This window comes from Lissotriton vulgaris, chromosome 1_1 (assembly GCF_964263255.1).
Source record: "Lissotriton vulgaris chromosome 1_1, aLisVul1.2, whole genome shotgun sequence".
NCBI classification, from domain to species: domain Eukaryota; kingdom Metazoa; phylum Chordata; class Amphibia; order Caudata; family Salamandridae; genus Lissotriton; species Lissotriton vulgaris.
In genome coordinates this window covers 330128975-330542075 of record NC_141685.1, presented here as the reverse complement: position 1 = coordinate 330542075, position 413101 = coordinate 330128975, and the positions used below count along the sequence as shown (strand labels likewise).

Sequence of the window (413101 nt, the reverse complement as noted above, 5' to 3'; positions counted from 1 at the left end):
TCTAGGTTGAAATCGATGCCAATTTGGAGGTAACTCGTGAGGCCTGTTCTATGGTCCTCACAATGGTGAGTGTCTCCATTGTCACTGTATAGCCTAGAGAAGTGCCCCTCCCCAATCGTTATTCCAATATTGGGTCAATTTTTAGGAGCCAAAAATGGGGCGTTCACGGCCTTCCAAAAGCCTTTAATGTCTTTTGTGTCTGATGCTTGCTTAAGGGTCTGCCACAGTTCAGTTCTTATGGCTTCTTTTAGTTCTTTAAGTGGCGTTTTATACGCTGCTCTAGCCCTTTTTATAACTTACTGGTCTCTCTTGGGCTTGTATAAGGTGGTTTTTAAGGCAGCATGGCTTTGATACAATTAGAGTCAAACCAGCCTATCTTATTAGTGTTTTTTCCGGGGGGGATTTCGATAGTAATTAATTTTGTATGGCCAGTGAAATTCTACAGAAGGAATTGCAGTCTCAGCAAGACAGAGATCAAATTCTGTTTTACAGCAGCTTAGGAGCGACTTGGTTAGCTTTAATGAATCTACACACACCCACTTAATCGTGTATCTATTGGTTCTATTGATGGCAATATCTTGTGCGGGTGGGGTGACCATAAATCTTTTGGATAATACTTAAACCGGCAAGTCAAAGGTAACACTAATAGGAAAGTTATCGCTAAATGCAAGCAAGTGTGAGTTTTAAAATTATGTATTCTGTCAGCGTATCTGTTTGATATTAATAAATAATCGATGGTTGAACACAACCCACGCAAAACCAAAGGGGATGAAGGACGGAGTGTTGAACATTGCAAGAACTCACCCACAGTCAACTGATCTGGGTTTAATCCATCATTATTCTGTAGGTCACTCCGCCACCCCAGTTCAGACATGGCCATATACAAATCAGTCTGACCCTGGCCCTCATGATAACAGTCCAGCCTGAACTGCCAAGCCACGTCTTCCCGGGACCATTGAATGTATGGATGGTGAACATAGGTAATTAGCAAAACCCAATTCCATAGTATATTCAATCTGGTTTAATTGATCCCCAAGAGGGGAGTGCAAGAAATGAAGAATATCTTTCTCGTCATGAGGTATTAAACCACCGTTACCTCCTTTGGCGTGAGTGCAGGAGCATATATTGAAGTTCCCTCCCCAGATTATACAAATATCTTTGTTTGATTTTTTGGGGGACTTTATCCAGGTCCTTCTGTAAGTGCCTCAAGACTACCCCCATTTGCAAAATGGGAATGTATTGTAAAAACTTTACTAGGACTGTGCAGTGAGAATTATCAATATGCATTTTTAAGACCTGGTAATAGGTATTAAATTCCACAAAGTCTACATTTCTTACATTCATCCTATATGAAATGTAGGTGCATAAGCCACTCCATTTTCTCCCATTGACTGGCAGGTACGGCCAGTGTGAATTTCTTTTTAAAACCATTGATGTGCTGTATAACATCTACCCAGGTTTCTTGAATATATAGTATATTGTAACTGTTTATAAATTCAAGCTAGTCCGTGTTAGAGAGTTTTGAAATTAGGCCCGCCATGTTCCAGTAAAGGATGTTGGTTAGGCTAGACCTATAATCATCCTGAAAGTTGCTCTTGTCGTGAACGAGTTCAGCAGTGGGAGTGCTGGGGTGGTGGGGGATTCTGTTCAGTGGATGTGGATGAAGGATAGATAGGTTTATCAGTTCTAATCCCTTCTCATTATTACAATGCACAGTGATAACTCCAACAGCATCGCCATTAGTCTGAACATCATCCAGTGGCCCCAAGCTGCGATGGCTGGAACTAACATATGGAACATCTATAATACTTTGATTGTTGTGAGCAAGGTCCTTAGATTCAATGACGGTCAATTCTAGGCGGCAGTAAGAGGGTTGGCAACAGTCCCGCTTTGGTCAACATGTCTTTTTGTGGAAGTCAGTCAATCTAAATCTTTTTGCGAGATGGGAGTATGTTGAATCCGTATTATAAGGGTAAACTAAATTTATGTTGAATATTGCGGTTTATAAATCTCTGCTGTGAATAGTAGTGAGTGAGATTCATTGGAGGATAGAAATATCCAAGGGGCAATACATTTATTCCTCTATTTGTCACATAGTCACTACCAAGTCTGCATAGAATCTCGCGTATCCTTCTAAGCGTTCTAAGTGTAAGAACAATGCAGTCACCGGGAAGTGTTTTTTCCCCTTCTCTCCACCCATCCTACTCTTCTCCCCATTTTGAACTCACCAAACAGGGCCTCCGTTAGCCCAGTTTTTGCACCAAGCCAGCAGAGACCCTTGTTTCTCAATGCCTCCCATGTTTCATTACCCTAGGGAGAAGGATGCGGTACGATCACCAGTATTCTGGTATATGGGGTAGCCTCTGGCGGCAAATTCAGTATCACCTCCTCCATAACCGTGGATGTTGCTCTGGGAGTTGGCAGCGGCTGGTTTACTCTAGGCTTGTTATGGGCTAAATCATTTGTGCTGATTATGCTCTTGTGTCCTGCAGATGCTTTGACTGAGGTTTGTATACTATCAACCTGGGAAAGAAGAACTGCCTTTCCATCTGCTGCGGGGTTAGGTGGATTATTTGAGGGATTAATGGGACTTGCACTATGACTTTTTTTTAAGTAATTCCTCCATGGCTGTTACCGTGGCCAACAATTTCTCGAAGGGCGCTACAACTGTATTATGAAGGGCGTCTAGTCGAAGGCAGATTTTTCAGAGATCCTTCTTGTGGCTGTTTTTATCAGGGGGCATATTTAGTGGCCCTATAGGCCCCTTTTCAACTTTTTGGGGCTTGGCTTTAGTATTCAATTTCTTTCTCTTTCTCCCTTTTGCCTTAGGGTTAGTGCGAGATGCGCTGAAATCCAGGGACGCAACAGACGTGTCTAGATTTCTAGGGAGTTTAGAAGTTGGTTGGTTCTCTCGTTCGAGGTCAGAGGCATAGACAATGTCCGACATGTCCTGCTTACACCTATTTACCTGTGTAGTCAAGTCTTGGCCTTGCCCTCCCCACCTGTGTCAGGTGGGGAGGGCAAGGCTCTGTATGTACAGGGTTTACGTGTCCCATGGGCTCCTCGCTAGCTCTGCTGCCCTGCTTTGATGTTACTTCCACTGTATGAATTTGTTTCTCAATGGTTCCAATTGCCCCAGAGAGATATTTCATAAGCGACTTCTGTGCCCCCCACCTGCCCTGGATGTCATGTCTGTTTTCCTCTTTCACATTACTACTTCCTCCCCAAACCCGGGCGTCCACTGTATATCAAAGATCCCACCTCGTGTTCGGGTGATGGAATACCCCGCACACGGTGCCTGTGCGCAAGAGGACCTGCAAGCGGATGATATACAGTAATACTTTAAGCCACCATCCAGATAGTTTAAAACCCTCTACAGGATCCAGGAGAGAAAAGGATCGGACATTATAATGAACCTCGGACTATAGTGCAGTCAATCAGATGGAACAGTGGTTGTAACACAAATCACTACACGGATCTCAAGAAACGTGCCAAGTTAGACTTCTACCAGATTTTTTCCACTCGGGTCGAAAAGGAGTGACTAGTGTTCTCGTGGCTTTGGGGTTGTAAATTAAGGTAGTCCAGGGTTATATGCAACATGATAGAAGCTTGAGGGACTCACCCGACTGTACAAAAGTCCTATCAGGAGATGTTAATGGTGTGGCCCAGCCGGGACTCGATCGGTCGGTCTCGGACAAGCTAAGACGTGCCCGGGCACGCCCCGCGCGCATCCTGCGGTGCAGGACTGCTCACCAGTTTAAATAGCGCTCCCGCGCTTGATCAGGGATGCCGTTGCAGGCCCTCCCTGGGACAGGAAGGACCAGGGAGCTGCTTCAAAGGACTCGGCTCGTAGAGGGTAAAGTGCAGTATGTCTTTTCCAGTGCCTTCCACATGTCTCTGCTCATGCAGTAGTAAAGATTATGGTTTGGTCTGTAGGCGACACCTGCTCCCTTTGAGGTTAGATACTTCAGGTGTGCAGTTGGTTAAGCTCCTTCAGAAAAACAAACGCCTAAATAGTTGTATTTTGTTACTGTAATTATTTGTAGCTTCCCTAGTTCGTGTTATTATTATTTTTTTTTGAGAGTATTTGCTGACTGATGACTTTTGTTTTTCCTTGGTTCACCTGGAGTTTGTTGTCCTCATATCTGTGAGGTGCATTGAGTGCTCTCTGCAAGCCTGAATGTGTGGTCCTGAACGCCACTCTCGTGAGTTGAGGCCAGATCGCACCTGCAACTGATTCATTAAGGCTGCTCCTTGCAACCCCGCAGAATTCTAGATAACAAACAAACCTATAACTGGAGGCTACATAACTTTCCCCATGACTTGACACATTAAATCAGTCGTGCTTTCAGTCAACGCTGATTTGCATTCTGGGACTTGTAGTTTCGCTCTCCATCACACGCTATGGTTATTTACCCGGGCGGCCTGCATATATTGGACGGTCGACCTGGGCTTTCAAGTCTCAAAGTATTGTTAGGTCTAAGCCAGAAGGGGCTAGGGGTGTCCCGTGACATGGTATCACTTGGCAGTTCTGCTGCCTCTTTCTTGGTAGAAAATGACCAGCAGAGGTCAGTAAAATACCAGAATTGCTTTAGCATTCCCCAGATTCCAAGCCATAGAAACTTGCTTTTCAGGAACATCCATACACAATAAAAAAAATTCAAATCTTACATTTTCAGTGATATGACCACCGAAGTCCCAGATTTTATATTGAAAACATTGATAGACTATACCATTTCCTGCTGCTAGGCAATATTTCACTCCATGTGTTTCCATACCAGGCATGCTCCGCAGTTTGTTGCTTACTTTCCCTCCATGTTAAAGAACAGTAGATGTTTCAGCCCCCAGGCTACATACGTATAAGGTCCCAAAGGCGAGACTGATTGCGTTGCAAATGCTTGTTAGAGTTTAGGGGTGGGTAAAGGTAATGGATTGAAAGGGTATTATTTAGGATTTCGGGGGGAAAATATAATTACAAATGGGAGGTTGATGGGTCTCCCCTCAAAGGTACAACATTTTAAAATAGTGGTAAACCTGTAATCAACATAAATTAACTATATATATATATATATATATATATATATATATATATATATATATATAGATATATATAGATATATATATATATATATATATATAAGGTTTGGGATTGTTGGACCTTGAGGCGCAGCTGAGCACAGTAAGGAGATCCGCTTGTTTCTTTCCAGCCCACACGTGACAATCACATACACCTTTTCGTACACTAGTAAAATCTTTCATCACTCTTTGTAAAATACAGAGCACCATATTTGAATCCATTGTTACAGCAATACAAGTATCTAAAAACCCACTCAGTGATTCATAGATGTATACACACATCTAATCACTTACCAGTAGATTCACTCATACATGCTGTCAATGAACAATAGAACACTATCAAAAATACTTATACACCTAAATTGACATTACACACCAGCACACATCCTATCCACATATGAAGTCATCCTACTCACTTATGCAACCAATGGATCATACTTACTTAGCTACACACTTATAAAAACACAACTTCATCTATTCATTTAGATAGTAAGTCATACTTAGTGAATTATAAAATCATTATTACAAGTATAAAGTTATCCATACAGTCACTCACACAATCATTGAGTCTTATGTATACTTATTTATATACAACAACTGACACATACACTGCCTTTTATTTTTCTAGTTTGTTGGACATGTACCATTGAGAAATATATTTGCTCATCACCACATCTTTGGACAGTCACGCACCCCCCACCGAACCACACACACTTTCACTCTCCCATACAAATACTCAGTTAACTAATCAATAACTAATATAGACTTTCACATAGCTAGTAACCAACTGTAGAACCAGTTTACACAACAACTGACAAAGTGATACAGATATTCAAACAGTTTAGTAACTACCCACTATATTTAGTGAAATATAATAAATTGCTCAAGAAAACAGTCAATTACACTGCTACTAAATCCTCCATCCAAATATTTATTTATATATATCCACTCATTCTTCAATGCAAATTGCTATATATATAATGCATATTTAAATACCGAAGCAAACCACATTCACTGGATGATGTCATCAGTGATGTCATCAGGGATGTCTTTTGAGATGTCACTGACCATGTCAAGAATGATGTAATATGTGACATCATCAGCAGTGGATTGCGGGATGCGCGAAATATAGTTAGTACAACTAACTATATACAAGCAATTTCAATGGTTTTGCATGAGTGAAATGTCCAGCTAACTATAACACCCCTAAAACTTATAGTTTTTTAAGTGAATTTTCAAGGTTTTTTAAATGCTAATTCCTAACTATATATGGCCTGAAACCTATGTTTTTTTCAGTGAATTTCAAATGTTTTTTAATGCTAATTCCTAACTATATAAGACCTGAAAGCCCACCAGGAATCTCCAGTATGCGCCAGGGGACTGCATTGCGGAGAGGTGTAATGAAGCCACGCCCCTTTTTACACCTCTCTGCAACGCAGCCCCAGTGCATGTTTGAAGAGGGGGGAACTAATTCCCCTCGCATACTGGGGGCCAACTAGCCCACCTGGAACCTCCAGTATGCGCCAGGGGGCTGCATTGCAGAGGTGTAATGAGACTATGCCCCTTGTTACACCTCTCTGCAACGCAGCCCTCTGGCGCGTTTGCAGAGGGGGAACTAGTTCCCCTTGCATACTGGGGGCCAACTAGCCCACCAGGAGCCTCCAGTATGTGCCAGGGGGCTGCATTGCAGAGAGGTGTAATGAGGCCACACCCTTTTTTACACCTCTGCAACACAGCCCCCGTGCATGTTTGAAGAGGGGGAACTAATTCTCCTTGCATACTGGGGGTCCCTGGGGGCCAACTAGCCCACCTGGAACCTCCAGTATGCGCCAGGGGGCTGCATTGCACAGAGGTGTAATGAGGCTATGCCCCTTTTTATAACCTCTCTGCAACGCAGGCCACTGGCGCGTTTGCAGAGGGGGGACTAATTCTCCTTGCATACTGGGGGTCCCTGGGTCATATCTGCCCAAACGCCGATATTCCGAACGATTGAAAATGACTTTTCTTGAGAAACATTTGGATTTGGATTATCATGACCTATACTTTGGAATTTTTTAAAGACTGACTTTGAGGATGCTATAAATCACTCAAGTCTGCCCGAATTGTGTGGGTAAAATTGATACCTAGTTACTTTGAATAAGAATGTACTTACGTCTCGTCTAACATTTGGAAGAAATATCTAGTTTTATGACAACAGGATACCGACATAACTTGAAGGAAATAAGAACGCCCTGAAGAAGTTCTGTTGTACAGAACGAAAGGCGTCGGCTGGCTGTGGTACATAAACTTAAGGAAAATAAAAGCATTTGAATATACACCTAGATTCAGCGCTTCAATAAGGACTCTAAGTGATATGATTTGATTGGACTTATTGTGCAAGTGGTGCTGTGCCAAACTTTGGAATATTCTCCACTACTCTCTACTACTTATTATCTACTACTCCACTACTCTCTAATACTCACTCTCTACTACTCATTCTCTACTACTCTCTACTATTCTCTCTCTACTACTCACTCCCTACTGCTCACTATCTACTACGCTCTACTACTCACTTTCTACTACTCTCTACTACTCTCTCTACTAATCACTCTTTACTACTCACTCTCTACTACTCACTCTCTACTTCTCACTCTCTACTACTCTCTACTACTCTCTCCTTACTACTCTCTACTACTCACTACTACTCTCTCTCTACTACTCACTCTCTACTATCTCTACTATTCTCTACTACTCACTCTCTACTACTCTACTATTCTCTCACTGCTACTCATGCTCTACTACTCTCTAACTCTCTACCTCTTACTCTTTACTACTCTCTACTACTCTTTACTACTCTACTACTCACTCTCTACTGCTCTCTACTACTCACTCTACTACTTACTCTCTACTACTCTCTACTACTCACTCTCTACTACTCTCTACTAACTCTACTATTCACTCTACTACTCTCTACTACTCTCTCTACTACTCTCTACTACTCACTCTCTACTCTTTATTACTCACTCTTTACTCTCTACCTCTCTACCTCTCTCTCTCTCTACTAGTCTCTACCTCTCTACCTCTACACCTCTACCGCTCTCTACACGCACACATATACATATATATATATGCATGGCCGGGGAAACTCGGCTGAAATGGGTCATGTTGTGGAATGGCTGAAATAAACTGCACTGAATAATCTTTACCTTTCGTGGTGCTCCGTTCCTGGAGTGTGGCAGTGTGCAGTTCGCTGAATAGAACTGTGCTTTCTTTCCAGGATTTGGCTTGCATATATGCATATGCATTTATATATATATATATATATATACATACATATATAAACATATATAATCTGCATATCTATATAAATACAAATATAAATGCATGCATACATATATGCAAACATATGCATGTTATTTACATGAGTTTTAAAAACACTAATAAAAGCAAAGCTAAAAAGCCACCTCATTACAAACAGAATGGCTTTAACTTAAACGAGGGCGAGATCTATTGCATTTTCAATGCTTGTTTACTTTGGTTCCATCAAGAAAGCATTCAGACGTGTCACACATTTGCCATACATTCTGAATGTTAGCACTCTAGTTGCTCATTAGATCACTGTAGTAAAGCTACTGCTCACCAGGGAAGTCTGCTGCTGGTGTTCAAAGTGCATGTTTCAGTCTGCATGTCAGAATTTTTTTAATGAAATAGAAGAGGATTTGAGAAGTCACTCAAAATGTGCCCTAATTTTTCTTTCTGAAGCACTAATCATACTTTCTATGGCAAAATGAACCCCCTCATTTTGTTCCTTTTTAAATTAAATGTTTTCAGACTTACCACTTCATTCCAATCAAGATGGCTTCTGGTGTGCCATACTTTTGTCATAAGTAAGATTGTTAGCGCTCTAGTTGTTCTTTAGAACACACTGGGACATTCTATCATTGGGCTATACTTGGGCTACATCTGGGTGATATTTCGGCTATATTTGGGCTCTTTTGTCTCTGGTGGCCATCTTGGGAGACTGCATGTCAGAATTTGTTAATGAAATAGAAGATGATTTGAGAAGTCACTCAAAATGTGTTCCTTTTTAAATTAAATGTTTTAAGAGTTACCACTTTATTCCAATCAAGATGTCTTCAGGTGTGCCATACCTTTGTAATAAGTAGGACTGTTAGCGCTCTAGTTGTTCTTTAGAACACTCTAGGAGGCTGCAGTAGAACACAAAGGAATCAACTGACAGTCTCTGTCCTTGTTGTATGTACATGTTTTACTGAGAATGTCTGACTTTATTCTCACATGACTGAGAAAGATAATGTGAATTTACAGAAAATATGCTTTCAGTTAGCTTATAGATCCCCTTCCAAACCACTGTGGGAAAAGCATGAGATAATAGTTTTCTTTCAAACATGATTCATGATATCCCAGCAGAAGGCTTTTTCACATGGTGAAATCACCTTAGAACACACCACAATTCCTAAAATGAGTATGGTACCATCAACAAATGATTTATAATGTAACTATTAACTACAATGCTTTTTAATGAGGTGCTTTCATGTATATTGGTCCCAAGATGGCTGCCAACACTTCTTGGATGAAGTGCTGACAGCCAATCAGATCTCACGATGAGATGTGTGGTTAGGCTCCGCCCAGATATATATGTGTTTTTGAAGTTAATTTTCATAAAAACCACCGGAGCAAATTTCACCAAATATATCAAAGGCACATCTGTGTACCAGTGCATACAATTTTGCAAAGTTTGGCGTAATTCTGTTCAGCGGTTAGGGCTGTAGCCGTGTCAGAACGTCCTACGGAAAATTGCATGGGGAAAACATGTTTTGGGACCCCCCTTTTTTCTCAGCCCCCACTTCACGAATCCCCCCGTAACTTTCAGGGAAGGAGCGGAGCGGAGCTGGCCAGAATTTTGGAAAATTACATGCAAATTCCTCAACAGGCGCCAAAGTTATTCCCAATAGAATGTTGCGGATTTCCTATGGTAGCTAGGTCCTACTCCTAACTATATATACCTACTGGCTATCGCCAGTAGGTAATACACATATATATAGTGTTCACAATAATATAGTAAGATTTATTGTATCATTTGTTAACAGTAGGTGGCAGTGTTAGACTGTAACTGGATTTTTCTGTAACAGTTACAGTAGTAAACCTAGTTCGGGAAAGGCATTTCACATGTGAGTGAATGTAAATATGTGGAAGTGGTGTGCGATGTCAAATTTGCATTGTAAAAACATGCGTGGTAAAGGAGAGTGTGGTAATGTCATACAACCACCAAAAGGAGGAAAGAACAAAAATCTGTGTGGAGTTAAAAATTTCAAAAGTAATTCCGCATCAATGTCCTAAACTACCTTGTGCAGGCAGGTCCACAGAAAATCACTTGCCCCAGACTCTTTTGACTCAATGAAGTAGAAAAAAAGAGTCTCACTGATTCCAGTGTACATCATGCTACCTTGGTCCTTTTTCCACAAAGTTCGAATTGGGGATAACGCAATCCCTTGTTGCTGACTCATAGTCTGCTGTTTTAAGTAAAACGAGTATTGATGCTACAGACCCCACAAAGATGACTTTGGAAAGAGAAATGTAAAGCATGAGGAGACATATTTACAAGGATTTTACGGCATTGTAGCAGCAATTTTTTGACATTACGGTGGTTTTTTGGTATCGCCATATTTACAAGTTGCCCAAAGTCCAGTTAGCAGCATTTTTCCAGCGTTAATGTGAATTATTCACAGTGCCACTTCTGTTAGTGTGACGTACAGAATATGAGATGCAAAGTAGGTATTCCTGTGCAAAAACTCCTACAAAATACATAATGAGTTATTTATAAGGATTTCCCTGTATGTCACAAAAAAGAAAAACTGCAGCTGAGTCCCATTAGCGGCAGTTTTTTTAATGTCAGAAATTACGTGGCCTTAACAATGATGCAAACACACTTGGGGCCTCATTGAAGAAGTTTTGGTGCATGGCAGTGTTGCAAGGAATCTTGCAGCGCTGCCCTGCGACAATACAAGAGGGCTGGAATGTTCCCTATCAATTAGATAGGTCGCATTCTTTACTTTCCCCCCAATATTGGCGCACAGTGGCTACTATGCGCCAATGCAGCCACCCTTGCTCCATGGTGGATATTGATTGGTTTTGTGCAGGAAGAGCCATCTTCTAGCACAAAAATATTCCTGCACAAAACCAAATTAGAAAGGGGAATCGCCGAATCCATGTGTGCTGCACCATTCAGCACACATATTTTTTTGTTTGCATTTCGCAAAATATAATTGCCATACAGTTACAAGCATCATTTCAGCTCGGGCATGGAGGTGCATACATCACAGGTAATAATAATTCATCAATAGTTCAGGGCATAGCCTGGACCGTAGGCCTCTGCTACCAACACGGGGGCACTCGCCAATATGCGTTACAGGTCATATAGGGATTGGACGCTGCGTCTTATGCTACTAATAGGAGCTGTCGAGTATGGCACTTTGAAGGGAGGGAGGTAGGTGAGAGAAATCAAGGTCTAGGGTATAACAGAATTAACTGATGCCCAACTCAGGTCTCCGCTACTACTCTTCTCTCCCACACCGCCTGCATGTAGGATCAATGGGCACATATGTAGTTGCATCCCTGGAAGATGATGAGGGAGATGGGAAATGTACGATGGGGTTGGAGGGGGGGGGGGGTGGGAGGTGCAAGACACGGCACCAATGGGTCCATGGAGCATCCCTGCCTTTCGTGCAACTGTGTTGCCGCTACCCCCACTACGTTTGTGCATGTCATGGGTTCTGGGGCTCGCCATCTGACTGCCCTCTGTTGAAAGTCCTGCAATTTAACATCCCAGTCGCCTGCCATCAGAACTTTGTGTAACCCCAGTGTGACTTTGCGGCAAAAGGTACACCCTCATAGCCCGCCCAGTGCAGCCAGCTAGTCATGGTGTGAAGGTACGCTATTACTCATCGATCATGGGGCAGCCCCAGAGCATATGAATAAGATCTACGTCAATCAGCTAACATCGGGGACAACAAGCATCCATACGTCGGAAGTACCTGTTGTTCTTAGCTGGGGTCAAATAGGCTTTGTGCAATTCTTAGTACTTAATGAGACAGAATCTGGCATTTCTAGGAATATAGGTAGGACCCTCAAGTATATCCACCCATTTGCAGTCTGTGCACAGGTGAGGCAAGTCCGCGTCCCAGCGATGTCGGAAAAATGTTAACCAGTGTGCTGTGTGCGTGTTCAGTGATTAAGAACACCACTTTGTGAGATGCCTCTCTGTAACCGTCACATGTATGTATTGAATTGTGAGATGCATGTCAAGGTACTGCGCCACATCCCTCCATAGGATCCGCAGTGTTGTAAGTACAGAGTAAAACCTAACCATGCGGCAGTCAAGCGTCCTCTACTAAGGCATTGAAGGGTGCCAGCAACCCATCTTAGTATAGGTCGCCCAGAGTCTGTAGGTCAACTGGGTGCCAGGCAGAAAGTTCCACCCAGGTTCTCATGACCACCCATCTGCGTGCTTTGCAGAGGTAATGCCTGCGCATACAGGAAGCCAGAGCACTTGAGATGCAAGCAACGGTGAAAGCATTTATACACCAGCTACAGCATTATTTTAACGGGCACCACAGCTCTACTCCCGGGATGAAAGAGCACCAAGAATGACAAGTGCGTCCACGCTAGCAAGAGCACAGCAGTGTCCTCAAGATTTAGTCCACTTGCCCATCTTGGCAATCACTGCAATTGCGCTGCCAGATAGTATTGCTCCATATTAGGTACTGCAAGGCTTCCCTGACCAACTGGTAACCATAGCCTGGTCAGTGCAACCCTGCACTGTGATCCGTTCCAAATGAACAGACGGAATATGGCACATTAGTGAGGAAATACAGCAACTGGGACAGCACCATTATTTTAAATAGCGCTATGCGGCCCATGGCGGTCAGGAGCAGACGCTGCCAAAAGACCATTTGCAACTTGACGACTGCTATTTCCCGCAAGATGTTCCCCTCTAGTAGGTCCCCTGACTGATGATATACACGTACTCCAAGGTACCAAAAGACAGTGAGCTGCCACTTCACAGGTTTATCGTTAATGACCAGTTTGGAGTCGGGGCAAGCCTGGTTGAATGGGTACAAGCAATATTTCGCCTAATTCACTCTGAGACCAGAGAGGGTTGCAAAATAATTGAGGATCTGCTCCAAGTCAACAGGCATGTGTCCTTATGTCCAAGATGTATAGGAGCAGGTCATCTGCACACAGGGAGATTGCATGCGTCCCATCACGCAAGCAGCTCTATAGCCAGCGAGAAGAGCAGAGATGAAAGTGGGCACCACTAGGGTGCCCGTTTTGACTCTAGTGCAGGGAGAGGTTAATAACAGCTGTATTAAACAGAGAAAACAAGATCCGAGTCCATAGCAGGACAAGGCGGCAAATAGAAGCTCCCATTCAATTGTATCAAATGCCTTCTCCAAATCAAGCACTAAACACCCAGAGTGAGGTGAATGTGCGGCTGAATAGCTAACCACCCGGAAGAATTGACACAGGTTAAGGGATGTGTCCTGGGAAGGCATGGACATCAGGGGATCAACGATCCTCCTGTATTTTGGCCAGGATTTTATAGTCAGTGTTTAAAAATGCCTGTGGCCGGTAGGAGCCCAAGAACATTGGGTCTCAATCAAGCTTCAGCAAAGAAACAAGGAGAGTTTCACAGAGAGAGCAAAGGATTATGGTGGATTCAAGCGAATCCCCATACAGGGCAAGCAGGCAAGGTGCCAACACAGGAGCACATGCCTAATAATATTCTCCTTGCAACCCATCCGTCCCAGGTGTCCCGCCCATGGCCAGACCTCTGATGGTCTTTCCGACTTGAAATAGTGTGATCAGCTCCTCCAGTTCCGCCCGCTGTTCTGGCATAATGGTGGGCAAGAGAGTGGATGCTAAGAAGCCCGCAAGATTAGCCGGACGGATGCTGGCAGCAGACCTATACAGAGTTGTGTAGTGTCTGATGAGCTCCCCATGGATCTAGCGCTGAGTGTAAAACAGCGGTCCCAAAAGGGAATGCAGCAAAAGGATAGGGTGCCATGCCTGCTCCTTATGGATCAGCCATGCGAGCAAACGCCCTGCAGGGTCTGCAACTGCTGAGTCCTGCTCAAGTATGTTATTAAGGCAGGCTCCTGCCTCAGGAGTGATCGCTCAATACGGTTGAGATCACCATCAATTTGTTTGCAAGCACCCCAACTGAATCTCATGCAGTTCCCTGATCATGACTTAGAATGCTTCCCATTCTACACCTCTGGTGGCAGCAGAGCCGACATTTGTTCCAAAGAAGTCGGCAGTATCAGTACTCAGTGATGCCCGAAAAGGAGGATCCTCCATTGCTGCAGGTTGGTGGGCCTGATTTGCACCGCCTGTTTGATGTCTTCCCATTCCAGCTGAAGAAACTGGGGATTGTGATCCGAATGTGTACACTCCAGGTAGTCAACAGGCCAAAAGTCTGGGGGCAGCTCCGATGAGCTCACAATTTGATCAATGTGAATGTGGATATGATGCGGCGAGGAATATAAAGAAAAGACATGCGCATCTGGGTTCAGCTCTCTCCAGACACCAGCTAAGCGCCAGTGCTGCAGCAAATCTCTGGGTGCTCGGCATTAGACATGGCAACTGTACGGGAAAATGGTGGAAAAGACCTGTCTAATGCCAGCGTTGAAACCCCTCTATGAGCCAGGGGATGGCACTCCCGAGGGCTAGTGTACCGGAGATTGTGCTTAAAAAGGCCATCTTATCCCTGTTAGGTTTATACTTATTCCTGAGAAAGAAACGCCTCTCAATACGAATATGTAGCGGACCTCCCCGTCCACCTCTGTCTCCTCCACCACAAAGGGCCTGCCCGGCTGCACCCAGATGAGCACCCCCCTCGCATATGTGGAGTTATCCGTTGCAAATACCTGACCATACAATTGGTGCTGGAACTTGCCATGGGATATGCATTTCCTGCAATAACGCAATGTGAGCTGAACTGCGCTTATGATGGGAATAATACAGCAAAGCAGCGCATGGACGTGTGCATGCCCCTAACATTCCAGGTGATTTTGTTAGTAACCAGCATACATGGAATGGTGCAGGCATGTAGAGGTACACGGGGAACGCAGCAGGAGGGAGGGAGCAGAGTATCCGGACAAATGCCTGCAGATGTGGGCAGCACCTGCAGGGCAACATTGCTTGTAATATGCGCAGCTTAAAAAGTAAGGTGATGGGGAGAACATGAGTATTGTAACATTGAACAGCATAAGAGCAGAGGGACAACATGTATCCGCCCATACTGGCAATAACCCCTTGTGGTAACTTCTGGCTAGTATGACCAATCGATCAGAGCTTAAGGTTCTAGGGCATTAAGAGTCTAGCACACCAGTGCCCCAAATTTCCACAGGAAAGAGCACTCAGTGTCATTTGTATCAGTCTTCAGCTTAGCTGTGAGGGCAGGCGCTGAGCTTCCCAGATTACAGGCGCACTAGAGGCCCATGCCGAATGCATCATATATCACCACATCACATGTTCCATTATGTAGTCAACACCTTAAATTAGATTATCTGTCATCTGAAGAGTCGCATCCAGGGGCAACCGGACACCGGATGGCCACATTGCAGTGGAGCCATCGTCGCAGGGTAGTGTTCTGGGTAAATGTCGGTATTCTTTCTCTGAGTGCGATCTTGCATTGCTGCCGCCGCATGTAGCGCCTTACGCCTCTCTTGAATAATCTGCTCCAGATTGGGGGTGGCTTGTAGTTGTGGTGAGGCATGCCTGCTCCTCCTATACCTCCCACTAAGCCTAGCTCCGCGAATGGCAGCTTGTTGCTCAGACACTTCACTCCTTGTCCGCAGCACCTGCCGACCTGTAGATTCCAGCCAGGTCTAGCCCTACACAGCGTTGTTAAAGAATTGCATGTTACCATCTGAGACCACTACCAGACTTGGGAGGAAGAGGAGGGAGTATTTGATCCCCATCTCTTGCAGGCAATGCTTAACCACAAGAAATGACCCCATCTACCTCTGCACCCCTGTGGCGTAGTCAGGGAATAAAAGTACTGTGGTGTTACCACTTTCATCTCCCCCAGCTCGTGTACCTCCCTCACGACAGCGCCACAATCCCTGTGGGAGGTGGAAGAAAAAGGGTCTAGGACCTATCCCTGGTGGTGGATGGGTCACTGGCCATCGATGGCGGCCCGTTCCACAACAAAGAATGGGGAGAGTGCACCTGCTGGCAGTAGGTCACGCAACAATGTCACAGTATATTCCACTGCATCAGCTCCCTAAGGCAGACCCACCACCCGCATATTGTTCCACCAGGAGAGTCCCTCCACATCCTCTGCTCTTCTTTCTAGTGACTTCACACATGCCATTAGCTCCTGTACCTCCAACGATGCACTCCAGCTAATAATGTGGACTTTGGCCAGTTCTTGCTCAATGCAGTGTACCTTGTCAGTCAGCTTGCAATGATCTGCACGCTCCAGGGTGAAGTTTACTGTGACTTTGTTGATGCAGCCCTAAGGGGAAGTGCATGTTTATTCAAGGGAGATACCTATTTCTCCACAGCTGTGAGTACAGAGTCTAGTTTTGAGTCCAGGGTATCAGCTATCCACTGCCCAGGCAGCCAGCAACCTACAGCCGCTCGGTCTACAGGGGCAGGTGTCGATGCCGCCCCTTGCACAGACAGTCCACTGTTGCGCTGAACACCCAGGAACTATATATGACATGTACTGCAGTGTGGCCAGCCAGCCCCTCTCCTCCAGTCATGTGTATGCAAGCCAGTAACCTTCGTTTGGGCAGCACAATGGAAATCTCCCGTACACCCAAAAGCACACTAGCAGGTGGTGTGGAAAGGCAGCACCACACAGTCGCCTCCTCTGATCTAACACTGGCAACCGGATTCCGTGTTCCCTAGTGCACCAGCGAGTAACGGCAGATCAAGCTGCACAGCCACAGGGCCTGGGCCCGAATTGACCCCCGAGTCCCTGGCACCAGCCGCCACCAATAGCAAAGATCAGCGACTAGAGCCAGTTATTGGAGTGCCCCACCAGACTTGTGCGGTGCCCTCAGCGATATGAGTCCGCCAGAGCGCAGGGATTGCTCAGGGCGCTAGGCCTGGGCCTGGCCCGACCCCTGGGTCTCCTTCGAAAACCATCCCACCTTCTCCTCACCTGTACATTGACACCAGAGCTCAGCCTGTGGCTCAGCCAGCAGGTGCCTCAGCCAGGTAGGATTTCACAAGCCTGGGTACAGCAGTCTCCTTTGAATGTTGGGGAATCTCCTGATGCAGGTGATGCAACAGGGCCTTCTTAGCCGGGAAGTTGCGGTGCTTCCGCCACACAAGTTTAGCGCAGCTCATGTGCCTCACACTCCACAGCGTCTGGGCAGCACCCCCTCTTCCGTCCTGTGATACAGAGAGACACGGCCCACCATCGTCCCACTGGTGTAGTGGGGGCACTTGTTAGGCAATGCAGACCTCCCCATGTTGGTGTGCAGGAGCGCTTCTACCGATCACAGCTCCAAGGGGCGCCAGGTGGTTTTCTCACACAGATCAGCAACGTGTCTCCATGTGACCTGCCAGACTTTGCCACCAGGTAAGGGCAATCGCTGACACCTCAATGTCTACAACTGCAGCCCCCAGGCTCGGGCCCGACGTTGCCCTCCTCCACCATCAGACCGCAGTGACCCCACAGCACCAGCACCTCCAACTACAAGTCTCAGGCACAGGCCCAGTGAGGCCTTCAGGCCCCATGGAGAGTACGCTCTTCCAGACATCAGCTGCCATGGTGTCGCAAAGATGGCACAATGAAAAGTGCTACATCACTGGTTTTCCACAGCGATCAGCCACTTTTCATAAATGAGGCCCTGTTTCTGCATTTCCTCTTCCCCTGTGACTCTGGCTGGTCATCCTGGCCCCTGGGGTATTTGGGTATTTGTTGAACTTGGTCCTAGTTGCTCCATTTTGCATTCTGGTGTTTTGTTTTTCCTTTGAGGTGTATTTGTAAGCACTTTTTGGCTTTAGACACTGAAAAGTGATGTTGGGCTGACTAACGTGTTTTTTTTTGCCGCTAATTGGCCGGCCATCACTTTAAAAACGCTAACGTGTATTTTGCTATCGTCTTGGTGCTAGTGTTAGCGTACATTTTCCCAGCTGATCCTAACGCCATGTAGCGACGTCTTGTAAGTTGCAAACATAGCATTAGGATTTGGCGATCTGCAGCAGTAAAAAAATTGCTGTTAAGAAACTTCAAAATGGCTTAGCGGAAATTCTTGTAAATATATCCAAGGTCTCTTACAGCAGCAGCCCCAGTTTTTCTTCACCGGGACAAGTGGGGTGTGAAATTCAAGAATAACAACCTGGAGGTAATAAATCAGAAGCAAAAATCCCTATTGATAATGAAATGGGGAACACTGCTATTATAAATTCCCCCAAGGTTTCCATCAAGGAACCATGAGGCAATGTGAAATAATTCACTCTTCGGGCTTAGGGGCATGGGGGTGTTCAGGAATAGTAAGGCGCCAGAATTTAAAGAAGTTAAAAAGATTTCATATTCCCAAATGGTCACACATGATTGTATTGTCATTAGGTGCAGAATAGGAAATTTACACAAATCTCTGCCTCAGATTCTGAATATGGGAAGGGAGAGTTGAGATCTCAAACTCGTTATTAATTATTTTCATGATCTCTGCGTAATTACAGAATCCTTGATGATAAGAATACAACTCTTGCTTATTCTTATAAAGAACTTTTATTAAGATCTGCAAAATCTGCCTCACCAACTGATCTAATTCCTGCTAAATTTGCTAAAAAGCTAGCAGTGGAATTGGCCGTGCCTCTTTGTTCCATCCTTAATCACTCCATTAAAGAAGGCAAACTTCCCAATGATTGGAAAGTTGCTCAAATTATGCCCATTCGTAAAAACACTAAATTGGCCGGGCTGAAGACGGCTGGGATGCCAGAAACCGGTCCTCGGAAGCTTGTTTCCGGTCTAGGGAAGACCTGGCTTGGCAGTTCGTGCTGGACTGTTCCCATGAGGCACAGGGTCAGACTGATTTGCATATAGCCATGTCCGAACTGGGGTGGCAGAGTGGGCTAAAGAATGGTGATGGATTAAACCCAGATCTTTTGACTGGGTGTGAGTTTTTGATTGATTCAGATGCTCCGTCCATCACCACCCCCTTTTGTACCGCTATCTCTTTGTTACCTCTATATAGTAAATTGTTGGAGAAACATGTTAACACCCATCTTTCGGCCTATCTGGAGTCCACCAACTGTTTGGACTATTCTCATTCTGGTTTTCGGCCGAGACCTAGTACCGAACTGGCTCTGGTGAAGATAACTGATGATATAAGAATGCTGGCGGATGCAGGTCAGGCAGTAATTTTGGTACTGCTTGACCTATCTGCCGCATTCAATACTATTTCTCATCAAATCCTAGTGGATAGACTACGCTCCATAGGGGTCCAGAACTCTGCTTTGAGCTGGATCTAGACTTTCTAACAGATAGAACACAAATAGTGAATCTGTGCCCTTTCAATCAAAGATCAGTCATTTCACAAAAGGGGTGCCGCAGGGCTCTTGCCTTAGCCCGTCTCTATTTAATGTATATGTTGCCCCTTTAGCTGCTCTGCTCAGGAAAATTGGGTTTCTCGTAATTTCCTATGCGGATGACACACAACTGATCTTTACATACAACAAATACACCCCCAATTTCCAGAATGTGTTTTTGGAAGGCATGAACACAATAACCTCCTGGATGAGGAGTAATTTCTTGCAATTAAACGCAGGAAAAACAGAAATCATGCTCTTTATGGATGCTATTACTAGACAGTCTCCTTCTTGGTGGCCTGAAGAATTGGGTGTAGCCCCTATACCAAAGACAGTGGTTAAAAATCTTGGGGTGCTAGTAAATAGAGATCTCAACTTGGAGGGTCATATTGCAACTTTTAAAAGATCTTGTTTCTATGCGCTGAGTTTACTTCGGAAGATTTTTCATTTTCTTCCTATGAGTACGCGGAAAACATTAATCCATGTACTAGTTCTCAGTCGCTTGGATTATAGCAACACTTTGTTAATCTCCGCTAAGGACTCTGATCTACAAAGTCGGCAGGTAGTGCAGAATACTTCTGCACGCCTGGTGACCAGTGCTCCCTATCGTGCTCCTTCTCTTCCCTTACTACACAGCCTACATTGGCTTCCTATTCGGAAGAGAATCCACTTCAAAGTGTGCTGCTTGGTGTTTAAAGGTCTTAATCATATGGGCCGTATATACTTAGCAGAAAAACTAGTTAAATACATTCCAAAGCGAACACTTCGCTCTGAGGGGAAAAGTTTTCTTGTTGTTCCCCAAATTAAGCAAACCAGATTAGGAGGAACATCATTTTCTTACATAGCTCCTAAACTATGGAATCAATTGCCTTTGGAACTTCGTCAAGAGGCTAATTATTTGGCATTTAGGAAAAAGCTCAAGACTCATCTTTTCTAACATATCTTGTTTCCACTGTGGTGTTTTGCTAGTTGTCCTTAGCGCGGAGATACCCCATCTGGGGTGAGTCAGGCGCTCTATAAATGCTATAAATAAATAAAAATAAATTCTCTCAATATTTTCTGACCTGTTGCCCCCTTTATTTTTGTCTTCCACTGCCAGTGTTAACTGGCTTCAGAAGTGATAGTGTGCCTTTTGGTTACAATTTCCCATATATTTTGTTCATTGGATGCAAATTGTTTTCAATGGTACTAATCCATGTTTTTTATTGATTACATTATATTTGTTGTTGTAAAAGAAGATTTTGTATCTATCTTATTACTAGTCAATTTTCAATTTAAACTTTAGTCGATCTATATTGAATGGATAGATCATAAAAGTATATATTAAAAACAAGAAATCATATTTTGAAAATACATTAAAATTAGTTTAAACCAATGAATAAAAAGGGGTGTTACATAGCCCTACTCTGGACGGCTTCAAGTGCAATGAGTGCAGTAATTCGCAGATTAGACATGGATACTTCGTGCAAAAAATACAGTGCAAACATCATTTAAAATGCAACACACACCCATTAGTTATTAAAAAGATAGTTAAAAACAAAATATCATGCTGTGGCGCAAATATTGTCAGAGGATGACCTTTAAAACTTAAACAATTAAGCCTTATAAAAATGCCTCCTTCGTTTGCAAGTCAAAAAGAAATGATCCTACTCAAACACAGAAACAGGAATCTTGAAACTCTCAAAAAGCCGCCTCAAAAGAGGTCAGATGTATTTGATTCTCTGTTCTTTGTAAAAATGCCAAAGAAAAAATGGTGAAGGTCAGATTGTACAGATATATTATCACATGGGCATGGGTCTAGGTCATTAAAAGAATACCTTTTGGCAGGAAAGCCAACATCAGGGGAATTAGGTTGGCACAAAACCTTAAAAGGATAAACCTATGATGTAGATTTCTAACACCATCCAAATACGAATATTCACCCTTCCTCTGAGGTGGAATCAGATTATAAAGTTTTACCATCGTTCTTATACAATGAGATTCTTTCCTCTCATATGTTGCCTTTGTTAAGAAGAGCTCGGGTTTGTGTATAATTCAGGTGCGCCTAGGGAGTGCAAAGTAGATTTTACGTACTGTAGTCAAGGAATTCTTTTTGCTTTATTTATCAAGTGAAAGGTAATTTTAAATGTTGGACTGGATAAGGTCCACTGTGTCTCTCTTCCATATTGATAACCACAGGATAATCAGGGCTAGTCTTGCTAAATCAGAGACAAAGGGTATGTACAGCTCTAAATGGGTGAAATAGTTGGAGAATGAAGGAGGGAGCAATAATACGCTCTTAAGGATAGCATTCTCTATCTTCTGGAGAGAAGCTATTGGCGCAATACCCCACAACCCAGCCCCATATATTGCGGCCTAGTCTTTTCTATAGTAGCCGGAGGTTTTGAGCCCAATTTCTTGGTAAATTTAAGGACTGCAGCAGAAGTGCGCTCCATAGATAGCGCTCTACTACCCACCATGTGTGACCAGGATTGTTTGCTATCAAAATCAACTCCTAGATAAGAAAATGTCTTCACAAATGCTAATTAGCGTGTCCCAATATACAAAGGAGGTAACTTTTTAGAAGGGATTGATCCTGACACTAAAATGAAAGTTTTTGATTGATTTACTTTTAGATCCAGTAATAACATGAAATTCACATAGGCATTCATTCGACATTTAAGCTCTACACCTGTTCTGGCTATGAGGACGGCGTCATCTTCATATGCCAGCACTGGGAGTACAGCTGGGGGAAAGGAAGGGATGTCTACTGTAGATCTTTTTATGGTGGCTTCCAGCCCATTTGTGTACAATGAAAACTAAAATGGGGCAAGGATGCAGCTTTGTCTGACTACCCTCATGATCTGAAAGAGTCTTGTGCATTCCCCATCTCTATCATAGCGACACACGCCATGGCTTGTGAATACATTTGGTGGATAAAAATGATTAACCAGGAGTCAACGTCCATTTCTCTAATGATCGCCCATAACTTCTCATTGCCTACTTAGTCAAACCTGGGAATATGTTGATGAATGCCATGTAGGTTTGCCCTCCTTTTGCCGAAGAGTACTTGGCGATGGTCAGGCTAAGATTCAGACATTGGTCAATCATACTGCAGCACTTCCGGAAGCCGTACTGGATTGGCATTAAGACATTATTTCCCCTTTCCCAGTCTTCTAATCTATTTAACAATACATGCCCCAGCAATTTGGTCATAGGGTCTAACTCTAGAAGGGAAATGGGGCGGTAATTCTGGGGTTTGGATTTATCCCCCTTTTTAAATATTGGGACAATAATACCTGTTCTCCATAAAGCAGGAGGACTCCTCTTAGATATCTGGTTAAATATGATGGTTAGTAATCGGGCCTAGAGATCTTGATGTTCAAGGAAAAAATCAATAGGAACTCCATCTGGGCCAGGAGCTTTAGCACAGGCACACTTGTTCAAAGCAGATCTTATTTCATCCAGACAATATGTCCTCTGCAGGCAGATCTTGGGCAATAGATGGATTGACCCTCAGTTCAGTTACAGCGCCAAAAATCCCTTCAAAATGTGCTACCCATTTGTCTTCATCCACACAACTGTCAACTGTTTTTTCTATGTCCATCTTAAAAAAGGGTGCATTTATTACCCTCCAAAACTCCCTACTATTATTTAGGTTTGCAGCCTTTGCCAAATTATCCCATGCTTCTTCCTTTATCTCAATTTCCCTCTTTTTCCGGGCTTTCAGGTACATCACCCGCAGATCCTTGAATAGGAGGGGACGATTTAAGTGCCCTATGGAGATATTGAAGGGCCCTTGAACAGGTTTGATCAAACCATCAAGTTTCTGGCCTCTCTTTATTAATTTTAGTCCAAGTCAGGGACAATTTAATCTCCTTTAATAGATCTAAGAAATTTGGGATTAGGGTATCTGAGACAGTTTCTAGATCTAAACAATTCATGACTGTATTCAACTTGTTAGTTACAACCTGCTGAATAATTCTTTATTTTATTATCAGTTTCCCATTTAAGCTGATAGTTATTTAACCTGGCAAAAATTGGTTTTGGTACTCTCACAGGATGGCAAAATTGAGTTTAACTCAGAAGAGGTCAAGGGATAAAAATGCATGGTCACTAAAAAAGGACAAAATGGTATTGTGTGGATAATTTTTCCACGGTAATTAGAAGAAGCAACTATGAAATCTATAGTAGAATGAGATTCTCCTCGAAAGAAAGTTGTTGCAAGACCTACTCCCTCATTATCTATTTTATTATAAACTTCTAAATTCTTTGAGGAGAAAAACCTATTAAGGTGTTCCCATAATCTTGATGCAGAAAGTGCCCCAGTGGGTCTGCTTCCATATCTACCAGACCACAAATTAATTCCAAAGAAAAAGGACAGGGTTGCACATTGAAGTCCCCTAACCATAGGATATACAAATCCTTAAATGGTAGGGCCCTTGTAAATGATTCCAGCTCCTTTTCCAGTAAATCTACAATCAACACCATACTCCCCGCAAAGTTGTAATTATAGTAGTTTATCAGTATCCAGACTTGATGGTTCACTCCCATCCACACTAAGAAATGAAAGTAGGGGGATGAGTGTTCAAATGTAATAAACTTTATAGCTAAGGTACTAGAAATTAAGGTTATCAAGCTCCCCTTGAGCCTGCCTGACGAGGAAGAAACTGTATGGGTTTGAAAGGTTCGGTAGCCATTACAAAATATTAGGGCAACTGCCCAGGTTTCCTGAAAACATATTATATCTATGTCCTGCCATACTAAAGCCCACTCTGCTTTAGCCTTCTTGTTTACATGACTCTGCATTATTCCATGTAGCCACTTGCACCCCTCGATTCCGCACGCCCATCTGATCCCCAGGGGCCGACACTCCTGGGCTACTTATTGGGAGGTTAGTACTGGTTGACTTAGCAGGTTCACCCCCCTCCTTTGGTTTCAGCCAGACTTCAGTTGTTGGTACTACTGGGGTATATAGTGAGTGAGTGGGACTAGTTGAGGCACCAATATCATCACCCTTGTTTAGTCAGTCACAAGTCGGTAAGAGGGTGAATTGGTTCTGTGACTCAAACCTCGACCTCAGGCTGGGGAAACTAGGAGAATCTAGTGCTACCATTGGGGGCGGGCTAAATTGGTCATTTGGTGCTCGCATGTTATGCCATTGACAGCGTGAAACGGGCTATAGAATTGTGCTAAAGGGGAAACCATAATCTGTGTTTTATGAAAGAGGGCATTGTATAGACAGACACTCAGCAGATTTGTTATCACGTGGTGATTATTAAAGTTTACAATGATGTAATTGTCCCTTATTTTTTTGGTGGAGGAACCCACCCATCCCACCCTCCTAGCCATAATACTATGCCTGTCCAGACTGGTACCCCAAATGCCATAGCCCTTAACATTTTTAAGCACTGTTAACCTCCAAGCCACATCCCCACCCCATCCATCCCCATCCACATCCCTGGTCGAGGTGACAGCAGTGTTGCCGGTTTTATGGTCCGACCATCGACTAGCCTACTTTTATATACTAGGCACAAAGAAATCAGCAACCACTGCCATAAGGCATCAGGGAACTGCTTCAAGGGCTTATCATCGGGTGACCCCGGAGATGCTTGCCCAGGCCCTACAGGACCATCCCGTCTCCTCTACCGGTGATCTGGATAAAGATCTTGAAACCCTGCAGACTTGGTTTGTAGATAGGTTGAACGATCTAGCCCCTGTCATTCCCCCTCGGACCACCTTGAAACGGGTCTCGGCCCCGTGGTTCACCGATGTGCTGGCGCACTCCCGTAGGCAATGTAAAGTTGCTGAAAGGGCGTGGCGGTCTCAGTACAACACCAAGGCAAGGCTTACCTACAGATCCATGATCAAAGCCTACCATCGGGAAGTTCTCCAGGAAAAAAAATGCTATTTTGCTAGGAGAATCGAGGATGCGGCCAACTCCTGTAAGGAGATTTTCTCGATCGTTATGGAATTTACGACCTTGCGCCCTAACTCAGCTCAGGTTGCCCCCTCTGAGACATGGGCTGCCACTCTTGCTAACTTTTTCACCACTAAAATCAGGTTGATACAGGACTCCTTCCCTACTAGGCCGGTGGAGAGCTCTTTGAGCGTCCTGAAGGGGCCAGTCCATTCCATCTCATCAGGCCCAGTCCTGGCGGATTTCCCATCACTCTCGATACCTTCGTCGCTGACACTCTTGACGAATCTCAAATCTGGCTCGCCCCTTGATCCCTGCCCGGCCAGATTCCTAGCTAAAATGGCAACTATTATCAATCCTCTGGCCAATCCACTTTTGAACCTCTCTCTGAGCCAGGGGGTAATTCCGCAGACATGGAAGCGGGCCATGGTCATCCCTCTTCTTAAGAAACCGAGCCTTGCCCCAGAAGCCCCCGCCAATTACAGGCCCATTTCGCTGCTTCCGGCATTGGCTAAGATCCTTGAGAAGCATGTACATGGCGTGCTCTCCAATTTTTTGGAGTCCCACAAGTTATTGCATGCCTCTCAATCTGGCTTCCGCCCCAATCTAAGCACCGAGACGGTGCTATTGGAGGTATCGGAGGCCATCAAGGAGGTGCTGGATTCAGGAGGCAGGGCTATGCTGGTCATGCTTGACCTGTCGGCGGCCTTTGACACCGTCCCCCACGAGGGTCTCCTCGCAAGACTCTATGAAATCGGTCTGAGGGGGACGGTGTTCAGTTGGTTTCGTTCATTCTTAGCCGACAGCCGACAAACGGTCTGGGCCACCCCTGGCTCCGCCGAGATGTCGCCACTGGGTGTCAGAGTTCCCCAGGGCTCCGTGTTGAGCCCGACTCTATTTAACATCTTTATGACCCCATTGGCGACACTGGTGGAGTCTTTCGGGGCCCAGATCGTATCCTATGCCGATGACACCCAGCTTCTCTTTACATGCCGGAAGGGAGAGGATTTCGATGGAGAGTATCCGTGAGTGCCTTGGGGCTGTTTTTAAATGATTCCAGCTAAACAGCCTCAAGTGCAACTCAGACAAATCAGAGATACTCTTCTTCGGATGTCCATCTGATCCGGATTGGCACGGGTGGTGGCCCGCTGACATGTTCCCCCCAGCTCATTCGTCCCAGTCAGCCAAGAACTTGGGAATTAAAATCGACAATGGGCTGACGCTTAAATCCCAGGTTCTGGCTCTTACAGGAACATGCTTCGGCATCCTCAGGATGCTCCGGAAGTTCTTCCCTTTACTCTCTGAGGAACATAGGAGGACGACTGTCCAGGCCTTAATCGGATCCAGACTGGATTATTCGAACATTCTATATATTGGCCTGCCGGAGTGCCTTCTACAACGCCTGCAGGTGGCCCAGAATGCGGCTGCACGAGCCATTTTCGGCCTCCACAGGAGGGCCAGTGCCTCTAGCCTATTACAATCGCTACATTGGCTACCTATCCGAAAGCGGATAGTTTTCAAGGCCATGACATTGGCCCATAAGGCTTTGCATGCCTCGGGAGCTCAATATCTGCAAAGGAGGCTGGCCTTTTACCATCCGGCACGATCCTTGAGATCGGAGTCCCTCTTCCTGGCTGTGGTGCCCCGTATAAAAAAGCCCGTATAGGAGGACGTTCGTTCAGGCTGCTAGCCCCGCAGCTGTGGAACTCCCTACCTTTGACTTTACGCTCTACATCTAATCTCCTCGCGTTCAGGAAGGGCCTAAAGACATGGCTCTTTGCCGGTTAGGGATTTCCTGCTCTGTCTTTGTATTCTGCTGAGCCATCCTCCTATTCCATGTTGTTATGTTTGTCTGTTTCCCTTCTAGGTCATAGAATACAAAGCGCCGGGACACTCCTTTGGAGTAGCTGTGCGCTATAAAAGACCTATTTAACATAACATAACATCCCCCACCACCAGACCACAGAATAAGCACAATACCCACACCAGAACCTAGACTAGGTGAAATCTTACGTTCACTACAACAAGTTAAAGATGACCTCCAAACGCTACGTGACCTGATTTTGCATCAACCTAAGATCAGACGACAGTCTGAAGATGCGAATAGGTACCTGCACAGTAACAGTCCCCCCATACCGGTACCAGTTGCAATTACGATCACCAAATCATCCACTCCCACGATGGAGAACTACTCCCTGCCCCAATGCCTCAACCTGACCTGTCCGAAGGAAGAATCTTCTATCATCCAATGATATACACTCCCTCCTCCTTTCTTATGATCCCCCATCCCAGTCAGAAAATGGAGCACTTGATCAATCTGAACAAACTCATCAATCCAAACCATCCACTCCAATTCACACAGAGCACCTAATCACAAAACCAGAGGTATAACCTTAGAGAATCTTACACAAATCCCTCTGACACAGGAGCTTCCACCTACCAGCAATCCACCTCTCAAATGTATATTACTAAACTATAGATTGGCCTCAAAATACGATGCAGCCATAGCTGATCTTTTACTCACACACACAAACCTGACCTCCTATTTTTGAAGGAAACGTGGTTAAATGAGTCGTTCACGCGTATCCTTGACATACTAGTTCTGCCCCACCACTACATCACCAAATTAGACCAGGAGGCGCTAATGCCTGCATTCACCGGAACAGTCTCTCAGTGAACCGAGCACATTCACCAACTCTATCTTCACGTTAATACCTCTGTTTAGACATCACAAGTAATAACAAACCAATCTGTTCATTGCACACATTCTACCACCCCCCAGGTGCCAACATCACCTTCATCGAACAATTCATGGATATCGTGACTACAAATACTGGACAACAAAATACACAAACATTCCTCGGAGATCTTATTCTCTATTGGAATGACCTCACCGACCCTGCGGTAAATAGCCTTAAAACATTCCACTAGGACCTTCATCTTATCCAAATCTGCGACAGCCCCACACATGACAAAGGCTCAATCATTGATTTGGTTATTGCTAATGCTGAGACCATTCAGCTTGACATGATCGTCCCCTGTGATTGGTCTGATCACCATCCCATCACTTTCTTCATCAAGGAATCAGTAAATTTACTCTCAGTGCAACATAGGAGACCTAAAATATGAAAGAGGAACCTAAAAAACGCTAACACGGTCCTACCCACATCCAACAGTGTCAACCTCCTGCTCCCCTCTGAAGACTTATCCAATGTTCAAGCTTTGACAAACCACAACTTTAACTCTATGACCATGATCTTAGACACAACCATTCCATTACAACTGAATAGGCTTTCCACAAAAGACTCACAACCATGGTATGACAGTAGACTCAATGAGGACAGACAAGCTCTGAGACTAGCGGAATGGCGATGGAGATCATTACCATCCCCGACCACCTCAAACTTCGTAGAGACACTAGAAACTCCTATTATTGACAGATCAGACATTCAAAAGCAAACTTCTTAAAAAATCAGTTAGACCCAGCCAAGAATTGTTGCCAAAAACTCTTTGAGCTAGTCAAAACTCAATCTTCTGGCTTATCCCACTCCCCCCAAGCTACACATTGCGCACCACCCAGCTGCGAAGAATTTGCCTCCTACTTCACGAAGAAGACAGAATTTTTGAAGTCGGACCTATTGAATGCCTTAGTAGCGCAGACCAACATTCATAAGGTAACGTCATCGCCCACTCCAGTAACCCTAATTACTTTGACATCTAAGTTCACCCTCAAATATAACACCGCATGGTCCTCCTTCACAACTTACAGGGAAGAAGTAATACTAAAAGCGCTCACATCCCTGAATCCCTCCAACCACTTCTCAGACCCTCTCCCCGCTAAGTACCTAAAAGACTTCATACCACTGCTACTTGCACCTTGGACAAAGATTATCAAGGCCTCTCTAATCCAAAGAACCATTCCTGAAATTCTTAAATTGGGGCAATTGTCCCCCATCCTAAATAAAACTACGGCAGACCCCACAGACTTAAATAATTACCGCCCAATTTCTAACATCCCAACTCTGGCTAAACTTCTAGAAAAATGTGTACTCATCCAGTTGGACAACCGTATCGCCCACTTCAACCTGCTCAATCAATTCCAATCTGGCTTCCAGGCAGTGACCACCATAGTAGACGAAGCACTAAAAATACTAGACCAGAACCAAGCCTGCCTGCTAATCCTGCTTGACTTATCCTCGGCTTTTGACACCGTCAAACATGATAATCTCCTAGATCTCTTGAAATACAGACTGGGCTTATTAGGGTCAGTACTAAATTGGTTCACCTCTTTCCTCCAAAATAGATCTCAAAGTTTCAAGGTTAATCAATCCATGTACATGGCCGTTCCAGTCACATTAGGAGTCCCACAGGGCTCTTCCCTCTCACCTTCACTGTTCAACCTATTCATGAAGCCGCTCACTGATATCCTCAACTCATCAAATATCCACTGTCACATGTACGCAGATGATACACAACTATATTTAAAAATAAATATTCTTTGGAAGACATCAAATCTCTCAATCTAACGCTACCAAAAACTCAGCCTTGGTTGACTGAAAGCCACCTCAAGCTAAATACCCTCAAAACTGAATTCCTACTAATCGCCCCACCTAACCAATCGTCATGCATGCAAGAATGGCTTAAACAATAAACAGCACCCAACTGCCAACCTCTCATAATTGACTCAGCAAAATCTCTGGGAGTAACTCTGGACAGAAATCTAAACATGCAGAAACACATCAGTGCCTCAACAAAGGAGCAAACTTTCCGAAGAACACCTTGAGAAAATGAAAACCCTTCCTCCCCACAAAGGACTTCAAACTGGCAGTCCAAGAACTAGTAATTCTGAAACTAGAATATGGTAGTGCAACCCTCTGTGGACTCTCCGGACCTACAACGGCCCCTCTAAGAGCCTCAATCAACTCAGCGGTCTGGCTCATCACAGGTTCCAAACGAAATTGCCACATTTTTCCCGACCTTAAAGCTCTTGACTGGCTACCCTTCGAAAGAAGAATTCAAGTGTAAATCGCCTGCATGACTCATGAAGCCCTACATCACAATACTCCGAGGTATCATGCCCAGAACTGGTACTATCATGCGGCAACAGATCTTCCGGGAGCGCCAGCAATCTCCTATAAACCTCAAAGATTTGCCCAAAAAAAAGCATATAATTGTGCCTTTGCTGGTATCGCTCCACGGATTTGGAATGCACTTCCCACAGAAACCAGACTGAATCCCTCTACTGCCTGTTTCAAAAAAGAAGTGAAATCTATTCTCATGATCATTGTTTTTTGCTATCTCTCATAGCGGCTACCTGTAGTGTAGGACATTACTTTGACATACCTTGTTCTTGTGGCTACTATCCTTCTTGTAAAGCGATCTGATACCCGCATGGGTCACGTCCACGCTAAATTAAACCTTCAAACTAAATAAATAAAAATTGAATCAATGTAAGGATTTTGCCTTTAGCTGGGCCGTCATCTCCCTTTGGCCCATACTCAATGGGGGTACATTAACCAGGACATACGGTATGGCAGCTGGCGGGAAGTCTAATGTGTGAAGCTGTTTTGTGGCAACTGGTGTAGGCTCTAAGCTCAAATTTGCCTCTGTTGTCACGCTCTCACTTTCTCTTGTTATTTGCTGGTTAACCTGGGCTTCATGACTGGGCACTCGGTTTCCTCCCCTAGAGCTACTATTTATACCAGCCAGTTATGAAGATTAAGGGGATGGAGGGAGTGGGCTTGGCAACGGATCGCTCAGGGATTTTGCCTTCTGGATCCCTCCAGATCTTTTCCTCTTACCTACTGATTGAATAATGGACTTGTTAGGCTTCGAGGACAGAGAGGAGTCCAGAAATGGAGGAACCTTTGCACTCATTGAGAGGGATTGAGTAGGGTTAGTGTTTTGCTCCACCTCTTCAATCACTGCTAGGTGTGGGGATTGAGTGGGCTGAGAGGCTTGAAGCAGCGGACTGTTTCTTGTGCTTCCAGCTCAATTTTGCGAGATAGAACATTGGCAGCTCTCGTGAGGAAGGAGTCAAGCGTATTTACTGCTTCTCTCCCCAGTATTTCGGCTGTGGCTTTCTGCTTACCATCATTTAGTGTTTTCTGTCCCAAAAGTCTATCACCTTCTGTTTCCAAATCCTTTTCAAACGAGGTCCCAGGTCAAGAGTTCACCTTACACCAAAACTTAGAGGGGGGCCCAACCCAGCCTCTTCCGGGCTAGGATGGGCGTGGACGGTCCCGCCCTTGCCCAGACGCGTCCCATGCCGTGGGGGCACAACCCGCTTTTAAGGGTGAGAGTGGGTGAGAGTGGGCGTGGTCAGTGTCAGGCACAGCTTCTCCTCCTCACCCCCTCCAGCCAAGCAGGTCAGTTCTCCTCAATCGCGGCTATTGCTAGTCTCCAAAGGCTCTTGGAGGTAAAAAGGTGCAAGAAAATTCAAATTCACATTAAGAACCAGAACAGTCTGGTTTTCCTTTGGGTAACTCAAGGGGAGCTCATTACTCTGCACATTCTCAGTTTCTTTAAAACAGAAAGGGACGTCCATAAGCTATGCCAATCTTGGAATGCCTGCATCATGTTTGACTGTCTCTGAATTTACTCCTCTTCATCACTCATGAAATTATTGATGCACTTGGCATGTCTATTTCCTTGGGTCAAGTTACCAATCACTATGCTCTTCTTTTGCCACACGCATCCTCTGAAAACATGCTGGAGAGGGAACTTTAATGCATTCTGAATTCCACTGTGTTCTCCACAAGTGATAGTTTCTATTTACATTTAATGGTTGAAAATAAATTGCTTTTTTTTTGCTGTGCTGTTTGAAAATATTGATCCATAAGAAATCAATGATGTTGTGAAAGCCGCACTCTAAACATGCTTGATATATTATATCAAGTTCCATCCTCATTGTGATCTCAACATGCTAGCAATGTGGTATTGGTCCTTACCAGATGGGCGCATTTCCCCTTGGTCATTGGGAGAGATTTTAACTGTGTCTTAAATACACAGCTAGATCACTCGCATTCTCCTTTGTCAACCCCTCCTGTTGTGGCCAGTGCTACTTCTCTCTCCCAATGGCTCAAATACTGGTCCCTGTTGGATAACTGGTGCGCCCTTAATGTTGATGCTAGAGAGTTATCCAATTGTTAACCACCGGACGAGCTTCACATGCACCTCGATGGTATACTCTAGCACTATGCCATTCAGCTACAGGCCATAAACGCTGAATATTTAGGGAAAACATTCTCAACCCACTCCAAATGCATCTTGAATGGGGAGCACCATGCCCATTGGTCCCCACATGGTGATTACAGCCCACCATGCTGGAAGACCCAATATTTAGGGTTGCGACTGATGAGGTGCTATCCAATTATATCCAGTTATGACAGAGAACGGGGGCACAGCTACCTCTCCGTTAGTGGATGGGAAACACTGAAGATGTCCAAGGCCAGTGCATCCATGTGGTTGTGGGTGGGAGGGTTGACCTTCATCGGGACCCGATCCAGACAGAGACATATCTCGGAGACCTAGAAGTGACAGTGCGTATACATCCCATAGCAGGACTGGCTCTAGCGACAGCCCCGGAGGGCCATGCCCAACTGATTGAGCAGCTGTGAATCTTGGACTTCAGGGCCTATGCCAAAACTGTATGCAGAAGGAGGCCAGTATGTTCACCGGCTGGCATGGCTACTGAGGAGTGTAATACCGGTCATCCCTATCACCATTATTAGAATAACTCTGACTCGCCTGGCTACTAGCCAATTGGACATACATGCAGCGTTCACAACCTACTACCAAACTTTCTATGACCCCCACTGTAGACAACCAGGCCCACATCTGAGAATTTCTTGACAGGGTTACACTGCCCGTCATCAATCCCCTAGACTGGGTGGAGCTCACAGTGCAAGAAATCCGGGGTGCCATCAGGGGCACTGCCACGAGTAAGCCTTGGGGTTAGACGGTCTGCCAGTCGTGCACTATTAGTTCCTAAGATGCTGGAATTATATCAGGATGTGTTAATACAGGGTCAACTCCTACTGACACTCCATGAGTTGTTGCTTGTATCCCCCCTAAGCCCAACATGGATCCACTGGAGGTGACTTCAAATCGCCCACTGTCCATGTTTGGGACAGATTACAAAATCCTAAGCAAAATTATGGCAGTACAACTACTGGAGCACCTTCGCAATCTAGTTCATCTGGATCAGAATGGCTTCATCCTGGGCAGATCCACCACTCTCAATGTCCGTAAACTCCAGAGAGTGATGGAGTTGACTCCTGTCCACTGGCCCCATGCAGCATGTATACTACTAGATCTGGAGAAGGCATTTGATCTATGAACTGGGGATTTATGTTCTTGACCCTAGCATTCATGGGCATTACTGGTAGGCTACAAATACAGGATAGTGAGATGCACACATATATACTCAATTATCAATGTAAACCTAATTTCTTGTACTCTTTCAATTCGACCTGGTATGTGTGCTCGCTTGCTCTGTCCAATTGCACTGCCAAAGTAGAATGAACACGAGGGCACCACATTAGGATCCCCATCAATGGCTGTACAGCTTGATGGAGATCGTAATGTGGTACCCTCATGTTCTTTCATTACTGGTAGGCCCCAAAGACTTATCAGACTCTTCTATATGGATCTGACTGCTTGAATGAATATTGAGCAATATATTTTGGCCCTATTCTCTATGAGCAGAGGAATGCACCAGAGATGCCCTCTGTCACCACTCCTTTTTCCCTTAGTGATGGTGCCACTGGCACAGAGGGTCAGACAACAAGGTCAGATGTAGGGCATACCTCGGAAAGGAAAAGACACACTATCTCCCTATACAGACGACGTACTAATCTATGTCTGGGACATCCAAAGCAGTATATCGGAGATTCTGTTGAAGTTTTGGGCCACCTCGGGCTTGGGAGTAAACTGGGTCAAGCCCTGTTTGTTACCATTCCACCGGGAGTGCCCACTGCAGCACTTATTAGTGGACTCACACCTCCTCCACTGGGAGCCTTGCACCTTCCGATGTTTTGGCATTAATATTTACCATACCACACAAGATCTCATTGATGGCAAACTTATGAGGGCCATCTCATCTCTTTATCTCAAGTGATGTTCTGGAGCATGCTCCCACTCACTGTCCAAGGTAGAAAATCACTGTCTAAAATGGTGATGCTCCCACGTCTACTGTATTTCTTCCACAATCTTCCAGTGCCCAAAACGTTATGCTGGGGGGTTTCCAGTGGACAAAATGTAGGCACCAAGTCGCTCTCCACAAGATGCAGCTACTAGTTTAGGAAAGGGGCTTTGGGGCCTCTAACTTCAAACATTATTATCTGGAGGTGAAACTACAAGGGCCTGCCCTGTGGCTGAAGGGCTGCTACTGTAAGAACTAGAACTGCCCTCTACGGATTGCGTACAATGCATGGTGTGAGAGACCTTATTGCCACATGCCTTCCCGTTAAGGCAACAATCTGCTGCGTGTAGCACATTATAGCTGGTGCAGGAGCCTGCGTCTAATGCTGACTATATCACAATACTCCCGAGATCTGAATCAGTTCCATTGGGTCTTTTAGGAACCTGGTTGGGAGGGAATGACTGACGACATGGGAGGCTGCCGGTGTGGGCATCCTAGGCATTCTGTTCCAAAATGGCGTTCTCATACCCTTCAAGCAAATTACAGACTGATTCTGAATTACCGGCTGGCCATTTCTTGCCTTATGGCAAATTGTTGGCCGAGATGAGCTGACTATGACAGATTGTCAACATGGAACCGGAGCAGCACACACTGGTTCACATTGTAGGCGGAGGCTGCCAGCTTATTACCTGGCTCATGCGAGCCCTGACATATAGATCACAGGACCCCTTGCTACCAACCCATAGGTGCTAGAAGGAGACATAGGCCAAGAGTTTACACAAAAGGAATGGGGCAAGCTTCTGTTATATCAGCTTAAACTTTCCCATAATGTCAAGTTTCAATATATTCAACATAACATTTTACACAGAGAGTATCACACCACATTGTGGTTACACAAGATATTTGGGTCTACCACAAATTGCCCTTGGTGTCAGGCACCAGATGCCGATAAGGCTCATATGTTCTGAAACTTCCAGTGTCAGCAAATCTGTGGCAGAAAGTCTCGGACACACTGACTAGTATCACAGGGCGCAAAGATCTACACACTTGGCGAGTAGAATCCTGGTACCGTTTAAGTGTAAGAAAGCAGGGAGCTCCGCAAACCGTTATATTGACCTGGCGTTGCTTCTAACCCGTAGCTCCATCGCCATGCATTGGAAGGCCAACATTTTACCTGGGTTAAAACACTGGTGCACAGCGCCAACTAAATGGGGCAAAGCTAAATAAGTAGGGCTTAGGTGGGAAGGAACCCGGGGACTGCGCAGGGTCTCCATAGCTGTGGATTGAGAGAATCTGTTGCACTAGTTGCAAGAGTGTAAAGAGGATCTCCCCGACTAAGGAGAGGTAGATCCTGGTTGCTGATCAACACTAAACTCTGAGGGCCTGACCATTTTACCTTCTCCTCTGACTCGAGACAGAGTGGCAAAAGAATCACTGTCCAGGGTTCCTGAGAAGTGTTGTCCAATTGCATGTACATAAAATAATCTCTATGTACAGGAGTGTAGATGCGTGGGGGGAGGACACACGAGAGGCAACAAATGTATTGCTTTTAAATCCCTTTATTCGGAAATGCAGCTGTCATGACCTAAAGTTAATTATGTTTACTTGTTCATATTTGAACCAAATACTCTTGCTAGGCGAGATATATTGCAATGCATGCATAGGGACCATGGCAGGGTCACTAATCATAGACATGTAATATGGATCTGTATGTTTGTCATCTGCCTATGTGATGCTGAAATAAAAGTCAATGTAAATTGGTTAAAAAACATAAACAGGGTAAGGAAGACCTCTACTTTACTTATTCAGAAGCCTGGTAAAAATACTTATTGATTTGATGTAGACTTTACGATCATCAATGTTGTTGTATTACCAAATTTGTATGGTCTGCCATACCCGGCTACCAATTTTTCATGTGTACTGGCAAAAACTACATGTTTGACTGCAATTCTCCTTATCCTCATATATCGCAACAGTCAGTTCCTCTTCTCTTTACACTTTTGGCCTTCCAACTAATGAGGACAATGTTGCCTCAAGATCCATGCTTAATTTGAGCTGTGGTTTCCGGTGCTCAGCACAGTACTTAATTGTCAACACTGGCACTTATGACAGCTGTCACATGGTGGCGCTGTTTGTGTAATTTAAAGATGAGCACACCAACATGTGTTTATTAAATCAATAACCATTAAAAACAGCTATTCTCATAGCTTTGAGGGGCCTGGAATACTCAGAATTATTACACTTGAAGGAGTGTGATGGTTAGTAGTAGTATCATTGGCAGCGTTGGCAGTGGCAATCGGTAGTGCAAGGGGTGGTGGCCTCCTGACAAGGGCTTTGGCACTTTTTTAAATCTTATGGTAGGCCAGAGCAGCTGACTTTTTAGGCATGGAGAGCAGGTTGAGTCCTGGCGTTGGCTCAACATCCTCTTAAAGATCTCACTGTGAATTTGCTGACATTTTGTGGAATGTAATCTGGTGCTCTGGTGAATTGCTCTAATGCCCTTGGCCCATGATTGCGCTATATAAAACTGAAAAAGAAATCCAGAGTTCAGTGGAAACTGAAAAAATAGTAAAAATCAACGTAGTTTGACCATTATTCAAGATATGGCCATCCTCGTTCTCTACAAAATAGTACAACATATATTTTGAAAAGTTCATTATATACAAATATGAGACACTGACATTGATTGGTAAATGCCACCCTCTTATCTCCTGAAGTAAGTATGGGGATAACAATATGCTTCTCTTTTAAGAGAAAAGCAAAACCAAGTGATAGTGCTTTCAACTACTTTTGGAAAGACTATTAGCGTGCAGAACTATTTTCCGTATACTTGAGCCTTTAGACTTTTTTTAGGTTGAGCTAGAGCTCGCATGCGTTGTCTGCAATACCTGCTGTAATAAATAATCCTATTTTTTTTACCGCCTGCTACTTACCATTGGTTCATCCTGCTGTCCTTCTTCTTTACTGCCTCATAACTTGTTGGCTTTGCCAATACGTCAATTCCCTTCAAGGCTGAGGTGCACCAGTAAAGTACAGTTTCCTTACCCTTTGGTTCTTGATCTGTTGTGTGGGTGGATTCTTTTTTTTTCAATTATCACTTACCGCCATTGTTGCTGCTTGTCAGGGCTTGTTCTCATTATAGGCTGGGAGTTGGGCTTCTTTTACACCTCTTATTGATAAATAGAATGAATCTGTTTTTATTTTTGTATTTTGGTTTCAGGCAAGTACGCTCAGTGGAGTCACAATTCTCATGTGGCGGAGGGGCATGAATTATGTGCGCAAAATGTTCCTTTTGATCCGCTTTGTTAGTAGCTCCTGTTGCAGGCCCAATATTTAGGGACTGCCCGACAGTATTTCCTCATAACTGGTGTTACAGGCACAATATGTACAGACTTCCCGGGTGGCATTTTCTGATAGCTGGTGTGGCAGGCCCGATATCTACGTCGTTATGATATCTTCCCCGACCGCATTGTTGTACGTGCAACAGCTATGGACTGCACCAACTGCATATCCCCGATCATACTGTAATTAATATTTTTTGTTTGCTCTCTTTTTGTTGTGTGTGCAGCTATGGACTTTCCAGAATGTTTGCCCTGAATTGTAATTGCTGCCAGGGTGTAATAACCTCCGCTTGGAGAATTGCTAACTCCGCATTAAATTGAGAACACAGAATTCATACAAAAACAACTCCGACTCTGCCACGTAGCAGAGTTCACCCACAAGCATTTGATAAAACAACTTTACCTCTCCATGCTAAAAAGCAAATAACCAACTCACAAAGTGAGCTTTGAAATATATCAGGCAATGAGAGAGATGATGATTTTGCCCCCCCCACCCAACCTAGGGAAGGACCAAGCAGATGCCTTGAACACAATGAGCATATCGTGCTGAATGATACGGCGGTGGTCCCATTCTCCTAGGACCACCCTAAGCAAAGTTATGGGCAAAACTACAATGCCAGCTGAAGGCCCAGCAAAGCATTATGGGGCGAGGTTCTAGAGTGCAGTAAATATTATAGCAGCTCTCAGCCTCTGCACCTATCCTTCTCCCCCCTAGCCCTACCTGAACAGTTTTTTCTGTACCGCCCGGTCGGTGAGAACAAATATCAAGTACCTCGCACCTGAATCTCCAATGACTTCCACAGGAGCAGACGACTATTTCTACAATCCCCAACTCCACTAAAAGCGAATGATTACTTTCACTTCCAGTAAAGGGGGGGAAAGAGGAATGGGACAAATGAGAGAGTCCACTGCTGTACCTCTTCCACTAGGGACTTGTGGTAATTCTTCTTTGCACCTATAATACAAATTGACAATATTAATACATCCAAAACTCTTCCTAATCTGGAACACTTTAGAAGAGGTTTTATTCAGACGTATCTCGTACATGAACCCCAGCAGTTATTTGCCTCTCTCTATGTGTTGGTCTTGTAGTAGTTGTCTATGTTTGTATATGTTCTTTGCTTTAACAATTCTGACTCTCACTTTGCAGGTGGCTGAAGATGCATTGGTCGAGTATTATATATATATCTATATCTATATATATATATACATATATATATATATATATATATATATATATATATATATATATATATCAAGAGGTGGACAACCTGGGAGCGAGAATATATCTATATATATATATATTCGGAACAGAGGCTTCCCAACACTCTCGCGCACACCGGCCGGCAATGCCGAGAAAAACGGGACACGGACACCAGAGGTTCGTGGTTCAAAATGTAATTAATTTTTTCAAGCCTTTAGTCAGACGCGTTTCAAATAACTCGGAAACGCAGTCCGCATACTATTTTTATACTCTGTTTTTTTGTGTGTGATGCTTACACCCCAGTCATGTGACAAATAGACATAAAGGAAACACTTACGGCATTAATGCTGTTATTTCTTAGTATGTTTTGTTTTTGCACCTTTGTTATATATGTTGTACATACATTTGTAGGAAATATATACATCTATATTTTAAGCTCATTGTTGAACACAACAGTTTTAACAAGAATTTACTTGCATCAAAGCAGGTCAAAGTACTGGATATTCTATAGGATAAATATACCCTAGAATATGGTATTTTAGATGATGAAATTCATACAACCTATTGATCTATAAATATATAAATATAGGTATAAATATCATTAATCTATATAAATACCTTATTTGTATAAAACATCATGAATATTAAAATATAGATTGAATACAGTACATGTGAACAATATGCTACATTTCGGAATGAATTCCTGTAGTGTAAAATCTAGATGTATGTGCAAACTGGCAATGTTCAAACATGCAAAGTACAAATAACTATGCCAGACATAGTGTTTCAAAGATAACAGCTGCCTAGTGAATTTGGTAAATAGTATAACTTGATTGTGCAAAATGCTATGAGTGTATATAGGGTAAAGGGAAAACGGGGTATGCTATAAAAAATATATAACTTAAAAAATCAATGTATACATTAAAATAGATATTAAAAACAGATTCATGGGATTAGGGGGAAACAAGAGATTTCATTATAGTAAAACGATAAATGAGGTAGATGTAAAAATTTCAAGGCTAAAAAAAAATAGTTTAAAGAAAATTGTGTAGATCCTCCGTATTGCTAAGTCCTTTAGGACGTTTGCTGTCCAGTTCCAGAATAAACTTGGACTCTAATTGCGTCAAAGCTTTTTCACGGTTGCCTCCCCTTGGATATTTAGAAACGGCTGCAATTACAAAGTATTGTAAATGTTTGAGGTCATTGCCATGTACAGCTTTGAAGTGGCTGGCTACTGGGTATGCCCTGTCGGTATTGACTATAGCCCGAAGATGTTGGAGAATTCTGACATGCACTTGTAATTTCGTACTGCCTACGTATCTGAGGCCACAGGTGCATGTCAGAACATATATGGCAAACTCGGTTTTACAGTTAAAACATCCTTGTATTTTGGACTTATGTGGCCTGAAAGGGGTTTTATATTTGGTGGTTGTGATACCAAATTTACAAGCCCTACAAGATGTGCATTTGTAGAAACCCTCACAACGTTCTAGCCATGTAGTTTTACTCCTTTTTGTGGTTTCAGGGTTGCTACGCACTACCTGGGATCTCATTGAGGTGCCTCTACGGTATGTGATGGTACTAGGCACTTCAGGGGCCATGACTGCATCTGTTAAAACAATCAGCCAATTCTGGTTAATGATCGATCGAATTTGACGATGCTGTTTATTGAACGTGAGGATGAGTCTGGATGTATTGCTTTCTTCCTCTTCCCCATCAGTGTCATTTGCTGGTTCACTAGCAACACCTTGTGACCCCGGATACCAACACAGCTCCAACCGCAAACAAAAGTAGAAATGCCAAAAGGGGAGAAAGGCGCAACAAAGTCAAATGTAAAGCCAAAAAGAGGATATTGGCGCAGATGATTGAGATTAATAAAGATGACAAAACAATCATAAATTTGACTGGGATTCAACTTGACAACAAAGAACAACAAATTCTGAAACTCGGTCTATCATACTGCCCGCCAAGTGACTTCAGTTATGCTCAAACGAGGATAGACATTTTCAACTATATCCGCAAATTGAAATTGATAAAATTCTTCACAGTGAAAAAAGGCTTAGCAAGCAGACAAATATCTACCGCTATAGATCCATCTAAAGCAAGTAGACTGCTGGTCAGGGGGGTGGCTTGGCGTCTGGCAAGATGGCAGCGCTGTAGTGCTGCTCTGCCGGCCACCGTAGAAAATCCTTCATCATCCTACCTGTCCCCGTTCGGATTAGGTGAACTGGACCTGGGGAAGTGCTTCTGAGGTGGCCCGCTACATTGCCTGTGCTTTCTACTGTCCTGGCCTCCTCGGGGGCTGCGCTCGGCGGCTGCGGCGGACAGCGGCGATCGGCCGCGTGGAGTAATGGCGGTGGAGCCCTGCACCAGGCTTCCACAGTGGTCTGGGCTAAGGGGAGCTGCGGCCGCGACTCTGGCGATACCGGCGCTGTGCCTGACGACGGAGGAAGCGGCGTAACCAGCGGCCCTGTGTGGCATACAGATAAGTGCCCTGCTACGCGCATCCGGGGCATTGCGGCTTGAGCACAGGGAGGAGTACTGGTGCGCCGGGCCTCGAGAGTACGAGAGCGGCCGGCGCGAGCTTGAAGACCAGGCCCCGAGCGGGCCGCTCTCCATCTCACTGCCTGCACTGGGCCGCGCGCAGGTCAGTGCTGCCTGTCATATCCTACCAGCCCCCCCCCCTCTACACGGACTCTAGAAGTGCCTCATTAGTCAGTGTAAGAGGTATTTGGCCATCGCGATTGTAGCCGGCCTGGCCTCTCTGAGGGTCCTGCTTGGTGTCGACCAGAAGCTGCGGAAGAAGGTGGTGTGGGGGACACCCCCCCCCAGATTGGTATAGCTGCTGCACTGCCTCTGGGCCCAGTGGGGTCCTCACCCCCCCTGACCCGACATGAGGTGCGCTGGTGCTGGACATCTCTGCAGTAGCGGCCACTCTGCCTTGTATACATCGCTGCTGGGGAGCCCGCAGACTCATTCTGGAGAGTGTACAAGCTGTCCAATTCTTCACTTCGAGTGCTCCCAGGGGCCCCCCCCTACCGCGGATGAGCTGCTGGGAACGCTTGTATTTCCACGTGGCGCGGAGGTGACGTGCACGGTGGCGCGGGGCCTACCAAGAGAACATACATAATAGCGGACACGATTGCGTCAGCACTCGGAGTCTGTGGGCAGTCAGTGGCGCAGCGCACTGGCCTCACCATGGGCAAACCGGATAAATCACAGCCACGTCTTACTTTCGAGCTACGAAAGAGTGGTAAGTCCACGCAGAATGCTGTTTCCGACTCTGAGCTGGAGGAGGCCTCTCAGGGTCCTACGACATTAGAGAAATCGCTCACTGCCATTCAGGACAGCCTCCAGGCCATAGATGGCAAGATAGAAGTATTAAATGGTCGGATGGACCACTTCTCTTCTAAATTGGATAAACAGGCGGCGCGCATCAGGGAGGCTGAACAGAGAATATCGGAGACTGAGGACGGTCTGCAGCAGGTAGCGGCTAAGACCTCGGACATGGCTAAGCTTCTTGCAGTAATACAGGCCAAAAAAGAGGACATCGAAGCGAGATCGAGGCGCAATAACATCTGCGTTCTCAGTCTCTTGGAGTCAACAAATGTGGGGCATCTAGAAGATTATATGGAGACGATGCTTCGGGAGGTGTGCGGCGCAGAAGAGCTATCCCCCATGTTTGCGATCGAACGGGCCCATAGGCCACTGGCAGCTTGGCCCCCTCCTGGGGCTTCGTCTCGGCTGTCATCGCCCGCCTGCTAAACTTCAGAGACTGGGACACTGTTCTGTGCATTACCAGGCAAAAGAGCACGGTCACTTATCAAAATAATGTACTCTTCTTTTACCCAGACTTTACTGCTCAGGTAAAAGCTGCTCGTAAGGAGTTTCAAGGTGTGAAGAAGTTATTGGCCAAAGAACAAATACCCTATGCCATGGTTTACCCTGCGCGGCTACGCATTGGAGAACACATCAGGGGCAAGAGCTTCATGGCTCCCAAACAGGCTATGGAATATGCTAGATCCCTATGACAGCGACGCAAGACGCCAGACCGCACTTCGGATGTTGACGACTGAACCGTGCTACAGATGAGTACCTGTGTTGGGGACTAACTGCCGCACAATGAGTGCTGTGTTGTGGTTATATTTCTTTAGCCACACTTCAGGTTACTAATGTGGATGGGGTATTTTTTCAGGGGTGTGGGATGGGTGGGCAGACTGTATTCCCTCCCTTTGCAGCAGCCGCAAAGTGTCTCTGCCGAGTTGAACCATATGCTGCACGAGATGGGCTCCTATATGACTCTGTGCGAGGTGGCACACTTGTATGTCCCCGGATGCTCCCCTACTTGACAATGCACTGTGAACTGGAGTCCGAAGTGGGGGCGAGGGTCTTTCTACACTTTTCGGTGGCCCCCCCGTCGTGTGTTGGGGGTGGAGTGGGCCACTTCACGCCCCGTTGGGTATGACCCACAAAGTTTGTTACACGCTATATGGGAGATTGTGGGAGGGGGGGAGGGGGTGATGGGCCTTTGGCGATTTGGGGTTGCTGAAGTGGGTGGGGGGAGGGGGGAATTGCTGTTCGTACTGTATTACAAAGGCACTACTGCTTGACATTAGTAAGATGTGTTTTGATTTTGATGGTTGGGGGTTGTTGGGAGGGTTGGGAGGGAGAGGGGCTGAGCTGCTAAACAGATAGGGGTTTCTTCTTGACCTGTGTGTAGATTTGAAGTGGGCCCCACATGTGCGGTGTACATAACTTGGTGGCCCCTGGCCAGTTCACCATGGTGGTTCTGTGTGCCTGATGGCGGGTGAGAAATATAATTGTATCACCTGAAATGTTCGTGGCTTGAACACGCCCAGAAAATGTAGACAGGTACTGGCACATTTGAACCGTCATGGGGTCCATATCGCTCTTCTGAAAGACACCCACCTGACCAGGCAATCGGAGGGTGCAATGGCCCGGCGATGGGCGACATTGCGCCTCGCTTCCTCCTATTTGAGTTATGGACATGGGGTGATTATTCTCATAAAGCGAGGGACCCCCTTTCAGCCCATTGAGACGTGTGTTGCGGATGATGGACGGTGGGCGCTGGTGCTTGGAAAGCTGGGGAGAGCGTTGGTAACAATTGCTAATGGTCGACGAGCCAGCGGCATTCTTGAAGATGTTCCAGGTCTTGCGCTCCTGGCCTGACACAGCGATTTTGTTTGGGGGGCACCTCAACACTTGTCTTGATCCGCTCTTGGATAAATCCAACACTGCCAGTGTGCGCATGATCAAAGTGGCGCAGTGTGTGCGTGATTTTATGGAGGAGGTGGACCTTATTAATGCATAGCGCTTGCGAAATGCGGGATCTTACAGGGTACACATATCACTCCCGCTCACAACTCATGGTCACGCCTGTACTACTGGCTCCTAGACTGGGAGGCTAATGGGTGGGTGGAATCGGTTCACATTCTACCGCGGACCTTGTCGTATCATAACTCTGTTCTGCTCCAACTTGCTATTCAACTCAATCCTAGGCATCCCTTCACCTGCCGTTTCCGCGCGACCTCCCTGCTGGACCCTGTTTATGTGGATACTATCCACAAAGCAATAACACAGTATTTCGAGCTCAACGCGGGCACAGTAGACAGCGCAGCAATGCTGTGGGAGGCCTTCAAGGCTACGATACGGGGAGAGTGCATCAGCACATCGGCGGGCATCCTGCGAGATTTGAGGGGGCAGTTAAGGCGTACAGAGGAGCGGTTGCGTGAACTTGAGGCTCAATATGAAGCAGCGCCATCTTCCGAGGGACTAACACACATTAGGGAGTATCTGGAGGAGTACAATATTCTAGCAGCCACGGACATCAAATATCTATCGAAGAGATATGTAGCGAGGACTTATGGAGAGGGGGGCAGGGCTGGCAGTGTGTTAGCTGGTCGTCTGCGGGATAGATCAGAGGTTCCCCAAATTTACCATATTGTAGGCGATGAGGGTCTGGATCACTTTGCAAGTGATGAAATTCTGGCTCAGTTTCGCACCTTTTATGAGACCCTATACACTTCACAGGGAGACATGAACGAGTCTGCATTGCAGGACTATTTGGCTGACACGGCCTGTGCCTGGCTTTCCGACGTACATCGTAAATACCTTAGCCTTCTGATGGACGAGACGGATATTCGAGACGCCATCCTGTCCCTCCCAAATAACAAAGCTCCGGGTCCTGATGGACTGACGGCAGAATTCTATAAGCACTACGTAGATCTATTGACGCCGCATCTTTTGGCAATGTATGCGGAGGCTCACGAGGTGGGCTATCTCACACCCTCCTTGCGACAGGCACTGATCATTACTTTGCTTAAAAAAGATAAGTCACCTACACACTGCGAATCATATCGTCCCCTTTCTCTCATCAATATTGACGCGAAGATCCTTGCTAAGGTGTTGGTCACCAAGTTGAGCCCCTTGATGCCCATGCTAGTCTTACCGGACCAATCGGGTTTTATCCCAGATCGTTCTACCTCTTGCAACCTCCGAACGATCTTTGCCATATTCCACGTTCTAAAGCCTGAGTTGCCTGCCGTGGCCGTCCTGCTGGACGCAGCCAAGGCGTTCGACTCGATCAAACGGAAATACATGATCTTTATATTGCACGGGATGGGTTTCCCGCCGGTGTTCATCCTCTAGATTCAGGTTCTGTACACAGATGTGTCGGCGAGGGTGCGGGTGGGCGGGCTCCCCTCTGATACGCTACTGATCCAGCGTGGCACTAGGCAGGGGTGCCCTTTGTCCCCTTTCTTTTTGCCATCATTCTGGAACCCCTCACGTGTAGGATCCGCCAGGCACACAGAGCTGCATCTTTGAATTTTAATCACCGGCCGGTGGGTATCTCTGCGTACGCGGATGACCTGGTTCTGTATGTTTGGGAGCCTCAGACTTATTTATCGCAAGTCGTCCATGAATATATACGGTTCAGTCTCTATTCCGGGCTGCGTATCAACTGGGAGAAGTCGGTGCTGGTCCCACTCACGCCTGCCACAGTTGCACCGCAGCTGGAGTACCCCCTGATGTGGTCGGAAGAGCCAGTTAAGTATCTGGGCATATGGGTCCATAGTGATAGTGGTTCGCGAAGGAAGGGCTTACACGGCGTTGGTGGAGCGAGTGAATCGATGGATGAGGTTGCCCCTCTCGCTAGCGGACCGCATCGCCGCGATAAAAATGGTGATCCTTCCCCAGTTTCTATATTTGTTTTGCAATGTTCCCATTCGATTGGCTAAACAATTTTTTAAAACAATACAGGCTCAATTGCTTCGGCTGGTATGGGTAGCGAAACCCCCACGGATTAGTTGGGCCACACTGACTTTACACTTCGAGAGAGGCAGGTTGAATGCCCCGGACTTCTACACATACTATCTTTGTGGGCAGGCGCAGTTCGCATATTTTTGGTTCCGTCCGCATGGATTTATCTCCCATGTGGCGGTGGAGGAGGGCGATGCTGATCCGACACCACTTAAGAGTATTATTATGCATCTCCGCATGCAAACGCCCAGTTCTGAAATCAACACGATAGATGTCACTATCTCAGCTTGGCAGGCAATAGGTAAACGGATGAATAGACTGCCCTTATATGCCCCGGCTACGAGCATCGAGGGACACGCTGCTTTCTCGGTGGCGGGTGAACGTGGACCGGTGTCTTCACTCAGAGAAGCGGGACTATCCACTATGGGTGACTTATATAACGAGGGGACGTATATCACAGGTTCGGACTTGGAGTATATTTCGAATCCCACCCCGCTGTTTCAGTATACGTGCTACAGATTGTGCAGGGCTGTCCGGGACCATTACGCTTGCTTCCGGGAGGAGCCGGCCGTGAAACCTATAGTTTTTTCAGTGAATTTCTAAGGTTTTTTAAATGCTAATTTTTAACTATAACGTGTGTGAAACCTGTGGTTTTTTCAGTATATTTCTAAGGTTTTTTAAATGCTAATTTGTAACTATAACGTGGGTGAAACCTATGTTTTTTTCAGTGAATTTCTAAGGTTTTTTAAATGCTAATTCCTAACTATAACGTTTGTAAAACCTTTGGTTTTTTCAGTGAATTTGTAAGGTTTTTTAAATGCTAATTTTTAACTATAACGTGGCTGAAACCTATGGTTTTTTCTGTGAATTTCAAAGGTTTTGTAAATGATAATTTTTAAATGTATTAATTGTTATATTTTTTATACTAATTTACTACATTGTTTTACAGAATTTATTTTTAGATATTTTATTTTTTAAATTACATTACATATTTTTAATATAAATTGAAAAAAAATGTTTTTAAAAATATTGAAATTGTAATATTTTTTTATTTATTAATTTTTTTTAATTTATATATATTTTATATAGCAGACAATGATATCCTATGGAAGAAATTCAAGTTACTGGTAAGTACAGTTAAATTAACTTTTTCAGGAATAGTAGTGAGCTGAAAGATGCAGCACTGAGGTATCTCCTGATAACAGGTGAGTAAATTGGAATTCGTAGTTCGACTGATTTTTGAGGAATTTTTTTAGGTTCCAAAACTCCACACTTAGAAGAATTTCCAAGTGAGGGGTTGAGACAAGTTGGCCCTTCGGGGAGCTCATCTTGAAAGGGGAGGAATCTTTCAGAGAACATACAAATACAAGATCTCATTTCCTTTTGAATTTTGCGACGTGGTCCTGAGGGGTCCTGGGTGTTTCAGATTTAATGGGGAAAACATTTCTTTCCCAAAAGGGTCAAGTATAATGTCCTTAGAGGATGATGGGAGTTTCTCTTTTGGATTGTAAAATTCTTGATCATCTTCATCAAGATCAGGGACATACTCATCAGGTGTGTCTGAGGATTCTATATCATTAGATTTGTTATCTCCCATAATATAAAGAGCATTATGATATTTTGTGCCGCTAAGGACACCCAGATATTTGTGCCGCTAAGGACACCCAGATAAGTTGTGCCACTAAGTACACCCAGATAAGTTGTGGCGCTAGGGACACCTTGAGAGTTTGAGGTGCGAGGACCTCCATTAGAAGTTGAGGTGCTAAGACCTCCCTGAATTGATGAGGTGCTTGGACCTCCTATATTGCTCTTATCAATGTTTTTACTTTTCTTAAGTCTTTTACCCCTTAATTCAGTGATCTTGTCAGAGTAGAGGTTTGGAATTTCTGAGATTTTGTCCTCATCAGGGAGTGACCTTTTAGAGGACATGATCTGACTTATGGTCTCAAACATGCAGGCCCTCAATTCCTTATGAAAGATGTTTTGCAGGACTTCGTGGTCTATGTTAGGAGTAGGGGCAGAAGCCTTGTCTGAGTCAGAGTCAGACATGGTATATATGAAATGTTAACTTGTAAAAAGTGGTAAAGCCCTTTAATGAAAGATAATTAGGGAGGATTTCCCTTCATAATAGTGACAAGGTTTATAGATGAAGGAATGTCAAGAGAATAATTCCTCTCTTATTATAATTAATTTTGTTATAGAATGTTGAAAAGTCCATTTAAATGAGGATTTCCTGCTAAAACCCCTCTTTTTTTTTTTATAAATAAGTTTGTAAAACAATAACAACTTGCGGATGAAATCCGAAATAATAAAAGGTAGCAATGCAGAGCTGCGTTGGAGTGCGCAGCCTGCATCGGTGGAAAGAAGTGAAAAACAGGAGTTAAACGAAGACATTATATAAACTCATTATGGCATGAGGAAGTAGAACAAGGATGAAATTGAAGAATAATCGTTTACACAAAAGACAAAATATTAAGGTTTGATTAAACATCTAAAAATCTTTAAATATATTCAAACATTAGAAATAGTACATAAGCTGAAAGAAAAGACAGGTTAATCTGATCAGTCACGCAAGGATGGGACTCCTGATTTCTCACCATCAAAATACTCTCTGTATCATTGCAAATGGAGGAAAAGCGTAACACAGATCCTTCTTCCAATTCTGCTGAAATGCATCCACTTCCTCTGCCGATGGATCTGGCCTCCAACTGTAGAACCGATCCAGCTGAAAAGTCAACCTCGGCGCAAACAGATCCACCTCCAACGGACCCCACTCCTTCACTATTCTCCTGAAAATCTGAACATTCAGCTTCCAGTCGCTGTAATCCCTTAAAAATCTTGAATTCCAATGCGCTACAACATTGCTCTTGCCTGGGAAATATTCTGCCTTCAAACCTATTTTCTCCTCCAAACAAAAATTCCAAATCTCCTTTGCCAACTGAGACAGATTCTTTGACCTGCTTCCACCCAATCTATACTAATATAATAAAGAGAGAGCGCAAACCTTTGAGGCCGGTAATCTCAGGAACCACAGCACCAATCACAACACCCAATACAGCGTTGGAAAGGGCAGTTGCAGCAGAAGGACATAGGCTATGCAGACGCCCACCATATACATTTAAAAGGTAAAAGAACCGTGCCAGCAAAGTGGTCCCTTGTGGGCGTGTCTGCGTTGTGCTGTGGGCGTGTGCTGGGGGCGGGACAAATGCTGGGGGCGTGTGGTACATTCTGCCCTTCATGCCATGTCTCATATTGTGTGCTGTGGGAGTATCCTGGGGGCGTGGGCGTGTGCGGGGCGCAGGATTACGGAAAAAAAGCGAGCGTTGTGCCCAACATTTCATTGTTTTTTCTTCCCAGGTTCTTTACATTCCAGCTCCGGGTTTCCACCCTGCTCCCTTTAAATACCCCTGCACCCCATAATCATAACCCACCCTTACTCCTTAAAGTACCCCAGCACCCTTAAACACTAACTCATCTTAACACTATAAATATACCCTGTACCCCAAAACCCAAACCTATCCCTAAACTCTAAAAATACCCCGGTACCCCAAAACCCAAACCTAGCCCTGAACCCTATAAATACCCCTGTACCTCAAACCCAAACCTACCCCTAAACCCTAAAATACTCCTGTACCCCGAAACCCAAACCTAGCCCTGAACCATTAAAATACCCCTGTACCCCAAAACCCAAACCTACCCCTGAACCCTAAAAATACCCCTGTACCCCAAAACCCAAACCTAGCCCTGAACCATAAAAATAACCCTGTACCCCAAAACCCAAACCTACCCCTGAACCCTAAAATACCCCTGTACCCCAAAACCCAAACCTAGCCCTGAACCCTAAAAATACCCATGTACCCCCAAACCCAAACCTAGCCCTGAACCCTTAAAATACCCCTGTACCCCAAAACCCAAACCTACCCCTGAACCCTAAAAATACCCCTATACCCCAAAACCCAAACCTAGCCCTGACCCCTAATAATACCCCTGTACCCCAAAACCCGTACCTATCCCTAAACTCTAAAACTACCCCTGTACCCCAAAACCCAAAACTATATCTGAACCCTTAAAATACCCAAACACCCCAAAACATATACCTCAGTACCCCAAAACATATACCCCTATACCCATACTTACCTTATCCACACATTAAAAAAAACATGCTTTTACCATTCATGCATTTACAACGAATTTAGTTGTAAATGTATGCGTGGTAAAAGCATATAAAATGTAATGCCATGCGTTATAATGGCATTGCGGAGTCATGGTACTTCCGTAACGAAAGTATGCGGAATGATGGTATGCGGAAAGAAAGTTGCGGAATAATGGGTGTTTACCCTCCCCCGGTAAGTACATTGGTGGCACGGCGGCCCACATCTCCAGCAACATACTCATATTTTTTCACCGCCGATTTGAAAAATGCACAGGTCTCTCTCATTGATGGCCAGCACCGACATACACTTTTAGACACACCTCCCGCCACATGTTCTAGAATTGCGAACTTTAGAGCTGGGGAGCTACGTTCGAATCTCGGCATCCGCTCGACATCCTGTGATTCCAGGCAAATCGCTTTGTCTCCCGGTGCCTACCACAAATGAATGTATTCTTCTGTAATGAAAATTGTGCTCATGCCATGTTGTCGAGGTCGCCTATATAATATTGCAAGGAAAAATAAAGTAGGGAAACTCGAGTTCACACACTACTGAACGCGCACTCTTAAGTGCATCAGCAGTGCACTGTGAATCCGAGCGTTTCACAGGCCTGTCACAGATAAGAAATGCTATCAAAACGAAATCCTACAAAACAATATACTACTGGCCGGCAGCAATTCATACCCGGACAACGTCGGGACGGGCTGCTAGTGGATTTATATAACGGACAGCTGAAACATTGTCCATTTTCAACAACACATTGAAATTCTTCAAATTCTTTCCAAAACTCTTCAGAGCATAAAGCCCTTCTTTCATCTCTAAACCATTTATATGCATCAATCTCTCCTCCTGAGACCACCTCCCTCCAGTCTCTTGATCCTCTAAGCATGCTCCCCAACCAAAAAGACTTGCATCTGTTTCCAAAACAAAATCTGTTCAAATTCCAAAAATTTCACGACCGTTCCACGCTTCCAAATTCTCCAACCACCAAACCAACTCCTCCTGAGCCTCTTTTGAAATTACAACCTGATCTCCATACCACAAACCTTTCCTGAGAGCATCTGCCTTCATCCGTTGTAAGGCTCTGTAATGAACTGGACCCGGGAAAACTGCCTGAATGGAAGAAAAAAATAAACCTATCACTCTTGCTAAAGCCCTCAAGTTCACAAAATCCTTTCTCAAAACACATCTTACTTCTGACTTTATCTTTTTCACCTTCTTTTCCGGTAAACTTAAACTTGTTTCTACTGTATTTACATGGAAACCCAAAAACTCCAAACATTGAGTCGGAACTAAAACAGACTTCTCTTTGTTTACTACAAAACCGAGATTTTCTAAAAGATCCATACAAAACGAAAGTTGAATCTTCAACTCCTCCTGACTCTGAGACATTAAAAGAAAATCGTCTAGATACATAATCATCCGAACACCTCTCTCCCTCAAAAACTTCGCCACTGGTCTTAAAACCTTCGTGAAACACCAAGGAGCAGATGCCAGACCAAAAGGGAGAGACGAAAATTGGTACAACCGACCCAACCACCTGAACTGAAGATATCTGCGACTCTCCTCCGCAATTGGAATCGTGAAATAAGCATCCTTCAGATCTAACTTCACTAACCAATCCTTTTCCTGCAAAATATCTCTTAACAGATGGATTCCTTCCATCTTGAAATGCCTGTAAACCACAAATTGATTCAAACTCCTTAAATTTATTGCAGGCCTCCAACCCTTTCCTTTCTTCTCCACCAAAAATATCGTACTTACAAATCCTTTGTACTCCTCTGAATCCTCTTCTATTGCTCCCTTCTTCAACATTTCCAAAACTTCCATGCCTACAATCTCTTTTAATTCCCCATTGAAAACCAATTGATCCGGCTCTCTTAATTGAACCGGAAGATCCAGCTCCACAACATATCTTCTCACAGCTTCTAAAACCCAATTGTCTCTTGTTATCATTTTCCAATTCTCTTAAAAAAATCTTAACCTTCCCCTTACCTTGTTTGGGAAAAAACCAAAACTCATCTTCATACTTACTGAATGAACTTTGTGGCTGCCACCCTCTTCCAGATCCTCTTCCTCTTTGCGGGAAAAATCCTGTTGCAGACTGGAAGCCTCTGAACGCAGCTCTACCACCTGACTGATACTGGGCCCTCCAAAATCCTCGGCCAGGGAAACAGGCTCTTCCCCCAGCCCTGTCAAAAACACCTCTGTTGAAGACCCTTTTTAAGTTGGACTGAGCCTTATCCAAACTTGTAAAAGTAGCAACATATTTGCCAAATCTTTTCACTAACCCTTCACCAAATAGATATCCTTTTGGTCATCCGTGGGCTCCTTCTTTGAAAAATCAGCCAACTTCGGGCTAATTCTCATAAGTACTCCTTTTCTTCTCTCAGAAATCAGGGCCGCGTTTGCATTTCCCAACAAGCAAACTGCCCTTTGAGACCAACCTCTCAAAAGGTCTAAATGCACCGCAACCTTCTTCATCTTGGCTTCCTCCGCCATATAGAGAATTCTTGCTAAAGGCCCTAGTATGTCTAACAACCTGTCTTCACACTGTTTCAGAGCCTTCTCAATTCCTTTCCTAGGATCTCGACCCAACTTAAAAAGAAAACGAATAAGATCAGGGTCCAATTCACGAGTTAAACATGCCTTACCATCTACCACAGGCCTTGAACACTCAGCTTTCATGACTGCCCTTACCTCTTTCTCCAAAGGTCTCCGTATCCATTGTTTAATGAACTCTGCAACATGAGGCATAGCCCACCAGTCACCACTCCTTGGATGTCTAATCAAATCTGGGCTAAGCATCTCTTCACCCTGAGGATCTTTCACTAAGCCCTTCTCCTTCCTATCTTTTTCTATTTTATCACTGTCCATGTCCCATCTGTCGTCATCATACTTTTCAAGAATGAACTCATCCTCTTCATTCTCACTTCCTTCATCCGAAATCTCATCAGAAGATTCCTCAATATCGTTTGTGCCGCAAGGGACACCCTCTTTTGTGTCGCTCTGGACACCTCCATCTCTTGTGGGATTTGAACCACCAACTCCTTTAATAAACCTTACATCAACATCAATATTATTAAGCTTCTTTGCTCTCTTTCCTTTTTTTAAAACCTCACTACTCTCTTCTTCATTAACCGACCAAAATTCCTCCTCTTCATCATTTATAACTCTCCTTTTTCTTTTTAATACACTCTTTAGAACATCTTTCATCAAATTCTTTATTTCATCCTGAACCATCCTTCTCAAATCAGGCTCCCCTGACCCTTCTCCTTGTGCCTCTACATTAACCTCCATAATCCAATTAAAATTACAAAATTTACTAGCTTCCTCTATAAAAACCTCCTTTCCGCGATCCTTCAATAACGCAAAATCCTCCTCAAATGACAGTTTTAACTGTCAACTCGATCGCGTCACAAAAAACGCTGTAAAGCGCACTAGTCCTCATTCAAGATGGCCGCCAAACGTCATAACGCACGTATGCGCGATGACGCAACCACACCATCTTCACTACAAGAAAAAAACCCACACAGCTCGGAACGTCTCCCCCGCCTTGTGGGCTCCGACACGAAGAATTCTCGAGCCACCGCGAGACGAGTAAGTACCCTGTCGCGAGCTCGTTTTAAAATAACGGATCGCTCTCTGAAAACGCCTTTTACTTTTCTTTTTTTTTTTTTTTAAATCGACCTAACTTTACCACTGCAACTCCAACTTGCCCTAACAACTACATCAAACCCGAAAATTGGGTTAACAACGAGCAAAACATCAAAGCTCCCAAACTCCTCACTCTCAATCCTCAATCAACTATATACACGCTCACCTCAACACTTTTAAACTCATCAAAACATCCAAACGTTTTAAATCATTCTTTTAAATAAAATTAAAATAAGAGAAAAATACAAGTATACTTATCTGCAAGGAGCAGCAAAATAAAAGAGGAAGATGGCTGCTGTGTTCAGGGTTCTATTGTGTTTTGGACATTCAATGTTCTAGAAGTTTGGTTTGATGATGTGCTGCAAGGAGTGGTGGAATAAAAGGTAATGCATAATGCTAGCCTCTGGTCTTGCCATGAAATTCAAGTTACTGTAACTACGATTAGAATTACTTTTCAGGATCAGTAGTGGGCTGAAAGATGCAGCACTGATGTCTCTCCTGATAACAGGTGAGTAAATCGGAATTCGTAGTTCGGCTGATTTTTGAGGAATTTTTTAGAGTTCCAAAACTCCACACTTAGAAGAATTTCCAAGTGTAACCAGTCAATGTTAGCCTATTGAATGAAATTCAAGTTACTGTAAGTATGGTTAGAATTACTTTTCAGGATCAGTAGTCTCTCTTGATAACAGGTGAGTAAATCGGATTTCGTAGTTCGGCTGATTTTAGAGGAATATTTGTACGTTTCAAAAATAGACACTTACAAACTTTTCTTGTGAAAACCACACAATAGATTCCTATGGAAGGAAATACAAGTTACTGGTAAGTACGCTTAGATTTACTTTTCAGGGTCCGTACTGGGCTCAAAGATGCAGCACTGACGTCTCTTGTGATAACAGGTGAGTACATCGGAATTTGTAGTTCCGCTGATAGTAGAGGAGTATTGTGCTCAATAGTGAAGGAAGGGGGTGGGGCCTGAGGTGACATGTGTGCAAACACGCCCTGTGGCGCGCTTTAGATTGGTGAATGAATTCCTTTTCAATCCTGAGGTCCCCTGTGAGCCAACTAGCCCACCAGGTACCTGCAGTATGCGCAAGGGAACTGTGTTGCACAGAGGTGTTCAGAGGGCACGTCCCCTTTTTACAACACGCTGCAACACAGCTCCGTGGAGCTTAATGGAGGTACCTGTTGGACTAGTTGGCCACTAGGGAACCTCTGGATTGAAGAGGAATTAATTCCCCAACTTAAAACGCGCCACAGGGCATGTTTGCACACATATCACCTCAGGCCCCGCCCCCTACCTTCACCACTGTGCAAACGCGCCACGTAGCGCACTCTAAGTTGGGGGATTAAGTCTCCTTGCATACTGGGGCTCCCTAGAGGCCAACTAGCCCACCAGGAACCTCCAGTATGTGTCGGGGGGCTGCGTTGCAGAGATGTGTAAAAAGGGGTGTGGACTCATTACACCTCTCTGCAACGCAGCCCCCTGGTGCGTCTGCAGAGGGAGAACTAATTCCCCTTGCATACTGGCGGTCCCTGGGGACCAACTAGCCCACCAGGAACCTCCAGTATGCGCCAGAGGGCTGTGTTGCACAGAGGTGTATATTGAGGCCCGCCCCTTTTTACACTCTCTGCAACGCAGCCCCCTGGCGCGTTTAGAGAGGGGGAACTAACTATCCTTGCAAATTGGGGGTCCCTGGGGTCCAAGTACCCACTAGGAACCTCCAGTATGCGCCAGGGAGCTGCATTGCAGAGAGATGTAATGAGGCCACGGCCCTTTTTACAACACTCTGCAAAGCAGCTCCATGGCCTTACTGGAGGTATCTGGTGAGCTAATTGGCCCCCAGGGACCCCCAGTATTCAAGGAAAATTACTTCCCCCTCTGCACACGCGCCAGGGGGCGCGTTTGCAGAGTGGTGCAGGGAGGGGGCAGGGTTGAGGTGACAGATTGCACCACTCTGCAACACAGCCCCTGGCGCATTTGCAGAGGGGGCACTAATTTCCCTTGAATACTGGGGTCCCTGGAGGGCAACTAGCCCACCAGGAACCTCCAGTATGCGCCAGGGTGCTGTGTTGCAGAGAGGGTGTAAAAAGGGGGGTGCCTCTTTACACGTCTCTGCAAGGCAGCCCCCTAGTGCAAACTGGAGGTTCCTGGTGGGCTACTTGGCCCCCAGTATTGAAGAGGAATTATTTCCCCCTCTGCAAACGTGCCAGGGGGCGCATTTGCAGAGTGGTGCCTTTTTTTGGGGGGGGGGGGGGATTTGCAGTGTCCGCGTACCCTGCACGTATACCGGGATTTTTTTGGGGGCCTTGGGGGTCCTTGTGGGACCCCCTGACCAGGCCTAGGGTGTCAGGAACCTCCAGTATGCGCCAGGTGGCTGCCTTGCAGAGAGGTGTAAAAAGGGGCGTGGCCTCTTTACACGTCTCTGCAAGGCAGCCCCCTGGTGCGTTTACAGAGGGGGAACTAATTCCCCTTGAACACTGAGGGTCGCTGGGGGCCAACTAGCCCACCAGGAACCTCCAGTATGCGCCAGGGGGCTGCCTTACAGAGAGGTGTAAAAAGGGGCGTGGCCTCTTTACAGGTCTCTGCAAGGCAGCTCCTTGGTGCGTTTGCAAAGGGGGAACTAATTCCCCTTGAATACTGAGGGTCCCTGGGAGCCAACTAGCCCACCAGGAACCTCATGTAAGCGCCAGAGGGCTGCATTGCAGAGAGGTGTACGGCAGCTTGTTCCGAGTGTGTGCCCCTAATTTGCTAAAAGACTTGCCACGTCTGCGTGCTAACCGCAGCTTGGGAACACATACATAGGCCCCCAAAGTTGATCTTAAAGCCCTTTTAGGAATATACCAGTCGACTCATCTTCTAAGGTAGATGGGACCCCTGCCATGGAGGGCCTTAAAAAATATTACTAGCACTTAAACAATATCCTCTCTCTCATAGGGAGCCAGTGAAGGGATTTAAGATGTGGTGCCATGTAGACCCATGGTTTTAAGCGAAGGATCGCCCTGGCTGCGGCATTCTGTACCACCTGCAAGCGCCTTAGAAGGCCTTATTGCAGACCTAAGTAAAGGACATTACCATAGTCCAGTCTCAATGTAATCAGTGCCTGGACCTTGGTCTTCGTATATTCTACAGGCAAGAGAGGAAGAAAATTCCTCAACATCTGGAGTAGGCCCATGCAGGTCACCAGCAGAGTCTGAACTTGGTTTCTTAGAGAAAGCGCATCATCCATTCGGATCCCTAAGTTTCTCACTGTAATTTGAGCAACACTGGGGGGTGAGAATTCAGCCGGCCAGCAGCGGCCTCAGTCCTGGACTGTGGGTTGTCCGAACAAGAAAATTTCAGATGTGTCGGAGTTGCACTTTAGCTGGTTTTCCTATTGCCAGTAAAACATATCCATAAGGCAGGATCTGATAGATGGAGTAATGTTAGCCAGGAGAGAAGTCCGCCCTGTCGACAGTGGTAAACCGTTTACCTGACAGAAAACACTCTGTAGACGTGGAGGGCATTTCAGCCAGCACACGTCTAAATATGACGGCCAGGATTCCATCAGCTTGACGGATTACTATTAGACTTCACCACAGAGGGACAAAGGGAATCCCACCAAGATCTAAATCTGGTCCTTAGTCTCTTTTATGAAAGTTGAAAATTGCCAGCGGGATGAAGCTGCAGGCCTGAAGCCCACGAGGACTCCACGAGGCCGGATACCCCTCCTACCAGGAGCCAGTGAACAGGATATTGAGTTGTGCTTAGGCCTCTCCAGCTAGGCTGGACTGCTCACCTTTGTGAGGTACATGTGATGTCATGGTTCTTGGGGTGGCAGTTTGGCAGTTAAGTCCAGCTGTGTCAGGCGAAACTGGTGTGGGGTTTTATCTCTGCCTCATTAAACCTTCTTCTATCAGAAGAACTGTGTTCGTGTCCTGCTTCCACACTACAACAATTTTGGTGACGACCTAGTCAGACACAAGAAGAGGCAGAGGTAATTAAAACCCCAACCACAAACTCAACGTGTGGAGCGGAGTTTCTGACAGCTTTTGGTGTTGTGCTGACAGAGCTGTTTGTGTAAGAAGCTGTCTGCTAATAAGATTCCAACCCTGACTGTAAGCGAGACTGCGGGGTGTAAAAGTCACTGCAGTATCCAGCGTGTTGTGAGCACAAATGGCTTCTGAAGTTCAACCATGACTGTAAGCAAGACTGCGGGGTGGAGGTGTTAACTGCGGCTTTGATTGTGTTATGAGTGGTAATGGCTTTTGGAGAGGCTGCAATTCTTCAGGAAACTGAAGGGAACTTGGCGAAAGCCAGAGTGAGAGCGTCGCGGTGAGAAGCTGCCACATCTACAAAGGCAACCTCCCTACAAAGTGTGGTGCATATTCTCAAGGACTTATCACTTATTTAGCGCCGCAAAAGTGGCAATAGATATATCACCCTATTCTCAAGCTGGTGCAAACTGCTGATTTCGCCACATTTCCAGCGTTAGCCGCCCCAAAAAACATTGCCACGAATTAGAGCAACAACTAACGCTAATGATATGCAGAGTAAGCGTTCCCGTGCAAAAACACATGAAAACAGCACTTCGTGATATTCTCAACGACCAGCCAGATCGGCAGTGCGATCCAAAAACAGGCGATAAGGCGTGTTAGCAGCAGGAATTTAACACCTGCCTTTTACTGGTGTTAAGCAGGATGACAACCTGCAGTATGAAAGAGAGCCCAGCCCAGAGCCACATACGAAGACCAACACATGTCATGGAGCTACTGATCATGCAGCTCAGAGACACAAGAGGGCCACAACACCCACCGCCACCACCCCCAGGCCCCCGGCCTCCGACCCTGGTCCTTACTCACCCTGTTGCTGTCGGCTTAGGTAATGTTGTGCAGTGTCTGGTTCCCCAACTCCTGCCACTGCCTCCCCAATGATGGTCCCAGGCTGGTCCTCCGTGGGGCTTGTGGGATTCTGGTTATCCTCTGTACTTGCTCTGGCTACCTCCATGGTGCTTTGCAGTTGTTTGTGTTTTATTTGTGTTTTTTGTTGCCGCTTTTATAGTGATTTTTCCCGCCTGACTTGTGGGACTTGCAGGCCTGGTGCTGAGTACCGCATAATTTTTTATCACAGTTGGGTTCATCGCAACTTTTTGCACGGTTGGGTTTAGATTGTTATCGCTGTCCCGGTGATTTTATCACAGACATTTGACACGGTATCGAGAAACTATTGCATGTTACCGCCATGTTGTGAATACGACATTAACACAGAGTTATTTTCCCATGATAGACGGCGATATGAAAAATTGCGTTAACCTATTTTGGAGGTGATTATCACACGTTCTTGAGACTATCCCCCAGTGCGCACTGTGAAGGAGGCTTCACTTCCAACTAATGAGTCAGCGTTGTCATCGAGACGGATTTAGCTAAAGTTTGATGACTTAAGGAGAGTGCACAGCGAGCGCTGTTGGTGAGCGGAGCCAGTGAGTTTTTAGCGGTGCAGCATTTCATCCCATATCCACCCACTGATGAGCTCAGTTTCGAATGTTGGAGTTAGTGGGCGTTGTTGAAGTGCAGTGCCATTCCCAAGCTGTGACTAGAGGCAGCTTATATACTACGCAGGCTGGAGTCCTCAGCGTTTCCTCTGTTTAGGCTAAGAGCTGCCAGACAAGCTGCTCTAAATTTAATATGAGGGAGGTGTGACTATGGCCAAGCCTGACTGCTTTTGTGGGGAGGTAGGCAAGAGGTGTGCCAGTCCTAGCATACAGAAAGTTGCATGCATGTTTCTATGAGTGCTCAGTTGGTTTCTCTGGCTTACCGCAAGCTGTCCTGTGTACCGACTACATTGTGACTGTATGAGGCAGCAACTGACAGATCTCCCTACTTTGCAGATCTAGTCTTGTCCTTTCCCGCTTCAGCTTATGCTGTAAACTTTTGGGAGTAGCTAGCGCTCCAATACTGTCAGTGTTACATATTTTCCCATTGGTTCTGGCTGCTCATTGGTGTAGTCTGCCACCTTGTGGCCAATATGACATCTTTGCTGGGAGGAATATAAAGGAAATCTGCCCAAATGGATCTCAATACCGCTATAGTAACACCACCTCTATTGCTTATGTCTCCAGGGGAGCCTCCTATTGAGTGGGAGGACTGTATTGACTGCTTTGAGAACTACTTCTTGACCATAGATGGTGCAAGGTTCCCTGCCATTAGGAAAAAGCTTTTACTTTTGGGCTCTTTAGGTAAAAAAGGACAACACATTTTCAAACATCTGCAACCTGTGGGGAATGCACAGGGTGGTGCAATGGAAGATGTTTATAAGGAGGCTGTTTTATGACTGCAAACAAGATTCTCTAAGCAAGTCAATGTAGTTATGTAACCTCACAAATTCTACACTCAGCCTCAATGTTCAAACAAAACTATTCATGATTTTGTTGCCAGATTAAGGGAACTTTCGGTCAAATGTCAATTTGGTGCCATGACGGACAAAATGATTAGAGAACAGTTAATTGTGCAGTGCAGTAGCAAGAAGATACAAGAAAGATTGTGGGCTTCCAACGACCCCCACTCTTAAATATGCTATTGCTATTGCCAAAGTGGTTGAGGAATCTGAAAGGTGCATGCGTGAAATGAAGGTCTCTACCAACGAGATCAAAGAAAACGAGGTTGCAATCTTAGGTGAAGACACAGAAGGGGTCAATGTTGTCAGGAACAAATCTCAAATGATGGCGGGTGTCTGCAACAAGAACACATTTTATAGAACTCTTGGGAACTCACAAGGCAAGACTAGTGGTTGTCATTGCCTCAGGTGCGGCAGCAACTATCATATGGCAGATTCAAAGCAATGCTATGCTGTTGGCAAAGTCTGTCTCAAGTGTGGCAAGAAGGGGCATCTACGACGCATGTGCAAACAAACAGAGAAGAAAGTCAGCTTTGTGGAGGAAGGAGAAACAGGTCACAGGGTTCTAGTAGTACAACAAGAGGGTGTCATTGGAAATATGGATTAAGACATCAAAAGACGCACACGTCCGAAAGCAGAGTTTGACATCAATGGCTGCTTAGTTTTCTTGATGGTGGACACTGGTTCCCTGTACACAATTGTTCCTCAAGACCTTTTTGAAGCAACTTGGCCTAGGGAGAAGTTAATCACTTATGATGTTAAGAGGTACTAGGGCTGCGACATTAGTGATCTGGGGTTCATGTCGGCCAAGTTCGTGTTGGCGGGCAGGCACACTGTTGGCAAGGTATATGTGGCCAATGAAGGGCCACTCATTCTAGGTTGGTTTCATCAATATGACCTCAACATCATGGTGAAACCCTGGGGCTCTGTACAAGTGATGGTTGTAGATGACTTAGACTTGAAGGGCTTATTAGCGCAGCACAAAAATGACTTTGAGACAAGGTTGGGTGAAGCCCTTATTTATGAACACAAAATCAAACTCAAGAAAAATGCTTTACCCATTAAGCATGTGAAGATGGGTACCCAGGGCAGCCAGAGGCAAGGTGAAGGAGATAATGCAGCAACTCTTGGATGTTAAGGTAATAGAACCAGTCGAAGCTGTTGAGTGGTTGTCTCCAGTTATCACCAATAAGACAATAGGTCTGTCAGGTTCTGTTTTGACTTGCGCAGTCTGAATGAGAATGTAATAATGGACTATTTTCCCCTTCCCAACATAAATTAATTCATACTTATGCAGTCTGGTGCAAACGTTTTCTCTAAACTAGACCTGAGGAGCGCATACCACAGGTCAAACTCTGTGAACACTCCAAGCAGCTCATCTTGTGCATTACAAATGAAGGAACCTTTCAATTGTGCAGGCTTCCCTTTGGTTGTTTGCTCAGCTGCCAGAGTGTTCCAGCATTTGATGTCTTCTGTACTTTCAGGCCTAGACAAGGCAGTCGTTTTCCAAGATGATATCCTCATCTTTGGTAAGGATCTGCAGGAGCATAATCAGGCGCTGGGATGGGTTTTGGCTCGCACTGGTAAGGCAGGTCTGACCTTAGGTATGGAGAAATGTCAATTCATGATGCAAGAAGTGTAATATTTGGCACACCTGGTGTCAAGGGAAGGTGCAAAACCAAAAGCCAATTTGGTCAGCGCAATTGTTACTGCACAAGTGCCTCGTGACAGAGAGTCTCTGAGATAATGGGGTTTGTAGGATATTATTTTAAGTTTGTTCACGATTTTGCATACAAAACTGAACCTTTGAGGGAGATGTTAAGGAAGGGAAAAGTTTCAACTAGAGTGAGTTGCAACAGTCTTCTTTCTCCATGATTAAAGATGACATTGCACATGCAGGTGTGCTAACCCCTTTTCAAACTGGGCTTAATACTGTTGTCACCGTTGATGCGAGTGCCGTGGGGATTGGTGCTGTCCTGGCTCAAATGCACGGTAGGGAAGAGAAGACAGTTGCGTTTGCCTCTCGTTCTTTGAGTGAAGTGGAGCGCAACTACTCGGGGATCGAGTGGGAGGATCTGGCTGTTGCGTGGGCCAACAATTACTTCAGAGTGTTCTTGTGCGGTAGTGTGTTTCATCTACGTACTGATCACAAGCCTCTACTCAAGGTATTTGGGCCTGGTGGTGCCAAGAACTGCTTGGGGAGGTTGGCCAGGCTTGCTGTTAGATTACAAGAATTTGATTGCGGGGTGGAGAATCAGGGTGGCCGACTGTCTCTCAAGACTGCCTGACAAAGATGCCGTTGTACTAGACTTACCGACTGAGGAGGTTATTTTGGGTGTTGATGATGCCACAGAGGGTTTTGATTGTGCCATTTCAAGGGAGGCATGGGTCAAAGCTATGGATGATGACACAGTTTTGAAGGGCGCTATAGGCTTCATAAAAGGTAGCGTGAGGAGAGAGAGTAATTTGCCTGAAGGGATGAGAGTGTTTTTGAAGGTGGTGGATGAGCTACCTATGAATGGTGATGGGTTGATAATGCGCCAGGAGCGTTTTGTCCCACCCTCTGGTTTGTGGGCCAGATTGATTAGTTTGGCACATGAGGGTCACCTGGGGCAAGCTCTCACCATTAAGAGGTAGAGAGAGCGTTATTGGTGACCTTTTATGGGAAGAGAGTGCAAGGACTGGGTGGTAAGGTCTGAGGCTTGTAAGGATTCAGAGAAACGCCTGAGGGTTGGTCTAGGGATTTTCGAAGTGAACCAACATGTTTAACTGGCTGAGAAGTGTCGTAATTTAGCAGCGATTAGATTAAGCATTAGCAGAAGACATCCTGTATTTAGAGACTATCTTGTCCATTTATGGAATCTATTTTGTATTTCTTGTAGCATTTTGTTTGTCATGTGCTCAGCATGTGCTCTGTCCTACCTTCCTGTCCACTGCTCTTGAAATCTGCCTAGAGACGAGATATATTTATCCTCCTCTGCTTTACACATGCCCAGTAAAGCTTACAGCTGTCCCTAACTTGTAACTGTCAGGATGTGTCCACCAGAATTAGCTTACTGCCAGCCCTTCCCACTTGTTGCTAGCACACTCTCTGTATGACCTTGTATGTATTTGAGACCAGTGTTCTATACCTTGTACCGCCTTCTTTTGAGCCCCTGTGTGGGTATAAAAGGACCAAGCTCCTTCCAGTCAGTGTGCTACCTCATACACTACCGAAGGGGGTTGTGTGAATGTAGTTCTGCCTCATGAGGTTTAATAAACTTTGTCTTTTCTATCCAGTTTCTGTGCCAACTTCTCCCTATTGGTCTAAGGACTCTGTGCAGAGAAGGGCGAATCCCTTGCACTGGTAGGCCTTACTGAGGCTCACCACCACAAATTGGCGCTTCCAACGCGGGGCTCATCAGTGACTCGGATGCGATGAAGGATTGGAATCTTGCTTTACACATGATCACTGCCGTAGGAGACCCGAGTCTTGGCACCCACTGCGTTATTCCTTTCTTTCTGATCTGATCATCCTGGTGGCGCCGGTCCTCAACTGAGATCTTTTCTGTTGATTCGCCGTGCAGTGACCATTTAGTCGATTTGAGAACTTGGCAGCTGGAATCTGGACCCAAAGGATTGGTAAGAGTTGTTTGATGCAACACTTGCTGTCGGGTTATGTTGATGCCCTGGACTGGTAAGGTAGTTTAGTAACGCTTACTGAGGCTTATTAGCTAAGTATGTGTTGGCCAACTTTTGATGAGTGATGGCTTAGTACATATATGCATTGCAATTCATATAGGTAGGTAATGAGGAGACTTTTCTCTACTTTGATTAGTTGAACGGCGCAACGTACGCAGAGTTCTTTAAGCGCTTCTTTGTTTATAATATTGCATATTTTGCACTATTTTTGGCATGCCTGTTTCCAGCACACTTCGTAGGATGTGTTGCTTTTGTAGTGGTACCAGTTTTAAACTCGATGAAACACAACCGGCCCCCCAGGAGGGGACGCCTAATAGGGACATATATATTAAGTATGGCATTTCTTCCATAATGTACAGCACGTTATGGAATAAATATACTTGTGAAGATCCTGAGTTTCGTTGGCCTGTGCATGGGTCATTTGATTTGTGAAAGATTCAGTATGTGGAGCAATGAATGTTTAAGCGAAAGGCTAGGCAAGACATGTTTGACTGTGTGCGAATGTGGGAGAAAGAAGTGCGTGAGCGAATGAAATGTGAGCAAGCCTTGATTGAAAAAGAACAAAGAAAGGCTATACATGCGAAAGCATTGGAAATAAAAAACAAAGAAATTAAAGAAATTAAAGAGAGGGAAGATAGGGAGCGACACTTACAGGTAACTGGCCAATACGCTTTTAGGCAACCTCTGTATCCTATCCTTAATAAACCTCAAGATGATTTCTTGTTATTAGATCATTCTCCACCTCCGTATATTTTCCCTTCTGCTCCTTCTGAGTCAGATGAGGACTCTCCTACAGATAAGGATAAAGCCCGAGACACTCGCTCGATGTTAACTACCGAACGTTCCTCTGAGATTAGATCCGCGGCGTGGAAAGCCGATCGTAGTACTATCACTGCTTCTGAACTTCTAGATACTATTAAGAATTGGTCGGAAAGGGAACAAAAATATTTTACTGAGATATTGTCTGCAGAGGTTGTTGATCGTTTTAGGAAATATTCGGTGGAAGTAGAGCCAGATGATATAGCAGCTGATTGTAAGCAATTACTTGAAGGTTCTTTTGTCTTCTCCCAGGTGACTGACATGATCAGACGCTTGGTTAAACTACGTGATGAAGCAGTCCGTTTGCGGGAGGAGAAAAAAGCAGCAGACGCAGCTGCACAAACTTCCCACATCAGCATGGCACGAACCTCTACTCCTGAAACAGATAAGAATGTTGTAATTAATGTGAACCCCATGCGGGAAGCCGCACCTTTATATGTTCCTCCTAAAGGAGCAGGTGCAAGTGATGATAAGACTTCTATTGACGCAAAAGCGTACTTTATTTATATTTGGGTTTACACTCCTTGGAATAGAGCAGATGTCATGGCCCTTAAAAATGCATTGCCTGATCCGCGAAAAAATTCAGCAGTTTTTATGAGGAAGTTGAAGGCGCCATTAGCTCTTGTACTATGACTTTGCCAGATATTAATTTGTTTTTCGGATTGATGTTACCCCCTGATATGTGGAGAACTGTGCGTAAAGTTGATGATCGTGCAACTTTTGGGGCGTTATAGACAGAGTTAGAACAAATGGATGTAGTATGGGAGCCTGCATAGAAACCGTGTAAATTAATATTAGATGACCCTGCTGCTATATTAGTTAAATAAAAGACGATTATTCCCCCTAAAAAGATAGATTGGACCGTGTTAGCGTCGTGTAAGCACAAGGCAGATGAGCCAGTGCCAGATTTCTTTACGCGCTTTGAGGAAACATTCCACGATTTTAGTGGCCAGTCATTAACGGATGACACGGGCAGACATCTGTTCGTAGATAAATATGTCGCCAACTTGTTGCCAGGAATAGCTAAGCGCATAAAGGCCAGTGAGAGCTTATGGACAACTTCTTCTCCAGTTTCTCTTTTGACTATGGCTCAATACTACGAACGCCAGGAGCTAGAAGCACAGGGTAATGAGGATAAAAAGACTAAAGATTTAAAAACAACCGTTATGTTGGCTCAGGCCTATTGTCCACCTTTTAGAAGAAATGACAGAGGTAATGACAGAGGTAGACGTGGATCTTATGCTTCGTCTTTTGATCGTTAAAATTTGTCGATTGACCAGTGTGCGTACTGCAGGCAGTTTGGACATTAGATTTCCAACTGTCCAGTACTTCGTGCTCAGCAGGGTTCACGTGGTCGGGGACAAATGAGGAATCGTTCTGGATATTCAGGGCCTAGAGGAAAAATAAATGATCGGGCTAGGTTTGATGCTAATACACGTGGACAGGAGGAGTCTAATACTTTTGACAAACGGAACCAATATCAAATGTCCGACTATGAGCCGTCTGATTTGCAAGATTCTTCTTATGCATAGGATTGCCTAGGATGGGGTAAGGAATCAGTTGAAGTTCCAGTATATCAGAAGGGATACCTATGTTACAGCACATGTTTTGGGTTCTACTGATCAGTTTCTGGTTGATACAGGAGCTACTCGTAGCGCCTTGTCTAAACACTTGATTCCTAGGGCTCCCCTGTCTGGCTTAACCATTACTTGGATAGGCTTAGATGGAACACTTTCCCTTAGCCCATTGTCACAACCACTTGCATTCCATGTTGATAAGTTTACTGCTCCATGTCCGTTTTTGCTTTCTCCAAACACACCAGACAATATTGTGGGTCTCGATATGCTCAAATATTTCAGGGCTACGATACGATGTTCTCCGGAAGGAGTACAGGTTATTTGGAATGACAACTACCCTGTGATTGAGAGATCTTGTATTGTTAAAGAGGACATTGCACTAGCCTCACTCCCTAGTACTTTGTGGGCTACTTCAGTCACCGATGTAGGACAAATGGTTATTCCGACAGTGCATATTAGTGCCAAGGAGAGTGCTTCAATGCCTAGACTGCCTCAATATAACATTTCTCGAGAAGGAGAAGAAGCACTTACACGCATTGTTCATGATTTGATCAAAGTGGGGGTTGTGGAAGAAGTTCCTTACAATGTTTGCAATAGTCCGATTCTTCCCATTTTTAAAAAAGATACTGACACTAGGATTTATAGATTTATCATAGATTTGAGAGAAGTAAACAAGATTGTAGTACAGCAGTACCCTGTGGTTGCTGACATAACGACACTACTTACTTTGGTTCCTCCAACAGCGACTACGTTCTCTGTGATAGATTTGAAGAATGCTTTCTTGTCGATCCCTATTCATTCTGATTGCCGATATTTGTTCGGTTTCACTTTGAATAATCGATCGTACAGATTTTGTAGAGTTCCTAAAGGCTATACTGAGAGTCCTAGTATTTATAGTCAAGCCTTAAAATGACAACTTGATTCCTTTACTTCGTCTGAAGGAGTGTCTCTCATACAATATGTTGATGACATATTATTGGCAGCTGATACGCCTGAGCAGTGTGAAAAATGTACTTTGTCTTTACTTTTTTTCCTTGCTACACACAACCATAAAGTATCATGGAAGAAATTGCAATATTGTAGACTGAAGGTGACCTATTTAGGTCATCTTCTGTCTAAGGAGGGACGTGCGGGGGCGTGGCCAAGATGGCGGTGTGAGCGGATGTGCTTCCCTGAACTCCCGCCGCCGGCTGATAGCATTTCGAGTTTTATAGCACCCAGTCCCCCGCGATTGGGCCCCACCGGTGAGCGCCTGCTGTTCTATCGGGCTCCGGTGCCAGAAGGGAGCCATACGGGACATCCGCGACTCTCGGAGCCGCGGGGAGCAGTACGGCCCGGGAGCGGCCTGAGGCACGTGGCAGCGAGGAGGCGTGTCCCGGGCTGGTGGCGGAGCACGTCCGGCTTGAGTGCGCCTCGGCTGGGGCCCTACTGCGTGAGGGTCGGTGAGCTGGTGGCGGGTCCGGCCCAAGCGGACTTTGCGTGAAGTCCCCGGGAGCCATGCAGGCGGGGGGCTGCTGTGGACCCACCGCTGCCAGTGGGGCCTGATCATCGTCGTGCCAGCAGCCTGGGGGGCCGCGGAGGGGCGGCCATTGCCAGGCCAGCAGGAGAAGGTGACGGTGCGACCTTGAGCGGAGGCCCCCTACTGCGAAGTACCACTAGACTGACTGCCCGGACACTTGGGCCCAGGGGACCAGCCCTAAGTTGAGGAGCAGCGAGCGGGCCTGAGGGACGCCTGGAGAACGTTGGGTCCGGAGACCATTGAACACCCACGCGACCTGGGCGGCCAGCCCATTTTCAGCGGACTTTGGGGGCTTTGCCGGCAAGGGGGGAAGGCCGGGCTCAGTCGGTCCGTGGCTCGGGGTCCAGGGGACATCTCTGGGGGCCTGGGGGCGGCCTCATTGACCAGAGTGGAGCCCGTGCGGGCGGTGGGGGGCCACGAGTCCACTCCCGTCACGCAGGCAGCGGCTGGTCGTCCCTGTGCGGCATCCCACAGTGCGGTTGAGGCGGGTCCAGCCCACGTGGACATCGCGTGAGGCCCCGGGAGTGGCGCTGCCCGGAGGCTGCTGCGGACCTGCCGCTGGTGCTGAGGCCTAGCTGACGGAGCTGGGGCGGCCAGAGTGACCACGGACTGGTGGCTGCCATTTTGGACCTCGGGACAGGTGCCTGACAGACAGAGTGAGGGGACGATTTCCGCAGGGCACCACGGAGGCACGTGGCTGGACACTGGAGTCTCGGGGCTTGGTCTGGAGACCAGCAACTGGGTCTCGCCTCGGGGGGTTACGGCTTGCCTCTAGGCCGGTGGCCGGGACAGCGATCAAGCGGCCTTGGTGGGTGATCGGACACCATAGCACAGGCTGAGATAGGCGACACTCGTGCGGCTCTGGTGAGTGAGAGGAAGAGAGGTCGGCACCTTCCTGGCGTTCACGTGGTAGTTGGAGAGACACCTGTGGGTCCGGCGGAGGGGTCTTTTGTACTGGCGGGGGTCTCTCTGCTTTCCGGTGAGAAGACGTCACTCCCACGTCCTTAGATCATAGTACCACCTCACCAGAGTGCACTAGCCGCGGCCTGGTAGCGGGCCCCTGTGGGATATGTCCACAGCAAGAGGCCGGAGGGACAGGACCATTAAAGACTTGTTCACCCCTAACACAACGGGAAAGCGGTCAGAGCCCGACGTGACTGGAAAGCGGTCAGGCTCTGACAAAATGGCTACCGGCACCCCTGCCTCCGGAACACCGAGTACCGAGGAGCCCATCACCAAGGCTTTTCTAGAGTCCCTCTTGAGTGGCCTGCGGGAGGACATTCACGCTTTGAAGAGTGAGTTGCAGGGGGAGATTAGGGAGGTCTGCCGCAATACAGATGCCATAGGAGAACGGGTGGCTGACTTGGAGGCCAAGGGCGAGGGTCGCAACGTTGAAATGGAGGCACTGCAGCAGGAAATCATCTGTATACATGACCAGCAGGTGGACCTTCAGTCATACGTCGAGGATCTAGAAAATCGTTCCCGGCGACATAACATCAGGAGGGTGAAACAGACCCCCGACACGCAGGATCTTTTCCAATTTACGCAACGCCTATTTAATCACAACCTAGGTAGGCCAGCAGACTCTGCTCTACTTATCGATGGGGCTCACCGGACGGGTCCGCCCAGGGCCGCATCAGCCCTGCCAACTGATATATTAGTCTGCATACAAGATTTCCGCACCAAGGAAGAGATCTTTAACAAGGCCCGCCAGATGGGGACTATCTCCTTTGGAGACCATACGCCGTCTTTGTTCCAGGACCTGGCGGCTATCACCCTTGAAAAGCGTAGGTCCTTCAGGCCGGTCACGGCGGAGCTGAGACGGCGCAACATCACATACTGCTGGGGCCACCATTCCGACTGGTGTTTAAGTGGGACAATAAGATTTGCCAGCTGAGGTCCTTACGGGAAGCATGCCGGCTTCTGGGCATCGAGGAGCAGAAGGAGGAGGAGGGGCCACCTGCTCGGGGGGCCGCCGGGGCGCAGGCCGAGACGCCCACCCACAGTAGAGATCAAGGAGGGTCAGCGAGCGGCAGTGGAGACGGTGGCAGCGGAACTGGCGGCAACAAACAGCGGTTGAACATTAGACTCGACAATCTGTTGCATTACTAAGAGCTGCTGGGACGAGCCGGCGGCGGGAGGGGAGGCGATGGGCTCTATTACTTTCCCCAATTACTGTTCTTCACCATGCATCTACATCCGTGGATGATGGACAATACTGTTGACTATATCCTTTATGTTGGGGGAGCCTTTTTCTGGTTGTATTGCAGGGGTTTGGGGGGCTTAGTTGGGGAAGGGGGGTGGGTGGTTCCGGGTCCACAGATGAGTGTGAGTATGAGTGATGTGCCGCGGTATGTGATGTACGAGGGCTGGGATGTAGACGCCTCCCGCACTAGAGTTCTGCAGAGGGTCCTGGGTTGCTGGGTGACTATGCCTGCGATTGAATAGCTCCTGCTTACCTTAAATGTTCGGGCCTCAACAACCCGGTGAAGAGGCGGGTGGTCCTTTCTTTCCTGGAGATTTCAAAGGCCGACATCTGTCTCCTTCAGGAAACGCACATCTTAGCCAAGGACTGTTTCAGGATGCAGTCGCGGTGCTTCCCGCTCCAATACTTCTCCTCAGGACCCAATAAGTCCGCAGGGGTGGCGATCCTGGTGGCCCAGCATTTTAGGGGGAGGGTTAGGAGAAAAGTGGCGGAAGTGCGAGGCAGACTGCTCTCCTACAGCTTTTCTTTAGGGGATTCCTCCTTCACTGTTAGCTCAGTTTATGCACCTAACGAAGGCCAGTATAAGTTCTTTCATCAGACACTCGCTGAGGCAGCGGCTGCACCGGACAGGCATGTTTTGATTGGGGGGGGACCTGAATCTGATATTTGACAACCAATTAGATAGATCAGGGCAGCGCTCCACGCAAGCAGGTACTCTCTCGCGGGAGGGGTTGGCTAGATTGGAGGAGTTGGGGCTGGTTGACCTTTGGCGCAACTTTCATCCAGGAACCCGAGACTTTTCCTACCATTCTCATGCCCACAAAACCTATGCAAGATTAGAGTACTTTCTATCCTCCACGCCCCTCAAAGCGCTGGCGACAGAGATAGACTTTGGGGCCGCGGCGCTTTCTGACCACGCAACGCTATCGGTGGTGTTCTCCTTCCCTTCTGTGCCTAGAGCTGGGCGTTGCTGGAGACTGCGCGACACATTGCTACACCGTGAAGACAACATGGAGAAAATCATGTGGGCTATTAAAAGACTTCCTATCACATAATCACACCACAGACACAACCCTGGCTACACATTGGGCGGCACTCAAGGTGGTCTTTTGCGGGGAATTTATAGCGATCTCAGCGGCAGAAAATTCAGAGAGAGCGCGCAAACGCGAGGAGCGGATGTTACGGACAAGGGAATTGGAGCAGATGCACCAGAGGACGGGAGCGCCCCGGGTGTGGAGGCAACTCCGTCAGGTTCGACAACAATTGGCAGCCTTAGGCCAGGACAGAGCGGAGTTTGCGGCGTTGAGGACGCGGCACTTGTCCTACACCGGGGGGGACAGATGCGGGCATCTGCTGGTTCGCGCGCTTCGGGAAACTCAGCAACAGCATGCGGTGCAAGAGTTAGCCATGCCGAGCGGGGGCGCATCACTGGCGAAGGAGATATCGCGAAGGCTTTTAGTGATTTTTATACCTCCCTCTACACAGGTGCGAGGCTCGACCCCGCAGTTGGTGGGGCCTTTTTGGAATCGGTTTCCCTCCCGGCCCTGACGAAAGACCAAGCGGAACAGCTGGACAGGAGTATAACGAAGAAGTAATCTCAGCAATCTCTCGCCTTAAGCTGGCGAAGACGCCGGACATGAATATATTCACGGCCATTTTTTATAAAACTTTCTGCCCCCCAGGTGGCACCGTTATTGACAGCTTTATTTAATTCCTTTAAGGAACCCGGAGAGATTCCACAGGACTTACTAGACGATACCATCTCGGTCATCCCTAAACCGGGGAAGGATTGCGCTCATTGTGGGGCATATCACCCCATATCTCTCCTTAAAGTCGACCTTAAAATTTACACAAGCATCCTGGCCGCACGGTTGGCCCCACTTATGCAGGAGCTGATAGACCCGGACTAAGCGGGTTTAATTCCAGAGCGCCAAACGGTTGATAATACTAAGAGAGCCTTACATCTGATAGAGAAAGCGACGCGCACCGGTGGGGAATACATGCTACTCGGCATTGACGCTGAGAAAGCCTTTGACCGGGTCCACTGGCCATATTTAGAGAATGTGTTGATCAAAGCAGGACTGGGTGCGACTTTCAGGACTTGGGTCCTGAATTATTATACTTTTCCCACGGCGACTGTGAGGGTCAATGGCTGCTCATCCCAGTGATTTCCCATTGAACGAGGGACGCGGCAGGGGTGTCCACTGTCGCCTCTGTTGTTCGCACTATATATGGAGCCACTCTGGCAGGCTCTGAGACTAGGCCCGAGGGTACAGGGGATCAAGTATGGCGCATTCGTACACACGGTGAGTTTATATGCAGACGACGTCCTTTTTTCAATAGGCTCCCCCAGAACCTCATTGCCGGCGTGTGTGGAGATCCTGGATTCCTTCGCTGGAGCAGCGGGCTTCAAAGTTATTATGTCAAAATCGGAGGCGCTGGACCTCTCACTAGAGGACAGACACGAGCCTATTTGCAAAGCCGTTTCCCCTTCCGGTGGGCGTCGGAGGCTATCCCATATCTAGGGATTCAGCTGGCGGACACTCTGCTAGGTACGGTCTGTATCAACTATGCCAGGTTGCGCCAGACGCAACGGGCATAACTCGGCAGATGGAGGCCCTCATTAACTGCAGATCTCTCCCCAAGCACTCGACAGAAATCCATCTTCTGCTGGAAAATTATAACTTAGAAGTGCTCTTTCTAACAGAAACGTGGCTAGGACCGGACTCAGACCCTGACATTGTAAACTCCCTTCCCTCAGGCTTCCTCATTCATCGTATGGATTGCCCCAAGGGAAAGGGTGGGGGCATTGCCATAATTCATAAAGACCAGTTTTCATGCCGTCTCCAAGGCAGTCCCCTTGTTGACTGCGAAAACGTCATGTTCTCCATCCAGGTCTCCCCTTGTCAATCCATATCCGGCTTCCTCATCTACCGCCCCCCAGGACCACTAGGTCATTTTTGCGAATCCCTTACGGAGCATTCTTACACTCTGGCCGCTACCAACTCCTCATGCTTGATCCTGGGTGACCTGAACATCCATTTTGACAAAAAGGAAGTCAAACCTACTGCTGACCTGATAGCAGACCTCGAAACCCTTCAATTAAAATTACTAGGCCATCTTCCCACTCACACCTTAGGACATCTGTTGGACCCGGTCTTTACCAACATCAACGATCTTACTGTCCTCGACCCCATTCCAGTCCCTTGGACTGACCATCTCCTTGTCCCTTTAAACTGGCAGATCGCCCGCGCTCCTCGTCCCACTGCCCCTCCTAGCAAACCTTCATGATCCTGGTCTAAACTAGATGTAGAAATCTGGAAACAACATCTAGAGAGCTCCCCGCCTGCACTCAACAACAACCCCATCAGTGCTGACGCAGAATTCTCAGCATGGATAGGCAACTCCCTGGACAAAACTCTCCCCAAAAAAATCTCTTGTAATCCACGGAGTAAAGCCACCTCCCCCTGGTTCACTGATGAATTGCGGCTCCTAAAAAAAGCCTGCAAGAGATCAGAAAGAGAATGGAGGAAACATTTTGACCACTCCAGGAGAACCGAATACAAGACAACTCTTCTCACCTACAAAAAAGGAATCAAAGCCGCACAAATCAACTACTTTGAGGATAAAATAAAATCATCCACCAATTCATCCCGAGAAACTTATCTAATAGCCAGGAAACTCCTTAAAATACCAGATTCCCCCCCCCCCCCCCCTGGTTGAACCCTCAGCCACTCGCTGCAATGAACTTGCGGAATTTTTTAACTCAAAAATTGTCAACATCATCAAATCACTTCCCCCTACCCCTCTGGACGCCCTTACAGCCCCCCCGGACCTCAACCCGCCCAATCCACCACCAATAGTATCTACCACTCAGCTGTCAGCCTTCACCCCGCTTACAACTGACACTACCCTCCTCTTACTCAACTCCATCAAAAGTGGTAGCCCAACTGACTCTGCTCCACTTAATATTCTGAAACTAGTCAGACCTACTATTCTACCCTATCTGACAAAACTTATCAACAATTCACTCATCCTAGGCATCGTCCCTCCCAGCTGGAAAAGAGCAATGGTGAAAGCATTGCTCAAAAAACCTCACCTTGATCCACTGGACCTCGGCAACTACAGGCCAATTTCCCTACTCCCAGGCATCAGCAAAATAGCTGAGAAACATGTTAACCAAAATCTCTCCCAATACCTCGAATCTAATAAACTACTGGAACCCTCCCAAACGGGATTCAGGCCTGGCCAGAGTACCGAGACTGCAATATTGGCGGTAGTCGAAGAGGCAAGGAAGATCACAGACTCAGGGGGATCAGTGGCAGTGATCCTCCTGGACCTCAGCGCTGCCTTCGACACCGTCAACCACTCAATCTTGATCCAAAGACTCAGTCATCTGGGAATTGCAGGAACGGCTCTGGCTTGGTTAGAATCCTTCCTTAAAAACAGATCCTTCCAGGTGACAGAAGGCACCTTTACGTCCAGACCTACAGCCATCAATTGCGGGGTACCCCAGGGCTCATCTCTGAGCCCAACCCTTTTTTTTTTTTTTTTTATTAATTTTTGAAAACCTTTATTCAAGATCACAGCACACAGCTATTTAGCCCAACATCCCGGAGGCAGGGCAGCCAAATACGAAGGAGGTCAATAGTGTGTAAACATCAGAACATAATCATCAAAGGTTAATTTTTATAAGAAAGAGATAACAACTAGCGCCCGTGGGCGCGAAAGTGGCAGTAAACAAAAAGTGTGTGACGCTGGGTGTCCGGGGACGGGTAGGGAGTAAGGCAGTACAACCTATCAGACAAGGAAAGTCGCAGGATGGGAAAGAGGGAGAAGGGGGAGGGTTTCAGGAGAAAGAAACAACTCAAAGCTCAGTTGGCGTCACAGGTCAGGGCAATGCTGCCTCTTGTGGATCAATCGGTTCAGGCGGTTGGCACACATCCCCCCTGTATTCATTCCACGCCCCCCAGACCTTCATCCAATTCCTTGGCCTCCCCCTGGCTACATAGACCGTCTTTTCCCTGAACATACACCAATCCATATTGGCCTTCCACTGCACCAGCAGGGGGGCCGTAGTAGCGCCCCACCGCTGTGCTATGTCCCTCTTCGCCACCATGTTCCCCAGGGTAACCCACCTAGTCTGCGCGACATTATGATCTGACGGTTCCCAAACATTCAGGAGGCACCGACGGGCCTCCGCACGGGAAGCCACGCCAGTAACCTCCGACATCACGCGGTGGATCCTCCTCCAATAGGAGGCGATCACCGGGCAGTCCCAGAGGATATGAAGGAAGGTGGCCTGGGCCCCACACCCTCTGCGGCAAAGACCATCTGGGGAGAAGCCCATGCGCATCAATCGGGGCCCAGTCATATACACCCGGTGGAGGATCTTAAACTGCACGAGGCGAAGACGGGAAGAAATGGCAACCTCCTTAGGAGAGGAAACCGCACTCTGCCAGTCCTCATCGTCCAGTTCAAGGCCATCCGCCACCCACTGATCCTTCAAGCCAAGAAGGAGGTCTGTACGCACATTGATCAGCTTCTTGTATGCGAGGGAGATCGCGCTGTCTGGCACATGCCCATCTAGGATCCTATCCTCCAGCGGGGAACTTTCCGGAATGACTCCATCCGGCGGGGAGGCCGAGAGTAGCGCATGTCTCAACTGTGCGTAGCGGAAGAACTCCGTCGCGCCCAGTTGGTACTCAGTCTGTAACTGGGAGAAGGTCTTGATCAAACCCCTGGAAACCATGTCCTCAACCCTGCTGATGCCAATGATGTCCCACTTGTCAAAACCTTTGGTGTGCCACAGCCTACCCAGGATGTCGGAGTCAAAGAGGGGAGTGAATTTCGTAAGCCTGCCCTGCCATCCCTGCGCCTTGGTAACCGTTTTCCAAATGCGAACCGCCGTGCGGGTGGGGCCAGTCAGTTTACGGTCAAAAGACCTGGAATACAGGGCACGATAATAGTTCCCACCGCCCATCAGCCATCTGTCCATGGCATATCCAGGATTCTCCACTGGGCCGTAAAAACCATGGTTAAGGGCAGCGAGCTGCGACGACCAATAGTACCGGCGCACATCCGGGAGGGCTATGCCCCCATCATACCATGGGAGCGTGAGTTTGTGGAGGGCCACACGGGGGCGGCCCTCCCAAAGGAGGTTACGAAGAAGGCCTTCAATGTCGCGGAAGTAGCGGGCCGGGACAGGGTCCTGCGCATTCTGCAGTGCATAGAGAAACCTGGGAAGTGCCATCATCTTAAAAAGGGCAGCACGGCCCAGGAGAGAGAGTGGCAGGTGGCACCAGCTCTCAACATCACGTCTCAGCCGCTGAAGAGGAGGGAGCAGATTATTATCATACCGAAGTTTGGCGTTGCCGGATATGAATATGCCCAAATATTTAAAGCCGCGCGTCGCAATCTGGATGCCGCAGCCCCCGGGGAGGCGCGGGGTATCCCCTTTGAGAACATATAGGGACGATTTGGCCCAGTTGATAACCAGGCCAGAGTATCGCCCAAACAGTTTGATGACATCGCAAGCCACAATAAGGGATCTACCCGGTGAAGACAGGTATAGCAGGATGTCGTCAGCATATAGGGAGACCCTGTCCTCAAATCCGGGGGCCCATTCAATACCTCTCAGGTCGGGATGGGAACGCAGCTGTGCCGCAAGGGGTTCAAGAGCCAGAGCAAACAACAGGGGGGACAAGGGACACCCCTGCCTCGTGCCACGGCGCAAAGGGAAAGGCGCCGACAGGCGACCATTGACCGTGACATTGGCCATCGGGTCCGCATAAAGGAGTTTCACCCAACCGATGAAGACCGGTCCAAATCCGAATTTATCCAGAACCGCCCATAAGTAAGGCCATTCCAGCGAGTCGAAGGCCATGGTGGCGTCCAGGGACGCCAACACCGCTGGATCTTTGAGAGTGTGGGCCCGGGCCATAACCCCATGAAGGCGGCGCAAATTCAGGGCGGTGTTGCGGTGGGGAATAAATCCAGATTGATCGGGGTGCACGAGGTCGCTAATAACGCCAATTAACCGGTTAGCCAGCAGTTTGGCGAGGACCTTGGGTTCCACATTAAGGAGGGAAATAGGGCGGTAGGAGCGACATACATCCCGTGGTTTACCTTCCTTATGGATGACCACGATGGTAGCCAGTCGTTGGTCCAGGGGAAGGGAGCCCTTTTCAAAGGATGCGAGAAACATCTTGCGGAGATGCGGCGAAACCGCATCCGACCGAATTTTGTACAGCTCTACTGGAAGTCCATTGGGCCCAGAAGCCTTGCCCGAATTAAGGGAGCGGATAGCAAGGTCAATCTCGTCCGCGGTTAGGTCCCTGTCCAGGTCATCTCTTTCCTCCTCGGAGAGACTGGGGAGGTCGATGCCAGCAAGGAAGGTCGACGTTTCCTCCTCCGAGAACTCCGAGGCAGACTCATAGACTCCGCGGAAATAGTCCGCGAAGGAGTCCACAATGGCGCTGGGGTCAGTCAGTATCGTACCGTCCCCACTAAGGAGCTCCGGAACTACTCGGCTGGCCATCTCCTTCTTATCGAGCCATGCCAACAATTTCCCGGCTTTATCACCCACATCATAGATGCGGCCTTGCTGTTCCTTGGCCAGGACAAGAGCGGCATCAGTGGCCAGAGCGTGGTACTCCGTCTGTTTCAACGAGAGATTGTGAAGGGCCAAAGGGTCCGGGTCAGAGCGCAGCAGGGACTCGAGGTGTAACACCTCCTGTTCGATAGCCAGCAGAGCCGAGTCCCGCTCGCGGCGGGTGGCCGCAATGAGTGCCTGGGCTTCCCCACGGAGCACCGTCTTAAACGCCTCCCACAATGTGACGGCCGACTCCACCGAGTCCACATTTTCGGCAAAGTAAAGGTCGATAGACTTGGCCAAAAGGGTTCGGGTCTTAAAATCGCGAAAATACCAAGGATTGACCGCCGCGGGGCGGTCCGACAAAGTCACGCCAAAGTCAAATGAGACCCATAACGGGGAATGATCAGAAATGCCCCGGGCCAGGAAGCGGGCCGCCGACACAGCTAGTGCGTCCGAGGCCAGCGTAAGAACATAGTCAATCCGCGAGAGACTCCCGTGCGCACCCGACAAGAAAGAGAATTGGCGAAGCGTGGGGTGCAAAAGCCGCCACGTATCCACCAGCCCAGTAGAGTCTAGAAAGGACGGCAGCCACATCTGTGGTCCACGCAGGTCGCGAGGCGGCTGGCGATCAAGGTGGCCAGAGCAAACCGAATTAAGGTCGCCCCCCACTATCAAACGACCAACCGGCATAGACAAAATGGCACCACCAAGGTCCCTAAAAGTGCTGGACTGCAGCCCTGGGGGGACGTACACAGACAACAACGTGAGGGAACGCCCTTCCCATCTCCCGGACACAGCGGCGTACCTCCCCCTGTCGTCTAGCAGGGTGGTCCCTATCTCTAAGGGAAGGGATGAGCGGACAAGAATCCCCGCCCCCCTGGAGCCGGAAGAGAACCCCGAGTGAGCCACCATTTTGTAACCCCTACGATTCAGGGCTTTACATGCATTGCCCACCAAGTGCGTCTCCTGCAGAAGTACCACATCCGGCATATGCCGTTTAATCAGTTGAATAACTACCCCTCTCTTGATACGATCCCCCAACCCGTTAACGTTCCAACTAAGAATCTTCAACACCCTACCCCTCATCCCTCCGCCGCCCACCCCACCCATCTCCCCAAGACACCCGCATCAATAAAAGTCCAGGATCACCAATGTCCGTATGCCACAAAAAAGAAGAGAAAAGAAACACACAACAAACCAGAACTGTGCCCAACCAACCCCCCACCCTGCACCCCTGCGTTAGACTAAAAAGCCCTCCCAACCTGCAGTGTGCCTGTCGCCCCATTTAACTATTCTACCAAAGACCCAGAGGAGGAAGGAATCTCCGTGGAACCGTCCCGCCACCCACCATATGAATAAAGGAGAGAGTAATCACATCAAAACAGTAGTCCGACGGTCATTCGAGGCATGGGCAGCCACGGCTCCCAGTTCATTCCTGCTGATCTGCTCCGCCCGAGGCTCCTCCGACATCTGCCTCCCGCTCTTCCCGTTCCGGTGTTACAGTGTCCAGCCACTCGCTCACATTGTCCGGGTAGTCAAAAAAGTATGCTCGGCCCTTGTATTCCACTCGGAGCTTCGCTGGAAATTGCATCGAGTATTTGAGACCCATGTCTCTGAGGCGTCTCTTGACTCCTGCGTAGCTCAGCCTTTGGCGTTGCACCTGTCTGGTGAAATCAGGGTAAAAATGCACCTCCGCGTTCTGGTAGTGCAGTGGCCCATGCGATCTGGACGCCTGGAGGATCGCATCTCGATCCCTGAAATTAAGAAGGCGCGCCACAATGGGTCGTGGCGTCGCCCCCGTTTTAGGTGGACCACCCGGCACACGGTGGGCCCGTTCCACCGAAAAGAAGTTGCTCAGTCCAGAGGGCGCCAAATGGGCCTTGACCAGGTCTTCCACAAAGAGGTCCGCCGCTCGATCCTCGGCCCCTTCCGGGACCCCCACTATGCGGACGTTCTGCCGCCTGGCTCGCCCCTCAAAGTCCTCCAGCCGTTTCGAGAACTGATCGGCAGCCGATCGTAGGTTCCGGACCTCCGTTTGCAGTTCAGAGACATCCGAGGTCAGACTCGTGGTCTTAATATCCAGAGCTCGCACACGGTCATTCGTCTTGCCCAGGTCCGTCCTGATCAGAGCAATATCAATGGCCATGGAATCCACCTTGTGAGACATGGTCTCGTGCTGATGTTGTGCGTCGGCACGGAAGCTGGTGATGGCACCCATGATGTCCACCAGAGTAGGTTCCGAACCGTCCGGCAGGGCAGTAGCTGGGGTCCCCTTGGAAACCGCACCCGACGTAGGTGGCGATTTGAGGTTAACATACCGCTCCATGCGGTTGTTTTGCGTCTGTGGTTTGCCACGATTACCCTTAGTAGATGTCCTATCCGAGTCGCCTCTGCCCGCCATGTTGGGTCCCCGAGAACAAAGGACCGGAGGTCTCAGGTCAGGGTCCACAGCCAGGAGTCAAGCAGATCGGGGAAAAAATCCCACTCAGGCCGACCAGGGAAAGGCCAGAGCGCACCGTCTGCACCCAGGAGTTGGCAGACAAGGCCCCTTCCGTGCTGTCGAGCGAAGTGGCGAAGTGACGAAGTCCGGAAGGACAATGGCACCGTCACGGAGCGGAGTTCAGCTCGGTGTAACTTCACTCAGGAGCCTCCGATTCGGAATCCGATTGCAGCCCCCGCCTCAGCAGGCCGCCAGCCATACAATGCCACCAACGTGGACCAGGATTTTAAGCAGGATAATTGCGGTGGATCGGACGGTCCACGGAGCTCCGAGCTTACGCGGCCATCTTGGTCGCCCGCGAAGCTCCTCCTCAGCCCAACCCTTTTTAATGTTTATATGTCCCCCCTCGAGAAAGTCGTCGCCCCTTACGGAATCAAACTGCTGACCTATGCTGACGACACTCAACTGGTGGTCTCCTTAAACCAGCAAGACCACTCCGTTCCCAACTTCCACACCTGTTTAATCGAAATAACGAAATGGATGAGCAGTTCCCACCTCAAGCTAAATAACGAAAAAACTGAGATAATGTTCTTAGGCAACAAATCTCTACACAGCTCCATCTCCGTATGGCCTTCAGCCATGGGCCCTCCCCCTGTGCCCAAACCAGAAATTAAGAGCCTGGGCATTTGGTTAGACGAAGAGCTCAACTTCTCAGCCCAAGCGCGGAAAACCGCTGGAACCTGTCACGGCCTGCTTAGATCAGCAAGGAAAATCCTACCCTTGCTTCCGGCACAATCCCGCAAACTCCTTATCCACGGCCTTGTACTATCCCGTTTGGACTATGGCAACGCCCTGTATCTGGGGGCCCCCAAAAAAGTTCTGGCAAAACTTCAAACGGCTCAAAATGCGGCAGCCCGCATCCTCACAGGAACCCATTGTCGCTGCTCAGCCAAACCCTCCTTGAAGGCCCTACATTGGCTCCCCACTCAAGAGAGAATTCAATTTAAGGCTCTCTGCACGACCCACAAGATTCTGCATGGCAAGGCCCCTCCTATACTCCAAAACCTCATCTCACCTCACTCCACCCTAAGAAAGCTCCGTTCTTCTAACTGCAACTTAGCCTCGGTACCTAGGATCAGAAAAGCCCGCTCTGGCGGCCGACTGTTTTCATATAACGCGGCTAAACTTTGGAACTCGCTCCCCTCAAACCTTAGAGCCCAACCTAACCTTCTCTCATTCCGCAGAGCACTCAAAACATGGCTTTTCCCATAAGGCACGTCACACCAGGTTCTTGTTTATCAGCGCTGGGACGCCCATGGGCAGCCATGCGCTCTACAAATCTGCAAAATAAAAAATTTTAAAAAAAATCTCCCCCTGTCCTGGCTCGGCAGGGTCGCTGCCGTTAAAATGACCATCTTGCCACAGATCTTATATGTCTTTCGGGCTATTCCCCTGCGACCCCTGGAGGGTTGGATCAGGCAGACACAGTCAGAACTCGCCCAATTCATTTGGAATGGCAAGCGCCCGAGGATGAAGCTTAGGTTAGCCATGTTGCCGCCGGAGCAGAGGGGCCTGGGCCTCCCGGATCTGCGACTCTACTATCAGGCAGTGCAGCTTCGGACCTTGGTGGAATGGAGCAGGTGGGAGTCATAAAAGCACTGGCTATTCTTGGACCAGGCCATGGCGGGCCGACCATTACAGGAAGTTCCCTTCCTCCGTAGGGTGCATCGCCCTTCTCATTTATATGCTTCATTCATCATGCGGGTGCCCATGGAAGTCTGGGACCAGACTAATCTAAGGCATGAGTTGCCACATTTCCTTCCCCGCTTACGCCGCTGGTAGACAACCCAGATTTCAGGCCGGGATGCGATGCTACGGCCTTCGCCAGGTGGCGTCCAGCGGGATGCAGAGTTCTAAACCACCTATACACAAAGGAAGGGATAGCCCACTTCGAGTATATGCGGCGGGAGTACGGCCTGCCGGAGACAGAGAGGCTCCCCTATCTGCAAGTGCGACATTGGGCACTTAATGCTCAGGTGCGCACAGAGGCGGATAGGAAGCTGAGCCCGTACAAATATTGGTTACTCACACGGACATCAGATAAACGACTCATCTAGGACCTGTATCGCATGTTGCTGGCACGGTATGCACTGGTGTATAATCCACGCAGGGTCCGCTGGGAGAGGGAGCTGGGTCGGGAGCTCACCAATAAGGAATGGGAGGACATATACTACCGAGCACGACACTCTACATACCATATGGGACTGACTGACACCTTCAACAAACTGGCGACATACTGGTATTACACGCTGGAGAGATTGCACGAAATGAACCACACAAGGGATATCTCCTGCTGGCGGGGTTGTGGTGAGAGGGGCACGTTGGTACACCTGTTGTGGGAATGCACCCGGATCCAGGGTTACTGAAAATTGGTCTTGGACGAGGTAGATGTCCACTTTAATACGGAGATCCCAAGGTTCCCTGCCTATGTCCTGCTGGGACTATCGAATGAGCTGACCTACCCGTTGAAATCACGTAGGGGGAGGCTGATTGCTATCGCCCTGGGCTCTGCAGTTCAGAATTTTCTCTCCTTCCGGCGCACCGCGCATATCCCCACTTTCCAGGGCTGGTTGTTTTGACTTTGGGCATTGCTCGGCATGGAAAAGCTGTCCTTGATCAAAGCTGGGGATGGGTCTAGGTATGCCGAGCTGTGGCAGCCGTTCTTGTCTCTGTTGGCCACAGAATTCAGGGAGGTGACATGCCCCTGGTATTTGCGTCTGCTACGCCTGTCGCAGGTTCATCATTGAGAGTCCGTAGTGTGGATGGTTGTTTGTGTGCTGGGGATTATGGACCTGGAACGGGGGTGGGGGGCGGGATGGAGGGTGGGGGCAGCGGGTGGGGATAGGGTACTGTTTTTTTCCTTATTGTTGTAGGCTCGGCTTTACAGTCCCCTCGGGGATGGGAGGGCATCGCAGGGCGTGGGAGCTGTTTCCTTGTAGCCCTCTTGGCATTCTAATGCCTCTTCTGTTGTATGGAGTGTTCTCGATCAGCAATGCCTCATCATGTTTGTATGAGCTGCCTTTCTTTTTCAATAAAAAGATTTAATACTAAGGAGGGACGTGCATTGATACCAGATCGCATTAAAGCAATTTTAGACACCCCAGTACCTTCCACACAGAAAGATGTCCGTGCATTCATTGGTTTGACTTCGTTTTGTAGGCAATGGATATTGGCCTTTTCACATATTGTTAAACCCCTGCTAGCGCTTTTGACTAATAACACTCCGATCCCCCTTCATGGACAGAAGAATGCCAGAATGCTTTTCGTCAGTTAAGACAAGCTCTTTGCTCTGCACCAGTGTTAGGCACACCAGACTACACGAACGCTTTTACACTCTATGTACACAAGAAAGATGGATGTGCATTGTCAGTTTTAGTACAGCCATACGGTGACAAGCAGCTTCCCTGTGCATATTTTTCTGCAGTTCTTGATCCTGTTGCTCGTACGTTGCCTGGATGTTTTCGTTCAGTGGCAGCGACAGCTGTGTCCATACGTCAGAGTGAAGGGATAGTTTTGTCACACAAACTGTTGGTGCTAGTACCCCATGCAGTAGATGAACTTTTGAATCAGACCAGAACGCAACACGTAACTAGTGCTCGCCTGACAGGATATGAATTGACACTGTTAGCACCCCATATTACCCTGAAGAGATGCGCCACACTAAACCCAGCCACTTTGTTGCCATATCCTGTGACTCAGTCCCAGTCAAAGGAGCCTCATGATTGTATATTCCTTACTGAGGAACAGACAAAGGGTTGCATCGATTTGCAAGATACGCTCCTTCCAGATGTCGATTGGGGAACTGTGGGTTGATGGGTCTTGTTTGAAGTTACCAGATGGCACGACCTCACCGCACATGCAATCACCACACTTCAGACAGTAGTGGAAATAGGTCGCATATCTCAGAAGTCGGCTCAAGCAGCTGAACTAATAGCGTTGACACGAGTGTGTGAACTTAGCACTGACTTGTGCGTGAACATTTACACAGACAGCCGCTATACTTTTCGAGTGGCCCATGATTTTGGCCTACTCTGGAAGGAAAGAGGCTTTCTTAAATCCCACGGGATGCAGATAATGCATGGAGAACTAGTTCATAACCTTTTGACTGCACTGACCTATCCAAAAAAGATAGCGATTGTGAAGTGTAGTGCACACAAGAAAGTGGCTGATAAGATAGGGCAAGGCAATGCCTTTGCTGATTGCGTAGCTCATGAAACAGCAATGCAATGAAGCACTACTTCCATGTACGTAGTGAAATCTCAAGCTGAGCGATGGCATGATGTTAGAGAGGAAGTACTAGATGTACAGAGATCTGCCTCTGTAGCAGAACTTGAGCAATGGTCCAGAGAAGGAATATTGGTCGATGAGGGTTGTTGGCGCAACAAAGACATGGATAAGTGGAAATTACCTGCAGCCTATTTACAACCTCTGGTTCAAATGGCACATGGGCTGGCACATGTTGGAGCTCTAGCGATAACGAAACTACTTACACGGGTTTGGGAGCATCCTGAGATTGCCAGCACAGCTAAGAGAGTAGTACAGTCCTGTTTGATCTGTTGGCAGTATAATCCTGGTAAAGGGACACAAACTCCTACAGGAGGGTTTGCTACACATACTGCACCTTTTGAAGTTTTGCAGATGGATTACATCCAACTTGAACGCTGTAACAACCTAAAGTATGTCCTAGTGGTGGTATGTGCCTTCAGTAAGTGGATAGAGGCATACCCTACGAAGGATAATACAGTGCTCACTACAGCCAAGATGCTTTTAAAGGAGTTTTACCCAAAGATATGGTGTTTGTAAACTTTTATGGAGTGACAACGGACCTCATTTTATTGGGCAAGTTGTTGAGCATGTCCTGAAAGGATTAGGGATCAAACAGAAGTTCCATGCAGTCTTCCACCCACAATCAGCAGGATTAGTGAAAAGGTACAACGCTACTCAAACATTCTGGCTTCTACATCCTTAAAGTGGCCAGATGTGTTCCTTCTGGCATTGCTGTCCATAAGATCGGTGCCACACTCACGATCTGAGCTCACACCTTACGAGGTGGTATTTGGAAGACCGATGAATATTTGGGGAGTTCATTTGCCACGCCCCATACATGATGTACCTTGTGTTCTGATGAATGATTATCTGGCACTGTTAACCGACAGTTTAATTTCCATTCATCAACAGGTTCAAGAAACTCTTCCTGACAGATCTGCAGGTGAGGCTCATGATCTCCGGCCTGGAGACCACGTGATGGTCAAGGTCTTCGACCGATCAAACTGCTTGGAGCCGAGGTGGCGAGAACCAGAGCAAGTCTTCCTAGCAACGAGGACAGCAGCTTGAGTGACGAATAGAAAGAACTGGGTCCACGGCACACACTGCCGACGTGTGTCGGCTACCTTGGTCGAACCTGCTGCGTTGACCGACCATCGAGAGATTCTGGAGACGGAGAAAGGTCAAGCTATCTCACCTGATGAATCTGCGGTCATCTTCCCGGACCACACGATTCCTGGAGCATGGCGATACCACTTGAGACCGAGGAAAGAATCTGCAGTTTTGAAAAAGACTGGTTGAGCTACCGCCCTGGGTTAGTGGAAACGGAATACAGATATGACAAGGGGGGGATATAAGCCCTGCGCAGTGTAGTGACACCAGTCTTGATCTTCGGTGAAGAAGTCAGCGGCTGCCCAATGGGATAAGAGCTCCAATGATTATTTCAACGAGTTTGCAGAAAGATTAAATTATCACTGTTGCTAAAATGCTCAACAAGCAAATCATTTGTGCTGTAGGGTTTGTTGTTGCTCTGATGTTATGGCGGTAATCACCTGGTTTGTTGAGAAAATGGCTCTTGCTCGACAGCTTTTTTTTGCCACTATGCCATTTACAGTGGAACACAACTACACAACTATTTTACGTTTCCCTATCATGAGCAGAAGCATTGACAATCCTACCTAAATAGCACATTCATCCAGATGTTGCATAATACACACAATGCTACGAATACCACCAATTGTTGGGTGTGTGGGATGATACCTAAACAACAAAAGAAAGGAGGAACGCCTTTTATTCCTCTACCATATTGGTTCATGTCAAGCTTGGTATGCCCTTTTGTTTGCTTTCGGAAAGCCCTCAGTAGGTGGAATCATTTTTCGGTTGAATAAAGAATGCTACCAAGATAAAGAAGGTTATCCTCAAGCTAAAGGTACTAAATGGGAATGGGAAGAGTACCAACCGGACAATATTTCAACACCATGGGCCAGATGTAGGTAAGTAACATTTACCGAATCTTAATTACCGAAAATTACCGAATTTTACCGATTCGGTAATTAAGATTCGGTAAATGTGAGGGGTTGGTATGTAGGGAATCCAGATGTTCCCTTTTACCGAATCGGTAAAATTCGGTATTTACCGATTCGGTAAAGCCTATTGATTCCTATGGGCTTCAAAGCCCATAGAAATCAATAGGCTTTACCGATTCGGTATTTACCGAATCGGTAAATACCGAATTTCACAAGGGTGCAGGGGGTGTCACTTTGACACCCCCTGGCACCCCCTAAACAGGATTGGGTGCCATGTGGCAGGCATACAAGCCCTAGGGGCAGGTCTGCCTGTCATATGGCACAGGTGTGCATGCACACATGTGCATGCACACCAGAATCGGTATTTTACCATCAAATAGTTTTTGATGGTAAAATACCGATTCTGTAATGCTTGTGGGACTCAGAAGAGTCCCACCTACATATCAATTTTACCGAATCGGAAACAATACCGATTCGGTATTTTACAGAATCGGTAAATGTACCGATCGGTAAATTTACCGATTCTGTAAAATACAGGGCCCTACATCTCAAATTGCATTTACCGGTCGGTAACGGCCGAATTCGGCCGTTACCGACCGGTAAATGCCTACCTACATCTGGCCCCATATGTCTTCACAAACGTGAGGACTATTAAAACGAATGCACTCTTTGTGATATCTGTAACAAGAGCTAAAGCAGATTTATGTATTGGCAGTGTTGGGAGAATTCCCTTAGGACGAAATGAATGTACTTCTACTCTAAACATTGAAGGTGCTAATAACAGTAGTTTTACATCGTCGCACAACACCTATTTTGTATGTGGTAATAAAGGGTATTATCAATTACCTGTTGGGTGGTCAGGGGTATGTTACATATCATTTTTGTTACCCCCTGTGTTTTTAGCACCTGCATCAAATCATCTTGACCTGAAATTGCACAATGATATTTCTAAGAATAGATAGATACAAATGAACAATAAGTACAGATGAGGTCGACCAGACAGACACCACTTTGCAACAATATGTTGATTTCAATTTGGGTTTGTTCATTTTTGTGGGTGCTGCATTGAATAGCAGAAAGATAAGGCGATTAACTTGTGTTATGGAAGCTGTCATCAATCAGACAGCTATGGCACTTGGGAACATTACAGAGGAACTGCAAATTGCAAGGATTGTAGCACTCCAAAATAGGATGGTGCTAGACGTGATTTTGGCTGATCGAAGAGGCGCATGTCGCATCATCGGTAGCAGTGGCTGTGTCTTTATACCTGACCACTCACCTTCAGTTTATGATGCAATCTCTAAACTGCATAAGATTGCTGCAGACATTCACCCAGAGACTGGTACATGCACATTTTCGAACTGGATATGGACACTCTTTGTTACTTGGGGCTGGAAACTACTGACTATTCTATGTATACTACTGGTGATACTGTTTACATGTTCTACTTGTATACAATGTGGTCCTATGCTTTGGCTTTGCTCCATGTGCATCACTGCTTGTATACCTGCCAAAAAAAATATTGCAGATATAAAGACACAGAAAATATTAAACCAAGAAATTACTGAAATGATGAACATCAATGTACCGGATGCAGATCTAGATTATCCTAGATAGATGAATGTCTTCAGCTAATGCTGAAAGGGTCATCTGTCGTAATTTAGCAGCGATTAGATTAAGCATTAGCAGAAGACATCCTGTATTTAGAGACTATCTTGTCCATTTTATGGAATCCATTTTGTATTTCTGGCAGCCATTTTTTTTGTCATGTGCTCACCATGTGCTCTGTTCTACCTTTCTGTCCACTGCTCTTGAAATCTGCCTAGAGACGAGATATGTTTATCCTCCTCTGCTTTGCACATGCCCAGCAAATCTTACAGCTGTCCCTAACTTGTAACTGTCAGGATGTGTCCACAAGAATTAGCTTACTGCCAGCCCTTCCCAATTGTTGCTAGCACACTCTCGGTATGACCTTGTATGTATTTGAAACCAGTATTCTATACCTTGTACCGTCTTCTTTTGAGCCCCTGTGTGGGTATAAAAGGACCAAGCTCCTTCCAGTCAGTGTGCTACCTCATGCACTACCGAAGGGTGTTGTGTGAATGTAGTTCCACCTCATGAGGTTTAATAAACGTTGTCTTTTCTATGCCAGATTCTGTGCCAACTTCTTCCTATTGGTCTATGGACTCTGTGCAGAGAAGGGCAAATCCCTTGCACTGGTAGGCCTTGCTGAGGCTCACCACCACAGAAGGTTTGGGAGAAGGTTTGACTTGATTTTATTGGACCTTTTAGCTTTCTGCCTGATGATGAGAAATTTGCAGCTGTTTTGGTGGATGCAAAATCCAAGTGGGTTGAGGTTGTGTTTATGAGGTGCATCACCACCTCCTCCAACTTTGGGGGTTTGAGTGATGTATTTAAGAGGGAGGTTTTCCCATCTGTACTCCTGACTGACAATGGACCCAATTAACATCTTTAGAGATTAATACATTTTTGGATACTGTGGGGATCAAACACACCTGTTGCTCTTTGTACCACACACAGGGCAACAGAATGGTGAAAGGCACAATGCAATTGGCACTTAGTGCTGGTTTGTCAGTGCAAGGCGCTGTCAGTGAAATGCTGTGGGGCTATTGCACCACCACCAAAAGCAGTTCGGACAAAAGCCTGTTAGAAATGATGCATGGCAGAGCTCCTGGTACCAAACTGGTGCTGTCATGGATGCGTCAGAAACCACTCTCAGCTGTCAATACCAAGGGGGCGCATGCCAGGCAAGGCAAGGTGCTTCAATAATGTGGGTGATTTGGTCAAAGTAAGGCCGGGTGGTAGCAGCAAATTCTTGAGCAAGTTCAGAGGGCCCTTCAGAGTCAAAGCAGTGGGAGGAAATCGGGTAAAACTGTAAAATGGCCAAAAGTGGAATTTGAGGCGTGTTGCACTTTATCACAAACTGGGTGATGCTTCTGACAAAGTCGCTGAACAAAATGTCTTGGCAGATTTACGTTCCCCTTGGCTTTTGATAAGTGATTGTGATTTCATGGAGGCCCCGTTTGATCTAAGTTCTGGAGGAACTCAAGATGCTGTGTCTGATCGTGAGAATGTGGTTGCAAGGGGAGGAGATGTCTGCAGGTGCACCTGGAGTTACAAGAGAGGTAAGGGAAAGAAGATCCCTGCCTATTTGGGTGACTATGTTCAATAATATTTTTTGTGCTTTCTTTTTTTGCTCCTTAGCTTTCACTTTTACCCTGTTGTTCTGGTCATGTTCTTTTTTTCCCCTACTAGATGCTTCTCGGTGGGTGGGTCTCCTGTGGCTTGTTACTGTTTCCTCCGGTTTCTTCTTTCCGTTCAGTACGTTTTCCTTCCCTTGGGCTCAGTTTTGTTTTGATATAAGATGGGGAGAGGTTTTTGTGTTGTGCTAAGGCCTCTCCAGCTAGGCTGGGCTGCTCACCTTTGTGATGTACATATGTACCATCATGATGTCATGGTTCTTGGGGTGACGGGTTGGCCGTTAGTTCCAGCTGTGTCTGGCAAAGCTGGTGAGGGGTTTTTATCTCTGCCTCATTAAACCTTCTTCTGTCTGAAGAACTGTGTGTGTGTCCTGCTTCCACACTACAACACAGGATTTACTGCTATGAAGAAGAATGTAGCAGGAGCGCTGTGAAGTCAGGCCGACGGGCAATGCATCTTGGGTGGATCGGCAAGAAGGTAGGTCCCGGTCTCCTCTCGGTTCTCAGTGGCAATAAATATTTTACGTTCCAAGTTCTAGATTTGCGCACATTTAGCACCACTTCCAAAGATCAAGGAATGGAGGAGCACCACTTGGAGAGTCGGGACGCAATCAGGCTCGCTCCTAGTGCTGGTTCAAGATGGTTGAAGTCTTTTTTGTCGCAGAGGCATTTGATCAGGAGACCAGCCAACTAGCCCTTGGAGTCACTCCAGAACTCTTATTTTCAAGCAGGTGAGTAGGTCTTAAGCAGCCGGGCAGTCCTCTGAGAGCATAAGGTAGGCTTCAAGCAGCAGCACAGTCCTCTTGGTATAGCAGGGCAGTCCTCTGAAGTACAAATCAGGCTACAAACAGCAGGGCAGTCCTCTGTGAGTCCACAGATCCAGATGTTAACTGATGGGTGGGTCTGAGGGTCTGATTTTTATACCTGTGCGTAGCTTTGAGGTGAAATAAACTCCTGGAGGTTTCCTCCCACAGAAGTGTCTGGAATGGTATGCCTCTCTGCCCTGTTCCCAATCTGTCTGCATTCACAATAGGCTAGTGCAAAGATCTTTGTGTCAGCTAAGCTGCAAATTGGGCTGTGCACATCTCCACCCCAATCCTGGCTTGGGCACCCTTTCCTGTTACACCCAGTTCCTCTATTGTGTGGCTCTCTGGGAGGAATACACAAAGGCCAACTGACAACTACATCTAGTTATGTGACCCAGGAAAGCTGGTGCAAAGTGGCCAAGACAAGAAAATACCTACTTTATAAGTGTGGCATTTTCAGATATTTTGACTTAAAATCAAAGAGGATTTTAAATTACAATTCCTTAGCCACCAAATATGACATATCTACCTGTTCACAAACAGACGTTATCACATATTAAATGGTATAAGGAACCCAATGTTATCCTATGGGAGTGTATGCCTCACAGTAGAAGATGTCAAATTTGAAAGTACATGTCTGCAAGTTTCGAATTACAATGCACACTGTCACATGGGTTGTCTAGTGCCTTTGGGGTGACTAATATATAATAAAAGGGGAGGTTTAGGCTTGGCAATGGTATTATTTTGGCAAGTCAAATTGGCATTTTAAAACTGTATAAAAGTTGCAATGTCAGGTCTGAGACATGTTTTAAGTCAGTCAGTCAGTCATGCTAGCTGTATTTCAATAAAAACATATCTTAAAAGCTGCAATACACAGGTTAAAAAAAGCTATATAATTAAGAGCACAAAACATTTTCTCAAACAGTAAATAAACTCTTGATGACTGAATAAAAAAGGTTCACAAAAGTCCATATAATAAAAATGATTACAAATTACATTAAAAAGTAATATATACAATATAAAATAGGAAAAGGTGCAAGTGACTCATAGGGCATGAAATAGAAAGTACAATTTCTAAAGTGCAGATGATTCATTGCAGCATCAATAATTAAAAATCCGTTTTCATCAATCTCGACCTATTGTTCCAAGCCCAGCTCAGGAATTTGGCCAAACCTCACGCATATAGGGCTCACGCATCAGATCTTAAAATGCGTAATGCTACAAGGTGACTCCGAGTACCCAGTTCCCTGCAGAGTGGCTTGAACCAACGTTCCCTTGGCGCTCTATAGGCTGGGCATACGAGCATGATGTGTGCTATTGATTCTAGTCTAGCCTCACAATTCGGGCAGGTGGCAGATGTCTAGTAGGGGGCCTTCTATCGGGCGGTCATGTCGCGAGTGGGGAACGAGCCAACCCTAAATGCAAAGAACAAAGCTTGGTCATGGGGTTTTTGGATGACATCTAGATATTGTTCATAGCAAGTGGAGCTTTTATGTTGCATGAACTCATCAGATAGCCTGCCGGATCTAGGGTCAAGGAGGCCCCTAGACCGAACACAGGACCAATAGACTCTCTTAAGTTCTGCTTTTGGGAAGGAGTTTGATAACCCAATTGGGGTTCCTGGGGGAGAAGATTTGCTAACCCAATCGGGGCAGACTGTTAGCTGCAGAGAGGGGTGTGACGCTGGAGTTTCACTTTAGCTGTGCGTGCCGGTCCTGACCTGCGGTGGTCCTGTCCTGATCCAATTTGGTTCGTACTTATCCTGATTCTGGTCTGCACCTGTTCTATTCTGCTGGCACCTGCATTATCGGGGGTCCTATCCTTTATCCAGCCCATGGCCAGGGTTGGTCTTCACACCATTCTAGGTAAATATAAAAGTCGTAAGGGTATGTCATTGTGCTGTTTCTCTTTTCTTACCCTTCCGATATTTCAATGTTTAAAGAACGTTTCATAATACTCTCACATCATCTTGCTTTGATATTATTCTTGATTGATGATGCCTTGACTAATTTAGTATGGATATTGACAATTAAAAATGTTTTTAGATAAAGCGTTTAAGTTTTTCCCGAGTCTGTGGTTATTTATGAGTGAAAATGATTACATGCTGCCTATTATTCTTACTTCCTTGATCCCTTAGGACTCTAGGTACCAGTGACAATGATTGGTAAGACAAAGGTATAGGTCCTGAAAATAATTTTTACTGGTTTGAAGTGTAGGTTTACCCGTTCAAAGTGTGTATGTGTTTATGGGCCCAGGTGAGAATGGTAACATTCTGGGCAGGTGAACCAGCGCTCTAGACACGTGGACAACAGTCCTCTTTAAGTGCATTCAGGTAAACCCTTGACAGTGCGATAAGGTTTGTTTGCCTCAATATTTTAGTAGCGAGACTACTTCAATCATAGGCGTAACAGTCCTCTCTTTAGATAACATTGTGTTTGGCTAACCTAGTCACAGTGCAATAATTTAACATGTGTGCTATGGTCACCATTTTAAATAAGAGTGATTGTGACCTATGCGTTTAGGCTTAAGACATATGAGATATTTGTTTACGGCAACCGAGTGTTTTGTTACTAGGAATGCAAAATATTACCCTTACAGAGCCTCGTCATAAGTGGTACGCTGCCACTTCCCCAACCATTTCCAAACTAGTAAACTATGACAGACCTCGTTCAAGAAGCACCAACAGAACTTTATCATGTGGATCTTTATACTTTAACATTTTTATATTCTGAACTATTAATCGACCTTATTTTATTAGGAAGCACGTTTTGCACTTTGTCAGACAGTATGTATGTGCAGAAGCTCTTTATTTTAGCATGGTTGTGCAGGACACACTTCTTATGATTCTGCACCGTGTCATTAACATGCATTTGCACCAGTATTTTATCTGAGCGCAGCTTTGTAAGTATTGATCCTGATAAAGTTGTGTTGACACAGATACATAGGAGTTTTATTTTTTGTTTCCTAGTGAGTGAAGTTTAATCCTAACTTAAGTCTGTCTTAAGTCTGTCTTAAGACAAACTTAAGACAAAATCCTAACTTCTGTGAATACCAAAAGTAGTAAGTTTAGGATTTTGTCTTAAGTTAGTTCTGTGAATCGGGACCACTGTCATTTCTAACTGATTCACTTTCGTACTAATCCTGATCATTATGATATGCGTGCAGCACGTTTTGGCGGATAAGGAATGCCAGTCCAGCATTTGCTTTTTCTTTTTGGTGCTTTTTTTTAATAAATATGTTTTCCCTCTTTTCCCCTGGCAAAGGTGTTATTAATAGCTTCGGTTTGTTCTTTTTATCCTAGGTTATAAAATCTACGTTTGATGAAAATGTTATTCTCAATAATGGTTATGGTGCATAAATCATTATATTAATTAGCCATTTGTATTTTTCACTTAGCATTTCTTTTCTTTCACTATGATCTATTATCCTTCATATTGTCATAATATTGTACTCATGTTTCCTCTACTGCTGTAATACAATTACAGCATTTTTTATATTATTATTTTTGCCCCGAAGAGGCGATGTTGTCGTGAAACATGTTAATCTGTGAAAAATTTCAGAAATAAATTTAAAAAAATCTATTGTCACTCAATAATTCTTGACTAATAAGATTCTTATTTAGCCACCTGATTGAACCCAAATACAGTCTTTGTTGAGGTAGGAAGGAGTTTTGTTTATACTAAGTAAATTGGCATTGTATTAACAGCCCACAGGTATAGTGTCACTTACGCTGACCATACAGTTGCGGCCATGGTGGGCATGATTTGGAGAAAGATGATCATCTGTTTTTCCCATCTGCGGTGCAAACCGCCAGAGTGGGGTTGCTAGCATCTCTCAGGTACAGGGGGATATATTTGTGCACCAGTGTATCCAACTGCCTGCTGGTTAGTGAGTGTCCCTAAAGCACCCGGTTTGTTTCGGTGCAGCAGCAGGCAGGATGTTTTAATGACAAATTACTACCAGCCTGTGATCCAAGGATCTGCTATTGCAGCCCAGGTGGGGGACCCGCACACTGGAATTAAATAAATTAAGGACAAGTACTTTTCTCCTGATACTCTTTTGTTACTTGTGGTTCAACTATACCTGGCGCTGAGATGGTGTGGGGTGTTCTGCTCAGAAAGAACATGAATTAAAAGCGCCTGACCTGTGGCAGAGTTACTTGTGTGTCCAACAGGCAACAGCAAAGATGCCATAGTTAAATGACTAATGTTCCTTGTGGAGAAAATTGAGTTTTTTTGTCTAGTGGCAGTTTTAACTCACTGTGAGAAAGTGCTGTTTAGTCTCCCACTTTTTTGCCTGGTTTTGATGTGGTTTCAAATGTAGTGCCCAGGGGTCTTGCCAACCAGGTCCCCTGTGCCAAAAACAAACCCCCAATTGGTACTCCTACCCCCTGTTAAATGGTACACGGGGTACCCAAGGCCTGGGAGCTGAAGAGTGTCCCTTGGGATCTCCCTCACTGAGACCATGCCGCTGCCTTTGCAGCCTGCATGCCCCTGCATGGGAGAAAACCACAAACTCTACAAGGCACACTGCTTGAGATGCCATGCCAGCTAGCACTGCTTGTCAGCATAGTTAGGTCACCCCTCTAGAAGGCCTAACAGCCTAAAGGCACAGTGCACTATTACTCAGGTGAGGGCATATCTGCCTGAGCGGATATTCTCCTACAATGTTGGGCACCATTTCCTAATATTGTAAATGCCAGTGAAGCCATAGAGAGTACATAGGCTGGGACCTCTACAACTCGAGTTCCACAGCACTATGATGGCTCCATTGAATATAGGAGTGCTTGGAACCAAACTACTCCTTTCAATAAATGTATTGTACCATTGTGTACCCAGAGGGCACATCAGAGGTGCCCCCTGAATCTCTACCAATGGTGGTGGGGTCCCTGACCGGCTGTAGGCAGCAAGCCTCCACTAAGCATGTTTCTGGACCCCTGGGTAGAGAGACCCTGCTCTCCAGAACCAGAAACAATGTAAATCCTGGGCAAGGTGTCCTGCCTCCTCTCCCAGGATGGGACAGTGCTCGAAGAGGGGAGCTTCAAAGGTATGCCACCTCTGCAATGCGACCCCCAGCCTCTGCTGCTAGCAGCAGATAGCAGCCTCTGGTCTACACTCTCACTTTGGGCAGGAAAACCAGTGGGAAAATTAAAAAAGGTAAAAGGTGTGCCCACCTATGCCAACCACACCCCAGAGGGGGGAGCGAGGTGAAGCACAACTTTCAGTCCCCACCATCTGGAAAATTCAAGGACCCCTCCAATCAGGGCTACGTCTATGCTCCCTCCCACAGTAGGGTGGCATAATAGAGGGTGTAGTCACTCCAGGTTCCCATTGGCCCTACTTGCTGCTCCCTTAAATATCTCCTAAATTTAGCATTTACGTGACTCCCCCAGACCTGGTAGGCTGATTCGATGGACCAAAGATGAAGACGGAAGACGACTGCTGATGGACCAGGAACTGACCTTCTGCAGACAGTACCCGGCAAGAACCCTGCCATCTGCAACTGGTACAACCACTGGGCCTGCAGTTCTTCCAGAAACACTGCAAGGCCTCCAAGAACCCCCTGAACCATTTCAACCTTCACAAAAGTGCCAAGAGCTTCCTTTCAGACTAGAAGATCTAGTCCCCGGCATCCGCCGGTACCAGACCCGCAGTGGTGAGGACCAATCCTTGGGTCAACACGACTCACAGCTCTCAAAGAACTCCAGAACCGCAGTGGTGAGGACCAATCCTTGTGTTGAACGTGATGCACTACTACTAAAGAATTCCACAAACGCAGTTGTAGAGGACTGGCACTTGTGTCAACGCAAGTCTACTCGGTCAGAAGAACACTGTATAGCTGGACGACTTGCACAACCTCGAGTGAACCTCTCAGCCCCACCACTTGACCTGTGCCCAGCCCTATGCCCGAGAGCCCATACCCTCCTGCAAGTGGTCCTGTCAGCCTCCTCCTGCCCCTCTTGCGCTGCCGCCTGACCGTCACCTCTGTGTTACGGTCCATCGATGGCAGAACTCCTTCATCCGATCTACAGCAGCCCATCCAGTGACGGTAAATGTTCTGGCAGTCTGCTGAACCAACCTGGTATATTACTCTCCGCGGACCGCAAGGGTAAATATCATTGCCGGTATCGACCACCTCGGCGTAGTTACTGAATCCCGAACCTCTTGGGGTGTCCCAGTGCCCCTCGACCAACAGTGTTGGCCTGAGACATCCAAAGCCTGGACTGGAACTGTAAGTGGTATACATACCTATTACACCGCACAATTGTTTTCCTCCGCAGGCTAATATTGAACTGCTCTGAAAGTTGCACTGTCAAAATTCTGAAACCCGAAAAGTATTTTTACTGAGAATGGTATTTAACATAATGCAAAGAGCCTGGTCTTAAAATAAAGTACAAACCGAGTATAATTTTCCTGAATTCGTCTGGATCTCCTTCTTGTGTCGTGTCTCCATTATCGACCACTGTTGCGCAACAGATGTCTTACACTCCTCTGATAGGCTTAAGGCTGCTCGCACACACTACCACTAATAGAGCACTTTGGGTTTTGAAAAAGCATTGAAATTATTCTTACATCAAGCTGCAGTTCCACTAGTCGTTACTAGATGTCCCTCACGAGTCAAATGCAAAAGCATTGAAACCCTTTCATCAAGCATTTACATTTGACTTGTGGGGGACATCTAGTAACGACTAGTTGAACTGCAGCTCTTTGTAGAATTATTTTGATATTGGATACTATAATATTCACTGCCCACTGCTAATCTCATCCCATAATGCTTTGCAGGGCCTTTGGTTGGGGTTGTTTTTTGCGAATAACGTTGCTTGGGGGTGGTCCTAAGAGGATGGTGTGGTCCTAAGAGGATGGGACCACTACTGAATCGTTCAACAATATGTGCTTTTTGTTTTCAAGTACTCTGCTTGGTTCTCTCCCTAGGTTAGGGAGGATCCCAAAATCATCACCTCTCTCACTGCTTGCTAATTTTTCAGTTTCACTTTTGTGAAAGTACTATATGCTCTTTAGCATATAAATATAGAGATACTTATTTTATAATAACTGGCACTGTGCAAGATGCCATTTGCAATTATTTCACAGTGCAGACAAGTACACAGTGCCATCAGCTATGCTATGCAGTATTAAGTGTAGTTCAAAGTATACTACATGCAGCTACGTGTAGTGCTACTATGCAAACTACGCCCAGTGTTAGTAATATGCTTGTTTTGAAATGCAAAAATAACAGTTGATGGACAGAATGCAGAACAATGTCATAAATTCACCCCAGTATAGAGATCTGGGCCTAATCAGACGTTTTTTGCACTCCACACCACCCCAGTTCAGACAAGGCCTTATGCAAATCAGCCTTGACTCTGTGCCTCATGGGAACAGTCCAGCCCTAACTACCCAGCCATGTCTTTCCTGGACCGGAATCAAGCACCCTAGGACCGGTTTCTGGCTATCAGCTGTCATCAGCCAGGATAGCTTTACTCCAGTGGTATGGAGAGCACAGGACTCACGTCTGAGCATACCCGTCCCACTCAGTGTGACAAATGCAAAAACAACAGCTAATGGAGAGAATGCAGAACAATGTCATACATTCACCCCAGTACAGAGATCTGAGCCTAATCCATCGTTTTTTTGGACTCCACACCACCCCAGTTCAGACATGGCCATATGCAAATCAGCCTTAACCCTGTGCCTCATGGGAACAGTCCAGCCCGAACTGCCAAGCCTTGTCTTTCCTGGACCGGAATCAAGCATCCTAGGACTGGTTTCTGGCTATCAGCCATAATCAGCCAGGATAGCTTGACTCCAGTGGTGTGGAGAGCACGGGACTCACGTCTGAGCATACCCGTCTCACTCGGGGTGACAAATGCAAAAACAACAGCTAATGGAGAGAATGCAGAACAATGTCATACATTCACGCCAGTATAGAGATCTGGGCCATCGGTTTTTTTGCACTCCACACCACCCCAGTTCAGACATGGCCATATGCAAATCAGCCTTGACCCTGTGCCTCATGGGAACAGTCCAGCCCGAACTGCCAAGCCATGTCTTTCCTGGACCGGAATCAAGCATCCTAGGACCGGTTTCTGGCTATCAGCCAGGATAGCTTGACTCCAGTGGTGTGGAGAGCACGGGATTCACGTCTGAGCATACCCGTCCCACTAGGGGTGACAAATGCAAAAACAACAGTTGATGGACAGAATGCAGAACAATGTCATACATTCACCCCAGTACAGAGATCTGGGCCTAATCCATTGTTTTTTTGCACTCCACACCACCCCAGTTCAGACATGGCCATATGCAAATCAGCCTTGACCCTGTGCCTCATGTGAACAGTCCAGCCCGAAATGCCAAGCCATGTTTTTCCTGGACAGGAATCAAGCATCCTAGGACAGGTTTCCGGCTATCAGCCGTCATCAGCCAGGATAGCTTGACTCTAGTGGTGTGGGGAGCAAGGGACTCACATCTGAGCATACCCGTCCCACTCGGGGTGACAAATGCAAAAACAACAGTTGATGGACAGAATGCAGAACAATGTTATACATTCACCCCAGTACAGAGATCTGGGCCTAATCCATCGTTTTTTTGCACTCCACACCACCCCAGTTCAGACATGTCTGGTGGGTGCATGGGCAAATGCTTTACACATTGCCTCCGGGATAAGCCTGACTGCTCGTGCCAAGCTACCAAGGGGGTGAGCAGGGGTTATCTTGGTGTGTGACTCCCTTTCCCTGACTAGAGTGGTGGTTTCTGCCTGGCTTTGGCGCAAGCCTTAGCCAACCAGAAATCCCAGTTCTTACATGGTGTAAAATCATCCGCTCTCTTTTTCGACTTGGCAATGCTGGCTGAGTTTCCTTTGATAATCCTTCTGGAACCGTTTTTCCTTGTCTAAAATAGTGATGCTTCCTTTGTTTGAGTTTTTAACTACAAGAAGCAGAAGATGCCCACACACTATTTTGTATTATAAACTTTATTCGGGTAGCACTTCGGCTAAGAAATACCAGAGAAATTGGACTCTAATATTATCAGATCCCTGAAAAATGAATTCCTTTCCCTACCAGTCTAAATTGTAATACAGTTTTAGCTAATTTTTTACATTTATCCTCTTTTTAATAGAAATTGTTTTTATTAATGTGTGTATAATGTACATGTGCTTTTATGGTGTCTTTTTAAGCATCGAATCGCATTTCGGCATTGCCGCTCTCCTCCAATACCGGCGACGGTGGGCGCCATCTTGAGGGAGGCAGGGAGAGCGCTCTAGTCGCGCTATACTCCCGCCCCCCTGGAATATTTAACTCGAGTCTTCCCCGCGCTCGGTGCCCTACAGTAGCTCTCCCCAGTGAGACAACTGGGGCTGCGAGCTGCATTTGATTCCTGAGAAATTGTGGTGAACTATTGCTCATTTTAAACGGCGGAAAGCCTCTGTGTACTCTTTTAAAATTTATTCATTTTATTGTTTCTAAATTTGGGGGACGTGCCTGCAGTTAAGGGGAATTATTTTTGTTAGGCACACTGACACCGCTGACACTTCAAACTCCGCATTTCGGCATTGCCGCTCTCCTCCAATACCGGCGACGGTGGGCGCCATCTTGAGGGAGGCAGGGAGAGCGCTCTAGTCGCGCTATACTCCCGCCCCCCTTTCTTACTATATTATGTGTAAGCCGGCCAGACGGTGCAGCGGGCTGGCGCAGCGGGCGCGCCGGATGCGCGCCGAAGCCGCGCCTAAGCCAAGCCCGTCTGCGCCCGTCCGCGACCGGATCGCGCTGGGCGCAGGGCACGCTGTCGGTCTAAAACCCGTTATCAGGTATGACAACAATCATTTATTATCCCTACGCCCTCCACCCGCCCCCCACGGTCGCGCCTGCCCCCATATTGACCCCTCTTCCAGCCCCCTGTTATGTCCTTGCTGTAAATGGACTCCCCTTATACCCACAAATGGCGTCGCCGATATGCACGCCCCTCCAAAGACTCGCCCCACCCTCTTCAAGGGAGGTCTGGTGAATGCCAGGTCTTTAGCCTGCCACTGCCAAGATGTACACGACTTAATATTAAACCAAGAGCTGGATGCCTTGTTCATTACGGAAAGTTGGCTTAACGAATCCTCCAACCCTGACCTTGCTATTGCCCTCCCCCCAGGTTACACTATTTTTAGGAGGGACAGACCCTCAGGTCGAGGCGGTGGGATAGCATTAATAATCAAGGATACATTTTCTTGCCACACATTCGACCTATACCATCTTAAAGACGCTGAAAGCCTGGGTTTCTCAATTAAAATTACTCCATCGTTCTCTCTCTCGGCTGGACTTCTCTACCGTCCTCCGGGCAACCCCTCCTCTTTCCTCAACTCCTTGGATGAGGCCCTCGGCGCACTTATGTTACAATATTCTAATTTCATGCTCCTTGGCGATATGAACTTACACATGGAATCATCCACTGACCCCCACACCATCTCCTTTCTACAGTCCCTGAACATCTTTGGACTCTTCCAACTTATCAATATGGCCACCCATAGTGCTGGACATACCATTGATGGCATCTGTTCTAATATTCCTACCCTTTCCACCTCCCCTCCATTGCCCTTAATCTGGACCGATCATTTTTTCATCCCCTTTGACATCACGACACCCACTGCTCCCCTATCCAGCCCCAGACATACCCAAGCCGTCTTCACAGTCAATTGGAAGAAGGTGGCTGAACGTATACAGCTTGAGCCAAAACCACTGCCCCTACCCCCCGCGTTAACTGGAGATGTCGAAGTTGACTCATGCAACTTCCACACCTGGATGCACCAAATAGTTGCGGTTAACTCTGAACCCAAAAACAACCAAGGAAAGGGACCCAAGAAGAAAAAACCCAATGCCCCATGGTACACCAAGACCCTGGCAGATAGCCACCTCCAATGTCGGAGACTAGAAAGACACTGGAGACAAACATATGACACGGCCTCCAAAACTCGCTATGTCCAACAGAGAAAAGTATATCTCTCTGACATCAAAGCAGCTAAAAAAGACTATTTCACTAATCTCATAATGGAAGCGCGCCAAAACCAAAAAACCATCTTCACCATAGTCAAGTCCTTCACCCATCCGAAAGCTCTCACCGTTGACATACCTCCGTCAGAGAGTCTCTGCAACCAAATTGCAGACTACTTTGTTGATAAAATTGTCAACATTCAGAAAGACTTTCCTCTACCTCCGACGACCATCACACAAGTTACAGTCAATTACCCTCCTCTCTCCAGTTTTAAACCAGTATCCTTGCAACAGACAAGCAAGGCAATCCGCGCCTGTAAATCAGGAGCACCTACGGACTCCTGCCCCCCTATCATCCTTCACCATCTGATTGATACAGTCAATCCTCACATTAATGGAATCATTAATGAATCCCTTGAATCCGGAATTGTACCTGCCGAATGGAAGAAGGCTACTGTCAAACCTCTGTTGAAAAAACAGAATAAACCATCCACAGACTTGACTAATATGCGGCCCATCTCCTTACTTCCTTTCCTGGGCAAAGTCACGGAGCATCTAGTGCACGAGGAGCTTAAAACCTTCACAGAAGCCCATAACATCTTGCACCCACAGCAATCGGGCTTCCGCTCCGGTCACTCGACCGAAACAGCTTTGATCGAGCTTGCTGATTCTATTAAATTCCTACAGGATGAGGGCAAGCAAGCTGTCCTCATCCTGTTGGATCTCACAGCGGCATTCGACACCATCTCGCATGTTATTTTAATCAATCGAATGCGAGAGATTGGCGTGACAGACTCAGCCCTGGCCTGGATTTCATCATTCCTATCAAATAGGTCCCAGACTGTGGCACTAGGACCACATCTTTCCAGCGAAAAGCCAATTACATCTGGAGTGCCCCAGGGGTCCATATTGAGCCCCCTATTTTTTAATATCTACATGGCACCCCTCTTAGCTGTGATAGAATCACATGGGATCCCGGTCACGTCCTACGCTGACGACACGCAATTGGTCGTCACCATTGACAAACAGCGTACGGACGCAGAGCTCTGCTTTAAAAACTGCCTCTCTGATGTCTTTGAATGGCTAAACACTAATCATCTGAGATGCAATAGCGCAAAGACAGAGATCATCCCAATAGGCAAGAATCCTTCTTTTTCTCCTAAAGATTGGTGGCCCACAGGATCCGAGGCCCCTCCTAGTGCAGTTACATCAGCCAGAAATCTGGGCGTACAATTTGACTCTTCCCTTACTTTTGACGACCACGTCAAGATCACTGCCGGTCGATGCTTTGGACTAATAAAATCTCTGAGGAAATTCTTTGATTTCCTCCCAATTGCAGCCAGAAAGTCAGTCGCGGTAGCCCTTTTACTTTCCCGACTTGACTACTGCAACGGCCTTATGGCCGGGGTGAAAAAATCTACCCTCAGGAAGTTGCAGAGCTTACAACATGCTGCAGCTCGACTGGTTCTACAACTCCCCAGAAGGTCATCTGCATCTGCAGCCCTGAATTCACTTCATTGGATGCCACTGCACAAAAGAATCTTTTTCAAACTGCTTCTCACAGTCCACAAAACCATGCAAAACACAGGACCCCGTTACTTTGTAAACCGCTTCAAGCGCTACAACCCTTCGCGCTGCTTGAGATCTTCTGGGACTAACCTTGTTCAAATCCCCAGATTTAAATATAAGACCAGAGGAGGAAAATCCTTTAATGTTCTGGCAGCTAAAGCCTGGAACACCTTACCCACCGACCTTAGAGCCATTAACAATGAGAACAATTTCAGGAAACTTCTCAAGACATGGGTCTACAAACTATCAGACTCCTCTGTCCTGGCTGCCATTTAGCTCTATCTTTCATTCACCACTTTTCCTCAGTTATTCCTCCGTAACTCGCCCAGCGCCATGATGCTCCCCTGGGAGCGAACGCTTGCGCTTTACAAATACCCACAAAATATCAAATATCAAATATCAAATATCGAATAAAGATTACAAATTGAAATTGACTTGGCAATGCTGGCTGAGTTTCCTTTGATAATCCTTCTGGAACCGTTTTTCCTTGTCTAAAATAGTGATGCTTCCTTTGTTTGAGTTTTTAACTTTATATTTTAAAAAGTGTAATGTGCTGATCTTCCCGATTGTTTTACTGCTTTTGACATGAAAGTATCGAAAGTTAGTAAAGTATTTTGTCGGTGGAAGCAAGTCGTGCCTTTTACTATACGTGACACTATTTACTAAAAGGAATGAGGAACTATCTAAGAAAAACAAGCTTGCGTTGCAGCAGGACGAGGCGTGGCACCAAGGGGTAGGAGGGGGGCCTGCACTTGCGGGAGCGATAATTGCTGCCATTTGGCACCACGCGCTCATGCAAGTAGATCACCTCACGTGAACGTGTTGCCGTTGATGGCAATGGAACGCATGCGCGTTTTTGACTAAAAAGCCAAAGCGATCAGAAAAGGTATTTTTGCCCATGCAGCGCATGCATAGGCGAGACCTAAAAAAAGCGTTGGTACGTGGGTGTTCTGTCTTCCCATGCATCATCTATAAAACACACAGCCTGCTGTTTTATTAATTTTATTTATTTATTTTATTTAATGCATTTTTATAAAGTGCAGACTTTACCCGAAAGTGTCAGAGCACTGTACAATAGAACCAGTTACATTACATGAGAGAACTGTTGCAGGAAAGGAACAAACAAAAATAGCATGCCATATAATCGAAGCGATGCAGGCAAAAGGCACATAATCTCAAGCATAGCAAGAACAGACTGTACAAGCAAAAATAAGAATAAATATGACAAATTTTACAATGACTAAAGAACTTCCTGGCGAAAAATAGCAGGCCATAAAATCATAACAACTCAGGCAAAAGGAACACAATATCAAACGTAGCAAGCACAGGATGTACAAACAAAAATATAAATATATGTGACAAATATACAATGACTAAAGAACTTCCTGGCGGGGTCTGAGAAGGAGGGAATTAGTTCTGAAAGTGTCTTTGGAATAAAAGAGATTTGAGGTCTGCTTTGAAGATCTGGACGGAGGTGATGGCATGGAGCGGGGGAGGAAGCGAGTTCCAGATTCTCACCGCATTACTTGAGAACGATTGTGCCAACAATATTTCCCTTTTGAAGGAGGGGGGTTCAAGAAGGAACTTATCCGCATTCCGAGAAGGCTTTTAGCCTCCAGACAATTTCAGTTTATTCGCCAGATAGCGAGGGGAGGAAGAGTGCAAAGCTTTGTGGGTGATGCACACTGTTTTGTAGATAGCTCTAGCCTAGATGGGAAGCCATCGGAGAGAAGAAAGGATAGGAGTGATGTGGTCACTTCGTTTGGACCCTGAAATATAGCGAGCTGCTGAATGGAGGACGGATTTGAAGGGGGAGAGGTGAGATTTGGGAAGGCCAGTCAGACAAGAATTACAATAATCCAGTCTTGAGAGAACTAGCGATTGGACCAAGGTTTTTAGGTCATTCTCCGGGAAGAACCGGCAAATCCCCCATAAAAGGCGCAGCTGATAACGTGCGCTCTTGACCATGGAATTAATGTGTGAGATTAGGTTGAGTCTTTTGTCAAGTATGACACCTAACGATTTAGCGCTGTCCACAATGATGGGTTTACTGTTGAGTAGATTGGATTGATCCATCCAGGATTGAACAAGAGGCGGAGAGAGAGAGCTAGATAAGAGGAGGAATTCCGTTTTGGAGGGATTGAGAATGAGTTGGTGAACTAACATCCAGTTGTGAATAGCGTTGCGAGTAGAGCTGAGTAGTGAGAGATCATGAGGGGAAGACACCTTGAGGTAGATTTGGGTGTCATCCGCATAGAGATGGTAGAGGATTCCAGATTTGCTTAGAATGTTCCCTAATGGTTCCAGATAGAGATTGAACAGAGCGGGAGCAAGGATAGAACCTTGAGGGACGACTTGCCAACCACCAGTGAAGACGAGAGACTGTTCGCAATCATTTGGGATGTGTCCGAGAGGAAAGAGGCAAACCATTTGAGTACAGTGCCTTTCACGCCCATTCTCTGTTGAAGAATGTTAAGGAGGGTGTTGTGATTAACAGTGTCAAAAGCTGCAGAGAGGTCAAGAAGAATCAGAAGGCATGATTCCCCCAAATCGAGAATATGCAGCGCATCATCGATCACTTGCAGCAGGGTTGTTTCAGTGCTGCAGTTTTGAATAAAGCCCGACTGGAACGTGTTGAGGAGATTATTGTCCATAATGTGATGGGAAAGTTGTTTTGCAACACATTTTTCTGTGATCTTTAAAAAAAGGGAGATTGGTGATGGGGCAGAAGTTATTGAGGTCATTTGCATCTGCAGAGGGTTTTTTTAGAAGGGGGTAACCTGTCCTGTTTTGAGGACAATTGGGAGGGATCCTTGACTTAGGAAAAGATTGACCAGCTTGGTCCCTGTAGGAGAAAGTGTTAGTATAGAAATCAATGGCGTTGCCACTGGGTATGGGGTCAGAAGAATGGTTGAAGGGTTTGGTTTTGCGGATGCATTTAGGAGATCAACCTCTGAGATGGCGGCAAAGTTCTGCCAAGTGACTAAGGATTTTTGCTCCTCAATGGGGGTGGGGTGGGTAACCTGTTCCACCAGAGATTTTACCTTTTGATCGAAGAATATAGCGAACTCAGTTGCTTTCTCTGAAGCATCCTCAGGCTTGATGGTTTGGGGAGAACAATTTTGGTTTTTGATGAGTTTGAAAAGTTTTTTGGATCTGTTTTTAGCTAGGAGGATCTGAAATGTGAAGTGTTTTCCTGGAAGATGTGCTTGTGGTATGTGGATCTTGCTGAATGTAAAAGAGAGAGGTTGAGGGTGAATGGAGATTGTCTCCAGTGCTTCTCCAAATTCTAAGGTTTTTCCTTTCGTCATAGAGAGCTTTGTTGAACTAAGGAGTCGATGGGGTGGGTCTTTTCCTTTTGCTTTGGAGTGGAGCAACCTTGTCGATTTCGACTGCAAGGATTGAGAGGCAGAGGGGAGTGAGATTGTTGACATCCGTATTGGGGTCTAGACTAGGAAGTGACTACATAGCAGAATCACATAGAGTCTCAAGATCAATGTTTTTGGTGTTGCGGAACCACGTAGAGGCTCTTTTAGGTTGGCCGAGAGTTAAAATGTGAGAGAGGTGAAAACAGAAGGAAATGAGGAAATGGTCAGACCAGTCAAAAACGGATGGGTGAAGCAGTGGTAATCTGGTCTGATTTGGATATCACAAGGTCCAGAATTGAGCCCTTGGCATGTGTAATTTCCGTGCAGTGTTGGGCAAGATCGTTAGCAAGCTTGTTGGCAGCCGAGTCTTCCACGGAGCCCCAGTGGAGATTGAAATCACCTAGGAAGTTCTGCTTGTCGCTATGTGAATATTGGTCACTAATCAAGTCAATGAATTCCTCCATGAAGGAAAAGCAATTACCAGGAGGGTGATAGATGGTATGGAACCTGAAGGGTGAGCCATGATGAACTTGGAGTTCTCGGGAAAGGCATTCAAAGGTGCGAAAGAGGGTGGTGGGAGAGGCTTTGATTTGGAGGGTGTTTCTGAAGATAATCGCAACACCTCCCCCGATCTTGCCTTGTCTGTCGTTTCTGAGGATAGCATAGTCAGTAGGTAACAATAGATCAAATGAAGTGTGAGAGGAGTCATTAAACCAGGTCTCAGTGAGAAAGAGCATTTTAAGATTGTGGTGAGTGATGGTGTCGGAGATTTCCAGTTTGTGTTTGGTTGCAGATCTGCAGTTATGGAGCATACAGTGTAGCTCTGACGCAATTGTTTTGGTGATGTGAGTGTCTGGACTGATGAGGGGGATAGGTATTAGATTCTTGAATGAGGATGCCCCTTGAGGGGGAGGCTGGTAAATTCTGACGGAAGATATGGTCTGAATGGCAAATTGAGTAGAGTTGTTAGGATAGACGAGTGTAGGGGAATTGACATTGATGGTCTTGTAGGTAGCCAATAAGTTGGTAATGTCTGTGGAGGACAGATAGTGGTTGGCTCTATTGGGGCGCGGGAGCAAGGAACTCCTCAGGAGGTTATTCGGGGAGGGGGATATCTTAGCACATAGGAGTGAAATGGACGCTTCAAGCTGGGAAATGGACGAGATGAGAGAATCAAGTTTAGTTTCCAGAGAGAGGCGTGCTGAGCACGGAGTGAAGGGTGGCTCAATGGTTAAGGGAGAGAGTGGCCTAGGTGAAGGAGGACAGGAGGAAGTGGGGGACCGGGGAGAGTGTTGGGGTGTGTGGGTCGAAGGTGGGGGAGAAAGTGAAGTAGGCGAAGGAGGGCAGTGGGCTGTGGGGACTGAGTAGAGAGATGTGATGTAAGGATCTGAGGGGGGAGAAGAAGGTGGTAGAAAGGAGTGAATGGAGTTACTGAGATATTTTTACTGGTGTTGAGCAGAGGTGAAGAATCGAGATCATACCTTGGCGGAGAACGTTGAGAAGTAGAAATGGATGGCTGGAGGAGGAGGGGGGAAGGAGTGAGGTTATGGGAAGGCCATGGATACGGTGAGGTCAGAGGAGAAGGAGGGATGAGAGGAGAAGGGGCTGAACAGGTAGAGGAGGGAGGGAGGTCAAAAGGAGGCCACACGAGTGGGGAGAAGAGAGGTACCATGGGTAATGAAAGGTGAGTGTAGGGGTCAAGCAAAATGAAAGTTGTGGGAGAAGTGAAGGGCTGAGCAGTCAAAGGGAGGGAAGAGGGGGGAATTACCAAGAGGGGAAACAGGGTTGTGAAGCATGGGGGGGGGTATAAGATGAGGAGAGATGGAGTTGTGTGAGATCAGTGGGAGGGAAGATGTGCGACAAAATTTGGGGAATTATCAAAGAAAAACGGAATATAATTATTGTAAATGGTGCAAAAACGTGCTATATTAAAGTTATTGTATATGTTAGTAAAATGGAACGATGGGGAGATCCGTTTTCAAAATTCCAGCAGGTGGCGCTGTGCACTCTTGCTTACTGTACGTGAGAAGAACCATATGAATGAAAAGCCATCATCTGTGCGATTCAAGCTCAGCCCTCACATTGGCCCTGTCATCTCCTACTTAGTAAGAAGCAATACGGGAGAAATCAGAAGGAAGTACGAAAGAGAAAACAGCAGCCCCATGGCGTCCGCACTGTACGCCCTCGGGATGTCCCTGGACGTGAGCGGGGTGCTTCAGGCTGCTGCCTTGCTGTGTGTCGCCGGGTTGTTGCTGAAAGTCGTCACGCTCTATCTCCAAAATAGGAAGCTGGCGGCAGGTTTTGCAAGTTTCCCCGGACCCTCCAAACAGTGGTTCTTTGGTCACGCCAAGGAGGTAAGAGGGGGAATTTCCCAGCGCTTTGAGTCAGCCCGTCCAAGTGTAGCGAGGCATTGATGGTGCTTTCAGTAGAATGCAAAAACTAGGCGAGTCTCTCAAAGGCGCGCGACCGATGTACTTAACGTGGGTTTAATATACGCAAACTAAAAATCTAGGTTTCTGCTTCCGAAACCCACAGCGGCTTGTTTAGGTGTCCACTAAAGTCAAGGAGAAAGGCTGCGCTACCAAAAGATGAAAGTCGGGCAAAAATATCATGAAAAATATAATAATGAGTTTAAAAATGGTAAAATATACTTTTCATCATTTTAAAATGTATTTTCACCATTTATCACTGTGTCCATTAAGTGCATGCGGTTATTTCTATTGAAATTAATATTAAAAAAAGGAAACCTGACAGCTTTTCCACCAGTTACCCAAAATGTGTCACTTTGTCATGTTCTCTATTTAGATAATTATATTGCTATTAAATGTGAAGCAAGATTATGTTATACTAACTATACATACCTGAGTTGTTTGTAGAGCACAGGCAGTGTATTGTTGTATTTATTTATTTGCATAAGTTATTTAAAACCATTGCATACCTATAAAATCGAGCAAATATAGTTACGTAAAATCGCAATTACATTTAATAGTCAATATCACTGACATCTGATTGAAAATTTTGTTTGAAGCAGAACGGTTAGACCTAACGATTACGAGTTCATTTATAAGTATCAGTCTGTCTTGGGTTTAGTGTAGAGCAGTGTTTCCCAAACTGTGGTCCGCGCATCCCCAGGGGTCCGTGACACATTCCCAGGGGGTCCGTAGGCAACAGTTTTAAAAGCACAGAAACTTTCATGTATAATTAGCAGCTTTCCAGCAACAATAAAAGTGTCAAGAGAATGCCAGTGATTAATGTACCTGCTGGAGAGTGAGGAGAGTTTTGTATCGTTGGCAGCTTTGATTTAACTAATGTAGCACAGAGGGTTAATGTGCCTACTGCAAAGAACGGGTAAAATGCATCTTAAAAAGCAGTATTGTATGTGCCTAGGTTCGTGGTTACTGCTTTTGTCACAGAGATTCTTTTGTTACTGTGCACTTCATAAGTGACAATCGTAATCTAGCAGAGGGACCTATAAACTGTCATCAAAGAGCTGCTTGCAAACTGCATGGTACCAGTTAGTAACTTATATTTTGTCCCAGTTATTAATTATCCTGATGCTGCTAAAAAGATATATTTGGGTGGAATTACATTTTCAATGTTAAAGTCAATGCTAGCTACTGTGTTATGGTCTGAATCCTGAGTTTGTGCTTTTCCAGACCAAGTACCACACATTTTATATACACACTGATTTTACATGTATGATTCAATGTCTCTATATGTGTGTGATGTAAAGTGCTCTGACATCCTACAATAGTATGAGAGATGCTATAAAACAAATAAAATACATGTGACAGAGGGGCTATTACTTTAATATAAAATACTAAGGGTCAGGTGTACGATCTGTTTTTATATGCGCTAACGTGTTCGCGAACCCGTTTTCGCATGCAAAAACCTAATGGGCCATGTACATAGCCTATTTCGCGAGTCGCAATTTGTTTGTGACTCTCTAAATAGGTTTTGCAACTTGCTATTTGGAAGGGGCATTCCCTTCCAAATAGCGAGTCTCAAAACCATGTACAAATGTTTGCGGTCGCAAAACAGTCACAATTACCACCTACTTCAAGTAGATGGTAATGCATTCGCAAATGGGAAGGGGTCCCCAGGGGACCCCTTCCCCTTGCAAATGCATGCAAAATTATTTTTTAAGGGCAGGCAGTGGTCCCAGGGACCTCTGCCTGCCCTTAGAAAATGAAAAGAAAACGTTACATTTTCTTTTTTTTTTTAAATGCATGGTAAACAGGCTGCATTTTTTTTTTAAAACTGCGTTATTTAAAAGCAGTCCGAGAGATGGTGGCCTGAAGAGCCCAGCAGGCCACCATCGCTGGGAGGGCTGGCATTCCCAATGGGCTTGCAAATTGCGAGAGGCTCAATAATATTAATGAACCTCGCAATTTGCGACCCCATTGGGAATCCCAAAAAGTGTTAAACACACTGTTGTACATTTCATTTAGCGACTCGCAATTTGCCACTCGCAAAGTGTCGCCAATTGTGAGGCGCTAAATGAAATGGTCGTACATCTGGCCCCAAAATCCTTAGTACTTTGAGTATTTGTTTTGTGCACACATGTGTATTTTTTTCGAATTACTGTTTTCATGTTTGAAATTTAACTCATACAAATTGCTTGGGGGTCCCCCGCTTCCAGTGGTAACTCAATGGGGGTCCTCAGGAGTCAAAAGTTTGGGAACCACTGGTGTAGAGGAATGCCCAAGGTTGATCAATTCTTCCCATCAGAACTCCATTGCTTATCCCTATCCCTTTAGCAGCAAGAGAATGATTAGCTCACAATCAGTTCTCTCAGATAAAGTGCATGTGCTTTGTAGACTCCTAAAGACTAAAGCTGGTGTGAGAGTATTTAAATGGAATAGCCTGTTTGCAATCTTTATTTGAGACGCTGAAAAGTAGGATAAAGCGCAGGTGCCAATTTATAGTATCTGAGGTTGGAGGTAAGTAGGTGCTAATGCGAATTCCAGTGTCTTGTGTTCTTATCTCAGAGGTGGCTGTCCTTCTAGAGGAATTACTGTGGGCTCGTAGGGTGCTTGCTGTTACCGATGTATAGTGTGACCATCACGACAGCGCTTCAAGTTCTTGTTTTCTCCCTTTTTAATTTTTTTTTAATGAAAGCTTAAGAGGTTTAGTGCTGAGGGGAGATTTATTTGTCACCCGAATCCTTTGTGTAATAGTCCAATATCAGTTTCGGGACATTGTGGCGATGTTGAAAGATACCAGGGCAAGGGTGAAGAGCGTCCCTGAGTGTTTGTATAAACCCCCAACAGTGGTCCAGGGTGGAGGCGTCCGTTTGTGAGAAGCATATAGCTGATGCCTCTAAGCAAGTACGAGCTCCTTGTCTCAGAAATAGTGATAGATTCATCATTGGCATGTTTTGTGAGTCTGTAATAGCGATTATTAAGGAATCGCTATTACAGACTCGCAAAACGGGATTCATGTAGAAATCGCAATATTTATTGCGATTTCTACAGCTTCCTTATTTGCGATTAGCTAATTGCTAATCGCAAATAAGGAATAACTCCCCATTCATTCCTATGGGCTTAAAGGCCCATAGGAATGAATGGGAAGACATATCAATGTGCGAACCGCTATTAGCGATTCGCATGTTGAGTTTGCGATTTCAAGGGTGCAGGGGTGTCCAAAGGACACCCTGTTGCACCCCAGAAATGATATTGGATGCTGGTGTTACTCACACACATGTCCCAAGGACATGTGTGTGTGTAACATACAACCTAAGTTTCCGATATTTACCACAAGGTTTGACTTCGCGGTAAATAGCGGCCAAAGTTGCGAATTTACATTTTTTAAATGTTTCATGAATTGCATTTAAGGAATCTCAAATAGAGATTCCTTAAATGCAATTCCTCGCAAATTTGCGAATTCTATGATAGCGATTTTTGCATTTGGGATGAAGAATCCCAAATGCAAAAATTGCGCTCGCAAAGGGCCAGATTCTCAGAATCTGTCCCTTTGCGAGACGATTTTACTTTGATGAATCTAGCTGATAGTTCCCTGAGTGAAGTTCTCCCTTTGTGGGCCATGGTGGGGCAGCAACACCAAGGATGCAACTATGATTCCTGCTTGTAGTTGCATAATCTGCAGGCTCCTCTGTCTTTTTGGTTGGCCTAGGCTCGATTAAAGTCTGATATCGGTAAGCCTGCATTAGCATGTACATGATCTCTCTTCGAGTCTCAGAATCAAGGGAAGCTAAGATGTAAGGCTGGGGTTTCGATACCAGATATGAAGAATTCAACGGGGCCATGAAAAGTGTTGATTTTAATGAAGCTTGATCTTGCTGGAATAAGGCCAGTTTTACTTGTCTATTAATGGTTGTTTTCCATGTTGCGTAGGAGATAGAAATTGCTGACATTGCTGATTGATTTATCTCTGTTGTAGATAATGCTCTCTTAAGCTGGTTGTTCCACAAGGAACCTGGTTTTTCAAACATTTTCCTTAGGCAGCCTTTACGGGAATTTTCTGGAAATTTTAAGATGCAGATATACTATTTGAGAAAATAAGCCTCTGGTAAGAACTTGTTTCACCAGCCCAAAAGCCAATCTGACTTTTGCTCTACGAAGGTATTTCGGAAGTTGAAAGATTTTTTTATAACCCATGCTCCAGGATTTCCGAGCAGGCTCCGGGGAAAGCTTGATGTCCATATTGGAGTTCTGGGAGAAGAGATGCTTGAATTACTTTCTTTATTCCCTCTGCCTACGGGCTTTTCAGGTTATTCTGGAGCCTGATAAAACCATAGGCGATTGCAGTTGATTACTTTTTCAGTGCATTTTATAAACAAAGATTGAGCGGATTCTGTGAACCATACCCACAGATACTTATATTTGGGGGCTGACGTGATGGTTGTGGGGCCCATAGTGCATGAGATTTGTTTTTTGTTTTTGTGGTGTCCGAATACAAGTAGTTTTGTCTTGTCTGGGTTAATGGTAAGAGAGTTCATTACGCTGTATTCATGTTGACTGGACTGTGCTCATGGAAGCCCCACTTTGATGTGGTCCATAATGACTATATCATCTGCGTATTGAAGGATGTGAAGGGATCTATGTACTAGACGAGGCAGAGCAAGACAGCTGGTAGTCAGGGTTTTTCCCCAGATCTGCTGTATGTAGATTAAAAAGTAATGATGCTACACATAGCCTTGTTTAGCGCCCCCTGTGGTGAGTATTTTAGCTGATAGTGATGTCGAGCCTGTTTTCACTCGCACCCATGTTTCAGAGTAGGGTGAAATTATGGCTGTTTAAAGAGGGGATGGGATGCCCCACCTTACTAATTTCTTCCACAAGGTCTGTCTGACCACTTTGTCAAAGGCCGTGAAGAAATCAATAAAATAGCAGAAAAGTGGGGGTAGGTGTGCTGTGAGGCTTGGTGGCAAAGAGCAAATTGTGCTACGATGGTATCTGTGGTAGCTGTCCTCCCCAAAAGCCTGTTTGAAAGAAGGGAAGCAGTTCATTTTCTGCCACCCAGCATTCCAAATGTTTTAATAGGATTCGGGCATATGCTTTTGCCGGCAAGTCTAGCAGGGCTCTTAAGCAAAAGTTGCTTGGCTTTAGGGGATTGCCTTTTTTTAAAAAATTGGTATTATGTTGAACCTCTTCAGGCTTCGGGGGTGTGGCCCAGTGTGTAAGCTGAGTTAAACAACGGTGTTAAGAGAGCTACCCAATCGTCTTGAGCATTATTTGTTTATTTATTTATTTTATTAAGGAGTTTTGTATAGCACTGGTCAGACCAGAGTGTAGCGGAGCGCTTTACAACAGATTTAAAGCAGAAATTACATAAAAAGGCATAGGTAGACATAATTGTTCGAAAGACCCAGTATGCTGTGCGTCATTGAGGTAGGGAAGTCCTGAGATAGCCTCGATGAGTGCACAATGTCTTGGGTCGGGGAGTGGGAAAGAGGTAGATAGTGGTGGAACATTGTCAAGGGGCTGTAAAGTGCAGGGAGAGGTAGGTTGTGGCGGAACATTGTCAAGTAGCTGTAGAGTGAAGGAAGAGGTAGGTTGTGGTAGAACATTGTCAAGGGGCTGCAGAGTGCAGGCTTGTGCATTACGGCGGCAGTTCTCGGTTCAGGAAGGCACGTTTGAGGTAGAGGTCTTTTAGGAGTCTTTTGAATTTTATAAAGGAAGGGATAGTCCTGATATCGGCTGGGGTGGAGTTCAAGATCTTGGGTGCATTTCCAGCGTAGAACCGTGCAGCGGTTTTTTGTTTGCGTGTTTTCATAGGGATGAGTAGCAGGGTGTTGGAGCTCATGAGGCTTCTTGTTTGGCCGGCTTTCTTGAATTTGGAGGCCAGGTATTCAGGTTTCCCTGTGTGCAAGGCTTTGTGCATGAGGCAGGCAGTTCTAATGGTTGCAGAAGCAAGCTAACGATCGTTCCTTGAGCATATTGAATATTGCTAGCCACTCCTGCTCTACTTGAGCTAATTTCAGATCCCAAATAGCTTTTTTGTGTGCTCTCTGTGCGTCCTTTGCTGCCTTTAGGTTTCCACTTGTTGGATTGAGTTTACACAGACGAATGGCCCTCCTTAAATTCTTCCGGGATGGAGTAATGTGCCGTTTGAAAAAAAAAATTGTGGCTGGCTTTGCTGTTGCTGAGTAGGAGTGGAGTGACCCCTCCGTCCCAAGACAACTTCTAACAATTCTTTGGTCATAGTGTCCCATTGTATTAAGAGTTGTTCCCGGGTTGATTCTTGTATCTGCTGTTTCCGATACAGAGCCATTTTACCACCTGGGCGAATACAAAAGTCGCCATTTGATTCTTCTGACTAGTGTCTTTGTTTCAGCTCCTGTTGATGGTTTAAAGTCGAGGGTTAAGACTTGGGGATTGTGGTCACTCTCTTCTCAGTATGTTATTTCAAAGTTCAGAAGGTGATTTGCCAGAGGGGAAAATATGAATATGTAATCGATTGTTGAGATTCTTTTGAAGGTGGGGCTGGTCGTATTCCTGCAGGCAGTGTATTGAATTATTTAAATGTGCTTTCACACTGGATGGTTAAGGAAAATGATAAATAGTGTAATTAAGTGATGGTCTGTGGATCACACTATTTAGCCAATTGGGGAAGCCAAGATTTGAGTGCAGGGTTGCATAGTGGGCAGTTCAGAGACTTTAGGGCTAAATGATTTTCTTCTTAATGCACAACGCCAAAGCTTTGTGTACAGTTATTGAAATAATGTCATTCAGTTAGTGTTGGTCTACATAGTTCAATAAATACTCTTATCACACCATAAATAAAACTAACACTATACACACATGTAAACATAAGATTTAAGAGTGCGCTTTTCTGTTTGGAATATTTTCACAGACACTGTTCAAACACAGTGACAGAACAGGTCTGTCTTAATAACCTCTGTACCAGGCCCACTCCCAAACTGCCATGCATGTTATTCTTCACATATTCTTTCCAATAAAGTCTACAAGCACATGTGTGTCTTGTTTTTTGAGCTATATGTTGGCCACAGTTTATTTTGCATAACATGTACGAATTACATTTTTCGTTACAGTACCGTGGTCATGACGCGCTATGACCAGAGCTTAATTTGAGCCGGTGCTTTCCGCTGCTCCACACCATCACCTTATTGCCAGTACCGGGGCTATGACAGCTTGCCACATGGTGGCTCTGTCATGCTAATTTATGTATAAACACTACAACAGCAGTTTATTTGTTCAATTTACATTAACAATGACTAATACCAGCCTCCCAAGCCATTCTTCTGGCTTTGGGGGGCTGGAAGAGTCTGACTTCTCACACTTGTAGGAGTGTGAGGGTTAGTAGCAGTTGTATGACATTACAACGCGGGCTTTTACCCCGCGTGCCATTACAACGCTGTTTTTACAACGCAAGTCGTTACAACGACTTGCGCTGTAAGCGCTGGATAGTGGAATAGTTTAACTCCAGCCCACATGACAGTAGGGAAGGTGTTGGAATAGAAAATTAAACTGTTTCTTTTCCAACAGCGCCCTCCAGCGCAAGTCGTTGAAACGACTTGTGTTGTAAAAGCAGCGTGGTAATGGCAGCGCGTGGTAATACTCTCGTTGTGATGGCTGCTCACCTTAGTAGCTGTGTATGTACTGTCATTGGCAGCTGGCATGGGTTATGTGAGGTGTTATCTGCAATGGCCTCCTGACGAGGGCCCCGGCACTTATCCTTTTACAAATTAAGCACAGGGCCTATAACCAGGACATGAACCAATGTCACAGGATGTCATAAATCATTTTGACAAGCTCATAAATCATAGACATGACAGTTCATTAATCGATCCATTTAGTGGTCATAAATCCTGTTGACAGGCTCGTAAATCATGTGACAGGTCATATTCCCAACGGCTGACAGGTCAAACGTCAGTTCTGATATATCACAATCATGTTCAAGTCAAGTCAAGTCAAGTCAGGTAATTTATATAGCGCACTACATACCCAGAGGGTCTCAAGGCGCTTGGGGAAGGGTGGCGAATTATTTGTCGAAAATCCAGGTTTTAAGCTGCTTTCTGAAGGCTAGGTGGTTTTGAGTGAGGCGGAGGTGAATGAGAAGGGAGTTCCATGTTTTAGCCGCTAGGTAGGAGAAGGATCTTCCTCCCATGGTGGATTTGTTGATGCGTGGGACCGCAGCGAGGGCTTGGTTGGAGGAGTGTAGCTGGCGGGAGGGGGAGTAGAAGGATAGTCGCGTGTTGAGGCATTCTGGTCCAAGTTCGTAGAGTGCTTTGTGTGCGTGGGTGAGGAGGCGGAACGTTATCCTCTTATTGACAGGGAGCCAGTGGAGGTCTTTTAGGTGACCGGAAATGTGGTCTTTGCGCGGGATGTCGAGTATGAGTCTGGCTGATGCGTTTTGGATGCGTTGGAGTTTTCTTTGGAGTTTAGCGGTGGTACCGGCGTATAGGGTGTTTCCGTAGTCCAGGCGGCTTGTAACTAGTGCGTGAGTGACCGTTTTTCTAGTTTCGGTGGGGATCCAGCGAAATGTTTTTTTGAGCATGCGGAGGATGTTGAAGCAAGATGATGAAACTGCGCTGACTTGTCTGGACATCGAGAGAGAGGAGTCCAGGATGACGCCCAGGTTCCGTGCGTGGTCCGTTGGAATGGGTGCTTTTACTAGGGCAGCTGGCCACCAAGAATCGTCCCAGATGGAAGGGGAAGTGCCTAAGCGTTATCTGTCTACCGTATTTGTGAGACTTCGTAGTTTGTTCAGGCCATCATACATGCAATTTATAGGGTCATAAGGTTCCCTTTAACTGATTGTGTTTGGGGCTAGCCTCCCCCTGGAATTAGGCCCCAAACTCTCTACCTTGTTTGTCCATTGTGTGCCCTGCCATTTGGCAGGTCTGGGCCGCGAGTGCCGTCTTCTCTTGTTCCCTCTCCTGGCCTACTCACCCTGCCGTAAGGCATCCCAAGGTGTGTGTCCTTCCTCCTCCACATCGCCCTGCTGGTGTGTCTCCTTATCAACAAATGTACCCCTTCTTAGCAGCCATGCTGCAAGGGAGGCTTGCATCTCCATCCTCTCCTCCATCCTCTTTGTCGATTTCCATTTCTTCTTCTTTTTTTTTTAAAGTTCATCCTGCCAGTGCCATGGTTATCCCTAGGTTGGCCCCGAAAACTTTCAACCCTTCTTTTGATAGATGCATCCCGACCTGGGCATAAAACTCCTGGTGCCCACAGACTGCTGTAGGAGAAAACCGCCAAGGCCATTGCAGCTGTCTAAGAAACTTGGTGCAAGGACTAATGATAAAGACCCAGTGCTGGCGGTTTGAGTGGGTGCAGCGCAGAGGGGATATAATTTTTGAACAAAAAACTTTTTAACCAGCAGTCTTTATAGTTTTAATGTGATCATTTTTTACTCACCAGTTATATTCTTTCTTACTGTAATGATTTTCATTAATTGAACAATTAATAAATTCATTCTAGTCATTCCAGGTGCCCTAGGTAGATCAGCCCATGCTGAATGCTCTCCAGCCCATTGGTTTTGTAAAATCTGCTGGCCGCTGTTTCCTCCCAGGACTATCCACTGCCTGCCACTGGTTTCAGACCATATGTTGGTGGTACTGCCACACTGCTTGGCCGCCTATGCCAAGCCTGTTTGGGCGGGGTGGAGATCTCTCCTCCCGAGCTGTGCGAGGCACTGCCTTCCAGTTGAATCACCACCACCTCGGGGTGCCATGCGGATACCTCCTTTAATTCCCTTTGGGTAGCAGAACGCTGGTTCCATTTCTCGCAGTTGCGTGCAGGCACAGTCTGATTCTATTCAGCCACCCAGCCTGTCGTCTCCACTCATAGATGTCATAAATGAAAGAAAAGAAAAGAGACAGTCATATACCAATTTTGGAAGGAGTGATGTTGCACACATTCACCAATAACTCATTTGCTTGACTAACGCAGATAAAAACTGGCTTTGCTAGACACGCATACCATGGACTTCGGGTGAACAGGACAGAGGGGACCCTCTTAATTCACCGCTTTAAGAAACTATCATTGTAGCTGCACACACAGACACATTGAAACACCAAGGAATGAATACTTAGCCCTTGGAGTTAGCATTGTAGTGTGCAAGGAGGCACCTTTTGTTTCTACCCTCTAAAGCTTTTTTTTTGCCATGGTTGCTCTGCACTTTAGTGGTTGGACAGCCTGCTGGGTGATGCGTGGGCATTTTTACATGTTTGTCTGGATTCTTGCCCAGCAATTAGTCTCCATCCATGGTTCACAACCTCCTGGCTGTACCCCTCTGTTACAGTTGTCATATTTAATGCCTTTAGATCTACAAGGGATTGCCCAGAAAACACAATGTAACATGGGGGACTAACCTACTTCTGTTTAACATTCTACTGAAAACACTACACTGCACATCCACCTAGTGCCTTAAGTCTGCAGCTGTTTCCTTCTGTGAAAGTGTGAACGACTTGTAACAGTGAGCAAGCGTCTCAGCAAGCTTACCATTGAGTCCAGCAGTATTATTAAATTTAAGCTAATCAATAGGCTGCCGCGGTCAATATCCCAGTTAGTAGGCTGGTGTCATGTTGAATTACCCACCAAGACACATTTGCCTGCTTGTACCCCTCTTCAACCAGAAAGGTAATTTATGCTGTAAGGTTTGTAAAAGATTTTTTTTAACACAAAGTAGAAATGCCTCCCATGAAGCTACCGTCCTAGCTTAAGGCAGTTGCGTGTTTATTTTGCTTTGCTTGTAAATGTATGGCCACTGCTGTCAAAAATGGCAATACCAGTTGAGCTACTGCTATAATATGGCGGGGGTGATGTCCTATATCTTATTGGTGCTCAAACATGCACTTATATTCTCATTATTATTATTATTGTTTTTTTAAAATTGGGTCCGACTATCCCGGTTTGATGTACACACTCTGCGTCGCGTGCTGGACAACCACACCCCTACTTCTATTGCAGATCGCCCTTCTCGAAGATGGCAGTCAGTGGATCGCACTGCGTGAACCTAGGGTCCTGATGCCATTTCCCACTTACCCCAGAGAATCAAGACTCTTTTTAATAAAATGAAATAAAACATTATTACTAGAGCATGCTTCACATATCTACACAGATGTGTTCCCATGCTCCAGAGAGGCACCCCACACAGGCTCTATTGGCTTCTCTTATTCCATTAATATTACTTTTAAAAGACTTTGATATGGCAGATGATGTCACTACTCAGCATAGGCATCTAGTGAATCATGCTTGCTTTGTAATTTGTAGGGACTGCGTTACCGCTCTCCCAATTATTTTGTGTGTTGGAAAGCGTAACCTATCGCCCTGCAGTGGGGTCAGAGCACTCAACATCACACACAACTTCAGAAGGGAAACATCCTTTACAACGAAACTTTTACAACGCAGTGCTTTTACAACGCAGGTTTTACAACGAAAACCATTACAACGCATTGCGCTGGGGGGCGCTCTAGGATAGGGAATAGTTTTAATTTACTATCCAACACCTTCCCTAGTGTCCACGAGGACTGGAGTTGGAATAGTAAATTAAACTATTCACTATCCAGCACCCCAAAGCGCTATGCGTTGTAAAGGTTTGCGTTGTAAAACTGGCGTTGTAACCGCATGCGTGGTAAAAGCATGCATTGTAACATCATACATCCCTTTCAGAATGCATAAAGCCCTTTCCTGCTAATTCATAGCTCACTGTCCTATATTAGGTTGGTGACTTATGTACTGGCAGTAACAAGGGAATCTCTGTGACCAAAGCAGTATGCCGTAGCTATCTACTTAAACAATTCTATGATCTGCATGGCATACATTCTTCACAGCAGGCAGGTTAACCCTGTGCTACTGAATTTAGGAGTCAAAACTGCAACAGAATTCCAACCTCCTGCCAGTAGGCTCATTCAGCCACAGTTTTGTTTGGGAGAAACTGCCGGTCAGACAGGGAACTATGCAGCAGGGTGTTTTAAAACCCATAATATTTCCTAAGATGGCTTCACCAACTAAGGCCATATGACTTCCATGCGTTCCACAACATAGTTGCTTGTCTGGGAGGACGTCAAAAATACCCTAAGATAATATAACACCATGCCTGCTGCCCCCCCCTCTTTCCTCTCCCCCCATTTTGGAGGAACATTGACGTTGAGGACACAAGCGTGTATCGCTCGCTCTTCTTCCAGAGCCTGGTCAATTCATAAGCATCAGGCGGGAGGCACCCTCAAAATGGTCTGCTGTAAAGAGTCGACTAACACAGAAGTGGCTATTCAGCAGACTGCAAGGCTGCACCGGGCTGACACCCCAACTCAAATTAGGCTGCTGCTTGTGCTGCAGAGACCTTTGAACCGGATATGAACCAGCGACCCAAGGATGTCAGCTCCTCCACGGCATTCTGCTCTCTACCAACTGGGCCATTGCAAGCTCGCTCTTCCTTCTTTTTAGGTCAAGCCTAGAGTCAGCACATGCGCTGCTCTGTGAGGCCTGATGTCATTCCTTTCGGTGTTGGAACACCCCAGCACTTTTTTAATGGATGCTTGGTCTGCCTTCAAGGCATTCCATTGCTTTCTTTGGTTAATGGTGTACATCTGTCCCGCCTCCTGGCTTTTTTGCTTATGCTTTGGCAACTGGCCCGCTACTTGGATCTTTTCCTTAGTGGCCATATGTTTTGTTTCTGTGCATTACTTTTTCTTTTCACCATCTCCTTACAGCTCCATTGATTTTTTATAGTATAGTATAGCGCCAGCGCGCATGCACTGTTTGCTTCTCAAGACTGTTGTAGTAGAGTATGGGAGAGAAGCCGCGCCTACTGTCTGCCCATATTTTTAATTGGCGTGTGTCATTGTATTTGTAAATGCTGCCTTCGGATTCGTTAATAGGCTTGTTAGTCCCTCCTTAGTACGGCCTTGTCTTCATTTGGAACCTCCCATAGCTCCTGGCCCCTTTACTTAGTTGTTACACGATACGTGTAATATTTTCTTTATTGAGTTTCGCCTACGTTATGCACAACGACGTACAGAATTCGTACAGAATGTACTGCTGTGTCACTATTTCCCTTCGGGCTGAGGGATGGACATGGCGATACTGCCTTCTCCAGTCACTTTTCCCATCTTCTTGCACCCCTCCCTTTCCTGTTACACCTCATGGAGCTCGGTTGACATCATCATCAAACACATTCCTACTGGGTGAGGTACCCACCAGATTTAAAATAGAAACACATAGAAAGTAAAAGAAGAGGAGCAAAGCCTAGCTTGCTAGAGCAAATTGGAAACGCAGGGTGGGGCTCTCACTAAAGATATGACAACCCAGTTTCATGATAGGCTCCATCTCATGGGTCCCTCCCCACGCCTTCCTGGTGATGTCTTTCATACAGAGAAATTAGGCGGAGGTCTAGAATGACCCCTAGATTAAAACAGGACCTCACATATGAGAAATGGGAGGGTGTCACAGAGATTATTTACAGTAATATTAGTGAGCTGCTTTTGTGTTACAATATTGGAAACTCTTGTCACTATCCCTGAATTTTAAATGTAAACACATTTAGAATTTGGGCCAATGTGGCTGTGCACTGTCAGCGACCTGGCCAAATAGGGCATTAAAACTATGGAATCAGATCCCTCCCTCTGTCAAAGATCAATCCTCACTACTCTCAATTCGCAAACATCTCAAGACTTGGCTCTTTAACCAGTAAGACGTCAGTGGACCCCCTGCAATCTGCAAACTCCAGCGCCGAGACACCGAAAGGTATTTGCGCGCTTTAGAAATTTAAAAAATAAATAAATAAAGAGATGCATCTCGATCATAAATTCAAAGCTGTTCTGAACAGGGCCCCAAAATACATTTGGGCCAGGGCCCTCAAAGTTCTTAAGATGTCCCTGCATATAACATGGACCAATCACTGTCTAATTTTAATTTTTGCACTCCACACCACCCTAGGTCAGACAATGGCTATATGCAAATCAGCCTTGACCCTGTGCCTCATGGGAACAGTCCAGCCCGAACTACCAAGCCATGTCTTTCCTAGACCGGAATCAAGCATCCAAGGACCGGTTTCTGGCTATCAGCCTTCTTCAGCCTGGATAGCTTGACTCCAGTGATGTGGAGAGCCTGGGACTCACGTCTGAGCATACCCAGCCCACTCGGGTGAAAATTGCAAAAAACACAGTTGATGGACAGAATGCAGAACAATGTCTTACATTCACCCCAGTACAAAGATCTGGGCCTAAATCCATCATTTTTTTGCACTCCACATCACCCTAGGTCAGACAATGGCTATATGAAAATCAGCCTTGACCCTGTGCCTCATGGGAACAGTCCAGCCCGAACTACCAAGCCATGTCTTTCCTAGACCGTAATCAAGCATCCAAGGACCGGTTTCTGGCTATCAGCCTTCTTCAGCCTGGATAGCTTGACTCCAGTGATGTGGAGAGCCTGGGACTCACGTCTGAGCATACCCAGCCTACTCGGGTTGAAAATTGCTAAAAACACAGTTGATGGACAGAATGCAGAACAATGTATACATTCACCCCAGTACAAAGATCTGGGCCTAAATCCATCGTTTTTTTGCACTCCACACCACCCTAGGTCAGACAATGGCTATATGCAAATCAGCCTTGACCCTGTGCCTCATGGGAACAGTCCAGCCCGAACTACCAAGCCATGTCTTTCCTAGACCGGAATCAAGCATCCAAGGACCGGTTTCTGGCCATCAGCCTTCTTCAGCCTGGATAGCTTGACTCCAGTAATGTGGAGAGCCTGGGACTCACGTCTGAGCATACCCAGCCCACTCGGGGTGAAAATTGCAAAAAACACAGTTGATGGACAGAATGCAGAACAATGTCTTACATTCACCCCAGTACAAAGATCTGGGCCTAAATCCATTGTTTTTTTGCACTCCACACCACCCTAGGTCAGACAATGGCTATATGCAAATCAGACTTGACCCAGTGCCTCATGGGAACAGTCCAGCCCGAACTACCAAGCCATGTCTTTCCTAGACCGGAATCAAGAATCCAAGGACCGGTTTCTGGCTATCAGCCTTCTTCAGCCTGGATAGCTTGACTCCAGTGATGTAGATAGCCTGGGACTCACGTCTGAGCATACCCAGCCCACTCGGGGTGAAAATTGCAAAAAACACAGTTGATGGACAGAATGCAGAACAATGTCTTACATTCACCCCAGTACAAAGATCTGGGCCTAAATCCATCGCTTTTTTGCACTCCACACCACCCTAGGTCAGACAATGGCTATATGCAAATCAGCCTTGACCCTGTGCCTCATGGGAACAGTCCAGCCCGAACTACCAAGCCATGTCTTTCCTAGACCGGAATCAAGCATCCAAGGACCGGCTTCTGGCTATCAGCCTTCTTCAGCCTGGATAGCTTGACTCCAGTGATGTGGAGAGCCTGGGACTCACGTCTGAGCATACCCAGCCCACTCGGGGTGAACATTGCAAAAAACACAGTTGATGGACAGAATGCAGAACAATGTCTTACATTCACCCCAGTACAAAGATCTGGGCCTAAATCCATCGTTTTTTTGCACTCCACACCACCCTAGGTTAGACAATGGCTATATGCAAATCAGCCTTGACCCTGTGCCTCATGGGAGCAGTCCAGCCCGAACTACCAAGCCATGTCTTTCCTAGAGCGGAATCATGCATCCAAGGACCGGTTTCTGGCTATCAGCCCTCTTCAGCCTGGATAGCTTGACTCCAGTGACGTGGAGAGCCTGGGACTCACGTCTGAGCAACACATCTGAGTATAACGGCACAAGTAATAGATCTAGTCCTGATGGGCGGTCACAAAAGGAGGCAGGGCGGTAACAATTAGGGACAAACAAGCCTCATTATCAATCGGAAGCCAGCGTTTACCATGGGCAATGACGCCAGTCAATGAAAAATATGGTCGGGGCTTCCACTCCACTTCTAAAACATACCCTAATACAGCATGCCTCGCAAAGCGGGCAGCGCATGCGCTGGAACGCTAGGCTCGACCTTAAAATGGAACATGTATAAATAAATGCACTAAACTGTAAATTACTCTTGTGAGAGGTTTTCTTCTATCCCTGGCGTAATTCTATTGCCGTGGAAGTCAAGGGCTATACTTTCCTCTTAATGAACACCTGTTTGTTAATTATTGTGATGCTCCCAGTCATGATTATAAAGAAAAGATGTGTCAACTTTCTGATGCCACAACTTCAGCTGCCAGCAGCTGAGGTGAAAGGCAGGTCAGGTCACAGAGCATAATGGGCACAGCTGTTTAAGCACAAAAACATGTTGCTTTGCTTTTTCTGTTCTAACTTAAAATGCTTAAAATGACAAACAGAGAGAATGTTTATTTTTTGCACTTCTTTGATAGGGGAAGCTAGAACTGACTTGTATTGAACTTTTTATAATTTCGCTTTACAACAAAAATCTAACAGGTTTTTGATGTGTTTAATTTTGGACTAGAGGTTTCATTTTTATTCTTCATGTTTGCAAACATTCTTGCTCTTTCATATGAAAGAGCCATGCGTCACCGTTTTGAGTGCTTTGTGGGAAAGGGGATGTGTATTTTATGGGATTACGTCTCCCACCGACATACATGATAAGTATATTGCAAGTCACCTTGGAGTTCCATAACCTTATAAAGGAACTCTACCTTTGGCCTCATTTCTCTATATAGTTATGGAACTCCTCTGTGACTTTCAATATCCATATTTTGCCTCATGCCTGACTGCCTTAAATATCAATGCAACCTATTTGTAATGCTCTTGACCCATAAACTGGTTTCAAATGATCTGATCCTGGGCAAATAATTTAATTCATGAGTCGCCATTTTCTTCATTATCACATATGAGAGCACCTTCAAATGTGCTAGTTCCACATGTCTGCTGTACAAAAACTCTTTTGTTTGATTGAATAGACTTCACTTTCTTTCCATACATAACACAAATCCACATATAGTATACATATAATCCCTGACTTGCCTGTTAGTTCTTTATCAGCATTTTAATCAGGACAGAGGCAGGAATGTTTCTCAAATCATGTTTAAAAACTATCACTTTTAATAAATACATAACTAAAGCATGAAGTGGTAGCACACTGTTGTTTGTAATCAGCAGATTTTACTTTAAAATGGCTACTAACATTCCCACTGACATGCAGCTTTACTGATAAAACTTTATAGTGCACAAACAATAAGGTTTGGAAATAGAGGGGCAGATTTACAATAAGTGGCGCATCCCTGCATATTAGCAGGGATGCGCCACTTATTGTGCGCTATGCCTCCTCCGCCATTGATGCGCCGCATTTATAATGCGGTACAAAAGGGGGTGGGTGATGGACGGAGCATCTGAACCAATCAAACACTCAAACCCAGTCAACAGATCTGGGTTTAATCCATCACCGTTCTTTATCCCACTCTGCCACCCCAGTTCAGACATGGCCATATGCAAATCAGTCTGACCATCTGCCTCAAGGGAACAGTCCAGCCCAAACTGCCAAGCCATGCCTTCCCTGGCCCGGAAACAAGCTTCCGAGGACCGGTTTCAAGCTATCCTGGCTGAAGACGGCTGATAGACAGAAACCGGTCCTAGGAGGCTTGATTCCGGTCCAGAAAAGACATGGCTTGGCAGTTCGGGCTGGACTGTTCCCATGAGGCACAGGGTCAAGGCTGATTTGCATATGGCCATGTCTGAACCGGGGTGGTGTGGAGTGCAAAAAAACGATGGATTTAGGCCCTGATCTCGGTACTGGGGTGAATGTATGACATTGTTCTGCATTCTGCCCATCAACTGTTGTTTTTTGCATTCGTCACCCCGAGTGGGATGGGTATGCTCAGACGTGAGTCCCATGCTCTCCAGACCACTGGAGTCAAGCTATCCTGGCTGAAGACGGCTGATAGCCAGAAACCGGTCCTAGGATGCTTGATTCCGGTCCAGGAAAGACATGGCTTGGCAGTTCGGGCTGGACTGTTCCCTTGAGGCACAGGGTCAAGGCTGATTTGCATATGGCCATGTCTGAACTGGGGTGGTGTGGAGTGCAAAAAAACGATGGATTTAGGCCCAGATCTCTGTACTGGGGTGAATGTATGACATTGTTCTGCATTCTGTCCATCAACTGCTGTTTTTTGCATTTGTCACCCCGAGTGGGATGGGTATGCTTAGACGTGAGTCCCATGCTCTCCAAACCACTGGAGTCAAGCTATCCTGGCTGAAGACGGCTGATAGCCAGAAACCGGTCCTAGGATGCTTGATTCCGGTTCAGGAAAGACATGTCTTGGCAGTTGGGCTGGCCTGTTCCCATGAGGCACAGGGTCAAGGCTGATTTGCATATGGCCATGTCTGAACTGGGGTCGTGTGGAGTGCAAAAAAACAATGGATTTAGGGCCAGATCTCTGTACTGGGGTGAATTTATGACATTGTTCTGCATTCTGTCCATCAACTGTTGTTTTTTGCATTTGTCGGCCCGAGTGGGATGGGTATGCTCAGACGTGAGTCCCATGCTCTCCACACCACTGGAGTCAAGCTATCCTGGCTGAAGACGGCTGATAGCCAATAACCGGCCCTAGGATGCTTGATTCCGGTCCAGGAAAGACATGGCTTGGCAGTTCGGGCTGGACTGTTCCATTGAGGCACAGGGTCAAGGCTGATTTGCAAAAGGCCATGTCTGAACTGGGGTGGTGTGGAGTGCAAAACAACAATGGATTTAGGCCCAGATCTCTGTACTGGGGTGAATGTATGACATTGTTCTGCATTCTGTCCATCAACTGTTGTTTTTTGCATTTACAATGTAGCGCACCAATGGGCAAAAACGGCACAGGTGCGTGACGCATCTGTGCCGTAAAGGCGGCGCATTGCTGGAGTTGCTTCGCAAGCGCGATGCAGCTCCAGCAAGGCTCCGGGGGGCCCCATATTGTTAATGCTCCTTCAATCCTTACGCCTGCTTCAAGCAGGCGCAGGATTTTGATGCAGCATGGGCCCCAAAGTGACTGAGTGAAATCTTGTATATTTCACTCAGCCACTTTTAGGAGGCGTTCCTGCAACAGAATGCCCCCCCTGCGCAGGAACGCCTCCTTCTGGCGCAGGGCTTTACAACGTGACGCATCTCCCAGATGCCTCACGTTGTAAGTACCCCGCACCATGGCGCATCTTTTACGCCGCCGCTGCGTCACAAAAGTGGAGCAACGGCGGAGTAAAAGGGGCGCAAGGGGCTTGTAAATCTGTCCCAGAATTTCTGAAAATATGTCTCATTTGCACATCACCAATTAAAATGTTCTGTTTTGTTTTGCTCCTATTTAACTCTTTGCATCATGCTTCTTACTTACCCCAAAATTTGCTATTTTAATTCCTGATATATTTTGAAATGTTAGTCATATTAATTTACAGGCAATTTATTTAAATGTTATGTTTTAGAGAAAATTAATGACATCTTCAGACAGCTCACTTGAAAAAAACCTCTATCTCTAGTAAGAGAGAACAAGCATTTGCAATGCAAATTCGGTCTCACATTTGTGAGAGTTAGAGATATTGACGTTGTAAATGAGAATGTCTTTTACCCATCTGTTTTTGGATTGGAGTGAATGTATATGGTGTGCAGTGGATTTATGTGCCTAGGAATTGTTAGTTGTGGAATTGTGTGTGGTTGTACTGTGTGGAGTGGATTTGTGTAGTGGAATTATGTGCCATGGTGTGTAATGGAAATATGTGGATTGTAATTATGTGGTATTAAGTGTACTGGTATTATGTGGAGTGGGATTGTGTGAAAGAGTGTAATTATGTGGAATGGCATTTTGTGTGGTGGAGTGATATTTTGTGGAGTTTAATTGTGCGGTGTGCTGTTGAAGTATGTGATATAATGCGGAATTCTGTTGCGTGGATTGGATGTATGTGATGTGTTGTGTAATTATGTTGCAGAGTTCAAATATGTGGTGTGGAATGGAAATGTGTAGTTGAATTATGTGGCGTGGAAGTGTGTGGCACTGAGTGGAGTAATGCTGATTGTGTAGATTGTGTTACCAAGTTTGAAAATGATCAAACATAATTGCAAAGAAAGACGGCCTTTCATTGCGCATAGATTTACAAAACCTTATATATGGAAAGACTTGTCCAAATATCAAAGCGAAAACATGCAGTCAACCCCCAGCGACATTTGCGTTCATGAATTCTACAGGGGGCTTGCACAATGCACATTTATACTGGACATTCTTCCAGCAGTAGGAAACAAGCTGGCCTTAGTCCCAAACCAATAAGGGGAGCGTGTGATCTCCTCAGCCAGCAGCATAGCACATTATCCGATGGTGCTAATGTACAGCTTCTGGAGGGGAGAGAGAGGAGAGGAATTTAAAAAATGTTGTTCTCTGAAACCTATGGGGGCAGGATTTTTGTTGACTTAATAGCTGCTTGTACTATTTATCTTTTAACCCCTTGCATGCTGATGACGGAGCGGTTCCGTCATCAGCTACGGGTGAGCTGTGCTGATGACGGAACCGTTCCGTCATGACTCCGCCCGCGCAAGGCGGAGTCAGCATGGGCGGGGAATTCCCGCCGCACGCAAGGGGTTAAATCTCAGTGAAGATAATACTATAATGTAAGGAGAGAATTGCTGGCTTTGCTATTGATTGAGAGGCCTGGGTCGTTTGGTATGAAGCCGAAGGTAAACAGAATTGTAATTGTTTCCCGACAGTGAGTCCTTAATCTTTCCTTCATCTTATTACTATGATTTATTGAATATAGAACTTTGGGCCATATTATCAAGCCTCAGCGATAATTATCGCTAAGCGCACTTAGCGCTAGGATAACTATCGCCGGGTAGCGTGGATTTTTATCACTGAGATAGCGTGCTATTAGCAACGCTTATCTCAGAAGTGATAAAAATCCTCGCGCTAACTGCCAAATGAGAGATTATCGCTGGAAAACCAACGATAATCTCTCGAAGTTTGGCGTTAGCTTGATGATAGGGGCTCACAAACTCAGGCATGATATCCACCTTCCATAGGATATAATGGCTAAGTAAGGAAAATACCAGGTGTAAAAAAGCAGCGCTAACCGCGGTTATCGCTGCTTTTTTTTTATCACTAACAGGGTTAGCGATATCCTTGAAAATAGGAGAAATGTCACTGAACAACATTTCTCCTATTATTTTTCTCTGGAACACCCCCTTTGCATCTCATTAGAGATGCAAGGGGAAGCGTAGAGAAAAAGGGTGCTAACATGCGAATTTGCGTGTTAGCACCCTGTTGCTGATAGGGAGATAATTTTATCTCCGCTTTCTTGGCTTTTAAAGCCATAAAAGCAGAGATAAATCCCTTGATAATATGCCCCTTAGTGTCTAATTTAAATATAAGCACTGCCTATTACACCATTTGAAAGTACCAGGGTAAAGTAAAACAAGTGAAGCTTTAATTAAAGACTCTTCTTTGGTTCGGAATGCTGACGACGAGGAACTGAGGGGCATATTACCAACAACTAGCGATAATTATCGCTAGGTTGGCTTAGCGGCAATATTTTTATTGCCGAGCTGCGGCGATTTTTATCGCTTAGCAGCCTTGATATTATCAAGGTTTATCTCCTAAGCGATAAAAATCGGCCAAAATGCATGAATATCGCTGAAAAGTCAGCGATATTCATGCATTATCGAGCAAATGCTCTTAGCCATGTTATCCACCTCCCATTGGATAACATGGCTAAGAACTGCTCAGGGCAGGTGTTAGCTTTTGGAGATATTCGCGCTTAGCGCGAATATCTCCAAAAGTTGGTAATAGGAGATAGCGATGTTAGCGACTGTTTCCAGTCGCTAACATCTTGGCATGCCCACTTTGCATGTCATTAGTGATAAATATCACTGACATGCAAAGTGGGGCCCAATATGGTCGCTATCTCCTACTAGCTGTCGCTTTAGCGACAGCTAGGTAATAGGGAGATAATTTTATCTCCGCTTTCTTGGCTTTTAAAGCCAAAAAAGCGGAAATGAACCCCCTTGATAATATGCCCCTAAATTCCCCGTGAGTTCCTTTAATTTTACATTAATAAACATTGACATGATTTTGTTTAGAGTATAGTTTTAGATCTTGCTACTCAGCTTTGCTTGTATAGGGACTCCGATATTACTAATATTTTACTTATAAGTAGTGCAGAGGGGGGGCTTTGGATCAGCCCCATTTAGCCAGTAACTATCAAATATTTTCAATGTTTCTTTTGGTGAATGAGCTCTTCAGCAAGTCTGTGGCATTTGAGAAAAGTTACAGTGCTCCATTTGTATGCAAAGTAATTGTGAGCTTGAAGCATGTTGGTGTCACCTCTCCCTCGTTCAACAACAGATCTTTGAAGCCCTTTTGTGACACAAACTTCAGTTTTTTGCTGCTATTAATGATATAAAATGTGCCATCATTGCGGCTTGCGCTCGGAAGGCCCAGTTCTTGCTGCGTTTACTGTGACATGCAAATATAAAACCCTCTATTTCCAGCTGCTTTGTTGCGTTTTATGTATCCAGCTCGATCACATCTACTTTATTGACCTCTGAAGGATTACATGCTGAGTCAGCCCCGCACAGATTCATACTGTATTGCAAGTTCCACCAAAAGAGCTGCAAAACTGACCATTTGCACAAAACATAAACTGAATTGCCTCTAGGAGCCTGAGTATTACCTGGAACTGTGCCAATTTGTCCCTAGTTTATTTGTATGGCCAGAGATAAGCTCAATAGGCTAAGTTTGATGTATTATTATGTTGTAAGAAAAATTATGTAATGTAGGGCTGTGCTCAGCTCGTACTAACTAGGGGCCCTCTCCTGGTAGGCTTGCACTGGGGAACAGAACATACGCCACTCTGTGTTTTAATTGTGAAAAGTGCTGCCAGGGCACAAAACGGTGCTTAACCCTTTCGATGCGCATGACGAGCTCAGCTCGTCATGAGGCACGGTTGAGCTGTGCTTATGACGAGCTGAGCTCGTCATAAAACCATAATAATCAAAAAAGTCAGCGCAGCTTAAACATGACAGACAACCAGCCCCCTGAAATAGCAGTCTGTACCCGGACACGGAAGCGTGAGCCAGTCCAACGGTGAGGGTCTCACTGGAGGGGCAGCCCTTGCATGAGTCATCACGCCAGTCAGCCAAGCAAGATACACACATTAAACGGCCCAACTATAACGAAACACCTGCACAAGTTTAGCTAAACTTTACAGGCGAGATGTGCAAGGCGACAGGTCCGAGAGACTTGTTTTGGCCATAGTTAGAAGTGAAAGTAGAAAACAAGGTGAGCTTCCGATCTTGTTTTGTAGCTGCAAAATAAAGTTCGGCAGCACTGCGCTGAGCAGGAAAAGCAATGAATGCTACATACAAGCGCAGGATTGTGTGACTAAACAATACAAACTTATTTAAATACTTGCAATGCAATAGGTCTCAGGAAAGTGAAAGCGTGCCTGGCACACTGAATGTAAGGAAAGTACATCCTGTCTGCAGTAGGGCAAAACCGATTAAAGAAAATTGTGCTTTCAGACTAAATAAGACGTACTGTGTAACATCAGAAGTAAAAGGGCCAGTAGCCATGGGAGGTTTCAAATGAGGACAAGGCGGTACTAAAGAGGGACTAACAAGGCGATGAAGGAATCAGAAGGCAGCATTTACAAAGTACAAAGAAACAAGCCAATTAAAAATATGGGCGGGATGGATGGAGCTTAAGACCCCTAACTCAATACTGCATGGCTCACAGAGCAGCGCATGTGCGCTGCCCAGGCTCGACCTAAAAATGAATATCATTTTTCAAGCAGCAATTAGTTAAAAAACAAACTGACATTCACCTCTTTCCTTGAACATACAACAAATGTGTCAAGATAAATACAAGATTTAATGGCATCTTTATTGCTCATTCACTTTCTCTATGAACGGAACACATGTTCCTTTCCAGCCTAAGTTTACTTATCAGTAGGTGCTAAAAATAGCTCAACCTGATAAAATTTTACTCACAATTGAGAGTGGGTGCATAGATTTTACAAGGCCTGCTTACAATGTACGGATGAGGAACTTTACAAAACTGTTATTGTTATTATTATTTCCTGAGCATATGTTCACCAGAAGAGACATCTTGGCTCTATGCATCTAGAGATCCCACAGAGAGAACAACGTTACACTTGTTTACAGAACTCATGCATCTTCAGATCTGCTAAAATAGGTAAAACAGCATATTCCCAAAGAGAGAGCTTTCTAAAGCAGGGGCCTTAGCAAATGGAAAGCCTCACCTCCACTTCAAGCCTTCCTTCTAATGAAAATTTCAATAGACTGGGGAACCAGACAACTGGGCTTTCAGAGGCACACAAAGGGACCAATTTAGTAGGAGAAAGCCATGTCTGCTGATATAGAAAGCAGGGTACATGAGAAAGAGAAACTTGAACTGGAACTTCCACATGATAAGGAGCAAATTGAGAGAGCAATGCACTAGGGACGTGTCTTCACAGTCCACACAGAAGTTTCACTGCAAAATCTAAAGAGATTGAAGTTTTTAGATGCAGTACTATGGGAGTCCAAGTGATATGGCATTGCAGTGATGTCAGTGTAACAGTTCACATGCCCCAACACTGGAGGCATGTGAACTGTTTGATAGAATGAGGGCTAGATGTTCCTCAGTATCTTTAGTGGAAGAAAATCAGTACATCAGACCTTTGAAATTTTTGATAAATAGAAGGCTCAAACAATATGCCTATGGTCTTGGTGACCATAGGGAACTGGTCCAGCAAGATTTATCATTCACCGGATAATTAGAAACTCATTATTTTCATTAGATTGACACTCAGCGTTCAAATACATAACACGCAGGGCAGACAAACAGTTACTCAACCTCTGATCTTCACATCGCCTCCTAGATGCTTGCAGACTACACAATACTAAGGCCAGCGACTCTCCATTTTTCTCCGTACCTCATTCCAGCTTCTCCCATATTGATTGTCTCCTTGTAGATGCCTCACTCCCAAAGTCCACCTCCGAAACCAAAATTCATCCAAACCTCCTCTCTGACCACTCTGCAATCTCAATGTCCATTCTTAACCTTACTGATAAAGGAGGTAGTCGACCTGGCGCTTTGTTTTTAGAGAATGAAACTGACAGTGGGACCCACAAAATGAAATATATCTTTTCTTCAGGGAAAATGAACACTGTCAAATTCCCAATAAAATTATGGGACACGTTTAAGTGTGTTATATGTGTAGGAAAAACAGCAAAATCAAGAGAACTCTTTAATCACTGGGTGCTGAAATTAAAATTAAAGAAGAATTGTTTAGATATTCTAATAATAGGTTCCTACTTCACGACATCAAACAGTTAAAATACTCTTCAACTCCAAAGAGCATACCTCGGTATTCATGGCCAGAAAATTCTTATTGCGTAATAGAGTGGGCAAACTACTGGCTTCCACCCTTAAATATAACAACCTCTACAACCAAATTACATAAACGACCAAGATGGCTCTAAAAAATTCCATAACAATGAGATCCTTGAGGTTTTCTAAGAATGTTATAGGAAGCTAAATACTCCGCAATAGTCGTGTGATTAAATAAAAATGTCAAGAGTTCCTTAATTTGCTCCCTACTACTTCAGTCTCCGAGGAAGAAAGGGCACGCTTGAATAAACCAATAGAAATGTAAGACATTGTTAAGGCAATAAAAGCCATCCGTTCAGGGAAGGTACCTATCCCTGACGGCTTACTGATAGTTTTTTATAAAACTTTTACCTCCTCGATCATCGCGAACCTTAAAAATACACCTGATCACTCTGCCTTACGTGGCAAGGTCTCTGACACGGCTGCCAAGGCCACCTTAATTGTTATCCTCAAGGATCATTTGGACCCCAAAAACCTTTACCCCATCTTTCATAACTCCAAAATACGTTTTGTCGAAGGGCGCCTAGCGAGAGAAATTCGCACATTCTGCCACATTATAAAAAAGCTTGCCTTTCCGCTATACCTACTGCGGTGGTCACAGTTGACGCCAAAAAGGCATTCAGTAAAACATCTGGTATGGTATTGGCGCTCTATGCAAATCCCAAAGCATGTCTGGCATGGTACTGTCGCCCTCTGCGAATCCCAAAGCAAACATTAGGATTAACGGTTCCACCTCCTCATGTTTTGACTTACACAAAGGTACAAGACAGTTACAAGACAGGGGTGACCTCTCTCCCTCTTTCTCTTTTTGCTAACTATTGACCCCTAGTTAAATTACTTAAAGCGGCACCTAGAAACAAAGGTCATCAGTTCGGGCCAGTGTATATAAAACAGCAGCAGACGTGGATGTAAATGTAAATGTAAATGTGTTGTATTTGTATAGCGCGAACAGTAACCCGTAAGCATCCCGGCGCTTGTACTCCTACCACAAGGGAACCCCTCCTGGCTTTTCCTTGTGAGGTGTCCACTCCTGGGCATCCCATGGTGAAACCTGGCATCCCTTGTGTATCAGGGGCCGTTGTGGAGACTAAGCAAGCTATTGCCCAGAGTTGCAGCGTGGGGCCCATGCTTAGATTCGGCACTGAGGCGAGAATATCCGGTCAGAGGAATTTAAGCCCGATCCCGCCAAGGCAGGAATCGAACCCTGGTCCCTGGCCAGCGCTCTGCATCAAGGTCTGCCGCTCTAACCATTGAGCCACACTTCTCCACATCCTTATCTTCTCAGAGGACGTCAAAATTGCTATCTCGTGTATCATCAATATTATCCATAAGATTTTGGAGGTCTACAGATGCACCTTAAATAAGAACAAAACCAAGATATTTCCTTGAAACCTATTAAGTCTCCCTTCACACTTAGGTGACTCAGGACTTAAATGGCAGTCCACATGTCTTACATATCTGGGGATTTGGTTCTGTACAAATCTTGCTGACACACTACTTTTTAATGAATCATAGACAATTGCCAAGGTTAGAGATCACCTAACCACTTGGTCACCCAAATTTATATCCTCATAGGGTAAGCACCAAACACTTAGAAAGATAATCTCTCGGATAGAGATCTTTCTGTCATCCATGCTACCTTTAAAACTGTCAACCTCCTTTTTCCACGAAATAGTTAAGATCACCTCAAAATATTTTGGGAGTAGTAAGAGAGAGATAATCTCATACAAATCTCTCAGGAAGAGCATCATGCGGGGGGCCGCAACCTTCTCAATTTGAACCTCTACCAATCAGCCTTGCTGGCTGCCCAAAGTGCTGTATGGCTACTCCCAGATTCACAAAATACCCCACTCTGGTTCAATATTTAATGTGATATATGTTCCCCTTTTAGTGCATCCTCTTTTATCATAATGCCAAAATGTACTCCACCAAACTCCGTATATGTACGGATACTGCAAACGCACTAAAGAAGCTAGACACGTGAAGGAATCTGTTCATAACTCCACATGGGCATCACTATGGCTCAATCCAAAAGTCAATTCTGTGTCGCGCCTGCCATTGCTCCTTTGTAGGCCTCCAAAGGCATCAGGCTAATCAGGGACCTTTACGATAGCATCAACGATCAGTGGAAGAGGTGTGGCGCAGTGGCCAGGGTGCCTGACTCCAGACCACAGGGTTCACGGTTTGATCCCCGGTGGCAGGATAACCCAGCACCATGTGACTCCTGGCAATAGCTTGCTTTATCTTCCCGATGGCCCCCCACACCGGGACACCTCTCCGGAGGTAGCTGTGTGCTTTACAAATGATGGCATTTACATTCATCTCTGGCCAAAACTTACAACCTCTTTAACTTGGATTTTCACCTTTTCATAAAGATCCAAATCAAACTCTCCAAACTCGACCCTTCTAAACACTCAACTCTAGTTACTCACCTTGCCCAATGGAAACATTCTGCACATGTCACCTCCAGAATTTACAAGTTCCTTTCCGGCCAACAAACAGCACAAAATTACATTTTATACACCAAATGAACTGAACATTTTTACATAGGGATTTTTGAACACATCCCACCAATAACTGGCATAAGATTAGAAAATTCTCCCTGAGCAATACATTTGCCCCCTCTCTTATCCAGTCCAAATGCTGCACAATGAATCTCCTGCATTGGACATCAGTTTGATTGCATACATTTAAACTACCAGAAAATGACAAGTGCTGGAATTGCAATTAAGAACCAGGCTTACACCAACACAAGTTTTTCGAATACCATTCCCTTGACCCATACTGGCTACCGATACAAAGCCATTTGTCAGTTATATTTAACATACCCTTAACCGTATCCTTCTCTATAGTAGCATTGGTCCCTGGCCCTCCATGGCTCTTCCTGCCAGTGGTGCCAAGACAGTCATTGAGGATGGAATGGGCGACACTGTGTAGATCTCTACAGAAACATGAAGCAGTTTGAAGGGCGTTTTCTCAACTTCATCACTTCAGGTCCTAAACTCTTCTAAGTTGCCATTAGTGCAGATTCCATACTGTAGTGGCCACCACGTACTGAGGTCCTAATTGTGAGGTCCACAGTGGCAGTGCGGCAACCGCCACGCCGGCAGTCTGACCGTCGTATTTTGAGTTTGTCAGTCAGACCGCTACTGGACTATCACAACCACCGGGGATCTTGGACGCCGCAGTAGTGGTGCAGCAGTCAGAGACTGGAATATGCTGCCAGTGCTGATGCAGCACTGCCAAGCATATTACAAGTTCCGAACCGAGACCCTGTCAATGGCGGCGAGTCCAACCATGAAAATGGTGGTAGTGAGACAACTCGGGCCCTTAGAGCGCCTGTGGTAGCCTCTGCATGATGGGGCAAGCAGGGGGGAACATGTTGTGCCTCCTGCATGTTTGCACCCCCAGTTCCTGCACAGGAAAAAATGCACAACATGGTGCATTTCTTTTTGCACAGGAATGTGCTGCGGTGCTCCCAAGGCGCTGCCTTTCTACGGCTCTCCTTTGAGCCTAAGGAAGGCACCACCGTGGGACGGCCACCGAAGGACTGCCTGCCTGGATTACAACTCTTAATACAGCAGGTGGACTGACTGCGGGTTTGGCGGTCTTGGAGCGAGGCGCTGGCGTGGAGGCCCACTCCAAGAACTCCAAATTCGTAATCAGGCCCTGAGTATGCTTATTATTTCCAAGAGATTAAGGTGGTGTGATTTTGAAATAATAACTGAAACCTTGAATGTTTCATTATGTGTTTAAATGACTTTAGTAGGCTCTCACACTTAAGATGGTCTGGTCCAAGACAAGTTCACTTTTGTGTAATACTCATATTCTGAGTACCAGGGGAATCTAGTGACCTGAGTGATTCCCAGTTGGGAGGGCAAATAGGAAATTACGCCTGAATCAGGATCCAGAGTTTTGGTGTAGTTTCGACACATCAACCGTTGTTGATGGGTGTGCTCTTCCATGGAAAAATAATCATAATGTGGCAAATATGCAGCACTGTGGTACACTAATTCTGCATATTATACCTATTTCTGGGAAAGGGTCAGAAATAAGGCACTCAGGGCCTTATTTATGAAAAGTGACCCATTGCTGCGTGAAAACAGCGATGCGTCACTTTTTATTGCGCCCTCCTTGCAACATGTAGGCGCAAAAATGACGCATTGCTGAAGTGTGTCACAAAAGTGACGCAACTCCAGCAATATGCCCTTTCACATGGGGCACGCCCCATGTGAAAGGGCCTGCGTCAGTCTTACGCCTGCTGTGAGGCAGGCCTAAGATATTGATGCATTTGCGTCCTAGAAGTGACGCAGTGAAATCTCATAGATTTCACTGTGTCACTTCTATGAGGCTTACTTGTGTCGGAACGCCCATCCTGCATACATTATACCTGGCGCAGGTATAATGTGGTGCAGGGGTTTACAAAGTGACGCATCTGATGGAGCAAGGATTCGCACGTTAAGCGACTTGCTTGTATTCATGAACCTCGAATAACCCTAACTACGTAACCAACCTGTTTGACTTACTAATTTACCCTTTCTTCATCTATATTGGGAAACTGAGTGAAGCTTGCTTATGTGTCTATTAACATTAATACGCTTGCAACTTAAAATGGCTGCTGCTACGCAGGAATTTAGACTGCGCATGCGTCGGTCATAACCATGTGACGTGACGTATTCGATGTCTTGGTGGGAAATTGTTTGCACATGCGTAATAGAGCTAAGATGGCTGCTCTGTGTTCTCACATGCCCGAAGCTTGCATTGCTGCTTTCGCTAAGCTGTTCCGTCTGCCTAATCTTAATGCTATTGTTTATTATAAAGTAATGGGAGTAGTGTAGTGATTCATGGTATACAGTGAAATCATTTATTCTGTGTTCTAAAACTGTTTCTTTTCCATTTCATGTAACACTTCGAAACTTGGCCTATCATATCATGCTGTACTCCATCTTGAATGAAACTGCGTTTGCACGAGATCTGCGAGTCTGCAGAGCAGTGACCTTTGAATTGCAGCCAAGGAGCTGACTGACTGAGAAGATGCTCCTGGGAACCTGTACTGTGACCTAGCTAGAAGAAGCTGAAGTGTACTGCAATTGTAACAATTGTATACGATGTTATATTCACCATTGTTAGCTAAAGGCATATGTCATGAGAACCTGGAATTTAAGGGGCGTGTACGGTATTTGAGTAAGGAGCCTGAGAAAGTCTAGAAGATAGGTGGTGTAATGACCTGTCCTCCTCCTTTGTCCAATCAAAATTGGGGATCCTTACACTTGCAACATTGGGGGGTGATACACTGACCCGAAAAACAGTATAACTAGCGAAGGTTTAGCTAGAGAATTTGTCCGACATGTCCGAATAGCTGACCTGTCACTGACCCAATGCACTCAATAGGTGACTGAAAACAGAGAGCTGCGGAGCTGGGAGGTTCGAGAAACCCAATCGGGTTTTGGGAAGTGAAAGTGCTGGCGAAGCACTTTGCTGAAAAAGGTTCGAGAAACCCAATCGGGGTTACTTTGGAGGTGAAAGTGCTGCGAAGCACTTTGCTGATAAAAGGTTTGAGAACCCAATTGGGGTTTTGGCAGATTCCTTGCAGAGAGGGAGTAGCTCAGGCGTTGCAACCGAAGCTGCAGGTGTTGGTCTTAACCTTTGGTGAACCGGTCCTGATCCAAATTCTGGGGTTATCCTGTCCTGACTGTTCATGAGCTGCACCTGCTCGCCTACTGGCACTTAAGTCCTTGGGGTTCTTCCCATCTTTTCCAACTGACCCGTGGCCAGGGTTGGTCTTCACTCTATCCTAGGTAAATATAAAGTCTGTGTGGGTGATTGTACATTTCCTTTTAATAAATTCTCGAATATTGCAAAGCTTAATTGCATATGTTCCTTTTCTTTCCCGTCCCTTGGTAAATGAGATTTTCTCGTGTTTTCATTGATTGCTAGTGTGTTCCATTTTTCTACCCACCTTTAGCCAAATGCTAAATCGTTTCTATATAGCATATGTTCCTTTTTCTTACCTTCCCTTTTAGGAGATAAGCTGAATTTAATAGTATGTTCCAAATCTTACCTTCCCTATAGTGATTAAGCTAAAACTGAATAACCGAATTGCATGAATTTCATTTCCTATTAAACTGTCATCAGAATTGCGAAAGTCGTTTTTTGATTTGATCCTTTTCTTTACCCGCCTTTAGTAAAATTGCAAAAGTCTGTGATCTAAAGTAGCATGTTCCTTGTTCTTACCTTCCCTTTATTTCAAGTTCCTAAATGATTAGTATTCTCTATCTTCTGCATAGCTATACGTTATTTTTGATTTTGATTATAGATAGTCTCATTACTTTTCTGCTCATGACATATGATGATGATTAGATAAAAGTTTAAACGTACTCAGAGTCTGTGGTTATTTCATCTTTACAAACATTTTGTAAATGTTCTTGAGTACCTCACTTCAACTCAACTTCCTGATCCTCTGTGTTTTGGTTCCTAGTATCTACATTGCTAGGTTATAGATATAGGAATTAGAGATAGAATCACAAAATATACTGATAGTAGAGCGTGAGTTACCTAAATAAATATTGAGGTGTGTGGATATATGTAAAAATTATGGGCCCAGGTGAGTATTAGTAAAGATTTCCTAGCTGGGTGACCTACGCGCTCTATCAGTATACTTTTCTGGTGGCAGTAGTATGGTTAGGGATTAGTTAAAGTTAGGTAGTTAGTAGGTTAAGTTCATATTTTATTGATCGATCAAATGTACTATTGTTGAAATGTTTATTTGATGCTGCTATATTGAAGTTTATGTATTAACCAAACTTGTTTGTACCTGTTATATGTTTTGTCTGGAATCCCCGGGGCAGAATAGCGGGTGGTAATAGAAGCCACATCACAGTGAGGTCACTTACTCGAGGAAAATTAGTGCATGGTTGGGCAGAACTGGAAGCCCTAATTAGGGTTTTTCTGTGTGATTGATTGAATAAGTGATAGCAAAGAGTTCGCTGGCAAAACTTCTAATGTGATATAATCTAGTAAGGGTCACACGGAAAGAGTAGCAGGTTCGTCGGAGCTTGATTGATAGCAAAAGGGTTCGCTGGTGAAACCTTAGACTTAGTATATATCCCTGAGTGGATGAGTCGAGGGAGTAGCAGGTTCTCTAATGCTTGTGTGAAGGGTGGGCAGAAGGAATCTATCCGCAGTATATGAAAAGTGAACAAAAGAGGTTTACTTGCAGTGAAATAAATCTTTCCTTTCTAGACACTCGAGTACAGAGGCGAATGTTTTACGTTGTAAATTAAACAAAGCACTTGCACTTTAAAGAAAGAAATTGAATTTCCGTTACCTTGTGAAGGAGGGAGTCCGTTGCGGAGCTGCGCTGATGTCACTCAGTGGCGCGCTGGTATTGGTTGAGACAGCGGGTGTGTAACTGAGATAGAATTGTAAAGGAGGGGTGAGCGCAGGAGCGTGAGAACGTGACTCACGAGAAAGGCCGCGCACTCATTGGTTGAAAATTATTGCAACCCCAGTGTTGATTGGTTGTTGAGAAAAATAAGACGCGCTAGGATTGGAAATGAGTTTGTAAACAAAGGAACTTTGCGGAAAGTATATGTGGTATCCAACTTATCCAGAGATTAGACCTGATCCCACATACCAAGGTTTTGCTAGAGAACAGGCGATACAAGGTAGACCTCGCAAAATGTACGGAGGCAAGAGAAAAATGACTTTTGTAGACAAAGTTAAAAATGACTTCAAGAAAGACAAGCCCATTAGAACTAGCGAAGAAGTTATTATTCCCCCACCAAACACTCCCATCCTTTATGATGTTTGACAGAGGTTACCATTCTTGTGTATGGTTAGAGAATTGGGTGGAATATACTAAAGATGATGGAATTTTAGCATTTCCCTTGGAAGGTACCTTTAATGGAAGAATTTTGTTCAACCTGAGGACCCGAATGAATGATTTACATCCCAGACCTAGATTGACACAATATGAGACGTTAGAGGAATGGGAAATAGGAGCTTTTGAGCGGCACAGACCAAGATTGATAAAGGGTTAAGTAAGTTTTACCCAAAGGTTAAAAGAGAAACCAAGGAACAAAGAATGAAAGAATGTAGACAGAATATGTTAGTGGAAGGACTTTACCCAGTACTAACGGTAGAAGAGCCTATGGGAGGTAAAAGGACTGAGAAAACTAGACATTTAATGACCATTGGTGATTCTGATGATGATTACATGGAGGATTTATTAATGAAAAATCCACCACCCTATAATGAAGAAACGAGAATAGTAAATCCAAATAACCCGTTCTTTAGGCCTCCTTATAATGAGGGGTCAATCTCATCAAACCCGACTGCCCCGTTTTTAAAGCCACTTTTAATTCCACAAGTAATACATGAGACTTCTATCGAAAGAGTGTTACAAGAAAGAGAGAAAGAAACTATAAATAAACATAGAAGTGAATTAATTCAGAAGATTTCCCAATTAAATACAAGTCCTGAGGCTTTGACAATTCCAGTAACTATTGGCCCAGTTGTTCCATTGTACGGAGATAAACAAGCTAGCCCAAAAGCTCCAGTTATAACTACATCAGTAGTACAGCCAAGAAAAGAACCCTTGATAATAGATGATCAGGCAAGTGAATGTGAATCAGTAATTTCCTTAATGGATTTACCAGTAAGGGAGCCTGAAGGTGGTTCCATGAGGAAAACCACTCCTGTACCCGCAAAGGAAGTACAGATAGCAACTTCATCAGGTACGAGAAATGCCACTGTAGTAACTCCTGAAGAAATAGACAGATGGACCCGAGAAATAGAGAGACCAAAGATACAGCCCAAGCCTTTAGACATATATAAATTAAGAATTGAAATAAAAGAGTTGATGGCTGGGAATGTGGGATTGGAAAGATTGAATACCCTTAGTGAGGACGAATTGCTGTTTGTCTGCAAAAGCATCACTAGAAATACAAGGGTGTTTCACGAAAAATTCATGGATACTGCAGCTAGCAAGTATTGCAGAAACCCTATCGAGTAGAATTCTCTGACAAAGATTTAGAAAACATGAACGTGTCAGGGAAAAAGGTCCAGATCATAGAGCTGATGAATTTGATGCAAAATGGGGTGAACTAGAGAAATGGAAAGCAAGATGGGCAGAGAAAAAGGAGGAAGTGCGATCAAGGCAATTGGCTTCAGAATATGTCTTAAAAGAGACAGAAAAGGTAGAGAAATGATGTCCCATGCGAGAAGTACCAGGTGGAGGATATGTACATGTGCCATGGTCCCGACAAGATATTGTATCATTTACAAATGACTTCCCAAAATTACGAGAGAAACCTGTAGAGTGGTACAGACAGGTCGAAAGATTTGTGAAAGTTTCAAAATGCCTCCTGAAAGATCTAGATGGTTTCTTTGACATTGTAGTTTCCGTAGATCTGTGGATAGAATGTAAAATTGCTTTTGATTGGCCAAATGAGGAATACCCTAGAGACCCAAAGATTCCGGAGATTTCATGAGAAAGTACAATCAGGTAATGTTGTACCTGAAAGGAAAGGTGCCTGCAAATGAGACAGACTGGACCCGAATAGATAGAACTACTCAGAATCGAGACAAAACTGTACATTCATATTATGAGCGTCTGTTACAAGTGTTTAAAACATATAGTGGCCTGGACAATATCGAAATAAAAGACAAGACCCACTTCATTTAGCGATTTGTGTTAGGGTTAAGGCCTGAGATCTCACAGAGGATCAAAGACAATAAAATCTGCTGGCAGGCTAAACCAATTGATGAAGTCCTTAAATATGCTAAATATTGTGAAGATGAGCTGGAAAATAAGCTAAAAGAATTAAAAGAAAAAGTCATGTGGGCTCAGGTAAAATTAGCAGAGCACCAAGAACAGCAGTTAAGCAAAATGACAAATACTCAGAATCAGGGCCCTGGGAGTGGGGGAAAGCTGAGGGTAAAAATGAGCAGAGAAGAGGCCAGAAAAAAGTTTCCCTGCCATGGGTGCGGAAAGATGGGGCACTTGAGGGACAAGTGTAAGGCTGTACAGAATGATAATGTGCAAATGAATGATTTAAATCCACAGACGCAGAATGAGGTACCACGGAAGACCCAGCAACAGGTAAAACAGAATCAGTTGTCTCGTGCACCTAGGCCAAATTATCGGAGCAAAGCACAACAGGGTGAAGACACCGAAATTTGGGAAGGAAGGGAGGATAGAAATGCAGCAACTTCGCAATTTCTGTTAAATGATACATTCCTCTGTGACGACCCTTACTGTCGGTGCCTGAGGGGGGAGGACGAGGAGTGCGTGCTTGGCGCCTCCTTGCCGGTAGACCAGTCAGGGCCATACATTGAAGGAAAGGTTGAAGGAAATGATGTCACCTTTCTGTTGGACACTGGTGCTACCCGTTTTACTGTAAGAACAGCAGACGTTCCAAACCTACCCCTCTCGGGATCTACCTAGATGCGTCACTTTGTAAATATGACGCAACATGCCGCATTTTTTATGCTGCTGGTGCGTCACAAAAAGTGATTTGCCGGCAGCGCAAAAGTGACGCAAGGACTCATAAATAAGCCCCTCAGTATATTCAGCAGAAATCGGTTGTGCCGCCCTTGCTCAGGAGAGTATTTTTAATGTGATATTACACTACTGACAAAGCAAGGCCATAGAAAAGTTGCTCACCGCAGCTGTACTGGCATTAGGAGTTTGTGGTCCTATTAGGTTCCAAAATGTATAGCTTTAAACATTTAATCTCACACTCCCACCCAACAGTAAATAATTTTTTTTGTGATTGACGCCAACTGTCGATTTTCGACTGTGAAACCAGAGAGGCATTGGCACAGGGTCCCATTCCTGAGTTTAAACTCTCATTACACCTGGAACAAGGAGGATGCCTGCAAACAGTGGTAATGCAGAATGATGCCAAGCCCTACAGAATGTGATTAGGGCCCTGAGTTTTCCATATTTTATCATATTTTGGCCTTGGGCTGAATGGGACCACCTTGAAGGGTTGTGGGCCGAGATGGTTTGGGACCTCCCTGTGCCACAGGGGCAGATTTACACCTGAAAGCCTTTTTTCTTATCCACAGAGTAGCCATAAAATTAAAATACCTCCCACTTAGAAAAAAAGCTGTCATGGCCCCAAGAAAGCAAAGCAAGTCATTGCACCCCTCCCTAGAAGCGATTGCTTGATTCTTCCATCCAAGTTTCTATCCTTTCATCCTGCAGTCCACCCCTTGATATCCATCATTTCACCTGTACATTCTGCCATCAATTCTGTCTTTGAGTCACCGTTCAGTCCGTTCATCTGTCTGTACTTTCATATCTATGCATCTTCAAACCTATCCATCTATCCTTTCACTCATCATCCACCCCCTTTCATCATCCATACCTGGTATTTGTAAAGCACAAACAAATCACCCATAAGGGTCTCAAGGCACTGGGGGCCGTTGAAGAGATTAAGCAAGTTGTTGCCCTGAGTCACACTGTGCTGGACAGAGCTGCCGCTGGCCCCGGGGACCGAACCGTGAGACCCGTGCTCCGAAGTCAGCTGCCCTGGCTGCTGCGCCACACCTCTCCTCCACCCATCTTTCCATTCAATCATCCATCCTTTTGCTCATCCATGCACCCTTCCGCTCATCCATCCCTCAACCCTTTCACTCTATCCATCTGCCTGTTCACTCACTCATCCGTCTCTCCACCCTTTCAGTCAGCCATCCATCCTTTTGCTCATCCATCCCCCCTTCGATCCATCCATCATCCATCCATCCATCCTTTCATCTAGCCACCATACACCCTCCCTTTCACTCACTCATCCATCCATTCAATCACTAATCCATCCTTACAAATATCCTTTCACTCCTCTATCCATCCATCCATCATTTCACTTATCCAGCCTTTTACTCTGTTCATCCATTCACCCTTTCACTCCGTCCATTCATCCTGCCTTCCATCCATCAATTCATCCACTCATCGATCCATCCATCCATCCTTTCTATCATCAATCAACCCCTTCACTCACCCATACTAACATCTATCTATCCTTCCTTTCTTCCATCCATCATTCACTCTTCATCCATTTCATTCATCTGTCCTTACATCCATCTTTTCATGTATTCATCCATGCATCTATTCATCCACCTATCTATTCATCCACCTTTTCACTCACATCCATCCATCCTTTCACTCACCCATCCATCCTTTCATACACTCATCCATCCATTCCCCCTTTCACTCATCCATCCACCCTTTCACTCATCCATCCATCAATTCACCCTTTGACTTATCCACCCTTACATCTACCCTTTCATCCATCCATCCATCCTTTCACTCATCCATCCACTCTTTCAACCTGTCCATCCACTGAGCCTTTCACTCCATCCACCCATTTACCCTTTCATGATCATCCATGCTTTCACTCACTCATCATTCCATCCATCCATCCATCCTCTCTCATCATACATCCTCCCTTTCACTCCTCCAGCCTTCCTTTCACTCCTCCATCCTCCCTTTCACTCATCCATCCTTACATCCTCTTCCTAACTTCACCTACTCTTTAATTATAAGCTTTTGTCGGCCGAATGGCAGACAGAGTAGAGGCCCATCAAGAACCCCACCCCTGCTGTATCTGCTAAAGCGGGTGGGGGGAGCTGGAGGTGGAAGGGTTACGACTCACCTGCTGAAGAGCCACAGAGCATGGAATCCTAGAAACACAAGATCTTTTTCGAGTCCAGTGCCTTTAGGGGTTTAGGTGGTGGGTGTTGAAATTTGGAGATGTGGTTTTCTTTTCTTCTTTCGTTTATTACTGAATATCTGTCTCTTTGAAAACAATTCAAAACAATGGATCCACGAATGCATTGAGTGCGTTAGGAGACAAGATAGGATGAAATTGTTGGAGATTTTAACATGGTGCAATAATCAGTGTATATTCTGGGAAAACTGATTTATTCTGTTCTTTCAATTCTGCAGTTTAAACAAGATGGAACAGAACTGGCCAAGTTGGTGTCATGGACACAGAAATACAATTACGGATTTCCCATATGGTTCGGAAATGTCTTCGCAACTTTGGTCATCAATCACCCTGAATATGCAAAAGTAGTCTTTGGCAGAGGAGGTGGGTAATCGTAGATTTATTCTTTTTCACATCAGGAAAATCTAAAGTTAGACTTTGTATTTTGTATTTGTCCTTTTTATTGTTGGTTAACTGTTTGATATTCACACATTCCATGCATCAACTTCTGATGCCATCCTCAATCACAGTGATCAGACCTTTGAAATCCCATAGCTAAAGGACCTGAGTGCACATTGAATTGCCTGATTTTATCTGTTCACGCTTCATAAACAAAGGGGACGGGGTGGGGTGTGGGGTTGGCGTGGCAAAAGAGACTGAAGTACTAAGTAATGAGCAAACACTAGAAAAAACAGCAGGTCTGGGAGCACACCGCTCACCTATCAAGCAAGGTTCGCCCCTGGCATTCTGGGTAATGCAGTCTCTGGTAGTTTGCCTCGTAGAAGTGTTGTCGAGTGTTTCGCCAAGGTTGGCGCAAATGTGCTGATCTCTAGACACCGGTGTTTCAGGTTCATTAACCTTCGTCAGTAGAGATTACAGACTAGTTTTAGGGGTTTGCTGAATAGGTTGCCGAAATCGTCTCAGGTCTGGTACCGCTCACTGGCGCGCAGGGCATCAACCACGAGCTCGTCAGCTCCATGACTCACGGGAGTCCATTAGAAAAAACAGCAGGTCTGGGAGCACACCGCTCACCTATCAAGCAAGGTTCGCCCCTGGCATTCTGGGTAATGCAGTCTCTAGTAGTTTGCCTCGTAGAAGTGTTGTCGAGTGTTTTGCCAAGGTTGGCGCAAATGTGCTGATCTCTAGACACCGGTGTTTCAGGTTCATTAACCTTCGTCAGTAGAGATTACAGACTAGTTTTAGGGGTTTGCTGAATAGGTTGCCGAAATCGTCTCAGGTCTGGTACTGCTCACTGGCGCGCAGGGCATCAACCACAAGCTCGTCAGCTCCATGACTCACGGGAGTCCATTAGAAAAAACAGCAGGTCTGGGAGCACACCGCTCACCTATCAAGCAAGGTTCGCCCCTGGCATTCTGGGTAATGCAGTCTCTGGTAGTTTGCCTCGTAGAAGTGTTGTCGAGTGTTTCGCCAAGGTTGGCGCAAATGTGCTGATCTCTAGACACCGGTGTTTCAGGTTCATTAACCTTCGTCAGTAGAGATTACAGACTAGTTTTAGGGTTTTGCTGAATAGGTTGCCGAAATCGTCTCAGGTCTGGTACCACTCACTGGCGCGCAGGGCATCAACCACGAGCTCGTCAGCTCCATGACTCACGGGAGTCCATTAGAAAAAACAGCAGGTCTGGGAGCACACCGCTCACCTATCAAGCAAGGTTCGCCCCTGGCATTCTGGGTAATGCAGTCTCTGGTAGTTTGCCTCGTAGAAGTGTTGTTGAGTGTTTCGCCAAGGTTGGCGCAAATGTGCTGATCTCTAGACACCGGTGTTTCAGGTTCATTAACCTTCGTCAGTAGAGATTACAGACTAGTTTTAGGGGTTTGCTGAATAGGTTGCCGAAATCGTCTCAGGTCTCGTACCGCTCACTGGCGCGCAGGGCATCAACCACGAGCTCGTCAGCTCCATGACTCACGGGAGTCCATTAGAAAAAACAGCAGGTTTTGGGAGCACACCGCTCACCTATCAAGCAAGGTTCGCCCCTGGCATTCTGGGTAATGCATTCTCTGGTAGTTTGCCTCGTAGAAGTGTTGTCGAGTGTTTCACCAAGTTTGGCGCAAATGTGCTGATCTCTAGACACCGGTGTTTCAGGTTCATTAACCTTCGTCAGTAGAGATTACAGACTAGTTTTAGGGGTTTGCTGAATAGGTTGCCGAAATCGTCTCAGGTCTGGTACCGCTCACTGGCGCACAGGGCATCAACCACGAGCTCGTCAGTTCCATGACTCACGGGAGTCCATTAGAAAAAACAGCAGGTCTGGGAGCACACCGCTCACCTATCAAGCAAGGTTCGCCCCTGGCATTCTGGGTAATGCAGTCTCTAGTAGTTTGCCTCGTAGAAGTGTTGTCGAGTGTTTTGCCAAGGTTGGCGCAAATGTGCTGATCTCTAGACACCGGTGTTTCAGGTTCATTAACCTTCGTCAGTAGAGATTACAGACTAGTTTAACGGGTTTGCTGAATAGGTTGCCGAAATCGTCTCAGGTCTGGTACCGCTCACTGGCGCGCAGGGCATCAACCACAAGCTCGTCAGCTCCATGACTCACGGGAGTCCATTAGAAAAAACAGCAGGTCTGGGAGCACACCGCTCACCTATCAAGCAAGGTTCGCCCCTGGCATTCTGGGTAATGCAGTCTCTGGTAGTTTGCCTCGTAGAAGTGTTGTCGAGTGTTTCGCCAAGGTTGGCGCAAATGTGCTGATCTCTAGACACCGGTGTTTCAGGTTCATTAACCTTCGTCAGTAGAGATTACAGACTAGTTTTAGGGTTTTGCTGAATAGGTTGCCGAAATCGTCTCAGGTCTGGTACCACTCACTGGCGCGCAGGGCATCAACCACGAGCTCGTCAGCTCCATGACTCACTGGAGTCCATTAGAAAAAACAGCAGGTCTGGGAGCACACGCTCACCTATCAAGCAAGGTTCGCCCCTGGCATTCTGGGTAATGCAGTCTCTGGTAGTTTACCTCGTAGAAGTGTTGTCGAGTGTTTCGCCAAGGTTGGCGCAAATGTGCTGATCTCTAGACACCGGTGTTTCAGGTTCATTAACCTTCGTCAGTAGAGATTACAGACTAGTTTTAGGGGTTTGCTGAATAGGTTGCCGAAATCGTCTCAGGTCTGGTACCGCTCACTGGCGCGTTGCATCAACCACGAGCTCGTCAGCTCCATGACTCACGGGAGTCCATTAGAAAAAACAGCAGGTCTGGGAGTACACTGCTCACCTATCAAGCAAGGTTCGCCCCTGACATTCTGGGTAATGCAGTCTCTGGTAGGTTGCCTCGTAGAAGTGTTGTTGAGTGTTTCGCCAAGGTTGGCGCAAATGTGCTGATCTCTAGACACCGGTGTTTCAGGTTCATTAACCTTCGTCGGTAGGGATTACAGACTAGTTTTAGGGGTTTGCTGAATAGGTTGCCGAAATCGTCTCAGGTCTGGTACCGCTCTCTGGCGCGCAGGGCATCAACCACGAGCTCGTCAGCTCCATGACTCACGGGAGTCCATTAGAAAAAACAGCAGGTCTGGGAGCACACCGCTCACCTATCAAGCAAGGTTCGCCCCTGGCATTCCGGGTAATGCAGTCTCTGGTAGTTTGCCTCGTAGAAGTGTTGTTGAGTGTTTCGCCAAGGTTGGCGCAAATGTGCTGATCTCTAGACACCGGTGTTTCAGGTTCATTAACCTTCGTCAGTAGAGATTACAGACTAGTTTTAGGGGTTTGCTGAATAGGTTGCCGAAATCGTCTCAGGTCTGGTACCGCTCACTGGCGCGCAGGGCATCAACCACGAGCTCGTCAGCTCCATGACTCACGGGAGTCCATTAGAATCACAGCAGGTCTGGGAGAACACCGCTCACCTATCAAGCAAGGTTCGCCCCTGGCATTCTGGGTAATGCAGTCTCTGGTAGTTTGCCTCGTAGAAGTGTTGTTGAGTGTTTCGCCAAGGTTGGCGCAAATGTGCTGATCTCTAGACACCGGTGTTTCAGGTTCATTAACCTTCGTCAGTAGAGATTATAGACTAGTTTTAGGGGTTTGCTGAATAGGTTGCCATGCATCAACTTCTGATGCCATCCTCAATCACAGTGATCAGACCTTTGAAATCCCATAGCTAAAGGACCTGAGTGCACATTGAATTGCCTGATTTTATCTGTTCACGCTTCATAAACAGAGGGGACGGGGTGGGGTGTGGGGTTGGCGTGGCAAAAGAGACTGAAGTACTAAGTAATGAGCAAACACTGGCTAAGCCAATAGGCTGAGTTTCATTTAAATTATAAGTTAGACTCATTTTCATTGCTTTTGCTGATTCTTGTTTTTGCTAGAAAAGGGGGACAGGTAATCTTGTCAGTTACTTTTTTTTCAGTTCAAATGATTTTATTGAAAAGAATTTGAAGTGACTTACATGTAATATGCAATAAAAATTATACTTCTTTACATTCCAAGCTCATTACATACAGAATAAAGGAATCAGACTAATACAGTGAGAATAAGATCGAATAATGCGAATTAGATAAAATATACATATCAAATAGGTACAACATAAAAACTTATGGAACCATTAGGGAATCTAAGGTGGTTTAGGAACCTCCTGTTGAGAGGGTTGTGGCACTGAACAATGTTTAGCACTTGTGTCAATAAAGAGTGTGACAGGCGACCATAAGTCAGCACGCTTGACTGTCATGCAAGGAGGATATACAAAAGCAGTATCTAACCTGTGATTATGGCAAACAGTGTACCACCAAGCCCTAAAAGAAATCTTTGATGAGTCTTTCCAATTGACAGTGATTTGTTGAAAGGCAATCGCTAATAATAGGTCGATAATCCTGACATTAAGAAGAGTGTCCTCCCAAATGGGTGAATGACTACCTAAAAATATGTGAGTAAAAGAAAAAGGAAACTTAGGGGCCCATTAGGATGTCGGGCGGATCGCCACTGCCTTGCGGGCGGTGGCGATCCGTCCGTCATCCTTGCCCGCCCGCCACCCATTACCCCCGCCATATTACTATGGCGGGCGGGACCGCGGTGGACGGAAACCTGCGGCGGAAAAGGTTTAATATGGTGGCGGTGTCTATCAGACACCACCATCCATATTAGTATGAGCTTTGTGAGATGCCTTTCAGGCGGTCTTCACTTTGGGGCCCCCCCTTCAGGCCCCCATGGTGAAGGCGAGGTGGGGGTGCACATGGGGGGTACCTGTGGTACCCCCCTGCATTTGCATACACAATGCAGCAGGCACCGCGCGGTGCCTGCCGCTTTGTGTATGCAAATGCATTACATGCATTTTTAGCATTGTGGCGGGCGGTGCTGAGAGCACCGCCCGCCGCAATGTTAAAAATGCAGGATGCGCCTGCCACTGTGGCGGGCGCATCCGAATACCCCACACGGTACCCCCGCCCTTATGGCGGGCGGTCCCAAAATCCGATAGGATGGTGGGCGGACTAAGTCCGCCTGTCATCCTAATGACCCCCTTAGGATAAGGTTTGATGAAGCCCTATCTTTCAAACAACAAGCAGGTACTGTGGCAGGGTCCTGCTTCAACATTATCAAGGGCCTCAGAAGGTTCTTTGACCTCCTCCCCCTGACAGCCAGAAAGACGGTAGCAGTGGCCCTCATCACATCCCGTCTAGATTATTGTAACGGCATCTATGCTGGTTCCAACAAAGCTGTTCTGCACAAATTGCAGATGGTTCAGAACGCCGCCGCCCGCCTAGTGCTGAGATTACCTAGGAAGTCATCTGCTGCAGCAGCACTTAAAACCCTTCATTGGCTACCTATCCACAAGAGAGTGTTATTCAAAATCTTACTAATCACTTTCAGGGCTTACCACCAGTCGGGCCCCACCTATCTGTCACAAAGGTTTGGAAGATATACTCCCTCACGCTCACTCAGATCATCCAACCTAAACCTATTGGTGGTACCCAAATTCAGACTCACTACAAAAGGAGGAAAATCCCTTGGAGTGTTGGGAGCCAGAGCCTGGAACAAGCTCCCACCCCAGATGCGTCTGATCCCCTCAGAGAACCTGTTTCGAAAGGCCCTTAAAACCTGGATTTTTAGTGCCTCTGACACCTTCTGTCTAGCGCTAATTTAACCTTTACACTTTACATACTCTTATCAGATCCACATAATTTCCCCCCCTCTCTTGGTTTTTATGTAGATTCCCAATTTTTTCTCCTCTGTGACACGTTATGACTAGCGCCAAGATGCTCCATGGAGTGTAAGTCGCGCTTTATAAAAGCCAATCATTCATTCAGTGTCATAAATTAAGTTAATTTGAGACCAAACTTGTGTCCAAAAGTGGAGTACCTGTGGGCAATTGAATACCATGTGAAACAGATCAGCGTTGGGGGACGAGCATGTCCAACATGTATCTGGGGTAGATGAAAAGCGCTTAGATAGAGTGACTGGTGTGAGTAACAGCCTATTGTAGACAAAAAATAATGTTTGGGTGATATTTGCTGCTCTTGAGGCCTTGCGTAATTTGGACCACATGCATTTCCACATTGATAGTGGCCAACATGAAGAAAAATCATGTTCCCAAGCTACTTCTGTTTTTGCCTTCTGTCTATTGTTATCATTAACTTGTAGATGCTTGTAAATAATAGAGGCCTTAGGTGTGGTCAGTAACAAGGTCCGAAGAGTAATAGAGGGTTCCGGATTGTCAAAAGTATTTAGTGTAATTGGAAGGTTGCAAAGAGATTCCAACACAGTTGTTTTAAGTAGATTATATTTATTGAGAAAAGAGGTAGGTAGATTAAATAACTGTTTGAGCGTATCAAAATGTATAAATTGTGAATCTGAGAATAGTTGATAAATCCATATTTAGCCTCTTTGTCTCCAAGTCTTCCAGTAAAAGGGTTTGTAAGTATTTATTATGGCAAATTGTTGATTTTAAGAAGTATTGACGAGAATCCTGAGTATTGTGTGAAGGTATCTCGAGTAACTTGGAAGTGTGCCTTGTTATGGGGGTTGAGATGGATTGTGGTTTATGAGAGAAGGAAAGGTATTCACAGAATGAATAAGGAGTTAGAAAGAGACGTTCCACTGACGTCCAGAGAGGGCAGTCATCCGTAGATTCAAGCAACCATAGAGAGGCCTGACGCAATAGGAAAGCTTTCTGGTAAGCATGGAAGTCTGGAAAATTAACTCCTCCATCTGATTTAGGGCGGATTAATTTAAGCATAGACATTCTAGGTTTTTTGCGACCCCATAGAAAAGAAGATAAAATTGAGTTTACTTTTTTAAGTAATTTATTGGTAATTGGAACCGGGATGTTGGAAATGGTGTATAAAACTAAAGGCGATAGCATCATCTTTATGGTATCCAATCGACCCCACCAAGACAAATAGAGAGGATACCATTTAGCAGTCAAATCTGAAATCTTTTCACTACACTTTGAAGATGTAAAGTGTAGACCTAGATATTTAATATGATTCAGACTCAATTTAAAGTTGGAGGTTTGGAAATCCGAGCTAAAAGTGTATTTTGTTAAAGGCAGTATTTCACACTTGTCATTATTCAATTTGTATCCAGAAATAGAAGAGTAGGCTTCTACCTCCGCCAGAAAAGTTGGAATTGAATCTTCTGGTTTGGATATGAAAAGCAAAATGTCATCAACATAAGTCGCAAGTTTGATGTGAACATTCGATGTTTGAACCCCAAAAATATTGGGATTTTGGCGTAATTTGGATAGAAACGGCTCAAGGGCTAAATTAAAAAGGAAAGGCGATAAAGGACATCCCTGGCGCACTCCTCTGCCTAAATTGAAAAAAGGGGATATTAAGCCGTTAGCACAAAGTGCCGCAGGAGGATTAGAGTAAAAGAGAGATACTAAGTTTATAAAATTTGGGCCAAAACCAAACCATTTTAAAGTATAAAATAAATATTTCCATGCAACGCTATCAAAAGCCTTTTCGGCATCTAGCGCTATTGCCGCTAAAGAATGATCAAGATGGGGCAATTTGGATAGAATGTCAAAAAAGAGTTGCGTATTATCAGTAATGACTCGACCCGTGACAAAGCCAGATTGTTCTTTTCCTAGTAAATTTGATAAAAAGGAATCTAGACGTATGGCTAAGGCTTTAGAAAAAATCTTATAATCCATATTTACTAATGAGATCAGTCTGTAGTTTTTGCAATACTTGGATTCCTTACCTTCCTTAGGAATGAGATAAATTTGGGCCTTCGAGAAAGTGCCGAAAGAATTATAAGATGAGAAAAAGAAACTGATAAGTGAGTGTAGTTTGGGGAGTAAAAGTTTAGAAAGTGGAAGTAAAACTCAACAGTAAAACCTTCTGGACCAGATGCTTTGTCCTTTTTAAGGTTTTGGAGAGCATTAAATAGTTCTTGCTGGGAGAGACCAGATTCTAATTGGAATAAGTCCAGAGGTGTCTGCAGAGGCTTTTGGATAGCAGAAAAAAAGTGCGCTAATGAATGATCCGTAGGTTGAGTTTTTGAAGAATATAAGGATTTATAGAAAAGAGAGAATGTATGTAATATTTCAGTATCTTTAAACTTTAAGACTGAGTGTTCGTCAAAAACAGAATCAATATTTAATTTGTTTTGGCAAATTTTTAAGTAGTTGGCTTAAATGTTTCCTGCTTTATTCTTACCCCCATAGAATTTTGGACTGGATTTTAACAAGTAAAGCGAAGCGTCTTCAGTTGACTTTTTATTTAATTCCAATTTAGCTTTAATAAGGGAATTTATGCAATCCTCCGAATGAGAGGTATAATATGAGTGTTCGAGTGCTTTAATATCCTGGAGGAGATTTGATGTAATCTTGCATGCAGTTTTCCGTGTCTTTGCTGCAAAATTTATAATGAAGTCTCTTGCTGATGCCTTAAATGCATCCCAAATAGTGGCAAGTGATAGGGATTCTGTATGATTTCTCTCAAAGTAATCAGTAAAAAAAGAAGTGAATGATGCTGAAAATTTGGGGTCTAAAATGAGAGCATTTTTGAAACCCCATCTTCTAGGGGCATTGCTCCTGGGCAGTATATCAAAACCAATGGAGATGGGAGCATGATCTGACATTAGAATGGGGCCAATATCTGCAAATGTGAGGGATTGTGAGATGTTATGGGAGACAAAGATATAGTCAGTACTTGACTGGGTATGATGTGTTGAAGAATAAAAGGAATATTCTCTAGTGGTTGGATTACAAAAGGCACCAGGCATCCAGTAATTTGTGTTGAGAAATAGTGTGTGTGAATGATTTGTCTATCTTATTGGAGACAAAAGGCACTTTTGAGTTCCTGTCTACAAAGGGATCCAACACTTGATTACAGTGTCCAGCCATAATAACATTTTCCTCAATTGAATTGGATATGTGTGCAGCTAAAGTAGGCCAGAATGAGGTGTCCCCACCTGTAGGTGCATAGACATTAAAGAGAGAAACTAAAACACCTTTTAGCGATAATTTATCGATAAGCCATCTTCCTTCAACATCATTTTCTTGGGACAAAAATGTGACTGGGAGAGATTTACAAAATACACAAGAGAGCAGACTAGGTCTGAGAAGAGGGTGTTCAGCAGTGCTGGCAAATGTGCAACAGTGGGTGCATGTATGAACGTATGTTGTTGAGAACATAGGCTGGAAAAACTCCCATCAGACCACCCTTTATGGTGGATTTTGCGTCATGTGGGATGTTTTGTTGATCATACCAAGTCACAACCGACCATGTAGTGTCGCTGTGAAAGTGGATGTCAATAATCTAGCCATGATGTCCAGAGTGAAGTGGTAGTATGTCCAAAAAGTGCAGTGCTTAAGTGACAGTGATAAATTAAAACTGACTACACAAGTGCTGTATAACATTCAAAGCGCAACCTGTGTGTCATGCATTAAAAACAGGCCGAGTAGTGTATTGCTACCCCATGGCGCTGTGCAGAACGGTCGACATGTTTCAGCCTATGGGGCATTGCCCCGGCTTTCTTCAGGACCATAGAAAACGCTACTGCAACTATAAATGATGTATTGAAATAAACGGACAAATGATGTACTAGTAAAGTTACATATCTACCAGGAATCGTCATAATAGAATTCCCACTGGAAGGGGAGAAGAGCATCTTCTTCCTAGAAAAAATGTTGACAAAACACTGTATTACACACACGCAGCCACGAGAAAACACAGATACCACGCCAACAAAACACACCTGCCTGAATGGAATTTACATTCAGCATTAAATGACCAAGCATAATAGCTTAAACAACATGAAGCATTTCTCCATGATGCTACTCACCCAGCTTTGTGTGGGTGAAGACCTCACCCCACCCGGCAACCGCTCGGGAGTATGAGGCCCCGCTCTATAGTGTAGAAAAAAGGAACACTGTAAGTACACAACTCTACAGTGTCCACGCCAAATGCTCTACACAGAAACCCTACAGACGTGTGGTGGTCACCCAACTATTCAACCCACTGTCCAAACTACAACCAGTCACTGGGAAAACAGCATAATGCTGTGGTTTGGTACATAAAACCTCTATGTGGTTTCTTGATAACTCACATGCGTCTGCTTAATGCCAGTAGTATATACTCATCGATATGTATACTGAGTTGCTAACCCAGAGAGTGTCTATAATAAGGGGCTGTTCAAGTGCCCGGAATATTAAGCCAAAAATGTCTTAAACAAGCCTATAAGTCTGAGTCCAAATGGCTGGAGGGGGCCGTCCAACCGATCGGCTCGAGTGTCCCGAATTCAATTACAGGAAACAAGGCTGAAACATGTCGACCGTTCTGCACAGCGCCATGGGGTAGCAATACACTACTCGGCGTGTTTTTAATGCATGACACACAGGTTGCGCTTTGAATGTTATACAGCACTTGTGTAGTCAGTTTTAATTTATCACTGTCACTTAAGCACTGCACTTTTTGGACATACTACCACTTCACTCTGGACATCATGGCTAGATTATTGACATCCACTTTCACAGCGACACTACATGGTCGGTTGTGACTTGGTATGATCAACAAAACATCCCACATGACGCGAAATCCACCATAAAGGGTGGTCTGATGGGAGTTTTTCCAGCCTATGTTCTCAACAACATACGTTCATACATGCACCCACTGTTGCACATTTGCCAGCACAGCTGAACACCCTCTTCTCAGACCTAGTCTGCTCTCTTGTGTATTTTGTATCTGAGTAGGGGAGTGAGCAGATAGGTCATTAAATATTCCCCTTGACCCTCCACATACTTGTTTTGTTTTTCGGTACTAAGAGCAACTTTTCAGTTGCGGGTCTTATCAATTGGTTGCAACGCACTTTTTGTTGCACCCCTACAGCTCACCCTACTTAATTGTGTGTGATTCCCTTCTGTCCACCCAGTCCTATACCTACTCCCTTTGACACTGTATGATAACTGTCATGAACTTATTGATCCCTCTTTATGGTCATATTACGTTCCACTGTCTGGTAACTAGATGGCACACTCCATCATGGAGTGTCTTTCCATGCAGGTACCACTCCCTTGTTCGGGGCATAGTTTTCCCTTGTAAATGAACATCACAGTCGAGGTCCTTGGTCTAGATCGTCCCCGTGCATACACACGTGTGTACACATGTTCTAGGTACAATCAGATCTAACCTGTTTTATTTACCGCGTTTATACGTTTTTTCAATGCAAACAGTTACCACTTATACTTTTCTGCACTTCATTGCAAGTGAGTTCGTTGGTTCACGGCGTATATTGAGCTCACCACTTGAGAGTTTCAAGCCTGTGAGTTTATAACGCCCCCTTACTTTGAGATTCTGTCGATCTCATTGGGCGCATGACACACTCGCAGTGTCTCCTCAATACCCACGCGCGTGTATTACTTTATGCTCATTTCAAGCAGTTATTTTAAAGAGCCCCCTTTTTTGCTATCCGCGCTACCTGGGAGCTTATAACTCTTCGCGCTGGTGAATCACAACAAAGTGATTATAATTTGCATGTCCTCTCCCGGTTAACCATTGTTACCGCGCATGCGTCAGAGATTAGTTTCTCTTCTCGCACTCCCTCTCGCGCGTTTATCCATACTGCCGGGTTTTGAACGCCCCTCTTCTGCCTATTCAGTGGTTTTCAGGCAGCTATATAACAACACAGGGCGGGCTGACCATTACCTCCACTTCCGCTCGACTTTTTACTGGGGGCACCGACGGACAGGTGAGTCTCCTGTCGATGCACTGACCTTTTTTCCTGTAATTGAATTCGGGACACTCGAGCCGATCGGTTGGACGGCCCCCTCCAGCCATTTGGACTCAGACTTATAGGCTTGTTTAAGACATTTTTGGCTTAATATTCCGGGCACTTGAACAGCCCCTTATTATAGACACTCTCTGGGTTAGCAACTCAGTATACATATCGATGAGTATATACTACTGGCATTAAGCAGACGCATGTGAGTTATCAAGAAACCACATAGAGGTTTTATGTACCAAACCACAGCATTATGCTGTTTTCCCAGTGACTGGTTGTAGTTTGGACAGTGGGTTGAATAGTTGGGTGACCACCACACGTCTGTAGGGTTTCTGTGTAGAGCATTTGGCGTGGACACTGTAGAGTTGTGTACTTACAGTGTTCCTTCCTTTTTTCTACACTATAGAGCGGGGCCTCATACTCCCGAGCGGTTGCCGGGTGGGGTGAGGTCTTCACCCACACAAAGCTGGGTGAGTAGCATCATGGAGAAATGCTTCATGTTGTTTAAGCTATTATGCTTGGTCATTTAATGCTGAATGTAAATTCCATTCAGGCAGGTGTGTTTTGTTGGCGTGGTATCTGTGTTTTCTCGTGGCTGCGTGTGTGTAATACAGTGTTTTGTCAACATTTTTTCTAGGAAGAAGATGCTCTTCTCCCCTTCCAGTGGGAATTCTATTATGACGATTCCTGGTAGATATGTAACTTTACTAGTACATCATTTGTCCGTTTATTTCAATACATCATTTATAGTTGCAGTAGCGTTTTCTATGGTCCTGAAGAAAGCCGGGGCAATGCCCCATAGGCTGAAACATGTCGACCGTTCTGCACAGCGCCATGGGGTAGCAATACACTACTCGGCGTGTTTTTAATGCATGACACACAGGTTGCGCTTTGAATGTTATACAGCACTTGTGTAGTCAGTTTTAATTTATCACTGTCACTTAAGCACTGCACTTTTTGGACATACTACCACTTCACTCTGGACATCATGGCTAGATTATTGACATCCACTTTCACAGCGACACTACATGGTCGGTTGTGACTTGGTATGATCAACAAAACATCCCACATGACGCGAAATCCACCATAAAGGGTGGTCTGATGGGAGTTTTTCCAGCCTATGTTCTCAACAACATACGTTCATACATGCACCCACTGTTGCACATTTGCCAGCACAGCTGAACACCCTCTTCTCAGACCTAGTCTGCTCTCTTGTGTATTTTGTATCTGAGTAGGGGAGTGAGCAGATAGGTCATTAAATATTCCCCTTGACCCTCCACATACTTGTTTTGTTTTTTGGGAGAGATTTACGACATAAAATTACAACTCCATTTTGTTTACCATCCCCAGGAGAAAAATAAGCCTCCCCCACCCAACCCCATTTTAATTTAATGGGTTCACTTTCCGTAAGATGCATTTCTTGTAAAAAGACAATATCAGCATTGAACTTAGCTAAATGTGTTAAAACTCTCTGCCTCTTAATAGGAGAGTTTAATCCCCTAATGTTCCATGAAACCAGCTTAAGTGACATAACAGGTGAGGTCAAAATGCAGATAGTAGTTTGAAACTATAGTTTAATTCAATACAGTAGAGTAAACATCGATAATGGAATTTGAGCTTGTGATACTAAAATCCAAATTCGTATAGAAACATTGTAATAAGGAAAAAAAGAAAATAGGAAGAATATAGTGAGCTTAGAATAATGCAAGGTATAGAAGATGTATAAGCATAGCCAAGGAGATAGAGAAAGAAGTCACAAAAGAAAAAGGTTGTGTACAAGTTAGACAGCTGAAGAAAGAGATAAAGGAGAGAATTGCAAGACATGGAACAAAAAACACAACAAAGACCATACCAACAAATAACATACTTACAAACAAGGAGACTCAGGGAAATACGTGAGGGGGGATGGAATCACATGGAATAGGCGTCACGTCTAAGGTCAACCGACCGGAGGGACCAGAGGAGACCACGCTACAAGGAGGAGAAATCTGTAGGTGCGACGAATAATAAGGGTTAGAGTAAATACTGAAAATACAATTAGAATATTTGTTGCAATAATCAAAAACAGAAAAGTCAACAATATACTCATAAACCGGGCTGAATGAACCATCAACGTATAATCAATGAAAACAAAGGACATCAATTGAAGGAGAGGATAACATAATATAAAATGAACAAAAGGGTAAGAGTGCAAAGAGAACAAGGCCAACCAAATAAGCGACCAAAATTCAAGTCAAGGTAATTTGAAAAAACAACTTATGTGTACAACTTCATACAGAAAAGATTGGAACCCGAGTAATTTGAGAGCGATACATATAAAACCAAACAATGTATAAATGTTAAAACACAAGAGAAATGTAACACTTAACCCACGGGGGTTAGGGTCTATATAACTTCAAGAAGTGAACTAGTTCAGGAATTGTCAGTTTAAGAGGATCTTTGAGTATCCATAGCAGTCGGTTTACATGAATTAATAAAACTTTGTAACCTTACTGGGTCTTCATAAGTTATTGTTCTATTGTTATACTTATCCTTAAACAGACATGGGTGGAAGAGGCCATAACGGGCACCCAATGATCGAAGGGCTGGTCTCAAATTGAGAAAAGCTTTTCGTCTGTTAGCAGTAGTCTTGGCATAGACCTGTGCGAAAAACAAAGTTGAACCAGACCAGGTAATGCGTTAAGCCGACTTGACCGCAGATAGCACCAACAACAGGTCTGTGTATTCCAGAAAGTATATAATTACTCCTGTTGGTTTTTGTGAGGACATAATGTTGGAGGAGGGACGACCTAGCCTATGTGCTCTTTGGATGTTGAGTGATGTGCCTTCTGCCAGATGAAGCACCTTGGGAAGTAAAGAGGTAAAGAAGGTGAGGGGGTCTGACCCCTCAACTCCCTCCGCCAAGCCATAGATACGAAGATCATTTCTCCTACTGCAGTTTTCAAGGTCCTCGATCTGCTTGTGAAGTGTCGCTACTTGGGATTGAAGCTGGGAGACATTCTCGCATGTATCACTAAAGTTGGACATACTTTGTTCAACAGCAGTAACTCTGGTGTCGAGTTGAGACCAATTATCCGTAAGGATTTGTAGCTTAGAATTGGTTTCCTCCCTAAAGGGCCTTAGGGCTCTTATCTCGTCCAACAGCATCTCCATAGAGACCAGAGAAGCTGATTTAGGAGGAGAGGGAGGATTATGTTTTAGACGTTTGGTAAGTGTCTTTCCTGATGGTGTAGGTAAGGATTCCATGTCAACCTCCAGGGAGCTCGATGCGGACCGCTGAGAATCCTCCAACCTGGAGAATGCAGTGAAAAGCTTAGAGTTTTTAATAAGTACGTGCTTTTGTTGCATTTTTGTAGACAAAGCACCTTTCGTTCTTCCCATAGAAACCCCAACTCAGCCATCAGACAGAAAATAAAGCGCAAAAAAAAAAACATTTACCGCTGTACTGGTAAATTATGCTGAAGAAAAGATTTACGTGAAGAGTTTCCAATGATGCATATGTGTCCACCGACTTAAGTTTGACACATCCAATGAGCCATAGGCAGAGTGAGGTCAGAAGCGTGGAGAGTAAAATTATTGTAGCTCAAACACTGAGTAATGGTACATCACATGAGTCATATGTATTGCAAAAAATAAATTGTCATTGCTCTGGAATGATTACACTGTGGAGAAACAAGGAGAAAGTGGCCACCATAAATGACTTCCAGTCAGAAAAACTAGTAAACATTTAGTTATACCACAGAAACTACAGTTCTTCTGCCAAAGAATACCTGCATAATAGTGGTTCTCAAAAAAAAACATTTAAAGAGTTGTAGGCAGGATGGTGAGAGCAGCGCAGTAATTTTGATGAGGTTCGCTGGTTACGAGCATCTCAAAATGGCGGCTGCAACTTCATCCAAACGCTCGGAGAACTCACTTGTTGAAGAAAAGCATTTCCGTCGTATATGTGGGAGCACTGAAGAGCTCACGCAATCAGCATGTGTTCCGATGTAATAAACAGCTTCTGTATGCGCCCAACAGTGCTGCTAAGCGCAGTAACCTGCGGACCCACCGGAGCACTTCACCCCGATGCCGCCATTCACCCCAGACGCCAAGCCACGCCCCCTTGTCAGTTACTTTTAAACATGTGTCCTTTAGTTACTTACTTCTTCAACAGCTGTTCATGTGATATTCTACAAATAAAATGAACAAAAAATGACACAGGAAATAACATCCCAGGAAGCATAACATTTTTGTGCACACGCTCTTTCATACTACTGTCGTGTGCTGCTCACTGTCAGGACACTGAGTAACAGGCTGTGATACTGAAGTCTTAGAGAGTAATAGCCTGTGATACTGCAGTCTTGTGCTGCACACTGTTGGGACACCAAGTAACAGACCGTGATACTGCTGTCTTGCAGTGGCAGCTGACTGCTATAGAGTTGTGGCTTAAGGCAGTGCACGTTTCTTACACTGAGTGGCATTGTGTGAAAATAAATAAAACAGTACACTAAATGAAAATAAAACATACTTACCTACTCCAGTCCTCTCATGTCCTGCGGTTCGGCAGCAAGGGGTCTTTGAGCCAACTCCTCTAAGCAGTCCAAGTGCTGCTCTCATGCTGTTAATGAGCATGAGAACCGCACCAGGATTGGTTGGAGCGGGACTGTGCCAGCTCTTCACCCAGCTGTCTAAGGTGGGGAGGTTTAAATTGAGCATACCAGGCGGGCCGCCTCAAGACAGCAGCCCAAAATGACATATTCCCTTTAAACTTTAAATGTGCATAATTTCTCATCCCTGGCCGCCAGTCCTCTGGCCTTGCCCCAAAACTTGGCTTGGTCTGACCAGCTGCATTGAAAAATGAAATAGTAATAAAATCATTTTATTGCTGTTTTATTTTTTCATGTTTACTGCACTGGCAGCAGGGTGGGCAACTCCCCTCCTTCCTTATGGAGCCACTGCCGCTTGCTGCTCACTCTCGAGACATCAAGTGACAGCTTGCGATACTGCAGTCTTGTGCTTCTCGCTGTCGGGACATCGAGTAACAACCTATGATACTTCGGTCTTGTGCTGCTTACTGTCGGGACATCGAGTAACAGCCTATGATACTTCGGTCTTGTGCTGCTTACTGTCGGGACATCGAGTAACAGCCTATGATACTTCAGTCTTGTGCTGCTCGCTCTCGAGACACCGAGTAACAGCCTATGATACTTTAGTCTTGTGCTGCTCGCTCTCGAGACACCGAGTAACAGCCTATGATACTTCAGTCTTGTGCTGCTCGCTCTCGAGACACCGAGTAACAGCCTATGATACTTCAGTCTTGTGCTGCTCGCTCTCGAGACACCGAGTAACAGCCTATGATACTTCAGTCTTGTGCTGCTCGCTCTCGAGACACCGAGTAACAGCCTATGATACTTCGGTCTTGTGCTGCTCGCTCTCGAGACACCGAGTAACAGCCTATGATACTTCAGTCTTGTGCTGCTCGCTCTCGAGACACCGAGTAACAGCCTATGATACTTCAGGCTTGTGCTGCTCGCTCTCGAGACACCGATTAACAGCCTATGATACTTCAGTCTTGTGCTGCTCGCTGTCGGGACACCGAGTAACAGCCTATGATACTTCAGTCTTGTGCTGCTCGCTCTCGAGAAACCGAGTAACAGCCTATGATACTTTAGTCTTGTGCTGCTCGCTCTCGAGACACCGAGTAACAGCCTATGATACTTCAGTCTTGTGCTGCTCGCTCTCGAGACACCGAGTAACAGCCTATGATACTTCAGTCTTGTGCTGCTCGCTCTCGAGACACCGAGTAACAGCCTATGATACTTCAGTCTTGTGCTGCTCGCTCTCGAGACACCGAGTAACAGCCTATGATACTTTAATCTTGTGCTGCTCGCTGTCGGGACACCGAGTAACAGACCGTGATACTCCAGCCTGTTCTTGTAGGCTTTTTGCTGCTCACGGATGGGTCACCTAGACCCAGCACGTGATACTGCCAACCTGTGTGGATGGATCTGCACTTGCTCTGGTGCAATGAACAACATATGGTTTTGATGCGGAAATATACATTCTCCTCAAGCCCATTTGTTCAGTAATGGAGAACAGGTAGATTTGATGTGCCTTGCATTCTCATTAAACCAATCATCCTGCGCTGCAACAGTACAAGTTTAGAACAATGAACATATGACCCTGAAGATGTTGCTTTCTACTTGCACATAAACAGTGGCGGCTGGTGGCATTTGAAAGTGGTGAGGGGTAAAACAATAGCCGTAATCCTTTATTAAGTTTGTCTATGCGCAGTTCAGATTCTATATATACATTGTATATACAAAACCCGAAAAAGAAGTGGATGTTAAACTATCGGATCTTCAATTTTCCAAAATGGAAATCTTTTTTATTAAAATCATATTAAAAATACATCTAACAGTAACAACGATAAATCCTTTTTTTAAAAGAAACATGTCGCAAAAAGAAAAATATATACCTTTCCAAAAACATTTGTTCATTAATGTTTTTAATGAATGTATTGTTAATAACTTTATTAAACCGAAATTGTTTGAAAAAAACGAGACTCGACATAGGCCTACTACTGCTCCCTTTACTGGAGTGAAATAGTTGGTTAACACACAACAAAAGCACCTAAAACACATTTACTACATCTATCTACGTCCATACTCTCTCCTTACAATAAACATTACCACTACATTAAGGGGCCCATTAGGATGCCTGCCGCCCTATTGGTGCAGCGGTCCCGCCCCACCAATTAGGATGTGGCCGCCACCCTGGCGGTAGCATTCCGCATCTTTGACATTGCAGCGGGTGCTGCTGTAAGCAGCACCGGCCTCATGCCAAAGACGCATGTTGTGCATTGCCATGCACAAGGTGACAGGCGGTGCCTGCCACCTTGTGCATGGCAACTACAGCCACCCAACCGCCCCGGGGCCTGCAACGTGCCTCCAAAGCACATCCCCACCAGCCTTTCCATGGCGGCATCGCATCATCAGGCATCATAATACCTTCCAGGCACCACCACCATATTATGCCCAAGCTCTGCCCAGCCGACAATCGCAACGATTGCCGACCGGCAGAAAAGCGGCAGACCGACTTTCAGTCCGCCACCGTACCCCCGAAATGATAATGTGGCGGGGTAAATCCAATTGGGATTGCGGGCGGATCGCCACTGCCGGCCCGGCGGTGGCGACCCGCCCGCCTTTGTAATCACCCCTATGTATTTAAATGTTTTTAAATTGTCTTACCTTGACGGAGATCTCCCTTGCATCTGATCCGTAGCGCGACGATCCCCGTAATGACGAAAGATATGTTTACGCGGCAACGTCATGCCTTTCTGTAAAAATGAAAAAAGGGCATTTTCTACTATTGACTGTAATGGAAAAGCGTGGGAAAAATTCCCAAAATGTGTACATACTAACTTGGCTATTTATTTTCGTTAATTATTTAAGTATTTAAACTATTTTCTGATTTTTTTGAAATAATTATATACAAATATTAAGATAGTTATTAGAAATATCTTATTAATTAATTACCTCTTGTATCATTCTTCATGTTTTATTATATTTAATTGGAATAAACAGTACCATTGTATTCTTATTTACACAATAATATCTCTATCTTATAATTTTTTTAAACTTATATATACTTATAAATTAATATCTAATTTTTTAATTATAAAATTACTTTAACATTTATTTAAATACCGAAGTATTAAAATAACCAATAACAACCTTGTCTTGTAACATCTTAAATATTTTAAAAACATTTTCAAATTATTTTAGTATTGAATGTAATACCTGAGTAGTAAAATAAAGAATAACGTTTTTTAAACAAAAATAAAATATTTTAAACATATATTTAAATTACTTTCGTATAAATTGTAATACCTTAGTATTCACATAATCAATAACAACCTTTTTTAACATATTAAATATTTTAAACACATATTAGAATGACTTTAGTATTAAATGTAATACCTGAGTATTGAAAGAAACATAAAAATAAAGATTAAACACCTTTTTTTAAATTACTTTAATATTACATTTAATAAATGAGTATTGAAACATACATAAAAATAAACATTTTACTCTTTTTTTAAATTACTTTGGTATTAAATTAATACATGAGTATTAAAATAACCAAGAACAAGTTTTTTAAACATATTAAATACTTAAAACACATCTTAAAATTACTTTAGTATTACGTTTAATACCTGAGTATTAGAATAATCATAAAAATAAACATTAAACACCTTTTTTTAAATTACTTCAGTATTACATTTTATACCTGAGTATTAAAATACACAATAACCATCTTTTTTTTAACATATTAAATATTTAAAACACATAAAATACATGAAATAGTAAATAATAAATAACAGATTATTAATTAAAAATGTATACAACTACCAAACAAATACTCACCTTCCTATACTTACAAATGCATTGTAAAAGCATGCGTTGTAATGCTGTACATTGCAATGGCTTGCGTTGTAATGGTATATGTGTTGTAATGACATGCGATGTAATGGTGCCTGCGTTGTAATGGTTACGTTGTAAAGGTATTGTGTTTTAATGCCTGCATTGTAATGGATGTCTCCCATCTCAAACTATGGTGTGGCTTGGTATTGTTGAATGGAGAATTTGTTAGCTATTCAGTGAAATTCAGATCATGAGATATCAGGAGTATGCTGGGCGCATGTTGTAAGGACTGTTTGTAGTGTACCGATTGGGAGGATGTGCAATTTGTCATTGGATTGGGTGGTGTGTGCACAAAATAACTTTTCTGTTAACTAGTGCTGCTAATTTAGTTAGTTGATTATCCCCGATTTGGTATAACACTTGTCCTCCTGAATTCCCCGTCTGAAGTCATGGCTCCACCCCATTAAACTCACTCTCCTCACATGAGCAGTGACAGTGGTCAACTGCAAGTAACCTTAACTGCATCCTCAAATAAGAATGCATCTTCTGATAGCTTCTCACTTAATCTAGCTTAGGAGAATGAAGGGGTGGAGTGGAGAGGAGAGTCCAAGGCCCTCCCTCCCCTGGCAGATGGCCTCCAACTCCCGATCATCTAAGACGTGGAGGCTAAATTCAGGGGCACAGTAGAAAGTAGATCATGCCCAAACAGATGGGACAGACGGAGGCTTTCTTCTGTAAGAAGCTTCTCTGCAGAACAAGTGGTTGTCTTGAGCAACCGGGTAGAGACACTGAATGAAGGGAGTGTACCAAGAAATAGAACTGGGTGGAGTGTCAGGTCACTGCGCATTACTTCAAATATTGTACTTGCTTTAATGACTTGCCTTCTGTTTTGCATTGCCATGCCTCATTGATTCAGATTTGAATTTATCTATCGTCTGTTGCTTTGATTTGTATTGCCAGTCTGGATTTGTCAATCACACCCAGCCATGATTTCCCTTCATCTCCAGAAGGATTTCTACATCGCCTTCAGCCTGGATGTATTTATTGTCTTCAGGCTCGAGTTCTCAGCCATGGTTTGTACTCCGCCCTCATTCATTAAACCACCTTCAATTCCACTCTTTAGCTCAGGGAAGAACACACTCAAATGGCAGATACCACACATGGTTGAGCTAATGTCTGTTACTTGGGCAGTCACTTGCATACTCGCACCACATTCCTACGCTCATTCTTGTTCTCACTTTCACTTCTTTCGTTTAATTTACTCTAAATCATTTTAAGGGTGCTTTTCTTTCATATGTGCATATATGTGCCAACTCACATAAAGATTGACACATCACACCCTCATTATGGCCTCCATTAGGATGGCGGGCGGACTTTGCCCGCCCACCATCCCCGTGCAAAACGGGACCGCCCGCCATAGGAGCGGCGGTCCCACCTTGGCAATTATGATGCGCCCGCCACACTGGCGGGCGCATCCGGTATTTTTACCATTGCGGCGGGCGGTGCTGAAAGCACCGCCCGCCGCAATGGTAAAAATGCACGTTGTGCATTTCAAAGCACAACATGTTGCACTTTGAAATGTGGGGGGTACCATAGGTACCCCCCATGTGCACCCCCCACCCCCCCGGAGTCCCTGGGGGCCCGCAACTGGCCCCCGCAGGGATTCTCTGCATGCCTTTCCGTGGCGGCATTGCTGCCACGGAAAGGCATTCAAATGTGCCCATCATAACATGGCTGGCGGTGTCTGATAGACACCACCACCATATTATACCTTTTCCGCCCTGGTCGCCATGCGACCGGGGCGGAAAAGCGGCGGACGGTCTTACCGTCCGCCGCGGTCCCGCCATCCCTGCTCTAAAGACTCTCCGCCATATTAGGATGGCGGAGGGTCTTCAGAGCAAGGAAGGCGGGCGGATCGCCCCGCCAGGCCGGCCGTGGCTACCGCCAGCCTGGCAGGTGGCGATCCGCCCGCCATCCTAATGGGCCCCTATGTCTTAAAATCACTCTCCTCTCCCACACTGATCTTGGCCACACACACTAGACCTACTAACACGCCTCACACTTGTCTCACTCACTCCACCAAGACTGCATGTAAAGTTCTGTGACCCCATATGTAGAGTAGATCCTTCTGCAGCCACACTGCACGCCCCCTGAGTGACATTTGTAAACTATTACTACTGAACTAGCCAGATTGTTGTTTTTCTGGGCTTAAAATGCTGGCGTATTAGGACCTCTAGGCATTGGGAGGCTGCCATACACCTCCCAGTGTGCGCTGGTTCCTAATGTATGGCTAGTAACTAGGTTTTTGGTAAGTCCACTGTAAATCTGCATAAAAACTGTGCAAGTGGCGTAAAATTGATTGTCGCATGTTGGTTGCAGTGTGGGTTTTCATAATGCTTTGAGAGATTTTAAAAACCTGAAACTGCCCTAAGCCAAGCTGCTGTATGCATGGATTAGAATAAACTTTTGAGAGATGTTCAAATGCCTACCTCTAACATTGAATGAGTCACCTGTAGCAGGTGCTTTGGAGCCCACAAGACCCAGGTGAGATGTAAACATGAAGCAAGACAGTATGCAATTAGCATGTTTCTACAGTAACAGAATTGATTCAGAATGCTATTTTGCTGCAGTGACCCTTCCTTATCACGAATCTGAGTGTTAGTTTTTTTGATCTCATGGTAGACCAATTAATGGGTTTTCCCAGACCCCCCACCTCCCATCCCCCCAGGTGACTATAATTTGATTTCACCCATCCCAACAAATTGTCAGGTTTGCACTACTCTGACAATCCGGATCCAAGAGAAGTATTATGAATTTCGACTCTTCCCTGGTCTGACTGCCAATCAGGTACTGAAACAAAAGCGCATAGAATTATTTCAGCTGTCCTACTACACTGACATGGTTGTTATTACTAAAATGCACAATCCAGTTTTGCCACATTTAACGATAAGTGAAAAAACGCTAAAATAGCTGTCATAATATTCCCTCTATTGGACCTCAGAACTTGTTGCATGCAGATTCCAATGTGATTACCAAAACTGATAAACGTGGACATAAATGACAATTTGATGGGGCTTTAACAAGACAGTAGAACATGGAGCCAATGCATTACCTCAAGTAAGTAGCACTGGCAACACAATTACAAAGTGTTTTTACAGTTGTTCCATAAAAATATTATAAAGAATATACATCTACTTGTTCATGATGTATTTTACTTAGCAAAACTGTACCTGAAATCCATTTCTAACACTTTGCTATGTTATATTATTTGCCCTAGATCCCAAGAGTGAAACGGAGTACAATTTCGTAGTACCCTGGATTGGTACGTATGGAAATGATTATAAACTCCTTTCTGAAATACTGTGGCAGGAAATGACAAAAGGAAAGAAATTATGGGGCCCATTAGGATGGCAGGCGGATCGCCCCTGCCAGGCTAGCGGTAGCCACCGCCGGCCTGGCGGGGGCGATCCGCCCGCCATCCTACCCGGAATCACCCCCCTGCAAATATTAGCATGGCGGGGGTGACCGCGGTGGGCGGAAAGACCGTCCGCCGTTTTATATGGTGGCGGTGTCTATCAGATACCACCAGCCTTATTAGCATGGGTATTTTCAAATGCCTTTCCATGGCGGCAATGCCGCCATGGAAAGGCATGCGGAGACACCCTGCGGGGGCCCGTTACGGGCCCCCAGGGACTCCGGGGGGTGTAGGGGGTGCACATGGGGGGTACCTATGTTACCCCCCAGCATTGCAAAGTACAACGTGGCAGGCACTGTGTGGTGCCTGCCACTTTGTGCTTTGTAATGCACTACATGTATCTTTAGCATTGCGGCGGGCGATGCATTCATCACCGCCCGCGGCAATGCTAAAGAAACATTCTAATGCCCCCAACGGGACCCCCGCCCTTATGGTGGTCGGTCCCTCCACACGACAGGATGACGGGCGGACAAAATCCACCCGTCATCCTAATGGGCCCCTATGTGTCGGTGCATTGTGCATAGCTACAAGCTTTAAATTGTATGATGGATGTCTACAAATAGTTGGGGGCATATTAACTAAATACCTGTGTGTTTTTTTATCTGTGTGTGATTTATAGAGTAATGCTCATTTTTAAGAATGTTGTTCCATTAAACTATTACTTGTTTCTCCTATGATATGATTAACGTCACTCTTCGGAAGATCCAATGTTGTACTCATGTGGCTTGACATGTAATGGGCGCACCAAGGTTTCATAGGAATTCTTATTTGAGTGATGTTCTGCTGTTACTTCTTTTCATATCAGAAGCTTGATAAAAGAGAAATGTATTAACAGTCTGTATGCAGGTGCTGCTGAGACTGATCCACACAAGCACTGCTGATAATCAGTGTAAGTAAAGGGATATCTCAGCTGGAGGGTGTGCAGTGAGTGTGCAGTGATGGAAGAAAAATGTCAAGGTCACTGCCCACCCTACTGTTTTACTTCTAGTGCATTTAGCACCAGATATATTCGACTCTGATTCAGCGTTTTCAACTTCAAAAAAAAGGTTCCCATGCACAGATCTCATTTTAGGAGATGATAAAGCTTCATCAACTCCTAAAATGGGATTGCGACCACATACTGAATGGCAACTAGGAAGGGCCATGTTGTCTATATTGCGATTTGATACCAGATGTATGCAACCATTGAAAAGTTACTATTTCCTTACTGAGGGTCACATAGGAAAGGGGTCCCCTTTGGAGCCATGTGTGACATGGGGTGCAAGTTTTAAAGGGAAATATTCAGTGGTCCAGCGGACCACTGCCAACTCTCACTGAAACATTTGCAAAATCAAACCTTTTTTGTTTTTAAAAGCTACTCCGTTTCCTTTAGGAGAGTCAAACAGCTTTAAAAACAAGTTTCCTTTTTTTAAAGGCAATCAAGGGGACGGTGGTCTGGAGGCCCTTGCAGGCCTTCATCCATGTAATATTGGTCAATCAGAATGAATCACAATTTGGGATTTGCCTAATCAAAATGTATTGGGTATGCCAGACTGTGATTCCCTCTGAATTGGAATTTTGCAAACGAATCTATTAGTGCATAGGTCAGTTCGCAAAAAGACTGGTTGCAAATTGCAACCACTTTTTGTGACCCGTATCTTGATATATATAGCCCTAATTAGTAGCCACAGTCTAATATCACTCATTATGTAGTCATAGCATACCATGATACCTGATGCAAGTTCCAGTGACAAATGGTTTCTATTGGATCTAGTTTGTGTCCCCTTGGGATTTGAACATCTGCTGAACTGTAACGACATTTATTCCAGTGAATGCCAGTTTCTTACCAGCAGTGGGAATCTGTTTTGTTTTCACTTGTTTTTTAATTTAACTGGTAGCAGTTACTCGTGTATCGTTTTTGCTCTATGTATATAATTGGAGTCTAAACCCGGCTCTTGTTCTGTAACTGGATCAAGTTGAAACTGTTTGTGTCTGGTAAGATAGCATTTCTACCAGTGATTTGTTGCACTTTTGACTGCATTTTCCTATGCTTGTTCTGTTGGGATTCAACCTAAAGTTGACAATTGCAGAATCATGTTGACTGAATGAGAATCTATAAGACTCTCTGGAATGGCAACAAGATGTTTCTGGCGGGACACTGGATCATGCACACCTCACACCATTAGGATCATGTGACAAAATTCTGATCTATTGGAAGAATCCACAGATGTGTAGCTAATGTAAAAGCTTCACTGGTGACTACGGTATTTTCAAGGATATTGTTGTATCGTGAGTCTTCCTGCTGCTCAGCTAGAATGTGTCTTATGTGGAATGTTGGGTGAATGGAATGTTAGAGGTTTGTGAATGTCAGTTGGGTGAGGGCTGAACAGCAGGACAGCTGCTCCTGATGGGGTTATCGTTTCATCTTATTATATTAACATCTGAACTTAAATAAAGTAACTTGAAAATCTACCTTGAAGTATCCATCATCCTTGTGAATACATCAGATATCTATTGTCTCAACCAGCAACACAATGGTCAAAGGTCATTTCCCTCCACTGGGTAAATATTATTTTGTTTTCCACTGCTAAAGGACCGAGGAAAGAGGCCATACCAAACATGTAGAAAATGTGGCTGAATCAGTGGCAAATAACAATAACAACAAATTGGATATCCGTAACTGCTGTTGGCCACTTAGCGGTTCCAAGTGAGATCACTGATAAACTTGAGAGCAAAGTTAAAATGTCACTAAATACCCCTCAGTGGGAAAGGCCTTTTTCTGTTTTTTTATAATGCCAGAATGCAATGACTTCATAGGCCAACTTTGCAGGAGAATAAAAGATCGGGGGACCTGCTAAAATGTATCCTCTCAAAAATATTTCAACTTTGGTTACCCTTTATTGTACATCCCCCTCTAAATCTATTCCTGCCTTTATGCCATACTCCCAACCTTCTTCCAGGCTTCTCTCACTTCTTACATTTACGTCTAATACCATGCAGACATCTCAGATGCTTCTTAGGTGTTCTACTAATAAATCATACTCATGCCATGTAATTAGAACATGCTTGGCTTCCTCCTGCCCTCCTCTACAGCGCGTAGTGTTCTCCTCAGGCTCTCTATTGAACATGAAGCAAGCCTCCTGCTCAGCAGCCTCTCTGTTGGCTAAAACTGTTGTCAAGCACAAGAAGATGCTGCTTACCCTGGATGTGTATAGACCTGAGGAAGGCACAGGTGCTTGTGAGTGGATATGCCTCAACATGACCCATCTTTCAACTTCTTCTCTTGGTGTCTGTAGAAAAGAAAGGTAGAATGGGAGCAGCCTTTTGCAGAGTCTTGCAGCTTCTCTCCAGTGCTGGCCCTTTACACATCCTTCTTAAAACCCAGATACAGGCTCCACACTTCTATACAGGGGGTCTGTGGCTGTGAAGGTTCTTGTATGTGGTACCAAGACATCAGTGTGCATTTTACAACACTTCTGTCCCATTTCAAAGTAAAAGATCCACTGCAGATATCAGGGAATTCTGTAGCTTGACATCTGTTTCTCCACCACAGTGGTGGAGAGCTTTTCTAATTCATCTTTACATAAAAATGTTGTCTGCCTGCCACTGGAGCAGTGGGTCTCTGAGCAAGTGGAAATGATTGATCAAGTTCTGAATTCCTATAAACAGTTCAATGTGATTTGTTTCAGTAGAGATGAGTAAAAGCATGAATAGCATTATAGTTGCTGTATGAATTTGGGAACTATGAATATTCGTATTCCTTCTCTTTCAGTTTTGAAAGTATTTCCACTCAAAATATGAGCATTTTGACTTATCTGTTAACTAACTACGAAAGAAAAAATAGACATGTGTGATTATATGATTAAGGGTCTGATTTAGAGTTTGACAGATGGGTACTCATCCAAAAATGCGAGAGATGCCCTGTCCACCCTATTACAAGTGATATAGGATGTAAGGCACGTATAATAAGGTTGACGGGATGTTAGTCATATTTATGTTGCAACACCTGTCTACTAAACTCAAAAACAGGCACTACGACTATGCACAGTAGCTTGAAGTTGGGCATGGGTCCACAGGCCTAATTGCCATACGTAGCATTTAAAAAACAGACATTTGCAAAGCAAATACGTTGACCCATTGGCTAGCTGTTGTGTTGGATACTTTTTTTAAAAATTGCAATCCAATAGCTCAAAAAAGAAAAAAAAACATTCTACTGCCACCTAAACATAGCAACCATATGTTTGCAACACAAATTTTCCAATAAAAAATAACCAGTGTATATACTTTGTTTTAACTTGAATTATATTTATTGAAAAGTTATCAATAAACTATTTAACACATGACACAGCATCACAACAGGAGAGCACAGTTGGATATCAGGCAAAGCAGTATACAAAAATTAAGTGTATCATCGTTCGATAGACACATGACAACCATAAGGTGTTATGAACAAGATATGAGTCAGACAGTTCACAGTTGACTCTTGTTGATGAGTCATGTTAAAAACCAACAAAACAAACGAAGAAAAAAGGTCAGCAGCATCAGGGTACGAATAGCCTTCCACATCCCTGACCCTCTAGCCAGACAGAGCAGGTGCATGGAAGTTGCCCTCAGGCACAGGGGGGAAGGTCTCATACCTACAATGCCGGCAAAGTGCCCTCGAATGAGGGGGTGTTTTATCAAAGTGTTGCAAGCTTGGGGTTAGGGGGGTGAAGCATGTGAATTTGATGCAAGTGAGATATATAGTTAAAGGCCACCAAATACGTGAAAACCTGGTAGAAGTATGGGTCAGATTATGCAAGAGTTGTTCTTTTGCCATCACATGTCAGAGGCGTTGAAACCTTGAGCGACAGGGGGTGCCGTGGCTTCTTCCAGGCCAGTGCTGTGAGCTGACAGGCCGAATGCAATAGGTGACTAATAAGGGACCAGTCTGCGTGTGTCATTGCTTCCAATGATAAAGGTCGGATACCCATTATGACAGTGGTATAAGCCTGAGCTATCGGGTATCCCACTACTCTCTTAATGTGCCTTAGGATCTTCCAATACATAAATATAAGGTAGCAGGACCACCAAATATGGAAGGAGTAACCTCTCTCCATGCTGCATGGCCAGCAAAGGGGCGACATAGAGGGATATATAGTGTGGAGGTGGGTCAGCGTGTAATACCACTGAGCCATCAGTCTATAAGCTGTTTCCCGTTGGGGAATGCTGTGGTATATTTGAGAATATCCCGGTGCAGAGTTTCCCATTGCTTAGCCGAGAGGCTTCCAAGGTACTATTTTGCCAGCTAGCTTGGCAAACGTGCTTATGAAGAGATGTGGAGTGCTGCAGGACACAGTATGTGTTAGAGATCAGACTCATTCAGTTGGTGTAGGTCCTAACCAGCTTTTAGAAGGGAGTGTGATCTCGGGTATCTCCTTGACGGTTGGAGGGATGCAATGCTCAGTGACGCAATTCAAAGTACTGTAGTCGCTCCATTTCAGGGAGGTTAAAGTTCGTCTTACAGTGCTCAAAGGACTTGGCATTGCTACCTGTGAACAGATCTTGTAACATCCTGCAATCCCGGCTTCCCAGCTGGGGAATTTGTGGGGACTCAGTGCTGGGGTGAATTCTGAGTTATGGGTGATTGGTGAGTTAGGGGAGGGGAAAATAGTGAGGCCCCACTTGATTGTAGTCTTATCCCAAATCTCAAGTATCATCTGAGTGGGGGTAGCTAAGTTGGCATTATGTGGTCAGGCGTTGTTTAGGGAGGCAGTTAAGATCCCAGAGGGGGTGATAAACAGCTGCCGGGTCCAGTACTTGTCACTCTTGCGGACAACCCATTCTGATATAAAATGTAGGTGGGCTGCTCAATAATGCTCTAGAAGGTTGAGGCATGCCAGGCGGCCCCTGTCTCTGGGCATTATGAGCATGGAGTGTGGCAATCAGGGTTGCTTACCTTCCCAGACAAAGGTGTGGATGTCTTGTTGTTAGTGCAGGGTGCCATCCTGCAGGATGGGCGTGATTGAAAAAGATATAGAACCCAGGGGTAAACTTTCATTTTTATGGCATTAATGCAGCCCAGCCAGGAGACATAGGGTGATTTCTAACTGCGTATGTCATCAAAAATTGACCCTCGGAAGGTTGGCCATTTCCCCTGCGTCTAGGAAGCTAGGTGGGAAGTGAGATTAAGGCCCAGGTATTTGATCATTTGCAAAACCTACTGGAATGGAACTAGGGCTTTCAGCTCTGGGAGGGCCAGTCAGGGTATGGTAAAATGTAGCGCAAAGGACTTCCCCATGTTAATGTTAAATCCTGAGCCTGCTTCGAAAGCGTAAAGGCAGTCCACTATCATTGTCAGGGAAGTCCACGGCTGAATAATTGTGAGTCAGAAGTTGCTGCAAAGAGACTGATCTTGTGGGCATGGCCATCAAAGGGAATGCCAGCTGTGCTCTCTGTCTGCCAGAGGGAAATAGCCAAGGGCTCAACCACTAGGACAAAAAGAAGGGGTGACGGCGGGCATCCCTTACGAGTGCCGCTGGAGATGCGGATGGGAAACGTAAACTAGTTGTTGATTTTAATAGAGGCCGTTGATGCTACATAGGAAGCCATCATTTTGGTAAATTTGCCTTGTACCAGACCAATATTACCCAGGACTGCCTGCAAAAAGGTCCAGTTCACCTGGTCAAAAGCCTGCTCTGGGAGATCATGGTGATGGGATTTTTTCACTGGTTTTGAAAACCTGATACTCTTATCCATGCCTGTCTGTTACGAATAAATCCAACCTGGACTGGACCAATGAGGCCAGGTAGGAAGCGTTCTAACCTTGAGACCAGTATCTTCCTAAATATCTCAGTGTCAGTGTTTAGGAGCGCAATGAGGCGGTAGGAGGAGCACCATGTGGGGTTCTTCTTAGTCTTGGAAATGAGCGTGATCCCTGCTGCAACCTTAGTGGAAGTAAGGCCAGTATCCTGAGAAAAGGAATTTAAAAGCTCCAATAGGTGGTCTTGCAGGTCGGACAGGAACATCTGATAGAAGGCAATAGGGAACCCATCAGGGCCCAGCGCCTTGCCGAGGGGTAGAGCCTAAACCGATTGGTGTAACTCCTCTAGAAAGATGGGCGTATCAAGGAGTTCTGCATGGCTAGGATCTATGGGGTCCCAATCATAATCATGCAGGTAAGTGTTGATCAAGCTATGGGGGATGTCATCTTGGGTATATATGGTTTGATAGTAATAATGGAATGCTCTTTGGTTCAGTGGTCACCCAGATGTTCGCCCCTGTCGGAATTTTGAATATATGTGCCTTGGGCTGACACTGGCCGAGCCTACAAGCAAGCAGTGTACCTACTTGCCCCCCCACCTTCTGTAGCAGTTTCACTTTAGGGTGTCTAGGAGAGAGCATTCAGCCTTGTTAGTGCTATGTACCCTCAACTGGCCATGGAGAATCGTCGCTAACTGGCTTTTATTACGTTTTGGTGAGGGTCATATGGTCCCTCTTTTCCAGGGCCTTAATCTCAACCATCAGGCCACCTGTAACAGCTTGGACTCTCGTGCTCTAGATATAGCAATGGTGGATATTACCCTGCGTATGGTTGCTTGAACCCATTCCAAAGTGTGTGTAAGGCAGTGTCTGGCTGGGCATTGAGTTCAAAATAGTCCACGATGCCCTTGTGGATGTCTCAAACATCCACCGGTTCACAAAGAAGGTGCAGGGGAAGGCACCAGTGTGGGGGTCCCTTGGGTGAGCGTGTGTTGTTGGTCCATACCAGCTCTCTGTGGGATATTCTGAGATGGAAATATCTTTGATGGCTACAGTATCCCAATTTCTGATGCGGGAGTGAGTGCCGAAGAGGTAGTCAGTTCCGGAGTATGAGACCTGCACGTGACTAGAATAAAGGATCACGCATCTCCGGATTTCTATAGTGCTAAGCATCTACCAAACCCAGGTCCAAGATGCCTTGTTTAAGTTGAGGTAACATTGCCCCCATCCCTGATAGATGTTGTGATCCTATCAATGTCATGCGTACAATAGCATTCCCCACCACCCCGGACAGTTGTTCCTGCTTGATCCGCCGGATGTTGGCATCCTGTGCCTGGTTAGGGGCATAGATATTAAGTAGTGTAAGAGAGCTCCGAACCCGGAGCACCCGCAGCATCAGGAAGCAGCCTTCTCTTTCTTTAGCTACTTTCTGGCTTTTAGGACAGACACCCGCCTTACCAGGGTGCCTACTTCCAGAGTTTTATTGGGGCTTGCACCCAGAAGTAGAGCAGGTAATTAGGGTGAGAAATGAGAGAGGTGTCTACCCCAAAAGGTGAGTCTCCTGAAGGACAGTGACATCTGAATCCTGCGGTAGGAAGTACCACCAGATTTGTTTGCGCTTGCTAGGTGAGTTTAGCACCCGGACATTTAAGGAGAGCAACTTAGTGTGCTAAACTATCCCCATGCACCAAAGAAGGTCTTAGCTTGTGCAGTGCCCATAGATGACAGGGGACACGCTGTGGAGCAGTCATTTGAATGTAGGGGGTTGGGAGCATAAGAGTGCAGGTTCAATCCCCCCAAGAAGCACTGAACCTAGAACAAAAAAAAAACACAACAATCAATGGCCAACCAGCCCAAACATAGTTCTACTCGTCTCGAGATCGGCGCATAGATGCACTGATCCTGCCAGAGGTGTCGTCCTCATGGGGTGCAAAGTGGCGTGGGCGAGGTGCAGGAGAGGCAACCTGTGGCTGCATACTGTGAAGTCAGGAGCAACCTCTGGGTCTCCATGGACCAGTGTAAATAAAAAAGAAGGGGCCCCACGGACCACCAGGCCCACATGAAGGGGAATAGTAGAAGGTCAGTAAAGAATTGCATAGTCATTGCTGTGTCACAGGTGGTAATCAATAGAAACATGCAGAGAGGTAGCCCTCCCCATATTTTGAAGGTGTGGGATGATGCCTGTTAGATCTGGGGGTCTCTAGTTGGCAGAGGTAGGTACCAATGGCCAAATAGGGACCCTTGCTTCTAGTCCGGGTAAGGGGGATACACTCTTTAGATAACCCCTGCTCACCCCCTTGGTAGCTTGGCACGAGCAGACAGGCTTATCAAAGGCAACGTGAAAAGTATTTGTACCAACACTCACCGTAACACCGTGAAAACACCACAAATAGACTCCACACCAGTTTAGAAAAATAAAGTATCATTATTTAAACTACACAAGACCAAAACGACAAAAATCCAACATACACTGTTATTAAAATAAGTATTTAAAAAGAGTTCAAAGGGTTGCACCAAAATAATCCACAGTTGTGTCACTTTTAGCCCAAAGTACCTGTAGATGCGACAAAAGTTCCAAGTGGAAGCTGCAGCATTGAAAAACAAGAGATGCATCACTCCTGAGACCCTGGGGAGGCAATGCGACAACCCCGCAGCACGCAGCGGGCGGGTTGCGTCGAATCCAATCTGTATGGGTAGCGATGCGATACCTTGTATGGATTCCCGGGGCGCAGGTTGCCCGGTGGAAGCGTCTCGCACAGGCACGATGCGACAATCTTCGGGGCGGCGTTGATCTTCGGTGCAGCGGCGATGCGTGGAGCGGCGCTGATCTTCTGTCACGGCCCCTTGATGCATTGACTCTGCGACGATGTTCCCAGCGACGGGATGCAGTCCGCAAGCAAGCGGTGCAATGGTTTCTCACAGCAACGACAGGCTCTGTGACGATACTCGCAGCGACAGGAATCTTCCCGCACCTGGGGCAATGCGCTCCGCAAGCGAACAATGCGTTGGTTCTTGTAGGGGCAACAGGCGCTGCGACGATCTTCGCTACGACAGGAATTTTCTAGCACTGTTGGCGATGCGCTCCGCAAGCGAGCGATGCGTGCAAATTGTAGATATTCTTCTTTTCTTTTTGTCCTATGGTACCCCCCAGCATTGCAAAGTACAACGTGGCAGGCACTGCGTGGTGCCTGTCACTTTGTGCTTTGTATGCTCTACATGTATCTTTAGCATTGCGGCGGGCGATGCATTCAGCACCGCCCGCCGCAATGCTAAAGAAACAGGATGCGCCCGCCACTGTGGCGGGCACATCCTAATGCCCCCAACGGGACCCCCGCCCTAATGGCGGTCGGTCCCTCCACACGACAGGATGACGGGCGGACAAAATCCGCCCGTTATCCTAATGGGCCCCTATGTGTCGGTGCATTGTGCATAGCTACAAGCTTTAAATTGTATGATGGATGTCTACAAATAGTTGGGGGCATATTAACTAAATACCTGTGCGTTTTTTTGTCAGTGTGTGATTTATAAAGTAATGCTAATTTTTAAGAATGTTGTTCCATTAAACTATTACTTGTTTCTCCTATGATATGATTACCAACACTCTTCGGAAGATCTAATGTTGTAGTCATGTGGCTTGACATGTCATGGGCAAACCAAGGTTTTATAGGAATTCTTATTTAAGTGATGTTCTGCTGTTACTTCTTTTCATATCAGAATCTTGATAAAAGAGAAATGTATTAACAGTCTGTAAAGGCAGCTGCTGCTGAGACTGATCCACACACCCACTGCTGATAATCAGTGTAAGTAAAGGGATATCTCAGCTGGAGGGTGTGCAGTGAGTGTGCAGTGATAGAAGAAAAATGTCAAGGTCACTGCCCACCCTAATTGTTTTACTTTTAGTGCATTTAGCACCAGATATATTCGACTCTGATTCAGCGTTTTCAACTGCAAAAAAAAGGTTCCCATGCACAGAACTCATTTTAGGAGATGATAAAGCTTCATCGACTCCTAAAATGGGATTGCGACCAGATACTGAATGGCAACTAGGAAGGGCCATGTTTTCTATATTGTGATTTGATACCAGATGTATGCAACCATTGAAAAGTTACCATTTCCTTACTGGGGGTCACATAAAGAAAGGGGTCCCCTTTGGAGCCATGTGTGACATGGGATGCAAGTTTTAAAGGGAAATATTCAGTGGTCCAGGGGACCACTGCCAACTCTCACTAAACCATTTGCAAAATCAAAACTTTTTTGTTTTTAAAAGCTACTTTTCTTTAGGAGAGTCATTTTTAAAGGCAATCACAGGGACGGTGGTCTGGAGGCCCTTGCAGTCCTTCATCCATATAATATTGGTGAATCAGAATGAGTTGTAATTTGTGATCTGCCTAATAAAAATGTTTTGGGTATGCCAGACTAGGAGTCCCTCTGAATTGAAATTTTGCAAACGAATCTATTAATACATAGGTCAGTTCGCAAAAAGACTGGTTGCATATAGCGACCACATTAGCCCTAATTAGTTGCCACAGTCTAATATCACTCATTAAGTAGCCATAACATACCATGATACCTGATGCAAATTCCAGTGACAAATGGTTTCTAATGGATCTAGTTAGTGTCCCCTTGGGATTTGAACATCTGCTGAACTGTAACAATATTTATTCCAATGAATGCCAGTTTCTTACCAGAAGTGGGAATCTGTGTTGTTGTCACTTTTTTTGTATTTAATTGGTAGCAGTTATTCTTGCATCGTTTCCACTTTATGTATATTATCTGCAATCTAAACCCGGCTCTTGTTCTGTAACTGGATCAAGTTGAAACTGTTTGTGCCTGGTAAGATAGCATTTCTACCAGTGATTTGTTGCACTTTTGACTGCATTTTCCTATGCTTGTTCTGTTGGGATTCAACCTAAAGTTGACAATTGCAGAATCATGTTGACTGAATGAGAATCTATAAGACTCTCTGGAATGGCAACAAGATGTTTCTGGCGGGACACTGGATCACGCACACCTCACACCATTAGGATTGTGTTACAAAATTCTGATCTATCGGAAGAATCCACAGATGTGTAGCTAATGTAAGCTTCACTGGTGACTACAGTATTTTCAAGGATATTGTTGTATCTTGAGTCGTCCTGCTGCTCAGCTAGAATGTCTCTTATGTGGAATGTTGGATGAATGGAATGTTAGAGGTTTGTGAATGTCAGTTGGGTGAGGGCTGAGCAGCAGGACAGCTGCTCCTGATGGGGTTATCGTTTCATCTTATTATCTTAACATCTGAATTTAAATAAAGTAACTCGAATAATCTACCTTGAAGCATCCATCATCCTTTTGAATGTTGGATGAATGGAATGTTAGTGGTTTGTGAATGTCAGTTGGGTGAGGGCTGAGCAGCAGGACAGCTGCTCCTGATGGGGTTATCGTTTCATCTTATTATCTTAACATCTGAACTTAAATAAAGTAACTCGAATAATCTACCTTGAAGTATCCATCATCCTTTTGAATGTTGGATGAATGGAATGGTAGTGGTTTGTGAATGTCAGTTGGGTGAGGGCTGAGCAGCAGGACAGCTGCCCCTGATGGGGTTATCATTTATATCTTAACAACTTATCTTAAATAAAGTAACTTGAATAATCTACCTTGAAGTATCCATCATCCTTTTGAATGTTGGATGAATGGAATGTTAGTGGTTTGTGAATGTCAGTTGGGTGAGGGCTGAGCAGCAGGACAGCTGCTCCTGATGGGGTTATCGTTTCATCTTATTATCTTAACATCTGAACTTAAATAAAGTAACTCGAATAATCTACCTTGAAGTATCCATCATCCTTTTGAATGTTGGATGAATGGAATGGTAGTGGTTTGTGAATGTCAGTTGGGTGAGGGCTGAGCAGCAGGACAGCTGCCCCTGATGGGGTTATCATTTATATCTTAACAACTTATCTTAATAAAGTAACTTGAATAATCTACCTTGAAGTATCCATCATCCTTTTGAATACATCAGATATCTATTGTCTCAACCAGCAACACAATGGTCAAAGGTCATTTCCCTCCACTGGGTAAATATTATTTTGTTTTCCACTGCTAAAGGACCGAGGAAAGAGGCCATACCAAACATGTAGAAAATGTGGCTGAATCAGTGGCAAATAACAATAACAACAAATTGGATATCCGTAACTGCTGTTGGCCACTTAGCGGTTCCAAGTGAGATCACTGATAAACTTGAGAGCAAAGTTAAAATGTCACTAAATACCCCTCAGTGGGAAAGGCCTTTTTCTGTTTTTTTATAATGCCAGAATGCAATGACTTCATAGGCCAACTTTGCAGGAGAATAAAAGATCGGGGGACCTGCTAAAATGTATCCTCTCAATAATATTTCAACTTTGGTTACCCTTTATTGTACATCCCCCTCTAAATCTATTCCTGCCTTTATGCCACACTCCCAACCTTCTACCAGGCTTCTCTCACTTCTTACATTTACGTCTAATACCATGCAGACATCTCAGATGCTTCTTAGGTGTTCTACTAATAAATCACACTCATGCCATGTAATTAGAACATGCTTGGCTTCCTCCTGCCCTCCTCTACAGCGTGTAGTGTTCTCCTCAGGCTCTCTATTGAACATGAAGCAAGCCTCCTGCTCAGCAGCCTCTCTGTTGGCTAAAACTGTTGTCAAGCACAAGAAGATGCTGCTTACCCTGGATGTGTATAGACCTGAGGAAGGCACAGGTGCTTGTGAGTGGATATGCCTCAACATGACCCATCTTTCAACTTCTTCTCTTGGTGTCTGTAGAAAAGAAAGGTAGAATGGGAGCAGCCTTTTGCAGAGTCTTGCAGCTTCTCTCCAGTGCTGGCCCTTTACACATCCTTCTTAAAACCCAGATACAGGCTCCACACTTCTATACAGGGGGTCTGTGGCTGTGAAGGTTCTTGTATGTGGTACCAAGACATCAGCGTGCATTTTACAACACTTCTCTCCCATTTCAAAGTAAAAGATCCACTGCAGATATCAGGGAATTCTGTAGCTTGACATCTGTTTCTCCACCACAGTGGTGGAGAGCTTTCCTAATTCATCTTTACATAAAAATGTTGTCTGCCTGCCACTGGAGCAGTGGGTCTCTGAGCAAGTGGAAATGATTGATCAAGTTCTGAATTCCTATAAACAGTTCAATGTGATATGTTTCAGTAGAGATGAGTAAAAGCATGAATAGCATTATAGTTGCTGTATGAATTTGGGAACTATGAATATTCGTATTCCTTCTCTTTCAGTTTTGAAAGTATTTCCACTCAAAATATGAGCATTTTGACTTATCTGTTAACAAACTACGAAAGAAAAAATAGACAGGTGTGATTATATGATTAAGGGTCTGATTTAGAGTTTGACAGATGGGTACTCATCCAAAAATGCGAGAGATGCCCTGTCCACCCTATTACAAGTGATATAGGATGTAAGGCACGTATAATAAGGTTGACGGGATGTTAGTCATATTTATGTTGCAACACCTGTCTACTAAACTCAAAAACAGGCACTACGACTATGCACAGTAGCTTGAAGTTGGGCATGGGTCCACAGGCCTAATTGCCATACGTAGCATTTAAAAAACAGACATTTGCAAAGCAAATACGTTGACCCATTGGCTAGCTGTTGTGTTGGATACTTTTTTTTAAAAATTGCAATCCAATAGCTCAAAAAAGAAAAAAAAAACATTCTAATGCCACCTAAACATAGCAACCATATGTTTGCAACACAAATTTTCCAATAAAAAATAACCAGTGTATATACTTTGTTTTAACTTGAATTATATTTATTGAAAGGTTATCAATAAACTATTTAACACATGACACAGCATCACAACAGGAGAGCACAGTTGGATATCAGGCAAAGCAGTATACAAAAATTAAGTGTATCATCGTTCGATAGACACATGACAACCATAAGGTGTTATGAACAAGATATGAGTCAGACAGTTCACAGTTGACTCTTGTTGATGAGTCATGTTAAAAACCAACAAAACAAACGAAGAAAAAAGGTCAGCAGCATCAGGGTACGAATAGCCTTCCACATCCCTGACCCTCTAGCCAGACAGAGCAGGTGCATGGAAGTTGCCCTCAGGCACAGGGGGGAAGGTCCCATACCTACAATGCCGGCAAAGTGCCCTCGAATGAGGGGGTGTTTTATCAAAGTGTTTCAGCGCTTTAAGCTTGGGGGTAGAGGGGTGAAGCATGTGAATTTGATGCAAGTGAGATATGTAATGTATGTGATGTAATGTAATGTATGTGTTCTTGTAAAGCGCACTGCTGCCCTGCGGCGTCGTGGCGCTGTAGACCGCTGGGGAACCCGTCCTGGCTATCCCTGTGAGATGGTCCCTACTGGGTATCTCCAAGGTGAAACCAGGCATCCCCGGCGAATGTGGGGGGCCGTTGTAGAGATGAGGCAAGCTAATGTCCAGAGTTGCCGAGTGTGATCCCTGGTTAGAGTAGGCACTGAGGCGAGAATTATCGAGTCCGCTGACCCTGGTCCACGACGTAGTTAACCCCTTCCCCGCGGATGACAAAGCCAGCTCGTCATGTGCGTTACCTGCGCTGCGCGGATGACGAGCTGGCTTTGTCACGTTACGCGGGATTTTTAAAAATGCCGCGCACAGCGGGAAAAGCCGCCGCGGCGAAGCGGTTAAGGGCTGCCAAATACGTGAAAACCTGGCAGAAGTATGGGCCAGATTATGCAAGAGTTGTTCATGTCAGAGGCGTTGAAACCTTGAGCGACAGGGGGTGCCGTGGCTTCTTCCAGGCCAGTGCTATGAGCTGACAGGCCGAATACAATAGGTGACTAATAAGGGACCAGTCTGCGTGTGTCATTGCTTCCAATGATAAAGGTCGGATACCCAGTATGACAGTGGTATAAGCATGAGCTATCGGGTATCCCACTACTCTCTTAATGTGCCTTAGGATCTCCTTCCAATACGGAAATATAAGGTAGCAGGACCACCAAATATGGAAGGAGTCACCTCTTTCCGTACTGCATGGCCAGCAAAGGGGAGACATAGAGGGATATATAGTGTGGAGGCGGGTCAGCGTGTAATACCACTGAGCTATCAGTCTATAAGCTGTTACCCGTTGGGGAATGCTGTGGTATGTTTTGAGAATATCCCGCTGCAGAGTTTCCCATTGCTTAGCCGAGATGCTACCAAGGTACTATTTTGCCAGCTAGCTTGGCAAACGTGCTTATGAAGAGATGTGGAGTGCTGCAGGACACAGTATGTGTTAGAGATCAGACTCATTCAGTTGGTGTAGGTCCTAACCAGCTTTTAGAAGGGAGTGTGATCTCGGATATCTCCTTGAGGGTTGGAGGGATGCAATCCTCAGTGGCGCAATTCAAAGTACTGTAGTCGCTCCATTTCAGGGAGGTTAAAGTTCGTCTTACAGTGCTCAAAGGACTTGGCATTGCTACCTGTGAACAGATCTTGTAACATCCTGCAATCCCGGCTTCCCAGCTGGGGAATTTGTGGGGACTCAGTGCTGGGGTGAATTCTGGGTTATGGGTGATTGGTGAGTTAGGGGAGGGGGAAATAGTGAGGCCCCACTTGATTGTAGTCTTATCCCAAATCTCAAGTATCATCTGAGTGGGGGTAGCTAAGTAGGCATTATGTGGTCAGGCGTTGTTTAGGGAGGTAGTTTAGATCCCAGAGGGGGGGATAAACAGCTGCCGGGTCCATATGGAACCAGTACTTGTCACTTTTGCGGACAACCCATTCTGATATAAAATGTAGGTGGGCTGCTCAAAAATGCTCTAGAAGGTTGAGGCATGCCAGGCCGACCCAGTCTCTGGGCATTATGAGCATGGAGTGTGGCAATCAGGGTTGCTTACCTTCCCAGATAAAGTTGTGGATGTCTTGTTGTTAGTGCAGGGTGCCATCCTGCAGGATGGGCGTGATTGAAAAAGATATAGAACCCGGGGGTAAACTTTCATTTTTATGGCATTAATGTAGCCCAGCCAGGAGACATAGGGTGATTTCTAACTGCGTATGTCATCAAAAATGGACCCTCGGAAGGTTGGCCATTTCCCCTGCGTCTAGGAAGCTAGGTGGGAAGTGAGATTAAGGCCCAGGTATTTGATCATGTGCAAAACCTACTGGAATGGAACTAGGGCTTTCAGCTCTGGGAGGGCCAGTCAGGGTATGGTAAAATGTAGCGCAAAGGACTTCCCCATGTTTATGTTAAATCCTGAGCCTGCTTCGAAAGCGTAAAGGCAGTCCACTGTCATTGGCAGGGAAGTCCACAGCTGAATAATTGTGAGTCAGAGGTTGTCTGCAAAGAAACTGATCTTGTGGGCATGGCCACCAAAGGGAATGCCAGCTGTGCTCTCTGTCTGCCTGAGGGAAATAGCCAAGGGCTCAACCACTAGGACAAAAAGAAGGGGTGACAGCGGGCATCCCTGACGAGTGCCGCTGGAGATGCGGATGGGAAACGTAAACTAGTTGTTGATTTTAATAGATGCTACATAGGAGGCCATCATTTTGGTAAACCTGCCTTGTACCAGACCAATGTTACCCAGGACTGCCTGCAAAAAGGTCCAGTTCACCTGGTCAAAAGCCTGCTCTGGGAGATCATGGTGATGGGATTTTTTCACTGGTTTTGAAAACCTGATACTCTTATCCACGCCTGTCTGTTACGAATAAATCCAACCTGGACTGGACCAATGAGGCCAGGTAGGAAGCGTTCTAACCGTGAGACCAGTATCTTCCTAAATATCTCAGTGTCAGTGTTTAGGAGCGCAATGAGGCGGTAGGAGGAGCACCATGTGGGGTTCTTCTTAGTCTTGGAAATGAGCGTGATCCCTGCTGCAACCTTAGTGGAAGTAAGGCCAGTATCCTGAGAAAAGGAATTGAAAAGCTCCAAAAGGTGGTCTTGCAAGTCGTATAGGAACATCTGATAGAAGGCAATAGGGAACCCATCAGGGCCCAGCACCTTGCCGAGGGGTAGAGCCTAAACTGATTGGTGTAACTCCTCTAGAAAGATGGGCGTATCAAGGAGTTCTGCATGGCTAGGATCTATGGGGTCCCTATCATAATCATGCAGGTAAGTGTTGATCAAGCTCTGGGGGATGTCATCTTGGGTATATAGGGTTTGATAGTAATAATGGAATGCTCTTTGGTTCAGTGGTCACCCAGATGTTCGCCCCAGTTCGAATTTTGAATATATGTGCCTTGGGCTGACACTGACCGAGCCTACAAGCAAGCAGTGTACCTACTTTGCCCCCCCCCCCCACCTTCTGTAGCAGTTTTGCTTCAGGGTGTCTAGGAGAGAGCATTCAACCTTGTTAGTGCTATGTACCCTCAACTGGCCATGGAGAATCGTCGCTAACTGGCTTTTATTACACTTGGTGAGGGTCATATGGTCCCTTTTTTCCAGTGCCTTAATCTCAACCATCATGCCACCTGTAACAGCTTGGACTCTCGTGCTCTAGCTATAACAATGGTGGATATTACCCTGCATATGGTTGCTTGAACCCATTCCAAAGTGTGTGTAAGGCAGTGTCTGGCTGGGCATTGAGTTCAAAATAGTCCACGATGCCCTTGTGGATGTCTCAAACATCCACCGGTTCACGAAGAAGGTGCAGGGGATGGCACCAGTGTGGGGGTCCCTTGGGTGAGCTTGTGTTGTTGGTCCATACCAGCTCCCTGTGGGATAATCTGAGATGGAAATATCTTTGATGGCTGCAGTATCCAAATTTCTGATGAGGGAGTGAGTGCCGAAGAGGTAGTCAGTTCCGGAGTATGAGACCTGCACGTGACTAGAATGAAGGATCACGCATCTCCGGATTTCTATAGTGCTCTGCATCTATCAAACCCAGGTCCAAGATGCCTCGTTTAAGTTGAGGTGACATTGCCCCCATCCCTGATAGATGTTGTGCTCCTATCAATGTCATGCCTACAATAGCATCCCCCACCACCCCGGACAGTTGTTCCTGCTTGATCCGCCAGAGGTAGGCATCCTGTGCCTGGTTAGGGGCATAGATATTAAGTAGTGTAAGGGAGCTCCAACCCCGGAGCACCCGCAGCATCAGGAAGCAGCCTTCTCTTTTTTAGCTACTTTCTGGCTTTTAGGACAGAAATCCGCCTTACCAGGGGGCCTACTTCCAGAGTTTTATTGGGGCTTGCACCCAGAAGTAGAGCAGGTAATTAGGGTGAGAAATGTGAGAGGTGTCTACCCCAAAAGGTGAGTCTCCTGAAGGACAGTGAGATCTGAATCCTGCGGTAGGAAGTACCACCAGATTTGTTTGCGCTTGCTAGGTGAGTTTAGCACCCGGACATTTAAGGAGAGCAACTTAGTGTGCTAAACTATCCCCATGCACCAAAGAAGGTCTTAGCTTGTGCAGTGCCCATAGATGACAGGGGACACGCTGTGGAGCAGTCATTTGAATGTAGGGGGTTGGGAGCATAAGAGTGCAGGTGCAATCCCCCCAAGAAGCACTGAACCTAGAACAAAAAAACACAACAATCAATGGCCAACCATTGCAAACATAGTTCTACTCGTCTCGAGATCGGCGCATAGATGCACCGATCCTGCCAGAGGTGTCGTCCTCATGGGGTGCAAAGTGGCATGGGCGAGGTGCAGGAGAGGCAACCAGTGGCTGCATACTGTGAAGTCAGGAGCAACCTCTGGGTCTCCATGGACCAGTGTAAATAAAGAAGAAGGTGCCCCACGGACCACCAGGCCCACATGAGGGGGAATAGTAGAAGGTCAGTAAAGAATTGCATAGTCATTGCTGTGTCACAGGTGGTAATCAATAGAAACATGCAGAGAGGTAGCCCTCCCCATATTTTGAAGGTGAGGTATGATGCCTGTTAGATCTGGGGGTCTCTAGTTGGCAGAGGTAGGTACCAATGGCCAAATAGGGACCCTTGCTTCTAGTCCGGGTAAGGGGGATACACTCTTTAGATAACCCCTGCTCACCCCCTTGGTAGCTTGGCACGAGCAGACAGGCTTATCAAAGGTAATGTGTAAAGTATTTGTACCAACACTCACCGTAACACCGTGAAAACACCACAAATAGACTCCACACCAGTTTAGAAAAATAAAGTATTTTTATCTAAACTACACAAGACCAAAATGACAAAAATCCAACATACACTGTTATCAAAATAAGTATTTAAAAAGAGTTCAAAGGGTTGCACCAAAATAATCCACAGTTGTGTCACTTTTAGCCCAAAGTACCTGTAGATGCAACAAAAGTTCCAAGTGGAAGCTGCAGCATTGAAAAACAAGAGATACATCACTCCTGAGACCCTGGGGAGGCGATGCGACAACCCCGCTGCCCACAGCGGGCGGGTTGCGTCGAATCCAATCTGTATGGGTAGCGATGCGATACTTTGTATGGATTCCGGGGCGCAGGTTGCCCGGTGGAAGCGTCTCGCACAGGCACGATGCGACAATCTTCGGGGCGGCGTCGATCTTCGGTGCAGCGGCGATGCGCAGCGCAGCGCTGATCTTCTGTCGCGGCCCCTCGATGCATTGACTCTGCGACGATGTCCTCAGCGACAGGATGCAGTCCGCAAGCAAGCGGTGCAATGGTTTCTCACAGCGATGACAGGCTCTGTGACGATACTCGCAGCGACAGGAATCTTCCCGCACCGGGGCGATGCGCTCCGCAAGCGAACAATGCGTTGGTTCTTGCAGGGGCAACAGGCGCTGCGACGATCTTCGCTACAACAGGAATTTTCTCGCACTGTTGGCGATGCGCTCCGCAAGCGAGCGATGCGTGCAAATTGTAGATATTCTTCTTTTCTTTTTGTCCAGCTCCCCATACAGCATGAAAAAACCTCCAGAGGCCCCACAAATGGATTAAGCACTCTAGGCAGGTCAGAACTCACACAGCAGAGTTCAGGGGGAAGCTGGGGGTGAAGTCCTTTTTAACAGGAGGCCAGCTCTCCTCGGGCCCTTGGAGATCTTTTCAAGCAAGGGGACACAGCAACAGCAAAGTCCTTCCCCTCTCCTTGGCAGAATAGCAACTGCAGGTCAGCCCACAAACACACAGCAGGACAGTCCTTCCTCTTCAGTCTTCCAGTTTTTCTCCTTGGCAGAGGTTCCTTCTTGATTCCAGAAAAATTTAATTTTCTGAGGTCTGGGTATCCCTTTTTATACCAATATTCTCTTTGTTCTCTGAGGGCAGAGAGGCCTTGGCCTAGTCTAAATCAGTTCTGGTCAGTCCTGGAGCACTTTGTTTACCTGACTCCTTCTTTCCTTTGAGAGAGAGGGGCAGGGTCGTCAGCCGCCCAGCAGGAGATGGAGCCAGCATTGTGGAAGGCAGGCACAGCCCTATCTTGGCCCAGGTGCTCTCCCCTCCCACCACTCAAGATGCAGATTAGGCTATTCAGCCTAAGGCTGACCCACTCAGCCTCTGGGAGCCACCCCAGCCCCTGTAACTCACAAACCAGACAGTCAATTCACAAACAGGCCAAGGCAAACAAAAAAGTCAGACAAGAAAAGAGCTACTTTCTAAAAGTGCTGTTTTCAAAACACAGGATTTAAAAACCATCCTTCCTAAAAGATGTGTTATTAAATTCTGAGTTCAGGGATACCAGACTTTAATTTTCTATCTTGCTCCTATGGGAAGATATTAAAGTAAACATTATACACACAGCAGTCCTCATTACAGTCTATGGGCAAGATAGCCTTTCAATAGTGAAAAACGAAATTGGCTGTATTTCACTATCAGAGCATGTCACCCACACTAGTATATGGTCTACCTTTCACATACACTGCACCCTGCCCAGGGGGGTACCTTGGGCCTTCCATAGGGGTGTCCAATGTGCACAGAAAGGGAAGGGCCTCGCCAGTGGGGACAGTGGTCAGGTCAGCATGGCAGTTAGGAATTGCACACAGACACTGCGGTGGCAGGCCTGAGACACCATTTTAGGGCTACACATGTGGGTGGCACAATCAGTGCTGCAGGCCCACTAGTAGCATTTGAATCACCAGCCCTGGCACACTCAGTGCACTTTACTAGGGGCCTACTGGTAAAACAAATAAGCCAATCATGGATAACCATTAACAATAACAATTTACCTAGGGAGCACTTGCACTTTGACACTGATCAGCACTGGCAAAGTGCCCAAAGCATCTAAACCAGCAAAAACGAAATCCAGCACAGCATCAAAAATACAGGATGTAGAGGCAAAAAGTCAGCGGAAATCACGCCGAAGATGCCAGGTCTAACAATGCCCAACTTAGCCTCCTGGGACTCAGACTCAGTCTCTTTTTGCCTTTTGCAGTGTTGATAAGACACAGCCTGTCTTTGGCGGTCCCGCAGGGTAGAAACGACTCCTATAAAATGATTCATCCTTGATCCACAATAATTGCTTGGCATCAAACAGAGAGCACACAGATCTCCTCTTCCCCTCCAAGGAGAACAAGAGAACAAAGGGGTGCAAGTTGCACCGTTTTCGCAGTGTGACTGGAGAGACATCATTAAAAAGCTGAATGGTATGGCATATGGCCATGGGGTTGCTCCCCCACCCCAAAATAAAAACCCTGGTGGTGCATTGTGTGGAGTTCTGCTCCACAATCGCTAACCTCACTGCGAGCCGGGTTGCAGGAATCCACTCGAAACAGACACAAGGGAAACAGAAAAACTCTTCCCTTTCCCCTGGGTCTAATTTCCCTCTCACCAATCCCCCCCAGAGAAGGACTCACCTTAATCACGTCCTCGCCTGACAAGGCGCTGGAAGCAAATTACTCCATGCATGAGCCAACATCATCTAATCACAGTGGGGGTCAGGGGTGACAACGGAAGCGCTTCCGCTGCCATCCCTGGTGGCGGCCCGCAAATGGGCAGCCTAAAGGGGGACCGTCAGTGCTTGTCCTGTGGGTGGGTGGAAGGACGGATTACACTCCCACTGTGACTGGGGACGGAACTGTTCTGTCCTCAGCACGGAACAGGTTAAAGTTAATGAAAGGCTATGTTTATTTTATGTTATTACCTGGCTGTAGATAGCAGAGCATTCCAATGAGCAGTGCTCCACTCAGATTTATGACCTACGTGGGTCACAGAGGTTCAGAACTGTAGCACTGAGGTATTTAACTCTTAAATAAAAAGTCATTCTCAACAAGGTATTGGAGCATGAGAACAAAATGACTGTTTTTAATTGAGAGAATATTAAAATGAAAATTAAACTTCAATTACATTTTCTCACGTCTCAAAGGGAGGCATTTTCAAACAAACAGCAGGCATCTTGCTCCCAGTGGCTGGTAGACACAGTGCCATATTTATTACAGAAAACGAATCATTTTCTTTTAAATGGGCAATGTAAAGAGAAGAAAAATGTTCTATTAAAGATTGTCTTAATATTTTTCTCTACTGTCAATTAAGCCAATTAAGTCTCAATGTTTTATGAAGCAGGTCTCTTCATTTTACATTTCCTGCATTTAAACAAATTACTGTATTTTCCTGTTATAAATATGACACCATTTCTACAGGTCACTTGGAGTAAAATGCCTTCTGTTTGTAAAGACACTTTGACATGGGAGAACATTTAAATTATGAGTGTTATCTAATGCATATAAACAAAGAGTTTGCGTTTCAGTTGATTTCTTTCCCATTTCAGTGTCACATTTACATACAGCAGGCATCTTGCTCTCTGTGACTGGTATACACACAGTCATATTATGGCTGAAAATACACCTTTTTGTTTTAAAAATGGGAGGAATTTAAAGTGCAGAAAAATGTTCCACAAAGTACAGAAAAATTTTCCTTTTTACGAATATTTTTGCAGAACATTTTTCTGCACTTTAAATTTCTCCCATTCAAAAAGAAAATAAATGTATTTGTGTTTGAGTCAACGAAGTTGGGCGAAGTGGTGTCGGGTAACAATGCTTGGTCTTCAGTAGCTTACGACAAATTTCACTGATCAGAAGTAGCTCTCATTACAGAAAAGGTTAGAGACCCCTGATCTAAAACATACACAGAAACTATTGTTAGTGTTAATTCAGATCAGAGGAAAATACGAGTATCAAATATTTTGAAACTTTTTGGAAGTATACGGACAGTGTTATGTTGTGAGAGTATGACATAACAATACGTTAATACATGAAAAATAAATTTATTTGCATTGGTGGTGTTATGGATGAATACGCTTGCTTTAACATACTTATTTCCCAAATAGTTCAGATCTTTTGAAATTTTGTCCTGCATTTAACCTCCTGGTGATTTCTTTGTCCCATAGGACGAGGATTGCTGGTTTTGTCCGGGCCAAAGTGGTTTCAGCATCGAAGACTGTTGACTCCTGGCTTTCACTACGATGTTTTAAAACCTTACGTGGAATTGATCTCAGACTCAACCAAAATTATGCTGGTATGGATTTATGTGGCTTTTCATGCCAGCTACCTTTTTTATTTAGACTCCCATTTCAAGGAGGTGCTTTTCACAGAAGCAGGGTCTAATATTTATTCCTCCTTTAAAAACATCACAGTATGATTTAATCTTTACTGGTTAAATACCTCCAGTGGGATAGGAACAGGCTTCATTGGTATTTACAGACATATTTGCCACTGTAAAGGCAACTTAAGCCTTGTTTTCTCTCACTAACATGTAGTGTGGTGATTGCAAGGGGTATGGACTTTGTACTAAAAACAATGCTTCCCCCAATTTGAAATTGAGCAAAGGAACCGTGAGTTTGGCAGATAGGATACCATCTGCTCTGTGATGCATATTCTGTATTTGACAAATTAACCATTTGTAAATTTGCATGAAATTTGACAGACTCTTGACAAGCTTACTCTTGGTATTTTTAAAACTCCATCAAGGGGGACACAGTTGAAAAGGGTAGGGGCTCCAAAATGTTTTTATTTGCTGGTAACTGTGTCATCCTGTGACAAATTCCGATCCAGCATGATTAATCCTGTGTAGGTGTGGCAGGTTTTGTGCAGATTCATCTAGAAAGGGGCTAGCGCTCTTTCAAAACATGATTCTGCTATTGAAAACTCCCATTTTGCACTGCAAGGAGAAGAACCAGCCATTGGGCAGAACCCAGAAGAACCAGCCATTGGTCTGAACCCAGAAAGTGTCTGCCAGGGATGGAGGGGTAAGGTGGCATTTATTAATCCGGCAGAGACACCCACCATCAAATACTTTCCACCACCATCTTAAAGCAGGAATTATTTTTTGTAACCTATAGGTTCGTCTGATCACAGGCAGTACCAATGTAATGGTTTATCAATTTAATTTTCCTGAATCTGAGGAATTTGTCTTAGAAGCCTTAATGATTAGTAGGGAGTTCCAGAGGGCGTTGTAGATTCTTGTATATCTTGGGTTTATAGGGAAGAACCTTTATCTAATTGGTGGTTGTTGGCTTCAGACTCAGACTACTGTGATGTGGGTAAGAATGAAGGACTTTTTGAGGAATAGTGTAATCCTAAAGAGTGTTGATATTTACTGATTTTGTGTTACGTGCTGCTATCGCTAACACATATCTTCTTACATTTGGTCAAGCACTGTGCCCAGCCCCAGTGGGGGAATCATCCACTGGTCATTGCGGTCGGCCATACCCAGTTCCTGCGTAGACCCAAGTCCCAATTCTCATAAACAAAATAGGCATTATATATATCTGCTTCACGTTCCTCATTCCAGGAGCTCGCCTTACTTTTGGCCCGACTTCCTCTCTGCAACAGTCCTCCGGGAAGGTTGTGCTTCCTCTTCTGCCCCTCACTTGGCATAGAAACTTCCCCTTTTAGTCTGGCCCTATTGTGCGTCTTTCTTCCTAATACCTCTTGCGGAGTCTAGCATCTTCCCTATTGTAGTTTTGTTTACTTAATTTCCTTTCAATCAGTGTTTCTTTATGTCTTGTAACTTATCACTGTTACTTGACTATTCGCTTGAGTTTCATGCACTTAGTTTCTCACGCACTCATGTTTTTTTTAACTCCAGGTGTGAGAAATGCATTGATCGTGAACCTATGATCAAACCAGTTCCTAAAATACCTGTGAGAAAATTTGGTGCATTTGTGTCAGAGCCTACAGGATTTGAATCAAATACATTCTGGGAATAGTGTTTTAAAGGCACTGGTCAAATTATAATGAGTGTCATTTGAGTACAGTTATCTGCTGGTTTGCCTTTCAACTCATAAGCTTGGATTTATAGTGACTAATCTTGAAGCTGAGTCATATCACTTGGTCTGCACTACTTCTCCTCTCCCCGCCCCTCAAAGTGCAATGCAGGGTGTATTTAATTGACCCTGGCACAAACACCTCCCCTCAGTATAGGTTTCACTCTGATACTGAGGCTATCATGCTTTTTGTGAAGTGCATAGTACATAAAGTTGAGGGGCTGGAGGCTTATGTGCCATGATACATAAGAGATAATTGTTCTTCAGTTCCTGATGTGGCCCACAATCAACCTTGCAGTGAGGCTGTTTATGATTTAGATGCAGCCTGTAATATGTGGGCCCTTGGGGAAGGATGGTGGGGAAAGTTGTGAGAGATGTTCCAACCGCTGCTATAAGTGGGGTACCAGAAGTGGGCACTTTTAATTATGCCCCATACTTTTTGTCTAGAAAATTCATCACCACAATAATGATCTTTTTAAGAGACACTTTTAGAATTACTGAAAAAACTTGTAGAGCATTTGTCTGACTTCCAGTCTCTTAGCTACACTGACCGCTCACAGAACTCCTCCAGGTTTCCCTCCTTCCTTTGTTCTGTTCATACATGTGTTAAGCAGTTATTTTGCATGCAATAGTATATCGTTATAGCTCCCTCCTATGTTTATTTTCCTTTACCCCTCTTCTCTGATTCTTTCCACACTGGTATACTGTGACGTGACCACAGCAGACTGGCAATCACTTTAATTAATTTACTCTTATTTACATATAAACTCATGTCCTAGGAGGGCCACCATGAACTTCCTGCTCAGTCCCTTGCCTTAAATAGGACCATGTGGCCAGGTAGGCACCGACAGCCTTGGAATACTATTCCCATTCTGTTCTGGAGCAGGGAGAACTTCAGGGTTATACAAGCCACACTAAATACGCCCAGTATGAAGCAACACAGAACTCAAGAACCTGCTTGCAGGACTGTTCTGCAGGGACAGATGCACATCTGCTTCTTCACTGTTACGCATCCAAGACTGAGATTCTCTTTTCTTTTCATGCGCCTCTTTTACTTTGTTTCAATTATCTAATGAGAACTCAAAACATATAGGGGTCGATTCCAATTCGGGAAACTAATCCGTACGACGATTCGAATTCGTAGCCGTTTCCATACGAATCGTACAAATCCATTCGAATCGCGTAGTACAATCCGTAGTAAAAAGATACGTCCGAATCGTTGCGAACCATACGAAAAGCAAGGGAAAATCCGTACGATACAGACCCTGAAAGTGAACCGTACGAATCGTAAACATGCCGTACGACCTGAAAAGTAGGATCCGGACCGAGGAACTAGAGCGCGATTCATACGGAAAACGCCGTATGAGCAATTCGTACGGAGAGCCTCACATTCACATACGCACCATACCCCTACAATCATGGGGGAACGCACCGTACCCCGATGCACCATACCTCTACGCACCTGTAACGACCGGGTTCTAGACCAGATGGGATCAGCTCCTGAGAGCCCCTCCAACCCAGCCGGAACGTAACCACCTCCCTCCTCAGGACCCATCTATCCAGGCACCTGGGTATCTACCTGAGGATGGGGAACTCGCAATATACAAGCTCATATCATCAGAAACACCACTAAATCTATAGGGATACTAAGAATACTCACTGATTACTAAGGACATCCATGCCCTACACCACACTCATACCTCATAGTCTCGCGACCACATGGGTCCAGACTAATCTACCCTGGGGCAGTTCTGATTATCTACCATTACACACTGATTACCCTCAGTGCTCACTCGACACGCAATCCGGCGTGCCATTCACACACTGAGCTGCAGCCCCAGTGCTCTATGTTTATCCGGTCCACAATCCGGCGGACCTAAACACCGTATCCCCCCGGTGCTCACTCACACAAGCCACAATCCTGTGGGTATACACACTGACCACAATCAGTGCTCTCACTAACGCCACTTACCAATGACGACCACTTTCCTATGAATACCTTCAGCTCTCTGTCTCTATGTTGGGAAGTCTCTCTCACTATTCACTAAGGGTTCGCTACTACAATAATATTATGGGATGGCCGAATCACTTAGTGTCAATAATTCCCTAGCTCAAGGGCTCCTCTCTCTCGCTAATTATTCAGACTTACCGGATCAGGGGCAGCATCTGTTCTGGCTGTAACATCTGACTAGAAGAAAAGGTTACCTGTGCTTTTGGAATAGTGGACACACACTGTGTGCCAGAGTTATTCCCTGATTTAAACGCTCCTATTTCATTTTGATCCATCAGTTGCTAAAGCATCTGGTTAGAAGAAAGGCTAGCTTTATCATAAGAATAACACATGCACACTAGTTCACTAAGAACTGGGGCATCTTTATTACAATTATCATAAAATACACATACACAAATCTGCGGGGTCTCTATGACTAACAGGAACTTTAACACACCGCTGAAAGAAAAGGATTAGACATACAGTATGAGGACAAGGTTATCTGCGGGGTCTCCTGATTAACAGGAACTTTAACACACCGCTGGAAGAAAAGAATTAGACATACAATAGAAAGCACTAAGATGACAAAAACTGATAGCCCCTGATTAGTATGAAGTTTTGCTCTAGCTGTCATCTGGGCTCCTCTCTCGTCTGTGCCTTAGCTCGTCTTAGATTCTCTCCTGCACTCTTGGACACACATCTGCGCTGATCACTTTGCACTGGACTCCTCCCCCACGGACTCTCTCCACCTTCCAACTTCAATCTAATGGTTTCTGCCGCTCTGATAACCGTTCGTTCCACTAGCTTTTTCACTCTGTTTAAATGTCTCTGTGCCAATGTCCAATTAACTCCAGCTGCTCCCACAGGTTAATCCACGATATAACTTCAGTCTCTTCTAAAAGGCATTACTTCAGACTCCAGCTATTCACAACTCCTCCTGATAAGTAACTGCTTCTGACTGCTTCCTTCAGTTCCAGCTCACTGACTGTCTGTTTGTCTTCTCTCTGTTCCAAGCATCTTCTGTCTCTTCTCCTCCTGCAACTCCACTGCTCCAACTCTACCAACACTCTCCGCTCCTCCAATTCAACTCAACTAACTAACTCCGCCTCTGCACTTCACTATTATGGAATGCTGTTTCCTCATGGAAAGTTCCAGCCATCAGCCTCCTCCCACCAGGTCCATGCACTAGGCTCCTTGCTCCAGACGCTCCCACAGTGATCAACTGCTTGTTTCGTCTAGAGACCTGAGCCCAGGGACACTTCTTGATTAGATTCAGCTCTGGCCGGTTCTCTCCGGTTCGCTTAGGGCGAACAACAGCTCAAAACCAAAATATTACCTTTTCCCTTAAAGCATCTCATCTCTGCAGGGATAGAAAGCAAAATGGAGTCTCTCTAGTTCTGGGCCTTGTAGGCCTGAGAAGGATGAAATAACCCTTAGCTCTGTCAGAGTACCTACATACCCTCTACTATAGGCAAAATAATGAAAGGCAAAGCCAATAGGCAATAGATGGATTAGAGTAAGGGATCTATCATCATATAAAGCAGCTATCCTCTTCTAGGTCTGGAAGAAAGGGCTTAAAAGGGAAGAATACAGCCTATAGGTGTGAGCAAGCTTAAAGTCTTTATCACTCCAAAATAGAGCCAAAAAGCCTGTCAAGACAGCACCCTACCCCGATGCACCGTACACCTACGCACCGTACCCCTGCAATCATGGGGTGTACTCGCGCACCCGGGGGGGTCGTTTCGCAAGCGGTTCGAGTCGAAATCTGATTTTTCTGACGTTTTAAACTCCCGTAGTAAAAGAGTCGTACGGAATGCTGTCATAACGAATCGTACTTGCTGGGTCTGAAAAAGCTGCTTCGATCCGTACGGACGTTGCGTACTGCGTGTTCCGAATGCGATTTGTATGTATTCATGAGTCGTATGGTCTTTTGTACGATTTGTACGGAGATCTGCTTTGGGTTCGGATTGTACCTCATCGTACGTGAAGGTGTACGATTCATATGGGAAAAATGCTCCGTACGGCTATTCGTAGGTGATTTTACCGAATCGGAATCGACCCCATAGTGTCTCCCAGTATATAAGCTTTCTGCTCACTTGTTCTGGCTGATATTCATTGCCATCTGCGTGACTCTTGTATAAAAGCATCATTTGTTATATAATTCCTGACTATATTTAACACTTAAAAATATCATCAGAATAGAACAGTTTGTGCATGTGTGGCATTAAGTCATCTTGGTTATGCAGCCTCACCTGGAAGTAGCTACATTGTGTTTTTGATCAAAAAACCTCAACTCAAAGGAAAACTTTTTTCACAGTGTTATATGCACTTAGTGTATGCTTTTATATTTCTTCCATTCTAGGATAAGTGGGAAAAGCTCACTGATAAAAACAGATCAGTAGAAGTCTTCCAGCCTGTCAGCCTAATGACCCTAGACAGCATCATGAAATGTGCCTTCAGCTATGACAGTAACTGCCAAACAGACAGGTGAGTTTCTTGACTTTTTCATTTTTGGTGCTAAAGGTGCTAAGGTGATTTCAGGAGGAGGGGGTCTGTTTAGACTGTGATGATTGGAGACATTTGCTTTTCTCCACCAAGTTTCAGGACCCACATCCAGAATTCAAATTGTAAGATGGAGATGGAAGCTGCGATAGATCCAATCTGGTGGTGGAATCCTGACCACCAGCAATGGGAAACTAAAAATCATTTTTAGAATGCGACGTGGTAACTTGCTGCCTCATCTCATTTCTATAGAGAAAAGATGGTAGGTGATTGGGTGGAAATGGACTATACCTTTAAGGAGGCCACAGGTAGGGGAAGATGGCCTACTATGAATGTGTGATGGGCTGGTAGTTGCTTAGAACTCTTCGGGCCCGAACAGAGGGATACGGCCCTTGTGTCCCCTCCATCCTAGGACAGCCTGGTAATCCTTAGAATCACCTTTCCTCTGTGGTGGGACACATCGCAAAAGAATGGCACGCCATAATTTTTATTTTGCCTGTGGGCGTTTGTGCATCTCAGTGTAGTAAATAATAATATTTACGTCCCTGCCCAATCCCTTGTAAATCGTATGCACTCCCATGGTCTACTTTATGGAGACGGTAATGTGATGAACACCATCCACCAGCTATGAGTTCCACCAGACGGACTAAGACTCCTACATGGTGCTACTTGCACTGCCACGCCGCTTTGTGCCACCATCCACCATTCTCCCAGTATGACTTGCTTGCACAGGTCTTAATAGACGCCTCGTTGGTTGGGAGGAGATATTTGATTTACATATGTGGCATTCTAACGCATATCTAAAATTAAATTGGCATGAAATTGTCATATGTTCGTTGGTTTTTCTCTTTGTATACTTCAGTTTCCTTGTTGAGTGCAAAACTATGTTCTCCATTGTGAGTCTTTCCACCAGCGACATCTGTTTTTTATCATGATCCCCACATCTTTTCAACCCTCACCTCTTGCCTTTTATCCACTCGACTTCCAGGCCCTGGTGAGATACAGTATTGTTGACCTAACGACCCCAGCTTCAGACGTCATCATATGTGTATCATTTTTTTTAAAGTTGATTTTGAAACTTTGTTCCAATTTGTGTGTTCCTGGTAACAACATTCAATGACATGCAAAGTGCATGTACTGCCCCACGGGTTTGCTTACTTAGAAGTTTTTTTTTATCCAGGCATGGTACCAATTGCAGTTATAAAGCTTTTTAGCATGAACAGTGCCTGAAGTATGTCTGATTTCTGGGTATCAGGTCATCATTCAGCAGGTAGGGCTTTTCTGATATTAACGTTATTCTCTATTGCTCATGAGTGACACATAGCCTTGTTTAGAGTTTGTGGGGCAAATTCTCCATCAGCCACTTCCTACCTCTGCCCCGGTATCTGATGAAAACCTGCCATGGCTAAGACTGCCCACTATGAGCATATCTCTGCCATTGAGGCGGAAGACCAGAATATTTCCCTGTGTTTTTTTAAACGAAAATTACCAGTTTTATATAGAGCAAAACTCTGCTTTAATGACTGGGGAAGTTGCTCTTTAGTTTTACAATCTAGTTCCAACGTTGGCATGCAGTGGCCCTCCCTCCATAAGGGTCATTGGTTTTTCATTTCCCATGGCCAGGAAGCTCATTTTGTCCTTTGAGTCCTTTCAACAGTAACATCCATCTTTCCTGCATCTTTATTCCTTCTCTCAAAATGTGTGCAGCTCTTCATGGCATCCAATATGTAACAATATCCTTGTGTACAAGCCTCTCATGTGAGTGGCAGGTTGAATTTGTGATGCGATCGCGTCTCCATACAGAATGAATACCTGTAGTGTATGCCCTTAAAATTGCATGAAGAAAAAAGTGAAACTTTCTAAGTTATATGATGTCTGTGTGAGCTTTCCTGTGATGACTAGAAAATATTTCCTTGCTGCAAGCGCCTGTGTCATGAATGTTTGTGCATTCTCATGATTTCCTTGAATTTCTGAAAGTCAGTCTTTTGATTTAACCTCTCCTTTCTCTCTGACTTCAGCGATTCTTCCTACATCCAAGCAGTCTATGATCTATCATACCTTGTGCAGCAAAGAGTGCACTACTTTCCTTACCACAATGATCTGATTTACTACTTCAGTCCGCAAGGCTACCGCTTTCGTAGGGCCTGCAGAATAGCCCACCTCCATACAGGTAACAGTGATACACTTTCTCATATTATACATTCATATGTTTTGACCACTGTTTTGTGATTCTGAAATAAAATGAACCGTGTTATCGGCCATTGCAGATATTGAAGTTATTACTTCTCAAACAAACCTATACCTCACTGATAGTCACACATCTTAAACGTTCGTTTTGATGGTATACATAGATTTTTTATCTAGTTCTTACAATATTCCCAAAAGGTTTACTTTAAAAACCTAGGAAACTCATCCAAATCATTCGACTTTCCCAAGCTCTCTGCATTGTTTTCAATATCTTCTTCGCAAAAGGGTGAGAGCCTAAGTAATGCCTCCCTTCAGACCACCTCACAAACCCCCTTTGACTCTAAATATCAGGTTTACTTTAAGTCCTATCAATGACAAAAAAACGAATTCATCAATGCTTTGAACTCTGAAACACTCATCCACACCTAAGCCATTCTGACCCTAGCTAACACGCTTCACCCAAGCCTCTAAGACCATTCTCAAGACCTTCACTAATCCTGTAATAATCCCCATGCAGGATAAGCTTCTATCCAGAATAGTTCTTACTGGTCAGCATCTGCTCCATAGATCACTTTGCATGGCCTTTGAAAAAACAGGATAGAGATTGGTGCACAGCTTGAACAATACAAGGAACACCACCAAATCACTGATACTCATGCCTGACTTTACTGAGACAACACTTGCCACCATCAGTCCTGACACCATAGCTCACAGGTGAGAAGCTCGCTGCTCCTTAGTGATCTATTTGCAGCATTAAACCAAATTGTGTACAATTTCCAATGTCACTTGTATACGAGACTTCAGTCTCCTTCTGATACGCTTGTGCTACTGCAGTCTAGTATAGCGCGGGGTCTGGACACCTACCATTAACAAAGCCAATAAGCCTGGCTTTAATGTACTAGTCCATAAAAGTATCATGTGTCAGCAACTTTCTTTGCTTGCTCCAGCACATTGAAACAAGTAAGACTTATTGGATTTGCCTGTGGTTTTATCGCAGTCTTTAAAGATGGATTTCGTTGGTTCACAAAATGCTCTTCTAAATGGGCAAAGGGAGAGAATTTAAATCTCTGTTTGCAGATGGTAGTTCTGCCCCATCACATAGACTACACAGGTGCCCTGAACTTCTTTAAAGAAAACAGGAGTGTCCCTTAACTATCACATCAAGAAAATAAATATTGTTAAAGGACAAGGAGAACCAATTCGTAATTGGTCAGGGGCCTTTGGGTAATTGTACTTTTTTCTAAAGACAGTGGTCCCCAGACAAAAAATAGTTGAAAAGACAATAAATATAGACCAAATCAGTACTATATTGTAGAAATCTGTACAGCTGGACAGATATTTAATGTGCAATCAATTCAATACATACAAAGAGTAAGCAAGAAGCAGTTTTAAGTGGGACAAGAAAGACGTACAACATAAAGTGAAGGGTTCAGGCAAGGGAAAATGTTTGTTTTCAGCACATGTCTCGTAGAACAAACAGAATATACATTAGACACCATTACACAAAAATTAGGACATTTTAAACAAGCGTATATGGTGTACAAGGTGTCGACTGCGTTTCGATCCCTTAAGAAAATACTGGGATCATCTTCAGGACATTTTAATAAGCATCTCTGTTTACATATTACTTAATTGCCTGGGTTATTGGCCAAGCTGCCTATGGAGGCAAGAAAGAAATTGACCGGCGCAAGACCATTTAAACAAAGGTCCGGGTGCAGGTACTCGAACCCTCAAAAGCGGCTTGCTCCAACTTGAACTATCATCATCTTGGAACCCTTCTCCTTCTGGCCTCAGCCCTCAGGTACGTCATCCATCTTACCTACAACTACTGCTATAAATGTTCAACAGCTAACGGCCTAGACCCTGCGCAGAGCTGTTGAACAATCAAAGTAATCAATGTGAATCAAAGGCTTTGGAGCCACAAGGATTTGACTCCCTTGCGGTCAGGGGGGCCTTTGTTTTTATAATTAGGACATTCTTCCCTCAAAGGGCAGAATGTTCTAATAGACTTATAGACCGCCATAGTTGGCTATAATGGCCATTTAAGGCCCACTCCTTTGTTAAAGGTTACTGCTGGTGCAGCCCTTTACTGGCTGGTATAGCTCGCTACAGCGGGCTATAAAGCTATACTGTATTACAACTTTATTGTTCAAAGTGTTTTATGTACTTTCTACTATTTATATTACAGTTTGCACTGTAAATATATTTATATATATATACACAAAGGGGTAAAAGGCGCAAAGGTGCAAAACAAAGAGCAATAAACAATGCACAAATACAATCTGGCATTGTCCCAGATTTGACACAACCCAAAACATCGGTGATTAATTTGACCAGCATGAAATTGTCGACAGAAGAATCGGAAATCCTAAATCTAGGATTATCATTTTGCCAGACTGCGGAATTTAATTACGTCCAGACTAGGATTGACATTTTCAAATTTACAAGACTCTTGAAATTGAAAAAACATTTCTCTATGAACCAATGTTCAGCAAACAAGGCTTCTAATCAAGGAACAAGTGAGGCTTCACTGGGTGAATTGAATGTACAGGACATGGATCTCATGCTCGATATCCAACCATCTGGCGTTGTGTATGAAACTAATGAAAGCAGTGAGAGCTTTGAAAGACACATAAGTGATGAGCCATCAGAATTGATTAACCAAGCAGATGAGGTGGCAAGAACTGAAGGTCTGGTCATCAATGCAAGTGATCCTACAAGCTTCAGACCTAGATCTCGGTATATTCCGTATACTGCACAAGACACTATTGATGTATTCAATGATCTAGTAGTCAATGACTTGAAAAACTTAGAGAAATGTACAAGTGTGTGTAATAAACGATTTAACAAGCAGGAAAAAGATCAGGCTGCCCTTATTAATAAAATCAAACAGGAAGATACGTGCATTGTACGTGATGCAGATAAGGGCAGTAACGTAGTTCTCTGGGATAGGCAAAAATACCTTTCTGAAGCCTATAAACAGCTTAACAACAGATCATGTTATTTAAGGATCAAACCAGAAATTATGATGAATAGTCACACACAGTACAACTCTGAACTTGATAATTGGTTTGGCCAACAATTGATCACGTATGATGAGTATACATTTCTTAAAATAGTTAATCCGGTTACCCCGGTTTTCTATTTGCTACCCAAGGTCCTCAAGGACCTCTGTAACCCCCCAGGCAGACCTATTATCTCTGCGATAGGTAGTGGGCTAGAAAACACCTCAAAGTTCATTGATTTTTTTCTTAATCCTCTAGTTGCACTGCTTCCTTCATACATATTGGACACTGGGGCATTTTTTAAATCCATCTATGATATCCCCTGGGAAGATGATATGGTTTTGGTGACAATTGACGTCACCACCCTGTATACCAGCATCAAACACAGCGATGGTCTTAATGCAGTAAGACACTTCCTGGGGAATAGGCCAATCAAACTTTTGGGCCCATACTCAAATTCTCTTGTCAATGGTTTCAACTTGCTTGAAAAACAATTATTTCATCTTCAACGACGAACTATTCCATCAGACGTGTGGCACTGCGATGGGCACCTGCTTCGCCCCCAGCTATGCTAATTTGCATATGGGCTGGTGGGAGGAGCAGGTGGTCCGGAAGCAGTGTCAGGAGGAATGGGACAACAACATCCTCCATTGGAGTCGTTTTATTGACGACTTGTTTGTTGTCTGGAGGGGCACAATGTCTGACTTGAATGTATTTTTGGCTAAAATACAGAAAAACAGTTTGAATTTAAAGTTTACTAGTACAGAGTCTGTGAACTTTCTTGACCTAACAGTCTACATAAAAGATAACAAATTACAGACAAAACTTTATAGAAAAGAAACATCTGGAAACACTGTGCTTCATGCCAGTAGTTTCCAAATGAAATGTTCTGCTTCTCCATTTTTAAATTTTTTAAAGGATTTTTAGATATTTATTAATACGTTATTGAATTTATTTGTGCCAGCTTTTTGTCGTACTTTGGTTAATGGATGATTCATGGACTTGTATAACATATGTATATGGAACATTATGATTGAATTTGTAGTTGTTTTGAATTTGTTGTATGTCTTTTTATGTGGCCCTCGATAACAGCCAAAACATAAATAAATAAACTTGAACTTGCCAGTAGTTTCCATCCCACTAATTTGGTGAACAGTATCCCCTATGGGGAGGGTCTGAGAGTACTAAGAAACTGTAGTGATCCTACAGAAAGAGTCTGTGCACTGGATACCCTTAAATCTAGATTTAAACAGCGTGGGTATAGTGATAACTGTTTAAACACCTCTTTTGTAAAAGTCAGACAAAAAACTAGAGAAGATGTCCTTTTCAAACATAAAGAGAAGATGAAAAGTATGGCTGAGAATGAATGCAGGCTGATTACCAACTATAATAAACTGCATGGTTTGGTAAGGAAAATACTGGCACGACATTGGCATGTCATTAAAAATGACCCAATTTTAAGCCCGTCGTTAACCAGTAGACTCCTTATAACATTCCACAAAGCGAAGTCATTTAAGCAAATGTTAGTAAAAACCACACTGACCAAAATAAAGAAAAAGAGCAAGAAGAGTAATTGGATGGCAAGAAAAGATGGATTCCTTAAATGCAGTAAATGCAAAGCGTGTGAACATGGGAAGAATGTGAGTACATACAAACCAGGTCTCTCTAATAGGATTAAAAAGATAAAGGGACAATATGAGTGCAAGACAGATTATGCTATCTATGTTTTGAAATGTAAATGTAACCTGCAATACGTGGGGAGCACGATTAAACCCGTCCATCAACGGGTATTACAACATCTAAGGGCGATAAAAAATGCAGATCGATCATATCCGGTCACCCGGCATTTTGAAAGATTTCATGACAAAGATGCAAGCAGTCTGTCCTACTATGTGATTGATTCAATACCTGTTAATGAGAGAGGGGGGACAGGATCAAAAAGCTACGCAAGCTTGAATCATGGTACATTGTAGATTTAAATTCTCAAAGCTCATATGGATTAAATATTGAAGAGGATCTGTATACTTACCTATGAATATGAATTAGTATTGAAGTGATGAATAATTTCTGTATCTCTGCTTCCTAGAGGGTGTTAGCCATCTCTTAATTTTAAAGTTTTTTGTTATATCACAATTTAAATTTTGCTTTTTTCACTTTAAGATGAACTGAACGTCTCACCCACTGGGGCAATACCGATATGCCTACTAAACTTTTTTTGTTGTTGTTATTCCACACTATAGTATTGAGAATGTAATTCAGCGTTGAGTGGAATGGGAGAACAAAATGTATTCCTTGGGAAGATAAAAACATTTATGCTATTTAAGCTTGTATTTGCACATGTATATGATAAAATGATGGGTACACGGAAAAGGGTTAGATGCCATTATAGCCCACTTGGGCTCGATTGTTTTCATGAACAATACCCTTTAATTAACTAGAAATGGTTTTGCAATCATTTAACAAATTAGCGTTCTCAATGCAAATGAATGTTGTTTGTACTGTGGAATTTAACATCATGAACATTGCTAATGAGTCAGTTGTTCAGTTCAATGGTTTTTACGGGCCATGTGATGAGTCACATGACACCATTGCACTTTAAATGTTGTATGTCATTTAGAAACTTTATTCGTGAACAAGCCTGCTGGGTCAGGCGAAACGCGTTGAAAAGCAGCGATAAAGGAAAAAAAAAAAATAATTTCACCACATTTGATGTCGTCTCCTCTTCGTATCCCGTGTTAAGGCTGAGTTTGGAATATATATATATATTCACACACAAGTCTTGTAGGACATTCAGATGGTTAGTGCAGTTGTGATAATTTTGCTGTACTGTACCTACACCACTTCCCTTAAACTAAGGTTTGACTGTTCATCTGCATCTACCTGAAGATTCAAGGAGGGATGGCAAGGATATATTTCTGTCACCGACAAATCCTCAGAATACTGGTTAATAGTGACCTCCATCATTCTCACTTTTAAGATAGAGTGCTTGGTAGCCCCTGATGCAGAGTTCCCTGGAGAAAAAGGCTGATATTACATGAATGCTTATGTGTAATCTTTTTATATATATATATATATATATATATATATATATATATATATATATATATTGTGCATTCAGTTGACCCTGTGCCTTTCAATGCTATTTGAGTCCAATGATAGTGTTGAAACAAGGCGCTAGAGAATACAACAAATGCTAAGGGTGTAATAAATGTTTTTGAACATCCGCAGTGAATTTTGTTTCAATAAATTTGCAGGTATTATTGTTGCATGCTATGTAGAGGAAAATTGTTCCAGAAACACCATCCTGTGACATTCAAGCTCTGCACTCCCTTAGAGTTAATATGTACCTTTGGGCACCTATCTAAAAAATACTGTAGTATTTTTGTTTTTTTATAAGAATGAAATGGATATCAGCATGAATTTTGGCAAGCAAGTGTCCATGGTGACAAATATCTGCTCCAATATGAATCTCATAACATGCCTAGAATAATGGACACTAGATAAAAAAATCAAAGGTAAATAATTTAAGAGTTCTAACCAGTATAAGTTCCACAACTGCGCTTGCTTGAGAATAATTAGATCAAGTGTGTTGCTTGATAGTCCAAGCATGATCAAACTTGCAAAACAAATGTGTCTTCTCAAGCAAATGTTTTTGACAAGTTGATTGTGATTGAGAGGTCAACAAATCAGTAGACTCTAGGTAAGCAACACATTTTGAGAACGCAGATGCAATTTCTTCACACTGGACACACTGGAGCAGGGCCTGCTTTAGCACTTGTGATGCACAGTGCAACAATCTTTGTTGGTGCTCACACACCCCAAAAAACACTTTCTCCACAAATTCCCTCACTTCTATGCTCCACCAGTGCCCCTCATCTCTGCATAACCCCTCTCTCACATGCATTTGATTTGTTTTATAGCTCTACTCATGCCAGTGTTAAGGGGTCAGAGTACTTTCATTCACACACACATTATAAAGAGACAATGAATCAGATGTGTGTAAATCAGACTTTAGAAAATGTTACATAATCAATGAGCATTACTAGGTGTAGGAGTAACATGTCATAAATACAAGTAGGCAGTATGCTTAAGAGTGTTTCATCTGGAGAAGCATAAACTCAGGATTTACAATGTACCACAGTGGTTGGCTTTACTAATAAGAGTGTATTTCTACAAGTGACCAAAAAAACTAAAAATGTTCCAATGCATGGCCGACTCTAAGGCGGTGTGACCTTTCAGCCTCGTCTGGTGCTTACCTTGGGGGGTGGGGAAATGCCATGTTTAGAAATGACCTTTTACAGACAATATTAACTTGTAAAGGATAGAAGAGATTTGCTGGTGTGTAGTCCGGGGGAGATTATTAGTGTACGTTTGTCAAAGAGATAATTCTTTACTACTGCTCATAAAAGTTTTCAAATCAGCGTGCATGGAAGCAACTTGGGTGTAGCCTCTATTTAGCAAGGAATAGTCTCACTAAATCAACACTGTTTCTCTGAGAGCGTATGCAATTAACTTGCTCTACTGGAAAATCCTGCATACTCTATTTATGTCAAATGTCTCATTAAAGAAAATGGTTCTTTTCACAATACACTGTCTGCTATGTTTGATGTTTGATGGTAAATTAGATGTAATCTGTAGTTTTCTATGTCAGATAAAGTCATTCAACAGAGAAAAGATTTGCTGAAAAATGAGAAGGAATTGGAGAAAATCCAACAGAAAAGACATTTAGACTTTCTGGATATTCTTCTTTGTGCTAAGGTATGGATTCACATATGATAATGTGTATTTTTACGCAACTCTTTTCATGTTTGTTTGTTGTGACACAGTAGTGACATAGATTGTGTTCTGGTTAATGGCCAATGTCTAATAGATATACCTAGAAATAAGGTGGGAAGAGTAGGCTTCATGTGTGAAGTACACAACATCATAAGAAGTCCAATCAATTTACACAAATTAGTACCTCTGTGGGGTTATGAACCTCCCTAGTCTTTAGGTGTAGGGGCATGAGGACCCAACCAGTGGTGTGTGTACTTTAAGAGAGATGAAAACAAATTACCAGGTTTCAATAAAGGAGACACCTCATGGAAGCATGACGTATGAAGGGGAGGTTGCCTAGTTCTTCCTTAATCAGATATCCAGGTTCTACGAATGAGACCAGTTATTTGTCCATAAGTGATACTACATCCTAGTCAGTCTGTGTGTCTTTATGTACATCACCATCTCCCCTCTGTTATGATGGTTTTCTCTTGTGTTAGACAGTGGTTACGTTAGTTTAGTGGAGAAGTGTGGCTCACTGGTTAGAGCGGCAGACTCTGAAGCAGAGATCAGGCCCGGACCAGGGTTCAAGTCCCGACGCGGCAGGGTCTTGGGCTCAATGTCCGTGGACTCGATAATTCTTGCCTCGGCGCCTACTCTAATCATGGGTCACACGATGCAACTCTGGGCAATAGCTTGTTTAATCTCCACAACGGCCCCTACAACACTGGGATGCCTGGCTTCATCTTGGGGGTGCCCGGGAGGGGCATCTCACAGGGAGAGCCAGGAAGGGTTCCACAGCGTTATACAGCGCAGGGATGCCCCTTTGGGGCAGCTGTGTGCTTTACAAAATACACTACATTTACATTACATTTTAAGTGTCCACTAGCTTTTACTTGGTTGTGTCACCTAGTGCATCTCTAAAAAGCTGTCATGCTTTGACCTAACAGTTATGGCTGGCCTACATGTTTCACTATCATGAGTTTTTGACAATTTCATTAGAGCCATAAGGACATAACAGGCTTCTTCAAAGTCGACACATCTCCCTGCATCTCGATGAGGCATGCCGCAGCATGCCATTGCTTCTAATCATAAAATGAACCCTTACTCTAACCCTAACTTTGACCGTTGAAATAAACCTAACCATGGACATTTTAGACTGATTTCTCAAGATACCAATTCAAAATGTTTTTTTTGTTTTTTGTTCTGTTAACTACTTTTCACTGTAATTACTTCTATGTCAAGTGATCTCTATATTTCCTGTAATTGTCAAGTCATTTTGTTTTTAAGTTGCTCTGACATAGTTATTAAAGGTAAAGGTTACTGAGCTGACCATATGTCCGGTTTGAAAAGCTTTCTATGGATCCTTTCACAATACAATTAACAGAGACATCTCCCTTTTACACTATGCCAGTCTCCCGGTAATTCATGCATTACTAAAAAGTAGGCTCTCCATTCTCTCACTGGGAGAATTTTCAATTCAAAGGCACGACTAAACCCCTTTTCATAAAGCTCCTGTATATCTTCCTCTATGTGGTAGGGTGTCAGTATTGCTGAATTTGTTTCTTATAGCATGCATCTTCTTATATGCTTATAGAAATGCCCATTTCAAACCCAAATCAGGAAGTACAAAATAATTCAAAATCAGAGCTCTTATTTACTTAGATGCTCAAATGGATATGATAAACTTCTTGAATGCCTCAAAAAGATACCAAAATGTAAGTAGCAACAAAAGGAGTTTAACTACTGTTGGAGCCTTCTGTTGGAGCAGACCAGTTTCAAACAAATTTACCAATTGCGTATGGGTGAGGATTTTGAAGTCAACTTCATCTTCTACAGCTAAGTAGTGGACAAGTTTTCAATATAACTTGACATTGTACTCAAGTATATTCTCTAAATAATCTAGCGCATATTGACAGAACTTTCTTCCAGCACCAAAATACCTTAATTTAGAGTTACTATATCTCCTAATGTATGCCATATTCTAATCAAATACTTTCTGCTCTCTAACGCTTCATATGTCTCAATTTGACTTGAACTTCCAAGGATTGGTAGTACATTTAAGTTGTTTAATGCTAAATTGGCTTTGCATCGTCTTTCTAATATGTATTTTTTATTAGGATGAAAGTGGTCAACCACTATCTGATAAAGACCTCCGGGCTGAAGTGGATACATTCATGTTTGAAGGTCACGATACAACAGCCAGTGGGATATCCTGGATGTTATACTGCATGGGCCAAAACTCAGAACACCAAATGAAATGCAGGGAAGAGGTTAAGGAAATCCTGGAAAACAGGGACACAATCAAATGGTGAGATCAGGCATCTTTCCTACACATTAGTTTTACACTTTTTATCGCTTTAGTTGTGTACAGATTGGTTGAACTGTGTGAGTTACCAACCAGTAGAGAGTATAGAGCTCTCTACTCTGAATGGCACTTTGTAATTGGAGAAATGGGTAACGATTGCAAGTGCAATGGAAGTGGCAACTCCTATTTGTGAATACATCCAAATAATGTACAAAGAGGATGACATGTGGGCTTGTGCTTGTGTGATTTGCCACCCGCCTGCAGTTTGTCTGAGGGAGTCCCACAAGGACTGTATATTCAGGTTAGCCAGTTATCAGTATGACATGCAAATTGGTGGGAACCTCCCATGGCTGTTTTAGTAAGCTGTATGGGTGTTTGTTATTCACAATGAGGGCGGTAACCTCACTGACCACACATCATCATCTCTGATTGGCTGCCAACACTTCCTGGTTGAGGTGTTAGCAGTCAATCAGAGCTCTACAGATCTCTGCACATGGTCATCATTATTCGTGAAGGCTTCGCAACCACAGATATATACATGTAGATTTCCTTTAATTTCTAGAATAATGCTACACAAAATAAATAAAAAGTACTGAAAGAGTGATCTGCAGAACAACATCTACCTTTTTACCAAATCTGGTGCAGTTCATTCCAACGGTTCGGGCTGTAGTAGTGTTCAAAATCCCTATGGGAATTATCATGGTAAGCCCACCTTTTTTGGCCCCCTTGTCCTTTTTTCTCGGCCCATGCTTGACGGATCGCCCAAAAACTTTCCATGCATATCAAGACGCACGGGGGCATTTTATTGGAGAGGTTAGTGAAGATTGCATGCCTGTTGTGTGAGGCATGGGGTTTTGTCCTAACCATAACTTGCAAATTATGGTCGTTTTTTATTTTAATTTGTAATTATAACAGTTCTTCAACCAGGGCAAATGAAATTATGTGATTTTGAGGCTGTCATGTTATATTATGGATTTACCTAATTTCCACATTGCCCATCACCTGCTGCATAATCTTCATAAAGTCCCTAGTTCAAATGGATGAAAAGTTACTAAAAACTTGGTGACAAATGTTGCACTTGCAGTGAAAGTCCCTTTGGAAGGTTTGGCTGGACGTCTTTCTGTTGCTTATTGCTGTATTTGGATGTTAAATTTCAGATACGCTACCTATACCCAGCCAGTGTCAAGAAGTGTAAAAGTAACAAAATAATAAAGTAATACTATTGCAAAATGTAGCACATTACGCTGCATAATTTACTGCTTCTTGCCACATACAACCTCACTTGCTTGGGTGGGCCAAGTGCCTGCTACAAGAAAGGAGCCAAATCATATTGTGGAGACATCAAAATAATCTATCACAATACGACCTGGTTTTGCAAGGGAGTCGCCTGAGTTTTTGGTCCTGGGCTTGGTGACCATCTCGGGAAACCTACCAAACCGAGACATTTCTGAAAACAAAACACCCAGGGGAGTACAGGGAGGTGTGGCCTGCGTGGATCCCCTATGTTTTTGGGAAACCTACTAAGCCAGCATAAAGGTCCTATCACCCACCGTTCCCCCGGTTTCCAGAGTAAAATGATACCTCGCATGTGTGGGTAGGCCAAGGTCCTGTGCCTGGAAGGGGTACAAACATAGGGTATTAGGGGATAGTACAGCGAGCTCTAAGCTCTAATACTTTATATGTGCGTTTTTAGGCTAACTCTGCATTGGACACCAACATTAATCATTTTTATCGGGAGACCAAGGGGTATGTTGGTGGTAGGACATTTGTGCTGGTGTGGTGATCCAACATAGAAATGTAAGGAAAAATTATTTTTTTCCGGATAAATTTGAGGTTTGCAGAGAGTTCTGGGTAGGAAAAAATCGGGACTTTTACACAAACCATACCTCCCTGGACTCCCCTGGGTGTACAGCTTTTAGAAAGGTTGGGTTAGGTAGGTTTCCCTAGATTGCCGCCGAGCTGAGGACCAAAGAAAAAGGTGACACCTTGCAAAACTAGGTCGATTTGTGATAGGTAATTTTGATGTCTTCACAAATACGTTTTGGGCCCTTTCCTGCTGCGGGTACTTTTCCCACTCACACAAGTGAGGTACCATTTTACTGGGAGACTTGGGGTAATCTTGGGTGGTAGGAAATTAGTGTCAGCCTTGGTATCCCACAACTTTGAGGTTTGCATGGGATTCTGGGTAGGAACTGTTGGGTGATCCAAGCAAGCCATACCTCTCCTGGACTCCTCCTGGTGTCTAGTTTTCAGAAATCTCTGAGTTAGGTAGGTTTCTCTAGATGGCCACCAAGCCCGGGACTAAATACCCAGGTGACCCCCTTGCAAAACCAGGTTGAAATGTGATAGATAATTTTGATGTCTCCACATACATTTTGGGTCCTACCCTGCCACAGTCACTAGGCCTACCCCCACAAGTGAGGTACCATTTTTATCTGGAGACTTCAGGGAATGCTGGATGGATAGAAGTGTGTGGCGTCCTACAGATCCATCACAGAAATGTGAGGAAAATGTCTTTTGTTTGAGGTTTACAAGGAATTCTGGGTAGCAGAACCTGGTGTGAGACACACACGTCCCTCCATCCTGGATTCCTCTGGGTGTCTAGTTTGGAAAAATGTACAGGTTTTCTAGGTTTTCCCTAAGTGCCAGCTGAGCTTGGGTCTAAAATCCACAGCTAGGTACATTGCTAAAAAAGGGTCAGTTTTCATAGGATAAATATGATGTGCCCACATTGCGTTTAGTGGCGTTTCCTGTTGCGGGCACCTAGGCCTACCTGCACAAGTGTGGTACCATTTTTATCGGGAGACTTAAAGGAATACAGAATTGTAGAACAAATGTTATTACCAATTGACCTTCTATGCATTTTTTCCATCCAAATGTAAGACCATGTTTAAAAAAGATGTCATTTTGAAAAATGTCCTCTAATTCACATGCTAGTATGGGTACCCACAGTTTCGGAGATGTGCAAATAACTACTGCTTCTAAACTCTATATTTTGTTCTCCTTTCGGAAATACATAGGTGTCCTTGATGCCTACATTTTGCTCTTTATATTTTACCAAATGAATTGCTGTATACCCAGTACACAGTGAAAGATCTTTGCAAGGTGTAGCTCAGGTTTTGGCTCTGGGTATCTCAGGTTCTTGGTGAACCTACAAGCCCTATATATCATCACAACCACAAATGGTCCAGCGGGTAACGGTATATTGCTTAAAATAATATTCCTATACTAATACCTAAAAGACGTTCAGGTGAAAACGCTGGCACAAATGGCTGTTTTTTTAACTCAATTTCAATAAATTATTTATTTCAACAGTTAGGGCCAGATGTACGACAGTTTGTAGCATGCGCAAACTGGTTTTAGACCCGTTTGGGCATGCTAAAAGCCTTGGGCCCATGTTCAAAACGTATTTTGCAACTCCCTAATAAATTAGCGACTCGCAAAATAGGTTTTGCGACTTGCTATTAGGAAGGGGCGTTCCCTTCCTAATAGCGACTCATGAGGCATGAATGAATGTTTTGTGACCGCAATTGTGGTCGCAAAACACTCACAAATTACCACCTACTTCAAGTAGGCGGTAATGCAATCGCAAATGGGAAGGGGTCCCAAGGGGACCCCTTCCCCTTTGCAAATGCATGACAACTTTTTTTAAGGGCAGGCAGTGGTCCCAGGGACCACTGCATGACCTTAAAAATTGAAACGAAAAAGTTTCATTTTTATTTTTTTAAATGCATCCCATTTTTCGTTAAGGAAAACAGGCTGTATTTTTTTTTAAAAAGGGCTTTATTTAAAAGCAGTCCCAGACATGGTGGTCTGCTTAACGGAATGGTCAATAAAGCAGTGTTACCATCTTAAATCCCACTCATTCTTGTTCTCTCCACTAAAGAAAAGAAACATGAATTTCATCATATATAGCATGAGCCTAAAACTTTAATCAGGCCTTTTCTTGGTGTGGTGTGAATCAGTTCAGTAGATTTTGAGAAATTAGATTGAGAAACATGTAGCAGTGGGCTTGAAAGGGCTAAGAGTTTTAGGGGCATATTAACAGGGAACAGGGAAAATTAACGCTAAGGGCGCTTAGCGTTAATTTTGTTAACGCCCGCTATCGCTGGATAATATCGCCTGGTTATCGCGTTATTAACAACACTAACCACCTAGGCAATAAAAAATCCAGCGATAGCGGCGTTTTGGGAGGTTATCTCTGGTAATGCAGCGATAAAACTACAAGGATAGGGATATCCTTGTTGATAGCCCATGGTGGACTTAGCCATGTAGTCCACCTCCCATAGGATTACATGGATAAGTCTGAAAATTAGCAGATGTAAAAAAGCAGCATTAACCGTGATTACCGTTGCTTTGTTTGTCCCTAACAGGGTGTCCCAGGGTGAGGTGAGACTTAGGGATCGGGCTAGACTCTTCTAACGGAGGACTGACTCGGGAAGCACGATCTAATGAAGCAAAGGCAGAGAAATTATATAGGCTTTTAAGTGAAGGTTTTATTTGGGTAGAAGTCTTTCTCCTCCGGCTGGTAATTCGTTCTCTGGCGAACGCTGTTGAACCAAACACTGTTGTGCGAGGGGGATCCAGCTTGCCTCGGGATCTTGTCAGTTCGTCCCACGGGGTCAGGAGTCGCCGTATGTAAAGAAAGAGACAAAGGACGTATTAGGAACGGGTTTTGGGACCTGCAGATTGTAGGACCGGGAGTGAGGGAAACCTGTGCCAAAGTGCATATGTACAAGCAAGGACCTTGGGGCAGTGCTCGTGAGGGACAGGGAATGTATGGGAAGAGAGCTTTACAAGGGGCTTTACAAATGTACAGTTTACTTGCTAGGTTGGACTCGGTGTCCCATCCAGCCCGCCACTCTGCCCCGTACCTGTTGGAGCCACGCTCCTCCCGTGGGAACGTGGCGGGGCGATGCGTTAGTCCTTTGGCCTCCTTCTCCTCGCTGTTTCTGCACCCTCCTCCGCTGTCTTCTCTCCTCGCCTCCAGGGAAATGCCGTCCGTCGCTTCCTGGTTCCGGCCCCCTTTTGACGCTGGCATGACTCTCCAGAGGGGCGGGGTTTCGTCTGCGGGATCCGTCTCGTTAAAGGGACAGGTTTCTATTCCTTCCGCGTTCGGCCACCAGTAGTCGGGGTCTCCATTCTCCCACTCCTCGTCTTCTTCATGACCAGGCTGCTGTTGAGAGGGAACAGAGGTATGTGAAATCCTGGGGGCAGACCACCAGTCCGGAGTGTGATCCCCCATTATGGGACCCTCCTTATCACCCAGGGGGCCCGCTCTGTCACACAGGGTTAGCGTGAAGCTTGATAATAGGAGAAATGTTGCTTAGCGACATTTTTCCTATTATTTTGCTCTGGAACGCCCAGAGATGCAAAGGGAAGAGTAGTGAAAAAGGTTGCTAACATGCGATTTTGCATGCTAGCACCCTGTTGTTGATAGGGTGAGAATTTTATCTCCGCTTCTTTGGCTTTTAAAGCCAAAAAAGCAGAGATAAAGCCCTTGTTAATATGCCCCATAGTTATCTGGACAGGTAGTCGACAGACAATCCTCGAACCAGGGTGTGCTTACTGTTGGTGGACCTAAATGAAAAAACTAAAAGCTCCGCCATTGGACAAAGAACTCTTTTATCTTGTCATCTACTTCAGATCTGTGGACGCAATGTTGGGTCCCCAAATCCTAAAATAGGGTTAATGAGCCCTTAATTTCTTTATTAATCTACAAGTTTAGGCCAAAGGCCAAGCCCTGCCACTGAATCCTCTCTGCACCTGGGTAAAGAGTGATGGATGCAGGGCTTGACCGAAGGAGAGATCCTATGGCCAATCTCTTTTGAACATTGCTGATGGAATAAAACCAGAACTTTACTGAGGGGAGTGTTTTTATTTGGTGTAAATCTAATCAGTAATTTTTGAGAAATTAGAGTTAAACTGTTTAAATTAGCTTTAAAGGATTAGAATATAACGGTACCTAGAATGTTAATTCTCAGAGTTCCATGAATCCAGTTTCACGGATGTAACATTAAAAAATATTAAAATCTGACAGAAAAGGGATATTTCTCCTGTTGTCCATTCAGGTAGGTGAACAAACATGTATTCATTGAATCAAAGCTAGCTGAAACATCAGAAAAATGTTACAGACGTGATTACTCAATCACATGCATCGTGTCAAAAAATAAAAATAAAAGGGAGCATAAAGGAGCCGGGTAAGTACACCATCACCCTCCAGACTCATTAGAGGATTCCAAAGGGAGAACCTGCCACAGTGAATGCATTTCCAAAAAAATATAAAGCTCAGATGTTGAAGCAGGTTTCGTAACCCCTGAACCCTAGCTACCTTAATGGACATGTTGGTCCTTTCTCGGGTTCTGCCCATCCTCAACAAGAGACCCACAAACCCCAATGGAGGCCTATCAAAGCTCCATGAAGCTTGCCGCAGGTTCACAGTCCATGGCCATGAAGCTTGCCATGGGTTCACAAGCCCTTCCATAAAACCGATCAACCCTTTAAAAATTAATTTAAAAACAAAAAAAGCATGGCAAAAGAGGGAATATTTTCCAGTCGCGTGTTGGGCAGTGTCACTTCCCTGCTGCATACAACAGCGAATGTTAAGCAGTGGGGAGCAGTCCTCCCACGGAGCGTTGGGTGCAGAGCCTTGCCTTCGTCCAAGCCCTGCAACCAACTACCACTGGACACGGTCAAAGGCCACAAAGAGGGTTTGGCCACCCATGGTGGGGTGACTCTTGATTGTGGTATATGAGCAAAATTTTAAATCACTGAAAAACAGAGGTTTAAGAGAAATTATGGTTAACTTTGGTTGTAATAACTAAACATTGGTTGGAAAATTAATATGGACTGAAATAAACAGTTAAAGTGCATTTTTGGGTTAAGAATTAAAAGAGAAAACTCTTAAATGTTCAAGTTTTGGCTAGGCTGCTGTTCATATTTCACACAGCAGCCATGCCAACCATAATTCACGCACCTAATGCAATGCTCATGATCTCACAATATTTATACCAATAAATAACACCTAAACACAAAATGAAGTTAGCTAACAGCACACACTTAAACCACTAAAATATTACATTCTTAGTCACCTCTTTGATAGTGTTAAGGATAATGTCATTGGTAACGACATCTGTAAGAATAGTTACAACATTTGTAAATGCATCTCACATCAAGAGTGACGTCATGAGCATTCCATTGGTTGCATAGCTGTTGTGCAAGATAAGGAGTGCTGAGGTAATCATAACTCTCGAATTTCAGCAGGTTGGCAAACTGAAACCTTTACAGATCATATTTTAAGGTTATCAAGAAATTGTATGAATGTGTGTAAAAGAAATACAGAAAGTCAGGCTGTTGATTTACATATATTAAAAAGTTTGATAGACAGCAATTGCAGGCTCCTTTTGGAAAAGAATGAGCCATCTCTGTGTGAGGCAATGTAAGTAATTCAGTATTTTATACGCTACTCAGTCACGCTTTAAAAATAATTTCGCATTCTTTAACATGGACCACAATTTTCCAGTCACAGTACCATCTATTTCAGGGATGATCTTGGTAAGATGACTTACACCACTATGTGCATCAAGGAGTGCCTTCGCCTCTATCCACCAGTACCTGGCATCGCGCGAAGTCTATCCAAACCAATGACATTTTTTGACGGACGGACATTGCCAGAAGGTATGAATTTCATTTAAAGTAAAAACCAGTGTAAATATTTTCTCATGGAAGCATGATAGAGCCATCCCTAAGTTAATACAAGAACAAGGGTCAGTTAAGACGACACTCCACCTAACATCACGCATTTCCTATTCCAAGTCCCTTTAATAGATCTTCAACGGGGAAGAGCACCAGAAAGCTTTTAGGGCCTGATTTAGATCTGGGCAGACGGGTTACTCCGTTACAATTGTGACTGATATCCTATACGCCTAAATATCAATCCCATGGGAGATATTGGGATTTTTTATTTCGTTGGACAGAATATCCATCACGGTTGTGATGGAGGAACCCATCCGCCAAGATCTAAATCAAGCCCTTAGTTCCTTCAGGGTTGTGTGCTGCAGCAGAACCCCTCTACTCTGCAGCCTATTTCAGTGTCAGTTCGGCATCCTTGATTTTAGTTGTACAGGCTTTCGGGTTGTAGCTGGTATCTTTTTGGCTGATAAAGGACACAAAGGTTATAGTTGTAATGCTGCCACTTTATAGCTGTCAGTGAAATACACCGTTTTTGGATTCCTCCTATTTCTAAAAACTCTCCGAGACCAAAGTCTGATGTGCTCCATCACAAGGTTCACTCATTTGGGGTTTCCTATAAATAAAGAGGGCATACATTTTATGTAGTGCAGTTTACAGAGTATTTTTGTGGACCAGAAATGTAAACGATGTTATACTACACGACAAAGGACAAAAAAACAAACAAGCATGATGCAGCGATGAAAGCTTCTTAGCAAAAATTACCTCTGGTTTCAACTTTTTTGAGTTGTGTTGTTGTAGGTAAACAGTTCCAGTCACTCCAAGGTAGGAAAGCAGGTCTCAAGCAGCTGGGCGGTCCTCTGAGGGTGCAAGGCAGGTTTCAGGCAGCAGGTCAGACCTAATGGTGTAGCATGGCAGTCCTCTGAAGTGCATGAAATGGGGGAGAAGGAGGATAAGGACTAGGTCGCCTTCCAAGAATGTATAACCAGACAAAAACCCAAAGTGTTGGGTTCGGAGACCTAGTTCGTGGTTTAGGGTTACTGGCCACTGTGGTCAGAAAAAAACCCTAAAGAAAGAAAAAAATGTTTCTTTCTTGAGTCCCCTCACTAACGAGGGTTTTCCCATGGTGACATGCTTCATCATTGGGGCCATCCCAGCTCTCTACGAACTGGGGCATGCTACGACTTGCGAAGTTACGTAGGAGCACTTTTTGGAAGACTATGAATTGAAGAGTGGGTCTAAGGGTCCCATTTTTATACCTGACACCAGCTTTGAAGTGGAAGAAACGTCTGGAGTTTTTCACCAACAGGGCACATGTAATGTAAATGTAATGTATACTTGTAAAGCGCACTGTTGCCAGCCGGCGTCCTGGCGCTGTATAACGCTGGGAAACCCGTCCTGGCTTTCCCTGTGGGATGGTCCCTGCTGGGAATCCCCAAGGTGGAGCCAGGCATCCCCGGCGTTGATGGGGCCGTTGTGGCGATTAGGCAAGCTAATGCCCAGAGTTGCCGAGTGGGACCCCTGGTTAGAGTAGGCACCGAGGCGAGAATTATCGAGTCCGCAGACCCTGGTCCACGACCCTGCCGCGTCGGGAATCGAACCCTGGTCCCGGGCCGATTTCTGCTTCCAGGTCTGCCACCTCTAACCAGTGAGCCACACCACTCAGATGACTGGCTGTCGCGTTCTCCTGTACGCTCAGATTATTACCCCAATCTACGCCCTCCTCTGCAACGAAGTTGCCTGCTGGTTCTAACTGCCTGGATTCCTGCTCCAGTTCGATTCTGTTGTATTTCCTCAGTGCGACTCTCACTCAAGCATACTGCTCCTGGCTTGTAAGATGGGCAATGCCTCAGAAAGGCAAAAAAGAGTAAAGCAAAGATCCAGTGAATCAACCTGCGGAGTCCGGTCCTGTGGGGTTGATAGAAATGGCTCCATCACCACAGCTATACATGCTAAACCCGGCTCAAAACTAAATGCCATTGCAGATGTGAGCAGTCAAGCTATAGGGGTGGAAAATTTCATGAAAAGTGATAAAAAGTTTAACACGAAAGAAGCCAGAAGATATCATGGAGAAATTGAAGAAAGAAGCATCTACGACAGGTTGACACAGCAGAGAGGCACATGGATAAATCAACATTTTAAGGATAGCTAAGGATAACTAATAGCTAAGAGTTATATTAAGGGCTCTTGTTCTAGTGCATATGCATATCATATGGAGGCTTCTTATCTTAGAGCCAGATTTGTATTTTATAATCCTCTCAGAAAGTTCATATCCGCTTACAGACTTGGCAGCGATTCCCAGAATGCAACGCACAAGAGCTTATCTGGGCTCAGTTGCATGGAAGCAGCTACCTCTTGAGTGGCGAGTAGTGAGTGATATTGCAGTGTTCAAGATAAGCGATAAACGTGGCTTATTGTGCAGGATTAACTTTTGTCATTCACCTTCCGAATTATGCTTTTCAATCCAAAAGCAAAAGAAACAGATGCTGAACAATGCAAACATTCACCCCCAGTCACTAAGATCTGGGTTTAATTCATCGTTCTTTTGCTCACCACACCACCCCAGTTTGGACCCAGCTATATGCAGATCAGTCTTGACCCTGTTCCTCCTGGGAAGAGTCCAGCCCAAATGCCAAGTCGGGTCGTCCCTGGACCGGAAACAAGCATCCTGGGACCTGTTTCGGGGCATCACCCTTCATCAGCCAGGCTAGCTTGACTCCATTGGCATGGAGAGCAAAGGACCCACGTCTGGGCATACCCGTCCCACTCGGGGTGACAAATTAAAAAAGAACAGTTGATTGACAGAATGCAGAACAATGTCATACATTCACCCCACATGATAAGGGTGGGCATGCCTCACAATAGTGACAAAAAAAGTTTGTGAGTTTTTCACTACCAGGACATAAAAAACGTAAAAGTACATGCCCAACCATTTAATTACAATGAACACTGTCCTATGTGCTGTCTAAGGCCTACCTTGGGGGTGACGTACATTTTAAAAAAGGTAAGTTCAAGCTTGGCAAGGCGATTAGCTTTCAAAGTCGAATTGGCAGTTTGAAACTGCATACAGGCTGCAATTACAGGTCTGAGTCATGTTTTAGGAAGATACTCAAGCAGATGACACAAGAGTGCTACAAGCTACATGAGTAGCATTTAGTTTACCAGCCCTGGGTATATGTTATACCACTCTGCTATGGTCTAATAAGTTAAACAAATATACCAGTTAGGTGTAAGCCAATCTTACTATATTTTAGTGAGTGAGCAAAAGCACTTTAGCACTGGATAACAGTAGCGACTTTGCTCGCAGGTGCAGGGGCAGGTGCGAGGGGTTTTGGGGGGTTGGATTAGCGGGAGGATCATGGGGTGTCGAGGGGAAATACAAAAATAAAAGAAATAAAATCAAATGTACCTTTCCGCTTGGTCCAGCGTCTTCTCTGCTCCTGCTCTCCTGCCTCCAACAGTAACAGGAAGCAGGCTGCCAGGCTCCCTCCACTAAGCAAACCACAACGCTGCAAGCAGCGTTGTGATTGGTCGGGACGGCGCCCAGTTAGGGGCTAGTGGGATGGGCATGTTCGCATTGCAACCTACATGGAGAAGAGCAAAGTGCACATGCCGGGCGCAAGAGGGCCGATCAAACAGTTTTTGCACACTCAGGAGTGGGCAAACCACTCCTCCCCTGCCCTGCTCAAAGAACAGCCCACCTGCCTGCATTGCGCAAAGCAAAGCAAACATAAAATGACTAAAAATGATTACCATTTTATGTTTTGGCTTTCTCGCACTGCAAGAAAGCTATGGGGCGACGCTCCTCCGCCCGAGTGGAGGAGACGCTCCTACTGGTTAGCGCACAAAGTCCTAAGGCCAACTAAAAACAAGTAATACAAAAATAGGAGGGGAGAAGGTAACACGTTTGGGGGAAGAGCACCCTAGGCTGACAGGTCTAACAATGAAGAATTTCAATCAGAAGTGAAAGGCAATTAAAAAACAAGTCAAAGCTTAAATGTTGAATAACATATTCTTTAAAGGATTGAGTTAGCCATGTCTCTCTGAATTCATCCCACAGCAATAGAAACTTAATGTAAACCAAATCCAGTCAACAAATCAAACTTAGTACTCTTTATCCATCTAAAGTCTTCAAATAGTCTAATTTGTGTGTATTCTCAGTTTCCTAAAGCTTTAGGGATGGTTATGTAGAAGATTATTGTGGGTTTATATTTTTATGCATCATTAAGAATTTGCAGAATGTATTTCCACACTATATTGAACATGTATTCACTGATATTATACTATTACTTTTGAGAAAAAGTATTTATGTTGTAGAAAATGCAGTTTTCTACTATGTATTTACTGTGCCGCAAATCAGGTACAAATGCCATCTTTTCTCAAATGGAAGTCAACTCTGTCACTCATGTTCTTCCACTCCCTGCACTTTCTGCAGTAGATCGTCAATCAATGTTTATTTCAACTGTTATTCTGCTCTTGATGAACTTTCCCCAGCTCAGTCACAAACCCGGAACATCACCAAGGTCCTTCTGTTGGTTCACTGTGCCCTATTCATTCATATAACATTTAACTGTTTTGTTATAGCATCTCTGGATGACATAGGCATAGAGAATATTAAATAATTGTTCATATAGTAGGATTTTGCTTAGGTATTAAGGCAATATGATGTTTATTTCTTGTGTGCCCAGATTTGCTGACAAAATTATGCATTTGCACACACCACTGTGAGGCTGCAAATACTGTAATTTCATGTTGGAAAATAATATATGAAAAGCCTTGATTTTTATGGGGAGTCAGAAGACTTTCCTGTTCTACTAAGGATACTTTCCACTCCTTTCCTGATTTGGTGGCCCACTAGGCACTTGAAATAATTTCAGATTTTGGATTTCTGTGTATAACTGCTACATTGAGAACCCTTAAGTCATTGACTCTGTACTGCTTAATTAAAAATTTGTAATAAAACCCTTTAAATGTTTTACTAATTTAGAACTCAGTTATTTAGTGGGCCCATGTATGATGAGCAAGTGTACTTTTTGAAGTAAAAATAGTGCTCCATGCATTAGAAAGCAAGCAGTCGGAGGAGAAGGTAAAATCATACACCAACAGCATGAGGTTTATAGTCCTTTTGGTGGGAGCAACGACAGGATTTGTGTATTTGATTAAGTATTGGTGCTGTCAACACAGGCCTAAAAATTCTCTGAAAGAAGGCAAGGCGTGACGGAGGCCCCAAAGGCATATGTGCTCTGCATTCCATGAACAGGTGTGGCATTGGTAACAAGGATTTCATGTTGTAGAACGTTGTAGGCGTGTTTGTGGTACGTTGGTCCCTGACTGCAGGTCATGAGGTACGCTGAAACACAGCAGTCTTGGTGCCAATTTTATTAACGTCTTCACAGGACATAAGCGTATGGTCATCGAGGGACTGGTTTACAAACAGTTGTGAACTTTGCTAATTATTTCTTGTTCTCAAAAGCCTCAGGTGTATATATATATATATATATATATATATATATATATATATACAGCAACGCTCCCAAGAGTGCCACAGACCGCAGCACCCTCTCAGAGAAAAACGGACACCAAGTCAGGTAGCGAGTGCAGCAGTGTCTTCTTTATTTTATTTTATTTTTTCATGTGTAGCAGGAGTGCCACGATCCGGACGCGTTTCGGCGACCCTGTCGCATTGCTCACCAGATACAAAGTGTTTGCCATCACACACAAAATTTTAAAAAAGGCAAACCACCAATCAAAACACTTGCTCCCATACCATGTGACCACAAATTATGCCTCATAGAAATAGACAACAGACTTCATCTGGGTGAGTCATCTACCATAATTGACAAATTTGTAGCATTAATACTATCTGTACAAATACATAAATATGCTCCTAGGTATGTTCAAAAGAACAATTACCCTGATCACTTTTGTAAATAGACATACACAGCCTATAACAGTACAAATACATGTTGTTCTACCCATGTCACTAATACGCTTAAAATAATAAATATTACAAAATATGTCGATATAAAAAGCAATGAACAACTGGCCTATTATTTGCATAGTGCAATGTCGTGGCTCAACACCAGTAATGTGATCATCATGGACATACCTATTCATAACATCCATCATCGCCAATGTATCATGTGGGAGCATAATAATTGTCACTGGTTTAAAAAAAGGAAAAAGTGCTGTTGTGCCAATAAAGTGCAATGTGTAAAAAATTCTATATGTGCAAAAAAGTTTTAAAATACAGGCTCCCCAGCCGGGGAAACCTGTTGGGGAAAGGACAGTTTCAATAGGAACAGATTATTTAACAGTTTTCACATAAGTACCATTGACCAGAGTCAGGGGATAAAGTGACTTGTGCATGATAATTCCACGATGTGCAAAATTGGGCATAGATAAATAAATTATTATTAATCATATCTCAATACAAAAAATGGCGCCAATAAATATATATATATATATATTCACTGAAAAAACCATAGGTTTCACACCAGTTATAGTTAGGAATTAGCATTTGAAAAACCTACGAAATTCACTGAAAAAACCAGAGGTTTCACACCAGTTATAGTTAGCTGGAAATTTTACTGACATAAAACCATTGAAATTCCCATGTTATAGTTAGTTGGACTCACTATAACTTGCGCGCCTGCAATGCACTGCTGATGACGTCACATATTACATCACTCATGACATGGTCAGTGACATCACTCATGACATCACTGATGACACCATCCAGTGAATGTGTGCCTTTCTGAGAAATTAATATGTTTTATTTATGTATATGTAAAGGTCGATGGAAGAATAAATGTTTAAATAAGTGTCTAAATGATTTTGTTTTAAAAAAAATTGATTGGTTAACTGGCTTATTAAGTGTATCTTAGTGAATACATATATTAGCGAGTAACTTTTAAATATTGAAATATATGTATCAGTGTTTCACTTTGTGTATAAGTGGCTGCATGGGTTGGTGACTGACTCACTGTTTGTATGTGTTTTGAAGACACCATATGTGTAGGATTGTAAGGGTGGATGAGTGTGTATATGTTTGTGTTAGTGAGTGAATGACTGTCTCACTAGTGTCTTTATTAGTAACGATATATGTTTTATTCTAGTATATGTGAGTATTGATGTATATAAGTAAGTATACATGAATGAGAGAGATTGTAAGAGTTCCTGTTTAAATAATTATGTGTTTCTTTAAGTGATTGTTTATGAGAGTAAGTATGTGTAAGTTTCCTTAGAAGTAATGTGCTAGTCTGTGTATACTTGTATATGCAAATAAATGGATGTTCAATAGTTCATTTGCATGTGTGACTTTGGCGTCGTTAGACGAATGTTCATGAAACTCTTCCATAGAAAGGTCTATCTAGATCAGCTCCTACCCTGAAAGGTTGAGGGTGATTCGTCAAGCGGGGGCTAAGAAAAAAGGTGGGATCCCAAAAAGTGTTTTCTTCATGTTAATTTCCATAGGATATTTTATTACAGGATACAGCCCGAACTGCTAAGCGGAATTACACCAAACTTGGCAAAAAGGTAGAGCTTGGTTCAGAAAGCGACCTTTTTCAAAATGGTGTAAATCCGTTCAGTAGTTGTTGAAAAATTCAAATAATAAAAGTCAAAAAATCAATTTCCCATAGGAAACTTTAGCCAATGCTACAGCCCAAACTGCTGAATGGAATTACACCAAATTTAGCAAAAAGGTAGTGCTTGATTCAGGAAGCGACTTTTTTTTTAAATGGTGTAAATCCGTTCAGTAGTTGCTAAGAAATTAAAAAAATAAAAGTTTCAATATCTGAGGCATCACTGTGATTGGCTGCCACACTCAAAACCAGGAAGTGTTGGCCGCCTTGTTGTGACTTTGTAGAACCAAGTCACAAGAAAACAGTTGAAAAAGGTTAAAAAAAAAGACGAAAAGAGGGCAGGGTAGAAACACCCTGACCCCTAGTCCTGCTCAGGGGGTCCTACAAAAACCCCCAGGCTCAATTGTTTTTGCGTGTTGGGTGCGCGAATCCCTATGAAAAAATAAAACAAAAATGAAGCGGGGGCTCCCCCACATTTAAATGAGCCCTTGGGTGGGCCAGGTTCCGTGGGCAGTCCTATATTTATATTGCGGGGGACAGTAAATTAGGTGCGTGAGGGCACACGACCCTCCCGCAGCCCCAGGGACTGACTCCGCCCCGGGCTTGTTTTGTAATTATTGGGGGCCTCCGAGCCCCGAGAAACACCACCCCCGGGGCTTTAATTAAATATGCAGGCCCCAGAAGCCCCGGGGGCCACCACCTCCCTGGGGCTTTGAAAATAGAGGGAGGGGTGCTGGGCGGCCCTCCGCCTGGAACCCTGGATGGCCCTGGGGACCGGCACCCCCCAGGGCAGGCCCCTGCAATTTCCCGGGGAGCCCACCCCAGGACATTGTTGTTTTCTATGACCTTGTCATAGCAAACCCTGGTTTGCTTCGTTGAAGCGAGAGGAGGTCTACCTGCTCTCGCTTCAATGAAGGAAAGCAGGATTGCTTTTGGGCAAGGGGAGCTGCATCTTAGCAGCTACCCTTACCTAAAAGCAATGCTGGCTCCGGCAGGAGGCGGGGAGCCGTTGGGACCGTAGGGGCATTGGGGCTCCGCTCATGGTCCCTAACAGAAAGGCCAGGCCCCAGTGGGTGGGGTCCCTGGGGCCAGAAGTGGCCTGGGATGGGGGCCATGTGGCCCCCTCCCCTTTAAAAAAAAATGGAGATGTGGGCATGCCTCGGGGGATGGGGTCCCAGAGGCAAATGTAAATTAATGAAAGTGAACATTTTTTTTCCCCCAAAAACTTGGAGTGGCGACTCTAGCTTGGCTTTCAGGGCCGCTCCCTAAGTTGAACACGAAGGGTGCACTGCTTTCAGGGCGTCCCTCTAGTGTGAACACAAATGGTGTGCAGCTCTCAGTGCGGCCCCCTAATGTGAACACGAAGGGTGCACAGCTACCAGCGTGGATCCTTGTGTGAACGCGATGGGTGCGCGGCTCTCTAGTGTGAATGGGATGGTTGCACGGCTCTCAGCACGGCCCCCTAGTGTGAACGCGATGGGTGCGCGACTCAAAGCATAAATGATTTTAAAGAAAATTGTAAAGCTAAGTTATATGTTGTAAAGCTAAGTTATATGTTGGGTTACTAGGTTACACGGCCCCCTAGTGTGAACGCGATGGGTGCGCGACTCAAAGCATAAATGATTTTAAAGAAAATTGTAAAGCTAAGTTATATGTTGGGTTACTAGGTGTCTCTAAAAATAGCTCTTGTTTTTATTGGGAGATTTTTGTAGCTACATGTAAGTGCTGATGCAGAGCTTTAGGTTGTTGAGAAGGACTCTGTTTCCCTTATCTGTGAAGTGTACACCATCACTCCTGTAGATGCCATCCATATCAAAACGCAGATTGTTGTGGTATATGGAGCTCATCCTATGGTTTATGAGATAAGCAGAAACAGCTTTATTTCAATTTTTTCTAGCTTTCTCAATTTGTGGACATAATTGATTAGACCACTTCCATTTCTGTCTTTGGAATATGTTAGAGTATAAAAAGACAGTTTGGGGGAAAAGCAACATCCATTCTGCAATGGTGTCCTTCATTAGGCATCAGTTGATGCTACTTTAATCCTCTTTGTCCAATCCATTTATTGTTCACATTTGGTAAAGCTAGATATTTGTCAATACCTCTGTGTTCAGCATACATTGCGCACCAAAAAACATAGCTGTGTCCCACAATCCACACTCTAAGCATCTTGAAGGGAAGTCTGGATGCACTGAAAAGATGTCTGTAGCTGAAGTAGGCCGTTAGTAGAATGAGGGGTATCTAAAATGGTGGATAAGAAGCAGTTTTTGAAAAAGAAGAGGAATGGTTGGTTGTACAGTGAAAAATAGGGTGCATGTTTCTGTCTTTAAATAGCATGTTTCTTATTGGTTAGTAAAACATGTTTGAAATGTACAGTAGATAAAGAAAGCTCATATTTTGTAAAGTCAACCACACCTACTGTTTGTATTTGCAACATTGTGTGGGGAATTATGCTGAACCTGTGAACTGTGAGTTCAGTTGAGTGTTCCATGAACTGTTACTGTGGAAACAGGTATTACGCAGAATGGGGGTAGGGTTGAAAGTTAACTGTGGCATTAAAATGTGAATTTGTTATAAATATTAAAGTAATATGTTATTGCAGGGAGATTTCCCAAGTCATTGCTATGTTTAGAAGTGGTGTCTTATTAAAAAAAAAGTGGTAACATTATTTTTAATATATTTTTGAACTCCTGTATGTATTTGCGGTGCCATCGCTTTCAGTGCACGATGGAGTTGCAACTTCAAAGGATTCCAGAAGCAGTTTGGGTTCAGTTAGAAGTCTGTTGTCAAGGGTTGATATGTGTACCCAATATAAATGTGTTTTAGAATTTGAAATAATCCGGGAAGCAATGTGATTTATTATTTACTTGTACATGTGTGGAGAAAGAGAGGGAAACTTTGCCGTTTGTGGTTTTGCTTTGCAGAGAGAAGTGCTATACATATTGATTGTGTGCATTAGAAGATCTTTTCTGAGTTTCTGATACTTCATAATCTACGAATGAATTTGAAAGGTGAGTTATAAATTTGTGAGGTGTATTATGTGTTGGCTTTGTTTTTAAAGGTAAAATATAAATCATTAACTTTAATATTTTACATATATTATTACATGTAAAAATGTTTATTACAGTTTGTTGTAATGTATTTAAATTTTGTTTGATATAAATTCTGTATAGTATTATGTGTATTTTACTATATGGATTACTGATTATGGTGCTTTGTTTCAGTGTGTGTACATGTACATTTGTAGTATACCGCATAATTTTAGCTGTTGCTTTCAAATTTGAAGTGCATATGTTGAGTAAATGTATTAGTTATTAGAATAGTTTTTATAAATCTATAGAGAGGTACCATTGAAATATGCCACATAATATTTGGTGTTTGGTTCAAATTTGAAGTATGTTCTGTGAATTTATCAGGTGTACATAGTGTTGTGGTACAGACATATTCATGCATGTTTTCAGGAATATGGTGAGACATATAGGAGAGATATGTGAACTGTTCCTGCTTTCTATTTGTTTAGGTGTAACATTGTAAGTAGTTGTAGAATGGTAAAGCAGCAGCACAAAAGTGAGGTTTGAGATATGTATGTAGAGATAGTATAACTCAAGCAGTTTGTATGTACTCCTAAAATCTACTAGACATTACCCTGGCTGTCATGGAATCACTAGGCATTACGTATGTAGTTGTGTGATCCCCCAGACATACTTCTTCAATCATACATTCACCAACACATTAGCTGTACACTGGTTCAATCACCCAGACACTACCCTTGCACTCCTCCAATCACCATGTCAGGATCTGTGCACTCTTCCAATCTCTTAGCTAGAGCCTATGCACTATGTTTACTCTTCTCTAATCACTCAAGCACTACCACAGTATTTCTCCAATCATCCAGGAACTACCATTACTCTCCTTCAATCATCCAGCCACTACTCCTGAAGTCCTTCGATCACACTGCCACTACCTATGCAGTTATAAAATCAACGAGGCACTACTTTTGTACTCCTGAAATCCCTCAGACATACTTCTGCAATCATATATTCATCAATGCATTAGCTATACACTGGTTCAATCACCCAGGCACTACTCTTGCACTGCTTCAATCACACTGTCAGGATGTATGCACTCTTCTAATCACTATGCCAGTACTGATGCACTTACAAAATCACTCTGGCCCTACCTATTCAATTATGTAATCTCCCAGGCACTACCTTACTATTCTTCCAATCATCCAAGCACTACCCTACTTCTCATGCAATCAGGCAGGCAATAGCACTGCACTCCTTCAATCCCCCAGTCACTACTGCTGAAGTCCTTTGATCAGACAGCCACTACCTGAGTACTTATAAATTCACACAGGCACTACTTTTGCAGTCCTGAAATCCCCAAGACATTACCTGTGCACTCATGGAATCAACAGGCATTAAGTATGTATTTCTCTAATCCCCAGGCATTAGTTCTTTAACCATGCAATCATCAATGCGTTACCTATACACTGGTTCAATCACTCAGGAACTATCCTTGTACTGGTCTAATCAACCTGTCAGGATATATGCACTCTTCTAATCATTTAGGCAGTGCTGATGCACTTTGAAAAGCATGTAGGCCCTACCTATGCAATTATGTAATCACCCAGACACTACCGTTGCACTCCTGCAATCACCCTGTAAGGTTCTATGCACTCCTCCTATCACTCAGGCAGTGCACATGTAATACCTTTAGACTTCTCCAATCACATGTACATTTGTAGTATACCGAGTAATTTTTGGTGTTGCTTTCAAATTGTAAGTGCAGTCTGTCATGTTTAAAGGTGTGCATGGTGTTGTGTCTGAAGCATTTCTCTACTTGCATGTTTTGAGTTAAGGTGTTTCTGATTAGACTAGTTTCTCTAGAGAGATACAGTTGAAATATGCCACATCATTTTTGGTGTTTGTTCTGTGAATTTATCAGGTGTTTATAGTGTTGTGGTACAGAGATATCCATGCATGTTTTAGGAATAAGGAATAATAAAGCAAAAGCACACCCTCATGCACTCCTACAATCCCATAAGCACTAATCTTGCAGTGCAGCCATCGCCCTGTCAGTATCCATGCACTCCTCCAATCACCCATCCAGCACCATTTACTTATTCAATCACTCGGCCAATACCCAAGCACTTATAAATTCACCATGCACTCTCTTTGCAGCACTGTAATCATCTAGTCACTACTCACGTTCTCATGCAATGATGCAGGCACTAACATATGCACTGCAACAATCCTCTGTGCACTATCCATGCAGACCTCTAACCAGCAACCTACGACTGATTCACTCCTCCAAATATCCAGGTAGTACCTGTGCAGTCCAGCAATCCCCGTCAGTCCAATGCACTCCTCCACTCCTACAGTCAGACTGTAATCATCCAGTCAGTATCTATGTACTCATGCAATAACCCAGTCACTAACTCATGCACTATTACAATCCCCTGTGCAGTATCCATGCAGACCTCTAACCACCTACACACTACTGATTCACTCATCTAATTACCCAGGAAGTACCCATGCAGTTACCCCTCCAGAAGCATGTTGTTTTCCAATCACTCTGCCAATACCCACGTACTTATAAATTCACTATACACTCTCTTTGCAGCACTGTAATCGTCCAGTCACTACCCATGTACTCATGCAGTGAGTTAGGCACTAACTCGTGCACTGCTACAATCCTCTGTGCACTATCCATGCAGACCTCTAACCAGCTACACACTACTGATTCACTCCTCCAATTACCCAGGTGGTACCCATGCCTACAGCAATTCCCCTGTCACTCCCCATGCACTCCTTCAATCACCCATCCAGCAACATGTACTTATCCAATCACTCAGCCAAAACCCAAGCAGTTACAAAATTGTACATATGTTTATATTTAAACATGTGAATATTTCAATGTAATTATTTTAATTATACTAAATTGTTTTTAAAACATTTCTTTTTTTACAGATATTTTGCATAATTATTAAGACAGAGTTACAATGACAAGAAAAGAGCAAACAAAAGACAACAAAGAAAAGAGGCCTATGTAAAGAAAATAGCAAAGGAGCAATTAGATCAAGTACAATATGGATCTTTAAAGAAAATGCCTTCTGGTAAGAGAAGTAAAGAATTTGTAAAAAAAAGTTTTAAAGAGTCTAACAAATTCTGAAAATAAAGAAGAGAGAGACAAAAGTCATACAGTGAAACAAAAGGAAAAGAAAAATGTACAAAAAAGTGCAAAATTGGATTATCAGAAAAAGAAATATGTTGAAAGGAGGAGGAAACAATTTTTAGCGATTCAAAAAAAATTATATAAAAATAGAGTATTACAAAATGTGTTAAAAAAATCCTAAAAGAGATTTGCATCTTACAAACAAAAGGAGATTCCAAGTGTGATTGAAAAAGCATTTGAATTGAAAAGAAAATTGTTTATCTTAGTTTTAACCCATTGCGTGCACGCGTCAGCCAACGGCCGTCATGAGCACTTCCTCGGCAGTGCTGCACAAGTCTGTTGGGCGACGCGGCCCGCCCACTCACTAAAGTTCCCGCACCATGGCGGAATTAGCACAGCGGTTAAGGAGTTAAACAGATTGAAAACTTTAAAAAGAAAAATGCTGTCTATGAAGGACAAAGGTAAAAGAAAAAGAATTGTAAGTAGAACTAACTTTTGTAAAATATTTTTGGGGGAATAGAAGCATACTTCTAGTACAGAACCTTTTTTTAACGAAGAAAGCTATTTTCAACAAAATACATTAGTTCACACAGTTGATACCTGTGGTCGTTGTTACAAACTTAAAAATGGTTGTCCAATTAAAATTGAAAAGATGGTTTCTAGAAATGTGGAATAAGTACTAGCTGAGGAAGTTCAAGGTAGACGTATTGAGTGTTTATAGGGCATTGTATATGTATTTATAGTATACAACAGGAATCTATTGATATATTACTACATTTTCTAAGAGAATAAGGAAAAAAACTGTAAAACAGAAGATTAAGATATAACAAGGACTGCATCCCTGCAAAGTGAGAATAAATACAGGGATGCAAAGACATTCTCTGGCTTGTCTTTCTAGGAAAGTGTGTCAAAGTTGTTTTCATCATTTAAGAATATTAGCAGTACATCATTCTGAAATGAGGAAGTTAGTTAGAAGATTATACTACGTGAAAAGTCCTGCATTATGTCTAAATGAATTAATGCAGCTCTTTTGCTTGGCTCAGTGTTGAATGTAAAAAATGTTTGTGATGATATAGAGTTACGTTTCTTTGCTGGTCAAGAGGAGTGTAGAGAAAGTGAGAGTTTGATGAGTGTAGGTGTTGAAGAAGAGTTGGAAGATGCTACTGATGTGAAGTTTCAAAAAGAAATAACAAAGTTTAAAGTAGTTTCTGGTGAAAATCTCAACTATTTTTGTATTTGTTGCCGATGTACTCCCTATAAAATTCAAGCTAGGAATGCAGATGTGTTTTTAAAAAGTGAAAAGGAAAACAATGATACATGGAGGGAATTTTCTGTTTATTTGTTTGTGGAAGGTCGTTTTGAGTTGGGTACTCAACGATGTATTTGTAAATATTGTTACACTAAATTAGAAGAGAACAAAATGCCAGCTAGAGCTGTTAATAATGATCTATAATTAGTAGCTATACCTCCAGAACTTAAAGATTTGAATACATATGAGTCCATCCTTATTCAATCTGTGCACCCGTTGAAGGCTATATTTCGTATGAAGCCTAAAACAGGTAAGCTGCCTCCAACAGATCTACAAAGAGGTTTTAAAGGAAAAGTTTTGTATTTAACATTAGATTTTAAGAAAAATGTTGAAACTGTTGGTGTAGCAAGAGAGGAAAGTGAAACTGTAGTCATTCTTGGTAATGGTGTACCTACAAAGAGTAGGAAAATATGGCAAGAGTTAGTAGATGTCACCAAAGTCCAAAAGGCTACATTATATCTCGTGCAAAACAATATTTACTATAAAACTGTAAATGTAGAAGAACTAGAAATATGTTTAGAAGATGAAACAGACCTTTCAAGTGGACAAGTAGAAAAAGTGGAGATGTCCAGAAAAGAAGAAATTTATGAACATTACACTATACACCCTCTACACTCAAAAGAAGTGATAGGAGACAGTATTGAATTGTACCAGATGAAAAAAGCAAAAGAAACTCCCATGAGTGTATGGGAAATAAGTTTGGAAGCTCGTTGTTTTCCACAGCTGTTCCCTACTGGAAAAGGTGGACGATATGATGAACGACCAGTTCAGATTCCAGCTCCAGAATATCGTACTTTACGACTGTACTCAGAAGATGCAAGATTTCAACAGTGTATTCCATTTTTGTTTCATCTTTTATTTGAAAGTGACCTTTCTGCACTTTCATATGCAGTGAATCACATATTTAAAAAAGGGATTCATTTTTCGGATGTTTCTGCAAAGCAATTCATGGAAAAAGTTGAAGAAAGAGATGAATAATTAGAAACACAGTTAATTAATTTGATGGCATGTCAACGAGGCACTAATGAATATTGCTATCGACGTCATGGGGAACTGAAATGTATGTTAAGGAACTTAGGAACCCCTACATAGTTTATTACACTTAGCTGTGCTGAGTACGCATGGGATGATTTACCTGATTTTCTACAATAATCAAATTCAAATATAGAGAATATTGAATTGAAGACAGATGGAGAACAGTGTTCCTTAGATCCTGTAAACGTGTGCAGAGATTTTAATCATAGGGTTGAAGCTATGATGTCTTTCATCTGTATTAAAAAGAATCCACCTATTGGCAAAGTAATTGATTTCTTTTGGAGAAAAGAATATCAAGCTAGAGGTGCATCTCATATTCACATGCTGTTATGGATCAAGAATGCACCCATACGCATATGACGTTACGCAGGGCTAGGCACTATGCACCCGTCGCACACCAAATGCGCATCCTTCCCAACTTTAGCAATATGGCGGCTTGAATCCGCGCACCCACTGAGATTTGTACACGATGGGTGTGCAACTTCACTTTTTCCTCAAAAAAAAAATATATAAATATTTTAGAACATACAAATGACATTACAATTCCAAAATATCAACAATTTTTTTTTTTTAACCCATTGGGGGCTCATGACGAGCTCAGCTCGTCATGACACCCACCCCAGGAAATCCCTCTGGTGCAGGCACCAGAGGGATTCCCTCTTCTCCCCCAAAGCCTCGGGAGCTTCCCCAGCTCCCGAGGCCCCCCCCTCTGGTTTCCCTGAAATGACGATCAGCGCTTACGTAGCGCTCACGTCATTTCAGTGAAACCGAAACTGAAATGAGCCAAGAGGCTCATTTCAGTTTCTCTTTTTTACGTGCTGAGGAGGCTATCTCAGCCCCCTGAGCATGTAGAAAGATGGGGGAGGTATCGTTGGAAAGGAGAGAATCTCCCCTTTCTAATTGTACCCCTCCCCAGTGGATCCCTGCTTGGGGATAGCCACAGGAGGGCGATCCCCAAGCAGGGATCCACCCACTAGACACCAGAAAGGGGGGAGCAGCGCCTTGGGCAAGGGCCTTTGCTCCCCCAAAATCTATTTGGCACAATTTTGTCTTTTTGCTCCTCCTGGGGGGAGATGGGGGCAGTAGCCCCCAATCTGCCACTTCGGGGGTGACAAAAAGCCCACTAGACACCAGGGATTTTCAAATAAATTTGAAATAAGGGTGGGGACTGCCCAAAACGGGCATTCCCATGCCCCCACCCCCCGGAATCATTACAGTCTTCCTGCTTCCCCTGGGGGAAGATGGGGCAGTAGCCCCCAACCTGCCCCCACGGGGGCAAAAAGCCCACTAGACACAGGATTTTTTTTGGCACATTTTTTTTAGGGTGTAGGCATTGGCATGCCTGTTTTGGGCAGACCCCACCCTAATAAAAATTTGCACAAAAAACTCCCTGGCGTCTAGTGGACTTTATGACCCCCCTGGGGGGCAGATGGGGCATTACCCCCAATCTGACCCACTGGGGTGGGGGGGGGGCAAAAAGCCCACAAGACGGCAGGGATTTTTTGGCGGGCAAATTTGAAATAGGGTGGGGTTGCCCAAAACGGGCATGCCTATACCCCCACCCCTCAACAATTACAGCCTTCCTGCCCCCCCCCCGGGGGAAGATGGGGCAGTAGCCCCCAATCTGCCCCACGGGGGGGCCAAAAGCCCACTAGACACCAGGGATTTTTTTGTGCAAATTTTTACTAGGGTGGGGGCATTGACATGCCCATTTTGGGCAGACACCACCCTAATTGAAATTTGCACAAAAACTCCCTGGCGTCTAGTGGATTTTCTGACCCCCCTGGGGGGTAGATGGGGGCATTGCCCCCAATCAGCCCCACTGAGGGGGGCAAAAAGCCCACTAGACACCAGGGATTTTCAAATACATTTAAAATAAGGGTGGGGGCTGCCCAAAACGGGCATTCCCATGCCCCCAACCCCCAGAATCATTACAGTCTTTCCGCCCCCCACCCCGGGGGGAAGATGGGGCATTGGCCCCTAATCTGCCCCCCCCCCCCCAGGGGGGCAAAAAGCTCACTAGACACTAGGGATTTTTTGGGGGCAAATTTGTATTAGGGTGGGGGCATTGGCATTACCCCCAATCTCCCCCGCCGGGGACTTTTTTGGGGGCAAATTTGAATTTGGATGGGCTGCCCAAAATGGGCATGCCCTTGCCCCCACCGCCTCCCCCACAAACATTACAGCCTTCTTGCCCCACCCTGGGGGCAGATGGGGCAGTAGCCCTAATCTGCCCCCCCGGGGGGGCAAAAAGCCCACTAGACACCAGGGATTTTTTTGGACAAATTTTTATTAGGGTGGGGGCATTGGCATGCCCCTTTTGGGCAGACCCCACCCTAATTAAAATTTGCACAAAAAACTCCCTGACATCTAGTGGACTTTCTACCCGACCTGGGGGGCAGATGGGGGCATTACTCCCCAATATGCCCCACCAGGGGGGGAAAAAACCCAACTAGATGCCAGGGATTATTTTGGGGCAAATTTGAATTTGGGTGGGGCTTCCCAAATCGGGCTTGGCCATGCCTCCACCCCCTCCCCATAAAAATTACAGCCTCCCTGCCCCCTCCCTGGTGGCAGAAAGGGCAGTAGCCCCAAATCTGCCCTCCCCTGGGGGGGCAAAAAAGCCCACTAGACACCAGGGATTTTTTGGGGCAAATTTTTATTAGGGTGGGGGCATTGGCATGCCCGTTTTGGGCAGACCCCACCCTAATTAAAATTTGCACAAAAAACTCCCTGGCGTCTGGTGGATTTTATGACCCCCCCAGGGGGGGCAGATGGGGCATTACCCCCAATCTGCCCCACTGGGGTTGGGGGGGGCAAAAAGCCCACTAGATGCCAGGGATTTTTTTGGGGCAACTTTGAATTTGGATGGGCTGCCCAAATCCGGCATGCCCATGCCCCCACAAAAATTACAGCCTTCCTGCCCCCACTGGGGGCAGATGCGGCCGTAGCCCCAATCTGCCCACCCGGGGGGGGGCAAAAAGCCCACTAGACACCAGGGATTTTGTTTGAGCACATTTTTATTAGGGTGTGGGATTGGAATGCCCGTTTTGGGCAGACCCCACCCTAATTAAAATTTGCACAAAAAACTCCCTGGCATCTAGTGGACTTTCTACCCTACCTGGGGGGCACATGGGGGCATTACCCCCTAATCTGCCCCACCAGGGGAGTGGGGGGGGCAAAAAGCCCAATAGACACCAGGGATTTTTTTGGGCAAATTTGAATTTGAGTGGGGCGGCCCAAACTGGGCTTGCCCATGCCCCCACCCCTACCCCACAAAGATTACAGCCTCCCTGCCCCCCCTGGTGGCAGAAGGGGCAATAGCCCCCAATCTGCCCTCCCCTGGGGGGGCAAACAAGCCCACTAGACACCAGGGATTTTTTGAGGCAAATTTTTATTAGGGTGGGGGCATTTGCATGCCCGTTTTGGGCAGACACCACCCTAATTAAAATTTCCACAAAAAACTCCCTGGCATCTAGTGGACTTTCTACCACACCTGGGGGGCAGATGGGGGCATTACCCCCCAATCTGCCCCGCCAGGGGGGGCAAAAAGCCCACTAGATGCCAGAGATTTTTTTGGGGCAAATTTGAATTTGGGTGGGGCTTCCCAAACCGGGCTTGCCCATGCCTCCACCCCCTCCCCACAAAAATTACACCATTACAGCCTCCCTGCCCTCCCCCTGGTGGCAGAAAGGGCAGTAGCCCCAATTCTGCCCTCCCCACTAGACACCAGGGATTGTTTGGGGCAAATTTTTATTAGGGTGGGGGCTTTGGCATGCCTGTTTTGGGCAGACCCCACCCTAATTAAAATTTGCACAAAAAACTCCCTGGCGTCTGGTGGACTTTATGACGCCCCAGGGGGGCAGGTGGGGAATTACCCCCAATCTGCCCCACTGGGGGTGGAGGGGCAAAAAGCCCACTAGACGCCAGGGATTTTTTGGGGGCAACTTTGAATTTGGATGGGCTGCCCAAAACGGGCTTGCCCATGCCCCCACCACCTCCCCCACAAAAATTAAAGCCTTCCTGCCCCCACTGGGGGCAGATGTGGCAGTAGCCCCAATCTGCCCACCCGGGGGGGCAAAAATCCCACTAGACACCAGGGATTTTGTTTGAGCACATTTTTATTAGGGTGTGGCATTGGCATGCCCGTTTTGGGCAGACCCCACCCTAATTAAAATTTGCACAAAAAACTCCCTGGCATCTAGTGGACTTTCTACCCCACCTGGGGGGCAGATGGGGGCATTACGCCCCAATCTGCCCCGCCAGGGGGGGCAAAAAGCACACTAGACACCAGGGATTTTTTTGGGGCAAATTTGAATTTGAGTGGGGCTGCCCAAACCGGGCTTGCCGGTGCCCCTACCCCCTCCCCACAAAAGTACAGCCTCCCTGCCTCCCTTGGTGGAAGAAGGGGCAGTAGCCCCCAATCTGCCCTCCCCTGGGGATTTTTTTTAGGCAAATTTTTATTAGGGTGGGGGCATTGGCATGCCCGTTTTGGGCAGACCCCACCCTAATTAAAATTTGCTAAAAAAAATCCCTGGAATCTAGTAGGCTTTCTGCCCCCGGGGGGGCAAAAAGCCCACTTGACGCCAACGATTATGCTGGCTTTTTTATGGTCGGATTGGCATCCCCATTCTAGGCAGCCCCCACCCTCCCAAAAAAATAGCCACAGTGCTTCTGCCCCCATTTGGGGGCATATCGGGGTACCTCACCCCCGAAATCCCCCCCAGGGCAGCAGAAAGCTGACAAGGCACGGATTTGTTTTTAGCAAAATGCCTACCTGTGGATTTTGGGCCCTAGCGGAGCCGGCACATAGGGAAACCTAGTAAACCTGTACATTTTTAAAAAGTAGACACACAGGGAAATCCAGAATGGGGTGACTTGACTGGCTCTCACCATGTTCTGTTACCCAGAATCCCTTGCAAATCTAAAAATTCACCCAAAAAACTAATTGTCCTCACATTTCTATGTTGGAAAGTTCTTAATCTGCGTGGATCCACAAAATTCCACCCACCCCATGTTCCCCAAAGCCTTTTGAGAAAAATGGTACCTCACTTGTGTGGGTAGGCCTAGTGCCCGCGACAGGCAAGGGCCAAAAACCTATTGAGGTGACATCAAAATTACCTAACACAAAATAACCTGGTTTTGCAAGGGGGTGTCCCATGAGTTTTTGATCCCGGGCTTGGTGGCCATCTAGGGAAACCTACCAAACCCACATATTTCTGAAAACTCGACACCCGGGGGAGTCCAGTGAGGTATGACTTGCTTGGGTCCCCTAACGTTTTCATATCCAGAATCCCCTGAAAAACGAAATTTAGCTGAAAAAAAAAGTCTCTTTTTTCTCAAATTTCTGTGTGGGAAAGTTCTGGAATCTACATAGATCCACAAATTTCATCCCAACCAGCATTCCCCCAGGTCTCCAGATAAAAATGATACCTCACTCATGTGGGTAGGTCAAGTATCCCCGACATGCAAGGCCCAAAACCTATTGAGGCAACATCAAAATGACCTGGTAGTTCCCAAGATGGCCACCGAGCCCCGGGCCAAAAACTCATGGGACCCCCCTTGCAACACCAGGTTGTTTTTAGTCCTGGGCGTAGTTTGCATAGCAGCACTACACATAGCTTCACGTAGTATACTTTAAACTTCACGTGGTACACGTAGTCTGCGTAGGTTAGCTGATGACACTGTGTATTTGTCTGCACTATGAAAAAATTGCAAAATAATTACAAAAGGCATCCTGCACAGTGCCCGGTATGATAAAAAATGTATCGCTATCTTTATATGCTAAAGTGCATATAGTACTTTCACAAAATTGAAACTGAAAAATTACCAAGCAGTGAGAGAGGTGATGATTTTGGGATCCTCCCTAACCTAGGGGGAGTACCAAACAGATGCCTTGAAAACAAAAAAAGCACATCTTATTGAACGATTTGGTGGTGGTCCCATCCTCTTAGGACCACCCCAAGCACAGTTATTGGCAAAACAACATTCCCAACCAAAGGCCCCGCAAAGCATTACGGAATAAGTTTAGCAGTGGGCAGTGAATGTTACATAGTATCCAATATCAAAATAATTCTACAAAGAGCTGCAGTTCACCTGGTGGTTACTAGATGTCCCACACAAGTGAGCTACTATTGTTCTCAGAAGACTTTGGGGAACACGGGGTGGGTGGAAATTTGTGGATCCACGCAGATTCCAGAACTTTCCACCACAGAAATTGGGAAAAATGTGTTTTTTTGACAATTTTTTAGGTTTGCGAGAGATTCTGGTTAACACAACCTGGTGGGAGGCAGTCAAGTCACCCTATCCTGGATTCCCCTGGGTGTCTAGTTTTCCAAAATGTATAGGTTTGCTAGGTTACCCTAGGTGCCGGCAGAGCTAGGGTTAAAGACTACAGCTATGCACTTTGCCAAAAAAGAGTCATTTTTCACTGCAAAACTAAGGTGTGACCATGTTGTGTTTTGCGCCGTTTCCTATCGCGGGCACTAGGCCAACCCACACAAGTGAGGTACCGTTTTTCTTGTAAGACTTTGGGGAACGTAGGGTCGGTAGAAATGTGTGGATCCACGCAGATTCCAAAACTTTGCACCACAGAAATGTGGGGAAAATGTGGCTTTTTTGACATTTTCTTAGGTTTGCAAGGGATTCTGGGTAACAGAACATGGTGGTAGGCAGTCAAATCACCCCATCCTGGATTTCCCTGGGTGTCTAGTTTTAAAAAATGCATGGGTTTGCTAGGTTTCCCTAAGTGCCTGCAGAGCTAGGGCTCAAAAACGACAGCTACACACTTCGCAAAAAAAGGGTACATTTTCATTGTGAAAATGTGGTGTTCACGTTGGGTTTTGAGCCCTATCCGGTCGTGGACACTATGCCTACCCACACAAGTGAAGTACCATTTTTATCGGGAGACTTATGGTAATTCATATTTGTAAATCAACTCTTATTACCGCTTGAGTTTTGATGCATTACTGCCTTCCAAATGAAAGTAATTTTGGAAAATGACCAATAATTCTCATGCTAGTATGAGTATTCCCAATTTTGAAAATGTGCAAATATGTACTGTTTCTAAACTCTATAATTTGTACCCATTTCAGAAATACATAGGTGTCTTTCATACCGATTTTTCCACGTATACATTTTCGCACAATAATTGCTATATACCCGGTACATAATAAAAAGCCTGACCAGCAGCGTTCGCGCAGGCGAAATCTAATGTTAGAACAGTACTGGCTTTGGTCCCGCCTTCTCTTCCATTGGCTAGCTCCATAAATGGAGGCTAGCCATTGGAAGAGCGATCTGTCCGTCATTGCCGGAGCAGATGCGTGGGCGTTCCCGCGATTTTTAATCATCCCGCCCCCTTGCGATCGTCATGAGGCGGTGGGCGTGTTTTCTCTTTTTTTTTTTTCGGTCATGTTTTTGTCTTTTTTGAAGTGTCTTCTGTTGGAGTGGGCTGCGAGATTTAAGTTGCCAGGAAGTACTGTGTATTTGCGATCTGGTAAGCAGCATTTTGTTTCTAATATCTATTCCCTTTGTACGTCTATCTCGCCTCATGTTGTCTGCCTGTCTGTGTCTCCGTGGTGTTGTCTCTGTTGCCCCCGTTTCATGTCCTTTCCAATGAAATGCTTTTTCGTCGGCATGTTTACGTTGTTTCTGTGCTACGTCTATCTTGTCTCATGTTGTCTCCGTGGTGTTGTCTCTGTTGCCCCCGTTTCATGTCTTTTCCAATGGAATGCTTTCGTCGGCATGTTTACGTTGTTTCTGTGCTACGTCTATCTCGCCTCATGTTGTCTCCGTGGTGTTGTCTCTGTTGACCCCGTTTCGTGTGTTTTCCAATGGAATGCTTTCGTCGGCATGTTAACGTTGTTTCTGTGCTACGTCTATCTCGCCTCTTGTTGTCTCCGTGGTGTTGTCTTTGTTGACCCCGGAAGAAGTCCAGGTGAGTGATCCCCTTCCCTCCCGCTGTCCGTGTGGCCGTTCCCGCCCCACTCCCGCTGTCCGTGTGCCCGTTCCCGACCCCTCCTGCTGTCCGTGTGCCCGTTCCCGCCCCCCTCCTGCTGTCTGTGTGCGGTATGTTCGTGTTTGGTGCATACAACCCCGATGGCTCTCCTGTTGGTAAGAAGCGCCATGCAACTAGTAAACAGAGTCTACATGTGGCTGAGTTTGTTTGAGAAGGAATGTTTTTCTGTCATCGAGATAGTAATGGTCTGAATTTGGTGAATGCGATCAAGGGAAGGTTTGTGGTACAGCTAGTGCTAACGTGTAGTTGTCATGTGAAATGATTAGTCAAGCTAGTGTATTTCATTCAGTTTTTGACAATATACATACAAAAGTGCTTTTGATATCCACTGATATGACTACCTTTTTAAGAAACAGCTAAAAACATGCCTTTTTAAGAGTTAAGAATGCTTTCGTCGGCATGTTTACGTTGTTTCTGTGCTACGTCTATCTCTCCTCATGTTGTCTCCCTGTCTGTGTCTCCGTGGTGTTGTCTTTGTTGCCCCCGGAAGAAGTCCAGGTGAGTGCTCCCCTCCCCTCCCGCTGTCCGTGTGCCCGTTCCCGCCCCCCCTTCTCCCGCTGTCCGTGTGCCCGTTCCCGCCCCCTCCCCCCTCCCGCTGTCCGTATGCCCGTTCCCGCCCCCCTCCCGCTGTCCGTGTGCGGTATGTTCGTGTTTGGTGCATACAACCCCGATGGCTCTCCTGTTGGTAAGAAGCTCCATGCAGCTAGTAAACAGAGTCTACATGTGGCTGAGTTTGTTTGAGAGGGAATTCGGTGTTTTTCTGTCGTCGAGATAGTAAGGGTCTGAATTTGGTGATTGCGATCAAGGGAAGGTTTGTGGTACAGCTAGTGCTATTGTGTAGTTGTCATGTGAAATGATTAGTGAAGCTAGTGTATTTTGTGCAGTTTTTGACAATATACATACAAAAGTGCTTTTGATATCCACTGATACGACTACCTTTTTAAGAAACAGCTAAAAACATGCCTTTTTAAGAGTTAAGAATGCTTTCGTCTGCATGTTTACGTTGTTTCTGTGCTACGTCTATCTCGCCTCATGTTGTCTCCCTGTCTGTGTCTCCGTGGTGTTGTCTTTGTTGCCCCCGGAAGAAGTCCAGGTGAGTGCTCCCCTCCCCTCCTGCTGTCCGTGTGCCCGTTCTCGCCCCCCTCCCGCTGTCCGTTTGCCCGTTCCCGCCTCCCTCCTGCTGTCCGTGTGCCCGTTCCCGCCCCCCTCCCGCTGTCCGTGTGCGGTATGTTCGTGTTTGGTGCATACAACCCCGATGGCTCTCCTGTTGGTAAGAAGCTCCATGCAGGTAGTAAACAGAGTCTACATGTGGCTGAGTTTGTTTGAGAGGGAATTCGGTGTTTTTCTGTCATCGAGATAGTAATTGTCTGAATTTGGTGATTGCGATCAAGGGAAGGTTTGTGGTACAGCTATTGTGTAGTTGTCATGTGAAATGATTAGTCAAGCTAGTGTATTTCATGCAGTTTTTGACAATATACATACAAAAGGGCTTTTGATATCCACTGATACAACTACCTTTTTAAGAAACAGCTAAAAACATGCCTTTTTAAGAGTTAAGTCGTCCTTGGCTGCCGTCATTTGTGAACCTCTAGCGCCGGAACACTCCGGTTGGAGTAGCTGTTTACAAGTTTCGATCTAGAGATTAAACTATTGGCATTGTAAATGACAATGCCATTTATTTATCTGTTTTCAAAACCAACACATACATACAAATTTTGTCGTTTACAATGCCAATAGCTCAAACTTTTCAAAAGGCGAAACCATTGCATTGCAAATGCTTGTTAACTCTGGGTTCGTCTGCTTCTTGGTGAACCTACAAGCCCTATATATCCCCACAACTAGGAAGGTCCAGCGGATGTAACGGTATATTGCTTTCAAAGAGCTGTCATAATTACAAGAAGTTACAGGTAAAAACGTTGACATAAAAGCCTGTTTTTTTCAACTAATTTCAATGTTTCCAATATTTAACTGTTAATTTCTATAAAGAAACCTTGATGGATCTACACAAATGACCCCTTTCTGAATTCAGAATTTTGTCTAGTTTTATAAAATGTATAGCTTTTCAGGATCCATTATTGCTTTCATACTCCTTTTTACCATTAACTGGAAGGAGATTGAAAGCACTAAAAATAGCGTAAATAGGCTATGTCCCAGACAAATGCCAAAACTGTGTAAAAAATGTTGGTTCTCTGACAAAAGACTTTCATTCACTAAAAGCTGGTAAAATGGTGATTTCAGCTCTAAAACCCCCTTTTTTTAAACCATTTGGAGGGAAAAACCCAGAGGCTTTCATTTGTAGCCCGTTTTTTTCCATTTTTCTGAAAAAAACAAAACATTTACTGTATTTTGACTAATTTCTGGAATCTCTCCAAGGTAATCCACAAACCCTGAGTACCTTTAGAATCCCCATGATGTTGTAAGAAAAGGACGCAAAATTGGCGTGGATACCTTATGTGGTCAAACAGTTGCAGGGGCCTAAGCGCACACTACCCCAAATAGCCCAAAAAAGGCTTAGCACAGGAGGGAAAAAGGCCTAGCAGTGAAGGGTTTAATTTACAGAAAAAAGAAAGGTTTTATAAATATATAAAACATACAAATTAACATTTGGAAAATCTTTGAAATTCACCCAAAAAAAAGTAGGTTTCTGGGACGTTATAGTTAGAAATTTTCATTTAAAAAAAACCTTTGAAATTCACTGAAAAACTATAGGTTTCAGGGACATTATAGTTAGAAATTTTCATTTAGAAAACCTTTACTGGATGTGCCTCCTTCCTGAAACTCCTCAATGCATACATAATTGCAGTCAATTCCAGACAGTTTATGTGCATGCCCCTCTCGATATTTGCCCAAGCACCACCTGTCTCCTTAATTCCCAATCATGCTCCCCAACCAGATCCACTGGCATCTGACTGTAATACAAAATCCAGCTCACAACCAAAAATGGCCATTCTATTCAATGCATCCAGGTTGTGCATCCACCAACTCAATTCCTCCTTCACTTCCATGTTCAAACTTACTTTGTCTCCATACCAACAAGGCATCTGTTTTCTGTCTGTAGAGCATGATAGTACAAGGATCCTAGAAAAATCGCTTGAATCAAAGAAGAAAACAAGCCTAAAATTCTTGCCAAATCTCTCAAGGTTAACAATTTCTTCCGTTATACTCATACAACCTCCTTTTTTAGGTCTCGGAACTGCGAACAGATTGCGAAGCAATCTGTCGTTCCGAGACTCTATTGCAATCATTCTGGCTTTCAAGGAGTCAAGGGAGACAGACAAGTGAGGTGCACGCGCAACCTTGGAACTGGGATCAGGTCGCGCGCGCTTCCTGTCTCCCATGGCTCCTTGGAAGCAGACTCACATGCACGCACACACATACAGACCCCCCCCCCCCCCTCGCCGCACATACACACACTCACACACACACATACAGAACACCCCCCCTCGCTGCAGCGCACGCGCACGCGCACACAGAGACACCCCCCCTTCCTACCTCGTCTCGGCGTGTCTTTGCGCTCCATGGTGACGTTCGCCAAATGAGGGTGAGCACTGGGCAGACTGTCTTGCACAAGGACGGGCAGGTGCACAGTCGTCAACAGGCCCCCAACAAGTCACCGAACGCCTAAGGAGGGGCACCCTCTTTCAACAGGACACACCGGCTTGCCCCAGTCGCGTGCCGTCCCTGCCTCTCAGATTGCGTGCCAGTGCTCGCGCGCAGCCGCCGTTCACGGCTGCGCGCGCCCCCCGCAGCTGAAGCAGCAGGCCTAAGGTCGCCGGTACGTAGGGAGAAGCGGGTTGCTTTGCTAATTGTGCCGGTGCTTTCTGGTGCTTAGCACCGGCACTTACCTATCAGGGCCGGGTCTACGTGTCTACTGCATGTCACATTTATTCACATGCTATTTATTACTTCACTGACTGTTGTTCTGGATGTCTCCCGACTCCTGGTGAAGAAGAGTGACGCCTGAGCGCCGGCTCTGCTGCTCCCGTGGCGCTGCTGCTTAGTGCTACAATATTTTCTCTTTTTACCCCTGCTGGCTGCATTAATTGAAATACCGCACCCTCGTGGCGTGGATGTCATGTCCTTGGCATAAGGCTCAGGAATGCGGTTCGGGGGGGATCAGGGGGCTGGGGGGGGCACAACAAGGTATAACAAGCCTCAGGGTTGAAATATATACAACTATTAATACCTTTATCATGCCTAAGACTCTTTGGTTTGTTGACTGGAACAGTCTAGGATTTAAAGCGCTGAGTGCTATATTCGGGCTGATGCTCTGGGGCTGACTCACCCTGGTTGTACTGGGTGTCACTAGCCTGGGCATGGCCCGACAAAACAGCCAATAAAGCTATGGGCGGGAGAATGGGCTCTAGGTCACAACGGGAGGGTCGCTCTACTTGATGATGCAATGGGAACTTTAAACAAGGTTACTGACCAGCATAACAGCGGGCGTCAGGCTGTTTAAATAGTAGTACAGACCCCTGTACAGACGCACGTTTGGCAGTATTGGAAAACAGACAATAGCGCTTCCCTCGCGTTGCAACGAGACGAGGGGCACACGCGCTGTTAGTGCGCCCTCTGTCGGCTCCCAGCCACTACAGCATTGATGCCGCCCGAGACGATTACTAAGTACCGCTGGAGCGATGAAGAAATGCTCCTGCGGTGTCACTTAACCACCAGAATCAAACTGAGCTGAAACACGGGTGACTTAACTGCTGGCGAGCGGGAAAAGAAAGATGAACACTGACTCACTGCCCAATAGTATGGAGACCCGGGCAGTGGTTATGTGTGTCGTGGCTGTGACCTCGCATCCTCCTCTGGAAGGAAGTGAGGTCAGATATTCAAAAAGTTGCTGGACCCGACTCAAGTGAGTGGTGTGCTCTTCACGTCCTAGCATCCGGCAGCATTACCGGCAGCAATAACGAGGCATTCTGGTGACAACCAACACGTCTGATTGCAAGTAGGTTCCATGCACACGTACACCACCACTGCCATGCACACACAGACACCACCACTGCCATGCACACACGCACACCACCACTGCCATGCACACACAGACACTGCCATGCACACACGCACACCACCACTGCCATGCACACAGACACCACCACTGCCATGCACACACGCACACCACCACTGCCATGCACACACAGACACCACCACTGCCATGCACACACGGACACCACCACTGCCATGCACACACGGACACCACCACTGCCATGCACACACCGACACCACCACTGCCATGCACACACGCACACCACCACTGCCATGCACACACGCACACCACCACTGCCATGCACACGTACACCACCACTGCCATGCACACACGCACACCACCACTGCCATGCACACACAGACACCACCACTGCCATGCACACACGGACACCACCACTGCCATGCACACATGGACACCACCACTGCCATGCACACACGCACACCACAACTGCCATGCACACACGGACACCACCACTGCCATGCACACACGGACACCACCACTGCCATGCACACACAGACACCACCACTGCCATGCACACACGCACACCACCACTGCCATGCACACACGCACACCACCACTGCCATGCACACACGCACACCACCACTGCCATGCACATACAGACACCACCAGCTGAGTGCTGAGTAGTGAGTAGTGAGTTTCCAGAGTGCAGAGTAGTGAGTGCAGAGTAGTGAGTAGTGAGTGCAGAGTAGTGAGTGCAGAGTAGTGAGTAGTGAGGGCAGAGTAGTGAGTAGTGAGTGCAGAGTAGTGAGTGCAGAGTAGTGAGTGCACAGTAGTGAGTGCACAGTAGTGAGTAGTGAGTGCACAGTAGTGAGTAGTGAGTGCACAGTAGTGAGTGCAGAGTAGTGAGTGCACAGTAGTGAGTAGTGAGTGCAGCGTAGTGAGTAGTGAGTGCAGAGTAGTGAGTAGTGAGTGCTGAGTAGTGAGTGCAGAGTAGTGAGTGCAGAGTAGTGAGTGCAGAGTAGTGAGTAGTGAGTGCAGAGTAGTGAGTGCAGAGTAGTGAGTGCAGAGTAGTGAGTGCAGAGTAGTGAGTGGTGAGTAGTGAGTGCAGAGTAGTGAGTGCAGAGTAGTGAGTAGTGAGTGCAGAGTAGTGAGTACAGAGTAGTGAGTAGTGAGTGCAGAGTAGTGAGTGCAGAGTAGTGAGTAGTGAGTCCAGAGTAGTGAGTGCAGAGTAGTGAGTAGTGAGTGCTGAGTAGTGAGTGCAGAGTAGTGAGTGCACAGTAGTGAGTAGTGAGTGCAGACTAGTGAGTAGTGAGTGCAGAGTAGTGAGTGCAGAATCGTGAGTGCAGAGTAGTGAGTGCAGAGTAGTGAGTAGTGAGTGCAGAGTAGTGAGTGCTGAGTACTGAGTGCAGAGTAGTGAGTGCACAGTAGTGAGTAGTGAGTGCCCAGTAGTGAGTGCAGAGTAGTGAGTAGTGAGTGCAGAGTAGTGAGTGCAGAGTAGTGAGTAGTGAGTGCTGAGTAGTGAGTGCAGAGTAGTGAGTAGTGAGTGCAGAGTAGTGAGTAGTGAGTGCTGAGTAGTGAGTGCAGAGTAGTGAGTGCAGAGTAGTGAGTAGTGAGTGCAGACTAGTGAGTGCAGAGTAGTGAGTGCAGAGTAGTGAGTAGTGAGTGCAGAATCGTGAGTGCAGAGTAGTGAGTAGTGAGTGCAGAGTAGTGAGTGCAGAGTAGTGAGTGCAGAGTAGTGAGTAGTGAGTGCAGAGTAGTGAGTAGTGAGTGCACAGTAGTGAGTAGTGAGTGCAGAGTAGTGAGTAGTGAGTGCACAGTAGTGAGTGCAGAGTAGTGAGTAGTGAGTGCAGAGTAGTGAGTAGTGAGTGCACAGTAGTGAGTGCAGAGTAGTGAGTAGTGAGTGCACAGTAGTGAGTAGTGAGTGCAGACTAGTGAGTAGTGAGTGCAGAGTAGTGAGTGCAGAGTAGTGAGTAGTGAGTGCAGAATCGTGAGTGCACAGTAGTGAGTAGTGAGTAGTGAGTGCAGAGTAGTGAGTGCAGAGTAGTGAGTAGTGAGTGCAGAGTAGTGAGTAGTAAGTGCAGAGTAGTGAGTAGTGAGTGCAGAGTAGTGAGTGCTGAGTAGTGAGTGCAGAGTAGTGAGTGCACAGTAGTGAGTAGTGAGTGCAGACTAGTGAGTAGTGAGTGCAGAGTAGTGAGTAGTGAGTGCAGAATCGTGAGTGCAGAGTAGTGAGTGCAGAGTAGTGAGTGCAGAGTAGTGAGTGCAGAGTAGTGAGTAGTGAGTGCAGAGTAGTGAGTAGTGAGTGCAGAGTAGTGAGTAGTGAGTGCAGAGTAGTTAGTAGTGAGTGCAGAGTAGTGAGTAGTGAGTGCAGAGTAGTGAGTGCAGAGTAGTGAGTAGTGAGTGCACAGTAGTGAGTGCACAGTAGTGAGTAGTGAGTGCAGATTACTGAGCAGTGAGTGCAGAGTAGTGAGTGCAGAATCGTGAGTGCAGAGTGGTGAGTGCAGAGTAGTGAGTGCAGAGTAGTGAGTGCACAGTAGTGAATAGTGAGTGCAGAGTAGTGAGTGCAGAGTAGTGAGTAGTGAGTGCAGAGTAGTGAGTGCAGAGTAGTGAGTAGTGAGTGCAGAGTAGTGAGTAGTGAGTAGTGAATGCAGAGTAGTGAGTAGTGAGTGCAGAGTAGTGAGTAGTGAGTGCAGAGTAGTGAGTGCAGAGTAGTGAGTGCAGAGTAGTGAGTGCAGAGTAGTGAGTACTGAGTGCAGAGTACTGAGTGCAGAGTACTGAATGCAGAGTAGTGAGTGCAGAGTAGTGAGTGCAGAGTAGTGAGTGCAGAGTAGTGAGTAATGAGTGCACAGTAGTGAGTAGTGAGTGCAGAGTACTGAGTGCACAGTAGTGAGTAGTGAGTGCACAGTAGTGAGTAGTGAGTGCAGAGTAGTGAGTGCAGAGTAGTGAGTAGTGAGTGCAGAGTAGTGAGTAGTGAGTGCAGAATAGTGAGTAGTGAGTGCAGAGAAGTGAGTGCAGAGTAGTGAGTAGTGAGTGCAGAATAGTGAGTAGTGAGTGCAGAGTAGTGAGTAGTGAGTGCTGAGTAGTGAGTGCAGAGTAGTGAGTAGTGAGTGCAGAGTAGTGAGTAGTGAGTTCAGAGTAGTGAGTGCAGAGTAGTGAGTAGTGAGTGCAGAGTAGTGAGTAGTGAGTGCAGAGTAGTGAGTAGCGAGTGCAGAGTAGTGAGTGCAGAGTAGTGAGTGCAGAGTAGTGAGTGCACAGTAGTGAGTAGTGAGTGCAGCGTAGTGAGTAGTGAGTGCAGAGTAGTGAGTGCAGAGTAGTGAGTAGTGAGTGCACAGTAGTGGGTAGTGAGTGCACAGTAGTGAGCAGTGAGTGCAGAGTAGTGAGTGCAGAGTAGTGAGTGCAGAGGAGTGAGTGCAGAGGAGTGAGTGCAGAGGAGTGAGTGCAGAGTAGTGAGTAGTGAGTGCAGAGTAGTGAGTGCAGAGTAGTGAGTTCAGAGTAGTGAGTGCAGAGTAGTGAGTGCAGAGTAGTGAGTTCAGAGTAGTGAGTTCAGAGTAGTGAGTTCAGAGTAGTGAGTTCAGAGTAGTGAGTTCAGAGTAGTGAGTTCAGAGTAGTGATTTCAGAGTAGCGAGTGCAGAGTAGTGAGTAGCGAGTGCAGAGTAGTGAGTGCAGAGTAGTGAGTGCAGAGTAGTGAGTAGTGAGTGCAGAGTAGTGAGTAGTGAGTGCGGAGTAGTGAGTAGTGATTGCAGAGTAGTGAGTTCAGAGTAGTGAGTTCAGAGTAGTGAGTGCAGAGTAGCGAGTGCAGAGTAGTGAGTAGCGAGTGCAGAGTAGTGAGTGCAGAGTAGTGAGTGCAGAGTAGTGAGTGCAGAGTAGTGAGTGCAGAGTAGTGAGTGCAGAGTAGTGAGTTCAGGGTAGTGAGTGCAGAGTAGTGAGTTCATAGTAGTGAGTTCAGAGTAGTGAGTTCAGAGTAGTGAGTTCAGAGTAGTGAGTTCAGAGTAGTGAGTAGCGAGTGCAGAGTAGCGAGTGCAGAGTAGTGAGTGCAGAGTAGTGAGTGCAGAGTAGTGAGTGCAGAGTAGTGAGTTCAGGGTAGTGAGTGCAGAGTAGTGAGTTCATAGTAGTGAGTTCAGAGTAGTCAGTTCAGAGTAGTCAGTTCAGAGTAGTGAGTTCAGAGTAGTGAGTTCAGAGTAGTGAGTAGCGAGTGCAGAGTAGCAAGTGCAGAGTAGTGAGTAGTGAGTGCAGAGTAGTGAGTAGTGAGTGCAGAGTAGTGAGTGCAGAGTAGTGAGTGCAGAGTAGTGAGTGCAGAGTAGTGAGTTCAGAGTAGTGAGTTCAGAGTAGTGAGTATAGAGTAGCGAGTGCAGAGTAGTGAGTAGCGAGTGCAGAGTCGTGAGTAGCGAGTGCAGAGTAGTGAGTAGCGAGTGCAGAGTAGTGAGTAGTGAGTGCAGAGTAGTGAGTGAGTGCACAGTAGTGAGTGAGTGCACAGTAGTGAGTGAGTGCACAGTAGTGAGTGAGTGCACAGTAGTGAGGGCACAGTAGTGAGTGCACAGTAGTGAGTAGTGAGTGCACAGTAGTGAGTAGTGAGTGCACAGTAGTGAGTAGTGAGTGCACAGTAGTGAGTAGTGAGTGCACAGTAGTGAGTGCACAGTAGTGAGTATTGAGTGCACAGTAGTGAGTATTGAGTGCAGAGTAGTGAGTAGTGAGTGCAGAGTAGTGAGTAGTGAGTGCAGAGTAGTGAGTAGTCAGTGCAGAGTAGTGAGTAGTCAGTGCAGAGTAGTGAGTGCACAGTAGTGAGTGCAGAGTAGTGAGTAGTGAGTGCAGAGTAGTGAGTAGTGAGTGCAGAGCAGTGAGTGCAGAGCAGTGAGTGCAGAGCAGTGAGTGCAGAGTAGTGAGTGTGCAGGGTGAACAATTCCAATCCATACCACATAATTCCATTACACACCACATGCATACACTCCATAACACATGGCTAAAAGACATTGCCATTTACAATGCCATTAGCTCTAACTCAAATAAATCCGAGACCTATTGCATTTCCAATGCTTGTTTATCATTCTTCCTATCACATATATTTTGAATACCAAAAATTCCACACTCAGAGGTGCAGCCAAAATTGATTTCTCCTTGTTTATCAAAAAACCTAGCCTTTCTAAAAGTTAAACTGACTCTTTCAACTGCCCAATCAATTCCATTGACATTATCAAAATGTCATCTAAATAAACAATCAAACGGAATCCTTTCTCCCTCAAAAAGGCTACAACCCCTCTCTTGACCTTTGTGAAGCACCATGAAGCCAAGGACAGACCAAAAGGAAGACACAGAAACTGCTATAATTTGATCTTCCATCTGAACTGCAGGGATCTCTGACTTTCCTCCTTCATTGGAACTGTAAAATAAGTGTCTCTAAAATACAATTTCACCATCCAATTTCTTGTCTGTAAACTGTCCCTTAATAGATGGATTCCCTCCATCTTGAAATGTCTGTACACCAAATACTGATTCATAATTCTCAAGTTTATTACAGGTCTCCAACCTTTGTCCTTTTTCTCTACCAGAAATAAAGTGCTTATATAGTCCTTTTGATCTTCCTCTACCAGAAGAATTGCACCCTTCTGCAACATTGCATCTTTTTCCCTCTCTGCTATTCCTATTTGCTCCTGAGTTAAACTTAACTCTTTTGACTTTGGTTCTTTTACCTTAATTGGTCTTTCCACAAACTCTATTTCGAACCCTTGGATAGTGTTTAGAATCCACAGGTCTCAGGTCATCTTTTCTCACTCATCTAGGAACAAACGTAAAAGTCCTCCTACTCTGTCTAGGGCCGAACCAAATGAAATCTCCATACTAACCTCTTGAGCTGGACTCCGACTGACCTCATCTCCCACTACTACTACTTGTTCTGCTAAAATGTCCTTGATGGGGAAAGAATCCAGAGGATCCCTGAAAACCTCGTCCTGATCTTCTGTACAAGAAATTGTACTGGGATCTCTGAAACCCCCGGCCATCTGCTAGCCCTTCCAAAAACTCCTCCAAACACCTTTCTCATATTATTTGGAGCTTTATCTAGAACGGTATAAGTGGTATCATGTTTGCCCAAACTTATCACCATGCCTTTTCCAAAAAGCAAACCTTTGGCATCACTGCTTGTCTCCATGTCTCCCATCTCACCCAACTTAGGGTTTAATTTCCTCAGTACTGATTTTATACCCTCGCTAATAATTCTGAATTTGCATTCCCTAAAAACACCATTGCCCTGAGGCTCCGACCACGTAAAAGTTCCACATCAACCTGCTCCCCATTTAATGGGCTTCCCCCGACAAATCCATTATTTTGGCTAGTGGACCTAATATATATCCAAAAAATCCTTGTGAGGTTTCCTGCCCATTTTGAACACATATGTAATCATTTCATGGTCAAGATTAGGTGTATAACAAATCTTGTTTTCTATCATTGGCCTTGAACACTCTGCCTTCAGCACATTTCTTACCTACCTCTCAAGGGGTTTCCTAATCCATTTCTTAATAAATATGATAACATGGTCCAATGGCCACCAATCTGTACTTCTTGGGTGCCTTAAATCATAAGGACTAAACATCTCCTCTCCTAAAGGATCTCTATTTACTGTTTTGGAAGATGATGCTACATCAGCCTTAAAATCATCATCAAATTCGTCATCTTGGTCCACATCAAAAATGAACTCATCATAAACCTTCCTTCACCCTTTTCAAACTGTGTCTTCAGGTTCCATGATATCCTAATGTCCAGTATTTGTAAAGCGCAAACTATTACCCGAAGGTGTCAAGGCACTGGGGCCATCGAGAAAAGCGAGTTTTTGCCCAGAGTCACATGGTGCTGGCGATCGAACCGTGAGCCTCGGGTTCCGGAGTTAGTCGCCCTGGCCGCCACGCCACACCTCTTCCAATCATCATCTGTCAAAATTTGCCGCTACAGGCACCAACGTTTGTAATGGAGTTAAATCCATCCTTGCTTCTTTTATCCATATGTTTTGTTTTCTTTAGTTTCTTTCCTTCTCCTTTTTGTCTCCCATTATCCTTTGCATCTGAACAGGATCAAAAATCTTCCTCAGACCTAAAAGCCTTTGTTGTTTTCTCTAAAACAATCGCCACCACTTCTCTTACAGAAGCTTACCTTACACTCTGAATTAGTCTCCGCATACTATACTCACTAACTCTTCCTACTACCACCTGTGCCTGAACACTACTCCCTTCAGTGCTCATTTTATCTATTATCTTTCCTCCCAATATTCTCTCCAACCTGACAATGCAAAATACAATTTTAATCTCTTTAATTCATCCATTTCTTCTTCGGAACAACTTTTTTCCTACTACTCGAACGTTTCTCCCATTTAACTACTCTCCTTCGATGTTGGAAGGCTGCCTAGCAACGACACACTCTGCCCTTTCTAATTTGTGGCATCACAATATCCATGTTCACTTATTAAAACCTACCCAAGGCAAGATGGCCAAGAACACGATGAGCCAATCGTATTCCTCCTTCACTCATCCTTCGATCGCGAGCATTTTCTTTTTTTTATTAAACACACACGCTGTCAGACATCTGACTGAAGCGCGAGTCCTGAATCGAACTCTAGTCTTCTAGGCTTGTGCTACTACACCCGTTTTGCCTAAGGTTATCGATCATCCTGAATCCTTCTTTAACATTTAAAGATAATTAAATTTGAATCTTGTACACCACTCAATCCATTTTTTTTTTTTAGCTGAACCAATTCTTAAATAAACACAAACACGAATCTTAAATAATCTTCCTTACAACTTTCAACATGTACCTTGAACACTACAAACAGTATTCAATTTAAAACATAAACTGTTTCTGAAAATTAGAAGCCCTCAACCAATCTCAATCACTCTTACATTACAAAAGTGCCATAGAAATATAATACAAAAGGTACTCAACTGATAAGGAGCAGCATTTAAAAGAGGAAGAGAGTTCCATGCTAGAGACATTTAGGGGCCCATTAGGATGACGCATCCTACCGGTGAAAGGGACATAAGGGCGGGGTCCCGTGGCCAGCATTAGGATGCGCCGCCACAGTGGCGGGCGCATCCAGCATTCCTACCATTGTTGCGGGCGGTGCACTCTGCACCACCCGCCACAATGGCAGGAAGGCATGCTGTGCACTTCCATGCACAGCATGGCAGGCATCGCGCGGTGCTTGCCATGCTGTGCATGGAACTGCTGAGGGGTAACATAGGTACCCTTCATGTGCACCCCCATCCCCCAGGAGTCCATGGTGGCCCGCAACGGGCACCCAAAACAGACTCTGCATGCCTTTCCGTGGCTGCATTGCCGCCACGGAAAGGCATCTGTCAACGCCCATTGTAATATGGCTGGCGGTGTCTGGTAGACACCGCCACCATACGAACCCTTTTCATCCCCGGTGGCAAGGTGACCGGGGCGGAAAAGCGGCGGACGGTCTTTACGTCTGCCGCGGACCCCCCAGCCATACTAATATGCCGGGGGGTCATTCCAGCACGGATGGCAGGCTGATCGCCCCCGCCAGGCCGGCGGTGGCTACTGCCGGCCTGGCGGGGGCGATCCGCTCGTCATCCTAATGGGCCCCTTAGTGTTTATTAAAATTCCAGTTCTGCATTGTTACATGTATGGGAGTTTTTTTAAAGGTGCTGCTCATGTGAGTGGCAATAAATGATTATGCATAATGGTAGCCTCCGGTCTTGTAATGAAATCCATTCATTCATTCTTCTTTTCTTTTTTCGGTTTATAGATATAATCCATAAAAGTACACAGTAAAAACAATACAGTTGATTAATAGCTGAAGATATGATACATAACTCATGTCTGAATGTCCGTTTCCAAAGTCAGTAACCTATAACATTTGTAAATAGCAACATAGGATCTCCAGCTCTTAGGGGCAGACAATGACCTACAAAATGGTCTGGCCATATTAGTGATTATGATCGCCTGAACCTCCCCTCTCTCATTTAACCCCTTCCACGCTGATGACGAGCTGGGCTCATCATGGCGTAGCCTCCTCGCACGCTGATGACGAGCCCAGCGATTTAAAAAATCTCAGCGTGCGAGCGGAATTCCGCTAGCGCACATGAGGTTAAAACAATTGGGTCAGTCGGTCAAATGTCATTATAAATCAAACTGTTCATAAAGGTGGGATTATAATGCAGCCTCATAAATTAAGGTTTCCAGATGTGCAAGGTTTTTCCTTCTTTCCAAGGCAGATACAATACATTTTATAACAGATAGACAGATATCCCCATTTTCCAAAGCACAAAAATAGTTAAAAGCATTCTGATAATAGATGTAATAGGCAGTTTAAAAAATTGGCACTAATCTTTTTCCGTAAATCCTTATAAAAAATAAAAAATAAAAAATAGTGCATTGTGCTTTGGCTAATTCTACCATCACATGGGCATTTGGGAAAAGTATAGGTCTACACCCCAATTTTTGGAAAAGCAACCCTTAGGTTTAATGTTCCTAAGCGTAGTCTGGTGAGATAGAACTTGTGTTGGGTACAGTGCTTAATTTGTAAAATAATAAGTGCCGGGGCTCAAAGCTTTTGTCAAAAGCTTGTTACCAGCGCTGTCAAACGCGTGGTTGACATTTATGTCAGCTAGCAGCAAACGCTCACTGTCCCTTTATTTTATTTTATTCTCTCGTCCCCGTTTCCTGTTTTTCTCTTGCTCCTTCTTTATACCTTTTCTGCCTTTCTCTCTCATTCTGTCCCAGTCCCTAAAAAGGAGTGTTGGTGGCCACCACCTGCAACCATCAGTTCGAATTGAGCACTGGAGATGGGAGTCCAGATGACAGTGTGGGTCTTTACTATGGCTCTACCTGCCTTGCTGCTTTTTCAAAAGCAAGCAACCCTCGATATAACTACAATCACCATTTATGCAATGAAAGCACCCACATATTGTTAATTTGTTACTAGAGCTAAACTCGACATTACTTAGAGAAAGGCAGTGCTATTTAGATCATGACTATGTGATGTGCTTAGTTATAGCTGCTAGCACCACTATTATGGAATCAGTGCATCTTTTTTCCATATTGACCACATCACTCAAAGAATGTCAGTGGTAAAACTAAGCCACCGCTTCTAGCAGCAAAGGACTGGCTCATACTCTATTATGGTACATCTAGGGTAAAATAGCATAAAATCAGGCAATATGTTAACAGGGCAGTTAGAGTGTAGCATTCTTTTAATCAGTTATGCTCGGGTGCCTCATTGAAGCAGAACTTTATCTGTTTGTTCCTCTTTGTTAAATGAAGTCCTCTGAAGGAAAGTGTGTAGACCACCCCAGACTTCGTTACTTAGCTGTAATCTACCACGTCGTGATGGGAGAAGGTGCAGATCTCCAGTAACTGGTAAGGAGTAAGAACAGAGTATGGGACACAAGCAAAGCTGTGCACTAGTATACTTTTAGGGGAACTAAGCGTGTCTCATTTTTATCGGGCAGGACAAAGCATCCTGGGAATTGTAGTGTGACATTTGCCATTTTACTAATGAGCCTACAAGACAGTATAATTAGAGGTCAGTGATAAACTGTTACTGGCTGAAAGCCACCTTCATAACATCATGTTAATAATGCAACTGATATTGAGCTGAGGTAAGGAATGCATCAGAAGTCAGAAGGAAGTGCATTTTCCAGTAACCTGAGTGGGACAACAGCATCATAATGCCGTGGAGAGCTACAAAGGCCTCTAAGGAGGGAAAGCCACAGGATTCCAAGGAAATGGGCAAAGCATTTCAAGGACCTTAAAGGAGGGAGAAAGTGTTACAAGAGACTGAAATGGTGGACAGATTACAGGAAAAACATGGTCGAAGTGAATGCTGTTGTATGTGCCCAAAGGTATGGATCACATAGGAATCTGAAAGAAGAGAGTGCTGCAAGTGCGCAAAAGAGTGGTGCAGGAATTAGAAGAGAGAAGCATTGCTGAAGATCCCTGTATTGAAGTAAAATACCAATGAGAGATGTGAATGTACTTGCACCAGGAAAGTTGAAAGGGTGAGCTCTCTATGTCTCAGAAGGGATGGAAGTGATGTGACTAAATAAAAGAACGTATAGTGCTACATATTCCTGTAGACAGGGATAATAACAGAATTAGAGTGACTTGAAGGTGTTTTGTCTCAGACATGCTACTTTTCCATTAATGGGTTTTGCTTTGACATATCATTGCATTCTAAGAGTTGTAGTCTTTGTTGATTTTAATTGGCCCGATTGGACAAACACACCTGATAACAATGACATGTAAAAAGCAAAGTGTATGAATGCAAAAATGGTGTCCTGGTTACATGGATCCTGGTAATCTTACACAGGATCTTAGAAAGAGGGGGAAGCTCAACAGTTTGTGTAGCTCCACAAGGCTTTAGGAACTTTAAGTCAAGTCTGGAAAGAGGGAACTTGCAAGGTAGGAAACAGTAGGAGCTGCAGGAATTTGGAGACGGCGGTTTAGGGTACAGAACTTGTACAACAAAGCTGCCTTTTCTGGTGTTTTTACACAATGGTGGGTTATATGGTAGAGCTCAGCACTGCAAAGTTTAGATTAACAACCCCAATGCATACACTTCTGATTCAGCATCTATAATCCATGGACTTCAATTCCACAAAATGTTAGGGGTAGCGGAGGTGACATCACATGCCCTATGACCCGCCCACAATGATATTAAAGGAAATTAAAGTACAGGACATCAGGCCCAGTGCACTACAGGAATTGATGGATATACCCTTTTAATCTGATGACACCCAGAAAGTAACACCACTGAAGAAAATAACAAACTAAAATAAGGGCAAACTTAAATGGGATAAGCTTAATGAAAAAATGCTAAACTAAATATGCCTATTTTATTACCAAGCGTATACTAATTAGATTGCTGCCATGAAATGTCAGAGATACATTATTCACAGATCCAAGGGGCAACCAACCATTTGGCAGTCATGCTAAATCTAATACCAGCTTTAAATGCCAGCCACATGCCCTAGCCCAAATGCAATTGAAAGAGTCCCTCAGGCACACATTAGTAACAATGTAGTGGGGATCATTGTACATCTTTCAAAGTCCCAAATAGAGCATAGCAATAGCAGCAGCAATGAAAGCTTCCCTTAACACAGAAAACTAGGACCTTAACAACACCAAGGCTTTTGAACAAGACTGGCTTGCTGTTCACCTGTAGTATGAAACAATGTATCTCACAAGTTGCTGATTTCAACCCATTGTTGTAGAATAAAAGCAGTAAAGTGCTTAAAACTTATATTTTCAGAAATTCTCGGGTTACAATAAAGCATGCAAGCTTTTTTTTTCCATGATTCGGTTGCGAATCTTTGTAGCTGGAAGATGAAAACTCACGCAGTTGCATAATAGGCAAATGTAAATGGTTCATCTGCGTGCATGTTGTTTTGAAATTTAATTGGGTAAGACTGAAAGTTAAACGTATCAGTCCACCAGCATAAGCAATGGTGTTCCACAGACACTGTGTATGCTGGGCACTCTAGCCGTGGAATATTCAGATGAGGTGCACGTGCAATGAAGAAACCCGCCAGGATGCCTTTTCTGTGTAGAATAAAGAGTTGTAGGGAGCCTTTTCAAGCAAAAATTACAGCACCCGTGTGTTTTGTCCCAAGAATACACATATGACCCTGGGTTTGCCATTTATACTATCTTGTGGTGTGCTTTTCCAAGCAAAATATCCGGGTCTTGCATCGTTTCGTGTGCTGGAAATCTGGAGAATGCTGAAATAATTCTCTTTGCCCTCCATTCTACAGGTCCCAGTACACTGTACCACAAAAGTAGTACATTTGCAAGTCACGAGATGCCTGACTAAGCGATCTTTGAGTGCCAAGCTTCTTTGGAGCCTTTGGAAGGCTCCCTTTTTTAAATAATTAAAGCGTTTCAAACGTTTCCTGCACTTTCTCTACTGCACAGCCCAGGGCATTTAACACCAGCTGCGTCGCCTTGGTGACGACCCTTGAGTAACAAAGCCTCTTCTCCTACAGTGGCCCAAAGTGCTTACCGATAGACAGTGGGTTTCAATGCCCACTCGCCGCAAACCTGGTTTCCGCTTAAAAATGACACCCTCGGGCGTTAGATTTGCAGCACTGTGTCATTTGTATAATTGTCCTTAGTCTGCATCCAATGATGAACAAATGGAGCAAATACAAACTTCCTCCCCGTCAGCCCCTTCGGTTTTTTAGGAACCAATAGGGAGCTGCTGAAGGCCCGAAGGGAGAAGGCATGTTAACTGTAGAAATAAAGACGGTTCTTTGAGACACAACATTGGCTCTTTTATTTTTAGTAAAAGTTGAAATCCTGTCACCAGTGTGCCAGACATTGGTGCATGAATCGGTGGGCATAAGAGCACAGACAACGTGAAACAATTACAGTTGTCTAGACTTGTGGATTCCTTTTGAAAAATTTGGTTCATCATCGCTGCCACGGAAATAAATTCATAGCACTGGCCCTGTCAAATAAGTGCCGGTGCTGAGCACCAGAAAGCACTGGCGCAAATTAAGCACTGGTTGGGTATTCTTTACTATTGTCAAGTAATTTGGTAGGCCCGCTTGTACAGAGCCAAACAGATATCTACACACCGTATATTTTTTGCACTCTCTGGTATATCTTTCTATATCTCTCTCTCCCCTGAGTATTTAACATTGGTTTTAGTGTATTGTAAAATGTAACTGTATCCTTTCCTCCAATGCTATTGTCCATTTTTCTTAGCTGGCTGTCTATATAAGTCAGCCATCTCATTTTCCTCCATGCATCTAGCGTTAGGCAATCTAGTATTATAGCCTTTGTAAACTCAGTCCCTACTTTGCTCCATATGTTACACCACAAGAGGCCAGGGCTAGCAGGTAGGTCGTCCTCTAAAAAAGGGAACTGCCCAATCCTTATGGATTAAATATGTTGATCTCATTTTTGACACAGTCAACAGTCGAGCCAAGAACACATTCTCTAGGGTTTGCAGTGGAGCACAGTTTGTCCACCCCCATAATCCAGCAGCGTAAACAGCACTTGGGAGGCCTTTACTTTTATATAGCATCAATATATCCTTAATCGGTTTCTGACCTATTTTGCTTGAAATCCGAAGATGGATTGTAGGGCTCTCAAAAATTTCATTTTAGAGATGTTTATTTGGCTTTCCCAGGGCTCTGATACAGTAATTTGTATCCCCAGGTATGAAAACATTTGGATCTTGGCTAGTCTCTCTCCCTTTATTTTATGTATCCTCTTTTTTGCTCTTCCTTTTTTGCTCACCATGATGACACTTTAGTTTAGGTATACTTTCATATCTTTGTTTTCCATAAAGGTAACAAAGTTATCAATCAGGAGCTGGAGCCCATTTGCTGTTCTAGATAAGAGAACAGCGTTGTCTGCATATAATAAGATTGGGACAGGGCGAAATACTACCATGGGGGCATCATCCTTAACTTTCTGTAAACACTCATCCACCCCATTTACATAAAGTGATCCCCCGAGCACCCTTAAATGTTTCAGTATATTCTGCCTTCGAACCATTGTATTATTAATTACTTGTCCCAATGGTGGGAGTGCCATTGGGACAAGTAATTAACAATACCCATCGGAGCACCCCCATCTGAGAGGGTTTTCCATAATTTATTGTGGTTTACCAAATTGAACGCACTTCTTAAGTCTACGAAGCACATGTGCGCATGCCCCTCTTTTACAACTGTGTATTTGTTAACAAGCAGATTAAATTAAAACATTGTTCTATCATTCCAATATCACTCCTGAACCCATACTAGATGTCAGTAAGAGCATGTTTCTCCTCCACCCATTGTTCCAGCCTAACCAAAAGGATTCTACCCATTAATTTAGCCCTGAAGTCCAGGAGGGATATTGGGTCGATAGCATCTCTGGTCCCCTCTATGTCCTTTTTTAAATATTGGGACAATTGTACTTTCTGTCCTAGAGACTGGAAGGAAACCCTTAACTGTTGAGTTACATACTTATGTTAAGAGGAAGTCCCCTAAAGTGGCATGTGCCTTAAAAGTATCTATGGGGACCCCTTCTGGACCCGAGGCATTTCCATTAGCAGCTTTATTTAGGGAATTAGTGACCTCTTCTAAACTTATGGCTGGAATATCTGCAGCATCAGTACAATGTACGGTTGAGGTGGGCAACTCCATGGGGCAATTGTCAGGATTAAAAATAGTACCAAAATGTTCTATCCAGAGCCCCTAGTGTACCGATACCTCCACCCATGGATTAATTGTTTTCAAAAGAAGGAAAATATACTTTAAGTTTGCATCCTGTAATGGATCATCCCAGATCTTATCTTTCAACTCTCTTTTTCTTTTGTCTAGGACAGATTCGCACATATCTCTCAATCTACTGATTTTTTCCCTGTCTCTCGGTGTATTCCGTAAGGCATTTTTTAATTTTCTATTGCTCTTGAAACAGTCTTTATCGAACCATCCCCTCCATTACATTTATTTTACTTCTAGTGGGGTATCTTAATTATCCCTTGATTTCTACCATCAGTTTACAAAAGGCTATCTGAAAACAAAGCGGTGAGGACTTCAGATCTGTACATATATTAAAGTCTCTAAGATTTTCTGCCATAATTTCCCCTGTAATGGCAATACATCTATATTTGACCATTTTAACCTGCCCTGTTTATTTAATTTGGTTCCTAGTTTGTGGACCATTAGGCCTTAGGATATTTATATAAAGGGCCACTGTCAGAATGGAGTGGTGACTGAGAACATTTGTGGTAATATCAAAGGATTCTATTAATCGCTCCCCATTTTTGGTCACCAAGATGTGGTCAATACTAGAACTTATGCCATTCCCTTAATATGTTGTTACTAGCGTTCATTTTTCCCCTTTAAGGTGTTCTAGTGATTACAGGCTCTTTTTAGTATTAAATCGATTTTTATTAGCAGAACACTCAGCATGAAAATACATTACAGCATCGCCTACAACCCTGCGGGCCGGCTATTGCACATTCAGACCCGGAGGGCGGGACAGGGGGATAAAGGCTCACCCAGTCAGATAATTAACAGAGCATATGCATACATACCAGTCAGGGCCAGCCGCGTTTGTAAAGAAGAGATAACGAGCAGGCCTAACTCCAAAACATGTGGATAGTAGCAAAGTCCAATGTGCTGCGGGGTTTGCAAGATGAAAGCCTGGTACAGACAACTAACTACTAATGGAATAACCCAACAATATATACTTAAACAAAATGCAACAAGGAAAAGAGAAACAAAGTCATTGATGGACAATATTTTACATTTAGAAAAATTATTGGCAGATAAGCTCAGAGATGGGGATCGGAACAGCAGAGATATATCACTTCTGGAAAGTAGACTTATAAATATACGTACAGGCATGAAAAGCGCTTTTAAAGAAAAAAATAGTGGCAAGTTACTTAAATATAGATTATCTCAGTATGAATCTGGAGATCGAATAGGAAAGCTCTTGGCTTATAAAGTAGCTGAAGACCGAGCTTCTACATTAATTAAAGCTATAAAAGGCCCTAATGGTATTATCTATTCACAGCCAGGAGATATAATGGAGCAATTTGCTTCATACTATGAAGCACTATATACTCCTGAGAGTAGGGTTAGGCCAGAGCAGATCCAATCTTACTTAAATGATAATCTCTCTTTGGGACACTTTTTAGATCAGGAGATTTTGGATAACTTAGAACTTAATTACACATTAGAAGAACTGCGCTTAGCGGTGTTCTCGCTCCCTTCTAATAAAGCGGCAGGGGAAGACACGATTCCGATTGAACTATATAAGATCTGCGCCGAAGAGCTACTCCCTCTGCTCTGCTTAGTGGTGAACTCTATAGGCACATCTGGTATAGCTCCGGAATCTTGGAAAACGGCGAAGATTATGTTTTTTTTGAAAAAGAATAAACCTCCATTGGAATGCGGGTCATATCGGCCTATTTCTTTAATAAACACCGATGCTAAGGCTTATTCCAAACTGATATCAAGGCGACTGGCGTCTATTATGCCGCAATTAGTTAACGATCAACAACATGGCTTCATAGAGGGAAGGGATACTACCGCCCATATCAATATGGCGATTACGGCATTCGATATTGCTGCAACTAACCTCACCCCACTCGGTATGATATTACTGGATGCAGAAAAAGCATTTGACCGAGTGGGGTGGGATTATTTGTGGAAGGTGCTAATGCAATACGGGTTCAAGGATCGCTTCCTTAGAGGCATACAGGCGATATACAGAGACCCTAACGCTAAAATCAGTTACGCGGGAGCACTTTCCTCAACCTTCGCTATATCTAGGGGGACTCGACAGGGATGTCCACTTTCACCCCTGCTGTTCGCCCTCTCTATGGAGCCTTTTATAAACGCCCTGCAGAATCAAGAGAAGATAACTCCGGTAGAGCATGAACATAAAATTCTTAAAATTACTGCATACGCCGATGATCTAGCCATATTTACTACTAATGTTATAGATGCTTTAACAGGAATTTCAGAAGAAGCGGAAAAGTTTGGAGCTATTTCCGGTTACAAATTAAACTTTAATAAAACTCAAACCATTATGAACTACCAAGCTAATCAATCTGTTACTGGGCTTTGCAACTCGGCTGTTTATTTAGGGGTGACAATTTCTTCTAAAATAAATGAAATAATTAAACTGAATTACGAACCTTTACTTAAACAAGCTACGTTGATGCTTAAAAAATGGCACAAAATTCCGATGAATATTTTGGGAAGAATTAATTTGATTAAAATGAATCTTTTGCCTAAGTTCTTATATCTCTTTCGTTCTATTCCCCTTCGAGTTAATAATATTTTTTTTAAGAAGCTGGAAGGAATTTGCAGCAGCTTTATCTGGAGCTATAAAAAACCTAGGAGGTCAATAGCGATACTAAAACTACCTGTAGAGAAGGGTGGATTAGATTTTCCGGATTTTAAGTCTTATTATTTTGCATCTTTTATAGGGCGCTTTAGGAGTCTATTAAATAAAAATAAAACCTTTTTTTTTCATCAATTTATGTTAGGTAGAAACTCATCTCAATTTTTAACAAGAATACAAGACCCGAACTTCTTCAAACGAGTTAAATTTAAGACAGCAAGGGACGTGGTAGGGTTGTTTAATTTAGTCATGAAGTTTTGCAACACTTCTTTTTTTCACTCTGATTTGTCATTATGGGATAATCCAGGGCTACCAGGTATTTTTAACGATAATTTTGGGAGAGAATGGGCCGATTATGGGATCAAGAGACTGGGAGACCTATATGGCCATGAGGGGTTTCTGCAGTTTTCCACTCTACAATTAATTTACTCACTACCTAGTGAAATGGCACTTAAATACTTGCAAATAAGGGACTATCTTATACGGAAAATGAACTTAATAAAAATTACTAGCTCGGATATTTGGGATGTTTTGTATAGCTCTAAGGAGAAATCTACAATAAGCAGAGGATATAAACAATTAATCCAGCATAACTTTGATGATTGCCCCAGACTCTCTCAAAAATGGACGCTTGAATTGGGAACTAATGTGACCCCCCAGAACATTTCAAAGGCTTTCACAACTCTTAACAAAATAACATACTCTTCCAGTTTGAAACTTCAATTATATAGAACGGTTAGCCAACTCTACCACACCCCACAGAAAATTTCTAAATGGTCACAAAATAACGAACGTACCAAATGTCCTAAATGTGATCTGCAAGCAGCTGATCTTATCCATATGATCTTTTCTTGTCCAGCATTGAACATGTTCTGGCGAGAAATAGAAACTACATTATGTGAAAAACAACTGATCAGCTCCCCACTTACTTCATCTATGGTTTTACTCTATATATACGAGCGGGGCCACGATAATAGAAGCTGGCTTGACATAGCGATCTCTTGTGCTAGACTGGTAGTAGCTAGAGCCTGGATCTCACCAAACCCTCCTCAGAAGACGGAATGGCTAATACTTCTTCATGAAATATACACAATGGAGAAGGCCCTTGCTAAAAATAGGACCCGGAAAACGTTAGATAGATTTGAAAAGATTTGGGCTAACTTTGTATAAATATTTAGTGTTTCTCTTTCCTTGCCTGTTATTTTCTTATAAATGTCTTTTTGTTTGGCCAAGTTGTAACACTTAAAGATTGTCGATCTTACTAATTTATGGATGTTTCCCCGGATGTCACTTCGAAGTTTGCTATATTTGTATTTTTTTTTCCTTTTTATTTTCTTTTTTCTTCGGAATTGCAATGTCTCTTTGCTTGTGACTTGTCGGTCAAATAAAAAAATTATAAAAAAAAAAAAAAAAAAAAAAGGGGCTGTAAGGGAAGCGTTTGAAAAAGATATTAGGCCAGGGGTAGTACATTAATTTTAATAGCAGCCAGCCTCCCAAACCACGTCAGAGGCAAGCGCCAGTGGGCCAAGTCCTTGCGGATGCGAGAGAGGAGAGTCGTATAGTTCACTTCCGCAGTTTTAGCTAGACTTTTATAGAGAACCAGCCCAAGGTAAGTTATACCCTCCTTCACCCAGTCGAAAGGAAAGTGGGCATGCAGGGCGTCAACCGTCTCTTGTGCAGCAGTAAGATTTAACACTTGAGACTTCTGCATGTTTATTTTAAAGCCTGAGACCTGGCTAAAGGCTTGCAGATCATCCACGGTCACCGGCAGCGAAGTCAGGGGACGGGCCAGTGAAAAAATTACATCATCGCGTAGAGACTGATGAAATAATGATCGGACCCAAACGAGACACTTCGCGCCAGCGGGTTATCCCGAAGTCGTTGAGCGAAAGGCTCCATATATAAGGCGAAAAGTAGAGGGGAGAGAGGGCAGCCCTGTCGGGTCCTCCTCCCAAACCGACTGCCGCCAATGGAGCGCTATACATGCTCACCACCCATCCTTGAAACCTGACCCCCAATCCGAAGCGTTCGAGACTGGCGAATAGATACAAGCAGTGCACACGGTCAAAGGCCTTTTCTGCGTCAACCGCGAGTAGTATAGCCTCTTCCTTAAAGTGTTGTACCTTGTCAATTAAGTGGCAAATCCTTTTGGTAATGTCCCCGCATTGCCGAGGGATGAAACCGGACTGGTCTGTGACGACCAATCCGGGCATGAGAGGATTCAATCTATGAGCCAAGATGCTTGAGAATAGCTTTACATCAATATTCAGCAGGGAAATCAGCCGGTGGGAGCTGCAGAGCTCCGGATCCTTCCGTGGTTTGGGGATGACCAAAATAGTAGCTCACAGCATGGAGGCTGTTAGAGAGCCGGTGTCCGCAAATGAATTAAATAATCGGGTGCGCAGCAGAGCCAGTTTGACACAATAGGTCTTATTAAAAAGAGCTCTAAAGCGGTCAGGGCCCAGTGCCTTAAGGGGCTTCAGTCGGGCGATAGCAGAAATCACCTCTGCTATTTGTATGGGGTCATCCATCCAGCCCCTCTGCCTCGCTGGGCGGCAGAGGAGTGACCACCGCGTCAAGGAGGTACTCACAGGGGTCAGCCAGATTGGGGGAGTCAGCAGAGTACAGGGACTTGTAAAAAGATCGAAAGGCTGCCACTATCCCAGCATCACCTGTGATCTCAGACCCGCTCTCTCCCCCTATCGCCTTAATAGCCTGAGCCGCACACTGACTGTGGAGACAATGAGCCAATGTGCAACCACCTTTATTAGAGCCCTCATAGTATTTGTGCTTCAGCTGAACCACTGCATATTCGGCCCTATCGATATCTAAACGTTTCAGTTGGAGTCGCTCCTTCTCCAACTGGCTCCAAATTCTGGGGGCATTGGTACGCTTATGAATGGCTTTAAGCTTCTGTACTTTTGCTTAGTTTAGTCTGCCTTGTCTTGATCAAATAAGCCGCTTTGGCAATGAAGGTCCCTCTCGCCGCCAGTTTAAGTGCCTCCCACACCGAGGTTAGTGGCATGGAGCCAACATAGTTAAGCGCAAGGTAGTTGGTCAGGCAACGCCTGACATCTTCCACTATCATCGGGGACCAAAGTAATGAATCTCTTAGGCACCAATGCAAAGGGGGTGACTGTGACCCTGACGTGGGTCCCAGGCACTCCACACCACTTGGAGTCAAGCTAGCCGGGCTGATGAGAGGTGTTTCCTCGAAACCGGTCCGGTCCTCGGATGCTTGATTCCGTTCTGGGAAGGACATGGCTTTTGTAGTTCGGACTGGACTGTTCCCATGGGGCAACAGGGTCAGAGCTGATTTGCATATCGCCATTGTCTAACCCAGGGTGGTGTGGAGTGCAAAAAAACGATGGATTTGGGCCCAGATCTTTTGACTGGGGGAATGTGTGACATTGATCCACATTCGGTCCATCACTTGTTGTTTTTGCAATTGCCACCCATTCCTCCACAACATCGAAATCTCTCCGCACCTCCCGCAAGTCAGCATGCAGGTTCGTTTTAAGGGCCATGATGTCTTCCCTCTGAGCGAACAACTTCTCCAGGAACTCCCTTGTAACTGTAGCATCTGGCCGTCACCACCTGATGTTGAGTTATATCCTGACGTGTTCCCTGCAGACTTTAGGAGGAGGTCCCTACGGACCGTTCGTTCTTGGTTTTGGCTTTAGTTATCGTGGAGGCCCAAACTAGGAACAGACCCCGAAGAATGGATCTGCGTGTGCCAGGGGGCCCTCTGGTGATGAAGGAAGCATTCAAGCCCCCAGGAGAAGCGTCGCTCACTTTCAGGTACTCCGCTGGAGGTATCAGCACTCTGCTAAATCTTGGCAAAACTCTGCTGTGATTTCAATGTCAGGTGGCAGGCCAAGGGACCTTGAAGCTCCCAGGGGCGTCCATACCCAAAGGCGGGCCAGATCGTGTGCTATGTAAGGGGTGACCCCAGGAACCGTCGAGCCTCCAGACTTTGCGGGGGACCTAATTCCCAACCAGGTTCAGATTCTCTGGAGAAGCCCCGCACACTGGACCCGCTGGGCATGCAAGGAAGGCAAGGCAGTCGCAGAGAGTCCCCAACTGCATCCCCATCTACCCCCAAGGCCCTCACAATTCAGCCCCAGGTAGCTGGACAGCAGGCCCCTCGGTCACGATGTGGTGATCACTGCAGAAGGGCCCCGCCAGGCGACCCCTTATCTGTGTTCTCCATATCTGCCATCCACAGCTTGCCACTGGCCCCACAAGAGCCCTGCGCTCGAGGCCTCTCTTTTGGGGGGCGGGAGGACACCAGGCCACACCAGACCGCGCTGAGGAATCCTCAATGGATGCAGTGTGCTGGTCTTGGCCCTCAACCCGCGGCAAGCAAGTGACAGAAGGGGCCAAGAGGAACCTGCAAGGGGGAAGGGTCCGGCACCCTCCCCTCGTGGCAGGCCCTTCCCACAAGAGGACCCTCTGTGGTCTCCTAGCCCAGGAGCGTGCAAACAGACTCCTCCCCTGCTACCATCTGCCACCGAGGGTCTACCAGATCGTCCCCCGCTGCACAGTGTGGCGCCGTCTTCACAACACGGAGTAACGGCGCTGCTAAAGCCGCACTCTGGCCTCACTCCAAAGGCCTCCGGTAGGCCGCCGCCAGCGATCGGGCATTACAAAAGCCTCGTGTAGCCCCAGGACTGGGCCGGGGGCTCCCACCTTGCCCTGTGCAATACCAAAAGTAGTAATTGCATTCTGTGAATGCCAAAAGTAGTAAGTGCATTCTGTGAATACCAAAATAGTAGTAAGTTTAGGATTGAGTCTTAAGTTCATTCTGTGAATCGGGCCCAAGGTTTGTATTTTCTATATTTGTACAGGTCAGAGTACCCCAGTCTAAATTCTGGATTTCACAGTCTACGTGGTGTATATCAATAGGGTTACTACCCTTCCTCCCCTCGCCACCGGTTGTTAATCCTGCTCATCGTAATTCGAAAGGGGGAAAACCTATTTGTAGTTGGGATTGCTATTCTTGGTCTATTATTTAATTTTATTTGATGTTGGATATTATTCTTATTTGCTAATGGCTCTGTTTTGCGAGAGTATCAGCCTTACCCCAAAACATTTCTGGCCTATAAAAAAAGCCCAGAGGTTCAGCTAAAATGTTCCCTTCATTGTTCTCAGGGCATCGCCTGCAAGTCCTAACCATCTGGGGGGAGCGAAGTTCACAACAATACAGTTACCTTTGCTAGTTTTCTTTGAGGGGCCTATCCAACTGACTCTTCTGACAATTATTATTTCTTGGGCAAGACAGTTTGTTCTCCAGAATTGTTTAGCCAACCAATGTATTACCCTATTTTTTAGCTCAATCCAAGTTTCTGTTGCACATGGTATTAATTTAGGTATGTTTCTCGATATAATTACATATGGCGTTACTTCCCGGGGAAGGCATGGAGTCATATTTGAACAACAACAAAGAACAGAACGAACAACCAAGGTCTAGCACAACCAGAACACACGTACCAAAAAAGAATTTTTTGTTTGGTGCAACAAGCTTCCCACACCCGTCGTCCTAAGGTGCGAAACAGGTCAAAATGTTCATCAAGAAGTAACCAAGGAAAAGCCTCCAGCCACCAGATATACCACTGGTATTGGAAAATGTTCCACCATGCTCGGAGCTAAAAGGGAAAAGGAAGAGGAGTGGGGGATGACATGTTGGCAGAAAACCCAAGGTTTCTAGAACTTCCAGCTGTCCGAGTACTATTATGCTAAAGAAACCTAGTAATACATCTAAAAAATCCACCACAATCCCCCCTGTCGCTAGCGCCAATACTAAACAGAAGGCAAATATAACTACAGAACTTAAGGAGGGGGAAGAACTAGTGTTATCCTTCCAAACCTGACGCATCTATTACGCTCGTTTACTCTACCCTTGATTGAGAGACTCAAAATTATTGATAGTAAGATTGATGCCCTTAGTGAGCTCGCTAATGATAATACACGCAGACTTGATACATTAACACTACCCAAATCTGTTTCTGCAGAGGGGAACACGCCTAGTATTAATCCACACCCTAAAGCGTCTACTTCACTTTCTATAAATAAGACACACTCAGGTTGCAAATGAAACACTGCTCAAAGTCTGCCCCCACCAGTGAGAAAACCTCAAGAACATAACTTACTCACAACACAAACACCAGATTCAGATAAGAACAAGGATAGGGGGAAGGAAACCACTGAACTAAACTTAAGAAGTACAGCGTCCCTACCAGTAATAAATCTTCCACCAGAATCAGCACCTCTGGTACTGGTTCTAGCGAACGTCCCTGCTTTGAATGAGGGCTCAAGGGAAAATTTTGTCCAACTAAAAAAACAAGGTAGTTCATTGGATCAATAATAATACATCTGAGGGAAATAATATCAGGCAAGACATAAATATGGTCCGTAGAGTATCTTGGATAGGGAGAACAAAAAAGAATAAAGTAGGGGACTGTATTGTCCTGCATTTTAAAAGACCTGACCCTGTCAAACGTATATTGAGTAAGGTGTTGTTTCATGCTAAGCTACAAAAAAGGTCTATCGAGATTCACCCACTAGAATATTTTTATAGAGAGCTGAATAGATCCAATCCCAGCAGAGGAAACAAACAAAGTTATAATAGATACGTGCAAAGACCAACTAGACAGGGATGGGAATATCCTAAATTCTTTTCATATCAACAACGTAGAGGTCCGAATGGACAACCCCCCAGTTTTGAAGGGGTAAACCGCTACTCGGCCTTGATGGGGCTAGAGGGAGTCGACTGAGGACGAACCATTGCAGACAGGGAGGATTCATGTATGGATTTAGAAACAGTGGTAGTACAAGATGAGGAACAGAGTTTGTGCGGACCATATAAGGAAAAACCCATGAAGGAGCACTTTGAGGCTCCTATTTTGATAAGGACTGAACTCCTAACGGCACATAGCGAGGTTGTCTGCACTTCAGAAAATATGCCCAAAGATCTACCTGAAGAATCCCTGCAGAAAGGAACTAGGGTCGCTTATTGGAACATTGCTGGTCTTCTTTCAAAGATAAACAATCCTAATTGGTTGGATTTTATTTAAGATATAGACATTCTCTGCCTACAGGAGACCTGGTCGCGTGAAGCAATTCACATCAACGGCTTCAAAACATTCTTTGTACCAGCAAGCCCTTCTAGACATGGGAGGTGTAAAGGTGGATTGACTGTTTATGTTTCAAACCTATTAAAGGTATCCTCTTTGAAATTAGTGGGCTCATCTAGTGAGTTTCAAATTGGGGATATACAGGTGACCGACAAGGCTGAAGTAATTATCACCAACATGTATAACAATATGGAATAAGGGTTGGTAAATAACATGATATACTCCCTTAATAAGGAAATCAGAACGCTGATGGACAATACAGCTGGGGACTCTATCCTGATTTGGGGAGGTGATTTCAACCATCATCTATGTAAACAGTATTTAAGTGGATGTGGGGACCATGAAATGTATAAGTCGGATAATCAACCCCATTTTCAGCACAATAATGGAGGCGACGCTTTTAACGACATGATGGCGTCATACGATCTGGGTTTTGTAAATTTGCTATGTAGCCCACCGGTAGAATTTAGCCCCACCTATGTGGGAAGAGGGCATAGTACTCTGATAGACTTTGTAACTATTACCAATTCGCACTCGAATTGTTTAACCGACTTCGATACTCACATTATAGGCCTGAGCGACCACCTTCCTCTTTGTTTTGGATTACATCTTCCTGTAAATAGAGATTGCTCCATGATTGAAAGATTGGCTTGGACAAATAATTGTGTTTTAAATAGACAGAACGGATATGCCTTTAAGTGGTCAATGACCAATCCAGAAGTAATAAATAGTAAAATAATTAAACAAGGACTTGTATCCATCACTAGATGTCTTGAGGACGAGGTTGTACATACAGAGGTTTTGGATTGTTTTACTGATATTACTAGAATTATTCAAACGAACCTTATACGCCCAGCGGGAAATAGGAAATCCCCTAAAAATGGGTGGTTTGACTCAACATGCTCGAAAACTCATGTACAACTTAAGAGAGCTTTGAGTAAAAACCCAAGAAACCAGGCAGAAATAACCCAGTGTAGGCGTAATTACAATATGGCAAGAAAAGCCCGGAAACGTACTATCAAAAATGAAGTGTGGGTAAACCTACATGAGGCTTCTTTGAAAAGGGATAGCTGTGCCTTTTGGACGTCAGTGAAGGCCCCGTTTTTTAATCAAGCAGATAATGCAAAATTGGAAGTGGCAATAGCAGAAGATGCCTGGATAGACTTTTTTTCAGAGGTCGATAATCCGGGAGGAGTGCATAAACTGGCTATTACAGGGGAAAATTTATCAGGACATGGCAAGGTCGGTTTCGCATCAATTAATCTACAGGTATCCGTAACTGAAATACAAGTTGCTATAGCCCAGAGAAGGGGTAATAAAGCACCAGGTGCTGATGGTATCCCTATTGATTTATTTAAACATCAGCCCGAGTTATGGTCACCGTTACTTAAGCGAGTCTTTGATGCGAGCTGTGATCTGGGTTTTATTGCAACCTGGGCGGAATCTATAATCATTGCCATATTCAAAAAAGGTGACCGGGATAATCCCGCCTGCTATCGCCCAATATCCCTCCTGGATTCTTTTATGAAAGTTATCAGGAGGGTAGTTTTAAATCGTCTACAACAATGGGCGGATGACGAAAAAATATTATCCCCTGTACAATACGGTTTTAGGGAGGGCCGTGGTACCGTAGAACAGGTTTTAAATTTCACTATGCTCCTAGGAAAATATACCCAAGCCAAGGAGGGCAAGCTTTACGCCGTGTTCGTTGACTTAAGCGCGGCGTTTGATCGCTTATGGGAGATCCTGAGGGATTTGAAGGTGGAGGAAACGTTAATTTAATTTTTAAGGCAACTTTATGCCGGAGCCAAGGCTAAAGTGAGGTTCGGCACAAAAGGAGAATGTACCAAGCCCTTCCTTGTAAAGAGGGAAGTGAGGCAAGGGTGCGTTCTAGCCCCATTTCTTTTCAACCTGTACACCAATGATTTAGAAAAGGAATTAGTGGCTAAAGTGCGCGACTCTCCGCAGGCAAACCACCAACAACTTGCGTCCCTCTTATATGCAGACGACGCCGTGATTATGTTACGGACCCAAGTAGGATAACAGGTGGCTTTGGACACTTATTTGGATTTTATGAATGGTAGGGATCTAAAACTTAATGTGTCAAAAATATTTGTAATGACTTGTGGTAGATCTGGGAATAAAGTTTGTCGTCTGTTTGCCGGGAAGGAAAAAATAGCAACTACTAAATCCTTTTCCTACCTGGGCATAGTACTTGAAGAAACTGGGTCTTGGGGGTTAGCCATCAGAAATAGGACCCTGATGTTTAAGAGAGCTACTGCGGCACTTATGTCATTCGTGAAAAAAATGGGAAAGAGACCTCCAGAAATTTTGCTTAAAATCTACCAGGCCAATTGCATTAGCTCAGCAATATATGGAGCAGGTATCCGGGGAATCGAAAAGTGCAGTCAGATACAAAAGGTTGAGAATGCGTTCTTAAGATTCATCTTGGCCACCCCTGCAAGCTCCCCAGTATTCAATTGTCATGCTGAGTTGGGGATACGATATATTATTGACCTGATCAGTATGCAACCTGTTTTGCTCTGGCACCGAATCTGGACTACCCCCGAGCTCGCGCTAAATAGAGATATTATTAAAGACTGTATGAGCTTGGATAAGGCCAACAAGATACCCTGGCTGATGTATATTTTTAAATTTACCTGGATCTAGGAAGACCAGAGTTCTACCAACAACCTGATTCATTACTTAAGATCTCTAGAAAAGCTCTGAAGCAGCTGTGCTGGTACCATGTTGAATCCCTGAGACTAGGTGTGGAAATGAATAAAAAGCTAGTAATGCAGCATCAACTCACCGTAGTCACATATAGCATTCAGCCCTATTTAATATGGTGCTTGGAGGCATTTGATCGATATCTGCTGACAAGATTTAGGTTCGATATATTTTTTTGTTTCATTTCTTTCCCGAAAGTAAATGACTGGGGAAGAAATCTGTGTAAATGCCCATATGACAATGTATCTACTCAATCCATGTTACATGCTATATGCTTCTGTAAATTTTATATATTGGAAAGGTCCAGATGGATCAAACTATTTTTAACAAAATATGGTACTTGGAGGCAATGCCGCCCAGCTTTGCTATTCCTGTTATCATTGAATGATGTGACTTGTGTAGCTGTCATGCTGGGTTTTTTAAAAAGTATTTTAAAGAAACGGAAAAGATTAACTCTATGCTAAAATGTATGCATTTTAATCTATACTGTGATTGTAATGACTATGTTGCTTTTATGATTTTATGTGTTTTAAAGTCGAATAAAGCTTTTTCAATTCAATTCAATTCATCAAGAAGTAGAAGGTGCACTAGTCTCAGTCGAATTGAGACTTGCCTTGGGATTCTGCCTGTACCTTTGATGCCCGTGAGGAGAACTGTGTTCGGGAGTTAAGTCCGTCAACAGACCGGGACTGCGAGGCCCACCAGGCTGTGCGCTGAAGATCCTGCACACCTGCCGCCTCTTCCCATGTCCCCTCCCCTCTAACTGCTCACTACTTGGCCTTTAAAAAACGACTCGCGGCCCCCGCTCCGCGGGAGCCGCTCGCAGTCGAATTGAGACTTGCCTTGGGATTCTGCCTGTACCTTTGATGCCCGTGAGGAGAACTGTGTTCGGGAGTGAAGTCCGCCAACAGACCGGGACTGCGAGGCCCACCAGGCTGTGCGCTGAAGATCCTGCACACCTGCTGCCTCTTTCCGTGTCCCCTCCTCTCTAACTGCTCACTACTTGGCCTTTAAAAAACGACTCGCTGCCCCCGCTCCGCGGGAGACGCTCGCAGTCGAATTGAGACTTGCCTTGGGATTCTGCCTGTACCTTTGATGCCAGTGAGGAGAACTGTGTTCGGGAGTGAAGTCCGCCAACAGACCGGGACTGCGAGGCCCACCAGGTTGTGCGCTGAATATCCTGCACACCTGCCGCCTCTTCCCGTGTCCCCTCCCCTCTAACTGCTCACTACTTGGCCTTTAAAAAACGACTCGCGGCCCCCGCTCCGCGGGAGCCGCTCGCAGTCGAATTGAGACTTGCCTTGGGATTCTGCCTGTACCTTTGAAGCCCGTGAGGAGAACTGTGTTCAGGAGTGAAGTCCGCCAACAGACCGGGACTGCGAGGCCCACCAGGCTGTGCGCTGAAGATCCTGCACACCTGCCACCTCTTCCCGTGTCCCCTCCCCTCCATCCACCCTCCCATATATAGATTGGATCAACAACGCGTGAGCGGGACGCGTGAGCGGGACAAATCCCGGGACAAAGCCCGGACTAAGGGCGTACCCTCTGAGACCCTCAGAGCACCGAAGAGACTGGACTGGGCTTAATGCCTTGATCTTTCGTTACTTCACCGCTCCTGTAAACAACTTGCTATAGGTTTACTTCCATTGGACTTGTTCAGCCTGCTTGTTACTAATGTCTTCAATAACGCCACGCACAGACCAGTCCATGTCAGACAAGCAGGGTGCCCTTCTAAATAGAACTCTTGACAACTATTTCACCAAATCTACCCCTGACATTACTAAGGAAATTGCTTTGGCGGAGCGTCGAGCTGAACGCCGCCGTTCCGTGGAAGGCATGAAGAACAGGTCAGTGCCATTGGTATCTGTACCTGCTACTTCTACCACTGAGATTAATCAAAAAGCCAATGAGTCTGTATATATATTGGATAGCCAGCCTTTGGTAGTGAGTGACACCACGCCCTTATTAAATACTTCCCCCAAGTCGGATATGAATGGTCTCTCCACAATAATTCAAACGAGTACTCCAAGTTTATTGAAGGTACCTGCCCCCGTCCCAGCTAAAATAACTCGTAATAGGGCAAAAAAACCTATGTCCTTGCCTAGAACTTATGGCCCTCCGCCGAATAAAAAACGGCGGAAAAGGGGGGATTCGCAGCAACCCAAGCTGAGCTGTTCTGACTTTGGGAAAAAGGCGATCACTATTGCCAAAAACCCCAACAATTTACAAGTAATTACAAAAGGAATTCACATCACATCTCCATCCTTATCAAACTTGCCTACAGACAAAGAGGCCAGTATGGACACTAGTGTGGTTGTCAACGCGCCCTATGTAGATCAGGGCCCTGTTACATTGCTTAGCATAGAGAGTCTAATCAAAAATTACTCAGCATCTATTTTAGAGAGGCTGATGGAAGTAGAATGTAGACTGTGTAAAATTGAGCATGCTTTGGGATGTACTAACACTGCACCAAATAATGCTTCCACCTCAGCACCAAGCAATGTAACACAAAACACTTTATTACCATCCAAACCATCCTTAATGGTCCCAACCTCTACTCCATCTTTGCACCCAACCACCCCAAAGCCCCCGGGGAACACAGTGATTACCCAACATAACCCACCCCCCAAACCACCACAACAAAACAAACGAGATCAGCCGCCGGCTATTATTGCAAGTAAAACTTCCAATAACATGGCTAATACATTCTTGGAAAGACCATCAAGGGAGGTGGGGGATACCAGGGACACCTGGGGGAAACCTAAAAGGACTCCATTACCAGAACTCCCGCCAGAGGCAGTACCCTTTGTGGTAGTCCTAACAGGGGTGCCTGTGTTAGAACAGAACAAGCGGGAGGGTTTTGCCCAATTGAAGAAAAAGATTATGCATTGGCTGAGTCTATTCAGGCCAATTGCAAATCATATTAGTGGCAAAATTGTTCATGTTCGCCGTCTTCAATGGCTGGGTGGCAGACCTAAAGACATCGAAGGCAATGTGGTGGTTGTGAACTTTAGGGACCCTAATGCCGTCCAATTCATATTAAACTGGCCATCAGGCAGCTCCAACAACTCCATAATCCCTAGACCACTAACGTATTTTTACCCAAGGTCAGTGGTGTTTCCATCTCAGCATCAACCATCACAGCATATAACATACACCCACCCAACTAGCCATCCCCCTATCATACAGAATGCTGGGAACAGTCAATACGCATTGTACCCACCGACCATACAGAATGTTAGGAACCCGCAATTTGTACCCTATCCTGTGACAATCCCAGATCCCATTGGATGGAATTATGTACCAGCCAGAACTCACAACGCCCACAACAGAAGGATGGATCATCTAAAACCATTCACACCTCTAGAGACCACAAATAGATTTGGCGGCCTGGATGATTGTGATTGATGTTTCTTGTGCCGGGGGGTGAGGAAAGCGGAACAAGGAATCCTATTGTTGAGGGTGTTGTTAATGAACCTGAAGTGTTGGTGAATCCTGGGTCCCCATCATTGGACAAACCAGCAATTAGTGATATAATTACCTTAGGCGAATGTTGTATAGATTTAAATGTATTGGTAATATCCCAAAATAATTAGAATAAAATGCCATCACTTGAGGAAACGCCCTTGGCAATACAAACTGTGGATCCCGTTAGTCTTGGAGAGACGCCAAGGGTGGTCCTTGAGAAGACATCCGTAGTTAGGGAGCCGGTAAAACTAGTTTGCTGGAACATAGCTGGAATCGCAAAAAACCTGAGGGATCCAGAGTGGGCGAGCTTTATTGAATCCTTTGATTTCTGTATGTTACAGGAAACCTGGGCAGTTGATACACCACACAGAGTAGGGTATAAGACCTATGGAATTGGTGCGATTCCATCTAGAAGTGGAAGGCCTTCGGGGGGGGGGCTATTGACTTGGGTGAAAGCAAAACTAAGGGTACACATCGAGGTGGTGGATACAAATTCTTTAGATATATTAGCATTAAAAGTCACGATGTACAAAGGGAAAAAATAATTTTTAATAAATATCTATAACAGGCCCTCACCCTCATCTAGTGAATCACCAACGCTATTTAAACTAGACCGTTTCCTAAGCGGCCTGGATTCCAAGGAGGATTTCATCATCCTGGCTGGCGATTTAAATTGTAACTTCGAGCCAGTCTTGGGTCTTAGTGATATTTTTGTTGAGGAAGATCAGGCGAACAAAATCCCTATTTTGGAGAATGTTAAATCGGTAAAATGCTCAATTTTGGTTCTCCAATTGACCAAACTATGCACGGAGTACTGTCTTCGGGCTTGTAATGGACGGTTACTGTCTGATAGTTTGAAGAAACCAACCTTTAGTAGGAACAATTGCAAAACCAACCTTTAATCGGAACAATTGCAAAAGCAACTTAGATTTCGTGATTACCTCCATACCAATTTGGGCGTGTCTTTTGGACCTCGATGTAATGGAGAGGTTAGAAAGTGACCACTTTCCTCTAAACCTTGTAATAGATGGCTCATTGTTTGATGACATAGTTCAACCCTCCTTAGAAGAGGAAAGCAGTGGTGATAATATCGAGATCTACATTAGCAACAATAGGCGCTCACTCAAATGGCCTTTCATATTGGATCACAGTGACATACTTAGTGAAATATATACACTTTTTGCTGGGACTTTTGGACCATATTTAGGTCTAATGCCTGACGAGGAAATTAAAATCCCCTTTATGTTTATACACCAAGAATTCTTCAGTGAACTAAAACTGTTAGTGACCAAAATGCCCAAGAAGAATCAGCAAAAGACACAGAATCTGTCCCATAGTAAACACTGGTATGATAGATTCTGTAGAGAGTCCAAAAGAGAACTTTTATTGGCGATTAAATCTAAGTCCCCCTTAGATATCCAAAAAGCCAGGAATAATTACAAGTCTGTTCAAAGGGCTTCAAAAATAGCATGGGAGGAAGACAAATGGGTTGAATTGCTGCTGGCCGCCAAATCACGTGATAATGTGGCCTTTTGGAGGCTAGTAGCTAATGGGAACCACGTAGGGAGAGTGATTAAGGATGTCTATTTGGACGAGCAAACTTGGATTAATCACTTCACTAACTTATATAAAAAATATGATGATCCCCATATTGACACGAATCCCCTAAGCTATGAAATATCATCAGATTATCTGGTCTTCGATTAGGGGAAACTGAGCTGGCAATAAGTCAAATAAAATCCGGCAAAGCCCCAGGTCTCGACAAGATTCCGGGGGGATTTATACAAGCATGATTTAAAAGTATGGACACCATATATTAACTACTTGTGCAACAAGTTATCCCTCACCTTAGAAATCCTTGGAAGTTGGAAGGGAGCTGAAATTGTTTTAATTTTTAAAAAAGGAGATAGGATGGACCCTTGTAATTACCGGCCAATCAGTCTAATGGATATCCTTCAGAAAATCTACTCACAACACATTCTATTACGTGTGAGCGACTGGTTGGAGGAAAATACAATTTTAACCAAATACCAAGCTGGGTTTAGATCAAAAGTTAGCACAATAGATCAGATTTTTAGATTCTGTTGCCTTTACTGGAAATACGTAAAGATTAAAAGGGGTCATTTATATGTCGCCTTTGTTGATTTAAGGGCAGCATTCGATTTAGTGCCTCGCAATCTTTTATGGAAAACCCTGAGTGCAGTAGGGCTGCCAAATAATCTAGCCGTTCAGATCAAAGAGCTACACGAAGGGAATTTTGCGAGAATTCGATGGGGCCAAAACGGCGAACTAACTCAAAAAATCCCCATTGAGCGTGGTGTCCGCCAGGGCTGTGTTCTGGCGGCCCCTACGCTCTTTTCCCTTTTTGTGAACGACATTCCCTTATACCTGGAGGGATGCAAAAATGTCTCCCCAAAACTGAACGGTGAAAGGGTAACATCCTTACTATTTGCTGACGACACTATCTTGATATCCCAAACCAAAAAAGGTCTCCAGGCACTATTGAACTCCTTCAGCGAATATTGCAGTAAGAAGGGGCTGGAGATTAATGGGAAAAAGACTAAATGTATGGCCCTAAAGCCGAGTAAACCAGATAAAGGCTGTCTAACTTTGAAAGGAGTAAAACTGGAATAGGTGACCCATTTCTCATACCTAGGGGTGACATTAGATTCCAACTTTACCTGGAGAGCCCAAATGGAAAAAAGTAAGTTGACTTTTGCCCAGAATGTAAAACCTATTCTCAGGGAACAAAGCCTGAGTACTAGCAAAGCTGTGTCTCCAGCGATTGAACTTTTCAAATTTAAAGTCCAACCATCAGTGCTATATGGTGCAGAAATTTGGGGTCCCGGGTCCAAAGACACCTTTAGTCTCCTGGATAACAACTTTATGCGAAGTTTGGTAAGGGTCCCGAGAGGCACTCCACTAGTGCCACTGCAATTTGACCTAAATATTAAAAGAACTGATCACCAAGTGATAATTCGACCATTGATGCTATGGGTTAGACTATGGCAGGTTCCCGAACTACAAGACTATAGAGACGGGTTAAAAGAAATGATGGCGCTTGATAGTCTAAAAGCTATCCCATGGTTTAGGCATGTTAAAACTTGGCTCAGCGATATAGGTCTGAGACATTTTTGGGAGAACCCCGAACAACTTCCCCCTAACCCGAAATTAATCTTAAAAGGGGCCTTCTGGACCTTTATCGCAAATAGGACCATAAGTGCTTCAACTGGTGGGACTTTAGTATCAAACTTCCTTAGTTTTAAGGACGTGCCACTATTTAAGACCTTTATGGATGAAATGGAGCCCCCACTTGCCAAAACTTTATTTTTAAAATTTAGATACGGAAATCTCTTAATAAAGACAACCTTGGCACGTTGGGCTAGAAACTCAGATACATCATCCATAGTGACCGATGAAGTTTGCTCTATGTGTGAACAAAACCAGATAGAAAACGAGCAACATATCCTCTTCTTTTGCCCTGCGTATGCACAGGCCAGGAAAAGATGGATCAAACCAATATGCCTACTGTTAGGCTTGAGGTCATGTACACAGGCCTTGAGAATTTTGACAACAAACCCAATGCAACCAATAATATTTAGTGTTAGCAGATTCCTACATTCTATTTTTTTTCAAAGAAAAAGAAAGGGGCACCAACTGTAATTGAGCTCATTCTCGGAAACAGAACTGGTCCATCTTTTGAGACTAGTGAGGGGTCCATCCTAGGATTTTAAGATTGTTTGTTTGTGCTCCGATTGTCTTCCAACATGAAATGTACTGTTTTAGCTAATGGTTTTAATATTCAAAATGGTATGTTTTCTTTTTCCTTTTGTATCCATTGTAATGCATGTATTGTTCTTTTATGGCACCAAAGCCGAAATAAAGAATTTTGAATTGAATAGTTGGAATCAAACAAGAACTCACTTAGTCCAAAAGTAATAATTTTCTTTATTCTGGCAATCTTTACCATTAGCGACACACAGCAAACGCGTTTCATTCCCAGTAGGAACTTTGTCAGGGCTCAAATTATAACTAAACCAAATTGACTTTGTAACTCAGTCAAAAACGATAAAGCTCAATGATTAACACATCAAAGTTGAAGGCTCGATTAAAAAAATGTGATCTATTATATATGGTGTCAGGCGGTGACCACAAGGCAATGTCGATATCCACATAAGCAACTTGTTTCTCCAGTAGCAGAAACAGAGGAAAATGTCTTCCTAATTAATAAGCAACCTCGTAAAAAATGACTGATGAGGCGGGTGAAATTATCATGGGCGTCAAGTATAGTGTGTACAGAGACTACTGTAATGTCTTATAATGAGATTCGCCAGTTATCATGCCGGGAATCGCCGCATACTAATCAGGTTAACATCTGCTTGCCATTGATCGTTTTTGGTTTGGAATTACCACCGGAGCTCATCGGTGCTCACCTTTACTTCTACTTCATAAAGTTTGTGTTTGATTCCAACGAGCAGGGGCGGATTGGCAAGGCGGGCATTCGGGAATGGGCCGAAGGGACGGTGCCTCAGTGCCCTCTGTGGGCCGTTTTTTTCTCCCCTGTCCCAGTCCACAGAGAGTGGACTAGGAAAAGGGAGAAAAAAAAACGGCCCACAGAGTGCACGGAGACAGAGACTGAGAAAATGAAAGCAGCCTTGCTGTGCGGCCAGACAGCGATTGTCAGCTGTGGGCTCTCCTTCACCCCTGCCCTGCCAAGCAATCAAGCTGAGGCTGGGCTGGGGAGGGGTGATTGTTTGCTATAATCGGCCTCCCTGGGGGCCAGGTGTTTCTCAGGCCTTTGAGCCATTTGCATCTCGGCCCCCCTGGGGCCCATGCAGCCCAGAAACGGTGTTAGTCTTAACACCTCGCCCACAGTCCTTCACAATCAGGGCATAGTGGGCGAGGAAGAATGGGTCTTGCTGTGGGGGCCAGGTGATGTTTGAATTTTTTTTGTTTTATTTATTTATTTATGCGATTTTATATAGCGCGGACTTTACCCGAAGGTGTCAGAGCGCTTCACACTAGGAACAGCAATAATACATGAGGAGAAAATTATAAGTGGACAAATGACAAAAGCAAACGTTAAGTTACATGAATCAAAAGTGACAATAGTGAGCAACCAAAATACATGAGGTAGCAATCGGTACATTACAGGAGGAAAAAGTGATATGTGTGCAGGTTACAAAAGCGTACAAAGTACAAGTAGAGGTATAATACTGCAATAAATGGCAGACACTCCAGCACAAGAACAAACGTTACATAGGCAATGGTGGCACGTGTGCAAGTATCTAAAGCAAACAAAAGTGAGAGGTAGCATACAGTGTGATACCAGAGAAAAGTGACGTGTGCAAGTTACAAAAGGGTACCATACACAGGTACAAGGGTAATACTACAGTAAATGGTAAATACTCAAACTGCCAGAACACACTGGGAAGGCACTTCCCATGCACCAGCTTCACCTCAGCCTCCCCCCTGGCTACCTGGCTACCTTGGATGACCCAGAAAGCTGTGTTTTGTGCTGCCCTGCCAGGACATTTTCCCAAGGCCTGGAGGGTTGATTAATTTACTAATTGCAGGGGCCTTACCCTGTGCTCCTGAGCTGAAGGTCTGGGGAGGGCTGAGTAGATTAGTAATAGCAGGGGCTTTGCTGCTTTTCATGTGCTCCTGTGCTGGAGGGCCGGAATAATTTTGTGACAAAAAGGGGCCTTGCTATTTTTTTTAGTTGCTCAGCATGTAGGTCATTGTCACCTTGGCCCTGTGTCGTGTGCAAGAACAGTATCCTCCCACTTTCATTCCTTGTCTGGCAAATGGTGTTTCATGAAAGGGCACGCCCCTTGAATGTGGGCCACGCCCCTTAAATATGGGCCACGCCTCTTGAATGTGGGCCACTTTTTTCGTCAGTGCCCGGGCCGAATTGTGATCCCAATCCGACCCTGCCAACGAGTGCACCTTCTACTTCTTGATGAACGTAGAGTCGTATTTGTATATGTTTCTTGACTTGTGGGGGTTGCTTTCGCTTGAGACTGGCAGTGGAATAGTTTGTACCACGTTCCTTGTAGTCGTGTTCCCAGTTTGTGTCTTAGCTTGGGCTAGTATTCTTTTACAGCTATCTTGAGTTTGGATATTCTGGATTTAATAGCCTCCAATTCCTTCTTTAGCGAATCCTCCAATGTTATCAATCTACGGTGTACGTTCTTTAATGGCCATTCTGTTGATTTGTTGGGTTTTGGTGTTTTTTTCTTTATTTGTAACCCTAAGTGTCTTTGTAATGGCAGAGTTTACATTCCCTACTATAGTTGCCTTCTACGTTTTCAGATTACTGGCTGATGGATTTGCCAATTGACATAATTTCTTTGCTAGGAGGGAGAAAGCTCATTTACCTGAGAGTCTGCAGGAATCTGTTTGTGCCTTTGTGCGAGCAGGAGGCTCGTCCATCCGAAGCAGCAGGATGTCAGCTGGGAGACTGAGTCCCACCCCAGCACAGCGGGAAGAGCAAGTGGACACGCCTTCAGGTGCAGCCCCCGTTAAGCAGAGCAAGTCATGCCTGTCACTCATTGGCTGGTACGCGTGCGAATCATAACTCGCGGGGACATCATTGATGTGGTTGGTCACATGGCCCAGGTGCTTCTAAGCAATAAAAGAGTCCCAGTTAGAGGAAAAGTGCCGGACTGTCGGTCCAGGCAGTGTATTGCCGCTTCAAGGTCAACTGGGCAATGTACAGAAGAAATGGGAGGGGCTAAACAGAGGGACACGTGCGTGTAAGCATAATTGATCACCTAAATCGTTCCTTGACGTATCTGATTGACTCATCCGATTAGGGAGGGGTGTCAGTCGGTCATGGCATTCTCTCTATTTCTGTGGAATCACTTGTTGAAGCGCTGAGTGACTTCCTCTGCCTTACCTCTGCAAAAATTGTTCAGGGTCTAAAATATGAGTGGCACTGCACAGCACTGGCAAACACTGGTACACATTAAGCACCACCAAAATTACAGTGTGCATCTAGTTTGAGGGCGAATCTGATTACAGTGCCTTAATACATCCTACAGTATTTAAACAATGGAGGTTTTTTTTTAATCCGTAGCCATCTGGAAGTTAGACCCAACAATATAACCTGCCCACGGGTAAAAGTGGAAATGGTGATCCGAGCAATTGCAGATCCTCATCAGAATTTCACTTGTGTGAGGAGGGAACTCATCCACGTTTGAGGACTGTTTGGTTGAGTCTTAAATGGTGACATGTACTGGAATGCAACACTGCCTTTCTGTCACATTCTTGTCGATCATATGCTCGAAAATGTGATTACGTTTAATAGGTAGATACATGTGTTAAGTATCTTTCTTTTGCATGTTTTGCAGGATTTCTTACATTTGTAAGCATTTATAGCATTCACAGAAATCCCACCGTATGGACAGACCCAGAGGTACAGTAATTCTGTTGATATTATAATTACATAATTTATTGTTATCTTCAGAAGTGAATGTTAATATTGCATCCCAAACTGTTGGTGTCTGGTGCTAGATTGATGAAAGATGATGGCGTATCCTTCTTTTTGGGTGTTCTTTTGTGTGTTTCCGGTAGAGAAATGTAAAGGTGCTCGCAAACATGCAAATTGGTACGTCAAAGGCCAAGATGCGCGTAGGAGTTATCTTTGCTGTTGTCTTTTTTCAGCGGTTTGCTGCCTTCTGGCTAGGATTGTGCATCACAAATACCAAAAAGAGCAATTGATGGGCGGAATGCTGAACAGTGTTTAACACTCACCCCCAGTCTGAGGTCCGTGCCTAAATTCATTGTGTTTTTGCTTACCATGGCACCCCAGTTTGGACCCAGCCATATGCAAATCAATCTTGACCCTGCTCCCCGTGGGAACAGTCCAGCCCAAACTGCCAGGATAGGTCCTTCCTGGACCGGCATGAAGCATCTTAGGACTGATTTCAGAGTATCACCCCTCATCCTAAAGTCCTGTCCTAAAGCGCCAAGAAGCCGTTTGTGAACGTGCGCTGTACAAATTTCTTTATCATATCATCATATCATATCATCAACCAGGATAGATTGAATCCAGTGGCATGGCGAGCATGGGACCCAATTCTGGGAATCCCCTTCCTACTTGGGGTGACAAATGGAAAAAGATCAATTGAAAAGTGGAATGTTTCTTTCCGGTCCAGGGAGGACTTGGCCTGGCAGTTCGGGCTTGACTGTTCACAAGGGGAGGAGAGTCAAGACTGATTTGAACTGGTGGGTTGACCAATAAAACAATGGTTTTAGGACCAGATCTCTGTACTGGGGGTGAGTGTTAGATATTGTTCAGCATGCCTTCCAATATGTATTCTCTATACAAATACTACCTAAATACAGAGTAGAGCAACTTGTCCTCTAGAAGGAGAGACCACCAAATGGATTTAACCCTCTGATGAGACCTAAATCCACACTGGCAGTTCTCTGTAAACACCAGAAATATTCATGGAATCTGGCTCAGCACATTAGGAACAGAGATGTGCTCCAAGTCCCATTCTCACATCTCACCATATGTCCATGTCCCAATCTCCAGGCCCTAAATTCAGTGCCTCAAGTTGTGTTCCCCTATTCGTCTTCCTTAGTTCCAGGACCCAGTGTACCAAGTACATTGACCAGGGCTGTGGATCCCAATCCTGATTTATCTGCGCCCCACGTATCATGTCATGTTTCCAAGTCCCTACCTACTAGCCTGATGCCCCAAGCGCTGTATTGAGTTCTGTAATGCAAGTACATTGGAGCTCTAGTTTGCCCCTTATATGTCATCCCTTCAACCCCCATAGTCCCTTGCACAAAATCTCATTCCCAAGTCATATTTTCAAATCCCTTTCCTAAATTATTTTCTTACAAAAGTTTTTAGGTAGTTTGTTTGGCAGTGTGCTCTAGGCAAAATGATGCACAAGGCGTTAATCCTTTCTTTAAAATTCCCCTCCCAACTCTTGTTTCATGCACCATACACCAAGTGATCCCCTATAATCCATCCTCAGTGCTCTGTCAAAAGTCTGATATCCTAAGCTCTGCACCCACATTCTGTGTGCCTAATGTATTGTCACAGAGCCCAGAAGAAACAAAAGCTAGAAACATGCTTATTTGACCACCTCCATTGTCCATATGCACTACTTGACTCGCTATAGGAATTCTAGAGAAACGTTGGATGTACACTGATATCAGATGAGGCCACCTGGGTACCCCTTGACTCGCTACAGTAATTCTGGAATGGTCCTATAGGGACACTGGTATCAGAGAAGACCACCTAGGCACCTCTTGTATCCCTACAGTGATCCTGCAGTAGTCCTAGATGCACACTAGTATCAGAGGAGACCACCTAGGCACCCCTTGTCTCCCTGCAGTGATTCTGCAGTAGTCCTAGAGGTACATTAGTATCAGAGTAGACAACCTAGGCACCCCTTGTCTCCCTACAGTGATCCTGGAGTAGTCCTAGATGTACATTAGTATCAGAGGAGACCACCTAAGCACCCCTTGACTCCCTACAGTGATTCTAGAGTAGTTCTAGAGGATCACTAGTATCAGAGGAGACCACCTAGGTACCCCTTGTCCCCCTACAGTGATTCTGGAGTAGTCCTAAATGTACACTAGTATCGGAGAAGACCACCTAGGCACCCCTTGTCCCCCTACAGTGACCCAGGAGTAGTCCTAGATGTACACTAGTATCAGAGGAGACCACCTAGGCACCCCTTGTCCCCCTACAGTGATTCTGGAGTAGTCCTAGATGTACACTAGTATCAGAGGAGACCACCTATGCACCCCTTGTCCCCCTACAGTGATCCTGGAGTAGTCCTAGATGTACACTAGTATCAGAGGAGACCACCTAGGCACCCCTTGTCCCCCTACAGTGATTCTGGAGTAGTCCTAGATGTACACTAGTATCAGAGAAGACCACCGAGGCACCCCTTGTCTCCCTACAGGGATCCTGGAGTAGTCCTAGAGGTACACTAGTATCAGAGTAGACAACCTAGGCACCCCTTGTCTCCCTACAGTGATCTTGGAGTAGTCCTAGATGTACACTAGTATCAGAGTAGACAACCTAGGCACCCCTTGTCTCCTTATAGGGATCCTGGAGTAGTCCTAGATGTACACTAGTATCAGAGGAGGCCACCTAGGCACCCCTTGACTCCCTACAGTGATTCTGGAGTAGCCCTAGATGTACACTAGTATCAGAGGAGACCACCTAGGCACCCCTTGACTCCCTACAGTGATTCTGGAGTAGTCCTAGAGGTATACTAGTATCAGAGAAGACCACTGAGGCACCCCTTGTCTCCCTACAGTGATCCTGGAGTAGTCCTAGATGTACACTAGTATCAGAGAAGACCACCTAGGCACCTCTTGTCTTCCTACAGTGATTCTGGAGTAGTCCTAGAGGTATACTAGTATTAGAGAAGACCACCTAGGCACCCCTTGTCCCCCTATAGTGATCCTGGAGTAGTCCTAGATGTACACTAGTATCAGAGAAGACCACCTAGGCACCCCTTGTCTCCCTACAGTGATTCTGGAGTAGTCCTAGAGGTACACTAGTATCAGAGTAGACAACCGAGGCACCCCTTGTCTCCCTACAGTGATCCTGGAGTAGTCCTAGATGTACAGTAGTATCAGAGAAGGCCAACCAGGCACCCCTTGTCTCCCTACAGGGATCCTGGAGTAGTCTTAGAGGTACACTAGTATATGAGGAGACCACCTAGGCACCCCTTGTCTCCCTACAGGGATCCTGGAGTAGTCCTAGAGGTACACTAGTATCAGAGGAGACCACCTAGGCACCCCTTGTCTCCCTACAGTGATTCTGGAGTAGTCCTAGATGTACACTAGTATCAGGGAAGACTACCGAGGCAACCCTTGTCTCCCTACAGTGATCCTGGGGTAGTCCTAGATGTACACTAGTATCAGAGAAGACCACCTAGGCACCCCTTTTCTCCCTACAGGGATCCTGGAGTAGTCCTAGATGTACACTAGTATCAGAGGAGGCCACCTAGGCACCCCTTGTCTTCCTACAGGGATCCTGGAGTAGTCCTAGAGGTACACTAGTATCAGAGGAGACCACTGAGGCACCCCTTGTCTCCCTACAGTGATCCTGGAGTAGTCCTAGATGTAAACTAGTATCAGAGGAGACCACCTAGGCACCCCTTGTCTCCCTACAGTGATCCTGGAGTAGCCCTAGATGTACAGTAGTATCAGAGGAGACCACTGAGGCACCCCTTGTCTCCCTACAGTGATCCTTGAGTAGTCCTAGATGTAAACTAGTATCAGAGGAGACCACCTAGGCACCCCTTGTCTCCCTACAGTGATCCTGGAGTAGCCCTAGATGTACACTAGTATCAGAGGAGACCACCTAGGCACCCCTTGTCCCCCTACAGTGATCCTGGAGTAGTCCTAGATGTACACTAGTATAAGAGGAGACCACCTAGGCACCCCTTGTCTCCCTACAGTGATCCTGGAGTAGCCCTAGATGTACACTAGTATCAGAGGAGACCACCTAGTCACCCCTTTTCTCCCTACAGTGATCCTGGAGTAGTCCTAGAGGTACACTAGTATCAGAGGAGACCACCGAGGCACCCCTTGTCTCCCTGCAGTGATCCTGGAGTAGTCCTAGATGTACACTAGTATCAGAGAAGACCTTCTAGGCACCCCTTGTCTCCCTACAGCGATCCTGGAGTAGTCCTAGATGTACACTAGTATCAGAAAAGACCACCTAGGCACCCCTTGTCTCCCTACGGTGTTCCTGGAGTAGACCTAGAGGTACACTAGTATCAGAGGAGACCACCTAGGCTCCCCTTGTCTCCCTACAGTGATCCTGGAGTAATCATAGAGGTATACTAGTATCAGAGGAGACCACCTAGGCACCCCTTGCCCCCTACAGGGATCCTGGAGTAGTCCTAGATGTACACTAGTATCAGAGAAGACAACCTAGGCACCCCTTGTCTCCCTACAGTGATCCTGGAGTAGTCCTAGATGTACACTAGAATCAGAGGAGGCCACCTAGGCACCCCTTGTCTCCCTACAGGGATCCTGGAGTAGTCCTTGACGTACACTAGTATCAGAGAAGACAACCTAGGCACCCCTTGTCTCCCTACAGTGATCCTGGAGTAGTCCTAGATGTACACTAGAATCAGAGGAGGCCACCTAGGCACCCCTTGTCTCCCTACAGGGATCCTGGAGTAGTCCTTGACGTACACTAGAATCAGAGAAGACCACCGAGGCACCCCTGGTCTCCCTACAGGGATCCTGGAGTAGTTCTAGATGTACCCTAGTATCAGAGAAGACCACAGAGGCACCCTTTGTCTCCCTACAGGGATCCTGGAGTAGTCCTAGAGGTACACTAGTATCAGAAGAGACCACCTAGGCACCCCTTGTCTCCCTACAGTGATTCTGGAGTACTCCTAGATGTACACTAGTATCAGAGGAGACCACCAAGGCACCCATTGTCTCCCTACAGTGATCCTGGAGTAGTCCTAGATGTACACTGGTATCAGAGAAGACCACCAAGGCACCCCTTGTCTCCCTACAGTGATTCTGGAGTAGTCCTAGATGTACACTAGTATCAGAGTAGACAACCTAGGCACCCCTTGTCTCCCTATAGTGATCCTGGAGTAGTCCTAGATGTGCACTAGTATCAGAGGAGACCACCTAGGCACCCCTTGTCCCCCTACAGTGATTCTGGAGTAGTCCTAGAGGTACACTAGTATAAGAGGAGACCACCTAGGCACCCCTTGTCTCCCTACAGTGATCCTGGAGTAGTCCTAGATGTACACTAGTATCAGAGGAGACCACCAAAGCACCCCTTATCTCCCTACAGTGATCCTGGAGTAGTCCTAGAGGTACACTAGTATAAGAGGAGACCACCAAGGCACCCTAATCTCCCTACAGGGATCCTGGAGTAGTCCTAGAGGTACACTAGTATAAGAGGAGATCAAATAGGCACCCCTTGTCTCCCTACAGGGATCCTGGAGTAGTCCTAGAGGTACACTAGTATCGGAGGAGACCACCTAGGCACCCCTTGTCTCCCTACAGTGATTCTGGAGTAGTCCTAGATGTACACTAGTATCAGAGAAGACTACAGAGGCACCCCTTGTCTCCCTACAGTGATCCTGGGGTAGTCCTAGATGTACACTAGTGTCAGAGAAGACCACCTAGGAACCCCTTTTCTCCCTACAAGGATCCTGGAGTAGTCCTAGAGGTACACTAGTATCATAGGAGACCACTGAGGCACCCCTTGTCTCACTACAGTGATCCTGGAGTAGTCCTAGATGTAAACTAGCATCAGAGGAGACCACCTAGGCACCCCTTGTCTCCCTGTAGTGATTCTGCAGTAGTCCTAGAGGTACACTAGTGTCAGAGTAGACAACCTAGGCACCCCTTTTCTCCCTACAGTGATCCAGGAGTAGTCCTAGATGTACATTAGTATTAGAGGAGACCACCTAGGCACCCCTTGTCCCCCTACAGTGATCCTGGAGTAGTCCTATATGTACACTAGTATCAGAGGAGACCACCTAGGCACCCCTTGTCCCCCTACAGTGATTCTGGAGTAGTCCTAGATGTACACTAGTATCAGAGGAGAACACCTAGGCACCCCTTGTCCCCCTACAGTGATCCTGGAGTAGTCCTAGATGTACACTAGTATCAGAGGAGACCACCTAGGCACCCCTTGTCCCCCTACAGTGATCCTGGAGTAGTCCTAGATGTACACTAGTATCAGAGTAGACAACCTAGGCACCCCTTGTCTCCTTATAGGGATCCTGGAGTAGTCCTAGATGTACACTAGTATCAGAGGAGGCCACCTAGGCACCCCTTGACTCCCTACAGTGATTCTGGAGTAGCCCTAGATGTACACTAGTATCAGAGGAGACCACCTAGGCTCCCCTTGACTCCCTACAGTGATTCTGGAGTAGTCCTAGAGGTATACTAGTATCAGAGAAGACCACTGAGGCACCCCTTGTCTCCCTACAGTGATCCTGGAGTAGTCCTAGATGTACACTAGTATCAGAGAAGACCACCTAGGCACCTCTTGTCTTCCTACAGTGATTCTGGAGTAGCCCTAGATGTACACTAGTATCAGAGGAGACCACCTAGGCACCCCTTGACTCCCTACAGTGATTCTGGAGTAGTCCTAGATGTACACTAGTATCAGAGAAGACCACTGAGGCACCCCTTGTCTCCCTACAGTGATCCTGGAGTAGTCCTAGATGTACACTAGTATCAGAGAAGACCACCTAGGCACCTCTTGTCTTCCTACAGTGATTCTGGAGTAGTCCTAGAGGTATACTAGTATTAGAGAAGACCACCTAGGCACCCCTTGTCCCCCTATAGTGATCCTGGAGTAGTCCTAGATGTACACTAGTATCAGAGAAGACCACCTAGGCACCCCTTGTCTCCCTACAGTGATTCTGGAGTAGTCCTAGAGGTACACTAGTATCAGAGTAGACAACCGAGGCACCCCTTGTCTCCCTACAGTGATCCTGGAGTAGTCCTAGATGTACACTAGTATCAGAGAAGGCCAACCAGGCACCCCTTGTCTCCCTACAGGGATCCTGGAGTAGTCCTAGAGGTACACTAGTATATGAGGAGACCACCTAGGCACCCCTTGTCTCCCTACAGGGATCCTGGAGTAGTCCTAGAGGTACACTAGTATCAGAGGAGACCACCTAGGCACCCCTTGTCTCCCTACAGTGATTCTGGAGTAGTCCTAGATGTACACTAGTATCAGGGAAGACTACAGAGGCAACCCTTGTCTCCCTACAGTGATCCTGGGGTAGTCCTAGATGTACACTAGTATCAGAGAAGACCACCTAGGCACCCCTTTTCTCCCTACAGGGATCCTGGAGTAGTCCTAGATGTACACTAGTATCAGAGGAGGCCACCTAGGCACCCCTTGTCTTCCTACAGGGATCCTGGAGTAGTCCTAGAGGTACACTAGTATCAGAGGAGACCACTGAGGCACCCCTTGTCTCCCTACAGTGATCCTGGAGTAGTCCTAGATGTAAACTAGTATCAGAGGAGACCACCTAGGCACCCCTTGTCTCCCTACAGTGATCCTGGAGTAGCCCTAGATGTACAGTAGTATCAGAGGAGACCACTGAGGCACCCCTTGTCTCCCTACAGTGATCCTTGAGTAGTCCTAGATGTAAACTAGTATCAGAGGAGACCACCTAGGCACCCCTTGTATCCCTACAGTGATCCTGGAGTAGCCCTAGATGTACACTAGTATCAGAGGAGACCACCTAGGCACCCCTTGTCCCCCTACAGTGATCCTGGAGTAGTCCTAGATGTACACTAGTATAAGAGGAGACCACCTAGGCACCCCTTGTCTCCCTACAGTGATCCTGGAGTAGCCCTAGATGTACACTAGTATCAGAGGAGACCACCTAGTCACCCCTTTTCTCCCTACAGTGATCCTGGAGTAGTCCTAGAGGTACACTAGTATCAGAGGAGACCACCGAGGCACCCCTTGTCTCCCTGCAGTGATCCTGGAGTAGTCCTAGATGTACACTAGTATCAGAGAAGACCTCCTAGGCACCCCTTGTCTCCCTACAGCGATCCTGGAGTAGTCCTAGATGTACACTAGTATCAGAAAAGACCACCTAGGCACCCCTTGTCTCCCTACGGTGTTCCTGGAGTAGTCCTAGAGGTACACTAGTATCAGAGGAGACCACCTAGGCACCCCTTGTCTCCCTACAGTGATCCTGGAGTAATCATAGAGGTATACTAGTATCAGAGGAGACCACCTAGGCACCCCTTGCCCCCTACAGGGATCCTGGAGTAGTCCTAGATGTACACTAGTATCAGAGAAGACAACCTAGGCACCCCTTGTCTTCCTACAGTGATCCTGGAGTAGTCCTAGATGTACACTAGAATCAGAGGAGGCCACCTAGGCACCCCTTGTCTCCCTACAGGGATCCTGGAGTAGTCCTTGACGTACACTAGAATCAGAGAAGACCACCGAGGCACCCTTTGTCTCCCTACAGGAATCCTGGAGTATTCCTAGAGGTACACTAGTATCAGAGAAGACCACCAAGGCACCCCTGGTCTCCCTACAGGGATCCTGGAGTAGTTCTAGATGTACCCTAGTATCAGAGAAGACCACAGAGGCACCCTTTGTCTCCCTACAGGGATCCTGGAGTAGTCCTAGAGGTACACTAGTATCAGAAGAGACCACCTAGGCACCCCTTGTCTCCCTACAGTGATCCTGGAGTAATCATAGAGGTATACTAGTATCAGAGGAGACCACCTAGGCACCCCTTGCCCCCTACAGGGATCCTGGAGTAGTCCTAGATGTACACTAGTATCAGAGAAGACAACCTAGGCACCCCTTGTCTCCCTACAGTGATCCTGGAGTAGTCCTAGATGTACACTAGAATCAGAGGAGGCCACCTAGGCACCCCTTGTCTCCCTACAGGGATCCTGGAGTAGTCCTTGACGTACACTAGAATCAGAGAAGACCACCGAGGCACCCTTTGTCTCCCTACAGGAATCCTGGAGTATTCCTAGAGGTACACTAGTATCAGAGAAGACCACCGAGGCACCCCTGGTCTCCCTACAGGGATCCTGGAGTAGTTCTAGATGTACCCTAGTATCAGAGAAGACCACAGAGGCACCCTTTGTCTCCCTACAGGGATCCTGGAGTAGTCCTAGAGGTACACTAGTATCAGAAGAGACCACCTAGGCACCCCTTGTCTCCCTACAGTGATTCTGGAGTACTCCTAGATGTACACTAGTATCAGAGGAGACCACCAAGGCACCCATTGTCTCCCTACAGTGATCCTGGAGTAGTCCTAGATGTACACTGGTATCAGAGAAGACCACCAAGGCACCCCTTGTCTCCCTACAGTGATTCTGGAGTAGTCCTAGATGTACACTAGTATCAGAGTAGACAACCTAGGCACCCCTTGTCTCCCTACATTGATCCTGGAGTAGTCCTAGATGTACACTAGCATCAGAGGAGACCACCTAGGCACCCCTTGACTCCCTACAGTGATCCTGGAGTAGTCCTAGATGTACACTAGTATCAGAGAAGACCACCGAGGCACCCCTTGTCTCCCTATAGTGATCCTGGAGTAGTCCTAGATGTGCACTAGTATCAGAGGAGACCACCTAGGCACCCCTTGTCCCCCTACAGTGATTCTGGAGTAGTCCTAGAGGTACACTAGTATAAGAGGAGACCACCTAGGCACCCCTTGTCTCCCTACAGTGATCCTGGAGTAGTCCTAGATGTACACTAGTATCAGAGGAGACCACCAAAGCACCCCTTATCTCCCTACAGTGATCCTGGAGTAGTCCTAGAGGTACACTAGTATAAGAGGAGACCACCAAGGCACCCTAATCTCCCTACAGGGATCCTGGAGTAGTCCTAGAGGTACACTAGTATAAGAGGAGATCAAATAGGCACCCCTTGTCTCCCTACAGGGATCCTGGAGTAGTCCTAGAGGTACACTAGTATCGGAGGAGACCACCTAGGCACCCCTTGTCTCCCTACAGTGATTCTGGAGTAGTCCTAGATGTACACTAGTATCAGAGAAGACTACAGAGGCACCCCTTGTCTCCCTACAGTGATCCTGGGGTAGTCCTAGATGTACACTAGTGTCAGAGAAGACCACCTAGGCACCCCTTTTCTCCCTACAGGGATCCTGGAGTAGTCCTAGATGTACACTAGTATCAGAGGAGGCCACCTAGGCACCCCTTGTCTCCCTACAAGGATCCTGGAGTAGTCCTAGAGGTACACTAGTATCATAGGAGACCACTGAGGCACCCCTTGTCTCACTACAGTGATCCTGGAGTAGTCCTAGATGTAAACTAGCATCAGAGGAGACCACCTAGGCACCCCTTGTCTCCCGTTAGTGATTCTGCAGTAGTCCTAGAGGTACACTAGTGTCAGAGTAGACAACCTAGGCACCCCTTGTCTCCCTACAGTGATCCTGGAGTAGTCCTAGATGTACATTAGTATCAGAGGAGACCACCTAGGCACCCCTTGTCCCCTACAGTGATCCTGGAGTAGTCCTAGATGTACACTAGTATCAGAGGAGACCACCTAGGCACCCCTTGTCCCCCTACAGTGATTCTGGAGTAGTCCTAGATGTACACTAGTATCAGAGGAGAACACCTAGGCACCCCTTGTCCCCCTACAGTGATCCTGGAGTAGTCCTAGATGTACACTAGTATCAGAGGAGACCACCTAGGCACCCCTTGTCCCCCTACAGTGATTCTGGAGTAGTCCTACATGTACACTAGTATCAGAGAAGACCACCGAGGCACCCCTTGTCTCCCTAAAGGTATCCTGGAGTAGTCCTAGAGGTACACTAGTATCAGAGTAGACAACCTAGGCACCCCTTGTCTCCCTACAGTGATCCTGGAGTAGTCCTAGATGTACACTAGTATCAGAGTAGACAACCTAGGCACCCCTTGTCTCCTTATAGGGATCCTGGAGTAGTCCTAGATGTACACTAGTATCAGAGGAGGCCACCTAGGCACCCCTTGACTCCCTACAGTGATTCTGGAGTAGCCCTAGATGTACACTAGTATCAGAGGAGACCACCTAGGCTCCCCTTGACTCCCTACAGTGATTCTGGAGTAGTCCTAGAGGTATACCAGTATCAGAGAAGACCACTGAGGCACCCCTTGTCTCCCTACAGTGATCCTGGAGTAGTCCTAGATGTACACTAGTATCAGAGAAGACCACCTAGGCACCTCTTGTCTTCCTACAGTGATTCTGGAGTAGTCCTAGATGTACACTAGTATCAGAGAAGACCACCAAGGCACCCCTTGACTCCTTACAGTGATTCTGGAGTAGTCCTAGATGTACACTAGTATCAGAGAAGACCACTGAGGCACCCCTTGTCTCGCTACAGTGATCCTGGAGTAGTCCGAGATGCACACTAGTATCAGAGAAGACCACCTAGGCACCCCTTGACTCCCTACAGTGATTCTGGAGTGGTCCTAGAGGTATACTAGTATTAGAGAAGACCACCTAGGCACCCCTTGTCCCCCTATAGTGATCCTGGAGTAGTCCTAGATGTACACTAGTATCAGAGAAGACCACCTAGGCACCCCTTGTCTCCCTACAGTGATTCTGGAGTAGTCCTAGAGGTACACTAGTATCAGAGAAGACTACAGAGGCACCCCTTGTCTCCCTACAGTGATCCTGGGGTAGTCCTAGATGTACACTAGTGTCAGAGAAGACCACCTAGGCACCCCTTTTCTCCCTACAGGGATCCTGGAGTAGTCCTAGATGTACACTAGTATCAGAGGAGGCCACCTAGGCACCCCTTGTCTCCCTACAAGGATCCTGGAGTAGTCCTAGAGGTACACTAGTATCATAGGAGACCACTGAGGCACCCCTTGTCTCACTACAGTGATCCTGGAGTAGTCCTAGATGTAAACTAGCATCAGAGGAGACCACCTAGGCACCCCTTGTCTCCCTGTAGTGATTCTGCAGTAGTCCTAGAGGTACACTAGTGTCAGAGTAGACAACCTAGGCACCCCTTGTCTCCCTACAGTGATCCTGGAGTAGTCCTAGATGTACATTAGTATCAGAGGAGACCACCTAGGCACCCCTTGTCCCCCTACAGTGATCCTGGAGTAGTCCTAGATGTACACTAGTATCAGAGGAGACCACCTAGGCACCCCTTGTCCCCCTACAGTGATTCTGGAGTAGTCCTAGATGTACACTAGTATCAGAGGAGAACACCTAGGCACCCCTTCTCCCCCTACAGTGATCCTGGAGTAGTCCTAGATGTACACTAGTATCAGAGGAGACCACCTAGGCACCCCTTGTCCCCCTACAGTGATTCTGGAGTAGTCCTACATGTACACTAGTATCAGAGAAGACCACCGAGGCACCCCTTGTCTCCCTACAGGGATCCTGGAGTAGTCCTAGAGGTACACTAGTATCAGAGTAGACAACCTAGGCACCCCTTGTCTCCCTACAGTGATCCTGGAGTAGTCCTAGATGTACACTAGTATCAGAGTAGACAACCTAGGCACCCCTTGTCTCCTTATAGGGATCCTGGAGTAGTCCTAGATGTACACTAGTATCAGAGGAGGCCACCTAGGCACCCCTTGACTCCCTGCAGTGATTCTGGAGTAGCCCTAGATGTACACTAGTATCAGAGGAGACCACCTAGGCTCCCCTTGACTCCCTACAGTGATTCTGGAGTAGTCCTAGAGGTATACTAGTATCAGAGAAGACCACTGAGGCACCCCTTGTCTCCCTACAGTGATCCTGGAGTAGTCCTAGATGTACACTAGTATCAGAGAAGACCACCTAGGCACCTCTTGTCTTCCTACAGTGATTCTGGAGTAGTCCTAGATGTACACTAGTATCAGAGAAGACCACCTAGGCACCCCTTGACTCCTTACAGTGATTCTGGAGTAGTCCTAGATGTACACTAGTATCAGAGAAGACCACTGAGGCACCCCTTGTCTCGCTACAGTGGTCCTGGAGTAGTCCGAGATGCACACTAGTATCAGAGAAGACCACCTAGGCACCCCTTGACTCCCTACAGTGATTCTGGAGTGGTCCTAGAGGTATACTAGTATTAGAGAAGACCACCTAGGCACCCCTTGTCCCCCTATAGTGATCCTGGAGTAGTCCTAGATGTACACTAGTATCAGAGAAGACCACCTAGGCACCCCTTGTCTCCCTACAGTGATTCTGGAGTAGTCCTAGAGGTACACTAGTATCAGAGAAGACTACAGAGGCACCCCTTGTCTCCCTACAGTGATCCTGGTGTAGTCCTAGATGTACACTAGTGTCAGAGAAGACCACCTAGGCACCCCTTTTCTCCCTACAGGGATCCTGGAGTAGTCCTAGATGTACACTAGTATCAGAGGAGGCCACCTAGGCACCTCTTGTCTCCCTACAAGGATCCTGGAGTAGTCCTAGAGGTACACTAGTATCATAGGAGACCACTGAGGCACCCCTTGTCTCACTACAGTGATCCTGGAGTAGTCCTAGATGTAAACTAGCATCAGAGGAGACCACCTAGGCACCCCTTGTCTCCCTGTAGTGATTCTGCAGTAGTCCTAGAGGTACACTAGTATCAGAGTAGACAACCTAGGCACCCCTTGTCTCTCTACAGTGATCCTGGAGTAGTCCTAGATGTACATTAGTATCAGAGGAGACCACCTAGGCACCCCTTGTCCCCCTACAGTGATCCTGGAGTAGTCCTAGATGTACACTAGTATCAGAGGAGACCACCTAGGCACCCCTTGTCCCCCTACAGTGATTCTGGAGTAGTCCTAGATGTACACTAGTATCAGAGGAGACCACCTAGGCACCCCTTGTCCCCCTACAGTGATCCTGGAGTAGTCCTAGATGTACACTAGTATCAGAGGAGACCACCTAGGCACCCCTTGTCCCCCTACAGTGATTCTGGAGTAGTCCTAGATGTACACTAGTATCAGAGAAGACCACTGAGGCACCCCTTGTCTCCCTACAGGGATCCTGGAGTAGTCCTAGAGGTACACTAGTATCAGAGTAGACAACCTAGGCACCCCTTGTCTCCCTACAGTGATCCTGGAGTAGTCCTAGATGTACACTAGTATCAGAGTAGACAACCTAGGCACCCCTTGTCTCCTTATAGGGATCCTGGAGTAGTCCTAGATGTACACTAGTATCAGAGGAGGCCACCTAGGCACCCCTTGACTCCCTACAGTGATTCTGGAGTAGCCCTAGATGTACACTAGTATCAGAGGAGACCACCTAGGCTCCCCTTGACTCCCTGCAGTGATTCTGGAGTAGTCCTAGAGGTATACTAGTATCAGAGAAGACCACTGAGGCACCCCTTGTCTCCCTACAGTGATCCTGGAGTAGTCCTAGATGTACACTAGTATCAGAGAAGACCACCTAGGCACCTCTTGTCTTCCTACAGTGATTCTGGAGTAGTCCTAGATGTACACTAGTATCAGAGAAGACCACCTAGGCACCCCTTGACTCCTTACAGTGATTCTGGAGTAGTCCTAGATGTACACTAGTATCAGAGAAGACCACTGAGGCACCCCTTGTCTCGCTACAGTGATCCTGGAGTAGTCCGAGATGCACACTAGTATCAGAGAAGACCACCTAGGCACCCCTTGACTCCCTACAGTGATTCTGGAGTGGTCCTAGAGGTATACTAGTATTAGAGAAGACCACCTAGGCACCCCTTGTCCCCCTATAGTGATCCTGGAGTAGTCCTAGATGTACACTAGTATCAGAGAAGACCACCTAGGCACCCCTTGTCTCCCTACAGTGATTCTGGAGTAGTCCTAGAGGTACACTAGTATCAGAGTAGACAACCGAGGCACCCCTTGTCTCCCTACAGTGATCCTGGAGTAGTCCTAGATGTACACTAGTATCAGAGGAGGCCACCTAGGCACCCCTTGTCTCCCTACAGGGATCCTGGAGTAGTCCTAGAGGTACACTAGTATAAGAGGAGACCACCTAGGCACCCCTTGTCTCCCTACAGGGATCCTGGAGTAGTCCTAGAGGTACACTAGTATCAGAGGAGACCACCTAGGCACCCCTTGTCTCCCTACAGTGATTCTGGAGTAGTCCTAGATGTACACTAGTATCAGAGAAGACTACCGAGGCAACCCTTGTCTCCCTACAGTGATCCTGGGGTGGTCCTAGATGTACACTAGTATCAGAGAAGACCACCTAGGCACCCCTTTTCTCCCTACAGGAATCCTGGAGTAGTCCTAGATGTACACTAGTATCAGAGGAGGCCACCTAGGCACCCCTTGTCTCCCTACAGGGATCCTGGAGTAGTCCTAGAGGTACACTAGTATCAGAGGAGACCACTGAGGCACCCCTTGGCTCCCTACAGTGATCCTGGAGTAGTCCTAGATGTAAACTAGTATCAGAGGAGACCACCTAGGCACCCCTTGTCTCCCTACAGTGATCCTGGAGTAGCCCTAGATGTACACTAGTATCAGAGGAGACCACTGAGGCACCCCTTGTCTCCCTACAGTGATCCTGGAGTAGTCCTAGATGTACACTAGTATCAGAGGAGACTACAGAGGCACCCCTTGTCTCCCTACAGTGATCCTGGGGTAGTCCTAGATGTACACTAGTGTCAGAGAAGACCACCTAGGCACCCCTTTTCTCCCTACAGGGATCCTGGAGTAGTCCTAGATGTACACTAGTATCAGAGGAGGCCACCTAGGCACCCCTTGTCTCCCTACAAGGATCCTGGAGTAGTCCTAGAGGTACACTAGTATCATAGGAGACCACTGAGGCACCCCTTGTCTCACTACAGTGATCCTGGAGTAGTCCTAGATGTAAACTAGCATCAGAGGAGACCACCTAGGCACCCCTTGTCTCCCTGTAGTGATTCTGCAGTAGTCCTAGAGGTACACTAGTATCAGAGTAGACAACCTAGGCACCCCTTGTCTCCCTACAGTGATCCTGGAGTAGTCCTAGATGTACATTAGTATCAGAGGAGACCACCTAGGCACCCCTTGTCCCCCTACAGTGATCCTGGAGTAGTCCTAGATGTACACTAGTATCAGAGGAGACCACCTAGGCACCCCTTGTCCCCCTACAGTGATTCTGGAGTAGTCCTAGATGTACACTAGTATCAGAGGAGACCACCTAGGCACCCCTTGTCCCCCTACAGTGATCCTGGAGTAGTCCTAGATGTACACTAGTATCAGAGGAGACCACCTAGGCACCCCTTGTCCCCCTACAGTGATTCTGGAGTAGTCCTAGATGTACACTAGTATCAGAGAAGACCACCGAGGCACCCCTTGTCTCCCTACAGGGATCCTGGAGTAGTCCTAGAGGTACACTAGTATCAGAGTAGACAACCTAGGCACCCCTTGTCTCCCTACAGTGATCCTGGAGTAGTCCTAGATGTACACTAGTATCAGAGTAGACAACCTAGGCACCCCTTGTCTCCTTATAGGGATCCTGGAGTAGTCCTAGATGTACACTAGTATCAGAGGAGGCCACCTAGGCACCCCTTGACTCCCTACAGTGATTCTGGAGTAGCCCTAGATGTACACTAGTATCAGAGGAGACCACCTAGGCTCCCCTTGACTCCCTGCAGTGATTCTGGAGTAGTCCTAGAGGTATACTAGTATCAGAGAAGACCACTGAGGCACCCCTTGTCTCCCTACAGTGATCCTGGAGTAGTCCTAGATGTACACTAGTATCAGAGAAGACCACCTAGGCACCTCTTGTCTTCCTACAGTGATTCTGGAGTAGTCCTAGATGTACACTAGTATCAGAGAAGACCACCTAGGCACCCCTTGACTCCTTACAGTGATTCTGGAGTAGTCCTAGATGTACACTAGTATCAGAGAAGACCACTGAGGCACCCCTTGTCTCGCTACAGTGATCCTGGAGTAGTCCGAGATGCACACTAGTATCAGAGAAGACCACCTAGGCACCCCTTGACTCCCTACAGTGATTCTGGAGTGGTCCTAGAGGTATACTAGTATTAGAGAAGACCACCTAGGCACCCCTTGTCCCCCTATAGTGATCCTGGAGTAGTCCTAGATGTACACTAGTATCAGAGAAGACCACCTAGGCACCCCTTGTCTCCCTACAGTGATTCTGGAGTAGTCCTAGAGGTACACTAGTATCAGAGTAGACAACCGAGGCACCCCTTGTCTCCCTACAGTGATCCTGGAGTAGTCCTAGATGTACACTAGTATCAGAGGAGGCCACCTAGGCACCCCTTGTCTCCCTACAGGGATCCTGGAGTAGTCCTAGAGGTACACTAGTATAAGAGGAGACCACCTAGGCACCCCTTGTCTCCCTACAGGGATCCTGGAGTAGTCCTAGAGGTACACTAGTATCAGAGGAGACCACCTAGGCACCCCTTGTCTCCCTACAGTGATTCTGGAGTAGTCCTAGATGTACACTAGTATCAGAGAAGACTACCGAGGCAACCCTTGTCTCCCTACAGTGATCCTGGGGTGGTCCTAGATGTACACTAGTATCAGAGAAGACCACCTAGGCACCCCTTTTCTCCCTACAGGGATCCTGGAGTAGTCCTAGATGTACACTAGTATCAGAGGAGGCCACCTAGGCACCCCTTGTCTCCCTACAGGGATCCTGGAGTAGTCCTAGAGGTACACTAGTATCAGAGGAGACCACTGAGGCACCCCTTGGCTCCCTACAGTGATCCTGGAGTAGTCCTAGATGTAAACTAGTATCAGAGGAGACCACCTAGGCACCCCTTGTCTCCCTACAGTGATCCTGGAGTAGCCCTAGATGTACACTAGTATCAGAGGAGACCACTGAGGCACCCCTTGTCTCCCTACAGTGATCCTGGAGTAGTCCTAGATGTACACTAGTATCAGAGGAGACCACCTAGGCACCCCTTGTCTCCCTACAGTGATCCTGGAGTAGCCCTAGATGTACACTAGTATCAGAGGAGACCACCTAGGCACCCCTTGTCCCCCTACAGTGATCCTGGAGTAGTCCTAGATGTACACTAGTATAGGAGGAGACCACCTAGGCACCCCTTGTCTCCCTACAGTGATCCTGGAGTAGCCCTAGATGTACACTAGTATCAGAGGAGACCACCTAGGCACCCCTTTTCTCCCTACAGTGATCCTGGAGTAGTCCTAGAGGTACACTAGTATCAGAGAAGACCACCTAGGCACCCCTTGTCTCCCTACAGCGATCCTGGAGTAGTCCTAGATGTACACTAGTATCAGAGAAGACCACTGAGGCACCCTTTGTCTCCCTACAGGAATCCTGGAGTAGTCCTAGAGGTACACTAGTATCAGAGGAGACCACCTAGGCACCCCTTGTCCCCCTACAGTGATCCTGGAGTAGTCCTAGATGTACACTAGTATAGGAGGAGACCACCTAGGCACCCCTTGTCTCCCTACAGGGATCCTGGAGTAGTCCTAGATGTACACTAGTATCAGAGAAGACAACCTAGGCACCCCTTGTCTCCCTACAGTGATCCTGGAGTAGTCCTAGATGTACACTAGTATCAGAGGAGGCCACCTAGGCACCCCTTGTCTCCCTACAGGGATCCTGGAGTAGTCCTTGACGTACACTAGAATCAGAGAAGACCACTGAGGCACCCTTTGTCTCCCTACAGGAATCCTGGAGTAGTCCTAGAGGTACACTAGTATCAGAGAAGACCACTGAGGCACCCCTGGTCTCCCTACAGGGATCCTGGAGTAGTTCTAGATGTACCCTAGTATCGGAGAAGACCACAGAGGCACCCTTTGTCTCCCTACAGGGATCCTGGAGTAGTCCTAGAGGTACACTAGTATCAGAAGAGACCACCTAGGCACCCCTTGTCTCCCTACAGTGATTCTGGAGTACTCCTAGATGTACACTAGTATCAGAGGAGACCACCAAGGCACCCATTGTCTCCCTACAGTGATCCTGGAGTAGTCCTAGATGTACACTGGTATCAGAGAAGACCACCAAGGCACCCCTTGTCTCCCTACAGTGATTCTGGAGTAGTCCTAGATGTACACTAGAATCAGAGTAGACAACCTAGGCACCCCTTGTCTCCCTACAGTGATCCTGGAGTAGTCCTAGATGTACACTAGCATCAGAGGAGACCACCTAGGCACCCCTTGACTCCCTACAGTGATCCTGGAGTAGTCCTAGATGTACACTAGTATCAGAGAAGACCACCAAGGCACCCCTTGTCTCCCTACAGTGATCCTGGAGTAGTCCTAGATGTGCACTAGTATCAGAGGAGACCGCCTAGGCACCCCTTGTCCCCCTACAGTGATTCTGGAGTAGTCCTAGAGGTACACTAGTATAAGAGGAGAACACCTAGGCACCCCTTGTCCCCCTACAGTGATCCTGGAGTAGTCCTAGATGTACACTAGTATCAGAGGAGACCACCTAGGCACCCCTTGTCCCCCTACAGTGATTCTGGAGTAGTCCTACATGTACACTAGTATCAGAGAAGACCACCGAGGCACCCCTTGTCTCCCTACAGGGATCCTGGAGTAGTCCTAGAGGTACACTAGTATCAGAGTAGACAACCTAGGCACCCCTTGTCTCCCTACAGTGATCCTGGAGTAGTCCTAGATGTACACTAGTATCAGAGTAGACAACCTAGGCACCCCTTGTCTCCTTATAGGGATCCTGGAGTAGTCCTAGATGTACACTAGTATCAGAGGAGGCCACCTAGACACCCCTTGACTCCCTACAGTTATTCTGGAGTAGCCCTAGATGTACACTAGTATCAGAGGAGACCACCTAGGCTCCCCTTGACTCCCTACAGTGATTCTGGAGTAGTCCTAGAGGTATACTAGTATCAGAGAAGACCACTGAGGCACCCCTTGTCTCCCTACAGTGATCCTGGAGTAGTCCTAGATGTACACTAGTATCAGAGAAGACCACCTAGGCACCTCTTGTCTTCCTACAGTGATTCTGGAGTAGTCCTAGATGTACACTAGTATCAGAGAAGACCACCTAGGCACCCCTTGACTCCTTACAGTGATTCTGGAGTAGTCATAGATGTACACTAGTATCAGAGAAGACCACTGAGGCACCCCTTGTCTCGCTACAGTGATCCTGGAGTAGTCCGAGATGCACACTAGTATCAGAGAAGACCACCTAGGCACCCCTTGACTCCCTACAGTGATTCTGGAGTGGTCCTAGAGGTATACTAGTATTAGAGAAGACCACCTAGGCACCCCTTGTCCCCCTATAGTGATCCTGGAGTAGTCCTAGATGTACACTAGTATCAGAGAAGACCACCTAGGCACCCCTTGTCTCCCTGTAGTGATTCTGCAGTAGTTCTAGAGGTACACTAGTATCAGAGTAGACAACCTAGGCACCCCTTGTCTCCCTACAGTGATCCTGGAGTAGTCCTAGATGTACATTAGTATCAGAGGAGACCACCTAGGCACCCCTTGTCCCCCTACAGTGATCCTGGAGTAGTCCTAGATGTACACTAGTATCAGAGGAGACCACCTAGGCACCCCTTGTCCCCCTACAGTGATCCTGGAGTAGTCATAGATGTACACTAGTATCAGAGGAGGCCACCTAGGCACCCCTCGTCTCCCTACAGTGATCCTGGAGTAGTCCTAGATGTACACTAGTATAAGAGGAGACCACCTAGGCACCCCTTGTCTCCCTACAGTGATCCTGGAGTAGTCATAGATGTACACTAGTATCAGAGGAGACCACCTAGGCACCCCTTGTCTCCCTACAGTGATCCTGGGGTAGTCCTAGATGTACACTGGTATCAGAGGAGACCACCAAGGCACCCCTTATCTCCCTACAGTGATCCTGGAGTAGTCCTAGATGTACACTAGTATCAGAGAAGACCACCAAGGCACCCCTTGTCTCCCTACAGTGATTCTGGAGTAGTCCTAGATGTACACTAGTATCAGAGGAGACCACCAAGGCACCCCTTATCTCCCTACAGTGATCCTGGACTCCCTACAGTGATCCTGGAGTAGTCCTAGGTGTAAACTAGTATAAGAGGAGACCACCTAGGCACCCCTTGTCTCCCTACAGTGATCCTGGAGTAGTCCTAGATGTACACTAGTATCAGAGGAGGCCACCTAGGCACCCCTTGACTCCCTACAGTGATCCTGGAGTAGTCCTAGATGTACACTAGTATCAGAGTAGACAACCTAGGCACCCCTTGTCCCCCTACAGTGATCCTGGAGTAGTCCTAGATGTACACTAGTATCAGAGGAGGCCACCTAGGCACCCCTTGACTCCCTACAGTGATCCTGGAGTAGCCCTAGATGTACACTAGTATTAGAGGAGACCACCTAGGCACCCCTTGTCTCCCTACAGTGATCCTGGAGTAGTCCTAGAGGTGCACTAGTATCAGTGGAGGCCACCTAGGCACCCCTTGTCTCCTTACAGTGATCCTGGAGTAGTCCTAGAGGTACACTGGTAATTAGATGGGGCACCCAGGGACCCCTTAAGTCACTACATTGATTCTAGTGCAGTCCTGAATGTACACTGATACTAGGGAGGGTACCTGTTTTCCCCTGGTCTTTCTACATTGATTCTGGAGGAATCCTATTGGTACACTGATATCAGAGTACACCCACACATGCCCTCTCCTATTTTCCTATCACTATGACTAATTGAGAATAAGCACACTCTATTCCCTAGAATCGTATGGTACCCAGTAGTACTTTTCGGAGTGCTCCTCTCTATAAAGAATTTGTGAAGAACAAAGAGTGACTGAAAATCTCTCAGTAGTGGGTGACAGATGGATTACTGGGGCACCTGGCTGTATTCTCAGTACATTCCTTCAAGAGTTTCTCTGTGATGCCACATGAGCTATTACTTCGCTCTTGCTGCCTTGAATAGTAGAATGTTGTTTGAAGGAACCTATATTACGGGCTGGTCAGTGACTCATCCAGTCTCAATCCAAGACATGAGCTCTGCTTACTAATCAATCCATTTGCCTCCTGTCAATCACTGCCTGAAAGGCATCTGATAAAAGGAAACAAACAGAAGCAATAGCAGGCACAGACATGTGGGGCAAGAAGGAGACATCCATACTTTGCAGAAAATCTTTTTGTGCTCTATTCATGCAGGTAAGATAAAATGCATATTCAAAAGTCGGTTGAAACATCATGTTAAAGTTTAGCACATGGCATGCCCTTGATTCCCAGAATAAGCATTTTAGTTAATGTATATCCTAATGTTATCATATGCTACCTATGCTATATTATCTCATGCTCTTTTGTTATTTGAGTAGCAGTTGCCTCCAATCTTTAAGTGCTCCCATACCATTTACCTTTGGTTTTCTATAATATTTTTCAGGTGTTTGACCCCTTTCGGTTTGCTCCTGAGAACTCCTCTGACCGTCACTCTCATGCGTTTGTGCCGTTTGCTGCTGGATCAAGGTACATAATCCCTTTTAAAATTCTTCTAGTGCTCTTGAGTCTGGAAATATTTATTTGTTAAGGTAACACTATCTTACAGAAAGGTTACCTCTCTTATCGTTTGGCTTTAGCAGCCAACCATCTACGTGTCTTCTGTTCCTTAGGTTACCTTGAAATCAGTACCTCGCTCCCTGGCTTCAGTTTTACATTCAGCAGATACTTAACTGCAACATTCATGTTTTCACAGGAGATGGGATCTGTGGGCCCGATTCACAGAATGAACTTAAGTCTCAATCCTAAACTTACTACTATTTTGGTATTCACAGAATGCACTTACTAATTTTGGCATTCACAGAATGAACTTACTACTTTTGGTATTCACAGAAGTTAGGATTTTGTCTTAAATTTGTCTTAAGACAAAATTAAGACTGACTTAAGACAAACTTAAGACAAAATCCTAACTTCTGTGAATACCAAAAGTAGTAAGTTCATTCTGTGAATGCCAAAAGTAGTAAGTGCATTCTGTGAATACCAAAATAGTAGTAAGTTTAGGATTGAGTCTTAAATTCATTCTGTGAATCGGACCCACTGTGTGGAGTCACAGTACTGTTATAGAACCAAAGGGGCCAAGAAGTCACTCTGCAATGGATGGGTTATGAGAATGAAGGAAGAGAAGTATAAAGCAGGTGCCCCTACACAGGGAAAAGCTTCCTTTTTAGGATGAAGATTGGCAGTTATGATGTAACCTATGTTTGTGGGATTATAGGTATATTCAATACAACCACAGAATAGCTTCCGCCTGAAATCCAAATAATACCCAGTGTGCATCAGATAAGAAACGCTCCTATTTAAGTTGCTTTGAGTGGTTAACTTGGCTGCATGTGAACCTGAAGGACGACCTGTACCATCCGGATGCTACAAAGAACAGTGTGATACACTGTATTAGAACCTGCATTTAGGTCCATTAGTACTAAGAGGCATGCAGACATTGACCTAAGTATGAATACAGCAATATTTGTGGGTAACAAGAATCAATCAATCAGGGGGTTTATAAAGCGCGCTACTCACCCGTTTGGGTCTCAAGGCGCGGGGGGATCAGCTCTGGATCAGTCCAAGAGCCAGGTCTTGAGGTCCTTCCTGAACGTTTGCAGGGTCGGGGAGCGTCTGGTGTTCACTGGGAGCTCGTTCAAGGTCTTGGCTGTGATGTAGGAGAAAGCTCTCCCGCCTGTTCTGTTTCTTCGGATGCGAGGGACCTCTGCCAGGGCGAGGTTGGTGGAGCGGAGATTCCTCTTGGGTACGTGGAAGGAGACTCTCTCATTGAGGTACTTGGGTCCGATGTTGTTGAGGGATTTGAAGGTGTGGATGAGGAGCTTGAAAGTGACCCTCTTCTCTATGGGTAGCCAGTGGTTATGAGCGCGTGGGTGATGGTCCTTCTGCAATCGGGGGGATCCATTTGAAGGTTTTACGGAGGATATGCAGGCAGTTGAAACTGGTGGAAGCAACGGCGTTGATCTGGCGGTTCATGGAGAGGGAGGAGTTGAGGATGATGCCGAGGTTTTGTGCGTGGTCTGTAGGGGTGGGTGGCTTTCTGAAGGCGGAGGGCCACAAGGTGTTGTCCCAGGCGGAGGTGTAGAGGCCGAGGATGAGGACCTCGGTTTTCTCTGAGTTGAGCGTCTTTCATCCAAGCTGCGACGTCCTTCATTCCTTCGTGGAAACATAGTCTGGTGTCTTTGGGGTTCTTTGTGAGCGAGAGGATGAGCTGGGTGTCGTTGGCATAGGATACTATGCTGAGGCCATGCTGTCTGATGATGGCGGCGAGGGGGGCCATGTAGAAGTTGAAAAGTGTTGGGCTGAGCGATGATCCTTGTGGTACTCTGCAGTTGATGTCAGTGGGTTCGGAGAGTAAGGGAGGGAGTCGGATCCTCTAGGTTCTGCCGGAGAGGAAGGATTGGATCAAGTCGAAGGCAGCTCCTTGTATCCCCACGGTGTGAAGTCTTGCTACGAGCGTGCGATGTGAGACAGTGTCGAAGACTGCGGAGAGGTCTAGGAGAATGAGGGCCACGGTGTATCCCTGGTCGAGTAGTATGCAGATGTTTTCCGTGGCAGCGAGGACGGTCTCAGTGCTGTGGTTGCTGCGGAATCCAGATTGTGAGGCATCAAGGATGGAGTTCTCTTCGATTAAGGCTGCCAGCCCGGCGTTTACGAGTCTCTTAGTGACTTTGGCTGCAAGGGGCGGAAAGAGATGGGCCGGTAGCTTTTCAGGTCCGTTGGGTCGGCCGTTGGCTTCTTGAGGAGGGGTTTAACTTCCACCCACCTCCAATCGTCTGGGAAGAGACCGGATCTGAAGGAGGCGTTGATGGTCCGTCCTAGTTTGGGTGCGATGGCGGCTGCAGCCCTGTGGAATATTTGCCGTGGGCAGTGGTCCGTTGGGGCCCCTGCTTGGGTTTTCTTCATGGTCGCGGTGATGTGTTCGATGGTGTCAGGATTCCAGGTTGTGACGGTTGGCTTATCTGCGGTGGCGGAGAGGGGGCTGGTGTCCGGCGTCTGTTCGCTGAAGTTGTCGTAGAGGGCCTTGATCTTCAGATGGAAGTAGGAGCTGAGTTTGTCGCAAAGTTCCAGGCAAGGTGTGACTTGTGTGACTTTGTTGGGGGGTTTGGTGAACTGCTATATGACTTTTAACAGTTCCTTGGAGTTGGCCAGGTTGTTCTGCACTTTGTTTTGAATGCAAAACAGCAAGTTTTTTAAAACATCTCGGTCGGGAGTTTGGAGGCAAGGTTTGTGGTATTAACATCATTCACACTAAGAAAATGACCCCCTAATGAAAACTATCACACAGAAGAAATAATAAAAGAATTGTTTTCCTGGACTTTGTTGGGGCCAGGTGCCCGGGAGAACGGGAGCCGGTATGCTCTGGGAGGAGGACTGCACCTCCCAGCACCATTTGCAGTCCCGCCAGCCACCACCAGCGCCGCCACTGCCGCAAGCACCGGGAGATGCAGTTAAAAGTCACCAGGGGCTTCCGCAGCGCATGAAGCTCTCTCACCCAGCTGTTTTCCTGGACTTTGTTGTGGCCAGGTGCCCGGGAGAACGGGAGCCGGTATGCTCTGGGAGGAGGACTACACCTCCCAGCACCACTTGCGGTCCCACCAGCCACCACCACCACCAACGCCGCCACTGCTGCAACGCCGGGAGGCACCATTAAAAGTCACCAGGGGCTCCGGGAGCATGGGACGTGCACGGGCGTGCCTGGGAAAAGCCAAGGGAGGGGCGTCTATCTGCCCCATCAGAAGACGGAAGCGGCTGGTGTGGGCCATCCCTCTAACATCAGCACCACCACCAGTCACAATGGGTAAGAGGAAACAACCATGTTCACAGGAGCAGGGGCAAGACAGGGTGAAGGTCCCCAGGAACTCTGCATCTATTATATCTTACTTGACCTCGGTGGTGGGGCCCTTGAACAAGGAAATTCAAAACGTGGAGGTTGAATTGGGGTTAAATCCAATCACTGTTGGGCCCATAGCTTTACCCAATCATACTCCCAAAATTCCAGTGCCTATTGAACCCAAGGTACTAATAATTAAGCAGAGTGAAGAGGGAGGAAATTCCCCAGAAAATGATATACTGCCAAAGGCTGCAGGGGGAGACTGTAACCTGGAGATACCTGAAGAGCACTTATCACCACTAAAGACCCACTCGATCCATCAAGGGAAAAAGACTGGGAGAAAAAGGCCAAACAAACCTGGTCATGTCACTGTAAGTGCAGAAACGGCCCGGTTCATGCTGAAGATCTGGCACAAGAAGCCCCAGTATCCGTTAGGACCACTCTGGAGGAGCACTTAAAGACACGACTGGAACCCATTTGAATGAACACTGGGAAAGATATAACCGAACAAACTTGTAAGGGGTAATAAGTTAAAATTTGAGCACTGGGATTGTCAGCTGGGGGGCACAAACTTGTAATAGCGAGAGGGGGAATTCTAGTCATTTAAGTCAAACCTCAACAAGGAATTAGAGTGGGCCTACTGCTACAACTAAGATAGACGTAACTATGGGGCGATATGTAGGGGCTAGTACCAATAATAATAAAAATGTTGTTCAAATCCCCATGCCCAACCAAGAGCGTTTGCCTGAGATTAGGGATAGCTGTGAACAAACAGTTAACACTGAGCCCATTAGTGATATACTTAACCTGCCCCCAGAAGCTGAGTAGTCCCCCCACTCAGAAAGAATTGTCCTGAAGCAACTATGGAGTTACTCCGAAAAACTAAATATTGGTGTGTCCAGCAATTCAAGGATGTTGTCAAGGTTTCACCGCATATTATAATGGTCAGACGTGTAGGGAGGGTTAGTCATAGACCTAAATAGGGCACAGATGACTGTGTTGTGATTAACTTTGATAGGGCAGATATAGCGGGCAGTTATTTAAGGGAGGTACTAGTGGGATCCCCTTGTTTTTTCTACCCACCAACAAGGGGGTTTCATTCATTCAGAGGTCACCCATAAGGGTTTCACCCTGCTGAGACTAATCGGGGCAGTTCTGTCCCCCCTCACTCAAGCACAAGGAAGGAGAATCACTCTACGATCCCAAAGGAGAATCTAGCAAGTGCTACTCAATTGTCACCCAGACGCTTAGAAAGAATGGATGATGGGAAAGGGCTAGTATGCCAAAATAGATTCTTCCCATTATCACTCTTAGACAAGAATGACTGACTGGAGCAGCCAAATTACCACCAGGCCAAGACTGAGGAATATATTATAGAGCAGGGGCTAGACAAAACAGATTTTAAAGACTGTAAGATTATCAGTTGGAACCATGCAGGCCTAAGAAATAAAAAGGATGACCCTAGGTGGCTTGACCTATTAAAATTATGATATAGAGAGCTTACAGGAGACCAGGGATTTGTAAAATAATTTTTGGTTGGATGGTTTTAAAACATATAGTACTCCTGCACCTCCCTCTACGACTGGTAGACCCAAAAGGGGCTTATTAATCTTATTCTCACTTGAAATGGCAGGTGCAAATAGGATGGTTGGAGGTGGGGTCCCATCATCTTCTAATACTTGAGTCTGTTGCTCCCAATTCAACGAAAACGTTGTTTGTTAATTTTTTACAATTCTGCCAAAAGTAGCTTTTTAAATGAACATTCATGTAATCTGAAATATTTTTTAGAGGAGTATTGTCTTAAGCAAACCACTTCTTTCTCAATCGTACTAATGGGTGATTTTAATGTGTGCCCTTGTGAGATGAGTTGTCAACTAGAGGATCCTTTAGGCCTAGGTAACTCTCTGATTCCTCATTTTGAGCACACACAATGTGGGGTTTGTTTGGAGGAGCTTTTGGCCTTGGTAGACCTTTCTGAACCAAGTTATGTCGATTTTAATGACAGGGATCCCACTTTTAAAGGAGGAGGGAAGGATACTATTATAGATGTTATATTTATATCTTCTATCTTGTTTTCCCACATAGTTTTTTTTAATTAATGCTAGGTGGGCCTACTACAGTGATCATAACCCAGTTATTCATGCCTTGAATAGAGGATGCGGCCTAAAGGGGAATTTGGAAAACCTGGGTAGTGACAACTATGTGAAAGTAGCTGACCAGGCACGTAGGCTAAAGTGGACAAAGGTAATCCCGGACCTTTTTTTTTAAAAGAACTCTGTGTGAAGGTGGAGGATAAGCTAGAAACCTGCCTTGATGACTTGAGTGAGGGGGCAGAGGTACTTAAAGCCTTTGAAGGAATTTGTGCTCAGGCAGCATCTGACCTCACCATAGCAACTAGTTATAGGAAACAAACTGGTAAAGGGTGGTTTGACACCAATTGCTCTAGGGCTGATGCAAATTAATTGCCGTCTTAAACACAGTCCCATGCGATAGAGATCAAATAGCTATTTTAAGGAAGCAGTACAAGCTGGCACTGGCTGTGCGTAAACAGGAAATAAAGGAGGAGGCTTGGGAGGATCTTTTATCAGTGGAGGTTTTAAAAAATAGTTCCAGGTTTTGGGCTATTGTTAATAAACCTTTTTTTCTAGGCACAGAGAATACCCCTCTGGATAGCAATATTACTGATACCCAGTGGCTCTCTCACTTTGAATCTATATATGAGGCCTCCCCGATAATGGTTTCCTCTGGTAGCCGCGAGTACCGCAGGGATTCTCAAAGAATTGTTTTTAACAAAGGTGAAGTACAACGGACCATAATGCAAATGACCAGTAATTAGGCTCCTGGCCCTGACGGAATTCCGGCGGACCTTTATAAACAATACCCAGCCTTCTGGGTCAAACTTTTGACAAATGTTTTTAATGTAACTAGTCACCAGGGTTTCCCATCCTCTTGGTCACTATCTACGATTATCCCAGTTTAAAAAAAAAGGTAGAGAGGGGACCCACGGTTACAGGCCAATATCATCAATTGACTCCACAGTAAAAGTTTTAGGGAGAGATATTTTAACCAAGCTAATGAACTGGCTGAGTGAGAACGAGATTTTAACTCATTTTCAATATGGTTTTAGTAGAGGAAGGAGCACCTTGGATCAATGTCTTAATCTACGTCTACTTGCAGGAAAATATAAAAAGGCCAAATCGGGGTCACTGCATTTGGCCTTTATGGACCTCACTTTGGCCTTTGACTTGGTCAATAGGTTGAAGTTGTGGTTGATCCTGCTGGATATGGGAAATGTTCCAAGTCTGGTTCACCTCATGGCAGACCTGCACAGGAAGTCAAGAAGGCAAATGTACAAGGCACTCTAACACTGATAGAGGTGTCCAACAGGGATGCATTTTAGCGCTACTACTATTCACCTTATATATTAATAATTTAGAGAAGTCTCTTGAAACGGCGAGAAGGGAAATCCTGCGAATAGGGGACATGGGGGTTCCTGTGCTCCTTTACTCGGACAACGCTGTCCTATTGGCCCGTACAGCCTTAGGGCTGCAGAGGATATTGGACTCATTTGGGGCCTACATGAAATCATTGGATCTTGTAGTTAATATATCAAAATCTCAAACAATGTCAATGGGGCAAAAAAACAAAAAATGTAAATCTTTTTATTGTGAAGGTGTTGAGCTGACCAGGTTTGCCTCCTTTACCTATATGGGTGTCTTATTTGATGAGAAGGGAACATGGGCCCCGCAACAGTTAGTCAAAATTAGTCTGATGGCGAGATCAACTGCTGCCCTTCATGGCTTTGCCCAATGGTTGGGGGCCAGACCAATGGAAGCCATGCTTAATATTTATATGTCCAAATGCATGTCTATCGCCTTGTATGGCTCAGCTCTATGGGATTACAAGATCGGAGAGGGGGCATAGATAGTTGAAAACAAATGTTTATTCTCCCTCTTGTCTGTTCCTCAGTCTACCGCAATGTTTATAATACATCAAGAGGTTGTGGCGGGTTATGTGACAGATTTGTTGAGATTAGCCCTGGTAATCTGTTGGTTATAGACATTGATTAATCCTGAACTAAAACCTTAATCATCAGATTATTAGGGATTGTGTGGCCCTGGAGAAAGCTAATAGCATCCTGTGACTGTATTTTGTAAAGAATATTTGAAGTGAATTAGGGCGGCCAGATTTATTTATTTTTCCTGATCAAATAAGAAAAGAAGATGTAACAAGGGTTAGAATACAATTCTTGAACCTGAGGGCGGCTGAGCGGGAATAGACAGAGCTAAAGAAATCTACAGTAAAAGCCTATTTCTTGCTAAAAACCACAACTATGATTGAATCATATTTGAAAATTGTCAGGAAGCACTATCATCATCAGCTTTTAACAAGGTTTCGTTTTAATTGAATCCATAACCTCTTGGGTAATTTGCAAGGCTGAACTAGCGTTAGTGATTTAGGTCCCTGCACATGTGATAATTTCTCAAAGCAAGACACTGAGGGCCCGATGTAGGTAAATCCCATTTACCGAATTTGAAATACCGAATTTTACCGATTCGGTATTTCAAAATCGGGAAATGGGATGTAGGTCCCAACATCTGGAATCGTTACCGATTCCTTACAAATTCGGTATTTACCGATTCGGTAAATACCGAATCGGTATTTGCTATTGAATCCTATGGGCCTTTGAAGCCCATAGGATTAAAGTCAAATACCGGATCGGTATTTACCGAATCGGTAAATACCGAATTTGGCAAGGGTGCAGGGGGTGTCACTTTGACACCCTCCCGCACCCCCAAAACGGGCATGTGTGCAATGTGGCACACAGACATGCCCTAAGGGCACGTCTGTCTGTCACATGGCACATGTGTACATGCACAGATGTGCATGTACACAGGAATCGGTATTTTACCATGGATTTGTATTCCATGGTAAAATACCGATTCTGTAAGCCATGTGCTGATGGAACATTGGCTACCTACATAGCATTTTCGGTAATTTTACCGAATCGTTCTCATTACCGAATCAGTAAATATTACCGATTCGGTAAATTTACCGATTCGGTAATCATAACGATTCGGTAAAATTACCGAAAATGTGCCCCTACATCTCGATAGCCCTTTACCGATCGGAAACGGCCGAAAATCGGTATTTTCGGCCGATTCCGATCGGTAAAGGGCTACCTACATCGGGCCCTATGCATGTTATAATGTTCTGTGAACGTTATAGTGCCATTCTAAGGAGATTTTTAGTTCCAAATATCTACAGTTGCTGAATGACGCAAGGGAAATAGTTGCCGCCGTTCGACTCAGAAAAAAGATTTACAGTACATTAAACCTCTAATGAGTGACTTTTAGGTTAGCAGCAATCATTGTATTTGCATTGTTAAACGTATGTTGTATCGGTAGCCTGAATTTTTACATGAAATACAATTTGATTTTATATTATTATGTACTTTTTAAGTCTCTCATATAAGCTGAGTATTCGGATTTTAAATATTTTTATGGTATTGTTTATTGTGAAATATGTGTTGTACTTTTATAGTTTTTATTAACTGAATAAAGTGGTTTGACTGACTGACTGTCCCTTATGAGGGTCTGTTTGGTGTCTCTTATGCGCTGGTGGTATTCCTTCTGGGCGCTCCTGTGGTTGTTCCGTGCTTCCGTGTTTTTCTGGGTTCGCCAGTTTTTTTCTAGGTGTCTGAAGGAGTGCTTGGCTTCTTGAAGTTCTGTGGTGAAGCAGGCGGCCTTCAGAGGGCGTTGTTTGGCTGGGTGGCGGAGGGGTGCGAGAATACTTCTCGGTGCCATGTTCTCAGTGCACTGGTACCCTACCAGTGTGGTAATTGTAATACATTTTGTTATCCCAAGTATGTTAGGCTGTTGTAGTCTATACAGGTTTCATGTATATTACTATGGAAATGAGCCTTCTTAGGGGCCCACCGATGCAGGGGTTCACCCTTATCTGTCCACTGGTTCTTAAACCAACAAAGAAGAGATTGGCATGGAAGCTGTAATATCAAAGAAATACGTTTATTAACTTCTCATGAGTAGGACTACGTCAATACAGTACGCTCAGGCCACTGTAGGAGGTAGTCCATAGAATACAGAGGCCAAGGGCCTTATATACCCAGTTTACAGCTGAGTAAGCATGGAGACTCAAAGAGGAGGTACAGGCATATACATGAATAGTTATTGACTAACATGGGCATACAAATATGTCTTGGTCAGCAAAGTGGGAGGGAAAACATTACTGCTTACTGAGACAGCCTGACAGTTATAGTCTAAGACAGGTGTATTCTAGCAGCTACTGGCCTTTCTGAACATGCGCAGTGCTCTGGCTCATTACTGAAAGAGTTAACTATAGTTGATGACGCAAGCTAAATAAAATGGATGCCACTAACAAAATGGCTTCAGCTTATGCTAACGGTAATTTGTCCGATTTCCACAGATGACCCTTTTAGCATTAGCTGAAGACATCCGCTATGAATTACTAGAAGCATGTAAGTTATCATGCACATCTATCCTCAAAAATTCATCATTATCCTGATCCATTGCTCGGTGGGCGTTTACATTTTGAACAATTCGTTTAACTGGTGAGGTACAAGTAGAAATACATAGGGAACAAAGAATTGGGTCACATTAAATACAGAGGCAGCAGGAAAAAAGGATCGCAACAAATCTACATAGGGTTGATAATAACTTCCAGACCCAGAAGGAAAACAGTGTCCAAAGCCTACAAGTCCAAATCCTTGTCCCTGAGTTCTGGAAACAATGTTTTTGTTTTAAGTGACCAGTAGGACCAAACGGGGCCATGGGAACTAGGAGTAGCAGGCTACTCCTCCTCAAACATGGGACGACCAAAGGGGTATTGTTGATAAAAAGTACTTGGAGAATAGGAGCCGATGTACAACCAGCCAGAGGGGAGTCTTCTCCCTGTGTCTGTCTGAGCCTCACAGGCAGGCTCCTATCATTCATCAAATGTTCACTTCACCCACGGTGAAGCTGCACAACTTGCAACCCAGGAAAAACAATCATGGCCCAAGCTGAAGAAAACCATTTTCTTTCAGGATAGGGCAATCACCTTCTAGGTCAAATAACCTCAACTATCCTGTCCAGTGTCTCAGGCAGTGCACCAGTATTCTTCACTCTAATCTAACAGGCACCAGAGGCACCTCACCTGTACCCTGAACTCAAGTCCTGAACTATTGTGTAAAACTGCAGACACTGCTAAAATTATTTTCTTTCAATAGGAACAACCATGTTTTGCCCTTTATGACCATGCTCTCGTATTATAGGTGTAGTAGGAAAATCTAGAATTATGAATGTAACAGAGATCTATATTACATGAATAACTGACAAATGAATCCTAACATAGTAAGTACATAAATCTCTCCAGCAGAACTTGTTTGTGGTAGACAGGAAAACAGGCAAAAGAACATTTTGTTCTTAAAAATGTGTGCTAGGGGCATATGGGCTTCTTTCCCAGCATTGTAAACCATGTGTATACAATTTTTCATGATCTGGACTATGAAACATTTTATTCAGTGAAAAACCCTATTCACCATCTCTAGCAAGGGAGTCAGCTTAATTACATAGACTAACAAATGAGGGACTAGTGATGCCTCTGCAACTTATGTAGTGCTGTAAAAACCTTAAAGATCAAATAAGGAAACATCAGTCTATTCTACCCATCCTTTCATTCTTATCTAATTCAATATTACATCAGTTCACAGACAGGAGGTGCAGTAACATGGTGTATTTATTTATTCATATTGTTAATTCTAACAATTTGTTCAAACAGTATTACTTAATAGCCAATTAGACATGTACTGGTGAGGTGCTTTGTCTCTATTTATTTAAAATCATATTCACAGCATCCTGTGAAATGAATGACTAAAGCGAGCCCAACCATTTGTCTCATGGCCGTTCCTAGACAGCTTAGACAGGCTTGAAAAAGAGAGAGAGAGCGAGAACACAACAACAAACAACAACCCCCCCAAAAAATACAGTGTGTTACTTAATTTTGCTTACCCTTAATTTGCCCAGGAGCTAGTCTCCTACCCCCCTTCGACAGTACGTAACCTAAGCAGGTGATCTCCTGTCGACAATACACACCCCTTTTGGCAGCTGGGCATGGACAGACATGTAGGAGGTAAATAGTAAGGGGAATCCATATCAAGGAGGCCATATCCAAAACTAGTGGACTGTACCACTTTGTACATTTTAGTGTACAAGTACATTGAGCTAAGTAAAAAACATTAATCTAATGACCAACAACCAATTCCTTTAGCTTATTGAGCTGTGTAACATAATAGCGCATGAATGCAAACTTTATTTCATGGCCTTTTAATCTGGCCCTAGCACAACAATTTGAGTGGAAACCATTATTTCTTTGTGCACGGCAGAGCTATTCTCTGCTACCCCTTGATAATGTTATTCCATAGGATAAACCCCACCCTGCATATCTCCTACACTGGTATTATTTCTCAAGAAAACAGTGATATCCCCATCTGCTCCTAACGGAATATGCAATATTTCCTTTAGCTAATGTTACCTAAAACAGGTCTGTGGTGTCCAATCTTGTTCCAGGAAGGCTTAATCAAGGCCATAAGTCCATTGAAACAACTAAGTAAATTCTTCCATTTCTTAAATGTAGTTAAATTACTAAATACGATACCCTAAATATTATTAACATGAATTGAGAATTAATTTTCCTAGGCACATTATAGCCTCAGACATCATTAGAGCAACGTTTACATTACCGGTAGTGTTTTATCCTACAATGTTTGAATCAGGAAATGTAATTAATACAAAGGAATTAATTTGTTAAACTACTCTTCAACATTACAAGCAGGTACTATATCTATATTTTCATATTTAGTGGCACTGAAGTGTGCGTTTGCTTAACATGTGTTATTTGCTGTAGACCAAAATAGAAGCAAATCTGCTGAAACGAAATATGTTCCCCGTTCAATCCAAAAACAGCCCTGTTTGCTTATTTATTTGTATTATTACTACAAGGGCTATAGACTAAATGTACAACTTGCATTTACACACTATTATATATGTGCATGTATATATCAAGAAATGCTGTGATGCTTTCATAGTGTAATGTAGGCCCCTGAAAGTGGAAATCACACACTGTCACGGTGACTAACCTCACATAAAAAAAATGCTCCAAAACTCCCTGCGTGGACATTTTGCTTTCAGTAGTACTGGTCAGTTCTAAATACAGAACATGACCTCTGACTCTTAAACCTGTTGTCCCCTGTCTGAGCAAGGCTATTCCCAGGCAGCCTTAACAATTCAAAATAACTCTTGAGAAGCATGACTGAAGGGCATCCCTTCTCCGTACCTGCGTGCTGATATTTGTAAAGGTAGGATGCAACTTTTACTCTTTATATTTTTTTATTCTTGTGCACTGTGCTTTTCTAGTACCTAAAAAATTGGCTCAAAATTTCAGTTTTCAGAATGCCATAATGCGCCCAGAACTATCATGCATTGAGGCGTACGATGTAACTCACATGTCTCTATAGCTACTCTCTTTTTGAATAATTTTTAATTGTATTTGAGACTGCAACCATTAGGCTATACTAGAAATCATACTTTAAGTTTGACACTGAGACACAGTAATTTTGGCGTTGTTATATAAACTAATATTTAACCTTTTAATGTGGTGCAACGACATATTTTAACCAGTTGGAGATAGAAATCTTAATGTGCACATTGAATACATACTTTGCACAGGGTAATTTTCTACAGTGTTAAATATTATTACATTTCCACAGTGATGTTAGTAGACATTATAAAGGTCATGATAATGCAAAAACGATTTTAGTGCTGTGATTTAATAATTTTTTTTCATGTACTAATTTTTGGGGAATAATGATCACTAACCCTTTTGTTTTTTTCTACATATGAAAAGCAAGCCTTATTCCTTTCCATCTGTCTTTAAATGCACTTATTTATAAAAACTTACGTAAAAACTCCCTTTAAAACTAAGCATAGAAGCTTTACTGAAACATAGAAAATTTGTTTCACTTCGTCTAATAAAAAGCAGTAATTATTTACCATCAGACCCACAGATGTGCTTTTTAGGACCGCAACAAGAAAGAAAGTCCTTACTTTCATCCTTTCTCTTTTATCCACAATAATGAAGCTGTATTTCTAACTTTCAAAATTAGTAGTCTTCAATGCACATGCTTTTAGGCCATTCTGTACTAGCTTAAAACCTAGTTGCCACAGCGTTTATTTATAACTTGTGCCTGAGCAAGGCCTGTATTATTTAGACAACTTGAGCAGTTAAAAGCTCTCTTTCTGGTGCTAGAATGTGGCTTAGTTAAAAACAATTTACAAAAAGGGGGTGGTGATGAACAGAGTGTCTGAGTTAAACAGACCACTCTTACCCAGTCCAAAGATCAGGGCTTGATCCATCACCGTTATTTATCTCACTGCCCCATCCCAGCTCAGAACCTGGCTATATGCAAATCAGTCTGTCCCTGGCCCAGTGCATCATGGGAACAGGGCAGACTAAACTACCAAGCCAATTCTTCACCAGAAAGGAGACAAGCTATCGGGGACCGGTTTCTGGCATTTCAGCCTTCTTCGGCCCGGCTTGCTTGAATCCTGATGGAGCAGTGAGAGACGGCTGTAATGCCAGAAACCGGTCCCCGGGAGCTTGTTTCCTTCCCAGTGTAAGAATTGGCTTTTGTAGTTTGGTTTGCCCTGTTCCCATCATGCACTGGGACAGGAACAGACTAATTTGCATACAGCCAGGTTCTGAAACTGGGGATGATGCAGTGAGCTAAAAAACGGTGTTGGATCTAGCCCTGATCTCTTGACTGGGTGAGAGCTTTCTGCTTAATTCAGAGACTCTGTCCCTCACCACCCCTTGTTGTAAATATTTTAGTTAAAAACAAGGCATTCCAAGCCAGTTAAAATCTATCCTTGGCAGTGTGGTAAAAGAAGAACACTTTTATTATAGCAGCAACCAATTACTCATAGAATGTGAATGCTTTTTAATATTTAATGTAATGTATCTAAGGGTAATGCTGTAACATTTTGTATTGAGTCCTACTTGTGTAAAACACACAAATTAGTTTTATTTCTGTGGAGCCTACTTTTTCCTATGGAGTGCCTTTTTCTTGGTAAAGTTAGTTATATCATTATATAGCTCTTACTATACCCAAAAGTCTCAAAGCTCTTTAATTGTTGTGAGGTAACATTTTCTCTTTTATATGGGGCAATTTTTTTTTAGATTGTGGCAATATAATAATTGAATGTTCACACATCTATACTTTGGTACTGCTTTTACACTCTAAAGTAGCGTGCAGCTGTTAACATATTTTATATAATTTATTCTTTGAAATTTAAAGTGTAATTCTTCCAATGGCATCTGCAAAACACAATGATGACAATAAACCAAATTGAGCTCATTCCAGACATTTTCAAGAAGGGGCCACACACTTATAACACACAACACAGCTTACAAAGGCAAGCTATTCTTACATAAAGAGCACAGTCGCTACTCACTCAAGCAATTACTTCACAAGCATCACCACCGGTGTCAGTCCACAATCCTCAGAGACTCTCAAACACACAATCAATCCACAAATCAACACTAGGACAAAAACAAGAGGCAGCCCACAGACTGTACTCAAACCAAACCAATTGTAAATTATATTTACAAACAAAAGAGCTCTCAAAAGCAGTCCAGTGACTGCACCAAGACAAGTAAACAGCCCAAAGACTGTTCCATGTCTCAAATATCATAGGGCCTTTTTCTCGTATATTCGTTCCACAGTGTACTTATACATTATGGAAGAAATACCGTATTTAATATACATAAACTCATTAAGTGTCCCCTCTAGGGGAGCCGGCTGACTATTTTCGAGATCAAAGGATCAAAATAAGCTTTATTCGATATTTAGAATAAATATCATATAAGCATAAGCATACATTATTATAGAAAATTTAAAAAAGCATTACAATGAAAGACAAGAAACGATTTCAGTTAAAAGAAGTCATCCAATACTCAGTTGGAGGTTAAAAATCACTGATAAGGGAACTATTTGGAAACAACATTTAAAAACAGCAAATTAGAAACAGCAATAATTGTTATGTCCCATATCGATCTAAAGTTTTCCTAGGCCCTTGTGTTCTTGATATCTGGGTGGGTGGAAGACTCGGATAAAAGTCATGTAAATCCCAGATACGAATTGGGCCATCCCCCTGTTTATACTTGCAGGAACGTAAATAAGGGGTTGTTTTCCTTTGCTTGAACCTAATTAGGACCAAGTCCCCTGGAATGTCTTTTGGCAGAGTGCCCAGCCAACCCACCCTCCTAACGCTTAAGATCCCCCCATCTAGGTCAGGTGGCAGAGGTCTATTAGTCTGTAACCAATACATGGCCTTGTGTAGTAAGTCTTGGCGTGTTTCAACTTTTCCGTGGGTTAGAGGTGGAATCCCGGAGACAACAGTCACATAGGGGGCGGCTTCGGGAGGTAAATTTATTCGTGGCATTCTAATAGGTTCATTTTTCACCTCAATGTGGTTTGTTTGGGCCAACGATGAGGTTTGAGAATGCGCATTCCTGCGGGGGTTCAGATTTGGTTTTTCCCGGGCAAGGAGGGGGATCGGAGGGTTAGATGATGCTGTTTTAGTTCCTGGTGGGATATGTGTTTTAATTATCAGTTCAATGTTAGATATCCTATCCCCCAGATCGTTGATTTTTTCCACCAATGGAGAAATTAGGGAGATTAATAAATGCTCGAGCTGGGCCAATAAAGTTGGTTGGGGAGATGATGGGGAGTTTTCCTTTTTTCCAACCTCCATATCCCTCGACACAGAGGTAACATTTGAGTAGTGCTGAAAGGGACTGGGGCATAGTTTAGGAGTTTTGGGTGGCTTTCCGTTGTTGTTGGCATCATCGGTCTTTCTTTTGGTGTTCTGCCCACCCGGTAGTGCTATAAGTGGAGCTTGGAGTTTATTAACAGACAGAGGTGACATCTGCAGGGTGTCGTAAGCGAGATGTGGGTTGTTTTCTGTGCTTATAGGGGATAAAAGGTCGGGGGTATATTGAGTTCCACACATGGCATTAAGCTCGTCCCAGATAGACATGATATAATGTTAAATAGCAAACTGTGGGCTAAATGGAGATGATAAGGGGAAGCACAGTACCTCTTGGCTGTAACAGAGTGATAAGGGTGGTGGCCCGTCCCGGCCTCTTTGTGCCTCTGAGGGCCACAGAGGGCCCGCCCTTTGCCCGGGCTTAGCCCGGCGCCGTCCCGCGCGCGTCCCGCGGGACGGGAGGTGTTCCGCGTTCTTGTGGCGCCTCCAGGCGCAGCGGGAGCGTCACGAGCGCGCCGGGTGCCGGGGCTGCTGGGAACTGTAGTTCCTGGCGCTCACGGAGCGTCCCTGGTCACGTTGGCCGTTTCCCTCACGGCTGGGCTGGCAAAGGGTCCTTCCTGTCTGCTCCCCCCGCGGCTCCCTGCCGCCACAGGTAAGTGTTGTGAAGTGCCCCCAGGCGCGCTCGGTGCTCCGCGTTCTTGTGGCGCCTCCAGGCGCAGCGGGAGCGTCACGAGCGCGCCGGGTGCCGGGGCTGCTGGGAACTGTAGTTCCTGGCGCTCACGGAGCGTCCCTGGTCACGTTGGCCGTTTCCCTCACGGCTGGGCTGGCAAAGGGTCCTTCCTGTCTGCTCCCCCCGCGGCTCCCTGCCGCCACAGGTAAGTGTTGTGAAGTGCCCCCAGGCGCGCTCGGTGCTCCGCGTTCTTGTGGCGCCTCCAGGCGCAGCGGGAGCGTCACGAGCGCGCCGGGTGCCGGGGCTGCTGGGAACTGTAGTTCCTGGCGCTCACGGAGCGTCCCTGGTCACGTTGGCCGTTTCCCTCACGGCTGGGCTGGCAAAGGGTCCTTCCTGTCTGCTCCCCCCGCGGCTCCCTGCCGCCACAGGTAAGTGTTGTGAAGTGCCCCCAGGCGCGCTCGGTGCTCCGCGTTCTTGTGGCGCCTCCAGGCGCAGCGGGAGCGTCACGAGCGCGCCGGGTGCCGGGGCTGCTGGGAACTGTAGTTCCTGGCGCTCACGGAGCGTCCCTGGTCACGTTGGCCGTTTCCCTCACGGCTGGGCTGGCAAAGGGTCCTTCCTGTCTGCTCCCCCCGCGGCTCCCTGCCGCCACAGGTAAGTGTTGTGAAGTGCCCCCAGGCGCGCTCGGTGCTCCGCGTTCTTGTGGCGCCTCCAGGCGCAGCAGGAGCGTCACGAGCGCGCCGGGTGCCGGGGCTGCTGGGAACTGTAGTTCCTGGCGCTCACGGAGCGTCCCTGGTCACGTTGGCCGTTTCCCTCACGGCTGGGCTGGCAAAGGGTCCTTCCTGTCTGCTCCCCCCGCGGCTCCCTGCCGCCACAGGTAAGTGTTGTGAAGTGCCCCCAGGCGCGCTCGGTGCTCCGCGTTCTTGTGGCGCCTCCAGGCGCAGCGGGAGCGTCACGAGCGCGCCGGGTGCCGGGGCTGCTGGGAACTGTAGTTCCTGGCGCTCACGGAGCGTCCCTGGTCACGTTGGCCGTTTCCCTCACGGCTGGGCTGGCAAAGGGTCCTTCCTGTCTGCTCCCCCCGCGGCTCCCTGCCGCCACAGGTAAGTGTTGTGAAGTGCCCCCAGGCGCGCTCGGTGCTCCGCGTTCTTGTGGCGCCTCCAGGCGCAGCGGGAGCGTCACGAGCGCGCCGGGTGCCGGGGCTGCTGGGAACTGTAGTTCCTGGCGCTCACGGAGCGTCCCTGGTCACGTTGGCCGTTTCCCTCACGGCTGGGCTGGCAAAGGGTCCTTCCTGTCTGCTCCCCCCGCGGCTCCCTGCCGCCACAGGTAAGTGTTGTGAAGTGCCCCCACTTGAATCCTCCAAGACAGCAACACATTCTACGAAGTGTGCTAGGAGCAGACATGCCAAAAATATTATTACAGAATATAATATTATAATCGAATAGTGTCTAATCCATGTATAAAAAAATGGAGCCAAAAAAATCTCCTCATTACCTGCCTTTGTACATTGCAATATACAAACAAAACAAAACAAGAATCTTGGCCAAACAAATCCAAAACAAGAGTGTCGCTTAAGCGACCTTACCAAACCAAAGTCTCCACCCTCCACCTGCCAAGCCCTACTTTGACCTAATGGTCACTGGGAAAAAATTACAACAAGGGAGATCTCAGTCTGGACCGCCCAACACCTGTAGGGTAAGATTGGGATAACCGGAAAACACTTAGTCTGCAAAGACAAAAGGTCTCCTCGTGCAGTGTACCTCCTCAGTAGATTCCTGTCTTCTGTCAAGATCACTCCCTCGGATAGCCGCGTCTCCGATGAGCCCCACAAGTTGGGTGCCAATTTGTGGAAATTAGCCTTTTTAGGGACCTACCGGTGCTGGGGCTCACCCTTATCTGACCACGGGTTCTTAAACCAACAAAGAAGATATTGGCATGGAAGCTGTAATATCAAAGATATATGTTATTAACCTCAGTCCCCTCAGGCCACTGTAAGGGGTAGTCCATAGAATACAGAGGCCATGGACCTTATATACCCAGTTTACAGCTGAGTGAGCATGGAGACTCAAAGAGGAGGTACAGGCATATACAGGAATAGTTATTGACTAACTTGAGCATACAAATATGTCTTGGTCAGCAAAGTGGGAGGGGAAACATGACTGATTACATCTGTTGAGACAGCCTGACAGTTACAGTCTTAGACAGGTGCAGTCTAGCAGCTACAGGCCTTTCTGAGCATGGGCAGTGCTCTGGCTCAGTACTGAAAGAGTTAACTATAGTTGATGACTCAAGTAGAATAGAAAAGCAGGCAACAGTGAAGACGGAAGAAGCACATAGCTAACACATTGCTAACTAAAATGGATGCCACATACAAAATGGCTTCAGCTTATGCTAACGGTAATTTCTGCGATTTCCACAGCACCTTTGCCAAACACTTGGCCCCCTACTTCTGGTCAATGCAAACACATATATCTGCATTAGTGGGTTTGCTCACGGATGGTCGTCTGTGGGGTTTCCATGGACAGTTGATGTTCTGCTTTGTTAGAATGGTTGTATTTTTGGTGCTGGTTTTTCCCTGTGGTTGTGTTCTAAAGAATGTTGGGTCTGCAGGCTAAACTTGTGACAGTGAGGTGTTTTCAAGGACTGCTCTACTGGGTGTATCACAGATGGTGAAGGCTGTTTGAACCTCCACCTAACCTGTGTCAGAGTGCTAATTCAGTCTGCTTGCTGTCTTATTGCACTCATGCCTTATGGGATGTGACTGTACATCCCCAGGTGTTAGTGAGGATTTTGGTGAGTGAGCTTGCTGTGTGTGGTGTGCAGGGCTGATTGCATTGCTGGGAGCATTTAAATTGATTCAGATGCCAAGCAGCTGGGTTAGAGATCTGTTTACTCAAGAGTAAGGGTTTTAATTTTTTTACTTGATGAGTCAAAGCAGGGGGTCATCCCGGTAGTTGTGGTTTGCTCTGCACAACCTTAGGCTTAGATTGTACCTCTCCCAGGGCGCCTGCTTCTAAACCCTGCACCTGTGTCTCGGTTTAATCATCCTAGGTAGGGCTCCTTTCTCATGAGCATGCAGGTTTCATAGAGAGCTCAGGGGATATTTTATAGCACAATGGCTGCCTATTATTGGGCCTCTTGGAAAGCTACTTTCTGGTAGACCAGCTCATGTCTGCAATTGTGAGTTTACTGGATGAAGGGTCGGTGTGTAGGGCGCTTTTGAGGGGAGGACTGCTGTCAATGGCAAGTGTACAACTGGTGTATTTCTCCTGTGCTTCAAAGGATTATAGTATATCCTGTATCCTGGTACTATTGTGTTTTCAACTGTTGCCACGGGTAACTTCAGAGATGGGTGAGTCTTGCTGCTCCCTCTCATTAATCAGTGCATTTATCTTTAGAGCTCATAGAGGCATGGAGAGGTGATAGCAGGAGAACTTGAAAAGTAACAGTTACTTATGGGTGGGGGTCCAGAGGGCAGTCATAATGGACTATGGTATGTCCAGGGTTGGAACATTACTGTGGAGCTTACAGTGAGTAAGTTGAGGGGGGTGACCATACAAGTATATGCAGGTAGATAATACAACTTGAAGAATTCAAATTAAGACTGCCACTTATCACAGAGCAAGCAATGTCAGCATATTCCGCTCCCTATCAACAGTGGAAACCAAACAGCAGAAGTGTTGGGGAAAATGTTTGGGTTGGGATACCTTTTACGATAAGACATCCACAACTTTGTAATGGTAATTTGAATACGTAGGCAGGTTGGTAAAAGTAATATAGTCACTGTTAATTATAGGAGTTAATGTTGACTATTCTAATGTGTGCCAATTGTATCATTGAGCTATGGAAAGTTGATTGCATAGTGCTTGAAGTTAACTAGCTGAGATTCTTATACTGTTCATTGTTTGTAGAGTGCAGATTCTCATCATGCATCTGCACATGAAATGACATCATTGGTTTCTTGGCAAAACTCTTTCAAAGAAGAAGCCAAACATAAGAACTTCATTTCCCTTCATCCATCTGCACAGGAAGTTACATCACTGGTTGTACACCCACCGTACCTTGCTCTCCTCATAAGACTACTTAGTGGCGGTTGCAAAGGCTCACCAGAGACAGGCCCATCTGCGCCCATCTTATCTGGACCGCACACTGCCCCCGGAAACCTTGTTTTCCCCCTACCCACTGATACCCTGTTGTGTTCCTCCATGCTTTTATGTCCGGGTGCTGCTCGCTGCGCTGATGCCATACCACACAGCACAACTGAAAGGAGCATTCACTTGTTCCTCCCTCAAGTATTCATGTGCTTTCTCGCACCCTACACCTACCACTCAGAAATCAACAGCACTAAGCATGGGCTGAAAATCCGTTCCGCTCGCGGATTTTGCGGATTTTCGGTAAATTCGCAATCCGCGAGATTCGCGAATTTCCTGCAAAATCCGCAAATCCGCGAGCAGCGGATTTTATGGCTTGCTCGCACTGTTCGCGTGAGTTCGCGGCTTCCCAGTTCAACTTCGCGCCCCGCGAATAAGCGCTAAATTGCAGAAATACGATCTTAGCAAAACTGAAACTACTTACCAGGTTCAAAAGTTCAAGCTCATCATTAGTAGCCATTTCCTGTAGTGCTTTCTGAGGGGCCCCTCCAGATTTCAGTTGCCTACTTGCAACTATTATGTGACCCTGCTCTGACCCTCAGAATAGTTACACATATGCCACAAAGGTCCTGAATTACAGCTAAGGGAGACAAGCAGGAGCCAGGCTGGAAGTTCAAATCCAGTGACACATTAATCAGCCCCTAATTCATTATTGTCAGTTGGGGCAGGGCAGGTGTTGTAACTAATTTTGCAACAATGAAAGCACTTAGCAAGTGCAAAAGATCACTAATCAGGAAGCACTAAGGAAGCAGGTGCCAGCTAAAAAAATATTCTGTGACACATTAATCAGCCCCAAATTAATTCAGGTCACTTGAGGCAGGGAAGGTGTGCTTTGTTTTGCCACAATAATGTACACTGGACAACCAGAGGGTGCTGTGATGAAACAGAGGGTGGCATGGGTGGGCCAGAGGGTGGCATGAGTAGTCAGAGAGTGGCAGTGGTGACAGAGAGTGGCAGTGATGAAGAAGAGTGTCCCAAACAGGCTGGACACATAGAAACAACAAGTTTGCAAAACTTGCGACCCGACAGGTAAGTTCGCGTTTGCGAAATTGTACAAAACCCTCGCGAACTGGCAGAAACCTGCACGAACACAAAAAAAAAAATCCGCAAATTCGCGAGAATTCGCGGATTTTGCGGATTGCGAGTTTGCAAATCCGCAAAATTCATGAACGCGAGATTCGCAAAATTCGCCCATGCTTAAACAGCACCCCATTCGCTCACACCAAACATGCCACAGAGATACTGGACCTACTGCTCCACCATGCTCTGGGCTTGCTCTTTCTCACAGAAACATGGGTAACTCCACTGGACATTGCTACCACCATCCATGCTGGCTACAATCTTTTTAGGAAGGACCATCAGCACAAGCCCAGAGATGAATTTCCCGTCATATTCAAAGATACCATCAGTTTCACCGGCTACATGTACACCCCCACCAGCTACATGGAACACCTCACATTCAATATACACATCACAGCCAATATCTCCTTGGGTGGAACACTCATATGTAGACCACCTGGACCCCATTCCAAATTTGTCAGCGACATCACCGACTTCGTTGCACCCCTCTTCATGAAAGCCAGCATCCTCATCCTCCTCGAAGCCCTTTACTTTCACCCAGAATACTGCCCCAACCCAAACTCTGCCACTTCTACAAAACCATGTAAACTTTGGCCACACCCATCATGTTACCGCCCCCACCATCACCACCGGACACCTGTTCGACCCAATTTTCACATCAATTAGCAGCATCAGAGTCGGCAAAGCCAGCAACTATGACCAGGACAGACGAGGCCCTTGTGAGTTTTAGTATCCATGCATCTGCCATCACCTTTGCTCCCCTCAAGTGTGACCCAGGGGCAAGAGCCCATCCACAGGCCAGCTAGTACACATAGGAAGTACTCAGGCTGACAAAATGCTACTGCAAGCAACTGGAGCACAAATGGAGAACAGATCAAGATGCCACAGATAAAGATATCTTCAATTAACCCTAATACATAACCACCAGCAGATGCAGAACATCAAGTGCACAGCTCTTGCAGATTACATCTATATCAGCACTAACAATAGTAAGGAAATCTTTGCCATAATCAGAGATATCACATCAACTCCTGCCACCTCCAGCAACATCAATCACTCACAAGACCTTTGCAACAAGCTCTTCAAATTCTTCTGTAAGAAAATCCCCTCAATATACAGCAACTTTGACCGTCAACCAAACCCCAATACTATTGCAACTGAACGTTCTATCACAGTCAATGAATGAACCCTAACCTCGTGGCCTGCTGTCACCACTGTCAAGGGGGGAGTTCCATCTGACTTTTTCCGCCATCACACCTTCACCAAAGGACTCCTATTAATCAGTGAAGCACCAACACCCATCCTCAATCCCTCCATCAACTCAGGCACATTCCTGGACTCCTGGAAACATGCCACCATCATGCCCCTGCTCAAGAAACCATCCGCTGATCCAGACTACAGACCCATCTCCCTCCTACAATGCCCGTTGAAGTTCTTAGAGAAACTAATCACCTGACTCCTCACTGACCACCTCAGCAACCACCAGCTCCTTGATGCCAGGCAGTCTGGGTTCAGGTCCAACTACAGTAAAGAAACAACACTCATTGCTGCAACAAAATACATCTGCATGGTCCTTGACAATGAAGACTTGGTAGCCCTAATTCAACTGGACCTCTTTGCAGCATTTGACACTGTCTCACACACCATCCTCATCAGGCACCTGCATGAGGTTGGCATCCAATGATTTGCTGTCCACTTGATCTGCCCCTTCTTAACAGAAAGAACACAAGCTGTCAGCCTGGCACCATACTCTTCGGAAGCCCCTGAAGCCCTATTTAGAGTCCCTCAAGGTTCATCGCTCAGACCCTCCCTCCTCAACACATACATGATCCCTCTGGCTAATGTCATCTGACACATGATATCAACATCCTCTCCTATGCAGATAACACACAACTCATATTCTTCCTCTCAGACAAGATCCCCAATACATGAAAAAAGTTCACCACCTGCATAACCGAAGTCGCTAACTGGATGAAATCCAACTATCTCAAGCTCAACACGGACAAGACAGAAGTGCTGATCTTTGACGAAAATACTTCACCATGGGACTCCATCTGGTGACTGGCCGACTCAGACCCACACCAAGAACCCACGCCAGGAACTTGCCCAGCATATTTTTGACTTGACTTTGCAAAAATCTTTTGAGGATTTATCCTCAGACCAAAATCTCATGGGATTTCAGTAATTGCGAGAGTTGACGACAATATTTGGTGGGACCATCCTATATAAGGTAACCCCATCTGGAAATAAACTGCCAGTTCAAGCAGATATCAACAGTGGTGATAACACCTTGAAGAGGGTCTTGGAGAACAGGTATTTTCCTGTGTAACCTGGACAGTTTCAGGGAGGAGAAATTGATGGATACAATTACTGTAGGTCTTCCAGAAAGACCTTCTTTTTACATTTTAAGAGGATTTTTATCACCATTAAGAGATCTTAAACTTGTTTGGGTGACAACCGTTGAGCACTCAAAGCAATCTTTAACTTGTTTGCGTAAAAACAATTGAGCCTTGCCTCATTAGTGACTACGATTTAGTCTATTTTTGTGTGTGAGTGTAAAATGCAGTTCTACTTATGTAATCTGAAAACTTTACTGATCAATGGCAACAAGTTTGGCGTAAGACCTAGTCTTGAATAAAGAAGAACCGCAGTCATCTCCTTGAACACAGTTTGCTATTAAGAGGATAAGAATTGGTTTTGCTCTACCTTGTGACCAAAAGGTGAAAATTGTATTCATGGCTTTAGCTCGGCCAGAACTCAAAACTCCCCCATTGCTTCACAATTTGTAATCCGGCACAGTGAAGAATTTTCTTCCACCAACTTGGGAGTTTAGGTTGGATAAAACTACTATTATTATAAAATTTAAAATCATCTAGCAGAATCAGTAGATGGTAGTAATTGCATTTTCCTACCAATAAGATGTAATCCCTGGCAACATTTCCCTAACCCCGACCCCAGCTAAGTCTTGTTGTCGTAGTTTTTCTTAGTTTGTCTCGTGTCTACCTATTATATCTATAAATAAATAAATATCTTGGGACTTGGAATCTTGGGTTTGAACTGTATTAGGTCTTGGGGTTCTAGAGAAGGAAGGAACAATCGTTGTGTAGAAGAGAAGAAATTATCGCTGTGGAAGGAGGCTGGGGCAGCTAGTTGTCTGTTACTCTGAATGAGAAAAAAACCTGTTAAGCAACTTTGTAGAGGTGGCGTTCCAATGAAGACAAATAAGCAACTTCCACCCAACTCAAAACATCACATTCTATACAGAATGTAGAACTCACTAACCAAAGAATTCTATAGTTATACTTTGCATGATAATCATTTGACATCTTGCCAATACATTACCACAAACTTGTTCAGGCACATTCTTTCAACATAACACTACCACTTCAAGGTTGAGGCAGCATTGGATCACATTTTGCTTCTGAATAAATATTCTGAAGCTGATAGGCCTCAGAGCTTTCTTTTTGATTTTATAATGTGCAGCCCAAAATACAATCACATAATTACAATATATTGGCAATGTGTACAAAATGTGGTTATAACAGACATAAAAAATGTAATTGAACAGTTGTTCAATATATGCATATGTACAGTGACAGTACTGATACCAAGGAACATAATCTAAAGTAGGTCACAAGTAGAAGTACATTTTAAACTGGAGACATTCCTGCTTTCTTTTTGAGGATTTCAACTGTCTTGCAGGCCGGTAAAAAGGTGTTCCTTACCTTGACTGCTTTAGTGCTCATTTCTTTCTGATATCATGAGGCGTTAATTTTCAGATTACAGTTTCTTAAACTAAAAACAGCTTGTGGAAGAGCACAGGCTTTCTGCTCCTTTCAGAATTTTGGAACCTTTTTTGGCAGTGACCATAATATGGAATTTTCCTCCCTAATGCCACAGAATGTTTAGATTCTATTGAAGACATCAAGGGGAAAAGTGTATAATTGAAACTCCTCTAAAACTTCAGGCAGAAAATAAAACCATAACACATAAATCCAACATGGATGTCAAAATTCATACAGAGACTACTGGAGAGTAAAATTCCAGTTGTTCTCTCACTATGAAAGAATCTCTGATCACCAGTCTACATGTCGGCCATCTTGTATATATTGAAACCCACACTCCCACATCTATTTCTTTGAAGAAAAGATAATTCACACTTAAGTAAACTTGTGAAATTAATGTGGAAAATGCTAACTGTTTGATAAACATGGCTGCACTAATCCTTTAGAGTGTTCACATGAAAGGCTAATATTAAGAATTGTATTAAGAGAGCGTGCACCATTGCCATATCATTTTACAAACAGGCTGACTTTAGTTGTGCTAACAAAAAGAACAGAAGTGCTGCCAAGAGGGAAACTTCCATTGTGATGTTTAGAAAGGTACTTGTTGTAAGCCACATTGCTTGGTTGTCTGACTGAGCAAAAACAAAATGTGGAAGGAACCATGTTTTTGATACAATTGTGTGACTTTTGGGTATGTCTCTTACCGAGGCATTGTTCATGCAGTAAGAAGGAGCTCGGCGACTATCTGTACCCTCTCTTTATTGAAAATAATTGGGGGGAAGTATAAAGAAACCTGAAGATTTTGAAAGATCAGGCATGAAGACTGGTTTCTTGGAGAGAATGTTAAAGACCTCCTATCCATCTCCAAATCTAAGAGCTTTGTTGCGGCAAATGGGGATAAAAAATGGCTTAGCATACAATAGTGAGAGAAAGTGCTAATTATTCAGCCAATATCATAATTGTTAGGCGGATGATAGTTTATATATAAAGGCTAGTGAGAAGTTAAACTCATTATTATGAAGGGAGTACAGATGTGTAATATAAGATGCTTTGGGTTTCTTATAATATATTGATTTATACTATGTCTGCTTAAATAATAATTACAGTTCTCAGCATTTTAATACACAAAGTTTCTGTACTGATTGCACTTAATAAATACAATTATTACCATCATCATAAACACAAATTGCTGTGTGTATCTGCCGCTTTCAGAGATCAGGTTAACAGACTGCACAACTACACATAATCCGTGAGATGAGAGTACCTCTGACTGAGCTGTCTGACTCATAACTGTCTAACTTTAGATTGGCCTAACTCATTATCAAGATGAAAGAGAAACCCATGCCTGTTTTACCTATCCCTGAAGATTGGGGAGAGGGAGGGGTCAAAAAGTAAGCACCTCTTCCGGCTAAGGATATTTATCCGGATATACCCCTCATTTAAGGGGTCCACAATAGTTCAACAAGTAAGAAAAGAACAAGCCAAGATTGATTGTTTGGGATAGATAATGATTGCCTTCTTGTGTTAAAATGCAATAACTTTAGTGACAGAGAGTCTCTATTCTATTACAGTAAACAAAAGCTAAATTATGACAGTTCATAGCTTTACTGTTACAGTACATGAAAAAAAGAGCCACTGGGTGTAGGACATGAACCCTTTTGACTAAAGTCCCTAAACATTTTGCTTTCTCCCTAGCCCTTTTTTCTGACATGGTGTTGCCAACTTAGATGCTTTGGACACTTTGCCAATGCTAAACAGTGTCAAAGTGCAAGTGCTCCCTGTATAAAGTGGTAATTGGTTTGTCTATGATTAGTATGTTTGTCTTACTAGTAAAGTCTCTAGTAAACATGCAGTATATGTGCCAGGGCTGGTAATGCAAATGCTACTAGTGGGCCTCCGGCACTAATTGTGCCACCCACACAAGTAGCCTTAAAAAGGGAATTCAGGCCTGCCATTGCAGTGCATGCGCGCAGTTTGTTAAGCTGCCATGTTGTTCTGATAAGTGCAACCACTAGCCAGACATTACCCTTCCCTTTCTATGCACATCAGACACCCCTATGGTAGGTCCAGGGTACCACCTGGGCAGAGTGCAGTGCAAGTGAAAGGTAGGAAATGTATCAAGGTGTGCACCATGTTCTGACAGTGAAATAATCTCCATTTCGTTTTTCACTGTTGAAAGGCCTTCTTGCCACTGGATAGAATGGGAAGGCAGTGTAATATGTTTTCCAGCCTATCTTCCCAAAGGCTTAAGAAGGAAAGGTGAAGTTTAGTATGCCTGAACTCACAATGTTATAACACATCTTTTTATGAAGGTGGTTTTTGCATTGTGTGTTTATAAGCCACTCTTTTAGAAGTGGCTGGGTTTTTGTGCTCTAACATTTCTGTGTGTCTCTGCCTGGTTGTGGATTGTCTGTCTGGATTTGAAAGCGATAGGATCTGGGGAATGTCTTGACCCAGGGGAGGAGGTGAGACAGCAACAGGCTGGCCTGCCTCTGGAGTGTAGGAGGAGGAGTAGCCCCTAGAGGTGAAAAGGCCTGGGTTGCTGCTATAAAACAATTGTCCCATCTCCTGCTGCGTGATTGAGAATCCAGACCCGCACTAATCAAAGGAAGAAGGTGTCACTGGCAGGGAGGCACCCAGAACTGGTTTGAACTGGGGTCATTGCCCCCTGAACAGAAAGACTTCAAAGCCATTGAGGGGTATAATTATGAGAGCTGAAGCCCCTGAACTTTGGAGAATGGCTTGATCAAGATGGAACAAGACTAGAGCTACTTTGTGGTCAAGAGGAACCTTTAGCAAGGAAGAAACAACTGAAGAGACTGAGGAAAGGACTGACCCTTGCTGTGTGTTTTGGGGCTGGCATGCAGTTTGCTGTTTTAACCAAGGAATGGCTAAAGGGACTTAGCTGTGTGCTGATTCCCCCTCCTTGAAAGGACTTTGCTGTGCTGTGTCCTGAAGTAACCTATCCCCAAGGGCCCAAGGTGACCTGATTCCCTGTTGTGGAAACACAGGAACACAAATGTTTCCAGGAGAGTCTCAGCGGTGCTGTGTGCTTGCTTGTTGCAGCCTGAGACCCTCGTAAGGTTTGCCTTGTCATTGTGTGCACGGCAATCCAAGTGAGTCTCATCGAAGCTGTGGGCGTGTGCTTTGTGCACTGTGAGACCTTTGTGAGGATTTGCCTTGTTATCATGTGCACCAGAGTCCAAGTGAGTCTCATCGACGCTGTGTGCTTCGTGTAACGTGAAACCTTCGTGAGGATTGCCTTGTGAGTCTCAGCGATGCTGTGCGCGTGATCTTCGTGCAGCCAGAGAACTTCACGTGAAGTGTCCAGCAATCGTGCACCCGAAGCTCAAGGAAGTCTCAGCGAGGCTGTGTGCGTGTGCCCTGTGGCAGCCGAGACCTTCGTAGCAGTAGTGGCCCGGAACGGAGGAGCTGAGCCGCTGGCCCGAGCCCGCCGTTGCCAATTCACAAAGATTACATTGGTGGCCCAGCCGCTGGGCGAGGAGAGGAGAGTGAGTTTACACCCCCCAGGTAACATTTGTTGAATCCTGGGGCTAGGTGCGGGCTCAGAGGGAGACACTCTCGGCCTCTCTCTCAATCCGGCAGCGTGATCCTCTGCTTTGGCTCGTATCGTGGCCCGTATTGCCATGGGGGTGGCAGTATCGGGGCCAGAGTGCGGAGCTGCACTTTTTGATAACACCATACCCGTGTTTGGGGCAACTGTTGAGAGGCTGACCGCAAGTCAGAAGAAGTGGAGGAGAGATCGTCTTTGGCACCATTATCGGGGCCAGAGTGTATTACGCATTATTCCATTTCTGCATAATGAAGTACCTGACTGTGGTATTACACATTGCATCATTTCTGTATAAGGGAGTACCTGATTAGAGTATTACACATTGCATTATTCCTGCATAACCAACTACCTGATTAGTGTATTACGAATTGTCTTATTTCTGCATAACGACGTACCTGGTGGTTGTATTACGCATTGCATTATTCTTATCTTGCAAAGTGCTTGATTGTTGCGTCACGCATTAGATTCTTTTTGCATTGCAGAGCGTCTGATTGCTGCGTTACGCCTTGCATTATTTTTACATTGCAAAAGTGCCTGATTCTAGCATTACGAACTGTATAACATGATATCAGGATTACAGGAGAATGTTTAGAAGAGCTCAGTAATATCGCCAGAACTTACAAGGGCTGGCTGGCCTAACAACCGGCCAGGAGAAATAGTACACAAACTCATATGTTTGATTTATATTGTGTGGTCTTATAGTATATCTTTTTATGTAAACTTTATTCTTGTTTTTATAAAACTTGTGCAGAGTCTATATGTGGTGTCATCATTGGGTTGCTGTGAGCATGGTTAAAAATAATTTACACATTTTTCTTGAAGATAAGCCTGTCTGCTCGTGCCAAGCTACCAAGTTGGTAAGCGGGGGCTATTTCAGAAGGTGTCCTTCATTTCCCTGACGTGGAAACAAAGGTCCCTGTTTGGCCTAAGGTACCTACCTCAGCCATCAATACACGAGGGCTTGAGGAGATTTAACCCCTTGCCTGTGGTCGGTCTTCCGCTCCTGTGCGGCACATTCCGATCGCGGGGGTGGTCGTGACGGCTCCCGGCTGTCATCAGCACACGAGCACTGTGTGCCATGACGGACGGGAGCCATCACCAGCATGCAAGGGGTTAAGGACCTGTGTGAGCTAAATCCCCACCAAATCTAATATCACACCAGAAAAGAGGCACAGTCTGAATTAAGAGGAGGTTAGTTAACTGTTTGAATATGCTCTGCCATGCAAGGCGGGGATTTCCCTTTTCAGGACGGTTCCACTCACACACCAGAGGTGTCATGCTTCATCACAGGGGTGCCTCCTCACACTAAAGACCTTGCATGGCAGAGCATATTCAAACAGTTGACTAACCTCCTCTTAATTCGGACCCCTACCTACCTCAGCCAACCAGGGATCCCGGGTCTAACACTGGGTTAAACAAATAAATGCCCTAAATGTTGATTCATATAACCAATCTGCTGTTTCCATTATGTCTTGCAAACTGCCCGTAGTTCTTAATGCACTGGACGCCGAGGCACCCTTAGAGGCATGAGCTTTAAAAATAGACAAATCAATGCTAATCTCTTCCATCACCCATCTAATTTACAAGGAATGCAGGGAAAACTGGATTGTAAGATTCTTAAAAAAATCAACAGCTGTTATTCTGAAGGAGATTTAAATGCAGCGGGTTGTGCTTCATAACACTATATACACTGTAGACATTTAACCATCACATCAACCTAACATAGTCACATAACAGGCAGCAGCCTTGCCGAGCGTCACAGATAGAGGGTTAGACTAATGCATTTCAGTGCTTCATCTTTGTCACACTGCAACTCTAGCCGCACATCTGAGAATCTCCAGATTCTGCTTGAGCCCTCTAACAAAAAACAGCTATATTTCTGCTCTCAGTCTCTAGAGTCATCAGAGACTGGGGCGAGGAGAGGCTGCTCTGGATTCAGGATGTGATCATGTTGCTGGTCGGGCCTGGGTATGCGGTGTCCCCTTAGTGTGTATGAATAATGATTGAATATAACAGCAAAAAAAATAATACACTTTTTTTTGTTTAGTTATTCCAGCATTTCTAATTTCAAGATAGCTGTAATTTCTTACGTTTAGTTTCCTGGACTGTAATGCACCTGTAATTTAACATCCCATTGGTACTACCTTTAGTGTTTTTACTGTTAAACCATTGAACAGAAGTATTTATTGTCTAACTGTATAAATCCATTTAAACCTTCTGCTGCTATTTTACCCTTGCATATTGCTACCTAATTTGCTGTAATCTATAACCCTTTTCCTGCATTCCCAAAGATTGAAAGAATATTTGATGTGCTGTTCATTGGTAGCTCTATAAGAGCTGCATGTGTAAATTCGGGGGGGGGGGCTTTTGTTATGAAATGACATTGCACTCCTCCCTTACTCTCTTCTTCCACTCCTTGAACAGAAGAAAAGACTGTGAAAAGCTACTCCCACCTAAATGGCCAGTCATGTGGCTAGGAGCAGTGGGTGATGGTGGTGAGGGGGTGGGTCGAGGCTGTGTGAGTACAAGCTGCATGTGCAAGGCCACTATCTGAGCTGGAAGCCGAGGGGTGAGTGCCTCCACAAATGGCCCATGTAAACCTGTCTCTGTAAATAAGAGAACCTGCATTTCCTCTCTGCAAAGACACTTAAAGTTATTGTTATGTATGAGCTGAGAGGTGAGAGGTACTCAACCCCTACTGGAAGTACAGCAGCAACAGCTCCAGTTCCCTATGGCTCCACCTTTACCACTGATACTTAAGTTGCTGTCAAAGTTCAGGTGAGTGTGACACTTTCAACAGCAGTTCAAACCAAACTACAAATACCAGACTACAATCTACTTTTTACTAAGTAAGACATCTAGGAAGCCCTAAAGGTAGTGTACATAATGCGACACTCGATCCATTACGAGAGCAGCTTTCCAGCCTTGTGAACACCTAGGGCAAAATAGTTGGGCCATGCTCAGTGGGATAGAAAAACACACAAAAAGGAGGGACATTTACAAGAGAATGACCAAATACAAGAAAGTACTTACAAATGACACTTGGAATAACAAATAGAAAGTAATGGGCAGGATGTAAGTCCACAGACTGTATACAACATGTCTAGAAAAGACGGCGCATGCGCTGTCTAGGTGAGACCTAAAAATGTGTACATCTAACTGAATAGAATATTTGGGTTTTAAAGGTGACCTAATGCAAATGTACTTTCAAGTGAGTAGAGCCAGAAAAGGTTTACTAACTGATTTGCTTGCCAGCGAAACCAGAACTGGCTGTCCTCTAAACATTAACAATCTAATATGATTTCCCGTACCAGCAAACCCAGACTGATCTGCATACGAGTAATTAGCTTATCTTGCATGAACCCAGGAATGACTGGTGACTGACAAGTCCTCCTGCAAAATGACCGGGGACATCCTTAGGTACTCCAGAACCCTCAATTCCACCAACTGAAGGTGACCCTATATTACCAGGTCATGCTGAGCTCCCCTCCTATTCTGAAGAAGATAAGGAAATGTTGGTACCAACCCTGTTAAACCAAAATCCAAATGTCTAATAGCTGTAGAAACCATGCAGAAGCTGGCTAAAATAGGGCTATTAGAACAAAAGTTACCTCACCTTTTTATGTTCTGAGCATTACTAAGGTGAGGATGAGGGAAGTGTAACTGAAGAGATCCTTATGTTTGAAGAAACTCTTCGACCTCCTTTGCTTCCAAATCCGACCTCCAGCTGGCAAACCACAAAAGCTTGCAATTGAGGTGAGTTGCACACAATCTATTTTTTATGGACCCCAGAGTGATTTATTGGACAGGGCACCAACAGTTCCACAGCTCATTTGCTCCTGACTTGAATGAAACTGGACCCCAGGTCCACTACTGTGTGGACAAACCCAGAAGATACTCCTGAAATAAGTGACTGTTGTCTGGGAAGAAATGCTCGCAGTCTATGAGATTCTCCAGCTCTGTGGAGCGTTTATATGCCTGGCCCATCTGAGCTCAAAAACATTGTTAGTTCTGATTTACACCAAAATTTTAACTGCAAAAGAACTAGCGAATTGCTCAGAGTAATTTATGATATGAACCCTCTTCTAGGAATAGGTCCTCGCATCGCACCCTCCAGCCCAATGTCCTGGAGTCTGCCTCCATGATGACCGCCACCACACCAACTTCTCTTTGATATTTTGATATTTATGGGTATTTGTAAAGCGCAGACGTTCGCTCCCAGGGGAGCATCATGGCGCTGAGCGAGCTACAGTGAATAACTGAAAAGTGGCATGTGGAGAGAGAATTTAGGCTAGATGGCAGCCAGTACAGAGGTGTCAGGTTGTTGGTACACCCATGTCTTGAGGAGTTTTCTGAAACTGTTCTCGTTTTCAACTAATCTAAGGTTTGCTGGAAGGTTGTTCCAGGCCCTGGCTGCCAGGACAGTGAAAGATTTCCCACCCGTAGTTTTATATTTGAATCTGGGGATCATGATAAGATTTGTCCCAGAGGATCTCAAGCAGCGTGGGGGATTGTAACGCATAAAGCGATTTGCCAAGTAGTGGTGCCCTGTGTTTTGTATGGATTTGAAAACAGTGAGGAGCATTTTAAAGAGGATTCTTTTGTGCAATGGTAACCAGTGCAGCGATTTTAGTGCTGCTGAAGCTGATGCCCTTCTGGGGAGTTTTAGGACCAGTCTTGCAGCTGCATGTTGTATGCTCTGCAGCTTACGGAGGGTTGACTTTTTCACTCCAGCCATTAATCCATTGCAGTAATCAAGTCGGGAGAGTATTAAGGCTACCGCGACTGATTTTCTAGCTGCAATGGGGAGGAAGCCAAAAAAAATTTTCAAGGATTTTATGAGTCCAAAACAGCGTCCAGCAGTAATCCTAACATGGTCATCAAAAGAAAGGGATGAATCGGGTCTCTCTATGGAAGTAGAGCGTAGAGCGCTTTCAGATGCTAAAGAGATCTGCAATGCTGGGGATTTTTCAAAACTATAGTCCTGGCCAAATATCAAAGGGAAGATGTGTCCAACTTTAACATTGTCCAAACCTTTTCCTTTATTATCATGAATTTGGAATGGAAAAGTAAATAGGGAAGCCATCACGTGTCTACACTAATACTCAAGTACGGAATAATCTGTGAAGGTATCAATCAATCAATCACTGCATTTCTAAAGTGCGCTACATACCCGTGAGGGTCTCAAGGTGCTGGGGGGCGCTACTGATTGAAGAGCCAGGTCTTGAGAAGTCTTCTGAAGGCCAGCAGGTCCTGAAGCTGTCGCAGGTTGGTAGGGAGAGCGTTCCAGGTCTTGGCGGCGAGGTAGGAGAAGGATCTGCTGCGGCGGTGGTTTTTCGGATACGAGGAACTGTGGCGAGGGCGAGGTTGGCTGAGCGGAGGCTTCGGGTGGGGATGTGGAAGCTGAGTCGGTTGTTGAGGTATGTAGGTCCGGTGTTGTCTAGTGCTTTGTGTGCATGGATGAGGAGCTTGAAGGTGATCCTCTTGTTGACGGGGAGCAAGTGCAGGCCTCCCAGGTGGGGTGTGATGTGGCTACGTCGGGGGACGTCGAGGATCAGACATGCCGAGGTGTTCTGGATTCGTTGTAGTCGTCTTAGGAACTTGATTGTGCCAAAAGAACTATCCCTCCCACACAAGCACTCTGCGACAATCTTGCATTGTTTTTTAAGGACAAAATTGAGGCCATTATCCAAAACTTGAGCACCTCTCCTTCACTTAGCCGTCAAACGGCCCCAAGGCTGATACTACTAACTACGATACGGTCAGCCCAGGGTGCCATCCCATGAACCGCCTGCGGGAATTCCCCCTCATTTCTGAGGCGGACTTCGACAGCTTGGCTTGCGGGATCTCTTCGGGTTCCCCGCTCGACCCTCTACCCCCTAAAACCTGGAAGGCTTTCGGAGAGGAACTCTTCTGCACTCTCTGCAGGATCTGCAATCAATCCCTGCGCTGCGGACTTGTTCCGGCTCCCTGGAAGCTGGCTCTCATTACTCCACTGCTGAAGAAACCCTCCTTGAACCCCGAGTGCTTACAGAACGATCGGCCAATCTCCCTGTTGCCATTCCCGGCGAAAATCGCCGAGCGCTGGGTGAGCTCTTGTCTCTGCAAACATCTGGAGCAGAATCACATCCTGGACGAAATACAATTTGGTTTTTGTCCGGCCCATGGCACTGAAACAGCGGTTCTCACTGCCATGGAGTATCTCCGTATGCGTGCAGACAGGGGCCAGGCAGTAGCCCTGATCCTGCTGGACCTGTCTTCAGCATTCGATACGGTCAATCACGTGATTCTGCTGAAGAGACTAAGGGAGGCCGGGGTTGACAGCACTGCCCTGCTCTGGTTTCACTGCTTCCTACGGGATAGGAAGCAAGCTGTTTCCCTTCCCCCGTATCAATCTGCCTTCTCCCCAGTATCCCATGGGGTGCCTCAAGGCTCGTCCATCAGCCCTATTTTATTTAACGTTTACCTCACACCTCTGATTACGTTAATAAAATCCCATCGGCTAAAAGCCATAAACTACGCTGATGACACTCAGCTCATCCTCTCTTGGGAGGGTGAAGAATCGATCCCTCTGGAATCGTTTCACGACTGTCTGAGAGATACAGCGGGTTGGCTGCACAAAAACTCCCTGCAATTTAACTCCTCCAAAACCGAGGTTCCGTTCTGTGCCGGAAGTCGGATCCCCCGCCTGTTCCCAGCCGAATTTTGGCCACCGGAAGCCCCGGAAAAGCCACAACCGGTCACCTCCGTCCGCAACCTTGGTGTCATGATGGACAACAAACTTAGCATGGAGACTCAGGTCGCGAAAACAGTGTCCACCTGCTCGGCCCTACTGCGCTACCTACGCAAGATCATGCCACTTCTCCCCTATCAGGCACGGGCGTTAATAGTCAGGTGTACCATTCTTAGTCGCCTTGACTATTGCAATGCGATGCTGCTTGAGGCCCCTGCTGTACTGCTAGACCGTCTCCAACGGCCGCTGCCAAACTGGCCCTTGGCTGGAATAGGAGATCCTCGGCCACAGCGGCACTGGCCGAGTTGCACTGGCTCCCTATGAAACAGCGAGTGGCTTTTAAATCACTCTGTCTTGTTTTTAAAGCACTGCACGGAGTCGGGCCCAGCTCCCTGCAAACCATGTTCACCTGGTACATCCCAACCAGAGCCCTCCGCTCCTCCACAGCCCGCCTGGTCACAGTACCAAGATTCAACAAAGTCAGGACCGGGGGAAGATCCTTCAAAGTTGCAGCCGCAAAACTTTGGAAGAGCTTGCCCCTTGACATTCGCCAAACAACCGAACTTCTTCCTTTCAGAAAGCGGATCAAAACCTGGCTTTTCCCTAAACATTAATTCTGGTTACCTCGCTCTGTTGCCCCCACTGTCTTCCACCTTAGGAGTTATTTGATAGCACCAGGATACCTGCAAGGTGACAGCTGCACTATATAAATGTTTTAAATAAATAAATAAATAAACTTGATTGTTTTTCCTGAGTAGAGGGCGTTCCCGTAGTCGAGTCTGCTGGTGATGAGGGCCTGGGTGACGGTTTTTCTCGTGTCGGGAGGAATCCACTTGAAAATCCTGCGGAGCATTCGGAGGGTGTTGAAGCAGGATGCAGAGACAGCGTTGACTTGCCTGGTCATGGAGAGGGTGGAGTCGAGGATGACCCCAGGTTGCTTGCGTGGTCTGTGGTTCCGGGGCTGTGCCTAGCGATGTGGGACACCAAGAGTCGTCCTAGGCTGATGGGGTGGGTCCGAGGATGAGGACCTCCGTCTTGTCTGAATTCAGCTTCAGTCTGCTGTCCTTCATCCAGTCGGCTACGGTCTTCATTCCTCTGTGGAGGTTGGCTTTGGCGGTGTGGGGGTCTTCAGTGAGGGATATGATCAGCTGAGTGTCGTCGGCGTAGGAGATGATGTTGAGGTTATGTTGACGTGCGACGTGGGCGAGCGGTGCCATGTAGATATTGAACAGCGTCAGGCTGAGGGAGGATCCCTGTGGGACGTCGCAGATGATCTCTGTGGTTTTTGAGCGGAAGGGTGGTAGGCGGACGCTCTGGGTTCTGCCGGAGAGAAAGGAGGTGGTCCATGCTAGGGCCTTCTCTTGGATTCCGGCATCATGGAGGCGTGCTGATAGGGTGAGGTGGCAGACTGTGTCGAAGGCAGCTGATAGGTCCAGGAGGATGAGGGCGGCTGTTTCTCCTTTGTACATAAGGATCCTGATGTCGTCAGTGGCGGCGATGAGGGCGGTCTCGGTGCTGTGGTTGCTGCGGAAACCGGATTGTGAAGGGTCCAGGAGGTTGTTGTCTTCGAGGTAGCGGGTTAGCAGTTTGTTGACAATCTTCTCTGTCACTTTTGCCGGGAACGGGAGCAGGGAGATGGGCCAGAAGTTCTTGAGGTCCTTGGGGTCCGCCTTGGGCTTCTTCAGAAGGGCGTTAATCTCGGCGTGCTTCCAGCTTTCCGGGAAGGTTGCTGGTTCGAAGGAACTGTTGATTGTTTTCCGGAGGTGGGGCTCGATGGTTGTGCTGGCTTTGTTGAAGACGTGGTGAGGGCAGGGGTCGGATGGGGATCCGGAGTGGATGGAGTTCATGGTTTTGCTGGTGACCAGGCGGTCAGGCGGCTGGTGCGGGTAGTGGTCGCGGGGGTGGTGGACTCGGTGATGGGTGCGGGGGTCTCGAGTTGAAGCAGTTGTGGATGTCGGTGATCTTGCAGTGAAAGAAGGTGGCCAGGGAGTCGCACAGGTCGTGTGATGGTGGGATGTCGTTGGTGTTGGAGCTGGGGTTGGAGAGTTCTTTCACGATGCTGAAGAGCTCTTTGGTGTTGTGTGCGGTATTAGAATCGTACGGACTCTGCCAAATGGAAGAAGCTTCTATAGAGTGGATCAACACTGTGATACCAAAAGGTATTTGAAGGGAACTCATCAAAACTCAAGGAATTGACTATGGTGCTACTTGACCATCTTATCAATTAACATGAAAGCCCTGTTCAAAGAAATCTCGTGAGGAGCTACATTAGGGGTTATTATATATTTTCCAATGAAATAGAGGAATGTTAATTTGGGACACTTCACAAATTTAACAATCTTGATGCCTTTGTTAGCAATTCACATGTGGTGTGTTCTTAACTGTAACCAGCACACTCTTTTCAAGTGAGTGATTTCAATAAAATCTATTTTGTCCAAAGTTATCTTCTAGTTATTGGAATTCAACTCATCGCTGTTCTTTTTTATGTTATCTCTCTACTCTTGACCCTTTAAGCAATCACATTAGGTGAGTTCAACTACCTTGCTGTGCAATTCTTGTGAACACTTGTGAACATTTAGGGGCAGATTTATGTTGCCTGATGCATCTCTGCAAATCGGCAGGGATGCGCCAGGAAAGATACAGCACGCAAGTTTATCCTTGCGCCACCCATGATGCGCCGCATTTACAATGCGGTGTACCATGGCGCAGGAATAAACAGATGCGTGTCGCATCTAGGGCGTGAAGTTGGCGCAGTGCTGAAGTTTTGTTGCGTGCGGCACGCAACTCCAGCACTATTCCAACTTTCCCTATCTCTAACGAGGTGCGTCAAGCCTTACGCCTGCTTCAAGCAGGCACAGGGTTTTGACGCATCAGGGTTGAGAAAGTGACTCAGTGAAATCTTGTAGATTTCACTGTGTCAATTTTCAGGGGTGTTCCTGCGACGGAACGCCTCCCACCTGCGTGGAAATGCCCACATGAGCCCTGACGCAGGTTTCATGTGGCGCCGGGCCTTACACCGTGACGCATCTCCATAGATGCATCACGATGTAAGTATGTCGCAACGTGGCGCAGGGTTTACGCCGCCGCTGCATCACAGAAGTGACGCAACGGCGGCGCAACAGTGTCGCAAGTCCAACATAAATCTGCCCTTAAATTTTCTGTTTTGTTTACACACTATCTAGTGGCGGGAAGCAGCAATCATAGCAGTAACTGTCTGCATACCTACTGCATTCGCCTACATTTGGTACATTACAATTTTGATGTTTCGTGGAAGATCAATTTAGTTCTAAGTACAGCTTGTAGCACTATGACCTGTATTACGAGTTGGTCAGGTCTTTCTGCCATCTCAGAATTTTTATCCAGCAAAAGGTCATGTCTGTTGATATTTACTGGGTGAAAGTCCTTGTAAATACTGGGATGTGCAGATTTTTATACAAAATGCACCAGAACTTGCATGTTGCAACATAGCTCATGTTCTACAGGGAACTCTTTATCGGGGTCTAAGACTCCTAAACCTTCCAAAATAGGTTCAAGAGATATGAGTAGAAAATTAAGTTTGTGGTAAAAGACTTGTTGGGCTGCCATTCACATAATAATAATTAACAAGTGCCTATGTAATAATGTCTTGTATTTGTCTATTTAAGTTGCTGTGCTTTACCTTCCCTAGGTCTATGCTTGTTGTGTGTTGGTGTTATTTTTCATACATTAGAGTACATTTATACATTCACTGATCTAAAGTGCCATCTGAAAAGTAACAATTCTCTGGAAAAGAGTACATTGAAATTTCCTACTGATCCTTTCGTTACCAAAATGATGAAGTGATGATCAAGTGCCCATCTTTGTCAAGATTTTATTTTTTTATTATTACTGATTTCCTTGAAAAACTACAGTTTATAAGGCAGCTGAAAACAAATCACAATATGCCACAATTCTTTTTAGGATTGTCTGCCAACAACACAGTAGATATGTTTCTTGATTAAAAGGATAATATTGTTTTTTCTTTTAATTTCCCAGGAACTGCATTGGACAGAACTTTGCCATGAACGAGATGAAAGTAGCCCTGGCCTTGACGCTGCTCCGGTTTGAAATTCTGCCTGACGAATCCAAGCCTCCCAGTATAATACCTCAAATAGTCCTCCGGTCTAAGAATGGCATCCATGTTTTTTTGAAGAAAATTGACTGAAGCTTTGCCTACCAGTCATCATCACTACTACCTCTTCAATTTCTTGAGCCTTGTCATCAATATAATTGAATAAAATGCTAATTTCTTTATTCATCATATGCGTTCTCACAAAAGATTCCACATCGCTGATTCCCAGCCATCCTCCAATCCCCGCTCTGGTTGGAATAATATGTTCATAATGCTGCCCCACTGATTGTGAGCAAGCTACTATTTGAAACTTCATAATCAGACATTTTCTTATGGATTGTTAATGTTATAAAGCACACTGTTACCAGGAGGTGTCCTGCCGCTAGTGCCAAATAATCCAAAAACAGAAGGAGGGGCTTAGTTGCTGAATAGCCACGCACATCCTTTCTGAATGTGGACAGGCCGGGAGCAGAATGAATGGAGAGGGCAGCTCATTCCTTGTCTTAGCTGTGCCAATGACCACCCCCACTTCGATTTTTTAAAACTAGTAACAATCAAGGTTCTTGTGGAAGAACCCTCTCCTCTTGATATGGACAGTTAACATGTTGCCTTGTAGGTTTTTCAATACTTCTTTGACTTCACACTGTTATGTACCCGAGTTAGGCCCATGTACCTTAGCTAAACATTTTCTTACATTGTCCTCTTTTCTGCACAATAGAATTATTGTTGTGACCTTTTGCACATAGTCTTGTGCGGGACTATGTTAGATTAGTTTCTCTGAGACTGCTTCGCTTATATATCAGACTTCACCCAACATTATCACGAAGCCTCAAACACCAAGTACAAAGCCTTTACACATGATGAACAAATGTATTTCTATCTTCATCCACATGGCGACAGGGCTATCTACATATCCATAACAATGGTAACCTGTGTGCAGATTGCAAGGATGCTTTTTCTTTTAATTGAAGAAGCATTTCCGGGGGTTGGCAGAGGAGGCACTTCAGCGGACACCGAGGGTCCCTGCATGCGGTGGCTTTGCAGAACAGCTGCCTGACATCTCCATGAGGGGTGTCCAATTCATGAGCAACACTGAGTCCTACATCTCTCCCACCAGGTAATGTGGTTGGATATTCCCATGGGGAGATTCTTGGCTCTACACCCATATACGCTCTAGACATTTCATAGTAGGAATACGCCTGATTACTACCTTGTATTATATGCCTGCATATATTCACTGTCTTAGCACCATGGTGAAACTATATCTGCTATTTACTCTGTTGGTGCTTGTAATCACTTTTATATGCTTCTGTACACTGATTATCGCATCACATGTATTTTACACAAAAATACCCTTTTTCCAATAAATATATTAAAAACGTCCCATTGTGTATTTTCTGTATATTTCTCTGAGAATAAGAGTGCACGAGTGACCGGGCGGAAGGCTTCGGATCTATTACCACGATCCCTGAGGGCTCAGGCCTGTCATGTTCAGTGGTTGCCAGAAAGTATTTGCTCCCTGTCTAGGTTAGGGGGCTTATGGTGGCACTGTGAACTAGATGGTTTCTAGTCCAACATATCCTGTGGGGTTGCTTGGAATCAGTCTAGGCACGTCACCCTAAGTTTATCTTGTCCACAAATGTGCAGGTTGTATGGATTTGTGGGAACTACACACCAACACAGGCTGAAAATATTAAAACGCCGCCCTAGGGAGTTCTGTGAGAAGAAATGTTGCGGTGGCTTACACCCAGTCATTTTGAAGAAGCCTCATTTACCCATATACACCATGTGCTAACCCAGGCACTGTGCCCAACCCACTGCAGGCAGCCAACCCCCACAACACATGGCTGTATGGGTTCAGTGCTAATACTGTCCAGTGGCCAACTTGCTGCAGCTCTCTTTTTGCATTTGCTGTGCATAGAGGGCTTTGGCCGCTTGGCCTGGTCAAACCAACTGCGGATGCCCAACCCCCACAGCATCAAGCCCCTGCAGACTTTGTTCTCTTTTTTTCTTTTTTTAAAGGATTTGTTAATTAGATTCACAAAACCTTTAGTAGTCTGCGAGTTTTTGTTGGACCTGTCATGGGATCAGTGAATCTGGTTATGGATTTGAGCAACCCACAGATAGGTCAACGCAGGTCCGTGAAGTAACCCAGAGAGAGATAGTGGACTGAAACTGGAGACAATGTTAATGGATTGGGAATATAATAGTTGAATTTCAAGAGAAGCAAGTCAAGGATAAAAATAGAGGATTTGAGATCGGATGGGCACCTTGTTGAAAAACTTCCCTTCAGATTATGAGCCAAATATAGATGATGTTAAGAATGGTGTTTTGTACACAATGCCAATGTTGGAATACTATTGATACTTTGAGTATCAATATTAATGCAAGTGTTAAGGGGTGGGGTTTTGTGGTTAAAAAAAATACATATATAAAAAAGCCCTGCCAAGAATGTGTCCATATGTATTCCGGCCCGTGGAATAGGTGTGAACTCTAGGTGGTAGAAGCAAAAAAAATAACTTTAGATAGGGTTTAGATCCCTTGTGAATATGAAAGTGAATATTAATTAGAAATGCCAATGTGGCAGCATTAATAATATAATGTGAGTTTTGAACAGGAGGGTTCAAAAAGAGTAGGTGTTGTCTATATGTGAGTGAAAGGTAATTCCAAAGTAAGCCTATATATCATATATTAAATACAATCAAATAATTGGTGCAGTAAGAAGGCATTACTACTTATGCATGCAATATCTACAAGAACTAGTGTATGTTAACAAGTCAAAAATTACAATACTCAGTGAGAGTTAGCTTCTTTTGGAGCCCAAGAATACAATACATTGTATCTTTTTGTATGTATGAATACCATATAAATCAACAATATATATATATATATATATATATATATATATATATATATATATATATATATATATATATATATATATATATATATATATATATATATATATATATATATATATATATATATATATATATATATATATATATAGTTCAACCTGTGACCTAAGTTGAAGCGCACTCCCATCAGGAAAAGATTTTGTGAGGCAAATCCCAACCAGCATGCTGCATTTCATAATTAGTGCGCCCAACTCATTCAACTGCCGCTCTATACAATTATAAACATATCACCCTGATAAGTTAGAAAGTCAGCGCGCTGTTGAAATTGCAAATAACACTCCCAATGCTCTGCCGAACCTTGTAGTTGCAAAGTCCCAGAACCGCCTATTTCATTACCGGCGGCGGTGCGCTTTCATGGGAGGACCGCCATGTATATATAAAGTTCCACCTTTGTCCTAAAGTGAAGCGCACTCCCATCTGGAAACGCTTTTTTGGGAGGCAAATCCCTACCGGCATGCTGCATTTCACGTGTCATGGCGACTGTAAGCACGAAATAAACATCGAGCACTGAATCGTGGTCCGTATCCGTCATTTTGTTTGTGCAGGATTGCACATGTAAATCGGAGTACCTGTTTATATATATATATATGCTAAATTCAAATATAGGAATCATACAATATTACGTTGTAATCTATATGCACTGTCACTTTAAATGGTGTTGAAATAATCATAAAATGTTGAAAACAAGTGAAAAAAAGTAAAACATGTTTGGGTATATAAGAAGTCAGGTGACTGACTCATGTGTCATGTGATCAAGGCACTTCGGTGCTGAAACACGTTATGGCCAACAGAACACAACCCGAATAAAGGATTCTGTGCACTTAAAGGTGGTCTGTGCTCCTGTTTTGTGCAATTACAAAAGGCCTGCTGGCAGAGGAGTTACTGAAGGGGTATACGTATCTAGAAAGTAAAAGTTTTAGGGAACTATTTGTCAATCACAATGTTGATGGGGGTATAGGTTCAATCTAGAAATGTGCACATAAATGCTTGCTAATTGTTTTTAAGAATAAAGAAACATAATAAGGTTGATTGGTAGTTAGGGGTCTGCATTGCAACTTAGAATACAAAGAGTAATAAGCCTTTAAGAATATTGTTTGTGTTTGCAGTCCCTCCTACACAAAAACTATTATTACCATGACATAGGCCCCCTAGTATCATACTTATGAGTTCCTGCATTGGTACTAAGCTGTCAAAAGTGTGCCAGTGCAAGGAGAGTGTGCCAATCTTAGTAGATATGGTTCATTTCTGCTCTCTCTCTTTTATGCAGTGCAAAGCACCAAGTTGCCTTGCTGTGTTGTGTAAATGTTAAGGCACTAGGGATTAGCTATCACTGGAGAGTAAAAGTTACCAAAACATTTTATTCCTAGGGAATTCTTTTTAGGTGTATCTATACATGTTGCACTCAACTACAAACATACAGAAGAACACAATGGAGATGGAGAGCTGCAGTAATGCTATTTTACCGTACCGTACTTACCAAATTTTTATCTACATTGCATTTACCGATTCTAAAATACCGAATCAGTAAAATTCGGTATTTTAGAATAGGTAAATTTTCATTACCTACATCTAGCCCCAAATGATTAAAACAGATAGCCCAACAAAAGTGAGAAATTCATTGCAGAACCCCAGAGATCCAATAGAGGTGCTTTTGGGCTAGCATTAATAATCATTTGGCACAGTACCACGCAGCAAGACAACTTGCATTCTGCTCTATATCTGCGCTGGCGAACTGTGTGCTGCCTAGCAGCAACGCAGGCACACAATTGCCATAGTGCAAAGGTGCCTGTGTTGTAGACGGGATTGTTTTTGTGCAGGGACAACTTCCGGGGGCTAATTAAAAAAGGCTCTGTTTTATTTTATTTTATTATATTTTTGTTTACCGCAGAGTCCCCGCACCCTACACGCACCTGCCGTTTCTTTAAAAAAAAAGAAATTGTGGCCCTGGGGGTCCGTCTGGGACCCTTAAGCAGGTCTAGAGGGTAAACATATTTCTACCATGCCCCCTTTCGACCGTTTGCACACATATTCCACTGACTTCTTCAGCCTCGCTTTTACCGAAGCACAAAATGGCTGCCAATAGTTCCTGGTTTTGAATGCTGACAACCACTTGACAGCCAATTAGCATTCAGCACGTGATCAGAAGAGTGCGCTTACTATACTTTCACGGTCCGCTGAAAGTCCGCGGATCCTCCGCGTCCATTGATGTATAAATGCTTTTAACTGTAATTTTCTCCGGAACTACTGAACAGATTGACACCATTTAAGCAAAAGGCACAAGTCTGAACCGAGGACTACATCTTTGACAAATTTGGCGTAATTCCGTTCAACAGTTCAGGCTGTAGCCATAGCTGTGGCTAAAGGTCCATAGGGAAATTGTATGGGGAAAATGCGTTTTGGGACCCCTCTTTTTTCTCAGCCGCCGCTTGACAAATCAACGTGAAACTTTCAGGATAGGAGCAAACCGGAGCTGGCCGTAAGTTTTGAAAATTTCGCGAAGATTTGTCAACCAGCGCCAAAGTTATTCCAAATAGAAAGTTGCGGATTTCGTATGGAAAATAGGTCCTAACTATAACTACCGCCAGTAGGTAATAAATAAATATATATATATATATATATATATATATATATATATATATATATAATATATATATATATATATATATATATATATATATATATATATATATATATATGCTTGCTTTTCACGGCTCTTTCACGGCGGAACCTCCCACAGTCTGGTGGCGCGTTTCCAGCTGGCAGAGCCCCGCCAGTCAATCGCTTTTCCAAAATATCCAAGTTAAACGCGCACTCAGAAGTTAAGTGGTACACAGTATCGCTTTATTGCTGTAACGCGTTTCGGAAGCCTCTACTCCCTTGCTCACACAGCAATCCATTAGCTTTCCACCAGTTACATACACACTGCGTGATAGCCATAGAAACAGGACTGCACATTTCATTTTGGCTGACATCTTTGAGTGTACATGTTCCACAATGTAATCTACACATGATGTCTCGTTTTACACAACCACTTAGTCCATTAAAGCAGTTAAGTACATTTCATTCTTTGTACCACATTTCATTCGCCACAGTGGCTGATTGTGCAATTACTGTTCCTAAACCCCTCTTCTTTCGCCTAGTGGCTTAATTAGGGTTTAATGTCTCTGGGCAAAGCTTATCTCTAAAAACATAAAGTGCCAAACGTGAACTAAAGGTGAAAAAAGTTTCTACTTAGTGAAGAAGTCTTCTACTCTATTCTCCCGTGAATCTTCTGGGTGACAGGCTCAATTTCTCGTGAAGTGCACGTGATCCCTAACGATATCATCTTGATTCTGCCTGTTAGAGTAAAACAGAAATTAAAATTACAATCTTGTTACGATTCTCATTATAAACATATATGTACACATTTCCAGCTTAGATTTTCTTTACCAACATTACTTCATTGTGACAAACATGCATTCATCAGTTTTCTCATTCTTCAGATACAGGATTTATACTTTCCACCTATATTTCTATGAATCGTATAGATGAACTACTAGTTCCTCATGGTCATTGTGCCCATTTGGTTGTCGCGTTTCTAATTCTAGAATCCATTTCGATTCTTTTTTTCTTAACTGCATCTCTCTGTTACCCCCTCTCTGGTTGCTGTGTGAGCAAGGGAGTAGAGGCTTCCGAAACACGTTACAGCAATAAAGCGATACTGTGTACCACTTAACTTCTGAGTGCGCGTTTAACTTGGATATTTTGGAAAAGCGATTGACTGGCGGGGCTCTGCCAGCTGGAAACGCGCCACCAGACTGTGGGAGGTTCCGCCGTGAAAGAGCCGTGGAAAGCAAGCAGCTTAACTTGGTGGAACTGCCGGCCCATATTGAAGGAACAAGTCGCCGAGAAAGAAGCGTGAGCGACGCCTGTGCGGAACAACAAGCGAAGAAGCCCAAAGCAGCCTGGCATAACATTCCGAAGGTAAGCCCAAAATTCGGAGCTAGAACTTCGACGGCAAAGCGTGGAGACGCGAAGCCTATCGAAGGAAAAGCCGAGAATGCGGGGGAGCCGACGGGTGTTAGAGGCACGGGAAGAATAGAAGGGTACCGATGGGCTGGAATTGTACGGAGAGCGGAAGACTGCAAACGCTTGGAAAGCGCATTTAAGAAAGTATTATTTGTGCAAGATTCGGCAGGATTAAAAAGAGGGCATCTGGAACTCCGATTTACGGAGGGAAACAAGGAGGTACACAGCGCTTTATGAAAAAAGACCTGTATGTAAAGACTGTGAACGTGAACACACGGTCATGAAGCTAGGGTGAAGCAACCTTAGCGTCTGATCATTGTATTTTCCAGCTCAATAGACTGAAATTGTGACAAACTTTGAAACACTCTTAAAGGAACAAGCAATGGATGAAGACGCGCAACGTAGGCGCGTGGCACAGACACTATTGGCAAGAGCACCTGGTAAAGGGCAACAAGTGGGAACCCAGAAACAAGTGGAAACCACATTAATAGGAAAACTGAGAAAATATGAAAAACTAAAAAAGAATGAAACATCCAAATGGTGGGAGGCAGTATCTCTACAAGACTATGTAGACAAAAACATGATCCCAAGAGGATTAAGGATATATATAACGCCCTCACATGAATCTCCCAATCCACGCATGCTGGAAGAGTGGTTTGAAAATTCAACAAGCAGCTCTAAAACTATGTTATGTATACTGGTGAAATACGCCTGGGAGGATAGAGAGAGGATTCTGAAAGAGATACTGGAACTCGAGGAAGAACTCGGTAATGAGAGTGATCAAACAAGTGTGAAAAAATATAAGGAGGAAATGAAAGCCAGATTGATCCAGTATGAAGAAGATATTAAACTAAGAAAACAAAGAAAACTGCATAGAGATTGCAATGATTATATAGGCGTATTCTGACATATAGTAAAAAGTATGACCATCTATATGACATACAGCAACCTGCATCGTCTAGCAAGTCTCCCCAAATCCAAGGGGCAGGACCAGATATAGAAACCGCAGATGGATCTGATACCGAGGGCTCCACACATAGCACAAGTACAATCGCTGAGATGGAAATAATTACCTCCAAACCGACGTATTTAGACGAATTCCGAGCGCTGAAGAGGGGGCGGCAGTCGGGAAGATTCTCACCCCCTCCGGCACAAAGAGGAAGAGGCACGAGAGGGAGGCCCCCGGGAAAAGCGAGAGGAGCCGGAAGAGGGACGGACGAAGCAAACAACGCAGGAAAAGAAGGAAACAAAGGAAAAGGAAAAGAAGTGGAACGCGAGCCAGTGGGAACCAGGCGTGGTGGCTACAAGAGACGCAACCAATAATGGAGAACAATGAAATGGTAAATAAAACTATAGTGAACTTATCAAGTAGAGAGCTAACTGACATTGAAAAGAACACTCTGAGTTTGGGCCTCTCGTTTTGTCCTACAGAAATGTTCAACTACAGTGATACCAGAATTGACATATTCCGGTTCATAAGGAAATTAAAACTGAAGAAATGGCATGCTCTTAGAAGTAACACTGGTAACTGGAATGCACAGGAATCCATACCCCCTAGTCAGCCCTTTTTAGAGGTGGGAGACGCTAATGCCATCCGAATAGCGCAAGACTTAATATATGAAGGAGATAGCACGGAAATATATTTCCGGGAGGGGGGCACAGAATTGCTGAACATGATTACGGATAGAGCTGCCATGACTAGTTTTAAACCCAAATCCGTATTCTTTCCAAATCTCCCACATGATAACGTAGACACATTTCATGATATAACAACTAAGGCACTAATGGAATATAAACACTGCCCAAGGGGGAAGGGAGGAGGTTTCAACTTAAATTTGAAACAAAAGAAAGCTATTGAATCCCTAGCAAATGATTCCTCTATTGTAATACGCCCAGCAGATAAAGGGGGAAATGTGGTCATACAAGATCGGGAGGCGTATATAACGGAGGCAATGAGACAGTTAAACGATGAAAACTATTACTGCAAAAGTAATGGTGGAGTTTATAAAAACAACATCTTAACCATGTGGTCCAACCTTACTAAGTGGCAGGAGAATGGTCTCCTGTCTTGGGAGGAATTCACTTTCCTGAAAAAAGATTATCCCAAATTGCCAATAATCTATTTTCTTCCCAAGATCCATAAAAACCCACTAACACCACCAGGGAGACCCATAGTGTCATCCATAGGGAGTGTGTATGAAAATGTGTCAAAATATGTCGAGTTCTTCCTCCAGGAACATGTTAAGAAACTCCCTTCATACGTGAAGGATACCCAAGATTTTTTAAAAAAGATTGACACCATAAACTGGAAAGCTGAATATATGCTAATGACAATGGATGTTAACTCATTGTACACAGTCATTGAACATGAACATGGCATAGATGCATGCATGCATTATCTAAAAAAACGAAATATAATGTACCTAGAACATACGAGGATGCTAGGGGAAATGATAAGAATATGCCTGGAAAACAACGTATTTATGTTTAATGGTGAATTGTACAAGCAGACAACGGGAACTTGTATGGGTACAAGCTTTGCGCCGAGTTTTGCGAATTTGTTCCTGGGGAAATGGGAAGAGGAAATACAGGATGACCCCCAGTACAGGCAGGCATTTAAGAGAGTCATAGTATGGCTCAGGTATATAGATGACCTATTTGTAGTGTGGAGTGGAAGTGATGCAGAAGCGGATGAATTTGTGGAACAACTGAATGCCAATGAGTACAATATAAAACTGACTCATCAAAAGGACAGATACAAAGTTGAATATTTAGATGTAGAAGTAAGAGCAGAAAATGATTGTTTGAAAACAAAACTGTTCAGGAAAGAAACAGCAGGCAATAGTGTCCTCCATGCTCTTAGCAGTCACCCTGATACCTTAAAATGGAGTATCCCCTATGGGGAACTTCTAAGAGCAAGGAGAAATTGTTCCAGTACAGAAGAGTATAATCAAGAAAGTGGAAATATGATACAGAGATTCAAAGAAAGGGGTTACCCCAAGTGGGTTCTAGACAGAGCCTTGTCTAAAATGGAGAATGTAACAAGGGAAAGCACCTTAATAACAAAGGAGAAGGAAGACCAAGGAAATGAGACCACCAGAGTAATTCTAACATACAATAGGGGTCTCATAAAGTAAGGAAAATAATTGCAAGAAATTGGAACATCCTTAAAAGTGATCCTGTTATTGGCCCTGAACTAAGCACTAGACCAGCCATCACCTATAGAAAGAGTCACAGTCTGAGGGATATACTCACGAAGGGAGACATCACGGACTACAAGGATAGGAACCAACATAATCTTGCAGGTTTCTTCCCATGTGGGCATTGTAAAGCCTGCAAGTATAGCCCTATGAGAAAAGACTTTGATATACCTCATGGAAAGACCAACAGAAAGATAACTCAGTTTCTAACGTGTAGCTCAACACATGTGGTCTATGTACTTGAATGTCCGTGTAAAAAAAAAAAAAAAGATATGTGGGCAGCACGACAGTAATGGCCAAGAATAGGGTAATGCAACATCTAAGGGCAATTACAAACCAGGACCCTCAATACCCAGCCGCAAGACATTTTTCACAATATCACAGATCGAATTGCAATTTGTTAACGTACTTTGCAATAGAACAGGTGAGGCAAAACCAGAGAGGGGGTAACAGAGAGATGCAGTTAAGAAAAAAAGAATCGAAATGGATTCTAGAATTAGAAACGCGACAACCAAATGGGCACAATGACCATGAGGAACTAGTAGTTCATCTATACAATTCATAGAAATATAGGTGGAAAGTATAAATCCTGTATCTGAAGAATGAGAAAACTGATGAATGCATGTTTGTCACAATGAAGTAATGTTGGTAAAGAAAATCTAAGCTGGAAATGTGTACATATATGTTTTTAATGAGAATCGTAACAAGATTGTAATTTTAATTTCTGTTTTACTCTAACAGGCAGAATCAAGATGCTATCATTAGGGATCACGTGCACTTCACGAGAAATTGAGCCTGTCACCCAGAAGATTCACGGGAGAATAGAGTAGAAGACTTCTTCACTAAGTAGAAACTTTTTTCACCTTTAGTTCACGTTTGGCACTTTATGTTTTTAGAGATAAGCTTTGCCCAGAGACATTAAACCCTAATTAAGCCACTAGGCGAAAGAAGAGGGGTTTAGGAACAGTAATTGCACAATCAGCCACTGTGGCGAATGAAATGTGATACAAAGAATGAAATGTACTTAACTGCTTTAATGGACTAAGTGGTTGTGTAAAACGAGACATCATGTGTAGAATAACATTGTGGAACATGTACACTCAAAGATGTCAGCCAAAATGAAATGTGCAGTCCTGTTTCTATGGCTATCATGCAGTGTGTATGTAACTGGTGGAAAGCTAATGGATTGCTGTGTGAGCAAGGGAGTAGAGGCTTCCGAAACGCGTTACAGCAATAAAGCGATACTGTGTACCACTTAACTTCTGAGTGCGCGTTTAACTTGGATATTTTGGAAAAAAAAATATATATCTATATATATTTTTTTTTTTTCACTGAAAAAACTATAGGCTTCAAACACGTTATAGTTAGGAATTAGCCTTTAAAAAACCTTAGAAATTCACTGAAAAAAACATAGGTTTCAGGGGCGTTATAGTTAGTTCAGCTAACTATAACTCCTTCGCCCTCAATGTACTGCTGATGACGTCACATATTACATTCCTCATGACATGGTCAGTGACATCACTAATGACATCACTGATGCAAGGGATTCATGTAGGTGTTGAACAGTGTAGGTTTGTGGGACGAGCTTTGATGGATGCCGCAGATGATGCACTTATGTTCTGAAGGCAAAGGTGTTAGGCAGATTCTCTGAGTTGTTCCTGTTAGGAAGGAGGTGAGCCAATTGAGAGTGTCTCCTTGGATTCCAGTGTGGTGAATACTCTTGATAAAGGTGCAGTTGGATATGTTGTCTAAAGATGCTACGCCATCGAGGAGGATCAGGGTCACAATTTCTCCCCCGATGAAGGAGGGTTCTGATGTCATTGGTGGCAGCGATCATGGGGGCTGGCGTGCTGTGGTTGGTGCAGAATCAGAATTGGGAGGTGTCCCGAAGATTGCTGTTCTCCAGGTGTTCCATGAGTTAGTAGTTGGAAGTGGAGCTGAGGGATGGGACATTAGTTCTTGGGTTTGCTGGGGTCATTGGTGGTATCTTGAAAATGGGTATGACTTCTGCGTGTTTCCATTCTTCGGGAATGCATTGAAGATGGTAGTGAGCTCATTTCTGATCATCTTGCTCCCGGGGTTCGAGATGTGGTGAAGACAGGGGTCAGTGGATGCTCCTGAGTGCATGGAGTTCATGATGGCTGTGGTTGGCCCCAGTTGGTGACTAGGTGGTTGGGGTTCACAATGGTGGAAGCAAGGTGGTGGTGGATGTTGGCCGCGGTGGATTAGGGGTCAACGTTTTTGTAGAGGGTGTTGCAGAGTTCCTGGGAAGGGGTGAAGAAGTTTTTGGTGATTGGGGGTTTGGAGAACTCTTTGAAAATTATGAGAAGCTCCTGTGGGTAGAACTAATTTCTATGCGGACAGCAAAGGTGCTCCTTTTTATCTTTTTCAGGAGTTGGTGGTATTGGTGAAGGGATGAATAGAATGTGGCTCAGTCTGTGTGCTCCTTGCTGGTTCATCATTTCCTTTGGAGCTACTTGCAGTTGCATTTTGTGGTTCTTAGTTTCATGGTGTGCCAACTGGCCTATTAGGAGGATCTCTCGAGTTTGGTGGGCTTGACAGGCTGAATCTGATGGTGCAATCAGTGATCCAGGCAGAGAGGTTCTGCCCAGCCTGTTCTAGGTTGGTTGTGGTGTCAGGGTATGGGGTGTTGAGGGCATTGGTCCACTGGCTGGCTGATACTTTGTTACAGCTGCAGTGTGAGGTGCTAGGTGACTTGGTGGCAGTGCTGGGGGTCCCTGTGATGGTGAAGTGGACTATGGCGTGGTCAGACTAGGTGAGCTCAATGACATGCCTGTACTTGACTCTGCCACTAGCTGTGAAGATGGGGTCTAGTATGTGTCCTGAGATGTGTGTGGGGTTAGTGACTATTTGGGAAGGGCTGATGTTGTTCATGCTTTCGAGGAGATTGGCGGTGTTGGTGTTGTTAAGGTCATTGGAGTGAAAATTGAGGTCTCCAAAGAATATGTAGTGTTTGGAGTCAATGGCAAGCAGGGCAAAGAATTCTGGGGTGGTGTCCCAGAAGCTTGGGGGAGGTTCTGGAGGTCTGTAGGCATGGGTGCCTCTGCTGGTGGTTTTTGCAGTCAGATCGGAGTTGGAAGTTGTGGTGTTCATTGATCAGGTGGTGTCATCCGCTATAGTGGTACTGTTGATGATGGTGATTCCACCCCTGTGTTTTTGGTGCTGTTTTGGTGTACTATCTTGTAACTGTCGGGTGTTGGTGAGGTGATATTGGGTGCCAATTGAGTCAGGTCGGGTGAGAAAGATGACATTGGGGGTGAGGGAGGTGATCTATATCTGAGTGGCATGTTTTCAGAGAGATCGTGCATTGAGCTGGAGGCAGTGAAGTTGTTCTGAAGCGATCATGGTCGGCATGGTGGTGGACATCATACATGCGGGTGCTCCGGTGTTGCAGGAGAAGAGACAGTGCTAGCAGGTAAAAAGTCCTACCATAGATCGAGGAGAGGTGCAGCAGCAGTTGTTGTTGCAGAGTCTGGGGTCTGGAGTTCGGGCTTGTTGGTGGTATATCATCGAGTGGCAGGAAATTCAGAGTACCTGGTGCTGGGCAAGGTCCAGCTGTAGGCATGTGCTGACGGGCTTGCCTTTTGCATGCCAGCGGAGTGTTCAACACTTGGGCCTACATTAAGTAGGTCTTGGGAGGAGGGAGGGGTATTTGGTGATGGTTGATAGGGCTGGAGAAAGGCAGGGAGCAGAGAGAAAATACAGCAGCAACAAAACAGCAGTAAAGGTGAGCGGGGGAGAGGCAGAATACAACAGGAGGGCACAGGTAAGTTAAAGACACAGAAATGCACTGAAAAATGTTAGAATAAACTAAGTAGGAGAGGACTATGGAATACAATAATAAGAAAATTAAAATGAACTAAGGACTAAACAAGACCATAATAACAAAATGATATCGCTTAAGGCGGCCAAACAAATACAATTATCGCAAAAATTACAACAAGCAAGAAAGTGAGGATGCAGTAAATAAGGACAACGAAGAGGTAAGACAATACATGTTAAATAGAAATTAAGAAAAGCAAAATTTAACAATTTAACAAATCAGCTATAGTGGAACAAGCAGGACCACAGCAGCAAGGGGGAGCTGGCATGAAACTCTTACCTAATAGCATTGTGCTGTGGCCTCCATTAAGTAGGTCCTGGGAGGAGGGAGGGTGGCGTTGGGTGGGGCGAGAGGTAGGAAGCAGGAAGTGGTAGGGAAAAAACGGTAGCAAAATTGAGCAGATGTTGTGGGAGCTGCGGAATACAACAGGAGGACACTGGCAAGTTACAGATTCAAAATGTACTAAAAAGTGGGGGACCTAGTGGTAACCGGGTTTTCAGCTTTAATAATGGTAATCTCTGGTGCATCTAAAAACAACTATGCGATAGGATGAGAGTGCAATGACATGACCACTGTCCTTGTTCCAACATTTTTATAGCCTAATTTAATCACCTCTACAGGTCAAGGGCATTTTTCCGGGTTGTGGATCCCTAAGGGACTAGACTAACAAATAACACAACCAATTAACTAAGCAGATCGGAGTAGTTACTACCTGGTCTTAGTTAACCCTCAATAAGGGGATACCCGCCATCCACTGTGGAGAATGACAATGTTCTCTGTAGTCACACACATTGTGCAGATGGAGGAGTGCATGGGTAGTGACAAGGAGATGGCTGGTCTGCATGAGTAGTGCCACACATTCAAGGTAGTGCACAATTTAGGCCCTGACTAGCTGAATAGTCTTGTCTTTTTCCCCCAACCACCCAGACACCTACAATCCACTGCACTCCTGCTTGCCCGCGTTCCCCACCTATATAAAACCATATCCGGAGACTGAAGTTTGGATGATCTCACATCAGAGATTCCTTTGCTCTTCCTGAATTCCACAAGAAGCTGAGGACCAGGCTCTTCAATCATTCCCTGCTCTTAACAATCCTAGACAACAAACACCTGCTCAGCACCAGGAAAATCTTGTGGGTGATAGCACGCTCTACAAATACACGTAACATAACATAACATAACATAGACGTACAGGACCTGTAGGCAGCATGAGAAATGTTATAGACCTACACATATTGTATTCAGAGTAAGACATTTTAAAGAACTACAGGTTCAAAAGGCAGTGTTAGAAATGCTACAGACCTAGAGGTACAAGAAGCAGTGTGAGAAATGCTGTAGATCTGCAGGTACTATAGCCAGTGTAAGAAATGCTTTGTACCTACAGTTACCATAACAAGTGTGACAAATGGGAAATGTGAGAAATGTTATAGATTTACAAATACTACAGGCAGTTTGAGAAATACTATAGACCTACAGGTACTTTATGCAGTATATGTAATGCTATAGACCTGCATCTAGTGTAAGCAATGTATGTAATACTATAGACCTACAGCTACTATAGGTTTTGTGAGAATTACTAAAGACCTACAAATTCTATAGGAAGTGTGAGAATTGCTTTATACCTGCAGGTACGTAGGTTGATTAATGTTAGAGTCCCACAGAGATGTGTAAATGCAAGCACTGTGAGAAATTATAAATAACTGCAAGTAGCATTAGAAATAGTGGTTGAATGCAAGCATTATTATAATGGGAAACCAACTGGATGTACAGAGAGTAGTTGGATGAATGGTGTGTACTTGCATATACTTGGAACATGGAGGTTAACTGAGTACAACAAGTAGTGTGTTAAATGGGGAACAAATGCAAGTACTATGAGGACTATCTACTTGGAAGCACCACGCGTAGTGTGAGAAGTGATATGCAATTGCAGGCACTCTATGCGATGATGGATTTAAAAAATATAATTGTAGGATGAAAAATCACCAGGAACCAAAGTAAAACCACATCTAATTGCAAGGACATTAAGTAGGAAAATAAATGAGTTGTAAGTGAAAGTACAGTGGTAAATAGTATCTAACTACAAGTATTTTGAACTGCCAGGCCCAATCTGTGCAAACACCACTTATTGTTATCAGCCATGTCCCGTGGAACTGTTTCGTTTCCCAGCTTAAGCAGCTGGGACTCCTCAATTGAACATTCCAGTTTGGGCCCTGTGACTGTGGATGGATGCCGTGTACAACGATGTCTGCCCCCGCTAATTAGTTCAGCATATCCACACACCCATCAACTCACATGCATTTGGCAGGTGTCACCCTCTTTTAACCTCTATTCACCCACCTCAGGCTATCGTAAATTCCTGGAGTGCACATTCACTGGGCAGTTTCATGGTGCTAAAGTAACTAAAAGATATCTTGCAAGATCCATGTTTTTATGAGCTTCCTCAATGCAGTGTAGCAGGAAGCAAACCTGATTTCCGAAGGAAGAGCATTCCAGATGCGGGGAGCCAGTCCCACAAACCTGGAGCCACTGATTGTCTTTTTTTTTTTAAAGATTGTGATGGTAAGAAGATTGGCATGTGAAGACCTCAGATTATGCCTGGGAATGTGTACTTGAATACAAAAGTGGGGCTGCCAGTCTGAATTGATGCAGGGGTACCTCCATTGCATGCAGAATTGTTTTTGTGCACGAACGGGTACCATCCTACACAAAAAATTATCCAAAGAGGCGTTTCATCTTTCTATGTGTGCTACAGAATGCAGCACACATAGAAAGAGGAAATATTGAGGAGCAATAAAGATATTTCTCCTTGTTACTCCTCATCTCGGGAGGCTCACAGATTTTGTGCTTCCACAGGTTTACATGATTTCAGTAAATCTAGGGCAGCATCAAAATCCATGGATGTTGCATGGGTAAACCCTCCACAACACCCATGAAATGCCTCCCGAGAACAGAGTAATGTGACACCGCATTTTGCCCTTACTTAAGAATAATGAGGCCAATCAAAGCCATGCAAAGTGGCTATGAGTGGCCTCATAGATATCATTTCAAGGTTTGAGCCACCCGAGCATCACCAAAAGTGGCTCTCTGGCAGTGCAAGGGGCTCAGAAATATTTCAGTTTTCTTTAAAAAAGTACTAGCCTTGAATTCTCTTACTTGCAAAAAAACTTCACAATTACCAATAAAAAAAGAAATCTAAAAAACACCCTACAGAAAAAAGTCCTTCCACAATCTGCCTCCAATTTTTCCTCTCGTTACTCACCTGTCCCAGACCCATTCAGCTCTCTGAAGCTCCTTGTTGGACAGATCTGGACACACACCTGCCCTGGTATCACTCAGAAGAAAGGCAAACCAAGAGGTGTGTGGCATGAACTGTATGTGCTCCTGGAAAAGTGAGACTATAAAAATGTAGCACAGACAGTGATGGCCAAGAAAGACCTTTGGAATGATGGGCTGTGGTGTAACACTGAAGGATGGACATCAAACAGAGAGCGCTTCAGAGGAAGGATGGAGGACCAGTCCTTGAAAGTCAAATGAAAGGTCCTCCTCTCATGCAGTGAGTGGAAGGTTGGGATGACTTTGATATGAAGGCCAAGCCTGCGTTAACAGATTTCATAGTTTTGTTCTCAGGTTTTTAAAGAACAAGGCAGCGTTCTCCCATGTCACATTCCAATAGTGTTTTTTTTCCACACAAAATGCCACCCCACTTTTTTGTTAGCTCTTAATTATAAGCAACACATCAACCTTAATTAGATATATTAGGTATATTTATTTTTACCTTTTCTTTCAAATCTTTTTTGACAAAATCTTAGATTCTATGTCAGAGAAAGAACACAACAAATATAACATATATGTACATCAACTTAAACTCAACATTTACCAAAAAAAGGAAAACATCATTACATCAAAGTACATTCACTATACACAACATCGCATCTATATCTATTTCAGACTGTTCCAAGAGGCAAGTCACAATTTCTAGCCTCATTAACCATCAGTGATTTGGAATCTCAGGAACAGTAGTGGACAAAGTCACAGTTAAAACGGAGATATCACGACACATTAATTCTACGAGTCAGTGGTTATTGGTATTTCAAAGTTTTTATCTCCATTAAGGCAGAAAGGAGATAAAATATATATGTACATCAACTTAAACTCAACATTTTATTGGTAAATGTTGAGTTTAAGTTGATGTACATATATGTTATATTTGTTGTGTTCTTTCTCTGACATAGAATCTAAGATTTTGTCAAAAAAGATTTGAAAGAAAAGGTAAAAATAAATATACCTAACATATCTAATTAAGGTTGATGTGTTGCTTATAATTAAGAGCTAACAAAAAAGTGGGGTGGCATTTTGTGTGAAAAAAAACGTATATATAAGGTCCAGCCTTTCCCACAGTTTAAGGGCCTAACTCCTTTACACTAAAAAAAAAAAAAATTCCAATAGTGTGCACCCCAAAGATGTTTATTGTGATAATTGGAGTTATTACTGTTCCATGGGACTCACAATGTACACAGCTGATGCATCTAAGATCAGCTTGTGTAAACATTGAGCTGGCACGGCTGTCTGCACCCAAGTCGACCACATGCTTTCAGTGCGTGTGGTGAGTTGAAAGTCTTACGTGTACAGAGGACAGATGCCAGACAGAACCTGTCTGCTGATAGCTTTGTATCTGTGCCAATTCTCTCCAGATTCAAGAAGTGAACAGAGATGAAAGCCCACTCAGCAATCGCTGTCACCATAGGTCCCACATAGATATCAGGACATCTGGGTTCTGAGGTTATGCCAGCAGGCACGCTATAAAAACTCATGTGCATACATATGTATGGAACAGAAATACCATGAGGATACAACGTGGACGCAGAATTACATAATTTTCTTTGAGTTCCCAATCCATATTTATAGTTGATTGATTCAGATGCTCCGTCCATTACCACCCCCTTTTGTACCGCTTTTGGCCACCATAAGTATGGCAGGGTATGCTCTGACGTGAGTCCCTTGCTCACTTTGCCACTGGATTCAAGCAAGCTGGGCTGAAGACGGCTGGAATGCCAGAAACCGGTCCTCGGAAGCTTGTTTCCGGACCAGGGAAGACATGGCTTGGCAGTTCGGGCTGGACTGTTCCCATGAGGCACAGGGTCAGACTGATTTGCATATAGCCATGTCTGAACTGGGGTGGCAGAGTGGGCTAAAGAACGGTGATGGATTAAACAAAGATCTTTTGACTGGGTGTGAGTGTTTGATTGATTCAGATGCTCCGTCCATTACCACCCCTTTTGTACCACTTTTGGCCACCATAAGTGTGGCAGGGTATGCTCAGACGTGAGTCCCTTGCTCACTTTGCCACTGGATTCAAGCAAGCTGGGCTGAAGACGGCTGGAATGCCAGAAACCGGTCCTCGGAAGCTTGTTTCCGGTCAAGGGAAGACATGGCTTGGCAGTTCGGGCTGGACTGTTCCCATGAGGCACAGGGTCAGACTGATTTGCATATAGCCATGTCTGAACTCGGGTGGCAGAGTGGGCTAAAGAACGGTGATGGATTAAACCCAGATCTTTTGACTGGGTGTGAGTGTTTGATTGATTCAGATGCTCCGTCCATTACCACCCCCTTTTGTACCGCTTTTGGCCGCCATAAGTGTGGCAGGGTATGCTCAGACGTGAGTCCCTTGCTCACTTTGCCACTGGATTCAAGCAAGCCGGGCTGAAGACGGCTGGAATGCCAGAAACCGGTCCTCGGAAGCTTGTTTCCGGTCCAGGGAAGACATGGCTTGGCAGTTCGGGCTGGACTGTTCCCATGAGTCACAGGGTCAGACTGATTTGCATATAGCCATGTCTGAACTCGGGTGGCAGAGTGGGCTAAAGAACGGTGATGGATTAAACACAGATCTTTTGACTGGGTGTGGGTGTTTGATTTATTCAGATGCTCCGTCCATTACCACCCCCTTTTGTACCGCTTTTGGCCACCATAAGTGTGGCAGGGTATGCTCAGACGTGAGTCCCTTGCTCACTTTGCCACTGGATTCAAGCAAGCCGGGCTGAAGACGGCTGGAATGCCAGAAACCAGTCCTCGGAAGCTTGTTTCCGGTCCAGGGAAGACATGGCTTGGCAGTTGGGGCTGGACTGTGCCCATGATGCACAGGGTCAGGCTGATTTGCATATAGCCATGTCTGAACTGGGGTGGCAGAGTGGGCTACAGAACGGTGATGGATCAAACCCAGATCTTTTGACTGGGTGTGAGTGTTTGATTGATTCAGATGCTCCGTGCATTACCACCCCCTTTTGTACCGCTTTTGGCCGCCGTAGGTGTGGCAGGGTATGCTCAGACGTGAGTCCCTTGCTCACTTTGCCAATGGATTCAAGCAAGCCGGGCTGAAGACGTCTGGAATGCCACAAACCGGTCCTCGGAAGCTTGTTTCCGGTCCAGGGAAGACATGACTTGGCAGTTCGGGCTGGACTGTTCCCATGAGGTACAGGGTCAGACTGATTTGCATATAGCCATGTCTGAAATGAGGTGGCAGAGTGGGCTAAAGAATGGTGATGGATTAAACCCACATCTTTTGACTGGGTGTCAGTGTTTGATAATTCAGATGCTCCGTCCATTACCATCCCCTTTTGTACTGCTTTTGGCCTCCATAAGTGTGGCAGGGTATGCTCAGACGTGAGTCCCTTGCTCACTTTGCCACTGGATTCAAGCAAGCCGGGCTGAAGACGGCTGGACTGCCAGAAACCGGTCCTCGGAAGCTTGTCTCCGGTCCAGAGAAGACATGGCTTGGCAGTTCGGGCTGGACTGTTCCCATGAGGCACAGGGTCAGACTGATTTACATATAGCCATGTCTGAACTGGGGTGGCAGAGTGGGCTAAATAACGGTGATGGATTAAACCCAGATCTTTTGACTGGGTGTGAATGTTTGATTGATTCAGATGCTCCGTCCATTACCACCCCCTTTTGTACCAATTCCTAACTATAACATGTCTGAAACCTATTGTTTTTTCAGTGAATTTCAAAGGTGTTTTAAATGATAATTTCTAACTACAACATGTCTGAAACCTATAGTATTTCAGTGAATTTCAAAGGTTTTTTAAATGATAATTCCTAACTATAACAGTCCGCAAACCCACGTTTTTTTCGGTGAATTTGAAAGGTTTTTTCAATGATAATTTTTAATCTATTTATTTTTAGATATCTTATTTTTTAAATTACATTACACATACTTAATAAAAAAAGATACTTTTTAAATATTTTTTTAAAAAAATATTTTATATTCTTTTAAATATATTTATATGATTTTCTTTTTTCTTTTTTTTTCAATAGTTTTTTTTGGAGTCACGCACCCAAAGCGCACCTTTCTCGATCACTGCGCAGAACCTAGCCGCCATTTTAGCATTGTTATGTGGGATCCGCGAAGGGTGTGTGACGGGTACGAATTTTCCTACGCGATTGCTATGCGCCTGGTATGCGATTTGTGGTGCATACGCGAATTGTGTGTGTTACTCTACGCGACGGTCAAGCGGTTCCGCGTGACGTCATATGCTTGTTGGACTTGGTGGGTGTGCAACTCCCGCAAAATTTATAATGTCCAAAAACATATATATATATATCAAACCACAAAAGTCGCTTTTGGATCCCTGCCGCTGCCAGAGGCGGGCCGCGGATGGGATAGCGGGTCCCAATTTATTCAGCCAACAACTTTCCCATTAAAGAAAAGAAATCTGGGCCACTTGGAAGTGCAGGAGCGTATTTTATTTTCAACGGCTCTCTCGACGCGTTTCGCAGGGAAACCCTGCTTTGTCACGGAAAAGACCCACCACTAAATTGAGCTATATATACAGTCACGTGGTATTGAATTCATACCATTACAATAGAAAACAGACTAGGTGGTCTACCTACGGGCTGAGTACGAGTCGATAGAAATTATATTAAATACATTGTTTGACTGGAAATTTGTGAAGAGTGACGGTTGTAAAATGAAATTAAAGCAAGTAACAAAATGTAAACTCCATGTAACACGACAAAAGTTTGTCAACAATTAAATTGAAGCAACATGATCTAGCTCAAGTGAGCCCTGGCCGCGTGTTTGCATGCATAAAATTGCGCATATCATAAAATTTAACAAGTATTTAGGCAATTCATACGGTAATCATGCCCAAGTGGGCGCCTTTGTAGGGCAGCGTGAACATCAGTCCAAAAGAAAAATAGTGCGCCTAACATATACGGCATATCAAACTAAAGGAGTATGTTTGTTCCACTTGAAATAACTGAAAAGTCCAACAGTTCCATCACTGCGTTGTAGGTCTAACCAAGGAAGGCAATTCACTTCCCGTGTTGAATTACACACAAGATTAATAGTGCCCAAGTGGGCACCGATAAAGTCAAACTGCTAACAATACCGGGCAGTCCAGTCATACAGCTCTGTCATACGTGCAGGTGCTCAAAAGAGTCGAACAGAATCCCAATAGTGGTCACCACCAATATCTGTGAACATAAAAATAAACAAATAAGTGACTGTAATGTGGAAAGGAAAAGTTCAGTAATTAAAAACAAAACTTTAAAAGCGGCAGGTATCTACACAGACAATCAGGGTAATCAGCCCAAGTGTACACTGAGTTCTTCATGCAAGTTGTGGCCACCAGGTTGTGTTGTTCTATATTTAATGATGAGTCTTGATTCAAGCCTCCTCATTTCTTTGATCCTGTCTCCTCCTCTTTCCCTAAGGGGAACTGATTCGAGAACGCAAAAGGAGAGCATATTAGCATTTCCTTTGTGATGCGTCGCAAAGTGTCTAGCAATGGGATATTGCTTGTCCCCATTAGTTATCGCTCGCATATGCTCAAGCACTCTCTTCTTAGCAGGATGTTTGGTACTGCCAATGTAATGTAATTTGCAAGGGCATTTAAGAGCATATATTACATGATCAGTCAGACATGTAACATGTTTGGTGATTTTAAACTTCTCAGTATCTTTCGAGAGCTGGACTTCTTTAACGTTTTTACTGTTGCGACAGGCTTTACACCTGCCACAAATGTAAAAACTTTGCACAGGATTTCTCTGGTTCTTAGGTTTAGTGAGTAAAGTAGAACAAAGGAGGTCTTTCAAAGACTTTGGTCTACGGAAGATCAGCTGTGGATGTTCTGAAATCTCAGGGGCTAAATCTTTATCTAGTTTAAGGACATTTCAGTATTTGTTCAAAGCCTTTCTCACTTCCCTGGAGTCAGAGTGGTAATCAGTTATGAATCTACTGATAGTACCGGAAGGGGATTGGCGTTCTTTTTCTTTCTCTTTCGGTTTGAGTAAACTGGATCTTTCTCTTTCTTTTACTTTCATGAGGGCATTGGTTATGCATTTGCGGCTGTAGCCTCTTTGTTTGAAACGTTCACTCATAATGAGTGTCTCTTTGTTAAAGTCAGCCTCATCAGAGCAATTACGTTTAGCTCTCAGAAATTCTCCCAAGGGAATGGAATTAATGAGATTGGCTGGGTGACAACTGGAAGCATGCAGCAGGCTGTTGCCCACTGTGCTTTTTCTGAATAAGGTAGTATTCAAAACGTTGCTCTTGTTCTCAACTTTCACATCCAAAAACTCAATAGATGCTGAGTTAATATGGGCCGTGAAGGTGAGATTGAAATCATTTGTATTAAGGTCTTTGACAAAATCCAATGCCTCTTGTTGTATTTAATATAATTTCTATCGACTCGTACTCAGCCCGTAGGTAGACCACCTAGTCTGTTTTCTATTGTAATGGTATGAATTCAATACCACGTGACTGTATATATAGCTCACTTTAGTGTTGGTTCTTTCTCGTGACAAAACAGGGTTTCCCTGCGAAACGCGTCGAGAGAGCCGTTGAAAATAAAATACGCTCCTGCACTTCCAAGTGGCCCGGATTTCTTTTCTTTAATGGGAAAGTTGTTGGCTGAATATATATATATATATATTCACTGAAAAAACCATAGGTTATAGACCATATATAGTTAGGAATTAGCATTTACAAAACCTTATTTTACTCACACAAAACCATTGAAATTTCATATATAGTTAGTTCCACTAACTATATATCGCGCACCCGCAATCCACTGCTGATCATGTCACATATTACATCATTCATGACATGGTCAGTGACATCACTGATGACATCATCCAGTGACTGTATGTTTCTGTAAAGTTAAAATATGTCTTACATATTGATGAATGAGTGGATGTATAAGTGTCTGGATGAAGGATTTAGTAGGTGCATGACTGACTGTATGAGTAAGTGATTAAATGTGTCTCACTGAGTGCGTGGGTTAGTGAATAAACTGTCTTAATTTGTGCATCATTATGTCTGTTGTTCTGTAAACTGCTGCATGTGTTGATCAGTAGCTATATGAGTAACTATATAGGTTATTAATTGGTTGCCCAAGTATTTGTATGGGAGACTGTGTGTGTGTGTGTGGGTGGCTGGGAGGTGTGTGACTCTGTGCATAGATGTGTGAGCAGTTGATTCACTAGATGTATGGGTTCAAAAGTGCATGTGGAAACAGCTGTATGGGCGGTTGATTGTGTGCATGAGTGTATTGGTGAGTGAATGGATATCTCAGTGCTACATGTCAAAGTAAGTACATATGTAAAACACAGTACATGTGAGAGTTGACATATATAAATAACTGTGCATAAGAGCCAGTGAATGTGTGAGTGGCTGTATGGATTATTGTGAACTTGTATCAGTGATTGTATAAGAGAGTAAATATGTGTTAGAATATGTTTGAATAAGTAAGGTGTGTATAACTGTATAGTTGAGGAAATGGAGGTGTGATTGATTCTTTGCATGACTGACTAGGTGTGTGAGTAATTCCATGGATGAGTGACAGTCTGTGAGTGTCTGTTTACACTGAGTGTATCTAAGGTTATATTAGAGTCTGAAGAGGTTCATCGTATTATCACATGAATGATGTCACCAGTGATGTCATTTGAGATGTCATCAGTGATGTCATCAGTGATGTCATTTGAGATGTCATCAGTGATGTCATCAGTGATGTCACTGACCATGTCATGAATGATGTAATATGTGACATGATCAGCAGTGGATTGCGGGTGCGCGATATATAGTTAGTGGAACTAACTATATATGAAATTTCAATGGTTTTGTGTGAGTAAAATAAGGTTTTGTAAATGCTAATTCCTAACTATATATGGTCTATAACCTATGGTTTTTTCAGTGAATTTCAATGGTTTTTTAATAGCAAATATGAAAAGCTTTAAAATGTCAAGTACGTGGTAGGGAAAAACATTTTCGTGGCTATGCACGCTGATGTGCTTTGAACGCTGCCCCCCCCCTTTTTTTCTTTTAGGAGTATTCTCTCTTTGCAGATAGTGAAGGGTAGGTAACGCAGGCCTTTGCCCCCGTTGTAATCCGTCGTGCCTGCTTCTCTCTCCTTTTGATTGATTGTTATCCAAGCATTTACTGTTTTAGAATTGGTTCTCTTTGGTTCATTCTCTATTTACAAACAAGCACAGAGTCGCAATACTTTGTTTAGTCTTTGCAGATAGTGAAAAATCGTTTAAAAAAACAAAAGGAATCGAGCAAAATCAGTAGGCCACTAATGGGATTCTTTTTGACCTCGCTAAAATAGAAACATTAGGAACAACCCCTCATGAGAAATACGAAACTAGTGAGATGAACTGAGCTCGACGCCATGATGGCTGCAAGACAGCTCGGCTCCGCCACCCACCCCGCCCAAATTCGATCAGTTCCGGTGGAGCCCCAACGTGAACAGGTAGAGAAGAACTTGCCCCCCCCTCTTTGACTGAAGGTTCTTGTTGCCTGTCCCTTCTGTTGTCATTTAACAGAACTTTTTGGACTACTGAAAGGGGTTGTGTTCCGACCGCTGGTTGGTGGAGACATTTTGACTATATTCTGGACCTGCGTTGTCGCGTAATGCGTCATATGACGCGCCGCGTTAGCGCACCCGGAAGTACTCCGGTGCGCGAGGCGCAGCTTCCCGGAAGCGATCCAGAGCGCGGCGCGCAGCGCGTAACGTAAGCATAACAGGTCATGTGACTTGTTAATAAAACTTTTCATTGGTTCATTTTACTTTTGTTATTCTAATGATGAAAGGCTTGGTCATATGACCTAAAAATAACGCTTTTCATTGCTTTCGAACATTTTTTTTTCTTAAACATATATGTTATAATGTTCCAGGTAATGTATTTTCCCGGAAAATTTACAACTGTCCTGCAAGTAAAATATATTCCTTTTTCAAGGAAAAGGGCATTTCTTCGTCCCATGAGGGAGCCGTTGAGCAAAAGAGGCTCGGCCTGCTGTCTTAGTCGCCGATAGGCCTGAATATCAGATTCTTATCGATCACTTTATGTTGCAGGAGTAGAAAACACAACAGCCCTTGACCATTTATCTTTACTGCGTTCCTGCGTATTATACCTTTTATCCGTCATGTAATTGGACTGCTTTATTTCACTTGCCTTTTACTGATTCGAAAACAGTGGCTATTATTCAAAACTTTACCAATGTAAGTACTACTACCATGTTTTGTTTTAAAAACCTTTATTGTGAAAATGTCAGTATACAAATACGGGCCTATAACCACGTGGGCCGGCCACGGAGCAAACTGGAATCGTATATGATGAGGGGACATTTACACTGTAGAACAACTTAACGGGCGACCCATTAGGTTGCAAGAACTAAGGTGTCTAACATTTGCGGAATCGGTGGACGTACATTTTATAATTAAAGTACGACAGGGCCAGTTACAATAAAATTATCTAGATATACATTTGGGGGCAAGTACCATGGGTGACATTAATTCGAACTTTCAATAGTACAGTAATCAATAACACATCAGAACTTAATATCAATAGGGATGTCCAAATGTTCAATCAATTCTCGTCCCCGCCCCCCATGTGCTTCAAAACTGCATACATATCTCGTGATATCAAGGTTGGGCAACCAGTACACAACAAGGAGTTACGAGTCCCATTTATACCGGCGCCATTTTGGGCGAGGCAGGGCAGGTCCAGGATATAGTCAAAATGTCTCCACCAACCAGCGGTCGGACAAGAACCCCTTTCGGCAGTCCAAAAAGGTTCCGTTAAATGACAACAGAAGAGATAGGCAACAAGAACCATCAGTCAAAAGAGGGGACGCTTTCGTGAATGGGGCCCATGCCCTAGCAGGCAAGCGTCCGAGTTCCAAGGTGTCCCAGAGCCATTTTAGTGGACCAGGCCCAAATCCAAAGAGCTGGCCACCATTTTGAGAGTCCTGTTGCAGCTGGCTATCGCTGCACCACAAGAGTAGCCGCAATTCAGCTAGATGGCGGGTGAGTCACTGTACCGCAAAAGCAGGCGGAACTCAGCTGGAAGGCGAGTCAAACGCTAAGAGGCGCCCCACTGCAGATGAGGTGCTTCCACCTGGGGAGGAGGGAGAGGTCCGTTTGCGCTGCCTCCCACCCCCCGGGCACCCCACGCCGTCTTTCAGTGCAGCATTGTAGGATGGCCACACCAGTGAAACTTGCTGGACACCACCTCGGTGCCATCCGGATCTCGGCGCGTTTGAGTCACTGTACCGCAAGAGCGGGAGAAACTCAGCTGGATGGCGGGTGAGTCACTGTACCGCAAGAGCGGGCGGAACTCAGCTGGAAGGCGAGTCAAACGCTAAGAGGCACCCCACTGCAGATGAGGTGCCTTCACCTGGGGAGGCGGAAGAGGTCAGTTTACGCCGCCTCTCCCCCCCCCCGGGCACCCCACGCCGACTTTCGGTGCAGTATTGTAGGATGGCCACATCAGTGAAACTTGCTGGACACCACCTCGGTGCCATCCGGATCTCGGCGCGTTGTGCTGCCTTCGGCCTACTGTAGCAGCAAGTGCGGACGCAACTCTGCTGGACGGCGTGTGAAACGCTAAGGGGCGCCGCACTGCAGATGAGGTGCCTCCACCTGGGGAGGCGGAAAAGGGCCGTTCGCGCCGCCTCCCCCCGGGCACCCCACGCCGTCTTTCGGCGCAGCATTGTAGGATGGCCACACCAGTGCAACTTGCTGGACACCGCCATTTTAAGAGACCTGTGGCAGCCGCCTATCGCTGCACCGCAAGAGTGGGCGCAATTCAACTAGATGGTGAGCGAGACGCTGTAGCCGCAAGAGCGAGCGGTAAACAGCTGAATGGCGGATAAGGCACAGTGCAGCAAAAGCGGGTGGAAAAACGCTGAATGGCAAGTGAAACGCTAAAGGGGCGCCCCACTACAGAAGACGAGCCTCCACCTGGGGAGGCCCGTTCACGCCGCCTCCCCCCCCCCCCCCGGGCGCCCCACGCCGTTTTTCGGAGCAGCATTGTAGGATGCCAAAACCAGTGCGGCAAGTAAAGAACATCACCTGGGTGCCGTCCAGATCTCAGCGCGTTGTGCTGCCTTCGGACTATTCACACAACAGACCGCTACTGACGAGGCACAGTGCAGCAAAAGCGGGCGGAAAACCGCTGATTGGCAAGTGAAACGCTAAAGGGGCGCCCCACTACAGCAGACGAGCCTCCACCTGGGGTGGCCTGTTCACGCCGCCTCCCCCCTCCCCCCGGGGCGCCCCACTCCGTTTTTCGGAGCAGCATTGTAGGATACCAAAACCAGTGCGGCACGTAAAGGACATCACCTGGGTGCCGTCCAGAACGCAGCACGTTGTGCTGCCTTCGGACTATTCGCACAACAGACCGCTACTGACCATTGTTGCTTCTGTTTAAAAAATTTTTTTTAACGTGTTTACTGTTTTTGGTGCGTTGTATATATTTATAAGTTATTAAAGTGTTATAATCCTACTACTTTGTTGGAGTGCTAAATATTTTTAATGTGACACATAATTGTGAAGACTTTGACGTTCAAAAAGGCATCCCTGGAATCTTCCGCTTCAGGCTCGGTCCCACACACCCTCACAGTGAGAATCCCCTCCCCAATCACAATACAGGATCGTTATCAGATAGTAGGAACGCGTGTGGTGTGACGGATCTCATCGGGTGGGGGCCTTGATCTACTGTAACTCCTTTGAAGAGGGGTGATTCTTTACAGTTGAGGCCATAAACTACATCCGCAGGGCTAGGTGATAGCCTGGGACCGGCCTGGACAATCAGATGCAGAGGAAGAGGAGTGTCAGAGGGTGCAGTAGTGAATAGGGTGAAAGGGAGGTGTCGGGCGGGCACAGGGTGTGATTCTCAGGGAAGAGCAGCGCAGATGGGGGGAGGTTTATGGCCCATGCATAAGACAGAGAGCGGTGGTGACCAGTGCGTGGGGGAGATGCTTGCGAGGGTGGGGAGCCATGCTGAGGATCGGCGGCGTGCAGAGAGTGGGTCTGGTCAAGGCATCTAAAATGGCTGCCGTGCACGACAAAAGTGTGGCATTGGAAAAAAAGCAAGATGGCGCAGACAATGTTTATCAATACGAATTAATTTATAACAATTATTTTTAACAATATATTTACTCGCAGTGTCAAAATGGCGGTCAACACTTCCTGATTTCCTTCGAATCGAAAGTTAACAGATGTCACGATCGGCGGCGTGCAGAGAGTGGGTCTGGTCAAGGCATCTAAAATGGCTGCCGTGCACGACAAAAGTGTGCCATTGGAAAAACAGCAAGATAGCGCAGACAATGTTTATCAATACGGATTAATTTATAACAATTATTTTTAACAATATATTTACTCGCAGTGTCAAAATGGCGGTCAACACTGATTTCCTTCGAATCGAACGTTAACAGACGTCACGCAGCAAAAAAAAAAAAAACGCTCACGCGCAGCCGCTGGAAGACAAGTATCAACATATATGAGCATCCTCAGCCACCCTCAGAAAACATAGGGGGTCAGGATACATCTCCCGTACCCCCTTATACCCATTTCTCACATTGTTTTTTCTCCATCTTGTAATTTAATTAAATCAAAACACAAAATGGCGAATTCCCGTTTCGCGTCCCGGTTCACTACCCGGTTCGCGAACCGGAAGCGCTTCTACCGCAAAAAATCAATATTTTTTTATTTGCCCCACGGGACCCTTTAATAACCCCAACATCATTCCTAGGGGGTCAAGAAGGGTCTACCTTGCCCCCTTTCATTAAATTCCCCCTTCGTTTTTCTCCTCCTCTTGTCTCTCGATCCTACCGAGAGACAAGATGGCGGCCGCTCCGGACTGTTTAGAATGTTGACAGACACCAGAGAGCCAATCAGCTTCGCTACGCAAAGTTCCGTTACGCGAAAAGTTCGCGAACCGGAGCGCTATCCGGGACGCTGTCACAGATATATCTGTTTTTTAAAACGTTAATTTCTCAAAATCCACTGGAGCACATATATTGAGACCCAGCAAAGGCACATCAGGCTAACAGTCCCTACAATTTTGCCAAGTTTCGTGCAAATCCATTCAGCCGTTCGAGCTAAAAGTGAGGCCAAACGCCCTATGGAAAACTCAATGTTAAAAACGCGTTTTGGGAACCCCTTTTTTCTCGGCCCCCCCTTGACGAAACCCCCCCAAATTGTCAGGGGCTGCTCAGAAAAACGAAATGTGCCATTTTCCTGAAAATTTCAGCCGATTCCGTCCACAAACGCCAAAGTTATTAGACATAGAATTTTCAAGTCCCATAGAGAAAAAATCCTAACTATATATACCTACTGGCGACCGCCAGTAGGTAATATATATATTCACTGATAAAACCATAGGTTTCACACCAGTTATAGTTAGCTGGAAATTTTACTGACATAAAACCATTGAAATTCCCACGTTATAGTTAGTTGGACTCATTATAACTTGCGCGCCTGTAATGCACTGCTGATGACGTCACATATTACATCACTCATGACAAGGTCAGTGACATCACTCATGACATCACTGATGACACCATCCAGTGAATGTGTGTCTTTCTGAAAAATAAATATGTTTTATATATGTATTTGTAAAGGTCGATGGATGAATAAATGTTTAAATAAGTGTGTAAATGGATGTTTTTTTAATAAAATATTGATTGGTTAACTGGCTTATAAAGTGTATCTTAGTGAATACATATATTAGCGAGTAATTTTTAAATATTTAAATATATGTATCAGTGTTTCACTTTGTGTATAAGTGGCTGCATGGGTTGGTGACTGACTCACTGTTTGTATGTGTTTTGAAGACAGCATATGTGCAGGACTGTATGGGTGGATGAGTGTGTATATGTGTGTGTTAGTGAGTGAATGCCTGCCTCACTAGTGTCTTTATGAGTAACTACATATGTTTTAATCTAGTATATGTGAGTATTGATGTACATAAGTGAGTATTTGTGAGAGTGAGAGATTGAAAGAGTTCCTGTTTAAATAAGTATGTGTTTCTATAAGTGATTGTTTAAGAGAGTAAGTATGTGTGAGTTTCCTTAGAAGTAATGTGCTAGTGTGTGTATAGCTGTATATGCAAATAAATGGATGTTCAATAGTTTATTTGCATGTGTGAGTATGTGTGTGAGTAACTTTTGGATGACTGTCGGTGTGTAACAGGATGTATAGGTGTATAACTACATATGATGAGTGATTATATGTATGAGTGACCATATAGAACTGTTGGTGAATGAGTGGATGTGTATATAAATGGTGGTATTACTGAATTGGTTGTTGTAACTGGTATGGGTATCTCTATTTTTTTGAAAATGTTAGTTTCTATTTTTGAATATGTGTTTCAAGGGTTACATTACACTGAAAGGAGGTCTGTCACTCTGTCACAAGGATGGTGTCATCAGTGATGTCATGAGTGATGTCACTGGCCATGTCATTAGTGATGTAATATGTGACGTCATCAGCAGTGCATTGCAGGCGCGCAAGTTATAGTGAGTCCAACTAACTATAACGTGGGAATTTCAATGGTTTTATGTCAGTAAAATTTCCAGCTAACTATAACTAGTGTGAAACCTATGGTTTTTTCAGTGAATTTAATAGGTTTTTTAAATGCTAATTCCTAACTATAACTGGTGTGAAACCTATGGCTTTTTCAGTGAATTTCATAGGTTTTTTAAATGCTAATTCCTAACTATATATAGGACCTCAAACCTATGAAATGTAATATGTTTTATAATGAATCCTTTATTGTGTATTTATATAATACTATTTTATTATTTTTTATTTTTATTTTTTGCCCTGGTGCACTCCCGGGGTGCGTACCGGGGAGCGCCCCGGTCAGCGCAATTTTGCCGTGCGCCCGGGGCGCGTACCCTTGAGCGTCCCGTTAGCGCTATTGGAGCGAACAAAAACATCATCATGACGTATCGCGTAGCTGAGTCCGCGTGATACGCACGGCGTAAGCGTGCCGGAAGCACCCACGTGCATACGAACGCGCTACGTAAGCGCCCCGGGCGCGTAGCGTAAGCGCGTCGGGTCATGTGACCTGAAAATAACACTTTTCATTGGTTCATAACAGTTTTGGTTTCATAATGAGGAAACCCCTGGTCTTGTGACCTGAAAATAACACTTTTCATTGGTTCAGAACAGTTTTTTTTTCCCAAATGATGAAAGCCCCCGCCATTTTTCCTCATTCTCACTTTGTACTTTGAGTGAGGAAGACCTGTTTCCAGAGCTATTACTACCTATTTCTACTCAGAAATGGCTACAGTAGCAGCAGCAGCTGGATCATCTGCCCCACCACCACCACCACCACCACCACCACAAGGACCACCAGAAGATCTCATTGGTGGTCAAGAAGAAGAGGAGGAGGAGGAGGAAGAGGAGGAAGGGACAAGGCAGTTCCTGCAAGAAAACACTCCACCATACAAACGTAAGTAGCACTTCATATGGGAGTTTTTTAAAATCCCAACTGGTTTAAAAAAAGTAAATGCTGCAAAGGTGACCTGTCTCATCTGTGGTGCTGTGCTATCCAGGGGGAACCCTACAAAAAAATATTCCTTTGGGAATCATACAATGATTCGGCATATGCAGCATTTGCGCCCTATTTACTTTTCAGCAGCAGAGATGAGAGAACTCTGCAAAAACCTACCCCAATCATCTGGCACAACCTCAACAACCAAAGAACACACTCCATCGGGTCCAGAAGCAAGTCAGTTGATTTCAAGTATCCAACCAAAGTTTGGGGGATACAAAAATGTTTGTGTACATTGTGGGAAATTAATCACTTATGGTGAGCAGAGCATTACACTCATCATGCTTGCTGGTGATAACCACAAATGCACAAAGAAACCTTAATTTTTTCCTGGTTTTTTTTTGCTCCAGTTGAGCCGTTTCCAAATCCCTGTTTTTTGTTTTTCCCTATAAAAAATAAAAAAATATATAAAACTGTTCATAAAAGCCAAAAAAAAAATGTTAAAAAAACAATAAAAAAAATATAAAACAACAAAAAGAATAAAAAAACAGTTCTTTTTAGAACTACCTCCAATTTATAAAAAAAGGCTTCATTTTTCTTAAAGTCTGCCATTCTTTTTTCCCCATGGTACGCTCCCCGGTGCGCTCCCCGGTGCGCGTACTGGGCGCTCCCCCCGCGAAAATCGAAAAAAAAGAAATTTGTTTTGCCCCCTGGGCCCTTTTAAAGCCCCCACATCAAACCTAGTGGGGTCAGGGGGGTCTACTCTGCTCCCTTATGGTCATTTCCCCCTTTGTTTTTGCCACCTCTTGTGTCTCAATTTTACCGAGACACAAGATGGCGGCCTGTGCGGACTGTTTGGAATGTTTACAGACACCTGAGAGCCAATCAGCTTTCCGTGCGCAAGTCGCGTGGCGCGCCCTGTGCGCGCCTCGGTGCGCGTACCGGGGCGCTGCCATAGATATATATATTTTTTTGAACCTAAATTACTCAAAAACCACTGGAGCACACATCTTGAGACATAGCAAAGGCACATCGGGCTACCAGTCCCTACAATTTTGCCAAGTTTGGTGGAAATCCATTCAGCCGTTCGGGCTAAAAGTGAGGTTGACCGCCCTATGGAAATTAACATAGGGAAAACATGTTTTGGGACCCCCCTTTTATCTCGGCCCCCGCTTGACGAATCCCCCCCAAACTTTCAAGGAAGGACCGGAGCTCCGCGAGGCAAATTTGAGGAAATTTTCAGGCAGATTCGTCAACTGGCGCCAAAGTTATTCCAAATAGAATTTTGAGATTTTGCATTGAAAAAAATCCTAACTACAACTACCTACTGGCCACTGCCAGTAGGTAATATGTATATATATATATATATATATATATATATATATATATATATATATATATATATATATATATATATATATATATATATATATATATATATATATATATATATATATATATATATATATATGTATATATATATATATATATATATATTTATATAATATAAATATTAAGACAAGACATTATCTGAGCTAATCATAGAAATATATTTTTTTTACTTTTAATAAACCTATATTACTTTTAAATACAATTTTGGGAAGTCGCATTGGGTGCATGCTGCCTGTGTGCATGGTGCGCGGACCCCATGTGACTTCAAAAAAAGACATGTGATTGGTTCATAACACTTGCTATTCAAACTATTGAACGACCCCACCCATTTCAATCATTCTTCTTAGACTTTCTTAGGAGGAACATCTCTCTGCAGAGAAGAACCTTTTTTAGCAAACTGGACAACTATTATTAGTTACAATGGCTTCAAGACAACAGCCACTACCTGATTCGAACAACTCTTCAGATGAGTAATTTGTACATGAACCTCCACCTGACCCAGTCAGCCACGGTCGCTCCACTCGCTCCCTGGACCCTTTGCGCCTGATTGTACCACCGATCTCGCCTGGAGACGGATATTGCCCTCAGCCCTGCTGCCTGCTTGCTGATTGTGCCCCCGAGATCGCCTGTGGCCATATTGCTGTGCCTGGTATCGTATTAGCATAGATATTGGCATTGTATCTTGTTTTTATTTAATTGTTCTGCCTTGTATTGTGCCTGGTTGTGCCCCCGATCCCCCACTACACTTAGGAGATTGTGGACCGTGCCATTTGGTCCTAGCACCCTGCCGCTGCTCCCCCGTGGCCCCTCCCCCATTCCCTCAAGCTTTCCCTGGACACCGCCTCCTCGCTCCCGCCTCCCAGCTGCTCCTCCCTCGCTCTGCCCCTCCGCTCTCCACTTATGACAGATGCATTCGCGCGCAGCGTTCACGCGCAGCGGATGCGCCCTAAGCGCGCCGAAGGTGCGCCAAAGGTAAGCCCGTCTACGCCTGTCCGCGCCTGGACCGCGCCCAGCGCCAGGCCCCCTAGCCTCCGCAAAGCCTACTCCACCCGCCTAACGTACAACGCCGCAACCCTCTCTGCACTCAACACCAGCCGTCTCCCCGACTGCCACCAAGCCGCCCCAGGACGCACCCATGGACCCTTCACCTGCCAATCCTGCAAGTTCGGCTGCATCAAAACCCACACTACATCCACAAACGCCAAATAGAGCTGCGACAACAACCACCTGAAGTGCATCCTGCTCAACAACCGCTCGGTCCACAGACACGCCATTGAACTATGGAACCTACTAGACAACACTACGCCGGACGTCGCCTTTCTTACAGAAACCTGGATGAACGTCTCATCAGCGCCTGACATCGCCATAGCCATCCCAGACGGCTACAAGATCACTCGAAAGGACCGCATCAACCAGACAAGGAGAAGGCATCGCCATCATCCACAAAAACACCATCCGCATCACGACCAGCTCCGACGACACCCTCACTACCGCCGAACACCTCCACTTCCAGATACACACAGACCCCAAGATCACACTTAGAGGCACCCTCATCTACAGACCACCAGGACCCCGCGCACAATTCAGCGAAGACATCACTGACTTTATCAGCCCACACGCCCTCCTGTCCGAGGACTACATTCTCCTAGGGGACCTCAACTTCCACCTGGAAAAGAACAACAACAGCAACACCACCACCTTTCTGGACAACCTCGCCAATCTCGGACTCAAACAACTGGTAAACACCCCCACCCACTATGCCGGACAAACACTCAACCCAATCTTCTTCTCCATCAAGCACGTCTCCTTCAATCACGTCACAGGACTCCATTGGACGGACCACAGCTGCGTCCACTTCAACTTCAGAAAGACCACGAACCACCACCACCCACAACAAGTCCCCCGCAGAAACTGGAACAAACTTACCACCGACCAGCTCACCACATCGCTAAACCAAAACCCTCCCCCCAAATCCTCGGACCCAAATCAAGCAGCCATCAATCTCACACAATGGATCACCCACTGCGCTGATGAATTAGCACCCTTGAAAAAGCAACACAACAAGCCAGGTAACAAAAAAGCCTCCTGGTTTAATGACGACCTCAAGAACTCCAAAAAGAACTGCCGCAACCTTGAGAAAGCCTGGCGAAGAAACCCAACCACAGACAACATGACCGCCCTCAAGGACGCCACCCGCAAACACCATCAGCTGATCCGATCCACCAAGAAATCACCATTCAAGGATCGACTTGACAACAACGCCCACAACAGCAAGGAACTCTTCTGCATCGTCAAAGAGCTCACCAATCCCAGCGCCGGCACCAACGACATCACTCCCTCTCAAGACCTCTGCAACTCTCTAGCCTCGTTCTTCCACAGAAAAGTCGCTGACATACATAACAGCTTCGGCGTCCAGTCCACCCCCCTTAACACCCCACCACCACCCTTTGCGCCTGGAACCCGATCAGCACCGAAGGCACCACCCGCTTGATGAACTCCATTCACTCAGGATCACCAACCGACCCCTGCCCCCACCACATCTTCAACAAGGCCGACTCTACCATCGCACCCCATCTCCGGGATATCATCAACAGCTCCCTCAACACGCTACCTTCCCAGAAATCTGGAAACATGCCGAACTCAGTGCCCTCCTGAAGAAACCTACAGCAGACCCCACTGAACTTAAGAACTACCGCCCCATCTCGCTCCTCCCTTTCCCTGCCAAAGTCATAGAGAAGGCCGTCAACAGTCAGCTCGCCGCCTTCCTCGAATCTAACGGCTTCCTCGACCCCTCACAGTCCGGCTTCCGAGCCAAACACAGCACCGATACCGCCCTCATCGCAGCCACAGACGACATCCGAACACTACTCGACAACGGGGAAACAGCCGCCCTCATCATCCTGGACCTCTCCGCAGCGTTTGACACGGTCTGCCATAACACCCTTATACAACGTCTCAGCAACGTCGGGATAAAAGGAAAAGCATTGGATTGGATCATATCGTTCCTCGCCGGAAGAACACAGCGAGTTTGCCTCCCCCCTTTCAGATCAGAGGCCACCAAAGTCATCTGCGGAGAACCACAAGGATCATCGCTCAGCCCCACCCTCTTCAACGTCTACATGAGCCCCCTCGCATCCATCGCACGCCAACACAACCTCAACATCATCTCCTACGCCGACGACACACAGCTGATCCTTTCCCTCACCAAAGACCCAAACACCGCCAAAACCAACCTACACGAAGAGATGAAAGACGTAGCCGAGTGGATGAAGAACAGCCGCTTAAAACTGAATTCAGACAAGACGGAAGTCCTCATCCTAGGGTCATCCCCCTCCGCATGGGACGACTCATGGTGGCTACCGTCCCTAGGCTGCGCGCCCAACCCAACGGACCATGCTCGCAACCTGGGATTTATTCTAGACTCCTCTCTCTCAATGACCAGAAAAGTCAACGCCCTCTCATCATCATGCTTTAACATCTTACGCATGCTCAAAAAGATCTTCCAATGGATCCCCACGAAACAAGAAAGACGGTCACCCAAGCACTTGTCACAAGCCGTCTGGACTACGGAAACACCTTCTACGCCGGAACCACAACCAAATTACAGAAAAAACTCCAACGCATTCAGAACGCCTCCGCCAGACTCATCCTAGACATACCCCGCCACAATCACATATCCAGTCACCTGAGAGACCTTCATTGGCTTCCCGTCAACAAGAGAATAACATTCTGCCTCCTCACGCACGCACACAAAGCCCTCTACGACCTAGGACCCAAATACCTCAACACGCGCCTGACCTTCTAGACCCCCACCCGCCAACTACAATCTTCCAATCAAGCCCTCGCCGCGATTCCATGCATCCGAAGAACCACCATGGGAGGAAGATCTTTCTCCTACTTAGCAGCCAAAACCTGGAACTCTCTCCCCACCCACCTCCGCCTTACACAGAACCACCTCTCATTCAGAAAACAACTCAAAACTTGGCTATTTGACAAGTAACGACCCCCCCCCCCATCCCCTCAAGCGCCTTGAGACCCTCTGGGTGAGTAGTGCGCTATACAAATCTTGACTTGACTTGACTTGACTCACCTTCTGAGAGGTATACCTCAGTGGTGTGGAAGTATTTTTCTATACCGGAGGGACAGAAGAAAATCAATGCTGTGAAGATGACATGCAAAATCTGCAAAAGGGTGTTGTCAAGAGGTGAAGAAATACTCTTGCGGGACCGCGAGTATGTTGAAATATCTAAAAAAACAGCATCCTGTGAACTTGGCTAGGGTGGAATGTAAAAGGTTGGCTCAAACCCCTCCGCCTGCAGTTCCTAGCACCTCTGCTGCTGCTAGGTCCTCTGAACCTCTGGACATTCGTCCTCAATTTGCCAACGCAAAAATACACTGTATTAAGTGTAATAGATTGCTCTGCTATGGAGAGCAGTCTGTTGATTTGGTTTGTCGAGCACTAGACAATCATCAGTGCTAGATTATTTTTTTCCCCCGGAAGTTCATTATTTTGTTCCTCCAGTTGTCTTTCTTTCCCTTTAAAAAAATCGTTCAAAAGAGTAAAAAAATAAAATAAAACAAAACAAAAAGTTATTTTCAGAACTAACTTCCCTGGTTAAAAAAAGAGCTATATGTGTATGATAGTGTGTGAAAGTTTAGACAAATATATGTGTAGTGCATCCTTGACTGAAGAATGCATTTGTGGTGTATGGTGAATGTATAAGTACAGAACTATAAGAAAGTGCTGCAGCATGACACCGTAAGCTCTTTAGCTGCAGTGTGCTGTGGTACTTCCAAAGCACAGGGATGCAACGTATGTACATAAATATGTTGCAAGTCTATGCTGCCCTCTGCACTGGTGCTTTAACTGCAGCCATATGGTGACACAGGCACCCTTGCACCATGGTGCAAGGATATCTGTGTTGTGTGGAGTTTGTTTTTGTGCAGAAGACACACCTTCCTGCACAAAAACAATCAGTGAAGGCATTTTTCTTCTTCAATGTATGCTGTTCAATGTAGCATATATTGAAAGAGAAAAAATGAGGAGAAATTAAAAAAATTATCCTTGTTGTGCCTTGCTACACCTATTGGAGGATGGTGCAGCATTTACACATGTCCAGATTCATGACTTCTGATAAATCTGGAAATGTTTCTTGTTCTATGAGTGTTGTGTGGAAACACCCACCACAACACCTATGGAATGCCCTTTCAATGCAAAGTGGTGTGTATGATGAGATTATATTTACATGGAAAACAAAAGGTATACCGAATGCTTTTTCCTCACCTTGTAAATATGAATGAGAGTTAATGGATAGGCCAATTAGTATTATAGGAGTACATTTGTACTGCTAACAGATAACAAGATACATTTATAAGTATTTATGTTTTAGGAAACTTATAGCACATATTTAGATATGACTGAAGAGAAGGGATGGGGTCTAATGTGATATGTGCAAAAACACTCAGTGATGTGTTTTAAGTTAAATTGTTTTATTTCTTATAATTCTGAAATTACCAGGCCCTACAAGACCACCATATGTCTCTATTGTGCACTCTACCATGTATCTTGCAGACAGGTGCTCTGAAGCTGTCTCCTATTTGATACCTGTCTGCAATAGAATTCTCTGGCACAAATCTACTCTATCCATCTTTCTTTTTTTCAAATGTGTACAAACACATGCCATTCTGCATTTTAAAACTTACTTAAACGTACCTCAGCAGTAATTCATCTAGAAAACGCTACACATATTATTCAATTGTTTTTTATATAGTAGATTGTGGTAAACTGCTTATTTTAGAATTAGGATCTGTAAAAGAAAAGACAAAATTGTTATAACATGTAAATATATATATTTAACAACCCAGCATAATTTAAAAATTTTACAAAGCGATTTCCTTGCCTTTTTTGCTGCTCTCAGAATATATTGAATTTCACTAGAAACAGTGATTTCAGTCGTACTCATCACATAACAGCGGGCAAAAAAAAAAACAATCCATAAGATTGTTTAAAAAAAAAACAAGAATCCATCCTCAAAAATGTACAGTAGAATACAAATCACACATATATTAAATCCTTATTGCTAAGAAAATTTTACAACTATCATTTATAAACACTGTAAATATTGTCACTTAAAAGTATACACCAAGACAATGTGCAAGAAAAAGTCCATAATTCAAACAGATACATTTCCTTGAGGCCAAATAGTATTTTTCCACTCCTTTTTATGTAAATTGTCCAATAGTAATCCTAGTAAATTATAATAATACATATCCCATAGGCTTAATTATCTTCCTAAAACTTTGGCTGTAAAAATATTAGGTAGGAATTTGGTAATTCGAAAGGCAAACGTTGTTTGAAAACCAACTGAGCATCATTACAAAGGGTCCAGCCTTTGTCCCTTTTTAGATAGGCAGTATAATGTCCAGATGTTGTGTAAGGACCATCATGGATAATTATTGCTACTGCTACAAAAGTCATACCTGATATTGATAGTTGACAAAATGTTTTATTAAAGTGTCCGATATTCTCCCATCAACTGTACAACGTTGCATCATTAAAATTATATATTGTCTTTATCTTTGTATAAATAATGTTGATAACATTTCTGATTTGCATTGGCTACACTCCATGTTTTGATTTGCTGCTTTAACTAATTTGTTGAAAGACAATGATTTACAGTTCAGTAATGTCAAATATAGAAATCTTTCAGTGTGTACATTAGTGCTACATGTATACATATAATTTTCACAATGATGTTCGCATTTATAAAAAGGGCCAGAAATATTCTCTATGTCTACACCGTCCTTTTCCAATACAGTAAGCATGTACATTAGAAATTCCTGAGCATATTGCTGGATATTTTGCATAAATTGTGTACAACCAGAACATATGTCCAAAAGATTACGAACATCACAAACGCTTTGTATTTTACTTGTATCAGTTCTCAATTTTTCATAAACGGAATGCAACAAGGAACAAAATCTTTTTTCCCGATTCTCCATAATTTGCTGTTGCAAACCTTCAAGAAAAAAACAACATTGACCAGTACATTAGCATGGCAGTTGACAACCTGAACTATTTTCAAACTGATAACCAACAATCTCTTCAACAGTGTCCATTTCTTTTTACTTCCAATCACAAAATGATCTTGCTTTTTTCCTTCTCTATACCTTCACTACAGATATTCTCATACCTTTTTCGACCGATCACACGCTTTTTAAATACAGGATATTGACCTAAATTGGGAGCATACACTCTTCTTAACTTATTATAATCTTTTACACAGTTTGCATCTGCAGTATATTTTGTGTCATCAAAATCAATCAAAAATAAACCAGATAAAGTTCTGACTCGCGACAAAGCAACATATGCCATACCTTCTTTAAACACGGTACTTCCAATGTTCACCAAAGCACTGTCTACACTTAAACCTTGAGATTTATGAATAGTCACTGCATATGCCAGAGAAACTGGAAACTGTTTTCTAAGGACATATAAATCTTTAACAAGCAAAAAACGAACTGAACAACGACCAATTTGTTTCACGTCTTCAATTTGATTCACCGGCGTAGCTAGAGGGGTGCGGAGGGGGCGGGCCGCCCCAGGCGGTACGATTTTTGGGGCGGCCACGGCACTGGTGGCCCATTGCGGCCGCGATGGCCTTTATAACTTATTTGGGAACACAGAGTCCCCAAGTAAGTTATAAAAGCTGCCGCAACTGACCTCTAGTGTCACGGTGACGGCCCAGTTTGAAAATACAAAGCAGCGCGCTGCGCGCACCTGAATTGCCAACAGTTGGTCCCGCATTTGTGTGTGCTTGACTGGTGTTGGTCTGAACCAGCCTCCAGGGCCGTCAATCTTGTAGCACGCGAGCGCTACCAATGACGGCCCTGGGGTGACATTTTGGTCAGCCCTCCTATTGAGAATGTAGCAGTGACGCATCATGCACTTCACTGCTACGCTCTTGTGAGGAGTCTGGCTGCTGCAGAAGTCATTAGGTAAATGAAGTTTGACCCAACCACCCCTCCTGCCATAAAGACTCCGGAGCGACGAGTGAGGTAAGAGGAGAGCTGGAGTAGCAGGTTTATTTTATTTATTGTATTTTTTTATGCGTTTTTATATAGCGCGGACTGTACCTGAAGGCGTCAGAGCGCTTCACAATAGGAACAGTAATGATACATGAGGAGAACATTACAATTGAACAAAATTACAAAAGCAAACGTTAAGTAACATGAGGCAAAAGTGACAATTGTGAGCAAACAAAATACATGAGGTAGCAATCGGTGCATTACAGGAGGATAAAGTGACAAGTGTGCAGGTTACAAGAGATAACAAAGTACAATTAGAGGTATAATACTGTAATATATGGAGGCCACTCAAACACAAGAACAAACGTTACTTAGGCAATGGTGACACTTGTGCAAGTATCTAAAGCAAACAAAATGTGAGAGGTAGCAAACAGTGTGTTACAAGAGAAAAGTGACGTGTGCATGCTACAAAAGAGTACCAAACAGAGGTACAAAGATACTACTACAATAATTGGCAAACACTCCAACCACAAGAACACACAGTAAAGGGAGGTCTTCCTTCAGGTGATATAGAAGGCGTGAATTAATTTTGGAGGTGTCTTTGGAGAAGGAGAATTTTTAGGTCGGTTTTGAAGGCCTGGAAGGAGGTGGTTGTCCGGAGCTGAGGCGGAAGTGAGTTCCAGATTCTCACAGCGTTGCCTGAAAAGGGTTGGGCCATCGATCTTTCCTTCTTGAAGGTAGGAAGTTCAAGTAGTAAATTTTCCGCATTAAGAGATGGTCTAGAGCCTCCAGAGTGGTTCCCTTCCCGTGCTCTGGGTAGACTTGGGGGTAGGTTACAGGCTTAGCCCACAGGACAGGTGGCTCTCAGCTCCCCACAATTGGCTGCACTTCCAGCCTTTGGTCCACCAGAGTGGGATTTGTATCTGCTCTGTGTTGGCAAGGTGGAGCTGACTGACCACATGCGGTTTTTCTGAGTCCCCAGATAGATCATGCAGTCTGTATGTTCTCTTTTGTACTGCCAGTCACCGATGTATTCAACTGTGTAGCTTTGTATGTGCATGTAACTTACATGACCGAGGTAACGATTAGCGGCGATACTGCGTGCCTCTCGGACCTCTTTCAAGTGCTCGCCATCCTTTTTCCCCAGCACCCCCATCTCCACCCCATCTCAGGGGCGTCAATATGAGGGATTGCCCCGGGCGCCACAAGCTCTAGCTACGCCTCTGATCTGATCAAATTTAATTTTTAAGAATTCAATACCATCTTTATTCTGATAATTAACAAAATCCACAACTTTACCCATTTTTCCATTTATTTATTTATTTATGTAATTTTTAAAGCGCAACAATTACCCGTGGGTGTCTCGGCGCTAGGAGCTAGGAACCAGTGTTTCAGAGAACAGATGCAGAGCTCTATATCTGATGAGGTTGCTAGTTAGTTCATTGAGAAAACAGCCATGTTTTAAGTTGCTTTCTAAAAATAAGCAGTGTGGGGCTAGATTTAATGTTGAGAGGAAGAGAATTCCACAATCTTGCTGCTGCAATGCTAAAACGTCTGTCTCCCCAGTTGACTTTCCTTGCTCTAGAGATTTGAAGCAGGTGGGCGGTGTTGGAACGAAGCGTTCTGGGGGTTGGTAGAGGCTTAAGGGAATTTCTAAGAAATTTGGGTCCCATGTTGTTTATTGCCTTGTATACAATACACAAGGACTTAAACTTAGTGCGGCTCCTCACCGGGAGCCAATGCAGTTGAGCTAATTGTCTTGAGAGAGAGGTAAATTTTGGAATACCAAGTAGAACTCTGGCGGAGGCGTTCTGAATCATTTGCAGTTTGGAAATTACTTTTTCTTGAGCGTTGAGGAAAAGGGCATTGCAATAATCAGTACGAGAAAACACTAGGGTTGAAATAAGAGTTTTGCCAGCGGTGGTAGGAAGGTATGGCAAAAGCTTCTTAATTTTTCGCAAGATGTTGAATGACGATGAAACTACAGAGTTCACATGGTGATGGAAATGGAGTTTATCATCGAATATAACACCCAGGTTTCTCACTTTGCTGACTGGTTCAGGTGGAGTGCCCATTTCCTCCGGCCACCATAAGGGAGACCAGGCCGGCTGAACCTTACCAAACAGCATAACTTCGGTCTTAGAAGACAGTTAGAGGCCATCCAGCAGCTGATGGCCCGCATGCCGTCTTTGAAGTTAGCCGCTATAGTGGGTCCGTTTTTGTGAATAGATAATACCAGCTGGGTATCATCGGCGTAAGTGGTAAGTTAATATTGTACGCTTTTATTACCCTCGCCAAGTCCGACACGTAAATGTTAAAAAGGGTCGGACTCAGCGAGGAGCCCTGTGGAACACCGCAAGGAAGGGCGAATGTCGGGAAAGTAAATGAGCCCAGCTTAACTGCCTGTTTACGGTCGGCCAGGAAAGATGCTATAAGGTCTTTGGCCTTGTGTTTGATACCGATGGCCTCGACACGGCCGATTAAGGTAGAGTGATCGACCGTGTCGAAAGCCGCCGACAAGTCCAGCAGAATCAAAACAGCCTGTCCATCGTTGTCCATAGTGGTTCTTATTTCGTCAGCGGCCTTAATCAGAGCCGTTTCCGTCCATTAACTAAACCTTTTTCTACATCCAAATTACACCTTAAAATGACTCGACAGTTTCTACATGCATATAGATTCTTTTCTAAATCAGCAGTTTTCGATATCGATTTTTCTAAAGAATCCAACTTTGCCTTCAATTTTTCTGTCAAAATATTAGTGATTCCTTCATGCTCTATTTTATCTATTTAGAAAAGGGGGTGGTGATGAACAGAGTGTCTGAGTTAAACAGACCACTCTTACCCAGTCCAAAGATCAGGGCTTGATCCATCACCGTTATTTATCTCACTGCCCCATCCCAGCTCAGAACCTGGCTATATGCAAATCAGTCTGTCCCTGGCCCAGTGCATCATGGGAACAGGGCAGACTAAACTACCAAGCCAATTCTTCACCAGAAAGGAGACAAGCTACCGGGGACCGGTTTCTGGCATTTCAGCTTGGTTTGGTTTGCCCTGTTCCCATCATGCACTGGGACAGGAACAGACTAATTTGCATACAGCCAGGTTCTGAAACTGGGATGGTGCAGTGAGCTAAAAAACGGTGTTGGATCTAGCCCTGATCTTTTGACTGGGTGAGAGCTTTCTGCTTAATTCAGAGACTCTGTCCCTCACCACCCCTTGTTGTAACTATTTTATCTATGGCTTCCATTTCTATTATTTCTTCATTTTCCAGTTTCAAAAGTTGTTTGTTGAATGTACAACACTCCTGCAGTGTTGGCATTAAGCAGATTACAGATTTGTTTTCTGCAATTTTCATGTATATTTTCTCAGGAACTATATCTTCATTTGGAAACAAATTGGAAAGTAATCGACTCTTCAAAGCTGGTTTTCCATGTTTTGTCAGTAGTCCAATTCTTATATCTTGAAGAATAGATCCGTAATCAACATCATTTGCCTGTCGCATATTTGTAATGAGTTCTTTGTATTCAAAATATGACCAAACATTCACGTTTCCAACACTACCCAGAGACTTTCTGGTGTCTTCATGTGCAAGTGTTTTAAATACTGGTTGTCCTTTTACAGGAGTAAGTTGCAGAAGATCTCCAAACAATATCACATGTTTTCCTCCAAATAACACGTTATACTCTGTTTTAAGAATTTGATGCAATCTTAAATGCACAAAAGCCCGTAATCCATCACCCCCCATATTATCCTCCCCTTTACAACCATTTTGATGCACTGTCTGACCTAGAATGGGTTGACTGACTATGTGCACCAAATCAGTCACCCAATCTAGCACAAGGGGAAGAAGAAGGAGCCCACACCATACTCACTAATACCCCAGAATCAGCAGAAGAGCAGCAGCAGCTCATGCCCTATAGTAGTAGGTCAGTTAGGGGATTTTTGGGGGCTAAAGGCACCTTCGCCAAGGCTGAAGAATTAGGTCTAACAAATAACCATCTACCGATTCCCCAGTCCCCCGTCCCTGTCAGTGATAACCACGCAGGATCTGATTTGTTACTTTCACACCTGGTGTCTTGGAACATCGCCGGAGCCAAGTCACGCTTGGCATCCGACGACTGGTCGGGGTTTATAGGTAACTATGAGGTGGTACTACTGCAGGAAACGTGGGCTACAACCCCGTTTTACATGGCTGGCTACATAAATTTTTTTAAACCGGCTGTAAAGGGTGTAAAGGGTCGGGCGTCCGGGGGTTTAACCACATGGGTTAAACAGGACTGGGGCTTTTCAGCCTCTGAACTATATGTGGATAACCCCGACATACTGGCTGTAAGATTGAGTAATGGAGGGGGGCAGGTATCGCTTATTATTAACATATATTCCAGAGGTCTCCCCGGCGGCAGATGCCCTAAATTGATAGGCGAATTAGATACACTGTTAACGGGTTGGGACAAAGCCTCCCTTATTATGATAGCAGGTGACATCAACTGCACGATTGAGCCCTTATATCAGCCAGAGGACAACTGGGGGTTCGAAGAAGACATCACGTGGAAAATCCCTGAACTTTCCAATAAATCCTTAGTTAAAACAACAGAGGCCGCCCTGAACTGGACAGCCTTCTGCCTCACATGGGGTCTAAGGGCCGTGAACGGCCGCACAAAATCAGATTTTGGTGCAAAACCTACCTTTGATAATGGGGTGAGGAAGAGTCGCATCGATTACATTTTTATAAAAATGGAACACTGGAACGTTATCAATGATATGGAAATTATAATACGACCTGAGAGTGACCATAACCCCTTGTCCTTGAAATTTTTAACGAGTGATCAGATAAGGCTAAGGGAACCTGATCCTAGGGGTCAAGGGGTGATATCTATATCAAACGATAGGAGGAGAGTGAAGTGGTCACTAATTTCAAATGATGTAACAATCCAGTCCAATATTGAAAATGTGGTGACTTGTGCTCTAAACAAAATGAAGTCTGTCGTTGTTGAAAAGGGTCAGGATGATTTACATAAATTGATGGATTTTCACGAAAAATGTTTTTCCGAACTTAAATTTATTTTATCAAAGCCATGCAATCATAATACTGGGCATCTGAACCCCCCAAGAAGTAAATGGTATAACAGAGAATGTAGAGAGGCACATAGTCATCTCATAGAAAAAGTTAAAACCGGAGATACTTGTGCCGTCAAAGAGGCCAGGAAAAGGTACAAAAAAGTACAATGGGTGGCAAAAAAGGAATGGGAGGACGAATTTTGGGCAGATCTTCTGGAAGCCAGCAAATCGAACGACCAGGTTAAATTCTGGAACATTGTCAAATGTGGAAAGGATGGTGAGTCTCGTACTCCATCCAACCACGTTTGCCCGGAAGACTGGATTAAACATTACTCCTCCCAATTCTGTCCGGTAGCATTTGACTCCTCGTCCAGATTGGCTATGCAGCCGGTAACAACTTCTGGTAATTTGAATTTGCCCCTGTCCTTCACCGAAGCAGAAACAGAATATGCACTGGGGCTAACTAAGAGGGGGAAGGCACCTGGGTTGGACCAAATCCCGGCAGACCTCTTTAAAGCGAATACAGGTCTATGGGTCCCTTATTTAACATATATAGCTAACACCATTGCGAGAGGTGCCCACATTCCCATGACCTGGAAAGGGGCGGAGATACTCCCCATACACAAAAAGGGCGATAGAACAAACCCAGGAAACTATCGCCCTATTAGCCTAATTGACTGCTTCCAAAAGGTTTTTGCCCGCATGATTTTGGTGAGGGTTCATGGGTGGATGGAAATAGAAGGAATTTTATCCCCCTTACAGGCGGGGTTTAGACCCGGTACAAGCACCATAGACCAGGTCCTGAGGTTTTGCATGATTTTTTGGAAATTTGTTATACTGGGTGGTGGTACCATCTTTGCTGCATTTATAGACCTAAAATCAGCATTCGATTTGGTGCCAAGGGGTAAGCTATGGCAGGTACTAAGGGACCTAGGAATGCCGGGGGAGCTAGTGGAAATTATCATTAGACTTCATGAAGATAATTTCGCTAGGGTCAGATGGGGGGCACAAGGCCAATTTACGGACTCTTTTCCAGTCTCCCGAGGAGTCCGCCAAGGGTGCGTTCTCGCACCCACTTTATTTTTGCTCTTTATAGACCAGGTAGTGAAATTTTTTGGGTCAATCAACACCGATGCTCCGTCTCTGGCGGGGACAAAATTCCCATTGCTGATCTTTGCGGACGACACCCTCCTCTTATCTAAGACGAGAGGGGGTCTGCAGAGGGCACTAAATCATTTTGAGGAATACTGCAACCGTAATGACCTTCAGATAAATGTGGGGAAAACCAAATTTATGGTTTTCTCCAGGAAAAAACCCATACGTAGTAGTGTACAACTTAATGGGGTAAACCTAGAACAAGTTGACACGATGACGTATCTGGGGGTCACTCTGGATTGCCGATTGTCCTGGAAACCACAAATAGAGACTCAGCATTTAAAACTGTCCCAACTCACTGGCTGCCTTTTGCGGGAGCAAAAGAAATCGATTACCAAAAGGGTAGCCCCGGCTTTACAAATTTATGATGTTAAAATCAATGCTGCGACATTGTACGGGGCAGAGCTATGGGGTTTTATGGACCTTTCAGGCCTGTACAAAATCCAGTGTAGGTTCCTCCGCAGTTTGGTGGGACTTCCCCAATCAACACCACTGATCCCTCTTTGTCACGATATGGGCTGCCGTCCAATAACGGACATGGCCCGATACAGAGTTGTGTCTACCTGGAGGCGTCTTTGGACTACGGAGGAGCTGTCACTCTTTGCAAAGGAGGTATCTGAGGTGAAGGCGATTGGGGGCTCAGAAAGAATCCCGTGGCTGCAGATGGTGAGAAAGACCCTGGTTGACATGGGTCTTAGCCACCTGTGGTCTACACCAAGTACTAGCAACTTCCCCTCTAAGAAGGACTTTAAGAGTCTATTTTGGGCTTCTACCCGCCATTCTCTGGCCCAAGCATCCAGTTCTGAAGATCTGACTGGGCGTTTTTTGAGATTTAAATTGGATCCGGTCCGTGAGCTATATTGGGACCTTATCTCAAAGCCTCTAGATAAAAAATTGTATCACCAATTTCGGGTGGGCACCTTACCCCTCAATACTTTTACAGCAACGTGGAACAACAAAACTAGTAAACAATGTAGCCACTGCCCTGGGTGCGAGGAAACAGAGGGTCATTTTTTGTTTGCTTGTCCACGCTACAGCGAACCCCGTTCAAAATGGTTAAAACCCATTTTTAAACGCATGAACTGTAATAAATCCTCAGACGCAATATGGGTTTTAAAAACAAACACAACGGATTTTATTGTGATATGTTTAGCGAAATATCTAGGTTGGGCTTGGGTAATCAGAGCAAGAAGGAATCCAACTGTTACCTGATTAAACAAAGAGTGTAAGCTGTATAGTGCCCACCACCAATACTTGTAACATCTATTTTATAGCTTTTATGGAATACGTAATGTCTTTATTTAGTTGTATAATGGTTTAATAACTTTTTAATCCTTGGATTTATGTTTGATACATAGTGTTGATTTCATACTAACTTTTTCTTCATATATAAGATTCTGATTGTATCATGAATTTCTGTTGTTATTGTAAATGTTTCGTTAAAGTTGTCTTTTATGATTTTATTTATCGAAATAAAGACATTAAAACCTGAAACCTGAAACCTGCACAAAAGCAAGGACACTTGAAACTTCACAACAAGCTTCTCCAGATAACTTGTGGTATTCCAATTTGTGTTCATGCTCCACTGGTAGCATTAGTAAATGATGTAAAGTAATTCCTTTAATTTTGTGTGCTACCAACCCAGTTGGAGCAGTTACAACACAAGCTAAATGCGACTCAGTTGTTTACTGCAAATAACTAGTGATTACTTTAATTAAGAAACTTTTTCCTGTTCCAGCTTATCCACTCACATACATTTGGATAGGTTGAAATGATGTACATGTGCATTCTTTCTTTTCATGAAGAAATCCATGGTCAATCTGTTGCCTTACTTGCTGATAAATATTTTTCTGTTCTACATTAAGTTGTTCTTCCAAGTTTGCTAAGTATGTTACATCTTCTTGAGCATGATGCATTGCTGTTTCTACCTCATTCATGGCAATCACTGCTTCATTTTCAAAAATTGGTTGTCCTAGTGGATCTTTACTCAGCGCAGCAGTACTTTGACTGTCTTGAGAACTGTCTCTAACAGTTTCAGCTGCAATAGTAGCTTTTTGATCAATTTCATCATTCAACATTTGCACATAATTTGCAAAAGCACTGCATTCTATGCTATCTTTACATGCATTGAAGGAATCTTCATAGCTCTGGAAATCTCCAAGTTATTCCAGTTCTGAACACCACGGTTTGAACAGTTGCAAAATGGCTAAATAGTAAAATTCCCTTTTATCAGCAGTGTTGCAACTCAGCTTCCTGTGATTAATCAAATATCCTTTTGTTTGTTTCATTACACATCCTTTGGAACCAATGAATCCATATTTTCCATCATTGATGTTCTCTGTAATAATTCGTTTAAAAGTGTCGTTTTGCAGCACTTCATAGAGACACATGTTCTCAAGATGATGACTTCTGTTTGGGTAATATGTGTGCAACATGTTCGTTTTTAAAATACCAGTACTTTCTAGAACTTTTTCTGCTAAATATGTAATTTCTTGAAAAGTTTTCAGTACCCAGTTTCTCTTGCCACAAGACCTAGACTCACCCAAATTATTGTTCTAGATTTGGAGTAAAGACTTGCAGATGATAACCGATCTGAGCATTCATATGCTCCAATTTCTCGATGTGATAACATCTTCAAACTGAAACTGTATAGTTTCCTACTTAGAGTCTTCTTGTGAGAAATCTCTTCCCACATTTCATTCAATTCCGTCTTTTCTGATTTTGTAATATCGGACATTACATATCGAGAAACAGCAATGGAATTGTCCTCAACGTACTGAATATCCATGTTAGCATTCCACATGGACAGAATAACTGGATTGTAGTCATTTATGTATTTTGACTCTTCGATTCTTCCTATGTTTAGGTATGTTTTGGAGACTTTCTTGAGATGGTACGTCACAAAGATGATATAAAACTGTTCACTCTTCCTTTGGATATTGCAGGATGTGGAAATGCAAAACAACATTTGGTGTAGAACTTATCCTTAGACTTGTACATTCGTCAACAGTATTTTCCACATCGGTGGCTTTGGAATCGTACGACTTGTTGTATTAAATTGTTTTCTTCTGTGCTTTTGGGTACAGCACTTGTAACATATTGTTCAATGAATACCAAAACAGTATCATCCGCCTCTGTTCCAAATTTGGGGGCATCCCTGATCCATAACAGCATATGTATATGAGGAGCACCTCTTGCTTGATACTCCTTTCTCCAAAAGAAATACACAAATTCTCCAAGAGGAGGATTTGTTTATTGTAGATAAAAGACATCATAGCTTCAAATTTATGATTGAAATACCTGCATACATTAACATGATCCAAAGAGCACAATTCCCCAGGTGTCTTGTATTCAATATTTTTAATATTGGAATTTGCCTATCGAAGAAATTCAAGTAAATCATCCCAAGCGTACTCAGCACAGCTTAGGGTAAGGAACCATGTAGGATTTCCTAAGTTACGTAGCATACATTTCAGTTCTCCATGACGACGGTACCAATATTCATTAGTCCCACGCTGACATGCCATCAGATTAATGAGCCGAGATTCGAAATGATCAGTTCTCTGGTGCACTTTATCCATAAAATCTTTTGCAGATACATTTTGCAGATGTATTCCAGTTTTTAAAATGTGATTGGCTGCATATTAAAGTCCAGACAAGTCACTTTCAAACAAAAGATGAAATATATAAGGAATACATTGTCGAAATCTTAAACTTCTGCATATAATCTTGTTGGCCGATATTCAGATGCAGGAATCTGCACCAGAAACAATTAGTACATTTAAAAATTGACATTTACAAAACCTTTGAAATTCACTGAAAAAAACATAGGTTTCAGACATGTTATAGTTAGGAATGAGCATTTAAAAACCCTTTAAAATTCACTGAAAAAACATAGGCCCGATTCATAGAACTAATTTAAGACAAAATCCTAAACTTACTACTTTTGGTATTCACAGAAGTTAGGATTTTGTCTTAACACAGACTTAAGACAGTCTTAAGTTAGGATTCTGTCTTAAGTCTGTCTTAAGACAAAATCCTAACTTCTGTGAATACCAAAAGTAGTAAGTTTAGGATTTTGTCTTAAGTTAGTTCTGTGAATCAGCCCCATAGGTGTTTGGAGTGTTATAGTTAGGTGGATATTTCACTCGTACAAAACCATTGAAATTCCTCCATTATAGTTAGTTGTACTAACTATAACTCATCTTTGAGCAGTCACACCCCCCCACAGAACCACACACACACATTCACTCTCCCATACAAATACTCAGTTAAATAATTAATAAGTAATATAGACTTCCGCATAGCTAGTAACCAACTGGTGCAGCAGTTTATTATTTATTGTGAACAACATACGTTAAAGCCAGTAGGCCTTTTGGGATGTATTGTCCTTAGACTGAGTTACAGCCTGTAGTCAGGAATTGTCTGTCACAGATTTTCCCAGATTCTAATTTCATTGGTTTTTGGGATCTGGATTGATAGAGCTGCTCTGTGCAAGGGTTTATGTAATCACTAGAAAATGCTCTATAAAAAAGAGGTAATAAGATCAGGGCTGCAGCACTGTAATGAATCAGGACTCTAAGGCAGTGCTGCAGTAGTTTAAAGGAGGCTGAGTCCACACATCTCTGCTGCTGGATCCCTGTACATCATGGAGTATTGCTGCTTTAAAAATCTGCGCCTATTTGTTATTCATAGCGCTTGCTGCCACAGATCGGCGGCTTCAGAGAGGTTGTGGAAACAAATATTTTTTTGTTGTCAAAGCCCCCACGCCGCACTTTCACGTGCATTAAGGCCACACCACTTTCTTTAGAAGATTTGACAAACAGATGCTTTTTATTTGTTTTTGTAAAAGCCCTCATGCCGGGGTTTCAATAGTTGCCGCACACTTTTTGTTAGATACTGATTTTTTAAGAGGAAGGGGCGCATCCTTCATGCACGTGAAAGTGCGGCATGGAGGCTTTTGACAACAACAAAAAATATTTTCTATGTAATATGCCTCACATTTGTAATACCAGTAGCTCAAACTCTCCTAAATGCTAGACCTATTGCATTGCAAATGCTTCTCATTTGTTGTCCTTGTTTGAGACTTTTTTGTGATGGCTGGTTATTGCTTTCTCAGGTGCTTTTTTTTGCTTTCTCATATGCTGTTATCTGCTGCCATCTTGTGACACAAGTTATTACTAACTATAATTAGTCAACTTTTCCAATGCTAACAATCTGTGTACTTTTTATGGTCAGCTTGGCTGCTCAGCTGTCCCAAGGCAAATATGTGAGCATTACTAGAGAGGGCGGCTTTCGCTCTGCCCCCACTTTGGGCATCTGAATTGTTTTCACTCTGCATGAGTTTTGAGTGCTTCCATAAACAAGCATTTGCAATGCAATAGGTCTATCTAGCGAAAGTTTGAGCTATTGGCATTGTAAATGGCAATGACTCGTATGTATGTGTTGATTTTTAAAACAGATAAGAAAAAACATTGTCATTTACAAAGCCAATACTATAAACTCTCGAAAATGCTAGACCTACTGCATTGCAAATGCTTGTTAATTCTCGCCTACAGTCAGTGCCCATGCGCTGTCGCTTAAGACAATTTATTGTTTCAATAACAAAAAACCTCTAAATAGGGTCCTTTAAACTGCCTGTTTGTGCTTAGTTTGTGCCAGTAGTCCAGGAATATTTATAACTGGAAAACAACAGAACTGGTTAACAATAACTGCAGTGAGTGCACTGGTCTTGAAAAGGGAAATTTGAGATGTGTAGAAAGGTTATGTTCTGTTTATGCATATTTAGCAGTTGACTGCAGACCACTATAGGGCTTTGGAATAAGATTTAGCATTCAGTGTGGGTTTCTAAGATTTGGAACCAAAAGCAGCGAGTGTTATGTGCAAAAAATGTTTATGTTGCATTTGCAGTGTATTTTTATGGCATGGCTGTGCTATGTCTACATATTGATTAAAGCAAAGAGTAAAGCTGTGTGCCTGACAGTAGTAAATATTGGTGAGAACATTATCGTGATGCATAGGACGACGAAGGTGATGGCACTGGTCTACTGTCTGAAAGCAGAAAACAGGATGTGGGAGCCCACCGCTGACCTCTCAGGCAAGGTTCTCCCCAGGCATTCTGATAAATGCAGTCTCTTGTAACCCACTCCGATATTTTTGAGTGTTTCGCCAAGGTTAGCGCATATAGTGCTGATCTCTAGACACGTGTTTCTGGTTTATTAACTATCATCAGAAGAGAATACAATCTTGTATTTTGGCGTTTGCTGAGTAGGCTGCCAAATATAATATCAGGTCCAGTACCTCTCACTGGCACGCAGGTGCTTCATCCACGAGCTTGTCAGCTCAATGACTCACAGGAATACTTTAAATAGAAAACAGGATGTGAGAGCACACTGTTGACCTCTCAGGCAAGGTTCGTCCCTGGCATTCTGGTAAATGCAGTCTCTTGTAGCTCGCTCCCATACTGTCTGAAAGCATCCCCATAATGTGCAGCAGAGAGCGGCCGCTGGCCTCACATTTCCTGCTGAGCTCCGAGACGGCCTGACATTGAAGGATGGGTCTCCCTCCTATCACCGCATCTCCACACTCTCTGCTTTTATTTACTTTGATCATTTTTCTGAAGGCTTAACTCGCTTGCAATTGTTTCTCATGATATCTTGCCACATCTACTAATATTGTTGCACGATACCCACGAAAGTCACTTACTGAATTTTATCGGATATACTGTTGTTAATTTCAGAAATAAGTCGCATTGTGTAGTTTTTTTATGTGTATTGTGACTGTCAGAGTCTCTGAAATGTTTTCTCTAGTCTTTGTTGGATTCAGACATCTGCTACAGTTCTGCTGGTTACAACATTTAACAATGTTTAACAATAATAATAATACTAATAGGGGGTTTTGTAAAGCGCTTGGTGACACACAGCGGCGTGTCCCCGCGCTGTGGAGCGAGTGCTTGCAGGGAAACTGTAGGGGGGCAGAACCTGTTACCGGGTAAATAGTATTGTTTTTAACTTGGCTCTAAAGATTGGTTCGGATGGCTCAAGAGGCAACGCCGCAGGAAGTTTATTCCAGCTTAACGCAGCCAGATGCCTGAAAGATCTTCCGCCCATCCTTGCTTTAGACACCTTGGGCATGGACAGACGCCCAAGCCGGAAGATCTAAGGGAACGGGAAGGCTCGTATTGTGTCAGCAGTCCCTGCAATGGAAGGGGTGTCCTACCATTGACGATTCCATGGCAAGTGCAGAGTGCTTTAAATTCCACCCTGCTTCATATCGGGAGCCAGTGCAGGGTCTGAAGACCCCTTTAGAGGCAGCCCTTCTGGGTAGTCTGAGCACCAATCGGGCAGCAGCGTTCTGCAAGACCTGCAGGCGGCTCAGATTCTTCTCTAAGGTCCCTCCCTACATAAAAAAGTCATCAAAGAACGAGGCCAAGAAAAGCCTCATAGTGTCATTGCTGTAGGGCGGTGTGATATCTCTCATGCTTGCCACATAGAGAGACATGCTTCCATTTCTAACTACTCGCACGACGTTTTGCAGCTCAAAATGGTATCTTGTGCATAGCGTTGAACCATTTGTAAACTGCTGAGAACTCCCACTGTTACACAGCGGTGAGTGATAAAAGTACATTGTCCAAGTATGGCCAGTAAGTAAGGTTACCAGATTAGTTCATATAACCAGGGACTCAGTTGTCTAGTCCTGGATTACATCATACTGCATTCTGGGAGATGTAGTCCTGTCGATTAAATGAAACTCAAACTAAATAGTCTCTTGCCTCCACCTCCTTCACATACTTTGGCAACAGGGTGTGGGCGGGGTCTCGGCATCGCCTCATCTCGTTGATAATACAAAATTTAACATGAATGCCGTGTGTTTAAAAAAAGAAAAAAGCCAGCAGAGCACGTTTACTTCCTGGCGCCTTTTAAACAATGAACCAGAGCAAATAAAATAAAACAGAAAGAAACTTATAAAAAAGAGTGTGTGCATGTTTAAATTATACACCGCTTTATTCGAGGGGAGGGTCTAAACAAGTTCCGGCGTTCTGTGAGTACTGTGTGGGGCAGCAGGCACCCTTTCTAAAAGTGAAAGTGAGCCGGGCGCACTGCAAATACAACAAGGAAGTAGTTCCTAAATGGAATAATAACAGCCCAGCAGCGTAACTAAACAGTAGTTGGTCGGTGCTGCTTCCTGCAAAACGGAAGAAAAACGAAAGTGACGTTTCACATTGCGAGACAAGCCATAAGCAATATAACAACAGCAATGCAACGTTAAACAAATGGCGAGCAGCAGGACATATGAGCCACCAATAGGCAGAGTTTCATTCAACAATACAGATGACTTGATGTCTCGGAGAGACAGCGCATGCGCTCTGCCTAGGCGAGAACTAAAAAGTGCTGGTCATCCACACAACTGTGATAATTTTATTTATCCAGCTGCCTGAGATTGAACTTTTAAGAGCGTACACATGACAATGGAATACTTTTAAAGTGCCTTAGATGACTAGATAATTTAGGGTGTTTATCGCTGGCAGCAGCACAGATGGTATGAGGACGGTCGTTAACCTACATGGATATTCAGTTTAGGGCTTGGCTTGTTTACATAACTAACTCACCCCTGACACATTTGTGCAATTCTGTTTGGACTTTAAACATAGCAAAGGAGATGGTTGTAAAGAACGGATCGCCAGCAAAGGCAGGTCACACAGCAGAACGAAGTTAAGTGCTATGGACTGACCTACGATTAAAATCTACAGCTATGGCCTTTTAAGACCTGGCCTGCCCACATACTGGCGGGAGAAAGTACACCTGCACAGAGACAAGAACACCTGCACAGAGACTCATCTTTGTCTTTTTCGCATATGGGACAAACAGCTCTGAGATGGACACTAAAAAGGCTCTCTCTAATCACAGCCGTAAATGTTGAAAGGTGATTGCCAATGAAGAAATGCAAGTGTTACCATCACCTCATGGCAGCAGCGTTGGTCGGTGTGTTCAGAGAGTTCACAGAAAAGAAATGGGAAATATCTATGTAGATACGGAAATAATATTGCCTACAGTCGATTTTTGAAGAGAAGTGCTTGATGAAGGAATATGCTGGTCATGGAAAAAGAAGAAGAAGGGATAGACTAATAGGTAATCAATAGTCACCCACCCATATCACCCAGCAAATGAGGTGCTGAACTGCGTAGCTGCATCCTGTTACAAAAGACCAGATCCCAAGCAAGACCAAAAAGGCCACACGCAAACGGGTCCGCAGGGAATAGTGGAGCTGGTATCAAGGATATTAATATTATTATTTGTTAAGCGCAACGGATCATCCCCAGGGGGTTTCTCAGCGCTGCAGTATCAAGCAAAAAAAGCAAAACCATGTCCAGTTAGAGACTAAATAGCCAGGTTCTGACGAGTTTTCTAAACTGAGTGACGTTAGAGCAGGAACGAACGTAAAACGGCAGTTTGTTCCAATGATGGGGGCCAGGCAGGTACTCAGGCACTCTGGTTTTATTTATCCTTTTGGGTATCAGTAACAATTGATCACTAGATCTCAGTTGTCTGGTGACGATGTAAGGTTTTAATTTATTTTTTAGATAAACTGGTCTCTTCCTCTGCAGTGTTTTAAAGACCATACATAGGAGCTTAAACGCCGCTCCTTTTTTATGGGCAACCAGTGGAGCAGGCGCAGAAGGGGTTCAGATGTATTTATTCAGATGTATTTATTTCACTGGAAGCAAATTGTTTTCAATGATTGGCAATAATCCATGTTTTTATCGATTACATTATATTTGTTGTTGTAAAAGAAGATTTTGTATATATCTTATTGCTAGTCACCAAAGGCTCTTGTAGCTAAAAGGTGCAATAAAATTCAAATTCACATTAACAGCCAGAACAGTCTGGTTTTCCTTTGGGTAACTCATGGGGAGCCGATTACTCTTCACATGCTCCAGTTTCTATTACTCAGAAAGGACCACACATAAAATATGCCAATCATGACAATCCCCCCTCGTGTCTGACTGTCTCTGAATTTACTATTCTTCCTCTCTCATGTGAAATCATTGATACAGTGGCATTTCAAACACTTCTGTACCTCATTATGTCACTAATACTATGTCTATTTCCGTGGGTCAAGTTACCAATCAGCATGCTCTTCTTTTGACACATGCGTCCCCAGACATGTGTCTCTTTAAATGTACTGGTTGAAAATAAAAGCGCTCTTTTTTGCTGTTCTATATAAAAATATTGATCAGAATCAATGATGTCTAATGTTGTGTGTTCCCTCTCTATCTCTATCTGCTTTCTCTCCTTCTATTCTCTACTTTCTCTTTATATTTACTAACCATGGCTCCTTTCTAAATCTTACTCATATTCTCATATACCTGTTCATTCAATCAGTTTCATAGTGCAATCTCCGACTGCGGTTCCTTGGTCGGACTACCGTTTGGTGGCTTTTCCACCCCCTTAGGCAAACAACTTCCTCCTACCATTACCTGTCTGAAAGCCACTCGCAGGAAATGGTCTAGGTGTAACACAGAAAGTTTCACTCATATTCTCCAGGAGAATCATCTCCAATTGGGAGATGATGTCAACTCTGCTAATTAGGCAGTCTGAAAGTGGATCTAAGGAGCAATGAATACAATTGTCTCTTGGACAACCAACACTCCTCAGAGGCGGACTAACTCGACGTCTTGGTTCATCCAAAAAATCCTGCAAGCGTCTGGAGCGCCAATTGAGAAAGGTTTATTCTGAAATTAATAACATTGCCCATAAGAATGAGCTAAAAATCTATCATGCACTTATCAGAAAAACCTGTGCAGCTTACTAGCTGACAGAATAGAGCAAACTGAAAACTCCTCCGAATAACTATTCTCTATCTTTAAATACCTATCCTCACTGGAGCGTACTCTGGCCCTAGCGCCCAGTTTTTTGGAGTCCTGCAACAAGATTGCTGACTTCTTTGCTACAAAAGTAGCACCAATATATGACTCCTTTCCACCTGATGCTCACAATGGCACTTGCTCCAACCTTTACACCAATTTACTGTTTGAGGGTAGCACCTTCTCGAAGTTTAAATCTCCGATGGTGGTGTACCTCAAAGTGACCCCAAGTGGACCGAACCTCACCTAAAGTCCTAAGAAAAGGTCTTGATATTACCCTGCCCTATGTACAACAACGTCCAGAGCTCTCCTTCCACTGTGGCGAAGTCCCTCTGAATTGGAAACAGGCTATGGGTATTCCATTAAAGAAAAGAAAACTTCTGCCGATCCGGGTTTGTTAGAAAATCTTTGCCTCATTTCATTCTTGCCTTATTTTTCCAAAATTCACCACTATCAACCCCAAACTCTCCTTAGAAACACTAGTGCAGTGCTTTTGCATTTGACTCATGAGGGACATCTAGTAACGACTAGTTGAACTGCAGCTCTTTGTAGAATTATTTTGATATAGGATACTATAATAAGCACTGCCCACTGCTAATCTCATCCCATAATGCTTTGCAGGGCCTTTGGTTTTGACAATAACTGTGCTTGGGGTGGTCCTAAGAGGATGGGACCACCACATCTCCATCATATACTAACTCCGTACAATCCTGCCCATAATTTGAGATTGACAGCAGCTCATTTGGTTACGATCTCTAAAGTTCGAAGAGCTAGAATGGGTGTGCACTCATTTAGCTACCTGGTAGCCAGAAATGTGAACTCCTTACCCTTCTCCCTACGAGCGGAGTCCTTGGAAAATACCTTCCGTAAAAAACTATACACCTGCCTCTTCCATCCTTGAGTCCTCTTTCTGCACTTTGTTCTGTCTAGTATCTAGGCTTCTTTTACACCGGTTCCCTTTAGGAGAATGGTTTCCAGCACAGGGACACACCGTTGGGTGTAACCAGGCGCTCTATAAATGGAATTATTATAATTATTAGATGCTTTATTCCAATGTATCCCTAAGTTGATGGATCATACACTAGACCTCTCCGTATTGGAGAGGTGAAACCATGAAACCTGTCCTTGGATGCTTGTTTCCGGTCCAGAGAGGACCTGGCTTGGCAGTTCGGGCTGGACTGTTCCCATGAGGCACAGGGTCAAGACTGATTTGCATATGGCCAGTTCATAACTGAGGTGGCATGGTGAGCAAAAGAATGATGGATTTAACCTAGATCTATTGACTGGGGGGGAATGTTTTGATTTGTTTTGCATTCCGTCCATCAATTGTGTGTCTTTGGCACTTTAAAATGGCCTGGTTTTAGTCCCCGCGTTCTTAGATATATTCATCTTTTATGCTCTCAGCTTCCACCTTTATTTATGTTAAAGGTAAACAGTCCCTCTTTTTCCGAGGTACCAGATATGTCTGTCCTTTATCCCATCTCCTTTTTATTTTATCCTTGAAGCCCTTTCCATAGGAAATCTGTGGATCATCTGCTTTTTCTGGATTCAAATATAAGCATTTGGAAGTTAAATTCACTGAGTATGCTGTTGATGTGCTACTATATGTGTCTGATCCACTAATACGCTACCTATTTTTTTTCCATTCATTAAATGAATACTCCATGGTATCCTGATATAAACTTAATATAGAGAAGTCAGAGGTATTGCCATTAAATAAGTACTCTCTCCCTGATATGTTCAAGGAGACAGATTTTACCTGGACCTCAAAACCTCCGTCTATACCTGTGTACACCGCTTTGGACCCTTTAAGAGGAAGCCACTGTTTTTGTTTGGTTGTTCAGATATTAAAGATGATTGCTAACTATGTTACCCTATCC

At 44.7% G+C, this 413101-nt stretch overlaps 1 protein-coding gene across 1 annotated transcript; it reads left to right on the top strand.

Annotated features, from left to right (window-relative positions):
- The first annotated feature begins 108826 nt into the window (after positions 1–108826).
- Positions 108827–353352, top strand: LOC147747134 (cytochrome P450 4B1-like). The gene is made up of 12 exons (XM_086952391.1): positions 108827–109156; positions 147539–147683; positions 171148–171192; positions 195285–195412; positions 201515–201639; positions 203673–203824; positions 211498–211604; positions 213722–213912; positions 221453–221586; positions 289228–289292; positions 311601–311683; positions 351894–353352. The coding sequence occupies exons 1-12, from the start codon at positions 108839–108841 to the stop codon at positions 352060–352062; spliced, it is 1662 nt and encodes a 553-aa protein (XP_086808517.1). The 5' UTR covers positions 108827–108838; the 3' UTR covers positions 352063–353352.
- Positions 353353–413101: the final 59749 nt, after the last annotated feature.

Coding starts and splice junctions, on each gene's coding strand:
- LOC147747134 (XM_086952391.1), top strand. CDS start 108,839: ATGAATGAAAAGCCATCATCTGTGCGATTCAAGCTCAGCCCTCACATT. Junction 147,684..171,147: donor AGTAGTCTTTGGCAGAGGAG/GTGGGTAATCGT, acceptor TATTTGCCCTAG/ATCCCAAGAGTGAAACGGAG. Junction 195,413..201,514: donor ACTCAACCAAAATTATGCTG/GTATGGATTTAT, acceptor CTTCCATTCTAG/GATAAGTGGGAAAAGCTCAC.